The 483,900-nt window shown below is 52.9% G+C and overlaps 36 protein-coding genes, 1 long non-coding RNA gene and 2 other non-coding genes across 64 annotated transcripts; 22 read left to right on the top strand and 17 right to left on the bottom strand.

Moving 5' to 3' along the window:
• Positions 1–1,293: 1,293 nt before the first annotated feature.
• Positions 1,294–40,739, top strand: EFNA2 (ephrin A2). Its single transcript, XM_066566485.1, has 4 exons — positions 1,294–1,447; positions 34,391–34,680; positions 37,200–37,265; positions 38,401–40,739. Exons 1-4 carry the CDS (start codon positions 1,326–1,328, stop codon positions 38,520–38,522), a joined length of 600 nt encoding a protein of 199 aa, XP_066422582.1. The 5' UTR covers positions 1,294–1,325; the 3' UTR covers positions 38,523–40,739.
• Positions 40,740–54,704: 13,965 nt separating this feature from the next.
• On the bottom strand, positions 54,705–58,188 carry LOC136567052 (uncharacterized). The gene is made up of 3 exons (XR_010785098.1): positions 57,558–58,188; positions 57,155–57,223; positions 54,705–55,019 (listed from the first exon to the last, which is right to left on the bottom strand). It is a non-coding gene; the product is annotated as an uncharacterized lncRNA (long non-coding RNA).
• Positions 56,994–72,299, top strand: LOC136567011 (calcium/calmodulin-dependent protein kinase type IV-like). 5 transcript variants are annotated; one of them, XM_066566446.1, is made up of 12 exons: positions 56,994–57,113; positions 57,526–57,656; positions 61,195–61,273; positions 61,537–61,599; positions 64,697–64,779; positions 64,858–64,930; positions 65,731–65,821; positions 65,914–65,988; positions 66,580–66,655; positions 67,619–67,745; positions 68,833–68,985; positions 69,729–72,299. In XM_066566446.1, exons 2-12 carry the CDS (start codon positions 57,559–57,561, stop codon positions 70,365–70,367), a joined length of 1,557 nt encoding a protein of 518 aa, XP_066422543.1. In that variant the 5' UTR covers positions 56,994–57,113; positions 57,526–57,558; the 3' UTR covers positions 70,368–72,299. The 5 variants fall into 5 exon arrangements, with proteins under 5 accessions (XP_066422543.1, XP_066422541.1, XP_066422542.1 ...); XM_066566444.1 differs by having other exon boundaries at positions 56,998–57,119; XM_066566445.1 differs by having other exon boundaries at positions 57,000–57,119; positions 57,529–57,656.
• A 1,240-nt stretch (positions 72,300–73,539) lies between these two features.
• Positions 73,540–82,996, top strand: PWWP3A (PWWP domain containing 3A, DNA repair factor). Of its 2 annotated transcripts, XM_066566422.1 has the most exons (15): positions 73,540–73,595; positions 74,179–74,221; positions 74,841–74,933; positions 75,347–75,438; positions 75,685–75,755; positions 76,263–77,204; positions 77,654–77,767; positions 78,099–78,169; positions 78,613–78,689; positions 79,170–79,230; positions 79,486–79,561; positions 79,809–79,859; positions 80,013–80,443; positions 81,136–81,224; positions 81,454–82,996. In XM_066566422.1, the coding sequence occupies exons 3-15, from the start codon at positions 74,877–74,879 to the stop codon at positions 81,527–81,529; spliced, it is 2,208 nt and encodes a 735-aa protein (XP_066422519.1). In that variant the 5' UTR covers positions 73,540–73,595; positions 74,179–74,221; positions 74,841–74,876; the 3' UTR covers positions 81,530–82,996. The 2 variants fall into 2 exon arrangements, with proteins under 2 accessions (XP_066422519.1, XP_066422520.1); XM_066566423.1 differs by lacking the exons at positions 73,540–73,595; positions 74,179–74,221 and adding an exon at positions 74,701–74,719.
• Positions 82,997–83,506: 510 nt separating this feature from the next.
• Positions 83,507–83,579, bottom strand: TRNAF-GAA (transfer RNA phenylalanine (anticodon GAA)). The gene has a single exon. It is a non-coding gene; the product is annotated as a tRNA-Phe (tRNA).
• Positions 83,580–83,808: 229 nt separating this feature from the next.
• Positions 83,809–83,882, top strand: TRNAN-GUU (transfer RNA asparagine (anticodon GUU)). The gene has a single exon. It is a non-coding gene; the product is annotated as a tRNA-Asn (tRNA).
• Positions 83,883–84,068: 186 nt separating this feature from the next.
• Positions 84,069–89,070, top strand: NDUFS7 (NADH:ubiquinone oxidoreductase core subunit S7). The gene is made up of 8 exons (XM_066566480.1): positions 84,069–84,160; positions 84,364–84,400; positions 84,642–84,710; positions 85,040–85,154; positions 85,877–86,056; positions 87,141–87,187; positions 87,869–87,957; positions 88,378–89,070. The coding sequence occupies exons 1-8, from the start codon at positions 84,145–84,147 to the stop codon at positions 88,473–88,475; spliced, it is 651 nt and encodes a 216-aa protein (XP_066422577.1). The 5' UTR covers positions 84,069–84,144; the 3' UTR covers positions 88,476–89,070.
• A 1-nt stretch (position 89,071) lies between these two features.
• Positions 89,072–93,242, bottom strand: GAMT (guanidinoacetate N-methyltransferase). Of its 2 annotated transcripts, XM_066566477.1 has the most exons (7): positions 93,128–93,242; positions 91,746–91,931; positions 90,922–91,067; positions 90,778–90,841; positions 90,159–90,226; positions 89,930–90,040; positions 89,072–89,779 (listed from the first exon to the last, which is right to left on the bottom strand). In XM_066566477.1, the coding sequence occupies exons 2-7, from the start codon at positions 91,927–91,929 to the stop codon at positions 89,639–89,641; spliced, it is 714 nt and encodes a 237-aa protein (XP_066422574.1). In that variant the 5' UTR covers positions 91,930–91,931; positions 93,128–93,242; the 3' UTR covers positions 89,072–89,638. The 2 variants fall into 2 exon arrangements, with proteins under 2 accessions (XP_066422574.1, XP_066422573.1); XM_066566476.1 differs by lacking the exon at positions 93,128–93,242 and having other exon boundaries at positions 91,746–92,407.
• DAZAP1 (DAZ associated protein 1) lies at positions 92,631–118,305 on the top strand. 3 transcript variants are annotated; one of them, XM_066566457.1, is made up of 12 exons: positions 92,631–92,773; positions 98,880–98,920; positions 99,359–99,525; positions 99,786–99,851; positions 100,368–100,478; positions 102,719–102,767; positions 107,000–107,082; positions 110,342–110,495; positions 112,571–112,600; positions 113,031–113,171; positions 113,932–114,114; positions 117,342–118,305. In XM_066566457.1, the coding sequence occupies exons 1-12, from the start codon at positions 92,742–92,744 to the stop codon at positions 117,512–117,514; spliced, it is 1,230 nt and encodes a 409-aa protein (XP_066422554.1). In that variant the 5' UTR covers positions 92,631–92,741; the 3' UTR covers positions 117,515–118,305. The 3 variants fall into 3 exon arrangements, with proteins under 3 accessions (XP_066422554.1, XP_066422555.1, XP_066422556.1); XM_066566458.1 differs by having other exon boundaries at positions 100,371–100,478; XM_066566459.1 differs by lacking the exons at positions 92,631–92,773; positions 98,880–98,920; positions 99,359–99,525; positions 99,786–99,851; positions 107,000–107,082 and having other exon boundaries at positions 100,371–100,478.
• A 1,053-nt stretch (positions 118,306–119,358) lies between these two features.
• Positions 119,359–121,482, top strand: RPS15 (ribosomal protein S15). The gene is made up of 4 exons (XM_066566499.1): positions 119,359–119,416; positions 119,748–119,833; positions 120,506–120,740; positions 121,321–121,482. The coding sequence occupies exons 1-4, from the start codon at positions 119,414–119,416 to the stop codon at positions 121,432–121,434; spliced, it is 438 nt and encodes a 145-aa protein (XP_066422596.1). The 5' UTR covers positions 119,359–119,413; the 3' UTR covers positions 121,435–121,482.
• Positions 121,483–122,996: 1,514 nt separating this feature from the next.
• APC2 (APC regulator of WNT signaling pathway 2) lies at positions 122,997–138,894 on the top strand. 2 transcript variants are annotated; one of them, XM_066566399.1, is made up of 15 exons: positions 122,997–123,097; positions 127,093–127,251; positions 127,352–127,442; positions 127,516–127,684; positions 128,346–128,454; positions 128,542–128,655; positions 128,922–128,999; positions 129,961–130,041; positions 130,113–130,494; positions 130,575–130,670; positions 130,765–130,904; positions 131,003–131,080; positions 131,165–131,281; positions 131,412–131,626; positions 131,983–138,894. In XM_066566399.1, exons 2-15 carry the CDS (start codon positions 127,111–127,113, stop codon positions 137,348–137,350), a joined length of 7,179 nt encoding a protein of 2,392 aa, XP_066422496.1. In that variant the 5' UTR covers positions 122,997–123,097; positions 127,093–127,110; the 3' UTR covers positions 137,351–138,894. The 2 variants fall into 2 exon arrangements, with proteins under 2 accessions (XP_066422496.1, XP_066422497.1); XM_066566400.1 differs by lacking the exon at positions 122,997–123,097 and adding an exon at positions 126,470–126,626.
• Positions 137,737–140,543, bottom strand: LOC136567024 (granzyme M-like). 2 transcript variants are annotated; one of them, XM_066566467.1, is made up of 5 exons: positions 140,088–140,543; positions 139,853–139,997; positions 139,238–139,498; positions 138,880–139,095; positions 137,737–138,004 (listed from the first exon to the last, which is right to left on the bottom strand). In XM_066566467.1, the coding sequence occupies exons 1-4, from the start codon at positions 140,384–140,386 to the stop codon at positions 138,907–138,909; spliced, it is 894 nt and encodes a 297-aa protein (XP_066422564.1). In that variant the 5' UTR covers positions 140,387–140,543; the 3' UTR covers positions 137,737–138,004; positions 138,880–138,906. The 2 variants fall into 2 exon arrangements, with proteins under 2 accessions (XP_066422564.1, XP_066422565.1); XM_066566468.1 differs by lacking the exon at positions 137,737–138,004 and having other exon boundaries at positions 138,888–139,030.
• A 75-nt stretch (positions 140,544–140,618) lies between these two features.
• Positions 140,619–142,460, bottom strand: C27H19orf25 (chromosome 27 C19orf25 homolog). Of its 3 annotated transcripts, none has more exons than XM_066566505.1 (3): positions 142,379–142,460; positions 141,712–141,886; positions 140,619–141,575 (listed from the first exon to the last, which is right to left on the bottom strand). In XM_066566505.1, exons 2-3 carry the CDS (start codon positions 141,857–141,859, stop codon positions 141,394–141,396), a joined length of 330 nt encoding a protein of 109 aa, XP_066422602.1. In that variant the 5' UTR covers positions 141,860–141,886; positions 142,379–142,460; the 3' UTR covers positions 140,619–141,393. The 3 variants fall into 3 exon arrangements, with proteins under 3 accessions (XP_066422602.1, XP_066422601.1, XP_066422603.1); XM_066566504.1 differs by having other exon boundaries at positions 142,354–142,414; XM_066566506.1 differs by having other exon boundaries at positions 142,345–142,414.
• Positions 142,461–142,529: 69 nt separating this feature from the next.
• On the bottom strand, positions 142,530–146,957 carry REEP6 (receptor accessory protein 6). 2 transcript variants are annotated; one of them, XM_066566487.1, is made up of 5 exons: positions 146,761–146,957; positions 144,673–144,766; positions 144,247–144,385; positions 143,501–143,669; positions 142,530–142,849 (listed from the first exon to the last, which is right to left on the bottom strand). In XM_066566487.1, exons 1-5 carry the CDS (start codon positions 146,873–146,875, stop codon positions 142,800–142,802), a joined length of 567 nt encoding a protein of 188 aa, XP_066422584.1. In that variant the 5' UTR covers positions 146,876–146,957; the 3' UTR covers positions 142,530–142,799. The 2 variants fall into 2 exon arrangements, with proteins under 2 accessions (XP_066422584.1, XP_066422585.1); XM_066566488.1 differs by lacking the exon at positions 146,761–146,957 and adding an exon at positions 145,017–145,313.
• Positions 146,958–147,701: 744 nt separating this feature from the next.
• On the top strand, positions 147,702–154,620 carry PCSK4 (proprotein convertase subtilisin/kexin type 4). Its single transcript, XM_066566452.1, has 14 exons — positions 147,702–147,806; positions 148,287–148,382; positions 148,987–149,115; positions 150,296–150,372; positions 150,475–150,563; positions 151,077–151,249; positions 151,324–151,536; positions 152,361–152,461; positions 152,747–152,850; positions 152,947–153,064; positions 153,185–153,355; positions 153,543–153,667; positions 153,967–154,086; positions 154,158–154,620. Exons 1-14 carry the CDS (start codon positions 147,705–147,707, stop codon positions 154,544–154,546), a joined length of 2,007 nt encoding a protein of 668 aa, XP_066422549.1. The 5' UTR covers positions 147,702–147,704; the 3' UTR covers positions 154,547–154,620.
• Positions 154,621–158,239: 3,619 nt separating this feature from the next.
• ADAMTSL5 (ADAMTS like 5) lies at positions 158,240–163,407 on the bottom strand. Its single transcript, XM_066566449.1, has 12 exons — positions 163,357–163,407; positions 162,379–162,447; positions 162,139–162,284; positions 161,857–161,917; positions 161,671–161,779; positions 161,457–161,584; positions 161,266–161,383; positions 160,763–160,846; positions 160,010–160,173; positions 159,673–159,925; positions 159,339–159,410; positions 158,240–158,742 (listed from the first exon to the last, which is right to left on the bottom strand). The coding sequence occupies exons 1-12, from the start codon at positions 163,405–163,407 to the stop codon at positions 158,429–158,431; spliced, it is 1,569 nt and encodes a 522-aa protein (XP_066422546.1). The 3' UTR covers positions 158,240–158,428.
• Positions 163,408–166,575: 3,168 nt separating this feature from the next.
• THOP1 (thimet oligopeptidase 1) lies at positions 166,576–176,953 on the bottom strand. Its single transcript, XM_066566429.1, has 13 exons — positions 176,707–176,953; positions 176,193–176,396; positions 173,103–173,251; positions 172,567–172,674; positions 171,697–171,799; positions 171,447–171,607; positions 170,585–170,720; positions 170,135–170,501; positions 169,691–169,892; positions 169,419–169,605; positions 169,070–169,198; positions 168,714–168,850; positions 166,576–168,614 (listed from the first exon to the last, which is right to left on the bottom strand). The coding sequence occupies exons 1-13, from the start codon at positions 176,720–176,722 to the stop codon at positions 168,459–168,461; spliced, it is 2,055 nt and encodes a 684-aa protein (XP_066422526.1). The 5' UTR covers positions 176,723–176,953; the 3' UTR covers positions 166,576–168,458.
• Positions 176,954–177,127: 174 nt separating this feature from the next.
• Positions 177,128–188,316, top strand: SGTA (small glutamine rich tetratricopeptide repeat co-chaperone alpha). Its single transcript, XM_066566465.1, has 12 exons — positions 177,128–177,197; positions 178,517–178,651; positions 179,608–179,711; positions 179,876–179,960; positions 180,432–180,531; positions 182,062–182,166; positions 182,729–182,867; positions 183,329–183,391; positions 183,808–183,845; positions 184,613–184,702; positions 185,679–185,794; positions 187,257–188,316. The coding sequence occupies exons 2-11, from the start codon at positions 178,552–178,554 to the stop codon at positions 185,791–185,793; spliced, it is 939 nt and encodes a 312-aa protein (XP_066422562.1). The 5' UTR covers positions 177,128–177,197; positions 178,517–178,551; the 3' UTR covers position 185,794; positions 187,257–188,316.
• An 872-nt stretch (positions 188,317–189,188) lies between these two features.
• On the top strand, positions 189,189–194,587 carry SLC39A3 (solute carrier family 39 member 3). 3 transcript variants are annotated; one of them, XM_066566461.1, is made up of 4 exons: positions 189,189–189,275; positions 189,904–190,042; positions 190,946–191,241; positions 192,086–194,587. In XM_066566461.1, the coding sequence occupies exons 3-4, from the start codon at positions 191,035–191,037 to the stop codon at positions 192,818–192,820; spliced, it is 942 nt and encodes a 313-aa protein (XP_066422558.1). In that variant the 5' UTR covers positions 189,189–189,275; positions 189,904–190,042; positions 190,946–191,034; the 3' UTR covers positions 192,821–194,587. The 3 variants fall into 3 exon arrangements, with proteins under 3 accessions (XP_066422558.1, XP_066422560.1, XP_066422559.1); XM_066566463.1 differs by lacking the exon at positions 189,189–189,275 and adding an exon at positions 189,288–189,302; XM_066566462.1 differs by lacking the exon at positions 189,189–189,275 and adding an exon at positions 189,442–189,756.
• A 1,637-nt stretch (positions 194,588–196,224) lies between these two features.
• Positions 196,225–199,548, top strand: DIRAS1 (DIRAS family GTPase 1). Its single transcript, XM_066566486.1, has 2 exons — positions 196,225–196,335; positions 198,399–199,548. Exon 2 carries the CDS (start codon positions 198,415–198,417, stop codon positions 199,009–199,011), a length of 597 nt encoding a protein of 198 aa, XP_066422583.1. The 5' UTR covers positions 196,225–196,335; positions 198,399–198,414; the 3' UTR covers positions 199,012–199,548.
• On the top strand, positions 199,334–200,198 carry LOC136567118 (proline-rich protein HaeIII subfamily 1-like). Its single transcript, XM_066566625.1, has 2 exons — positions 199,334–199,395; positions 199,571–200,198. The coding sequence occupies exons 1-2, from the start codon at positions 199,334–199,336 to the stop codon at positions 200,196–200,198; spliced, it is 690 nt and encodes a 229-aa protein (XP_066422722.1).
• Positions 200,199–203,550: 3,352 nt separating this feature from the next.
• On the top strand, positions 203,551–249,175 carry GNG7 (G protein subunit gamma 7). Its single transcript, XM_066566508.1, has 5 exons — positions 203,551–203,649; positions 218,839–218,905; positions 227,912–227,987; positions 243,267–243,385; positions 244,847–249,175. The coding sequence occupies exons 4-5, from the start codon at positions 243,305–243,307 to the stop codon at positions 244,970–244,972; spliced, it is 207 nt and encodes a 68-aa protein (XP_066422605.1). The 5' UTR covers positions 203,551–203,649; positions 218,839–218,905; positions 227,912–227,987; positions 243,267–243,304; the 3' UTR covers positions 244,973–249,175.
• A 3,479-nt stretch (positions 249,176–252,654) lies between these two features.
• GADD45B (growth arrest and DNA damage inducible beta) lies at positions 252,655–254,339 on the bottom strand. Its single transcript, XM_066566482.1, has 4 exons — positions 254,145–254,339; positions 253,955–254,056; positions 253,494–253,707; positions 252,655–253,368 (listed from the first exon to the last, which is right to left on the bottom strand). Exons 1-4 carry the CDS (start codon positions 254,180–254,182, stop codon positions 253,255–253,257), a joined length of 468 nt encoding a protein of 155 aa, XP_066422579.1. The 5' UTR covers positions 254,183–254,339; the 3' UTR covers positions 252,655–253,254.
• Positions 254,340–254,360: 21 nt separating this feature from the next.
• Positions 254,361–255,658, bottom strand: LOC136567119 (uncharacterized). Its single transcript, XM_066566627.1, has 3 exons — positions 255,579–255,658; positions 255,446–255,465; positions 254,361–255,265 (listed from the first exon to the last, which is right to left on the bottom strand). Exons 1-3 carry the CDS (start codon positions 255,656–255,658, stop codon positions 254,361–254,363), a joined length of 1,005 nt encoding a protein of 334 aa, XP_066422724.1.
• A 1,202-nt stretch (positions 255,659–256,860) lies between these two features.
• LOC136567042 (cocaine- and amphetamine-regulated transcript protein-like) lies at positions 256,861–258,160 on the top strand. Its single transcript, XM_066566498.1, has 3 exons — positions 256,861–257,148; positions 257,703–257,786; positions 257,876–258,160. Exons 1-3 carry the CDS (start codon positions 256,870–256,872, stop codon positions 257,981–257,983), a joined length of 471 nt encoding a protein of 156 aa, XP_066422595.1. The 5' UTR covers positions 256,861–256,869; the 3' UTR covers positions 257,984–258,160.
• Positions 258,161–258,793: 633 nt separating this feature from the next.
• On the top strand, positions 258,794–267,110 carry MAP1S (microtubule associated protein 1S). Its single transcript, XM_066566402.1, has 7 exons — positions 258,794–258,929; positions 260,086–260,187; positions 260,713–260,795; positions 260,877–261,017; positions 261,734–264,869; positions 264,950–265,167; positions 265,541–267,110. The coding sequence occupies exons 1-7, from the start codon at positions 258,800–258,802 to the stop codon at positions 265,694–265,696; spliced, it is 3,966 nt and encodes a 1,321-aa protein (XP_066422499.1). The 5' UTR covers positions 258,794–258,799; the 3' UTR covers positions 265,697–267,110.
• Positions 267,111–268,855: 1,745 nt separating this feature from the next.
• FCHO1 (FCH and mu domain containing endocytic adaptor 1) lies at positions 268,856–282,268 on the top strand. The gene is made up of 29 exons (XM_066566408.1): positions 268,856–268,900; positions 269,761–269,917; positions 270,566–270,644; positions 271,243–271,334; positions 271,434–271,508; positions 271,586–271,727; positions 271,807–271,959; positions 272,651–272,755; positions 273,180–273,278; positions 273,361–273,457; positions 274,035–274,079; positions 274,156–274,228; positions 274,413–274,434; positions 274,514–274,568; positions 275,038–275,216; positions 275,288–275,312; positions 275,624–275,686; positions 275,773–275,815; positions 275,917–276,008; positions 276,175–276,777; positions 277,326–277,444; positions 278,401–278,506; positions 278,583–278,694; positions 279,358–279,513; positions 280,020–280,152; positions 280,227–280,426; positions 281,205–281,269; positions 281,355–281,519; positions 281,988–282,268. The coding sequence occupies exons 3-29, from the start codon at positions 270,618–270,620 to the stop codon at positions 282,008–282,010; spliced, it is 3,069 nt and encodes a 1,022-aa protein (XP_066422505.1). The 5' UTR covers positions 268,856–268,900; positions 269,761–269,917; positions 270,566–270,617; the 3' UTR covers positions 282,011–282,268.
• On the bottom strand, positions 282,220–294,553 carry JAK3 (Janus kinase 3). Its single transcript, XM_066566405.1, has 23 exons — positions 294,349–294,553; positions 293,482–293,605; positions 293,284–293,395; positions 292,589–292,734; positions 291,895–292,177; positions 290,685–290,813; positions 289,850–290,007; positions 289,201–289,312; positions 288,844–289,030; positions 288,131–288,255; positions 287,919–288,053; positions 287,754–287,838; positions 287,534–287,661; positions 286,923–287,061; positions 286,441–286,592; positions 285,438–285,588; positions 285,230–285,369; positions 284,561–284,750; positions 284,058–284,182; positions 283,626–283,798; positions 283,070–283,187; positions 282,735–282,845; positions 282,220–282,646 (listed from the first exon to the last, which is right to left on the bottom strand). The coding sequence occupies exons 1-23, from the start codon at positions 294,551–294,553 to the stop codon at positions 282,530–282,532; spliced, it is 3,345 nt and encodes a 1,114-aa protein (XP_066422502.1). The 3' UTR covers positions 282,220–282,529.
• Positions 294,554–297,281: 2,728 nt separating this feature from the next.
• SLC5A5 (solute carrier family 5 member 5) lies at positions 297,282–304,858 on the top strand. Its single transcript, XM_066566628.1, has 14 exons — positions 297,282–297,638; positions 298,171–298,236; positions 298,524–298,575; positions 298,669–298,736; positions 299,040–299,194; positions 299,846–299,986; positions 300,725–300,854; positions 301,318–301,406; positions 301,496–301,608; positions 301,965–302,035; positions 303,021–303,107; positions 303,745–303,950; positions 304,388–304,491; positions 304,647–304,858. The coding sequence occupies exons 1-14, from the start codon at positions 297,282–297,284 to the stop codon at positions 304,856–304,858; spliced, it is 1,851 nt and encodes a 616-aa protein (XP_066422725.1).
• A 13,665-nt stretch (positions 304,859–318,523) lies between these two features.
• On the top strand, positions 318,524–330,681 carry CHERP (calcium homeostasis endoplasmic reticulum protein). Of its 3 annotated transcripts, XM_066566414.1 has the most exons (17): positions 318,524–318,623; positions 318,714–318,887; positions 319,504–319,685; positions 320,459–320,596; positions 320,824–320,975; positions 321,319–321,430; positions 321,772–321,861; positions 322,466–322,703; positions 323,042–323,220; positions 323,636–324,032; positions 325,108–325,346; positions 326,129–326,262; positions 326,535–326,621; positions 327,087–327,236; positions 327,350–327,466; positions 328,011–328,105; positions 328,611–328,804. In XM_066566414.1, exons 1-17 carry the CDS (start codon positions 318,599–318,601, stop codon positions 328,802–328,804), a joined length of 2,703 nt encoding a protein of 900 aa, XP_066422511.1. In that variant the 5' UTR covers positions 318,524–318,598. The 3 variants fall into 3 exon arrangements, with proteins under 3 accessions (XP_066422511.1, XP_066422509.1, XP_066422510.1); XM_066566413.1 differs by lacking the exons at positions 318,524–318,623; positions 318,714–318,887 and adding an exon at positions 329,958–330,681 and having other exon boundaries at positions 319,016–319,685; positions 328,611–328,796; XM_066566412.1 differs by lacking the exons at positions 318,524–318,623; positions 318,714–318,887 and having other exon boundaries at positions 319,013–319,685.
• Positions 330,682–330,736: 55 nt separating this feature from the next.
• C27H19orf44 (chromosome 27 C19orf44 homolog) lies at positions 330,737–335,099 on the bottom strand. 2 transcript variants are annotated; one of them, XM_066566443.1, is made up of 8 exons: positions 334,967–335,099; positions 333,972–334,553; positions 333,332–333,683; positions 332,692–332,768; positions 332,150–332,609; positions 331,920–332,015; positions 331,660–331,826; positions 330,737–331,318 (listed from the first exon to the last, which is right to left on the bottom strand). In XM_066566443.1, the coding sequence occupies exons 1-8, from the start codon at positions 335,003–335,005 to the stop codon at positions 331,238–331,240; spliced, it is 1,854 nt and encodes a 617-aa protein (XP_066422540.1). In that variant the 5' UTR covers positions 335,006–335,099; the 3' UTR covers positions 330,737–331,237. The 2 variants fall into 2 exon arrangements, with proteins under 2 accessions (XP_066422540.1, XP_066422538.1); XM_066566441.1 differs by lacking the exon at positions 330,737–331,318 and having other exon boundaries at positions 331,353–331,826.
• A 2,167-nt stretch (positions 335,100–337,266) lies between these two features.
• EPS15L1 (epidermal growth factor receptor pathway substrate 15 like 1) lies at positions 337,267–383,712 on the top strand. Of its 3 annotated transcripts, XM_066566409.1 has the most exons (25): positions 337,267–337,316; positions 341,669–341,710; positions 341,925–342,014; positions 342,254–342,301; positions 342,954–343,049; positions 343,686–343,748; positions 344,575–344,700; positions 346,093–346,152; positions 346,486–346,722; positions 347,280–347,437; positions 347,894–348,050; positions 348,783–348,845; positions 349,910–349,995; positions 350,352–350,424; positions 350,920–351,081; positions 351,871–352,068; positions 352,325–352,489; positions 354,370–354,496; positions 354,606–354,656; positions 355,021–355,157; positions 356,063–356,123; positions 356,463–356,545; positions 357,988–358,120; positions 373,220–373,425; positions 377,913–383,712. In XM_066566409.1, exons 1-25 carry the CDS (start codon positions 337,287–337,289, stop codon positions 378,057–378,059), a joined length of 2,799 nt encoding a protein of 932 aa, XP_066422506.1. In that variant the 5' UTR covers positions 337,267–337,286; the 3' UTR covers positions 378,060–383,712. The 3 variants fall into 3 exon arrangements, with proteins under 3 accessions (XP_066422506.1, XP_066422507.1, XP_066422508.1); XM_066566410.1 differs by lacking the exon at positions 348,783–348,845; XM_066566411.1 differs by lacking the exon at positions 373,220–373,425 and having other exon boundaries at positions 377,913–378,000.
• Positions 383,713–390,276: 6,564 nt separating this feature from the next.
• Positions 390,277–392,683, bottom strand: KLF2 (KLF transcription factor 2). The gene is made up of 3 exons (XM_066566460.1): positions 392,609–392,683; positions 391,605–392,496; positions 390,277–391,210 (listed from the first exon to the last, which is right to left on the bottom strand). The coding sequence occupies exons 1-3, from the start codon at positions 392,681–392,683 to the stop codon at positions 391,035–391,037; spliced, it is 1,143 nt and encodes a 380-aa protein (XP_066422557.1). The 3' UTR covers positions 390,277–391,034.
• Positions 392,684–419,303: 26,620 nt separating this feature from the next.
• On the bottom strand, positions 419,304–427,803 carry AP1M1 (adaptor related protein complex 1 subunit mu 1). The gene is made up of 12 exons (XM_066566456.1): positions 427,706–427,803; positions 427,086–427,242; positions 426,642–426,709; positions 426,004–426,134; positions 425,724–425,871; positions 425,216–425,342; positions 424,388–424,530; positions 423,629–423,700; positions 423,198–423,356; positions 422,443–422,568; positions 422,170–422,245; positions 419,304–421,394 (listed from the first exon to the last, which is right to left on the bottom strand). Exons 1-12 carry the CDS (start codon positions 427,745–427,747, stop codon positions 421,372–421,374), a joined length of 1,272 nt encoding a protein of 423 aa, XP_066422553.1. The 5' UTR covers positions 427,748–427,803; the 3' UTR covers positions 419,304–421,371.
• Positions 427,804–428,093: 290 nt separating this feature from the next.
• Positions 428,094–429,672, bottom strand: FAM32A (family with sequence similarity 32 member A). Its single transcript, XM_066566503.1, has 4 exons — positions 429,543–429,672; positions 429,283–429,421; positions 429,145–429,198; positions 428,094–428,989 (listed from the first exon to the last, which is right to left on the bottom strand). Exons 1-4 carry the CDS (start codon positions 429,617–429,619, stop codon positions 428,921–428,923), a joined length of 339 nt encoding a protein of 112 aa, XP_066422600.1. The 5' UTR covers positions 429,620–429,672; the 3' UTR covers positions 428,094–428,920.
• A 1,131-nt stretch (positions 429,673–430,803) lies between these two features.
• CIB3 (calcium and integrin binding family member 3) lies at positions 430,804–434,116 on the top strand. 2 transcript variants are annotated; one of them, XM_066566495.1, is made up of 6 exons: positions 430,804–430,895; positions 431,202–431,236; positions 431,973–432,084; positions 432,429–432,576; positions 433,311–433,506; positions 434,013–434,116. In XM_066566495.1, exons 1-6 carry the CDS (start codon positions 430,845–430,847, stop codon positions 434,032–434,034), a joined length of 564 nt encoding a protein of 187 aa, XP_066422592.1. In that variant the 5' UTR covers positions 430,804–430,844; the 3' UTR covers positions 434,035–434,116. The 2 variants fall into 2 exon arrangements, with proteins under 2 accessions (XP_066422592.1, XP_066422593.1); XM_066566496.1 differs by lacking the exons at positions 431,202–431,236; positions 431,973–432,084 and having other exon boundaries at positions 430,845–430,895.
• A 486-nt stretch (positions 434,117–434,602) lies between these two features.
• RAB8A (RAB8A, member RAS oncogene family) lies at positions 434,603–442,631 on the bottom strand. Of its 2 annotated transcripts, none has more exons than XM_066566479.1 (8): positions 442,472–442,596; positions 442,046–442,106; positions 441,796–441,856; positions 440,923–441,000; positions 440,409–440,498; positions 439,747–439,812; positions 439,344–439,394; positions 434,603–435,369 (listed from the first exon to the last, which is right to left on the bottom strand). In XM_066566479.1, exons 1-8 carry the CDS (start codon positions 442,593–442,595, stop codon positions 435,265–435,267), a joined length of 636 nt encoding a protein of 211 aa, XP_066422576.1. In that variant the 5' UTR covers position 442,596; the 3' UTR covers positions 434,603–435,264. The 2 variants fall into 2 exon arrangements, with proteins under 2 accessions (XP_066422576.1, XP_066422575.1); XM_066566478.1 differs by lacking the exon at positions 434,603–435,369 and adding an exon at positions 435,729–438,428 and having other exon boundaries at positions 442,472–442,631.
• Positions 442,632–442,860: 229 nt separating this feature from the next.
• Positions 442,861–451,738, bottom strand: TPM4 (tropomyosin 4). 4 transcript variants are annotated; one of them, XM_066566475.1, is made up of 9 exons: positions 451,435–451,738; positions 449,374–449,499; positions 446,083–446,216; positions 445,713–445,830; positions 445,225–445,295; positions 444,926–445,001; positions 444,578–444,640; positions 444,423–444,492; positions 442,861–443,242 (listed from the first exon to the last, which is right to left on the bottom strand). In XM_066566475.1, the coding sequence occupies exons 1-9, from the start codon at positions 451,546–451,548 to the stop codon at positions 443,160–443,162; spliced, it is 855 nt and encodes a 284-aa protein (XP_066422572.1). In that variant the 5' UTR covers positions 451,549–451,738; the 3' UTR covers positions 442,861–443,159. The 4 variants fall into 4 exon arrangements, with proteins under 4 accessions (XP_066422572.1, XP_066422570.1, XP_066422571.1 ...); XM_066566474.1 differs by lacking the exon at positions 442,861–443,242 and adding an exon at positions 443,700–443,916 and having other exon boundaries at positions 451,435–451,734; XM_066566473.1 differs by lacking the exons at positions 449,374–449,499; positions 451,435–451,738 and adding an exon at positions 448,179–448,374.
• Positions 451,739–462,137: 10,399 nt separating this feature from the next.
• TINCR (TINCR ubiquitin domain containing) lies at positions 462,138–462,401 on the top strand. Its single transcript, XM_066566507.1, has one exon. The coding sequence runs from the start codon at positions 462,138–462,140 to the stop codon at positions 462,399–462,401; it is 264 nt and encodes an 87-aa protein (XP_066422604.1).
• Positions 462,402–483,900: the final 21,499 nt, after the last annotated feature.

Raw genomic sequence — 483,900 nt, forward strand, 5'->3', positions numbered from 1 at the left:
TTTCCAAGATTTTGACAAAGCAGAGTGATCCCTTAACACAAATTATTGTTTAATTTATCCTTATATCAGAGGTGAAAAGATGTCCCTGCAGAGGGTGGGACTCTCCCTGTCACCGTCTGACTGTTTGTCTTTCCTTGGCACCTGTGAGTCGCAGGACACGTCCCTGTCCCCATCCCCGTCCCTGTCCCCTCCAGTGCGAGCCCCTCACTGCCCCTTCCCAACATTTCCTGCCCATCACCCCCAGGCACCCCAAACCCCCGCCACCAACTCATCCCTTCCTCAGGGCAACCCAAAGCCCCCCCACCCCCCCATATGAGCCCCCCCTTCCAAAATCCCAATACCCTACAAGCGAACCTCTCCCTTTTTCAGAGCCCCCCTGCTCTGCCAGTGCGACCCATCCCCTTCCAGTGACCCCCCCCGCCGCTGTGACCCCGGCTTTCCAAATCCCTCCCAGCCCACCCGTGCGACCCCCGCCCGTTCCAAAGACCCCCCCACGGTGTCTGTGACCCCCTCCCCACGCAGATCCCCCTCTCCCGGGGTACCGGTCCGTTCCCCCCGCCGGTGTGAAACCCCCTCCCAATCTTCAACCCCCCCGCCCCAATCTTCAAAACCCCCCCCCCCATCTTCGACCCCCTCCCCCCCCGCAGGGGCGTGGCCGCGAGGGCGCGCGGGAGCCCCGCCCTGGGACCGCGCCGGGCGCGCGCGCGGCCGCCGGTGGCAACAATGTGTCAGAGGCGGGGCGGGGGCGGGGCGCGGGGCGGGGCCGGTACCGGGGGCGGGCCCGGCGCGGGGGCGGGCCCGGGCGGGGGGCGCGGGGGGCGCGGGCGGCGGGCGCAGCATGGCGCGGCGGCACTGAGCGAGCGGCGGCCTCCCGGCCCGGCCTTTGTCTCTCCGGTGTCCCCCGGGGCGGAGCAGCCCGCGGCGGGGCCCGGGGCTGAGCCCGCAGGTGCGGCGGCAGCACCGGGGGCTCGGCACCGGGCGGCGGCGGCGGCGCCGCGGGGCTCGGAGGAACTTGGCCGAAGTTGGGCGCGGGAGGTGGTGGTGGGGGGGGCGGAAGGTTCCCGGTACCGGGGCGATCCCGGGGCGCCGCGGGAACCGGGCCGGTCCCCGCCGCCCGAGCGCGGGATGCGGCTGCCCCGGCGCCGCCGCACCGCGGCCGCCCCCGACTCCCCCCGCTGACGGCGCCCGGGGCCGCGGGCGATGGTGAGGGCTGGGCGCCCGCCCGCCGCCGCCGCCGCCCGCCGCCCGCCCGCCGTCCCCGGCCGGCCCCAGGGCCCCGCCGCCCCCTGAAGCGGCCGGAGCCGCGCCCGCCGCCCGCCGGGACGATGGTGCGCTGCGGGGCGGCCGCGCTGCTCGCCGCGCTCCTCGGCGTCTGCGTCTGGACCGACGAGACCGGGAAAGTTATCTCGGACCGGTTCGCCGTCTACTGGAACCGGAGCAATCCCAGGTAAGGCGGGGGGAGCGGCCTCGGCGCCCGAGTTCCAGTCGGTGTTTCCTCCCGTACACAAACCCGCTGAGCGCCCGCTGCCGCCCGGTGACAGCGGCCGCCGCCGCCCGTGGCCGGTCGGGTCCCCCTCGAGCCCCCGGTGGGGTCCGGTGAACGGGCTGGGCGGCCCCGGGGAGGGGGGGTGGTCCCCGGGGCTCCCTCCCCCGAAAGTTCCCGCGGGGCCCCGGGCGGAGCGTCCCCGGGGGCTGCGGCAGCGCCGGGAGCATCGCCGGGCGCGGGGCGCGTTCCCGGGGGCGGCGGGGGCTGCGGCTCGGCCCCCCCCCGGCCCCTCTGCGCCCAACTTCGGGGAAGTTCAAGTTCCTCCCCCCGCCACCCCGTGTCCCCCCCCGGTTCCTCTCCGGGGATGAAGCTTCTGCGAAAAAAACCACCCCGAAATCCGCCCAAAGCGGCGGGTGCGGCTGCGGGGGAGTCGGGAAGAACGACCTGGGGGGGAAATGGCAAAACGGGCCCGAGGGGGGCACGGGGCGTGCGGAGCTGGGGGTGGCCGGCCCTGCTGCTCCCGGGTCATTCCCATCCTGGAAGCGCAATCCCCACAGTTGGCTTCGTTTCCTGACTCCAGTTGGAATTTCGATTTTTCTGTGTGTTTTTTCCCCCACCAAGTGTTTTTTCTTTGGGGGCAAGAGTTTTGTTTCTGTCGTATTTTCTTTGTTCGTGATTTTGAGGAACCCAAAACTGCTGGTGAGTTGGAAGCGGGAGGAATTCTGCTCTGGGAATGCTCAGGTGGTTGGGACCCTCGGGACCCCCCAACCCTCCCTGTTGGGGACACTCTTTGGGGTCTGAACGGGCCCGTTTGTGGGGATTCCTGTAAAAACAAACACCAGCCATCAAATCTCCATTTCCCCCAAAATTCCTCAAAGTTCTCCCAAGCCTGGCAGTGTCTGTGAGCGGTGAGGGACGAGCTTGGTGGGTGCAGCCCCTGTGGTCCCTGGCTTTGGGCTGTCGTGTTTTCTGGGTCAAGCAGGAGGTTCTTTGTCCCCCTCAGTCCCTGTGTGACAAGTGGCCTCGTGGGGCACGGCGTGGCCTGGTCCTCATCCCCAGGGCTGCCAGGGATGTGGGGCAGCTCCTCCAGCACCGGGTGGCTCATCCCGTGCTGCCATCCATGAGGGGACCCTCGGTGCCACCTTCTCTCCCTCGATGACACCAGTGCAGCTGGGTGAAGTTCCTGGCGGTGTGTCGGTGCTGGGACGTGTGCGGGGCTGAGAACCCTCAGCAGCACCTGGTGTCCACCCAACCTCCACATGTCCCTTTGGGGGGGGACCCACCCGTGCCCCTCTGTCCTCCCCAAAATTGGGGCCAGCCCGTCCCTTTGTGCCTTGGTGGTGGTTCCTTGGCGGTGGTGCCTGCGTCGTGGGCCGCCTGCGGTGCATATGGATTTTATTATCTCCCTCACATTTTTGTGGGGGATTGTAAGAGCCAGGGAATTTTTTTTTTTTCCCTAATTTTTTTTTTTTTCTTTGCCCATTGCGAAGTTTTTTGATTTTAGCTCCTGGTGCTCCCCCCCAAGCTCCCACACTTTGTGTTTTTGTTCTCCCAAATGCCAAACATGTGTGAGGTGTCCCCCCGGGTCCAACTCTGGCATCCTGGAGATGAGGGTGGTTGGGGCGGTGGCTGGGATTTGGCACCCCAAAGGTTCCAATGGCTGGGATTTGGCGCCCAAAGGTTCTGACGTTTGGGATTTGGCGCCCAGAGGCTCCTGGGGATGGGATTTGGCACCCAAGGGTTCTGATGGTGGTGCCAACAGCCAAAAGTAGCCCCTTGGCCACTGGTGAGGAGCGTCCCGGGACCCAGCACCGGTGATGGCGTCGGCTCCATCCCCTTCGCCCCCTCGTAGAAGCCGCCGAGAATTTCTCCTGGAAAAATCCACGGTGGATCATTATTCCATATATATATATATTTATACATTTCTAAATCTGCTGTTGGCAGGGAAAATATTTTCGAGGACCGGGGAGGGGGGGGGAAATAAAAATGGAGTGGAGGGAAGCGCGAGGGGCTGGGAGGGAAGAGCAGACAATGGCTGGTGGGTTCAGCAGGCACGTCCGCAGCGCCTGGCTCCGGGATGTGACCCAAATTTCCCCAATGTGGGAGCGCCCCGTGTCGCCAGCGCTCCCCGCCTGCCCCTTCGGCTCTCGGAATTCGAGGCAATTTATTAGGGGTTGCAAAGATTGAAATTGCCATTGAGTTTCCTGCTTATTCCCTTTTTGAACCCAGCGGTGGGTTTATTTTTTTCTCTGGAGTTACTACAAGACCGCCTCATTCTTAAAAATGAAGGAAAAATGTATTTCTGTGTTTTCTGGTCCCTTGTTTTCATTCTTTTCTCCTCCCGCCAACATCTCATTTAGTAAGGGGGAAATAAAAAGGGGTTAAAAAAAAAAAGGGGAGAAGACCCAAGGTTAAAATGTCCTGTTTGAACCCACAGACCTTCTCTGCTGCTAAATGTTTTTCTTCAGGTTTATACAGCAATCTATATTTTATAAAAGACAGGAATAAATCTCATGGTCGATATGATTTGCCCAGATTAGAATAATTCTATATTTCATAATTGGGGCTAAATTAAAAATAAGTGGTACCTCGGGATGCTGCAATTTCCCTGTTCTGGGGAGAGATTTAACCACTCGCTGTGGATTTGCAAGGTTTATTTTTATTTTTAAATGGTTTTGTGAGGATGCGCTAGGAAAACGTTTGGCTGGTTGGAACTCCTGGGTTATCCAGGAAAAAAAATGAAGGATGATGATGGTAGAATTATATAATAATGGGCAGTTTTGTTACCATGTGCAAGTGTGGGTTTCTGCTCCGTGGCACGTACAGGCGCTGCCGATGGTCGCTCTCCGGCTGTGGATCTGTTGGCCATGGCTGGGCCGGTCATGGGTGGATCCATTGGTTGTGTCCAGGGTGATGTGCCCATGGATGGGACCTTGGGGCTCCTCCCTGCTCTGGCACTGCGGGCAGGGGTCTGGCACAACACCCAGGGCTCTTCCCGCCGTCACTCCGTGTTTTTGGGCTGGCGGTGCAGGAGCTGCTCACCCGTAGCATTCCAGGGTGGATTTTCCATGGGAGCCAACCAGGTCGATTTGGGTGTGCTGGAATGTCCAATATCACCAGCGGGTTGGGGTGTCCAGTTTTTTGGCCCCCATTGCCCCCCCCCCCACCACCACGGTGGGTTTAGGGTGGATGTCTCGGCACGCGGCACCGTGCGACAAAAAATCAGGGATATGGGAAAACCTCCATGCTATGCGGGAAAAGGGTCTGTGGGACGGAGTGACCTGTCCTCAGAAGGTCCCCAGGCCTGTGATCATGACCCATGGTCTCGTGGCCGTGCTGGAAACCCCTGGGAGGCCAAGGAAGGATGAAGGGTTTGGGATTTGTTGCTGTCCCCCGCTCTGCCGACAGCCGGGTGACGGGCAGGGAATCGTCATTCCTGACTGCTGGTCGGTGTTCCTGCAGCAATCCCGTGGTCACTGCCGTGTGCCTGGATCCACAGCAGGAATGTCAGAGGTTCTCCTCCCTCTGTTCACAGCACAGATCCCCGGGACCGGGTGGGATCGTGCCCGTGGCCTGGTTTAACGCCGAGGTCACGGCGCTGCCTCCGAACGGCTCTTTTGCTGATTTCTGTATTATTTTTCGGTGTGGTTTGTGAGCACAGCTGGGATTTCTGTTCTGCTCCTCTGCACTCCCCAATCCTGGGATCGAGAACCGGAGAAATGGTTTCTGGCAGGGGGATTTACGGAGCCAGGTGATGCTCAGGGCCGGCGGTGATGGCAGAGCAGGACTTTTGGGGGAAAAGGTGCCTCTGCCGCAGGGGTGGTGGGGTTGAGGTGAGCGGGGCACATCTTGGAGGGGATTTAGCTCATGTTCCCAATCCCATTGCATTTTGTGCCCCTTTTTCCTGCATTCCCATCTCCTGGAGCTGCAGCCCTGGCGCCTGCCAGTCGCTGGTGCTTTGTCCAGGAGGCTGGAATGTGGTGGCCGTGGCCAGGAAAGCCGTGGCTGTGACCCACTGACCACCCAAGCCAGGGCCAACTTGCCCACCTGTGTGTCACAAGGGGCTGTGGCCAGGCCGCTGGTGGCTGCATGTCCCACTTCTCCATCAAGGGAGTGAAGACGATGCCACATCTGTTTTCTCCAGAGGAATTTGGTGCTGCAGAGGGGTGGCCGAGCGAGGGGGCTCAGCTTGGGCGATCCCACCCATGTCTCCATGTTGGACTGGGGCTGGATCCCAAAACCTCTGTGTCCTGGCTTTGGCTGGGACTCTTGGGGTCCCCAGTTCTCTGTGTCTCCCCTCCCTGCTCCCATGGACACCATACTGGGGCCCACATCAGCCCCTTTAAGAAACATGCCCTGTTTCCCCCTTGGACTGATTTTAATGTGAATTTTGCCCTGTTTCCCCCTTGGACTGATTTTAATGTGAATTTTGCCCAATTTCCCCCTTGGAGTGGTTTTAATGTGAATTTTGCCCTGTTTCCCCCTTGGCATGACTTCAATGTGAATTTTGCCCTGTTTCCCCCTTGGAGGGATTTCAATGTGAATTTTAACCCTGGCACTCGGGTTGTTCCTGTGTCACCATCAGCCCCAGTCCCCTCTCGGGGTGCCAGAGCAGTGCTGGGTGTTTGGGTGTGCCAGCGCTCGGCCTCGTCCTGTGCAATTCCTGCTCTTTTAGTTTTCCTCCTTCTGTTCTCCCTTTGTGCCGAGATCACTCCCAGCCCTTCCCACCCCTCTTTTCCAGCCCGTTAAGCCGTGTTAGCAATTCCTCACCAGCCCAGGGCTGCGGCGAGTGGTTAATGGAGAGCAGACACCAGCGGGCCGGCGTCGCTGACAGGATTCTCTCTCCGTGCCCGTCGCCGTCTCCGCCTGTCCCTTTCCAGGGACCGCAATTACATTCCCTGCTGGTTGCACATTTGGTATCCAAATGCCGGCCATGCGCCGCATCCTAATGCGAGGATGGGCTGGGGGTGTGTGGGAGCTGCTGGAGGGTCAGAATCCCCCCAGAATCCCCCCAGAATCCCCCCTGGATCCTGGGGTGTCCTGCTCAGGGGGCACACGCAGAGGGTGGGCAGTGGGAATGGTCCAGGGGGTGAGAGATGCCCTGGGGTACCATGGAGAGCTTTGAAAGTGCTGCTGTATAAAGAAAGGCGCATTTATATTTACATTTATATATGTATTGATTTATATATATTTGCGTACAAATATATTTAAATCTATTTTATAAATGATCGATTTATTTACATATGTGGGTGTTTATTCACCCCACCCCCCTCCCACATAAATACACTTTACACACACAAATAATCCGATGCCAAAAACTCCCCTGTCTGGCAATGCTGTGCCACCCCTGTGTGACATTCCCCTGGAATTCCTACCTGGGGGCTCCAAGATGTACCTGGCTGTGGTTTCACCTGGCTCCAGGGCTGTCTGGCTGTGTCCATCCCAGTGCCACATCAGGAGCTGGCTGGAGCCATACCTGCCTGTGCCTGACAAGGTTCAGCTGCTGGGTTGGCTGGAAAATTGCAGCAATTGTTCCTTAAATAGCTCCTCGTTCCTGATGGTGACAATTTCGGTTCTTTTGTGTTAGATATTAATCGTGATTTCTGAGGCTCCGTTTTGATCCAGGCTGGTTTTCCCCACTTGGGGCAGAGATCCTGCCCCGCTTCCTTGGATTTAATGGGGTTTATGGAAGGCGAGCAGCCCGGAGCACTGTTACCTGCAGCCTCTCAGAGGTGTTTCAATTCCTTTTCCCCCTCTGCCATGACCCAATGCTCATCCCGATGGTTGCTTCCCTCTGCTTGGAGATCCATCCCAAAACCAGGACCAGGCCCTGTTTGGCCTCTGCAAGTGCAGGGGGAAGCACCGTGCTCCAAGGGTCCAGGCTGGATTATGGCTGGGAATCAAGATCTTGGAGCCCTTTCCTAATCCAAGTGATTCCATGATTCTCCAGGGCTGCAGAAGTGTTTGGCTTAGCCAGTGGCCACTTTGGCCTTTGCCGGATGAATTCCAGAGGCATTTTTAAGCCCTTCCCAAAGCCAGGGCTGTGTTTAGGGGTATCTATGCTTCCAAACTCTTTGCCACCAGCCCAGCCCTTCTGGATTTGGGGACCCCATGGCTGTTCTCACTGGCTGGCCGGGGAAATGGCGCCCATGGGGTGTGTGGGATGCGCCAGGGCTGGTTTGATCCCTGCAGGAAAAGCAGGTAGGGACAAAGCTGAGAGCAGGGCAGGCGGATGGAGCCCGTCCGGCAGCACCGGCCGTGTCCCTGCTCCGTCCTGGCTGGTTCCCGGGTGGTCACAGTGTTGTTATTTATTTATTTCTCCTCCCTCTTTCCCCCTTGGCTTGTTGCTGCCGCTGTGCCTGGGCTGCTAAAGAGCTTCCCATTGTTCCGCAGCTAATTACCTCCTAATGAGGCTCCCGGCTCAAAAGAGCGGAGCGGGGGCTGTGGGGGGATGTTGTGAGTGGGCTGTGCTGGGAGGGGGTGAGGGCAGGGCTGGGGTCACCACCGGGGTCACCCGATGCCTTCAGCTGTGCTGCCCCACGGTGTGAACTGGGGCTGGTGGTGGGGAGATCCATGGCCATGGAGCTGCCAGCCCGAAGCATCATCCTCAGGGGCGGCTGGGAAGTGGTTTTGCCAAAATTTTCTTGTTGAGCCCCAAACCTGTGGAGAAATCAAAGCTTTGTGGATTTTGGCAAGGCGGGGTGGTGCTGGTGCTCGGAGCCTGGGAGCATTCCCAGCATTTCGCTTGGTGTGACACCAGCCCTGTCTGGGACAGGTGTCACCTTTAGGGCACATCCTTCATTTTGAACCAGCATGAGAGGGATTTGGAAACAGGGATTTAGACTATTTTTTTTTTTTTAATTCCTCCCCTTTTAAATTTTTCCCCTCTTCCCGTGTTTTCTTCCCAAGGCCCAGCGGAGCAGTGAGTGATGCCGCTGCTGGGAGAGGAACGGCCACAGGGCTGAACCATGGTGGGGCTGTGCTGGGGTGGGATCCTGTGGGATACCCATGTGCTGGGGTGGGATCCTTTGGGATACACCTGTGCTGTGGTGGGATCCCCTGGGATAAACTTACGACATGGTGGGATCCTGTGGGATACATCCCTACTCTCCCTCAGCACATCACCTCTTCCCAACCTCCCAGTTTTCCTCTTTCCTTGATATTTCCAGCTTCTCCAGCCTTGTTTTGTGGGATTTTCCTGTTTTCCCTGCAGCTGTGAACCTCCAAGCACACGCGTGTGTCCGTGCAAACGCCGGAGCTGCCCGTGCCAGGTCGATTCCACTAAACACCATCCTGGTGCTGGACCCGGAGCCACCGCTCCCTGTGGGTGCCAGTACCTGTATTCCCACCACTGCTATTCCCACCACCAGTATTCCCAACGCTGGTATTCCCACCACCAATATTCCAACCACCAGTATTCCCACCCCTGGTACTCGCACTGCGCTGCCGAAGCGTTCCCAGGATCCGCAGAGTTTTACACCATCCCTCAATAGCTTTTTTTTTTGTTCGACTCCAGGAATGGACTTTTTGTTTCAGCTCCTTCTCCACCAGCCCCGAAGTCCCCCAGGAATCAAATTCTGGATTTCGGATCTTTTCGGTACCAAACCCAAACCTCTCTCGGCTTCAATTCCCGGCGCTGCTGACTTTGGGAAAAAAGGGGAATAAATGGTTATGGGGGCTTTTAATGACTGGGAATGGGGAATCCCCATTCCATCCCCAGCTTCCTCCTCCTGCCACATCCCAATTGCCTCCTCCATCTATTTCCTTGGTGTTTGGCCGGATTTCCCTGGAAATATTTTGCTGTTTCCCCCAGTGCAACCAAGTTTTGTCGGATTTTTCTTTTTCTATCTGCAGAAGAGGAGGAATTATCCGTCTCGGTTTATTTTTCCTTGAACATTACACGGGAGCAAAACTCACCCATGTGCTGGGAAAGAGATAAAGTGTTTAGACAGCAAATACAAATATTCCAGAGCACTCAGCCCGGCTACAGCAATTCCTGCCAGGATTCCAAATTCCGTGCCATGTCTTCCAGGGGGGTTTTATTCAGACTGTCTTTTTTTTTTTTTTCTTTTTTTTTTTTTTTTTTTATTTATCAAAACCCCTATTTATATTTGCAGTAAAATAAAATCAGCCTGACCCTGTAGAGAACTCGAAAAATCCCAATTCTTTCCTTTTCCAATCCTGTTTCCACTGAGGAAAGAAAGCCCCTGGACCTCGTGCCCTGCACAAAATTCAACCGCGACGGGATTATTTCAGCGGCTGAGCTTCTCCGCAGGCGCTGGGACGGTGCCGGCTCTGTGTGTGTCCCCCCCCCCCCAAAAATCGGGATGCAGGGAAGCTCCTGCAGAGGTGGGGACAGAGCTGGGACCCCCAGGGTCTTCCCACGGAATTTTGGGGGCACGGGATCCCTTGTGCCGCAGGTTCTGCCTGCGCGTGGAGCACTCAAAAAGGGGATTATTATTTTGATTTTGTTTTAGTATTCAGTGATGGATGGGCTTCCGCTGCTCCTCAGGAACATCCCAGTCTCCCGTCAGCGTCCCAGCCCCACTGGGGACCCCGTGCGTGTCATTGTCACCCGGGTGCTGGGCACGGGTGCCGTCAGGAGCTGAGGAAGCTCTTTCCCAGCCAGCTCGATAATCCCAATTATTATCTGGATTCTCGATCAGGGTTGCTTATTAAACTTGGCACCGCTGGCTTTGCCGTTCCGGCCGCCTGCCTCAGCAGAGGGATTTATCTCCTGCCGGCGCGGGGAGGAAATTGAGTGGAAAAACGCGGGGCAGAGCCCCCCGGGACGGCGGGGAGGGCCGGGGGTACCCGGCTTCTGAAGGGTCGGGAGATGCTGGCACAGCCCCAGCGCTGCTGGGTTGGGTTGGTGGAGCTGCCTGGGCCGTGTCCGTGTGTCCGTTTCCATCCCTCCATCCCCACCCTGCGCTGGGATGGGCGTTTTTATTCCAAGGTTATTTTGGAATGGTTGGTGCTTTTATACAATACAACAGCCCTTATTTTCCCTTTTCCCCGAAATCTAAAGGACCTTTTGTCAGCCGTTCTCCCCCTTCACCTCAGGAATATCAGCTTTTTCCAAATCCAGGTCTTTCCGCTGGAATTCCACAAACCTTCCTGCTTTGCTCACCAACGCCTTCTTCTTACATTGTGCCCACAAATTGTATTTTATTTTTACCTGACACTGCACTGGAACTGCCTGAGCCAGGGCTGATGTGCCGACCCTTCCAAGGAGGCTTTTTCCAAATTTCACCCAGTTCTCAGCACCGACCGAGCAGGGCATCCAGGACAGTGGGGTGGGAGGTCGTAGATCTACTACTGGGAAAAGATTCTCTTTCACAGGAGCATTTCCCTACCTCCTGGTGTTTGGATGTTTCAATTTTCCCATTCCGCTTTTTCCTGCCTTTCCACCATTTTTCTGCATTTTAAAAAACACGTACAAATCCTGTAACTGGAATTCCCTTTCTTTGTGTGTCCGGCTGCTCTCTTACCCCTGGGTGAGCTCCTGGGATCCCCATTTTAGGGTGGGGACTCTCCCCCGTCCCCTCCCCATGCTGCTGCTGCTGGGGGATTTCGGTGAGGGCTGGGTTGGCTGCAAAATCCTTTATTTGGGAAATTACTGTTTTCCTGAACCTTGCAAGGTTCTTCCCTCAGGAGCAGCCTCATGCTCCAGGGCTTGGTGTCGATCTTGGGAATGCTCCAGGCTCTCTCCTTGGCTTTTTCAAGATCTTTCGTGCTGGGTGGTTGTGAGAATCTGCTGCTCTGGCTGAGTGGATTGGGATGGAGCCGTGGCCCTGCCGGGCTGTGCCGTGGCTGTCCCAGTGACCGTCCCATTGTTGGAGATCCGCCGTCGGGTACGGCACTGGCACACGGGAATTCTGGCGCCTGTCCCGGTTGTAAATGCTGGTCAAAATGGTGCTCCTGTGTAGTTTCCAACACAGAATCCGAGCCTGTCTGGAATAGAAATGGCTTCTGGCTCCGAGCTCCGTCCACGTCTCCGTTGGATCACCACGGGGTCGCGGGGATTGGTTTGGCCAGAGCCGCGCGGGTGCCGAGTCCTGTGAACACCAGGATCAGCGCCCCGCCACGGCCCTGGCATTGCTTCTGACCCTTTGAGGTGGGATTTAAGGCTAAATGGGCAGAGTTGGAAGCAGGTTTGGGAATGGGGTTTGCTTTTGCAGGATGTGTGCTCTGGAGGCAGCATCCAGCCCTACCAGTGCCGGCTTTCCTAGCGCTCATTGCCGCCAGTGACCTTCAGCTCAGACCAGCTCCTGGCTTTCCCTGCCTGCTCTCCCTGGCATTCCCAGCTTTCCCCTGTCTGTGATGGTTCCTGGGGTCAGTGGACCCTCAGTTCTAGCCACCCAACCGCTGCCTCTCCTGGCTCATCCTCCTGCCATCTGCAGCTTTCCATTGTTCCTTGGCTCTTCCCGACATTGGGATGCAGAGTGCCGGCGGTGGGGGAATGTCCAGGGCCCAGTGTCACAGCCAGGATCTGGACTCCAGGAGAATCTGGACTCCATTTCAAAGCTGAGTAATGATAATCATAAATCATAATGTTGTCTTTTATGATAGAAAGCTTTGGATCGGGAGCAGGGACTCTCGTCCTGCAAGCTGGGGGTGATCCTGGATCCAGCTTCCAGCTCATTATTCGGAGACAAATGGCTTCTCCCTCCCCCAGCCTCAATTTCTCCATGGGTAAGGTGAGGATTGCTGCCAGGGGCTAAATTAGGGAATTAATGTTGGTGAAGTGATTGAGAGATGGAGAAGGGCATGGCTCTCACAGCACCATGTCTTGCTGCACAGTGCATCCGCCCGCTCCGGGGCTGGATGTGGGAATTTCAGATGGGAGCAGAGATTGGGATGGCGGCAGTGAAGTCCCTTGTTCATGTCCGCAGAGCCCAGGGCTCCGTGAGGAGGGACTGGAGGCCCCCAGCTCTTTCCACACTGGTTTGGGATCTGTGTGGGGACACGGTGGCTCACATCTGTGGCTGATTCCGGTGTGCATCCCACATCCAGGTGGTTTGGCAGCGCCAGAGCCCAATTCATTCTGGCCTCTTCCCAGCGTGTCCCTCGCTGCCCCAAAATCCCAGTGTCACCAAGACCCCATTCCCATGGGAGGGGAATCCAGCTGGATGGATTTTTGTGACTTTTTGATATTTTTCCTTAAATGTTGTAATTTTTATTCCACCTTATAAATCACTTCCTTGCTCCAGTTGGAGGGAGGATTTATGGGTGCAGGTGGGAGGAACGCCGCTCTCGAGATCGACCTGCTGGAATGGTTTTGTGGTGATGGTCACAGCAGCAATTCTGGCCAGGGCTCCAGCTGGGGGAATCCTGCCTGGGGATGTGATGGGAGCAGGGATGGACCCAGCTGGGATGGCCTGAGGTTGGCACATCTCTGGTGCCGCTCGGGGTCTTCTCCGTGCTGGAAAGTGGCACCCAACAGGTTGGACCCCAAACCATTGTCTGCTGGGGGACAACTGAAAAAGGGGTTTCAAAGCCTTTCCTAAATCCCTCAAAGGTTTGTTTAAAGCAAGGGCTTGCTTTCCTACTGTGTCACACTGGGGCCATGGGAATGTCGCTGGGGACGCAGGAATGTTGATAGGAGGCTGCTGGTGATGGTGACCCCGGGGTGAGGGGGCTGGGGGTCTCAGGTTGCGTGGTGAGGGTGGGGATGCTCAGCCCTGGGGAGACCCAGCCAGGGCTCTCCCTGCTCCCTGGGGGCCAGGCCAGCTCCGGGGGGGATTTTCCCTGCGCCAGCACTGCCTGCAGCAGCACAAACGAACCAAGTAATTGGCAACATGGAAATATTTTGTGCTCATTAGGCAGTGGGAAGCGGTGGGTGAGGAGGCGGCGGGTGAGGAGTCTGGGTTCTCTGGCGGGGCTCTCCAGCGGTGTCCTCCAGAGCTCTGTTCTCCAGTGGCACTCCTGGTGACCCAGGGCAGGGAGCACGGGGTGGGAGCACCCTGGGATGGGGGGCTGGCAGTGGGAAAGAGGTGAAGGAGCCAGATCCTGACACTGCCCAGCCGGGAGCTCCATGTACTGGGGACAGTGACAAACCAGGGGAGCAGGGGGATCCGGGCTGCTCTACAGGGACATTTGGGAGAACCCCCCCCATTCCTCCCAATTCCCATCAATCCCACGGATTAAAACTTGAAACATCAGATCTCAGTGGCTGCCTTGGAGCTCCTTAACCCCAGCACTGCAGATTCCCAGGATCAACACCGAGGGGAGCCCCAGGGGGCTCCATATTCCCTTTGCTTCCAGCAGTGGAAATGGGGGGTGATCCCTGAGGATCCTGTCCCTATTTAGGGGGTCCTGGAGGGGTCCCCCCACTATCCTCATCCCTGAGCACGTGCTGGTGGTGCCTGTCCCCAGCACGACGTGGGGAGCCCAGCGGTGCTGCAGGCGGGGGAAGCTTTATGGCTGTAGTTAAAGTGACTTTATGATATTGTATCTGAACAATTGCCGGCTATTATCCGGATCGATGCCGCGGGATTGAGACGCTGGTTGATAACCCAGGCAGGGCTCTAATCGCTTTTAAACCACGCAGGGTCGGTGGGGCTTTCCATAAAACCCCTTGGTGGTTTCTGTTTTTACTCCCTGCCCCTGGGTTTGGTGGGTTTTTCCCCCAGGATGTCCCTTTGGGGATACGGGTCCTGGTTTGTCCCTCTCCACCCTGCCCTGGGTGGGGATTGGGATGCTGGGACCTGGCTGGGGATGCTGGAATCCAGCATTCCTGGGCTCCAGGGTGCTCAGCACTGCTGGGTCCTGTCCTGCTGAGGAGCGAGGTGCAGATTTTGGGAACCTGTTCCCACCTTTGCCTGGCTCGCAGCGACCTTGGGCGAGTCACGTCACCTCCACACTCTTGGTTTTCTGCAGCTGTGAAACGAGGACAATGATACCTTTCCCACCTCGCAGAGGGGTTGGGAGGCTTAATTAGTTAATGTTCGTAAAGTGCTTTGAGGATTAATTAATATTGTGACTCTAATTTTTTCCGATGGCGAAACGCCACTTAAATATCTCCGCGCTGGTTCCCCCCTCCCTGACCCTATAAAGCAAATCCACCCGAGAACATCACTGGGCTCTGCAGGAGCCGTGTGGCCCTGTCCCTGCCAAGTGTCACCTCCCCAGTGCTGAACTGGGAGGCACTGGTGCAGGGGCACTGGTATGGGGGTGTTCCAGAGCATGGGGTGCAGCTCTGCATCCCAGCTCCCTCCCCAGTGTGTCCACCTGGGCCTGATGCTCCTTGGCCAGGCTTTCCCTGCTAGGAGCCATTCCTGTTTTGGGATTAAGCCACTGTCACCTCCTGTGGCACTGCCCATCCCTGCCCTGCCTGCTCAGGCACCTCTGGCAACCTCGATCTGCTGGGAAACCACCCCCAGCAAATCACACGTCCTGTGTCTGATCCCATCTGCATTTTGGGGGCCTGGCTGGGGGATGGCCAGTCCCTGGTGGGCTGGGGACATTGTGCTGGGCATGATCCAAAGCTCTGGGCAGCTGCTGGCAGCACAATCCTGGCTTTCCTGGTGGAAAGAAGCCGTTGGGATCACACCTGGCTGAGACACAGCTGGCAGGTGTGGGAGGGCAGTTCCAGTGTCCCCATTCCCGTGTGCCATTATTTATGGGCAGCATTGCTTTCCTCCAAGGTGGTTTCTCAGCTGTGGCTGTGCTCCCCTGTGCTCTCCTGCTCTGTGTAAGCACAGAGCAGACAGGGACAGCAGAGGGTCCCCTCGATGGCAGTGCCATCCCCCAGCCCCTCGGGGTGTGAAACCCGGGGTTAGCTCAGCTCCAGTGCTGGGAAGGTCTTGGTCAGCACCAGTGGGAGCAGCCAAGGGAAGAGCTGAGTGTGCATCCCAGCTCTGGGTGACCCGAGAGATCCCAGCCTCCGGCTCTGGCACAAACCAGGGGTGTTTGTCCCTGTTGGAGATGTGGGAATTTCGAGAGGGGCTGGTGAAGGGAGCAGGAGGGGAATGGTCCCAGGTGGGATGGGCTGGTGGGACATGATGGAGCCCCAGGGCTGGGGAACCAGGGACAGCAGGAGAATTCCCAATTGTGGAGCACGGGAAGGAATTGGGACCTGCCATGGAGGGAGGTCTGGAGGGAGCCACATTCCTCTTCCCTGGAGCTGCTGGGTGGAGCTGGAGGAGAAGGAACATCTGGGCAGGGAGAGGATGAGCTGGGAGGGTCCAGCCCTCGTTGATGGCTCCTGTCCCTGTCCCTGGTCAATGGTTCCTGTCCCTGATTGTCACCAAGCTCTGTTGGTGGGAGGAGAGGCACATGGAGGCTCTCTCAATCCACGGGGTTTGGGACAGGACACACTGGTGTCAGTGTCCCCATGCCTGGACCCTGCTCCATGCCGTTAATGACATCCCGGCAATTAAACTGGAACTAATGCAACGATAAAAATAACCTGCTGTCCTTCTGCAGCGCCGCATCCCACAAGCTCAGAGGTGTTTAGAAACCCATTTAACACCAGATCCTGGGCGTGGGGTACACAGGGTGGCACCAGGATCTGTGTGGCCACGACTGGGTTTTCCAGACCCACTCCTGGCCTTCTGCAAGGTGTGAGCACCCCCAGTTGCCTCCAGTGCAGAGACTGGTTTACCAAGTGCCACGTTTTAAATAATCTAAATTACATGAATATTTTATTTTTCTTCTTTCTAGAGTTGTGGAATTCCCAGGGGTGGGTTTTCATGCTTTTCTCCGTAATGGAGGAGCAGGAACGCATTCTTTTAATGGTAATTGAGATTCTTGCATCCTCGAGGACTTGGGAGCTGGATGGGCTTTAAATAATGGGAGAGGGGAGGAATTTGGTTTCTGGCTTCTCAAATGGGTTTTTGAGGGTTTTTTTAGTGGTTTTTCTCACTCTTGTGGCAGGGCCAGAAAGCTGTGTCTCTGTCCCACTGCCCTGGGAGCCCACCCCAAAGCAGGAGATTCTTGAGGTGGTGACAGGGACCTGTGGGTGTGGCATCCTTTGGGAGACCTCTTGGGAAAGGTGTTGGGGGTGACCTGTGTCATGCACCCCCATTGTTGGAGCTGCCTGTCAGCCCTTCCCCAACCCACGTGCACCCAGATATTGGAGCTGGGTCCTCCCTTGCTGAGGTTTGGGGTTTTTTATGGCTTTGTTGCCTCCTGACTGGCATGGTGAGTGCCCAACCCAGAGAACACCCATCCTGGTGGGCACCCATCCCTGTTCTCCTGCAGGAAATCCTCGTGGAGTGTGGGAGGGGTGGCTGTCCCTCCTTTGCTATGCATGGCAGTGGGGTGGTTTTTGAAGGGAATGAGCAGGATGAGGATGAGCCTGGGGGTCCTGTCACTGTGAGTACCCAAATGCCAAGTGCAGGAGCACCACGGCAGAGCTGGCATTGCCACCCTGTCCCCTCCTGAGCCGCCTGGTCCCTCTGCTGCCTGTGCCATGCCAGGGTGGATCCCAGCCCCATCACCACCACTCCATGCTGGGCAGAGCTGGTCCCCCCAAGGCCTGTGGGGTGGTGGAAGGGGCTGCTGAGATGGGGGAAGCAGTTCCTGGCTGCTGGGGGAAACATCTGGATCCAATTCCCCCTCCACGTGCAGCCAGCCAGGCTGGACCCACTCTGGCCTCACAGCATGACAGGAGTGGCTTTGCTGCAGAGGGGCACAGTGGGTCCCTGTCCTGGGCTTGGGAGCCCATAGCAAGTCCCCTTCCTAGTGGGAGCCCCAGCACGGCATCCTCATCCCAGCAGGAGCTCCAGACACTGCATCCCCATCCCAGCAGGGACCTCACCACTGCATCCCCATCCCAGCAGGAGCTCCACCACTGCATCCCCATCTCAGCAGGGACCCCATCACTGCATCCCCATCCCAGCAGGAGCTCCACCACTGCATGCTCGTCCCACTGGGAGCCCGGGCACTGCATCCCCATCCCAGCAGGAACCCCAGCACTGCATCCCCATCCCAGCAGGAGCCCCAGCACTGCCTCCCCATCCCAGCAGGAACCCCAGCACTGCACTCTGATCCCAGCAGGAACCCCAGCACTGCCTCCCCATCCCAGCAGGAACCCCAGCACTGCACTCTGATCCCAGCAGGAACCCCAGCACTGCCTCCCCATCCCAGCAGGAACCCCAGCACTGCCTCCCCATCCCAGCAGGAACCCCAGCACTGCCTCCCCATCCCAGCAGGAACCCCAGCACTGCCTCCCCATCCTAGCAGGAACCCCAGCACTGCCTCCCCATCCCCGTGGGACCCCTGCCACCCTGCCCTGGCGCTCCCCACGTCCCTCTGCCATCCCTGGGGGCTGCCTGTGCCCGTCCCCAGCGTGCTGCCACCCCGGGCGGGGGCGGGGGGAGCTGCTGCCCGCCGTGCCTTTTGTCAGCCTCAGAGAAGTTGACCTTGAAGCGCGCTGGCAGAGCCCTGCAGCTTAATCGTGTTAGAGGTGTCTGACTGCGGCTCGCGCGGCTCTACCTGAGCGGCATCAGCAAGGGGGACGCGGCGCGCTCGCCGCCCCGGCTCAATAATTGATGCGTTTTTCTCAGCTCCCCCTTCCGTGAAAGGAAACCCAAGTGCTGGCTGGATGGCAGGGCTGGGAGGATGGCAGGACCAAGAGGATGGCAAGATTTGGGGTGGAGGATGGAGGATTGGGATAGGATGACAGGGGTAGGGGGATGGCAGTGCTGGGAGGATGGCAGGATTTGGGAGGATGGCAGGATTTGGGAGGATGGCAAGATTTGGGAGGATGGCAGGATAGGGAGGATGGCAGGATAGAGAGGATGGCAGGAATATCAGGATAGAAGTATTGGAAGGATGGCAGGCCTGGGAGGATGGCAGGACCAGGAGGATGGCAGTGGCACTGCCATGGCAATGGGAATGGGAATGGGAATGGGAATGGGAATGGGAATGGGAATGGTGAGGGGCTGGGTTCCAGGTGGATGCTCCGGGATGCCATCCTGGGGTCACCCCGCTGTGGATGGGGATGTGCCAAGGGTACTCTGTGGTCATGGGGAGACACACAGAGGTGGGAGCAGCCCCTTGGGTGCCCTCCTGCTCTGCCCAGCTTCCTCCCCATGAGAAGACCCCAGGCACCACATTTCCACCCGCTTTTTTTAGGAATCTGCAGAAACCCTCAAACCCTGCATTCCCATGGAAGCACCGAGCAGCCTCACACCCAACATCTCCCTTTTCCCGTGAGCACCTCCTGCCCCAGAGCCTGGCACAGCCCCTTTAGTGCCCCCACCACCGCCCCCCAGGTCTCCCCTGGATCCCCATCACCCTCAGTGACCCTGGACCCCATGTTGGGGACACTGGCCCTGGGTGCCCCCCGACTCAGCCCCTTCACGCCCGGCAGAGTTGTTTTGCTTCCACACAACCCTTCCTCCCTGCCTCCCCCTTTTTTCCCCCCTTTCCCCTCTTAGCCAAGCGCACAGGGAAGGGGAGAGATTTTAACCTTCTGCCTGGAACCAATTAAAAAGGTCTTTCCACAGAGACGAAAGTGCTCGTGCACCTTTGTGTGCTGTGAGCGGGGGGAAGAAAGCAGAGGCGGCCTTTGAAGGGGGGATGAGGTCCCTCCGCTGGGACCCCTCCGGGCTTTCAAAGCCTGCGTTATTTCTTTATTTTTAAATAGCCAAATTAAAGTGCCTCCCGCTTCCTCCCCTCCCCGTTTGTGCGGCAGCACGTGGCCCCCGCCAGCTGCCAGGGGGGATGCTGGTCCCATCCAGGGTGTTCTGGGCACCAGGAGGGGTCGGGGCATGGCCCTAAACCCAGCTGGGACCCCTCTGGGATGGGGCAGAGCATCCCTCCTTGCTGCAGAGGTGCTGCTGGCAGGGTGGTGTTGAGGGGGTTCTGGCTGAGCTGGGGGGGGCACACTGGACCCCAGACCAGAGGGGTCTTGTCTCAGGGCAGCCCCTGACTCAGCTCAGCACAGCCCCATGACCAAGGCAGCCCCCCCATCACCAGCACAGCCCCCTGCTCACCTCAGGGCAGCCCCCCCCGACCCATTCCAGCCCCCCCCGACCCATTCCAGCCCCCCCTGACCCATTCCAGCCCCCCCCCTCGCCGCCCCTTGAACTCAACCAGCCGAACGCATCAGTGCCTTTCTTCAAAGCCCCCCCCCCGCCCTCCCCGCCGCCCCCTGCCCAGCAGCCCCGTAAGCCCCCGCTGAAAGGGCCGCAGAACAAAGCACAGGAAGGGATTCCGGTGGTTTCCGCACGGACCTGAATGCCGAGCCGCTCAATGGAAGAGGAGCCGCGGACGCGCCGGCGCTTTTCATCCATCCCCGCATCCCGCTCCGGCCGCGGGGGCGCGGACCCAGCGCTGCCTCCCCGCGCCCCCTCCCCGGCTCCTTTCTCCTTTATTTTATTTTATTTTTTTTTTAATTTTTTTTTTTTTAATATAGTAGTCTCCGATTTATTTTTCCACAGTGTAATTCTGAAAGACAGCGGAGATGAATTATTCATTCCCCCTCTCCGCCTTTGCATACAATCCCTGCCGGGGAGAGGGCCGTGGCGAATGCGTTTGTGTGCAGGGCTGGGCCAAGGGGAATGGAAATCGATGGTTAAGGGTTTAGATGGGGGGCATTGGGTGATTTTTTTGGGGGCTGGAGCACGTGGGATGAGGCCAGGAAGTTTCTAGTGGGGAATTGTTCCTATCCCAAAGCTGCCATGGAGTGGAGGGTCCCGGGGTGTGGGGGCTGGTGGGTGACCCCAGGCTGGGGTCTTGGGGGCTCTAGGGTGGGCACCATGGTCCTGGTTTCACCCCTCACCCACTCATGATTCTGGGTGAAAAGAGGGCGAGAAGTAAAAAAAAAACTACCCTTTTTTCCTAAATTTCTCATAAATGAAATGTTCCTTTAACTCGACCTGGGATGTGAAGCCAGGCTGAGGAGGAGGAGGGATTCTTCAAAGAGCAGGATGGCTTTGGAGACCTGTGGCTGGTGCTGCCTTCATCCCTGTCCTGCCACCTTCTTCATCCCTGCCTTGCGCCCTCATCATTCCAGAAGAATATTCCCCCTTGTGTACCCCCAGAACCCCCACTCTGTGCCCTTCCCTGGGGACACAAGGGCAGCTGGTGCCACCACTGACCCCTGGCATGGCCACGCCCGGACCTTGGAGTTGGCTGCCAAAACCTGACCGGGGAACAAGGAGGTGAAGCGAGGGGAGGGGGGATAGGGGGGTGAATCAGTGCGAGGGGAGGCAGCACCCCGGGCAGGGCTTTAATCTGATTAGTCTTGGAGTGAATGGATGGAGTGAAAAGGCTTAAACCCCAGTGAAAGGAGAGGGGAGGATGGGGCCACTGAGAAGTAAAGACCCCGGCCGGTTGCACCAAATCAGGTCAAATTTGGCCAGAAGGGACACAAGGGGCAGGGATAAGGGGGGAAGAGTCAGGCGAGGAAATCAGTGTGGATCTGCTGGCACTGTGACCTCACAGGGACCGCTGGGTCTGTGCCTCTGTTTGTCCTTCCCTTCCCTTCCCTTCCCTTCCCTTCCCTTCCCTTCCCTTCCCTTCCCTTCCCTTCCCTTCCCTTCCCTTCCCTTCCCTTCCCTTCCCTTCCCTTCCCTTCCCTTCCCTTCCCTTCCCTTCCCTTCCCTTCCCTTCCCTTCCCTTCCCTTCCCTTCCCTTCCCTTCCCTTCCCTTCCCTTCCCTTCCCTTCCCTTCCCTTCCCTTCCCTTCCCTTCCCGTGCCAGGTAGGAGCTCCCCTCGCTGCTGCCGTGCCCTGTGTCACCTGGAATGGTGACAAGGACCCGCTGGGTGCCGGGGCAGCTCCAGGAGCCTGCGGTGCCCCGGGGCTGAAGCCGAGGGCTGCCGGGGGATGCTCCCCTCGGCGGGGGTGGCCGCCTTCCCCTGCATCCCCTCTCCACCCGATCGATCCTTGCCCCGATCGATGGGCGCTTCCCTGCGGGCGAGGGGCGGTGCTGCCCGGCCGGGCAGCAGAAATGGCTTTTCACAGAGCCTGCAGCGGGATCCAGCATCGATCTCTGGTGCCTCGTCAGAGATCAATTAGGCCGGTCATTAGCCGTGCCCAGAGCGCAGCGGGAGCCTGGGCTGGGAGGGGAGAAGGGAAATGCCAGGCTGGCAGAGGGTGCCCTGGAGGAGCTGCCCAGCTCATACATCCCTCACACATTTCCCTGCCTCAGTTTCCCGGTTCAGAACTGAGGTAAAAGCTGTTCCAGCATGACTGACTCTCACAGTCCTGAGGGCTGTGAGAGCCTCGTGGCTGGGCTGTTCCTGGCTCATCCTCCTGATGGGAATGTTTGTTTATCAATCCCTTCCGAGCCATCCAAGGAGCAGAAAGGGGCCTGGCCAGGAGCATGGCTGTCCCGGGGGCTGACAAGTGACAGGGTGTTCTCAAACACCAGGGCGTGTGTCCGTCCCACCCGGGCGTGTGTCCGTCCCAGCTTAGGGAAAGCAGCGCGTGGGAGTGCGGAGGAGCAGGACGGTGACCAGGTCATTGTCCTGCTGGGAGGCCACGTGGAGTGGCTGAGACCACCCAGGCACTGCTGAGGGGACTGGACAGGATGCCCTGGACAGGAGAGCGTGGACAGGGATCCTCAGGGCAGCCCTGGCTGGGAGAGAGCCACAGGCACCCCATGGTGGGACGGCAGGAGTGGTGCCTGGAGGGGTGTGCAGGGGAGCAGCACCAACATCACCTCTTGGGTGTGAGTTTTTAAGGCTGTGAAGGACCTGATGGTCCTTGGCATCTGTGCAGGGACATGTTGTGAGCAACCTCTGTGTCCCTCTGACCTAGCATCTTCCTGACCTGGCATCCCCCTGACTCAGCATCCCCCATCCCTGACATCCCCCAGCCTCATCCTGTGCCCATTTTCCCCTCTTGCTCAGGGTTTGTGCCCATCCAGGTGCACTCCTGGCAGCAGAGGATGGCAGGAACAGCCATCATGGCACAGCATTTGGCATCCACCCTCTGTGCCACTGCCCTGTCATCCTCCCCTCAGCCAGACCCCAGCTGGAGAGTGGCTTTGAGCAGAGCAAACCCTTGGGTTTGGGGAGGGTGACCTGGAACAGGTACTGCCTGCAGCAGCCACCTCTGCCCGCGAGCTGCAGCTTCTAAGAAACAGAAAATAAGGAGAGTTTCAAAAAGAAAAAAAAAAAAAAAAAGAAAGAAAAAAAAAAGAAAGAAAAAAAAAAAAGAAAAAAAAAAGGAAAAGTTCCCCGATTACATCTGGTGAAGTGACAAATCTGCCAGGCAGGTGATTATTCTGGGTACGGACGTGCCGAACACAGATGCCGATAGGATTAAAGGGGAAGGGGGGGAGCTCACCCTGTTAAACCAACACCTGATAAAAGAATAAACCAACCCGAGGAATAAATTCCCAGCGCTGCCAAGGTCATGCGGCGCCAGGCCCGTTGCCGCTGCCATAGGGAAGGGACAGTGTCCGAGCCCTGGGGTGACCCCTGGGGTGCTGGGCCCCCCCGTGCCCGGGCAGTGCCGCAGCCCCCGCTCCCGGGAGCGCCCGTACCCGGCATGCCCTCGGCTGCCTGGTTGCTTTCCAGGCACGTCCCGGGCATCCCCTTGGGATGGCGCAGAAAATTAACAGCAGTTCAGATCTGAGGAACTTTATGACACGTGTATGATAGGACTGAACCAGGGCGTAATTGAATGACGGATGAGCTTCCAAGAGCCACATTTCCAGGGAGTAATGAAAAATAGAAGTGCTATTGACTAAAGGAGCTTTCGGCGGCCGGGCGGCACGGCGCGGGATGAGCCGCTGCCGGCGGGGGGAATGCATCAATACGGCGAGTAATAGCTCAGTTATTATAACTCTGGAAATGTCATTCAGGCCTAACCAGAGAACACTGGCTATTAACTAGCCTTAAACAGAACGCGCCGGGCGGGAGCCTGAGCCGCCAGTGCCCGATAATTATTTTACTTCTTTTCATGGCTCTGTCGCTTTTCCCACTGCAGGGAGCCCGGCCTGAGTGCCCGCAGCCCCGGGGGTCGCTGTTCCTGCCTGTGGCACTGAGCCAGGCCATGCTCCTTGGGAGCTGCTCCAGGGCAAGGCCCCATCGCACCCCAGTTTGTCTCTGTCCCTCGCAGGGATTGCTGGCGTTGCTCTTGTCACCTGCAGCTACAAGCTCAGAGCTGCAGGCTTTGTGCACAAGCCTCCCTGTGTCCCTTCCTGCATCACTTCCCATGCACATCCCTTCCTTCATCCCTTCCTGCATCCCTCCCTGCATCTCTTTCTGAATCACTCCCCATGCACATCCCTCCCTGCATCTCTTTCTGCATCCCTCTCCATGCATATCCCTTCTTGCATCCCTTCCTTCATCGCTCCCTGCATCTCTTCCCTCATTCCTTCCCATGCACACCCCTCCCACATCCCTCCAGTCCCTCTGCCGAGACATCCAGCCGGCAGCGATGGGATCTGGGCTGGCAGAGGCCAGCTCAGGGCCCGGTGCCCTGCAGAGCCCTGAGGTGTAATGAAAGCCCAGGGGAGAGTATCGAGTGATCCTAAATGGATTTTCTCCATTAGCTCAGCCCCATCAGCCGGTTATCCCCTCCTGGAGCGCTCCAGGGCTGCCGCCAGTGGCACTTAGAGTGCTGCCAGCACCTGCTGCCGCAGCACAGCGCAGCACCCACCTGCTGGCACCGCCAGAGGGGACCCATCCTGCCTGCCCAGCACCATCCTCCTGCTTTTGGGGTGCCCTTTTTGGGGGGCAGCATGCCTGTGAGAAGGATGGTAAGATACAGGAGGGGGTCTCACAGCCCAGCCTTATCCCTGAGTACCCCAACATTTCACCCTGCCATGGGAGAGGTTGTGGCGAGGGGCCACAGTGGGGTGAGGGAGGGCTTGCCACGCAGCTGCTCCCTGCTTGGCAAGTCGGAGTTCATCATTAGCCAGGAAATAATTAATTGTTGGGCAGACAAAAGGCATCGCTCGGCCCCCCCGGAGACCCTGTCAAAGGGAGCTGTCAGGGGCGGGTGTGATAAATTCCGGCTCCGCAGCCCCGCGCTGCCGGGACAGGGGGACAGTGGTGTCCTTTGGCTGGGGGTCTGAAACCCACCTGGGAATGCCAGGGTGGCACTGAACAGAGGCAGGGGGCTGCAGGGTGACAGGCAGGTGCCCGCTGTGTCCGTCCTTCTGAGCCGTGTCCCCGTGCCCGCTCCCGCTGGGCAGTGGCGGCCGATTTCCACCGTGTCGGCGTTTTCCCGGTGATTGCGGGGCCAGCGCTCGCCCGGCTCCCGCCGATCAAATTACCGCCACTGCTCGCCCCAAATTCCCTGCCAGTCCAAGTGCTCCAAGGTTAAAGAGTCACCGGTGCTCCTGCCAAGCCCCCTGCCCTGCTGCCACCCATCTCACCGCTGCCCGGAATTCGGCCGCCAGCCGAAAATAGTGGCCAATAAGTGAAATAGTGCAGCAGTCTGTGTTTATCCATGTTAATTGGTGTGTCTTTAGCCAGCTGGGATGGGGAATGTGCTCCTTCTCTGTTGCTTCTGCTGCTGGACCCACACCATGCAGGAGGATCCAGCCCTGGGGCAGGTAAACTGAGGCACGGAAGCAGTGGATACCGTGCTGGCATCACAGCAGGGCCGTGCCATGTCCCGGTTGTGGCTCTGGGATGAGACAAATGGAATGGCTCTGGGGAGTGCCAGGACAGTGGCTGGTTTGGCTCAGAGACCGGAGTGTGACACTGATCTATCTCCTTGGAGGCCTTTCCTGCTGCCACCCAGGCCCTCACAGCACCAGGGACACCCAAAATCTCCCTCCAGCCCGGTGACAGTGGGACTGGCAGGGTGGGTGTCCCTCACCCTCAGGACAGCGGGGAGGTGACAGCAGATGAGACAAGAGGCTGGCACCGACACCATGGTGACCCCACATCCCGAGGCTCTGCCTGCAGCATGCCAGGCCCAGCCACAACGACACTGGGGCTCGGCTGCGCTAATGAGGTCAGCCCTGGGGGGCTGTTTACCCCATCCCCCACCCTTTGGGACCCCCAAAGGGCTCCTTGATCCGGCTGTCCCAGCGGGCTGCGGCGCGGAGCCGGCGCGGGCGGCGGGGGGCCCGGCTGTCACCGGCTGATAACCCCCAGCAGCTCCGTCCCGTGCCCGTTATCAGCGCCCGCCCGCCTGGCCAGACGCGGTAATTAGGGCGCTCAGCGTGAGCCACCGGAGCACGGATGAGCACGCGTGATCCCGTGCACGGCTGGCACCTGCCCGGCGCCCGGCTGCCACAGACGTGAGCGGGGCTGGTGTGCACAGGGCTGAGCATGAGCGGGGACACGAGTGCCAGGCTGGTGTCTGTGATGGTGACATGATCCCCAGGCTGATGGCCATGGGGACACGGCTGCTGGATGGTGACATGATCCCCAGGCTGATGGCCATGGGGACACGGCCGCTGGATGGTGACATGATCCCCAGGCTGATGGCCATGGGGACATGGGTGCTGGATGGTGGCACGCAGTGATTTGAAAAGGAATCACCTCCTTCTGGAGTCTGGTGTCCCTGTCACTTTCACTGTCAACCACTGTTGTGACCCCTCGTGCCACCTGGCTCTGCGGCTGTCTGGGTCTGCTGGTCCTCGCCCCGATCCCTCTTGAACCCCCACTCCTCCCCCTGGGCCTGACAGATCTGGGTGTCTGGTGAGCCCCTGTGCTGGCATTGCCGTGCCCATCCCATCATGGCCATTCTGTTGTGGCCACCCTTGTGTGCCCATTGCTCTGTGCCATCCCACCATGCCCACCTCACCATGCCCACCCTGCCGTGCCCCCGGCCCCCGGAGCAGCCGCGGCACTGCTGGCACTAACACAATTACCGTGACACTTCCCAGCCCTCGTCTCTCCGACAGTTCAGTTTCTGCTCTGATTCGATTTGTGCGGAACCGGCCGTGGGCCCGGCTGGCTGCCGCCATCCCTGGAACCAGCTGGGCTGCTGGCACTCCCTGCCATGGCCAGAGATCCCCCAGTGCCATCCCACAGCAGTGGGCACCGCCTCACCGCGGGCTGGCAGCAAGGGCTGTCACATCCACGGTGTCCCATTCATGATCCGTGTGGTTCCTGGTGCATCGGCAGCCGGGAGCTGCCAGAGCTGTGCTGGGCTGTGAAGGCAGTGCCAGCTCCCAGAAATGTGTGGGGAGGGATGTGGGGCAGCAGGCCCCGCTCTGGATGGGGTGCCAAGGGGAGGAGATGGGCATGATGGAGTCTGGGGTGCCATGAGCATGAAGGGGGCACAGAGCAGCACCCGGGTGGTCTGAGGGGCTTGGGGGTCACTCAGCCACAGCCCAGCCCGGGGCTCAGGGCGCCTCCTCAGTCCCCACCCATCCCAGGGGCTCGTGACTGGCACCACTTGGTGGCTGCAGGTCGGGCTGGAGCAGCTGGGGCTGGGCTGTGGGAGAAGGAGTTGGAGCAGGACCTCTGCGCCGCCCCACTTTATTATTGAATTTAACCTACAGTCTTCCTTACATGCCACAGTGCCCGTAACTAGTGCAGAGGCTGCTTTTATGTGCAAATGAGGCTTTTTTTTTTTTAATCTTTGACAGAGAATGTGCTGTGTTTACATAACAGAGGGCCCTGGTACTCTGGAGAGGGCCACTGACAGTGCTGGCAGGAGATGTTAAGAAAGATCTAACATTTCTGATCTCTGTTTAGCCAGAGGCGCTGCGAGGCGGCGGGAGCAGCAGGGGAGGGTGGCTCTGGGGTGCCCTGGAGAGCAGCTTGGCTGTGCCTGCCCGGGGCTCCAGGGCCAGGAACCTGGGGCAGAAGGGATGGAGCAGCTGCAGGAATGGGGTGGCACCAGAGGGTCACGATCTGGGTGTCCCTGTGCTGTGATGGGGACCTCAGAATCCTCTCTAGGGTCTCCAACCCAATGGCTTGGGACAGGGCTGCCCTTCTCCTGAGGTTTGGGAACATCCAACAACCTTGGGATGACCAAAAAGTGGCGGTGAGCCCAAAGCTGGTGGTGAACCAGCAGCCAGGAGCTGAAGGGATGAACTGTCCCAGCTTCCCTCCGTCATCCACTGCCACCAGCAAAGGGAAAAACTCCTCCTGCCAGGTTAAGTGGAAAAATGACCAATATCCTGCAGCCTGCCAGGTTCAAGCGCATTAATTCCAGGGAGTCGGTTAATGGCAGTATTGATTAGTCTCAGCGCTGGGCTAACGAGCATCCATGCTAATGAGGGGTGAGTGGTGGGAATTGCAGCAGCTGGAGCAGTTCCAGGGAGCTTTGGTTGTGGGGTGAGGGTAGAGCTCCCCGAAAAGAGGCTCCACCTGCCTGGAGTGGGTTCATCCCCCTGGATAGGCTGTGGCATGTGGAAAATGGAATATCTCTGTGCCAAAACCAGGATTTCTGGCTGACACCTGCATTTTTTTCTGGACAAAAGGGTGATGTCATGAGTCTGAGGGAAAAACCTGTCTGATCCATGCTTGGCATCATGGCAGGGAGAATCCATGTTGGGCTGGGTCATGTGGAACTCCCAGCTCCTGGTGCATCCATGTGCTCGTGGCTCTGGTTGGGTTTATCCCAGGCACTGTGAGTTCTGAGGTCCCACTCAGGGAGGTGTTGTGTGGGAAGGAATCTCCTGATCCCAATCCCATGCACGGTGCTGTGGGGCTGCGGGTGAAGCTGCCCTGGCTCTTCCTTGGAATGTTGCTCAGTTTTTGAACTCTTTGCTTTTTTCTCTCTTTTTTCTCTGCAAACACTTGAAAGGCCCCGTTCCTCCCCCTGGCCCTGTCTCACTGCAGTCACCCTATGGGGATGGGGGGGTGACATCCCAAGTTTGGCTTTGCATTTCCTTTGTGCAGCCTGGCAAAAAGTGGGATGGAGGGAGGGAGAATGAACTTGGACTTTGGAGAACCAAGAGCAGGTTTTGCTTTGGGGTGCCCAGGAATATCCTTAGAGTGGCCCCACAATGGGGTGCCCAGCCCTGGAACAGGGTACAGTGGTGCAGTGGGGTGCAGGAGATGTAATGGGGTGCCAGCCCCACAGTGGGATTCCTGTCCAATATTGAGGCACCAGCCCCACAAAGGGCTGCCAGCCCCACAATGGGGTTCCTGTCCAGTATTGAGGCACCAGCCCCACAAAGGGCTGCCAGCCCCACAATGGGGTTCCTGTCCAATATTGAGGCACCAGCCCCACAAAGGGCTGCCAGCCCCACAATAGGATTCCTGTCCAATATTGAGGTACCAGCCCCACAAAGGGGTACCAGCCCCACAGTGTGGTCCCAGCCACAGCCCGGTAGCAGCTGTTGGTGAGGATCAGTTCCCTTTTTCCATGAGTATCCCTGCAGCCAGAAGAGGCTGAGCCGCTTCGGCGCCGTTTTGGTGGGAATCCTCTCCCAGGTACCACGTGCCCAGGCCCCTCCAGGCTGGCGCTTGCATTTAAACAAATTTTATTTTCTTCTGTGTGCTAAAACCGCCCCACAGCCTGCGGGATCAGGCTCGGCTCCGCTTCCGGATCCGCAATCAGGCTGAAATCACAGCTCCGGGGGTCCCCATTTGTCTCCGCGCCTCTCTCCTCGTGCATCCCAGCTCATCCCGCTCTGTCACCCCATCCTGTAATATCTCAGCATCTCCCTAAAGCAAAAGATGACAATAAAGTGTAAATGGGGAGTGTTGGCTCTGGAGCATAATGATGGCAATTTAGATGCCAGCCGTCATTTCCCCGCCGTTGCCCCAGGTAACAGGAGCCGCTGAATCCTGTGGGAACGCGGCCGAGGCGGGACGAGGTTACCTCGGAGGCTGATGGCTGTCCTGGGATTTTCTGTCGTTTACCTTAAAAGGAGGGAAAGGGAAATATCCGTCAATGGAGGTGTGAGCTCCGGCAGCGCCGCGCTGAGCCGGCCTGGGGGTGCTGCTCCCCTGCTCCAGCTGGGGCAGTGCTGCTCCCTGACCAGCTCCAGGGCTGGGGAAGTGCCCCTTGGGTCTGCATGGAATTTGTTTTCGTTACCCACAATGCCTGCCCCGGTCCTCATCCCCATCCCTGTGCCCATCTCCATCCCTGTCTCTATCCCGATTCTATCCCCACCCCATCCCTGTCTCTATTGCCATTCCCATGACTGTCCCCATTCCCATCCCCAATCCTATCCCCATCCCTGTCCCTATACCAGTTTTTATCTCCATCCCCATCTCCATCACTGTCCCCGTCTATCCCGCCCTGCCACCCCTGTTCCCATCCCCATCCTGTCCCCATCCCTCTCCTTATCTCTGTCCCCATCCCTATCTCCATCCCTATCCTCGTCCCTGTCCTTGTGCCTATCCCCATTCACATCCCCGTCCCCACCGCTGTCCCCAACCGATGTCAAACCCAAACCCAGCTGCCATCGGCTCCCGATGTCACCGTCACTCCCGATCCCGGTGATGGAGCTCCTGAATGTGGAGCCGGGCTCGGAGGTTTGGAGCAGAGATAAATATCGGCATTAAAGCTGTCAGGGCCGGCGCCGCGGCGCTCCCACGAGGTCACCGACGGTGTCACCGACGGTGGCACTGCTGGGACCGGACCCTCCCGCTCGCTCCCAGTGACAGCCCCCGGGGGCTTTCATCCCATCCCGCTGCTCCCCAAAGAGGGAATTGTGTTCCAGAGCACCGGGAGGACCAAGAGCCCCAGCCCTGGCCATGGCTTGGCTGGCACCAGCATTTCCCAGGGACCAACCTGTTCCCGGGATTCCCTGGCTGGAAAGCTCCGGGAAAGAGGAAAGGAAAGGGAAAGGGGAAGGGAGAGAGAAAAGGGAAGGAAAACTGAAAAGGAAAGGGAAACGAAAGAGAGGGGAAGAGAAAGGGAAGGGAAAGAACATAAACATTATGGGCATCCCTAAAGCCTCTCCACTGTCTGGCTGGGCCCTGGGGAGCCCCTGTGCCCACCTCCCCGTGCCCCCAGACCCTGCCCGTGCCCCCCACGCTCCCACTCACCCCCTCTTGATTTTTTTAATCAGCGGCGTTGCTTTCTGGCGCCGAAGCATTTCCCAGCCCCGCACTCAGGAAACCTCATTAACACAGATCAAAAGGAGCTTTTAATGATTTATAAAGGTGCAGCAGTTTGGAGAAATTAAATAATTTAGGTGCTGTGTGTACGGCGGGGTCCCTCCGGACCGCATTACTGGCGCTCCGTGAGCCGTCCCCGCTCTGTCCCACCGTGGCACCAGGGACAACACCAGAGCCTCTGGGTACTGGCACTCGTCACTGCCACCCTCCCAGGGGTTGGGGTTGATGGGGACAGGGCGTCCCCTGAATGCCATCTCATCCCTGCCAGTGCCCGGGCTTGGCCATGGTGGGATGCTGGGATCCTCCAGCACAGCCTGGAGGGAGTTTGGGAGGTGCCGGTGCCAGGGACGCTCGTTCTCCACCGTGGAAAATATTTGGAAACACGGTTAAAATCAACCTTGGCACTGGTGAGGTGGTGGGATGGGGCAGTGGGATGGGGTCTGCGTTGGCCAAATGCACTGCACCAAAGCTGGGTGGACACAGGTGTCCAGGGTCATCCAGCTCCGGCTCCATCCCCTCCCAGCTCTGCAGGTGACTTCTGCCTCTTGAGCAGGGAATAGGGATCAGCCTCCAGGACACTGGGACCAGCACATGGCCCAAATTCCCCCTGGTGGCCCCGTCCTGCTCCTGCCCAGCGCTGCCATTGCCATCCTGAGGGATGGCTTGGGGCTCGGGCTCGGATCCTGGCTGCCCAAGGAGAAGGAGAAGCAGATGGAAAACAGCCTTAAACATTCCCGGTGTGAACTCCATTGCCGGCCATGGCCACGCCAGGAGCCAGCTGAGCAACAGGATTAATGCAGAAAGGAGCTGTGCAAGGGGTCAGTGGGCACCTGCACCCCAGGGACCCTTCCCTGCCACCCCCCCAGCTCCAGGAGCCCCTTTGTCCCCATTTCCTGAGGGAGGGGACACCTTGCAGGGCTGGGCGAGCTGGGGAGGGGGTGACATTGGCTTCTCCACATCTGAATTTCCTTTGGATTGTGTTTAATAGCCCCAAAGAGGGCAGGAGGACTGGGGGGGCTGGTTTGGGGGGGCGGCTAGGGGGGGAGCTGCTGTGTTTTATTTTGCTCTGTAATAGGCTTATTACTCCTGATCACGCTGTGACTATTTGAATGAAGGAGATTTCGGGAGATGAAAGCGGGAGGGAGATTTTAAATCTCTCAGCGCCTGGCCCCGCAAGGACGGGTGCCCTTGGAGCGGGGGGGACCCCATACCTGGCCCCCTGCCCCAGTCCCCCCCTCGCCCCTCTGCCCCTGTGAGCCCCAACTGGCCCCCACTGGTTCTAAACCTCCTAATTTCCAGCCTCAATTTATTCATGGCCAGTTTATACCCATTTGTTTATGTGCCAACACCGTTCCTCGGCTTAAATAGCTCTTTTCCATCCATAATATCCCCCCCCCCACTCCTGTATTCCAGTGGGCGCAATCATATCTCTTTTCAAGCTGTTCAGGAAAGAAAAATCTGAATTATTTAACCCTTGGGACACTGGCTGGTCTCGCAGGGTGTAGAGAGACAAATCCGCTTTGTTCCTGTGCTGGGTCGCTGCCTGAATTTGGGAATTTTGGGAGAATGCTGCTGCATTCTGCAGCTCTGAGGGGAAACTGAGGCACTGGCTGTGGTTTGGGGGACCAGGACCAGGGTTTGGGTGTGGGATTTGCTCTCCTGGTTGGGTCTGCCCTGCAGGAGCCAGGGGTCTCCATCTGCAGGTGCCTCTCCTCTCGGAAGGGTTTTTCCCCTCCACAGTGAATTTCCAAGAGGTAAAACCTTGAGAAGCCAATGTGTTTCCAGCAGGGAAATGCCACCCTGCCCAGAATGGTGAGGGGACACAGGGTTGGGAACTGCCAAAGGGGCTTCACCAGCTCTGAGATTTTCATTCCAGACAATTTCCCTCTGATGGATTCTTGCTCCTGTCGTGAAGGGGCAGGGGTGTCACGGCGCTGGGAAGTTGTTGATTGAACCCAAACCTGATGGAGCCAGGCTGGGTGGGTGACAGGATGGTCCTGTGCTGGGACCCCACAGTGGCAGAGGGTGGGAGCATGGAGCTCTGGAGTTGGGGTGTCCATGGAGCATGGGCTGCCAGGCTGTGGGGCTGTCCTGGGTACATCCCTGGTGCTGGAATCATCCCAATCCCATGGCATCAGACTGGGATACACTGGGGGAGCCCAGGGCCCCTTGCAGAGTGGGGTGCACCATGCTGGGGGTCCCCACAGACCCCCTCACCCAAAGGGGGGTGACTCCTCCTCACAGCCCCCCAAAGGAGGGTGACCTCCTCCCCATGCCCCCCCTGCAGCCATCTGTGTCTGGGCCATTAATCAGCTTTAATCAGCTTTAATTCAGCAATTTGTCACTCCCTCAAAGTGAGTTTTTCTCCCAAAATGTAGTAATTATTATTACTATTATTCCCCTGGTACATGGGGGCCCCCCCGCCTTTCTTTGGGCTTTAGTAACCATCATTAAAATAAATAATTTTTTTAAATAAAAGGCAGCGAGAAGAAGCTTTTTTTGTTGGTTTTTTTCCCTTTAAATATTTTTTATTGTTCTCCGCGCATTTGAAAATTGTTTCCCAGTAAATTCCAGCCCTTTGTATTAATTTTACATTTTCCAATGTTACCTTGCCAGGGGCAGGGTTGGCACAACTGGCTCGGGAAAGGAGAGGGAAGGAGAGGGAGAAACCCTGCTCCTTAATTAGCGCGTTCCCTGTGTGATCAGAGAGCTTATGAGGCAGGTAATGAGCTGGAGGGGGGCTGCAGGACCCCCCCTCTTCCCCACACCTCCTCCCTTCTTCCCCCCCTTCCCTTTTGGGGGTCACTCTCCGCCCCCATAGGGATGGGGCTGCACTTTCGGGGTGTTTCTGGATGAGCTGAAGCCATCTCAGCAGCTGCCACAGCCTCAGGGGGGTGTTTGAGAGCCCCAAAATTCTGCTTTGGGAGGTTGAAGGGGTTGTGGTCACAGTCCCCAGCCCACCAAGGCTGTGCTGACCCCTCCAGCCACTGGCCAAGCCCTGGAGTTGTGGGGTGACCACTGTCCTGGCAGTGCTGAGGTTTTTGGGGGGCTACCTGCTAGGGGGAACCTTAAATTGATAGGAAAAAAACCAAATTGATATGGAAAAACCTCACTCAGTGAGGAGGGGAAGCCAAGCTGCCGGGGGGAACGGCGAACTTGGCCTTGAGCTCCACCAGCTGTGGTTGTTGGGGTCTGAAATTTGGGGAGGGGATCACAGGGGCCACCCTGAGGAGCTGGAGGGGGGTTGCTGGCATGTGCCACAGGGTTCTCCAGTGCTGATAATCCCTTAATCTCTGGGGTAGTCGGTGCCAAGAACACCAGTGACACTGGGATTGCGGCACCGCCGGGAATCGTCGTTTTTGTGTGGTTTCCTGCCAAATGGTGCCGGTTTGCTGGCATGAAACAAAGAGGATCTGGGTTAGTCTGGATGTTAATGGGGCTGTTGGGGTTGGATCAGGCTTTGGATCGCGGAGAGGTGAGGCCCTGGCACAGGGTGTCCACAGCAGCTGTGGCTGCCCCATCCCTGGAAGTGTCCAAGGCCGGGTTGGATGGGGTTTGGAGCAGCCTGGGACAGTGGAAGGTGTCCCTGCCATGGAAGGGGGGACTGGATGGGCTTTAAGGTCCTTCCCACCTAAATCATCCTGGGATTCCATGGCCCTGTGTTTGCCTGCCCCTCCTTACCCACTCATATCTGATAGTCCTGGATCAGCTGGAGGCACCACTTGATGTCCTGGCTCTCCTTAGCTCATTCCTGCAAAACAAGGAGGATTTTCAGTCCCAAAATTTCAGTCCCAAAACAAGGAGGATTTTCAGTCCCAAAAAGAGCGGCTTGGCAGAGTCCCAGCCCAGGACACCACGCAGGGCACAAAACCAGAACAGCCACGGGGACTGGATGAACTCTAAGGTCCCTCCCAACCCAAACCTCCGTGCGATTCCATGCCGGGAGGGTTCTCCAGATGAGCGAGAACGAGTTTGTGACCCTCTGCCCCAACACCTCCGCAGGTTCCACCGCGGGGACTACACGGTGGAGGTGAGCATCAACGACTACCTGGACATCTACTGCCCTCACTACGAGGAGCCGCTGCCGGAGCGGATGGAGAGGTACATCCTCTACATGGTCAACTACGAGGGCCACGCGTCCTGCGACCACCGGCAGCGCGGCTTCAAGCGCTGGGAGTGCAACCGCCCCGACTCCCCCAACGGGCCCCTCAAGTTCTCCGAGAAGTTCCAGCTCTTCACCCCCTTCTCGCTGGGCTTCGAGTTCCGACCCGGCCACGAGTATTACTACATCTGTGAGTGGGGGTGGAGGTGGGGATGGGGTGGTCCTGGTGGCTGGGTTGGTGTTGGTTGACCCAAAGTGGTGCGGAATCCTCCCAAACTGCGGCGCAACAAGCAAACGTTCCATGGAAATCTTTGCTGGGGTTGTCGCAGCTCTGGGCATGAGAATGACCAGGATTGTCCAGAGGCACTGGTCTCATCCCAGTGGAAATGGCACTGGGAATGGCCCCAACCCCATGCAGTGTTCCCATAAACTCCTGTGTACTCTTGTGCTCTCAAAAATATTCATGTGGTCTCACATGTAATTCCTGTGCTCTCCCATGTAATTTCCATCCTCTCACATGCATTTCCATGCTCTTACATGTAATTCCTGTGCTCTCCCATCTATTCCCATGCTCTCCTCTGTATTTCTTTGCTCCATGTAATTCCTGTGCTCTCCCATATAAACCTGAGCTCTCCCATGTAATTCCCATGTTCTCACATGTAATTCCTGTGCTCTCCCATGTAATTTCCATCCTCTCATATATATTTCCATGCTCTTACATGTAATTCCCGTGCTCATCCATCTATTCCTGTGCTCTCCCACATATCCCTGTGTTCTCATGAATCTGGGCTCCCTTTCTCACCCAAACCTGAACTGCCTGGCCTGCTCTGGAGGAAACTCCAGTGCTGGCTGCAGGACGAGGGCTCCCAGGCAGGGAATTTCCACTTCCAGAACATCCACAGGGACAGGATGGGGAGAGGAGCCCACTGGAAAAATAATCCAGCAGTGCTGGGAGCAGGTGCTGGGATAAAACCCAAACCCAAACGAGGCAGCGCGACCCCAACCCCGCCGCCCTCTCCGGAGCCACGGCCACGCTCTTCCGCCTTATCATTCCTCCTCTTTTTCCTAAAGCAGCTGTTTTCAGCCCACTTAATTTGTTCCTTTTATCTATATTAAATTACCATTTCCCCCCTTCTCTCTTCTCCCCCCGTAAAATGTCACCGGCGCAATAACTGCGGCCACAACTCTCTCTGCGTCTCTTCCCCCTACCCCCCCCCCTCCCCGGCTTTTATTTTATTTTATTTTTTTTTATTTTTTAATGTCGTTAGGGAGAGATTACACAGGAGTAAATGGGAAGCTGATCATTGCTAACCCGGTTAGAATTCCCGTCATGCGGAACATTAGAAATTATGCCTCTTTGAGGAACCGTATTTAGCAGACATGAAAGAAAAGAAATTACCTCCTCCTCGAGCCCACGGATTGGAATCCATTAACCCGCCGGCACTGGGACACGCTCGTGCCTCTGGAGCGGGTCAAGGGCAGCGCTGGCCCTGGGGATGGAGCTGGGATGCAGCAGGATGGGATGGGATTCTGTGTGTTGGGATGCTGTGGGATGGGATTCTGTGGGTTAGGATGCTGTGGGATGGGGTTCTGTGGGTTCGATGTTGTGGGATGGCATTCTGTGGATTTGGATGCTGTGGGATGGAATTCTGTGGGTTTGATGCTGTGGGATGGAATGATGTGGGTTTGGATGTTGTGGGATGGGATTCTGTGGGTTAGGATGCTGTGGGATGGAATGCTGTGGGTTAGGATGCTGTGGGATGGGTTTCTGTGGGTTTGATGCTGTGGGATGGGATTCTGTGGGTCAGGATGCTGTGGGATGGGATTCTGTGGGTCAGGATGCTGTGGGATGGAATTCCATGGGTTTGATGTTGTGGGATGGGATCCTGTGTATTGGGATGCTGTGGGTTAGGGTGCTGTGGGATGGAATTCTGTGGGTTGGGATTCTCTGGGATAGAATTCTGCAGGATGGGATGCTGTGGGATGGAATTCTGTGGGTTTGATGTTGTGGGATGGAATTCTGTGGGTTTGGATGCTGTGGGATGGAATTCTGTGGGTTTGGATGCTGTGGGATGGGATTCTGTGGGTTTGGATGCTGTGGGGTGGAATTCTGCAGGATGGGATGCTGTGGGATGGAATTCTGTGGGTTTGGATGCTGTGGGATGGAATTCTGCAGGATGGGATGCTGTGGGATGGGATGATGCAGGTTGGGATTCTGTGAGTTAGGATGCTGTGGGATGCCTGTGGTGCCTCTCACTTCAGCACTTTCTCTGTCCCCCCCATGGGGTGCAGCACCAAAAAGGAAAAGAAAATTGGAGGGTAAAAAAAACCTCACCCCCATGGAGGGTTGGCAGCAGCCCTGGAGGAGCTGGGATGGGGCTGGAATGGAATTGGGAGGGAGGGGTTGGGATGCTCATGGTCCTGCTCAGTTCAGCACCTTTTCCTTCCCTCCATGGGGTGAAGTGCCAAAATGGAAAAGAAAAGGGAAGGGTAGAAAAGCCCCTGCTTTAATTAAAAAAAAGAGAAAATTAAATCTCTTTTTTATATATAAAATAATCCCATTTTCTCATCCCAAGAGGAAGTATCACCCCAATAATTACTGCCATTCCTCCCTTTCTCCCAATGTTTATTATTTTTATTCAGTGCCTTGACCCTTGTTTTGCCACTGTCCCCACAATCCACCCCCTTTGTCCCCTTTTCCTCCTGCAGCTGCGTCCCCCCCGAACACGGTGGACAGGCCCTGCCTGAAGCTGAAGGTTTATGTTCGGCCAACAAGTGAGTGAGAGGTTTGGGGGGTCCCTGGGAGGGTCCCCAGGTCCTGCCCCGTGGGTTGGGAGCGAGTGGTGGCCTTTGGGTACCACCCTGATGGTGACAGGGATGGGGACAGAGCCCCTCAGCTCTGTTGGGGCCATCTCAGCACTGTCTAGACAGAAACATAGGGAAAAAAAAATATGAATAACAATAATCATCCCTGCTCGGTGGCTACTTTTCCAACTCGCATAAATCAGGCATTTAAAAAAACAAATTAATAATTTTCTTCTCCTGTTAACGTGTAATTAGCAAATGGCAGCAGCTCTCCCTGGGGACAGCGGAATGTCACTGGGTAACCGATGGCTCTCGCCTCCCTTCCTTTGGTGGCTTTAAAATAAAACCCAACATAACAGAACCATCTGTAAAAACTCATCACGTTCCATTCAGGATGAAGGAGAGGGGAAAAAAATCTCTCCTGATATTATTTTTTAGTATTTTAATAATATTGGGATTTTGTTCCGGCTTGCGGAGGGGAAGAGAAGGGAAGGGGGACAGAGGCTCGGCCTGGGGGGTGGTGGGAGGACCCTGAGGGGGCACCCCTTGACTGGGTCTGGCCCTGGAATGAGTCTGGAAACTTCATCCTGGCACGAGGGACGCTCTGGAATTGGGGATCAGCTGGGTTGAGCACTGGAGCATCCCCAGGCAGGACCAGACTCTGCTTTTCCTGCCATAAAAATCCATAATCCAGTGACAAACTGGAGCGAGCTGAGCTGGGGAGCAGCCACATGGGGTCCTGTGTGTCCCCCCCAGGCTGTGGGCAAGGGGTGACCCTGCCCCGAGTGAATCCACCCCCGGGCACAATGTCACCTCCGTGTGGCACACGGGGACACGGGGTCCAGCGCTCCCTAATCCCAGTAAAAGGGCAGGAGCCGTGCCCTGTGCCTGGGGAGCACCCTCGGCATTCCCACCCTCACTGCCACACTTGGATGTCCCCGTGTCGCATCTCGGGGGTGGAAGCTGGGATTTGGAGAGGGGTGAGCAGCGGGAACGCTGCCAGATCCCAATCCCGGCGCGCCGAGCATCCCCGCGCCTCCGCTTCCAGCCCGGACCGCAGCCGTCCCACCGGCTCACCCTCCCTCTGTTCCTTCCTTTTCCACAGACGATTCCCTGTACGAGTCCCCGGAGCCCATTTTCACCAGCAACAACTCCTGCTGCAGCCTCAGGGTGCCGCCGGCGGCGCTGGCGGTGGTGCCGGTCGTTTGGACGCTCCTGGTCTCGTAGCACCGACACCGACGCGCCGGGAGCGGCTCCGCGGGGCGGGAGCGGCCCGGGGACGGATCCCGAATCGCCCGGATGGTGCCCAGGGAGGGTCGTGTCGCCGCCTGAAGTCCCTGCCGTGGCACGGCCGTCCCGCCGGGAGCGGTGCTGGGCTGTCCCCGGGGAATGGGTCCCGAATTTCCATCCCTGCCCCGCAGCTCCGGCTGTCCCGGTGGGGCGTTGCTTTTTACATTTCTAGACCAAATACAGAGTCCTCGTCCGTTTGGGGTTTTTTTTCTCCTTTGTTTTTTTATTTTTTGTTTGTTTTGGTTTTTGTTCGGTTTTTTAAAAGAAAAAATATTTTTATTTTTTATTTGTTGAGTTGTTCCCGTCGGGTCCCCTGGTGCCAGACTGACCCGCACGGGCCGGGCTCGAGTCCCAGCTGAGCCCTCATTGTCCCCAACGTGGGCAGAGCCACCGGGACCACCGGACACAGCCATGGTGCCACCGGGCCCATGGGCACGGACTCCTTGCCAGCCCGGCCACAGGACGTCACGGAGCCGGACCTGCCACCCTTGGCCCAGGCACGAGGGGGCCTGGACGGACACAGCCCCCTCTGAGCACCCCTGTCCCCTCCGCTGGTGCCACAGATGTCACCGCGTCCCCGTGGGACACGCGGGAGGCTCCGTGAGCAGCAAAGGAAACTGGATGCAGCCAAGGAGAGCACTGGGGACAGCTGGCCTGGGGACACCAGGGAGCATCACCGGGGATGTCTGGGCAGCACAGCAGCACCGAGGATGGCATAGGGAGAGCCGCGAGTGGCCAGCGAGGAGAGCATCGGGGACACCCGAGGAGCAGCAGGAACGGCCAGCACCGGGAGCACCGAGCGGCCACCGGCACGGAGAGCACCGGGGACGGCTGGCACTGAAGATGACTGGCACTGGGAGCACTGGGAAGGGCTGGCACTGCAGATGGCTGGCGCTGGGAAGGCCGGGAATGGCCGGCTGGCACGGGGAGCACCGCCGGGCGCTGGGAGCCGGCAGGCCGGGCTCGCCCAGCCGTGGGCATCGCTCCGAGGGCGTTTGGCTGGCACTGAGGTGGGAGGAGTGTGTGCCATGGATTTTCCTCCTCCAGCCTGCTCCGTGTCCCCCCGATGCCTTGGGGGTACAGGAGCCCCCATGGGGGGGCCGGTGACCGCGTGCGGGACCTTCCTGGCGCTCCCCCATTGTCCCCCGACATTGCAGGGCTGGGCTTGGGGATTTTTCCCCTTTTCCTTTGCATTAATAAGTGAAACCCCCCCCCTTCAAACCCCCAATCCGAGGTTGGCCGTGACCCCAGGGGTGGCAGATCCCCAGGGAGGGGTCACCCCGCAGCCCTGGGGTCTGACCCCTCCTCGCCTTAAATCTGGGGCTGTCCCACCTTGGGGAGGTCCTGCGCCCATCCCACAGAAGCCAGGGGTGGTCGGTGGTCCCGGGGGATGCCAGAGATGGGCTCAGACCTGGCTGGAGCCCCCCCATTCCGAGTGGATCCTGCAGTGGGGGCCGGGGGGGCTCTGTCCCTGTACATACAGCGCTATACTGTGAGCGGTTTTTTTTATGTATTGTTGAGAATGGATTTTATGGAAGGGTTTATCTTATTTTTATTTTATTTTTATTTTTTAGACTAGGAAGCTGGAATCTTGCAATAAGCTCATCCCGACCATCCAAAAAAAAAAAAAAAAAAAAAAAAAAATTTACAAAAAAAAAAGAAAATTACAAAAAAAAAAAAACCCCACATAATTAAAAAAAAAAAATCGCATTCCCTGCCGTCCCTGTCCCTGTCCCGTGTGTCCAGACCAGGTCGTGGTTCCCGAAGGTGACAAAAGCATTGTGTTTATGGGGGGGGGGATGCAGGGGGCACCCGCCGGGCTCCGACGCGGAGCCGGCAGCACCCGCCTGGCCTTCGGTCTGTGTTTTATATATATATAGATTATATATATAAATATCTATATTGTGTACAGCGACTGTGGGAGAGTGGAAGGACGGAGGCAGCGGTGGGGGAGGGCTGGGGGTCCCCTGGAGCAGCCCCCCCTGCCCTCGGTGCTGTCCCCCCTGTGCTGGTCCCCGTCGCGCCTCGCTCCGTCCTTCGACATTTCCGCTTTCGTCCTCGACGTCGTGCTGATGGTAACCGGATCTCTCACCCCCCATTTGGATTCTGTATTTTTTTATAATAAAATACAAATAAATGTCGTGTGAGGCCCTTGCTTTTGAGGAATCACTTTTCCCTCTCCACGTGCGGCTCCGTGTCCCCTCTGCGGGGGTGGCCAGGGTTGTGTCCCCAGAGGGCTCCGGCTCCAGGGGTCCATCCTTGCTCCCTTTCCCTTGGTACACCAGGGCTCTGCAGCCAGACCTCTCTGCTGGGTGGTGTGTTAATTACAGGAAGGACTTAATTACCCTGTTAATTAATAATAATGGATATTAAATTAATTAATGTGCAATTGTTGATAGTACTTAATTATAGGAGGCGAGGCTGCCTGGCGGGTGGGCGCTCGGGGCTGGCAGCTCCCGCAGCCCCGGCTCCTCACCTGCCACTGCCTCAGTTTCCCCAGGAATGAGACACCAACAGGTGACATCCTGGCAGGCCACCAAAGCCAGGACAGGCTTTTTTGAGTTGGCATCACGAGCATCCTCTGCCTCTGCTCTTTCTTTTCTTAAATCCTAAACTTTTTTGGAGCAGCCCGTGCTCCTTCCTGGCATTTTATGCCTATTCCAGCATAATTAGCAGCAATAGGAACAACCCGCTGGTAATTAATTGAGGCTCCCACAGCTGATCCGAGCTCTGAAGTTTTGCCACCAGAGGGTGAAAGACTAATTTTGCTTTTTAATAAAGGCCATATGTGTGCCAGGAGCGGGAGAGATGCCACCCACCACCGGGGATGTGGGTGCCACCTCCAGCTCCGCCGTCACCGCTGCTCCGTCAGAGGGAACCACCAGCAAAAGAGCCTGGCAGGGATTGACCAAAAAAATGAGTTTTTAGACCCACTCAGGAGGTTTTCTGAGACCCGGCTCATGATTTTTTCAATGCTGGGAGTTGGAAATAGGGAGGTAAAAATAGCGAACGGGCAGGCGCAAGGCTGAGACGGATCATCGTTAGTAATTCATTAATGGAGTCGTGGGGTTTTAGGGCCTGAATGGGATCATTTAGAGCCCGTCTCTTCTGCAGAGGCATCGAGGTTTGATGTGAGGAGTGGTGGTGATGGAGAGCTGGGCTGGGCCTCGATGCTCCGTGTGCTGGATCCTGTTGGGCTGCGGGATCCCCATTGCAGCAATATCAGAGCAGGAGTGGAGCTGAGTCATTCCAGCTGATAACTGGGGCCGATTCCATGGAGTCAGGCTGGGAGATGCCATCCTGCTCCCCCCTTGCTCCAGAGCAAAGGCACCAGGACCCTATGATGATCCTGGAGTGCACCATTGCAAGGTCTCTGCTCCTGCTGCTCCTTTCAGCATTTCAGCATTAATCAGGGTTTTTTTTTAATTTAATCCCCTGGAGGCAGTGGGTGCTCTGTGTTCTGCTGGCCCGTGGAATATCCCACCTGGTGCAACATTCCAGCTGTGGAGAGCACAGAGGGTGCAGCTCCCCCAGTCCCGGTGTTGTGGTCCAGGTTTGCACCGTGAGGAGGCTCAGGATGGTCCCCAGCTCCCTCCCTCCCCTGGTCCTCACTCCAGGGATGTTCAGCCAGGCAAGGATGTTCACCCATCCTTGCTGGACTTTCCAGAGGCATTTTCCCACTTTGTGCCACAGAGGTGCCTGTTCCAGCAGGGAAGCCACTGTGGCTCAGGGCAACCATGGCCACTGTGTGCCACAGGAGGAGACCAAACCCTCCCCAGGGCTGCTCGAGGCAGAGCAAGGAGTTGGGAACATCCTGGAATGAAAATAATTTTTTCTCCAACGTCCAGCTTCAATTTTCTCCATTGAAATGAATTCCCAGGGGCCAGGCTGTCCCTTTGCCACCCTGGGTCCCCCAGGGCATTGTGCCTGCACAGGGGCTGGTGGGTGCTGCAGGGCTCATGCTCCTGGATGGAAGTGGCACAGAGGCCGCTGAGATTGGCACAGAGGCCACTGAAATTGGCACAGAGGCCACCGAGGCTGGCACAGTGGCCACCAGCCCCCTCTGAGCATTGCACAGGGCTGCGGGGCTCATCCCTTTGTCCCCCTGTCCCGTCCCATGCAGGGACCACGACACCCCGCGCACCGTGTGCTCCCCGCGGGCTCACCGGCACCTCCCGGGCTCTGCCACGTCCCTCCAGCAGCTCCGGCGGCGGCTCCTGCCCCGATCCAGCTCGCAGGGGATGCGGGATTTCCCTCCTGGCCCCGCGTCCGCTCCGGCTGTCACCGCCGTCCCCTCCCCGCCTGCCCGGCCATCGCTCTCCTCCCGTCCTTATCTCCTGATAGGTACAAGCGGTACAAGCAGGAACGCTCCTGGAACAAGCTGCCAGCTGCGGAGCACCTGGAGAATCCCAGAGCGGGGGATGATTTATGGAACCAGCGCGGCAGAGGAGAGCGGGGAGGCGAGCGCACAGCGGCGGCTCCCAGCCGCTCCCTGCGGCCGATGGGGATGCGGGGCCGTGCCCGGGGATGCTGCGGGAGGCAGGTGCCGGAGCCCCGGCCCTTTGTGGCCATCGATTTGCAGGAGCCGGCCCAGCCGGGTGTGTAATTGTGCTCAGCCGTGGCCGCTCCCTCCGCGGGGCAGGAAATGGAACTTTTCAGGCCGCTGGACATTTGGTTTTGTTCGATTCCCCCCAGCCCGGGGAGAGGAGGGGGCGCGGGGAGAGGAGGGAGGGTGGTGGAGGGGTGGACAGAGGCTGCTGCAGCCCCCCGTCCCTGGAGGATTCCTGGGAATCATCGATTCAGCAAATCCCAGAATGGTTTGTGTGGGAAGGGGCATTAAAGCCGATCTCATTCCACCCCTGCCATGGGCAGGCACATCTTCCACTCGCTATCCCAGGTTGCTCCAAGTCCCATCCAGCCTGGCCTTGGACACTTCCAGGGATACAGGAACAGCCACAGCTTCTCTGGGAAATCCATTCCAGGGCCTCACCACCTTCACAGGGAAGGATTTCTTCCCAGTACCCCATGGGCGAGGGCACCTCGGGAGGTCACTGCGTCTCACCCACCCCCAGGCCGCCTTCCCTGTGCCTTTTCCCGCACTCCAAGCCCAGTTTGGCTGGCGGCAGGCACGGACCTGAGCGGCGCTGATCATCCCCACCACAACCCCCCGAGCTTTGCAGGGAGCGATTTCTCCCCCAGGCGCGGAGCGGAGCATCCATTCCCCTCGGAGCTGCTCTCTCGCAAGGTAACCGGCATTATATCCGGACCAATTGCTCCAGCATGATCCTCCTGAATGTTGCACAGCATGTACACGGCGTCTTATGGAAAATACATGCCCCTGGGTGAGCCTTTTAATAGCGCCGGCTCCTGCCCGGGGGGCGGGGGGGCCGCGCTCTGCCACGGCGCTGCCAAGGAATGATTGAAAAGTTGGGGCTCGCCGTAGGAAACCCCCCGCTGCGGGGAACAACGTGTTTTCATTCCCCTGCCAGGTAACAAATGAAAAGAATTGCGATGAATGCTAATGGAGGAGGGAGCAGGACGCTGCCGCCGAGGCTGCCGGGGTGGAGGTGGGGGATGAGGTGAGGATGAGGTGGGCAGGGATGTGGGGATCAGATCCCGGGAATGCGGGAGATGCTGGAGAAAACCCGAGGTTGCAGGTTGGAGCTGGTGGAAAACATTCCCTGGTGCTGCAGGGAGGATGCTCTGGGTCCTGGACCAAAATCACTTATTGCAACGAAATGCAGCTGAGGGGATGTGTTGGTCCCAAAAATTCCCCTCGGTGAGCTCCTGTCCTTGCAGCAATCCTGGTTTTGCTGCCTGGGTCTGGTCATGGCATGGCAAACACACCCTGGCATGGGGCTGGTGGGTGCTGTGGGGAGGGTGTTCTGATGCTGCACCAAAATCACTTCTTTTTCCAGCAAAACGCAACTTGGGGAACACATAAATCCCCGAAATTCCCAGCTTTCAAGCCCAAGGAGCCCGTCCCCGTGTCACAGCCGAGGTGCCATTGAGCTGGTGAAGGGCTGAGCTGTTTGTCACCAGAGCCGGGCTGGGAAGCGGGAGGGTAAACACGGATGAACAGCCTTCACCCGCTCCAGTAAATATTTTATATCCCACACCAAGAAAAGACACTCCTATTTAAATGATTTATCAAGGAAGATCATGTAGAGGTTTCCATAAAATATGTAGGGCTCCTAATCCCGACATCATCAAGCCAAGAGGACCGGAATCATTTATTACCCTCCCAACAGCCGCGCGGCTGCGGGGACACGACTGACAAATAAAAGTGTGTTTACAGCTTTTGGGCTCCTCTGGGGAGAGGTAAATCACAGAGGGGGTGGGAAAGGGAGCCGGAAATTGAGTGGCAATTCTTGTCTGTCTGCCCGGGCAGTGTGGGGCGTCCCGGTGCCACCCGGTGTCCCCAGCGCTGCTGTCACGCGCTGGGTGCAGCCACGCTCGTTCTCCCATGGGATTTCTGGGATGGGCATTGAGTGTAACCGCTCTGGGATGCCCAGATGTGCCCAGATGTTGGTGCACCTCGAGTCTGTGCTGGGATTGGCCATCTGGGACGGGACACCAGCAGGTTGGGGGTGAGGTCTGCAGGGATGTCGCTGAGCCCACAGCTGGGATCCAGGCACAAACCCCTCTGGGATGCCCAGATGTGCCCAGATGTCCTGCAGGTTGCAGCTGGACAGGGACCAGCCATTCTCAGATGGGTTTTCCATGGGCACCAGCAGAATCAGGAAGGGCCCACGGGGATCCGGCCTCTTCCCCCTCGGAGCTGGTACCCGCCCCATGCTCCCACTCACCTCTCCTACCACTGCATCCTTTGGATCCATTCATGAGGATTTTGCCCCATCCTCTGCCACTCAGTGATCTCATCTCTCCATCTTTTTCATGCATTAATTGAGGACTTTCCCCCATCTTCCCAACTTTTTGCACCCGTTGACTGAGAATTCCCCTTCCCACTCCCCAGTCCTCCATCACTTCATGATCCCGTCAGTGCCTCTTTTTGGGTCCATTTATTGAGATTTTCCCCCCACCCCCTCAGTATTTTAGGTCCATTTATTGAAGATTTTCCCCACATCCTCTGCCACTCAGTGATCCCATCTCCTCATCCTTTTGCATAAATTTATTGATAATTATCCCCTTATCCTTTGCCACTTGACGATCTCATCTCCCCATCATTTTTTACCCATTTATCGAGTTTTTTCTCCCACCTCCCCAACCTTTTAGGTAGGGATTTTCCCCTATCCTCTGCCACTCAATGATCCCATCTCCCCATCCTTTTTTGCCCATTTTTCGAGGTTTTTCCCCCATCTCCCCATCCTTTTTTGCCCATTAATCGAGGCTTTTCCCCCATCTCCCCCCAACCTTTTAGGTGGGGATTTCCCCCCATCCTCTGCCACTCAATGATCCCCATCCTTTTTAACCCATTTATCGAGATTTTCCCCCCATCTCCGCAGCCTTTTGCACCCATCAACGGCTGATTATCCCCCCATCCTCTGCCATGCCCATCTCCCACCCTCTCCCCGCACCTTTCGGGCTCCAGCACCGAGTTTTTCTCCCCGTTTAGCGGCACCACAGCCCCGCGGGGACCCGGGGCACCCCGAGCCGGGCCGCGGGCTCTGGCAGCGGCGGCGATTTGGCCGATTTGGCATTCAGCGGCGGGAGCGCAGCCGTGGGGCCGGCGCCGCGTTATTAAGGGATTAGCAGGTTGTCTTGGCGCTCAATTGTAGATAAGTGCCGCGGTTTGTATTATCTTTTCACGCTGCACCGCGAAGGATGACAAAGAGACAACATGGGTGTCATGGCCTTCAGCATATCATTAAGGGTAATTTGTCTTGCGGGGAGGGGGGAGGCGAAGGGAGAGGGAAAGGAGAGGAGGCGAGGGAGGACAGGGAAAGGCAGCCTGGGAGGAGAGAGGGGATTAAAAACTAAGAGAGGAGATTAGGAGCGAAATGGGAACTGTATGGAGAGTCAGCCAGGCGGGGAGAGGCCGTGGCCGGGGAGGGGCGGGGGGGTCACCCTGGGACCGGCTCCGGTGCCGAGGGGGCTGAAGGAAAAGCGGGGCTGGGATGGACGAGGCAGGGTGGGCTGGGGGCTGCACAGACCCTCCCTTACTCCCGCACAGAAGAGCCCCGATCCCTGCCCAGCCTCTGCCATGTACATTAATCTATAGTAAGGAGACGGCTCCAGATGTTTGCCCCGGACCCCGGGAAGTGGGACACACCCCAGGGAATCCAGGGAATCCAGGGAATCCACTCCCCATCATCACTGAGTGACCAGCGCCATCAGCCCTGGGGTGATCTGGGGGCACGGCAGCGGCCCCCCGGTGTCACCTGCTCCTTGTACCACCCCACTCCTCCGTGTAACCCTGTTGTAACCCCACTTCTCGCAGCCTCCCCATCCCCCTGTGCCCCACGGCGGCCGCTGCTTCCCCCTCGCCCAGCTCCAGAAGGTAAAGAAGTAACAGGAGGGGCAGCAAGGGGAATTCTCCAAGCCATGGGTTCGCTCCATCGGTCAATCAATCAATCCATGAGGAGCCCCGGCGTGGCAATCGATCGGGCGGGGAGATGGCTTTTCACGGGAATGGGAATGTTGGACACAGCCAGACGGAACCGCTCCTGCCACGGTCGCTGCCCCCCGAGGCGCTTTGGGGAGGAGAAGCCCCGCGGCGGCAGCTCCCGCTCACCCCGAGCCCCCTCCCAAAGAGCTCGGGGTGGGCAAATCCCCGAGGGGTGCGGCTGGATCCGGGGGCACGCAGCCATTCCAGGGCTGAGGGATACCTGGATACCGCCCTGGTCGCCCCGGTGCCACCGCCGTGCCCCGACCTCTCCCCCCACCGCGGGGTCCGGGTCTCCGGGGCCTGGGGACGGGGATCCTCCCGCACCCCCTCCCTCCCTTCCTCCCCTCCCCTTCTGATAATCCTATTTTTGAACCAGGGGATTAGGATCAATACTTCACTCCTAATGCTGTGGTAATACAGTGTTACACCGCCAGCGCCAGTTCCCTGCTGAAACACTTAAGGTAGTTTAAACCCATTTGTGCCGGGGAGTGCCGTGAATCCACAACGAGCTCCGAGCTCGGCCGAGCCCAGCCGGTGCCGGCCTGGGGCTGCTCCTGGTGGCCCAGGGAGCCCAGGAGGCTTCGGGACCCCAAAAGGGCCACGCTGGGCAAGGGCTGCGGCACCGGGGCAGCCGCTGTGCCCTTCACACAGCCGGTGTGGGCAGCATCTGCTCATGCTGGGGATGCTGCTGATCCCAACGTGCCTCGTGCAGCGAGCCCTCGTGGAAGGATCCCTCGTGCAGTGCAGCCATGGTGGCTCCCCAGATTCTGAGTGTCCCCAACTTTGTGTGTCCCCGGCTCTGCCCTGGGTTCTGGGTGTCCCCAGCTCTGCATTCTCCCAGCTCTGGGTGCCCCCAGCTCTGCATTCTCCCAGCTCTGGGTGCCCCCAACTCTGCATTCTCCCAGCTCACTCTGGGTGCCCCCAGCTCACTCTGGGTGCCCCCATTTCTGCATTCTCCCAGCTCTGGGTGCCCCCAACTCTGCCCTGGGTCCTGGATGCCCCCAGCTCTGCCCTGGGTTCTGGGTGCCCCAGCTCTGCATTCTCCCATCTCTGGGTGCCTCCAGCTCTGTCCTCCCTCGCTGGCCCTGGGGCCGAGGGATCCTGTCCATCCTTCGCTCCAAATTGGCCGAGGGGTTTGAGCAGCTCCCGGGGAGCAGAAACCAAAATATTTTCATCCTGCGCTAATTCATAATTAGCTGCGTTTTTATTAGGTGCTAATGGAGAGCAGGGATTTGGGATGCCTGGCACAGCTCGGAAATGCTGATTCACCCAGAGACCTCCTTTTCCTCAGGCCAGAGCCTGCTCGAGGCAGCTCCTGGTCAAAAAATCCCAGCCCAGCAAACTCCAGGAACTGAGCAGTGGCTCTGGCAAACACAATCCCTGGGATCCAGGGATCCACGGCATGGAGTGGGCTCTGTCCTGTGCACAGTGCTCTGGGGACACCCTGTTCTCACCTGGGGACTCTCTGACCCCACCAGGGAGTCCCTCACAGGCTCCTTCCCTCCTCTGTTTCCCAGCAAAGGGATGCTCCTGGCATTTGGGATAAACTGGTCCCGTCCCTCTCACTGGGGAGGATCCGGATCTGGCCCCTCTGCTCTGGGCACTTTTCAATTAAAACCAAAATATCCCCTAATAACCCACAGAGGGTTTTTATTTCCTTCCCTTTTTAATTTTTTTTTAAATAAATCTATTATGAGGAGCTTAGAGATGGATGTAAAACCGGCGAGGGACGATTTGAGGATTAAGGATCGGCGCGTCCTGGTGCCACGAGCAAAGCAAGGACAGACCTGACGGGGCTGGAATCAGGCTGGGAAAAGATCACCGAGCCCAGCCAGGCCAGGAAGAAGGAAAAAGGGATGCAGGGCTGGGAAGAGGAGCTGGGAAGGGATTGCGGAGCCCGAGGGGTCCCGGCCGATGGCTCCGGAAGCAGCAGCGGGATCCCGAGGCGGGACCCCCGCCCTGCGCCGCTCCAGCCGCGCTCCCAGCGGCTCCCGCCTCCCGCGTCCCGTTTAGCATAAAAGTCATTTTGGTCGGGGACCCCCGGCTGCTGCTCCCTCATTCCCAGGCATCGGGGCCCCCGCGGGATCGCTGCGCGGGGCGAGCAGCGTTTAACCCCCCCCGCCAAGGGGAATTGGCTGCTTCACCGTTTCCCTGACCCCAAAAAGACAATGAAATCCTGCACGAAACCAATAGATTTTAGCCACAGGCCTGCGGAGAGGCGAGAGGAATAAAATACAGATGGAGCCTCGTGCGGCGGGGATGGGAATGGATTCCGAGCAGGAGCCGGGACGTGCCGGGGCTGCTCGGGGTCGGGATGAGATGACCCCTCCTAAGTCCATGTGCACCTCACAGCCATGCTCTGGGTGGCTTTTTGGGGCCCAATTCTTCATTTTCTGGAAAAAAAATTCCTAATTTCTGCCCCAGCTGCAGCGCCCAGCCTGAATTTAGGAGCTATTTTGGTGGTTTTTCGCCAGGTTCTGAGCAAAACCTTCTGCCGGGTGATGGAGCTGGGATGCGGCGGGATGGGGTGGGGACACGGGGACAGCCGGAGCATCCCGGGATGGCTCATTCCGTATCCCTGCGGAGCTGGAGCCCTCAGAGGCTGCTCATCCTCCTGCCTTAACGCACCACCTCTATTTATTCTGCTCCTGTAACTGTAAAATTGATTTTCTTGCAACAAGCCGCTCGTCTTTCACCACCCAACGCACCCAAACGCTCCGACATAAGACACTGGCAATTTTTAATTAGTTTCCTTTCTCCCTCCTTCCTCCCTGAGCAGGCATGTGGAACCGGAACAGGGCAGCCCGGAAAGGAGCAGGATCCAAAGGTGACAAAAGCACTTTTTATCCTTGATATGATTATTAATAATACACTCGTTTACCTAACGAGGCGGGAGCGGGGGGGGTGGCGCAGGGAGGTGATTAGTGCTTCCTTCAGCTGTGGGGATGGAGCAGCAGCTCTAACCACTGGGATCTTTAAATATGGGCTTGGAGCAGCTCAGGGGTGCTGCTCCCCTCCCCACAAACACCCCCAGGCCTCTGCCCCAGCCCTGGCTCCGCTGCTGGCTTTGCTGGCACAATGTGGAGGGTGCTGCCAATGTCCCCGGGGTCAGGGGTGGAATTTGTCAGGACCCGCTCGGAGGTGACCCCAAACACTCCCACGTGGGTGACCACAGCCCAGGATTAGCCCTGGAAAACCCACAAGGCTCATTACACCTCTCTGATAATGAGCCTAGAGTAATTAAAGCCTCACTGGCGTGGCTGGGGGAGCCACTCTGCTCTTCCAGGCTCCCCCTGTCCCTCCAGCCCCACAGGGGACGCTGTGAGCCCCCAGTTTGGGGATCCCAGCAGCCTGTGCTGAAGCTGCAGCCAGGTGCCAGTGCCACGTGTCCCCTGTCACCAGCACCCTGGCTGGAGGTCACAGCCCCATGTCCCCTGTGACCGTCTGGGCGGCAGAGGTGACCGGAGCCCCGAGCATCCCGCTGTGGGAAGGGTCCCTGGGAGCAAGGAAAGGGCAGAGGGGCTGCAGGGAGGGAGCAAAGCCCCTCTGCCCCCTCCAGCAGCACAGGGACACGTGTGCGCCCCGAGGAGCCGCCCGGGAAAAGTTCCTGGGATGGGGAGTGAGGCGGGGAGGGGGAAAGGGAGAATGAAAGGGAAAAGAAAAAAGAAAAAGAAAAAAAAAAAGAAAGGAAAAAAAGGGGGAAAAAAGGGCAGGAAAGTCCTGCGGCCTTTTGCCTTGTCAGTTCTCCGTCTGCTGTCACTCAGCCGCCGAATTCTCCTTCAAGTTGTCATAGCGAGGCTGGCGGGGATTATGCCGCGGCTCTGTCCAGAATTGATTCATGTGGAACGCGTGCTTGACGGGCGGAACCGCTGGTGTGAGCGGGAGCCGCTGAGACCCCCGATTTTCCCACCTTCCTCACACAATCTGGTATTGTTTGGCCGCAGCCTTAGTGATCCCTGCGCCGGGGCTGTGACTGACACAGCTTTGAGGCTCTAAGGCGTATTTTGAATTTCTAAAACCTCTCAGGAAGTCCCCGGGGTGCCTTCTGCCATTGTCTTGTTTCTCCTTTCGCCTTTTTCCCTTTCCACCCCGAACCCCTCCTGCATCCCCCACCGCCTCCTCCCCCTTTTTTTTTGCCCCTTCCTCCCCCTAATTCCAACCCCTCAATCCCTGACACAACCCAGGGTTTTTGGGTTTTTTTTTCCCTTTCCCCCCATGTTTATGCTCCAACTCTCTCTGGAGCTGCTCAGCCACTTTGCAAACACGATTTAAAAAAAAAAAAATTAAATAAAACAGAGAAAAACTAAATAAAGCTCTAAAAGTTCCCAAATCCTTGATCCACCATGGAGAAGAGGAGCTTTACTTGTTTGCTTTTAATCAGCTGACACAAACCCCGAGATGTGTTGAAAAATAATAATAGTAGAAATAAATCTTCCACCGAGTCATAATAGAAATAAATCTTTCACCTAATCTTAATAGAAATAAATCTTTTACTTAATCTCAATAGAAATAAAGCTCTCAGCTAATCTGTGGTGAGTCTGTGTCCATCCTGCTGCCCACACTGCTCCAGCCATCCATCCCCATCCATCCCCATCCATCCCCATCCATCCCCATCCATCCCTGCTGGAGTCACTCAGAGTGATCATCCCATAGGATCTGGATGAGGAATTTCCCCCTGGACAGACTTTTCCCACCCAGGGAGAGCAGAGCCCCCATGGTTGTTCTTGGTGTAGAGTCCGGGCTCTGCCCCCATCCATCCTCATCCTTCCCCATCCATCCCCATCCATCCTCATCCATCCCCATCCATCCTTGCTGGGATCACTCAAAGTGACCATCCCATAGGATCTGGATGAAGAGTTTCCCTCTGGACGGACTTTTCCCACCCAGGGAGAGCAGAGCCCCTGTGCCCCTGCTCAGACCAGGCTGCTTCCAGTGCAGGGTCCAGGCTCTGCCCCCATCCATCCCCATCCATCCCCATCCATCCCCATCCATCCCTGCTGGAGTCACTCAGAGTGACCATCCCATAGGATCTGGATGAGGAATTTCCCTCTGGACGGACTTTTCCCACCCAGAGAGAGCAGAGCCCCTGTGGCTGCTCCTGGTGCAGAGTCCGGGCTCTGCCCCGTCCCCGTCACGTCCCCCGACCCCTCCGGGCTCAGCACTTTATAACCATTTCCCATTTCCAGTCTTAATCTTATAAGAATGAATTGAGAATGACCAGTGTAAATACACAGGTGCCACTGGGAGCAGAAACCACTCTTTAATCTCGGATATGAAAACAATTCCCTGCTCCGCGCGCTGGCAATCAGCGAGTGCCATCAGCGCCGCGCTCTCCCCGGGAACACGAGAGCTTATAAATATGAATTAGTGCAGAGAAAATCTACTCTCTTACCTAAAGCTAAATGTTATCTGGGTCCCTTTCCAGCAGTGGCTGACATTTCCAGAGTGCTTTTAGTCACATCTGCGGGAAGACAACTCATTTCTTGTCTTAAAAAAAAAAAAAAAAAAGAAAGAAAAAAAAAAGAGAGGGAGAAAGGGAAGAGGGAGGAAGTGGAGGAGGATGTAGGGAGATGCTGGGAAAGAGGGAATGCTGGATGCCTGAGCCTCCTCTGGAAAGAGGAGATGCTGGGTAGGCTCTGGGTTTGCTCCTTGGGATGATGATGGAGCGGCTGGGGAAGCCAAAGCCCCGGGGAGGTGGCACAAGGTGGCACAAGGTGGCTCTCAGGTGCCACCTGAGGGAGGCCTCGAAGTGTGGGTGCTCCTGGCTGGGGCACTGAGCAGTCCTGGGGTGGCTCGGAGTGCCTGTCACTTGCTGGGGTCCTGTTTGGGATGGGACATGAGGAGTGGGGTCCCCAGCTGGCCCCTGGAGCAGGGACAGCATCCAGTGCCACAGGAACAGAGCCTCCCACGGGATTGGTGCCCACAGCCCTGGCACGGAGCCCCTTGCGTTGTCCTGGGTGAGGGGACACTGGGAGGGCTCCCACAGGATCCTTGTGTGCCACCTCTTCCCAAAATCCTGGTGATCCATGGCCAGGCAGGGCTGCAGCAGCACCCGCAGGGTCTGACCCCAGAGCTGGGGATGGAGCCAGGAACATCCCTGGGGACACCTGGAAAATGGGAAGGGTCAGCACCCACAGCCAAGGCCCTGCCAGAGCTGGAGAAACTGAGGCACGGCGTGGGAGCTGTTCCCAAAGCCCGGCTGAGGGAATCTCCTTGGAAGGAGAGGGGATGATGGGGCAGGGCGGCCCCAGCAGCAGGAGCCTGACCCAGGCGCGGGGTTTGGGATGTTCCAACGCCTCCCCTGCCCCTCTCACCCTCTGCCCCTGGCATCTCCAGGGACCCCCAGAGGAGCTCCAAAGCCCCCCAAAGAGCCGGCGATGGGGCAGGAACTGCAAACCCCCTCCCCGTGCCCGGCTCTCCCCGCAAACGTCGGCGAGGGAAGGCTCCGGAGCCCGGCTCGGCTCTAATGGGATGCTTAAGCCGCCTTTTAGGTTTTTAATGAGCGGATCCCGGCAGGAATGCTAAACACGGGCAGGTACAGCCCTGCCTCGCCGGCAGCCGCGCGTGTTCCCGTGTCCTTGTCTGGCTCAAGTGAGCTCTGACCTCATTTGCTTCGCGCCGTTCAATTAACGAGGCGAGCGGCGCTGGGGGGAAGGGGGGATGCCGGGGGGGGGTCACCCCATGTATTAATTTCCATTTTATGTTCCAAACAATTGAGCAGCGCACGGCGGTAGCCGGTCCCTGGCGGGGCCGCTCTCAGACTCTGCTCTGCCCGCGCTGGGATTTGCCCCAGACCCCCAGCCCGCGGGGTTTGGGGGTTTGGGGGGACCGTGGGGACCCCGTTTCAGCCTCGTCATCCCGTTTTCCACCCAGGAAGGGCCGATTCGGCGGGTTTGGATAATGTCCCTCCATCTTGTGCTTCATCCGGAACATCGATGGCTGCCAATGAGACAGAAATGATTGGGAAAAGGGCGAGGGAGGGAGAGAAATGTTTCCCGGGATGTTAAAATAGCCACTTCAGGCACCTAAATTTATGCTGCTCAGAAATGGATTTTTTAGTCCAGGGTAATGAGAGAACAAAATAATTAATTCCTCTCCCGCAGACAAAAGGCTGGAGGAGCGGATCCAGCCCCAGCGTCCCACCAGCCCGGCAGGGAATGGGACAATTCCCGCTGCCAGCCGCTGGATCTGCGCCTCGGGAACGTGTCCTGGCTGGGGACAGCACCTGCAAAGGGCACCCCCCACCCCACGGGGGTTTTGGGGTTTGCAGGGGTCGGGGGCTGCCCCATTCCCATCCCCATTTCCCTCTGTCTGGGCTGATCCAGCTCCGTGCCCATCCCGTGCCCACCCACGGGTGCCCGTGGGTGCCAGGGGGGGTTGGACCCCTCGTTAGGGGCCCAATTATGAGATTTCCAAAGGGAAGGAGCTGCCAACACAGCCCCCCACTCTTTGGGGATGAACGGGGGGGAATTGTGCTTGTTATAAATATTAATTATGCAAGGCAGCCTCTGCAGCCCACCCTTGTCTCCACAACATTCCAGGACAGGGAGAGAACGGAGGCAGAGTCAATTTATTCATGGAGCAGGTCACTCCCTGCACGGAGAACATCCCTTTCAAAAGGGAGCTGCAACTGGAGGAGATCAAGCAGGGCTGAGTTTGCCTCCCTCAGATATGATAAAATATTCTAATAAATACTCGGGGAGCCCATGACAACGAAAACGTTTTGTTCATGGCGGGGCCTTTTGGGGGGTCTCCTGTTTGTGCTGAGGGATTTGGGGGGGTCCTGAAGCATCCTCAGGGCCTGTGTACCCCTCAGTCCCACTGGAAGGTCACTGTCCTATGGGATGCTCTCCTTATTTCCAATTCTTAATAGAAAAACATAAAAATCTGTTGTTTCCTTGTCCCTGGATGTTCAGGAGGCGTTTCCTGCTTCCCTTGCTATGGGGAATACGACACCCCACAGGCTCCCAGACACAGGGACAGCAGCACCCCAACCCCATTCCCACTCCCACTCTGTTCCTGGCCCCATTCCAGCCTCATTCCTGTCCTTTTCCCAGCCCTATCTCCACTCCCACCCCATCCCTGGCCCCATCCCATCTCCTTCTCTAATCCCGTGTCCATTCTAATTCTGTTCCTGGCCCCAGTCCCAATCCAAGTTTCACCCCGGCCCTATCCCCATCCCATCCCCATTCCCATCTCGTCCCCAACCCCACCCCAATCCAACCCCATCCTCACTCCCATCCCAGCCTCAGTCCCAGCCCTGCCCAGTCTCATCCTATCTCCATTCCCTGTTCCTGGCCCCACCCCAATCCCAATCCCATCCTAAACCCACCCATGCCTGGTCCCTTGATCCCATTTCACCCCCCCACCTCCACTGCTCATCCCCCTCCTCCAGCCGGGCCCCACCATTCCCAGTGCCACTCCCACCACCCCCAGTGCCACTCCCAGTGCCATTCCCACCATTCCCAGTGCCATTCCCGGTGCCATTCCTGCCATTCCCGGTGCCATTCCTGCCATTCCCAGTGTCATTCCCAGTGCCATTCCCAGTGCCATTCCCACCATTCCCAGTGCCATTCCCACCAAACCCAGTGCCATTCCCAGTGCCATTCCCACCATTCCCAGGGCTATTCCCACCATTCCCAGTGCCATTCCCAGTGCCATTCCCACCATTCCCAGGGCTATTCCCAGTGCCATTCCCAGTGCCATTCCCAGTGCCATTCCCACCATTCCCAGGGCTATTCCCAGTGCCATTCCCAGTGCCATTCCCACCATTCCCAGTGCCACTCCCAGTGCCACTCCCAGTGCCATTCCCAGTGCCATTCCCAGTGCCACTCCCAGTGCCATTCCCACCATCCCCAGCCCATTCCCACTCCAGGCCCGTAACTCAATCCCTCTCCAATCCCAATCCCATCCCCTCCCCGTCCCCTCCCACCTTCCCACGTCCCCCCCACCCCCCCCGTTCCCATCCGGTGGGCGACGGCGTCACCGTGCGGCCGCTCCGGGCAGCGCCCGCGCCCCCCGCTCCGCGCCCCCCGGCACCGGGGGGGGTTCTCGGTTCCGGCTGCTCGGGGGGGGCACAGCCCGGCCCCGGTGCGTGCGGGGCTGCGGGGCGGGGGCAGCGGCACCGGGGGGTTCCGGTGCTCCCGGGCGCCCCCGCCGCGGGGCCGGGTCCTGCCGGTGCGGGCGGGGGGTGGGGGCTGCCCGGGCTCCCCCCGAACCCCGCGCGGGTCCCGTAGCCCCGGGGGGGCGGCGGGGGGGTGCAGTGGCGGCGCCGGGCCGGGGGGTGGCACGGCCGAGCCAGGCGGGAGCCGCTGATGCTGCCGGGGAGGGTCCCGGTGCTCCGCAGCCCCGGCCCCGCATCCCCACCTTCCTCTCTCCCTGCAGCGCTGCTCTGCCGCTTCCCGGCAGCCCGGCAGCCTCTCATCGCCGCCTCCCGGTGCTGCCCGGTGTCCCGGCATCCCTGCATCCTCCCATCCCGGCATCCTGGCAGCTGCATCCGTGCTGGCCGGCATCCTCCCATCCCTGCATCCTCCCATCCCTGCATCCCTCCATCCTCTCATCCCTCCATCCTCCCATCCCTGCATCCCTCCATTCCCGAGTTCTCCCATCCCTGCATCCCTCCATCCTCTCATCCCTCCATCCTCCCATCCCTGCATCCCTCCATTCTCCCATCCCTGCATCCCTCCATTCCCGCGTCCTCCCATCCCTGCATCCCTCCATCCTCCCATCCCTGCATCCCTCCATTCCCGCGTCCTCCCATCCTTTCTCCCTCCATCTTCCCATCCCTGCATCCTCCCAGCCCCGTGAAGCCCCCCCGGAGCAGCTGAGCCGTGACGCCCCGATTTGGGGAGCACCGGGGGGGCTCTAGGGCAGGCTCAGCACCGGCCCCGCGGGCTCGGGACCCCCCGTGCCCACCCCCGGCACGGCCGCCCCGCGGCGGGGATGAGGCGGCGCCGCAGGTAATGGTACGTGCCGGGCCACGACCCCACCCCAAAATTACCGGGGGCGTGTGGAGGGCTGGAGTGTGGGGGGTGCTGCAGGAATTGGGGTGCGAACCGGTCCGCGGGCTCTGCAAAGCCGGGGGGGACCCAAACAGGTGGGAATGGGGTGGGAAAAGGAGGAGGGAGTGGTGGGAAAAGCAGAGAAGGGGGGGAAAACATCCCACAGAGGGGGGAATTATCTCGGCAAAGGCATCGTACGTGCCGGGTGGGAAGGGGATTTGTGGTTCCGCGGCGCTCGATAATCCCCAGCGCTGGTTTTTCCCGAGCCATCTGGGCTCCCGGGGAAGCGCGGGGGGGATTTGGGTGGGGGTGAGGCGGGGGGGCTGCGCCGATCCATGCCGGGGGCTCCCCTTCCCCTTCCCCTTCCCAGCAGCTGGAGGCAGCTGGCAGCCCCCAGCCCACCATGCCGTCGTCCAAGAGCGAGAGCGAGTTCTGGATCGATGGATCCCACCGGGAGGCGGCACTGGAAGATTTCTACGTCGTGGGCCCTGAGCTGGGACGGTACCGGGCGGGGAGAGCGAACGGGGAGGGGCTGGGAGGGGCAGGAGCCCCCCGGGGCTGGGAGCGGGTCCTGGATGGGGCCTGGGGGGGAGAGGGATGGAGGGATGTGGGGAGGGCTGAGGAATACAGAGGGGATGGATTTGGGGGGTGGGCGGAGGGATTTGGAGTGGGGCGATGAAAGGAAATGGGGGGGGGTGAAGGGATGCAGGAAAGGATGCAGGAAGAGAGGGAGAGGTGTGAAGGGGATGGAGGGATGTGGGGAGGGGTGAGGAATACAGAGAGGATGGATTGGGGGAGATGGAGGGATTTGGGGGGGGTGGATGAAGGGGAATGGGGAGAAGGGATGCAGGGGAGGATGCAGGAAGGGAGGGACAGATAGGAAGGGGGTGGATGGATGGATGTGGGAGGAATGGATGAGTAGAGATGGGAGAATGGAGGGATGCAGGAAGGGTGGATGTGGAAGGGCTGGGGAAGGATGGGTAAGGGGCTGGATGGTGACAGACCCTCCCCTCTTGTGTTACCTGGCCTTGGCCTGTGCTGTGACGCTGCAGAAAGGGTCTGGCAGAGCTCCCGGGGCATTTGCAGGTTGGGCTGGGGGTCCCTGGGCCTGCGGAGGTCGATAGTGCTCATGTCCAAGGCAGTGGGATCAGGGGGGCACCCATCTCTCCTCTGAGCACCCCAAAGCTCTGGGGGTGGCCAATGAGAGGGTCCTGCCTGCTGCAGCCCCCTGCAAAGGCCAGGCAGTGCCAGAGCCTGAATTCTCACTCTGGATTTGGCTTGCAGAGCCCATCTGAGGGCTGTGATCCCCGTGTCCTGGTGCCCCTCAGGTGTGCCAGGGGGCCATAGTGGGAAGGTTGATGGTCCTGTTTGTGGGGGCTCTGGGCTGTGCCATGGGGTGAGGCAGCTCTGCCTTGGAGCCCTGGCTCAGAACAGGGGGATTTGGTGGCTCAGGCTGGGTTTCCATCCTCAGAGAATCCCAAAAAGCAGCAGTTTTGGTGAAAGCAGGAATTTAAGGGTTTGTATCAAGGTGTGGCCACATCAGCCCAGGGCTTGGGCAGCGCCCAGCCTTTGCACAGAGGGATGTAGGACAGAAGGACAGGCCTGGAGCCCCTGGAATCCATCCATCCATCCATCCATCCATCCATCCATCCATCCATCCATCCATCCATCCATCCATCCATCCATCCAGTTTCAGCACCAGATTTAAATCAAACTCACAGCGTGGTGGGATCTGGGTGGGATTTGGGCTGCTGGGAGCCCACTCTCTGTGCACAGCTCTCCCTCAGAGCCTCTCCTGGCAAGGCTGGACCCAGATCCAGCCAGGAATCCCCAGGGAGCAGGACAGGGATGGAGGGACGTGGGGACAGCGGGGAGGACCCAGCCCGGGGCTGCTCCCGGCCGCACATTCCAGGCTCTCTCGGCAAATCCCATCGTTCGACATTTTCCAGTTCATCTGGAAAGCAAATGCAATTATCTCCCGTGGCAGGCAAGGCTGATTGGGGATATTTATTTGAGGCCCTGAGCGGCGGCTGCGGGGGCCGGCGGGGCCGAGGCGTGGCGAATTCCGAGCGCTGCCCTAATTGGGGACGCGTGAGGGGCAGCGCCGCGGGCACAGCGGGCACAGGAGCCACCCCGAGCCCTCCTAAACGCCGAGCCGAGCGCTCCTAAATGATCTCGTTAGCGGCGGGAATCAGGCTGCGAATTGGCCGTGCGGAAAAAAAATGTAAAGGGAGGGTGAGAGGCGACAGATCCTGGCTGGGATTCAGCTCTGGAGAGGGGGTGGAGGGTCCTGCCCCGTGACCAGCCCAGCTGGGAAATTCCAAGGATAACCCGGTGGCCTCTCCCGCTGGAAGGGCGTTGTTGTGGCGGTCGTAGCAGCAGCGATGCCATTTTGGGGTCAAATTGCAGCTTTTGCCCTTTTTCCTGAGCTGTAGCAGGTGGTGGCCGCCCCTCCTCTCCCCTCCCAGCTTGCAACAATTCGTTTCCAAATCACTTTTTATGTGTAAACTGAAGTTTCGTGGGGAACGTTTGGCAAAAGGGAGGAAATTTTGGAGCTGGGCAGGGTTGGAGCTTGTGGATCCCGCAGCATCCCGGAGTGGTACCCAGTGCCGCCGTTGCCATGGGAACGCCGTTCCCAAGTTCAGCCGGATGAGCTGCAAAATCTGCCCTGGGTTTGGAGACAAATCCCCCTTTCAGGAGAGCACCCGGGAGCGCAGGGGCTGCCTGAGGGGGTGTTGGTGGGCTCAGGGGAGGTTTTGGTGTGAAAATCGCTGGTTTTGGGGCTCTGATCTTGCCGGGCACCTCCAGGCACAGCCTGAGCTCCGTCCCAGAAGGCGGCGAAGCCAAAGTGCGGTAAAACGCGGCCGATGACTCGGGGGCAGGGATTAATGTGCTCCAGGAGCCAGGCAGGGAGAGATGGAATTGCAAATGAGCCCCGGAGCGGCCGGGAGCGCTGGGCTGATTTCACCGTCCAGCGATCGGGAAACGCGATTAACTCGGGCTGAGATGGCCGCGGGCTGCGGGGACGCGGTGGCGGTGCCGGTGTCACCCCAGCGGTGTCACCTGGCGGTGTCTGGTGACGGGGATGGGCTGGGATGGCGCCCCGGCAGCGTCGCTGCTGTCGCCGAGAGGCCGCGAGCGAGCGGGGACGCGGCGGCTCCGTCCCGTCGTGAAAGCCGCTTAAGGATTTAAACCCCCCGTGGGACTCGGGTTTAATTAAAATGGACTTGGAAAGCCGGGATGGATGCGGGAGGGGGTGCAGGAGGAAGGGGTGCGGGAGAGGGGGGCATCAGGAGGGGGATTTGGGGTGGGGATGAAGGAGAGGGGTATAGGAAGGGAATTCAGGAATGGGGGAATGCAGGAGGAAGAGGATGTGGGGATGAAGGAGAGGGGTACAGGGGGTAATTCAGGAATTGGGGATGCAGGAGGAAGAGGATGTGGGGATGAAGGAGAGGGGTACAGGGGGTAATTCAGGAATTGGGGATGCAGGAGGAAGAGGATGTGGGGATGAAGGAGAGGGGTACAGGGGGTAATTCAGGAATTGGGGATGCAGGAGGAAGAGGATGTGGGGATGAAGGAGAGGGGTATAGGAAGGGAATTCAGGAATGGGGGAATGCAGGAGGAAGAGGATATGGGGATGAAGGAGACGGGTACAGGAGGGGAATTCAGGAATGGGGGATGCAGGAGGAAGAGGATGTGGGGATGAAGGGATGGGGTACAGGAAGGGAATTCAGGAATTGGGGATGCAGGAGGAAGGGGATGTGGGGATGAAGGAGAGGGGTACAGGAGGGGAATTCAGGAAGTGGGGATGCAGCAGGAAGAGGATGTGGGGTGGGGATGAAGGGATGGGGTACAGGAGGGGAATTCAGGAATTGGGGATGCAGGAGGAGGGAGATCCATGAAAGGCAGGATCCATGAAGAGTGGGATGAATTCACGCTGAGCTCCCAGGGCCTGGCACTGCCAAAGGTGCTGGTGGGGGGCACAGGGGGAGCAGGACCCCCAGCTCTGTGCCAGCCTCACGTCCCCTCTGCCCTCCAGGGGAGCCACCTCGGTGGTGTTCAGCTGCCAGGAGAAGGGCACGGGAGCTCCCTACGCTGCCAAGATCCTGAAGAAAACGGTGAGAGGGGCTGGGGATGGGAAGGGGGAGCATCAGGGAGCTGGGGGAGGGCTGGTGCTGTCTCTCCTCCCTGCCCCTTGGCACCAGGACGGGTGTGGGGCTGGCACCGGGCATTGCTCCCACGATCTGGGGGTCCCACATGGACAAAGCGCTGGGATTTGGGCTGGGGGTGGGCTCTGGGACAGCCATAAAATGTGCTGGGTGTAATGTGGGGAGCCAGGGGCGGGTCTGGCAGCACAGGTGACGCAAGCTCTGCTTCCCAGATTGACAAAAAGATCGTGAGGACGGAGATCGGGGTCCTGCTGCGCCTCTCGCACCCCAACATCGTGAGTAGGACCCCGGGGACACAGCTGCCACCTCCCTTTGGGTGCTGGGGCTGGGTTTGCCCTTAACTCAGCCTGGTGCTGAGGGAAGGGCTGCAGCGTCCTTGTTCTCATCCTGTCCTGGTGTAGAACGAAGGCGTCACCCCAGGAAAACCCTTCCTGCACCCCCTGAACCCTCCCTGCCTCACTCACAGCATCCAGGTGATGCCCCCTCTCACTGCCACATGAAATTCCTGCTCCTTGCAGCTCCTTTGAGCTCCCAGCTCTGACATCCAAAGCCCGAGGACCCCCCCTGTCCTCCCCCTTCCCACACCCTGGCTTGAGATTTCCACCAGGCAGGCAATTTCCATCGAGGAGATCAAATGAATCCCAGGGAAAATTGCCTGCCTGGAATGAAGGGGAGATAAAAGGGGAGGCCAGGGCTGCAGGGCTGGGGCTGTGTCCTGCCCACTCAGCACTCCAGGGATAACAGGAGTGGGGTTGGAGCTGATCTAATCCAGCCAGGGCCAGCAGAGCCCCTCCGGAATGCCAGGGGCCTCCCAAAAAAGGGGCATTCCCAACTGCATGGTTCCTCTGGGAAATCGCAAAAGGATCTTGGAGAACACCTGAGTTAAGGAAATGACACAGAAAAAGCCACCTGGGAGCTGCTGTGGGGCTGAGGGTTGGGCCAGGCCCTGCTCCTGTTGGGATTGTGATCAGGACATCGCTGGGACATCGCTGGGACATCACTGGGACATTGTCTTGCCCCAGGCTGCAGCATCCCCCAAACCCTGGGCACAGCTTCTCCCAGCCCATCCTCGGAGTTTTGCTCTCTGGAGAAGCCCAAAACCTTCACGTCAAGAGATGAAGCCAAGAGAAATCCCAGCGATCCCAAAACCAGAGATAAAGAGGCCAAAGCACTGGGGACAGGTTGTCTCTAAACCTCTCAGGCAGCTGGGTGTGGGCCTGTTTTGGGGTGTTTCAGTGGTTTTGGGACAATTTGGTGCTTCCATGGAGACATTTCCCCCATCCCAGCACATCTGGAGAGACGCAGGGATGGGAATCACACCCTTGGAGCAGCCCAGGTGGATGGGAAGAGGCTCCTTTCTGATGTATTATCAGGAACACCACAGAAAATCCAATTTCCACCCTCCCCTCTCCTCAGAGCCAGAGAGGAGGATCCATCCTGTTGGAATATTTAAATCCCCGAGCTTTCCATGGGGTTCTGCTCATCCCCACGTTCAAGTGATGTTTGAAGAGGAGCAGCTCTGCTCCATCATTGCTGCTATCGTGCAGCACCGACCTCGGCAGAGGCTGATAATAGGATTGTAAACTTTTGAAGTTAATAGGAAAATTATAGTGCTCTGTGTATTATTATAATGCAATAAGCTGCCACATAGTGTCTCTCACCCCGCAGGGGATCAAGGCTTGTCACCCAGCCTGGGAAGGGAATGATTAAAGCCCCATGAAATTCGCAGTGTCACAAAAGTCTTAAGAAGCATGAAATTCTTGGGTTTCCATTAAAAAAAAAATTTAAAAAGTGGGGAAAAAAAAAAGGAAAAAAATTGCATTTGGACGTTGCTTTAAGAGAGAGTTGTTAATTCCAGATGGGCTGTGGAGACACAAAGGGCTCGTGTGGGAGCTGAATCACAAAAAGTGAGGACAAAACCAAGGGTTTGGTGCCTCGTCTGCTGCAGGACATTTCCAGATCCTTGATCCCAGAGTGGCTGTGACCCCACAGGGTGTGTCTGGCTCTCCCTCATCCCATGCCAGGTGTGCAGGATCAGGATCCATCCCATGGGATGCAGCTGGAGTTGCACAGGACTCTGAGGTGCCCATGGAGCTGCAAAATCCCAAAGCTCTCAAGGAGCTCCTCTGCCAAACAAGCTCAGAGATGTAAAGAGGATCAGGGCTCTGCACATTCCCAGATTCATCTTTAATCTGTGTTAAGGGAGTGGGGCCTGCTGTGAAAAATTCAAAAAAATTCAGGTGAAAACAAACCAAGAGTGAGGAAAAACCAAACAAACAGAGGAAGGAAATGTTTGCACTGAAATAACCCTTTCCACCCTCCCTGGTGGTCAAAGTCTCCTCCCAGCACAGCATTCCTGCATTGTCACTGTCACATTTTCTGGAAAAATCCCTTCAGCCAGGATTTCCTCCCTTGGGAAGCTGAGAAGCCTCAGAGAAAAATGAAAACAATGATTATCTTCTTGCTTCTCCTGCGTTTTGCTGCTTTGGAATGTGGGTTGGAGATTGTTTATCCAACGTGTGACTTGGTTTTATTTAATGACAATCACAGCCAGCTGTGTGGGACTCTGGAGAGTCTGGGTTTTTCATTAGTATCTTGCTAAACCTTCTGTAAGTACCCTTTCTATATTCTTTAGTACAGCTTTAGTATAGCGTTTTTTAATAGAATATAATACCATAAAATAGTAAATTAGCCTTCTAAGAACATGGAGTCAGATTCATAATTTCCTCCCCTCAACAGGGGACCTCAACCTGCATCCCATAGCCCACATCTTGCATTCTACATCCCAAATCCCATATCCTACATCCCACATCCCTAAATCCCTCCTGCCACCCTTCCCTTCCCTTTTTTCTTTTTTCCTTTTCTTTTTCCTTTTCCCTTACTTTTTATTTATTTATTTTTAAAATTTATTTATTTCCTCCATATGGGTATGATTTCTTTTATGATTTCATTTTTAATCCCTTTATTTATTAATTACTTTATTTCTTTATAACATTGTGATTGTTTCTTTCATGATCACATTTTTATCCATTTTCCAGTTTTATTTATTTTATTTTATTTATTTATTTATTTCCTCCACATGATGATTTCTTTTATTATTTCATTTTATCCTTTTATTTATTAATTACTTTATTCATTTATTTATAACATTGTGGTTGTTTCTTTTATGATCACATTTTAATCAATTTTCCAGTCTTATTTATTTTATTTATTTTATTTATTTTATTTTATTTATTTTATTTCTTTATTTCCTCCGTATGGGTATGATTTCTTTTATCATTTCATTTTTTATCCCTTTATTTATTAATTACTTTATTTATTCATAACATGGTGATTGTGTATTTTATCATTTCATTTTTATCCATTTTCCAGATCAAGCTGAAGGAGATTTTCGAGACGCCCTCGGAGATCGCGCTGGTGCTGGAGCTGGTGACGGGGGGAGAACTCTTTGACAGGTGAGGATCAGCTCCAGGGGGATGGATCCTGGGAGGAGGAGGAGGATGGCGGGGGCTGAAGGCTCCGTGTGCCCACAGGATCGTGGAGAGGGGGTTCTACAGCGAGCGGGATGCGGCAAACGTGGTCAAGCAGATCCTGGAGGCTGTTTCGGTAACGGGGAGCGTGTGGCACTGGGGGGGCTGCAGCCAAATATCCCTGGGGAGAAGGGCCTGGAGGTGCCCCCATCCCAAATATCCCTGGGGAGAAGGGCCTGGAGGTGCTCCCATCCCAAATATCCCTGGGGAGAAGCACCCAGAGCTGCCCCCATCCCAAATATCCCTCAGGAGAAGGGTCTGGAGATGCCCCCATCCCAAATATCCCTGAGGAAAAGCACCTGGAGCTGCATTGATCCCAAATATCCCTGGGGAGGAGTGCATGGAGTGGCACTGATCCCAAATATCCCTGGGGAGAGGCACCCAGAGCTGCACTGATCCCAAATGTCCCTCAGAAGAAGGGTCTGGAGATGCCTCCATCCCAAATATCCCTCAGGAGAGGCACCTGGAGCTGCCCCCACCCCAAATATCCCTGGGGAGAAGCACCCAGAGCAGCACTGATCCCAAATATCCCTGGGGAGAAGCACCTGGAGCTGCCCCCATCCCAAACACCTCATTTCTCCCCTTGCCCTTGGCCTCCCAAAGGCACCACTGGGAGAAGTTGGATCTGCTCTTAAGGGGTGATGAAGAGGAGGATGGAGGAAGGTCAGGGCTGCTCTGCATCCCAGAGTTTCCATGGCAACGGGAGGGTTTAAAAACCAGGAACTCCTGACTGGAAACGGATCCTCCACAGCGGTGGCTGTTCCTGAGCTGGTCCCGAGTTTGTGACAGGTCCCCAATCGCTGCTGCCACCTCCCAAATTCTGTCTGAGGCCGTTCCTTTCCTTTTCACACCCCACTTTTCCTTTTTTTTTTGCAGTATTTGCACGAGAATGGGGTCGTGCACCGGGACCTGAAGCCGGAGAACCTGCTCTACGCTGACCTGTCCCCCAATGCACCCCTCAAAATCGGTGGGTTGGGGACCTGGCCAGGGGTCCTGGCACGACTGGGGGTCCCAGTGCCCCTCCCTGATGGCACTGCCACTCCCTTGTGTCCCTGCAAGGTGACTTTGGGCTCTCCAAGATCGTGGATGAACAGGACACCATGAAAACCGTGTGTGGGACACCGGGGTACTGCGGTGAGCGGGGAGGGGGACCGGGGCTGGAGGGACATCTGGGGACAGGAAAATTGGGGTGGAAGGGATGGAGGGACATTTGGGGACAGGAAAATTGGGGTGGGAGAGAGGGAGGGACATTTTGGGGTGGGAGGGAGAGAGGGACATGGTGGGAAGAGGAAAATTGGGGCGGGAGAAAGGAGGGACATTCTCGGAGAGGAAAATTGGGGTGAGAGGGAGAGAGGGACATTTTGGGGACAGGAAAATTGGGGTGGGAGGATGAGAGGGAGATTGTGGGGAGAGGAAAATTGGGGTGAGAGGGAGAGAGGGACATTCTGGGGGGAAGAAAATTAGGGTGGGAGAGATGGGAGGAACATTTTGGGGAGAGGAAAATTGGGGTGGGAGGGACATTCCAGGGGGTTTTTCCTGCCCGAGGCCGGGCACAGCTCACTGCAGGAATAGCTGGGACCGTGCCCCATTTATCCTCTTTTCCTTCCCATTTATCCCTTTTCTCCTCATTTATCCCTTTTCTCCACACCTGCCAGTGCCCTGCAGGGTTTTCTCCACTGGGACCCCCCCCTATGGGTGTGTTTGACCCCCAAATTTTCCTTCCAGCCCCCGAAATCCTGCACGGGTGCCCCTATGGACCAGAGGTGGACATGTGGAGCGTGGGTGTCATCACCTACATCCTGTGAGTGTCACAGCCAGGGGACACAGCAAGGGGGGCTTTGTCCCCTCTGTCCCTGCTGGGGGGTGTTGAATATGCAGGGTTCCCAGGAGGAAGGAGGAAATTAATTAATTTGACTCTATGTTTTTAGAAGGCATATAATATAATATAATATAATATAATATAATATAATATAATATAATATAATATAATATAATATAATATAATATAATATAATATAATATAATATAATATAATATAATATAATATAATATAATATAATATAATATAATATAATATAATATAATATAATAGTATAGTATAGTATAGTATAGTATAGTATCTTATAGTATATTATATTATAGTATATTATAGTATATTATAGTATAGTATATATAATAGAAATATATTATGGTATATATACAATATAATAGAAATATAATATTATAAATATACCTTATAAATTTATGTTATAAATATATATTATAAATTTGTGTTATAAATTTATATTACAAATTTATATATTATATTATATTATATTATATTATATTATATTATATTATATTATATTATATTATATTATATTATATTATATTATATTATATTATATTAATAAATACTGTACTACAACTATACTAAAGAATAGAGAAGGGATGCATCAGGAAGCTTAACAAGAATGATAATGAAAACCTGTGACTTTTTTTTTTCCAGAGCCCTGACACAGCTGGCTGTGATTGGTCATTAAGTAAAAACAATTCACATGAAACCAATCAAACAATGACTAATTAGTAAATAATCTCCAGACCACATTCCAGAGCAGCAAAACACAGGAGAAGCAAGCAGAAAATTACTGTTTTCATTTTTCCTCTGAGGCTTCTCAGCTTCCCAAGGGAAGAAATCCTGGGGAAGGGATTTTTCAGGGGATGTGACAGTGATGGGGGGGTGGCAGGGTTGGTGGCACTGTGTCCCACGGCTCTGTCCCCCCAGGCTCTGTGGCTTCGAGCCTTTCTTTGACCCGCGGGGGGACCAGTACATGTACGGCCGCATCCTCACCTGCGACTACGAGTTCGTGTCCCCCTGGTGGGACGAGGTGTCCCCAAACGCCAAGGACTTGGTGAGTGAGGCACTGCTGGGCTTGGCAAACTGTAAAATTTATTATTTTATTTTATTTTATTTTTATACTTTATTTTATTTTATTCTAATTTATTTTTATCTTTTTTATTTTATTTTATGTCACTTTATTTTACTTTAATTCATTTCTCCTCTCCTCCCTTTCCTTTCCTTTCCTTTCCTTTCCCTTCCCTTTCTTTTCTTTTCCCTTACTTTATTTGTATTTATTTATTTCTTCCACATCTTTATGATTTCTTTTATTATTTCATTTTTATCCCTTTATTTATTAGTTAATTTGTTTCTTTATAACATTTTGATTGTTTATTTTAAGATTTAATTTCTAGCCATTTATTTATTGATTTCTTTAGTTGTATTTATTTATTAATTTTTAAAATTCTATTTATTTATCTATCACATTTATTTACATATGGGTTTATGTTTATGTATTTATGACAAATTTTCATTTATTTATGAAAAATTTTTATTTAGTTATTTGTCACTATTTTCATTATTGGTTTCACCTATTTTATTATTTTATTTTTTTCATTTATTGCATTTGTTTATTTCTTTTCTTTTATTAAGCACATATTTTTTATTTCTTGCATTTCATGTTTTTATTTTCATGTATTTACTATATATATTTATCTAATTAAATTTATTTATTTCCTACATAATTCTATTAATTTTTTTGTGTGAATTATTTATTTATTTATTATGATGCACACTTGCTTTCTTTAATTTCCTTTATTTATTCCTTAATTTTTATGATTGATTTTGATTAATTAATGTAATTTATTATTTTGATTTTAAAAATATTTATTATTGATTTTATGATTAATTTTATTTCTTTCTATTTCTATTTTCTATTTCTTTCTATTTAATTTCTTATTTCTTTCTTTTTACTTCTTTCTTTCTTCTTTATTTTTATTATTGATTTTATTATTTATTATGATAAATTTTATGATTTATTATGATTATTTTGATGATTCATTTGATTTTATGATTTCTATATTATATATTAATTATAATCATCCTTATTTTACTGCGAATTACTACGAAATAACGAAAAATAGCCATTTTGATGCCTTCAGGTCAGGAAATTGATCGTTTTGGATCCCCAGAAGAGGCTGACGGTTCACCAGGCCCTGCAGCACCCCTGGGTCACTGGGAAAGCAGCAAAATTCGCTCACATGGACAGCACGCAGAGGAAACTGCAGGAATTCAATGCCAGGAGGAAACTGAAGGTGAGGAGGGGACACCTGGCACCATCAGGGACGTGTGACAGCACAGGGAGGGGACACCGGAAAGGGAAGTTTATTTTCTGCCTCTGACATTTCATAGATTTCTAAAAGTGACAGTGGATTAAAAAGTAAAAGTGCCGCCTCTCCAATGACACTAAACAAACCAACAGTCTGTCAAATTTCCCTTCTTCCATAAAAGAATGCAAAATGAGAAGTTATTTACAAAAAAGGGGGTGGAAACGTTTGTTACGAAAATGCATAAACATCAAAAAACTTAGAAAATCTTAAAAAATCAAAGCGGCAGAGATAACTGTCCCCATCCATGGCCTGGAAGGGCAGCACCCTCTTGGGTACCGAGGGACAGTTTGGAGCGGTGCCAGGGGATTTTTGGGATGGATTTTAGGGAAAGGTTCCTCCCCTGCGTGTGCTGGGCACTGAATTCCCTCAACCTGAGGCAGCCACGGCTGCAGGAGTTTGGGGTGGAATTGCTGGGGATGAGATTGCTGGGGATGAGATTGTTGGGGCAGGATTGTGGGGATGATATTGTTGGGATGGGACTGTTGGAACATGGAATTGTGGTGCCGGGATTGTGGGGTGGGGTTGCTGGGGCAGGATTGTGGGGATGGGATTGTGGGCTGGGATGGTTGAGGTGGGATTGTTGGGTTGTCCTGGGCCAGGCCAGGATTTGTGCTGGGTGATCCCCTCGGAACATTCCACAATTCCCTGATCCTCTGCCCCTCTCCCAGGCTGCCATGAAAGCCGTGGTGGCCTCCAGCCGCTTGGGCAACCACGGCCACCACGACTGCTCCCGCAGCGGCCGCGGCCATGGGGGACCCCGGGTCCTGGCCCAGCCCGCGGGGAACGGCAGCGCCGGGGCCGGCACGGAGCTCAGAACGTTCCAGAGCGACCACCCTGCCACGTTCCAGAGCGACCGCTCCGATGTGGGCCCGGTGGCCATGGTCCAGAGTGACCACCCTGCCACGGTCCAGAGTGACCATCCCACCACGTTCCAGAGTGACCACTGCACTGAGGGCCCGGTGGCCGCGTTCCAGAGTGACCACCCCACCACAGTCCAGAGTGACCATCCCGCCGCGTTCCAGAGTGACCATCCCGCCACATTCCAGAGTGACCACCCCAATGTGGCCTCAGTGGCCAAGTTCCAGAGTGACCACCCCACCCTGGGCCCGGTGGCCGCGTTCCAGAGTGACCATCCCGCCACGTTCCAGAGTGACCACCCCAATGTGACCCCGGTGGCCAAGTTCCAGAGTGACCACCCCACCATGTTCCAGAGTGACCACCCTGATGTGGCCCCAATGTCCATGGTCCAGAGTGACCACGCCGTGGTGGCCCCGGTGGCCGTGCCAGGGCCTGCCTGTGACAGCTAACAGCCCCACAGTGGTGGCATCGCCAAGCCTTGGCTGCTGCTCTGGGCTCTGGGACATCCTCGTGTCACGTCCTGGGACATCCTCGTGTCGTGTCCTGCCAGCCCCGCTCGCTGTCCCTCTGTCTGTCCCCACCAGCTGAGGGGACATGGCAGTGACTTTTCTTCCCACTCTGCAGCAGTCTGGGCCGCCGTGGTTTGGGAAGATCCCAAAAATCGAGACACGAAGAGGATTTCTCCCACCTTTCCTGCAAAGGCAGCGAGTTGTCTTTAAGGGGTTCCTGTAAATAATCATGAAAGTTGGTTTTGTTTTTTATTTTTCTGCCATAGCTGTGACATGTCCAGCGCTGTCACCAGCCCAGCTGTGGGGCTGCTGCTGTGTTAGGAGGGGCTTTCGGAGCCTTTGACCCCAAATGTTCAATCCTCTCTGGAGAGCAGCCCATGCCAGTGCTGCCCTTGTCATTCCCGAGCCCTGGGTTGTGTTTTTTTGGGTGTTCCCCACCTTCAGCCTTGCTGTGGATCCCTGCTGGTGGTGGTGGGGTGGTCACAGACTGGGAATGCTGGTCCAGCCTCCCCTTGGCATTCCAGGTCAGGATTGACACAATTCTAATACAGGAATTTGAATATTGTGAGATTTTAGCCATGCGATTGCTGTTCCCTGAGGGAGATCAGTGAGTTTATACCTTTTTTTAATTTTTATTTTTTAATGAAATCAGCAGACAAACTTATTGAAAATTATTTTTATTTTTAAGGCAGGATAAAAGGTGACCGTTTACAGATTTTAATAGAGAGCAAGTGAGCAGCCAGCAAAAGCCATATTCCATGTGGGAATTGCAGAGAGCTGCTGGGATCCTGCCAGGGTTGAGCCCTAAGGCAGCAACCATGACCTGCACCCCCACATTTTGGGCTTAGAACGGTGTGTTCAGGGTAAAAATCCCACCAAATTCGTACAGGAGGTTCACTCCCCCAGGATGGGCGTGCAGAATTGAGCAGCTGGGACGGGAAGGGCAAAAATAAAACAACCCAAAATTGGATGTTTTGCCAAAGGTGATGCAGCAGTGACGGACCTGAGGATGACAGAGCAGGGGCAGGAGGTTGAGGTCAGAGCAGGGGGAGGAAAAATGAGTTTGGGGATTTTCTCCAGCACAAATAGAAATCAAAGCAGCTCAGAGTGAGGAGGATCCACCCCGGAGCTCAGTGGGGTTTGGGGAGCCAAAGGCAGCAGAGAAATGGGGTGTTCAAGAGGGGCTTTGGCCAGAGCTGCACTTTTTGAACTTGAGCTGCTCTTTTGTGGGGAAGCAGCTGCCCAGAGAGGCGTCCCAGGGGGAAATGAAGCCCCTGATCCCATGGGACTCTGCAGCACAGGGAAATTCCCCCTTTTTCTTTGCATTTTTGGCAGGAGTTTTCCCCTCTCCTTTTTCCAGCCCTGAGGGCTGAGCCTTGCAGGGTGCTCAGCTCCAGCTCTGTGTTGTGTCATTGGACCTGAACCCTGCCTTGTTGTTCCCCAACACAGCTTTTAAAGACTATTTTCTATCCTTTGACATGAAATGCTGATTAAAGCCCCTCACGGGGCCAGGCTGGCACCCCCAGAGCCTGCAGAGCAGGGAAGAGGCTGAGGAACAGTTGCAGAATTCCCAGTAAAATGGGAATTCCGCTTGACAAATCAATTACACAAACTATCTCCAGCGGTGGAAGGATGAAGGAGGGGGCCTGCAAACCAAACCAGAACTGGAGTTTATTTCTTATTATTATTATTATTCCACAGGTATCTGTATTTAAAGGTGGGAAAAAACCACTCCTGGTGGGGAGGTGCATTTTGGTCTGTTTGCTGTTTGCTGAGTGTGTTTGAGTGAGTGCTGCAGTGTGGTGGTGACAGTTCTGCCAGCCAGGTGTTGATGACCAAGTAGAGACAGTGAATAAAGCATCCAACCTCTGAGTGTGGGCTCTGTGTTCACTGTTTTCCTTAAAAATCTAAAGATTTGGGATGGAACGGGTTGGTGTTCTAAGCTGATAAGGAAGTGAGTTTTTAAAGAAGTTGTAGTTCAACCAATTTGTGAAAAGTGCACATTATATGGCTCTATGCAGATTTTTATTATATGTGTTTTGTCGTATTGATTTGTAGTGCTGTATTAACATTGTTATGGGGGGTAAATGTAGTTCTGTAGTTAAAAGGTAAATTTTGTAGTTAAAATAGGAACTATGCATGTGGGATATTTTTTTAAGAAAGGAATGAGGTACTCACACCAGATAGCAGCCACAGGACACCTAAATCTTTCAGAGAAAGTGAATTTATTGCTCCATTATCAGAAGAAATTAACTTTTTCTTGCCTTGCTCAGCCCTGAAGATACCTCAGGATTAAGAGGAAGAAGCTGACACTGACCAGACAGAATCCCGTGTTTGAATGGAATTGATGCATCATGCATGAGCTGTATGAATATGCAACAGGCTGTTGCTTTTAAGGGTTAATCCTCTGTTAATGTGTGTCCTTTTTCGGGCTTATTTTGCCCAGAAAGAGGTACCTGGACATCCATAACTCTTTGTTTTATTGTCTCATATTGTCCTGATCCAAACTGTCCAAATTATTATTACGCTAATTACATTGCTATTTTTATAACCATTTTATTATCATTAAACTTTTAAAATTTTTTAAAAACAAGTGATTTGCTGCTATCTGGTGCGAGTACCTCATTCCTTTCTTTAAAAAAAAATATCCCACATACATAGTTACATGATGTTATAACCTAAACTATATTTAACACACGACTTAAATAATTAATACAGCATAATTTAATACATAAATTAATACAGCATAACCCTAACATAACATGTATCATATTCATTTGAATATTTGCCAAAAGCCGATCATAAAATACGCATTTTTCGCAACGCTGTTCCTGCCCATGGCCGGGCTCTGAGCTCCGGCCAGCCCAAACCGCCACATGACGTCACAGCTCCTCCATATGACGTCACTCGCTCCGTTGCCATGCCGCCCTCCCCAGACTAGGCGCGGCTTCCGCCCAACTGGCCAATAGAAGATTAGTGGGCGGGACTAAGGCAGCAGCGCGCGTTTGGATTGGATGAGCCTCGTGTTTTGGCCTCGGCGAGGAGGGCGGGGCGCCAGGCGGCGCTCGCTGATTGGTCCGGATGGGCGGTGCCGGGCGGCGCGTGCGCAGAGCCTCGCGTGGAGGGCGGCGGCGCGCACGGGGGGCGGCGTTGTCGGGAGCGCGCACGGTAACGGTGCCCCCCCAAGCCCCCCGGGCCTTAAAGCGGGATCGGGGGGGAGACGAGGGTCGGGGCGCTATCACTGGCACTGGGGTTGATGTTTGGGAGTCCCGCCCGTCGTCTGACCGGGCGAAGCTCCGTCCCTCCCTTCACCGAGGCGTTTTAGGGGGGTCCTGTCCCTCCCCTCCCCGAGGCGTTTTGGGGGGGTCCCGTCCCTCCCCTCACAGAGCGCTAGGACGGTTCCATCCCTCCCGGAGGGGAGTTTGGTGTCACGTCCCTAATAGAGGCGGCTCTGGACGGAGAGTCCCGTCCCGTCCCGTCCCGTCCCTCCCCTCACCAGTTCGAGGGACTCTGTGGGACTCTCCCCTCAGCAAGGGTGGTTTAGGGGAGGGTCCCGTCCCTCCCTTCCCCTCACGGTGCCGGGGCGGGTTCGTGCGGTCCCGTCCCTCCTCTCACGTGGGTTTTTGGGGCCGGGCGGTTCCCGCTGTCTCCGCGCCGCCTCCCGGGGGTCCCGCACCGGTCCCGCACCGGCTCCGCCGTTCCGGGCGCCGCTAACGGCCCCTCGTCCTTCCCTCCTTCTCTCCCTCCGCAGGGCCGCGATCCCGGAGCAGCGGCCATCCCAGCACCTGGACCTTGTAAGTACAGGAAGATCTTTAGTATGTGTTTTTTTTTAAGCCCTTGAGGAAGCCCTGAGGGCTCTAAGGCCGCTCTGCTGAGGTTTCTGTTGCAAATCGTCTGTAAAAATTGGGGTTAAATGACGGTGTAAAAAGTCTATCGAGCGCGTTATTTTTTAGGGTGTAGTTCCCTGTTTTCAGGGTTTGGTTGCAGGAAGCTGTGGATTGGGCAGGCCCACGGCTGCATTGTGTAATTGCTGATAGTATTTTCCTCACACAGTGAGAGCCACTTGTGCTTCTAGAATTATGGAATTCTTGAATCCTGGAATCGTTTGGGTTGGAAGGACCTAAAGCCCATCCAGTCCCATCCCTTCCACCATCCCTGGTTGCTCCAAACCTTATCCAACCTGGCCTTGGACGCTTCCAGGAATGGGGCAGCCACAGCTTCTACAGAAAAATGGAATTTAAGATATAATACTGGAGAAGCTGCAGGGTGATATCAGTGCAGTGATCCCGAAGGTAAAGCGATAATAACTGTAGTAATATGTTTGATTAAATCTTGTATTTCCTTCAAAACACAAAGACTACAATGGAAAAAGGTGAGTGACTCCTTTATTCCCCTTTTTTTTTTTCCCCTCAGAACACCTTGGCATTGCCCTTTTCGTGAAGCTCAGCCATGACTGATCAAGAGCTCATTCTCTGCAAGTGGAAGAGGCGTTTGTGGCCAGCCAAGGTGAGGAGGAATGAGGAAATGTTTGTGGAGGTTGCTTGGAGCAGAGCAGGAAGGAAGGGAGAGGTCCCAGCAAACCTGTCTGAGCTTGTGTGAGCTGTGGAGATGCCAAGAGGAAAAATGGAGAGGGCCTGGAGTGATGGGGAATAACTTCTCATTGCCAGAGGGCAGGGTTGGATGGGGCATTGGGAAAAAATTCCTCCCTGTGAGAGTGGTGAGGCCTTGGAATGGATTTCCAGAGAAGCTGGGACAGTGAAGGATGAAATGGGATTTAAGGTCCCTTCTCACCCAGTCCATCCTGGGATTTTATCATTCCAGGATCCTAAGGCTTCTCCCAGGCACTGTCAAGCTGCTCTTGGATAAATGTTTTGCTGTTGGTCAGGGTTTTAAATGGAGATTTCTCACTTTTAATGTAGGTTTTGTGCAAACCTGGAGTTGCTGGGAGCAGTCCTGTTGCCACCACAAAAAGGATGGGATTTAAAGCTGAAATCCTTGGCTTGGAGAAGCAGTTGAGTATCCTTGCTCCTACCCCACGCTTGCATTCTTAGAGGTTAAAAAAATAAGGGGAGGAAAGGAATCCTTTCATCTGAAAGTACCTGTGAGGTGGGATCCTGGATTTGCAGAAGGTTTGGGTGTTTAACCCTAGCAAGGACAGGTTGGGGGAAGGAATGTTTGGGGTTTTTGCTGTCTGAGAGCAGTTTTGTGGTGCTGGGAGTGTTCTACAGCCGGTTCCAGTCACCTTTTTGTGTTCCAGGGTCAGTGTGAGCTCTGCAAACGTGGTTCCCCTGACAGAGGAGCGGATCAAGGCCATCGCCTCCACCCTGGGTGAGGACGGAGGGCCCCAAATGTGCTGCTTTGTGTCTTTTCTGGGTGTAAAAAATACCTCTAAAAACTCAGCCCCAAATGTGCTGCTTTGTGTCTTTTCTGGGTGTAAAAAATACCTCTAAAAACTCAGCCCCAAATGTGCTGCTTTGTGTCTTATCTGGGTGTAAAATCTCCACAGAAACTCGGCCTGGGGGGATAAAACTTCTGTATTTCACTTATTTTCTTTTCCCCTTTCCATAAAGTTGGAAAATAGGTGAAAAATTTATCATTTTTCCTCTTCCCTGGGGTGATTTCTTGGAGGGATGGTGAAGAAATATGAGTTTCCCTCAAAATGAGGCATTTCCAGCTTGGTCTTTGTGTGTCTCCATTCTTTGCCTGGGGAACTGTGGATGATTTCAGTAGTAAAAAATTCACCGAAAAACAAATACTGGGAGTAACATTTATTATTTCTTTATGATAGAATAATGATGATAACTTCATTTATTGAATATTTTTTTCCCTCATCAGAGCAAAAGAAAACCATGAGTGAGGCAGTGGAGGAGCTGCAATATCGCTGTTCCCTTAAAATTGCCCTGGATATTCTCCATGAGACTGACTCCAGCAGTCAAATGCCACTTGCAGAAGGACCAAATCCCGAATTTTCCCGGGAGAAATCTGCCCCACCCACCCCCTCCCACAGCTTCTCCTTGCGCTCTCGCTCGAAAAAATCGGAACCTGAGGCTGCCAAGAGGAAAAGGCAAGCCCAGAATAACTGTGGGCAAAAGGATGATCCCAAATCATGTAGGCAGGGACGTTCTGTGGCTCCAGGGAGGAGTGGAAAAGCACTTGGAAGTGGCAGAAGCCCTGCCAGAGCACGTGGGGGTGGCACAAACCCTGCCAGGTGTGGTGCCAGGGACTCGAGTGTGGCACCGGCCCCTGACAGCCACAACTGCAAAAAACCAGAAGGGAAATCATCCCCCAGCCAGAGGAAAACGCAGCCCAAAATGGGGAACGGAGTCTCCTGTGAGCCAGAGGCTGGAAGAAGTCAGCAAGGAAGGAAAAGAAGGTGGAGGGATGATTCCCCCCAGGATCAAGCACAGGTGGCTCCTGAGGAGGGGTCTCCCTCTGTCCCCTCTAAATCTGGCACTGTGGAACCTTCCAGAAAGAAAGGAACTCGGCCTGGGAGAACATTGCTGGATTCCTCCAGTGAAACTGCCTCGGATGAGTTGGAGAAAAGCATCAGCAGTGAGAGTGAGAGCCTGGCAAAGCAGCTGGATGGGAGGAGAGAGGCAGAGGGTGGAAAACACCCGGCTGGGGCAGGTGTGGCCTCAGGCACAGACAGGAAATGCAGGAACCACCCTGGATCCTCACCTGGGCCTTCTGGTGCCTTCCCTCAGCCTCAGGAGGAGGAGAACCAGGATCCCTCACACCCAGCTGGGAATAAAGCCCCTGACTCCGAGGAAGATGAAGGTGGGCAAATCCCTTGGGGAAGGGAAACCTTCATCCCACGTGGGACCTTGGAATGCTGCTTTGCTTTTGGGGAAATGGCTCTTGAATTGCTGATTTAATTACTTTCGGTTTCCATTCCTGGTGATCCCTTCAGTGCTGGGGAGGCCTTGGGTGGTGGTTGGGTTCTCTGGATTTGCTTGGGGTTTTCCATGGAAAAGTGGGGTGGTTTTTTTGAGCTCACACTTGTTTTTCCCTTACTGCTCTCTGATAAATTGAGATAAAATGTTTTTGAATGAGGTCCTGAGACCAGCCCCATTCTTTCCCCTTTTATCTCCACATGATCAGGGAATTAGGATTCCCTAATTAAAGTGTGCAGGAGTGTCAGGTCCCCTCTGGGTCACACTCAGGTGTGTCTCACCTGCTCTGAAGCTGATCCTGTCCTAATCCCTGGATCCTGGTGCTGTTGGCAGGGCTGGAAGCCTCTGGGATGTCTTTCAGGAGAGTTTCCTCGGAGAGCCTCCCTCCACTCTCTCCTCTGGCAGATGAAGAGGAGGAAAATTTCCCAAGCGTTCTGTCCCATCGAGGTGAGACATCAGCACAGGGCTGAGGCTCTTCCTGCTGGGGCAGCTTCAGTTTGCCTGCAATCCCTGGGGATTGATTCCAGGAGGGGATCCAGCTGTGTCCAGGCTTGGGAGAAAATGCATTTCCTGGGTCCATCGGGCATTTTGCTGCAGAATGAAATGAAAATCCCTGAAACTGGACAAGGGCTGCCTGGGTTTCAGTTCAGGACTCCCTGTGCTACATTTTGGGCTCACTGTGAAAGCACCGAAGAGAAACTCCTGAAGAAGAAGAAAGGGGCAGCATCTGTCTTGTTTTATCGCTTTTAAGGAAAATTTCCCTTCTTTTTCACCCCAGAACCCAAATTCTTCGAGGAAGGGATGTTGGTGTGGTGCAAGCTGCGGCGGTATCCCTACTGGCCAGCCGTGGTAAGAGCAGCTCCTGCCTCCTCAGATCCTGCTGATAAGGAGCAACTCCCAGTCTTGAAGTGACTTTTGCCCTTCCTGGAGGTGTTAAACACCTTCCAGTAGAAGCATTTCGAAATTGATAGAAGTAAAATTGTGCTAAAAGCACTCAAAATGTGGTCACTTCACACCTGTTTGTGCAGAGCACAGGATTATCCCAGTTCCTTTGTCATGGAGCAGAACTTTGTTTCCAATTTGATAAAGAAAGGGGAGGCCCTTTGTGCACTAAAAAATGCTTCCTTTGGGGAACTGGTTGCTGCTTCCGCTTGAGTTTTTCATATTTGTGTAATAAAGGAAAGTTACAGCAAAAGGAAAAATTTAAGTGTGAGTTGTAGTAGGTGATATCCACAGAAAAATATCCCTGCTTTATCAAGATCAGGATTTTTGAGGCTTTATCCTCTCTCCAGGTGAAAACAGTGAAGAGGAAGCACCGGAGGGCTTGTGTGCTCTTCATTGATGGCACCACAAATAAAAAGAAAAAAGGGTAAATGTGGATTTCCATCCCATCCCGAATTTTCAGTCTCTGTTATTCCATGTGCTGTGCCCTTTTCCTGGTGCAGGGTGAGGACAGTCCTGTCCAGGTCGATCTGGGAGGGAGGGGCTGGGGCAGGTGAGGGGTGTGGGTGCTTTGTCATGCTGCAGGTTCAGGCAGCTCCCTGTCCCTGGGAAGAGCTGAGGAGTGAAAAACAAAACAAAACAAAAGTCCCTGGAATGCAGCCAGTGTTTTCCTTGTGCTGCCCAAACTTTCTGGAAACACTGAGCTGCCTTTAACTTTTCTCTAAACCAGGTACTTCTCATTTGTTAGAAGATTCCATACTTTTAACTTGCTCTGGAAGCAAAAACCATTAAAATCTGTGCTCCTTAATTCCTTGGGAGATGGGATTTCCAGGGAGAAGCAGAACTGCAGTAAATAAGAGGGCAGTGAGGCAGTTGAGTTGCACCTCTGACTGTGTTTCTTTAAAAGTTTCTCAGTGTCTCTGAAGAGCCTGAAGCACTTTGACTGTGAGGAGAAGCAGGAGCTCATTGTGAGTATCCCAGAGATGTGGAACTGCAGGGTTTGGGCAAATACAGTGGGAAATTCAGGATATAAATGGCCAGGGGGGGAATGTGGGGCTTGGCCCCCTCAAAGCCACTCTCATCCCTGTGACAGCTCTGTCAGGAGCTGTTTTACTGTGAGGGAAAAATTGTCATGGACAATTTCTGTCCCCTGCTTGGCATCCTGGGCTGAAACTCTTGGAGAGCTGCAGGATTTGGGACAGAAAATCCTCCTTGTTTTGCAGGAACGAGCCAAGGAGAATTATTCCAGAGAAATCGAGTGGTGCCTCCAGCTGATCCAGGACTATCGGATCCGAGTGGGTAAGGAGGGGCCATGGAGTCACCAAATCCCAGCATGGTTTGGGTGGGAAGAACCTTCAACCCCCTCCAGTCCCCTTGGGCAGGGACACCTTCCACTGTCCCAGGCTGCTCCAAGCCCTGTCCAGCCTGGCCTTGGGCACTCCCAGCTTCTCTGGGATCTCATCCTGAGATCCACCAGGAAAAGGGAAGCCCAGGCTTTGATTCCTGGGTGAATGGAACTGATCTCTGCCCCTGTTTGGGTTTTTAGGCTGTCGTTCTTTCACCGGGTCCTTCCTGGAGTATTTTGCTGCTGATATCAGTAAGTGAATCCATCCCTTTGGGAATTCTCTTGGCTGGGTAAAAACTCCTCTCAGCATTTTAAAATTCCTTATTTTCTATTAATATGGCTATGAAAACCTTTTGTAATTTTGAAAACTCATTTAAATAGAAATTCTTGGGGTTTCTCTTTCAGGCTACCCAGTGAGGAAAGAGGGGTACCAGAGTGTGGTGCAGATGGCATTCCCAAGCACAGCAGAGGAAGGGGCTGGAGAGTCTTCCTCAGATACCTCCCCCCAGAAACCCCCCAGGAAGCTCCTCCCTGACAGGACCAGAGCTGCCAGGGACAGGGAGAACAAGAAGTTGGTGGAGTTCATAGTGAAGACCAAAGGGGCTGAAGAGCATCTCCTGGGGATCTTGAAAAGTGGGAAACAATCCCGCTGGCTGAAGAAATTCCTGAATTCCAGCCGGTACATAACCTGTGTGGAGACTTACTTGGAGGATGAGGAGCAGCTGGACCTGGTGGTTGGGTACCTGAAGGAGGTGTACAGGGAGATGGACACCAGGAACCTGCATCAGATCCTGGGGGATGGCATCAGATTCATCTCAGATGTGCTTTTACCTGAGGTGAGGGAGCATGAAACAGGTGGAAAAATGAATTGGGGAGTGATACATGACAGTAATTCCCATTATTTATTCCTTTGCTGTGACGTGGTTCCTATGGAATGATGTGGGGGGAGTTCCCAGAGCTGAGCCAGGCAGGAATATTCACCCCTGCCTACAGCCTGAGTCACTCAAATGCTGATTTTTAAGCAAAGGAGAAGCTTCAGGTGGATTGCTGTTTTTAAAAGCAGACTGATAGTTTCCTGATGTATTTTAATCACCTCTGAAATGCTTCAAAGCTTTGTGTTGGGATTTTTTATTTAATTTGGCAACTTCTCAGGCTTTTCTTGGTCCTTTGTGTGCCGAGGTGGGGGTGGTGTGTTGGCTGTTCTTACAGTTGTTGTGGATACCTTGTGTTCTTCCCAGGAATTTTCCCAGGAGAACATTAACTCGTGTAGTAACAAAATTACTGTGAAGAATATTTTAATCTGAGGATAAAAATACCCCCCAGGGGATGATACAGAACAACTTCATATTTTTTATTTAAGAATTTCAGGCACTCAATGAGAGGTTTCATCCAAGTTTTCTAAGTTATTGAGGAACCCTTTTCTCAAAACGTGCTCAGCTGAGGCAGTTTCGAATCCCTGGCTATGGTTTAGTTTTGCTTATTGATGATGATGATTATTATTATTATTAATTATTCAATGCTTTTCTAGGCCATCATCTGTGCCATTGCTGCCGTGGATGACATCGATTATGAGAAGGCAGAAGAGAAATACATTAAAGGACCACCTGTAAGCAAAAGGTAGATTTGTTTTCAGGATTTTCCAAGGGTTTTTACTCCTTTATTGTTGGATACAGGAAAGGTTTCAGGTGAGGGCAGGAGAGCTCAGTGTCCTCCTCCTTTGAGGGACAAAACGTGGAAAATGTCCCAGCTGAGCTACTCCAACTCTGAGAATTTAATTTGTCCAGGTGATGTCATCTGTACAATAATATCCTATTTTAACTTAAAACCTTCTCTGTTTTTATTCCAGGGAGAGAGAATTGTTTGATGAACAAGTCCTGGGAAGCAAAAAGCTCAAGACTGAGCCAGAGCCTGCGGAGAGCTGAGGAGTGGCCAGGGCTGTCCTGGGGCCAGGTGTAAATAACCAGTGGTGATTTGTATACAACGTGGCATTCTTAGTAAAGTCTGTGTGTATATTCCCAAATCCTCTACTCCCAGCTCTTGCTGCTGCTCCATGGCCTCGCTGTGTTCAGGATCCACTGGATCCTCATCCATCAGTGCCCTCCTGGGGGGCTGCCAGAGACCCCCAGGGCTGTGCAGAGCTTCTGCTGCTCCACCGACTTCCACGTGGGTTCTTTTAGCCAAACACCCGACTTGGGAAGGGGGGGGAAGGTCTTGTCCTGCTTTGTGGCCTCCCTGCTCCTGATAAAACCAGGGGGTTCCCCTTTCCTGCTTCATGGTTCTCCAAAGATGGGAAATCAGATTGGTGCCCAGAGCTGCCACCTGGATCACAAAGATTTGGGTTCTTGTTTTGTTCTGACAAGTAAAATTCCACGGAGAAGGAATCCAGGTTTGCTTAAACAAAAACATTCCCTTTTCCTCTAACTGAACCAGTGGAATGCTGGTTTATTGCCTCTTCTGAGGCTGTGAATTTTGGGAGGCTTTTAATTGTCTTTTTCTCATCTAAATTCCCAATTTAATCCTGCCCAACTCCCTGCTCACCTTTGTTGGAGCTGTGGCACATGGAAGCAGTGTCACCAAGAACTAATTAATGATGAATAATGATAAATGATACATAAAACCCTCTGATTAGGGTTTTTCTGTGATAATGAAATATGATCTCCTTGCTTGTCCAGTAAAACCCAAGATGATTTAAAATTAAGAAGTTGAAATTGGGATCCAGATGTCTATCCTGGCTGTAGTAATTATCTGAATATATTTTAATTACACTTTTAATTGCTCTGTGCTCTCTAATGAGTTTTTCCATGGAATCCTTATTCCCGTTATCTCGAGTACCTCAATTATCGGGACAGGCCAGGAAGTGTGAGGGTTTTATTAAAGCCTGTGAGGAGGGATAATGAATTTTGTGGGTTAGGATAAAAAAATTAATGATGGAGTTAAGTGAGAGCTGTGAGTGGCACTTTCCCTTTGGAGAGGAGAGCTTGGGGAGGGACTGCCTGCCCCTCATCCCAGTGCTCTGGGGTAATTTGGAGATGGGGGTCAACTTCCCCCTCCTTTCCATGAACCCTGTGTTCCCTTCTGCATCACAACTCCTGCTCCAGACCTGTGCACAGAAGTGGAACCACCTCCCCTCACCTTCACTGCAGCTGTGGAATCCTGGAATGGTTTGGGGTGGAAGGGACCTTAAAGGCCAGCCATGGGCAGGGACACCTCCCACTGTCCCCTGGGTGCTCCAAACCCTCCAGCCTGGCCTTGGGCACTGCCAGGGGTCATCCTGAGCTTGTGCCACCCCCTTCCAGTGCTGCCCCACTCGCTGGGACTGGGCACCAGGCTCAGCCTCACCATGTATCAACCATGTGGACTTAATAAAGTGGGATGAAGTGAATCATCAACATTTGCTGCTTTTGTTTGATTATTTTAATCTGTGGTGGGTGGTGCTTCCACCCCAGTGTTACAGCAGGTGAATATAGGATCTTACAGGTTTATCTGATGCATAAACACTGTCTTGGTCTCACATTATTAATCACTGGGAAATGAACTCACTGGGTTTTGTTCTTCTGTTTTATTTAAAATGGGCTGACACACACCACCTCTGCTTGTGATTGGCCAGTGTTAATTAATCCATGCTCCCTCAGCTGCCTCCTCAATGCTCAGTGTAAGATCATGAACTCATATTTATTATTATTTCATAATTCATATTATAATATTTTTCAATAATCCAGTGTTACAGCCCACAGTCCTTCACCCCTCCGTTTTGTGTGTGTGTGTATCCAGGGTATTAAAACGATCAAGTGTAGAGTTTGGGGGGGGGGAATAACGAGCTCCGAAGCCTCCGGAGTGTTTTGGGGTGAAAACAGCGCTTTTGCAACCCAGGTCCCGGCAGGGAAAAAAAAAAAAGCTTCTGCCGAAACCCGGGATCGAACCAGGGACCTTTAGATCTTCAGTCTAACGCTCTCCCAACTGAGCTATTTCGGCTGCACGGCGGCGCTCCGCCCCCCCCCGGTTGTCACCGCCCGTGGCGCCGCGCCGGGCGGGGGCACACGGGGAGGGACACGAGGGGACAGAAGGGCGGGATGTGGGACACGGGGCACAGGACAGGCAGGACATAGGGACAGGATGTGGGACAGGGAACACAGGACAGATGGGACAGATGGGACACGGAACGGACAGGACACAACATCAGGGGGGAAAAGGCGGCAGCGCAGTCTCTGTGGCGCAATCGGTTAGCGCGTTCGGCTGTTAACCGAAAGGTTGGTGGTTCGAGCCCACCCAGGGACGGTCGCTCTTTCTTTTCCTGCGCGACCGTGGCTCCGCAGCTCCAGGACGGGCCTTTCCCGCCGAGTCGTGCGGCGGCTTTGGGACGGCTCCGCCCGCCGTTAACGTTTTGGGATCGTTTTGCCGCTGGCCGCGGCGGAGCCGGAGGGTGTCTGCGGAACCCCTGGCCCGGGACGCGTTTCCCGCCGGAGCGCTGAGGCGGTTTCGCGCCGGGCCCTTTAGCGGGTGCACCGCGCGCAGAGGTTGCCTGAAGGGCTGCGGAGAGATGGCGGCGCTGGGCCGTGAGCGGGGCCGGGACCGGGAACGGGCATGGGGATAGGGATGGGGATGGGAATGGGGACCGCGACCTGGACCGGGACCGGAGTGGGCACCGAAACCAACCCTCGGCCTTCCGCCGAAGGAGTGACCGGGAGGGCGCTCTGAGGGGACACCAGGCCCTTCCGTGGCCCACAGCCGGGCTGAGCTCTCCCGTTCTCTCTTGCAGGTCTCCGGCTCCCCGCGCACGGTGTGCTGGGCTGGCGGTGAGCCCGGGGCTGGGGGCACCGGGGCGGTGGGATCCCGGGGGCTGGGGGGGCCTGGCCGGTGACAGTGCTGGCCCCGGGGCTGGGGGTGATGGGTGGGGGGCCCGCAGAGCCGCGGCTGAACGGCACCCCGAGTTTTGGGGGTCACTGGGGGGCTCCCTTCCGCTGGGGTTTGTGGAGCACCGGCTCCTGCGAGGGCTCTGTGACTCTGTCACCCTGTGCGGGCCCTTTCTGTCCCCAGGCCCGGCTCTGTGAGTCCCGTGCACGCCCAGCTGCTCCATCAGACGCCGGCGGCCGATCGCGCTGACAGGTGACAATTCCTGCCCTGGGGACAGGGAACAGCCGGTTGTGCCACCATTCCCGGGCAGGGGGTCCCAGTGGCACCTCCTGTGAGGCGTCTCCTCCCTTTCCTGCTAAAATCCAGGGAGTTATGGCAGCTCTGGGAGCCCCGGGGAGGGGTAGCCAGGGGTATGGCTGAGGGGCTCTTCCTGAGCCCCAAACCCACAGATCCCACACTGGGGAGAACCCTCTGCTACAAACAGAGGGGTGGCATTGTCACTCCTCAGGGAGTCACAGCCCCGTGGAGGGCTAAATGCTGATTCTGCAAGGAAATAACTGGAGAGTGATGGCTCCTTTCAGCTCTGTCCAGGTCCAGAAGAGCTCTGCTGTTGTCCAGAGGAAATCCTACGTCCCCAGCAGCCGTGGCGAGTACGTCATTGCCAAGCTCGATGACCTGGTCAACTGGGCACGGCGGGTGAGTCCCGGAGCCACCAGGCTCCTTGGCATCCAGGGACAGAGGGTGGCACACCAGAGGCACCTCCTGCTCAGGATAAAAATAGACTCAGAGCTCCCTTGGCCGAGTTCTGTGGCCAGAGGGTGACACTGGGGTCCAGTGACAGTGTGGGACACGGGCTGAAGGTGCTGAGGGTGTGGGGAGGGTCTGGAACTGCCCTTTGGTCACCAGGAAAGGGCACTTCTGGAGTTGTCCCTGCCCTGAGCAGCTGCTCTGCCTGTGGGGAAGGGTGACACAAGTGACAGTGCCCTGGGTGTGCTGTGCTCTGCCTTAGCTGGGCTGGTCCTTATCTGGCCACCACTGTCCCCATGGGGCTCTGAGCTGTCCCTCTCTGCTGTCCCTTAGCTGGGACACCACTGTCCCCATGGAGCTCTGAGCTGTCCCTCTCTGCTGTCCTCATGGGGCTCTGAGCTGTTCCCTTTTTGCTGTCCCTGCATGGCTCTGATCTGTCCCTCTCTGCTGTCCCTCTGTGGCTCTGAGCTGTCCCTCTCTGCTGTCCCTGGTGGCTCTGAGCTGTCCCCTCTGCTGTCCCTGGTGGCTCTGAGGTGGCCTCAGCAGTGTCAGGGGAGCAGCTCTGCAGCTCTCCCTGTCCCCACTCGCCCAGCTCCGCGTGTTCTGCTCCTGGAACCCTCCCTTTGTGCGTGTCACCCTGGCTGTCCCTGAGCCCCGGGCTGTCCCCACAGAGCTCCCTGTGGCCCATGACCTTCGGGCTGGCCTGCTGTGCCGTGGAGATGATGCACATGGCAGCCCCTCGCTACGACATGGATCGATTCGGGGTCGTGTTCCGGGCCAGCCCCCGCCAGGCCGACGTCATGATCGTGGCAGGGACCCTGACCAACAAAATGGCCCCAGCTCTGCGCAAGGTATGGGGGGTGATTTATTAAAAATATGGATGTTGATTCTAGTACTGATATCCAGCTGTGATGGACAAAAACTCTCTAAGAGTTTAGAGTTAGAAAGTGTTTGTTTATTGTGGGATAGCTCCCAAATACACACAGCAATTTACAGGTGATTACAGAGCCCTTTTATCTGTACAAATATTGAATGCCCAAAGTACAAATGCATATTCATAACTTTGGTACATCCCATTCCCAATATGGATATTGATCTATGGATTTTGATATCCATAGATATCAATTTAATACAGGTATTGAATATCCAAAATACAAATGCATATTCATAACTTTGGTACATCCCATTCCCAATATGGATATTGATCTAATACCAATATCCAAAAACTCTCTAACAGTTTAAAGTTAGAAAGTGTTTGTTTATTTGGGGATAGCTCCCAAATACACACCTCAATTTACAGGTGATTACAAAGTCCTTTTATCTATACAAGTATTAATTTAGAGGTGATTACAGAGTCCTTTTATCTATACAGGTACTGAATACCCAAAATACAAATGCATATTCATAACTTTGGTACATCCCATTCCCCTCTTCCTATGGTAATTAGTTCAAAGCCATTAAGCATGAGTAGTTTGTTCCTTGAAATGGGTCAGTGGTCCTTTTCATGGGGAGGGGTCCCAAAATGAGGAAGTAAATGAAGTCTTCCTCGTTCTGACCTTTCTATCTTTTCAATGCAAATATGACAAATGAACCCTTGATAGAACTCCCATTCCCATCTTCAATTGGTTTCAGAACAGAAGAGGCCACAATTGTCTTATGTTCCTAAAAGCTATTTATCAGTTTCTATATTCTTCATTATAAACCCAGCTAACCAAACATAGTGTTGACAAGCAATCAATTATTAGTCAACTACTAACTCTTAACTTCATCAAGGCCTACCCATTTATTTAACTCCAATAAAGTGATTTTATCTCTAGCTAAAATCTTAGCTCCTCTAAAAGCTCTAAATTCCTTAAAGTTCATGTCTCAGGAGCTTGGGGAGCTCTGGCACAGCATGGGGAGGTGGGCATCACCCCAAACATGCCTGTTCTGCAGGTCTATGACCAGATGCCAGAGCCTCGCTACGTGGTGTCCATGGGGAGGTGAGTGCTGGGATGTCCTCGGTGCTGTGGGGGGAATTCTTTGCTTGTTTGTGTTTTCAGGTTCTTAAAGAAGCCTTGTAGAGCAGAGCTCAAAGGCTCCTTCTGGGAGTGGTGTGTGTGAATCCTCCCAGGGAGGGATTCAGGGGCTTTGCAGCTGCCAGACTTGTGTTTATTCAGAATGCCAGAGTTTGCTTTTGGCTGTCAAAATGCTTCTGCTGTGCTGGAATCTGCTCCATGGGGGACTCATTTGGAATCTGCTCTGTGAGGGATTCAGTTGGAATCTGTTCTGTGGGGGACTCAGTTGGACTCCATGGTCTCAGAGGTCTTTTCCACCCTCAATAATTCCACGATTCTCACAATTTTCTTGTCCCCACAAGTTTTTTTTTGTCCCCACTGGCTGAGGGTGGCCGGTCCAGGCTGGAACAGGACAAATTCTGGGAAAGCTCTGAGGCAAAATGGAAGTGTTTGTAGCAGAGAGGGAGGGCTGTGGAATGTACCTTGTGAGGGAGATGGGCACAGTTCATTTGGGTTGGATTCATCTGAAACCCTCCCAGGCAGGGCTCGTGATGGGACAGTGTCCCCTGTAGAGCTGGAGGCTCCGAGCCTGGCAGTGTCCACCTGCCCAGGGCCACCTTCCCTTGGCCTCCTGCTCACCTTCCTGTCCCTGTCCCTGTCCTGCAGCTGTGCCAATGGTGGGGGCTACTACCACTACTCCTACTCCGTGGTGCGGGGCTGCGACCGCATCGTGCCCGTGGACATTTACGTGCCAGGTACAAGGGGCAGCTCTGTGGGAAGTCAAAGCTCCACCTGGGAGCAGGGAGGGAGAAGGGAATTCTCTGCATTCAGGTGCAGCTTTGAAAGGTTTTTCTGTTTCAGTTTGAAAGGTTTTCCTGTTGCAGTAGCTCCACAGATTGTGGGATGGGGAGGGTTGTGATGGTGGTGGCACCGTCAGTGGGGTGGGACGAGGGTTTGGATACACTTTGAAATTAAATAATTGCTATGTTTGATTAAGATCTTCTGATGAACAGCATCAATTTAGTTTCTTTACACTCCTGCCAGTGTCAGCCACAAAGCCAGAGGGTAGTCAGCTTTGGGATAAGTCCTGGAGCTGGCACCTGCTGCTGGCCCCAGCTCTGTGCAGGTACCTGCCCTGTGACCTTCCCCCCTTCCTCCCTTCTCTCCTTTCTCAGGTTGCCCCCCCACAGCTGAGGCTCTGCTCTACGGGATCCTGCAGCTGCAGAGGAAAATCAAGAGGGAGAGGAGGATGCAGATCTGGTACAGGAAATAGCCTTTATTTATGTCCCCACTCACTGCTCACATTTACGCACAAATCCAGCTCCTCACACGCCTTCCAATAAAACTCTACCTGGTCCAGGTGCTTTTCTGTCTTTAATAAACCCCTCTGATCTGAGGGGCTGAAAAACTGGGCTAAAAAGCAGGAGCTGAGTTTGATAACACTGCTGAGTTGGTCTGAACAATCTGGCAGGGAAGGTGATATTGTGACATAAAGGCTTTGCCAGAATTTTTTTTTTTAGCTTTGTTGGGAAGTATTGAGACCCAACACATGTCCAGGTGATTCCTGAGCCCTCCCTGAGCTCGTCCCTTACTCACCACCTGCTCCTTGTTGGTAATTCCTACACAGGATCTAATAAATCCATAATATTTGTGTGCACAGGGGCCAGAAATTAATTCTGTTTCTGTAACAAGTGAAATACTGATGATTAAAATCAGAATGTGATTAATAACCTGAATGTAGAGCTCCTAAGCAGGGCAGGGATAAAGCAGCCTGTCCTGGATGCATCCCAGGAGCCTGGGATGAGGAATGGTCGTGCCTGAGGGACAAACACACTTTGGAAAGACAAATAAATCGCTCGGGAACAGCAGTTTGGGTATTTCATTCCTTTTAATGGACTTTATCCCTTCTGGGGAGAGAGGAAACATCATTTATTGAGCTCTGAGGGGGGGTTGGGGTCAGGATTTGCTGCCGTGGGCTTTGTCCAAAAAAGTTGGGAAACCTCCCTGGGGAGTTGCTTCAGGAGAAGCTGAAATGCCTCAGAATGCCTCAGATTGCCCCATTTCTCCCACCTGGTTTGGATTATTTGACTCTTATGGGGAGCCACCCTGTAATTTCTCAAAATGATGCAGTTTTTAGAAGAAATGGCTGGTTCTGGAACCCATTTGGCCAAAGGCTCTGAACCACACTGTGAAATTCCAGCTTAATTGAGAATTTGAAATCTTGAGGGGACAGAGCAGGGTGAGATCTTCCCCAGAGCCCACAAGACCCCTGTAGGGCAGGGGGCTCCTGGGGCAGGGGATTTCCTGTCCTTTTGTCCCCTGGAATCCATCCCAAGCCTCCACCCATCTCTTAGGGGCTTTAAAGAACATCAGAGCTTTTCTCCTCCTCCTCCTCCTCCTCCTCAGCTCACGCCCAGCTCCTCCTCGGGCGGGCCCTCAGTGTTTGAGGACGGTGGGGGTGATCATCCTGGGGTGGGAGTAGTAGCGGCACTCGGGGGGCGGCTGCAGCTCCATCACCCTCGTGCTGATGTTCTCCCTCCTGAACCCCGCCTGCAGCAGCGGCCCCACCTGGGTTTCCTGCGGGAGAGGAGGGCACGGAGGAGCAGCCGTGGGTTGGGGTGTCCCATGTGAGAAGGGACGGCTGGAGGAAAACCCCTCCGAGCTGCCCTCTGGCGTTCCCCAGCCTCGGAGTGCTCCGGCACAGCTTCGGGGAGGGGAGCAACTCACCTCAAACATCTTCTCGATGTCGCCGTACCTGGTCTTGAGCAGCTCCCCCCACGAGGTGAGGTTGCAGTAGGTGAGGACCCCTCCCGGCCGCAGCAGGCGGAAGGCGTGGCCCTGCCCCGGGAATTCGGGAATTTTGGGAATTCGGCTCAGCTCTTCCCGCTCAGCCCCCGGCCCCAGCTCCCCCTGGAGCCCCAGCTCCGCCCCGCAGAGCCGCTCCCCGAGGTGTCACCTTGATGAAGTTGAACTGATGCGTGTGCCAGGTGTCCTCTGACAGCGGGTAGGTGTCGTACAGGATCCCTGCCCGGGAACACGGGGCTGGCCGTTAGCTGGGAGAGACCCTGAGGGCTCCTGTGTCCCGGAAAAACTCCCCTCCAATGGCCTGGAATTGCTCTGTTCCCATTGCAATTCCCTCCCCATGTCTCTGACCCCTGGAAGGCAGCGATGTGATGGCCTCCAGGACAAGGATCTGCTCCCCAGGACAAGGATCCAGCCCAGGACAAAGATTTGCTCCCCAGGACAAGGATCTGCTCCCCAGGACAAGGATCTGCTCCCCAGGACAAGGATCCATGTGCCAAGGACAAGGATCTGCTCCCCAGGACAAGGATCCATTTCCCCAGGACAAGGATCCAGCCCAGGACAAGGATCCATTTCCCCAGGACAAGGACCCCAGACCTGTGCCCTGTCCCCAGCCCCATGGGAGAATCTGGTCTCCACCTGCACCCTGGCCAAACTGCTGCCCTCTTTCCATGGCTCAGGGATGTCCTGGGATGCCCTGGGCTTTGCTGCACCCCCAGTTTGCAGTGGGGTGCCCAGCCCAGCCCCTGCCCATCCTGCTGTTGGTGTCTCACCACTGAAGTGCCCGTCCGGCAGTGTTGGCACCACGTCCTCCCACAGCCCCTTCAGGGGCACCACCTGCGGGTGGGGGGCAGAGGGGTGAGGTTGGGGGGCCACAGGCACCCCCCAAGCCTGGCACAGCCCAGCCTGCCCCTGACCTTGTGTGGCTGTGCCTTGGCCCACTGCTCCAGGCGCCGGAAAACGCCCTCGTTGCACTCGATGATCCAGTGCTCGTCGATGCCGAATTCCTGCACCTTGGAGGCGGCGATGGCCATGCCAAACCCCACCTCCAGCACGCGGCCGCCTGCAGGTGGAACCCAGCACTCACAGCTCCGGGTTTTCTCTGCCTCAAACCCCCCCCAAGCTCTGAATTCTGACCCATTCTTTCCCCAGATTGAGCTCTTTGGGTGCAGGTTGGGAGCACGTGGTGCTGCTGGCACTGAGAAGTTGGGAGCAGCCCCATGTCCCTGTCATTTGCTGCACCCCACAGTGGCTCTTTGTCCCCAACAAACTGCTCCAGTTGATCCCAGTAAGAGCAAACAACATCCAACCATCCCTCTGCCAGGGAAACAGCCCCAAAAGCAGCAGATCCCAGGAGGAGAAACAGCCCCAAAAGTGGCAGATCCTGGGAGAGGAAACAGCCTCAAAAGTGGCCAATTCTGGATAGGAGGGGAAACAGCCCCAAAAGTGGCAGATCCTGGGAGGGGAACGGCCCCAAAAGCAGCAGATTCTGGGAGGGGAACGGCCCCAAAATCATTAGGGCCATGGGAGGTGGCTGCATCCCCTCTGCATATCCCCATCCCTGACACAAGGACGCAAGTGCCACCATGGCCCTGCTGCCCCTGGGGGCTCATGTAGTGGGGTCCCCCAGCAGAACATCTCCCCCCAGCCCAGCTGCTTTAGGGGAAGCTGCACCCCCAGCACATCCCAGAGCCCCCCGGGGAAGCTGCACCCCCAGCACATCCCAGAGCCCCCCCGTTACCCTTGGATGCAGCCACGGTAGCCAGCGAGTGCATGTAGGGCGTCTCCCAGCGCTCCATCACCGGCTTGCCCAGGATCTCCAGGTGGGCATCGGGCTCATCGTAGCCCGCCCTGGCCTCCCTCCAGGCCGCCCTGCAGTCCTCGCCCTCGGTGAAGATCGGCCCTGCTGCCGCTCCAGAGCTCATGGCTGCAGGAGGAAAGTCCAGCTGGACAGGCAGGGAGGGAGGGAGAGAAAGGGCCACCGGGCTCTTGGCCGGCTTTAAATAGCCCTGCTGGAAAGTGCTGAGTGTGCACAGCCGGCTGGGGCCCCTCCGGGGATCGGGGGCCCTTATCGGGAATGGGAGCCCTTATCGGGAATGGGAGCCCTTATCAGGAACAGGGCACCACGGGGCTGCCAGGCCGGAGGGGTCACCAGGGTGTCCCCGCTCATGGGCAATGGGACCCCGGGGATGGGCAGTGGGATCCCTGGGACAGGCAATGAGGACCCTCAGATGGGCAATGGGATCCCACGATGGGCAATGGGATCCCCAGGAAGGTCAATGGGACCCCCCCGGGATGGCCAATGCGACCCCGGGCATGGGCAATGGGACGCCAGGCATGGGCAATGGGGACCCTGGGATAGGCAATGGGACCCCCGGGATGGCCAATGGGATCCCGGGATGGCCAATGGGACCCCGCGGAGGCCCCGCCCCCCCGCGCGCGCGGACTGCCCTTCCCGCCGGCCCCCGCGCGCGCGCGGCCACGCCCCCCTCTGCCCCTCCCAGGGCGCGGCCCCGGAGACCCCGTAGCGAGGGACGGGTGCGCGCGCAGCGGCGGCGCTGAGGGAGCGCGAGCGCGCGGCGGGGGGGGCCGGGCCGGGCCGGGGGCGGCGGGGGGGGAACCGGGACACGGGAACCGGGACACGGCCGGGAGCGCCCGCCCGCGGCCCCACGACCCGCCGCTGGCACCGCCGCCACCGGAGGGAAGAGCCGGGCGCGGCCCCGGAGGAGTCGCCGCCATGAACAGCGTGGGAGGCGCCGATGAGATCGGGTGAGAGGAAGGGGAGGGCAGCGCGCCGGGACGATGGTGCGAGGTTCGGTCACCTTTTCCCGCAACCTCAGCACAGCGTCCCGCCGGAGCTCCCCCGGGCCGGGGGGCTGAGCGGGGACCGGTGGCGGGCTGGGGTGGGGGGGCGTTAAGGGGGAGCCGGTCCCGGGCCGGGGGTGCTGAGGGGGGGGCCGGTCCCGCCATGTTGGGGCCGTGAGGGCGCACACACACCCCCCCACCCCCCCCTCCCGTCACGTGACCGGCGCGCGCGCGGGGCTGCGGCAGGTGCGCGCGCCCAAGGTCACCCGCCCGCGGCGCTTCCCGCGCCCGCCCGCACCGGATCCCCCCGCGTCCCACCTCTGCCCCTTCGGGCCCTCCTCTCCTGTCACCGGACGCGGGGCAGGCGGGGTGGACAACACGCCGGTCGAGGGAGGGGACTGTCCCGCTCTGCTGGTGCGGCCTCACCTTGAGTCTTGCGTGCAGTTTTAGGCGCCACAGTATAAGGAGGATACTGAGGTGTTAGCGTGCAAAGGAGGGCAGCGGGCGTGGGGAAACCTTAGGAGGAGCGGCTGAGGTTACTTGGTGTGTTCAGCCTGGAGGAGTCTGAGGGGAGATCTCATCGCAGTTTAAAAGTTCCTCGTGAGGGGAAGCAGAGGGGCAGCTCCGATCTTTACTTCTGCCTCCAGCGACAGAACCCGAGGGAACGGCTGGAGCTGTGTCCGGGGAGGTTTAGGGTGGCTCTCAGGGAAAGGTTTTTCCCCCGCAGGATGCTGGAGCACTGCCCAGGCTCCCCAGAGAATGGTCTCGCCCTCGAGGCTGCCAGAACTCCAGGAGCGCTTGGACAACGCTCCCAGGGACAGGGTGGGATTGTTGAAGAGTTTTTGTGCAGGGCCCGGAGTTGGTCTCGGTGGTCCTTGAGGGTCTGTTCTGTGATTCTGTGACTCGGCTGGGGACCTTGTTCTGGTGACTCATCAGGGCCCCCCCGAGGGGCTTGCGGTGAGGAAGGGGAAGGTGGTGGGACAAAGGTGGCACCAAGAGCCTCCCCTCGCCCTCCGTGTCCCCCTCAGGGCTGCCCTCCCGAGCTCCCCTCTGCTGTCCTCTGCCCGGGATGTTCCAGGTGGGAAAATCCCGGTTTTAAGCGTTCCCGGGGATTTTGGGGCTTCAAACAGGAAACCTGACCCTGATCTGGTTCTTCTGACGTGCTTTTAGAATCATAGCAAGGCTTGGGTTGGGAGGGACCTTAGAGATCATCCAGCTGCACTCAGTATTATTCTGCTTGAGAACTGTACCCTGGTGACATTGAAATGATCAGGCTGCAGGCTTGGGCACGGTAGAACTCAAGGTAGTAAAAACCAAATTTTAAAAAATCCTTGGCTGGTTCTTCCAGTGCAAGTTTTGGCACTTCAGGACTGGTATTTGCCCATCAGGACTGGTCACCTTGTTTGAAACTGGAAACACGAACCACTTGTCCCATGCTGCTTGCACTGCTTTGTAAGCTGCTTATTTACTGCATGCTCTTAATTTGTAAATCCTAAAAGTGCAGGAGGCAGGGCAGGTGATTGGAATCTCACATTGGAATGGTTTGGGTTGGAAGGGTCCTTAGAGATGATCCAATTCCAGCACACATTGCATGAGGCCTGTTTAAATCAGTGGGTTTTGCTCTGAAAGCGTTTTCATTTGCTCCTGGGCCTTGTCTGGTGCCTTATGAGAGACCTGATCAGGTCTGACTTCCTGAGCTGTAGGTGAGTGCCAGGCTCCAGGTTATTCCATGGAATATCAGCTCCCCCCGAGCAGGCTGGGCTGTCACAGAGTTTGTTCCCAGTCACAGGCTGTGATCCTTCAGAGCTGTAATCAGATTGGGAACTATTGGGGGTTAAGCAGAGAGGGGAATTTTCTTTATTCTCCTCCCCCAAAAGTGCTCAGAGGGAAGATGAGAGCACAGAACAAACTCAGCTGCTCCAGGCCTCAGAAGGAAACTCTGGTTTAAAGCTGTTGTGAGAGGCAGGTCTGGATGGGAAGTTATGAATTCAGCTGCTTTTCTAGGCAGAGATTTTCAGAGAAAGTACCTAAGGAAGCTCTGAGCCTTGCAGGTGTGTTGGCATGGGTAGGGAGGGGCCTTGTGAGTGTTAGTTGTTATAATTAATTAATACTTGGGGCTGGTTTGGATGAAGAAAGGTGCTGATCTTGATCCTTTTGTCCTGCAGCTAATGGGGGCTGTGCTGAGGTGTTGATCAGAGCTATTAATCAAACCCCAGATTATTTATGTAGGCAAAGAGTTTGTGCTTTTGTTGGTTTTAAAATACCTGTATATGCTTTTTTTACTAATCCTGAGTTGATTTGCTCCAGCAGCAAGTGTGTTTATGGCAACAGACAAGAAATTAGCAATGAAAACAAGAAATTAGCAATGAAAACAAGAAATTAGCAATGAAATTCTCCCAGGAAGTAGGGAGGCAGAACACTTGGTTAAAACTTCTGATACAGCTGCAGCTTCTGAGGAGTCCTTATCCCACTTTCTGCTCCCGAGGCCATCCCTGTGGGGAATTCTGCTGCTTCAGGGCTGTTGCACCTGTCAGGATCTCACTGCTCGTGCTGGACAGACTCACCTGCCCAAAAGCCAGGCTGGTGCTTTGTGCTGGAGTGGCTTTGCATTCCAGCAGGGATGGACTGTAGTGTCCTCCAGCCTGTAAATTTGGAGCTTTATGGAGGTGTGGGCTTTGGGGTGGTGTCAGCAGGTGTGAACTACAAACATTGAAGAGCAGGAGGGGACACTCAGCAGGGGCTGCAGCTTCTTCCCAAGAGGCAGCAGCAGCCTCTGCTCTGTGGGAGCAGGGCAAAACCCGAGGCTGGGGCTGTGTCTGGGGAGGTTCAGGTTGGAGATCAGGGAAGGTTCTTCCCCCTGAGGGTGCTGGGCACTGACCAGGCTCCCCAGGGAATGGTCCCAGCCCCCAGAGCTCCAGGGGTGCACAGGGTGGGGTTGTTGGGGTGTCAGTGCTGGACTCAGTGCTCGTGGATCCCTCCCAACTCAGGATATTCTATCAGTTTTATACATTTCTATTCATTGAATAGCTGCCAGCCCATTAGAACCAAAAGTTGTCTGGGATGGAGCGTGGGTGAGACCTTGGGGAAGGGCTGGTGATGCAGCTGAGCGTGGGGGCAGGAGCACTCACACACCCATCCTGCCTCACAGCTGTACCATAGCACATCTGGAGTTTTGGGAACTTTGGCCCTGCTCAGTGCCTTCAAACCTTGGAGGATCCCAAGGCAGAGGATTCCTGGCTTTTGGTATTCCACAGCCTGTGTATAAGCCAGGGCTGTGGATTTCCATACAGCTGCTGCAGCTGGCCTTGAGCTACCCAGGGTGACTACAAATAATTCATGGTGGAATTGGAAGGTTTCAGTGACCTCCCTCCCTGCAGACAGCTTGGTGTTCTCTCAGAACACAGCTGGTACTTTTACAAGCATGTAAAATCAATTGATCTTTTATACCAAGCTATCAAATTTAGTTAAAAATACCCCAAAACAAACCAAAACCTCAAAAAAAATGTCACTAACACATATCAAAACATTATTGTGAATATAGCAGTAGATCAGCTGGTTTTACTTTGCTATTAGGAAATTAGAGTTACTTATTTTCCTAAAAAATAACAGCACAGCAGAGGGTTTGTGGCCTGTGTATGGGGAGGGAAGGTGGTCAGGGGACGATGGTGGGGCCACCTTGGCCAAGCCTGGACCTGTTGCTGTGAACTGGCTGCTGTTGCACAAGGCCCTGAGCCCGTGCCAGGAGCCAGAGCTCTGCCAGAGGGAGCTGAGGGCACTTCTCCAATCCTTGAGAGAAACTTTGTCATGCCCACAGAAAACAGGGAGGGCAGGGGTGCAGGGGCTGCCCTGAGAGGGCAGGGCAGGGGTGCAGGGGCTGCTCTGAGAGAGGGCAGGGCAGGGGTGCAGGGCCTGCCCTGACAGAGGGCAGGGCAGGGGTGCAGGGGCTGCTCTGAGAGGGCAGGGCAGGGGTGCAGGGCCTGCTCTGAGAGAGGGCAGGGCAGGGGTGCAGGGGCTGCTCTGACAGAGGGCAGGGCAGGGGTGCAGGGGCTGCTCTGAGAGAGGGCAGGGCAGGGGTGCAGGGCCTGCTCTGAGAGGGCAGGGCAGGGGTGCAGGGCCTGCTCTGACAGGGCAGGGCAGGGGTGCAGGGCCTGCTCTGAGAGAGGGCAGGGCAGGGGTGCAGGGGCTGCTCTGACAGAGGGCAGGGCAGGGCTGCAGGGGCTGCTCTGAGAGGGCAGGGCAGGGGTGCAGGGGCTGCTCTGAGAGAGGGCAGGGCAGGGCTGCAGGGGCTGCTCTGAGAGGGCAGGGCAGGGGTGCAGGGCCTGCCCTGAGAGGGCAGGGGTGCAGGGCCTGCCCTGAGAGGGCAGGGCAGGGGTGCAGGGCTGCCCTGCTGCTCTCAGGGAGGGCTGGCACGTCCTTTAGCACGATGATAACGCAGCAGTGACACTGAGGGCTGTCTGTGCCTCACATGCCAGCAGCTCAGTTGTTTGCTGGCTGCTCAAGGAGATGCTTTGATCAGTGCTTAACAGTTGCTCTGTTTTTGTGAAAGACAAGACTCGTGTCACGTCTCGGCCTGTGACTTGGGATCAGAATTTGCCTCAATGGAACAAGGCTCGTAGGTGCTGTGTAGTGTTGGATTTTGTCACTCTGGCTGGTGCAGAAGGGTTGTGACATGATGTCCTATCACAGAGAAGTGAATCAAAGTTGAAAGGGACAGGCTGGTTTTGTCAGTGAGCTGTCCTGCTCCACAGGAACTTCCAGGTGCAAGGCTTTCACTTTCCTGGTAGTCCCAGTGCACCTGCAGCTCTTACTGGGGCTGACTGGGCTCTCTCTGCCATTACCTGCCCTGAAAAGAGCAGGTGAGAGGAAGTTCAGTATTTTTTTTTGTTAGGAGAAATTCAACTTTGCCCATGTAAGTGAGGATGCAGGAATTTCCACCACCCTCAGCTGTACTCGGGTATAGGTGAAGGCAAGAAGAAGACAAAGCAAGGATGTGGTTTTTTCTCTTTGAGGTCTGATGGAGAACCAGAGGGCATCCTCCAAAAATAAACTTTGCCAGTGCTTGTCTGTGCAGAGCCATGGGGACATTAGCAGCAGAGTTTTTCACAGAATCACACAATCTCCTGGGCTGGAAGGGAAGCACAGGGATCATCAAAGCCCCGCACAGACACCCCAACAATCCCTTCCTGTCTCTGAGAGCCAGTGTTCAAATGCTCCTGGAGCTCTGACAGCTTTGGGGCCGTGCCCATTCCCTGGGGAGCCTGGGCAGTACCCAGCACTGTCTGGGGTAGAACCTTTCCTGATACCCAGCATGAGCCTCCCCTGACACAGCTCCAGCGTTCCCTGGGTCCTGCCCCTGCTCCCAGAGAGCAGAGGCTGATGCTGCTCCTCAGGAGGAAGCTGCAGACAGCTCTGAGGGTGTTTTTGGGGTTGATTCTTGGTACTGACAAAGGCCAAGTGTTGAGGTGGCTCTAACCAACCTTTAATTACTGAGTAAATGACTGCAGGAAGTTTTGGCACACCCAGGAGTTGATAAAGAGCTGCAGAACTGGCAGTCTGGCACAGAGCTCCTGTAGCACCTACCCAGGTCCTTGGGCGTGCTGGGACAGGAAACCCTGCAGATTTGGGTGCTCTTTGCAGAGCAAGAGTTGAATCAGTGTTGAGCAGTTCAGTTTGGGGTTTAGCCGTGACTTTCTCACCTGCTCATCGCTATCTCGAAACTGGGTTGTCCGATGGTTTCACAGGTGCTGCTGGATTAGTGCTGCTCTGTTATTTAGTACCTGCTGCACTGGTTTGACTTCTGTCTCAGGCCTGAGCCTGGCAGTTCTGCTTTTGCTTTCAGCCCTCCAGAAGGTGCTGGCAGCCAAGTGAGTGCTTTGTGGGGAGGGAGGAGCAGAGAGCAGGGATGGAGGAAGGCTTTGGTTTCATCAGCGGCTCTGAGTATGGTGCCAGCTTTGTAGGGTGTGTTGGAGGTCCTGGTACCCCCAAACCTGGCCAGAAGAGCTGAGCTGTGCCTTCAATCAGATGGAGCATCTGCTGTAGCCCCTAAAGCTGCCCTGTGCTTTGTTTGCAGGAAGCTGTTCGTGGGTGGCCTGGACTGGAGCACGACACAAGGTGAGCAACAGGCATTGGGCCATGGGGAAAACCCAGCCAGGAGCTCTTCACAGCCATTGCTGTGGGGAGGAGATTGGGCTGAGAGCCTCCTCCTCTGCTAAGTAATAAAAAATCCTGTAGAGACAACTCAGATATATGATTATATATATATATTTATATATGTTAATACTTTTAGGTTTATATTATTTGGTGATGGAGTTTTTGTCAGCTCAACAGACAACCCTTTTTATAATCACTTTCCTGCTGGTTTCCATTTGTATGAGTGGAAATAAACTGTTGTCTGCCATTTGTTTACAGGAAGTAGGATGTGATCATTTTCAAAAGATGAGTTTGAAGCTGTGTTCCATGTTTGCTGATCTGTTGTCTCATAATTGCAAACACAGTCTGGTGTTGTTAATATCTGGCTCTGTTTAATGCTTGCTTTTTTTTCTTTGACAGAAACTCTTCGTAGCTACTTCTCCCAGTATGGAGAAGTTGTAGACTGTGTAATAATGAAAGACAAAACAACAAATCAATCTCGAGGATTTGGATTTGTCAAATTTAAAGATCCCAACTGTGTGGGAACAGTGCTGGCCAGCAGACCTCATACGTTAGATGGCCGAAATGTAAGTTACTTTTGTATTATTTTTTTTTTCTTGCACCAGATTCAAAGATTTGCTTTAAATTCTGGCTCCTTATTTGCAGAGTGTCAGAGTTAACCTGGTTGTTGGTTTAAATGATTTCTTGTAAGGCAGCTCTTAACTCCATGGCTTGTGTTGTTTGAGCTCTGAGGAGCTGCATGTCAGCAGGGCTGGGTTCAGCTGCCACAAATGTAATTTTTAGAGGAAAATTCTGCTGAATTCTGACCAAAGTGGAACTTTTCCAGATTGATCCAAAGCCATGCACACCTCGGGGGATGCAGCCGGAGCGGACACGGCCCAAGGAAGGATGGGTAAGGAAAGATCCCTGTGTGTCCTCTGGAATTGCTTTGCATTGCATCCACGTTTAAAGGCAGAAGGCTGTATGCAGAACTGGAGTGTAAATCTCATTTCTAAAAAGTGTCTTTAATTTAGATTTCCATGGGCAGGCTCTGTGCAGAGCAGTGTCAGTTTGGGTGTGGTGTTTCCCAAGCTTTTAGTGATGCTTTTTTAGTGGAGTTGTTCAGATTGGAGAGCACTGGCAGGGCTGATGCTGTTCAGGCCCACTCCACACCCTGCAGCTTCACCAGATTTCAGTTTAGAATGAGTCAGTGGCCTCAGAACTCAGGCCCAGGATTCCTGGTCCTCTGAAGAACAGGGGACACTGAATCTCTGAGCTCTGAACGTGCTTCCCTTTCATGCCTGGGAAACTTCAAGGCTGGAGCTCTCTCCTCAGCCTGCCAGAGCCCATTGTTCATGGTTCAGTGTAAAATGATAGAAGCAGCCACCCTTATTGTTCTTCTGACTGAATTTTCTCCTCCTTGATTTAGCAGAAAGGATCCAGGAGCGATAACAATAAATCCAATAAAATTTTTGTTGGTGGGATTCCTCATAACTGTGGCGAGACAGAGCTCAGGGAATACTTCAAGAAGTTCGGAGTGGTGAGTCCTGGGGGGAAGGTGCCTCCCCTCCCTGCTGCCTCCTCTCACATTTCCTCAAGCTGTCAAATTTGGGGGTAATTTGGACAAATGGCTGGAGGGGCACCTGAAGCATTTTGTGAGAAACTGTAGTGGACATTCATCATCTGGAAATGTCCCTTGGCAGAACCTGCTGCTCATGTGGAATTTACTTTGCTGCTTCTGTCTCCTCGTGTTTAAGTCTACCTGATGCATTATTCTGTCCCTTCTTCCAAAAACTCCTGAGGTGCCTTAAGAATGATTCTTTTTATTATTATTATTATTATTTCCACCCTCACCCTCCTTTCTCTTGATAACTTTCAGCTGGGCAATTAAAAATGTCTGCTGATTATATTTTGGGAACAGCGAGTCTCTCGATGGGCTGGATTTTAAGATCCTGGTATTTGACTGTGTGTACAGATAGGTTAAATTTGGGTCTCCTGCCATTGTTTGGGGAGCAGTGGCTGCTTTCAAACCATCTGGAATCTCAGTTCTGATGTCCCTAGAACCTCCATTCTGAGACAAACTGCTGCTCATGCACCTTCTTTAATTCAGTTTGTAACCTTGGACTGAAATGATTGTATCCTCTCTGGTTTTTTTTAATTTTGTTGTTATTTAGTTTTAATTCCCATTTATCCCAGCTCTCACTGCCCTCAAAGAAGTGGGGGCATATGATAAACTACTGAATTAAATAATGCAGCTGTGAATAAGTTTGAGGAAGTTAAAGATTGTGTGAGTTAAATTCAGGACTGTGCTGGTAAAAATGAACTTAATTAGCATTTAGTGTAGTTTTTGATACTTTTTTCAATAGCCTTTTTCTGACATTTCTTAGTGGCAGCAAAGGATTTATTGAGAAACGAATTCTTAAGTTTATCAAGTTAAATCAGTGTTTTAAATTCCATTAAGATAATTCATTTAAAAAACACAAAAAGCAATAGCTAACAACTGTTTCTTTAGCTTGAAAGGCTGCAGTAGACTAATAATAAAAACAGGGAGCACGTTCCACAGCTGTGGGATGTAGTTTCAAAAGGCTCTTCCTCACAGACTTGGCTTTCCAGCTGTGCCCTGGATGCTGGGGAGATACAGGGTATGTCCTGCAGGTGTAGAAGGCAACAGCCACAACTGTAAGTGCCCTTCAAAGTAAGTAGTAGCACTTTACTCATAGTATAGAAATCAGAAAATCTTCCTGGAGTTGTAACGAGTCCCTTTGGAGCAGTGGAGTCTCACAAATGTTTTGTGGCCACGAGAGTGAAGAGCCCGAGGCAGGCACTGATTTTTCAGCCCTGGTAATTGCTGGGTCATTAAGGCCAAGGTGAAGAGGACCCAAATGGACCAGGGGAGGGACAAATGTGGCACTGATTGTCCCATGGCATAATCCCCACGTGGATCCCCCAGTAGGATGTGCTCAAGTGAATGCAGCAACTCAAACCCAAATGTTTTCTAGCTGGAAGTAAAGATAAAATCGTGTCAGACTTTAAACTCATTTTTACTCATGAGTAAAAATATCCTCAGATTGTCTTGAAGATGCAATTTTACAAAATCACACCCATTTTGTGACCACTTCTCTGCATCTGAGAGATTTCAGAGCAGTTCCCTTCAGCTGTTTGAATGTTGACATAAACATTACACCTCAGGTTTTGTTTAAATTGTAGCTCACTGTGGTGCTCATTCTGAGGAGAATAATCCTGAAGCCTTTGAACAGCTTGCAATTTCCATTTTTTCTTTTTTTAGGTTAAAATCCCACTGATACTGCTCATCCAGAACTTAGAGGGGTTTTGTAAAGCTTTTTAAAGCATTGCTTTAACTGGTGTTCCAGTAATTCAATCAGAGGAGCCCTGCATGTTCCTGGAGGTGCTTGCAGCTCAAGCTGCTTTGCATGGCAAAAATGAAAATGGTTAAAAATGGGAAAAATCATGTTTTAAAAAGCTACACTGATGAGTTGTTGGAAAACAAACCTTTGGGGTGTGTAACAGGCCATAGAGTGGGTACAAACAGTGCAAAAGCTCAGTGTTAAATTCAAATGTCAAGTGTGATGAGACAATAGAGATGAGCTCAGGCTTTCTAAACTCCCAGGAAGAGCAATATTCCCTATTTTTGTGCTGTTGCTGGGATGATGGCTGCACTTGGCTTGTGCTTTGTGGGTAGAGAGCAGGAACCAGCTGGTGGTGACTGTTCCAGCCCTCCCCTTGTAGCACAGGGAGTAGAATTTCCCTTCTCTCTTCCAGGTCACTGAAGTTGTAATGATCTATGACGCAGAGAAACAGAGGCCCCGAGGTAAAGGCTGATCTAGTTTGTCCTTGAAATTTCTTCATACTCTCCTATAGTCAGATGGCAAACTATTTCACACCATCAGAAAAGGTAGATTTTTTTTTTTTTTTCCTCCTATGTTGCCTCAGGAAAAAGAATAATTCACTGGGCAAACATCACTTCAAGTCTAGACTCTTCATCTCCAGCTTCACTTGGGTCTGTGCATTTCAACTTAGATGTTTCATGCTCATTGATGGGTTGGGGTTTTTTTTTAATAATTGAATGAAATTTGATTCTCAAGTCACTCCTGTGGCTTAAGGTACTTTTGAGGGGGGAAAAAATCAGCAGATTTTCCTCCTGTTGCACATGAAAGGTACGTTGGGTCTGTAAGTGCATGTGGGGTGCTCCAGCCAGAGCACAAGACAGGACAGAATCCATCCATCACCTGCTTTTTGTTTTGGTTAAATGGCTTCACCTCAAATTAAAGAAAAACTCTCCTGAAACAACACAAAATAATTCTGAAATATATATATATATATGTATATTTTTAATTGGGATATACAATTCCTGTATACCAGATTGCTTTGTAAGAGGGGAGGAGAATAAAAAAACCCCAAAAACCTGAAAGATTCACTAGATATTGAATCAAGCTGGGAACCTTTGGTCAAAATATGAAGCAATTCCATGTCACCCACGTCCCTTTGCATCCACCATTTGTTTGCCAAGGAAGAGGCAAGATTTTGGCACGTGAAGCTTAGCTGTGCTCCCACCCTGTAGCATGTTGGACATGCTAGAGAATAGTTTGCCATCTGAACTTTTCATTTCTCTTCTGCTTCATTATTAAGAAATATATCCTTCACTTCATATTTATTAAGCTGTTAAGTCTTAGTTTTATTTTTAATTTAGACATACATCCTTAGTGACATATTTAAGTGTTTCATAGTAAAGTATGGTAATGTTAAGTAAGTTCTTTTTTTTTGTTTCTTTTCTCTCTGTGAATTGTTGGACTGTGATTAACGATATCTCTTTAGATTTCTTCTCTCTAGGTGATAATTTATCACAGAGGTACAGGCCAGTTCCGCAGTCAGAGGAGGGACGGGCTTTGTCTTTTATTGGAGTGTAAACGAAGTTTCAATATATTTGTTTTTTTGTTTTCTTGCTTTAGCTACCCTAATCTTCTTCCAGCAGATACCTTTGATTTAAGCAGCACATAAATTCATCTGTTTCAATGCTTTAGAGCAGCTGGTTTTGGATAGAGGAGACAAAGGCACTGGCATTCAAATGTAATTTGGGGCTCAAGTTCTAAAATATTTCAGTAATTATTGTATCATCTCTATCTTTGCAATATTTAATCCCAGCCTTGCAGCCTCTGTGCAAAAGGTACTTAAACATCATGCCTGGTCTGGATTAATCCTGTCTCAATTAATGGCTTCTCTGCTTTAAGCTCTACTAAAAGCAACACAGGCAAAGGAGGGCTTGGGGTGCAAAGCACAAGTGCCAGGTGGGGGAGAGGTCTTGTCTCCACCCACAGAAGACTTTCTCCCCTAATTAATCAGACTTCTTAAGCACTTCTTGAATCCTCTCTCTCTCTGCCTTTTGTTTCTGTGCTGTTCTGGGCTTTTTTTAGTGTGCTGACTAACACATCTCCCAAAATGGCCCTGGCAGTCCCTGGGGGTGCTAGGAAAAATTCCTCGAGTTTGTATTGGGTACTCCTGGTTGTACATCCCAGAACACATTTTCTCTTGCCTTTTTCTCTGTGTTCTCTTGCTGTTCTGTCCCCTTACCCTTTTAATAATTGTAGATAAAATTCCAGAGGCCGGTTCAGTGCCATCTCTCCTCAGTCCCTTCTGAATTTTGCCTTTTCCCATTCACTTTACCACCCTTCCTGTGGGAGTGCACATTGCTTTACTGGTAGGAGGAGGGAACATGATCCCTGTTCTAATCCCTGTAGCATCCATTCACCTCCAGCTGCTCAGGAGGCACCAAATTCTCAGGTGATGTCCTTGAGGAGCTGACTGGGGTCAGGTGTCCACGTGATCTTTGCTTCCTCCCAGTCCTACCTGCTCCTGCCAGCTCTGCCTCATCCAAACTCTCCCACGCCCCAAGCACAGCAGCCATGGCACATCTCTGAAGGAACCAAGTGGCTTTGGTGCACTCTCAGCTTCTCCTGGTTCCACCAGCTGGGAAGGGATTTCCAGGTTCTTGCTTTGTCTGTTCTCCTCCTCTCTTGGCTGCAGACCAGCTCTGTCGCTCTGGTTTGCTCCTCTTGGATTCCTGCTGGATGCAGTTCATTTCTCCAGCCTTTAACAGAGTCCTGTCCTTCAAAAGCTAAAGCTGCAGGTGGTGGATTTCATCACTTCTGCTTAAAACTTCACCTTGGAGTTTTGCTGTGCTACTCTGATTTCTGTACTCTTCTTTATCTTGTGCTGTCTGACCCTTTTAAATCCCCTTTTTAAAATTTATGTATTGCTTTTCTCAATGCCCTCTTGCCCTCCCTGTTCCACCCCTCCAACCCCATCCCACAATCTATTCCCCTCCTTTAGCTTTGGAATCAAATTTAACAACAACCTTCACATCCAGATGGAATCCATTGTTTTTCTTCCCCATCTCTTTTTAGACAAAGGCTGGAATACTAAACGTGATTTAAATACAAACACTTTTCCTTTGGCTCCAACCCTCGGATTTCTGGTTAACTCAGACAAATATATTGTGATGAAATGCTGCTCTCAGCTTCGAGGCTGCTTTCATCACAGCTCCACAAAACTTCGTTTATACTGCCAGTCTCTTGTGTGTGGGAAATGCCAAGTTTTTTCCTTTTTATTTTCAGTTTATTTTAGTGATGTCTTTTGCTCTTGTTGCTGACAGCAGAATTTGACCTGCTGGAATCTATTTTGGCCTGTATCTTTGTGTATTTTTATATATATATATATATATAAACTTTCTCTACACTAGGCCTCTTTGGGCTTACCCAACACAGTTGGATAAGCGTGGAGAGACATTCCCGTGCTAGATCTGTATTCTGTAACGCTTTAGAGCAAGATTTGGCTGCTGTCAGCACTAGCTGCAAAGCAAAAACGCAAACCAAGGGGGAAATCTTGGGTTTCAGAAAAGCAGAACCGCATCCATGTTCCATAAACGCTTCCCACGCCGCACCTCGGGTTTCTTTTTCTAATTTTTATTGCTCTCCCCCCTTTCCCTCCCTCCGTAGCTAATCCAAAGAATGGCACAATTCCTGTACTGCATGTGTCCCTCCCTGCCCTGGGTTGTCCCCACCAGCAGCCAGGGGGTGATGGCATGAAGCAGCCGCCTTGTCCTGGGGGATTAACCACTATTTTGCCACTCTCTCGGCTGTGTCAGCAGCTACAACCTACGTGCAGTGGTTCTCAGAGTCACCTCCAAAAGAGGAGCTTTGCCTCCTTTCCCAGAGGTTTTTTCTCCAAGCATCAAAAGCTGCTGGATCCAGCTGAGCTGCCAGCAGCCAGGGCTGTGGTCAGGTGGAAGGGAATGAGCCGCCCATTGGGAAGTTTTGTGGATTTTTTCAAAAGGAAATCAATAGGAAATACAAGAAATGAAACGGATTCAGGACGTGGCAGCAACACCACGTTCTGTGTGAGCAACACCTCACAGGGGGCTGCCTTGTTGGGAAGGAGTAACACCTGTTCTGTGCTTTTTCTCCAAGGTGTGGAAAACTTGAGAACCTCTGATGTAGGTTGTTAGTTTCTGAAGCTTCTCATTCATCCATGGAGTGGTAAAATTTCTCATGCTTTAACAGCTACATTTCAAAACTAACTTTCTTTTCTATGGAAAATATTCCCTAACTGGAAGCTGGGCTAAGGGATTGGGAGGAAGTTGCTTTGCAGCTTTGGGGAACAGGGATATATGATAGGTTTTCCTTGGGAAATTAGCCTGAATCAAAGGGAGGAGCAGCAAAGTTGTTTGACTTCAATCTGCTATCCCACAAATCTTTTGATTTTAGCAGTTTTTTTTCCATTTCCTGGTAGGTGGATGAGGAATAAAATCAAATTAAAAGCCGGTTAACAAGCTCAGTTCGAAGCTGCATGCGCACAATCGAGACGAGGCACTAAAGCCTCTTCACAGGAAGTATCCATTGCAATTTCCTCAGAGTTTTTGCCAATTGAACACAAGTGTCGTTATCTGAAACCCCTGCTTGAACCCTTGGTCTGCCCCTAATACTGTTCATCATCCTGTTTTGTGTCACAACACCCTGCTACCTTGATTCACTCTTCGTCGTTGGCTAGGTTTTGGATTTATTACTTTCGAGGACGAACAATCAGTGGACCAGGCTGTCAACATGCATTTTCACGACATCATGGGCAAAAAAGTGTGTAGTTGTAGTTTTATTTTACCTTAAGAAAGAACCAAGTCTTGGGCAACGAGCGATTTCACTGGGGAATCCAACTGAATTGTTGATGGGAGAGCACAGCAGTCCAAATTCAAGGCTTTATCCATGGAGGTGGGGAAAGTCTGAGTTTGTGGAGAAGGGCAGTGAGGATGGGGGCAGCCTGGGGAAGGGAGGGATGGAATCCTGAGGATTCAGGCTGTGGGCTCTGCTTGGGGTGAGGCCTTGTGTGTACAGACCTGGGGGCTGCTCTGGCTGAGCAGATGAACTGGGATCATCATCTCTGGGGTGAACTGGTGCTCACTGCCTCTGCTTTGAGCACTCTTGTGGTGCAAGGAGAGAAATCAGCGATTTCCAGCTGTTGGAAAAGCAGAATCCCAGTGAAATCCGAGTTCTTCAAGGCTTGGTTTAAGATACCACTCCTTCAGATGTGTACTTGATACTCAAATCTTGAGGTGGTGTCAGACGATCTGCTTTATATAATCTTAAACTTTAAAAGAAAAAGGGAGAAAAAAAAACATCCTGAAGGATTGGTTTTTTAAAAAATTGGGTCACTTACTGTGAAACTTTGATACCAACCCACGTACTCTATATAGTATTTAACCACAATGCAGTTAAGTGACCTCTGGTTGTTTCATCTTCATACTGTGTTGTCAGCAAACGGGGCTTGGATAGGCAGGAATTTTTTAGGCTCCTTTGATGTTACTCAGCAAGGAACATATTTTTACCTGTGGAAGAAAAAAAAAAAAACAAAACAAAAACCCAAACCTAAAAGCAAAATAAATTGTTGCAGGACACCCAAGTTTTAAAAGAGTAATTTAAAGAGAAATGAACCACAGGAAATTCTGGTAAATTTAAGTCCTTGCACGGCTTTAAGGTACATCCAGATTTTAAACTAAATGTTAAAACTGCTAAACTTGAAGTGAGGGCGTTCAGGGAGACGCAGAAGATTCTCACATTCCTTAAATTATGTGCATTGTATGAGGTTTTTAATTGTCTTTAAAGTCTTTTGTCTGCTGATATTTCATAAGCCTTTCCTTAGCTAGCAAGGGACACACTCACTCTGCATATCAGTGCAGTTCTGGTTCATTTTGCAGTGTAATAATGCCTTTAATTGCTGTGAACCTGTTTTGGGGTGCAGGGCTGGGTGGTTCCCTGATAATGGGAACAAAGGAATGGACTTGTGGGATCCAGAACATCAGTTCTTGGTTCCTGGTGTGATGCTCCCAGGTGGAGTAAATCACACAGGGGTGTGTAAGGATCACCTGTATCCCCCCAATATTCCCTGATCTGCCCTTGGGATTGCCTTCAGCAAAACCCTCAAGTGGGAGCTGATCCCACAAAGCAGCAAATCCAAATGGGAACAAAGGATAAACATCCCAGGGTGCTGGGAGAGGATGGAGAGCCCAGTGCGAGCCTGGATGTCCCCTCATTGCTGCTGACACAGCACTGGGACTTGGACTTCTGTGTTCCCCAAACAAACCCAATTCCAAACTGAAATAATTGATTTTTGCCCTTTCTCCCCCCCCTTTCAGTGACAAAAAAACCCCAAAAAATAAAATCAGGATTCAGGGATTATTAGCTCAGGTTAAAAGAGTTGCCTCAGTTCTTGGGGTAAGCTGGGCTCTAGGCAGGTGTGGAATTTGAACCTCCCTATTGCACAGGGAATTTTCAGTCCTCACTTTGGCAGTTCCCTGCTTCCAAGTGTGCACTGAAAAATTAATGGGATTCTTCCACAAGGATTAATGAGCTCCAGATCCCCTGCTCGCTCCTTCACTGCCTAATCATGCCTGCTTTAAAAATGGTATCTCTGTCTTTTTGGTAATTAAAAAGGTATTGCTGAAATGAATCCATATGTTGTTGAAAGGAGGGGGAAAAAATTAAAATTGCAAGAAGGCCTCTGCTTTTGTAAGCAATAACCGAATTCCCTCAAGGCAAATGTGTTAAGACTCATTAATTTGAGTCCTTTGAAAAATTCCCTTGGTTCCTCTCTGGAAGGGCCTTGAGCTGACAGAGATTTGGTTACTGTCATGTCTCATGTCCTTGGGGCATTGGCAGGGGGGGTGTGGGGGGCTTTGTCCTTGCCTTGTGCCTGTTTCCTGTTTGTTCTCCAACATGAATGGCTTTTAAGACATGGCAGGAAGAATTCTGAATACTTTATTTTCCATACTACTCAGGCCCATTGATGATTGAGATTTATTTTCTTTGTACTCTGGCACCCATTAAAATTAATCATGAAAAAAAAAGCCTCAAATTCAGCGAGTGCTGAGAGGGTTTCATTAAATCAGAACTGGATTTTTTTTTTTTTTTTTGAGAGGTTTATGTTGAATGTGCAGCTTATTTTAAGTAGGTCAAATGCACTTATTCCATGGCTGGGAACACTAGGACATTTTATCTTGGAATGAAATAAGTTAAGCACTGTGGTTACTGATTTTTAAAACAGGAAGGGTTTTGTTACTGACTTAACACAGTATGAAGATTGCTTCTTATTGACTCAACTGTCCATTTTTATTACTTGCATGTTTGTTTACTTTTTTGTTAGATGTAATGTAAGATTCTCTTATCACATCCATTCCCTCTGACATTGTTTGAGTTAACTGAGATTCTTTAAGCGTTAGCCTGGGGAAGGTAAGTCTTTATCTTCCATTAGACATTTAAATAAAATCTTAAGTTTAAAAAAAAAATACAACAATACAAAAAAAAATCTCAAAAAATGTGTGTTTCTCAGGTATGAGCAGAGCTGAAATTGCAGTTAGTTGGGGTGGGTTAAACTGTCACTTCCAAATGGACCCCAAACATGTTTGGTTAAAGCATTAGTACCCTTTTTCAGAGCAGCCTCTTCACTCAAAATTTTGGTTTTTTAACTGAAAACATCATCTTTGTATCTCCTGCCTTGAACATGAAATCAGTCTGTCATTAATGTCCAAGATTCTGCTGGTTTAGGTGCAGAGCTGCTGTAAGAGGGTACTGCTGTTTTAAGATTAAAGCCAACGAGACTGAAGCGATTTGTAGGATGCTTTTCTCGGAATCCCTCAACAGTAGGACTTGTAATTCCTTACCATCACCTACACTGTACCTGAGAAACATTGTAAATTACTGGCCTTAAGTTTTAATAATTAAGTACTTAGACATAAGTCATAAGATGCTAAGTGTAGTCTTAAGTGTACCTGCGGGTGTGTGTGAGGGGCCGGGGGGCGCGGGGCCCCCCCAGCCCTGCTGAGCGCTGCCTCTGTTTGTTCAGGTGGAGGTGAAACGCGCCGAGCCTCGGGATAGCAAGAGCCAAACTCCGGGGCCGCCGGGGGCCAGCCAGTGGGGGAGCAGGATCATGCCAAGCGCTGCCAACGGCTGGGCAGGGCAGCCCCCTCCGACCTGGCAGCAGGGCTACGGCCCCCAAGGTACCGCCCGCCCTGACAGGGTGCCAGCCTCTCCTTGTCCTGCCTTCCCAGCTCGCTCCACCTTGGTTTTCTGGCCTAGGTGTTGTCCCCAGCTTTATCTCCCTTATAGCACCCCAAGGTACCGCCCGCCCTGACAGGGTGCCAGCCTCTCCTTGTCCTGCCTTCCCAGCTCGCTCCACCTTGGTTTTCTGGTCTAGATGTTATTCCCAACTTTATCTCCCTGATAGCACCCCAAGGTACTGCCCAGGGTGCCACCCCCTCCCTGTCCAGCCTTTCCAGCTCGCTCCACCTTGGTTTTCTGGCCTAGATGTTATTCCCAGCTTTATCTCCCTGATAGCACCCCAAGGTACTGCCCACCCTGACAAGGTGCCAGCCTCTCCTTGTCCTGCCTTCCCAGCTCGCTCCACCTTGGTTTTCTGGTCTAGGTGTTGTTTCCAGCTTTACTTCCCTTATAGCACCCCAAGGTACTGCCCACCCTGCCCAGGGTGCCACCCCCTGCCTTTCCAGCTTGCTCCACTTTGGTTTTCTGGTCTAGGTGTTATTCCCAGCTTTATTTCCCTTATAGCACCCCAAGGTAGTGCCCAGGGTGCCACCCCCTCCCTGTCCAGCCTTTTCAGTTCACTTCACTTCAGTTTTCTGGTCTAGATGTTGTCCTCAGCTTTATTTCCCTGATAGCACCCCAAGGTGCTGCCCACCCTGCCCAGGGTGCCACCCCTTCCCTGTCCCACCTTTCCAGCTCGCTGCACCTTGGTTTTCTGGTCTAGATGTTGTCCCCAGCTTTATCTCCCTGATAGCACCCCCATAGATTTCCACCCCCCATTGATTTCCACCGCCCAGTCCTTTGTGAGGTTTTTCCACTGCTTTTCCCAAAAATCTGTTTCATTGGCAGAAGGCATTGCCAGGCCTGGCACGTGTCCCAGGTGTGTCCCACCTGTTCCCTTTGGAGCTGCCTCTCCCCACATGGAATCCCCGTGGGTTGGGGGAACTCAGAGAAGGTGTTGGAAAGGCTCCAGCTGTGACTCCAGCACAACACCCCGATGCCAAATTTGGCTGATAAATGGCTTTTCAAGGATGAGGCAGTTTCAAAGGAAGTTATCAGGAAAATCTGAAAGGGATGAGGGGGAAATGGATGGCCTTGACTTTGAATTTTATTGCTTAATGTAGCTTGGGAAAGCACCAGGCAGCTCTGGTGCAGGGAGCACTCAGTGCACACCAGGAGCCCTGCAGGGCTCGGGAGCAGCCTGGGTTTGATGGCTGCAACCCCCCTGAGATTCCAGAGGCAGGATAAACATGCTGAGTTCATCCAAAGACAATTTTGATAACTTCTGGAGAAATGCAGAGGGGTAATTGAGTTGCTGTGACTTGCTTGCTTTGAGAGATGAGAAATGTTCACCTGGGGGGGCTGCAGGGAGCGTGGCTGCTCCATCCCCGCTCCACGGATGGAAGTGCAGCACAGGGATTGCTCATTTCCCCACGGTGCTGATTAACTTGAAAGCTGCAGCTGAGGGTTGACATTGTGCACAGATGTGCTAATCTGCAAACTGAGAAACTCCCATTATTTTCCATGCAGTGATTAGTAGGGAAAATGATATCTGATCTCCTGGAAAGATTAATGTCAGACACGAGCACATTTATCCTTCAATCTCAGCGCTGCACAAGGGATGGGAAGGGCTTTTTTTATGCTTCAAAAACTGCAAAAATAACTCAGATAAACCTGGTAGTAAATTAAGAATCCCTTGGATGTGTAGTCTGCTGAGGTTCTCCAGGGTTTTGTTCTCTGTAGTGCTGTAATTTCTTGCACTTGGTATGTGGCAGCTCTCGAATGCTCCATCTGATTTGGGTTTGGGAACTGCTGTCTTTACTGAGTGTCATTTGCTGAATGATTCAGAGTCTTTCCAGAATTGCACATTCAGAAATAGTCCCACAATGTTGCTTAGGCCATAAAAATAGCTCTATAAGGGACACAGGGAGGATACCCAGTCTATCCCAGAGCCAAATCCTTCTTCTTGCATCATCCCTGCTCCAGAGCACGCAGCTTCACTGATGTCTAAGGCTCTTTTTTTGTTCTGTTGTAGGGATGTGGGTGCCAGCTGGACAGGCAATTGGTAAGTACATTATATGGGACCAATTCTGAAAGGAAAAAATCCTCCCAAGCACAGGGTGCAGCTTCTTTGAGCATTCACAGTGATTTTTGGATTTCTGTAGGATTTAACCTACATTTAAAAGCTTGATTGAATTTGTCCTGCAAGAACAGAGGGGAAGACAGTGGCTTCTTAGCAGCTCAGTAATGGGAGCTGACACACATCCTGCTGTTCCAGCCACATTAATTTGTTACCAAGGGATTACATGCTAAACTGCAATTATTTACAGTGGGGATACTTGGAGGACAAATATTTCCCAAAGTGAGGATTCATAGAAGGCTGAACCTGTTTGAAATGCACCCAACAGCCTTACCCCATCTAGAGGAAGCTGACTCCAGCAGCAGCTCCTTGCTATTCATCTGCTTCAGTTTTTGGTTTTCTCTTCCTTTTCCAGGTGGATATGGACCCCCTCCTCCAGGCAGAGGAGCTCCTCCCCCGCCACCACCATTTACCTCATACATTGTCTCCACACCTCCCGGGGGATTCCCACCTCCACAAGGATTTCCACAGGGCTATGGCACCCCTCCACCATTTAGTAAGTGACCCCCAGGAGCTGGAGCACATCCAGCTTTTCCTCGTTGTTTGCTGGACTTGGATTTCCCCCTGTGTTTCACCTATCCTTAATTATTTTTCTCAGATTATATATTCAGAGCTATAATTAACTATAGCATGATTTTTTTCCTTGGATTATTTTATTCTTGGATGCAGTAATCATTTCTGTTCTCTAGTTTAAATCTGTGTTGCTAAATGAATTTAGATATATTGTGCACCATTGTCAGGACATCAGAGAGAAAACTTAAAGCTCACTGTTGGTGACCAGGGCCAAACACAGGCAGGGGTTTTTGGAGGAGCTGAAGGAATTAGGATCACAACTGGGACTGGAAATACAAATAGGATTTTAGCACCTACCTCTCAGGCCACCATTTCAAAAGTCTCTTACAAACCTGGTTTAAAGGAGGTGGAAAATAGTATCCAGTTATCTTGAGATACTTTTTCCTCCTAAAATCCTGGATAATTTGGCTTCCTCCTCACTTGTCATGTCTGTAAGCACAGAGTTTGGCCCCCAGTTCTGCTTTATCCCTTTCTCTGTGCTCTGCCTCTGGGGGGACATTTCTCCCACCTGTGCAAGGTGTTGAGATCTTTGGGCTGTGGGGGTGACCAACGTGTTGAGGTGAATCTGTGCAGCCACTGGTCCCAAACACCTGGGGTTTAATGGCCTCAGAAATGTTGGTTTTAAATGGTATCTTCTCTGAAGCCAAGCAGGATGTTGATGTTCACCTGTTCTGTCCTTGCAGGTTTTAGTTATGGTGCTCCACCTCCTCCACCTGACCAGTTTGCCCCCCCTGGAGTCCCCCCTCCGCCTGCCACTCCAGGGGCAGCACCACTCGCTTTTCCTCCACCACCACCACCATCTCAGGCAACTCAGGACATGAGCAAACCCCCGACTGCTCAGCCAGAATTCCCTTACAGTCAGTTTGGTGAGTAACTGCTGCAATTCATCCCCTTTCCCTTTAGTCCTGGCTGCACAGTGTTGGACACAGTTTGCTGCAGGCACTTCTCCAGGATGGGAATGCTCCCACCAGCTCAAGCCATCCTTAAATCATGCAATGTTCTAGCCAGAGGGAATTTTCTTAGCTCTAAAGTGTTGCTTTTGTGCTGTAAAATAAGCTTCAGGGATTTGTGCACTGCCAGGATGAATTCCTGGTTTCCACTCTCCCCAAACCTGTAGCTAAAACTTCCACTCCAAGAGCTTCACAGAGCTTGTAGTGAACTTTTTTATTTTTGTGTCTCCAGACCTTGGAGAACAGACTTGAAGAGTAAAAGCAGCATGGAGAGACAGGCAGTGCATGTGTAAGGATCCAAACCTGGTGCCTTTTCCTCCCTTTTCTCATCCCTTCCCCATCTCTCTGGAGGTGCAGTTCTGTGCAAAGCTTTGTTGTGCTCTGTAGGAAATTTTGAGGTAGAAGGCACTGAGCTAACAAGTTTTACAGCAGGCAGGCAGTGCTACAAAAAACAAATTCTTTTTAAAATTGCTAGACAAGTGCCTGTGCTCCAGAGGAAAATCTCTGCTGCTGCTCCCTGAGGGAGCTCAGAGGGAATTCTCATTCTCATCTTGCTCCTCTCAGCCCCGTTTCTCAGCAGTGCTCTCCAAATATCTCTACAGAGACCTCTCCAAAGAGCTCTGTACTAATGGTTTTTTTAAGGGATTGTAATTGGTCAGTTTTTACTTCTGAAGGGAATTTTGCATGCAGCAGCCTGTGGATTCAGGCTGTTCCCTGCTGGAACACGTTCTCCATGTGGTAGTGCTGCCTCAAGTTCCTGCAGAAACTGCTATGAGATGAAAACTTCACAACATTTATTTAAATAGATAATATTCAAAGTTCCAGCAATGTAAAGCAGCCTCTGAAGGAAGATGAGCCTTTGAGATGTGTTTGTGAAGCTGCATGTTCTCATGTTGATGAGTTTGAAATGTTTTTTAATTTGTTTCTTACACACCTGATTTCATGGATAGTTTTGCCCTTGGTGACTCAAAAGTTTTTCTTGTTCTGCCAGAACTTGGCTCTTTGCAGACTCTTTTTGGAGTGGGTTGGACTCTTCTAAATAAAGCACAAATCCCTGCACAGCCAGTTACATCAGTGAGGAGCAGCCAGGGTTTGGGATGTGTTGGAAGTTTAGGAAGGATCTGATGGAGAAGGACTCTTCATCCTGGAGCTGTGGTCACAGGACGAGGGGAATGGCTTCAATCTGGAAAAGAATAGGTTTAGACTGGATATTAGGAAAAACTTCTTCACTATGAGGCTGTTGAGACCCTGGCATGGGTTTTCTAGAGAAGCTGTGGCTGCCCCATCCCTAGAAGTATCCCTGATTTGCATATATTTACATAAATGTGTAAAGCTTGTGGGCTTTTAAGAGCCACACAGTTCCCTAATGAGCACGAGGCAGTGTAAGGTTTATCCTGGGCATTGTCCTAAATCCTTCAGTGTGTGCAGCCAGGGTGAGTGTCAGCACTAACACTCACCCTGCAAAATCAAATTAATTACATTAATTTAAAATAATTAAGAATTCATTATCTCCGTGCAGTCCCCTCAGTTCTGACTAGGATGGGTTTGTGTGCTCCACACCCTTCAGGCCACACCCCAAAGCTTTGTCTTCGCTCCCAAGGTCGGGCTGAGCAGGGAGGAGGAGCCTCAGGCAGGTCCTGGGAAGATTCCTGGTGTTCCCTGGGGCTGTTGGAGAGGGTGAGAGGCAGGGACAGAGGGCTCAGGTGTTGGGGTTGGGGTTTGTGTTGGGGCAGTGCAGCTCTTCCAGCTGGGTGAAGCCCCCCAGTGAGCTGTGCCAGGCCAGGCTTTATCCTGTGATCCATCCAGGCTCGGGTTTGGAGCCAGGTGCTCAAACCACGCAGGGGAGCAGAGCCAGGCATGGCACTCAGTGAGTCCTGAGTGGCTCTGCAGGTGTGTGCTGTGGGTTTCCTTCATCATAAACAACCTGAGCTCTGTGCTGAGCTGTGGTTTGCACCACTGTGCAGGGACAGCAACTCCAGGGTTGTGTTTTTCCACTCCCAGCCTCATCCCTTGGCAAACAATCCCCTTGTAGTTTTAGGCTCCTGCTTATCTGTGTCTGAACAAATGCCAGGAGGAGCATTTGCAGCTCCCAGAGCCTGAGCTCGCTGTGTTTGAGTGCTCATTAGTGCCAGCAAGTCCTTGAGGGACAGGCAGAGCTTGAAATTGAACTGCTGAAGATGTGCTAAGAGACTTTGTTTGGGATTAAGAGAGTTAAACCTGCTCTAAGCCTGCACAGAGAGAGGCAGCACTGCAGAAATGCTCTTGGTAATTAGGAGCCTTAATAGCATCTTTCAGAGCAGGGGCTGGCACTGATGCCAGGATTAAGAATCATATTTAATTATGAGGATTTGAATTAAATTTCTCAATTTCTCACTCGTCTTAATTTCCATCTAGTTGTAAATTTTGTGTTGTTAGCAGGGATTGCAGCCAGTCTTTTCTCTTGGAATGGAAACCCCTGTTCTTCTCCCTATCCCTAAACTCTGCTCACTCCAGAGTGGCCTTTGGTGCAGGTCCCAACCCAAAATCCAACTGCTTCTAAGCACTCCAAAGCTGTGAGCAGATGGTTGAACTGGGATTGCCCCAAACACAGCTCCCCCTTCCTGCACCCCTGCTCCCTTCTGCTTTTTGCAGAAAAGGAGGAAGATCCTGCAGGACCCTGGAGCTGCTGCTGCTCCTGGCCAGGGAGCGCTGTCAGGTGTGGGATTCACACCCGTGGCCACTCCTGGAAGCTCATCCTGTGCCTTTCCCTTCTCCCCAGGGTATGGACAAGACTTGAGTGGGTTTGGACAAGGTTTCTTTTCTCTTGGAAAGGAAACCCCAGTTTTTCTCCCTGTCTCTAAACTCTGCTCACTCCAGTGGCCTGTGGTGCAGGTCCCATCCCAAAATCAAACTGCTCCCAAAGCTGTGAGCAGATGGTTGAACTGCCAGCCTGGCTGGGATTACCCCAAACACATCTCCCCCTTCCTGCACACCTGTTCCCTTCTGCTTTTTGCAGAAAAGGAGGGAAGATCCCTGCAGGAGCCCGGAGCTGCTGCTGCCTCCCAGGTGTTGTTCTGCTCCTGGCCAGGGAGCGCTGTCAGGTGTGGGATTCACACCCGTGGCCGCTCCTGGAAGCTCATCCTGTGCCTTTCCCTTCTCCCCAGGGTATGGACAAGACTTGAGTGGGTTTGGACAAGGTTTCTCTGATCCCAGCCAGCAGCCCCCTCCCTACGGAGGCCCCTCGGTGCAGCCATCCAGCGGCCCCCCGGCAGGAGGCAGCGGCTTCGGGCGGGGACAGAACCACAACGTGCAAGGATTCCACCCCTACCGGCGCTAGCCTGGGCTGCCAATCAGGGAGTGAGTGCTGCCCGCAGGGACCTCTGGGCCCAGCTGGAGCCCGGGATCCCAGACTTCTGAACTTGTGACAATCACATTACTTGATGGAAGAAAAACCTAACAACAGTTTTTTTTTTCTTCGGGGGGAGGGCGGGGGTTGGGGGCAGATGGCTTCTGAAGGCAGAGCTGTGGGTGTTTGGACTGCAGTTTTTAAAGATTTTCCTTTCTCTAACCCATCAGCACAAATAAAGAAAATGTCACTGGTTCAAATTACAGGGTTTTAAAAATGTCTTCAGCTTTAATTCAAAACTTCAGGTTTCTTTTTTTTGAAATTATTTTTCCTGAGCCTTTGTTTTACCGTATATTGTAAACTTTTATGTTTAAAAGAAAAAAAAATATATACATTTACAGATTGTGAAATTTTTAAGAGAAATTTTCTACTATGTATGCTGGCTTATTTTTTAATTTAAAACAGGGTTTCCGTGAGTGCTGTCGGAGGCGGGGGAAGAGCTGCAGCCCCTCCCTCCCTCCCTCCCCACGGCAGTGCTGGGGCGGAGGGTTCCGAAACTCTGGGAGTTGACAGAAACCTGCTGAGTGTATTTTGCTGTTTGTTCTGGGGGCGGAGCTGGGCCGGGGCGGGCGCAGGAGCTGCTCAGAGGCTCCACCTGCCTCCCCTTCCTGAGGCCTCGGCCAAGATGTGGATTTCCCTCAGGCAAAAAGGTTTTGGTGCGTTTGGCACTGAGCAGTGCCAAGCCCTGGTTTGAATAAAGACAAGAACCTTTGGATTAGAAACACCAGCCTGTCTCCATTTTTCTGGGTGTTTTTTTTTTTGCTTTTGTGAGTGTGGGTTTTCTGGAGGAGTCCTGGGGCAGCTTTGTGGTGTCACCAGCTGTGCCCTGTGCAGGGTGGCACTGCCAGGGAGCCACGGCTGCATGGGTCTGACTGGGGGATGAGATCCAGCCTGATGTGGTGAAGGGCTTGGACCTGGTGTAATTAATCCCTGTTAATGAAGTGGAGCTGGGGCTGTGTTGGGATGTGTCTGTGCTGTGGAGGTCGCTTCGTTGCTCCCTCTGTTCAGAGGGAATTTTGTATTTTGTGTGGTTCTGGTTCTGCTTGCTGTGTGTGAATCCTCCAGGCTTGAATCCTCGTGGCTCTGCTCCTCACTCTGTTACATCTGTGAGCTCGAAATTCCTGCTGGAACAGGAGCTGTTCCAGGGCTGGCTGTGCAGGAGTCACTTCTGAGACCAACTGGATCCCCCTCAGGAGTGTGAAACCGTGGAAATGTCACAGCACCACCCTGGAGCCTCGGGGACACCTGGAGCAGAGGACACCCAACATCTTCACCTCTTCTGGGATAAAACCCTTCGGATTTGGCTCCTGTCTGTGCAGAACCACCTCCTCCAGGCCCGTGTGGGCCATTAGATCTGGGACCTCCTGCAGGGGCCAGACCGGACCAACCTGTGCCGAACGAGCCGGATCTGCTGGGCCACTCCCCTCGTGTCCCCGCCTCACCCCGCAGCTCTGGCTCCCATGGGTGAAAGACAAAGGTGGCTTCCCAAAAAGGCGTGGGATGCTCAGAGCTGGCCCGGGGTGGCTGCGAGGTCCGGGTGGCTGTGACCTGTCACTGCTGGGTCCCACCTTGGGCCAGCGGGAAGGAGCGGTTTCTTTGGAACCCGAGATTTCCTTGGAATCACCACGGGCAGGTTCGGGGGGAAGAGGGGGCTCCGTCCCCGTCAGCTGTCCCCGCGCTGTCCCCATGCTGCGGGTGCGGCCCCTTTAAGGGCAGTGAGGGCGGAAGCGCTGCCCGCCCGCGGCTTCCCCGCCCGTTCCGCCCGCGCCGCTCTCGCGAGATCTGCCGCTTCCGGCGCGAGCGCGGCCTTTCCGAGCGGCCCAGGCCAAGATGGTGGGTGCGGGGGAGGCCCCTTCGGCGCCATCGGGCCCCATCCGCCGCCATCCGGGCTTCACCCGCCGCGGCGGCGCCGCCCGGGGCTCGGGACTTTCCTGGGGGATGGGGAATGGGCCTCCCCGGGGCCCTGCGGGGGTTCCCCGGCCGGGCGGGTCCCAGCGCGGCGGGAGCGGGGCTGAAGGGAGGGAGCGGCCTGGGCGCTCCGCGGAGCTCGGTGGGGCCGTGGCCTCCCGTGTGCGGGGCGGGGAGCGCGGCCTTGAATCCCCATGTCTCCCTCCCGGGCGGCCGCGACCCCCTGCCCTGACCCGAACCCGCTGTCCCGCTGCAGGCGGAGGTGGAGCAGAAGAAGAAGCGAACCTTCCGCAAATTCACCTACCGCGGGGTGGACCTGGACCAGCTGCTCGACATGTCCTAGTAAGGGCTAGTAGGGGTTTGGGGTCGGGGGAGCCGGTGCTGCCCCATACTCGCGTTGTGTTCAAATACCGGCAATAACGGGGGTTTGGGTGCTCAGCTGCTGCTTTTGGGCTGTTTAAAGTCCCTCGGTGACACCGTCAGTGTGGCGTCCCGGCGCCCTGCTCCAGGCTCGGTTCGGGTGATGCTGAGGGTGTGGGGTCCCCGGGGGTCTCCCTTCTGTACCCACCTCAGTCTGGGTGGCACAGATTTTGGGGTTTCCACGGAGCTGTACCCCAGGCTCACCTTGACCTTTGGTGGCCTCTCCAGGATGTACCCCAGGCTCAGTTCGGGGTCTCTGGCCATCTCCTGGGTCTGCACCCCAGGCTCTCTCTGGCTAATTCTATGGCTGCGGGGTCTCTGGGCTCTCCCCAGGCTGGGTTCAGGATCCTTGGGCTGTTCCCCAGGCTGGGTTTGGGGTCCCTGGGCTGTTCCCTGGGCTGAGTTAGGGGTCCCTGGCCCGTTCCCCTGGCTGGGTTGGGGTGTCCTTGGGCTGTTCCCCAGGCTCTGTCAAGGTAACTGTGGCTGTGGGGTTTCTAAGCTCTCCCCAGGCTGGGTTAGGGGTCCCTGGGCTGTTCCCTGGGCTCAGTTTGGGGTCCCTGGGCTGTCCCTGAGCCGTCCCTGTGCCCCTGGCAGCGAGCAGCTGATGCAGCTGTACAGCGCGCGGCAGCGGCGGCGCCTGAACCGCGGCCTGCGCCGCAAGCAGCACTCGCTGCTCAAGCGCCTGCGCAAGGCCAAGAAGGAGGCGCCGCCCATGGAGAAGCCTGAGGTGGTGAAGACCCACCTGAGGGACATGATCATCCTGCCCGAGATGGTGGGCAGCATGGTGGGCGTCTACAACGGCAAGACCTTCAACCAGGTGGAGATCAAGGTGAGCTGGTGGCTCTCGCACTGAGCTCAGCGCCCGGAGCGTTCGCTTGTAACTCTTTGTAAATCCCGCTCATTCCCTGTGTCTGGGGGGGTCCAGGCTCCTCCTTGGAGTGGGGTTGGCTCAGAGGGACACCTGGAGGTGTCATCCCAGGGAGGGCCAGCTCCCACAGGGGTCTCAGTGTGGCTCTGAAGCGCTGAAATGGCTGTGCAGTGATCCACATGCTCAGCCCTGGCTCCCAGCCTGCCAGCACTGCTTCGGCATGAAACAGATCCCTGAGCTTTCCAGGAGTGGAATTACCCGGGAGGTGCTGTCACTTGATACCACCAGTGGGATTAAATGCCATTTCTTGCTCCTACCTGGTGCTAAATCCCACCTGGAAGGGCACAGATGCCTCTGTGGCTCCCGTGTCACCTCCCCAGGAGGGGCAGAGCTGGGGAAGAAGCCCATCAAGGCACCAGGGGAGGAGCAGGGCTGGAATAACCAGCTGTGCCAGGCTCCTGGCAGCCCTGGGATGGGGATGGGAGGGGGATGTCCCCATGTCCCCTGGCGCTGTCCCCAGCACGGGTCTCTCCACTTGCAGCCCGAGATGATCGGCCACTACCTGGGCGAGTTTTCCATCACGTACAAGCCGGTGAAGCACGGCCGGCCTGGCATCGGTGCCACCCACTCCTCCCGCTTCATCCCGCTCAAGTAGCTCCGGGAGGGAGCCTCCTGCAGTGTAAATAAAGAAATTCCACCTGGATCCTTCTGTCTCCTGCCTCTCCATTCCCGGGGCAGGGGGCTGGGGTGTGCTGAACTCCACTCCACCATCATTGGATGTTCTCCTGAGTATTTCCAGGGTTTTTGGCACTGCTTTCTGTCAGCACCTGCAGCAAACAAATCATCTTCATGTGGGTTTAGGGAATGAATTAAATTCCTTGCTCTTCACTGGGAAGTGGGGAATGGCACTTTAATATTTACAGCATTTCCATGTATTTAACTTCATTTGTTAATATAAATACTGGGAATGTGGAACTGGGGGAAGGCAGGGGGGGTTCCCAGGCTTGGAACCAGCCCGAGTCCCAGGAGAATCTGCCAAGGCCCATCACGGGATGTTGAAACCCCAAACTATTATTTTCTTGTCCTTAGTTGGGGAACCCAAAGGATTTTGGTGACAGGGATCACAGAGTGGCATTGGGTGGGGGGTGAGCAGAGGGTTTGCAGCTCAGGCTGAGAGGGAGGGACGTGTTCTGGGGGATGCTCAGGGGTGAGTGGTGATGGGAAGGGAGATGAGAGGAGTTTATCCTGGGTGGATGATCTGGTTTGTCCCTGAACTGAGCTAAATGAACCCAGTGCTGGTCACCAGCACCACATCCCACGGTGAAGCCATCGGTGGAGAGGGACCATTTGTCCCCAGGGTGGTCCTGCTGGCTGGAGTCCCTTGGGGACTGCTCAGGGGTCCCTGAGGGCCCAGTTCCAGCTCTTAAGTCACACACCCTCCACATGACATTCCTGTGGCCGGTGGTGCCAGGGCCGTTTGTCCTTTAGGGAAGGTTCCCGGGCTCCGAGCTCCGGGTCCCTTTTTGTTCAAGCAATGTGACCTTGAGAGGGTGGCCTCAGGACAAGAGGGCTGGGGTCACTGTCCTGCTGTGGTCACTGTCCTTCTGTGGCCTTGTGGGGACTCTCAGTCCCTCCTCTGGGGACTCCCCAGAGGGCCAGGACACCCCAGTTGGGAGGTGGGTGACAGTGACCTCGGTGGGTGACGGTGACCTCGGTGGGTGACAGTGGCCTGAGCACATGGCAGAAGCTGCAGAGGGGTCGGCGTGAGGGTCCCGCTCATCCCGGGGGGGACCCCGGGGCTCAGCCGGTGCTGCCGCACCTTGGGAGGGTCCCCAAGGACACGGGGGCGGCTCGCGGGGCACAGATTCCGTCGGGAGGGACTGGTTCGGTCTGGGAGGGCCGGTTCGGTCTGGGAGGGCCGGTTCGGTCTGGGAGGGCCGGTTCGGTCTGGAGGGACCGGTCCGGTTTGAGGGGACAGGTTCGGTCTGGAGGGACCGGCCCGGTCGGGAGCGGCAGGTGCGTCCCGGGACACGGGGACGGGGCAGATCCGGGCGTTTTTGCGGAGGCCGGAAAAGAGGCGGATGGAGGGGAACGGAGCCCTCCCGAAGGGTCCCGTCTCCCCCCGCTCCGCACAGTCCGGTGGGGCGCGGGGAGCCCCCGGTGCCGCCCTCTAACGGCGGCGGCGCCGCTGGAAAATCCCGACCGAGAGGAGCGGGGGGGCGGGAGCGGGATGCGGCTGCTCGGGGCCGCGCCGGAGCCTCGCCCAGCTCCGCGCCGCCCCGCGGCGCCCCGCACCGCTCCGCACCGCCGGGGATGAGGTACGGCCGCACCTGCCCCCGCACCCCCGAGCCCCCCGCGGGTCCCGGGGCTCCGGGGATGGGGGAAAGCGGGGGAGGCTGCGCGGCGGGGCCGGGGGGCTGGGGGGGGGGGATCGGGGTGCGGTGTCGGCTTGCGGGGGATTGGATGCACCGGGGGGGCCTCGATCTGCGCCCCCTCCCCGCGGCGGGGATGCCCCCGGCCCTTTCCTGCGGCGGGCGCGGCTCCGTCCCGCGGGATCCGGGGGATCGGGGGGATATTGGGGGACAGGAGGGTTCAGGGTGGATCAGGGGGTTCAGGGGGAATCGGGAGGGTCGGGCAGCGTTTACCCCCCGCATCCTGCAGGAACAAAGGCCGGACAATGCCGGGGCTCGGCGGGGACTCCGCGGGAGGGGGGGAAGAGGGAGCAGCATCCCCCGTCCCCATTCTCACCTTCATCCCCATCCCACCTCCATCCCCATCCCCATCCCATCCCCATCCTGCGGGCGAGGCGGGGGGGGTCGTTCCTGGGGTGACAGCAGCTCCCCCCGCCCCGATGCGAGCTCGGCTCTGCAGATCCCCCCCTCCCGATGCTCCCTCAGCGCGGCTGGGCCGAGCATTGCGGCTGAGCCCCAAAACCTCACCCAAACCAGCACCCCAAACCCTCCCCACAAACCCACACCCCAATTCCACCTCCCAGACTGGCCCCTCAAAATCCTCGGCCTCTAAACCAGCACATCAGCCCCACCCGGGGGGCACCCCAAGGGTCCCTGTGCCGTGTCCCCGGGCGGGGGTGTCCCCAGTCACCCCGGGTGGGGTGGGGAGGTGGCTGCACGTTCACCCTGCTGGCTCCCACGGGCACCCGGGGCTGTGGGGTGGATAAGGGGGACCCTGCATTGTGAGGGGGCTGTGCTGGGGGTGTTGGGGACCCCACCAGGGCCCCACATCCATCCCCAGGCCACGATGCCCGTGTGTGTGAGTGCAGGTGCTGTGCGGGGGCTGCAGGGGTCGATGCTGTGTGAGGAGAGGGTGATGGATCCTAAATCCCCCTGTCCCTGCGCGTGCAGGGTCGAGCTGGGGGGGACCTGTGCTCCCCGGGGGGGGTTTGCTGTGGTCGGGGGTCCCCAGGGCCGGGTCGATCAGCCCGGGCTGGTGACAACACGCTGTTTGTTTAATGTCCCCGGGGGCTGCAGGAGCCGCAGCCGGGGCCGGGGCTCAGCTGTGCCTTTGGCGCTGTGGCCACGCTGGGCTGATGGCTGCGGTCCCTGTCCCAGCCTCATCCGCAGAGCCAGGCTGGAGTGAGCGAGGGGTGCAGGGAGCTCGGGGTATCCCCAGGGCTCCCCAGGCCCTGCCCTGCTCTGCCCAGGCCAGGGTGGCTCTGGCTAAGGTGGCATCAAATATGATGAGCAATCGGTGGGCAAGGCACTGCGGTGGTGAACAGCGCAGAGGATGGTGGGGTGGTGGGCACTGTGGGCAGTGAGGTGGGCAGTGGGCACTGTGGGCAGTGATGAGGGCAGTGGGCACCCTGGGCAGCGAGGAGGACAGCAGGATGTGCTGGGCAGTGCAGCTTCTGCTTCACCTGCAGCAGCATCTGCCCTGCCAGGAAATTGCTGGATGGATCCAGGCCCCACCAGTGGCCTCGGCCATCCTGGGGTACCCTCAGCAGAGAGAGGCAGATTTTGGGGGTACGAGGAGACACACCCAGGACCCTGAGCCATCCCATCAGCCCAGGGTCAGCTCACGGCCCCACCTGGATCCAGCCCTGGGGGGACACAAGGTCCTGTGGGACAGTGACCACCATGGTGCTGGAATGGAGCTGCAGCCCCGGCCCCCCTTTCCCGCAGCCCCAGCCCCCCTTTTCCGCAGCCCCGGCCCCCCATTCCCGCAGCCCCGGCCCCCCATTCCCGCAGCCCCAGTTCCCCATTCCCGCAGCCCCGGCCCCCCTTTCCCGTCGTCTCTCGCCGCTCTGTGGATGCAGGTGCGGCCCCGGCCCCTCCCCGCAGGCTGCAGATCCCGGCGCCGCTGCGGCCCCGGCGCTCGGCCGGCCCTGCCAGGAGCTGGGGGGAGCAGAGCTCAGCCCCCAATCCATCAATCCCCCCGAATATCCCAGCCTTGACCCCCCCGGAGGGCAGCCAGAGCACCCCGGTTCTTTCAGGGTGGGGTCCCCCAGGGGAGGGGGCTCTGGCTGAGCAGTTGGGTGGGTACCCACAGGTTTGGGGTGCTGGGGAGGGGGGATCGTGTTCCCCTGGAGGAGTGGAAGCCCCTGGCTCCCATTATCCCCTCCAGCCCCATCCTCCACATCCGAGCGCCTGTGCTCCCCCATCCCTGTCGCCATAGCAACAGCAGGCCGTGCTCATCCTGCATCCCGCATCCCGCATCCTGCATCCATCATCCTGCATCCCCCAGCCCGCATCCATCCCCCCACCTCCCTCCTGTGGGGCCCTGCCTTCCATATCCCCAATCCCTAACCCTGCATCCCATATTCTGTATCCTGCATCCCACATCCCTCACCTTCCACATCCTTGCATCCCTCAGCCTGCATTTCACATTCCTGCATCCCATATTCTGTATTCTGCACCCATCATCCCACACCCCTCACCTTCCACATTCCTGCATCCTTCGCCCTGCATTCCCTGTTCCCAAATCCCTCACCCTGCATTCCCCATTCCTGCATCCCTCACCCTGCATCCCTCATCCTGCATTTCACATTTCTGCATCCCTCACCCTCCATTCCATATTCTGTATCCTGCACCCATCATTCTACACCCCTCACCTTCCACATTCCTGCATTCCCCATTCCCACATCCCTGATCCTGCATCCCTCATCCCGCATCCCTCACCCTGCATTCCCTATTCCTGCATCCCTCACCCTCCCTCCCGAATTCCCTCCTTGCCCTGCACCCCCAATCCCACATCCCTCGTCCCCCTTCCTCTGCCCCCCACCGTCTCCCATCCCCTCTGCCCGGGGTTATTTCTCTCCCGGGGGGAATTTTTCGCCAGCTGGGGGGGGATTCACACCGTGGGGGTCTTTGGGAATCCGGGTGGTGGCAGGGGGGGCACCCCCCAGCAGGACCCATAGGGCAGGACGTGGGGTCCCCCACGGCTGTGGGGGTGAAGGAGCAGTTTGGGGGGCCCGGAATGGCCCCTGGGGGTGTGCGGGACATCGATGGGGGGGCTTTGGGGGTTGCTGGTTCCCCCCACTGCCAGGGGTGCTGGGACACCCAAAGGACTCGTGGGAGCAGAAGGGCCCCAGGGAGCCGCCCTGGGGCAGATTTGGGGGTGTCAGAGCCGGGGGGGGGAGGGGGGGGTCGATCGCTGCCCCCCCCGACCCATTTTGGTGGGGGGATGTGGGGTGGGGGCAGCCGAGGGGAGGAGGGGAGCCCCCATCCCCACTGCCCCCCCTTTGCCGGCTCCCCCCGCTCACACGTGGCGCTGACGGAGGCTCCGCGGGGCCGTCGCGCTCCCGCTGCCACCACGACCCTCGGGGGGGATGAGGAGGGGTCCTGGGTCCCCCCTCGGGTGTGACAGCGCCGTGTGTGTCCCCCCGGGCAGGTGCGAGGGGCGGGGGGCGCTGCGGCAAAGGCAGATTTGGGGCGCTGGGGGCGGCTGGGGGGGCACAGGGGGGCTGAGAGGGTTTGGGGAGGGGGCACAGGAGGGCGGGGGGGCCGTGCAGGGGCCGGGGCTGTCCCCGGAGCCGGAGGGAGCGGAGCGGGAGAAGGTTGGGAGCGGGAGAAGACAAAAGAGAGACAAAGGGAGAGCGGAGCTCTGCGGAGGCTGCGAACCAGGCGGGGGCTCTGGGGCTGGGGGGGCCCTGCCTGGAGCCCACTCTGAGCCGGGGCCGCCCCTCTGGGGGGGTTTGGGGGCAGCGGCTCTCGCAGGGCTCGGGGGGTGCGGGTGTTGGGGTGCCCAGCGCTGTGCCGCGGTCCCAGCTGGGTCCTGGGGGGCTCTGAGGGTCCTGGGGGGCTGTGAGGGTCCTGGGGAGCCCCCCGGGTGCTGCCCACCCCCGACCCCCCCGCAGGAGCTGGAGGAGGTGAAGATGTCCGGCTCCATCGCCTCGTACGATCAGCTGGTGCGGCAGGTGGAGGCGCTGAAGAAGGAGAACAGCCACCTCCGGCGGGAGCTGGAGGACAACTCCAACCACCTCTCCAAGCTGGAAAATGAGACCTCGGACATGAAGGTGGGGACAGGCCCGGCTGGGGACGGGGCACACACCCCGAAATGGGGGGGGGGGTTCCATCCGCATCTCCCCGTCCTCAACATCTCCACCCCTGTTTTAGGAGGTCCTGAAGCACCTCCAGGGCAAGCTGGAGCAGGAGGCCCGGGTCATGGTGAGCTCGGGGCAGACGGAGGTGCTGGACCAGCTCAAAGGTGGGTGCCTGGGCAAGGTGGGGAGGGGGCGACCCTGCCAAGCCCACCCTGACAGCGCCGTCCCCATCCCCAGCCCTGCAGATGGACATCACCAGCCTCTACAACCTCAAGTTCGCCCCGGAGGCGACGAGCGGCGGGCGCGGCACCGAGGAGAGCCCGGCGGGCCCCGCCTCGCACCGGGACGGCCCCGGGGAGCTGGGCAGGGCCACGTTCCGCATGCTGGAGGAGCTGGACCGCGAGAGGTGATGGGCTGGGGGGCAGAGGGGCTGGGGGGCCGGGGTTGTGCTGATCCTGTCGGGGTCTCTGGCTGCTCAGAGTGACCCCGAGAAGAGTTGGAAAGTCTCTTTTCCCAGCCCGGAGCTTGAAGAAGGAGTCAGGGCTCTTCAGTTCTCAGTCTCAAGGTTGTTTATTGTGTCTTATCTATAAAAAATTTTCTCCTGCCCTGCCGAGGTCAGCCCAGCAAGGCAGTCCAGGCACTCTGCCTCCCCCAGGGCAGGGTTATGTCTTTCTACTAAAAACTACGTGTACAATGTTTGCAATTACTTTCCAATACCCATCACCTGTGTTAGACAGTGAGCTTCTACTCTAAACCAATCTGTGAGTGCCACCATCACAGCAGAAGATGGAGGCCAAGAAGAAGAAGGAGAAAGGCTGGACACACCCAGTTCCCTCCATCTTGCCTCCTGAAACCCCATCCCAAAAACCCTAAAATCTACTTTTCCACCCTGTGATAACTTCACTGTTATTCTACCTAAACTGTTGTGGCTTGCTGATCTTCATACAAGGTTGGTAACTTGCTCCACGGGTCACAATCAAACCCAGAGGTGTTTTGGGCTCTGTGCCAGGGTCTCTGAGACAGCCAGAGGGATGTTCTGGACCCTGACACTCCCCCTCTCTCGGCAGGTGTTTCCTGCTGGGGGAGATCGAGAAGGAGGAGAAGGAGAAGGTCTGGTACTACTCACAGCTGCAGAGCCTGGCCACGCGCCTGGACGAGCTGCCCCACGTGGAGACGGTGAGTGGGGGACCCCCTGTGCCCCCCCGGGCCTCGGGGAGCCGCCCAGACCCTGCCCTGCTCACGGCACCCTCTGTGTGCCCCCAGTTCTCCATGCAGATGGATCTGATCCGGCAGCAGCTGCAGTTCGAGGCGCAGCACATCCGCTCGCTGATGGAGGAGCGCTTCGGGACGGCCGATGAGATGGTGCAGAGGGCACAGGTCGGGTCCTTCACCCCCAAACGCCTCCTGATCTGCTCCTGGGGGGCCCCAGACTGATGGGCTCAACTCTGGGTACCATCACAAGCAGCTCTGGGTGCACTGCACCAGCTGCTCACACCCTGACAGCTCCTCACACCCTACTCCAGCTCCTCACACCCTACACCACCTGCTCACACCCCATTCCTTGCACACCCACACCCCTCCCTCCCATCCCTCGTGTTCCTGGGGGGTCCCCGCCCTGTCCAACGCCCTCTGTGCCCCCCCAGATCCGGGCGTCCCGGCTGGAGCAGATCGACAAGGAGCTGATGGAGGCGCAGGACAAGGCGCAGCAGCCGGAGCCGCAGGTATTGGGATTGGGGCCGGGGTGTCCCCGCTCCCTCTGGAGCCAGGAAGGGGGAGGAAGGGGCCAGCAGGGCCCCCCCGCGCTGTCCCCGCGCTGTCCCCATCGGCACAGCCGGGCTTTGTGCGGCTCGGGCACCGTGAAATGGGCAGTTGCCATGGAGACCAGAAGTAGGCCATGGCGGGCGGGCGGGGGCTCCGCAGCATCTGCCGCCAGGGTGGGCAGCCTGCCATCATCATCGTCATCGTCATCGCCATGGGCTGCCATCGACACGGTCCCTGTGTCACCCACAGCCTCGCCACTGTCATTGTGCCACTGTCACCCACAGCCCTGCCATTGTCACCTTCACAGCCCTGCCATTGTCACCATCACAGCCTCGCCACTGTCATTGTGCCACTGTCATTGTGCCACTGTCACCCACAGCCCTGCCACTGTCACCATCACAGCCCTGCCAGCGCCATTGTCCCACTGTCACCCACAGCCCTGCCATTGTCACCATCACAGCCTCGCCACTGTCATTGTGCCACTGTCACCCACAGCTCTGCCACTGTCACCATCACAGGCTGCCATCACCATTACCACACTGTCACCATCACAGCCCTGCCATCAACACGGTGCCATCATCACCCTCCTCCCACCATCACCACAGCCCCACGTGGCAGCACCCACGGCCCCCATCACCCCCAGACACCCCCAGATCCTCACAGCCCCCGTTTCCCACCCCTCCCTCACCCCGCAGGCTCAGCCCCAGCCCCCTCCCCGCTGCCCACCCACGCTCCCCCTTCCCTGAGCTGCAGCAGCCCCCCCCATCCCAACCATCCCCGATTTTAGCTCAGAACCCACCCCTGGCACTGACGGAAACAACGACTGGGGACGGCAGGGGGCGGCAGGAAAGTGGGGAGGGGCTGGGCAGGCGGGCGAGGGCTCTGCAATGCAGCCCCCCCCACCTGCCCCCTCCTCCGCAGCTCTGCGGGAAGGTCCCGGCCATGGACGGGGACGGCAGCCTGGACCCCCCGACCCACCCCGAGGAGGGCGGCAACACCAAGGTGAGGAGCACGGCCGGGGCGGGCCGAGCCCGCGCTGGGGCTGAGCGTGACCCCGTGTGTGCCGCCCGCAGGTGGAGGTGGTGTTCTGGCTGCTGTCCATGCTGGCCACGCGCGACAAGGAGGACATGTCCCGCACGCTGCTGGCCATGTCCAGCTCGCAGGAGAGCTGCCTGGCCATGCGCAAGTCGGGCTGCCTGCCCCTGCTCATCCAGATCCTGCACGACTCCGACGGGGAGCCGGGGCCCCCCGAGAGCCCCACGGGCGCCAAGGACGCCCGCATGAGAGCCAATGCTGCCCTGCACAACATCGTCTTCTCCCAGCCCGACGAGGGCCAGGCCAAGAAGGAGATGCGGGTGCTGCACGTGCTGGAGCAGATCCGCTCCTACTCGGAGACCTGCTGGGACTGGCTGCAGATGCAGAGCAGGGACGGGGGACGGGGCCCCGAGGGCGCCGGTACGGGCGGGCCACGCGTGCTGGGAGGGGCTGGGAGGGGCTGGGAGCATCGTGTGGGACTGACCCTCATCCCCCCGCAGTGCCAGTGCCCATCGAGCCGCAGATCTGCCAGGCCACCTGTGCCATCATGAAGCTGTCCTTCGACGAGGAGTACCGGCGGGCCATGAACGAGCTGGGTGAGCGCGGGGAGGCGGCTCCTTCCCCCTGCACCGCGCCCAGACGGGCTGCTGGAGGCCAGGAAACCCAAATGACCCCTGCCTCGTCCCACAGGTGGGCTGCAGGCCGTGGCCGAGCTGCTGCAGGTGGATTATGAGATGCACAAGATGACCAACGACCCCCTGAACCTGGCGCTGCGACGCTACGCAGGGATGGCCCTCACCAACCTCACCTTCGGGGATGTGGTCAACAAGGTGGGGAGGGGGATTTGGGGGGATCAGAAGGGTCTGGGGGGGATCAGAAGGGTCTGGGGGTCGCAGCATCACCCTCACCACCCTCATCCTCCCCACAGGCCACGCTGTGCTCCCGCCGGGGCTGCATGGAGGCCATCGTGGCTCAGCTGGGCTCCGACAGCGAGGAGCTGCACCAGGTGGGTGCTGGCGGGGCTCCCCGGGGTGGGGGACAGGTAGGGGGACAGTCCCTGTCCCCCACTCATCCTGCTCTGCCTCTCCAGGTGGTCTCCAGCATCCTGAGGAACCTCTCCTGGCGCGCTGACATCAACAGCAAGAAGGTGCTGAGGGAGGTGGGCAGCGTCACTGGGCTGATGCGCTGTGCCCTGCACGCTGGCAAGGTGAGCCTGGGGTGGTGACAGTGACCACAGACAGACCTGGCAGGGCTGTGTGTCCCCCTGGCGTAGGGGACAGCAGGCACAGGGTGACAGGACAGGGCTGACAGGAGTTGTGTGTCCCCTCCTGGGGCAGGAGTCGACGCTGAAGAGCGTCCTGAGCGCGCTGTGGAACCTCTCGGCGCACAGCACGGAGAACAAGGCGGCCATCTGCGGGGTGGAGGGGGCCCTGGGCTTCCTGGTCAGCACCCTCACCTACAAGTGCCAGAGCAACTCCCTGGCCATCATCGAGAGCGGCGGTGGCATCCTCAGGAACGTCTCCAGCCTCGTTGCCACACGGGAGGATTACAGGTGAGGGGCACTGCAGGATGGGGCCGCACCTGAGGGACCCAGGGCACCACAGACCGAGGGATGGCATTGGGGGTAGGATGGGAATGGGGGACCCCGGACTCCATGGACCCCAGGATGGCATCGGGGGATGTATGGCTGCAGGTACAAGGGGGATGGAGATGGAGGACCCTGGGCACCAGGGTGGTGTTGGGGGATGCAGTGGTCGGGGGTCCTGCAGGACTGGGGGGCACTGCAGGGACAGCACCGGGGGATGTCATGACTGGGCAGGGGTGGGGTCACCCTGCACTCCTGGGATGGGGCAGGCAGTGGGCCCAGGACCACCCTGACAGCCGGGGGGGATCCCCTCTGTCCCGCAGGCAGGTGCTCCGGGACCACAACTGCCTGCAGACGCTGCTGCAGCACCTGCGCTCGCACAGCCTGACCATCGTCAGCAACGCCTGTGGAACCCTCTGGAACCTGTCAGCGCGCAGCCCCCGCGACCAGGAGCTGCTGTGGGACCTGGGGGCGGTCAGCATGCTCCGCAACCTCATCCACTCCAAGCACAAGATGATCGCCATGGGCAGCGCGGCCGCGCTGCGCAACCTCCTCACCAACCGGCCCCCCAAGTACAAGGACACGGCCGTGGTGTCGCCGGGCTCCTGCATGCCCTCGCTCTACATGCGCAAGCAGAAGGCGCTGGAGGCCGAGCTGGACGCCAAACACCTGGCTGAGACCTTCGACACCATGGAGAAGCAGAGCCTGAAGGGGCAGAGCGCCAAGAAGCCGATGCGGCACATGGAGAGCCTGGTGAAGGATTACGCCTCCGACTCCGGCTGCTTCGACGACGACGAGGTGCCCAACATCTCCACCGGCGTGGAGACGGCCAGCGCCTCCGTGCTCTCCATGTTCCTCAACTCCTCCTTCCTGCAGGGCCAGGCGCTGCCGCGGGCGCTGGCCCAGCGGCGCTGCCCGGAGCCGGAGAAGGACGGCAGCGGGAAGGCGGCCGAGCCCAAGAAGGCGCCGCTGCCGGAGGACGACGTCTCGCTGGCCGCCGAGAAGTTGGCCAACAAGATCTCCAGCACGGTGGCCAAGATCGACAAGCTGGTGGAGGACATCTCCACCATGCACAACTCCTCAGACGACAGCTTCAGCCTCAGCTCCGAGGACCACTGCCTGGACTGGCAGTACGGCCCCGAGGACGGGCACGAGGCGCGCGCCCAGTCCTGCTCGCCGTGCCGGCTGTCGGACGCCGGCGGCTTCGCCAAGCGGGAGAGCCTGAGCCGGGCGCACACCCTGCTGCGGCTGAAGACGGCCTACACCAGCCTGTCCACCGACAGCCTCAACAGCGGCAGCACCAGCGACGGCTACTGCACCAAGGAGCACATGAAGCCCTGCCCCAGGGCCGCCTTCCTGGATTACCGGGATGAGCTGCAGCGCTACCAGAAGCGGCCCAGCCGGCTTGACCTCAAGAGCATCCTGGGCAAACCAGAGCGGGCCGAGCCCCCCGAGCCAGACAAACCCGAGCAGCAGGACCTGCCCGAAAGGGCCAAGAAGGTGGTGACGTTCCCCAGCCCCAAAGTGCCAGAGAAGGAGATGGAGTGGAAGAAGGAGGTGGGCACCAAGCCCCCCACCGACCCCCATGTTCGCACCATCAAGCTGTCTCCATCCTACCAGCACGTCCCCATGCTTGAGACCCTGGCCAAGAGCAGCACAGCTGCTGGCCACCAGCCCTCCCTCCTGGGCAGGAAGCAAGCCTGGCTCCCCCCGGCGCTGCTGCAGGCGGCCGAGCCCCTGAGCAAGATCCCAGAGAAGCTGCCGGCCCAGCCACCGGCCTCAGCAGAGCAGGAGTCAGTGCAGAAGTACTCGGTGGAGGACACCCCAATCTGCTTCTCCCGGTGCAGCTCCCTGTCCTCCCTCTCCTCAGCAGACAACGTGCTGGATGGGCAGAGCCACAGCGAGAACGACCTGGATAGTGACTCCTCCCTGGAGATCCTGGAGATGGAGGAAGGGGACGCAGAAGGGGAGGAGGATGGGAGGCAGGAGAGGGAGAAGGCGGTGGATCCAGGTCCCACCACGGCAGTGGGGATCTCCCAGCCTATCACCATCCCCTTCCCGAAGCGTGACAAGGTTTTCCTGCGGGAGGCCTCGCCCTCACGCCAGGAGGACCTGACGCCCTCGAGCTCCTCGGAGAATTACATCCAGGAGACGCCGCTGGTGATGAGCCGCTGCAGCTCCGTCAGCTCCCTGGGCAGCTTCGAGAGCCCCTCCATCGCCAGCTCCATCCAGAGCGACCCGTGCAGCGAAATGATCAGCGGCACCATCAGCCCCAGCGAGCTGCCCGACAGCCCCGGGCAGACCATGCCCCCCAGCCGCAGCAAGACCCCGCTCTTCGAGCTGGGCTGCCAGCCCGAGAAGGAGACCAGCCAGTTCAACATCCAGTGGGAGAACAACGTCAAGAAGTTCATGGAGATCACCGACTTCAAGGAACGCTTCCAGCTGCCCCAGGACCTGGACTCCATGGTTTACTTCACGGTGGAGAAACCCAACGAGAACTTCTCGTGCGCCTCCAGCCTGAGCGCCCTGCCCCTCCACGAGCACTATGTCCAGAAGGACGTGGAGCTCAAGCTGATCCCCACCTTCCCGGAGAAGAACAGCCTGAACTTCGCGGCTCACGAGAAGAGGGAGGAGCGGCGGGAGGAGCGGTACCTGGAGGGCCGGCGAAGGGCGGAGCGCCCCGAGCCCCCCGACGACGACGACATCGAGATCCTCAAGGAGTGCATCAGCTCGGCCATGCCCTCCCGCTTCCGCAAGGTCAAGACCTCGCTGCTGTCCGGGCAGGTGCTGCACCCGCAGACCAAGAAGTCGCTGCACGTCCCCGTGTACATGCTGGTGCCGGCCCACACCCACCCCGGCGTCCCCAAGCACCTGCGAGCCACCTCCCGCGACCTCTTCAAGGACGACGACTCCTTCACCGACTCGGCCGACGGGACCCCCGTCAACTTCTCCAGCGCAGCCTCGCTGAGCGACGAGACCCTGCGGTACCCGGCGGGCGAGGAGGCTGAGCACCCCCTGGCCGAGCGGCGCCGCCAGCCCGGCACCATCCCGGCCCGCAGAGCCGCCTCCGGCAGCTCGGCCCCCGCCCGCCTCGGCTCCGCCGGGAAGGGCAAAGCGGGGCCGGGCCGCGGCGAGGGGAAGCGGGGCCAGACCCCCGCGAAGGGCACGGCCAGCCTGGAGCTGGGGGCCGGCCGGGCCAGCGGAGCCGCCGGGAGGAAGGATGAGGCTCTGGAGGACGGGGTGGTGTTCCAGTCGCTGTGCCACACCACGCCGACGGAGGAAGCCGTCTACTGCTTCTACGACCCGGATTTGGACGAGCTGCCCGAGGCGGGCAGGGACGGCTCCGGCAGCAGAGCCCAGCCCGGCCGGGCGCCACGGAGGGAGCGCTGGGGAGGCTCCGTGCCCCACAAGGACCCCGAGCCCGGCTCCCGTCCGGCCAAGACGAAGCCTCAGAACAACCTGATCGCCGACGAGACGCCGCCCTGCTACTCCCTGAGCTCCTCCATGAGCTCCCTGAGCGACGCCAACCTCTCCGAGGGCGAGGAGCGGGGCCAGCCCTGCGGCAAAGCCACCTGGCCGCGGTCAGCTGCAGCGGGGCAGGCGCAAGGGGGCTCGCCCAGCTCCCCCAGCCTCAACTCGGAGGATGATCTGCTGCAGAAATGCATCGGCTCGGCCATGCCCAAGCGCCGGCGGCCCGCGGCTCGCCGCAGGCTGGTGGAGAGAAAGCAGAAGCCGCCGGGAGCCGGCGGGAGGGAGCGGAAAGCCGAGGCCAGGCATCACCCCGAGGAGGAGGCCGGTTCTGACCGGGGTTCCGACCTGGACAGCGTGGAGTGGCAAGCCATCCAGGAGGGAGCCAACTCCATCGTCACCTGGCTGCACCAGGCTGCCGCCTCGCTGTCCCGGGAGCCTTCCTCCGAGTCCGACTCCATCCTGTCCTTCATGTCGGGGCTCTCGGTGGGCTCCACGCTGCAGCTCTCCCTGGGCAGGCAGGAGAAGCAGCGGCCCGGCAGCGCCTCCGGCCGGGAGCCGGCGAGGAGGGAGCACAGCAAAGGCCGCCCGGAGCGCAAGGACGCGGCCGGTGCCCGTCCCGCCGGCCGCGCCAGCTCCAGGGCGGAGCGGAGCCCGGCGCCCGCCAAGCCGGTGCCCAACCTGCCCGTGGTGTTCCGCGGCAGGACCGTCATCTACATGCCCAGCCTGGCCAAAGATGCCCCCAGCCCACGAGCCACGCCGAAGAAGAGCCCCGCGGCCAAGCCCGAGGCGCCTCCGGCCAAGAACCTCTCGCTGAGCCAGCAGCGCTCGCGGAGCCTGCACCGGCTGGGCAAAGCCCCCGAAACCGGGGAGCTGGCGCTGCCCAAGAGGAGCACGACCCCGCCCGCCCGCATCGGCAAAGGTCCCCCCTCCTCGGGCTCCTCCCGCACCTCCACGCCCTCCCAGCACGCCCCCAAGAAGCTGCCGTCGCCCTCCCAGGCCACCAAACAGGGCGGCCCGGCCGCGGGCAAGGCGAGCGGCTCCTCCTCCCCGCCGGGACCCCCGGCCAGAGCCCCGGCCCCCAAATCCCCGGCTCCCAAGCAGTCCAAGACGCAGAAGTCGCCCGTGCGCATCCCCTTCATGCAGAAGCCCAGCAGGAAGGTGCTGCCGGGCCGGGGGGCCATGCCGGTGCTGGAGGAGCAGGTCGATGGCTCCAAGGCTCGGCCCGGGGGGCCGGGGGGCAGCCGGCTCAACCTGGTGCGGATGTCATCGGCCCGCTCCAGCGGCAGCGACTCGGACCGCTCCGGCTTCCTGCGCCAGCTCACCTTCATCAAGGAATCCTCGAGCCTGCTGCTGCGCCACCGCTCCGACCTGTCCCCGGCGCCGCCGGCCACCTCGCTGCCTCGCCGGGGCTCTCCCCAGCGCAGCCGAGCCGCGCTCCCGGCCGTGTTCCTCTGCTCCTCCCGCTGCGACGAGCTCAAGGCGGCCAAAGCGGCCACCCCGGGCCAGCGGCCGCTCATCCCCAGAGCCCAGCCCGGCGGCAAAGCCACGGCCGGGGCCAAAGCGCCGCGCCGGACCAGCTCCGAGAGCCCGTCCCGGCTGCCGGTGAAGAGCAGCGCGGCCGCGGCCGAGCCCTTCAAGCGCTACTCGTCCTCGCCCAACATCAGCGTGGCCCGGCGGGCGGCCAGCCCGTCCTCCGTGCGCTCCGAGGCGGCGGCGCGGCGGCGGCAGAACGAGCCGGCGGCTCCCGGGGGCCCGCCGGGAAAGCCGCCGGTGGTGGTGATGAAGGGCACGTGGCGGAGGATCCGCGACGAGGACATCCCGCACATCCTCAAGAGCACGCTGCCCTCCACCGCGCTGCCGCTGGCCGGCTCCGGAGACGAGGAGCCCCCCGGCACCCCCGGCACGCCCAGGAAGACCAGCGACGCCGTGGTGCAGACCGAGGACTTCGCCACCTCCAAGACCAACTCCAGCACCTCTCCCACGCTGGAGAGCCGCGAGGGACCCCCGCACCCCCGCGCCACCGGCGACGGCGAAGCCCCCGCGCCCGCCAAGGCCGCCCTGCCCATCTCCTTCGGCCACGAGGCGCCCGCCGGGAGCTTCCCCGGCAGCCGGCACGGCTCCCCCAGCAAGGCCGCCCGCGTCACCCCCTTCAACTACGTCCCCAGCCCCATGGCGGTGACGGCGGTGGCCGACAAGGCGGTGGAGAAAATCCAGGCTTGATGATGCCCCAGTGAGGGTCCTGCGACGCCCCCAGCGCCACGGGAGCTGGCCAGGGCTGTGTTTGGGACACACGTGGGGAAGTGGGACAGCCGGGGACCAGCGAGTCACCCCAACCCCCTGCTGGCCCCAGCTTGGGGGGCTTGCTGTGCTGAAGCATCACCATTGCCAGCAGCAAGAACTGGACAGAACTGGGAACGTTCTGGGTCTGGCAGCCCGAGCTGGGGTGGTTCTCATGGACCATCCCCTCCCACTGATGGATGCCAGGGACAAACTGAGGTGGGGCTGTGTCACCGTGTGCCCCCATCCTGCTCACCCAGAGCCTGATCCCACACGCCCGGGAGCTGACACAGCACATCCAGTACCAGGAAAACCCCACACGCTCCAGCTTGTCTGGCATCAGCTCATGGCAGCTCATTTATTACCAGGGGAAGGGATGCAGAGGAGAAGCTTTGGAGGGGGAGATGGGGACCAGGACCCCCGTTTGGGGGACCAGGAGCCCCTGCTGGAGGTTCCTCATGGCTGATCTGTGCCGGTCTGAGGTGGTGGCAGAGGGAAATAGGAGGAGCCAGGCAAAGCTCACGGGGGTGGCTGGGGTCCCGATGGGCTCATCCCAGGGCTGCTCACAGGGTGCTGTCACCAGGCTGGGGGGCTGCTCTGGGAGGGAACAGGGTGCTGAGTTGGCACCAGGATGCCCAACCCCCAGGAAAGGGTCTGGGGTCCCTCACCTTCACCCACAGCCCCCCAGCCTCCCAGCCCCAGGGCAGGAGAGCCTTGGCTCACAGCCAGGATCCCGGTGTGTCCCTGTGGATGTGGACACGAATCCATCCAGGACTGGATTACGCCCACGAGCACGGGGCCTGCCAGCCCCAAAACCCTGGGGCCACTCCTGCTGCCAGCCAGGCCCAGGTGCCAACACTGGGGTGTGTGGGAAGCGCCTCAGCCCCGGGGAATGGGATGGGCTGCAGAGGAACCCCCAATCCAGGTGGTCCCAGACCCCTCAGATACCTCCAGTCCTCCACCATCACTCCCTGCTTTGGGTGGACCTTGGTGCCCCCCCATGCCAGTGCCACGGGGGGCTGAAGGGACAAACACAGGGCTATGGGGACATGTGCAGGGGACACAACTGGGCGGCTGTGGGGACACAGTGAGGAGCTCTGAGTTGCACAGTGGGGCCAGGGAGTCACCAGGACCGTGGGGATATGCAGGGGGTCCCCAGGGATGTGCCCTGGAGTCGTGGGGACGGGCACACCAATGCCCACTGGAGCCCCCCTGCCCTGGCAGTGGCTGGCATGGAGGGACCAGTGGCCGGGACTGAAGAAAAGGAGGAAAATCCCAGGAGCGGCCCTGCCAGGTGCTGTAACGGAGCGCAGGGGTGGCAGGAGGGCCAGCATCGACCCCCGGCTACAAGCCACCGCCCTCCTCCTCCTCCACCGACAATCCCGCCGGGCTCCGCTCGCCATCACTGTATCTATGTACTAAGGATGTTATTTTACCAGACTCTGGACAGTATTTCCCAATTAAAAGCCAACCTGTGTAAATAGGAAGGGGTGTTTGGTCTATCCCGTGTGTTCGGGCTGGGCGGATCCGCAGCCCTTCCGCAGCGTTTTCCGGATCCATTTCTTGTGTTTCACGGTCGAGGTGGCCACCGGCGGCTTGAAAGGATCAGTGGCGTTCTTGCCGCTGAAGGACACCACGCCGGCCACTGCCGGCCGCTTACCGCACACCAAGGGCCCCCCCGAGTCACCCTGAGGAGGGGGTGACACCAGGGAGTGGACCAGGGCGCAGGGACCCCCGCCACGGCCAGGAGAACATCTCACCTGCTCAGAGTGAGCATCCTGCCCGCAGCCAGGCTCGGGTTTTTGCACCCTTGGACCCCCAAATTCTCACCTTGGCGGGTGCCGAGCCGCGGCGCTGCCCCTGGAAGCAGATCGTCGTGGGGCCGATATCGCCGTGCCAGAAGCGGCTGTTGTTGCACATCCGCGTGTCCATCACCGTCACCTCCATCTCCTGCAGGGTGGGCGAAAGCCTCCGGCCCTGGGGGTCCACGAGCCCCCAGCCCGCCAGGCTGCACCGCGCCCCCGGCGCCGGCTCCCGGCTCGCCAGCGGGATCAGCTGCCGTGTCCTGCTCAGTGTCACCTTCCTGTCCAGCTGCGGGCGGGGGGCGGCATCAGAACCCCCTCCTTGGGCAGAGGGGCTGGCGGGGAGCACCCCAACACAGCGGGTGCGGGCTCAAAGGGGAGCACCCCGATGCTGCAGGTGGGGGACTGAAGGGAGCCCCCCAACGCCACGGGTGGAAGAGGAGCACCGAGCACGGTGCAGCGGCAGTGGGAGCGGGGGGATGACACCCAGGCGTGAAATCTCTTGGGGGTGAGAAGAGGAAATGTCACCGAGCGAACACCCGGAAATGTCACCCGGCCCCGTGCGAACACCCCGCCCCTTCCCGGCAGCGCTCCCCGGCACCGCCGCCGCTCCAGCCCTGCTCGGAGCCCCCCCGAGCCCCACCTGGAGCAGGAGCAGGTCGTTCTCCATCGTCTGTCGGTCGTAGCCGGGGTGGGGACAGACAGCCCGGATGGTGAAGCTCTGCGTGTCCTCCTCGTGGTGCCGCCAGTTGTGCAGCCCCACCAGCAGCCTCCCCTTGTGCCACGACCTGCTCCGCCCCGGGAGCGGGGTCAGCCCGGTGCCGGTCACCCGGAGCCCCGTCCCCTCCCCGGGCAGGACCCAGCCGTGCCAGACTCACCTCTTAGGCAGGCAGTGCGCGGCCGACAGCGCCCAGCGCCGGTGCAGCAGCGCTGCCCCGCAGACGTGAACCCCCCCAAACTGCAGGGACGCCATGTAGGGCCGGGAGTGGCGTTTGGCCTCGTGTCCCCCGATGATGGAGGGCTGGAGCCACGTCCTGTCCCCACCAGCAGCTGCCACCGCCCCGGGCAGTGACTCCGAGCCCACGCCGGACACACCGGCCCAAGGGAGGGGTGGCGGTGGCAGCAGCAGCAGCAGCAGCAGCAGCAGCAGCGGCCCCAGGCAGCCCCGAGCCCCCATCCCGCCCCTCCGCGGCTCCCGGTGCGGCTGCCGAGCTGGAGGAGCCCCGGGTGCCGTGTGACAGCGGAGCAGGACAGCAGCGGGGCACGGATGCAGCTCAGGGGGGGCAGGAAGGGGAAGAAGCACCCACAAGGTGACACCCAGAGCCCCCGCAGCGCTCAGAGCAGACAGAAAAGCGGCACCTCCAGCTGCCAGAAATGGGGGTTGTGAGATTTGTGACAGCCCACAGTGCTGGGTGACCCATTCCCACCATCTTTATTAGCAAAACCGGGCAGCTTTTCACACCATGGGGCGGTGCTGGCCCCCGACCCAGCCCCCCTCAGGGGGGTCCCTCAGTTCGTCCCCTTGGGCGGGACCCGCCTGGCCCCGCTCCTTGGGCGGGACCTCAGGCTGGCCAGCAGCCGCTGGAAGAAGAACTCGTTCTGGTATTCCAGCGGGACCAGGTGCTGCAGGAACGGGGGCACCTCGGCTCTGCTGACCCCCACGCACACGGGGACCACCCTGGGGCCGCGCTGGTGGACGCTGCGGAACAGATTCCACTGGGACACGCGCTGGCACCACCGGTCACCCAGGGACTTGGCCGAGAGGAGCAGGATGGCCACCCGGCTGGCCTCGATGGCCTCCACGGCCGTCAGGATGACGGATGTCCCGGCCACTTGGTCCTGGTGCTCGGTGAAGCCCCGGAACCCCTCCTCCCTCAGGCGCTCCGCAATGCAGGAGGCGATGGGGTCATCCTCGGGGAAGTACCAGAGGGAAAAGTCGTAGAGAGCAGAGGATGTGCCACCCACGAGGGACATGGCAGCTGGTTCAGGGGCAGAAGAAGGGGTGCAAGCCGTTGTCCCAGCACCAGGAAGGTGCCACCGTGCTGGCCTGGCCGATCCTGCTGTTCCCTGGGAAAAGCTCACTGGGGTGGCACAGCCGGGGCTGTCCCGGTAAATCCGGATCCTCGCGATGCAGACGGCGTTGGGAAGGTGAAACCACAGCGTGGAGGTGCCCAGCACGGTCCCTCAGAACGCTTTCTGCCTCATCTCGGCGATGCCGCGGTCCAGCGCCTCCCCGACCCTCTGCAGCTCCCGGCGCCGCTCCCGCAGCTGCTCCCGGGACTGCTGCAGCCGCTGGTTCATCCCCACGTAGGAGCGGATCTGCCGGTACAGCCGCTCCCGCTCCTCCGCCGCGGGCTCGGGGCAGCCTGGCGGGCAGAGCCGGGGCTCAGCGGGGCTGGGGGGGTCCCCACGTTCCCCATTCCCCAGCGAGGGCTCACCTGGAGCGGGGCCTGGGGGGGCTCAGGGGGTCCCCACGTTCCCCATTCCCCAGCGAGGGCTCACCTGGAGCGGGGCCGGGCTCCTGGGGGGGCTCGGCGGGCAGGACGAACACGGGGTCGGAGGGGAGCGTGCCCTGCACGTCCGCCAGGATCTGCTCCGCGCTGGGGGGCTCAGGGCGGGTGGGCAGCACCCGCTTGGCCTTAGAGCTCATCCCGGGGGAGGCTCATGTGGGGAGGGGCTGCGGAAGGGGGGGGGGGGAGGTGAGGGCGCTGCCACCCCGGACAGACAGACAGACAGACAGACAGAGAGACAGCTCCCCTTTTCTATCCCCCCTGTGCTGCCCTTTGGACAGATAGACGGACGGACCCCCCGCAGCAGGCAGAGCCCCCTCAGTGTAACCCCGGATGGACAAACAGAACCTCCCCACCTTCCCCTCCGGACAGACAGACACCTGCTTGCCTCCCAAACAGACACACGGATCCCCTGTGCTGCCCCACTTCCCCAGACAGACCGACTCCCTTCCCCCCCCCAGAGTGACAGACTCCCCCACTCTGCCCTTCGAACGGACGGACAGACGGACAGACCCCACCCCCGCCGCTGGACAGACAGACGGACGGACAGAGCCGCACCCCCGCACAGATAAACCGGCCCCCCTCGCCCCCCGCACACACAGACAGAGCCCCCTGATCCCCCCACCGGACAGACCGACTCCCCCGAACCGCAGACGGACCGACAGACCGACTCCTCTATCCCGGCCGCACTTCCGCCACGCCCCGTACACGTCATCAAACCAGCCCCGCCCCTTTGTCCAAAGGCTCCGCCCCCCGCCGCTCTTAAAGGCGCCGCGCGGCGTCGCGGAACACGCGGGACGGGAGCGGCGCTCGGGGGGCACCGGGGTTTATTGGGGGGCTGGGGTACAACACACTCGGGCTGCAGAAACTCGGGATCCCCGGCGGGAACGGCCCGGGCTGGCCGGTACCGTTAGCAGGGCCACGGTGCCGGTACTGGGAGCACGGTGCCGGTACCGGCGTCTGTACGAGGGACTTCGGTGCCAGAACGGGGGTTGCCAGTACCAGTACTGGGAGCGTGGTGCCGGTACTGGTCCCAGTACCGGGGTTGTGGTGCCGGTACCAGTGGCTCCGGTGCCCCTCTTACTTCACCTTCTCCACGAACTCTGCCAGGTTCAGGGATGCTCTGACGCCTGCGGAGACACGGATGCCGTTAGTGCCCGTTCCCGGGGCAGTGGCCGGTGCCCCGGGGCACTGCCCGGCCCGGCCCCGCGTCACCGTCCCGCTCCCTCCCGGTCCCGCTGAGCACGGCGGTCACAGCCCCGGGGGGCTCCGGAGGGGAGCCCCAGCTCGGCAGCAGCGCTGAGGGGCACAGGGATGGGCACAGGGGTGGACACACGGATGGACACACGGATGGACACACGGATGGGGTCTGGCTACGGAGAAGCGGGAGAGAAGCGCCTGCTCTACCCACGCCCCGGGAGAAAGGGCCGGTGGTGCGGGAGCCGCGCCGGTGCTGCGGGAGCAGAGCGGTTTGGGCGGCGCCGCGGCGGACACGGGGCACAGGCCGGCCCCCGCGGCTCGGTACATACGGGCAGGCTGGGCTGCGGGGCCACCCCGGCCGCCAGCCGGGCTCTGCTCTTGGCCAGAGTGTGCAGGACTGGACCGTGCAGCGCAGAGAGGAGAGAGAGGTTAGAGAGGGGACAGTGACCCCCGGGGCTCCTGTCACGGTGTCCGTGGGCACCGAGAAATAATCACCCGCCGGTAATTAACGAGCTGCCCGCGCCCCTGAGCTGGGAAAACCTGGACACGGAGCAGGTGGAGGGACGGGGGAGCTGAGTCACCTTCTCGGGTGACACTGGAGGCCGCGTCCAGGGCCTTGGTGCCGATGTCACCCATCATGTTGTCCACGGCCTGGTGGTGCTTGAGGAAGAAGGGTCGGATGACGCTGTGGTAGATGAGCTGGGAGCCGTTCCAGGGCACTGGGGCCATGCACCACACCAGGAACAGGCACTGCGGGCATAGGGAGGGCTCAGTGCTCCAGGGCCCCCCAGCTCACTGGAGATCCCAGGATCTGGGCTGGGTGCAGCCCCTCTGATGCATTAAGTTTTAGCTTTCATATTTTCCAGATTCTGCATTAGTTTATAACTCTGAACTTCATATAAAGGGTTAGCAGCTCTCCTCACAGCTCAGTCACACAGAACAATCCTTTTCCAGCCCCAGAACCAAGGACACCGCTGCAGCTCAGGCCCAAAAAGTGTGAAACAACAGGAGAGCAATCTGGGAGGGTGGGACTGCACAACCTGGAGCTGGAATTGGACAATTAACCCCAATATGGAAACGGACCAAAATTTATAAAAGTGTGAAAACTCATGACACGCCATCCAGCTTGGGTGTAGCTTTGGCTGGGCTCTTACACTGCCCAAGGTGAATCCTTTGAAGGCCTTTTAATAAATCCCTAATTAATTCCTTTAACTCTGCCCAGCTCTGTCCTAGAGAGCCTCTTTGGGCACCACGACCACCAGAGCCCAGCTCCTCCTGTCCAGCCCCGGGATGGGAGGAGCCCGGGACGGGAGGAGCCCGGCGTTACCTTCCCGGCATAGTAGAAGGGGAACCAGTAGAGGAAAAGGTCGGAGAAGAACTCGGCGATGCTGAAGACGCCGTAGACCACCCAGTACGTGAGCCACATGGTGTCATCCTCCTTGCTGTTGCTCTCGATGGCTTTGATGCTGAGGAAGGACAGGAAAAGGAAGGAAAAGGAAGGAAAAGGAAGGAAAAGGAAGGAAAAGGAAGGAAAAGGAAGGAAAAGGAAGAACACGGTTGCTGCAGCCCTGGGCTGGGCTCCACCTTCCCAAACCCTCCACACCCCGGAGGGAACCTGTCCACTGGGCTGGCACGCTCCCAGCGCTTCCAGGAAGGTCCCAAGAGCTTCCCAGCCATCACTGCCTCTTGACTGAGCAGGGAAACCCTCAGCAAAGGGCGGGGAGCGCTCTCCAGGTGTGGGACAGGTACTTACGAGACGTAGGCGGGGTAGACGAAGCCGATGACGTTGCAGAGCAGGGAAGCGCCGTAGCCGAACATGAGGTACAGCCCCAGGAAAGTCACGGAGCCTGCGGGGGACAGGGGACAGTTTGGAGCCTGCTGTCACCAGGGCAGACCCCGCTGGGTCTCCTGAGCGGGATTCTCGTCCCAGAGCGGGAACGGGGGCGTGCCGGGGGGTAACGACCACCCCCCGTTAATCCAGATGCTCGATGGAGCGGGGCACGTGGCGGAGCCCGCTCCTCCCCGAGGCACCCGTGACCCGCTCCCGTCACCGTCCGTCCCCTCCCCTGGCTCGGATGGGACTTTTACCACCCCAACCTCGCAGCGCTCTCGGCGCCTGGAGCGGGGCCAGGGCGGCAGGAACCGGAGACGCTGACAACACGCCCATGGTCCAAAGTCAAGGCTCCGCTCGTCTCCCCCGCTCGGCATTCCCCGAGCGAGCTGCGGCTCAAGGACGAGCCCCGCTCCCGGATCTCGCTCCCGGCTCCTCCCGCAGGCGCAGGAAGGGTTGGCTCCCCTGGGAGCGGCGATCCAACCCCGCTGCCCTGCTGCCACTCAATTAGATCGCTCAATTAATTAAATGCGAGCCGCAGCCTTTGGTGGAGCTTGCCCAGCGCTGGGACACTCGCAGGAGGCTGGGGAACGTGGGACAGGGAGGTTTTGGGGCGGAAACCCGCTCACATCAGGGCTGAGAGGGCAGGAAAACCTCAGGGACACTCGAGATGGAGCGATTTGTGCAGCCCAGCACCGGAACAAACTCCTCCAGCAGCAGCAAGAAAGCTGGGAATTAACCTGTCTGTGTGGGTGAATTAAAGTCCTTGCTCGGGCTTGGAGGGCGGATAATCCCAGCTCTGCACGCTGCAGCATTCCTGGGCTGAGCTCCGGCCCCGATCCGGGCACCCACAGCTCCGGGTCTTTCCTGGGCAGGAGCAGCGTGGCTTTGGAGCAATCCCAAACCTCCCTCCAAGGAGGGCAGGCAGGTCCAGGCAGTGCTGGGTTTCATTCCCCAAGAGCCTTAGAAGGGATTTCGCAGGATTTGAACCCCCAGAGAAATTTATGTAACAGCAAAAGCCCAGGGAGAGGCTTTGCTGGGGGAGAAGTTGGAGGTGGTGCTGCCCAGAGGTTGCTCCAAACCCCAGCCCACGGGTTCAAACACAAATTAGGGATTGCTCCAGAGCCATAGGAGGGAGAAATCAGGAATTTTTAGTTCAGCAACAGCTTCTCCGTTCCAGGGCAGGGATCCAGAATGTGTAACCATCCCTTTTTGGTGCGTCCACTCTTGTTCTACCATCACGGCTGAGCCTGACCAAATCTCCAGGATTGTTTTGCTTAAGTGGCACCACATCCAAACACAACCTGCACAGCAGCTCGTGCTCCTTCACGGACACCTTTCCCCTCAGAGTGGGAACACCAGCCCTGCTGCAGGTGAAGGGGCAGGAAATCACACCTGGAGGCCAAAGGCTTGGAGGGACACAGCAAACAGGGAAGCCCTGAGCCCTCCCGGGAGGTTTGATATGAAATCTCGATATGGAGGGCGGGGATGAGGCCAGTTCAAGTTGGCAGAGAGGGCACAGGGCCGAGGGTCAGGGGAGAGTGGCACGGATTCTCCCCGGGGAGAATCCGGCTGGTTCCTCATTAATGAACAACAGGGATCCGGTTAAAGGCCGGGTCCCCATGGTGGGACACGGGGACGAGCTCCCATCCCCAGTGCCCAATCTGAGCCACCACAATCTGGGGGCTCACCCAGAACAGGGACCCCCCCCATCAGGGCCAGGGGTCTCAAGGGTCTCTCTGACACCTCTGACACTCGGACCCTGCGAGCTTTAGGATTTCGGCATTCTGTGCCAGCGGAAGGCGAGGGCAGTGCGGTGACAGCGATGTCACCCCCGGCACCCCCAGCCCGTCCCCGCTCCGCACCCCAAACCAGGGCAGCCCTGCCTGCCCTCCCCGTGCCCCCGTGCTGAGTCCAGAGCACGGCGAGCAGCCGCCAAAGCGCCCCACCATACGGCGGAGAAGGGGACACAACGGGAGAACCGGGGAGGCCCCGCGGTAACGGTCGCACCTGAGGCCAGGTAGAGCCGTTGGACGCCGGTGCGGGCTTCCAGCTGAGCCAGCAGGTCGCCGATCGGGCCGGGGCTGTGGAGGAAGCGCTCCAGGCGCTGCTGCAGGGCGGCCATGGCGGCGATGCGGGAGCTGGAGCGGCCCCGGACCGACCCCGACCCCGGCCCCGGTCAGCGCGGCTTGGATGGGGGGCGTGGCCAGCGGGAGATGGGCGGTGCAAACCGGAGGGGCGTGGCCAATGAGAAGGCGGGGCGGGGATCGAGGCGGGCCAATGAGGCGAGGCCGTGCGGGGGGCGGGACCGACGCCGTTGCCATGGCAACGCGCGCAGCGGCCTCATGGCGGCTCGGCCCGGGCCCGGCCCGGCGCTGTCGCTGTTCCCGGTGCTGTTCGCGCTGCTCGTGGTGGCCGCCACCGCCCCTCCGGGCCCCGCCAAGCCCCCGCGTGTCTACCTGAGCAGCTGGGCAGTGCGGGTGGCGGCGGGGCTGCGGGACGCTCGGGACTTAGCCCGCCGGCACGGGCTGCTCTACCTGGGTCAGGTGCGGCCTGGGCGGGCCCAGCTCATCCCGTGTGCCCCTGGCCCGATCTTCTCGCTCATACCCGCCCTGTGTGGCCATTGGATGTCCCATTCGCTTATCCCATGGGCAGGGATATCTTCCATTAGGCCAGGTTGCTCCAAGCCCCATCCAACACTTCCCCTCAAACACGTGCTGGGAATCTGGGAATCCTCTACCAGCGTCCCCCCACCCTCAGAGCAAGCGACCTCTGAGCATGCAGGGCTGAGTATGCTTGAGGGACCCCCAAGGGCACCCAGCCCTCCCCAGGACTCCATTCTGTCCCCAAGTGACACTTTCTGCTTGTCCTGCACTGTAGTGTTCAATTTACCATCCTGACCTCCACAGCTGCACCCTGGAAAAGCTCAGAGCATCTCTTTGTGCCCGCAGGTGATGGAGGGAGAGCCCTTTTATCACTTCAGCCACCGCGGCACCAGGCAGAGAGCCCTGAGCAGGCACTGGGGGTGGCACATGAAGCTCACCAGAGACCCCCAGGTAGGGAGGAACGTGATGGTGTTCACAGGGGTCTCAGGTGGAGGGAAGAGACAAGGATGTGACTCCATGTTTCAGGCTTGATTTATTCTTTTATGATATATATATATATATATATATTACATTAAAACTATACTAAAAGAATAGAAGAAAGGATTTCCTTAGAAGGCTAGCTAAGAATAGAATAGCAAAGAATAACAAAGGCAGCTGTCTCAGACTCTCTGTCTGAGCCAGCTGGTCTGTGATTGGCTATTAATTAGAAACAACCAACACAGGCTAATCAAAAATCTACCTGTTGCATTCCACAGCAGCAGATAACCATGGTTTACATTTTGTTCCTGAGGCCTCTCAGCTCCTCAGGAGGAAAAATCCTAAGGAAAGGGTTTTTCAGAAAAGATGTCCACGACAGAGGAGGGCACGGGGAGCCAGGGCACAGCTGTGGGCAGGCCCTGCCCGGCACCCACAGCGCTGCTCCTTGCCCAGGTGCTGTGGTTTGAGCAGCAGACGCTGAAGAGGCGCTCCAGGAGAGGCGCGGGCGTGGTGCCCACGGATCCCTGGTTCCCCAAGCAGTGGTACATGGTGAGAATGGGCTCCTTCCCCTCCTAATCCCCACCCCAGTCACGGCATGGAGGGGAGCAGTGGCGCATCCAGTGCCACCTCCCTGCTGAGCACCATCCCAGAGGGCACAGGATTGCTCTGGGTTGTTCTGGGATATTCCCAGTGAGGGAGAGCCCACAGCCCCTCTGGTGTCTGTTCACTGCATACTGAAGAAGTTCTTCCTTCTGTGCAGGGGGAATTCCTGGGATCAGTCCTTGCCTGTTCCTGTGGTGCCATTTCTGGGCCCTGCCCTGAGCCCCCCCAGCACACAGGGACACCCAGGGCTGAGGGCCCCTCTCAAGGCTGAACAGCCTCAGCTCCCTCAGCTTTTCTTTCTCAGGATGCTCCAACCCCTTCCTCAGCTTTGTGACCCTGCACTGGACCCACACCATGTCCTGAGCAGCCCAGAGCAGAGCGCAGCACCCCAGAAGTGCCTGCAGGGCTGAGCAGAGGGGCAGGATCCCTCCCTGAGCACTGGCAATGCCCTTCTCAGGCCATAAACCACTCTTAACACCGGCAGTGATGAGGCAGCAGGACTCTGAGGTGACCCTGGGCTGCCAATCAAATTTTTAATCTGTTTTTCCAGAACAACGACATCCACCCCGACCTGAACATCCTCACGGCTTGGAGCAGAGGCTACACAGGGCTGGGGGTGGTGCTGACTGTCCTGGATGATGGGCTGGAGAAGGATCATCCCGACCTGGCTGCCAACTATGTAACTATGGGGGTGTCCAGGGAGCTCCTGGGAGGGGGAGGAAACCCTTCACCCCAGCCCTGGCACTGTGCAGAGGGAGCTCAGGGGGTCAGTGCCTTCACCCCAGCCCTGGCACTGTGAGGAGAGAGCTCAGGGGGTCAATTCCTTCACCCCAGCCCTGGCACTGTGCAGGGGGAGCTCAGGGGGTCAATTCCTTCACCCTGGCACTGTGCAGGGGGAGCTCAGGGGATCAATTCCTTCACCCTGGCACTGTGCAGAGGGAGCTGGGCCTCTCCAGGGCTGGATCCAAGGTTTGGAGCCTCTTGAAGTGCAATCTCACACGGAGGAAATGTTAGAACTTGTACACGCTCTGGAGCCCCCAAATAGGTGTAATTACAGCAAGCTGCAAAGCCAGTACAGCTGGTAAAGCCTCCTGTGCTGCACGGGGAAGGGAAGGAAAGGAAATTCAGGGGCTGTGGAACACAACCAACCCTTCCTGTGGCTGCCCTCCTGGGGCTGTGTGGCCAGCGAGGGTCACCCTCAGGTGACAGGGCACGCTGGGCTCTGCCAGGGAAACAGCAAAGCTGTGCTGCTTTCGCCCCCTTGTGCAGAACCCAGAGCCACTGAGGTTGGAAAAGGGACTCAGGATCATCGAGTCCAACCTGTGCCCACCTTGTCACCAGCCCAGAGCACCGAGTGCCACCTCCAGCCCTTGCAGGGATGGGGACTTCAAACCTCCCTGGACCACCCTTTCCATGGGGAAACTCCTGCTGATGTCCCCACCTGTCCCACCCTGAGGCTGCTCCCTGAGCACCCTTTCCACAGGGAAATTCCTGCTGGTGTCCCCACCTGGCCCACCCTGAGGCTGCTCCCTCTTGTCCTGTTGCCCCCTGGGAGCACAGCCCGACTCCCCTGGCCGTCCCCTCCTGTCAGGAGCTGTGCAGAGCCACAAGGTCCCCCCTGCTCCTCCTTTCCTCCAGGCTGAGCCCCTTCCCAGCTCCCTCAGCCCCTCCTGGTGCTCCCCTCCCTCTCAGGACTCGATTCAGCTCCAGCTCCCAGCACAGCCGGGCACGAAGGGGCCCCGCTGTCCCCAGGGCTGGCAGGCGGTGCCAGCACCAGGCTCAGTGCCAGGCGCCTGTGCCGAGCTGTCACAGCCCTGCCAGGGCCCTTGGGGACACGCCACTGCCTCCCTCTGTAACAGGACCCGCTGGCAAGTTACGACTTCAACAGCAACGACCCCGATCCCCAGCCCCGATACAGCGACAGCGACAAGAACTGGTGAGTCCTGGGTTCTACCCAGCTCCCCACACTGCAGGGGGCAGCTCTGGGGGGGCTGTCCCAGGCCTCCCCACCCCTCACAGGGTCACTCTGTCCCCCCAGGCACGGGACACGCTGTGCAGGGGAAGTGGCAGCTGTGGCCAACAACGGAATCTGTGGTGCGGGCGTCGCCTACAACGCTAAAATCGGAGGTGAGAGGTTGCTGCCCTGGGAGGGAAGATGGAAATGAGCTCCAGTACCCTGTGGGGATGCAGGAGCCCATTTGGGGATGCTCTGGGCTTTACAGGGGTGGCAGGGTGGGTGCTGCCCCACCTGGGGATGCTCTGGGCTTTACAGGGGTGGCAGGGTGGGTGCTGCCCCTGGGTGCTCCCAGGGGTTGGATGCTCAGCCCAGCACCCAGCAGGGCAGGCTCAGGCTCCACTGTGGAAGTGAGGGTGGCAAAGGGGGTTAAAAGCTCCCTGGGCTTAATTACAAAAGGCTTAACAAGGAGCTTTGGGAAGTGGCTCATGGCAGGGCACAGACCTGTGGGGGGCTGATCTCCTTAGGGCAGGGGCATGTGAAAGCTGCTGGAAGCTCTGGGGGGACCTGGCAAGGTGTCCCCAGGCCCTGCCCTCGGTGTGGCACATGTGTGGCTCCTGTCCCCTCGGAGCCACCTCCCGGGTGCTGCCGCCCCTCGGCCACGGCTGCTCGGTGCCTGCCCTCAGGTGTGAGGATGCTGGACGGCTCCATCATGGACATAGTGGAGGCCCAGGCCCTGAGCCTGCAGCCCCAGTACATCCACATCTACAGCGCCAGCTGGGGCCCCGAGGATGATGGCAGGACAGTGGACGGTCCTGGAGTCCTGGCTGCAGCTGCTTTCCACAAAGGAGTTGTCCAAGTAAGCCCAGCCCTGGCCTCGGGGACACAAGGGACACAAGGACACCCTGCTCACCCCATTCTGCTCTTCAACAGGGACGGGGTGGGCTTGGCTCCATCTTCATCTGGGCCTCAGGCAACGGTGGCACCAACTATGACAACTGCAACTGCGACGGGTACACCAACAGCATCTACACGGTGTCGGTGGGCAGTGTGCTGGGGGACGGGCACCGGCCCCTCTACAGCGAGAGCTGCCCTGCCATCCTCACCACCACCTACAGCAGCAGGACCACCAGCAAGGTGCAGATTGTGAGTGTCACAGCAGCTCTGCCAGAGCAGCAGCTCCGGGGCTGACACAGACCCCAGCACGGGCTGGGCTGGTCCCAGCCTGCCTTAGCTGGGTGTGTGTGTAGAGCCCCAAAAGCTCAAAGGGATCTGAAAGGAGAATTTACTGAAAGTACCCAACCCCGGGGAGCTTTTTTGGGAGCAGTCCTGAGACCCCTCTGTAGGAGTATCAGGGGGTAGGATGGTTGGGACGGATGGAGACGAGAGATCTCTGCAGCCAGGTCAGGAACTTGGGGTTCATTGCAAAGGGCCTGGGTGCAGGGCCCTGCTGGGAACTGCCAGGCACAGCTGGAGCAGGACTGAGAGAAGGGAGGGGTAGAGAGGGTGAGAGGGTAGGAGAGTAAAGAAAGAGGGGTAGCAGAGTGAGGTTCCTGTTACAATACCATAAATCTTCTTCTGTGTTGAATATTCTGATTCTCACTAACCAATCTAGTACAAGATACAAATTCTATAGCATTTCCATACAGCCTATAAGAATCATTACATTACCATACTGTGTTACATTTTAAACCCTAAAAACTCCTCTTTGGGCCCCTTCTGCCAGGCTGGCAGGGTCTGCTCTGAGCCTTGGAGCTGTCTGCAGGCAGAGGCTGTTGTTCCATCAAAAGAGGATTACTTTCAGCCAGCCACACCATTGTTTTCCCATTGTTCAGTAACTAAGGGATCTTAAAGCTTGCTTTCATTTCAATCTCACTTATAGTTCCTATATTCTCAAAATCTTTTGCCAGACAATCATATTTATAAGGCTTTCCTGTTTCATCTTCCCCAACACCCCTGTGTCCCCCCAGGTGACCACTGACCTGCACCACCGCTGCACAGACAAACACACGGGCACCTCGGCCTCGGCCCCGCTGGCCGCGGGCATGGTGGCCCTGGCACTGGAGGCCAAGTAGGTGACACAGGGACACTGCCCAGGGAGAGCTGGTGCCCAAGCAGGGAAGAGAAAGGGGAGGGGCAGCAGGAAGGTTGGGGTGCAGAGTTGTGGCCTTGCCCCAGGGCCATGGGACAGCAGCAGGGCTGTCCTCTGGAGCTCTTTGCTCTCCCATTTTGGCACTGAAGGAGGCCGTGGGGGGATCAGCTTGGGCCCAGATAATTGCTCTACCCACCCCAGAAGAGCCAAATCTCCCCCTTAAAAACCAACCCCGACCTCTGTCCACATCCTCCTTGCTTCCAGCCCAGCCCTGACCTGGCGTGACCTGCAGCACCTGATCATCAGGGCCTCCAAACCCGCTCACCTGCAGGCAGAGGACTGGGCTGAGAACGGCGTCGGGCGCAGGGGTGAGTGCAGGGCTCAGCCCCTCAAACACCTTCCTGCAGCCCCTGGTGGCACCGAGGGGCTCACAGGTCCCTCTCTGGGTGTCACCTGTGTCCCAGTGAGCCACTACTACGGCTATGGGCTGCTGGATGCGGGGCTGCTGGTGCAGGAGGCCACCACATGGACAGGGACCCGGCCCCAGGAGAAGTGTTCAGTCCAGGCTGTCCAGGTCCCCAGGTAAGGGACAGTGACCCCAGGTCCAGCCTCCCACAGGCACAGGGACCCAAAGAGTGGGTCTGCTGTGCTTGGAGGCCACAGGGGAGGGAAGGTCCTCACCTGCAGCTTGGCCTTGGGCAGGGACATCGGCTCCAGGCTCGTCATCTCCGCGGATGCCTCCTCCTGCTCCAAGAGCATCCGCTCCCTGGAGCATGTCCAGGTGCAGCTGTCCCTGAGCTACAGCCGCAGGGGGGACCTGGTGGTGGCTCTGAGCAGCCCCATGGGGACCACATCCACGCTGGTGACAGTGCGGTAAGGACAGAGGGAGCACCGGGGCTCCCATGGCCACCCCAGGGCCTGGAGACTCCCAAAAAGGGCCCAAAACTCCTCTGGACCCTGGGAGTGCCCCCTCAGAGCGAGCACAGGGTGACCCTTCAGGTCACACCCTGCCCCTGCAGGGCCCTGGGCTGGCACTCCCAGCTCTGCTCTCCTCCTCCAGCCCCTATGACACCAGCCAGGACGGCTACCAGGACTGGACCTTCATGTCCACGCACTTCTGGGACGAGAATCCCAAAGGGATCTGGACCCTCCAGCTGGAGAACAGGGGTGATGCTGAGAACACAGGTGGATGCCCCATTTTTACCGGAGTCACCCTCTGCTTGGTCATTCTTCCTTCCCCACCTTGGATAGGAAATTTGTTGGCTTCTCCTTCCTGGCCATGAGCCTTCCTGTGTTGGCTTTGAGGATCTCCCTGGGCAGCACAGGGCCAGGAGCAGGACACAACCCCAAAGCTTCCAACCCCATATCCCTCACCTGGCAGCCCCCTGTACCTCAAAGCTTCCAGCCCCATACCCCTCATCTGGCATCCCCCATGTCCCTCCTGTCCCCCAAAGCTTCCAGCCCCCTGTCCCTCCTGTCCCCAGGCCAGCTGACCAGCTTCATCCTGCACCTGCATGGCACAGATGAGGACATGCCAGCCAGGCGCTCTGCAGCCAGTGCCACCGACGAGTGCCTCAGGAGGGACGAGCAGGGAGCCTGTGAGGGTGAGCGAGGCTTTGGGGGGACAGTGACAACGCTCTGGTCCCCAGGGCCTCACCCCAGCCTCTCTCCACAGACTGTGGCAGCTCCCTGTACGTCCACCACGGCTTCTGCCTGTCCTACTGCCCCCCACACTACTACGGCCAGACCCGCAGGGCCACCCCCAGGGACACTGCCCTCGTGTGTGCCAGCTGCCACCCCTCCTGCTACACCTGCCAGGGCTCCTGGGCCAACAACTGCACGTCCTGTCCCTCGGGCCACACCTTCCAGGACATCACCCACACCTGCCAGCAGCCCGCAGAGGGCTCCCCCAGCCCGGCGAGGCTGCGCAGGGACCTCGTGGTTGTCACTGTCCTGGCCTGCAGCAGCCTGCTCCTGGCAGGGGTGCTGTACCCCACCTACAGGGTGGCTCTCCGTGCTGGCAAAGGAGCTCTGTGCTGTCCCCGGGCCAGGAGGACAGTGTGACAGCAGCCTGGGTTGCTGCAGGGACAGGGCAGGGATCATTCCTGCCCTCCCAAATAAACCATTTGTTGCCTTTCCTTTCCAGCTGCCCTCTCCAGGGGTGATTGCCCTTCCCAGCAGCGCTTGTGAGGGGACAGTGATGGATTCCCCTTCCCAGCTGTGCGAGGGGACAGTGGTGGTGGCTCCTCCCACACCCCTGGGGACAGGGACATTCCCGGAGGGGCCAGAGCCCTGTGCCCTTTCCCAGGCGCAGAGGGACGAGCTGTGACATGTCCCCAAGCAGCTGCACCCGCGTGGCTTCTGGCACAGCAGAGGCAGCCGAGGCCTCCAGTCCAGCCCAGAGCCCCTCCAGAGTCCCCAGTTCCTGCTCACCAGCAGCTTTAGGCCTTAAAAAAGGGGTCCCAGGGTGGCTGCACCCCCGGCTACTCTGTCCCACAGGGACTGGCACAGTGGCAGCTGTGCCCTGGCACATGGCACCGGGCACGGATGGCACAGGGAGAGCTGCCAGCTGGGGCCCTCCCTGGGGCACAGGCCCCGTGCCAGCACCCTGGACTGCCCCAGGACACTGGGGAGGTGGTTTGTGTCCCCCCCTTCCCCAGCACTGTGTGTTTGCTCAGCTGAAGAGTTTTGGGAGTCAAGGGCAGAGCCAGACCTTTCTCCAAGCTTGTAATGACCCGTGAAAACCTTGGCTGGACCTTCCAGAGCAGGCAGGCAGGATGGAGTTTGTCTCCAAAGGCAGGGGCTCTCCTCAAGGGCACCCCCAGCCCCCAGGGATGGGCTGGGACCCCTGCAAGCACCAAAGGAGAGTCCTGACACAGCCACCCAGCCCAGGTCTGTAGGATGAGGTGTTGGATGCTTTCAAGCACAGCTTCTCCAGGCCTCTCCTAGAGATGTTCCCCATCCTGCTCCTCCAGACTGGCCTAACCCTCAGTGGGCAGCTGGTGGGGCTGGAATCGCCGCTGGATCTCAGGGCGCACGTCCTCCTGCACAGGGAGAGATAGACGGGGTAGGACAGGCTGTGCCAGAGCACCTGTCCCCTTCCTGTCCCCATGCCCCTATCCCCATTCTCACATCTCCTTCCTGTCCCCATCCCCGCATCCCCTATCCCATGTCCCCTTTCCTGTCCCCATCCCCATATCCCTTTCCAGTCCCCATCCCCATGTCCCCTTTCCTGTCCCTTTCCCATCCCCACATCCTACCGCATGTCCCAGCTCCTCCAGCACCGGGATGAGGCGCAGCAGCTCCTCATCCTCAGGGTCCCCAGACCATGGTGGCACCTGGATCCAGTTGGCAGCCTGGGAGGGGGGGACAGGGAATGGTTGGATCCTGCTCAGCTCCTGGGGACCGGGACACGGGAATCCCCCCCGGGGGCGGCGCTGCCCTACCTGGGCAGGGAAGCCCTGCATGGTGTGGTCCAGGGCCACCGTCCTGGCCAGGTCCCTGCCCAGCTGGGTCAGGTCCTTCCAGTAGCAGCCCTGGGAGCAGACACAATCCTGCTGGGAGAGGCAGAGCCTGGCAGAGAGACAGAGCCGTGGGGAGCCTGCCCTGGCACACAGGGGGTGCCCAGCAGGGCACTGCCAGCACCATCACCTGATCAGCTTCTTCTTGGGGTCCAGCACCTCCAGGAGCTTCTTGGCATAGTCCTTCTTGGCGGTGGTGTAGATGAAGATCTGGCAGAGAGAGGGTGAAGGTCCCTGCATGGACTGCTCGAGTTCCCCCAACCTCCCAGGGGTCACCCCACAGAGCCCAGGGGCTCTGGGTACCTCGTAGGTCTTGGAAAGGCTCTCCAAGAACTCCTGCACGTGTGGACGCAGCTTCACATGGACCTGGGAGGGAACAGCATCTTGGAAAACCTCCAGCACCCCCATCCCGACAACAAGGGGAGCCCCAAGGGGGGTTCAGTGTCCTCAGCAGGACCCCTCACCCCTCACCCACGGGATTTCAGAGCCCCTTCCCCTTGAGCTACGAGGGGCATTGGCACAGAGGCCACACGGGGTGGCAGTGAAGAGCCACCTCACCCACGGCCCCAAATCACAGCTCCCCAGGCCCCCCCAGCTCAACACTTACCTTGTAGGAACTCGCCTGGAAGTCCGTGGTGAAGGTGGCCGTGACATCCTTCTGCCCGTGGGCGAGCAGGGAGGAGTAGAGCAGGGTCCCATCCTGGGCACAGGGAGCAGGGTCAGGGTCGGGAGCAGGGTCAGGGTCAGCCCCAGCCCCTGTAGAGCCCCCTCAGACCCCCCCCAGCTCACCAGCTCCAGGACCAGGGTGTGCTGCAGCTTCCTCCGCACCCTCCGTGCCCTCGCAGGGGTCAGGGCCCCAGGGCTCGGCCTGGAGGGGGAAGGCAGAGGGTCAGCGCTGCTGGGGGGGGGTTGTTGGACCCCCCCACATTTGGGGGGGCTATGGGGACCTCCCTCACACTCACAGGCTGGGGGCCACAAGGCCAGCAGGGTCCTGATGCTCCAGCTCGGGGAGCCCCGAGAAATAGGAGCCCCCGGGGCTGGGCGGTTCTGGGGGTCCCGCAGGGTCTGTGGGGCAGGGGGGTCCCGTCAGCACATCCAGGGCAGCCCCCGCGCCCCGCGCAGGGATTTCCCCGTGCCCCGCGCAGGGATTTCCCTGTGCCGGGATTCCCGCGGGCACGGACGCGCTCACCGCTTCCCCCGGGGCCGGGCGGGGCGGTCCCGGGACTCCCCTCGGGTCCCCGCCGGACCAGGCGCCCCTTGCCGGGCGTGCTGGGGGAGCTGGGGACCCGCGCCCACCCCCGCGGGACGCGCTCCCCCTCTCTGTGCCGGCTCTCGGCCCGAGCACGAACCGCAGCCCTCGGGGTGGAGAGGCCCTGGTCCTCCCTCGGGGGTTTCTTCGTGCGTGGGGTGGCCCCCAAACCCGCCATGGCTGGGACCCTGCCAGGGACACCCCCACCCTCCTCAGCAACCCCAAATTAACTGTGGGGCAGGTGTGGGAGGGAGCATTTTTATAGGGTGGAGGCACCTTTGCAGCCCAAATCACCCCGGAGCACCTGGAATCACTCAGATTTTACCGGCACTAGCTGGGCTCAGCTCTGGGCTCCGCAGCTGCTCCCGGGGCTCATTTCTGGCTCGCGGTGGCGTCACCCGATGTGCCAAGGACCCTCCTGGGCTGGCAGCGCCACTCGGGGCACCGGGTTTGGGGACAGTCCCCAGCCACACGAGCTGCGAGGTCTCAGCTTCCCTGGCACCAGCTCCAAGCCCACCCTCAGAGACCCCCGAGCGGGCAAAGTGCCCCCCCCCCCCCCCCCCCCGGTCACATCCTGTCCCCATAGGGGCCCCGCGGTGGCCGCCAGCAGCCCCAGGGTTGGGTTACGGCCAGGGGGGGACTCCGGCACGGGGGGGACACGCTGGGCTCCGGCGGAAGGGAGATAAGCGAGAGGGCCCCGACCCCGGCAGGCAGAGCCTGGCACGGGGCCATGGACACGGGGACACGGCGCGGGGTGGGAACCGCTCCTGGGGCTCAGCGCGGGGACACAGAGCGACCCCTGCTCGTGGGGACACACAGGGGACCCCCCGAAGGCACAGAGGAGCCCCCCTGCTCATGGGGACACAGAGGGGACCCCCTGAAGTGGAGGGACACGGAGGGGACACCCTGCTCATGGGGACACAGAGGGAACCCCCCAGAAAAGGGAGGAGCCCCTGGGCCGTCTCCAGCCAGGAAGGGACACGCGGCGAGCGAGGGGATAAACAATTTATTTTCTGCAAAAATAATAAATTACCACCCCCCTCCACCCCCCCGCTGCCACCTGGACCCCAAGGACGGCGAGATGGGTGGGGGCCCATTGCAGGGAGGGGGCACGGGAAGGGTTCGGTGCCCGGTGCGAGCACCCGGTTCGCCCTGGGGGTGCCAGCGGGGAAGGGCTCAGGGCGGCCGGGGGTGGGGGCAGTGCTGGGCCGCCCCCCGCACCAGCCGGGCCTCGCGGGGCGTCCAGGGCCGGGCGTAGCCGTCGTGCTGCAGCAGGATGCGGTTCAGGGTGTGCTCGTGGTTCACGTGGCGCCGCGCCATCAGCAGGTACTCGCCGCCCTCGAGCAGCGGGGGACACCCGCAGGTGTTGGGCACCCACAGGTACTCCCGGGACACCAGCGGGAAGCGCTGCCGGTACCGCGCCTCCACCGCCACCTCGTAGCGCGTCTCCCGCCCCACCACTCGCCGCGCCAGGATCCGCCCGTGGAACACTGCGGGGGGAGGATGGGGCGTCCTGAGCGCCTTCCTGCCCCTGGCATCACCCTGAGCCCTTTCCCGCCCCTGGCATCACCCTGAGCCCTTTCCTGCCCCTGGCATCACCCTGAGCCCTTTCCTGCTCCTGGCATCACCCTGAGCCCTTTCCTGCCCCTGGCATCACCCTGAGCCCTTTCCTGCCCTTGGCATCACCCTGAGCCCTTTCCCACCCGCGGCATCACCTCTGGCATCACCCCAAGTCTCTGCCCATCCCCAGCCTCACCCTGAGCCCCTTCGTGTCACCGGCAGCAGCCCGAGCTCCTTCCTGTCCCAGCAGCACTCAAAGCCCCTTCCCATCCCTGGCATCGCCCCAAGCCCCTTCCCATTCCTCTCATCATCCCTGGCATGGCTCTGAGTCCCTTTCCATCCCTGCATTGCCTCTGGCATCACCCTGAGCACATTCCCGTCCCCAGCACCGCACCCAGTATCACCCTGAGCTCCTTCCCGCTCCTGGCGCTGTCCCTGGTGATGTCCTCGGCCCTGTCCCTGGCGATGTCCTCGGCCCTGTCCCGCCCCTGAGACCCTCCCGAGCCCCTCCCGGCCCGGCTCTCACCGAAGTCGCTCTGGCAGAAGTGCCGGATGCGCTGGGAGCGCCCCTTGGGCGGGCGGCACTTCCCGCAGCGCCCTGCGGGGATAAAGCTGCAGCAATTTAGGGGCAGAGGGGACTCCTGACCCCCAAAATCCCCCTCACACAACCTTGGGAGAGGAGGCTCCAGACCTTGGACCCCCTCCTTGAGGATCCAGACCCCAGAGAGGGTGACACGGGGCTCCTGAGAGCCCTGGCGAGGGTTTTTAGGGTCCTTTTTAGGGTCCCCATCTTATCCCCCCACCTGGGCAGCCCAGGATTCTCCCAGCAGGGGCCCGGGGGGCCCTCCCCGAGGATGTACCTGCGGCAGCCCCGTCCTGGCTGCGGTCAGGGGGGCTCCTCGGCGGTGGCTCCGTGGCCAAGCCCCGGGGCCGCGGGGGCGGAGCGGGGGCCGGGCTGAGCGGGGGCTCCGGGGGCTCCGGGGGCGGGGGGCTGCCGGCGCCCCGGGGCTGGGGCTGCCGCAGGGGGCTCGTGTCCCCGCGGCCGAGCTGGGGGTGCCCGCGGGGCAGCCAGAACTGGTACTCGATGCCGGGGTTGGGCTCCTGCAGCAGCACCTGGAGGGGGGGACACCAGCGGGGCTGGGAGGGGCGGTGGCAGCGGGAGTGGCCGTCCCCGGAGCCGTGTCCCCCTGTCCTCACCATCACGTGCAGGTCCTCGTGGGTGGGTCCGGGCGCCTCCAGGCTCTCGGTGCCGTCGGGGGCCCGGCTGTAGGTCAGGAGGGTCCCGGCGGCCTCGTAGGGCCCCGGCCAGGCGATGGCCCAGTCGCCGTTGAGGACGTAGCGCCCGTCACTCGCCATCAGCGCTGCGGGACGGAGCGGCTCCGGTAAACCGAGCCCCGCACGGCCCCCGGGACCCCCGGCCCGGTCCCCTCCGGAGGCCTCTCCCGGCGCGGGAGGGCAGCGTGGGCCGGGGAGCCGCGCTCGGGGCTCCGGGAATTCGCGTTCCTGTCGGATCTTGGCTCGGAGCCCGAGCCGCAGCCAAAGCCTGGTGTGCAAAACCAGCCCCGAGCCCCCAAAGCCCGGCCGGGATGGGGGAAGGGGCTCCAGCTGCATGGGAAAGGGGACGGGGGTGGGGATGGAGGTCCCTGTACCGGTGCTGCCGTGGCCGCTCTGGCCCCGCTCCAGCTCAGCCCTTCCCAAAACGCGGCCGCGGCCTCTGGAAAATTGCCCCGAGCGCTTGGGAGTTCAGTGACCCCGCGATGCTCAAAACAGCATCCGAGGGAGGGAGCGGCACGGCACGACAAGGGACAAACACGGGACAAACATGGGGCAGCACGGCGTGACACGGCCACCCCTGCCTTGCCCTGGCCTGCCCGCACACACAGCTGGCACCAGCCTGGGCCAACTGGGAGGGACTGGGAGGGACTGGGAGGGAGGCAGTTCAGGTCCTACCCAGGTAGTTGCGGCTCTTGTCCGTCACCTTGATGTGGGTGGCCCCTGCCGGGATCTTGGTCACATTCACATATCCCAAATATCCTGGGGGGGAATGGAGGGGGGGCAGAGTCAGGGCAGAGCCTGGGCAGGGCCCAGGGGGCACCACGGGGGGACAGAGAGGGAGGGGACGGGCACAGAGGGGACCCGGGGCTGGGGCGTTGACCCAGCTGGGCCCCACGTGCAGGGACAGCAGGGACACGTGGGCACAGGGACTCTGAGTGCCCCCAGTAGCCCTGGACACCCCTGGGGACACCACAGACCCCCCCACACACCAGGAGTGACCCCTCTGCAATGAGTTAACCCCCCAAGTGAAGGGACCAGAGACCCTCGGGATGGGGGACAGGGGATGGGACAAAGGGCACCCAGGCCATGCCTTGGGGATGGGGTGGGGACAGGAGGACAGGGGAGCCAAGAGCCAAAGCATTCACCCATGGAGGGGGCCGGGGCAATGGTTCATTCACCGGAGGAGGGGTCGGAGCCCTGGAACAGCCGGTGCACGAGCACGCACGAGCCGTGGCCGCTGCCGCAGTGCCCGCAGGCGTCGGGGCCCGAGCCCAGGATCCCGTCACAGCCCACGCTCTGTGGGGAGCCCAGACACCCCCTCAGCACGGGGGCTCGGCCCTGGGGGGTCCCCAGTCCCCTTCACACCCACCAGGCAGCGCCCGCCGACGCACAGGTCCGGGGAGCCGGGGCTGCAGCGGGTCCCGTCCAGCACCCGGCCGAAGCTGTAGTAGAAATTGTGTCCCTCGGCCAGGCAGTTGAGGTCGCAGAGGTTGGGGGCTGCCAGAGCACGGGGGGAAGGCATTGGGGTGATGCCGGGGACGGCCGTGAGCCGCCGGTGATGCCGTCAGCACGGCGGGACTCACCTCCGTGGAAGGGCACCCAGCGGTAGCGGGCGGAGGTGCCCAGCACGGGCCGGTTGTCGTACAGCGAGCACTGCATGGCCCGGAAGGGCACGGAGCCGGCGGGGCAGCCCTGTGGGAGCACCGGGATGGAGCCGGGGGGGCCGCCATGGGCACCGGGGACAGCCCCGTCGGTGCCGCGGCGCTCACCTGGAGCTGGCAGAGCCGGTACTGCCGCGAGTCCCCCGGGCACGGCTGCTCCTCGCTGGTCCTGCGGTCACAGGGACGGCATTGTCACCTCCGTGTCCCCCACAGGGACCCCCCAGCTCCAGGGCCACGATGCCACCGAGCCACCAAAGGGATGGCGCTGCCCAGGCGGCACTGGGCCGGGGTGGTGGCAAGGCCGTGCCGTGGGGTTTGGGTGCCACCCGGGGGGGTTTGGGAGCTGGGGACACCCCGGGGGTGGTTGGTGCTGCTCCGTCCCCCACTCACCGCAGGCACCGCCGGCTGCGCAGGGCGACGCCGTCCCCACAGGAGCTGGAGCAGGAGCTCCAGGGTCCCCAGGACCCCCAGGTCCCCCGGGGCCGAGCAGGGGCTGGGGGCTCGGGGACCCTCACTAGTGTCCCCAGGGCTGGGTCCTGCGTGAGGAAGGTGATGGTCAGCGCTGGGGGTGGGGTGAAGGAGCCCGGGGGTGCCCCATTCCTCCCCCCAGGTGCCCCCCAGCCCCCTCACCTGCGCCGTGCCCACCAGGCTGAGCCAGGCCAGCAGCAGCAGCCGCCAGGACCTGCGGAGCAGAGAGCCCTGAGCCCCGCGACAGGGGGGGGACACCGAGCTGTCCCCCAGCCCAGCATCGCCACCGAGGCGGGGCCACCACCGAGCCCCCCCCACCGGGGACCCCAGCCAGGGGGATGGGGGTGAGGGGGCCAAGCCCAGACCCAGCGCGGGGGTCCCCAGGGAGGGGATGTGGGGTCTGGTGCCACCCGCGGGGGCAGGCGGGTGGGGGACACGCAGTGGGTGATGCTGGGTGGTGACGCGGGGTGGGTGACACGGGGTGGTGACACAGGGTCGGCGGTGACACACGGTGTCCCCCACACGTGCCCACGCAGCCCCGGGACGGGCGACGGCCCCGCCGCCCCCAGGGCCCCGCGGCGGGCGCCGGGCCGGGATCGCTGCCTGCCGGGGCAGGACCAGACCTGCACGCCGGGGCTCCCGCGTCGCTCCCCGATCCGGATCCGGCCCCGCCGTGGGGCGAGCAGGGTGGGGGGCAGCGGGAGGCCCCCGCGCCCCACAGCGCCCGATCCTGCAGCACCCAGAGCGCCCAGCCCGGGGCTGAGGGAGGTGCCGGAAGGGTGCGGGGGGTGCGGGGGTCCCGGAGTCTCATCCCCGTGTCGGGGAATCCCCCGGCCGGGCCGGTTCCGTCCCTCCGCGCAGCTCCCACAGCGACCGGGGGTGGCCACCGGCAGCCCCCGGCTCTGGGTCCCCCCAGCAGAACAGGGGAAGGGCCGGGGGGGAGCAGCTGCCGCCGCTCCGGCAGCGTCCGACCCCGCTGAGGCTCGGGCGATGCCCGGTGGGTGATGCCCAAACCCCGCTGGCAGCGCGGGGGGCACCGCGTGCCTCAGTTTCCCCGCAGGAGCTCCGGGAGGGGCGCGGAGTCGCGGGGCGGGGGGGTCCGCGAGGGTTAAAGCAGAAATCAGGAGCTTACCCGGCAGCGTGGGGTCCCCCGCGGGGGTCCGAGCCGCCGCCACGGCCCCCCCCGGCCATGCCGCCCCTCGTCCGCCGCGTCCCGGCGGCTCCGTCCCGGCTCGGCGTCCCGGCGGCGGGGAGCGGGGGGGACCCGGGGCCAGCGGGCATCGCCTGCGCAGCTCCGGGGGGGCCGGGCGAGGCTTCCCCCCCCCCGCCACACACACACACCCTCCCCGTTCGCCTCCCGTCCCTCCCCGCCGCGTTATTAATATCCAGCCCCAAAGGTGCGCCCAGCCCTCCCCGGCCGCCCGTTAACCCTTGGGGGCCCGGAGCTCCGGCGGTCGGGGGGGGGCTGGTGGCCTCCCGGGTGCTGTAAAACAACATCAGCGCCCCCCCGGGACCCCCTCAGCCCCAGCGGCGGAGGGAAAGAGGCACCAGGACCTCCCTGCGCGGTCGGATCCCGATCCGGGACCCGCCGGTGCTGGGCATCCCCGAGGGCCGGGACCCCCGCAGGGGTCTCCGCTTTGTGACCGGGGTCTTCTGAGGGGGCTCGGGGGGCCAGAGCGGTGGGTGTTGGCGGCGGGGGGGCACCAGCACCCCTGGGCGCCGTGGACACCCGCAGCCGGAGCTGAAGGGGTTACAGCGTCGGGGTGCGGGTGTCCCTTGGGGTGTCCAGAGCAGAACGGGCAGGATGGTCCCGGGGAGCGCCGGGGCTGAGCCCCCCCCAGGCTGGTACCTCCGGGACGAGGGCACCGGGACGCTCTACAAGCGGGGACGGCTCCTGGGAGAGGTAAATGCCCTGAACTGCCCCCCCTGAACTGCCCCCAGCGCCCCCTCCCCGCTGGGCACCCGGGGGGGGTCACACACCCGCACCCCCCGAGGGTCCCGATCCAAGGGGGACCCACCCCATCCTCTCCAGGGAAGGGGAAACTGAGGCACGGGACTGAGTCCCAGCAGCTCCGCTCCCCGGGGCTCCTTGCCCCACACCTGGGTGGGCACCCCAAACCCCGCTGCCCCTTCCCACGGGGTCGCTCGCAGGGCACCTTCGGCCGCTGCTACCAGGTGACAGAGGTGACCAGCGGCCGGCGCTACGCGGCGAAGGTGATCCCGAGAGCCCGGCTGGCAGCCGCGGGCATCGGGGACAGGGTGAGTCCGAGGGGACCGTGCCCGGGGGGTCCCCGCACAGCCCTCCCCGTGCCCCTCTCCGGGTGTCTGGGTGGGTTCCCGTCCCCGTGGGCTGCGTGCCGGGGGGTCCCCGCTCCCCGAGGGTCCCCGAGGATCCCTGAGGGTCCCCCCGGGGCTGCCGGGCTGCTGTCGGTGCAGGTGGAGCGGGAGCGGGAGCTGCAGTGTCGCCTGCGCCACCCGCACATCGTGCGCCTGCACGGGCACTTCGCCGACCGCGGGCACCTCTACCTGCTGCTGGAGCTCTGCAGCCGGGGGGTGAGACCTGCACCCCGAAACCGGGCTCCTGAACCCCGAAACTGAGCCCTTGAACCCTGAAACCGAGCCCTTGAACCCTGAAATTCTGCACCTCAAAACTGAGTCCCTACACTCCAAAACTGAGCCCCTGAACACCAAAACTGAGCCCTCTCAGGCTGGGGCGTCAGCAGAGCTTGCTGGTGGCTTGCTCTGTCCCCAAGCCCCCCTTGCTCTGTCCCTGTCACTCCATCCCCAGTCCCTGTCACTCCGTCCCCTGTCCCCTTTCATTGTCCCCAGTCCCTCCTCAGTGTCCCAGCCGCTGTCGCTCTGTCCCCAGCCGCTGTCGCTCTGTCCGCAGTCCCTCGCTGACATCCTGCGGGCGCGGGGCCGCCTGACGGAGCCCGAGGTTCGCTATTACCTGCGGCAGCTGCTCTCGGCCCTGCGGTACCTGCACGGCCACGGCCTCGTGCACCGGGACCTCAAACCGAGTGCGTGGGGCTGGGGGGGGGGGCACCCGGGGGTGACCGCAGGGTGACGCGAGGGTGACACAATTCGTGTCACTCCCTCCCTCAGGTAACTTCTTGGTGACGGAGAGGATGCGGGTGAAGATCGGGGACCTGGGGCTGGCCCAGCGGGCGGCACCGCCCGGGCGGCGCTGGGGGTGAGCGGGGCTGGGGGGGCTGCGGGGAGGGGGTTTCACCCTGCCCGTGTCCCCAGGGGTCACCGCTGCTGTCCCCACCGCAGGGCGCTCTGTGGGACACCCGGGTACCTGGCCCCGGAGGTGCTGGAGCGCAGGGGACACGCGGAGCCCGCAGATGTCTGGGCACTGGGGTGTGCCGTGTGAGAGGGGATGGGGAGGGCAGGGGGGAATGGAGGGAGAGGGGACATAAGGGGAGGATGGGGGGAGATGGAGGGAGGGAGGGAGGGGGAGATGGAGGATGAGGGGAAATGGAGGGAGGGTGGGATATAGGGAGATGGAGGGAGGATGAGAGAGATGGAGAGATGGTGGGATGAGGGGAGATGGAGGGAGGGAGAGGGGAGGATGGGATAAGGGCAGATTGAGGGAGGATGGGATGAGGGGAGATGGAGGGAGGATGGGAGAAATGGAGAGGGCAAGGGGAGATGGAGGGAGGACTGCATAAGGGGAGAGGGAGGGACGGTGGGATAAGGGGATACCCAGGACAGGGGAGCAGGAAGGAGGACGGAGAGGCTGTAGGGAGGACAGAAAGGAGGAAGAGGGGTGATGAAGGGAGGATGGAGAGGCTGCAGAGAGGACAGAGGAGCCAGAGGAATGACAGGGACACTGGAGGGAGGAAGAGGGGTGCTGGAGGAAGGCCAGGGGCACGGCAGGGAGCACAGGGGCCGCTCGGGGCCGCTCCCCCGCAGGTACACGGCTCTGACCGGCCACGCCCCGTTCGAGGCTCGCCACCGGCCGGAGCTGTTCCGGCGCATCCGCAGCGCTCGGTACCCGCTGCCCCCGGGGCTCTCCGGCCCTGCCCGCGCCCTCATCGCCCTCATGCTGCAGCCCGAGCCCGCGGCACGGCCCGGCCCGGCCCGGCTGCTGCAGCACCCCTTCCTCAGCCAGGTGCGGGGCTGGGCCGCGCCGGGGACACTGAGGGACATTGAGGGACACGGAGGGACACACGGGGGTCACCGCCTGTCGCTCCCCAGGGTTTCACACCCCGCACGCTGCCACCCCGCGCCTGCCACTCCGTGCCCATCTTCGTGGGACAGGAGCCCCTCTGCTGGATGCTGCAGGGGCTGCGGTGCTGGCGGGGGTGTGGCTGTGTCCCTGTCACCCCTCCCCAAAGGACCCGAGCCCGAAGATCCGCGGAGGAAAACCTTTATTAGTGCTGGGAACCGTCTAAAATCCAGTCATGGAAAACAAGCAAGGGGTGGGACGTGACCAGTATGAACGGCACGCACACACACACACACACACACACTCACACACACACCAGTTTGCCCTTTAAAACTGTTAACAGGAAAAAAAAAACAACCCCCGAAATCCAAACCTCCAAAATAAAAAGGAGCTCTCTCTTCCCTGCCAGCCTGGGATGGGGATGGGGATGGGGAGGTACAACTCCATGTCCTGGTGCTGGGACTGGAGAGGTGCCAGGTCACCCCCAAGGGGCAGTGGGGACACTGGAGAGGGGACAGAGGGAGGAAAGTGCGTGGTTTCCCTGTTCAGCTTCACTTCTCTCTCCCTCTGGAGAGAGGAGTCGAGGAAAACGCTGAAAAGCTCAGTAAAACAGGACACTAAAAACACGCAGGGGCGGCGCGGAGGCCGTGCCTAAAACACAGAGGGGAGGGGACAAGGACAAGATGCTCGAGGTGGCCCCAGCAAGCACCAAGGAGCCGCTTCCAGACCCGCTCGGCGTCACCGAGCTTCCCGTGTCACCAGCGGGGCCTGGGGGACAGAGGTGACAGCAACGACTGTGTCCGCACTGGGGGGGAGCCTTGTCCCAGCGCCAAAGCCGCGCTGGTGACAAAGGACAGGGAACAGCCTGCAGGGCTGGGGTGGTGGCAGTGAGCTGGGGCACTCAGCTGTCACTCGTGTCCCCAAACTACGGCAGAGAGGCAGGGATGGATCCCACGGCCCTCAAATGGCCTCACACAATGCACCCGAGGCTGGAAAGGGGTGGGACACAAATCCCAGCTCCCCCTGAAGCTCCTCAGCCCCCAAGGAAGCCGCCCCAGACGGGGGTCAGGAGCCTTGTGCCACAACACCCTGTGCCACTCAGGGTCCTGGGGCACGCTGGGGACAGCCTGGGGCAGGCGGCACAGCCCGGGCTGGCTTGGGGCACGCTGGGGACAGCCTGGGGCAGATGGCACAACCCGGGCTGGATTGGGGCACGCTGGGGACAGCCTGGGGCAGGTGGCACAGCCCGGGCTGGCCGCTGCCCCTCCCGTGGCCGGCAGCTCAAGGCCTGGCACGGAGCCCAGGGGATATTTTTATCCCGGCATTTGTGTTGTTTGAAGCTGTCAGCTCGGGTGTTTTCAGTCATAAACACAACCCTGCCCTGTCCCAGGAGCTGACAGCAACAGCAACACCCTCAGCTGCCACAGCCCGAGCCCCTGGCTGGCCTGGGGTGGCCCCAAGATGACCCTGAGATGGCCCTGGGACACAGAGGCCACAGAGGTCCCCTAAGCTCCTGTTCTGGAACATCTGCACTGGTCACCTCTGTCCCCCTGCCAGGCAGGAAGGTCCCTGAGGGGTTCAGGGCAGGATGTTCCAGTTAATTCCCTGTGGGTTTTGAGCTCTGGGATCTCCCCATCTTTACTGCACAGCCAAGAGCTGCCCAAAGATGGGGAGAGCAGGACTGTCCCTGCCCTGGTGACAACTGTGTCACAAACCAAGCCAAGGTGGCAACAACAACAACAACAACGAGGCTTCTTAAAAGAGAAGGAATTTAAAAACAAAGATTCAAGTTTGGGAACTCCTCTCCCCCTCCTCCCCGGCTCCAAACAAGGCCAAAACTCACCCTTGTGCAGAAACCAGGTTCAAAGTTCAGCCAATTGGTGAGGGTGACCCACAACCCTGTGGTGACAAGGGCAGGTCACCTCTGTGTCACCACAGAGCCCTGTCCCAAAGCCCAGGAGGGGCTCAGAGGGGCAGCTCCAGGCAGGGGGTGTTTGGTGACGGGAACCAGGCGAGGGCAGGTGCGTGGGCAGGAGCTTCCCCCCCTGCCAGGGCCCAGCAGCACCTCTCAGGCTGAAGGCACCGAGCTGCTCTCCACCTTCAGTCCCTTGCTGGCCAGGAAGGCGTCCTGCTTGGGCTCCCTGCCCAGGAACCTCTTCAGCATGTCCGAAGCATCCACGGAGCCACCAGGATGAAGGATGCACTTCCTGTAATCCATGCCCACCTGTGGGCACACACACACACGCACACACGCACAGGGCAGGGCTGGCACACCCAGCCTGGCTCCCACAGCCCGGGCACACACACAGAACCCTGTTCCTACCTTGCAGTTCATGATTCCCTCCTGCTTGAAGCGGGTGTGGAACATGTCCATGGAGAACACCTCGCTCCAGAGGTAGCCGTAGTACTGGGCATCATAGCCCCCAGCCAGGTGGCCAAAGGTGGCTGGCATGTTTGTACCTGAGGGGACAAAAGGGGTCAAAAGGGACCCCCCATGGAAAAAAAAAACCCCTCCAGTGCTGTCCCAGCTGTTCACACAAAACCCAGGGGACAAAGGGAGGAACTTTCCAGGCTTTTCCAGCCCTGCTTTTCCCAGAGCCAGCAGAAATTGTCGCCCACACGGGAGGAACTTGCTGAGCTGTTACAGGGCAAGAGGGACAGGAGGGTGGCACGGCGTACCTGGGGTGGCAGGGACACCCAGCACCTCTTCACAGAGCTGGGCAAACACCTCCACGGGGTCAGCCTTGGTCTGGGTGTGCAGTGCCTGGTCCACCTTGGCCAGGACGATCTGGCGCAGGTTGAAGAGCCCTGTTCCCAAAAGGAGGAGGAGGGAAACTGAGGCAGGAATGCTGCCTGCAGGAATGTCACTGAGGCTGGTGGCATCTCTGTCCCTTTCACATGCCACACGTATGGGTTCCTTCCCCCCCATCCCCTCAAAACCCCCCAGCACCATGGCGAGCAAGGAAAAGCCTTTTTTGTCCCCAGCCAGGTCACTGAGTGTCCCCAGGGGACATCCAGTCCCTCCCACCTGTGTTTGCCTGCCGGGATTTAATGAGTTTCTCCAGCAGCTCATCCGGGATGGGGCTCCCTGTCTTGTAGTGCCTGGACATGCGCAGCAGAGGCTCCTTCTCCCACACCCAGTTCTCCAACATCTGCGACGGGGCCTCCACGAAGTCCCTCTCCACGTGTGTCCCGCTGAACATGGCAAACTCCGCCTGGGGGACACGGCCAGCTCAGAATTCCACGGGAAAACAGGATGGGGGGAAAGCCCCAAGCTGTGCCAGCACAGGGAGGCCTCACCTGAGAGCACAGCTGGTGCATGACGTGCCCAAATTCATGGAAATAGGTCTCCACCTCGTCGTGCTGCAGCAGGGAAGGGGCGTCCGGCGTGGGCTTGGTGAAATTGGCCACCATGGCGGCCACCGAGATTTGGCGGCTGGAGTCCGGCAAGAGGCAGCCGGGCTGGAGGCCAAAGCAGGCAGCATGGCCGTACTTCCCTTCCCTGGGGAGGGACAGGAGGCTCAGGGATCCTTCCAAAAGCCACACACAGCCACGGCCTCCCCCAGTGTGGTCTCAGTGGAGCCCCAAGTGACCGCCCCTGCTGACCCCCTTGGTGACAGCCCAGCACACGGCGCTCTCTCCACTCCACACAGCTTTGGGAGCAGGAATCTCCTCCTCCTCCTCCTCCTCCTCCTCAGGCTCTGCTCCTCCTGCTCCCAGATTTCCCCTCTCCCCAGGTCTCACCGTGGGTACAGGTCCAGGTAGAACTTCCCGATGGTCTCCCCGGAGGACGCGTCCTTCACCGTGTAGAGCTGCACGTCCTCGTGCCACACCTGAGCCTTGTCCTCCAGGTGGAAGGTGAGGCCCAGCAGCTCCTGGTAGATGGCCAGGAGGCCCGTGGTGACCACCTGCATGGGGAAATACTCCTTGAGCAGGTTCTGGTCCACGCTGTACTTGGTCTCCTCCACCTGGTTCATGTAGTAGCGCATGTCCCAGGCGTTGATGCGGTTGTCGAACTCCAGCCCGCGCTTCTCGCACTCCTTCTTCTTCAGGTCCAGGATCACAGCCCGCTCCTTCTCCCCCAGGGGCTTCAGCTTCTGGGCCAGCTCATCTGGGGAAGGCAGGCAGGGCTGGGGTCAGGGATCAGAGCAGCACAGCCTGCCCAGGATGTCCCTGCTGGGCCCCAGGACGTACCCAGGAACGTGGCCACCGTCCGGCTGCTCTTGGCCATGTTCATCTCCAGCACAAAGTCAGCGTGGGTGCTGAAGCCCAGCAGATTGGCCTTCTGAGCCCTCAGGTCCACCAGCTCCTTCAGGATCAGGCAGTTCTCCTGCAAGGCAGAGAGTGAAGTACACAGGTGGTGTTGCTGTGGGTCCCCAGGACAAGGTGAGAGATGAGAATTTGATTCCAAGTTCTCAGAAGGCTGATTTATTATTATTTTTATTAAATTATACTGTATTATGTTGTATTATATTGTATTACATTGTATTATATTGTAATATATTATATTGTATTGTATTATGTTGTATTATATTATGTTGTATTGTAATATATTATATTGTACTGTATTATATTGTAATACATTGTATTGTATTATGTTGTATTATATTGTATTATATTGTAATATATTGTATAATATTGTAAGGTATTGTATTAATTCTATTTATTATATTGTATTGTAATGCATTGTATTGCATTATATTATAAAATCATACACTAAAACTATACTAAAGAAAGAGAAAGAATCTATCAGAAAGTTAGAAAAAAAATTATAATAAAACCCCGTGACAGACTCAGAGTCTGACACAGCTGGCTGTGATTGGTCATTAAATTAAAACAATTTACATGCTTAACAAACAATTCTCTAAATCACATTCTAAAGCAGCAAAACAGAGAAGCTGAAGCTTCCCAGGAGAAGAATTTTCATATTTTATGAAAAAATCCTGGCGAAGGGATTTTTTCATAAAATATCATAGTAACACCCACAGGGGAGAAGGGAAGCAGTGTGGAAAGAAACACAAATCATTCCCTGGGTGCCCTGGTCAGTCCCACCGACCTCTTTGCACCTGGAGTTGAACATTTCTTCCACCTTCCTCCTGGTCTCGGGCACGTAGCACTTCTTCAGCAGGGGGAAGTAGTGTGGGTACTTGAGGGTGACCTTCAGCTTCCCATCCTCTGTCTTCTCCAGGGAGTTCAGGAAATCCTCAGGGAGCCCCCCTGGGAAAAGAGCAGGCAGGGGCTGAGCCCAGGACTCTGCAGGAATTCTCTGGGGTCACTCAGGGCCCTGCCAGCAGAGCGTTCCATACCCAGCTCCTCCCTGGAGAAGGGCAGGAAGGTGGTGTCCTCGTTGAGGTTCTTGTTGAAGTCGATGCACAGCACGCTCAGCTTCTTCTTGATGGCTTTGATTTTCTTCAAAATGCAGAAAATCGGAGAGAAGTCAGAGCTGGGGGTTGGGGGCACTCAGGCTGTTCCCACCCTGCTGAGCTGCCCAGCACTGAGCCAGCCCAATTAATGATGGTGAACAATTAATGATGGTGAGCCAGCAGCCCAGAAAGGCTCCCTGGGGTTACACCTGGCAGGGCTCAGCCACCTCAGCAAGGTCCTGCCTGTTCCCTGCTGCCTCAGGAGCTGCAGGTGCTGCAGTAACAACCTCCCCTCTCCTTATTTCCCATTTTCTTCTGCTTTTAACCCAGTTTTGAGCTCCTCTGCTGGTGCATGGTAAGAGACAGAGGCCCCTGAGCAGCTCAGCCCAACTCCAGCCCTTGGCACGTGGGGATTTGGTGATAATTCCCCAATTTCACCTCCCCAGGAATTCCTCAATTCCCACTTTATTAACATCACCCTTTAAATGGAAAGGAAAAAGGGGGGGCTGGAGACACCACCCAAAATCACCAGAATTGGGGGCAAAACCCAAACCTGAGCCTCACACCCTGCCCTGAGCCCTGCCACAGCAAGGGGGAATGGATTCAGACTGACAGGAATTAGGATTAGATGGGATATTAGGAAAAAAATTCCTTCCTGTGTGGGTGCAGAGGCCCTGGCACAGATTTCCCAGAGGAGCTGTGGCTGCCCCTTCCCTGGAAGTGTCCAAGGCCAGCCTGGAGCAACCTGGGACAGTGGAAGATGGGCTTTAAGGTCCCTTCGGCCCAAACCATCCTGGGATTCTGTGCTCTCACCTCCTGTGTCTCCTCGGGGAGGTGGAGCCCGTTCCTTTTCCCCAGCTTGATCAGCCTCTCCAGGTACCTCTTTGCCTCAGGCTTCAGGGAAGCACTCTCTGCTTTCTCCTGGAAAAGAACAAAAATCCCTCCTCCTCCTCAGGGAGCTGCAGGAAGCTGCTTCCCAGTGGGAGCTCTGGAAAAGCCCCGGGGAAGGCTCTGGTTTGGTGCAGAGGTTCCTGTGTCACCTCGGGGCAGGGGCTCCTCACAGATTGCTTTAAACACATCACCTCTGTGCCATGGCAGCATTTTGGGGGCCACTTTTGGGGGCATCACCACTGAGGTGGGTTGGATTTACCAACAAAGGGGAGATCAAGGCTCTGAGTGGGGGCAGAGCCCTCAATCCCAAATTCCCCATCCCTCACTACACCCGGGCCACTCTGCCATGACCCCACCGCGCTCCCTCCCCGCCCCTGCATCCCTCCCTCCTCAGCTCTGGGACGAAGGAAAAGGATTTGCTGGAATTCCAGGGGGTTCCAGCCGGAAAGGGGACAGACCTGGAGCCACACAATCCTCTGGTACACGTCCTGCCTCATGCTCATCTCCACATCAAACTCCGAGAGCTTCTTGTCGGCCTCGGTGCTGGCGGCGCGGATGGCCTTGCAGGGGGACACGTGCTGGGGGAAGTCCAGCATGTTCCTACGGACTGGGGGGACAAAAGGGGACAGGGATGATGGACCAACATCCCAGTGCTCACCCACAGCCAGGCTGGCAGCCCCAGAGCCTTTCCCTCACACACACATAGCAGGGGAGAGGTGGGATGAGGCTCCTGCTGCCTTTGGTCCTTTCCCTGCTGCCCAGCACATCCATCCACTGGATTCCCACCAAAATCCTCCCAAAATCCATGGGAATTCTGTCCCTGTGAGCCCCCAACAGCTCTGCCAGCACAGGAGGTTTGGGGAGTGCAGGGCTCAATGCTCCCTTCCAGCTTGAGGAATTCCATGATTCCTGATAGCAGCAGCTCCTGCTCCCTTTGGTCCTTTCCCTGCTGGCCTGCACGTTCATCCACTGGATTCCCACCACAATCCTCCCAAAATCCACAGGAATTCTGTCCCTGTGAGCCCCCAACAGCTCTGCCAGCACAGTAGGTTTGGGGAGTCCTGTGCAGAGCTCGATGCTCCCTTCCAGCCTGAGGAATTCCATGATTCCTGTTGGCAGCAGCGTTCCCTGTCTCCTTTAAACCTCAAAGTGGGACAATCCCCTCCTACAGACACTTCCCCAAAAGCCACCACGCCCCAGGTGTGCCCTGTCCTGATGCAATTCCATGGAGGAAAACAGGGAGAACATTCCCTGCTGCCATCCCTGCAGAAGCTCCAAGAACAGCACTCCAGGTGCTCTCCAGGCACCTGCATTCCCTCCCCAGGAGGGGCTGAACAGGCAGCTCAGCCAGGGAAGAAGTGCTGACAGCCCTGCTGAGATGCACATTCCTCCTGCTGAGCAAGAGGAATTATTTTTTTTCAACAATTATTTTAGGAAAAAAAGAACGGGGAGAGGAAAAAGATGAGGCTGCTCCCTGCCCCAGACAGGTGGGACAGCTCAAGCACAGGCAGCAGCCCAGGTGTCACAAGGAGGGGCCACCTGAATTGTCAGCCTGCTGCAAGTAAACCACCAAAACTGCACAGTTTTGGTGCCATCACGTTGTGGTACTCCCCCAAAAAATCCCACTGGGATTTACTATCCCAAAAAATCCCAGCAGGATTGACTCTCCCCAAAAAATCCCAGTGGGATTGACTCTCCCCAAAAATCCCAGCAGGATTTATTCTCCCAAAAAATCACAGCAGGATTTATTCTCCCAAAAAATCACAGCAGGATTTACTCTCCCAAAAAATCCCAGCAGGATTTATTCTCCCAAAAAATCCCAGCAGGACTGACTGTCCAAAAATCACACCAGTATTGACTCTCCCAAAAAATCCCAGCAGGATTTACTCTCCCAAAAAATCCCAGCGGGAAACAAGGCACATAGGGAGACATTTGCCCACTGCCCCAGGGAAAACTGAGGAAGGAGGTGAGAGTTTCTTGGATCTTTTCTGCTTTTGTTCCCACTGGTGACACATGAAAGCCAGGACAGCCTTGGGGAATCAGCTGCTCCTGCTGCCAAAGGGCTGCCCTTGGGTTAATTTGCTTTTCCAAATCTGTTCTTTGTGCTGGTTCCTTGCTGTATAAACATTAACTGGGAATAAAACCAACATTCTGCTGGCAGCCACAGGGAGAGAAAAGCAGGTGACAGCACAGAGCTAAAAAAAAAAAATAAAATCCAAAAATCTTAATTATTGTGGGAGGGGTTGGAAGTGACCTCAAAGCGCAGCCCTGCTGTGGGCAGGGACATCTCCCACTGCCCCAGGGGGCTCCAACCTGGCCTTGGACCCTTCCAGGGCGCAGCCAGAGCTGCTCTGGGCAAGCTCAGAGCCTCCCACTATTGTAAAATCAGGCAACCTCCCTGACTCTATGATATCAGAAGGCTAACTAATAACTTTATTGTAATTATTTTATACTGTATTGCACTACTCTACACTGAAACCGTACAAACACTCAAAATCTCGTGGCTGTCTCCTGTCAGGACACAGCTTGTAGAGCTAGGTTAAGAAAACAAAACACTCACACTAGAATCTAATCAAATTCTTTCAGGTAAATAATTTAACACATTCCATGTGTTCCAAAACACAGGAGCAGCAAATAAGAATTGTTTTGATCTCTGTGCTTCTCCAGCTTCTCCCTCCCAGCTTGAGGAATTCCATGATTCCTGATGGCAGGGATGGCACATTCCCTGCTGCCCAGCACATCCACCTGCTGGATTCCCACCAAAATCCTCCTAAAATCCTCAGGAATTCTGTGCCTGTGAGCCCCCAACAGCTTTGCCAGCACAGGAGGTTTGGGGAGTGCAGGGCTCAATGCTCCCTTCCAGCTCCAGGAATTCCATGATTCCTGTTGGCAGCAGCTCCTGCTCCCTTTGGGCCTTTCCCTGCTGCCCACCACATCCACCTGCTGGATTCCCACCAAAACCTCCTAAAATCCACAGGAATTCTGTGTCTGTGAGCCCCCAAAAGCTCTGCCCCAGCTGTGGCAGCACAGGAGGTTTGGGGAGTCCTGTGCAGGGCTCAATGCTCCCTTTCCAACTCCAGAATTCCATCATTCCTGATGGCAGCAGCTCCTGTTCCCTTTGGGCCTTTCCCTGCTGCCCAGCACATCCACCTGCTGGATTCCCACCACAATCCTAAAATCCACAGGAATTCTGTGCCTGCGGCAGCACAGGAGGTTTGGGGAGTCCTGTGCAGGGCTCGATGCTCCCTTCCAGCCTGAGGAATTCCATGATTCCTGATGGCAGCAGCGTTCCCTGTCTCCTTTAAACCTCAAAGTGGGACAATCCCTTCCTACAGACACTTCTCCAAAAGCCACCACACCCTGTCCTGATGCAATTCCATGGAGGAAAACAAGGAGAACATTCCCTGCTGCCATCCCCTGCAGAAGCTCCAAGAACAGCACTCCAGCAAAAACCTGAGAGGGAGAGAATCCTGTCTGTCTGTCCAGAGAATGTCAACGCCACATCCCGGGATCCATCCCATCCCTGCCAGCAGGAACAGCGTCCCCACCTGTGTATTCCACCTCCACGTCGGCCAAAGCCTTGAGCGTGTTCTCGTAGGAGACCTCGCCGCGCTCCTGGGCTCCCACGCGGTCGTACACGAGCTTGGTGCTCTCGGTCAGCTCGGCCGCCATGGCCTCGATCTGCTCGGCCGTCAGGTCCCAGCGCAGCTGGCTGGCCAAGGGACGCGGGGCCTGGCTGTCCACGACATTCCCTGCAGGGACGGAATTCCAGGGAGGGCCCCAGCGCCCGGGATTGGCGGTGGGATCATCTCCCGGGAGCTCCTCGCCCTCTCGGTGCTGAGAAATGCTTCACCGAAACCCGACCCCGTGCCCGGCCGGGTGCCCCTGCCAAGGCTGTCCCTGCTCGGGGACAAGGCCGAGCGGGGGACAGAGGTGACCTGGCGGCACAGGAGACCCCGGCCGGCTTGAGGGGCCGCTCCCGGTCCGGTCCTGCCGCCGCCGCCCCGTCCCGCCGCCCCATCGCCCTCCCCGGTGTCCCCGCGCCCCCCATCCTGCCGGTACCTGTCGGGGGGGCCATGTCGGTGGTGCCGGGGGTGCTGGGAGGCCCCGCGCTGCTATCGAGGCCGGGAGGAAAACGGGCCGGCCCCACGCACCGAGCATGTGCCCCGACCGGAGAGGCGGGCGGGAGAGCGGGGCATGCTGGGAGCCTGGAGGACCGGGCCGCTCCCGCCCGCACCGCTCCGCACCGGGACCGGGCAGCGGGGGCGGCTCATCCCCGCCGCGACCCTCAGAACCGGCCGGGAGCGGCCCCGGGGCGGGCGCGGGGCGGGCGCGGAGCATCCCCGGGTCCCGCCCGCCCGTTCCCATGGCAACGCCCCCGCGCGTTGCCGTGACAACGCAGCATCTCTATGGTACCGGTGTAGGCGGGGCTTCCTCCATAGGCCACGCCCATTATTTTGCTACTGGGAGGGGCGGGGTCGCAGCGGCGCCGGCGCGCGGAGGGCGCGGCGCATGCGCAGTGCGGGAGCGCGCCCGGCCCAGGAGAGTGTCCGGTGAGCGAGGGGGGATCGGGGGACACCGGGGGCGGGACGGGGGCATCGGGACCAGCCCTCCGCCGGGACCCGTCCGCCTCCAGACCCGCTGGTGCCGGGCCGTGCTGCCCGCCGGCAGCCGCCGTTCTGCTCCGCCTGGGGGCAGCGGCACCGGGGGGTACCGGTGCACCGGGGCCTGAGGGGGCGGGACCGGAACCGGACGGGACGGGATGTAGCGGGAGCGGGCTGTGCCCCGCGCTGGGACTTGTGTGTCTCCGGTGCTGCCGGTGCCAGCCCCGGGAGTCGCCCGTCCCGGTCCCGGTGAGCGCACCGGGTCCCGGCGGATTCCCCGGCCGGGATTCCCCGGTTGCTTCCACCGGGGCAGGGTCCGGGCGATGCTCGCGGGGCTTTGGGGACACCGGGGAGCGGTGCCTTCCCCTCTCCGCCCGGTGGGTCCGGGGGCTGCCGGGGAACGGGAGCCAGGCGGGCGCGGTGCTGCTCCGGGGGCTCTGGGCGGACGGGACCGGCTCAGCTCCGGTGCACTCGCGTTAAACGGAGCTCGTGTCTCCGTTAAATGAGCCTGGCTGTGCTACAAACCCAATTAAAGTGCGGGGAGTTTTCCCTCGGGAGCTGCCCTGGGAATTCCCAGCCTCAGGTTGTGCTTATTGGGTTCTCTGTGGTTTGGGATTTCCCTCGCTGTGCCCTGCCAGGACAGGCTGGCACTGCCCGGGCTGCCAGGGGCTGCCAAACTCCTCCTTGGCTCTGCTTTGGCGCCACCAAAATCCTCCTGAATTCCTCCTGCTCTTGGCTCTGCTTTGGGGCCACCAAATTCCTCCTTGGCTCTGCTTTGGGGCCACCAAATTCCTCCTAAATTCCTCCTACTCCTGGCTCTGATTTGGGGCTGCCAAACTCCTCCTTGGCTCTGGTTTGGGGCCACCAAATTCCTCCTGCTCCTGGCTCTGGTTTGGGGCCACCAAATTCCTCCTAATTCCTCCTGCTCCTGGCTCTGGTTTGGAGCCACCAAATTCCTCCTGCTCCTGGCTCTGGTTTCAGGACCAAGCCATGCTCAGGGAGCAGAAAATTGGGAATTTTTCCTGGTGAGTTCTGGGGATTTCACCCCTTGCAGCACCTCTGGATGCTTCCCTTGGCGGGGTTGTGCCAGCAGAGGGTGAATCCACGCCTGGAGAATTCCTAAAGAAAACAAGGAATGTTCTGGAGTTCTTACCCAGCCCTGACCAAACTCCAAATCCATCCTGACCTCCTCAACACCTCCCTGAGGGGCAGCAGCAGCAAAATCCTTTTCCCTTTTGTGTTTCAATCCACGGTTTGTGTCTCTGCAGGATTTTTTGGGAAGCCAGGAGCGGTGGAGCCCAGCATGGCAGACCAGAAGCGTCTGGCCTTCTCCATCATCCAGTTCCTGCACACCCAGCTCCAGAATGGGAGCATGTCTCCAGATGCTCAGGAGAGTTTGGAAGGTGGGGTGCATCTACCTCTGTCAGGCCAAAATTTGGGAGAATTTCACCGTTTTTCCCCTCTTTTCTACCCCTGCCTTGGCTGGGCTGCTCCCGGTGCCGAACCTCGCTGGAATTTTGGAGTTGATTTTTCCTCTTGGGATTTATCCAGGGATGCTGGTGGCTTGTGTGGCTTCTGATCTCTGCCAAGAGCAGCTTAGCTGGAGGCAGGGATGTACCTGGGCTCAGAAGCCTCCCTGATCCCTGCTTGGAGACTCAGAGGGTTCATCCAGGCCAAGCTGGGAGCGCTCTGTGGGGTGGGAGGTGGGAATTCCCTGGCTCCAGGGAAACTTTTTGTGCTCCTGGGGTTGTTTCTCCTCTTTTTCTCCCCAAAATGTCATCCCTCAAGGTTTTTCCAGGCCTTTCCAAAGGGCAGGGATCTTAAAAGGTCTCCTTAAGGAGCTTAAGGTTTAGCCCTTGGTTTGTGGGTTTGTCGCGGTGAAAGGAGCGTGGCTGTGGGGTGGGGGGACATTGCTGGGGGATGGGACTGGGAATGGGATATTTTGGGATGAAAAATGTGGCAGGAGGGCTCTGGGAGGCTCTGCTTATCCCTGGCAGCAGCTTCCCAAGCCTGAGGAGGGAGGAGGTGGCTCAGGGCTCCCAGAGCAAGGGGAATGTTTGGGTCTCTCCTTGGGATTCTGGGCCATTCCCACATTCCCAGCTGTGGGAATGCTGCTGCAGCCCCAGCCTGATTCACTTCCAAGCCCAGGAATCCCTCAGGGAGTGGGAACTGGGACTGGCTCCATCCAGGAGGTCCAGAGGGAGGCTTTGCCCAGCTCTGAGTTTTGGCAAAATTTGAAAATACAGCCCAAAAATCCCATCTGGTGTGGGGAAAATATTGGGGTTTTTTCCTGTTTTTTTGAGAGATGAGGGAGAGGGATGAACATTTATTAATTCATGACCTGACTCTCCTTATCCAGTGGCCATCCAGTGCCTGGAAACAGCATTTGGGGTCTCCATGGAAGACCAAAGCCTGGCTGTGTCCCAGACCCTCCCCGAAATATTTGAAGCCGTGGCAGGGAAGGTGAGTGAGAGCCCTGGGATGTTCCCTTTTCCCCGAGTTCTGCTGGATTTTCCAGGAGGCTGCTGCTGCTCCCCTTAGAGAGTGTGGGAGGGGAACGTTTTGGGCTGGAAAAATTTGTGGGAATTGTGGGAATGCTCAGCTCAGCTTCTGCCTCTCCTTGGAAGGAGCTGGAACACTCCAGAACGAACTCGGAGCCCGTCACCCCCTCAGAAGATGACGTGGCTGAAGCTGAAAGACTCAAGACTGAAGGTACCAACCCCTGGAGCTGCTCGATAATGAGGGTTTGGTGCTAATTGGGAGGGCATCTCAATTCCCTGGCACCTGGAATTGGAGGAAAAAAAGGGAATGTTTTCTATTTCTGCCTCTTGCTCTGCCTGGGCTGCAGGAGCCTGGGGAGGTTTGGCTGCCAGGAATGTTGGATCAGTGGGATTTTTATCCCAAAAATCCTGTGGGGTGTGGAGCAGAGCATCCATCCTTCCTGCTCTGTGCATGGCTTTTTCCTGGGGAAAAATGGGATGGGTGTGGATACAGCACTTCCCCCCCTGAGCCAGCACCTGGGGTGGTTTTTGGGATCAGGAATGGGGGAATTTCCAACACAGCCTCGCTGCTGGCCCTGCCCCACACTGACAAACCTCTCCCCTGTGCTATTTCCATGGATCCAGACCTTTGCTTTGGTTTATCCCAGGTTTTTTTCCCATCTTTTCCCCACCCTCCTTTCAGGAAATGACCAAATGAAGGCAGAAAACTTCGAGGCTGCCGTGTCTTTTTATGGAAAAGCCATCGAGTTAAACCCAGCCAACGCCGTTTATTTCTGCAACAGGTACTGAGCAGCTCCTCTCTGCTGGCACCCCAGGCTCCAGAATGCCCCAAAATCCCATTTTTCAAACCATCCTGTGGAGTTTTGGAGCAGTTCCTTGCTCGTTGTGGATTGTGCCGTGCTTTTGGTGCCTCCTGGGATCTCTGGGTGGGATGTGGGAGTGGAAATGATCTTTATCAGGCACTGGAGGGGTGAGGGATGCCAGGGAATGGGGTCTGATTCCATGCAGAGTGGGATGTGCTGGGAATTCAGGGTGGAATGAGGAGCTGGAGGCTCCTCATGGAGAGTTAAGGGAGTTGTGTGTGCAGAATTGGCCATGGAAGAAGGGGAGGTTTTTGTGTTTCTCTGCAATTCTTGGATAAAACAGATTGTGAACTTGAATTTGATGGAATTCCCTGGTTGTGCTGGGAACTCAGACCCACCCCTGAAATGCAAACCCCCCCCCTCCGAATTGCTGTAAATTTTAAATTAAGGGGGGCTCTCAGGCAAAAAATATGGGAGCAGGACTAACAGTTCTTTAGTAGGGAAGAAAATAAAAAGATAAAATAAACAATGCAGTGAACTAAAACAGCACTGAGAGAGTCAGAACACAACTTGACACCCTGTGGGTCAGGGTGCTGGCATTAGAACCATTGGAATTGTGGCTCAGCCCTCCTGCAGTGCCAGGGCTGGTTCTGCTGGAGCAGGGATCCTGTAGGAAAGGGTGGAATCTTCCTCTGGAGATCCAGGGGAAGAGGCAGCTGCTGTTCCTCTGGGGAATCCAGTGGAGAAGCCATGCTGGTGTTCCAGAACCTCCAGATTATATCCGAGTAGGAATGTTTGAAATCTCAGATTGTATCCAGGTAGGAATGTTTGAAATCTCAGATTGTTTCCAGGTAGGAATGTTTGAAATCTCAGATTGTATCCAAGTAAGAATGTTTGAAATCTCAGATTCTATCCAGGTAGGAATGTTTGAAATCTCAGACTGTATCCAGGTAGGAATGTTTGAAATCTCAGATTGTATCCAAGTAAGAATGTTTGAAATCTCAGACTGTATCCAGGTAGGGATGTTTGAAATCTCAGATTCTATCCAGGCAGGAATGTTTGAAATCTCAGATTATATCCAGGTAGGGATGTTTGAAATCTCAGACTGTATCCAGGTAGGAATGTTTGAAATCTCAGATTGTATCCAGGTAGGGATGTTTGAAATCTCAGATTGTATCCAGGTAGGGATGTTTGAAATCTCAGACTGTATCCAGGTAGGGATGTTTGAAATCTCAGATTGTATCCAGGTAGGAATGTTTGAAATCTCAGATTGTATCCAGGCAGGAATGCTTGGCTCCTCCCTCTGGGCTCACATCTCCCAATGGGATGCTGAAGTTCTTATCAGCCATGCAGGGACATTCAGTGGCCTCTTATCAGCAGATTTCTGCCCTGTTGTGGAAGAGATAAGGAAAACTGCCCACTTAACAGAAGCCAACTGCCATCCAGATGGCAAAACAGAATCCAATTTGCTTGGCAATGCAGGGGGTTCTGCTTTTCCCATTTTTCCAGAGCTGCTGCCTACAGCAAACTGGGGAATTACGCGGGAGCCGTGCGGGACTGCGAGCGAGCCATCGGCATCGACCCCAGCTACAGCAAAGCCTACGGCAGGATGGGGTGAGCAGCACCCTCCTGGGGAAATTCCCACCTTTCCTTGGGAATTCTGCAGCCCTGAAAACCCCCAGAACAGGGATTTTATCAGTTTGTTCCGCCATGAAAAAATTCCAGCTTTGTAGGGTGGAGAAAAAATTCACATTTTTCAATTCTAAGAAAGTTGGTGGAACAGCAGTTGGATAAAACAAGTGACCTAAAAACCCATCTGTGACTTTGATCTTTATTTTCTTTTCTGCTGGAATTTTGATTTCCTGAAAATGTATTTCTTAATTCTAAGTTGGTGGGGACAACTGGATTTAAAAAGTGCCCCAAAAAAAACCCCATCTGTGACTTTGATTTTCATTTTCTTTCCACCATTCCTGCTGGAATTTTCAATCCCTGTACGCCCCAGAACAGGAATTTTATCAGTTTGTTCCACCATGAAAAAATTCCTGCTGTTTCGGCTTTTCAGGGTGGAGAAAAAATTCACATTTCTCAATTCTAAGAAAGTTGGTGGGGACAACAATTGGATTAAAAAAGGTGGAAAAAACCCTTCTGTGACTTTGAATTTTCTTTTCTTTCCCAGCTTGGCCCTGTCCAGCTTAAACAAACACACAGAAGCTGTTGTTTACTACAAAAAAGCTCTGGAGTTGGATCCGGACAACGAAACGTACAAATCCAACCTCAAAATAGCTGAACAGAAAATGAAGGAGACTCCCAGTCCAGTAAGTTGTGGAATTTGGGGATTTATTGAGGTTAAAAGAGCAGGAGCAGCTTTTTGCAACAACAATGGGAATGGGGAATGGGGTTTTGGAATGGGGAATGAGCAGTGGGAATGGGGAATGAGGAATGAGCAATGGGAATAGGGAATGGGGAATGAGGGATGGGAATGGGGAATGAGGGATGGGAATGAGGAATGAGGGATGGGAATGAGGGATGGGGAATGAGCAATGGGAATGGGGAATGGGAATGCAGAATGAGGGATGGGAATGGGGAATGAGCAATGGGAAATGGGGAATGGGGTTTTGGAATAGGATTGGGGAATGAGGGATGGGGTTGGGGAATGAGGGATGGGAATGGGGAATGAGCAATGGGAATGGGGAATGGGAATACAGAATGAGGGATGGGAATGGGGAATGAGGGATGGGAATGAGCAATGACAGCAGCTCTGGTTTCTCTCTTCCAGACCAGCGGCCCCGGAGGGTTCGACTTGGCCGGATTGCTGAACAACCCCGGCTTCATGAGCATGGTGATTGCAGATCCTGGGATTCCCTGGGGTGGAGCCTCCCTGGGGGCTCTGGTGTCCCCTCACATGGAATTCCCTGGGATGGAACCTCCCTGGTGTCTCCTCACATGGGATTCCTCAGGATGGAGCCCCTCTGGAAGCTTTCCCCGCTCCCTGGGGTTGTGTGAAAGCTGCTGCTGCTCCCTTCAGCTCAGGCAGAGCTGGGAATTTCTCCTCAGGCTTTTCCCAGGCTGTGGCAGGGCCTGCTCTGCTCTGGGCTTGGTCTTTGCTCTTTTTTTTTTTTTTTTTGCCCTTTTTGCCATTTTTCCCCTTTTCCTGGATTCCCAAGGATTCCCAAACATTCCCACCTTCCCTTTGGTGTGGATCTGACCCTGTTGATCCCTGCTGCCTCACCTGGGTGTTGTTTTTATTCCCCACAGGCCTCAAACCTCATGAACAACCCCCAAGTACAACAGCTGTGAGTTGGATCCCACTTTTATTTATTCCCTCTTGGAATTCTGGGTTTATTCCCTCTTGGAATTCTGGGTTTGGCCTTTCCCACTGGGAGCAGGAGGGAATTTGGGCCAGGAAATTCAGAAAGGGGTTCAGAACCAGCCCAGTTCCCTGAGCTGGGGGGGTTTGGGTGTTCTGGGAGGTGCTGGGAAAGGGATTGAAATAAAATTATTCCCAAGGGAGATGGGATGGGATGGATCATGGCCCTGGAATTGGCTCTGCTGCAGTTTTATGGGATTTCAGGATTTCCCAGCTTGGTTAAAATGGGAATATTCCCATTCCTGGATGGTTGTGAGGAGCAGTTCCCAATATTTGAAGAAAATGGATAAATTCCTGAATCCATTCCTGAGCACCCCTGTGGAGCGTGGCAGGAGGGAGAGACCCTCTGGAGCCCCCAAATCCTTGGATTTTTGGAATGAGATCACTCAGCTCCCTTTGGTTTCTCCCTGCTCCTGGTGCCATTGGGAATTCCCACCTGGATCCAGCCCTGGAGGGAATCCAGGGAATCCTGTCCTGGATGCAGAGCAGGGCTGCAATTCCATAAATCCGGGAATATCAACATTATTTTAATAATTTCATTAATTGTTCAGCTAAATTAGTTATTTCCACCCGACTCAGGAAAAGCTGCTGCAGAGAATTCTGAGATCCCCAGGATGGGAAGTTGCTCCCAGCAGTCCCCAGGTGATTTTTGGGGATCTTTTCCCAGTTCTGACCCTTTTTTCCCCTTCCCAGAATGTCGGGGATGATCTCAGGAGGCCACAACGCCATGGGAGCGACCGGGAGCAGCCCCTCCACCAACGACCTGGCCAGCCTGATCCAGGCGTGAGTGGGGACACTGGGGACAGGGCTGGGGACAGGGCTTGGGGGATAGGACTGGGGACAGGGCTGGGGGATAGGATTGGGGGATAGGATTGGGGACAGGGCTGGGGACACCTGGGGACAGGGCTGGGGGGTAGGATTGGGGGATAGGACTGGGGACAAGGCTGGGGATACCTGGGGACAGGGCTGGAGACAGGGCTGGGGGATAGGATTGGGGACAGGGCTGGGAATGGCCTGGGAATGGCTGGGGACAGGGCTGGGGACAGCTTGGGGACAGAACTGGGCTGGGTCTGGGGACGGGACAGGGGGGACATGGCTGGGGGCAGCTGGGGGATAGGATTGGGGACGGGTTGGGGGATGGCTGGGGACAGCTAGGGACAGCTGGGGACAGGGCTGGGGACAGGACTGGGAATGGCCTGGGGACAGGGCTGGGGACAGGGCTGGGAATGGCCTGGGGACAGGGCTGGGGACAGGACTGGGGATAGGCTGGGGGACAGGGCTGGGGACAGCTTGGGGACAGAACTGGGCTGGGACTGGGGACGGGACAGGGGGGACATGGCTGGGGGCAGCTGGGGGATAGGATTGGGGACAGGGCTGGGGGACACAGCTGGGGGACAGGGCTGGGAATGGCTGGGGACAGGGCTGGGGGACAGGGCTGGAGGACAGCTGGGGATAGAGCTGGGGACAGGCTGGAGGAAATGGCTGGGGACAGCTTGGGGACAGAACTGGGCTGGGACTGGGGACAGGACTGGGGACAGGATTGGGGATAGGCTCGGGGCAGGGCTGGGGACAGCTGGGGACAGAGCTGGGGACAATCCTGGATCGAGGGCTGGGAATGTCCCAGGGTGTTGCTTGTGTCCAGGTGTCCCCAATGTCCCCTGTGTGTCCCTGCTGTCCCCTGTGTGTCTCCAATGTCCCCTGTGTGTCCCTGCTGCCCCTGTGTGTCCCTGATGTCCCCGTGTGTCCCTGCTGTCCCCAGGGGCCAGCAGTTTGCCCAGCAGATGCAGCAGCAGAACCCTGAGCTCATTGAGCAGCTGCGCAGCCAAATCCGCAGCCGGACCCCGAGCGCCAGCAACGAGGAGCAGCAGGAGTGAGGTGGGGCATTGATTATTGATTGGTTATTGGTTATTGATTGAATACAGGAATTGATAACTCAGGAGTGAGGTGGGGCATTGATTATTGATTGGTTATTGGTTATTGATTGAATACAGGAATTGATAACTCAGGAGTGAGGTAGGGCAGGAGCAGGGCCATTGATTATTGATTGATTGAGTACAGGAATTGGTAATTCCAGTTGGAGTCAGTCAGCAGTGAATTGGGCAGGATCAATCATTGATTATTGATTGATTGATTGATTGAGTACAGGAATTGGTAATTCCAGTTTGAGTCAGTCAGCAGTGAGGTGGGGCAGGATCAATGCCATTGATTATTGATTGATTGATTGAGTACAGGAATTGATAACTCCAGTTCTAATCAATCAGGAGTGAGGTGGGGCAGCATCAGTGCCATTGATTATTGATTGATTGATTGAGTACAGGAATTGATAACTCCAGTTCTAATCAATCAGGAGTGAGGTGGGGCAGGATCAATGCCATTGATTATTGATTGATTGATTGAGTACAGGAATTGATAACTCCAGTTCTAATCAATCAGGAGTGAGGTGGGGCAGGATCAATGCCATTGATTATTGATTGATTGAGTACAGGAATTGATAACTCCAGTTCTAATCAATCAGGAGTGAGGTGGGGCAGGATCAATGCCATTGATTATTGATTGATTGAGTACAGGAATTGATAACTCCAGTTCTAATCAATCAGGAGTGAGGTGGGGCAGCATCAGTGCCATTGATTATTGATTGATTGATCAATTCAATACAGGAATTGATAGTGTCAGTTTGAGTCAAATGAAGTTTTAAATCTCTATTCTAAATTCTCGAAATTTTAAATTGAAATGTTTTAAATAAAGTTAAATTAATATTTAGATCAAAATTTAAAATAAATTAAAATGTGTGAATGGAAAAGAATGAAAAAATTAAATTAAAATTAATTAAATTCAAATTAAAAGAATTGAAATAAGAATAAAATTATTTTAATTAAAATTATGAAAGCAATTTTAATTGTTATCTTTATTTGAATTTAAAATAATTAAAAGAAGTTAAAATAAAATAAATTGAAATAAAATTTTAAATAAATGAAACAATAAAAATTAAATAATAATAAATAAAATAATTATAAAATATATTATATAATTTTATAGGTTAATGTGTTAGTATTATAATAGTAATAATTAAATCATAGTAAAATTAATTAAAAATGTGATTGAAATAAACTAAATTTAAAATAAATTTGATTGAAATAAAATTATGTTATAATTTGAAATTAAATAAAAATAAAATGAAAATAAATTGAAATAAAATAAGTTGAAAAGAGATGGAAATATAATAAAATAAAATAAATAAGTTAAATTAAAATAAAACCAATAGAAATAAATAATCCAGATTAATCTGATGAAATTCCCTTTTCCCCAAGTGAATTCCCTGTTTTCCCTCTCTCTGCAGCCCCTGGAAATTCCAGAATTTGCTTTTCCAGCTGGGAGCCACCTCCGTGTTGCCAATTCTTGACTTGGAAGTGTCCAAGAGGGGGAAAAAACCCAAAACTCCAACGGATAAAAACCACAAAAATTCCCAAATCTTCCTGTGCCCTGCATGTCCCTGAGAATTCCCATTTCCCTCCCTTTTTCCCCTTTTTCCCCCTTTTTCCAGGTTTATTTTTTGGGGTTTTTTTTCCTGGCAGCCCCAGCAGAACTGAACTCAGAATTCTGCTGAGAAATTCCCAAATCGCTGCAGGATTTGCTGCCTGGGGGGGTTTTATTCCCAATTTTTTGTTGTTTTTTGGAGCATTTGCAAGCGAATTTTTCTTTTTTTGCCCCAATTTTCCCCTCGGGAGCCACTTCCAAGAAGTGTTTGAGTCCCTGCTCGTCCCCACCCTGGAATTCCTGGGATTTTCCATCTCTGGGAATGAGAATTTTGCTCCAAATCTGTGATTTTTTGGGAATTTTGCTGCTTCCCCCTCTCCAGCATCCACAGGGGAGTCAGGACTGAACCTCCCCCAGGCATTTTTGGGGTTTTTCCCATCCCAAAAAATCCTGGAAAATCCCATTTGAGTGTTCAGCAAACTCTGGCAAAATGGGGATTTCTCCCATGGAATGTGAGCAGGGAGGGAGTGAAGGTGTTTTTAGTGTGTTTTAAAGGAGTTTTTTCCGAATTATTTTGATTTTTTTTTTTTTTTATTGCATGTCAATGATCAGCCTGGCTGGGCTGGGGGTGAAGGGAATCCAAAATCCCCCTTTGGATCCAAAATCCAGGATTTGGGCAGGGAGAAGCTCCTGGAGCCACCTCAAATCCCAGCTGGGGGAAACCAGAGGGGAATTTTTTAAAAATCCAAAATGGATTTAAATCCAATTTTTGGCTCTTGGGGGATGAGGAGCCCCTCTGGAACGTTGGGGAGACGGAAAAAATCATGGAAAAAAAGTGATTTTTTTTGGTCGAGGCTCCGTGGAATTCATGTGGTTCGTGTCACTCGTGAGGAATAAAAACCATTTGGACACTTTGGTTGTTATCCCTGCGTGCTCAGGTGATTTTCCAGAACCTTCTGTGGGCTCAGGGTCTGTTTGGGGCACATTTTATTCCCATTTTCCCCAATTTTTTTGTCCTTCCCAACGGGAATTCTCCTCCTGCACATTCCTACAGCACAAAAATAAGAAAACTTTTCTTTTTCCCTCCATTTCTCCTTCCCTAAATTGCTTTTAATTTCTCTCCACCTGCTTTTTTGTAGCCCCACCAAAGGAATTTCAGGCTGGAAAGGAAAATATTCTGGAATTATCCAAAAATGTGGAAACCACGGTGCTGTTTTCCCGCTGTTTTCTGCACATTTTGTGCTGTTCCCTTTCCCTCACCCTCCTGGCTCTTTCCTGACCCGTTTTTTTAATATTTTTTGTATTTTTCCTCCTCTCTGAGTTGGGATTTTCCAGCCCTGAATTCCAGGTGAGATTTTCCAGGGAATTCCTCCTGCCCTGCCTGGAGCTGCCCCTGAACTCCAGGCTGAACTGCCTGGAGTTGCCCAGAAATTCCTGAGCTGACAGCACCAAAAAAAAAAGGGGAATTGATGGAATTCTGTGGAATTTTATGGAATTTCCAGGTGGGCCTCAGCTCTCCCTGCAGCACCCACACCTGCCATTGGTACGGTTTGATCACAGAGCGGCAGGAGCAGGGGGTGTGGGCGTGGCGGACGCTGTTCCAGGGATGGTTTTCCCATTCCCGGCGCTCCCGGTTCCCGGTTTTTCCCCATTCCCGTTTTTCCCGTTCCCGTTTTTCCCGGTGATCCCGGGCCCGGAACCCAGCGCTACGGGACGCGTTTCCCGCGGACCTCAATCGCCGCTTCCCCCACGCTGTGCTGTGGGCGCGTTGATTGACAGCTCTAACGCCCAATCACAAATCAGCTTTTCCGCCTCAGCCAATGGGAGGCCGCCGTGGGCGGGCGATGCGGGGCGGCCGGGCCGGGATCGAGCGGGGCTGGCCGTGAGTGAGGGGGGGGCGGTTACCGGGGTAACGGGGCCGAGGGGGTCATGAGGGGATGGCGGGGTCGGGCCGGGGACCCCAGGGTCGCAACGGGGCTGGGGGAGCCGGGGCTGCGGGGGAAGGGGCGGGAGAACGGGGCTGGGCCCTCTCCGTGTGTGAGGGCTGGAGCCCGGCCCTGGTTTGAGGGGCCGGGGCTGGGCCCGCTCTGGGTGTGAGGAGTCAGGGTGTGCCCCAAGCTCCTGTGGGGGTCTGGGGTCCCCTCCTCGCCGTGAGGGGCTGGACTCCTTCCCCATCCTGAGGGGCTCCATCTCCCTATGAGGGGCTGGAGCTGGGCCCCTTCCCCATCCTGAGGGGCTCAGGGCAGACCCCGACCCTCTCTGAGGGTCTTCCCAGCTGAACTCTCCCCATGTGAGCTGCTCACTGCCCACGCAGCAACGCTGAAACCTCTCCCCTCATCTCTGCTCCCTTTTGGTGGGCTCAGGTTGGTCTGGGAGGAGCCCCTTCCCCATCACCCTCTTTCTAAAAGCAATGGGACGGTCTCAAAGGGCTTGGAAGGGCCGGTTTTTCACAGAAACATTGGGATTTAGAGGCGCACGGATGAGGAACCCCTTTGTTTTTCCTCCCACAGAGCCCTGCCTGCTTTATAGAATATTTTTCATCGCTTGGATGCTTCATTTTGAGCCAGTGACCCGAGCAGGAGCTGAGCTGATCCCTTGGTGCAGCAGTTTTGGGGCTGGGGACACAGCCCAGGTGTGCAGGAGGAGCAGGTGAGGAGATCCTCAGGTGCTCCTGGGGCTTCCTTTCCCTCAGGGCTGCTCCAGCCCCATTTGGGGATGCTGGATGTGGCTGCTCCACCTGAACTTGGGAAGTTGAGGCTTTGGAGGGGACGCGTTTGGGTTTAAAATGGGGGGAAAAGGGAAAAAAAGTGAGGTTAAAGGGTTTCTGGGGGGAGCCAGGTGTGTTCCAGAGGTGTGAACTGTGGAAAAAGGAGGATTTTATCCCTTCCCTCTGCCCTGGCACAGGTGGGGCTGGTGCCTGGGCCCAGGGTTTGGGCTTGGCCTGACCTGCAGTGAGTCAGTGTCACCTGATGGGCTCTGAATTCCTCTCTTTGTCTCTTAGGGGTGGCAGCACACAGGGAATGGCTCCTCCCCGCTGCCAGAGGGCTGGGATGGGTGGGAGTTTGGGGAGGGGATAAATGGGATTTTGGGGAGGGGAAGGAGGAGAGTTTGGGAATGGGATGGATGGAATTGTGGGAAGGGGATGGATGGAATTTTGGGGAGGGGATGAGTGAGACGTTGTGGAGGGGATGGATGGGGATTTGGGAAGAGGATGGATGGGATGTTGGAAGGGGATGGGTGGGATTTTTGGAAGGGGATAGATGGGATGTTGGGAAGGGGATGGATGGGATTTTTGGAAGGGGATAGATGGGATGTTGAGAAGGAATTCCTCCCTGGGAAAGTGGGCAGGCCCTGTCAAGAATTTCCCAGTGGCTGCCACATCCCTGGAAGTGTCCAAGGACAGGGCTTCAAAGACCTCCAGGGAAGGATGGTTTGAGGTGACCACAATTCCAGGGCTTTCATTCAAAATTCCTTTTCAATCCAGTTTGAACTTTTCCCTGCTGCTTCCTACAGCTCATAAAGGAAAAATCTCTGTGTTCTCCCTATCCCCAGGCAGCCTCTCTCCCTGAGGCCCATCCACGCTGATGCCCCCGCTCTGAGCACACCCAGAGGGTCCCCTCCGGGGCCGGATCCCGGGCAGGATGAGGATCGTGGTGGCCAAGGTGCTGTGCCTGCTGGGGATCTGTGTGCTGGTGCTGGCCGGGGCCCTGCTGCCCGTCAGGCTGATCGAGGCCGACCACGAGAAGGCTCAGCGCTCCCGCCGCCTGCTGGCGCTCTGGAACTCCTTCGGGGGCGGTGTCTTCCTGGCCACGTGCTTCAACGCGCTCCTGCCCGCCGTCAGGGGCAAGGTGGGTCCTGGGGACGCCCTGCCTAAAGCTGAGCCTGCAGGGGCCCAGCTGCGGGGGCTGTGCCCGCTGGAGCAGCTCTGCTGTGCCCGGGGGCTCAGCGAGGGGAGCTGTGCCCACCTCCTGTCTCAGTCTGAGCCTGCAGTGGTTCAGTTGGGAGTGGATTTAGGGGGCTCTGCCCTCTGGAGCAGCTGTGCTGTGCCCAGGAGCTCACCAAGGAGAGCTGTGCCCATCTCCTGCCTTAATCTGAGCCTGCAGGGGCTCAAGTAGGAGTGGATTTAGGGGGCTCTGCCCTCTGGAGCAGCTCTGCTGTGTCCAGGGGCTCAGCGAGGGGAGCTGTGCCCACCTCCTGCCCCTCTCTCCGTGGAGAAAGTGGAGGCAGAGGAGGCTGTGGGGTGTGAGGATCAAACAGCAAGGCAGGGATTTCCTGTGCCCTGCCAAGGCTGCTGTACAAGGATGTGGCAGCATCATGGATTGATGGAGTGTCCCTGTGGGAATGGTTCCCTTCAGAGGGATAAAGGGGTGGATTCACTGTGGATCTGGGGAATTGTTCTCTCCAGAGGGATAAAGGGGTGGATTCACTGTGGATCTGGGGAATTGTTCTCTCCACAGGGATAAAGGGGTGGATTCACTGTGGATCTGGGGAATTGTTCTCTCCACAGGGATAAAGGGGTGGATTCACTGTGGATCTGGGGAATTGTTCTCTCCACAGGGATAAAGGGGTGGATTCACTGTGGATCTGTGGGAATGGTTCTCTCCACAGGGATAAAGGGGTGGATTCACTGTGGATGTGTGGGACTGTGTCCCACCAGAGGGATAAAGGGATGGATCTTTTGCTCCCTTCCAGCTCGATGAGGTTCTCAGACAGAACAACGTGACCACGGACTACCCGGTGGCCGAGACCATCATGATGGTCGGCTTCTTCCTGTCGGTCTTCGTGGACCAGCTCTTCCTGAGCTTGCAGAAGGAGAAGCCGTCCTTCATCGACCTGGAGACCTTCAACGCGGGCTCGGACGCGGGCAGCGACTCGGAGTACGAGAGCCCCTTCATGGCGTCCCCGCGCGGGCGCGCGCTCTACGGGGAGCACGGCCCACACTCGCACAGCCTGCACCTCCCCGAGCTCGCCCGCTGCGGCCCCCGCCGCCTGCTGGGGCTGGTCTTTGCCCTCTGCACCCACTCCATCTTTGAGGGTTTGGCGCTGGGCCTGCAGGAGGACGGAGGCAGAGTGGTCAGCTTGTTCCTGGGAGTGGCCGTGCACGAGACGCTGGTGGCCGTGGCCTTGGGCATCAGCATGGCCAAGGCGTCGCTGGCGCTGAGGGATGCGGCCAAGCTGGCGGTGGCCGTGTGCCTGATGATCCCGCTGGGCATCGGGGTGGGCATGGGCATCGAGAGCAGCCGCAGCGCCGCGGGCAGCATCGCCTCCCTGCTGCTGCAGGGCGTCGCCGGCGGCACCTTCCTCTTCGTCACCTTCTTCGAGATCCTGGCCAAGGAGCTGGAGGATAAAAGCCACCGGCTGCTCAAGGTGCTGTGCTTGGTGCTGGGCTACACCGCGCTGGCCGGGCTGGTGCTCGTCCCGTGGTGAGCCGAGAGCCTCAGGAAGCCGAGGGAGCAAAACCTCACCTCTCCCCTCCCACGGCGCCGGGAGGAGCCGCCCCTTTCACCGCTGGAACAGCCCAACCCGGGCGGAGTTTCCGTGATGACCTGGAGGAGGAGAATCTCTTCCCGTGTGCTCAGAGTGAGGAATATCCCGAGGGATTGTCCCTGCCCGAGGGGCTGCAGGGATTAGCGGACACAAACGTTAAAGATCTGGGTAAATTCTGCTTCCAAGAGCTCCTCGAATGTGTGTGTGTCTCCCTCCTTCCCTTCGGCCACGCTCCGGAGGCTCCGAGGAGGTGAGGAACAAACAGGAGTGGAGGCAGAGCAGGTGGGAGCAGGGATTGCCAGGCTGCACTAAGCTGCTTTCGCTGGCTTAGTTGGGAGTAAAACCTGGTTGTAAGAGCTGCCAAAAATAACATCCCTGTGGGGCTCTGGCCTTCCAGGCCCTGCTGCCTCCACACAGCTTCCAGCACCCCACCTGGGGCTCGGGGAGCTCAGCTTTTCCAGGGATTCATGGAAGAAATGAGGCCGGGCCCCTCTACCCTGCTTCCTTCTCAGCATCGTGCCCATAGGTTGAGCATTCCCTAAGGAAAACCTCTGAAAATCAGAGGCTGAATCCCAGGATGGTTTGAGTTGGGGAGGACCTTAAAGCCTGTCCAGTGCCATGGGCAGGGACACCTTCCACTGTCCCAGGGTGCTCCAAGCCCCATCCAACCTGGCCTTGGACACTCCAGGGATGCAGCAGATCCTCACCTTATCCAGAGCCTGGCATCCATGAGCTTGCAGGAAACGGGCAGTAACAATTTCCAGCACTGATATTTTGGAGCAAACTCTTTGTGCTCTCAGTGCTCTGCAGTCAGAGGGGCCGAGCAGTTCCCATCAGGGGCTGCTCCAAGGCTTTTCCAGGTTTCCAAAGGAATGGAATCACCTCCCTTGGGGGGGAGTGGAGATGATGCTGAGATACCCGAGCAGCTCCCAGCAGCCGCCACAGAGCCCCTGGGAAGATCCTGATCCCGCTGGATTTGCCTTTGGGAGCCAGGAGCTGGGATCAGAGGCTGGAGCTGGGAATGTGCTCCCCCCCAGCTGTGAAACACAGCCTGGCTCAGGCAGGGGCTGCATTTTAATTACCCGGAGCCTTCGCTCCTGCAGCAGCAGCTTGGCCGGGCCCCTGGAAGCGCTGATGGAATTATAAGGATGGCGCAGTGCCGGCAGCGGGAAGGAGGCGCGGAGCCTCCGCGGTGGCCCAGCTGCAGCATATGGAGGCAGCTGAGCATCATCTGACAGATCCTGGGGCTCGTTAGTTTAATTGCTGCAACATCCCCGAGTCAATTAATCTTCCTTTGAAAACCTGGAGTGGAAGGGGGGGGGGGGGGCGGAGGGAGGTTATTTTGGGCCTGGCATGACACAAAGCAGCAGGATGAGAGGAGAACGTGATTTGTGATTTGCCTCGGCCGTGGTGAAGCCTCGGGGCTGTTTCACCTCTCCTGGGGGGTGACCTCTCTCCTGGGGGGGGATGAAGGGGGAGAGGTGACACGGTGCTGAGCGTCCCCTGTTGGGCTGTCACCTCCGTTTCACGCCCTCCTCCTGCTGCAGTTTGGGATCGGGGGCGGGGGCTGTGAAGTGCCAGGGGGTGCTGAGCTCCCCCATCCTCATCCCTCTGCCCTGGGGGGTTCATCCACAGGATCATCCCGTGCTCCAGGGTGGAGGAGGAGGAGGAGGCCCTGCTGCTCCCAATAAATTCCCTGCCCTTCTCCCCTCGCTGTCACTCGCTTTTTTTGATGTCCCCCATGGCTGCTCCGCGTCCGGCTCACGCGGCATCCACACGTGCCCGGCCCCGGCGTGGGCTGAGCCCCCTCCCCGGGCATCCGAACCCCTCCAGCCGGACCCCCCAGAGCCCTGCTGAGCCCGGGGGCGGGGGACAGGACCCCCCCCAGCACCCCCCGCTCGGCAGCGCCGTGATTCAGCCCTGCGTGAGCGGCCGCCCCGTTGCGTCAGGCCTGGCGGGGAGCTGCGGCTCAATGGAACGAGGAGGAGCCGCAGGAAAATGATCAAGGAAAGCTCATTCATTGCCTCTAACGAGGAGTATCCGGCCGGCTCCGAGCGCGGCGGGGGTGGGGGGGGGCTGAGGCTGCCACCACCCCCCCTGGGCCTTGTCACCCCGCGGGGCGGGGCGGGCCGATGTCCCCGTGCCCCCCCCGCTGCCCTCCCCGTTCCCGTGGGGACGCGGTGCCAGCGCGTGGGTGCCACCGTGGCCCGGTGCCCGCTGGCTGCTATTAATAGAGGCTGCGGATTTTAATTGCTGCCACTCAGGAGTGGGGCGGGGGGGGGAGGCAGGAGCAGACCCCGGCTGTGACAGGGACCATCAGACCCCTGGAGTCACCAGTCACCTCCAGTGCCCAGTGCCAGTGGTGGGACACAGAGCTGGGGATGGTCACCCTGGGGCTCTTCTGGTCCCACTCAGGCACTAGAGGGGGCTCAGCCAGCGCTTGAGTGTCCCACAGCCCCACCAGGGTCCCCAGTGTGTCCCCTCAAGGGCCTCTCTGGGGTTCTGGGGCTCTGCCATGAGCAGGTGACACCAGTTGGTGACAAAGGCCCTGCGGTGTGTGCACAAGCTCCCGGTCCTGTGCTGGGGTGGCACCATGGCCTCTGTGTCCCCAGAGCCCAGCATGGCTGCCCAGGCCACCCCCAACTGCCATGGGGGCTCACAGCACCCTGTGCCACCTGTGCCCTGCCTGGCTGGTTGGTGTCCGTCTGTCCTGTCCCTGTGTCCCCTGTCACCACCTGCGAGGCTCCGTCCCCATCCATGAGTCCCTTGACTGTCCCTCCTCATGTGGATTCATGTCCCCACCTGTGCAGGTGTCTGTGTGGGGTCCCTGTCCATGTGTCCTCATCCCCAAGTGTCCCTGTCCGTGTGTCCCTGTCCATGTGTCCCCATCCTGTGTCTTGCCTGGCTGTCCACTCTCACCCCCATGTGTCCCCATCTCTCTCTCCATGTGTTCCCATCCATGTGTCCCTGTCCCCATCCCTGTTTGAGTCTCTTCTCCGTGTGTCCCCATCCCGTTCCTGTCTGTCCCTGTCCCCGTGTTTCCATCCCGTGCATCTCCATCGCTGCCCGTGTGCCCCCATTCTCGTGCATCCCTATCCGTCTGTCCCCATCCCTGTCCGTGTGTCCCCGTCCCGCCGCTGCCGGGTCCCGGAGCCGCTCGGGGCCGGGCCCGGGGGTCCGGGGCCCCGGGCGGGGCGGGCGCGGCGGGCGGGGCCGGCGGCGGGGCGGGATCGGCTCTGCGGCGGCCGCACCGAGCCGAGCCGAGCCGAGCCGAGCCCGCCCAGCCGAGCCGGCCCCGCCGCACCGGCCGCAGCCCCGCCGAGCCCCGCCGAGCCCCGCCGCACCGAGCCGCGCCGGGCGGAGCGGAGCCGCCGCGCCGGGGCCGCCCCGGGCCGGGCCATGCGCTGAGGCCGCCGCGCCGCCCGCAGCCAAGGGCGGATCCCGGGCAGGACACGGTGAGGCGGCGGGCACCGCAATGCGACCGGCGCGGCGGGGGCCGGGGGAGCGCGGCCGGCGCGGGGACCGGGGGTGCTGCCGGCGAGGGCGGGGAGCGGCGCGGGGGGACCCGCGACCCTGCCCCGCCATCTGTCCGTGCCCTCCTGCTGCCGCTCCATCTCCATCCTGAGCGGGATGCTCGTCCCTCCCGCCCCTTCTCCCGCTCCTCCATCTCCATCCTGCCCCTCCATCCAGCCCCTTCTGCCTCTCCGTCTGTGTCCTGCTCTTCCCCTGCCTCTCCATCTCCATCCTGAGCGGGATGCTCGTCCCCCCCGCTCTTCCTCTGCTCCTCCGACCTCCATCCAGCCCCTTCTCCTGCCCCTTCATCCCTCCATCCTGCCCTTCCCTGCCTCTCCATCTCCACCCTGCCCTTGCCCTGCTCCCCATCCCTCCCCTGCTCCCTCACCCCTGCCCTGCCCTCCATCCTGACCCCCAGGTCCCCACCAGTGTCACCCCCAGTGCTGGGGGCCCCGATGGGAGGGTGCTGGGGGGCTCTGGGGGGTGCAGAGCCCCCCGGCAGGATCAGCCCCGGGTGGTCCCTGCCCACGAGCAGAGGGGGGGCCGTGCTCCGGACCCTCGGGCACCAGGGACTGTTGGGATCGGGGTGCTGCTGGGCACAGGCCGTGGGGTCACCCCAAAGAGCCCCCCCTGTTCCGTGAGGGTCTGTCCAGCCCAGCGCCCCATGGCAGGGCTGGGAGTTCAGGGGCACTTTCGGCTGTGCTGTGGACAGGTGGGATGGACAGATGGAACAAGTGGGATGGGACAGGTGGGACAGGCAGGTGAGACAGGTGGGATGGGACTGGTGGGACAGGGTGGGAGCACTGCCAGCCCTGGCCGGGGTTGGACGTTCCCATGCGCCAGCTCAGCCCCGGCCCCCGCTGCAGCCCCAGCCCCCGGGTGATGGTGACGCTCCCAGTGTGCTGGGATCCAAGGAGCCCACGGTGGGATGAGCTCCTTGGCTCCTCCAGCTCCCAGCCTCTCCTGGCTCTGGTGTCTGGGGACATGCCAGGGGTTTGGGGCTGTTTTGTGGGGTCCAGGCCCCCCGGTACCCTGAGACGGGGATGGGGTGGCTGTGGGAAGGGGCTGCTTCCCCTGGAGATGCTCAGGGATGCAGGAGCTGCCGTGCCCAGGGCAGACACCAGTACGGGGCTGTCTGGGGCGCTTTGCTGTCCCCCTTCCCTGAACTGGGCTGGCAGGAGTGGAGCTGACTGGGCACAGTCCTTAAGCAGTGCTCAGCCCCCTTCCCTCCCCTCCTTCCCACTCATCCTGTGGCTGGGCACCTTTGGAAACCCTGTCCCATGGTGGGTTTAATGTCCCCAAGGCTCTGTGAGGGTCCCACACACCCTGGGGACCCTCGTGGAACAGAGCTGGTGCTGCCACCCCTGTGCTGCACTGGGGGAACCGGAGCAGGGCCCTGCACACACGACCCTTTGTGCCACCTCGTTTCACACCCCAGCACTGCCTCACTGGGGGGCACTGGGGACCTTGCCCAGTTCCAGGTGTCCCCTGTGGGTGGGCACTGAGGTTTGGCAGCATGAGGGGAGCTCAGACCCACTGCCCACCACCTGCAGCCCACGGCTGTGCCACGCTCCTTTCCTGCACTCCCCAATGCATCCCTGGGGGGGGAGCAGAGCAGAGGGATGGCACAGCGTGGGACAGGGTGGCAGGGAGTGACAGGGTGACAGGACACCAGCAGCACAACCTGTATGTGTGAAAGGGCACCTCTGTACCTGGCCAGAGAGCCCAGCTGGGCGCTCCAGGTGCCACTATGACCCCTGCAGAGCTGGCGGGGGGGTCCCTGCCCAGCGAGCCCCCCCAGCAGCCTCGGCAGCAGCTGCGGTGCCGGTGGCCACGCTCGGCCATATGGCCACGGCGGGCGGCCGGTAAAAATAGCCAAGGCAGCCTCACCCCGCGCCGGCCGGCAAGGGCGACCCAAGGGCAGCAAGCCCAGCTCCCAACCGGGGCTGCATCTCAGGGGGGCCACGCCTGGAACGGGGGGTGATGCCTCCCTGTGCCCCCGCAGCGACCGCGGGGCCAAAATGCCGGAGCAGAGCAACGATTACCGCGTGGTGGTGTTCGGAGCCGGCGGCGTGGGCAAGAGCTCGCTGGTGCTGCGCTTCGTCAAGGGGACCTTCCGCGACACCTACATCCCCACCATCGAGGACACCTACCGGCAGGTGATCAGCTGCGACAAGAGCGTGTGCACGCTGCAGATCACCGACACCACCGGCAGCCACCAGTTCCCGGCCATGCAGCGCCTGTCCATCTCCAAGGGCCATGCCTTCATCCTGGTCTTCTCGGTCACCAGCAAGCAGTCGCTGGAGGAGCTGAAGCCCATCTACCAGCAGATCGTGCAGATCAAGGGCAGCGTGGAGAGCATCCCCATCATGCTGGTGGGCAACAAGTGCGACGAGACGCAGCGCGAGGTGGAGAGCAGGGAGGGGGAGGCCATGGCCAAGGAGTGGAAATGCGCCTTCATGGAGACCTCGGCCAAGATGAACTACAACGTCAAGGAGCTCTTCCAGGAGCTGCTGAACCTGGAGAAGAGGAGGAACGTCAGCCTCACCATCGACGGGAAGCGCTCCAGCAAGCAGAAGAGGACAGACAAAATCAAGGGGAAGTGCAGCATCATGTAGAGCCCCGGACTGGCCCGCGCCCCCTCCCCACTCCGGATACCCCCCCTCCCTCCTCCCCCCCACGGCTGGACGTGGCAGTGGCATCGCAGCGGGACCGTCCCCTCGTCCTCCGTGTGCCATCACTGTGACTGTGCGGGGCCGCCGGGGCCGGGGGTGAAGACGGGGCCGAGGTGAGGGACACGCGGCCACCCCCCGGGCACGGCAGGAGCGGGGACTCGCCGCCGGGACACCCGGGCCACACCCCCCGCCCTCAGCACAACCGGTGCCACCGGGCCCGGCCCCCGTCGGTCCTCGCGGGAGGGAAGGACGGTGCCACGTGGGGATGGCGGTTGTCACCCTTTGGGGACAGTCCCGCGCGTCCCGGGCCCCCGTCCCCACGCCATAGTGCTCTGCTCCTGCGGGCAGAGACCCGGGGCGGGGGCAGCCCCTGCGCGGTGCCCGTGTCCCCCTGACCGGTGTCCCCCGGCCCCCCTGCCCCATCCTGGTGCCATGACCCCCTCCCCAAACCCCCAGCCCTGTCCAGGTGCCACGGGCCCCCCAGCCCCGTCTGCCACCGCAGCCCCCCGAGCCCCCAGCCCGGCACCGTGGTCCCCTTGCCCCCCAGGCCCATCGTGGTGCCCCATGGCCCCCCCGCCCCCCAGCCCCACCCCGGCGCCGCGGGCCCCCCGTGCTCCCCCCCAGCCCCGAGCCGGTGCCGCAGCCGGAGCCGCCAGCCCAAGCACAAAGCATCGGGTCCGCGGGAGGTCCTGACCCAGCACAATCCTGGTGAGCTCCGGCGGGAGACCCCCGGCCCCACAGCCGGCCGGGCCCACCGCGCCCCCCGCTGCCCCCTCCCCACCGATGCCGCAAGGATCGGTGCCCCCCCGTCCTCAGAGTCCCCCGCGGGTGGCCCGGCCCCGCACCCCCGGGACCCCAGGGACCCTCGGCACCCTCCAGCTCTGGCGCAGCCCTGCTTGTTCCCCCCTGGCCGGAGCGGGGTCCCCGCGCTGTCACCAGCCCCTCGTCCCCTCGAGGTTTGTCCCCTCGCTCCGGCCCCGCTCCTCCCCCCGCCGCCACCACCGGGGTGTCCCCGAGGGGGTGTCCCCGAGGGGGTGTCCCCGGGCAGGCCGAGCCCCCCCCAGCTCCCCGCACCCCCCCGGCTTTTTACACGAGGATCCGAGCGCCCAGGGGACAAGGTGACGATGTAGCCTTTATTCTAGAAATAGTCTTCCTTCAATAAAGAGACGAGAAACGCTCCCGCGTCCCCCGGAGCCGCCCCCGGCCGGGGCGGGAGGACACGGGGGGGTCACGGGAAGGGGGGCAAGGTGAGTGTGACGGTGAGTGTGATGTGTGTGCACACCTTGGGGACAGCCACGGCTCCGTGGGACGGCCACAGACACGCGTGTGCAGGTGTGAGGCGTATGTGGTGTGTGTGTAGGGCCGTGGGCGTGTGTGACATATGTGACATGTGTGTGTGTGGGGCACAAATGTGACGTGTGTGCACAGCTCTGTGTGTGTGACACGAATGTGACGTGTGTGACACAAATGGGACAGTCAGCACATGTGTGTGTGTGTGTGACACAACTGTGACATGTACACAGGTGTGTGTGTGCATGTGACACAAATATGATAGTGGGCACACCTCTGTGTATGTGACACAAATGTGATAGTGGGCACACCTCTGTGTGTGACACAAATGTGATAGTGGGCACAGGTGTGTGTGACACAAATGTGATGTGTGCACAGGTGTGTGTGTGTGTGACACGAATGTGACAGTGGGCACACCTGTGTGTGTGACACAAATGTGATGTATGCACGGGTGTGTGTATGACACGAATGTGACGGAGGGCGCAGGTGTGTGTGTGGCACAAATGTGACAGTGGCACACCTCTGTGTGTGTGACACGAATGTGACACGTGTTCCGTGCGTGTGACACGCGCGTGCCCTGTGCCTTGCTCGTGCCGCGCGTGCCCGCCCGTGACGTGAGTGCGACACGCGTGTGACACGTGTGACGCGCGCGCGTGCCCGCGTGTCGCTGTCCCCGCCCGTGACCGCGGGGGGGGGGGGGGCGGGAACGCGGCGCGTGCGTCATCACGCCCGTTGCCATGGAAACCAGCGCTGCTCCCCGGGCGCGGGAGCCGCGTGGGCTCCGGGAGCGGGAACGGGGAGGGGGGAACGGGGGGGAACGGGGGGGAACGGGGCTGCTGCGGGCACCGGGGGACTGGGCAAGGGCACGGATCCGTGGGGATGGGCACGGATCCGTGGGGATAGCACAGATCTGTGGGGATGGGCACGGATCTGTGGGGATGGGCACGGATCCATGAGGATGGCACTGATCCATGGGGATGACACTGATCCATGGGGATGGGCATGGATCTGTGGGGATGGTGGTGGATCCATAGGGATGGTCATGGATCCATAGAGATGGATGATCATGGATCCATAGGGATGGATAGTGATGGATCCATATGGATGGTTGTAGATCCACATGGATGGTTATGGATCCATGGGGATGGTGATGGATCCATAGGGATGGTCGTGGATCAGTAGGGATGATGATGGATCCATAGGGATCGTTGTGGATCCATGCAGGTGATTATGGATCCATAGGGATGGTTGTAGATCTATGTGGATGGTGATGGATCCATAGGGATCATTGTGGATCCATGTGGATGGTGATGGATCCATAGGGATGGCCGTGGATCAGTAGGGATGGTCGTGGATCCATGTGGATGGTGATGGATTTGTGGGAATAGCCACAGCTCTGTGGGATGGTCACAGATCCTTGGGTTGCTCTGGGCTCCGTGGGGACAGTGTCAGCTCCTCAGGGATGTCACAGCTCCCTGGCATTGCCCATGGCCCCTGCTCCTGTCCCCATGTCCCTTCTGTGGCCTGGAGGGATCCAGAGCTCTCTGTGGGTGCCAGGACAGGACAGTGGGACAGGCACACGTGGGCATGGGGACACTTGGTGCCAGTCCCCACCTGCTGGGATCCCCAGGACTCTCAGGTATTTGGGGTGGCACCATCACACCAAAACTCAGAGCACTTCCAGCGGCTCCACAACGCCTTGGGGGCAGAAAATTTCCTCCGGCTCTCCCCCTCTCCACCTCTGCCCCCTCTGTCCCCTCCCACTTCCCCCCACCTAATGGGGACCTGTGCCCGCCGTGGCAGGGGACGCTCCGGTCCCGGTCCTGCTGCAGCCCCGGGTGTCCCTCGGGATGCTGCCAGGGAAGCGCTGGGTCCCTGCAGCCCCCCCAAACCCCATCCTGATCCCCCAAAAATCAGCGCAGCACCGGGAGGGAGGATCCTCGCCGGGCGCCCGGAGCCTCCCCCGAGTCCAGGCGTTAAACAAAGCAGCTCCCGAGCGTTAATTAACGGGATGAGCCCCGGGATGAGCCGCGGTGCAGCCGGTTCCCGCCAGCGGCCATCAATTTCACAAATGCAGATTTTGGGACCCAAACCAGCTCCTGGCATCGTGTCTCGCACTGGAATATTGTCCCTTGTGTCCCCCACCGGGGGGACACCGCGGCCCCGGCACTCGGGAGTGCTCATCTGCAGGGAAAGCTGATTAGGGCTCGGCGGGCCGGGACATACGGGAGCAAACTGGATTAGGGGGAAAATCAGCCTTCTTCCCACTAACAGGATTATGGAGTTTTCAGCCCGATTCCAGCGCAGCCGCCGAGGTGGGGACAGCCCGGGCTCGGCATTTCCCCACCTCAATTCCTGCTGGGATCGCAGCTGCAACTGGTGCGTACTGGTGCGGCCGTGCCGCGGGCCAGCGCAGACTGGGATGCGCTGGGAAGCGCTGGGGACGTGGCTGTGTCCCCCCACGGTGACTCCCGAGGGAACTCCGGGACCAGGCACCACCGGGACCCGCTGGCCGCGCTCGCCCGGTGCCTGTGGCAGGGGGGGAATCAAAGCCTCGATTCAGGGCGTGATTTCTGCTCCCCCCGCGCCACCAGCGTGACTCCTGCCCGCCGCTGATTCATCCCCACGGATTTTCCCCTCCGTCCCCGGGGGCAGCAGCTCCCCAAGGTGGGAGCAGAGCGAGGCCGCGACCCCCGGTACGCAGGGCTGGGCAGAGCGCGGCAGTGCCCGGGGACGGTCTGGGGGATTTGGGGACCCCAAGCCTCGCAGCGGGGTCACAGACGGGTCCGGTCCGGCTGCACCGAGGGCTGTGGAGGAGCACAGACCGGGGGATCCCGGGGAGGCCTTGGGGGCACCGGGGGCGCCACGCACCGGGGGATGCCCGGGGGTCCCGGGGTGTCCCCTCCCGGTGCTTCGCGCCCCGGCCGCCACGTGCCCGTCCCACCTTATTAATATTAATGAGATACTTATGTAGCCACGCCCCATTTCCAGTTCAGCGCGCTGATTGGCCCCTCCTCCCGCCGCTCCTCCGCCGGCCCCGCCCCCTCCCCGGCCTCCCTCCGCGCCGCCGCCGCCGCAACCGAACTTGGCGGCCGCGCCAAGCCCCGCCTCCCGGCCGGCCCTCCCCCCGCGCGCCGCGCTCCTCGGACTTCCATTGGCTGGCGGTGCTGTCCGTCAGGCGCGCGGGGCGGGGCCGGCGCCGCCCGCGGGCCAGCAGGGTGCGTTGCGCCGCGCGGTGTCTGAGGCGGCGGCTCCGCTCCGCGCCCGCCGCGCCCGCTCCCGCCGGTACCGGTGAGGAGCCGCCGGGAACGGGGCGGGACGGCCGGGGACAGCGGGGGGGAACGCCCGGCTGCCCCAGGCCGCGGCTTGGCGGAGCTCCCGCCTCGGCGCGGCCCTGCCCGGGGCCCCTGTCCGCCCGGGGGGGGCGGCGGGGCTGGGCCGGGGAGGCTCCGGGGGTCTCCGGGGGTCTGGGCGGGGAAAGGCGGGCGGCCGGCCCGGGGAGGACGGGGGAGGCTCTGAGCAGGCTGTGGGGTGTCGGGGCCCGGGCAGGGCTGGACGGGGGCTCAGGGCGGGCTGGGGGTGTGGGGGACCCTGGGGAGGTGGAGGGGCCCTGGGGATGGGGAGGGGGCTCCGGGTACCGGGGGGCTCGGGGGGAGCGGGGTGGGACGAGAGATCCCCGGGGCAAGGCCGGGGGGGGATTTGGGGGTCCTGGGGGGCTTTGGGGGTCCTGGAGCCTGGCACAGGGCGAGGGGGGTTGGCATGAGAGGCGCGGAGGGACCCCCAGAGGGTCTTCATGGGGGTCACAGCACTGGGTGGGATTTTGGCACCAGGCTCAGGGCGAGGAGATGACGTGGGGGTGTTTGGGGGGCGCCCAGACGGGCCGTGGTGGATTTTTGGGAGATCTCCAGGGTTTTGGATGAAGGAATTGTGGGGATGGTGAGGGGCATCTTTGGGTGGGTGAGGTGCCAAGGGACAGTGGGAATCGATGAGGGGCATGGCTCAGCGCCAGCTGCTTGGGAAGTTGGGTGACTTCATGGTGAACCAGCCGAAGGTTTTGGGGTGAAAAAGGAGGTTGGGGAGCTCGGCAGAAATATCCACCATCGCATCATTTACTTGTTTGTTTCCCGCCGGCGAGTTGAGGGTGGGTTGGAGTGGCGAGGAGCTCAGGACAGCGGTGGCATCCCGCCTGATCCGGGCAGGATTCGGGAATTGTGTGGGTTACATAAAGGAGGGGTGGCTGCAGGATCTGGGTTTTGTGTTATTGAGGTGTAGAGGAGGTAAGTGGGTGCCGCAGACAAAGGGAGAGAGAGAGAGAGAGAGAGAGAAATCTGTCTCCTGCTCCTCACTTCCAGTTGGAGGTGTGGAATGGGAAGCCGGGCGTCCTTTAGGAGTTGGGGAAGTGCAGGGAAGCAGCGATTGGAGCTGTGGGTACAAATCTGAGCTTTGCCTCCGTCCTGTGGCCATCAGGTGTGGCCTTAAACCAACGCCAAACGGGCTGGACTGGAGCTGTGTCTGCTCTGAGATACCTCTGCTGCTGCTTGGAGGAAGTTTTTGTGGCTAAATAGGGTTTTTTTTGGGGGGGAAGGGGGAAAACTGGCACTCTCCAGCTCTGTGAGCTTCTTGTGGCGCTGCCCTGGATGTGTCCAATGGGGAAATGTGGTGTGTGACAGACCCCAGGAGTCAGCAGCTCAGTGTTAATCCTGCCAAACTCGAGGCCTTTTAGGCGATTGCTGGGTTTTCTTCAGCTTCTCAGGGCTGGGCTCAGGCCTCCATCCCCGGGAGGTTCCACAGGTCTTGGTCTCCCTGCCATGTGGGATATCCACAGGCAGCTGAGCAGATCCTCCAGGCTTCAGCTCCCAGCTCAGCTCCATGACCATAAAACAAATTCATGGCGATTTGTGACTCTGTAGCCACCATTTATCCCCTTCTTTTGAGGGGGAAAAATGGGAAAAATACCCCCAAAAACACCCCAGAAAACAAATTCATGGGAATTTATGACTCTGTAGCCACCATTTATCCCCTTTTTTCAGGGGGAAAAAAACCCCCAAAAACTCCCCATAAAACAAATTCATGGGAATTTGTGACTCTGTAGCCACCATTTATCCCCTTCTTTTTGGGGGGAAAAGTGGAAAAATACCCCCAAAACCCAAAAACTCCCCATAAAACAAATTCATGGGAATTTGTGACTCTGTAGCCACCATTTATCCTGTTCTTCTGGTGGGGGGGAAATGGGAAAAACACCCTCAAAAACCCCCATAAAACAAATTTATTGGAATTTATGATTCTGTAGCCACCATTTATCCCATTCTTTTGAGGGGGAAAAATGGGAAAAATACCCCCAAAAACACCTCAGAAAACAAATTCATGGGAATTTATGATTCTGTAGCCACCATTTATCCCGTTCTTTTGGGGGGGAGGAAAAAATGGGAAAAACACCCCCAAAAAAAGCTGGATCAATAGGGTTAAAGGGAGCCGATTGTCCCAGAGGTTCCCTCCTGCCATCTGTGGCTGTGACACGAATGGAAAAATGGAAATGGCTCTTTTGTGTGGCTGCTGGGGGCGCTGCCATGCCTGACACGGCTTTGGTGCCCATCCCCGTTTTCCTGCTGCTCCCATCTCATCCCTGGCTGTGTTTAGAAAGCCCCGGAGGGAATGGATGCACCCGGAGCTGGGGGTGGAGTGGCAGCAGAGCAGGGAGCTGTGTGACAAGGGACACGGAGCTCTGTCCCCGCTCATCCCCTGCCCCGGCTCTCATCAGCCCCTGGAGCTCGTTAGCCTAACGAGGAACCCCGGTTCTCATCCCTGCCCCTGGCTCCAGAGGAACTGGACACTGCCCCTTGGAAAAAGCTGATTTTGGTGGCACTTTCTTGAATTTGGTGGCAGTTTCCCGATTTGATTTGGTGGCAGTTTCCTGGGTTTTGTGGCAGTTTCCTCACTGGGAATCGTTGACTGTCCCTGTCCCATTAGAGCTGGACACTCTGCCACTTGGAAAAAGCTGATTTTGGTGGCAGTGTCCTGATTTGGTGGCAGTTTCCTCACTGGGAATCATGACTGTCCCTGTCCCATTAGAGCTGGACACTCTGCCCCTTGGAAAAAGCTGATTTTGGTGGCACTTTCCTGAATTTGGTGGCACTTTCCTGATTTTTGTGGCAGTTTCCTGATTTGGTAGCAGCTCCCTGATTTGATTTGGTGGCAGTTTCCTGATTTAATGGCTGGTAGGGGATCGCGACTGTCCCTGCCCCATTAGAGCTGGACACTGTCCCTTACAAAAAGCTGATTTTGGTGGCAATTTCCTGATTTTTGTGGCAGTTTCCTGATTTTTATGGCAGTTTCCTCACTGGGAATTGTGACTGTCCCTGTCCCATTAGAGCTGGACATTCTGTCCCTTGGAAAAAGCTGATTTTGGTGGCACTTTCCTGATTTTTGTGGCAGTTTCCTGATTTGGTGGCAGTTTCCTCACTGGGAATCATGACTGTCCCTGTCCCATTAGAGCTGGACACTCTGCCACTTGGAAAAAGCTGATTTTGGTGGCACTTTCCTGAATTTGGTGGCACTTTCCTGATTTTTGTGGCAGTTTCCTGATTTGGTAGCAGATCCCTGATTTGATTTGGTGGCAGTTTCCTGATTTAATGGCTGGTAGGGGATCGCGACTGTCCCTGCCCCATTAGAGCTGGACACTGTCCCTTACAAAAAGCTGATTTTGGTGGCAATTTCCTGATTTTTATGGCAGTTTCCTGATTTTTATGGCAGTTTCCTCACTGGGAATTGTGACTGTCCCTGTCCCATTAGAGCTGGACATTCTGTCCCTTGGAAAAAGCTGATTTTGGTGGCAGTTTCCTGAATTTGGTGGCAGTTTCCTCACTGGGAGGGGATCGTGGCTGTCCCTGTCCCATTAGAGCTGGACAGTCTGCTCCTTGGAAAAAGCTGATTTTGATGGCACTTTCCTGATTTTGGTGGCAGTTTCCTGATTTTGGTGGCAGTTTCCTGATTTTGGTGGCAGTTTCCTCACTGGGAATTGTGGCTGTCCCTGTCCCATTAGAGCTGGACACTGCCCCTTGGAAAAAGCTGATTTTGGTGGCAGTTTCCTGATGTGATTTGGTGGCACTTTCCCGATTTGGTGGCACTTTCCTGATGTGATTTGGTGGCACTTTCCTGATTTTGGTGGCACTTTCCCGATTTGGTGGCACTCTCCTGATTTGGTGGCACTTTCCTGATGTGATTTGGTGGCACTTTCCCGATTTGGTGGCACTCTCCTGATGTGATTTGGTGGCACTTTCCCGATTTGGTGGCACTTTCCCGATTTGGTGGCACTTTCCTGATGTGATTTGGTGGCACTTTCCCGATTTGGTGGCACTCTCCTGATGTGATTCGGTGGCACTTTCCCGATTTGGTGGCACTTTCCCGATTTGGTGGCACTCTCCTGATGTGATTTGGTGGCACTTTCCCGATTTGGTGGCACTCTCCTGATGTGATTTGGTGGCACTTTCCCGATTTGGTGGCACTCTCCTCCCTGGTGGGGACCGTGGCTGTCCCTGCCCCGTTAGGAGCCAGGGCTGGACGAGCTCCAGCTCCGCATTCGTCACCCTGGGACCTCTCTGCCTCCTGGAGGCTCCAGGTGCTCACCTGTCCAGTGGTGGGAGAAGCTGGTTGGGCACCCTGGGGAGGAGCTGCCACTTTAAAAATTCATTTTCTTGCCTTTTCAGCCCTAAAACTGAGCTCAGGGTGGGAATAGGGAGGGGTTTGGTTGGATTTGTAACCCCCAGGGCAGCTCTGGAAGAGTTTCCAGAGGCTGTGGGGAGCAGCAGAGGTGGCAGAGGGCTGGGAAAAAGGGGGTGACCCAAAAACCTGGAAAAGCAGGAGGGAATTTCGTGACTGTTTGGGGATTTTTGTGCTTGGAAAAAGAGAATGAGAGGGGAAAAAAAAGGGATTTATGGAGTGTGCTGTCTGTGCTGGTGTGAGATTAGTGAGGGGCCTGCTTGAGGTTGTAGATCCAGTGGTGCTTTCCTCATTTTTGTGAGAAATCAGAGGAGCTGAGGTCACCAGAAATCCTGGAATGGTTTGGGTTGGAGGGACCTTGGCAGGGACATCTTCCACTGCCCCAGGCTGCTCCAAGCCCCAGAATTCCAACCTGGCCTCGATGTAAAGACCTCATGGTGGAGCTTTGAGGTGGAAACCTCTGATTGTTCCAAAATCCTGGAATTCCTGCAGTGGTGGAAACCTCTGATTCCAAAATCCTGGAATTCCTGCAGTGGTGAAAACCTCTGATTCCAATTTCCTGGAATTCCTGCAGTGGTGGAAAACTCGAATTCCAAAATCCTGGAATTCCTGCAGTATTGGAAACCTCTGATTCCAAAATCCTGGAATTCCTGCAGTGGTGGAAAACTCTGATTCCAATATCCTGGAATTCCTGCAGTGGTGGAAAACACTGGTTGTTTCAAAATCCTGGAATTCCTGCAGTGGTGGAAACCTCTGATTCCAAAATCCTGGAATTCCTGCAGTGGTGAAAACCTTGAATTCCAATATCCTGGAATTCCTGCAGTGGTGGAAAACTCTGATTGTTCCAAAATCCTGGAATTCCTGAAGTGGTGGAAACCTCTGATTCCAAAACCCTGGAATTCCTGCAGTGGTGGAAAACTTGAATTCCATAATCCTGGAATTCTTGAAGTGGTGAAAACCTCAAATTCCAAAATCCTGGAATTCCTGCAGTGGTGAAAACCTCTGATTCCAAAATCCCGGAATTCCTGCAGTGGTTCAGCCCCTGTGTAGAGCTGGATTTTGGATTTCCCATCCCTGAGCTCTCTGCTCAGGGTGTCTCTGTCCTCCTCACCTGTTGCCAGGTGATTTTTTTTTTTTTGCTTTATCTCCTCTGATTTTTCCACAAACTGGGAAGGGAACAGAACTAAACCCAATAAATCCAATTCCCTGCCTGCCCATTGTCACATTCAGGAAAAAAAAAAAAGAAAATAAAGAAAACAAAGCTGGGAGAGAGAGAGAGAGCTTTGTCTTAAATATTAATTAGTCTGAGATTTACCCACTTAATTTGTACTTGACAATTAATTGCTGGGATTCAGAGAACTGGCAGAGCCCAGGCCTTGCCTTTGGTCCCCCCTGTTATCATCTGCTGCTGTTTGCTGGTGCCAAAAAAGGCCTGGATGAGAAGCCAGGGGACAAAGGAGCCGTTGTGCCCCAAACCTCGGTGACATTTGGAGTTTCTGAAAGTGAAACTCGCCCGAGTTTCAATCTTCCCCCCCAAAAATCGCTTCTGAAATGTTGTGTCTTGCACAATCCTGGTCCAAAATATCTTTTTCCTCTTTCAAAATACCTGAGCAGCCACTGATTAATTAAAAAAAACCACAAAACCCCAACCAGAAGGGGTCAGGGGGATAAATGAATGTGTTGAATTTGGTGAATTCTCGCTCAGAGGGAGGGTTCATCTTTGTTTTAAGCTGGATTTTTCCTGGAAATTTTTTGCTCTGGATTCAGCTGATGGTTCCCATTGCAGCAGGGTTGGAATCCCCAGCAGTTCAGGGTTAGGTTTTTGTGGAATGGGTGGGTAGGGATTGGCTGTGACGTTAAGGGCAAAAAAAAAAAGAAATTAAAAAAAAAAAAGGAAATTCAGGCACGCTGTTAACGCCGAGACACAAAACAGGAAATTTAGTTAAGGGTTGTGCTTTTTCATCATTTATCCTGTGTTTTTCCCCCTCCTGACAGACAAGAAGGAGTTTTAAAGTACTTCAGCCTGGGTTGGGTCTGTACAGCTGAAAACATTCCCGAATTTCCACTTAAAAACGGATTTTTGCTGACTTTTCAGAAGCTGCAAAAGCCAGGAAACCTCAGCAGCTCCTGCTTTATTTTCATATTGGAGAAAACAGAGTTGTTTGGAAAAATAATCTTGCTCCTAATGGGAATGGAGGAGCAGGAAAACGGGCCCTGATTCCAGAGGGAAGGAAATTCCCCCTCGGGGCACCTGCAGCTCCCTCTCAGGTGCCAGCAGGGAGGTGACAACCAGGGATGGACACTCTGCTAACACCCCCCAAAAAAGCTTCTTTGTTTTATTCCCAACTTGTCCCCTCTGGAAATACAAAAGAAATCTATTTTTAAATCTATAGAATAGTTTGGAAAAGTTGGGTTTTTTTTTTTGTTTTTCAGCCCTGGAGGCATTTTGTCCGTTTCTGCCTCATCTGCTGTTAGAAAAACACCCAAGATTTAAACATTTCTGGGGTGGTTTAACCCCTCCAAAACTCCCCCTGAGCTGGGGAGCTGCAGAGGGAAGATTTCTCTGGATGTGCTGCAGGAGCTGCTTTTGGGAGGTTTTTTGTGGTTTTTTTTTTTTTGCTCATTTCCTCCACTCTGAGTTATTTCTCTTTTTTTTTCTTGCTGGCAAGGGCTCGGTGTTTATGCTCCATAAATCCTGACGTGGCCTGGCTGCTCCTCCGAGCGCTTGTGCTGCAATTCCCAACCAAAGATTGGGAATCTCATCAAACTTTTCTATCAGGGAGAGGAGCAAGGCCTGAGGGACTCTTTATTTCCTATTTTTTTATTTAAATCAAGACCTTTTGGTGAGGCTGAGAGCTGCTGGTTGTGTTTCCATCCCGGGAATTGTGTCCCTGGCTGGGGTCTCAGCATTGTGGGTGGTTCAGGATCCAGGGGGGTGAGCAGGGAGCTCCAGGTGCTGCATTTCCAGGATCTCCCAGCATTTCCAAGGAGATCCTTACTCCTAGGTGAAGATTGGAAATAATTTTTCCTGTGCTCCATGAGTTCTGTGGGAGAATCCACGGAATTCTGCAAGTGTCAGGCAGATTTAATTGCACCAATCCCAATTAAACCTTGGCATTCCCATTGTTTGGGGTATGGAATCCTGATCCATTGGCTTTTTTAGGATCATCTGGCTTCTTCCAGTGCTTTTCCTTCCAGTTTAAATCCAGTTCTTCTTTCCCTCCAAATGCCAGGTGTTCCCTGGAGTTGTCCCAGGCCAGGTTGGGAACAGGAGAAGGTGTCCCTGCCATGGTGGCACTGGGATTTATTGGCATTTCCAACCCAAACCATTCCATGATTTTCCAGACCAGGGCTGTGTGTGGAGCTGTGCAGCCACGCTGTTTTTTTTTTTTTTTTTGGGAAACAAATCCACGATCCAGGCATTCCCAGCAGACATTCTGGCACAGGCAGCAGTGTGATCACAGATACGTCTTCATCTCTCCCAAGTTTATCCTGTTTCACTGAGCTGAGCTGGCTCCTGGTGCTCCAGCATCCCTGAGCTGAGCATTCCCTGCTCCTCTGAGTGAATTCCTCTCTCCTGGAAAAAAGGAGCTGGGAAGGGGCTGGTGAATCCCTGAGGGAGATGGGAAGGGGCTGGAGAATCCCTGAGGGAAATGGGAAAGGGATGGAGAATTCCTGAGGGAGATGGGAAGGGGCTGGAGAATTCCTGAGGAGATGGGAAGGGGCTGGAGAATTCCTGAGGAGATGGGAAGGGGCTCAGCCTGGAGCAAAGCAGGACCAGGGGGACATTCCCAATGTCCACAAGTCCCCAAGAGGAGGGGACAGCCAGGAGGGTCCCAGGGGACACAGGACAGGAGGGAGCAGCCCCAGGGTGGGACAGCAGCAGGAATTTCCTCATGGAAATGGTGGCCAGGCCTTGGAACTGCCCAGGGAGGTTTGGGGTCACCAATCCCTGGAGGTGTCCCAGGTGTCCCTGGAGGTGTCCCAGGTGTCCCTGGAGGTGTCCCAGGTGTCCCTGGCGGTGGCACTCGGAGCTCTGGGCTGGTGACAAGGTGTGCATGGGGTACAGTGATGATCCCAGAGCTTTTTCCCAGTGAAATTCCTCCTTTGGATCCCAGTTTGGGGACTCCACAGCCCATCCCATGCTGTCAGTGCTGCAAACACAGATCTGGGAAAGGCAGCAAAATCCCAGCATTTTGGGGGATTTGCAATTCAAATGCCTTTCCCAGCACTCCCAGAGCTTTAATCCTGACCTGTGCCAAGCAGCACCTGCCCTTGCTAGGGCTGGCATTGCCCACAGCATTTCTGCCAGAGCTGAAATCCAGAATTCCACCTGCATGGAATTGGCTCTGGGATGGCTCTGGGTGGCTGCCAGGGATTAATCACAGGGCAGCACCAACAACTCTGGGCCAGCAGCTCCAGGGGAGCAATTCTGTCCCTGCAGCCCTGGGGACACAAGGGAGGGCTGGCCCAGGGAATTCGTCCTGGTGGCTGAGCTGGGGATGGATTTTGGGAATTGATCCTGGTGGTGTTGGGTGCAGTGGCTGAGCTGGGAAGGGATTTTTGGGAATTGCAGAGGGATGGAAAACAAGGGCTGGCTCCAGGGAATTCATCCTGCTGGCTGAGCTGGGGATGGATTTTTGGGAATTTATCCTGGTGGTGTTGGGAGGGCACAGTGGCTGAACTGGGAATGGATTTTTGGGAATTTTTCCTGGTGTTGCTGGGTGCAGTGGCTGAACTGGGAATGGATTTTTGGAATTTTTCCTGATGGTGTTGGGTGCAGTGGCTGAACTGGGAATGGATTTTTGGAATTTTTCCTGATGGTGTTGGGTGCAGTGGCTGAACTGGGAATGGATTTTTGGGAATTTTTCCTGGTGGTGTTGGGTGCAGTGGCTGAACTGGGAATGGATTTTTGGGAATTTACCCTGGTGGTTGAGCTGGGAACGGATTTTTGGAATTTTTCCTGGTGTTGCTGGGTGCAGTGGCTGAACTGGGAAGGGATTTTTGGGAATTGCAGAGGGGGGGAGTGGAGCTGCCACGATTCCCACACCTGGGAGTGCCAGGATGGGCTGGGATGAGGCACCCAGAGCGGGTCAGCCCCTGATCCCAGCTCTCCTCCCTCTCTCTCTCTCTCTCTCTCTCTCTGATTGCTAATTAGCTCGTTAACATTCCCTGCCTCATTATCCCACCCTCAGCCTTTCTTCCCAACAATCTGAGCCTTTCCAGAGGCTCCAGACTCTCACACTGGATTGAGCAGCTCCTGGTTGTGGTGCAAACCCAAATTCCACCCCCCACATCCATCATTTTTGGGGATACCCATGAAACCAGCTCAGAGTTCCATCCCATTTTGCTGGTTTTTGATTTATGGCAGTTCCTGGGGACAATTCCCATTCCTGCTTTGCCAGGACAGAGGGAATCAGCGTTTCCCTGCCTGCTGGTGAGGAATATCTTTGTGGCAGCCCAATTTAAGACTATTTTCCCCATTCCAACAGGGACTTTAATTCCATTTTAACACTCCCAGCCACTCCACCAGCTCATTAATGCTCTTTGCTGCGGAGAGTTTTGCCCTGTGGCAAAACTTTTAAAAATTCTGTGATTTTTTTTTTTCCCCCCCCAATTTTTTTTTTTTCTTTTAAGGTGTGAAAAACGCTGTTCTGGTGTTCTCTGGAAATAGTTCTCACCTTTGGAATAATACTGGAGAGAGGCAGAGCTGCTGAAAATAGCAGCAGCTGCCATAGGCCAGGATGGAGTTGTGTTGTCAGTCATGGGAACAGAAATCCAATTCCACCTGCAGATGAGCATTCCTGAAATAGAAGAGGGGTTGTCAACCACCAGAGGAGATGCATTGTGTGCATCCCTGGTGAGGGGAGAAAAAAAAAAATCAATCAGATCCACGTTTTCCAGCGGTTTGGAAAACTTGGGAGAGTCCCAAGCTGCTTTTGGGGAGAGGTGGTTTGGCTAAAATTTGGTGCTTTGGAGGTAAATTTTGGGCAAAACTGGCTGGGATTCCAGAGGGATTCTCAGAGGGAGGGTGGGGATGGCTCCAGGCTCAGGAAAAGCTCTCAGGGGAGGTCGGTGCAGGGGCAGGAAGTTTTTATGGGAGGCTGAACAAAGCTGGGTAGGAAATGGGTTCACAGCCAAGGCAGGGGGGCTGCGCCGCTCCCCCGAATTCCAGCACTCCCGAGGCATTCCAGGTACAAATCCTCCATTTTCCCTGCAATTTCAGGATCCACAGAGCCTCTGCTGCAGCTGCTTTTCTTCCCCAAACTCCCCCCAATCCATTTGATTCACCGTTTTTCCCCTGATTTATTCATCTCATCCTCGAAACTCCTGTCCCCTGCATAAATAAACCCTCCCTCCCTGGTGTTTGCCATGTGCAGGCTGCTGTAATTGTGGGTTTGGGTTCCTGCTGGGACTGATTGTGTCGAGCTGATCCAAGTGCTGCTGCCCATGGATGGGCTTTGGGGCTGCTGATGAAAATAAAGCAGAATGGCTGGGTGGGAAGAGGGGTAGGCCTGGCCACCTTCCATTTCATTCCAGAACAGATTGGAAAAGCTTTTCTCCACATCTATATTTTCCTGAATGTTCTCCTAGGTTTTATCCAAGCAGGAATATTTTTTTTTTCTCCTCCGTGCTCTGGGGTGGTTGTAAATTCCAGGACTTGTAAAATTTGTTATTTCTGCATTTTTCCAGATCTCAAAGTTCAGTGGGATTATCCAAGGAAAAAAAAAAAACATTTTTGCCAGGTTTTGTTGAAATAAAATCAGGGATGCTGAGGGCTGGCAGTGCTCCTCATGCATTCCTTCCAGGATAACACCATGATCCTGGTTTAAATGTTGTGGAGTAGGAAGTGGAGGAGCAATTCCAGGATTTAATAAATACCTGTCCCTAATGCCTGTGTGCCTTCCCACCAGCCCCAAGGGAATGGGAATGACAAAGAATTCCAGGAGAAGAGCTGGATAAAGGTGCAGAAACTCTGTATAAATGTGCTGGGAAAAAAAAAAAACAAAACAAAAACTGGATTGGGAAGTGAGAGCTCATGAATCTGTCACCTCTGTCACCTCTCCAGGAATGGGAATTTGCTCCATTCCCTGGATTCCCAGCAGATCCTGCCCTAATCCAGGGCTATAAATACTCCCAGTTTGCCTTCCTGGCTGACAGGGATCTCGTTTGGAGCAGGATTTTGTGGAATTCAAAGGATTTTTTGCTCTTTGAAGCTTTGTTGGTGGAGCTGGGAGTGAGGATGACCCAAGGAGAGCTGGGAGCCCATTCCTGCCAGGATCCTGGGACATTTCCTGCTCTGAGGGATGGGACCCACACTCGGTGCTCCAGGGCTGGGAGGAGCTTCCCTCCAACCTCCTGAGCTGGTCCATCCTCAGGGACACGGATTTTCCAGCTTTGCCAGCTCCAGGAGGGGGTTTGGGAAGGAATTCCTCCCTGTGAAGGTGCTGAGGGAACAGGATGGGATTCCCAGAGCAGCTTTGGATCCTTGGGATTGTCCAAGGCCAGGCTGGAGCAACCTGGGATAGTGGGAGGTGTCCCTGCCCTTGGAATGGGCTGGGTTTTGAGGTCCCTTCCCACCCAAACCATCCTGAGACTCTTCCTAAATCCTGTTTAGGATCTGAGGATCCTAAATAGGATTTTTCTCCCAGTCCCACGTCCGTGATCCTGTCAGAGCAGCCCTGAGGGGTTTTGGTGTAAATCCCGAGGTTTGGGAGCTCAGAGCAGGCAGGAAAAGGCTCCCTCAAAGTCCCCTGAACTCCCACTGGGTTTCCTGTAATCCCAACTGGTTTTCCTGAATTATTTCTCTGTGTGTGTGTGTGTGGGGCCAGCTCTGCCCCTCCCTGTGCCATGTCCTGGGGGATTTGTCCTTGTCCCCAGCAGGTCCTGGTGGCACCACAGGGCTCTGCAGGGGCATCCCTGGCACAGAGCTCCTGCTGCCAGCTGGGTCCAGGGCCTGGCACCAGTTTCCCCAATTCCCAAACAAATTTATGAGTTTCCCCAGTTCCCAAACAAATTTATGAGTTTCCCCAGTTCCCAGACAAATGGATGGGTTTCCCCAGTCCCCAAACAAATGGGTGGTTTTTCCCAATTCCCAAACAAATTGATGAGTTTTCCCAATTCCTAAACAAATTTATGGGTTTTCCTAGTTTCCAAACAAATTAATGAGTTTTCCCAGTTCCCAGACAAATGGATGGGTTTCCCCAATTTCCAAACAAACAGATGGATTTTCCCAATTCCCAAACTAATGAATGGGTTTCTCCAGTTCCCAAACAAATGGATGGGTTTCCCCAGTTCCCAGACAAATGGATGGGTTTTCCCAATTGTCATTGCTGCTGTTCCCCGCTGCCCCCAGGGCAGAGCCACAACAGGAGCAGACAAACATCCTGAGCTTCCTGGTGCCTGGGACATCCTTGGCTCCCAGTGCATCCCTGCTGCAGGTGCTGCTCCCTGGCTTTTATCTGGGCTGGCTTTGGCTGTTAATGATTACACAGGGAGCAGTTCCCTCTGGAGAGCTGAGCCTGGCGCTGCCCTGAGGCCTCCTGCAGCTCCAGCCCTGCTCCCCTGCTTGGCTTTTGTCATCCTTGGAAAAAAGCTGGGATAATAATTTGTATTCTCTGCTCCCTGTGGGGTTTTGTTCCCTTACAATTCCAGCATGAACTGGGGGTTTCTCTGCTCAAAACAGAGGGATTGATTCTCTGCTGAGGAATGAAATCCCAGAGTCCCCACAAACCTGGCTGGGATATTTACCCTGGAGCCGGTGACGTTGGCAGGGCTGGGTTTTATCAGAGGGATAAATTAAACATTGGGAAGGGTTTTAGGGAAGCAGAGCTCTGTGACCACATCCTGGGCACTTGTTCCAAACAAAACCAGGAACTGGTGAGGTGTGAGAGCTGGGAGGCAGCCGGGATGTGGGGAGAACAGGGGGATCTCTGCACAGCTCTGTGCCCTGCCCATGGGGATGAGGCTCCTCAGATCCTCAAACCCTTCCCTCAATTCCCTCCTTTTCCTTTGCCTCTGCTGTGCTGGGGCTCAAATTCTGGGTTTTTTTTCTTTTCTTTTTTTTTTTTTTTCCTTTTGCAGATGTCATTCTCTGCCACCTGACAAAGGAACAGAATGCAGCAATTTTCCCTAACCTAAATAGTGGCTCTGTATTTCCAGCTCCCCTGGAACTGGAATTAATTTAGTGTGTGGGCTTTTTAATTGGCTCGTTGTGGGGAGGAACAGAAGATGAAATGCTGCAGCTCTGCCTTCCTCTTCCCTTTCTTTCCTTAAATCTTTGTCACTCTCCTTGTCTCTCACTTCCATGAGGCGCTCAGGTTATTTTTCCCTGGTTTCTTTTGTTGAAACTCCCCTGTGCCAGCCTCAGGAGTGTCATGGATGGAGCGGCTTCCTTCACAGGGGACAAATCCCCTGTGGCTGTGGGAGGGAATGGGAATTGTGGGGAGGGATGGGATGGACGGACATGGGGATGGATGGATGGACGGACATGGGGATGGATGGAGGGATGGAGGGATGGATGGACGGAGGGAGGGATGGATGGATGGACGGACATGGGGATGGATGGAGGGATGGATGGAGGGATGGATGGACGGACGGATGGATGGATGGATGGATGGATGGATGGATGGATGGAGGGAGGGATGGAGGGATGATGGAGGGATGGACTGATGGAGGAAGGGAAGGATGGATGGAGGGATGGATGATGGAGAGATGGATGAAGGGATGACTGATGGAGGGATTGATGCATGGATCCATGGATGGATGGATGGATGGATCCATGGATGGATGATGGATGGATAGAGGGAGGGATGGACACAGGGATGGATGGATGGATGGATCCATGGATGGATAGAGGGAGGGATGGACACAGGGATGGATGGATGGATGGATGGATGGATGGATCCATGGATGGATAGAGGGAGGGATGGACACAGGGATGGATGGATGGATGGATGGATGGATGGATGGATGGATGGATGGATGGATGGATGGATGGATGGATGGATCCATGGATGGATCCATGGATGGATGGATGGATTGTGGATGGATAGATCCATGGATGGGTGATGGATGGATGGACAGAGGGATGGATGGATGGATGGATCCATGGATGGATGGACAGAGGGATGGATGGATGGCATCCCTCGTTCTGATGGAGCCATCTTCAGACTCAGATATGGAATTGCACAGCCTGGGAGCTGCCAGGTTTCCCCCCCACCAAAAATTTCTCTGTTGGAATCAATGTGTTCAAAGCCAGGTCTAAGTTGGTAGAAATTGGGGTTTTTTATTCCATGGATGAGCATGGAGAAAGCCTCAAGTGCCACCTGCATCATCCTCTCCTGTGAGGACTTTTAGGATTTCATCCCCCCTCCAAAAAAATCTCCAAGGCAGGTCCTGAACATATTGAAATGTAAATAAACCACCCCAAAGGACACACTCCTCGTGTGGCTGGGTGGATTTAAATCCATTTGGAGTGGGCTGGATTCCAGCAGGCAGAAAACAGGGAAAACATGGGGAAAAAATGGGCTGCTGGAAATGGGGGAAAAGGTGTGAGGTGCTTTAAATAGTTCAGGAATGGGCTGGGTTCCAGCAGGGAAAAACCAGGGAAAACACAGGGAAAAAATGGGATGATGGAGGTGGGGGAAAAGGTGTGAGGTGCTTCAGCTGTTGGGCTCAAACCTGGTATTGAGAGGAGCTGGAATTCCCTGCAGGATCCTTTCAATTGCTGAAGATTCTCTCTTTTATTTTATTTTATTTTAGGAGATTTGTCCTTTCCCCCCTGCAGCGAGTGCCCTGTGTGCCAGAGGAGCTGGGGACACCTGCCCAGGTAGGTGCCAGCAGCACCCACAGACACCCAAACACCTCCTGAGCCCCAGATCAGGGCATTTCCCACCTGGAATTCGGGTGGGAAGGATCCTAAAGCCCATCCAGTCCCTTCCTTTCCACCATCCCAGGGTGCTCCAAGCCCCATCCAGCCTTGGCATGGGGCAGCCACACTGTCCATGGTCACCTGTGCCAGGTGGGCACTGGGGGCTGTCCCTCCTCTGAGAGGTGGTGGCCAGGCCCTGGGGACACACAGAAATCTGGTGTGGAGCTGCTGCCTCTGGCTGCAATGATTCTTCATGAAACAATTCCATTCTTTTTCCTGGAACTGGCTGATCCTGCAGCTCCCTTCCATCCCAGACCCCTCTGTGACACCACCACTCTTTAGGTGGTTCAATATTCTCCATCTTTAAAAATTCTAAATTTTAAAAAAGATCTCTGGGTTTTGATAAGAAGATCCAAAGGTTCATCACGGTCATGAGTCACTGACCTGCCTCAGGAGCAGCTCCAGAGGTGTTCCCCCGTTCCTCCAAGCAGTGCCCAGCCAGGCCACAGTTGGTTCTTGAGCAGAAATAATTTTTTTAGGAGATTCCAGCGGGTTTTTGTCCTCAGCCCCGGCTTTAGGCTGGGTTTGGAGTCTCCAAGAGAGGGCACTGTGTCCCTGGCAGTGGAGCCGTGGATGAGCTGCCAGCCCCGAGCTCCTCATCCCAGGGAGCCGAGTAATTAACTGAGACACTCATTAGCAGCTGCTCTGGGGGCTGGACATCCTCATGTGACCGCTGCTCCTTTCCCTCCATCCCTGGCAGAGCTTCCTCTTGCCTCACTTTCCTAAAAAAAACCCCAAAATGTCCCTTCCCTGTCCCTTTTGCCCTGATTTGTGCACTTGGGGTGTCCTTCAGGAGGGGACAGATGTGGGGTCCCTGAGAGCCTCACTGGGAGTCAGAGATTTCATCCAAACCAGGAGCAAAACAGAGAAAAAAAAAAAGAGGAAAACTGAGGGAGGTTTTTCTTGCTGTAATTTCTTATGGGAAATATTCGTGCTCCAGCTCAGAGCAAATCTTTGTTCACAATTTTTTATGGAAATGTGGAAGGGGGAATTTCATTTCTCCAGCCCTGGGTGCTGAGGAGGGACCTGAGGAGGATTTGAAGCTCTGCCCTGGATGTTTTGGGGTGGTTGCCCTGGTGCCATTGTTGGATAATTTGCTATTTATAGGGGGATATTTTTAGGGATGTGACAAGTCTGGCTCTGGACCTGGATCTGGGGATATTTATGGTGCACAAAAGGGGCAGAATTGAACTTGTGGTGCTGCTGCATGGAGGGGATTTAATGCTGGGAGTGAGCTGAGCATCCAGAGAGACACCCAGGGGTTGGAGCCAGGGCAGGGAAGGGGCTGGAGAATTCCTGAGGGAGATGGGAAAGGGATGGAGAATTCCTGAGGAGATGGGAAGAGGCTGGAGAATCCCTGAGGGAGCTGGGCAGGAGCTGGAGAATTCCTGAGGAGATGGGAAGAGGCTGGAGAATTCCTGAGGGAGATGGGAAAGGGATGGAGAATTCCTGAGGGAAATGGGAAGGGGCTGGAGAATCCCTGAGGGAGATGGGAAGGGGCTGGAGAATTCCTGAGGAGATGGGAAGGGGCTGGAGAATTCCTGAGGGAGATGGGAAGGGGCTGGAGAATTCCTGAGGGAGATGGGAAGGGGCTGGAGAATTCCTGAGGGAGATGGGAAGGGGCTGGAGAATCCCTGAGGGAGATGGGAAAGGGATGGAGAATTCCTGAGGGAGATGGGAAAGGGATGGAGAATCCCTGAGGGAAATGGGAAGAGGCTGGAGAATTCCTGAGGGAGATGGGAAGGGGCTCAGCCTGGAGCAAAGCAGGACCAGGGGGACATTCCCAATGTCCACAAGTCCCCAAGAGGAGGGGACAGCCAGGAGGGTCCCAGGGGACACAGGACAGGAGGGAGCAGCCCCAGGGTGGGACAGCAGCAGGAATTTCCTCATGGAAATGGTTGTTAAACCTTGGGAGGAGAATGATCCCATGCTCCTGATTTCCCCCCCTTTTTTTAATCTCTTTGTGGTGCCATTAAGACTCTCCCACACCTTTCTGATTTTTAGGAGCAGCTTTTCATGCTCTGAGTTCTCCCCCCATTCCTGAAGTAACACAAATCCCCCTTTTTTGGGGGATTTATATCCTGCAGAAAGAAATGGAGCTGCCCTGGCTCAGGAATCACTGATGGATCCCATTTCCCAGGGGTCATTAAGACATTTAATTTTTTCACTAATTGCCTGTATAAAATTGCTGATCCTGGAAGATTGAGGCCACTTGTGTAACACAAACCACATTGAAACAACCTCAGAAGTTGCTCTGAGGTGAAACAGCCACATTTAAACCCAAACCTTGCCTCCAAATCCTTCCTGTGGATATTTTCCTCCTTTCCCTGTTTTCTGTGCTGAACTTTTCCCAGCTGGAAGGAAAAATGGGAATATCTCCACCCTGGGGAGTGTTTGGTCCATCAGGATTCTTTTTGTGGGGTGTTTTTAGGGATTTTAACCAACTTGATACTTAATATTTTACTGGAGAAATCCCCAAATTGTTGGAGCAAGCTATGGAATAACTCTGCAGCCTTCAGCTGCTCTGCAGAGCAAATTCCTGCTGGCTTTTCCAGCAGCACTCCAGGAATCCCAAACCTCAGCATCCCTCTGCTATTTACAGTGTCAGGAATTCCCCTCAGCCGGATCCTCTTTCACCTCCTCTTCCCCTTCCCCGCAGTTCTTGGTGTGCATTTCAAAATTCCTCCCATTTTTGAGATGTTCTTGGTGTGCATTTCAAAATTCCTCCCATTTTTGAGATGTTGGTGTGGATTTTAAAATTCCTGCCGTTTTTGGGATGTTCTTGGTGTGGATTTTAAAATTCCTGCTGGTTTTGGGAAGTTGGCAGTGATAGAAGAGATCCCCTTTGGATCCTGGCCGAGGCTTTGGGCTGAAATAATTCAATAATTCCATTAAACCTCAGGAGCAGGGAGGGGGATTGTCCCTGGTTTGATCTGGTTGGAATTGCTGCAGGCATTTGCTAAAACTGGAGGATTTAAATACAAATTTCATTTTTTTGTTGCTGTTTTGCCCTCTAAAATGAAGAAAAGGTGGTTTTTATTTCTTTTTAGATGAAAGGAAGCTGGAAAGTCAAAACCATCCCTGGAGTACCCTGAGCAGGAGGAGCTGCTGCTCCAGCACAGTTTGTTCCATTAGTATGGGGACATTTTAAAAATCTCATTTTCCAAACAACTCCTGGAAATTGGCATCCCAGAAGCAAAAAACTCTTTTAAAAATAGCTCTGAAATGAGCCCTGTTGTTTCCATGGCCCCTTGTCCTGAGGATGCCTGAAACTCTGGAGGGCTTTGAGGAGATTCTGCCCAGCAGAATCCCCAAACATTTCCTGAGGAATGAGCTCCTGCTGCTGGAATGCTGCTGTCTGCAGGGTTTATTTTAAACCTTTTTTTCCCCCTATTTTGCTCAGAGGAAAAGCAATTCCTGAGCAGGAATGCCTGAGGTGGTTGGAAAAAAATCTTTTGGAATATCCCAGGTGGGGAAATGTGTGCAGCTCCTTTTCCTTGGATCCACATTTGAACTCCACTTCTGCATTAATCTGATTTATTTCCCCTGGTCTGGAATTTCACCTTTCCCCCCCCACACACAGATCCACCTGTGCACAGCTGTGTGAAATCCCAAAATTCCTGAGCCTCCCAGGGGCAGGATTTGCTTTTGGAAAGATTTTAAAATGCCAAGTGTGGTCACTCAGGTGCTGTGAGCTCAGATCCCTGGGGCTGTGAGTGAATCCTGCAGACCCTTTTTGCTTCCATCTCCTCCAATTCTTCCCTTTTTAAGACTTCAAAAAATATTCCAGAGCCAGTTGCCAGCACAGACTTCCCAGTGAACTTCCAACAGTAAATGAGTGCTGGCTGCAGCAGCTGTTCCCAAAAAAAACCCCAATAAAACCCAAAAAAACCCAGCTGGAAAAGGGCACAGGGAAAGAAGGATCTGCTCATCCCTTGGAGGAGCTCCCAGGGAAAAGTTCACGTCTGAAGCTCTGCCCTGGATGTTTTGGGGTGGTTGCCCTGGTGCCATTGTTGAATAATTTGCTATTTATAGGGGGATATTTTTAGGGATGTGACAAGTCTGGCTGTGGACCTGGATTTGGGGATATTTATGGTGCACAAAAGGGGCAGAATTGAACCTGTGGTGCTGAGGGGATTTAATGCTGGGAGTGAGCTGAGCATCCAGGGAGACACCCAGGGGTTGGAGCCAGGGCTGGGAAGGGGCTGGAGAATTCCTGAGGGGGCAGAGAATTCCAGGACCACAGAATTCCAGGGGCACAGAATTCCTGTAGTACAAAATTCCTGCAATACAGCATTCCAGGGACCCAGAATTCCAGGGCCACAGAATTCCAGGGCCATGGAATTCCTGCAGCACAGAATTTCAGGGACACAGAATTCCTGCAGCAAAGAATTCCAGGGACATGGAATTCCAGCAGCAAAGAATTCCTGTAGCACAAAATTCCTGCAATACAGCATTCCAGGGACACAGAATTCCTGCAGCACAGAATTCCAGCAGCACAGAATTCCAGGGGCACAGAATTCCTGCAGCACAGAATTTCAGGGACACAGAATTCCTGCAGCACAGGGTTCCAGGGACACAGAATTCCAGGGACACACAATTCCTGCAGCAAAGAATTCCAGGGGCACAGAATTCCTGCAGCACAGAATTCCTGCTGTACAAAATTCCTGCAGCACAGAATTCCAGGGACAGAGAGTTCCTGCAGCACAGAGTTCCAGGGACACAGAGTTCCTGCTGTACACAATTCCTGCTCTACACAATTCCTGCAGCACACAATTCCTGCTCTACACAATTCCTGCTGCTGCTGAGCTGGGAGCTCCTCCTGGAAAGGCTCCTGCTCCTTCCCGCAGCATTCCTGGCTCCAGGGGGGAATTCTGGTGGGTTGGGCTGCAGGATCCGGTTTCCTTCCTGGCTCTGGCCCTCCAGGATGCTTCACATTCCCAACTGTTGGTGCTTCCAGAGAATTGGGGAAGGAATTCCCCTTCCTGCTGCCCACACCCGCTCCAGGCATCTCTGAAAGGGATGGGTCTGGCTTGGCATGGGCAGGGAAGGAAGGAAGGCCAGGAAAACCTGGAGAGAGGCAAGAAAACCTGGATACAGCCAGGAAAACTTGGATAGAGGCAGGGAAACCTGGATAGAGGCAGGAAAGCCTGGATAGAGGCAGGGAAACCTGGATGGAGGCAGGGAGGCCTGGATAGAGGCAGGGAAACCTGGATACAGTCAGGAAAACTTGGATGGAGTCAGGAAAACTTGGATGGAGGCAGGGAAACCTGGATAGAGACAGGAAAACCTGGATAGAGGCAGGGAAACCTCGATACAGGCAGGAAAACCTGGATACAGGAAAGGAAAACCTGGATGGAGTCAGGAAAACTTGGATACAGCCAGGGAAACCTGGATACAGGCAGAAGATCTGGATAGAGGCAGGAAAACCTGGATGGAGTCAGGGAAATCTGGATAGAGGCAGGAAAGCTTGGATACAGGCAGGAAGATTTGGATAGAGGCAGGAAAACCTGGATACACTCAGGGAAATCTGGATAGAGGTGGGAAAACCTGGATGCAGCCAGGGAAATTTGGATAGAGCCAGGAAAACAGGCAGGAAAGCCTGGATACAACCAGGAAAGCCTGGGAATAGAGGCAGGAAAAGCCAGACAGAGCCAGGATTTTGCCCCGGGTGCCAGTGTGACATTCCCATCAGGAATTGCCTTCCCAAGCCCTCCAGAGCCAGGGCCAGGGGCTGTTTCCCGGAGGGAAGGGCAGTGTCTGGGTACAGGGAAGCCTCAGTGTCCCTGAGTGTCCCTGAGTGTCCCTGAGTGTCCCCAGCTGGGCTGGCAGCGGGGCAGGGCTGCTGCAGGTCTGTAAACAGGAGCCTGTGGAATATCAAGTTCCAAAGCTTTGCACCAGGACAGGGCTGGGAGGAAGGAGGGGGGCAGAGTTTCTTCCAGCTGAGGTCAGCCTTGTTTTGCCTCGCAGAGCAGGGATCCTGCAGGGCTGTAAACAACAATCCAGAGATGGGATCCTGTCCCTCTGGAAAGCTCCAGGGTTGTTTTTCCCTTTGGTTGTGGTGTAGCTGCTGCCAGGTCCCCCCATGGGGTCTCTGAGAGCAGCTCTGAACCTGAAATTGAACCATTTTTAGTGCAGGAGCCCCTGCGTTGCTTTGGAAAGGAAAACACAAAAGGAGAAACCCAAAGCAGCCCAAAATTCCAGGGAAAACTGACAGAAATAAAGCTCAGGTTGTGCTGTCACTGCAGGATTTCAGCTCAGCTCCGGCTGCCCCCTTGGTCTGAAGGGAAGGGAATTCTCATTATTGATTAATCTGCCATTAATGGGTTCCTTTTACCTGGCTCAGGGCTGTGGAGGTGGTTGGGTTTTTGGGGTGCTTTGTGTGGAGCTGATTCCAGCAGCAGCTTCACCTCCATGGGATGGTTTGCCTTGGAAAATCCCTCTTGAAGTCAGGATGGCAGCTGAGGGTTGGCTCTTATCCCAAATTCCCTGGTGGCCTTCCCTGCCCGTGGAACCTCCCAGGTGCTGCTGCATTTTGTCAGCCCCACACTCCCCCTGCTCGTGGCCCTGTTTGTTTATCAGCTGGGCTGTGTTGATGAATTCCCTGCAATTTCAGTCCTTTGGGGTCAATTCCTGCAGCATTCTGGAGGGAACCAGCAGGAAGGAGGAGTGATCCTGATGATGCAGGTGCTTTTTTTTTTCCATTCCCCCATCCCAAATCCAGCTAAACCCCCCCCCCCAAAATCCAAGGATTCATGGGTGGTGCTGTGGAAAAGCTCCCTGGAGCAGTGGGAATGGCTGGAAGTGCCCAATTCCAGAGGCTTGGAGCAGCCTGGGGCAGTGGGAAGGGTGGAACTGGCTGGGATTTGAGCTCTTTCCAGCCCAAACCATTCCAGGGTTCCCTGAACCTCAGGGATTGCCCATTCCAAGGCCAGCTCCAAACCTGGAGCTGTTGGGAGGTGTTGGTGCCTTTATCCCCAGCTCCTTTTTGCTCTCCTGACCCTGCCCCACATTCAGCCATTTTTGTTCCCTGCCCTCACCTTCCTATTTCCACATAGAGCTGGCCCTGGAGTGTGAAATCTGTAAAAATCTTTGTTAAGAAACAAAACCAAAACAAGTTTAAACTGCTTTTTTTGGCTGTTCCTCATCCCTGAATCCACTGCAGAAGGAGGAGGTGAAAGCAACCTTGGCCTGAACCCCAGCCCAGAATCACTGACGTGCGTTTGACTCCTTTAGAAAAACCAAACCAAACCAAAACAAAACAAAAAAAAACCCTGTTTATGTTCAGCCAGTGAGCGAGGAAAACAAGCAGGGCTGGATTTCAGCTCTGATGGATTCTTGGAATCCATCCCTCCCTGCCTGCTGCTCTGCCTTCAGCTGTGTTGAGCAATGTTGTACTGGGAAGGGGACGTGAGGCACGAGGGCTTCTCGGGGGGGTTTGGGAGCTCTCCCGAGGGCAGCTCGTTCCTGCAGCCTGGGACTGAGCTTTTCTTGGAAATTCAAACCTTCCAGGATCTGCTCAGCCAGGACAGGAAACTTTATTTTTTTTTTTTTTTGTTTTCTGTGCTGAAATGCTCAGAAAGTTTGTTCTGTGCTGAAACCTCTTTTTTTGTTTGTTTTGTTTTCTGTGCTGAAATGCTCTGTAACCATCTCTAGAATGATGTAAATACTTCTTCTGTTTTCACATTCCCCCCCAAAAAATGATGCAAACTCCTCTTCCTCACCTTCTTCTCTGAAATGGGGCACACTCCTCCTTTTTTGCATATTCCCCCCAAAAAAATGATGCAAACTCCTTCATATTCTGTAAAATGGGGCAAACTCCTCTTCTGCATATTCCCCCCAAAAATGATGCAAACTCCTTCATATTTTCCTCTGTAATGGGGCAAACTCCTCCTCTTCTGTATATTCCCCCCTCCCAAAAAATGATGCAAAGTCCTCTTATTATTATTCTCCTCTAAAATGGGGCAAACTCCTCCTTTTCTTCATATTTCTCCCAAAAATGATGCAAACTCCTTCATATTCTCTAAAATGATGCAAACTCCTTCATATTTTCCTCTGAAATGGGGCAAACTCCTCCTTTTCTTCATATTCCCCCCAAAAAATGATGCAAACTCCTTCATATTCTCTAAAATGGGGCAAACTCCTCCTCTTCTGCATATTCCCCCCCAAAAAAATGATGCAAACTCCTCTTCTTCATATTCTTCTCTGAAATGGGACAAAAACTCCTTCTCTTCTTCATATTCCCCCCCAAAAATGGGGGAACACCTCTGCCTCTCATCATTCCCTCTCAAAACTGGGGCAAACTCCTCCTCTTCTTCACATTCTCCTCTAGAATGGGGAAAATTCTTCCTCTTTTTCGTGTTTCCCCTCCCCAAAAAATGGTGCAAACGCTTTTCCCTCTCCTCATTGCCCCCTAAAATGGGGAAACACTTCCTATTTTTAACATTTCCTCCAAAAAATGAGGCAAGCAAACACTTTTCCAATTCCTCATTCCCCTCAAAAATGATGCAAACTCCTTTCATTGATTTCCCCCCAAAAATGGGGCAAACCCCTCTCCCTCTCCTCATTCCCCCAAAATAATACAAACCCCTCTCCCTCTTGCTTTCTCCCCCCCCCAAAAAAAATACATTTTAGACCCAAATATTTCCCTGAGCTCTCACCCAGGCTGTGATTTATAAAAACAAAGGAAAATCCCACAGCTTCCCTGTCATTATTCTGATTATTGATCAATGAATGTCAGCCCTGATTTTCCAGTGAATAATTGGATATTGATCAAACCAGGGATGTCCCTCACCAATGCTTCATTAATGCCATAATGGTGTAAATATCCCAAATTCTAACTAATTAATAACACAGCTCCATCTGCTTGGGCTGGTGGATCTGAATTCCCATTTTCCTTGGCAGGAGCAATCGAGGAATCCAGAAAAAAATCAAGGAATCCACAGAGAGAGAACGAACAAGGCTGCTCTGCAGTAGGAAGGTGAGCAGAGACCTCTTAATTTGTCTCATTATTGATTAATTTCCCATTAATTGGTTCATTTTATCTGGGAAACCGTCTGGATGAAGGGTTTGGAATGGGTTTGGATGTGAATTTGGGTTCTGAGGTGCTGCTGCTGGGGCCTCATTATGTGCTACAATTACCTCATTAATTAGGGAGGGAGATCTCTGCATTCCGGGGGGGACCTGGAGCTGTGTGGGAGCTGCTGTTCCATGGGAAGCTCCGTGCAGGGCTTGTTTGGGGTTATTTGGGCTTGTTTGGGGTTATTTGGGCTTGTTTGGGGCTGTTTGGGGCTGTTTGGAGGTGACAAACCCAGAGCTGGGAATTGTGGCTGCGTTGTCCCAGGGCTGGGTCATCCTCAGGGATTTTGTTGGAATAACCTTGGGAATTCAATGGGCAGGAGGCTGAGCCCTCTCTGGATTTGGGAGGGGTTTGAGCTCCCCACAGGGGCTTTGGGACAGGAGGACATTGGGGTGATGATGACGATGATGATGATGATGATGATGATGAGCAGGTCGCTGCTCCTGGATCACCCAAACAGCTGAGATCCAGGTGGCTCCAGAGCTCTGCGTTTCTCCGAGTGTCGCAGCCAGGCTTTGGGGAATGGAAATAGGCTGATTTTGTGCATTTCGGGTGAAAAATCCCTTAAAATCTCATTTTTAGGGGAAAAAAATCTCCCAGGATTTCCTTGCCTGCAGTTCCTGGGTGCGACCCGCAGAGGGCGCGCTTGGGCCGCGCTTGTGGGGCTTTGCTTTTCTTGTTTATTAATTGGCTTTAATCTCATTATTTCTATGGAAATTCCTTAATCAAAGCGCTCCCAGCGCTTTAATTAAAACTGGAGCCACCAGCAGAGCGGGGTGAGGCTCTGCAGGGCCACCAGGAGCATTGGGACTCTCCCAGAAGGATGAGGATGATGAGGATGGAGATGGATTTTCCCCCACTCTTCACCCCGAACCGACCTCTTCACCACAACCCCAACCAAAAAAAAATCACCCCAAAAATCCAAATTGCTGCCAAACTCCTGGCTGCCATCAGCAGGTGGCAGCACCCTGCCCTGCTGCCCGTGTTATTCCTGGCTGGGAGATTCCCTGGATGCAGCCCCACAGTCTAGACTGACTGACAGACAGGATTCCTGTGCTCTTAGGTAAGCACGGACAGACACCCATTATGCAAATCCCCAGCCACAGCAGCCTCCCAAACATTCCTCAGATTGTCTAAATAAGGTGCTGTTTCAGACCCAAACTGCAGCCAGGCTTTTGGGTGCCTTCCAGCTGGAGGTGGGATTTTTTTTTTTTTAAATTCTTTTCTTCTTCCCCTGATCAGCACAGCCTGAGTTTTGGCCTCAACAGCTGCCCAGATGTGCAAGGAGGAGAGAAAACTGGGCAGATAAAAAACTTTCAGGCTCCTGTGCCTGTTGCTGCTGCTGCTGGGTGCTGTTAAATCTGTTTTATATTTATTTTTCTACTCAGATTGCACAGAATTCGTGGCTTTTTTTTTGCTCTCTGAGCTGCAGAAATCAGCTGTGAGTGGGGAAGGTGCAGTGACCCAGCCTTGCACGGAGGTGTTGCCCTGCTCAGGGCCTGCCTGACTCATTCCTGGGGCTGGAGGAGGTGGGGATGGATCATCAGGGATGATCCAGAGCCTTTGGAGCACTCTGTGGCATTTGCACCCTGTCCTTTTTGCACACAGAAATTCAAAGAGCCTTTCAAGCCCCGTGACTGCAGAGTTGTTTGTGCTGCTCTGGCTCTTCCACCATCCTCAATTTCCCAGGAATTTCCCTTCCATCCTGCTTCTGTCCCTAAAATCCGTCCCTAAAATCCATCCCTAAAATCTCTCTGTCAAATCTGTCCCCCAAATCTCTCCTTGGAGCTGCTGCAGCCCCCTCAGAGCACACAAAGAGCTCAGACTGAGCTCCTGAGCAAACCCAGGAGTTGGGAATTGGCCCTTAGCCCTGCCAGGAAAACATTGGAAAGGCTCCTGCTCCTGAATCCATGTGATTTTCTGGGAATTCACTTGGAGGGCTGGTTCAGAAATCCCTGCATGGGGTGCTGCTGGCTCAGGGTGAGGAGTTTGCTCTGGTTTCTTTGTTCTTTCTTTCTCAGCCTGTCAGTACCAGCTCTGCTCTTCTATTCCTTGCCTTAAAAAAAGGCAAAAAAAAACCCCAAATCTGTTGTGTTGTTTTTCCTTTTTTTAAATTGCATCATCCCTCCTGTTTTCCTGAGTGTTGTTTGTTTATTGAGGGGCACGGCTCATCCTTTAAGGATTAAAGGGAAGGGAAAGGTTGGGATGTTCACCCCTGTTTTAGGGGAAAATGAGGAGAGGGAGAGGTGTTTGCCCCATTTTTGGGAGGGAATGAGGAGGGGGAGAGGTGTTTGCCCCATTTTTGGGAGGGAATGAGGGGAAGGAGAGGTGTTTGCCCCATTTTTGGGAGGGAATGAGGAGAGGGAGAGGTGTTTGCCCCATTTTTAGGGTGTAATATGAAGGAGAGGAGGAGTTTCCCCAAGGAGAGCCAGGAGGGAGACTCTGAGCAGGGTGGGACCCTCATTTCCCACCGTGGGAACTGTGATTCCATCTTTTCCTGGGTGGGACCCTCCTTCCCACTGTGATTCTGTGTTTTGCTGCTGGGAATTCTGGTTTTGGGCTGAGCTGCATCCCCCATTTCCATCCACGCTCACGGCGCCGCCTTTGATTGCAGCCGCATCCCAGCATTTCCCCTCACCTGCTCTCTCTGGCAGCAGGAAAATCCCAAATCCAAGCCCTGCCTGCACTTCCCAGCAGTTCTGGAGCCCTTTTCCAGCTCAGCTCAGCTCAGCTCAGCTGCTGCTTTGCCCTTTCTGCTCAGAGATGTGAGATAAGGAAGCAGCCAGAGCGCTGCTGACTCACCCTGGGGTTTGTCCTTCCTGCCCTCCCACACGGCACCTGCACACCCAGAAACCTTCACCCCACAGCCCCCACACGGGTTTTCCAACCCAAAAATTCCCTTTTCTACTGCTCCACGAACTGAGAAAACCCCTGGAGTTTGTTCTAGGGAGATGTGGGCAGGACAAAGGGATCGCCGGGGTTTGCTCAGTGCTGCCTTCTCCATCCTGAGTCACCCAACCTTTCCCTCCCTGGGAATGCTGAGAAACACCAGGATCATCCCAATAAACACCAGGATTACCCTGAGAAACACCCCCAGAGGTCCCATTCCAGCTGCAGGGCTGAGCTTGGCAAGGTTTGCCTTGTCTGCACCCCAAACTGAGGAGCAAATCCTCATAAATCTCCACAAAATGTCCCCATCCATAAAATCCTCCCCACAAAACGTCCCCCATCCATAAAAAACCACAACCCCCTGGGTTTGGGCTTGGTTTGGGGCTTGTTTCCCAGCAAGGCTCACGTGCTCTCTGAGCTCAGGGTTTGGGTGATTTGTCAGAATTCTGAGAAGTTCAGATCTGTCAAAGCAGAAAATGTTCATTTTGGGATGGCTCAGCTGAACCTTTTTGGGGGAAATAGGAAACGCTGCCTGGAAGAGCAGCTGAACCCACAGCAAAAAGCTGGGAAAAGCTGAGGAAATTGCAGCTCTTGGAAGTGAAATCACTGATGAAGGATTTGGGTGAAAACCCCACGTTTTCAAGGAAAACCCAACAAACTGGGAAGGGTTTTTGGGCAGCAGCGAAACATCTGTGGGTTGTAAGAAACCTTTTCCTTCCTCCTGAGCTCCTGCACTTGAGCTCACCAGCAGAAAACTGATTTTTAAACTGGTTTGGTTTTTTTTTTTTTTTTCAACTTAAAACTGAAACTTGAAACTTAAAAAACTGATTTTTAATTGGTTTAAACTTTTTTTTGAAACCCTCGGGTTTTATCCTCAGTCTGCAAACACAGGGAACAAGCTGGAATTCCTGATCCTTTGCTCCTTCCCTCCTGGATGTTGATTTTCCTCCCTCAGAGAGTTGACACCTCTTTGTTTTCCCAGGTTTTGGGGGAATTTGAGCTCGGTTTTCCCACAGAGGGGGATCCCAGCCCCTGGGAAAAGGGGTTGGAATGTTTTTATCTGGGTGCACATCTGGGAAAGGCATCACAGGCTGGGAACGACTCCAGCCGCAGTTCCCAGCCCCAGGTTCAGGATTTTGGAGATTCCCACAGCAGCTGTGGCTGCCCCTGGATCCCTGGAAGTGTCCAAGGCCAGCTTGGAGCCACCTGGGGTTTGGGAATGTGGAGGAGCTTTGGGCTGGAGCTGCTGGAGGAGGTGACAGGGCAGTGACAGATGTGCAGGGTGCCAGGAGCCTCCTGTCCTGTCCCAGGAGTCAGGACTGGTGCACAAATTCTCAAATATCAGCATTATCAAAGTATCAAATATCAGCATTATCAAATTATCAAATATAAATATTATCAAAATATCAAATATCAGCATTATCCAGTTATCAAATACCAGCATTATCAACTTATCAAATATAAATATTATCAAATTATCAAATATCAGCATTATCCAATAATCAGATATCAATATTATCCAATTATCAAATATCAGCATTATCAAATTATCAAATATCAATACTATCCAGTTATCAAATATCATCATTATCCAATTACCAAATATCAATATTATCCAATTATTAAATATCAGGATTATACAATTATCAAGTATCACTATTATCCAGTTATTAATTATCAGTATTATGCAGTTATCAAACTTCAGCATTTTCCACTTATCAAATATCAGCATTATCAAATATCAGCATTATCCAATTATCAAATACCAGCATTATCCAATTATCAAATATAATAATTACCAATGATCCATTATCAATATTATCCAATGTCAAGCATCAGGACTCTGCAGTTATCAAACCATCAGCATTTTCCACTTATCAAATACCAGCATTATCCAGTTGTCAAATACAAAAATTACCCAGTTATCAATTATCAACATTATCCAGTATCAGCCATGAGGACTCTGCAGTTATCACACATCAGCACTCCTGGAGCTCTGGTCCCTCTGCCTCTCCCTCCCTCCTGTTTCTGGCAATCCCAGCCAGCAGAGTTTCCTCACATGGCACCAGAGCTGTGCCACGTGCCTGCAGCCCCATCCAAAAATCCCCATTTTTAACCAAAATCTGCATTTAAGGCTCTTTCCATGCCCAGATTTTGGCCCGTCCTTATTCCATCCCTCGGGACGCGTTCACTGCAGCCTCCCACGGTGCCATGTGGGAATTGGGGAATTTGGGATTGTGTCCCAGCTGACTCAGCCCTGTTTGTCCCCAGGTTTGGGGCTGGAGGTGCTGTGGGATCCTCCAGCACCTGCCATGGGCTCAGCTCCACCTTGCTTGCAATTAAAGGATATTTTCCCTGCTCTTTTCACACCCAGAGAGGAAAACTGGGATGAGTGGGTTCCTCAGGGAACGTGACTCATGTGCCAGGGAAGGATTGGGAAGAGGAGGAGGAGGAGAAGGTGGAACAGGAGGAGGAGGAGCCACTCGGTGCCAAGGACTTCACTCCTCCTGCTGCCTCCTTTTTTTAGCCCTAGTAGCAGCTGAATTCCCAAACTGGAATTCCAAATTCCCAGGTTTTTTTCACAGCGTGCTAAATTCTGCCTCTCCTCCCTCTTATTTTTAGCCCTGGGAGACTCCAGGTAGGAGCAGCACAAATTGATCTCAACTGAGGGACTGGAGGCAAAGTTGAGCTCCTTCAGTGCTGCAAAAAGCACTCAAAAGTGAATTTTGGGCTAAGAAAACCTGAATTTAGGTGGTTGGGGTTGGATTTTTGGCCTGGAGTTTTAAATTCAGCTCTTAAATGCAGATGGTTTTGCAGCAGGTTGGGTGGGTGGGTGTTGACTTTAATATAGTGAAATTTGAGATAAAAATACATTGAAATTAACAGTTCACAAGCAAAAAAAACCAAACTTGGATTAAAAGTAGCTGGAATGGGCGAGGAGGGGAACAGGATCAGCTGTGTCACCTCAGTGTCCTGGCTCTGAGCTCCTCCTAATTTCACCTGCTAAATGAAGATGCTAATTAGGCAGGGATTGCACAGGACCAGGTCTGGCCAGCTCAGGTGAGCCTCTCCTTCATCCTTATCCCAGTTTATCCCAGTTTATCCCAGTTTATCCCAGTCTGGCCACTCCGAGGCGGTGCCAAAGTGTGGGCACAGCTTTTCCCAGCAGCACAGAAATGTTGTTTATCCTTTTTTTTTTTTTTTTTTAATCCAATCAGGGATGCAAATTGGGATTTGCAGCTGGGAATTCCAAGCCAACACCATTCTGCCACGAGCAGGGGACACTTTTCACTGTCCCAGGTTGCTCCATCCCTGGAATTTCCAGGGATCCAGGGCCAGCTGCTGCTCTTTCCTCCTCCACCCATCCCCACAGTCCTGTGACTTTCCCTCCCCAGCTTTGTTTTTATTCCTGCTGGAGCTCCAGAGGGTGACAGGGTGACAAAGCCACCCTAAATCATCCCCAAACCCCACAAGGCCTCATCCAAAGCTGGACGAGACCTTGGGTTTAGAGCCTGATGATTCCTCTGCACTTGTTTCACCATCAAACCCCAGCAAAGGCTGCAGCTTCTCCCATCCCAGCCCCTCCTCATCCTCACAGGCAGGAATTCCCTCACAAATCCCACCCAAATCTCCTCTTTTCCAGTTTGGAGGCCATTCCCTCCTCCTAATAATTTTCTTGGCTTGATCTTTTCCTGATCAAGCCATTCCCTCCTGATCACTCCTCTGCACTTGTTTCACCATCAAACCCCAGCAAAGGCTGCAGCTTCTCCCATCCCAACCCCTCCTCATCCTCACAGGCAGGAATTCCCTCACAAATCCCACCCAAATCTCCTCTTTTCCAGTTTGGAGGCCATTCTCTCCTGATCATTTTCTTGGCTTGATCATTTCCTGATCCCTCCTGACCATTCCTCTGCACTTGTTTCACCATCAAACCCCAGCAAAGCCCACAGCTTCTCCAGGAATCCATCCCAACCCCTCCTCATCCTCACAGGCAGGAATTCCTCCCCAAATCCCACCCAAATCTCCCCTTTTCCAGTTTGGAAGCCATTCCCTGCATCCTGGCACCCTGTGAATAACCCCCTCCACCTCCCTGCCAGCTCCTGCAGGGCTGCAATCAGCTCTCTCCAAAGCTGGAGAATTTTTCCCCTTTCCCTATCCCTGTTTTTCCCCAACCTGCAGCAGATAATTTTCTAAATTTAAACCCCAGCCAGCCCAAAGCTGCCCGTGACCCCGAGGCAGCTCCCTCACGTGCCTCAGCCCTTTCACACAGTGGGGAAAATTCCCTTTTTTAGCCTGGGCCGGCCGCTGGCAACAGCCCCAGCCCTGAGCTCAGCCCTGGAGCTCTGCCAGCCCAGCGTGACCGAGAGAAAAAGAACCTTCAGCTTCCTCCCGTGGCAGATCCAGCCCCAGCAGGGAGCTGCAGACCCTCACATGACGCTGCAGTCATCGGCCTTTCCCAAAAAGCCGCGGTTTTGCGGGAAAACGGCCGCGGTCACACGGCGCTGCTCGGCTCCTTGTGCTCAAACAAGTGCAGAGGAGTCACCAGGCTCTGAAGCCATCATGGGATCATCCCGCTTTGGATGGGGTTTGGGGATGATTTAGGGTGGCTTTGTCACCCTGTCACCCTCTGGAGCTCCGGCGGGAATAAAAACAAAGCTGGGGAGGGAAAGTCACAGGACTGAGGGGATGGGTGGAGGAGGAAAGAGCAGGGGGTGTCACTCATGTGATGGCCGTGCCCCAAAGGTCACTCACGTGGCCAGGGAACGGGAAAGGGCTGGGAATGAGCTGGGCCCTGCTGGCATCAGGGCCCTTTTGTAGGGAATGGGGATCCTGGAGCAGCTCTGTGTCCCTGTTTGAGAATGGGAGTGAGCCCCAATGCCAGCAGGGTCCATTTGTAGGGAATGAGGATCCTGGAGCGGCTCTGTGTCCCTATTTGAGAATGGGAATGGGCCCCAGTGCCAGCAGGGCCCTTTTGTAGGGAATGAGGATCCTGGAGCAGCTCTGTGTCCCCATTTCAGAACAGCAATGTGCCCAAATCCCCAGTGCCAGCAGGGTCCATTTGTAGGGAATGGGGATCCTGGAGCAGCTCTGTGTCCCTATTTGAGAATGGGAATGGGCCCCAGTGCCAGCAGGACCCTTTTGTAGGGAATGGGGATCCCAGAATGTCTCCATGTCCCCTTTCCAGAACAGGAATGTGCCCAAATCCCCAGTGCCCAAATCCCCAGTGCTTTTGTAGGGAGTGAAGATCCCAGAGCAGCTCTGTGTCCCCATTCCAGAACAGGAATGAGCCCCAATCCCTGATGCCAGCAGGGCTCATTTGTAGGGAATGAGAATCCCATGTCCCCATTCCAACCCAGAGCTGGAGCTGGGTGTTCATCCCAAATTTGTGGGGTTCGGGTTTTGGGGTTTTGCTTCCCAGCAGGGCTGAGTTCTCCCACTCCAGGTGAATTCCTGCCTTAGGGAAAAGATTCTCCCTTGGGCTTCTGAGGCTCCATTAGCAAAGGGCTGTTAATTATGGGGCTGCTCTTGGGGAACTGGGGAGAAGGAGATTCCAGCCAGGCCTGAGCTCCCTGAAGCAGGAGGGAAGGAAAAAAGGGTGGATTCCTGGGGGCTTCAGGCTTCCCAGGAAAAAAGGGATGAATGCCTTGAGGATGCTTCATATTTCCCTGGATTTTAAGGTTTGTGTGGATTGAGGTGGGATGGAGCAGCTCCAAGGTTCCGTGCATGCTGTTGGTGGGACATGGAAATGGCTGAAAATCCATTTCTGTGCAGAGCCCAGGAGTTTTTAAGGAGTTTTTAGGGAGTTTTTAAGGAGTTTTCAGGGAGTTTTTAAGGAGTTTTTAGGGAGTTTTTAGGAAGTTTTCAGGGAGTTTTCCCACCCTGCGATGGCTTCTGGTCCCACGCCACAGAAATCTTGAGGTCTGAAAGGAGGTGAAGGGAGGGGAAAAAAAAAAAGGGAAAAAAAAAAGGGGATAAAAACTTGCTGCAGTCAGGGAAAAATTCAATGGCTCATTGAGGCGCGGAGCTGCTGCTGCAGGAAGTGTGAAGGGAAAATGGAGCCGGCTTTGTTCTTGCCCAGACAAGGAGGGAGCGCCGGCCCCAACAGCCGCGCTCTGTTCCCAAAACCCATGAGGTCATCCCGAAAAGCAGGAACCGGCTCTGGGATCGCGATCCCGGCTCCCCCGCCGGGCTCCCCCCGCTTTTCCTGGCTCCGGGCTCGCTCCAAGGAGGTGGCGGCGGCTCCTGGCCCCGCTCCAGCCAGAGGGAGCTGCTGCATCCCCGGATCCCAAAACCCTGGGGCTGCTCCGTCCCTAAATCCCAAAACATGGAGGGTTTGGAGACCCTGGGGCTGCTCTGTCCCTAAATCCCAAAACATGGAGGGTTTGGAGACCCTGGGGCTGCTCTGTCCCTAAATCCCAAAACATGGAGGGTTTGGAGACCCTGGGGCTGCTCCATCCCAAAATCCCAAAACATGGAGGGTTTGGAGACCCTAAGGCTGCTCCATCCCAAAATCCCAAAACATGGAGGGTTTGGAGACCCTGGGGCTGCTCCATCCCAAAATCCCAAAACATGGAGGGTTTGGAGACCCTGGGGCTGCTCTGTCCCTAAATCCCAAAACATGGAGGGTTTGGAGACCCTCAATCTGCTCCATCCCTAAATCCCAAAATATGGAGCTGCTGCATCCCTGGATCCCAAAACCCTCAGACTGCCCCATCCCTAAATCCCAAAATATGGAGGGTTTGGAGACCCTGGGGCTGCTCCATCCCGAAATCCCAAAACACGGAGGGTTTGGAGACCCTGGGGCTGCTCCGTCCCTAAATCCCAAAATATGGAGCTGCTGCATCCCCGGATCCCAAATCCCTCAGACTGCCCCATCCCTAAATCCCAAAACATGGAGGGTTTGGAGACCCTGGGGCTTCTCCATCCCTAAATCCCAAAACATGAAGGGTTTCGAGACCCTCGGGCAGCTCCATCCCCAAATTCCCAGTCCTGGTGGGTTTGGTGATGCTCAGGCTGCTGAATTCCCAAACCATGGAGCTGCTCCATCCCTAAATCCCAGAACCCTCGGGCTGCCCCATCCCTAAATCCCAAAACACGGAGGGTTTGGAGACCCTGGGGCTTCTCCATCCCTAAATCCCAAAACACGGAGGTGCCCCATCCCTAAATCCCAAAACAAGGTGGGTTTGGAGACCCTCGGGCTGCTCCATCCCCAAATTCCCAATCCTGGTGGCTTTGGGGTTTTTTGCAGCTCCGTGTAATGGATGTGAGGCTGCTCTTTAATTAATTAAAAACACGATTTAATTAAGGCTGAGTTCACGGGGTGCATCCTCCATCCCCAAATCCCATCCCCAGCGCGGGAGAAGGAGGCTGCACCAATCCCACATTTTTTGGGGGTGGGAGTGGGGGGGAAGGAAGACAAAAGCAGCAAAATTTCAGTCCTGGAAGGGTAAATGTGGCCCTGAGGGGTTTATAGAGTCCTGGAAGGGTGAATGCAGAGTTTATGGGGTCCTGGAAGGGTAGAGAGGGTCCTGAGAGGTAAACGGGGTCTCCTGGAAGGGTAAATGCAGTCCTGAGAGGTAAATGGGGTTCTGGAAGGGTGAATATGGCCCTGTGGGGTTTATGGGGTCCTGAAAGAGTGAATGCAGCCCTGAGGGGTTTATGGGGTCCTGGAAGGGTAAATGCAGCCCTGAGAGGTAAATGGGATCCTGGAAGGGTGAATATGGCCTGGAGGGGTTTATGGGGTCCTGGAAGGGTAAATGCGATCCTGAGGGGTTTATAGGCTCCTGGAAGGGTAGAGAGGGTCCTGAGAGGTAAATGGGGTCCTGGCAGGATAAATGCAGTCCTGAGAGGCAAATGGGATCCTGGCAGGGTGAGTGTGGTCCTGAGAGGTCTGTGGGGTCCTGGCAGGGTGAGTGCGGTTCTGAGAGGTCTGTGGGGTCCTGGCAGGGTGAGTGCGGTCCTGAGAGGTCCTGGCAGGGTGAGTGCGGTTCTGAGAGGTCTGTGGGGTCCTGGCAGGGTGAGTGCGGTCCTGAGAGGTCTGTGGGGTCCTGGCAGGGTGAGTGCGGTCCTGAGAGGTCTGTGGGGTCCTGGCAGGGTGAGTGCCCCTCCGGCGCTGGCTGTCGGAGGAGTGGCAGCTCGCAGCTATGAGAGGAATGGCAGGAATTGCCGGCGCAGCTCGGGATCAGCGCATTTTTCCGCGCTGCCGTCAGGGCGGGCAGGTGGCACCGTGGGCTGGAGCTGCCCGGGAGCCGTGCCAGGGCCGGTGCCCGTCAGGCCGGGACAGGCCCGGCTTCCCGGCCGGTTTCACCCTCGTGACCGCGATCCCGGGGCCGCGTTTCGGTTGGGAAAGGCCGGGAAAGGTTTGGCTGAGCCGGGGGAAAAGGCGGCGATGGGGACAGGGGGGGATCCGCGCCTCCTCCATCCCGCCGGGGAATAAATCAATGAATAAATCAATAAATAAATGGATGAAAAGGGCAGAGGCTGCTCGGAGCCAGCCCAGCTCCGTGATGGGAGAGGAGGAGGAGGCGTCTCCTCCAGCACGGAGCCGCTGCTGAGTCACGGCTCGGCAGAGCCAGCGCTGCTGTCACCGCTCTGTCACCGCTCTGTCACCGCTCTGTCACCCGCCGCTGCTGCGCGCGGCTGACTCAGGAGCTGCGCGGGTTTGCGCTGCTTTTTTTCCCCAAGAAAACAGCCCAAATCGGGACTTTGTCAGCCTGCCGGGCGCACGGAGGGGAGCGCTCGGGAACAAAGCGGCGCCGTGGGACGCGGAGGGGCCGCTCCGGCCGTCACTCGGTGCTGCCGTGACGCGACACCGGGAGGGTGGCACAGCCTCGGCTCCCCGCCAGCCCTGGTGGGAATGTGAGCACAAAACCTGGGATTTGTGACGGTGTGAGCTTGGAAATGTAGGGATGGAGCCCAGGAGAGATTTGGGGCTGTTCATGAGTCAGACCGAGCTGCTGAGGATGTGGCTCTGAGCTTTTAGTCCTGCTTTTAATCCAGAATATCCAAACCAGTTTAAAACACCAAATCCTGATCATTCCAGGGTTTTTTCCTGACTTCAGTGCTTTCCCTAAACCAGGGGGATTTGTGCCCCAGCCAGACCCTCCTGAGCTGTGTTTGCGTCATTCCCAAACCTCTCACCTGCACTCCGGGATCCCGAATTTCCCAACCTCCCTCCCAGCCGTGTCCTTGCCCTTGGGCCACCCCGGATGATCCCTGCCTGCCCTCGCTCTTGCGTTCCCTGTATTTGTATGGATTTCCCGTGGTTTCAGTGCTGCTGGGAAACCTTTCTGTCAGTGTTCCCTGGGCTGGGATCCGCCAGATCCAGGAGGAGCAGCCCGGAGAGAGGCGCGGTGACTCCATCCCTGCTGGAAGAGCTCCAGGGCACAGCGTGAGGAACAGCGCCACCAGAGCCATTCCCGAAAATCGCCTTGTCCCAAACGCTGCTGCCGGGAGCAGCCGGGAAGCGCTGCTGCAGAATTCAGGAAGATTTGTTTGTGCTGAGGAGGGCTGGGGGTGACTCAGGCCTGGTGCTGAGTCACGGAGCAGAGCCAGGCAAGGCAGGAGTCAGCGCTGGCCCGGCTCCAGCAGCAGCGGGAGGTGGGACCAGGCCAGGCTCCAGAGCTTTGCCCCCCTGGCAGAAGGAATTCTGCCTCTGTGGGGGTCATTTCTTCACTTCTGGAGGGTGTGCAGGAGACCCTGGTGTCCCCGCTGTCCTGTGCTTCCTGCAGATGTCACATCCCAGTCCTTTCCCAAACACTGATTTCCTTAAAAAATGGGCAAAGGGACAATGGAGCTGGATCCAAAACCAGGGCACTGCTGGATCCACATCTGGGCACTGCTGGATCCCAAACCAGGGCACTGCTGGATCCCCAACCAGGGCACTGCTGGATCCAAAACCATGACAGTGCTGTGGATCCAGCAGTGCCCTTGTTTTGGATCCAGCACTGCCCAGGCTTTGGATCCTCAGGATGCTGCAGGGACAGGGATGGGGGTGGGAACAGCTCCCAGAAGTTCTCTGAACTCTCCCTGGGCTGATTCATCGGCCTCACTCCGTAAACAGGAAGCTGAGAAAGTACAGGCAGGTGATCCTGTGCTGCTGCAAACACTTGGAAACACAAATTCCTTGCATTTTTTTCCCCCAGCTGCCTGCTAACTCTTGTCCAGGTGAACGTTGTTCTGGCAGTTCTGCAGCAGGAAGGGCTCTGGAGGTCATGGCACGGGTTTAGAAGGAGCTGGACTTTGGCACGGAGCTTTTCCCTGCTCCTAATCCCATTGCAGAGCCTGAGATTGGGAGGGGTTCAGATCCCCCTGTGGGACAGCACCGACTGCACTTCTCTCTGCTCTTGGGAGGGGAAAGGCCCTGCTGGGAAGAAGGAAACTGGGATTCACTGGGATGCTGGGGAGCTGCAGCTGTGCTGTTTTGGAGCGCCTCAAACCAGAGCAGGAGCTCCTTCCCCAGGGAACATCCTCCTTCCTCCTCCTCTTTTCCACAGAACCGGACCTGATTTCACCCTGGCAGCTTCCCCGTGCTGGCCTGACTTAACTTCCAGGACGGGAGAGGCGGAGATTCCCAAACAGCCTCGATAATTCAGGGAATCCTCCCTCCCTCGGGGAGCCGGGAACGCGGGGCTGCAGCGCCGCTCGCTTCCCCCCCTCCCTGCTCCATTCCCGAGTGCTGCTCAGGGATTGAGGAGCTGAGAACACTGCCAAGCAAAATAATCCCTGAGAGTGCCCTTGTGGTCTGGAATAAACTCCCCAAACGTCTAAACACAGGCGAGACAGCGAGGATTTGGGATGGGACGGGCGCTCCCACCCCCGATCCCGCCGGGAACGCTCGGCTTTGAAGCTGCCAGGCTCGGGGAGAAGGTTGGAGGAGCCTCTAATTAAGGCTGGAAGGGCTGCAGTGGGCGGCTGGCGGGGCCGGGAGCGCCGGCGGGATCCGAGGCCGTGTTTGCTTTGGCTCCTTCCCCTCCTGGAATCGGCTCTGGCTCCGGTGGGCGGTGGGAGCTGCCCCCCGTGCCCTGGGAGCTGAGTCAGCGGCGGGAGGTGGCGGCTGTGACACCTCCACAGGGGTGGCACGAAGGGGACAGGCCCGGGGTGATGTCTGCCCAAGGGGTTCGGTGTGGCTGGAGCTGCCCCCGGGACAGGGGGGGATTGTTTGGGTCTTGTGGAAAAAATCCACACAGTTCCTGCTGTGGAACCAAGAGGAAGGGGGTTCAGGCATTGTGGGGGTGTAGGGACACAGCCCCATGGGCAGGTGGGATGTAAATCCCATGGGCAGGTTGGACACAAATCCCATGGGCAGGTTGGACATAAATCCTATGGGAAGGTTGGACATGAATCCCATGGGAAGGTCGGACACAAATCCCATGGGCAGGTGGGACACAAATCCCATGGACAGGGGGATGTAAATCCCATAGGAAAGTTGGACACAAATCCCATGGGAAGGTTGGACACGAATCCCATGGGCAGGTTGGACACAAATCCCATGGGCAGGTTGGACACAAATCCTATAGGAAAGTTGGACACAAATCCCATGGGAAGGTTGGACACAAATCCCATGGGAAGGTTGGACACAAATCCCATGGGCAGGCTGGACACAAATCCCATGGGAAGGCTGGACACAAATCCCATGGGAAGGTTGGACACAAATCCCATAGGAAAGTTGGACACAAATCCCATGGGAAGGTTGGACACAAATCCTATAGGAAAGTTGGACACAAATCCCATGGGCAGGCTGGACACAAATCCCATGGGAAGGTTGGACACAAATCCCATGGGAAGGCTGGACACAAATCCCATGGGAAGTTCAGAGATGGTCCCATGGACGCACCCCCATGTGCAGGTTGGATGTGACCCACGTGCAGGTGTCACCTGCCCAGGTGCCAGGGACACCAAAGCCACCAGGGCTGCTCCAGAGGGCTCCAGGAGCCCCCCAGAGCCCCCCTTGGTGCCCAGCCCGGGGCTGTGCTGGGGCAGAGCTTCCCTCCCACAGAACCAGGAGGATTTTTCCGTCTGCTCAGCAGAGCTTTTAACGGAACTCCCTGGAAAGGGGATCCTGAGGGCTCCTTCAGGGAAAGGGGAACTTGAAACAACGTCAGGAGGCATCAGCGGGGCCACCAGAGCTCCCTTTGCGCATGGGATCGGTCCCGGGGTGGCCGTGGGTGTAGGATGGGATGGGATGAACTTTAACCTCCCTTGCCACCCATCCACGATCGTGGGATGGAGCACAAAGCCAGGGCAGCTCCTCACCCTGCTCCAGCCCCTCTGTGCCCGTGTTCCCTGCAGGATTCTGCTGTGCTGGGGCCCGGAGCCGATGGCAGAGAATGTCCACGACTAACAACATAGCTCAGGCCCGGAAGCTCGTGGAGCAGCTCCGCATCGAGGCCGGGATCGAGAGGATCAAGGTGAGGATGGGAGTGGAAACGTGCTCTTTGTTATAGGATTGTGCTCTTTGTTATAGGAACCTGCTCTTTGTTATAGGAACCTGCTCTTTGTTATAGGAATGTGCTCTTTGTCTTTGTTGACAAAGTGACAAAATGATTCTTTGTCCCCTTAGAAAGGAAATAAGCTAAAAGTTTCTCTCCTTAATGAGGTGAAAAGGCATCTGGTAGGACTTGGAGGACTTCACCTCATTAAGGATAGCTAATTGGACAGGAGTTAAAGAGCCTGGCTTGGGCAATTTACTAGAAAAAGAAGAGAACAAAGAAACCAATGGCTTTTGTGAAGTGGTTTTGTGAAGAGGGCTTCTTGCACCTAGATTAGTTTTTCTCTCTAAAGAATTTGTTATTTTGCCTTTTATTAAAACCTTTTTGTTTCCAACACTGCCACTAAAGCCATCTTGCTGATTTTAAGCCTTCTAAGGTAGCTGAGCTATCTTGGGTGTGAAATAGATCTCCAAGAGCTTATGAGACCTGGCTCAAAAAGACTCCTAATTCCAATGGGAGTGGGAAGAGATCCTGGGTTTCCCCCAGGATTCCAGGATTCCCTCCAAGGAAGCCAGAGAGGGTCCCTCCATCGGGATTTGGTGTCAAGGACAAATGGGTTCGGATGGAAAGAGGGGAATTTTAGGGTTGGTGGACAGAAGGGATTCTCTCCATGGCACAGAGCAGCTCTGGCTGCCCCTGGATCCCTGGAAGTGCCCAAGGCCAGGCTGGGTGAGGCCTGGAGGGAAAGAGGAACCTCCAGATGTGGCTCCATCTCTGCCCTGTGTCATTAAGGAAATTGAAATTAAACAAAAAAAGGGAAATCTCCTGAGCCTCCAGCAGCTCCCCGGGGATCTGGAGCCTCCTTGGATCCCTCCAAGCTCTCCCTTCCCAAAAAACAGCTTGGAGCTAAACCAAGCAGTGCCTTAAACTATGGATCCTAAAGTTTTCCAAACCTTCACAAGAGGCTGCACTCAGGGAATCTTTTCCTTCACTTTTTCATCCCAAACCCCTGAAAAACGCAGCTACCATAATATCCCTTTGAAATCCTTAAGGGAAAAGCTGGATGTAAATCCCCAAAAATCCTGCAAGCGCTGGTGACTCTGAGCTGAGAATATTCCCATAAATTCCTGATTTTTTCCTCCAATATCCAGGTCTTCAAAGCTCATCCCAAATCCCTGAAAAACACAGATGGAATATTCCATTTAAATCTCCCAGCTGGGGCATTTCCCCACACTCCTCACTGTTAACTCTGATTTTCCCCCTCCAAAATTCCCATTTTTCTCCTCATCTCCCTGAAATTTATGCTAGGAAAAGCTGGATGTCAAACCCCCAAAAATCCTGGAAGTGCTGGTGACTCTGAGATGGGATTATCCCCCAAATTCCTGCAATTATCCCCCCAATTCCTGCTTTTTTTGTTTTGTTTTTATCCCCAAAATCCAGGTCTCCAAAGCATCCTCGGAGCTGATGAATTACTGTGAGCAGCATGCTCGGAATGATCCTCTCCTGGTGGGAGTTCCTGCTTCTGAGAATCCCTTTAAGGACAAAAAGCCCTGTATCATCCTATAGCTGTGGATCCTTCTGGAAGGAAATCCCCATCCAGCCTCTGGATCCAGGCTCCTCCACAGCTCCACCTGCACCCAGGGGTAAAAACTCAACGCTGGCTTCAAACAGAACTTAACAATTCCTGAGAAAAACAAACAAACAAACAAACAAATCCAAGAAAAACAAACAAACAAAAAACCCCAGAGAAAAACAAAAACAAAAACAAAAATACCCAAAAAAACCCACCCAAAAAAAAGTAAATTTGGAAGTGGGGGTTTTTAGGGAAGGGGTGGCTGCTTCCTGGGAAGGAAAGTGGGATTAAGAATTAGAATCAGGATTTTAAAATTTACCCGGGGTTGAGGGAGGAAAGGAAAGTGGTGGTGGGGGGGATTTTTTATTGGGATATTTGAATTTGGGAAAGGGGTGGAGGAGGAGGAGGAGGTGGGGGGGTCATTCCCAGTGGGATGTGAGAGCTGGACCTGGATCCAATCAGAGCCCAATCAGCAGGAATTTCTTCTGGAGAAGGGGTGAGGTGGGAACCATTTTGTAAAAAATCAGTACAAAAAGAAAAAAAAAAAAAAAAACCAACAAAAAAACCCCCAAATTCCCCAAATCCAGCTGGAAAAATCCCTGCTGGGAATGGCCAAAGGGAGGCTGGGGAGGCTTTTCCCTGCATCCCACAGCTCTGCTGGGATCCAGGGATGGCCCTGCTGCAAGGGAATTCCCAGCTGGGAGAGATCCCAGGAGGAATTTTAGGGAGCCCCAGGGATGGGGGAGTCGGGATCTTTGGGGGGTCCCTGTGCTGTCCCCAAATTCAGGGAGGGAGGGAGGGAAGGGAAGGAGCTTCCTGGTGCATCCAGAATCTTGGAAAAATCAACTTTTGGGGGAGTTTCAACCCGGATCAGCAAATTCCCAGCGTTTCCCATCTCCCTTTTCCACACTGGAATTCTTCCCACTAAATCCAGGGCCTGGGAATTGTCCAGGGAAGGTTGGGGCAGGTGGGGAGAGGGAGTGGAAGGATCAGTTCTGTTCCCATCCCTTGGGAATCTGGCACTGGGATGGAACTGGGAGCGCTTGGATCTCACGGGGATGAGCCAGCATGGAGGGGAGAGCAGGGAAAGGGGAGCAGGGAAAGGGGATCTGGAAAAGGGGAACAGGAAAAGGGGAGCAGGAAAAGGGGAGCAGGAAAAGGGGATCTGGAAAAGGGGAACAGGAAAAGAGGAGCAGGAAAAGGGGAGCAGGAAAAGGGGAGCAGGAAAAGGGGGAGCAGGAAAAGGGGATCTGGAAAAGGGGAGCAGGAAAAGGGGAGCAGGAGAAGGGGGTCTGGAAAAGGGGAGCAGGAAAAGGGGGAGCAGGAAAAGGGGAGCAGGAAAAGGGGGAGAAGGAGAAGCTTCCATGGAGCCCTTGGGTGGATGCTCGGGAGAGCTCCAGGAATTCTGTGGAGTGGCCACCGGATCTGTGGAAAAGGGACAAATCCCAGGATTTGGGGGGCAGTGTCTGAGCCCAGTCCATGTCCCCAGGGCCCATCCTGGGGCTCAGCAGCTCCTGGGAGACATTCCCAGAATCCCAGAATCCCAGAATCCATGAGGCTGGAAAAGATTTCCCAAAACCACCGTAGGCAGAAGCCATTCCCAGTTATCCTGAGTCAGGATTCCCAGGTTTTTTGGGAAGAGAAGGGATAAAAACAACCCAACCACAGCTGATGTGAAATCCTAGGAGTTTCCCCATTCCCCTACAAAGCTTTGGATTGGGTTAGGAATGCCAGGGATGGGGTTAGGAATGCCAGGGATCCCATCACGGGACAGGGAGCAATTCCCATGGGAAAGGAGTTTGCAATTCCCTGGATTCCCGCTGGTGCTGCCGGGCACTGGGAGCTGCTCCAGCCCTTTTCCAGAGGCCGATGGAATTCCCAGGGGGGCCGGGCCGGGCGGGGCCGCTCCGTGTCCCCTTCCCGGCTGCAGGAATGTCGCTGTTCCTTGTTTTCCGTCGTTTGCCTTTGCAGCAAAGCCGGGGAAATGCCACGTTTTGAACCCTGAAGCTGTGCGGCTTTTCCTGGGAATGCTCCCCGCTGTGTCCCGGAATTCCAGGGCTCGGGAATGTCCCCCCATCCCTTGGGGGGGAGCAGAGCAGGGAAAACGGGATCATTTCCCAATAATTTCCCTCCCTGTCCTTCAGCCCCAGCAAAGCCTTTTCTGGAGGGTTTGATCCCCAATCCCAAAGCCCATCCCGCTCCAAGCTCCGCCCGCCGGGAATCCCGCGGCCACTCCCGAGTCCAGCCCGGGATTCCTCCTCCAGGAGGGAATTCCCTCTTGTCCTTAATCTCTCGGACAGTTCCAGCCTTATTTTTCTACTCCAGATCTGATTCTTCCTCTGTGTTCGAGACCAGAGCTTGGTGCTATCCTTGGAGCCGGGGCTGGAGCTGGGAATTCTTCCTCCTCCTCCTTCTCCTCCTCCTCCTCCTCCTCCTCAGGGGCTCCAACCCCCCCATCTCGGGAGAATCCTGTGGGATGGGAATCCCAAGGGATGCTGGGGTCAGACTTTGGGGTCTGGGTGCTTTGGGGTCGCTCTGCCTCCCCCATCCCGGGGTCCTGCCCGAGCCAAAGCCACGCTGGAGCCGGGAAAAGGGAAAAGGGAAATGGGAGATGGGAAATGGGAAAAGGGAAATGGGAGATAGGAAATGGGAAAAGGGAGATGGGAGATGGGAGATGGGAAAAGGGAAATGGGAGATAGGAAAAGGGAAATGGGAGATAGGAAATGGGAAAAGGGAAATGGGAGATAGGAAAAGGGAAATGGGAGATAGGAAAAGGGAAAAAGGAAAAAGCAAAAGGGAAAAGGGAAACGGGAGATGGGAAATGGGAGAACGGATGGGAGAAGGGAAAAGAAGCCAGGAAAAGGAGCAAGGAGCAGGGAAAAGGGGTTGGGAAAAGGGAAAAGAGGTTGGGAGAAGGGAAGAGGGATGGGAGAAGGAAAAGGGATGGGAGAAGAGGTTTGGAAAAGGGAAAAAGGGGTTGGGAGAAGGGAAAAGGAGCCAGGAAAAAGGGGCAGGGAGAAGGGGAAAGGGGCAGGGAGCCAGGAGAAAGGCCATGGAGCATCTCCCATGGGATCCCTGAATGCCAAGGGTCCCACCAGGAGCTGCGGGTGGGAGCTGCTGGCAGGTGCTGGTGTCTCCATGGATGACTCATTTTTGTTGGGAAAAAAAATTCCTTAATTTTTTCTTTTTCTTTTTTTTTTTTTTCCTTTTTTTTTCTTTTTTTTCCCGGAATTTTCTCCTTGTCCGAGTAAATCCGTGCTCACGCCATGGGTGTTTTTGTATGGCAGAAATAGAAGTGCAGATTCCCAGTAGTTGCTTGTACTTTGTTCAGTGCATTTGCCAAATCAATTTATTTAAAAAAAAAATTAAAAGGAAAAAAAAAAGGAAAAAGGAGGAAAGAACCACACACACACCAAAAAAAAAAAAAGGGGGAAAAAGGAGGGGGAAAAAACACACAAAAAAAAGACTTTTCAGAACTTTTTAAGTGCTGGAAGGGGGAGCAGGAGGAGCTGGAGCCCAGCTCCACAAAAGCCTTTTTTTTTGGGATTTAACCACATGCCCAGATCTGTCCGGCCTTTCTTTATGGGATGTGGTGAAGCCAGTGCCAAAAATAGAAATCTGGGAATAAAAGGGCCAGGGAAACATTGCTCCTGTTCCAGTTTTCCTCCCTTTGCCTCACCCTCCCCTCCCTGTCCCGGGGGATGGAGCCGGGACACCCCGGAGCCTCTGGATCTCCCAAATGCCCCTTTTTATTTTCCCCCCTAAAATCCTTAAAAATCCACCTTTATTTAACAAAATCCCAATAATTCCTTTATTCCGAGCCCACGTGGGATCCTTGGCTCTCCTCGTTTTCTCCTTCTCTCTGGTCTATCATTCAAACGATCATTAATTATTATTATTATTATTATTAATATTATTATTATTATTATTATTTGCCAAACTCTGATCTCGTTGCCAAACGCCAATCCAGGTTTTTTCCGGACTGTCCTTAGGAAGTGGTCGGTGTCTGTGCCGTAGGCTCCTCATCCGTCTGCAATTCCCGGGTTTTTTTTGGGTTTGTTTTGTTGATTTTGCCCTTTCTCGTGTGCCATAGCCCCGACCCCCCCTCCCCTCGCACCGTGTTTAATATTTGTGGAATCGTTGTTCCCAAGTGAATGGATAACACAATAAAAAAGGCTCACTTTGCATTTTGCCAATTTCCTCTGCCTGCCTGTGCTGAGCCGGCAATTCCGGATCCTCCCTCGGGAATCCCCTGTGCCCTTTTCCACCCTCGGGGATCCCCTTTCCCACCCCCTGGAGCTGCCATTGGGATTGGGAACATTGATTCCCAGGAATTGCAGCCCCTCAAGGATCTCAGCTCAGAAATCCCAAATCCTTGGGAATCCTTCCTCTCCCCAGGATTCGCCTTTCCCACCCCCTGGAGCTGCCATTGGGATTGGGAACATCGATTCCCAGGAATTGCAACTTCTCAAGGGTCTCAGCTCCTCAAAATTCCACCCTTGAGAATCCCCCAGCTCTCAGGGATTCCCCTTTTCCACCTCCTGGATGCTCAGCTGGGATTGGGAATGTCGATTCCAAGGAATTGCAGCCCCTCAAGGATCTCAGCTCAGAAATCCCAAATCCTTGGGAATACTTTCTCTCCCCAGGATTCCCCTTTCCCACCTCCTGGAGCTCCCATCGGGATTGGGAATGCCAATTCCCAGGAATTGCAGCCCCTCAAGGGTCTCAGCTCCTCAGAAATCCACCTTGGGAATCCCTCCACTCTTGGGTATTCCCCTTTTCCACCTCCTGGATGCTCAGCTGGGATTGGGAACATCAATTCCCAGGGATTGCAGCCCCTCGAAGATCTCAGCTCAGATATTCCCCCCTTGGGAATCCCCCAGCTCTCAGGGATTCCCTTTTCCCACCCCCTGGAGCTCCTGTGGGCACCGGGAATGCCAATTCCCAGGGATTGCGGCCCTTCAAGGATCTCAGCTCCTCAGAATTCCCCCCCTGGGAATCCCGCAGCTCTCAGGGATTCCCTTTTCCCACCCCTGTTCTCCCCATCCCTGGTGGCTCCTCCACGGGAGCTCTTGGGAATCTCCATTTTCCCGGAATCTCCGGAGCCATCCCATCCCATCCTATGGGGAAAACCAAACCCAGCGCTGCATTCCTTCCCTTTTTTTTTTTTTTTTTTTTTTTTTTTTTTTTTTTTTCCCGGGAAAAGCGATCCCGGCCCGGCTGGAAGCTCAGCGGGATCCAGGCCGGGAGCGAGTCCTTGGAATGCGCCGCTCCCGCTGCAGCCGCGGGCCGGGAATTGTTGGGATTTTTTCAGCGGCTGCTCCAAAAACGCCGCTGGGAAGGGCGGGATGGACAGGGGGACAAGCAGTGGGATGGCAGCAGCAGGTCCCGTGTCACTGTCCCCCAGCCAGGTCCCTGCCACGGAATCCCGAATTCCCCCCGATTCCCTTCCAAGCCCCGGGACACCGGGAGCGGCTCCTCCGCCGGGAATTCGCTGCCAAGCGCCGGAGGTGGCAGCGGGTGGCGGTGCCAGCGCCAAAGCGACACCGGCCGGGTGGCACCGGGCTGGGAGCGGCTAAAAATAACCCTCCCTCCTCCGCCGGGCTATTTTTAGCCTGGCTGCCGCTCTAATTAACTCCCTGCCGCCCTAATTAACTCCTTACCCCCGGAGCCGCGGCCACCGGGACGGCAGCAGGGGTGGCCCAGGGACAGCCGCGGGTCCCCTCGGTGCCACCGGAGCGGGGACAGCGCGGGGACCCCCTCGGGGTCATCCCCGGACCGCAGGGACTCCGTGGAGGATCGCACCCTGTCCCCACGCGGGGGACACGGGGACACCCGTGACGCAATGGTGCCACCACGGTGACATCACGGACGCACGTCCCGCTCCGGGCGTCACCGGCGGGGGAGGGGAGGCAGCTCCGTGCCTCAGTTTCCCCCAGTTTGTAGAGGTTGGGGGTATCGGGGTGAACCGAGCTGCCCCGGGGGGGTTTGGGGTGGGCGGTGCCCCCCCGGTTTTTTGTCCCCGATGTCGCTGCCAGGGTGGAGACGGAGCCCGGGGCCAGGAGCCGCCGGAGCCACCCAGGCCAGACTCATAAATCAGCGGCTCCGGCGCGGCTCCGGCCCTGCCCTGTCTGGCTGCGGCCGCCCCAGAGCCAGGAAGGGGCTCGGTGCCCCCCCGAGCCCAAACCACCCCCGTGTCACCCCCCGGGACCTCCCACCCCCCTGGCGGTGACGCAGCGGCTGCGGTGCCACCCCCGCGGGCACTCCGGGGGTGACATCTGCACCCCCCGTGTCACCGGCACCCCCCAAAAACCAAACCCCCCCCCCCGTGTCAGCTTTTGGGGGGGTGCCCAACACCCATCCTGCACCCCCAGGGCTGGCTGCGACCTCCTAATTAATTATTAATTCGCTAATTATCGCTCAGGGTTTAATTACCCCGCGCTGTCGATGCGGGTGGTCCCGGTGGCTGGGTGGGCTCCGGGGGTGTCCTGAGGATTTTGGGGGGTCTGGGGGGGTCTCTCACCGCTCCCACCCCCGTGACACGGCCTGACACACCGGTCACACGAGTGGCACAGCCGCGGTGACAGCGGCGACAGGAATGGCCTCGTGACCCCGCCGCCTCATCAGTGAAACGAGTTTGGGCGGCCTCCGCCGCCCTCGGGCCCTTTCCCTTTGGGATTTTCCCCGGGAACAGCGCGACCCCATCGTCCACCCCGTCCCCGAGCTGAGACCCCCACAGCTGGGGGACCTGGGAGGGGGGGATGTCGCAGTTTGGGCCATCCAGAGGGTCTTGTCACCACCTTGTCCCTTGTCCCCGCCGTGTCCTGGCGCTGCCGGGGCTGTCACACGCCGCGCTCGCTCCGTGCCTCAGTTTCCCCCGCAATCAAAACCCCAAAGGAGGGCACAGGGCACGTCCTCAGGCCACGCGACACTCTGGGACGGCCACCGTGTCCCCAAGCCGGGGCTGGCCGGTCGCTGTGTCCCTGCCCAGCCGAACGCCGTGTCCCAGCCGGGCAGGATCTGCCTGGCTCCGGGCCGGGGCTGGCAGCGCTCCCGGCCCGCTGGGGCCAGCCCGGGTGACACCGCGCGTGTGACGGGGACAGGGCGAGCTCAGGTGAGCTCCTGCTCCGGGATGCACCGGAGCGGGGTCCGGGAAGGATCCCGGGGAGCCCCCGGGGGTCCCCATTGCCCACAAAGGGGGGACCCCACCCCTGACCCCAGCGGCCTCGCTTTCCCCGGAGCCCTCGGGGTTGTCCTTGTCCCCACCCCCGGGGGACAGAGGGAATTCCCCCCCCGGGCTGGGGGCGTGGGGGCTCCCCCCAGCCCCGCGGGCCTCCCCCGGCCCGGTTCCCACGGCAGCCGCGGTTTCTGCGCGGGTGGGGGAGGCTCCAGCCCCGAGAGGGCCGTGCCTCAGTTTCCCACAGAGCTCAGGGCACCCCGTGCGTGTTTTTCTTGGAAAAACCCTTTTTCAGAGTAGGGTGGGGTGGGAATTTCTCCTCCAGCAGCAGCAGCGAGGCCACACACGGGTGGGAACCGCCCGGCCCTATAAAAGAACCCCCCAGCGTGCAGAGCCCTCCCAGGGGAGGTGGAGCCCACCCCAAAACCCACCCAGGAAGCGCCGATCCCGCTCCCTTGGGAACGGCTCCAGCAGAGCACAGGGAAGAGCAAACACCAGTAACGTCAGACATTTTATTGCAAATAAATTTAATTCCTCGCTCGGTAGAAGAATAAACTCTGGAAAAGGTTCAGCTCAGGGTTTCCAAGTGCAAAAGCAGCACCCGGAGGGTGCAGGTCCATCCGTGCAGATGTCCATAATTCCTTAGGAAAAAGCAGTTTTTGCACCAAAAAAAAAATTAAAAAATCAAAAATCCAGCTTTCTGCAGTCCTCGCCTCCATCGGGTCCCAGCTTCCAAATCGCGACAGTTTCCAGCTCCGGGGTCACCCCCGCGCTCCGCAGCGCCCGCCCGGGGCTGCCCAGCTCCAGCACGACTCCTCGGCCGGCGGCTCCGGCCAGTGTCCAGTGTCCATCCGGCTCCGGCCAGTGTCCAGTGTCCCCCGCCGGGCTCGGCCCGGCTCCCTCCATTCCCACCGCAGCCGCCGCGCTCTCCCTTCCTCCTCTCCGGTTCAAAAGAAAAATAAAATCGGTGGGTTTTGGGGCGTTGTGGGTTGGAACTGGCTGTTTCTCCTTCTTTTTTTGTTTTTTTCCTGCTGTTTAGGTTTTTTTTTTAAGGGTTTTAATCCTTCCAGTCCAGGCCGGGAAGGGGCCGGGAAGGGCTCAGCGCTCCTGCAGACACACGAACGGCACCCACTGGTTCCTGTCGCGACTCTCGGCGCAGTAACTCGCCACCTCCGCCAGCCCCTGGCTCTTCCAGGCGTCCGTGTGCGGGTTCTGCGGGAGCAGGAGCACGAGGTTAATGCCACCAGCGCCCCGACACGTGTCCCCGAGCCGCCCCGTCACCCTCCCCGGCCCCTGGCGGTGTCACGGGGCCACCGGCGCGTCACCTCCGTGCTCACCGTGACGAGCAGGCAGTGCAGGTCGCGGGGCTCGGAGTCCGCCTCGGGCTCGCCCAGGATGGCAGCGAGGCGCTGCATGCCCGACACGCGCAGGATGTGGATGTCGTTGTCGCAGCAGAACGCCTGGATGAGCGTGAAGTGGATCTGCAGGGCGATGTCACCTTCGTCCTCCTCGTCGGTGGCCAGCACACACAGCACCACGCTGTCCGGGTCCCTGCGGGGGCGAGGCGGGTCGGGTTAGGGGCGACCGGGACAGCTCGGGATGGTGGAACTCCCTCCCGCGGAGCTGTCACCTCCCTGTCGCGATATAAATGGGCGACAGACCCCCCCAAATTCCGCCTGGTCACCACCACCGCGTGAAACGCTCCAGCCCTGCGCTAAGCGGGCCGGGATGAACTCCGCCACGCGAGCCAGACCCCCCCCCGACAGAGCCCCCGACAAAGCCATATCGCGATACTCACACATTCATCAGCTTGGCCGACTCGTAGACCCCCACGGTGAGGCGGTCCTGTCGCTGCGCCGCCACCAGCACCCGCTCCACCGCCTCGCTCACCGCCTGCATCCTGTCGGGAGGAACGGCAAAGCCGGTGAGCGGCGACAGCGACAAGCACAGATCCCCCCGCCGAACGCCCCGAGCCGCCCGCCACTTACTTGCTGCTATCGCAAGGCACCAGCTCCTCCAGGGTCATGGTGCAATCGTAATCCGCAGAAGAAGAAGGCAAACTCCAAGAGCAATAATCCCGAGCGCAGCTATAGCGGGGATATCGCGGAGATATCGCGGCGCTATCGCGATCCCCGGTTCCGCTCCGCTCCTGCCACCGCTCCAGCGCGATCGCTCTGAGCCCCGGCCGCGCCCTGCGCTTCATTTTATAGCCTTCCTCCGAGGGGCGGGGTCTCTCGCGGCGCCCCCGCCTCGCCCATTGGCTGGTGCCACGCGGAGCCGCCCACGGGCGCGGCGCTGATTGGGCGCCGCCGGTGGGACCCACGTGGGGGTGAAACGCGGGGGGAGAAGAGCGCGGGGGAAACCCCCGCCCTGAAACTGCGCCCCCCCCGCGGGCACGGGCGTGGGACCGGCGGGACCGGGGAGAAACCGGGGGGAACCGGGGGGGAACCGGGCTCGGGGTCGGTCCGGGGGACCGGGACCCGCTCCGGGGGTCGCTCCTTGCACCGGGGGCTGCACCGGGGGTCGGTCGGTGGGACAGGGGGCTGCACAGAAGGGTCGCTCCGTGCACCGGTGGCTGCACCGGGGGTCGCTCCGAGGGTCAGCCGGTGCACCGGGGGTCGGTCGGTGGGACAGGGGGCTGGCTGCACAGAGGGGTCGCTCCGTGCACTGGGGGTCGGTCCGGGGTTCGTTTCTTGCACCAGGGGTTGCACAGGGTGTCGCTCCGTGCACCGGAGGGTGATCTCTGGGACCGGGGGCTGCACCGGGGGTCGTTCCGTGCGCCGGGGGTTGCTCCGGGAATCTGTCTGTGGGACAGGGGGCTGCACAGGGGGGTCGGTCCCTGGGACCGGGGACTGCTCCGAGGGTCGGTTCTTGCACCGGCGGTCTCTCCGGGGGTCGATCGGTGCACGGGTCGGCCCCTGACACCGGGGGCTTTTGCAGGGGCCAGTTCGTGCACAGGGGTCTGCACGGCGGGGGTCGGTCCGTGGGCCGCGGAACGGTCCGTGCACCGGCGGCTGCACCGGGCGTCTGTTGGTGGAGCGGGGGCTGCACCGGGGGGGCGGCAATTCACGCACCGGGCCGCGGGGGCGGTCGGTCCGTGCACCGGGACCTGCAGGCGGGGGCGGGAGGGGTCGGTGCGCTCAGAGCCGGGGGAACCCGGGACACGCGGGGAGCGCCGAGCCGCGCGGGCGGCGGCCGCCACCTGCCGGGGACACACCGGGGACGCCGGGGACACACCAGGGACGCGCTGCCGCTGTCCCGGGGCTTGGGCACACCGAGGTCGCCTCACTTTGGCCCCCGATGCCGCAGCTGCAGGGCCGGACCGGTCCGTGAACCCCCGGGGGGTCGCGGGAGGCGCCCACGCCGTGCTTCAGTTTCCCTCAGCCGCGTCCTGAGCCGTATTTCCCAAGAATCCCCCTGACCACGGCGGTGCTGGAGCTCCGTGCGCGTCGCCGCTGTTCCCTGTCCCCTCCCGGTGCCCCCCGTGCCCCCCGTGCCCCATCGCAGCCATGGCCCGCTCCGCCTCCTCCGAGCCGCCAGGCGGCGCTGTCGCTGTCCTCTCTGTGGCCTCGCCCGCAAAGCCTTCTAGGAAGTGTAGGCCTGCAGCGCCCCACCTTTCCCGCGCCATTAAACGGAGACTACATTACCCAGAAGGCTTTGCGACAACGAGTGGGCGGGGTCGCAGGGTGTGGGCGGGGCGCGGTGCCGCCAAACCGGGACCGGGACCGGGACCGGGACCGGGACCGGGACCGGGACCGGGACCGGGACCGGGACCGGGACCGGGACCGGGACCGGGACCGGGACCTGGGCTGGAATGGGGTCGAGGGCTGGGAGTCACCAAACCGGCACCAACCTGGGCTGGGGGCAACCGGACCGAGTGGGGGGAGACGAAATTGAGAGGGGCTACCGGACCGGGTCTAGAAGCCGCCAAACCGGGACCGGACTGGGCTGGGGGCGGCCGGACCGGGACTGCGGGGGTTGCGCTAGACCGGAGCGGCGATCGGGTCGGGGTTCCCCACGCTCCGGTCCTGCCGGTGTCCGGCGGTGCCCCCCCGTCCCGGGTGTCTGTGGGGATCCTGTGGGTTTTGGGGACCCCTGGGGATCGGAGGGACATAGAGGGACCAGACAGGGATGGAACGGGACCGGAGAGCCCCGCTGGGGATGCTGGAGAGCCCGGACGGGCTGTGGGACAACACCGCGGTAGCGCCGTTGTGTCCCCCTGTCTGTCCCCCTGTCTGTATTCCCTATCGGTCCCCTGTCTGTCCCCACGGCTGTCCCTGTGTTTATTCCTTGTCTATCTGTCTGTATTTCCTCTCTGTCCCCTGTCTGTCCCCCCTTCTGTCCGCCCGTCTGTCCCCTTTCCGTCTCCTGTCTGTCCCCCCGGCTGTCCCCTGTATGTTCCCCTTTCCATCCCTCGTCTGTCCCTCTGTCTGTCCTCCTTTCCGTCCCCTGTCTGTATTCCCTGTCTGTCCATCTGTCTGTATTTCCTCTCTGTCCCCCCCCCGTCTGTCCCCCCGTCTGTCCCCCTGTCTGTCCCCACCTTCCCCGTTCGTGCCCCCCCGGCTGTGCGGTGTCCGGTGCTGAGCCCGGGGTTTGTTTGCTCACGGAATTGGCAGCGGCTGCGGCCCGGGGGGGTCACCGGGGGGTCCCCGCCTGGACCCGGCGCTGACGTCCGTCCCTGGCCGCTGGCTGGTGGCCCCTGTGTCCCCAGGGATGCTGTGTCTCCCCTTCAGCCCGGTGACGGTGCGGGGCTTTGGGGGGACACAGGCGCCCCGTGTGCGTCACCGGGTGTTTGGGGGGGGCCAGGGGGGGTATAAAACCGAGCGTGGCACATCTCGGAGCATCCAGGGGATGGAGAACATGGAGAACGCTCGGCTGTGCCTGCTCTGCCTGCTGGGCTCCGGCCTCATCCTGCTCGGCACCCCCGAACCGGTACCGGAGCTCGGGCCCGCGCTGAGCCTGCCCGGGCACGGCCGGGAGGAGACGGAGCTGGTGAGGGGCTGGGGGAGCGGGGCAGGGGGTCCCCAGCACCCCCCAGTGAGGGTTTGGGGCGTTTCGGGGCGTTCCTGCTCCCCCCAGCCCGGTTTGGGGGGACCGGGGGAAATTGGGGAGGGGGCGGCCGAGACCCCCGCGCCGGTTTTGTGCCTCGGGAGGTTCCGGGGACATCCCGCAGCACGCGGGGATCGCTGCTCTGGGGAATTTTGGTTGTTTTTTCCTTCCCCAGCCCATCCTGAGCTCCGGCTCAGCTGCGGGGAGGGGGGTGGGGACCGGAGGGGGGGACGTGGGGCCGCACCCCAAGGACAGACCCTGAACTCCCCCCGGTCCTGCCCCAGCCCCGATTCCCGGCCGGGATGAGCCAGGCACGGGCTAGGGAGGGGACAGGAGCCGGGGGGACACGGGGTGACACAGATCCAGAGCCCCTGCGTGTCCCGGGAATTGGGGGTGACACGGATCCGGAGCCCTGGGTGTCCCGGGATTTCGGGGTGCCCTTCTGGAGTCCCTGGGTGTCCCGGGATTTCGGGGTGCCCCGCTGCTGTCCGTGGCAGGCGGAGGCGCTCCAGGAGGTGCTGGACGAGCTGGGGACGCGGGAGCCGCCGGCGCTGGAGAAGAGGCTGAGCTGGGTGCCCTGGGTACGGCGGGGCTGGGGGGCGGCCCTGGGGGACCCCAAACCCTCCTTTGAGGAGGATCCGGCGCCGGGGCTGACGGTGCCGCTCCGCAGTGCGATCCCTGGCAGTCGTGCGCGGTGCGGCGCGGGGCGCGCATCGGGAAGCGCTGCAGCTGCCCCCCCGGCACCTCCTGCAACCTCTCCATCCTCAAGTGCTCCTGAGGGAGCGGGGACAGCGGGGGACACCGGGGGACACCAGCTGCCACGCGCCCGCGGCCCGGGAGGGGCACGGAGGGGAAACCGCCGGCCCCAGCACCGGGATGGACCCGCACGGCACCGCCCGTGCCCCGGCCCGTGGGGCTGGCGGTGTCCAGGGACACATTAAACCATTGGATCCACGCCTGCCGTCAGCTTTTTTGGGGGATTTTGAGGTTCCCAGCCCCCTCTGCCGCTGGGCAGGGTCCTGAGAGGGGTGGGGGTCCCATCCTGCCCCCCTTCCCTGTCGGGAATTTGAGGTTGGGGCGGGAATGAGGGACAGGGAGTGGGAATCTCATCCCGCTGCGGGAGAGGGGAAGCGGGAATGGGAGCGCTGCGGGGACGGGCAGGGAGCTGCGTCCTGGACCTGAGTCCTGGATTCCCGAGCTGATGGAGACGGATGGATGGAAGAGCGGGGAGCTCATACGGCCCGGCCCGGCCGCATCCCGAATCCCACATCCAGATTCCAAATCCACACCCAGAATCTCGGATCCCCACCCAAAATCCAGCATCCTCATCTAGAATCTTGGCTCCCCATCCAGAATCCCGCATTCCTCATCCACGATCCCGAATCTCCATCCACGACCCCGCACCGCCCGCGCGGGCCCCACCCGTTGCCCCACCCCGCGCGTTGCCCCTTTAAGACTCTCTCTCCCACCTCCGCTCCGCCCACCCGCCTCCCCTTCGGCGCATCCCATTGGCTGACGGTGACATCAGTGGGTGTGGTCTGGGCGGTGGTGACGCAGGGGGCGTGGCTAGTGGGGCGGGCGGGGGGCGCCGAAGATGGCGGCGGCTCCGGTGGCTCCGGCGGCTCCGGCCTCGGGGCCGCGCCGCTTCTCGCTGCTCGCCATCGTGGGCGGCGGCTGCCACCGGCCCGGCCTCAGGGCCGCCGCCCTGCAGCAGCTGGAGCGAGGTGAGACCGCGTGATGCTCCGCGGGATCCTCCCGGACCCACCCGCCTGCACCGGAGGAGCCCCCCCGGGGATGCCGCGCTCGGTCCCGGGGTGTGATCGCCCCTATCGGGATGCCCCGTCCCACCCCAGCCCGCCGGGATCCGCCCCTGCGGCTTCCCAGGGTTTGCGCCCCGAAATTCCGAAATTCCCAGGATTTGCCCCATTTCCTGCCCCCCCCCCCCCCATCCCCGGGATCTGCGCCCTCTTTGACTCCTCAGCCCCCGCGATTATCCCTCTAAAATCCCAGATCTGCCCCTTTTTCCTGCCCCAAAACCCTCCGGGATCTGAATCCTCCTCCAGCTCTTTCTTCTCTCAAGATCTCCAGGATTTGCTCCTCCTGGATTTGCCCCCCCCTCCCCCAGGATCTTCCCCTTTCCCTGCAGCCCTAAATCCCCGGGATCTGCCCCTAAATCCCCAGGATTGACCCCACATTTTGTAGGGACCCCCTCCAGCCCCTACACCCCTCCCTGAGCCCTGCCCAGATTTTGGGGGGGGGGGGGTCTCAGGCCATGACATCCTAGCGGGAGCAGATCCCAAACCCACGACGGGAGGGACATTCCCCATTCCATTGTCCCCTCCCTGTCCCAAACCTCACCAAAACCACCCCAAAAACGGCCCCAAACCCTTGTGCAACCCCGGGCCGGTTACACCATCCCCCACCCATTCTCTGGCCGTTACCGGCAGCACCCAGAGCCACCCAAAATTTTTGGGAATAATCTCCCAAAATCCCTTCTGGGAAGCCCTGAAGGGTTTTTCGGGTGCTGCACCTGTCCCGGTGCTGACAGGTAGCACCAAATCTTTTAATTCCTTAATTGGCACCTCTGAGGAGGCGTTGGCAGAGCTGCTCCGTGCCCTGGGGGGTTGGGATTTGGGGTTTAGGATTTGGCAGAGCCGGGGCTGTTGTGACTCACAGCCCAAGGAGCTCACCTGCCGGGCAGGTGTTGGCACAGGTGGGCTTGGAGGCACCCCAAAAACACCTTAGGGGGGATTTGAGGAGGCGATTTTATGGGAGATTTTGTGGGGTCAGCCCCACCTGGCAGCGTGTGGGGTTTTGGGGTGGTGCTGGTGGGTTCTGAGCCCCCAAATCCCAAATTTTTCTTCTGTTTTTCCTCCTCAGGGATCCGCTCATGGGATATCGACCTCACCTGCTGCAACCTGGACGAGCAGCTGAAGCTCTTCGTGTCCCGGCACTCGGCCACCTTCTCCAGCATTGTCAAAGGTAAAAAATGGGATAAAAACCAGGAAAAAGGGGGGAAAAAGCCTCCAGGGAGGGGTGGGAATGGAGGTTGGGATCAGGGACACCTCCTCCCCCCAGATTTTGTGGGAACAGGGCTGGCTTTGTGCCTCCCCCATCCAAACCCCGTGATCCCCACGTGAGGAGCCGCTTCCTTTTCCAGCGTGGAAAAATGGGATTTTCCACAGGAGGATGGAAAAGGGAAAACAGAGCTGGGGCTGCTCCAGTGCCTTTTTTCCCCCCACACCCCACCCTCAGCTGGGTCCTGGTGGGTGTTTCCTTGCTGAGAGGGGAAAATGAACCCCAAAACCCCCCGTGGGAGAGCCCAGAGAGTTTGGGGGACTCTCCCCATCCTGTTCCCTCCCCTCCCTGGGCAGGAAGGACACGGGAAATGTGTCCCTGGCCCTTGTGGTGTCCGTGCCTGTCCCTCTTCCGCCGGAAAACCGGGCAGTGCCTGGCTGTGCCACCCCCTTGGGGACAAACTGGGGGGGCATGGCTGTCACCCCACAGGTCAGAGGACCCTCCACCACCGCGGGGACGTGCTGGAGACCCTGGTGCTGCTCAACCCTTCTGACAAATCCCTGTGTGACGAGGTGAGCCGGGGCGGGACGGGCCCCGGGGCTGTCCCCATGGTGTCCCCACAGTGTCCCCAATGTCCCCGTCTCTGTCTCCAGCTGCGGAACCTCATCACAGATGTGTCCCAGCACAAGCTGCTGGTGTTTGCTGGGCCCTGTGTGGAGGACACTGGGGAGCTGATGCTGCAGACCGGCTGCTTCTCCCTGCGGGATTTCATCCAGATCTTCACTGATAAGGAGGTGAGGGAAGGGGACAGGGGGATTTTGGGGCCAGAGCTGCTGTCTGAGCAAATCCAGCCTGGAGAAGCTCCTGGGAATGCTGGCACGTCCTCCCCCCTCCTCACATGGGGGGGTCCCTGCAAGGTGTGGGGCAAAGCTTTGGGGTCTGCAGTAGAAAAAAGGGGCAGATCCTGGGGATTTAGGGGAGTTTTGTGGGGCAGATCCTGGGGATTTAGTGGGTACTGATCCTGAGAATTTAGTCACGTAGTTGCTGGGGATCTGGGAATGTAAATCTTGGGGGTAGATTTGGGAGTTTGGGGAGCAAATCCTGGGGGATGTTGGGGGGAAGATCCCGGGGGGTTGAAGGGCAGGGAAAGGGGAAGATCCTGGGAGTTCAGGGGTGCAGATCCTGGGATTTTAAGGTGCAGATCCTGGTGATTTAGGGATGCAGATTATGGTAATTTAGGGGTGCAATTCCTGGTAATTTAGGGGGGCAGATCCTCAGCTGCCAGCCCTGGGGGACCACAGCCTCAGCCAGGGTGGGAGTCAGGGAAAGGCCCTCCTTGGGATCCCCCTGCCCAGCAGCAGAGGCGGCTGGCACCCCAAAATCCCCCCAAAAAGCAGGCAGCCAGTGTGGATCCAATGGTTTAATGTGTCCCACCCCCATGGGTCCATCCTGGTGGGCGATGGGGGTGACCCCGGTGCCCCCTCCCACCTGAAGCTGCCCCTCTGTGCAGGTGGGCGAGATCCTGAGCTCTGCAGACCCCTCGGCCAAGGCCAGGCTGACCATCAGCTGCCCCGACTTCGGGGAGTGGCGGGACTCGGGCTTGGAGCACCACAACCTGCAGGACTTCATAGAGCTGCGCTACAACCCCGGCTGCGTCCTGCCGGAGATGGAGGGGCTGGAGGAGTTCATGGAGTACCTGTCGGAGTCTCTGGAGCCCCAATCCCCTTTTGACCTGCTGGAGCCTCCCACCATGGTGGGATTCCTGAAGCTCTCCAAGCCCTGCTGCTACATCTTCCCGGGCGGGAGAGGGGACTCGGCTTTCTTCGCCGTCAACGGCTTCAACGTTTTGGTCAACGGCGGCTCCAACCCCAAATCCTCCTTCTGGAAGCTGGTGCGGCACCTGGACCGCATAGACTCCATCCTGGTGACCCACGCGGGCACCGACAGCCTGCCTGGCATCAACAGCCTGCTCCAGAGGAAGCTGGCCGAGCTGGAGGAGGACCCTTCCCAGAGCTCCCAGGGCAACGGCGACTGGGCCAAGAACCTCATCTCACCCGAGCTGGGCGTCGTCTTCCTCAACGCCTCCGAGAAGCTGAAGGACATCGAGGGCGACTCAAAGGTGCTGAAGAGCTGCGACGAGGCCGCTCTGACCCTGCACTACCTGGACAAGTTGGGCATCCGGCCCAACCTGCTGGCCCGAGACAGCGGCCCCCGCGCCGAGCCCACCGTGCTCTTCCAGAAGATGGGGGTGGGCCGGTTGGACATGTACGTGCTGAACCCCGTGAAGGGCACCAAGGAGCTGGAGTTCCTCCTGCAGCACTGGTCGGGGAATGGCTTCCCCAAGGAGCAGGAGCTGCCCCTGCAGTGCCTGACCTCGGTGTGTGTGCTGCTGGTGTGGCACCCCGTCAGCCGCTCCGAGAAGATCATCCGGGTGCTGTTCCCCGGCTGCACGCCCCAGGCGCGGATCCTGGAAGGGCTGGAGAAGGTGAAGCACCTGGAGTTCCTCAAGCACCCCGTGGTCACCAAGAATGACCTGAAGGGGACGGCGCAGGCAGAGAAGCCGCTGAAGCAGAGGAGGGCGGAGAGCAAGGAGAGCCTCAAGTCGGGCTCCAAGCTGAGCTTGGTGGAGGCTGTGGCGCCGGCGCCGAAGGAGAAGGTTCCGAAGGTGGAGAGGAAGGAGGTGAAAGCAGGGACCAAGGAGAAGCCAAAATCCCTGGGGGATGCGGCCAGAACGGGGTCAGAAGAGGAGAAAGCCAAGGATGCCCGAGCCAAGCCGGACTCGGCGGCTGAGAAGGCGAAGGGGGACGCAAAGCCGAAGCCAAACAAGGAAAAAGCGGCGCCCAAGAAGGAGCCGGTGGCCAGGAAGGAGGAGAAGAAGCCACCAAAGAAGGACGAGGGGGCCGAGGCCAAGGTGGAGGCCAAGAAGGAGGTGAAGGTGGTGAAGAAGGAAGGGAAGGCCGAGACGCTGCGGAAGGACTCGAAGGACAGCAAGGCAGAGGCCAAGGCTCCGGCCAAGGCTCCGGCCCGGAAGGCGCCTGTCCTGGAGAGCCGCAAGCCCCTGACCAAGGCCGGCAGCATCAAGAAATCCCCGCTGAAGAAAGAACCAGAGAAACCCAAGGCTAAAACCGCCCGGAAGGAGCCGGGCACGTCAGACGGCTCCAAATCCTCCTCCCCCGAGGAGATGCTGCCGGAGGCCGAGCGGGATGGCGGGAGGAGGAGAAAGGAAGAATCCACGGATGAAGGCATCGCCACGGCCGACAGCGAGCTGGAGCCTTTATCCCTGGAGAACGGGGGGAACCGGCGCCCAGGGGATCCGTCCTGCCTGGAGAACGGCCTGGAAGACCCCGAGAGCCCCCAGCGCTTGCGCTACCTGGAGAGCAGCCCCCTGCGAGCCGTGTGCCCCCCGTCACCCATGGCCAAGACCCCCAAGAGCGACCGCAGCGTCAACTTCGACCTGACGCCCACCGGGCTGCTCAACCACGGCCCCGAGGGCGCCGAGGATCCCTGCGGCAGCTCCGAGGAGAAGACCCTGGAGATGATGTCCCCGGCCAGCTCGGGGCCGGCCAGCGCCGGCCACACGCCCTTCCACCAGTCCCCGGTGGAGGATGGCACCGAGGAGCCGGGCACTGGCGCCACCCGGCAGCAGAGCGCGTGGCCAGCGGCCGCGGCGGGCAAGGAGGGCTCGGTGCCGGACAAGCAGGCGGGGTGCCTGTCCCTCAGCCCCTTCAAGGATGATGTCCCCGATGTGTCCCCCACCATCACCACGCCCTCGCTGCCGGCCGAGGTGGGCTCCCCGCACTCCACCGAGGTGGACGAGTCGCTGTCGGTGTCCTTTGAGCAGGTGCTGCCGCCGGTCAGCGAGTCCCCCCCGGAGGATGGGCGGCGATCCCGCGCCTCCGGGGACACACAGGAGCCCGAGGCCACCAAAGGAGGGCTGTCCCTGCCGCTGCGGCCGTGCCACCACCCGCCCTGGGCCGACGGGGACGCGGCTTCACGGCCGGGCCGCCGCTCGGACTCGCCCCACGATGTGGACCTGTGCCTGGTGTCCCCCTGCGAGTTCGAGCACCCCAAATCCGAGCGGTCGCCCTCAGCCGCCGCCAGCCCGCGGGAGCTGTCGGACAGCGACCCCTCACAGGAGCTGGTGCCACCCCGGGGCCGGCCGGGCGAGACCCCCCCCACATCGGTCAGCGAGTCGCTGCCCACCCTGTCCGACTCCGACGTCCCTCCGGCCACCGAGGACTGCCCGTCCATCCTGGCCGACGGGCTGGAGTCGGACGAGGACTCGGAGCGGCCGCCCCGCGGCGTGGCCAGAGCGTGTGACCCTCTGCCAGCCCCCCTGAAGGACCCGTGTCCCCTCCCTGCCCAGCCTGGAATCTGCATGGTGGACCCCGAGGCGCTGCCCCCCGGCCGGAAGGAGCCCCCGGGCACCAAGGTGAAGAGGACCCCGTCCCGCGTGGGCTCAGCCCCCAAAGCCGAGCCCCCCCGTGTCCCCTTGGCCACCAAGGCCAAGCCTCCAGCCAGCGCTGCAGGTGACAAGGCCAGGCCACCCCTTGGGGACAAGAAGGGACCATCCGGCAGCGCCCCCGGCAACGCCCGCGGCGCCACAGCCCGGCCGGCATCCGCAGCTGGGCGGGCATCGCCGGCAGGTACGGGCGGGCGGTGAGGGGTGGCACTGCAGGGGTGGCACTTTGGGGCCCTCTCTGACGCTGTCCCTCTGTCCTGGCAGGCACCAGGGCTGCAGCCCCCCAGGGACCCCCGGTGTACGTGGACCTGGCATACCTGCCCGGCTCGTGGAGTGCCCGCACGGTGGACGAGGAGTTCTTCCGGCGGATCCGCGCGCTCTGCTACGTGGTCAGCGGTGATGATCACCTGAAGGAGGGGGTGCTGCGCCCGCTGCTCGATGCCCTCCTGGCGGGCAAGCACCAGTGGGGCATCGACATCCAGGTGGGTGCCCAGCCTGGGCTGTGGGGAGGGCTGGGATTGGCTCCCTCGGGGTGCTGGGGGGTGGCAAAGTGTCCTCGGGGTCTCTTCCCAGTGCTGGGGGGTGACAAAGCATCCTGGGGGTCCCTTCCCGATATTTGGGAGGTGACAAAATATTCTCGGGGTCCCTTCCCAGTACTGGGGGGTGACAAAGTGTCCTGGGTACACCTTTCTGATAATTGGGGGGTGCCAAAGTTTCCTGGGGATTCCTTCCCAAAATCTCGGGGGTGACAAAGTGTCTTGGGTGCACCTTTCTACTGCTGGGGGGTGACAAAGTGTCCTCGGGGTTCCTTCCCATTATTTGGGGGGTGACAAAATGTCCTGGGTGCCCCTTCAGGTGACCTTGATCCCCACCTTCGACTCGCTGGTGATGCACGAGTGGTACCAGGAGACGCACGAGCGGCAGCAGGAGCTGGGCATCACCGTGCTGGGCAGCAACAGCACCGTGGCCATGCAGGACGAGACCTTCCCCGCCTGCAAGGTGGAGTTCTGAGGGGGGGCACGGCCCGGGTGCCACCCCCTGCCCCTCCTCTCCCTCCTCCCCGCGCCCCCCACCCCTCTCTGAGCCCCTCGGAGGGGAGGGGTGGGGACACCAGGGGGAGGTCCCCGCATGCCCACGCCCAGCCACGCTCTGCACCCAGCCCGGGGAGGGGACAAGGGACCAGCTGGGGGGGACACGGGGGGGTGGCAGGATGTGTCCCCCTCCCCTCCCTCCCAGCAGCAGGGCTGAGCCGTCCCCCATGGGCAGCTCGATGGAACAGGGTAAATTTTGGTGTTTTGTTGGTTTTTTTCCCCCCCTTTCCCTGGATGAGCCACAATTCCCCCCCCTTCCCCAAAATACCCACAACCCTCAAAGTGTTGGGGGAGGGGTTGGGTGTCCCTTTTGTTGGGGGGAGGGGAGGGGCTGGGTGTCCCTTTTTGGGGGGGCACAAAGCTGGGACAGCCTTGGGGGTCCTGCAGGGCTTGGGGTTGGGGGATGCTGCTGCGGGGTTGTCCCTGGTGTTTTGCCCCACCCCAAAACGGTTGTGCCCCCCCCAAAAAAACATCTGTGACCCCCCCACACACCCCCAAATTGATTGTAAACCCCCCCCCCCCACATGCAGCATCCCCTCCCCTGGGCTGAGACCTGCCCAGCTCGCTGCACTGATGGCCCTTCCCTCCCCAACCCTTCCCCCCTTAAAATTTTGGGGTGGGGGCTGAACAAAGGCACCCCCCAGCCCTTCATTTTTGGGGGGGAGTGAAAAGCAGCCCCCCCACATCCACCCCCACCCCCAGGAGCTGCCGAAAGCTGTTCAGAACCAAACGTCACGTGCAATTTTTAAGGGGTTTTATGAGTTGAGAGCACCAAAGGGGGGTCAGGGTGGGGCTTGAGGTAGGGGGGGGACAGAATGTGATGACCCCCACCTCCAAAATTCCCCCCCCCGGGACAAACACTAACCTGTTTTTGTAGGAGGCTCCTCGATGGCTCTTTTTGTAATGACTTTTTAAGATAAAACAAAACAAAAAAAATACAAAAATCGTGAAAACTGAAGAAACCAAACCGTTTTTTTTTGTTGTTGTTTTTTTCGGGGGGGGGGGTTTATTTATCTTTGCTCCCCCCCCCCCCAGTAAATGCCCTTGGGGGCTTTTACCTTTGATTGTATCGTCCTGCGTGTTCGGGGAGGGGGCACTGAATGTTTCACCTTTAGTGCTTTATATCATTTTTTTTCTCAGCTGGAAGGGTTGGAGGTTGCTGGGGGGGCGTTTTTTGGGGTGGGTGGGGTGGTTTTAACCCCCCCCCCTCCCCAATTGCTCCAAACCCCAGCCCCTGCCCGTGGCCACCGGCACACGCTCCCCGTCTTGCACGCCACCTTCCCGTTTGGCAATTGTGTGGAAAATGAGCATTAAAGAGGATCATTCCCAGTGGATCTTTGTCTCCTGCGTGGTGTTTTTATTTTTTTTCTTTTAGTTTTGGGGGGGTCCCCATGGATTTGGGGAGGGGGTGGAAAAGGATGAGTTGGGCTCGGCCTTTGTTGGGGGGTTTGGGGCGGTGCCACGAGGTGAGAAAGGGATTTTGGGTTTTTTTTGGGGTGGGGGGGATGCAGCTGGTGGTGGGAGAGGGGTTGGGGGATTTGGGGGGGTCCAGGGTGTCAGGTGGGGGCGTTGAGAGGGGTCGGGGAGGGGGGGTGGATGCGCTGCGGTGCGGCAGCGCCGAGGCTGAGGCTGGATGCGGGGTTGCCATGACAACGCCATCCCCATCCCCATCCCCATCCCTGCATCCCAGCCCCGCCGCCCCCGGCCCCACCAGCAGCAGCAGCAGGAGGAGGAGGGGGCTGCACCCGCTGCCTTCAGCCCCCGCGGATTTTGGGGGGATTTTTGGGAGGGGGGGTCGAAGCCTCCTCGGTGCTGCGGGGGGGTCCCTGTGCTCAGCCCTGTGGGCAGCACGGGGCTGGCAGGACCAGGGGACAAAACCCCCTCAAAGCCCCGCGTGCCCACCCCCAAATTCCCCTTCCCACCCCCCCCCAGCCAATCCCAAACCTCCCCTTCTCCAAAATCCCCTGGTTCCCAGCCCTTTGCTCCAGCGGGGCTGTTTTGGGGAGGGGGCTCAGGGGGGGTTGGCTCCCCTGGAGCCCAGGTGTGACAGCCCCAGGCTCGGGGCTGTCCCCAGGGCTGTCCCTGTCCCCCCAGCCCCCTCTGAGCCCCCCACTCTGCTCTGACTGGTCCCAGTGGCTTTGGGTTCTGGGGAGGGGTCCCAGCGGGGGCTTCTCCGGGGGACACCGCGGGGCCGAGGGGGTGACAGCGCCCGCGGTGGCAGAGCCAGCAGAGGCCTGACCCTGGCGGAGCCGTGCGTGGAGCTGGGGAGGGGTCTCCAGCCCCCCGGCCCCGAGCCCACCGGCGCTGCCGCGGTGCCACCGGCTGGGCCTGGCACTGCCATCCGGGCGCGGTGGCACCTGCCAGGTGTCGCCGGGACAAAAGGCGGCGTAACCGAAACCGCCGCGTGACGTCCCCGCCGTCCCGGCTCCGGTGGCACCGCGGGGCCGGCGCGTCCCCCGTCTCGGCGGGATGTTCGGTGGATTCCCGACGGGGATACGGGAATGTCCCCCACATCCCCCGCCCTCCGCCGGGTCCCTGCCCGCGGGGACGCTCCCGCAGCTGCGCCGGTGACAGCCGGTGACAGCCGGGCCATGAGCTCAGCGGGGTGCGAGGCACCGGCTGGCACCGGCGGCGGGTGTAGGGGGGGGACACAGCTGGGCACCGCGGGTGCGGTGACACCGGCAGGGTCGTGGGGGAGCCGCCGCCCCGGGAGCTGCACCGGGAGCTCGGGGGGCGGAGCGCGCGCGGTGGCGGCAGTGCCGGGAGGGGGGTGACAGCTCGGGATGGGTGACACCCGGGGGGACGGCGGCAGCTCCAGCTCCAGTGCCGCTCTCCGGTACCGGCGGCTCCGCTCGCGCATCTCCCCCCGCGCCGCTCCCGCCGCGCTTTGGGGCGGCGGCCGCTTTAAAAATGCAAATGAGCCCCCTCCCCGCGCGCGGCGCGGCGGCGCCTCGACCAATGGGAAGCGGCGGCCGCTGGCTGCGGTCACCGCTGCCGGGCGCGCCGGCCAATGGAGGCGCTGCTCGGGGGGAGGGGGCGTGGCCAGCACCGCCCCCAGCGCGGTCCCGCCGCGGTCCCGGGGCGGCGGCGGCAGCGGAGCGGGGCGGGGGCGGCGGCCCCGCAGGTGAGTCCCGCGTCCTCTCCGGAGCGGGCACCGCGCCCCGGCCCCGCGCCCCGCACGGGGGTCCCGTCCCGTCCCGGAGTGCCCCCGCCGCGGCCCCGCCGCGCAGCTCCCCCGGCCCCGCCGTTCCCGCGCGGGTTCCCCCCCGCCGCCCCCGCAGCATCGCCCTCACCGGGGTGCGAGGGTGCATCCCCGCGCCGCCCCCGTCGTACCGGGGATCCCCCCCCTCCCCTCGCTGTGCACCGCGCCCCGCTGCACCGCACCGCACCGCGCCGCCCCGGCGCCCACCGTTAATAACGCCCCGGTGCACCGGTGCAGCCCCCGCTGGCCACGAGCCCGCTCCCGGTGCTGCGGGCGGCCCCCCCGCCGCCTCCCCGCGCTGCAGGTGCAGGGCTCCGCTCGGCGCTTTCCCTCCTTTTTCATTTTAGGGGTGCACGCCCCAAAAATAAAAACCCCCGTGGTGCCTCCCGATCCCGGGGGGTTTTGGGGTGCGCAGCCCCCCCCGCGTTCCCGAACCGGGCCCTCCCCTTCCCGTCCCCCCGCATCCTCCGGGGGGGTCCCCCGCGCCCCGCGCTGAAGGTCACGGCTGCGGGTGGCCCGAACCGCCCGGTTTTGGGGCGCGGGGGGGGTCCCGGTGCCGCAGCTCCCCCCACCCCGCACCCCCCGTCCCGCTCGGGGACTCGGTGGCCGCGGGGACTTTGGCCGGCGGCGCGTTCGTGGCGTTTGCGGCCGCCCGGGACCGGCGGGGCTGGGGGGGGGGGGGATTCCTGCGGGCCCCGAGCCCCCCCCCGAGACCCCTCCCAGCTTTTCTCCCCCCCCTTTTACCGGGTGGCCGCGCTGAGCCCGCCCCGCTCGTGACACAGGTGGCGGAACCCGTGAGGAGGGACCGGGCAGCGGCGGGGGCTCGGAGCGGGTTTGGGGGGGCTGCAGCGTGCCCTGACCCCCCCCCTTGAACCCCTCCAGACCCTCGGCACGCCGAGGATGCTCGGGGGGGCCCCGCGAACCCCCCAACAGCTCAGGGTGAGTCGGGGGGGCCTCCCCCGGTGGCGCCAACCAGGCGCGAATTTTTGGGGTTTCCTGTTTTTCTCCGGTGCATGATGGGGAGCGGGTTCGGGGGGGGGGCACAGACCGGGGTTGGGGGGGGCACAGCCCAAGGTGGGGGGCACATCTGGGGTGGGAGGCACATCTGGGGGTCCCCCCACTGAATGCCTGGGGGGCTGCTCTGCTCGGGGATCCCCAGCACGGCAAATTTAGGGGGGGGGTCGGGATGCTTGGATCATTTTTTCTGTGGGGCGGGGGTTCCTGGGGGTGCGGGGGTGTTTTGGGGGGAGTTTTTGGGGGGGCCCAGGGGGCACGGGCAGGGCCGGGTGTGGGAGCAGCCGCCGCCGCACGCAGCAGCCGCTCATTTATTATTGATCTGCGTATCTGGTGTCGGGCCCAGCGCCGCTCCGGGGCCCCCCCGGTGCCCTCCCCGGTGCCCCCCCGGTACCCCGGGGTGCCGCACACCTTGGGGAGGGGTCGCTGGCAAGGAGCAGCGCTGGGGGGGACTCTGCGGTTTCCATGACCACGGGGCTGCGTTTTCCCGGCAAAACCGAGAAAAACGGGTGGGTGCGACCCCGCGGAGCCCCCCCGGACCCCTCCCCCGGTAATGTCCCGGTGTCCCCCCAGGGCGCCGGGAGTTGAGCTGCGGGGTCCCCGCGCCGCTGCCCCCCCCTCCAAGATGTCCTATTTCACCGAGCACTTCTGGGTAAGCTGGGACACCCGCCTTGGGTGCCCCCCACCCCTCCGTGGGTGCCCCCCACCCTCAGAGGCCCCCCCGCCCTTGGGGGAGGTGAATTTTCAAAGCCCGGCACCTTAATTAACGCTGTTTATTAATTAATTGGGGGGTGGGCGGTGTGGGGGGGTGGTCGGGGGGTCTCCCCGCCGTGGTGACATCACTGTCCCCCCCTCCCTGGGGGTCCCCAGCCCGATGGGGGGGGCGGGGGAAGTCGCGTGGCCGGCGCTTCCTGGTTCATCCGGCGGCTGCCGCCACCTTCCTCTTCCTCCTGCCTCAGTTTCCCCTGGGGGTTCACCTGCACCCCCAGCGCGGCTGTGGGGGGTGGGTGGGGGCTGAGGTGGAGCCACTTTGTGGGTGTGGGGCAGCACCCGAAATAACCCCGGGGATTTTTGGGGTTCTGCCCAGCCTGTCCTAGGGAGGGCTGGTTTGGAGTCGGGGCGGGGGGGGGGGAAATTCAGCACCCCAATTTTGGGGGGGGTTTGGGCCGCTCCAGACGCTGCTCCCAGGGAAAAGGGGGTGTGGGGGTCCCTTGGGATTTGGGATCTGAGTGGGGGGGCTCCCCTGGCAGGGTGAGAAGAACCACGGCTTCGACGTCCTCTACCACAACATGAAGCACGGGCAGATCTCCACCAAGGAGCTCGCTGACTTCGTCCGGGAGAGGTACCCGGGGCTGGGGACACCCTGGGGGCTCCCCAGAACCCTTTGGGGGGTCCCCAAAACCCTGGTTCCATCCTAAATCCCCCTCCCCACCATCCCCAGGGCCGCCATCGAGGAGAACTACGCCAAGGCCATGGTGAAGCTGTCGAAGATGGCCACGAACGGGACCCAGCTGGGGTATGGGGAGGGGTCTGGGGCACCTTGAGGTGGCTTTGGGGACCCCCTGGTGACCGTTGTGGTGGCCCCCCGAGCAGGACCTTCGCGCCTCTGTGGGAGGTTTTCCGCATCTCCTCGGACAAGCTGGCCCTGTGCCACCTGGAGCTGATGAAGAAGCTGCACGACCTCATCAAGGAGATCTCGCGCTACGGCGAGGAGCAAGGCCGGGTGCACAAGAAGGTAGCGCCGTCCCCTCCCCGGCCCTGTCCCCTCCCCGGCGTCCCCAGCCAGCCCTGCCCACGCTGCTGTGTCCCCACAGTCCAAGGAGGAGGTGGCAGGGACGCTGGAGGCCGTGCAGCTGCTGCACGGGGTGGCCCAGCTGCTGCCCAAGTCCAAGGAGAGCTACCACAGCAAGTGCCAGGAGTACGAGCGGCTGCGCAAGGAGGGCACCAGCCAGAAGGAGATCGACAAGGTGCCACCCCCAGTGTCCCCCCCTCAGGGTCCCCGTGTCCCTCTGTGTGGTCCCTAATTCCTGTTGGTGGTTCTTGTCCCGTCCTTGGTGGTCCCTTTCCCTCGTGGTGGTTCTGCCTCCTCCCTGCTGTCCCTGTCACTCCCCTCAGTGGTCCGTGTCCCTTCCCTGGTGATTCTTGACCCTCCCTCGATGGTCCTGTTGTGCCACAGTGATCATTGTCCCCTGCCTGGAGTCCCTGTACCCCCCAGGAGGTCCCTGTCCCCTCCCTGATGGTCTCTGTCCTTGTCCTGGCTGTCCCCTGTCCCCTCCCTGACAATCCCTTACCTTGTCCCGGCTGTCCCTTGGCTGTCCCATGTCCTGTTCCTGATGATCCCTGTCATTCCCCTGGCTGTCCCTTGGCTGTCCTCTGTACCCTCCCTAACGATCCCTGTCCTTTTCTCAGCTGTTCCTTGCCGTTCCCTGTCCCCTCCCTGACAGTCCCTGTCCTGTTCCTGACGATCCCTGGCCTTGTCCCTATTGTCCCCCGGCTGTCCCCTGTCCCCCCTGGCTGTCCCCTGTCCCATTCCTGACGATCCCTGTCCTTGTCCCTGGCTGTCCCTGGCTGTCCCCTGTCCCCCCTGGTGGTCTCTGTCCCATTCCTGACGATCCCTGTCCTTGTCCCTGGCTGTCCCCGTGCCCGGCGGTGGCGCAGGCGGAGCTGAAGTCACGGAAGGCGGGCGAGGCTCTGCGGAGGGCGGTGGAAAAATACAACGCTGCCCGCGCCGACTTCGAGCAGCGCATGCTGGACTCGGCCATGGTGGGCACGGCTGGCACCCCTGGGAGAGGGCTGGGAGCTGGTGGGAACTGGGAGAGGGATAGGAACTGGTGGGAACTGGGAGAGGGGTGGGCACAGATGGGAACTGGGAGAGGGGTGGGCATTGATGGGAACTGGGGAAAGGATGGGTATGGCTGGGATGTGGGCAGGGATGGGCTCTTCTGGGACTTGGGAAGGGACGAGAACTGATGGGAACTGGGAAAGGGATGGGAACTGATGGGATTTGGGTGTGGATGGGCATTGGTGGGATTTGGGAAGAGATGGAATCCCTGGGGACACATCCCACCCATCCCAAACCCTTCCCTGCCCACCTGGGAACATCCCACACATCCCAAACCCTTCCCTGCCCACCTGCTGATCCCTGGGGATGCCCCCCCTTCCTGACCGCTGTTTTTCCCCGCTCCAGCGCTTCCAGGAGGTGGAAGAAGCCCACCTGCGGCACATGAAGGGGCTCATCGGCTCCTACTCGCACTCCGTGGAGGACACCCACGTCCAGATCGGCCAGGTGAGTCCCCAGGTGAGTGACCCCCTCCCCATTCCCATTTCCCCTCTTTATTCCATGTCCCCTTCCCTTTTTGCCCCCCCAGGTCCACGAGGAGTTCAAGCAGAACGTGGAGAACATCGGCACGGAGATGCTGCTCCGGAGGTTTGCCGAGAGCAAGGGCACGGGGAGAGAGCGGCCAGGTGAGCCTGGGGGTCCCACCTGGGCGGGGATGGGCCCCTGATGATCCCGGGTTGATCCTGGGTTGATCCCTGATGATTCTGGCTGATCCTGGGCTGATCCCAGCTGATCCTGACTAATCCTGGGCTGGTCCCGGGTTGATCCCAGACTGATCCTGGGCTGATCCTGGCTCATTGTGCGTTGATCCCGGCTGCTCCTGGCTCATCATGGCCTGATCCCAGGTTGATCCCAGCTGGTCCCGGGCTGTTCCCAGGCTGATTCTGGCTGATCCTGGGTTGATTCTGGCTGATCCTGGGTTGATGCCAAGCTGATCCCAGGCTGGTCCCGGATTGATTCCAGGCTGATCCTGGGTTGATCCCAGGCTGGTCCCAGGCTGGTCCCGGATTGATCCCGGGCTGATCCCAGGCTGATCCCAGGCTGATTCCAGCCTGACCCTGGCTGATCCTGGGTTGATCCCAGGCTGACTTGGGTTGATCCCGGGTTGATCCCAGCTGGTCCCAAGTTGATCCCAGTCTGATCCCAGGCTGATCTTGGGCTGATCCTGGGTTGATCCTGGGCTGATCCCACTCTCCATGGCAGGAGCGTTGGATTTCGACGAGTACCGGCTGGCTCCAGCGCAGGAAGGCAAGTACGTCTGCATCCAGCTGGGAGTCCCGGGGACTGCGGAGGCCCTTCCTCACCCTGCTCCCGCTTTCCCCAGGACCCAAGAGGAGCCGGAGCAAAGCGTTCCGGATCCCGGGCTTGAGCCGTAAGGAGCGGGAGCGTGATGCTGTGTAAGAGCCTCAATCCCCGCATCCCAGAGTTCCTGCATCCCTGCATTCCCACATTCCATGTCCCGGCATCCCTGCATTGTTTCATCCCCGAATTCCCACATCCCCGAATTTCTGCATCCCTGATTTCCGACATCCCTACATCCCTGAATTCCCACATCCCCTGACTCTCCCCCTCATTCCCCAGGGAATCTCCGGATAACGACCTGGTGAGTGTCCCAGTGCTCCGCCCCGGCGCCGTCATTCCCAAACTGGGAGCACTGGGAATGTCGGGGTGTGTCCCTGCAGGGCTGCCCTGAGGTGGACGAGGATGGATTCACCGTGCGCCCGGACAGCGCCCGCAGTATCCTTGGAAAAGGGGAGGATTCTTGGAGGATCCAAGGGCAACCCCAAGCAGGGATTTTTGGGGGATCCAAGGACAATTCCAAGCAGGCTTTTTTTCTTGTGGGGGGGGATCCAAGGGGAATTCCAAGCGGGGATTTTTGGGGGATTCAAGGAGAATTCCAGCCAGGGATTTTTGAGGGATCCGAAGGGAATTCCAAGCAGGGATACTTGGGGGATCCAAGGAGAATTCCAACTGGGGATATCTGGGGGATCCATGGGAATTCCAACCAGACATTTTTGGGGAATCCAAGGAGAATTCCAACTGGGGATTTTTGAGGGATCCAAGGGGAACTCCAAGGAGGGATTTCTGGGGGATCCAGGGGAATTCCAACCAGGCATTTGTGGGGAATCCAAGGGGAAATCTGACTGGGCATTTTTGGGGGATCCAAGGGGGATTCCAGCCAGGCATTGCCTTGACATGGGCTCAGGTGAGGTGGAGAATCCCGGCTGTTCCTCCAGCGACTCCGACTATGACGAGGACGAGCCGCGCAAGTTTTACGTCCACATCAAACCGGTGCAGCCGCGGGAGGCGCCCGGCAGCGCCGAGGCCGCCGTGGAGCAGCTCAAGGCCACCGTGGGGAATCTCATCCTGGCCCCCGGCGTTGGGGTGAGCCTGGGGGGCTGTGGGGACCCCCAGAATTCCCGGGGTCACCTCACCCCTGTCCCCTTCTCTTGCAGGGCACCGTCAGGAGGCAGGCGTCCCGTAAGTGGCACTGCGGGTGTGTGGTGGCCTGGGGGGTGGCACCGAGGCTGAGAGCCACTGCTTGGGGACATCTCATCCTTCCTGACCCCCTTCTTGGGGACATCACATCTTTCCTGAGCCCCTTTCCTTAGGGACATCACATCATTCCTGAGCCCCCTTCCTTAGGGACAATGCCACCCTTCCTTAAACCCAGTCTCTGGGGACATCACATCCTCCTAAGCCCCCTTCCTTGGGGACACCCCACCCTTCCTGAGCCACCCCAGGGTCCCCGTGGCTCCGTGTCCCCTCACGGTGACATCCCCCCCCCGCAGGTCACACAGTGTCCCTGACCCCGGCCTGCAGTGACACAGACCCCGAGGGGACACTGGCAGCAGGTGAGACTGGGCTGGGGGTCCTGAGGATTTGGGGGGCACACGAGGGGTCCATGTGGGGTGCAGCGCAGTGTCCCCTCTCCCTGCAGGTGACAGCACGGGGAGGGCTCTCCCAGCGGCGCAGGTGAACAGGTAGGGGACAGGGAAGGATTGGGGTGCCATGGGGTGGCCACCCCCCATTCCTGGGGGGTCCCGAGCAGGCTCTGAGCCCCCCCACTCTGTCCCTGTCCCAGCGGCCCCGGGAAGCCCCCCCAGGACACGCCACCCTCAGCCGAGCTCTTTGGGCCCCCCCTGGAGTCGGCGTTGGAGGCAGAGGAATTCCCGGGTGAGGATTTGGGGGTCAGGATGGGAATGGGGGAATTCCCGGGTGAGGATTTGGGGGTCGGGATGGGAACGGGGGAATTCCTGGGTGAGGATTTGGGGGGCGGGACGGGAACCCCGGCGGGGCAGGGCAGGGCAGGGGCTGCGCTCTGACCGGGGCTGTCCCGCAGCCCCCCGCTCCTACGTCCTCACCTCATCCTCGTCGCCCTTCTCCTCCTCGTCCCCGGAGAACGTGGAGGACTCGGGGCTGGACTCGCCCTCGCACCCCGCGCCCGGTCCCTCCCCGGACTCCCGGCCCTGGACCCCGCAGCCAGGGACGCCGCAGAGCCCCGGCCCCAAAGCGGAGCCGCCCCCCGCCAGCAGCAGCAGCAGCAGCAGCGCCTGGGCCCCGCGGCCCCGCAGCCCCTCCGGCCGCCTCCCCGAGCCCCCCAACTTCGCCGTTTTCAGCGGCCCCGGCGCCGAGGGGCTCTGGGGGGAGGCGGGGGTCGCGCCCCGGGGTCGCAGCCGCTGCCTCAGCGGCCCCGCCCCACGGGAAGCGCCCTCGCCGGACCCTTTTGGGGACCCCCCGGTCTGGGGCAGACCCCGCAGCCCCGGTGGGGAGCAGCCCCCCCCGACGCGTCCTTCCTCCAACTCGGCCTCCTCATCGTCCTCCTCGCCGGCCCCCCCGAGCGGGGGGGAGTCCTCCAGCCCCTCTCCCTGGGGCTGCCAAGGGCCGGGGACCAGGCTGAGCGAGGGGGGCACGGCTGGGACCCCCCCTCTGCAGTCGGAGCCGGGTGAGTGGGGGGAGTGCTGCCCCATGTTGCCCCTAAATGTGACTTCTACAGCCCCCAACTCTGCCCCCCGCCCCATTATCCTTAACCCTGGGCCCCCATTACCTCTAAATCAGCCCTCATGACCCCGAACTGTGCCCCCCAATTAGCCTGAACTGTGCCCCCCATAACCCCCAAACTCTGTCCTGAGTGACCCCAAACTCTACCCCCCCAATGACCCCAAATTCTGCCCCCCAATTAACCTGAACTGTGCCCCCCATGACCCCAAATTCTGCCCCCCAATTAACCCAAACTGTGCCCCCCATAGCCCCCAACTCTGCCCCCCATTACCCTTAACCCTGCCCCCCCAAACACCTAAATCTGCCCCCATAATGCCAAAATCTGCCCTCCTCACCCCCAACTCTGCCCCCCCATCACCCCAACTCCACCCCCCACCCCAAAATCGAGCCCTGCCCAATTCCTGGGGGGTGGTCCTGGATTCCGGGGAGGGGGGGGGGGGTCCGGCCATGTCGGGGCTCTCCCCTCACCCCCCCATTCGTGCCCCCCCCCAGATTCTGTGCCCTCCTGGCCCAGCGCTGCCCCCCGGGACGTTCCTCTCGTGGCCCCCCCGCGCCGCTCCCGCACCAAGCGGCCGCCGGCCGGGCCGGCCGCGGGCAGCAACAGCGACCTGGTGCGGGGCCGGGCTGGGGGGGCGTGGGGACCCCCGGGCTGGGGAGGGGCGCGGGGACCCCCGGGAGGGGCGGTCAGACACGCCCCGGCTTCCCAGTGCTCCCAGTATGGGAATGGCAGCGCGGGGAAGGGGGCACTGGGAGGAGATTCCCTGGGGAAGGAGAAAGGGGAAGGGGATGGGGACGGGTGAAGGGGGTGGGATGGAGGGGGTGGGAATTTGAGGGTGAGGGGGTGTGGGAATTTGGGGGTGTGGGGATTCGGGGTGTAGGAATTTGATGTGTGGGGATTCAGGGATGTGGGAATTTGGGGATGCAGGAATTCGAGGGTGTGGGAATTTGGAGTGGGGGAATTTGGGGGTGTGGGAATTTGGGGATGTTGGAATTCGGGGTGTGGGAATTTGAGGATTCAGGGATGTGGGGATTCAGGGATCTGGGAATTCAGGGATGTGGGAATTTGGGGATACAAGGATTCAGGGGCGTGGTTTGCAGGGATACCGAGTTTGGGAGTTCAGGGCTGGGGGATGCAGGATTTGGGAATTCGGGGATTGAGGATGTGGGAATGCAGGGATGCAGGATTTTGGGAATGCAGGGATGTGGAATTCGGGCGTGCAGGGATGTGGAATTTGGGGATGCAGGGATGTGGAGTTCGGGGATGCAGGGATGTGGAATTCAGGGGTGCAGGGATGTGGAATTTGGGGGTGCGGGGATACAGGGATGTGGAATTCAGGGGTGCAGAGATTTGGAGTTCGGGGATGCAGGGGTGCAGGGATGCGGAATTTGGCGATGGAGGGATGTGGAATTCGGGGGTGCGAGGATGTGGAATTCGGGGATACGGGGTTGCAGGGATGCGGAATTCGGGGTGCGGGGCTGCAGAATTCACGGGTGCAGGGATTCAAGGATGCAGAATCCGGGGGTGCGGGTGTGCAGACACCCACCCCAGCCCGCCTTGCCCCGGCAGTCGCGCTCGCTGAGCCCCTCGCCCTCCTGGAGCTGCGGCCCCTCGCACTCGGCTCCCGCCAGCCTGAGCGAGCGCGGCTTCTTCACCGTGGCCCCGCCGGCGCTCGGTGCGTCCCGGGGGGATCCCGGGGGGGTTGGGCTGGGGGTGCCAGCCCTGCGCTGACCCCTCTGCCCCCTCGCCAGGGCTGTCGCGCGGTCCAAGCCCCGTGGTGCTGGGCTCGCAGGACGCGCTGCCCGTGGCCACCGCCTTCACCGAGTACGTGCACGCCTATTTCAAGGGGCGCGACGCCGACAGGTACGGGGGGGTCCCGGCGTTCAGAGGATTTGGGGGTGTCCCAGGGGTGCTGTGGGGGTGCAGCCGCTGCTCGGAGCTCGGGGACGTCGCTCGCTCCGTTCCAGCCGGGAGCCTCGGGGCCCTGGGATGTATCCAAACCTTACTCGGGGCACCCCAAAAACGCGGGGGGGGGACCCCAAAACCTGGGAGGGACCCCAAAAACTGGGGGGGGAGCTGGAAATATGGGGGGAGACCCCAAAAATGGGGGGAGACCCCAAAACCGCAGGGGGATCCTGGAACGGGGGGGGGACCTCAAAACATGGAGGTCAGCATGGCCATGGCCACGGCTCTGGGCTGTATCCAAACCCAAATGGGCACCCCAAAAATGGGGGAGGGACCCCAAAAATGGGGGAGACCCCAAAACCGCAGAGGGATCCTGGAACATGGGGGAGGATCCTGGAACATGGGGGGGGGGACCCCAAAAACCTGGGGGTCACCATGGCCACAGCCACAGCCCTGGGCTGTATCCGACCCCAAAACTGGGGGGGGGGGGTGGGATCCTGGAACATGGACCCCAAAACATGGAAGGGACCCCAAAACTGAGGGGGAGCTGGAAATATGGGGGTCCCTCCAGCCGCCTTGTCCTGCCCGGGGCATGTCCTGAGCCCCGGCGTGTCCCCGCAGCTGCCTGGTGAAGGTGACAGGGGAGCTGACCATGTCCTTCCCCGCCGGCATCGTGCGGGTGTTCGGCGGCCCCGCGGCCCCGCCCGTGCTCAGCTTCCGCCTCCTCAACGCCGGAGCCATCGAGCAGTTCCTGCCCAACGCCGAGCTGCTCTACAGGTGTGGGCACGGGGGACACCGGGGGGACACCGGGGGGACAGCCCGCGAGGTGCGGGGGGCAGTGGTGGGGGGCTGGTGTTGGGGTACAGGGGGTGTCTGGGGGATTCAGGGACCTTGGGAGGTGATGGATGCAGGGATGGGGGCGGGTTTTGGGGTACAGGGGGTGTCTGGGGGATACAGGGACCTTGGGAAGTGATGGATGCAGGGATGGGGGTGGGTTTTGGGGTACGGAGTGTCTCTGTTTTCCTGGGGATACCCTCAAGAGCTGAGGGATGGGGAGCAGAGTTTTTGGGGTTCCAGGGCTGTGAGTGTCCTGGGAATGCAGCGATGGGGAGCTGAGTATTGAGATTTTGGGATTTTTGATGCTCTGGGCATGCTGGGAATGCAGCGATGGGGAGCTGAGTTTTGGGATCTCAGCGCTCTGGGCATCGTTTGGAGCTGGGTACCGGGGTGCCAGCTTCTGGGGGTACCCAGACCCTGCTGCCCCTCTCCCCCCACGCCCCCAGCGACCCCTCCCAGAGCGACCCCAGCACCAAGGACTTCTGGCTGAACATGGCAGCGCTGACCGGGCACCTGCAGAAACAGGCGGAGCAAAGCCCGGCCGCCTCCTACTACAACGTGGCGCTGCTCAAGTACCAGGTGAGCCCCTCAGGGCACCCCCCCTGGGCACGGCAGGGTCTCGGTGCCCCCCTGAACCCCCCGATGTGCCGCAGTTCTCGCGGCTGGGCCCCGGCTCGGCGCCGCTGCGGCTCTGCGTGCGCTGGGACTGCGCGCCCGGGGCCACGCGGGTCAGTGTGGAGTACGGCTACAACGCGGCCGCCCTGGCACTGCCCGTGCCCCTGGGCAACGTGCACGTCCTGCTGCCCGTGGAGGAGCCCCTGACCAACCTGCGGCTGCAGCCCGCGGCCAGCTGGTAACGGGAACGGGGAGAGAGGGAACGGGGAGAGAGCGGGGCTGGGCTGCGGCGGGGTGGGGGAGAGGAGGGGTGGGGGATCCTGAGGCTGAAAGGGGTGGGGGATTAAGGGTCTGGGGTCCTGAGGGTGAAAGGGGTCAGGGATGAAGGGTCTGGGGTCCTGAGCTTGAACAAGGGGGAGGTGGAGAGTCTGGGGTCCTGAGCCTGAAAGAGGTGGGTGATGAAGGGTCTGGGGTCCTGAACCTGGACAGGGGGGGAGAGGAGCGATGGGGGGTCCTGAGGTTGAATGGGGGGGTGAAGGGTCTGGGGTCCCAAACCTTCACAGAGTGGGGAATGAAGGGTCTGGGGTCCTGAGGCTTATCAGGGTGGGGGATGAAGGGTCTGGGGTCCCAAACCTTCACAGGGTGGGGGATGAAGGGTCTGGGATCCTGAGTCTGAAAGGGGTTAGGGATGAAAGGTCTGGGGTCCCAAACCTTCACAGGGTGGGGAATGAAGGGTCTGGGCTCTCAAGCCTTCACAGGGTGGATGACACAGAGCTGGGAGCCCCAAACTCCCCCAGGGTGGAGGGGACACAGGACTGGGGGTCCCAAACTTGCCCAAGATGGGGAGCACAGGAGTGGGGTCCTGAATCTCTGCAGGGTGGGAGAAATGGGAAATGGGGAACCTGGACTGGGAAATGGGGACGCTGACGGGGTAAGGAAGGCAGGATGTGGGGATAGGCAGCAAGGGCTGAATTTTGGGGGTGCGGGGGCTTGAGGACACCCCCTTATCCCGGCAGGAACCTGGAGGAGAAGCGGCTGCTCTGGAAGCTGCTGGACATCCCCGGTGCCCCGGGGCAGGGAGGTGAGGCCGGGCCCGCCCTGCTCGGGGGTCGCGGGGCGGGGGCTCCGCGTCCCGACCCCCCCAACCCCTGCGCTGTCCCCCCCAGGCTGTGGGCGGCTCTCGGCCAGCTGGGAGCCGCTGGGGGGGCCCAGTAAGCCCAGTCCCGTGGCCGCCCAGTTCAGCAGCGAGGGCAGCACCTTGTCGGGAGTGGAGGTGGAGCTGGCGGGCGCCGGGTACCGCATGTCGCTGGTCAAGAAGAGGTTTGCTACAGGTACGGCCGGGGGGGGGACAGAGACGGGGCTGGGGGGTCCCTTCCCCTCAGCCTTGGGGGGTGCGGGGTCCTCTCCCCATCCCCTGGGACCTGGGGGAACAGGGGGTCCCTTCCCTGGGGGGTTTAGGGTCCTTTCCCTGCTCCTTGGGGTGCTCAGGAGTCCCTTTTCTGCTTTGTGGGGTTCCTGGTGTCCTTTCCCTGCTCTTTGGGGTGCTCAGGGTCCCTTCCCTGGAGTATTTAGGGTCCTTTCCCTGCTCCTTGGGGTGCACGGGGGAGTTCCTTTTCTGCTCTTTGGGGTTCATGGGGTCCGTTTCTTGATCTTTGAGGTGCACGGGGTCCCTTCCCTGGGGTATTTAGGGTCCTTTCCCTGCTCTTTGGGGTGCTGGCACCGAGCTCCGGCCGCTGGGCAGTGCCCGTGCCTGGCCGGGGCCGTGCCCTCCCTCCTCTGTGCCCACCTTTCCTCCGCAGGGATTTACCTGGCGGGGTCCTGAGCTGTTCCCGGACCCCCCCCGGGCTCCCCCCGGGCTTTTCCCGCGGTTGTGTGAATTGGAAACACTGGATGGAGGCGGGCTGGGGAGGGGGCGCCTCCTCCTCCTCCTTTTCCTCCTCCTCCTCCTCCTGTCCCCGCCCTGTCGCTGTCCCTGCGTCGTCTCCTGCTCCCCCCCGCCACCCTCCCCTGTGCTGTGAAGGGAGCAGGAGCTGCTCTTTTATTAAACACTTTATTTTCTAATAAATTCCCCCCCGCCGGCTGCTGCCTCCTTCTTGCCGCGGCGCCAATCCCAGAAATCCCAGAAATCCCAGAAATCCCGTAAATCCCATAAATCCCATAAACCCCATATTCCCATATTCCAATCCCAATTCTGCCATGGAGGGGGAGGGCAAGGAAAAAAGGGGGAAAAGCCGAAGGGTTGGGAGGGGGGTTGTGATGTGGGAAAGGGGGGTTGGGGGCTGTGTCCCCCCTCGCTGCCCCCTCAAAGCTCAGGGAAGCATCACCGTGGATTGGGGGGGCGCTACCCCCGAGTTTTGCTCCGCCCATCCCGCAGCGCCTCGATTTTGGGGGAAAGCTCCCCAAAAGTGGGTCTGGCGCCAGGGGTGAAGGCCCAGCAGCTCATCATCAGCGCGTACACCTGGGGGGGACAAGGGACACGGCGGGGCCATCAGGGGAGGAGGGGCACTCCGGGGACCCCCCTGCCAGCCCTGGGACAGCGGTGTCACCTCCGGGGGACAGCCGGCGGGGGCCGGGAGTCGCCGGTTGTCCTTGAGGAGCTCCAGCAGGTGGCAGATGATCTGCGGCGGCCTCGCTGTGCCCATCATCCGCAGGAATTCCTGCGGGCACGGGGGACATCCGTGAGCTCCGGGACACACCGGAGAGCACTGGGACATCCATGAGCTCCAGGACACCCGGGAGCACCGGGACACCCGGGAGCTCTGGGACACCTGGGAGCACCAGGATGCCCAAAAGCTCTGGGACACCCAGGAGCACCAGGAGGGCTGTGAGGGGCTGGTCCCAGTGGGAATGGCCCCCCTGCCCTTTCCAGGGAAAACGTCACCTCCGAGGGGCTCTTGCTCTTGGAGCTGTAGGTGAAGAGCTCGTAGAGGAGCACCCCGAAGCTCCAGGCGTCGGAGGCGCAGGAGAAGATGTTGTCAGCCAGGGATTCCGGAGCGTACCTGCCGGGAAAAACGGGTTCAGAACCCTGGAAAAATGAGTTCTGAGCTCCAGGAAAAGGGGACCCTGAGCCCCGGGAAAAATGGGGTCTGAGCCCCAGGAAAAGGGGAGTCTGATTGCTGGGAAAAGGGGATTCTGAGCTTCGGGAAAAGCAGGTTCTGAGCTCTGGGAAAAGGGGATCCTGAGCCCCGGGAAAAATGGGTTCTGAGCTCTGGGAAAAACGGGTCCAAAGCCTTGAGAAAAATGGGTTCTGAGTCCCAGGAAAAGGGGATTCTGAACTCTGGGAAAAGGGGATCCTGAGCCCTGGGAAAAGTGGGTTCTGAGCTCCAGGAAAAGGCGATCCAGAGCTCTGGGAAAATCGGTTTCCGAACCCCAGGGAAAAGGGGATCCTGAGCCCTGGATCCCGCTGGAATTCCAGCCCTCCCCTGTGCCCCCCTCACCAGAAAACGGGGCTCTGGCCGGGCTCCCGCACCACGTAGTAATCCTTGTCCTGCGGGAGCAGCTTGGCCAGCCCGAAGTCGCCGATCTTGACGTGGCTGTCGCTCTCCACCAGGATGTTCCTGCTCGCCAGGTCCCGGTGCACGCAGCGCTGCGCCCCCAGGTACTCCATGCCCTGCCGGGAGGCGGCTGCTCGAGGGGAGCGGGGACACGGCAGCGTCCCCAGGGCTGGGGAACCCCCGGGTGAGGGTCCCTGGGGGCTCATCCTGGTTGGAGCACAGCCCCAGGGGTGAGGGTGGCACTGCTCCAGCCGGGACAGGATCCTGCGGCATCCCCAAGGCTGGACAATGACCCGTGGCTGACCCGTGGCATTGCTCCAGCCCCACCCCGGGACAGCAGCAGCCCCGTTTCCCCCGTGCCCGCCCCGATCCCACCTTGCAGATCTGCCAGGCGTAGAGGAGCAGCGTCCTGTGCTCCAGGCGGGGCTGGTTCTTCTGCAGGAAATCCCGCAGGCAGCCGTTGGGCAGGAATTCCATCACCAGCCGCAGCCCGCGCATCCCTGAGGCCAAATCCAGCATCGGGAGGGCCGGAGCCGGGATCGGGGATCCCTGCCCCGTTCCCAGCCCCATTCCTGCCCAATTCCCTGTCCTATTCCCAGCCCCATTCCTGTCCCATTCCCTGTCCCATTCCCAGCCCAATTCCCTCTCCATTCCCTGCCCTTCCCTGTCTATTCCTGTCCCATTCAGAGCCCCATTCCTGCCCCATTCACAGCTCATTCCCAGCCCCATTCCCTGCCCATTCCCAGCCCCATTCCCTGTGCACTCTCTGTGCATTCCCAGCCCCCTTCTCTGCCTCATTCCTGCCCCATTCATGTCTCCTTCCCAGCCCCATTCCCTGCCCCATCCCTGTCTCATTCCCAGCCCCATTCCCAGCTCACCCCGGCTGTAGCAGACACCCCGGTACCGGACGATGAAGTCGTGCTGCAGCGAGTGCAGGATTTGGATCTCCCGCTCGAAATCCCGAATTTCCTTGGCCGAATCCTGCTGCAGCCTCTTCACTGCCACCAGCTCGCCCGTGCTGTCACCCAGGGGGTCATAGCGACACAGCTCCACGCTCCCGAAATTCCCCTGGGAATTTTGCAGGGAATTGGATGTTAGGGGTGCCCCCCACATTCCCAGTGCCTCATCCCCCACCCCAAAATCCCCCCAGCTGCCTTTTCACACCTGCATCAGCTGGTAAAGAACAGCTACTGTTTAAAAGAACTTCTTCTGATTGCTGGTAATGACCCCATTAATTGCATAATTAATCAATCACAACTGAGTGACCCAGGAGACTGATAGAGCCAGGTGACTGTAAGGGATGACAGCCTGAGGAGGATTGGGATTCTATCCCAACCCCAGGAAGGCTGGGATAGAACAGGATGGGACAGGAGGGTCAGGATGGGGCACGAGGGCTGGGATCAAGTGGGATGGGGCAGGAGGGGCAGGAGGCAGCAGAACAGTGCGGGAGGATCGGGATCCAGCCAGGATGTCCCACACCCCAAATCCGGGATGGGAAGAGCAGCTGAGCTGAATTTTGGGGCTGGGGGTCTCTGCTGTGCCCCCACCTTGCCCAGCAGCGAGATGTACTTGAGGTGCCTCTCCTGGAACTGCTCGGGATCCTGGCTCATGGCCAGGGACTCGTGTCCCCAAAAGCCATCCCGGAGCGTCACATCCGCGGGGGACAGGTCCGAGAGCAGCTCGTAGTCTGTGGGGAGGGGGGGTGAGGCCGCTGTGGGGTCCCCCCGTGCCCCCCCAGCCCGTCCCCGTGCCCACCGGAGGTGATGAGGCTGTTGAGGTCGCGGATGAGGGCGCGGAAGCAGGGCCGGCGCTGGGGCTCGTACTCCATGCACTGGGACACCAGCACGGCCAGCTCGGGCCACCGGGGGGCTGGGAGCTGCTGCTGGCTCTGGTAGAATTCCAGCTTCTGTGGGAAAGGGGGGGTCAGGGGGTGTGGGACCCTCAAAGAGCCCCTGAACGGCTCTGAGATGGGGCAGGGTGCAGTGGGATGGGGCAGGAGAGGTGGGATGGGATGGGATGGGATGGGATCCATAGCAGGGAATGGGATGGGATGGGATGGGATTTATGGGATGGGATTTGTGGGGTGGGATGGGATCCATAGCAGGGAATGGGATGGGATGGGATGGGATCCATAGCAGGGAATGGGGTGGGATGGGATTTATGGGATGGGATGGGATTTGTGGGATGGGATGGGATCCATAGCAGGGAATAGGGTAGGATGGGATTGGATTTGTGGGACAGGATTTGTGGGACGGGATTTGTGGGATGGGATTTGTGGGATGGGATGGGATCCATAGCAGGGGATGGGATGGCATGAGATTTATGGGATGGGATTTGTGGGGTGGGATGGGATTTGTGGGATGGGATGGGATCCACAGCAGGGAAAAGGATGGGATGGGATTTATGGGATGGGATTTGTGGGATGGGTTTATGGGGTAGGACGGGGTGGAATTGGGCAGGGAAGAAGGGCTGGGATGTAGCAGGAAGGGACTGGAGGGCTGGGGAAGAAGGGTCTGGATACAGTGGGATAGGGGGGAGGGTTGGGATGGAACGGGATGGGGCAGGAGGGTTGGGATGGAACGGGGTGGGGCAGGAGGGTTGGGATGGAATGGGATGGGGCAGGAGGGTTGGGATGGAATGGGATGGGGCAGGAGGGTTGGGATGGAACGGGGTGGGGCAGGAGGGTCATTATGGGGCAGGAGGCAGCAGGGCAGTGCAGGAGGATCAGGATCCAGCAGGATGCTGGGACCAGCCTCACCCTCTGGGGCTCCAGCAGGCTCAGGGGCATGTTCCCCCCGCTGAAGATCTCCCAGAGGGTGGCTCCGAAGCCCCACTTGTCAGCTGGCAGTGCCAGGCTCCCGGGGTCGCTGACACACTCAGGGGCCACCCATGGGATCCTCTCCACCAGCACTGTGGGGTGCCCAGCCCTGCTCAGCACCCACTGTGGGGGCCCAGCACCTCCAGGACCCCCCAGGATCCCCCCCAGACCAGGAGGGTGACACTGACCCCAGGGTGGGTGAGTTTGATGAAGGGGATTCAGAGCCCACAGCCAGGACCTGGCTTGGAGGATGAGCACAGGACCCCAAACCCAGAACCAGGATCCCAATCCCAGAACTGGGACCCCAAATCCAGACCTGGGACCCAGAGCCCACAGCCAGGATTCCCCACAGAGGATGAACACAGGACCCCAAACCCAAAGGCAGAACCCCAAGGCCAGCCCCCCCAGGACCCCTGACTCACTGTCCTGGGCCAGGACGGTGATGCTGACCCCGGGGTCGTTGAGTTTGATGAAGGGGGGGCTCCCCCCGGCCGTGTCCCCCTCCCGTGCCAGCAGCACCTTCTTGGCAGAGACGTTCCCATGCGGGATCTTCTTGTCCTCCTGGATGGGGGGAAGAGGGGTCAGGACCCTCAGGGTGGTCCCACACACTGGGGTGGGCTGGGGGCTGTGGGATCTGTGGGATCTGTGGGATCCACGGGATATGGGGATGTGGGGGCTGTGGGGTGGGGATCTGTGGGATGTGGGGGTGTGGGAGTTGTGGGGTACGGATGGATTGGGGGCTGTGGGATGGGGAATCCATGGGATCCATTGGATGTGGGGTGTGGGAGTTGTGGGATGGGGATCCATGGGATCCATGGATGTGGGGGTATGAGGGATCCACCTGGGATCCAGAGCCCGCAGCCAGGACTCCCCATGGAGGATAAACACAGGATCTCGAACCCAGAACCAGGACCCCAAACCCAGACCTGGATTCCCCACGGAGGATGAGCACAGGACCCCATACCCAAAGCCAGAACCCCAAGGCCAGCCCCCCAGGACCCCCAGGGACCCCCTCCCACCACCGTGGGCTCACCAGGTAGTTGAGGGCATAGGCCAACTGCTTGGCCACCGTCAGCTTCCAGCCGGTGGTCACCGCACCCCGGTTCTTGCGCAGGTACAGGTCCAGGGGCCCGTGCTGGACGTGCTCCTGCACCATCACACCTGGGGGCACCCCGGGGAGGGTCAGGGGGTGCCCACACCGCGCTCAGGGGTGCCCAGGTGGCACCGTGGCCACCGCCCCGCCAGACACTCACTGTCCTTGCCGAGGCTGACGCCGTGCAGCAGCACCAGGTGTTTGTGGGAGAGCTGGCTCATGGTGCTGGCGGCCTCCAGGAAGGACTGGGACAGGGACAGAGGGCTCAGGGCGGGCCTTAGGGACCCCGAGGTGACATCCTGCAGGCAGCAGTGCCACCCCTCACCTCCAGGCAGTTGCGGTGGCTGCTGTCCATGACCTTGAGCACCACCGGGGTCTGCCGGGCTCCATCCTCCTCGTCCTGGTCCCGTTTGATGCCTTTGTAGATCTGGGTGAAGGAGCCCTGGCCCAGGCTCTCGCCCTGGGGGACACGGGGACGTTGCCAGGGGGTTCCTGTCCCCCTGTGCCACCCCCCCGTGGCCCTGCCCTGCCCTGTACCCGTGTCAGGCTCTGGGGGTCGATCTTGTGGAACATCATCTGCTGGAGGCTGCGGCGCCGGGGCGCGGGAGGGGACCCAGGGGGACAGGGGACCCCGCTGCGGACGATCAGCAGGTTGGACTTCTCTGGGGGCCAGAGAGGGCGTGAGGGGGGGCTTGGGCAGGGGACCCCCACCTGGGGACCTCACACAGCCACCCTGTGATGTCACAGCAGCTCTGTGACATCACAGCCTGTTCTGTGACATCACAACTGCTCTGTGACATCACAGCCCACTCTGTGACATCATAGCCTGCTTTGTGACGTCAGTCATTCTGTGACATCACAGCCGCTCTGTGACATCACAGCCTGTTCTGTGACATCACAGCTGCTCTGTGACATCATAGCATGTTTTGTGACATCACAGCCACTCTGTGACATCACAGCCTGTTCTGTGACATCACAGCCCACTCTGTGACATCATAGCCTGCTTTGTGACATCAGTAATTCTGTGACATCACAGCCCACTCTGTGACATCAGACTGCTCTGTGACATTAGAGCCACTCTGACCTCACATCTGCTTTGACATCACAGCCGCTCTGTGACATCACAGCTGGTCTGTGACATCACACGTGTTCTGTGACATCACAGCCTGCTTTGTGACATCAGTAATTCTGTGACATCACAGCAGCTCTGTGACATCACAGCCCCCTCTGCGATGCCCCCCTGGTGTCACCTTTGGCCCGGGGGGGACAGGCCACCTCCAGGCGCATGGGTGCCCCCTCGGCCTGCAGCCCGTGGTGCCCGTAGGTGCCCAGCAGCTCCCGCAGGCTGCAGAACCTCCGCGCCACCCCCGACAGCCACCAGTGCCCGTCCTCGTCCCGGCGGATCTGGCACCGTTTGTAATCCCGGCTGGAACGGGTCTGGGGGGGAAACACCGGGGTCAGCATTGGGGGCACCCCCCCAAACCCCTCCTGCGTCCTCGTGTCACCGCCCTGCAGGTGCCAGGGCTGTGCTGCCCTCCCAGTGCCCGGGTTGTGGCCCCCCCCAAGCCCCCCTGCCCGGTGTCCCGGGGGTCTCCTGGGGGTCTCACCTGCACACACACGGTCAGCAGGTAACTGTCAAAGTCCTGGGGGCTGCGGCGCAGCAGGAACAGCCCCGGGGCACCCCCGGCCGCCTCCAGCTTGTTCACGGCAAACTCGGCGCTGCCAAGGGCAGGGATGGCCATGGTGCCACATGGGGACAGCGTGGGCATCCCCTGTGCCCACCCCCTGTGCCCACCCCCTGTGCCCGCCCCTGTGTCCCCCCCTGTGCCCACCCCACTGTTCCCACCCCTGTTCCCATTCCCTGTGCCCATCCCTGTGCCTGCCCCTGTGTCCCCCTCTGTGCCCATCCCTGTGCCCTCCTCTTTGCCCAACCCCTGTCCCCCCCTGTGCCCACCCCACTGTGTCCTCCCCTGTCCCCATTCCTGTGTCCATCCCTGTGCCCATTCCCTGTGCCCACCCCCTGTGCCCTCCCCTGTGCTCCCCCCTGTCCCCTCCTCTGTCCCCTCCCTATCCCCACCCCTTGTGCCCACCCCTGTGCCCCCTCCCCAAACCCAGCAGATCCCTGTGGAGCCCCACCCGGGCCAGGGGTCGCTCTGTCCCCTCCATCCCCACATCCCCTCGGGCTCGGGGATGCCCAGGGGGTCCCGGTACCCAGTTCCCAGGGGTTCCTGGTGCCCAGGGGGTCCCGGTGCCCACCTGATGGGCCCGTGGCACTGGTTCTCCAGGTCCTCCAGCAGCCGTGGCGGTGCCACCTCCCTGCAGAAGTAGTGCTGGGCATCCGCTGTCAGCCGGTAGTAACCATCGAGCAGAGCCACGAAGGACCGGGCCTCCTGCAGCGTGGCAAACTCCACCTCCTGTGTGTGAAAAATGCCAGTCACTTGGTTTTAAAATTGTAAAAGTTTAATAGTAATAAAATGGTTATTAAAAAATAGTAATACGATTAGAGTAATAATAATTAGGACAATATGAGACAATAGAGACAAAGAGTTACACATGTCCGGGTACTTTTCTGGGCAGCACAAGCCTGAAAAAGGACCCACGTTAACAGAGGATTAACCCTTAAAAACAACAGCCTGTTGCATATTCATACACTTCATACATGATGCATAAATTCCATTCAAATACAGGATTCTGTCTGGCCAGTGTCAACTTCTTTCTCTGAATCCTAACAGCGCCTTCGAGGGAGGAAGAAGTTTGTTTCTTCTGATAATGGAGCAATAAATTCTTTTTCTCTGAAAGATTTATTTGTCCTGTGGCTCCTGTCTCACTGCGAGTCCTTTCTTTAAAAAAAGTATCCTACATAGCATAGTTTCTATTTGAACAATTTTTATAATCTAAACCCATATTTAACACAGTACTTAAGAGAATTAATACAGCATCACTTTCTAACACAACACATATAATATACATTTCAATATTCGTGAAAAGCCAATCATAAAATACATGCATTTTTCACACTGTGCCAGCCTTGGTGTCACCCCCTTGTCCCCCGCAGCCCTCCCGGGGCTCCCCAAACCCTTCCCGAGCTCACCAGCACCCGGTTGTCCGCCTTGGTGACGGTGACCAGCCGGTTCTCCACGGGGCCGCCGCCCTCGCGGCTCGCCGCCTGCTTGATGCTGATGTCGGCAATGTCGGGGAAGTCGCAGAAGTGCTGGCGGCTCTGTGAAGGGACAGCAAAGGTGACAACCCCGCCCTGCCAGCTCCCCGCAGCGCGCCCAGCCACGCCGGAGCGCCTCGGAGCCGCCGCAGCTCCAGGCCACGCCTGTTGTAGTGTGTTTTTATACTTTGTAATAGTTTTGTTTTTATATCCCTCTATTTTTCCCAAATGGTTTAACCCAGATTGTACCCCCCTCCCTTTACCTGTGTAATCCCTTTCCTTTGCCGAGATCATCCCCAAATCCCCACCCTGGCTCTCTGTCAATCACTCAGCATCCCATCCCCTCCATCTAGAACTTTCTGTCCAGGACATCGAGTGATCAGCCAGAGGCCAGGGGTCACCCCCCAAGTGTTTCTCCATACCCTGTCCTAAACGTCCATTCCCCAGTACCCATACCTTAATTTTTCTTATTGGTCAGTAAAATGTTATTATCTACTTTATGTTCCCATCTCCCTTTCAATGTAACCTTGGCACCTCTCCCGGGGCTCTCAGTGGGATCCCCATGAGGTTTGTGGTGGCTCCCTGGCGCTCCTGAAATAAACCTTGGATTAAACCCTGCTAAGAGTCGGCCCCTTTATCCTCTGCCATTGCTCCGGCATCTCCTCTGCTTCAGGCGATCAGCCTGGCTGCCTTTGATACCCTCAGGGATCAGCCTGGCTGCCTTCTGTCCTTCTGTACCCCCAAGATCACCCTGGCTCCCGTTGGTACCCCCCAGGATCAGCCTGGCTGCCTTTGGCACCCCCAGGGACCAGCCTGTCTGCCTTTGGTACCCCCCAGGATCAGCCTGGCTGCCTTTGGTACCCCCAGGATCAGCCTGGCTGCCTTTGGTACCCTCAGGGATCAGCCTGGCTGCCTTTGGTACCCCCAGGATCAGCCTGGCTGCCTTTGGCACCCCCAGGGACCAGCCTGTCTGCCTTTGGTACCCTCAGGGATCAGCCTGGCTGCCTTTGGTACCCCCAGGATCAGCCTGGCTGCCCTCTGGACCCCCAGGGCATGGGAGAGTGCCCTCCCCACGCTGTTCACTGCCTCGGGGCTGGCCGGGGTTCCCTCAGTGGCACTCAGAGAGACCAGAACACCGGAGCACCTCAGAGCCACTGCAGCTCCAGGCCACGCCGCTGTCACCGCACACGTGGATGGTGACGGGTGCTGCGGATCCGGGGGAGCGCACGTGGAAAATCTCCTCACTGCGGTGGCGCTGGAGCCGCTCCAGGTCCAGCAGGTACTTGAGCTTCAGGTGCGGCGCGTCCGGCTCGCAGCCCCCCAGGCGCCGCAGGGATTTGCCGAAGCGGCGGCGGAGGCGCTTGCGGGTCACGAAGTTGTGCTGCTGGATCTGCGAGCGCAGCGGCGCCGGCAGGCACGACTTGTAGCTGTGGGGAGCGGAGGGGGGTGTCCCGGGGCGTGTCACACTGTCCCCGGGGGTGTCGGGGTGTCCCCGGGGGTGTCACACTGTTCCCATTGTATTCAGACTGTCCCCGGGGGTGTCGGGGTGTCCCCGAGGTTATCACACTGTCCCCAGGGGTATCCCACTGTACCTGGGGCTGTCCCAGTGTCCCCAGGGGTGTGACACTGTCCCCATGGGATTCAGGCTCTCCCCAGGGGTGTGACACTGTCCCCATGGGATTCAGGCTGTCCCTAGCCATGCCAGGCTGTCTCCAGGGGTGTCACACTGTCCCCATGGGTGCCACACTGTCCCTATAGCATTCAGGCCATCCCCAGCCATGCCGGGCTGTCCCCAGGGGTGTCACATGGTCCTGTGAGTGCCACTGTCCCTGTCTCACCTGACGTGGCTGCAGACCTGCGCGGGGCTCTGCCGCTGCTCCTTGGCGATGCGCAGCATGTCCAGCACGGCCAGGCTCAGGCACTGCTCCTGCGTGGGCAGGCTCAGCCCCACGGCCACGCGGCCCCCGATGAAATCACTGCGGGACTGGGAAGGGCACAAGGTTCAGGGGGGGCTCTCCCATCTCCTGAGACCCCCCCCAAACCGTGCCAGTGTCACCCTCATGTCCCAGAGCCCCCAGGAGTCACATCCTGCCCAGGCTCTGCTTCCCTGTCCCCAGGGCGTGTCCCCCTCAGGGGACAGAGTGACCCCATCTGGGGGTGGTCATGAGCAGCTCCAGGTGAGCCAGGGGAGAGGAGCCTCATCCCCCAGGCTGGAGGAGGAGGAGGAGGAAGAGGAGGAGAAGAGGGGTCAGAACACCCCAAAAACACCCCCAGCACCATCCCGGTCTCCACAGGTGGTAGAGAGAGCCTGGGGGATGAGGAGGAAGAAGAGGAGGAGAAGGAGAAGGAGAAGGAGAAGGAGAAGGAGAAGGAGAAGGAGAAGGAGAAGGAGAAGGAGAAGGAGAAGGAGAGAACACCACAAAACCACCCCCGGAACCATCCCGGTCCCCACAGGAGACAGAGAGAGCCTGGGGGATGAAGGAGGAGGAGGAGGAGGAGGAGGAGGAGGAGCAGCCAGGCTGGCAGCGCTCACCTGGGCAAACAGGTAATCAATGACGGGGTAGTCCAGGATGGGGCTGGCCCGGCCGTTCAGCAGCTGGAAGCGGTGGGACTGTCCCAGTCCGCACCAGTTGGGGAAGAAGAACCTGATGGGGACAGAGGAGGGGTCTCAGCGCTGTGTCCCCCAGAGACCACGACCCCAAGGGATGTCAGGGAAGGGTGGGAGCTGCACCTGATCCTGTACACCACGACCTGGCTGCAGGACTCATCCACAGTGAACACATGGTTGGGGGGGAACCAGCAGCTCAGGTCCTCCGTGGCCAGGGCGAAGAGAGGGTGGCACACGGGCAGCACGCCTGGGGACACACAGGGGGCTGGGACCCGAGCCCGTGGCCCTGAGACCCCACAGCCACAGCCAGGATCTCCTGGCAAGGATGTGCTCGGGACGCTGAGCCCATGGATCCTGAGCTCATGACTGGACCCCAAGGCCACAGACAGGACCCAAACCCACAGACAGGACCCAAACCCCACAGGCAGGACCCAAACCCCACAGGCAGGGCCCAAACCCCACTGCTGGGATCTGGAGTTCACAGCCAGAATTCCCTGCTGAGGACGAATACAGAACCCCATTTCCACACCCAGGACCCATACCCACACCCAGGGCCTCATTCTCCTATCCAGGACCCTGTATTCACACCCAGAACCCCATTTCCACATCCAGGACCCCATCCCCACACCTAGGACCCCATTCCCACATCCAGGACCCTGTCCCACAAACAGAACCCCATCCCCACTCCCAGGACCCTGTACCCACATCCAGGACCCCGTACCCACACCCAGGACCCCGTACCCACAAACAGGAGCCCATCTCCACACCCAGGACCCTGTACCCACATCCAGGACCCCATTCTCCCATCCATGACCCCATTCCCCCATCCAGGACCCCATCCTCACATCCAGGACCCCGTATTCACAAACAGAACCCCATTCCCCCATCCAGGACCCCATTTCCCATCCAGGACCCCGTTCCCACACCATGAGCCCATTCCCACATCCCGGACCCCCCACCCCGGCGGGTGCCCTGGGGCCCGGCGCTCACCGCAGGCTTTGGCAGCGCGCACACAAAGCTCCTCGGCCGTGTACTCGCCGAAGGTGAAGCTGAGCGTGCCCGCGGCGCTGCCCGGGGCCCGGTGCGGGGCGGGGGCCCGGTGGTACAGGAACACCTGCAGGGTCCCGCTCTCGGCCGACGAGAGGCTGCAGGAGCGGCCCCCGATCAGCGGCGTCTCCTCGCCCAGCGGGGCCATGGCAGGCGCTGCAAGGAAAGGGAGAGTCGGAGTGACCCCCTTGTCCCACCCTCATCATCCTCCCCGCGGCCAAACCCCGCAGCAGCAACACCCGCAGGGCTGGGATGGGCCCCTCCTGGGAAGGAGGGAGGGGAAACTGAGGCACGCGGTTGGATTTCGCCCCCCTCTCCCAGCCTGTCCCATCCTCCCGGCCGCTCCTCCTCTGCCTCAGTGCTCCCGGTGTGAGCAGGGGGGACCCGGCTCCATCCCGGTTCCATCCCGGTTCCATCCCCAGTTCCATCCCGGCTCCATCCCGGTTCCATCCCGGCTCCATCCTGGCTCCATCCTGGCTCCATCCCGAGTCCATCCCCAGTTCCATCCCAGCCCTATCCCAGCCCCATCTCGGCTCCATCCCCGGCTCCAATCCCGGCCCCATCCCCGGTTCCATCCCGAGCTGGCCGCACCCCCGGCTCCCCCCCGGTACCTCTGCCGTGCCGGGGGCCTCGCTGCGGGCCTGGGGAGGGGGTCCCGGACGGGCTGCGCTGCCAAATCGGGGTTCTGGGGGTGCGTAGGTGGCTGCGAGCGAAGGAGAGATAAAAAATCCCCCGGGCGACTTCCTTCCTGCCCGAGGCCTCCTGGGCGGGCGGCTTCCTTCCAGGGGAGGGGGGACAAAGTGCGACACCCCAGGGCGCAGCCAGGGGGTGTCGGGAGGGCGAAGGGTTGAAAACCTGGGCACCCCCGGGCACACTCTGGGCACTCCTTTGGGCAAAGCCGGGCACTCCTTTGGGCAAAGCCGGGGACAATCTGGGCACTCTCGGGGACTCTCTGGGCACCTCCGGGGACACTCTGGGCACCCTCGGGGACACTCTGGGCACCCCTGGAGACCCTCTGGGTACCCCCAGGGACAATCTGGGCACCCTCGGGCATCCTCTGGGCTCCTCTGGGCATCCCCGGGGACACTCCGGGCACCCCCCAGTGCTGGCGCCGTGGGTACCACAGGGACGGGGGATGCTCTGCCAGGGCAGCTCAGCCAGGGCGCTGCCAACCCCCCCCGTCCCCCATTGCTGCCACCCCCAGAGCCCCTCCTGGCCCCGGTCCTGCCCCCGGTGCCACCGCGGGGCTGGGCGTGTGCCAGCCCCGGGCCCGTGCGGTGTCGCACGTCCCCGCCCGGCGGATGTGGCCCAAACTCGCTGTTTTTTCCCCTGGAGCTGCTCCAAGCCCGCTCGGCGAGGAGGAGGCGCCGCGGCGGGGAGGGGAAGGGGTCCTGCCCTGCCCTGTCCCCCCCCTCCGGGGACACGTGGTGGGGACAGTGCCACCACCAGGGCTGGAGACAGGGACAGGGACCCTCGTGTGCCCGGCGGGGAGGACTCAGAGGGGGCGGTGGCCCCGTGGTGGCACCGGGGAGGGGACGGGGACCTCGCGGTGATGGATTAGAGGGGACGGAGCCTTCGTGGTGACACCTGGGAGGGGACAATGCCTCCGTGGTGCCATCTCGGAGGGGACGGTGCCTTCATGCTGGTGACCTGGAGGGGACGGTGACCTCGTGGTGATGGCCTGGAGAGGACACTGACTCCATGGTGATGACCGGGAGGGGACAGTGACCTCGTGGTGATGCTGTGTAGGGGACAGGGACCTTGTAGTGACACTTCGGAGGGGACAGTTCCTCCGTGGCCACACCTTGGAGGGGACACTGCCCCGTGGTGACACCCTGGAGTGGACTCTTCCCCCTCGGTAACACCTCGGAGGGGGCGGTGACACATCAGAGGCCACACTGCCAGCTCTGTCCCCACCTCAGGGCTGTTCCCTTGCCCCAACCCCAACCTCACCCGCGGGGTTTGGGGCAAGAGCTTGGAAATCCCCAAACCTGTCCGTGCCCGGGCGGGACAAGGTGGCGTTGGTGGCAGGGAATGAGGAAGCGGGGCCAGCCCCACGCCCGGTGCCACGTATCCCGCCAGGAGCCACCGTCCTGCCCCGCCACCGCCGCGCTGCCGGGGCTCAGCGCCGGGGCCGTACGGGAGGGAAGGGGTTATTTATGGCCACGGCCGCCGACAGCTCCATCCTCCCCGCCGCGGCTCCCTCCCCGAGCGCCTGAACGTGCCTCCCACCGGCTGGAGCAGCTCGAGGCACGGCCGGGCCCTCCACACCTCCGGGGACGCGGCAGGGACCCCTCCCCGGGGAGCAGCCCCCGCTCGGCTCCTCGGGCTCGGTCCGGCCGGTCCGTCCCGCTCCGCCGGCAAACAACAACCTGTTCCTTCTGGGGTAAAGGTTTCCTTCGGGTTTGTTGTTTTTTCCCCTCGGCTGGAGATAACTTTGGCTCCGCCGGAGGCTCTGCCCCTCCTTGTTTGTGCTGCTTTGGGGAGGGGTCTCTCCCCTCCTCTCCCTCTCCCTCCCCTCTCCCTCCCGGCCGTGTCCCTTCGGTGCTTCCCTGGAGCCGGTGGCCGGAGCAGCCGAAGCGGGGAAGGATCGGGGGCAATTCCCCAGCCAAATTCTGGCTGTTCCTCCTCGGACTCTGCCCTTTGGCACCCCTTGGCATAGCCCCGGCTTGGGAAGGGCACAGAGGGCACGGGGTGAGGCACAAAGTCCCGCTCCCCACTCCTCTTTCCGCTCGGCTCTCCCATTCCAAGGAATTCTCTCTCCCTCCAGTCTCCCCCCCCTCGGATGCGCCGCTGCCGCCGAGCCCCGGCCTAACCCCGCGCCGAGTCCCTCCCGCAGCCGCCCTATTTGGGGTCCCCCACACCCTAAAGCCACCATGCCAGGACCCCAGGACGTGCGGGACCTCACCTTCAGTCCGTGGGATTACGGAGTCTTCGCGCTGATGCTGCTGATCTCCACGGCCATCGGGCTCTTCCACGGGCTGGCCAAGGGCGGCCAGAAAACCTCGGAGGATTTTTTCACGGGTGGCCGGAGGATGTCGGCGCTGCCCGTGGGGCTCTCGCTGTCCGCCAGTTTCATGTCGGCCATCCAGGTGCTGGGGGTGCCGGCCGAGGCGTTCCGCTACGGAGCCAAATTCCTCTGGATGTGCCTGGCGCAGCTCATCAACAGCGCGCTCACCGCGCAGCTCTTCCTGCCCGTCTTCTACCGCCTGGGGCTCACCAGCACCTACGAGGTGGGCACGGCGGGGACACGGCGGCGACACGGCGGGGACACGGCTGGGGGGTCCCGCCGAGGTGCCGAGCATCGCTGCCAACGGCTCCGGGCTCAACTCGGCGGATGAGACCCCCCCGGGGGGTGCGGACCCCGCTCCCGAGGTGTCCCGGGGTGTCTCGGGGGATGTCCCGGGGGTCCCGGGTTGTCCCAAGGTGTCCCTGACTGTCCTGGGGGTGTCCCGGGGTGACCCAGGTGTCCCCTCGCAGCCCCGTAGGACCCCGCTCCCCCCCCTGCCTTGGGGTTCTGGGGGTCTCTGTGTCCCCCCCAACCCCACGGGGGGTGCGGACCCTTCTCACCCCCTGCCCAGGCTGCTGGGGGGTCTCTCCCAGCCCCTCTCCCTCCGTGCCTTGGGGTTCTGAGGGTCCCCCCAACCCCGCGGGACCCCGCTCGCCCTGCCGGGGTTTTGGGGGTCCCTCGAGCCCCCCCAGCCCCTGCTCAGGGCTCACTCCGGGCTGGTCCCGACGTGCTCTTTGTCCTTGTCCTTGTCGCAGTACCTGGAGCGGCGCTTCAGCCGGAGCGTGCGGCTGTGCGGGACCGTGCAGTACGTGGTGGCCACGGTGCGTGTGCGGTGCTGGCCTTGGGGACAGCGCGGGGACAGCGCTGACGGTGCCCTGAGCCCCTGGGAAGCGCCCTCGGCCCCGTGCTGCTGTTTGGGCTGGCTCGGAGCGAGAGCGGCGCGGCGGGAGCGCTGTTTGGAGAGAAAACCGCGCCGATTCCCCCCGCCGTGTCACCTGCGAGGGGACCCTGAGCCCCCCTCGGGACCCTGAGCCCCCACTCGGGACCCTGAGCCCCCCCTCTGGATCCTGAGCCCCCCCTCGGGATCCTGAGCCCCCTCTTCCCGCAGATGCTCTACACTGGGATCGTCATCTACGCGCCTGCCCTGATCCTAAACCAAGGTGTGGTGTGGCGCGGGGGGGGCTCTCCCCGTCCCTGTGTCCCCCTCCCCAGGTGACAATTCCCCCCCTCAGCATTGTCCCCTCTTCCCTCAGTCACCGGGCTGGATATTTGGGCATCGCTGCTGTCCACGGGGGCCATCTGCACCTTCTACACCACCATCGTGAGCGGGGGGGGGGGGTCCTGGGGGGTCCCCGGGGCGTCTCGGGTGTCCCGATGGGTCCCGGGGGGTCCCAGGGGGTTGTCCTGGGATGTCCCAGGGTGTCTTGTGGGTGTCCCGAGGTGTCCTGGGGGGGTCTTGGTGGGGTCCCGAGGTGTCCTGGGAGTGTCCCAGGGTGTCTTGTGGGTGTCTCGAGGTGTCCCTGGCTGTCCCAGGAGATGTCCCGAGGTGTCCCTGGCTGTCGTGGGGGTGTCCCTGGCTGTCGCGGGGGTGTCCCGGCGCTCAGCCCCGCTCGCTGTGCCGCAGGGCGGGATGAAGGCTGTCATCTGGACCGACGTGTTCCAGGTGTTTGTGATGCTCGCGGGTTTTGTCGCCATCGCCATCCGGGGGACGCTGCTGGCGGGGGGTCCCGCCGAGGTGCTGAGCATCGCCAGCAACGGCTCCAGGCTCAACTTCGCCGAGTGGGTCCCCCCCGAACCCCGCAGGACCCCGCTGCCCCTGCCTTGGGATCTGTGGGGTCACCGTGACCCCCCGAACCCCGCAGGACCCCGCTGCCCCTGCCTTGGGATCTGTGGGGTCACCGTGACCCCCCGAACCCCACGGGACCCCGCTGCCCCTGCCCCGGGGGTCACTCCCAGTTCCCTCACCCCCTGTTCTGGGTTCTAGGGTCACCCCCAGCCCCTCTCACCCCCAACCTCGGGATCTGTGGGATCATCCCCAGCCCTTAACCCCTTTCCCCACATTCTGGGGTCTCTCCCAGTCCCTTCTCACCCCTGTGCTGAGTTCTGGGGTCACTCCCAGCCTCTCTCACCCCTTCCCTGACTTCTGGAGTCACTCCCAGGCCCCCTCAGGCCCAACCCCGGGATCTGTGGGGTCACCCCCAGACCTTCACCCCCTTCCCTGAGTTCTGGGGTCGCCCCCAGCTTCTGTCATCCCACCCTGGGATCTGTGGGGTCATCCCCAGCCCCTCACCTCCTTCCCTGAGTTCTGGGGTCACTCCCAGCCCCTCTCACCCCACCCTGGGATCTGCGGGGTCTCTCCCAGCCCCTGCCCGCCCTCCCCGGGCTCTGTGCCATGCCGTGCCCCCCTGACCGGTCCCGGGCCGTGCCCAGTTTCAGCCCGGACCCGCGGAGCCGGTACACGGTGTGGACCTTCTTGCTGGGCGGGACGCTGCTCTGGCTCTCCATGTACGGCGTCAACCAAGCGCAGGTGCAGCGCTACGTGGCCTGCAGGAGCGAGAGGGAGGCCAAGATGTGAGTCCGGACCCCCCGGCATCCCCGGGAACACCGGGAACTCTCCGGATCCCCTCGGCATCCCCGGGAACACCGGGAATTCTCCGGATCCCCCCGGCATCCCCGGGAACACCGGGAATTCTCCGGATCCCCTCGGCATCCCCGGGAACACCAGGAATTCTCCGGATCCCCCCGGCATCCCCGGGAACACCGGGAATTCTCCGGATCCCGCGCTGGGAGTCGCAGAGGGGAGGGGATGCCCTGGGGGCAGGGGGGGCTTTGTCTCCTGCCCGGGTCGTTGTGTGGGTGAAGCGCCCTGCAAGGACCTGGCACAGCCCCTGCCAGGACTTCCTTGCATCCTTTCATGGACCCTGAATTCCCCTGACACCCCTGCCAGGACCTTGCACCCCCTTAAGAACCCCGAATTCCCCTGACACCCCTGCCAGGACCCCACACTCCCGCACTGCCTGAGCCCTCCTGTGCGAGACCCCAAGCCCCTGCCCGGCCCCTCCCGCCCTGCCAGGACCTGGCACCTTTCCAGTCGCCCTGGCAGGACCTTGACCCCCGTGCCCCTCGTGCCCCTCGTGCCCCCCGTGCCCCCTGTGCCCCTCATGTCCCCCATACCCCTCATGTCCCCCATGTCCCCCGTGCCTCCCATGCCCCCCCATGTCCCCTGTGCTCCCCATGCCCCCCGTGTTCCCTGTGCCCCCCATGACCCGCATGCCCCCTGTGCCCCCCGTGCCCCCCGTGCCCCTGCAGGGCGCTGCTGGTCAATCAGGTCGGGCTCTTCTGCATCGTGGCCAGCGCCGTGGCCTGCGGGCTCGTCATGTTCGTGCTCTACGGCCACTGTGACCCTCTGCTGGCCGGGGCCATCTCTGCCCCCGACCAGGTACCGACCCCTCAGGATCCCCCCCGGCATCACAGCGGGTTTTGGGGTCCCACAGGATCGTGTCCCTTCCAGGACCCCTCAAGCAGTGGGATCAGAGGGGGTTTTGGGTCCCCTCAGGGGCACAGGGGTCCCTTGGTATCCAGATCCTCTCCAGGAGTCCCCAAGTTAGTGGGGTCAGAGGGGGTTTTGGGGTCCTCCAGAATCCTCATCTCTCCAGCACCCCTTGAGGCAGTGGGGTGGGAGTTTGGGGCTCCCAGGGGTATTTGGGGTCCCCCAGGACTCTAGATCCTTTCCAGCACCCCTGAGGCATTGGGATAGGAGTCTGGGGGGCTCCCAGTGGGTTTTGGGGTCTCCCCGGGATCCTGCCCCCTCCAGCACCCCCTGAGGCAGCAGGGTGGGAGTCTGGGGGGCTCCCAGGGGTTTTGGGGTCGCGCTGGCCCCTCCCCTCACCCCTGTCCCCCAGTACATGCCCTACCTGGTCCTGGACATCTTTGGGAGCACCCCGGGGGTGCCGGGGCTGTTCCTGGCCTGCGCCTACAGCGGCACGCTCAGGTGAGGAGGGGTCCCAGCCTGGGGACATGGGCGGGGGGTGCCACCACCCCGGTGTCCCCATGGGGCTGACGGGGCCACCTCGTGCCCAGCACGGCCTCCACGTCCATCAACGCCATGGCTGCTGTCACCGTGGAGGACCTGGTGCGGCCGCGGCTGCCGGCGCTGTCCCCCAGGAAGCTGACACTGATCTCCAAGGGGCTCTGTGAGTGTCACCGCGCCTGCGGGGACAGGGATGGGACACCCTGCGGGGATGGGTCACCCCCCAGGGTCACCCCTGCCTGGGCTGTGCCAGGCTGTGCCGTCCATTCCACCCTATGAATTCCATCTCAATCCCATCCTGTAAATCCCAACCCAATCCCAGAAATCCTAACCCAATCCCATCAATCCCAATCCCATCCCATCCATCCCATCTCAATCCCAATCCCATTAATCCCATCCCATAGATTCCGTCCCAGACTATCAATCCCATCCCACCAATCTCATCCCAATCCCAATCTCATAAATCCCACCCATCCCATAAATCCCATCCCAATCCCATCCCATCCCATATTCCCACAGCTCTCACCTTTGGCACCTCCTGCATCACCGTGGCCGCTCTGTCCTCACTGCTGGGGGGGGGTGTCCTGCAGGTGAGAGCCCCCCGAGACCCCAAATCCCCTCCCTCAGCTTCTACCGTCCCAAAAAAACCCCAAAACCCCCCCAAAACCCCCCAAACCCCCGCACTGTCAGTGACCATCCAAGCGGTGACACCGCGGGGACACGGCCACGCTCCGGTGGCACCTGGAGAGCCCTCGAGGCTGAAGGGGTTGGGGCAGTGCCAGGCCCCCCTGGAGCTCTCGCAGACCTCAAAAAAAAACCCAAAAAACCCCAAAAAAACCCGCAAACCTCCCCCGAATCCCCCCCAAACCCTGTCCCCTGTCTGTGCCCATCTGAGTGGGGACACCACAGGGACACTGCGGGGACACAGCCCAGCTCTGGTGCCACCCAGAGAACCTTCATTGAGGGGGAGTTGAGGCAGTGCCAGGCCTCCCCTGGAGCTCTTGCAGACCCCAAAAAAACCCCAAAACCCCCCCAAAACCCCCAAACCCCCTGCGCTGTCAGTGACCATCCAAGCGGTGACACCGCGGGGACACGGCCACGCTCCGGTGGCACCTGGAGAGCCCTCGAGGCTGAAGGGGTTGGGGCAGTGCCAGGCCCCCCTGGAGCTCTTACAGATCCCCAAAAAACCCCAAAAAAACCCCAAAACCCCCAACTCTCCCCGTGCTCTCTGTGCCCAACTGAGTGGGGACACAGCGGGGACACCACAGGGACACCGCAGGGACACAGCCCAGCTCGGGTGGCACCCGGAGAGCCCTTAAGCATTTAAGGGGCGTTTGGGGCAGTGCCAGGGCCTGCTGGAGCTCTTGCAGACCCCAAAAGAACCCCCAAAACCCCAAACCCCCCACGCTGTCTGTGCCCAACGGAGTGGAGACACCACAGGGACACAGTGGGGACATGGCCATGCTCTGGTGGCACCTGAAGAGCCATCAAGGAGGAGGGGTTGGGGCAGTGCCAGGCCCCCCCTGGAGCTCTCCCAGACCCTAAAATAACCCCCAAAAAACCCAAAAACGCCAGGGCTCCTTCACGGTGATGGGGGTGATCAGCGGGCCCCTGCTGGGCGCCTTCATACTGGGGATGTTCCTGCCCCGCTGCGGCACCGCCGTGAGTGCGGGGTCAGGGTTTGGGGTTTGGGGTTTGGGGTCGGGTTTGGGTTTGGGGGATTTGGGGTCGGGTTTGGGTTTGGGGGATTTGGGGTTTGGGCATTTGGGAGATTTGTGGTTTGGGGATTTGGGGTTTGGGGGGTTTAGTGTGAGGGTCTGGGGTTTGGGATCAGCGGTTTGGGATTTGAGGTTTGGCGTTTGCGGGATTTGGGGGTTGGGGTGTTTGGGGGATTTGGGGACAGGGTCAGTGGTTTGGGCATTGGAGTGTTTAGGGGATTTCGGGAAAGGGTCTGGGGTTTGGGGATTGGAGGCTTGAGGTTTGAGAATTTGGGGTCAGCGATTTGGGGTTTGGGGTCAGCACAGGGATGGTTTGGGGAGTTTGGGATGTTTGGGGATTGGAGGGTTGGGGTTTGGGGAGGGGGATTTTGGGAATGGGAGGATTTGGGGGTGAGGAGGATTTTGGGTGTTCTGCCATTCAGCACAGCCATGGGGATATTTGGGATTTTTGGGGGGGTCTCCACAGCTCCCCTGGGCCCTGCTGATCCCCTGTCCCTGTCCCTGTCCTGTCCCTGTCCCTGTCCCTGTCCCTGTCCCTGTCCCTGTCCCTGTCCCTGTCCCCATCCCTGTCCCTGTCCCAGGGGGTGCTGGGGGGCTTGGCCGTGGGCCTGGCACTGTCACTGTGGGTGGCCGTGGGTGCCACCCTGTACCCGCCCAGCGCGGCCACCATGGGGGTGCTGCCCACCTGGGGGACGCTGTGCCTGCCCCGCAACGCCACCAACGCCACCAACGCCACCAACGCCACCAGCGGCCCCGCCCTGCCCACGCCACCCCCGGAGCCGCTGCGGTGAGCGGGGCTGGGGACAGCGGGGGGTGCTCCTGTCCCCTGGGGTGGCATGTCCCTGTCCCCTGGGTTGGCACATCCCTGTCCCCTGGGGTGGCACGTCCCTGTACCTGTCCCTGCTGGCTGTGGTCTCACATCCCTTTTCCTGTTGGCTCTAACGTCACATCACTGTCCCCATTCCCTGTGACGTCACACCCCTGTCCCTGCTGGCTCTGATGTCACATCACTGCCCCTGCTTGTTGTGACATCACAACAATGTCCCTGTCCCTTATGATGTCACAGCCCGTCCCTGTTTGTTGTGACATCACATCCCCATCCCTGGTCCCTGTGACATCACATCCCTGGCCCTGCTGGCTGTGATGTCACAACCCTGTCCCCATTCCCTGTGACGTCACTGTGTGTCCCTGCTGGCGGTGACACCCCGCTGTCCCCTGTCACAGCCCGGCCATCCTGGGTGACTTCTACTCCATATCCTACCTGTACTACGGCGCCTTGGGGACACTGGGGACTGTGGGGACAGGGGCCCTGCTCAGTCTGCTGCCAGGTGAGAGGGGAGATGGCCCTGTCACCTCCTGTGTCACCCCCTGGGTCACCCCCCATCACCCTGTTCCTGTCGCCCTTCCCTGTGACCTCATTCCTGTCACTCCCTGTCACCCTGTCCCTGTCACCCATTCCTGTCACGGTGTCCCCTCCTGACAGGGCCAGCGCGGCAGAGCCGCCGTCCCCAGGGTGTGCTGTGGTGGGACATCGTCAGGGCTGCACCCTCGGGTGGCCTCAAGGGTGACAGCAGCGCTGGGGACGAGCCCCTGGACAAGGCCACGGTGACCCAGGCGCTGCTGGAGACGGGAGGGGAGCGGAAACCCCCGTGTGACCCCGCCAAGGGTGGCACCGTCACCGAGAGCGACGTGTAGGGGACAGCGGGGTGGGGACACAGTGCTGGCCCCAATAAAGGAGCTGCTGATCCTGGACAGAGCCTGTCCTTGGGGGGACGGGGAGGAAACACAGTGGGGGGACACGGGGAAGGGCAGGGAGGGTACATGGGGGACACGGGGAGGGGACAAGCAAGCACTGAACCTGAGGCAGGTCAGTCACTTTGTCAGTAACATTCTGCTCGTGCTCTTACTCGAAGCTGAACGCGGCATTTGACCTGAGGCTGTAGAAAAAGGTTCCAAAATTGATTGATAGCACTGAGGTTACGGGTGTGTAGTTCAGTTAGAAGCATGTAACGTCACAGGGTAGAAAACTTAGAGATTAGAGTTTTAGAATACAGTAATATATATATATAGAGAGAGAGCAAAATAAAAGTTTTAAGGCAGAAACTAATCCTTCATGAATTTCGGTAGTATTTTGTAATTAGACAGAAAATTGAGGAGTTTGAGTGATTAGTTATTGAGTTAAAAATAAAACAATTTAAGTGTCCTTTCTTAATTAGATAGTTTAACCGTAAAAGACTTTGTAGAGGAAAATAATTGGCTATTTTATAACTCATTAGTAGACAACTACAGTACTCACTACTTGCAAGACTCTTACAATAAATGAAAAAAAAAAAAATTAAGCCTGAACACAAAATACCATCTCAAGTACCTTCAATGCCTACCTCAATAGAATAAAAAAGGGGTGTGAAAAAAGCCAATCACTTGTTTTTTAAATTTTAAAAGTTTAACAGTAATAAAATGGTTATAAAAAATAGTAATACAATGACAGTAATAACAAAATGGTTATAAAAAATAGTAATACAATTAGAGTAATAACAATGTGGACAAATTGAATTAGGACAATATGAGACAATAAATATAAATAGTTACGGATGTCCAGGTACCTTTTTCTGGGCAGCATGAGCCCGAAAAAGGACACAGTTAACAGAGGATTAACCCTTAAAAACAACAGCCTGTTGCATATTCATACACTTCATACATGATGCATAAATTCCATTCAAACACAGGATTCTGTTTGGTCATCATCAACTTCTTGCTCTGAATCCTGACAGCACCTTCGAGGTGGAAGAAGTTCATTTCTTCTGATAATGGAGCAATAAATTCTCTTTCTCTGAAAGATTCAGGTGTCCTGTGGCTGCTGTCTGGTGTGAGTCCTTTCTTTAAAGAAAAGTATCTTACATAGCAGAGTTTCTATTTGAACATTTTTTATAACCTAAACCTATATTTAACACAGTACTTAAGAGAATTAATACAGCATTACTTTCTAACACTACACATATAATATTCATTTTAATATTTGCGAAAAGCCAACCATAAAATGCATGCATTTTTTACACCTGTAAGCAGCCTTTTCCATTTGCATTCCCATACATTGTGGGATACAATACATACATTGTGAGTCTGTGAGAATTATACTAGCAGGATGTTTACAGTCATTTGGTGTGAGTGTCTGTCTGTCCTTCCAGGGTACTTTTCAGCAGTTGCTTAAAATATGGGGAGCAGATACCACTGTCCCTTAGTGCTTTTCACAATTCCTTTATCTCCTGAGGTGGGGTAGCCACCCATGTTCTAGGTCCACCGGCTTGCTGGCTGAATAGCACAGGCATTGCTAAAGGATTTAGACTTTCTTCTTTGCAAATCTGGCCTCTGACTTCATCCCAGTCTGTTAGTTGAAAATTATCAAAAGATTTTTGTGAGTTTTCTAATTTTGGGATTAATGCTGGCGATTTTTCAGGGTTTAGTGTCTCATTTTGGGTCGAGAAATCTGTCCCAAACACTGGGGGGGACTCTGGAGCTATTTGGGAACAGTTCTTTTTCGAAATTCTTTTGTGTTGGGATCAAAGGGTTGGCATCTGCAGGGGCGAAATAATTCTCTGTCTGTCCTGTATGTATTAAAGCAGCTGTCATATTCCAGCCTCCCCCTCCTCGTCGCACGGTTTGTGTGCGGGGATGTGGCTGTGCAGACGAATCGTGACACAAAGTAGTCCCGCTCGGTACTAGGAGTGCGGAACGCGAAATCGCGGAGGCACACCAGGTATGGCTTGTGCGGAATCGCGCGCTGCGGCCGCGCCCGGCTCCTCAAGGTCCGGCAGAGGGAGAGAAGCGGAAGGATACAAACAAAGCGCTGCAGTTTTCGCCTGCTGTGGTGCCGTGTACGGACCCGGTGGCGGCAGAAGCGGCGTGACAGGGCACAGGGATGCCGGCTGTGCCCGGGCAGCGGCACGCAGCGGCTCGGAACCGGGACCGGGCTGTACCAAAGCTGCGGCAAAAGCAGTCAGGGGGTAGCGGCGGGGCCGTGGGTTAGGGTTAGGGTTCCGGGAAGCAGCGCTGTGGTTGGATGAGCCGGCGCGGAGTGATATCGCTGGTCCGGGGGTTGTAGCAACTGCGCATGCGTGGGTTGCCTCACTAGGTCCGCGGAGACGCACGGCGGGGGGATGGCGGGCCGGGGGGTGCGGGACGTGGCGGAGCCGCGGAAACGGGACACGGGGCTGCGGCTGCGGAAGGCAACGCCGGCACGGCCGTGGTGGCAGGAGGCGGCGGAGCCGCGCCATCCAGCAGCTCTGAAGCGGGGGGCCGCGGTGGGGAAGGCGTGGCCCGGCCCGCCATGCAGCGGCGGCGGCGGCGGCGGCGGCAGGAGCGAGAAAGCGACTACGGGCGGCGGCGGGGCGGCCTCATCAGCGGCAGATGCTCCCGGGGTGGCGGGAGGCGGGAGATGATCCCGGAGTGACGGGAGGCGGGAGGAGCGGCGGGAGGCTGCTGCGGGGGCCCGCGGCGTGCAGCCGCTGGGGGCTGGGGTGGCTGCCGGCCCGGCGGGCAGGGGCGGCGCGGACGGGAGGCTGGGCTGGAGCGGCGGCAGGCGCGGTAGAGACCGCAGCCACCGGTGCAAACGCCGCGGCGCCGGCACGGGGCGCCCCGGTCCCGGCGCAAGCGGTGCCGTGCCGGGACCAGGGGATTGCGCTGAAACGCCGGCAGGGACGGGGTCTGCCCTGCCGCGGGGCCCGTGGGCGGCTCGGGGTGCGCTGCGTGCGCTTGAACGCCGGGCGGGGGGGGCGGGGGGGGGGGGTGGGCGCGGGCTTCCCGCCGCAACGCGCACAGGGGGCGCTGGGGAAGCAGCGCGCGGCCGCGCCAGGCGTGCTCGGCACCGCGGATCCGGGAGCCGCAGAAGACTGCGAAGACGCAGCAGCGACGGGACTTGGGCCACCCCTGGCCTCGCTGTGTCGGCAAAGGGGGCGCGGGGGACGTGGGGGGCGGCAGGAACGGCTGCACTCGCGGGTAGCGGGGGCAGGGGGATTGGGGCCGTGGTGAGGGTGGCGGGCGGGCTCCTAGAGGCGGGATTAGGGGGCGGGGCCGGGAGTTTGGCGAAACCGGGGGCGGGAACCACGGTAGCCGGGACAGCAGGGACGAACGGGATGGCACGGGCGGTGGGAGGGGCCGGGGGGACGGGTGTCGGGACCGCGAGGGCGGGGGGCAGGGCGGCAGGGGCGAGCAGCACCGCGGCTACCGGAGCGACGGGAAGGTGGGGGGCGTGTCCCGCTGGAGCCTCGCGGCGGCGAGGGGCGGAGTCGCAGGAGGGGCGGAGCTCGGCGGGGCGGCTGCTGCTGGCACCCCCCGTGCGGCAAACACAGCTCAAGCCACGCCCTGCAAGCTGGGACAAGCCCCGCGGCAGCCATGGCCCGGCAGGAGGTGCTATTAAAGTGCTTTAAACACCTCTGTCCCAAAAGTGTCTTGTAAATACAGCATTGGGGAAATTCATTAAAGTCCGATCTATGAGGTTTTTTTTAACTCCTGTTGTGGTACTATAACTTTACGACAGTCGCGCTTTACAACGCCTTTTACGACAGTCGCGTGTCACGGCCCCTTTTGCGGCAGTAGCGCTTTACAGCACCTTTTACGACAGTCGCGCTCTACGGCACCTTTTACGACACTGCTGCGTTACGGCACCTTTTGCGACAGTCGCGCTTTACGGCACTTTTAACGACAGTCGCACTTCACGGCACCTTTTACGACAGTCGCGCTTTACGGCACCTTTTACGACAGTCTCGCTTTACGGCGCCTTTTGCGACAGTCTCGCTTTACGGCGCCTTTTGCGACAGTCGCGCTTTACGGCAGCTTTTACGACAGTCGCGTTTTACGGCGCCTTTTACGACAGTCGCGCTTTACGGCGCATTTTTGCGACAGTCTCGCTTTACGGCACCTTTTACGACAGTCTCGCTTTACGGCGCCTTTTGCGACAGTTGCGCTTTACGGCAGCTTTTACGACAGTCGCGCTTTACGGCACTTTTGCGACAGTGTTGCTTTACGGCGCCTTTTACGACAGTCACGCTTTACGGCGCCTTTTGCGACACTGCTGCTTTACGGCAGCTTTTACGACAGTCGCGCTTTACTGCACCTTTTACGACAGTCGCGCTTTACGGCACCTTTTGCGACAGTGGTGCTTTACGGCACCTTTTACGACAGTCGCGCTTTACGGCAGTTTTGCGACAGTCGCACTTTACGGCAGCGGTGCTTTACGGCACTTTTGCGACAGTGTTGCTTTACGGCACCTGTTACGACAGTCGCGCTTTACGGCACTTTTGCGACACTGCTGCTTTACGGCACCTTTTACAACAGTCGCGCTTTACGGCACTACCTTTTATGGACCTTTTACGGTACTTTACGGTTTTTATTTTCTTTTTCATTTATTCCTGATTGATTTTATTTTTTAATTTTAATTTTTTATTTAATTTGTATTTTTCATTTTTCTATTTTTAAAGCTTTTTTTTAAATTTTATTTTTTATTTAATTTGTATTTTTCATTTTTCAATTTTTAAAGCTTTTTTTTAAATTTTATTTTTCATTTAATTTGTATTTTGCATTTTTCTATTTTTAAAGCTTTTTTAAATTTTATTTTTTATTTAATTTGTATTTTTCATTTTTCTATTTTTAAAGCTTTCTATTTTATTTTTTCAATTTTATTTTTTATTTAATTTGTATTTTTCATTTTTCTATTTTTAAAGCTTTTTATTTTTTAAATTTTGTTTTTTATTTAATCTCTAGTTTTCATTTTTCTATTTTTAAAGCAAAAAATTTTATTTAAAAAATTTTTTTAAATTTAATTTTTATTTTTCATTTTTCTATTTTTAAAGGTTTTTAAAATTTTTTTATTTTATTTTTAATTTAATTTTTAGTTTCCATTTTTCTATCTTTAAAGCTTTTTTAATTTTATTTTTTATTTAATTTTTTATTTTTCATTTTTCTATTTTTACAGCTTTTTTTAATTTTATTTTTAATTTTTTTTTTATTTAATTTTTATTTTTCATTTTTCTATTTTTAAAGGTTTTTAAAATTTTTTTATTTTATTTTTAATTTAATTTTTAGTTTCCATTTTTCTATCATCTTTAAAGCTTTTTTAATTTTATTTTTTATTTAATTTTTTATTTTTCATTTTTCTATTTTTACAGCTTTTTTAAATTTTATTTTTAATTTTATTTTTTATTTAATTTTTATTTTTCATTTTTCTATTTTTAAAGCTTTTTAATTTTTTAATTTTATTTTTTATTTAATTTGTATTTTTCATTTTTCTGTTTTTAAAGCAAAAAATTTTGTTTTAAAAATTTTTTTAAATTTAATTTTTATTTTTCATTTTTCTATTTTTACAGCTTTTTTAAATTTTATTTTTTAATTTTATTTTTTATTTAATTTTTATTTTTCATTTTTATATTTTTAAAGTTTTAAATTTTTTTTAAATTTTATTTTTTATTTAATTTGTAGTTTTCACTTTTCCATTTTTAATGCTGTTTCTTTTGTTTTTTTAATTTATTTTTAATTTTTATTTTTCATTTTTCTATCTTTAAAGCTTTTTTTATTTTATTTTTTATTTAATTTGTATTTTTCATTTTTCTCTTTTTAAAGCATTTATTTTATTTTTAAATTTTTTTTAAACTTAATTTTTATTTTCATTTTTCTATTTTTAAAGCTTTTTATTTTATTTTAAAATTTCATTGTTTATTTAATTTTTATTTTTCATTTTTTTATTTTTAAAGCTTTTTATTTCTTTTAAATTTTATTTTAATTTAATTTCTATTTTTCACTTTTCCATTTTTAAAGCTGTTTCTTTTGTTTTTTATTTTAATTTTTAATTTTTATTTTTCATTTTTCTATTTTTAAAGCATTTTTAAAATTTTATTATTTATTTAATTTTTATTTTCATTTTTCTATTTTTAAAGCTTTTTATTTTATTTTAAAATTTCATTGTTTATTTAATTTTTATTTTTCATTTTTCTATTTTTAAAGTTTTAAATTTTTTTTAAATTTTATTTTAATTTAATTTCTATTTTTCACTTTTCCATTTTTAAAGCTGTTTCTTTTGTTTTTTATTTTTATTTTTAATTTTTATTTTTCATTTTTCTATTTTTAAAGCTTTTTATTTTATTTTTTAATTTTTTTTTAAACTTAATTTTTATTTTCATTTTTCTATTTTTAAAGCTTTTTATTTTATTTTTAAATTTCATTGTTTATTTAATTTTTATTTTTCATTTGTCTAGTTTTAAAACTTTTTATTTCTTTTAAATTTCATTTTAATTTAATTTCTATTTTTCACTTTTCCATTTTTAAAGCTGTTTCTTTTGTTTTTTATTTTTATTTTTAATTTTTATTTTTCATTTTTCTATTTTTAAAGCATTTTTTTAATTTTATTTTTTATTTAATTTTTATTTTTCATTTTTCTATTTTTAAAGCTTTTTATTTTATTTTTTAAATTTTTTTAAACTTAATTTTTATTTTCATTTTTCTATTTTTAAAGCTTTTTATTTTATTTTAAAATTTCATTGTTTATTTAATTTTTATTTTTCATTTTTTTATTTTTAAAGCTTTTTATTTCTTTTAAATTTCATTTTAATTTAATTTCTATTTTTCACTTTTCCATTTTTAAAGCTGTTTCTTTTGTTTTTTATTTTTATTTTTAATTTTTATTTTTCATTTTTCTATTTTTAAAGCATTTTTTTATTTTATTTTTTATTTAATTTTTATTTTTCATTTTTCTATTTTTAAAGCTTTTTATTTTATTTTTTAAATTTTATTTTTTATTTAATTTTACTTTTCATTTTTCTATTTTTAAAGCATTTATTTTAGTTTTAAAATTTTTTTATATTTAATTTTTATTTTTCATTTTTCTATTTTTAAAGCTTTTTAAAATTTTTTTAAGTTTTACTTTTAATTTAATTTTCATTTTTCATTTTTCTATTTTTAAAGGGTTTTAAAAATTTTTTTAAATTTTATTTTTAATTTTTTTTTCATTTTTCTGTTTTTAAAGCTTTTTATTTTGTTTTTTTAATTTTATATTTTTAAAATTTTTCTATTTCTAAAGCATTTTAAAATTTTTTAATTTTGTTTTTTATTTAATCTTTATTTTTAATTTTTCTATATTTAAAACTTTTTATTTTTTTAATTTTATTTTTTATTTAATTTTTATTTTTAATTTTTCTATTTTTAAAGCTTTTTATTTTTTTTTTATTTGGTGCTGCCCAGACCAATTGAAGCTGGTGATTGTGGTGGTGTTTGAGGGTCTTGCATTACGGCACTACCTTTTATGGAACTTTTACAGCACTTTACAGCACTTTACAGTTCTTATTTTGTTTTTCATTTATTTTAAATTAATTTTGTTACTTTAATCACTCTGCCGCTGATTGTGGTGCTGTTTGAGGGTCCCCAGCACAAGGGAAGAGACAAGAATCTTGACTCCACCTTTCAGAAGGCTGAAATATTATTTTATGATCTCTATTCTATTAAAAGAAAATGAGATATTAGAACTACACTAAAAGGGCAAGGAGACATCAGAAAGCTGGAAAGGAATGAATAATAAAAACCTGGGACTGCTCACAGCCCCGACACAGCTGGACCATGATTGGTCATCAAGTAGAAACAATGCACAGGAGACCAGTCCAAGATGCCCCTGTTGCTAAACCATCTCCAGCCCACACTCCACAGCCAGCAGATTGTTATTGGTTCCATTTCTGTTCTGAGGCTTCTCAGGAGAAAAATCCCAGCAAAAGGATTTTCATCAAACACGTCAGTGCCAGGTGGTGATGGCACAGGCAGCATCGGCCGGCCGAGGTCACTGTGTCATCCCTGCCAGCCCAGGTGTCACAGCAAGGAGCAGAGAGTTCACCCTGTGCTCAGCCTGTGCTCACCCAGCCCTGCCAAGGGACCGGCTGCCAAAACAGAGCCGTGCCATGCATGCCAGTGTCTGCATGGCACGGAGAGGACATGAAAAGCCACTGAGGAAGCTGCCACCTCCTCCCTGAGCTCTGCCCTGCAGGCCGGGCCATGGGCAGCCACTTTGGGAAGGCTGCATTTGCTGCCCATCAGCTGCTCTGTGTCTGACAGGAATTGAAATAGCCCAGGTTTGGGTTGGTGCTGAGCAGAGGGCAGGGAGGAGAAAGGGAGAAGGCTGTGCTGCAGGGCAGGTGGATCCAGGCAGAGCCAGTTTGGGAAACAGCCTTGTCTAACAGCATTTCATTTTCCAGTTCTACTACATTGCATTTCATTTTGCACTTCTGCTAGAACTGCAGGTCAACAGGTTTCAAATATCCTCCTCAGTCCCAGCAGCCTGCTTGAAAGTGCTGTGTCTTTATCAGACCATTGATGGTCCTTCTGAAATGTGAGTCTCACTGGCTGCATCCAAACCTTGTGCTTGAAAAGCATTCCTAATTAAAGCAGATTGGGCCTTTGGGGAAGAAGGGGCTGCAAAGCATTTCCTAAAGCATTTTCTACTCCAATTTCATTGTGAGGAAATGCACCTGAAGGATGATGCAGGGATTAGGATTGAGAGAAAGATGAGTTTGGTGGGTCAATTTTACTTTGAGAGCTTGAGAAGCACAGGAAGCCCAAGTGATGATCCCAGAGGGTTGAACACAGAGGTTTCACCCTCCCAGATATACAAGGGCCTTAAACTTAAAACCACTGCTCTCAGCACGGAGCTGTCTCAATGCTGCATTAATGTTTTCTCCTCTTTGTGCACGTGTAGAATTGAAATCCCTCTTGGGGAGGAAGCTTATTCCAAGTAAATTCCTAAACAATCACCTGAAAAAACCACTGAAATGTTCTTTCACTTGATTTGCTACTCCCTGCCAAATGCATGCGCATGCCAGGTCTTGAGCCTGGTACTGGAGCTGAGCCTTGAAGGAGGAATTATCTACGCAAGGCTTCTCCTTCAGTTTTGGGATCCAGTGCTGATTGCAACCAGGTCTGGTGAGAGAAGTGATCATAAATACACCACGTTACTGCGTGGCTCGTGAAAAATGAAGAGCAGGTTTGGCCCAAGGCAGGTGTCGTGGTCAGATCCTGTCTGCTCTGCACGGAGTTTTTGGTCTCTGGGAACCTCTCGTGTGGGGCAGGAGTTCATGTTGCAGCATCTCCTGCTGGGCTTCACTCCCAGATGCTCCAGTCATGATAGCTGAGGGTTACCTGGCTGCACTGGCCAAAGATGCTCTGCTAAAACACCTTCTCCTTCAATTCTTTCAGGTCCCATCAGCTTTCACAGCCTTGTATATTTTTAAATCCTTTGACATTTGAAACACTGTTCCCCTGCAAGGCCTTCTCCTAAATCCCAGCTTCTCAAAAGGCCCAAAGGGACAGGGTTGGCCAAGGGTGGAGCTGTTCTGGGTTTGTTGGTGGTGCCTTGTAGTGAACAGTGTGTTCAGAGCTGCTCTGCTGGTTCTGCTTATCACTTTGACAGGGAAGGAGTGTGCTGGGATATGATAAATCACTGAATTGTCACTTCTAAATGCTGCTTGCAATGAAAACATTGTGTATAAACCCTCCTAAATGGTGCTAAATTTGTCTGCTATATTTCTTCCCTCCCACCCCACCACTGCTGCTCTAAGTATGATCCCTTAGTAGCTCAGTCTTTGTTTGTGTTTGACATTTATGCCCACTTGCCCCAAAGCTCTGGGGGTTCTTTTTAAAATATGATATTGATTTTTTTCTTGGTTTAAAAAAAAACCCTGAAATGCACACAAACACACACACACACACACACACACACACACACACACACACACACACACACACACAAAAGAAGCAGGTCTCCATGGCTCAGCCCTGAGTGGTGAAGGAAGAGCAACAAGAAGGGTGGTTTGTGGTGCAGGAGAAAGTCTCTGCAAGGCTTAAAGGAGCATCCTATTTCCACAGATGGCTTTTCTTTTTTTTTTAATGGGTTATGGTGCTGGGAAGATCTGGAAAGAGTGCAAGTCCCTCATTCCAGTTTGGATGTCTTGTTTTAAGAAATGTGTTCTTTCAGCTCTTGGAGAGCACAGTTTTGGATTCATCCTCACATCCTCCAGTCTTGGTGGCTCTGTTGGTTTTTTATTTCCCTTTCTCTGCCCTTTTCCCTGCCCTCACTCCCCTGATGGCTGCAGGGGATGTGATTCAGGCACTCATCATTGCTCTGTATCTTCTTCACAGAGCTAAAACTGACTGGGTCTTTCACCCTCCTCTCACAGCAGTGGTGCAGAGTGAGGCACATGGCAGGGCAGGACTTTTAGCTGTTGTTTTATCTTCTGGTTTGATGTTTAACACATGAGGGAGAACCCCAAGCCCCTGCTCACCATGCCAGGCTGGGCTGCAGGGGAGCACATTGACAGCAACACAGTGGCTGCACCACAATCAATCAATCTGATAGAAGAAGGGTTTAAGGCTTCTAAAAGTGCCATGGTGACTGAGCTGAGCCCAACCTGGGCCTAGCTTAATCCCTGATCTGTGTAAAGCCCTCTTCTGTGCTTTCCTGAGGCTGGGACAGCTGGAGAGGTTGCTCTGCATGAGCCCAGGATGGCAGCTGTGGGCTGAAACTCACTGAGCTGCCTCCCCAGCACGGGATGGGGTTGTGAGGGGTTTAAAAGAAAAAGCATTACAATGTCTTTGTCATCTTCCATGCTCGCTTAAGCTGGCTGTTGGTGATTTGTAGTATTTTTTAAAATAAAAACCAAATGCTTTCCCTTTATAAGTAAATATGCTATGAAGAGGGCTTCAAAGGAAAGATGATTAATTACTATCCAACTGTTGCTAAATTCATTGCTTGATGGTCCATATACTGCATTTTTTAATGTTACTGATACCTGACACAGACCATTCCCAAGCTGTTTGATAATTATTTATCAGCCATCTGCATCAGCATCATCTGCATGACCAGTGATGGCCAAAAAGCAGGAAGGAGAGAAAGGGGTTAAGCTGTAGGCAGGAAAGGGAAGGCAGAAACCAAGCAGCAAACAATTGGTACCTGGGCTCAAATGAAGACTAAAAGTGGGAAAAAATGGCTTAATTGAAAAATCTGTCTATTGTGTGTGCAGTCTCCAAGGGGAAACAAACAAACCCATTCAACGGAAGGGGGAAAAAAGGGCAAAGAATTAAAAAATCCTTGTGCTGTTGTGCAGAACTGGGGGGTTTAACTCTTCCCAGTCTCTTCCCAGTCTCAGGCAGAAATATTTTTATTACCAAACCATCTCCCTTTTTAAAGCATTTGGTTGGATTGAGTAATTTCTTAAGTCCACCATCATCAGGACCAGTTTGGGTTTGGCAGCTCAAACACCTTGGCAGGGCCAGGACAAGTTCAGTGGTTCTCCCTGTCCTAAAAGAGAGGAGAAAAGGGAAGTTAAGCTCACTGCAGAATCAAAGACTCCTGCATTTCATCTTTTGGCTTGCATTGCTCACCATGGAGTTTTAGCCATAAAAAAGGGGGAGGTGGCACCAAATTGAATTAAAAAGTGCCCTTTCCCAGTGTTTTTATTCCAGACATTCAAAGGAAGCTCATTTTTCTTCTAGGATTCTTTCTCTAATTTAAGCAGAACCATTTTCATCCCAGACCCCACTCATCAGTTGTTCAATCCTTTGGCACTGGATCTGGACAAAGGAAGGGACACATCTGGGTCACAGGAAAGCACGGAGAGAAACTCTCCAAAACTGGACAGAGAAAAATGAAATGCAGGAAGACAGAGCCTGCAGACAGAGAAAAATGAAATGCTGGAAGACTTACCTGCAGCTGGATGCTCTTTGCAGTGGGCTTCCTTTAAAGGAATGGATTTGCTGCTAAACACATCTCAGGCTCAGATGTGACCAGGAGAAGGTGGGATGGAGATGAGGAGTCAGACGGGGAATAGCCAGGGAGATGCAGGGCCCAGGAACATCAAGGATGGAGAAGAGAAGGAGCAGGGATTGTTCTCCTTGTTTAGATCCATCAGTGCTGGGAGCTTGGGAAGCACATGAGGGTACCAGAGGGATGCTGGGCAGGAGCAGGAGAACTCCAGGATAAGGGCAAGCTGCTCCCACTCCAGGGCTGGGCCAGGGAAGGAGGGGAATTGTTTCTCTCCCCTTTCCAGTGGGATGCAGGTGCCACCCCATGCAGAGGCAGGAAAACTGCCTTGCAATCAAGTACAAAACCTGCCTGGCAAGCCCAGGATGCCAGCAGCCATTTCTCCTGGATTTCCCGCTTACAGGCATTTTAAGCTTGCTTTGTCTCAAAAGCACCTTTTTTGCCAAGGGCATTCCCATTTCTTTTGGATCCTGAGCAGAGGTTTGGAAAGCTGACTTTGATGAGGGAACTGTTTCCTATTTTGATCCGTGTTAACTCGGAGTTTCCCTCGGCACCAAAATCAGGAGGTGAACCCAACCCTTGAAGGACCATAAGATCCTAACTATGCAATCCCCAATCTCCTCAGCATTGGCTTGTAGAACCTTCTCAGGGTTAATTTAGCAAACTTAAGGGTTTGGCAAGTTCAGGATCAAAACAACCAAAAATTTCATTAAAAAGATACTGAACTGAAGCTGGGTAAAAGCTGATGACTCATTACAACAATTCAGTAAAAAGGAGGCAGGATTGATCCTGTGAAAAATGCCAATTGCTTGTTTTTAAAATTTTAAAAGTTTAACAGTAATTAAATGGCTATAAAAATAGTAATACAAATAGAGTAATAATAATTTGGACAAATTAAATTAGGACAATATGAGACAATAGAGACAAAGAGTTACGGACGTCCAGGTACCTTTTTCTGGGCAGTATAAGCCCAAAAAAGGACCCACGTTATCAAAGGATAACCCTTAAAAACAACAGCCTGTTGCATATTCATACACTTCATACATGATGCATAAATTCCATTCAAATACAGGATTCTGTCTGGTCATCATCAGCTTCTTCCTCTGAATCCTGACAGCACCTTCGAGGCAGGAAGAAGTTCATTTTTTCTAATAAGAGAGCAATAAATTCTTTTTCTCTGAAAGATTCAGGTGTCCTGTGGCTGCTATCTCGCTGCGAGTCCTTTCTTTAATAAAAGTATCCTACATAGCATAGTTTCTATTTGAACATTTTTTATAACCTAAACCTACATTTAACACAGTACTTAAGAGAATTAATACAGCATCATTTTCTAACACAACACATATAACATTCATTTCAATATTAGCGAAAAGCCAATCATAAAATACATGCACTTTCCACAGCGGCCAAACCCCAACATTCAGCGGTTCCCTCGTTATTTAATTGCTGTTTAACCTGTTTAATTGTTATTTAATTGTTTTAATTCAATCATTCCCTCCCCCTCACGCCGCTCCGACCGCGACTTCCGACCCCGCGTCAGCGGCGCCGCGCGCCGTCTCCACGGCGACGGGGCCGTAAAGCGCGGCCGCGCGGGTGTCGCAGCTGCTCGGCGGGCAGAGCGGCGCGGCCCAGCGGGCCGGGGAGCCGCGGCCATGGAGATGCCGCTGCCGCCCGACGGTGAGGGGCCATCGGGGGCGCCGGGGGGAACGGGGGGCGACCGCGGGAATGGGAGGGAGAGCGGGGCATGACGGCGCTGCTTCCCCACAGACCAGGAGCTGCGGAATGTCATCGACAAGCTGGCGCAGTTTGTGGCGCGGAACGGGCCCGAGTTCGAGAAGATGACGATGGAGAAGCAGAAGGAGAACCCCAAATTCTCCTTCCTCTTCGGGGGCGACTTCTACGGCTACTACAAGTACAAGCTGGCCCTGGAGCAGCAGCAGCGTGAGTGGGGCCTGCGGCTTGGGCAGGGCCGGCTCGGGGCTCCCTCCCTCGCCGGCCGCGGGGTCTCGGGGTCGGCCGGCGGAGACACTTTTGTCTCTTCTGGTCTCGTCCTGCTCCGCCGGGACCGGTTTGCAGCCTCTTCCTGCGCTCGGGGTTCCCGGTAGTTGGCTCAGCGCTGCCCACGGCTCCTCACGGCCCCGGTTGTGGGTTTGGAGGCGGGGAGCGGCAGGGACGGGCAGCGTGGTGAGACGGAGCTCGGCACCTGGAGAGCCGGAAGTCACTCGGCTTGTCCTGGAGTTGTCCCTCTGGAAGTGCACAGGGAGTTGCTGACTCTCCTCTTTGGCACCATCCACCTGTGATTTTGCGTTAACCGTAGAATCATAGAATATGCTGAGTTGGAAGGGACCCATCAGGATCATCGAGTCCAACTCCTGGCCCTGCACAGGACACCCCAAGATTCCCACCAAGTGTCAGAGCATTGTCCAAGCAGCTCTGGAGACCCCTCTCACCCCCTCAGAGCGAGGCTCTATTTGGAACTGGTGCCATTTTCACCCGTGGGCTGGTGGTAGCAGGTTTCTCTGGGAGGTTTACTTTCAAAGTTTACTCTGTCTGATAGTGTTGTGCAAGCAAAGCCAAGATATCGAGGCTTCCGCACAGATCCAGCCCCTGCCACAGCCATCGCTCCCGCCGGCTGCACCCATCCCAGCCCCTCAGGGCACCCCGTCTGTGGAGGAGCTCATCCAGCAGAGTCAGTGGAACCTGCAGCAGCAGGAGCAGCATCTCCTGGCTATGAGACAGGTTGGTGTGAGATGAGCACTCATCTGGTGTATTCTGGCCTGTCAGTGGCTGTAGGAATTAGGAGTGAAGGGGGAAAGGATGGTATGCTGCTGAGTGGAGCTGGAGGTGAGGGGATGTTGCTTTCCTTACTTTTGTTGTGTGGCAAATGCCATCGTTCCCCTAGAATGGATGTATCCGGTGTGTAGGTTGGGTTATGATTGCATGTGGGTTATGTTACTATGGGACGAGTGATCTATGATTAAAACCTTCTATTTGCTCTTTGAAAAATCTTGTTAGTTTTAGAGTGGAATAAATTGTGACTGCTTTAACCTTGGTTTGATGCTGCAGGTTGCTGGGAACTGCAAGATGTTCCAGTTTGTAGTATTCTGACTTAGATTGGAGGGGAACTGTGTGCTGCTATCAGCTAGCTGATTTTTGCAGGAGACATTTAACTGTTAAAGCTGCTGAAAACCAAACTGAAGAGTTCCTTGTGCCTTGGTTATGTTCCTTATGTTTAAGAGCTTCTTGCAATTATTTTTTTATTACATGATAGATTTTAGAAGTAAACTGAACTTCTCCAGAAAAATATGAAGAGTCTTTTCTTTCCAGAACCAAAGAATTGAAAGATTTTCATGAAGTCACAGTGTTTGTAAAAGACTTTGGTCCTTGAGATTGTCACTTAGGTCCAAGAGGATAAGGATACAGCAGCTTCATTCTTTAAAAGAATTTTGGCTGTAATGTAATTCTTTCTCTTTTTTTTTCCTTTTTTTGTTTTTTTTTTTTTTTTTAATCAGGAACAAGTCACATCAGCAGTAGCCCTTGCAATCGAGCAACAAATGCAAAAAGTTTTGGAGGAAACCCAGTTAGATATGAATGAATTTGACAACTTGTTGCAGCCAATAATTGACACTTGCACAAAAGATGCAATCTCAGTAAGTGATCGGAATCTGCACAGGGATTTGGTGGCACTGTGGGTTTGTTTGAATTTTGAGATTCTCTGTACATTAACAGCAGCTTTATATCTATGTTGTGTGGCAGGTAAGATGAAAGCTGTTTCCTGAAAACTCCCCTTCCTGCAGTTACTTCAGAGCTATAGGAAGCCTGTATCGTGGGAACACATTAGACTGACTTAAAATATTTTAAATTTTGCTTTTCTAAGGCTGGCAAGAACTGGATGTTCAGTAATGCCAAGTCTCCTGCACACTGTGAGCTGATGGCCGGGCACCTGCGGAACCGGATAACCGCGGACGGAGCTCACTTCGAGCTGCGCCTGCACCTCATCTACTTAATCAATGATGTTTTGCATCACTGGTAAGAATTCAGTTCTGGGTTTCAGTTTGCTGTTTGGATTAATTTGATGCAGTTTCTCTCCTAGATACAATGCTGGTTTGACTATTTTAACGTATTAATTGTTTTTAGCAGCTGTCCTTAGATGTCCATAGTGTTTTAGTAATCAAATTTAGGTAAAACCATTTTACCTACTTTGTGTGTTTTTTTTCTCCAGACAAGATTTTACAATAAAGTCATTAGGGAGAGAACTCTTTATTTCATGATTCCACTACTTTTAGTATAGCAGAAGTTGAGATGAATTGAATATTCCAATGCACTTAGTGTTATAGTGAAAAAGTTAACTCTTCCCATTCCTTTCTTGAAGCCAGAGGAAGCAAGCACGAGATCTTCTGGCTGCTTTACAGAAGGTGGTTGTGCCTATTTATTGTACCAGTTTTCTAGCAGTGGAGGAGGATAAGCAACAGAAAATTGCCAGAGTGAGTATCTGGTTTTGGTTTAACTGTGATTTTTGCTTTGTTAAGTTGGTGCTATGTAAATTCACAAATAGGCAGGTTCAAGAAGGTGACTGAGATTTTTCTAGTCTGTTTGTCTTCATAAAGTCTGTTATAGGAGGTGCTCTAGTACACATATAAAATAGAACTTCAAAGTCCTTAGGCTTTATTTAAGAGTTATCACAATGATGAATGCATCTGAATCTTTAGTCATTCAAAAATAAATAGAAAAATCCTAGGTCTTATGAAAAGCTGAAGACATAGAAATGCTGTGGCTCAGTATTTCTTTGATTGTTCATAATTTCCTTTCACTCTTATTCATGCAGCTTCTTCAGCTATGGGAGAAAAATGGGTATTTTGATGAGTCCATTATTCAGCAGTTACAAAGCCCAGCTCTTGGACTTGGCCAGTACCAGGTTAGCCACAAAAATACCAGTTTTCTTATTTATGCAAATATTTTGAAAATTATTTTCCTTTTCAAAGTATAATGTTAATTTTTGTCTCCCCTCCCCTCCCTTGAAGTTGCTTACAAGGGATTACAAAAAATAATGTAAAATATAACCTTGTAATTTCAAGCATTCAATAATCCAGCTGCTGATATGGCCCTGGATACAGGATACAGACTGATACAGTCCTGTACACATTTGACACTGTCTTGTATAGCAGGGAGTGTTTGGTTAAAAGGAAACAAACAAACATGGCTTTAAATTGGATACATTGAATATAAAAATTGTAGTGGCAGCAGGAACTTTTCCTTTTTATTATTAATAATGAATGCTGTTGATTTGAGCTGTAGTGGAAAGGCAGTACTAAAGATGGTGGGTTTCAGCCTCAGAGAATATTTTAGGAATATCCACAAACCTTTGTAATGACACTGGGTGGTTCTGCCACCATTATCCTGCATCCTCAGGCATTTTTTTGGAGAGAAGATGAAGGGCAATAGAGAGAATTCGGAACAAGTGGATAAGGTAGGTGTTACAGGTTCAGTGTTCACTTGTTCTTCTTCATTTCTTTTACCAGGCAAATTTGATCACTGAATATGCAACGGTTGTGCAGCCTGTGCAAGTGGCTTTCCAACAGCAGATTCAGAACCTGAAAACTCAACATGAGGAGTTTGTGAACAGTTTAACACAGCAGCAGCAGCAGCAACAGATCCAAATACCCCCACTAGAGAACGAGGTGAAATCAACACCCCCACCTCAAGCCCCCACAGCAGCCCCAACCTCAGCTCCACCATCTGTTCCAGTCACACAAGCAGGTACTGAGCTGACCTGAGACCTGTGCAAAAATCACTGGCTGACAATGTTATGGCTTTTTTTTTTTGTTTGTTTTTTCCCACTCCTTTTTTAATAATGAGGCACAATGCACTGCTGGTTTGGTTCAGGCAAAAGCTTGAATCTGTTCAGAACCTTGCAGCAGGTGCAGGCGGATGCTTGAGTATAAAAAGAACCAAAGAGATGAGTGTTGAATGGATCAGAAATCCTGTCTCTCAGTAATTAGATTTCTGCAGAAGGAATTGATCTGGAGCCTGGTGTGCTGATGTTTTATTAACTGCAAGTGACTTTGATGCTGACAGGAGTCTCTAAATTGTTCCAGATGATGGTAAATCTCAGCTGCCTCTGGCTGGTTCTACAGAGTATGACACAACCGGGTCTGGAGTGCAGGATCCTGCCTCAGGTGGACCACGTGGGCCTGGATCTCATGATCAGATTCCCTCAAATAAACCACCCTGGTTTGACCAACCTCACCCTGTTGCGCCGTGGGGTCAACAACAGGTAAGAAACAGTTCTGAAAACGGATGTGGAGCTTTAGAATGACTGTCTTGGTTGTGGAGGTTGGGAATGACCACCTTGGCTGTGGAAGTGCAGTGAAAAGCTAGAAAGTTGGAAGCTGTGAAAGTTAGAAATCCAGATTTCAATGCCAAGCTTTGTCATTCTGAGTGCAGTTAAAGGCAAAATGTTAATAATCCTATTTCAGTTTGTTAACCATCACGCTATTCCTGTGAACAAGAGCTGTTTGGTTCAGTAACAGTTTGGTCTTTTCCCATCTTTTTTCTGAAGTTGCAGTCATTCAGACTCGTATTTGAAATGTTCTTTCACCTGTGCATGGGCTGTATTTCCTTAAGAAGGTGTATTACTGTGTTCTTCATTCTTGTAACCTAATGACCAGGCTTCTGTACTTCACCTCCAGGGACCACCTCACTGTCCTCCCTGGAATAACAACCACGAAGGAATGTGGAACGAACAGAGAGATCAGGGCTGGAACAATCAGCGAGAGACACCTTGGAACAACCAGCCTGATCCTTCGTGGAACAACCAGTTTGAAGCACCGTGGAACAACCAGCATGAGCAGCCTCCATGGGGTGGGGGTCAGAGGGAACCTCCATTTCGAATGCAGCGGCCACCTCACTTCAGAGGCCCATTTCCTCCACATCAGCAACATCCCCAATTCAACCAGCCCCCGCATCCGCATAATTTCAACCGCTTTCCACCTCGCTTCATGCAGGATGATTTTCCACCTCGCCATCCCTTTGAAAGGCCTCCTTATCCTCATCGTTTTGATTACCCCCAGGGGGATTTCCCTCAAGGTAAAGTGTGTACCAGGCCAGGTTTTCTTCTGTTGGAATGCTGATTGCCATTACAAAATTATTTAGTGATTTGGGATGACAGTTTATCCTTGGTGTGGACTGTTGTGATTTTCCTAAGAAATGCTTAGTTTGGGAGTTTGGGAAGCTACTGCCAAGAACTCAGTAGGAAACACATGCAGAGTTGGATGCTTCCTTGCTTTTTGAGTCTTCCCTAACGAATAAGAAATTGTAGTCCAAATTCAAGTCAGCATCTCTACAGGCACCTCTTTTGCAACTACTTTGCTTTAAAAGTAGTAAGTTCAAAGGTGAGAGGCAGCATTTTCTTGTAAATTTAATCACCTGCACATCAGCCCATAGGTGAGGGCTGTGACCTGTGTAGATGGAGGAAGTTAAGAGGAAGACTGAAAGGATTTGTTCCTGTGCATACACTCATTTATTCTTTCTTTTTATTTTGACTGCCAGGCTCTCTATTTTTCTGCATTTAATGTTGTGTGGCTTGGTAGTGTGTGGTGAAACGATCCTTACCTCCAGTTCTTCCTCCTCATTGGGTTTGTTCTCTTGTGGGAACATGGGAATGTGTGGGAGTGTAACCTGGTGCAGCTTGCCTGGCCAGAGGTAGTTTCCATTTCACCTGCAGGAGTTACTGTTACTCTGGAATGATCCTTGTCAGTGTGAAGGCCAAAGATCACCCTGGTTCTGTGTGACAAGTCATTTAGAAAATAGATTATGTTTCTGTGTAGGAGTTGTTACATTCATCCTAAAAGTTTCTCAATTTTCCAAGTCCAAAAATGGTTGAAAACCAATGGATTTGAGTCCTTTTGATCACAGTATGTCCCAAAGGAAGCAGTGGCTTGGGGCTGAACTATCCTGTTGTCTAGAGAGTGGTTGCTGTGGCCAGGGAGGTAAACGCACTGCATGAGTGTGGACCTGAGCCAGCCTCCAGTCCTTTAGTTCTGGTGCTTTGCTGGATCTGCTGAGATTGGGTTTTAGGATAAATGCACTAATTGAAGTACATCTCTGATTGCCTTCTTTCTTTGATAGCTAAATAAAACATTTTAACCCTCCCACTCTGCAGAAATTGGACCTCCTCATCATCATCCTGGTCACAGATTGCCTCATCCTGGTATCAGCGAGCATCCTCCCTGGGGAGGGCCACAGCACCCAGATTTTGGGCCTCCCCCACATGGATTTAACGGGCAGCCCCCTCACATGCGGCGCCAAGGGCCCCCTCACATGAACCACGATGATCCCAGCCTGGTGCCAAACGTTCCCTACTTTGATCTTCCTGCTGGCCTGATGGCTCCACTTGTCAAAGTAAGTGCTTGCTATGGGACTGATTCAAACCAAGGCACTGGTGAGATGAAAAGATCCAAACCCTGTTGTTGTTACTAGGGACAGTTCAGCATCAATGTGTATGATTTCAAATTCTGCCATCCCACAAGCAGTTGTCTAGGGTATAAGAGCAGGAGTAGTTTGGGGGACTAGGTAGTGGAAATGGTGGGAATTTCCATGTGTTTTGTGCTAGAGGAAGCTGGTCCAACCCACAGTGTGAAAGAATAATTTATACTTACAAGTCTGACCCCTCTTTGTAGGAAATGGAAACCCCCAGTGATTTCCAGATGGCCAGAGAGACCTCACAGATCTGATGGGGCCACTGTATTAGTTCTTCATCATCAGAATTCTCTTGAAGATGTTTTACAGTATCAATGTTATATATATACACACGAAGAAGGATAGAGAACAGGAAACATACCTGTGTCAGCATCTTCAGGGATCCTTACATTTATGTATTCTGTATTTGAACACCAGTTTGTGCCAGGCCTCCATCCAGACACATTAGCACAAAGGTGGATGAGATCTGCATTTCATCTGCCTGGTGAACCACTTAATACTTCAACCTGTGCAGTGCAGGCTTTTCTCAGAGAACTCACAATAGTGATAGCACGAGGGAGCATTGGTTCATCTACAGAATCCTTATTTCCAGATGATTTTTTTATCCAGTATTGAAATTTGAGATCTCTACACAGCTAAATCTGTATTTAACTCTTCAGGTAGCCACCCCATGACACAAATGTAATTTGTTTTGTTTCTGGCAGCTTGAAGATCACGAGTATAAACCTTTAGATCCCAAAGATATACGTCTTCCACCTCCAATGCCCCCCAGTGAGAGACTTCTGGCTGCAGTTGAGGCATTTTATAGTCCACCATCTCATGACAGGCCTAGAAACAGGTAAGAGTAGGTGTAGCCAATAAAATGGTAAGGAAGATGCTCTTAAGAAGGTGCTTTAAATCACAGAGTGCCTCCCTCTCTTTTGCCTGTGTCTTGGTTCTCCTAATGCTCTTGTTGTATTGCAGCTGCACTTGCTGTTTGATCTTATACTGTGATTTGTGAGACAGTTTTTCCCAGACCCTTTTTTCTGTACAAAATCCTGTGAAAATCCTTAAGGTCACAACTGAAGTGGAATTTACACGTGTGGGTTCTATGTGGTTGATTTGTTGCAGTGAAGGATGGGAGCAGAACGGACTGTATGAATTCTTCAGAGCTAAAATGAGAGCAAGGCGGAGGAAAGGTCAAGAGAAGAGAAATAGGTGAGAGCTCCTGTGTGCCACCTTCTGCTTTGTGCTGTTCATCTGGAAGGTGCTTGGGCTAAATGCAGAGGGAAAGGTTGTTCAGCAACATGCTGATGAAATAATGAGTTTCAATGTGCTGGAATTTCTGTCTAATCTGCAGAAAGTGGACATGGCACAGGTTGCCCAGAGCAGCTGTGGGTGCCACATCCCTGGAAGTGCCCAAGGCCAGCTTAAACAGGGCTTGGAGCAATCTGGTCTTGAGGGTGTCCCTGCCCAATGGCAGTGGTTGGAACTGGATAAGCTTTAAGGTCTCTTCCAACCCAAACCGCTTTGTGATTCTGTGAAAGAGTTTTTCACACTTAAGCTTACACTTTCAGTGCAGAAGTGGTGCTTGTGTGTAATTTGAATTTGATCAGGAGTAGATTTGTGTTCCTGGTGCTTCTCCATGGAATCTCACTGGAGTTTCCCTCCTCATTCCTGCAGTGGGCCGTCTCGGTCTCGCAGTCGCTCCAAAAGCCGAGGTCGTTCATCTTCTCGGTCTCACTCACGATCTTCAAAATCATCCGGCTCCTACTCGAGATCCCGCTCTCGTTCCTGCTCTCGGTCGCGATCCTATTCCCGCTCACAGTCCAGGTAGGGCACAGGGGGCTGAGCCTTGGGAACTGGGGGAGTGGGAAACCCCAGCCCTGGAGGCCGATCCAAGGATCCCCGGGGTTGCTCTGTAACTCGTGTGCTCTCCCTTTCAGGAGCCGGAGCAGGTCCCGCTCCTCGCACAGCCGATCGCGCTCCCGCTCCCGGTCTCGCTCCAAGTCCTACTCCCCAGGGAGGCGGCGCCGCTCCCGCTCTCGCAGCCCCACTCCTCCGTAAGCTCTGCTTTGCTCCTCTCTCCTTTTACCTGGGCTCTTTGAACAGAGCCTGCAGGGGCACTGCCTCCTTACCAGGGCATAATTAGCATTTCATCCAAGAGCAGAAAAGATGATGGAGAGCAGATCTAGAAACAATTTATCTGCTAATATTGTAGAGAGAATATCGCTCTATTGTGGTGGCTTTTTATTTTAACAAAACTGCATGCAGCAGTGAAAACTGCAGAACTGTGACGTCTTGTATGCCTTCCTTGGCAGCAGGAGTAATTCTGTGTGTGCTCCATTGGGAAGAGCACAGTGTTTGATTTCCCTTGTGCTGTGAAGCAGGTGATGTGTTTCTGGCACTTCAATAGCTGCATACTCTGATGGCTGTAGTAAAGAATAGCTTAGTAGAGTGTTGGATGTTAATAGCTTAGTAGTAAAGAATAGCTTAGTAGACTGGATAGAATTGTGTTGGATGTTAATGCTTGACGGAATAGAACTGACCCTGTTTTGTGTCAGACTAGTATCACTGGTTCTAAATTTGTTGTTCTTGTTTTCTTAGTTCTTCTGCTGGTTTGGGCTCCAGTTCTGGGCCTTCTATACCAGAATCGAGACTTGGAGAAGAAAATAAAGGCCATCAAATGCTAGTGAAAATGGGTAAGATGCTGTTCTAGAATCTTAGACAAGCCAGGAAACAAAATTAGACACCGAAGTCTTAGATGTAATTCATTAATGCATGTTCATAAGGAATTATTCCTTGGCATTCCAAGGTCAGCAAAAGAATATTCAGAGATGTAAGATGCAGAAGACAGGGATGTGAGTTTGGCATCAGATAGAACTGACCCTACCCAAAGTATTTCATCTCCCTGCAGTGCAGGTCAGCAGAGCTGACTGGACAGATTGGACTTGCACTGCCTTTCTTCTTACCCTCCTAACAGTTTTTAGGGATACTAAAAAGCTGCTGTCAGCTCCTAGAATCTCTGCATATTAATGCTTGTGAAATAAATGGGACAGTTCCTGTGTTGTTTCAGGTTGTCTGTTTCCATCCTGCTTCATCAAACTGATGCTGTCTTTGGTTGTTTCCAAAATGTCTGCGTTTGTCTTCACAATTGTAGTCATAAAAAAGCAGTGAAAGGATTGCAGTGTTGTGTCCTTGCTGCAGGATGGAGTGGATCTGGTGGACTGGGAGCCAAGGAGCAAGGAATTCAAGATCCAATTAAAGGAGGTGATATCCGAGACAAATGGGATCAGTACAAAGGAGTGGGAGTTGCATTGGACGACCCTTACGAAAACTACAGAAGAAATAAAAGTTACTCATTTATCGCACGCATGAAGGCCAGGGATGAATGTAAGTGAACGTTTCTCAGCAATTTAGAGACCTCTATGAACTTGAAAGTGATTTTTGTAAACCCAAATCAAAATAGCAGTAGCTGTTAATTTTTTCTAATGTAACTGATACAGTAAAACAGCAGGTAAGTGGATGTGTACTCTGATTAACACAGCCAGTTTTTCTTTTTAGGCATTGTGTTGTGTTTTAATTTCTGAAATGTTAATTAATAAGCGTGTTCTGTGTAAGTCACTTCCTGGCTGCAATACTGAGCACCTGCATCTTTGAATGTTGCCCTACAAAATCTTGAAGCAGTCACAAAGTTCGTGGAGGGGGAGCTGTGCCACACAAGGGACAGCTGCCACAGCAGGGAGGTCCTTGTGGTTGGAACCAAGTCAGGCCATGCTTGCTGTTCACCCTGCCCTAATCAGAATTTCCTACCATTAGTATCACATTCTGCCAAAGCCAGAATTTGTAATAAATTCCCTGTAGTGCAGGAAGGGTTCAGAAAAAAGACAATTACCCCAAATGATGGATTTGTGCAGAGAGTCTGTGATACATTGAACATTGGCACTTGTCAACAGCTAAAAGGAAGAAGCTGGCATGCTCAATGAAATGTCACTTCTGCCTCTGGATCGGTGCAATCAAATGGGTTCAAATAAAGCCCATAAGGAAAAATTCCTTATTAACAGAACCCTCATTCCACCAAACACTGCAGACAGCTTAGGTAACTGCAGAATGTGTAAGAACTCTTCTCCCTGTTGTTTCAGTGAATCATGAAACACAAGACCCTTCACCATCTGAGTAAGACTCTCTGAAGAAAGATGTCTTGCATCTTCTGCAAAACATTAAACTTTTAGAAATCCTGATTAAAGTCTGGGCAAAGTGACAAATTATGTTAAAACTATGGTGAAAAATTGAAAGCTATGACATGTACCTCAATACTTGTCAATTAGTGCTTAAAACAGCCAGTTGTTACTATGACATGTCTAGCAAGTTTAAAAATTCCCAATTTTCTTGCAAAACTTTCCCATTAGTTCCCCATTTTATAGTAGAATTAAACCCCACTCAAACTGCTCCTGGTGCAGGACTGTGCCTCATTCATTCCTGTGGAAAACAGATATTATGTGATGTGGTTGCATGTTCTCTAGTTCCATAATGTATGTTTATTTCTCTCAAAAGGTTAATTCTATTTGAAGTGGAGGGGTGCTGCCTTGGGATCAAGTCAGACTGATGCTGAGCAGTGTATCCTAATGTCTAAATGGGGAATGAAGCATCTAGTTCCAGTGCAGGTGACCTGTGAGCACTGTGCAAGCTTTTAGAACCTTCCAGTCACCTCCAGGCCCTGCCCAGCAGCTGCTGCAGCCGCCACTCGGGGCAGGACACAAGGCTCAGTTCTCTGGTAGCTTTCCCAGCACTCTGAGGGATGGGTGATGCTTTGTAATGGAACACAGTCTTTGAGCTTTTTATATTTTTGTATATACCCTTTAATAAAAGCTAATTAGTTCAATAGAAGAGAATCCAGTTTCTCTGCTCTACACGTTTCTATCAATGAGATGTTCTTGGAAACTTGCTGTGATCTAAATGAAAAATGAAACAAACCTTTTGTAACTGTTTCCAGAGACCACCAGCTAGAGCTGTTAGGCCCTTACACTGCGCTTCCACTCCCCAGGTCTGTGTGGCAGTTCCCTTTTCCAGTTGTTTGTTTGTAGAGCAAAAACCCTCTTAAAACCATTCAGTTAGTATGGTGGAATATCAGTTTGTTCTAGATCTACTGTAGTTGTGGAACTGTACCCGTCTGTGAATCAGCATACAACACCTGTATGTTACCAACTTGTGAATGTTGTTGTTTTGCCTTCCAATAAACAATTTTTTTAAAATAAAAATGCAGCTGAGATTTCCTGAAGCTTGGCTATAAGCCTTCCTTGTTTGGAATTTATCTCAATAAACACACGCAAGCCTGTGTTTGGGTTTGTTGTAATCTGACAAGGCTGATTATACAGAAATGCTGTTTGGACAATGGCACTGAAGTCAGGATATGGTAATTTTCTGCTGTGGTTGTATTTCTCAGGGGCTGTTGTACAGACTTTCACTTCTCCCACCATCATAGATGAGATCACAGATCTCACAATTCACTGGATAAATGATGCACTGTGATGACTTATCACAGTCCCATTAGACAGAAGTGTTATCTTGATGTCTCTTTTGCTGACATAGTCTGGCTGAAGGTTCCTGTGTATCCCTGTATTGTGTACACAAGTAAAACATGCAGGTATAGAAAAGTAAATTATCTATATTAATTAGCAACTTGTACTAACTAATTTATACTAACCTAGCAGTTTGTATGAATTCTTCCAATACAGTTTATAACCTTTTATCTGTGCAACTTGGAAAGGTTTCTTGTTTCAGCCTTAGAGTTGTGAATATAAATGTCACTTGAAGTTCAGTAACTGTCCAAGCACTTAATTTCTCCTGGGCTCTCTCCGAATTTCTTCAAGCGCTTGCTCAATTGTTAGAGGTGGGGATTTGTGATTCTTGATGTACTACAGAAGAAAAAAAAGTTAATAAGCTAATGTCTTCATTATGTAGATTATTATTTATTAAATAGTAGAAAGCAACTAATCTCCATGTCAAGATACCTGCACGTTTCACAGAAAGTGACCCTTCTGTTGCAGCATCTGAATGAGCCCTGCTCATTTGAGGACAGCTAAATGCTACAGGAGAAACCTTAATCTTTAAAAACTATGGCCTCCAGCAGGACTTGAGTCTTTTTTTTTCCTTTTAAACTTATTAATTATTTGTATGCAGAGAAACTAAGTTTGCTGTAAATACCACAAGCGTTTGGAAAGGAATACACGCTCAGTCTCTGGTTTGTCATAAATACCTCTTTAGCCTCTTCCAGGGTATGGTAGTGGAACTTCTCATGCTCTAATGACTCCACGAGGGCTGTGTGAAGGTGGTGAACGTTCTGGACAAACTGCTGGGTCAGCATCAGGTGCTGCTTGCACATGGTGTGTAAGACAAGAACCGAGGGGCTGTACGCAGTCAGGGCTGTGAGAAAGGGACAGCAAGGGCTGAGCAAACCAAGCTGGGCTCAGGTGCAGAAAATTGAGTGAAAAAGAAGAATAAATGTGGTTTTGGTACCTTCTACTGCATCCATGCTGATGGTGTGACTGGCAACTGGCACTGGGTCGATGTAGCCGGTTCCCACAGGTGGGCCGAGCGCCACAGCCGGGTTTGCTGTGCACAGGGATAGCATCAGAATTATTGGTGGGGACAGGGGAAAGCTTTAGTGCTGCTGCTTGGTTCTTCTGCAGTTTCTTGGGACAGCAGCTGCCCTAAAGCCACAGCACAGGCTGACAGGCTGAACTCACCCTTTGGCCAGCAGCAGGTGAGGGGAGGCTCTGCTGTCTGCACTGCAGTGTCTGTGACGGTCACTCGGTGCCCCCGGCTGTGCTGCTCTGCGGGCACCAGCAGGGATGGCTCTGAACATGGGTGTGCTCCAGGAGACCTGCAGCTCTCAGCCTGTCCCTCCACAGATTCCCTGTCTGTTGCAGACAGAGACCTTTCAAAGTCTTCAGAATATTCTGAATTAAGGGTACTCTCATTCTGATTAGGATAATCCTGTTTGTGTGGAGGGAAATCTGAGGAAGCTCCACTTAAATGTTCAGAGATTTCAGCTTCAGAGACACATTTTTCAACTTCCTCTTCAGAAGAATCATTCACACCAGTTATTGCACTGGTCATTTTTAGAGCAGCCTGGTCCTCTTCCACCAGCAATGTATTTTTTTTCACATATTTGTTTGATTCTTGAGTAAACTGAATGTCTTTTCCCTGTAAAAGTATTTATTTTAGAACCTCCACACGCCACCAAAGGCAGACTGGGAATATGTGCTAGTGGGGAATTTCTACTTACTTTCTGCTTTAATTCTGCTGACTTACTGGTAGTATCTGGTGCCAAATCATCAAGGCTCATGATATTCAGTCCAAAGTCTGCAAACAAATGACACCTACACATGAGAATTTGCATGAAAATTGCAGTACACTTTCCTGTAAGTGACAAAAATGGGGGGAAAAATCAGTACTACCTTCCTAGTTCAGTACTAAAATGTAATAGCAATCAGTCACTGATTCTTTAACTTCATAGGAACTCCTAAAATTTCCTCCTTTGATCAGCTGACATTCCTGAAGTTCAAGAGATTTTTGTTGCCCCTCATTTCCAGCTGTTCTCACTTTGACCCATTGGTACATTGTGCCACTGATAGAGGAAAACGACTTTAAATGTTCTAATTGTTTTGACATCATAATGTTGCCCAGGGCAGCATCATTAATATGAACCCATTAAGTCAAAAGCTAAGAAAAATACAAACCTATTACACTAGATAAAAAATAAACAGATCAAGATAATTACTTTGATCATGCCTTGGTTTGTGTAAAATTTCACCAGTGAATCCTTTCAAAGTGACTATTTGCCCATGTTTATTTATAGAATTGATCAGGAGATTATCAGTACAATTGATACTGAGTCTACTGAGAAAATATTTTAGAAAACTTACATTTCAAACTGCTGCTGGATGGATCTTCTGCATCAGCTCCTTCAGAAAATAATTCATCTAATGACTTTATTTCACTTCTGTCACTTTCAAGGGATTCTTGGATGTGCTTGGTGTAGCCTGCTTGAGGCAGAGCTTGGTTTACAGTGCTGTCTTTTGTGGAAGATGACAGCAATCGAGATCTCGTGGTATGTCCTGACAGGTTTCTGCTGGTGGGTGAAGGTGCTGGTGAATTAACTCTACTAAATGCACTTTTCTCTGAGTCTTTGTTGTGAGAAGATGTTTTAGATAACTCTGCTGATGAAACTTCCTTACGAGGTGGAGGAGCCTTTCCTGATGGAACTGGAGTCTTACTCTTTTTGAAGAACACAAAAAAGAGATTTATGTGTTACTTCATTGTTATTGTAGATTGCTAATGGGAGAACAAATCATTGTGGGTAAAATAGAGTAATTTTAACGTGTTAAGATGTGAATCTGAATCCTATCATGAGCAAGACACAAATGCAAACTTAAAATTTAGTTGCTAGTTTTATCTAAATAAAAAGCAATCAACCAGTTAAAACAATTATATGAAAGCATTAATAAAAATACATAATCCAGCAAAGTTTGTATTTACCTTTCTACCTTACTGAGCATCACTTACCAGAACCTTCTGATTCCCACTTCCACTGGAAAACCCCAAAGAGCTCTCCATCAATTCTCTCATTTCCTCTTCATCACTATCCAGATCAAGCTGTTTAACCATAACACTCCTTTTAGGGCTTTGCATGCTTTCCTCTTCCCCAGAACAGGCATCCCTGCGGGTCCCATTCCCACTGGTGCCACCATAATTCTTCCAGTACCTCCTGCCCCTGGCACCACCTTCATGCCCAGAGGCGGACGAGCTGCACTCCTCAGACAAAGGCTTCAGGCCCGAGTCAGCGTTCTGCAATTCCAGGTGCTTTTTTTGACCCATGATTTTGCTTTCTAGTTGTGCCACTTTATTCAGGACCGAGTTCAGCCGTGTGTGGGCGGCGCTGCCCGCAGTGCTCAGGGCCGCACGGCCGCTCCCTGCCCGCGTGGTGCTTCCCGGCCTCGGGCAGCGCTGCATCCCAGCAGCGTTTCCACCGCACGCCTTCAGGAACCTGCCGTGGAGGGACGGAGTTCTTCCAGCGCTCCCCAGCTCTGTGTCCACCAGCGTTAGGTCACCGCGGGTGCTGGTCCTGCGGGATACATGGCTGTGGCCCTGCCAACAATCACAGAGTTACCGACCTAAGAAAGACCTGACAACATCGAGTCCAACCTGCGACTGATCCTGACCCCCACGTTGTTAACCAGACCAAAGCACTGAGTGCTGCCACATGCAGACTTTCCTTAAACATCTCCAGGGATGGTGACTCCACGGGCAGACGTCCAACCACCCTTTCAGTGAAGAAATCTTTTCTGATGTCCAACCTAAACCACCCCTGTCACAGCTTAAGAATGTGCCCTCGTCCTGTCGCTGGTTCCCTGGAGCAAAGCTGGGCACTACCTGCCTGCACCCTCCTGTAGGGAGCTATAGGAAGGGGCTTGTACAGATCCCTCCCCACACAAGACGCGAACACCGGCCCGCGCTGAGGCTGCCCAGGTACAGACTGAGACAGGGCGCCGGTGCCTCACCTGCCCTCGGCCCGCGGGTGCCCGAGAGATCGCGGCCATCCGGGACGGGACAGGACGGACGGCATGGGGCGGAACAGGGTCCCAGAGAACACCGCCAGGTCCGCCCAGCCCGAGGCGGCCGAGGCTTCTCCGGGCCGGGCCAGGGCGGGCGGTGCGCGGCCGGCTCCTGGAGTCCGCGACTCCCCAATATCCCGCCCACTGATTGGCTCCGCGCAGCGGCTCGGCGCCGCCAGCTAATCACAAGCAGGTTTACAGCCGCCGGTAGCGTGCCCCGACTACAAGCCCCAGCATGCATCGGGGTCAATACACGGGAACTTTTACAAACCCGCGATTCGCTAATTATTGGAGCGAGTTGGGAATGAATCCAGTTGTTCCGCAGGATTTGCGTTAAGACCCCTCACTGAAACAACATATTGTAGCTTATTACCTGCCCTTTGTACTTGTGTGTCATTTCCAGGGACTTGGTGAAACTTGTGCTCTGCGTGTCGCAGTGAAATTTGGCATAAGGTATCCAACTTCATTATATACTTGTAATACAATTATATAGCGATTGAGCTTATGCCATGGATCATTTTTATTTTGCCTAGATTTTTGTTTTTCTGGGTTATTTTAATAGTGCTTTCTAGTGATATCATTCTGCTGTAAGCCAGTTCCTAAGACTTGAGTTTAAGGTTCTTAAAAACTTTCCCTGGCTATCTCTAAAACCCTGGCTGACAGATATACATAGCTATATACTCCAATTATATACTTTGATTAAAATTCCAGATCAGACTTATGAAATAAAAATTGATAACAAAATGCACCTGGCAACCCACAAGATTATTTAGTTTGTTTACCACTGAGGAAAATTAATGATCAAAGAAGCCCACAGACTGGGATGACTGAATATGAATTTATGATCTAAATCAGACATGAGGTAAATTGCTCTCCTTATTCTGTGTTAGTGGATTATTTAATTTCTTTTTAATATAGTTGAACTGTGCACTGGTTTTGCTTTCTTAATTTTCCTGTGTCTTTTAAAGGATTGGGATGAACCTGAACCCATGGTGGAACTAGTGCTGAGGACCTGAATTTTGGGATGAAGAATAACAATAATGCAGAACGGTATTATACTGTAGTCGAGATTCCTCTATACAGTTTATAAATAATTTCCTTCTCCTAGCTAGGGGAACACCTTGAGCCCCTTTCTTTGCCTGACTGTATTCCAAACATGCAGTTCATCCTAGGGGAAATGGAAACCAAATTGGATGGGTAATCCAAGGCCTCTTAAGAAAACAGACTTCCTGGGATATTTTTTTCTGTTTTCCTTCCAAAATGAAGGAGGAACGCACAATTTTTTTACAATTTCTCAATAACAGATGCTGAGGTTTATGCAAAATATTTTGGAGATAAAACATGGGGAGAAATGAACATGAAATTCCCATGGGTGTTTTCATTTTTTATTTCCACGTTTTGAAGATTCCTTGTCTAATCTGATTGAGAAACTATTGGTGCATACAAATGAAATTAGAATCCCATGGTTCTGAAAAGGAAATGAATGTAAAGTAGGCTGAGGAATAGCAGGAGGAAGGACTACGGAGGAAAAATACTTTGAGCAATAGCTTAAGAAAAAAATTAGAAAGCAAAGACGACTCAGGAAGGGACAGAGCAATGGGGGATGATATTTATAATATATATTATAGAGAGGAACCCTGTCTGTCAGTGTCTGCCAGGAAGGGTCAGAGCATGGACCAGGGAGCCCAGCAATGGGACAAGAAGCAGCAGGCAGAAACTGATGACAAGAAATTCCACCTGAATATGAGAAAAACTTTGCTGCACGCTGATGGAGCACTGCAACAGACTGCAATCCCTCACTGGAGATAATCCAGAACTGTGTGGACACAATCCTGTGCCATGTGCTCTGGGATGGCCCTGCTGGAGCAGGGACGTGGGACTCGCGGCCCACTGAGCTCCATTCAAACCTCGCTCGCTTTGGGGTTATGCGGCTGCCCAGGGAGCTGGGCAGGGTGGCGAAGTCCCTGTCCCTGGAGGTGTTTAAGGAGCGACAGTGATCTGTTGGACAAGGCGATGATCTGTCAAAGGCTGGGCTCAATGACCTGGGAAGTCTCTTCCGTTCTAAAGGATTGGGTGACTCCGTGGACCGCAGTAACCGCCGCCGAGGAGCGCCTGCCGGGCCCCGATAAAGCCGCGGCCGGCGGATCTCGAGCACCTCCTCAGCCGCCGCCACCGCCTCCTCGGGCCCGCCCGGCCCGGCCCGGCCCGGCCGCCGCCTCCCGCCCCTCGCTCCGCCCCGGCCGCGGCCCGACCCAGCGGGAGGAAGATGGCGGCGCTCATCCCCCTCAGCCAGCAGGTACCGGGGCTGCCGGGGACGCGCGGCCCTCCGCACCGGCGGCCGGGCGGGCGCGGGGAGCGGCAGCGGGGCTGCATCGTAGCCGGGTGCAGCCGGGCTGGAATTGGCGCTGGGTTACAGGCCCCGTGCCGGGAGGGGCTCGGCCCGCGGGGAATAAGGGTCGGGGCGCGGCGGGGAGCGGGACCCGGGCGGGGCAAGGGCGGCGAGCGGCCCCCGCCGTGCCCCAGGACCGCGGCGGGCGCTGCTGGGGGGGCCGCAAGCTGCGCCGCCGCCCTCCCCTCATGGAGGCCCCGGAGCTGCGTCCCTGGGGAGGGGCTGAGGGTCTCCTGGCGCTTCCCCACCCCGAGCCGCCGGGATTACCGTGGGCCAGGGGTTTGGAGGGGAGAGGGCTGGTGCTCCGCACGTCAGCCCGTTTTCCTGTTCGTACCGGGCGGTGATGCCGCCTGGAACTGCTGAGCTGTTGTGACGGGGTGCCGTGACCGTGTGGGGAGCGGGGACGCCGGCAAGGGGCTGAGCGATGAGCGGGACGTGCTCGCCTGTCAGGAGGAGGAGAAGCTCCTGCAGGGCAGGGGACGGGGCGCGTGTCCTGACCCCTGGGAGAGGCTGTTTCCAGCTCTGCTTGAATGCTTAGGATCCCTTGGTTGATTTCTGTTGTTACAAGTTTGTTTTTTTGATTTGATTTCTCACCCAAATAATTCAAGCCTAAGCAGTGTGATCGCTGTTTATTATTTTCCATAACCATGTGAAGAGAGCGTACTTATTTGCTTTAAAGCAAAAGAAAAGCAACACCACCCCACTACCTTCAACGTCTTGAAACCAAAACTATTTTCTATACTGTGCCTAGGCCAGTCAGGCATTCTGAATGACTCCTATTAGTAGTTCAGATTATTTAAATATATCGATTTCCTTTTAATAATGATCATTGGGTTGTGATACTCTAAAAATGTATCGCTCAGTGGAGTTATGTGGTGCTTGGATAACATAACTTCCTGCGTGTCTTACTAAGAACATGGACTGCTGTTAACTTCTGATTAACATTGGTTTGATTAAGTGAACATATTCAGAAACATCTGAAAACATCCATGTGCACACAAACTGTTGTCAGAAAATGTCAAGTGATTAATGTGGTGCAAAATACGTAAGTCAGATAAACTCTGGATGTGAAAGGGTTTGTAGTTGTGAAATTCTATAATGCATTGGTAAAAATCAAATAATTATCAAATGCTTACTCTGGAAATCCAGTTTCTCTAGTTTAAATTCTCATTGGTCTTTGAGTCTGGCATCAATGGTATTCCTTTTGATAGAAAATGTTATGTTTAGGGGGACTAAGACCACATTCTGTAAACATATCAGTTATTTTTATATAGTATTTTCCAACTAATTCAGTGGAAGCATTGTAGTTCTAAAACTTGTTTTCGTAAATTGAACTGTCAAGAGTAATCTAGCTGTAAACAGAATTTCCTTTAAGGTAATAAACTTCCTCTTCTAAGAGCGTCAGTTTTGTGATTACTAAGGACATGTTGTTAATTAGAGTAAATGCCAGAAATAGAATTAGACAGAGTAGGAGAGGGTATGTGTGTTGTAATGTGGAGGCATGTCCACTCAGAAAGCTGTAAAATAAAACTATTGATACCAACAGATTAGGAGCTGCAAAGAGTATGGGTAATTCAAGCAGCTTAAAATATTTTAATTAATATTAATTAAATTTAATCATTTATCATTATCATAATAATACTTCATTTCAAATAATTAATGTGATCCAGAGATCCTTGTGACCCAGAGATGACTTCAGGAAAGAGAATTAATTGTGATGTTTTGGGGAGTATAGAGCAGGCATAGGAACCACGGGGTGGATAAACTCTTAGTCAAACTGAACTTCTCTAACAGGTTATGCTTTGGTGCACTCTTCAAAATTTTTGTCCCTGCCAGTGTTGACAGTCCTGGGTTGGTCCTTCATGAGCAGATGTCACCAAATTACAGAATCCTCTTGAATGATGGTGATGTCATCACATGTAGTGGTGGGTAGATAGAGAGCTGTGCTATTTTTATCACTTGAACCCATTTTGTCTGGTCTGCTTCATCACAGAGATGCAGTCATTTAGGTGAATTGGTCAGAAAGACCGAACCTTTGTAAAATTCTGCAAGTAGAGGATTGATCTTGAGGTGCTTTTCAGCAGTGCTTGGGTGAATAATTTGCTGTGGAAGAAATTTCACAGCACTGAAGCACATCACCCTGGCTTCCTGCCACCTCTGCCAGGTAAGTCAGCTCCATGCCACGGCTGACAATATCAAATGGGGGTGCCAGGAGTGTCTGCTGATGGGATGAGATCATTCAGTCCTGCTGCTGGAGCAGTTTGCTCTGAATCTTGGTCTGAGTCCAGTCTCTGCATGCTCTAGGTCACTCAGTGCATCAGTTAGAGGAGCTTGTGGTTGGTGCTTGACTCTCTTGTCTGAGCTTTCTGACAAACAAGAGGTGCACAGTTTGGTGACAGTTGGCTGAAAACGTGGTTTTATTCAGAGTGGAACAGGCTATTTCCTACTTCCACCTTTTCTCTGAATGATGTGTTTCCTGCTTGGACAGGAACACAATGCTTATATGTGCTGGTTGTTTACATGCCAGCACAAAGAACAGTCACATTTATGAGTTATGTTTGCAGCATCCTTCTGAAATCCTGTTTGCCATCAGGGAGAGCGAGAGCTTCCAGAGGGTGCCGATGCTGGAAAGTGCAGCAGCTTATTTTGTTGATGGATATAAGTGAAGTAGGTTTAAGATGCTTAGGAAACTGTTCTGAAAATGCAGGATTTTTCTATCCAAATAGAGCTGTAATCTTTAGAGAGTCAGTGTTTGCTTGTGCTCTGCTCAGTTATCGTGGGTAGCTCCTTAAATGAAGATTTAGCATGTTTATTGTAAACTCACAAGAAGGTTCTCTTGGTGTAAAATAAAATTTTCAAGTTCTTCATTGGTCTTTTCTTTCATCATGTTCCTGCCTTCCTTCCTCTCAGAGTAAGCAGAACACCTGGAAATCCATGGGGATAACAAGGAAGAAGGTGACATTGGGGAGGGGACATAGCAGTGATGGCACTTAGTGTGCAATGCTCCTTTTCAGGTGTCTGACTGCTGTCCTGGAGGTGGGGAGTGGTTATCCCAAGCAGGTTTTGTGCCATCTCTGTGTTTTGCTCATTGACATCTTTATTGGGTTGTTTTGGTGCTTTCTTTTTAAGGCCTCTCAGTGGTCCAAGGACTGACCTGGTTTTGACCAGATTGGTTTTGCTCTTGGCATTGAGGCTGAGTAGAACAGTGTGGAGGGATGACTTGCCCAGGGTTAGAAATCCCATGGCAACTCTAGGAGACGTGTGAGAAAATAGGATTTTGGGGCTTTTTCTGCATCTTTTGGCATTCCAGCTGCCATTTGCTTGGAATGTCAGCAAGAAGAGCTGGGATCTGCTTGTCCTGAAAAGGCAGGGCTTTCCTTGGGTCTGCAGCTTTCGTGTAATGCAGTGGTTAAACCAAGTTGAAATCCTCCAAAAGTGTTGTCAGGGAGTCAGGGAATTGTGAGAGTTGTTAATTTGCCATTCATTTTACATGTATATATATATATACACACACACATATATATACACATATATATATATACATACACACACATATATATACATATATACATATATATATACACATATACATATATATATACACACATATATATACACATATATATATATACATATACACATATATTTGGGTTGGGGTTTTTTTGTTTGTTTAGTTGGGGTTTTTTTGTTTTGTTTGTTTTTTCCTTTTTTTTTTTTTCTTTGGTTTGGGGTTTTTTTTTGTTGTTGTTTTTTTCTCTTTTTTTGTTTGCTTTGGTTTTTTGTTTACTCCGTTTCAGTTTAAGATCCTAGTCTTGAAAATGTGTTAACACAGGCACTGTGTGTGTGTGTGATTGTCTGTTGAAAACATTCTAGAAGGATGTGTTTGGTGCAGTAGGTAGTCAGGTGAGCGTTGTGTTGAAAGCTGGACCTTTGTTATGAGTCCTTCTCATCTGAGATCTGAAATACTTCAGCAAATAATTCAAAGCTGTTCTTCAAAACCTTTTCCCTTTGTAGTGTCACTAAGTAAAAGTGTGAGGAGAGGCAGGAATCGTGATGATGAGAAGTTCTAAGAGATGACAGTAGTCTGTGCTCTTGGTGGATCACTGTTATCCACACTTAAATTTCAAGTGTCCAGTTTTAACACAGCACATTAACACGCTATTATAGGTTCTTAATAGCAGTAATACACAAAGTGCTGTATGTTTCTTTTCCTATCAGTTCTGATTGTTGTTTATTCTGTTTTCTTACTTGTGTTTCAGTTTTCTACTGGGAATCCAATATATGAAACATATTACAAACAGGTATGTTCTTAAAAACAAGTAAAAACAAAGTGCAGTTTCTTCTTCCCCAACATTTCCTTCTCTTTCTTTTCCCCATTGCAGTGCTAGAACTGTGTGAATTCTGAGTGCTGATGCAGTTCCTGTAACTCCTTTTGACCTAGAGGCGAGATTGCATTTCTTAAATCTGCTTTCACAACAGCCATGTTTCAATTAAGTGTTAATTTTTCTCCTTCAGGTAGATCCAACGTACACAGGGAGAGTTGGGGCAAGTGAAGCTGCTCTGTTTCTTAAAAAATCTGGTCTCTCTGATATCATCCTTGGAAAAGTAAGTTGAAGGAATTGGATAATGCAGTACTTGTCTTTACACTTCTTTTAAGTGAAAGGAAAAATTTAAAAATAAAATTTGGTTTTTGTGTAACATTTCTGTTGTTAACTCGACAATTCAGTAACATTGTTTGTCATTCCTTGAAAGCTGCATGAACACTTTAAGAAGACATGCAGTAGGAACTGTTGAGCTAAGTTTTCTTTGAAATTCACAGCAGCTTTTATTTTGTATCTCCACAGATATGGGATTTGGCTGACCCAGAGGGTAAAGGATACTTAGATAAACAGGTAATTGAAACGTTCATGTAGATTTCCTGTATTACCTTTCCCAGATTAGCCTTCTTTTGATCAAGCCCTGGTACCATCAGTAGTTACCTTTATCTTTTTCAGGGTTGTTTTTGTTTACAAAATGAGTTTTTTTCCCCAGCACTGCTCACATCCAAGTGTATTACTCAGGGAGGCTGCAGGAGAAGTTTGATTCTAATTTTCTGGATCTCTTTTGTTTTGTAAATAGTTGGTGTGTGTACTGTGTAGGTACACAGTCATTGAGTCACAAATGAAAACTATGATTTCATTTTAGAAAATTTTTGTGCATGAAAAAATTTAGCTTTTTTTACTAAAAATGGCTTGTAATACCAAATAAGTTACAAAATAACTCTTTCAAAACACTACTAATTTTTAAGAAAAACTGTTGTATTTAATTAGGAGAGAGTTTTTATGAACAACTAACTTCCAGTTTTCTCCTCTTTGCTTCCTGTCACTATAAAACTTTTCTGGACTCATCCTTAAAAGCAGAGGGGCAGTTGCCATTATGGGGTTGTACACGTGGGGTTTTCTTTTTCCTGAGTTGCACATACACAGTGTTGGTATAAATGGTTAGGGGGTTATTTATTTTTTGTGATTGAAACTGGTTTTTAATTGCCAGCACAATTGGTTGCAGGGTTTCTACGTCGCCTTGCGCCTCGTCGCGTGCGCACAGAACGGCCACGATGTCAACCTGAGCAGTCTGAATTTGACTCTGCCACCTCCTAAATTTGTGAGTAGTGTCCACTTCAGTGCAGGTTTGTGTTGTATGAGAATTCAGTTGGAACGTTGGAATGATTTTGTGTTTTATAAATGTCACGGTTCTGGGGCTTCAGGCTGCTCTCAAACGCTTCCTTAGGGCACAGCAGCCAGGGCTGCCACAGTCTTGTCATGCTGAGTGACAAGAAACCAGCCCCTTCCTGGCCTGCAAGAGTCAGACAGGGTGAGTTTAAGTCTGCTCAGCTTGGTCAGGAAGCTGCTGTGGCTAAACCCTTAATTCATGATAAAAAAAGGAAACAAAAAATTATTATTTTGGGGCTGGCTCAACAGGAATGAGTAGCAAAAGGCATTGCTGCAGCTTTGCCCTGCACTGGCTGCTGCAGAACCTCTTTGGCTTGTGTTGGTTCTGTGTTTGGACACTGAATGCATCTACTGGATGTCCTCACTCAAGTACTGTAATGCTAGAAATGAGTGTGACTTCTGTTTAGGTACATGTGCAGCCTGTTTTCCTCAGTGTAGTTAAGCTTCATGTCTATAACCATCTCAAACTTAGTGCAATTAATAAGTACTAGAGACAGAAGTATGTATATTTATCTATTTAGATAAATGTGTATATATATATAAAAATAAACCATTTTCTCATTTTTAGCATGACACTAGCAGTCCTTTACTGATCACACCACCCTCAACAGAGACTCACTGGGCTGTTAGGGTAAGTGTAAAAGAAAACACATTCCATCCATTTTTTAGAAGTAAATGTTTTTCTTGTGTGTAATTTTCTCAGTGAGAGAATTTTATATCAAATGTATTTCCCATTTCAGAAGTCCTCCCTTTCTGTGCACACCTGTGCACAGCAGAGAACACCAAGGTGTAGTTTTAGATATGCAATAAGTATTAAACAACCCTTTGACAGCCTCCGGTGGGATGTTTTTAAGAAAATGAATTTTAAACTTCTGCCTGGATTTCTTCCAGAATCCCACAATTAGGCACTTTGTTTGTATAAAGGAACCTCACTGGGAACAGTGAAGTGTTTCACCACATCCAGTCTGAGCTGTTAATTTAAACCTTGAGTTCCTAGTTTCTAATTGGTATTCAATGATACAAGCTACATATATAATTTGGAAAAAATAACTTTTGATGTATATGTGGGGATATTTATATTTAGGTAATTTTCAACTCCAAACATTTCCAAAAGCTAGAAATTTAATAAAAAAACCTTGTAGTTATATGTACTTTAAAGTGGGATGAATAAGTTTTAGTTCTATAGAGTTTATCAAAGTTACTTTAAAACAGAAGCACCCCTTGTCTGCTGCATGGTAAAATCTCCCAGCTGCCATAACTTTTAAATTAATTAGGAGCCTAAATTCAAAGCTTTCTCTATGGGTTTACATTTAAATACAGTACAGTGGCACTTGCAAGAATTTTGGAAATTTAAGATGAGTACATTACTGACCAGTCTTAATTTCTTGCAAGATCTCATTTTCATTACTCACACAGACACACTTTTTTACTTATTCAGACTATTTCTTACCAACTAGGTGGAAGAAAAAGCAAAGTTTGATGGTATTTTTGAAAGCCTTTTGCCAGTAAATGGTTTACTTTCAGGAGACAAAGTAAAACCAGTACTGATGAATTCAAAGCTACCTCTTGATATCCTTGGAAGGGTAAGTAAGTTGTTTAGATTTAGCTAATCTCTATTTAGCTTCTCATAATTGCAATGTTAAAAATGTAATTTATCAACAGAGATCAGGTTTTGGCTGAGATTTTGCATCATGTGCATGCTATAAAGCAAGAACATTAAGACTCTGAAATCTTCCACTTAGAAATAAGAGTAAGAGTAGTAATTTCAACCCTAGAGTAGATTGGCTTCATTGTCTCTCTATTCATTTACAAGTGGAAATTTGATTTTGGTTGTTTAAAAACAAGAAAAAGCTTTCCTGAATCATAATGGCTGTTAGGACATTAGATTCTGCTGTTTTGTCATTTTTACAAATATGAGTTATTAGATATACCATCAAATCCATCCTCTGTTTGTACAGGAAAATTCCTTAAAACATCCTCCTTTATTCATAGTGCAAATTGTCAGGTTGGTTTTTCTTTCATATTGATATTTTTGAGTACATTCTGTATCAGAGTTCTGTCTGCATTACATACTTTTATCTCTTCAGGAAGAAGAGCCTCTTGCTCTGTATTATCTACAAAATCTAAGTATGGTTTGTTTTAATTCTGTACTTGAGTATTGAGAAGTCTCAAAAGGCTTCGGATTTTATCTTGTTATTGTCACAATAGAAATTCAGGAAACTTTGGCCTCTTCCAGAAAAATTTGTGGACAAGATAAGGCACTGAGGAAATGGAGAAAGGTCAAATCAAGGAGCTTAAATGTGTCAAGGGTCCAGTGATAAAGCAGAGTTCTCACAACTGAGCCTCAAGTCTTGGCTTTTTGTGGACTCCACTGTCCCCAGGTCATATTGATGATGAAACAGGGCTGTGCTGGAGTTCACAAAGTTTTGTATCTCTCTAAATCTTCTGCAAGTTTCATTGACTGTGCCTCACCTATTAATGAACTAAATTAAGCATTGATAAATGCTTAAATTCTCTCCAACAGGAAATTCAGGGGGGCAGAGGGAGTTGCACATGGTTTTAGTTTTTAGTAGAAAACCCTGATCATCTAGGAATGGAATAGGAATTAGAAATATATTGAATTTTCCGTTGAATTTTCTTGCTAGGAATTGGAATGATCTGCTAGCCCACACCCTCTGGGCAGTGCTGAAAGCCACCTCTGAGTGCTTTTACTCAGCTTGATGATTCTGTAGTTGCATCATAGAATGATGAAAAACCTGCCTGAGTTGCAGCCAGAATTTGTTAGAGCCAGTGTTGATTCATATGGCCAGAAAACTCTAATCCAGTCTGTTTCATCAGAGAATTTTTAGATAGGTGGTGTAACTAATATGATCTTCACCAAAATCTGTGAGGAGTCTTTAGAGGGCATGTTAATACAATGAATACACAGAGTGTAACTTGGTCTGCAAATCATTTTTTAATCTTAATTGCTGTAGGTCTGGGATCTCAGTGATATTGATAAAGATGGTCACCTGGACAAGGATGAATTTGCTGTGGTAGGTTGCTTTAAATTCCCAATTCACTGTCTAGTCTGTCAAAGCAAATAGCTCATTTCTTTCTCAAGAGCTTTGCAGCTTCTGTGCTGCAGTCAACTGCTCTAATCTAAATTGTTCACATGGAGCTATTTCATGACCTTCCTCAAGTCCACCTGCTGACTCTTGCCTGTGTCAAGATTAAACTTGTTGGAATTACATTCAACACTAATGGCTCTGGTTTACATTTCTAGTCTTACTGTCTTTGTTTTACTAGTACGTAAATGACTGACACAGCAAGATCTTGTTGCTTTTTCTAATAATTGTGAATGTTATCTGACCTTTTTGCCTTTGCAGGCAATGCATTTGGTTTATAGAGCTCTTGAGAAAGAGTCAGTTCCTTCACAATTGCCCCCTTCTCTCATACCACCTTCTAAAAGAAAGAAGACATCAGTGTTTCCTGGTGCAGTCCCTGTTCTCCCTGCAAGTCCTCCCCCCAAAGACAGCCTCCGCTCCACCCCATCCCATGGCAGTGGCACCAGCCTGAACAGCATAGGGAGCTTGTCTCCCAAGCACAGCATCAAACCAGCACAGGTATCTGTCTTTCTTTCTTTCTTATTCTTCTAGATTTGTGGATTTGTAAGCTGTAGGAAAAAGAAATACATTTTTTGATTTCTGCCCCGTGTGTTTGGGTGATTTGGGTGGAGAGGGTGAAATGAGAATGGTAAGGCTTGGAAGAACAGTGGGTGAATTTTAATCGGTGACCACGAGGTAGAAAATCTTAGGGGGAATTTTCACTTTATGTAGAAAGTGGAACCGTAGAAAGGTTTTATTTGTGTATCTGCTTTAATACCAAAGAAATCATTAATCTGCTTCTAAATCTCCTGCTATTAGTGTGAGGACTTCATATGCCTAATTGGGTCTGTATTTCCAAAGAATTAATGCTTTTCAACTGATGAATAGCTGTTTATCAGTGTTTTTATTCAGATAAAAAGTGTGAAGTTAAAACATGCAATGAAAATACTTGTTTACTAGTCAGACTGGAGTATACAAGATGTTCAGCACACCCAGCTCTGGATAATGTCATTTATACTTAGTGTGTTCATAGAAACCATTTCTGTTCTTTTGAAATGCCAACCTTTGTTTTGCAGCCAGCTGTTAATTGGGTGGTACCAGTGTCTGAAAAAGTGCGATACGATGAAATTTTCCTAAAAACAGACACAGACATGGATGGGTTTGTGAGTGGCCAAGAAGTAAAGGACATTTTTATGCATTCAGGTCTATCTCAGAATCTCCTAGCACATATATGGTAAGAATTCTGTACTAGCTGTGCTTCTGTAGCTTGCTGATCTGGGAACTCAGATTCAGAATGTGATTCTAACATGAAAAAGACACCAGAAATAAACAAAAAAACCCCAACTTCTTTTACTTGTCCACATACTGTAATATGTGGACTATATGGAAAATTAAGGGAGAAATAAATACTCCCTTTGCTTCTCTGGGAGGGGGGGCAATAGGTCAGTCTGTGAATTGTGATTGTCTTTTGAAGTTCTAGTGCTCTAAATATTTTCTCAGACTAACACTTCTCTGTTCAGTTAAATATGTGTAATAAAATACTGCTCTGTTTATGGAAATCTGACTAGAATAAGTTAAGCTCTGATGAGGATGAACCAAAAAGAAATTACATGTATATATGTATTTCAGACTTTTTAGTAGAGCAGAAATAAGATTTTCTTGTTTGTAAGTAAGATCTGTTTTTCATCAGGTCTTTGGCAGACACGAGACAGATGGGAAAGCTCAGCAAAGACCAGTTTGCACTCGCCATGTATCTCATTCAGCAGAAGGTCAGCAAAGGGATTGATCCTCCACAAGTGTTAACTCCAGATATGATCCCTCCCTCAGACAGGAACACGCCCATCCAGGTAAGCCAGCAATTTGTTGTGCATACACTGAACTTATGTGCTTTAAAAGTAATGGGCTTTGAGTATGAATTTTGTGGGGTTTTTTTTTAGTATTATGATAAAGAATTGCCAATATTTTTTCTTATCTCCTCTTACAAATTTCTTTTAACATTTGAAAATATAGCTAGTTTTTTAACAACCAAGGCAGTAAGTAAAGAAAAATGCAGTAAAATTTTCCATAAACCAAGGAGTAATAATGCTGGAAAAAATCTAGCATAAAGGATAATCCTTTGTCATACAGAAAATTGAGTCAGGGAACTTTTAACAGCAAATATTAAAAGCTGGTTGAGCAGCATGTCCCTGACTGTGATCACACCATATTACTCCCATGGAAATATAACATTTTTTAATGGCTAAATGAGGAGTGATGAGTTCCTGGTTTCTGGGATTCATCCTTTGTAGCAGTCCACAGTCCTGTATCCATCACTGCTAATACCCCTTTACTTGAGCATCTGATCCTTTGCTGACCCTGCTTTGTTCCTTTCCTTGATAACATGCCAGTGCACTTCTGAAACTGAACTGAGGAAATACTTCTGTCATGTCACTACATTCACCTTTTCTATAAATGATACTGTGTTGTTCTTTACTTTTATTTGCTTTCCCTAACCAGAAACCTTTGGAACTCTAAATATATTTTAATTATTGCTATTGCTATGGTCCTCCTAAGGTTTTTCCTATATCCTTTTCCTATAGACTCTGTCAGGTTACTTGACCCCTGTAGGAACTGAGATCTCAGCACTAACAGAAATGCGGCGTGTGAGTAACTGCAGTGTCCAAAGGAATGCACATTTCTAATGTTTGCTTTTTGTAACTTCAAACAAGTTTTCATTTCTCTACCTTTGCCTGTCTTTGCTCTTGAGTTCTGTGCCACTTGCTCTTGGTGTGGTGGTAATGTCACAGCAGTGTGAAATGCCCAGCCCTGGCTGCCAGCCTGGTGATGTTCCTTCAGTAACTGGAGATGTATTGATCTGGCAGGAAGTTCCTGGGACAGGCAGCTCAGTGCTGTTGAAATTACTCCTGGACTGGTGCTCTGCAGCTGTGACCAGTGAATGCATCTTGCTGGTCTTGGCTTGTTGGTTGGGTTCTTGTTTGTTTTTTAATGTTTAATAAAGCCAAGCTTTCTGTGGTTATCACAGAAGTCTCAAAGTCAGTGAAGCAGGCAAACTCTGCTTTCTTCTTTTTGAAATGCTATATAAAAATTGTAGGTCTCCTGGTTTGTCAGACTAGCAGTGAGCTCAGTGCTGCAGTTTTTGCTCAGTTGTGGTGAGCTTTTTATCCTTTTTATAATAACAACAATAACCAGTTTGGTACATAATGCTGACATCCTTTCTTAACTTATCTAGAAGGCAGGGGATGCCCTCTGTATCTTCCCTGATCTCTGCTTGAATGAATGCAGGAACAACCTACAGGAAAAGTGGTATAATTGCAGAAATTGCCATCAATTTGTGACAGGGCTCTAGAAGACTGGACTTACAATCTGATTTCATTAAGTCCATGTAAACCTTACTATTGACTAGAGCAGAACTAAGTTTTAGGTTTTGAATTTGAATTCTACCAATTCTGCAATTTCCTTGTTGGCCTTGGGCCTGTCCTTTCATTGCTGTGTGTTCAACTGTCCTGTCTGTTAAACAGGCCTATCAACAATTCTCCTATCTCATGAGCAGAATTGTGGGGCATGTTCCTTGCTTGTTACAGAATAATTTGATGTCTCTTATGGAATTTTGCAAATGCAAATAATGAGGAGTTTGTATCCCGCCTTTGTTAAAGGAAGAGCTTCTGTTACTACTTGACATTTTAATAGATTGTTTCATTCTTAACAGGACAGTGCAAGTTCTGTTGGATCAGGAGAATTTACAGGGGTGAAGGAGCTGGATGATATCAGCCAAGAGATTGCACAGCTGCAGAGGTAATAGTTGTGGACTGTTAACAATGTCATGGTGTACAACACCTAAGTCAGTCTGTAGTACTTAGTTTATTTTCTCTTAGTCATTTTGTCATTATTTGTTGCTTTAATTGGTGATAGATTTCCTAGTGGTACCCTGCAGATCTATCAGGTGACTTCAGAAGATTGATGATGGGCACAGAAGGCATTTCTCAAAGAATAATTGATACTTATGCACCTTTTCTCCTTTAAAGAATACATGAGAATACAGGCTGGCATTTTTGTCTGCATGGTGTTTCCAGAATAATATTTAATTGATTTTTGCATGTGTGTTGTGTTATTTAACTAATCACAAATACATGTTCTTCTTTATCTGACAGAGAAAAATACTCTCTGGAGCAGGACATTAGGGAAAAGGAAGAATCAATCAGACAGAAAACCAATGAAGTTCAGGTAAAAACTGTTTATCATCAGTAGTTTTCATGTTAATCTAAGTCATATGTAGCAATTTAGCATTTTTTCTGTCGTTCTATCATTCTTTCTTTCTTGGGATTTTCCTCTGACTGGCAGAAAAAGATTTATTTTTCTGTTCTCCATCAGAAGTGTTTTCATCTGATGCTGGCCAATATAAGCATAGTATATGTGAGCAGTTTAATGTCTTTTTTGTTAGTGTTTAACTAACATGTAATTTAGGAAATCAATGTTTGGAGAGTTTGGTTTTGATAATTAGGGTAACTCAATGCAGTGTGCTCTGTGTCACAGTCCCTTTTCCTTCTTGTGAGCAGTGATTTATTTCCTGATGTCTTACACAAGTTCCTGCAGAAACAAACAGGCCAATGCAGGGTGTAGCCTAGATGATATAGAAAATACTCTGAATTTTGTTAAGTTCTTTCTCTGTGGCTGATGCTTCAGCTAAATATGAGTTACAAGTTGTGGAATTTTCTTCAGGAGCTGCAAAATGATTTAGATAGGGAAACAAGTAACTTGCAAGAGCTGGAGGCTCAAAAACAAGATGCCCAAGACCGCCTGGATGAGATGGACCAGCAGAAAGCCAAACTGAAAGATATGCTGAATGATGTGAGGCAGAAATGCCAGGAAGAAACACAGGTGGTAAGTGGATGTTCATTTTGGACCAGGTCAAGAGTAAAATATCTTCTGTTGAGGGAAATTCTATTTATTTAATAAAGAAACTTTCTTTTTACCATAAATAGCAGTTTTTACACAAATACAGAGGTCCAAGAAAGGATTTTGCCATCCTTAATACCTTCCTTAAAGGTCATAAAAGGAAGGTTGAACCTGATGATGTCCAGGGGTCCCTTTCCATAGGAATTGTTGTTCTGAGAATATATGAAACATTTATTCAGCCAAATCAGTAGTCCTAACCCATGAGACAGTCCATGGCAGTGGTGCTGGTTTTGGTCACCCTGAATGTCATCAGGATTGAGTTTTCAGGTGGATGCAGTTGCCAGTGAAAAGAGGATTTTACCTTAAGGTAGAAACTTCCTGCGTAAGGAAGTCACAGAAAAAAAGTCTATAAGGAAGGTTATAAACAACTCTGTAATTGTAACTCTTCAAATCAACATTAAACTGCTTGATAAATGTTTGAATGGGACCAGGTTCTGAAGGTGAACATCTGGGAAACAGCCTTTGATTATCTTTATAAGTAGTGGGGTATTTCTCTGATTTAAAATAGTATTTCTAGGTTTATTGAATGTGCTTTTATCAAGGATTTTGTGCAACAGCAGAAGCAGCATGCATTTCTTCATATTAGGTTCTAAAGATTTTCCTTAGTAGTTGATAGGTTGCTGTACCACTTTCTATTACTTATTGTAAATTCACCATTTAATAAGTCCCATTTATTCCAAATTTCACTCTGATTTTTCTACTGTGTTCTTTCAGATTTCATCACTAAAAATGCAGATTCAGTCTCAGGAATCAGATTTAAAATTACAGGAAGATGACCTTAACAGAGCAAAAGCAGAACTGAATCGCCTCCAGCAAGAAGAGACTCAGCTGGAGCAGAGCATCCAGGCTGGAAAAGTGCAGCTTGAAACAATAATCAAATCTTTAAAATCAACCCAGGAAGAAATAAACCAGGTATTCCCTGTACTTTATACCATTTTTTGCTTCTTGAAATGAGTTGAAAAATTATTTTTTCAGAGGAGGAAAAAATCCTGGTTCATGAAATGAAACTTTTTGACTGGTGTTTAGTGGGGAAATTCCTGGTTTGAGTTAGGAAGCATTCAATTCTGTTGGGGATAAAATGCAGCTGTCAGGCACCAGTGTTTGAGGAGACTGTAAGAATGCCAGTGTTCTTCAGTGTGTAACATGCTAAAACATTTCTCCCTCTCAGGCAAGAAGTAAACTCTCTCAGCTGCAAGAGAGCCACCAGGAAATGAATAAGAGCATTGAAGAATACAATGAAGCTCTCAATGGGATTCATGGAGGGAGTCTGACAAATTTAGCAGACATGAGTGAAGGCCTTGGGCAGACAGAAAGAAGCAGTTATGGAGCTGTGGTAAAACCCCACTGTTATTTAGTATATTTTACACTAATTAAGCTTCTGACTTGCACCTTACCTGAAGAATTGTTTAGCTGGCATTTGGCACATGGTCTTGTGGATTTGTAACCTGTCACATGTTCAGTCTCAGGACAGAGGTGGGGCTTTATTTCCAGTTTAGTGTTGCATTTTTTCTTCTCCAGTTTATCAAGGTGAAACCTTCTTTTGCTGTAGATTTTCCTTTCTCATGTATTTCCTTCTTATTTCCAAAGGAAGCTTTACAAATTTCAGCTTTACATTGAGCTATATTTATTACACATCTCATATTCCCTTTCTGAAAGGTTGGTTCTCTTTTGCTTAGATAATTTCAGCATCATCTTTCTCATTTATTATGTTTTTACTTAATCAGCATTTTTTTTCCCAAATCATAAAATCTTTCAAGTTCTTAAACATTTTTCAAGTCATTTTCTTTTGGGTATGTAATGTTGATTTGGGTATTAAATATTCCTCTAAAACACAAGAATTTTCTTTTATTTTTTAAGCTTTTTTCTTGTCTTAAATATGACAAGAAAGAAGTTGCATACTTGCTTGATTCTGCTTGCACATCCATGTGGCCCTTCCTCATTATGGAAACATGTTTAACTGTTGTAAGCACAGCATTTGCTATGGGTTTAGTATGAAGTTGAATATATAATGTGTTAGTAAATATTTACCAGCCATTGCTGCCTTTATGCAGTACTTTACACTTGCTCTGTAAAGACAAACTGCTCAAAAGAAGAACAGTGTAGATAAAAGCAGTACATTGAGGAACATGTAGTAAAGGTCTTAAAACTCTTTAGTGCTTCATTTCTGTGCTTGCATGGCTTGCATAAATATATTTAATTTCCAGTGAAAACTTCCAGATGTTTTCTTGCAAAACCTAGGAGCCACTTACTGGCAGAAAATACCAGTCTATGTTCATAGCAATTTTTTTAAACCATTGTGCCACTTTCCTGTTTCTCAATTCTTCCTTCCTCTTCCTTCTCTCCCCACCTCCCTCCTGCTGTTCTGAGAAGTATCAATTAGGATGTTTTCATTTGCATCTTGTAAAGGGATAAAAGAAATCCTGTCTCTTTCTGGTGTTTTGGGTGTAAGTGGGTCGTTATTTCTGGATATTCCTTGTGCTGGGATGGCCCCCAGTGTCCCTGGAATTCTGCTGTGCAGGTGCTGCCTGCACTTGGGCTTTCAGCAGAGGCCTCCAAACAAGACCCAAGCCAGGGATTAGCATTCAAATGAATGAAGAGGTTTCATAACTTCAGTTTGCTGCTTGTTCATGCAGGGTATTTTCTACAACTTGACAAATGCAGGTTTGGCCTCTGCTGAGAAAGCTCTTGCCATCCAAATGTTGGGGTGGCTCTTCCTGCATGAAGTGCTTTGTCATGGGAAATCAGTATTTGGGGCTTTAAGCTCAAAGATGAGTTAACAAGAAGCAATCTAGTATCTGACTGCTTGGTAGTAATTTGTTGTATTTGTAGTCCACAGATTATTTTTGTATCCTTTCTTTTTAAGTAAGTGTCTTACCTGAAGCTGAGAAGAATTTTTTGATGGTGTGATGTTTGGGATTGGTTGGCTTTTGTTATTAAAGTATTTGAGAGTTGAATATATTAATATGGGCAACAGTTTAACATTTAATTGCTATTTGTACTGTTATCTTTTGGTGTTCTGTGTAGCCCTGGGGTACACACATTTCTTTCTGCTGTGTAATTACTTAGAAGTCACATATTCAGAAAGTTCTTTAGGAAGTAATTTTAAAGACTGTTAAACAGGAACCAAGCATGCAATTTCTGCTTAATGGGTAACTGGGCCTTTTTATTTTTATCATGACAAGCTGTTGTGATGTTTCTCCTCTTAATTTTTAGGATGATCCATTTAAAAACAAAGCCTTGATGTTTACCAATAATACACAAGAATTGCATACAGACCCATTCCAGTCAGAAGATCCTTTCAAATCTGACCCATTTAAGGGAGCAGACCCCTTCAAAGGCAGTAAGTGCTTATCTAGGACCTTGAAGATCAATTGTTGAGTAAATTATATTTTCACAAACTTACCTTGCTAAATAGTAGATAAACCAAATTGTTTTTCTCTTCTGCATAGGTGACCCATTCCAGCACGACCCTTTTGCAGAGCAGCCACCTGCTCCAGCAGGTAACAGCCCTTTGTAATGACAGGGCAGGTGTGGTATAAACAATTTCTAGCCAAACACAAAGGTTTCCCTGGCTACAGATCTTTGGTTTGCATGTGGGAGCAGAGAAACCCAACAGGGTGTGCATTCAGAATCAATATGTTTAATGAGAAGTGTGTAACTCTTTATTAAGTCTGAAAGCTTCATCTGACATGTTCAAACTTAGTAAATACCCTCTGTAGAGAGGTCTCTGGAAGTCTATCAGATTTATCAAAACATTGTGTTTGTGTAAGAAAAATTGTATCAGTGAGTGTGAGGTCAAATATAGAATGTTCTTTATAGACACACTAGTGCTACACTGTATTCACCTGTTCGTGCTCCTTCTAGATCCCTTTGGAGGAGATCCATTCAAGGAAAGTGACCCATTTCGTAGCTCTGCCCCTGAGGATTTCTTCAAGAAACAGGTGAAGAGTGACCCATTTACCTCAGATCCATTCACAAAAACCCCCACTTTACCCTCAAAGGTCAGTAATTTTTAAATCTACACTTAATAGATTTCTTTACTATTGACAGGCTTATTGTCTGACAGCTAAAAGGTGTGAAATAACACAAAATACTTTTTTCCTAACTGGTGAAATATCATTAATTGTATTCTTAAAATGTAGCTATGGATTGTTTAGGCAATCAGCAGTGTTCCCTCTGGTTCCATGATGATGAGGTACATTCACCATGAAGGTACTTTTAGGTGGATATTTTTCCTCTCTGTTGGGAATTTCAAAGCAGCAGCACCCACCCATTCCCAGCATTCCCTCCATCCCGTGGATTTCTGCAGTCCTGTGGTGAATGAGATGGAGGAACTGCTCTGGCTAAAGAATCCCTGAGCCCTCAGCACAGTGGAGGACCTGCACAGAGCACACTTGTTATAGCCATTGTTGCAGCTCTAAGCTGTCCTGATGTGTGTGCTTGTTTGGGGGGGAATATGATTTCTTTGGTTTTGTTTTTATTAGTGTTTTCCTCATTCTTATGCAGTTCATTGAGTGTTGCTACCCAAGACCAGTTTCAGTCTGTGGGTAGTCAGCTTTTATTTAAGTACAATCCTATACTGCAAGACCAACTGACTTGTCAAACTGAAGAGCAGCTGTAAAAATTACCTGTTTAAAAAGAAGCAGTATACAGACTCTCTGAAATATTAATAATATAAATGCATGACCTGAATATTCTGTCTGTTGCTTAAAGACTAAATGCAATAGCCAAATGCACTAATAAAGTAAATTTCATATAATAAGCTGATTTTATCCTACTCTGTCCACTGAATAGAGTGGTCTGAAACTGTAAACTATTTGTCTTAAAGCAAGAGATTTTGATAGGCATGAAATGGTAAATGCACAGTCCAGCAGAAAAATAATTCTGTATTTCTGTTCTTATTTAGCCTGACCCTTTTGAAAGCACTGATCCTTTTACATCTTCCAGTATCTCTTCAAAAGGTCCAGGTAAGAAGTAACCATTTTATGATGAGGTATCTTTTTATGAAAGAATCAAATACAAGAGTTGAGGATAAAGAGTCTTGTGAACCATTGGCAAAAAGCATCATGGTCTTGTCACAGTTCATGAGAGTTTTCTTCTCAAATTTTATGAGACATTATGTCACTGTTTTCTTCTCATATTTTCCCTCCAAAAAACTGGTAGGAAACCTATTGTTTTGTGGAATTCTCTCTGAACATCTAAATGCAAGTGTGTTTTAGTTTTGTGCTTCATTGGCACCACTAAGCATTCCCTGTAATTCTTAAGTATTATTCAAAATAACTTTATTTTCTGCATATCTGTTCCAGATCCATTTGGAACACTGGATCCATTTGGAAGTGGTGCTTTCAGTGGTGGTGAGGGATTTGCAGACTTCAGTCAGATGTCAAAGGTAAAGGTTAAAAGGAAAGCAATTGTCCTTTTAAAAATGTATGTACAGACACTTTCTAAAAGAGTGTGATATGATTGTAACTTTTTAGCTGACAGTCTGATTTTGTTAATTTTCTTCCAGCCTCACCAGCTATATAGCAAAGAATTTTCCAACCATGTCAGATATGGCAAAGTCTTACTAAGACTGGTAGATTCAGTAGGGATAAATACATTTTTTCACAAATATTTTCAATGACCAGATCAGGAAAATTAATTAACTTGTAGTTTTAACTTGTAAGAAGAGGTAGTTGTTGCAGATATTAATATATTTCAGTGCCCAGCCTTCATTTAAGTCCTGGAATTTGCTTCTTGGTTACTTCATAGTAAGTATCCTGACTTGTTTCTAAGCTTACCATAAACACATTAAGGTTGGATAAGGCCTCTAAGATTTAGGTCAATTTTAACAAAATATTATGCTACTAAATAAATGTAACCTAACCTTACTCAACTCTTAACAGTCAGTCAGTCTCTCCCATGTTTTAAGTGTGCAATTTCTGTCCATTTTAAATAGCAGATGAAGAAAAAGGTTCAGGACACAAATGAAAAAAATGGATAATTGGAAAGGTCTTGGTCTTCTTTCCTGAGGTGGAGTTTGGAATTTAGTGAACTCAGTTCCCAACTCCTTACATTAGTGGAGTAAATGTTAAAAATAAAATAGGTTATCATTTCCCTTTGACTAATTACATTTCTTGGTGGTTTTTTTCCTCCCCTACCTTTTGCTATTTTGTTGTAGCTCTCCACTAGATGGCAACAGCCTTTACCAGTAGACATGGCTGGCTCGAGGTAGAAATTTTAGCAAAAGTTTGACTGCGATTTTTACCTTTTTCACAAAACTCCTCTTTCTTCATTTCACAATGATAAATTTCCCTGCATTTCCCTTTTGTGCTTCTTAATCACTAGGAGAGTCCTTTAGAAAAGCTGTTTGAATATAGGAAGATTTAAACACGTGCTTTTGGATATTCCCTAAGGTTTTGACTAAAAAGTCAAATACCTATGTGTGACTTCAGGAAAGCCTGGAATAAAGTTATCCCTTCTGCACTGTTTTTCCAGGTTCTGTCATGGTTCTGTTTATTAGAGTGAAGGTCAGGCTGTGGTATTACTGTTCATTGCCAAATAGTAAAAAGTCAAGTTTAACTTCCTTTTATTTCCTCATCAACTTTTTTTGCTGGGACTAAAAGTTCTAGAAGTACTTAAATGATGAAAAGCATAAGGTCTTTGATTGTCTCTGGAATCTTAGCACCTCTGTCTTTGGCCATTAGCCTCTTACACCACTTACAATTCTGTACATCTGCCCTCAGATTTTGAAGTCAATGCTTTTACTTGACTTAACTGTAGCTTCATGAAACCACAGGTATTCTCCAGTGTGCTTACATCCCTTTTCTTTTCTTTTTTTTCCTCATGTAGTCAGTACCTTCAGACCCCTTTGCCTCCTCTTTTGGAGGGGCAGGATTCACAGATGACCCTTTCAAAAGCAAATCAGACACACCAGCATTACCACCCAAGAAAAATGTCCCTCCACGACCCAAGCCACCCAGTGGTAAGGAGGTTTTCTTCTTTTAAAAGCTGCTTCTTTCAATTTACAGTGTATTGCTGGGTGTAAGAGCAAGTTGACAGTCTGCTATCTGTCTTATATTTCAACCATGGAGGAAGATGTGAAGTTATTGGTAAATTGACAAAATTATCAGTAAACCAGACTGAAACTCTTCAAAGTGGAGAACAGATGATGAGAGTGCTATTACAGATCTATAAATTCACATGTGGCAGGAGAAAACAGGGGAAAAAAGCCCTGTATTTTCCAAGTAGGCAACATATAAGATTAGGAAATGGCATCTTTAAAATAAAAAGGTTTGTTTTTATATGGTAATAGAAATTCAGGATTTATTTCTACGTTTGCCAGAGAATATGGTGAATGCCAAAAAGTTTAGATAATTCTCAGAAGAAACAGAGAACAACAGGGTGTCCCAAAAGCCAAATCCTGGCTCCAGCTCCTTTGTAGCTGAGTAGCAAGGCAGTCTGACTGTGGCTGCATCTTCATCTTGCTTTGATGTTCTTCCTGAGGCATCTGCCACCAGGTGCTGCCAAGGTCAGGGTGCACAGTTAGACCTGTCCTGACCTGTCTGCCCAGCTAGGATCATTTAATTCACACATTACTGTGTGAATTAAACAGAAAACACTTTCTGAGCATATATGGCTTTGTTCCTGCTTGGAGTCCGTTATTTATGGAAATCTGGGAGATATATAAATCTCATGAATTGAAAAGAAGATCTCTCTCAGTGGAGCTTCAATTTCTGTTCTCCCTGTAGTTGTTTTCAATCTATTCAGCTACCAGTGAAACTGTTTAAAGAACTGAAGCCATGTAGTTTCAAGTCTCCTTTTAACAACAATGGTAGAGTTCAGTTGATATCAAGAGGGAACTTTCAGTTGGCTCAAAAAAAAACAACAGATGCTAGATGCTGCTTATGGGGTTAGGCACAGAATTTTGCACTAAACACATTGATCATCATGTATTTATATATCCACAGACAGTATTAGGGAGCATAGTACAAAAAGAGCAGATCCATCATTAATGTCTCCTGCAGGGTGTGGGTTCTCTGCCTTTGTGCTGGTGCATTTTGGAGCAGAGCAGGCAGCCTGTTTGTGACAGGCGTTGTTGATCTGGCTGGTTTTGCACACCAGTTATTCCAGAACAAACTCCTTGGACAATGTGAAAAGTGCTTGCTTATTACCAAGGTATCCTTAATGTCATTACCTATCCCATAAATTGATCCAAGATGTGAAAGATTCCATTTCACACAGTACACTTACAAGCAGACCATTGCAGCAGTATTTGTTCCTGTTGCTGTGATTTTATTGCTCAAGAGATTGTGGTGCACCCAAAAACCCTGAAAGCAACAAGTGAGAGGATTTTATAGGTGAGTATGCATGTAAAGTTGTCAGGAAACGCTCTAGGATTGTGAAAAAGCCTTTGAGGCAGTTTGTTCTATGCTTGCTTTGTGTATTTTCTACTATTTTCTACTACTCTACTAATGAGTTTTCAGTAATTAAAAAAAAGCAAACCCACACAATACGTCATGTTGACAAATATCCATCACTAGGACAGACATGAATAAAAGGAGAAATAGAAATGCTAAAGGGAATCTTATTTCACATTGTGAATGATGTTATTTTTCCTTATTTGGTTTTCAAGGAAAGAATGCAAATGGCCATCTTTCAAAAAAATATCTACATAAAATATTTTAGAGTTAACAGGGCCTATATAAAGTTGGATGATTCCAATAAATACTAGATATACCCATGTAATCTCTTATATGTAGTTTCTTTGTATTTCTTGTTAGAAACATGGTTACTCTTAGCAAATGCAGTGTAATAGTAGCAGGAAAGGTGAATACTGACTCACCCACGTGAGGGTTTTTGGCTTTCTGTGTCCTCATTCCCTCTTTTGTACATACTGAGGAATGTGGGGAATATTCAGCTGTATTAATATGTTTTTTATTTAGACACATGCACTCAGCCTTTAATCAGTTGGTTAAAAATGGTTTAAGTGTGTCTCTTCCCCCCTTCTAGGGAGATACACTCTTTGTGAGGCTCCACGCTCTACCAAAAGCAAATGTTGTTATGATAAAATAGGCTAAGGAGGAAACAACAGGTTTTTTTTTTTTAAAGCAAATGAGCCTCGTGTGTTTATGCAGTTCTACTCCTCCCTTCCTTCCACAACTAAAGCAATCTTCAGTGGTTACTTAAAGCATGAAAAATCATATAGTAATATAGTGTGATTGTAGCGAGAGATACGGGCATAAAATGTGTGTTAGAATGGCCTCAGCAAACAAACAACAGACAAGAAGCTTCCGTTGTTTCTTACCTTTCTTACCTTGGTCTCTTTAATTAAAAAACAAGTAAGTGATAAAGATCTTGCTGAAGGATGAATAAACGCTAATTATTATCAGACAAACCTGTAATTTGCCTTTCTGTTCCATGATTGTACTCTTTTTAGTAAAACTGTTCTTTCTGTTGGGGGGGGGAGTTAATATTGAAAAACACTTTTGTGGTTTGGTTGCATTTTGGTAGGCAGGTGCAGAAAGCTCTGAAAGGAAACTTTACTTGTCCTCAAACCTCTGCACTCAAGTAGAAAATATAAATACTTTTGCAGAGTGTTGGAAGCTGTCTGATTTCCCAGGCTTTTGATAGTGGAAACTAAACAGGATCCACCAGGGATTGTTCCTGATTAGCCCTGATTTGGTGCTTTTCTTTATGTGAAGCTTTTGCACGTGACATGCAAACATTGTCTGATGTCCCATTGAGGGATTGCACTATGTCCTTGGACCAAAGTGTGCCACAGTTCTCACTTTGCCCATGGGTCTCTTCTTTGTCCAGATGAAGGAGGAGTTTGACATCAGGTCTCGTTCCTTCATGAAAACAAAGAGCAAACAGAGCAAACCCTTGCAGCTGAGCAGAGGAGCAGGAAAACACTTAAATGGCACATCCTGAGTTGGAAGGGACCCATCAGGACCATGGAGCCAGACTGCTGGCCCTGCACAGGATACCCCAACACTCTCACCCTCTGAAGGGCTGAAAGCATTGTCCAAGCACTTCTTCAGCTCTGACAGCCTTTGGGCTGTGACCCCTGCCCTGGGGAGCCTGGGCAGTGCCAGGCTGGAGGGGCAGAACCTTGCCCTGAGCTCCATGCCAAGGCCTGGCCCAGCTCCAGCCCTGGCTGGGCTCCTGTCCCTGTCCCAGAGCAGAGCTCAGCCCCTGCCCCTGTGCCTGCCCTGGGCAGGAGCTGCAGCCCCCAGGAGCCTCCCCTCAGTCTCCTGGGCTCCAGCTGAACCAGCCAAGTGCCCTCAGCTGCTCCTCAGCCCTTCCCCAGCTCCGTGTCCCTCCTTTGGCCACTCTCCAACAGCTTTGGATCCTTCTGATCTCGTGGTGCCCAAAGTGCCCCCAGCACTGGAGGTGAGGCTGCCCCAGGGCAGAGCAGAGCAGGAGAATCCCATCCCTTGTCAGGCTGGTGCTGCCCTCCAGAACATGGTGACACTTTGGGCTGCTGGGGCACACTGGTGACTCAGGTCCAACTTTCCACCAACCAAGGACTCCCTGGTCCCTTTGCACGTGGCTGGTCCACAGCCTCTCATTCCCCAGTCTGTCCCTGCATCCAGGGCTGCTCTGGCACAGGGGCAGGATCTGGCACTTGACATGTTAAATTGAGGATTGCCCAGCCCTTTCCTTTGTCAAGATCTCTGTGCAGCACATCTCTGCCTTTAAGGGAATCAACAGCTCCTCCCAACTACGTGTCATCACCAAACTCACTTAAGTCTGCCTTCCAGTCCCACATCCAAGTCCTTCATGAGGAAGTTGTCGAGCACGGCTCCTGAAATGGAGCCTTTTGGACATAACCTGTGTTTACCATGTAGTGACAGTCAGAGCAAAAGGCCTTCAGGTGTTCCTGGAAAGACCTCTGACAGGAGTTTGTGCTTCAGGGGAGCTGCTCTCTTATCCAGGTTCTGGACACAGCCTTCACACAGCGTGTAGAGAAACTTCTCTGCTGCTGCAGGGGGTGTCAGTACCAGGATTGCAGTGGGTCATCAGGTCTGGTCCTACACACCCTGACCTGTTCTGCTTGTAAAGTGGAAATGGGTTGGTTTCTTTGGTTTTAGTTGATATTTGGGTTTTTTCCACAGCTGGAACATTGAGAAGCAGCTGTGATCTGAGTGTATTAGTAGATAGTTCAGTTCACAACTCTCTCTGTGAGAGGGAAAACCCTTGTGTGGCATGGATTAGGTACCCTGAGATCCATATCTTTCCTTTCTTGAGTACTGAGATTAAGAGAGGGTATGACAATCACAAGATTATTTAATTAGATTTGTATCTTGGGTAGAATCTCAGCTTTATGCTACTTTTGTTCATCATAAATAATTTTCTTTCTTTCTTACTTTATTGTTGACCAGTCTGTCAAGATCTTTTAGATATTTCAGAGTCCTAATCTGATCCTTGCTTGGTCCAAGAGAAATCTCATGTTTGTTTTTATGGTAAAATACTCTTATTGAGTATTTATTCAGCATAACAGTTTGGAAGTTAAGTGCAGAATCTCTTTTTTAAAGAGAATTGGAGGAAGGTTAATAATTCAGTGAATCCCAGTAGAGACTAGCAAGGGGAAGGTGTTCCAGAAGGAGCAAACCTAGATACTAGTGTACCTCAAAGCTCCAATTTACTGTTTCATGAGAAGATTTGGAACATCACTATCTCTGTCCCATATTTAAGATTCTCTTCAGTTTGAGGAAGATCAGCCAAGAAAAAGTTCTTTAGCTCTTCTGACAAGGCTCTTCAAATGCAAATCCCCAAGAGAATGTGGGCATGTTCTTCAGTAAGGTGTTAATCTCCATGAAGGTCCTAATGGACATTAGGTTTCATAGGGCTCCCCTAGGACCTGGCTGGAGTGATTTGATGTTCACCAGGTGCTACTGGAGAACTTGCAGGTTTCTTTGGAGAGGAGTGGAACATTTTGTAAATTTATTGATGTTATGCCTTAAGTAATGCTCCAAAAGCACCGAAGAAACGCCAGTGCTTTGTGTAACGAGCTGTGATAAACAGAAAGCAAATAATAGTAAAGTATCTCAGCATTCTTAAACAAAGGTGCCCTGTGACAAGGATCTACATTCCACTGCACATTATTTTCTCAAACTCCCCTAAAACATTGCTGAGTTCTGTAGATTTATAAGGACATTTTATTTGCTGGCAGAAGACTGCCTGTGGTGTTCAGCACTACGGAACTTCTGCTTGCTTTATATTTCTTATGCAGCTTCTCAAGCTTTATGGGACTTCGGTGTAATTAAGGATAAAAAAATATGAAAGAACTGGTAGACTGAAACCTGTCAGTTAAAATGGCTCTGGCAGGTTCTCACAGATTAAAAATTATGTTTTCTGCTGTGAGCTGCAGATTGAAATCAGTCAAGAGTTCTCCGCTAACTAGTTTCTAGGTAAAAGTTGTTGATTACAGAAAGAGAGAAACAGATTTTTTTTTTTCTTTTTCTTTTTTTTTTTTTCTTTTTTTTAAAGTACAGGAAGCTGCTGTGTGGGTGTCAGTGATTGGGTTATAAGTAAATGCTTTGATCGTGGGACCTAGTGCTTATGCCCCACCCTTACCACTTCCTTTCAGCGCAGCCCCATGCATTCCACATTGCGGTTATAGCAGCGCTGTTAACCAGTGAGATTAACCACTACTGACAAGCATCTGACACATTACTCTCTATGCTCTGCACTCCTTGTCAGGCCCTGGAGTTCCTGAAGGAAGCTGCTCTATCCAGGGAGGATGAGCAAGGCTTGACCCCTGCTGTTCCAGCAGGTCGTGCCCTGCCTCATTGATGCTGTACATGAGTGACGTGAGGAGAGGACCCAGGCATTGCACTCTGTGGTGCCGTGTCTGCCTTTTGTGTGCCCTTTCAGACACGAGAGTTCCTTCCCCACCAGGTTAGCACCACAACAGGAGTGTGTGTGACCTGGGGACAAGGCACACCAAGCTGTAGGATACAATAATTTATGACACCTTGCATTGTCTCGGGTTTTAGTGCTGAGTATTCCTGTAGGCCTCAAGGATGGGAGAGGTAACACACACCCAAGTGTCAGAGAGATAATTTAGTGCCTTTAAGGCTGCTGGTGCATTCAGTGACCCATGCTCCATACCCACCACTCTGTATATCCTGTCATTTTAGTTCCATGCAGGAATACAGTCGGTGTCACCAGGTGCCAGTTGGCATCCTCCAAACAAGTGTTACTGGCCCTGCTCAACTGATGATGGTCCAGGTGCACATGGTTGCTGGAGAAGCTCAGAGACAACATGTTTTTGCCATCAGGAAGTTTGGATGAATGTGATTCTGCCTTAATCCTGATTCCAGGAGTGATGGATGAGGTACCCAAATTTCAGGATGCATGGAGAACCCTAGAACTGGCAGTAGGTTCAAAATGGCTTCTCGTGCAAAAGTCACCCTGAAGCCTCCAGACTGGCACCCTCAGTGTTTCCATGACTTGTGCTGGCAGCATTCTTACCTTTAAGATCCTTCCCATTCAAACCATTCTGGGGTCCTGTGATATTAGTGGAAGAACCTTTCACACAGAGCAGTGTGAAACCTTCAACCTTTCCTCAATTTTTATTGCTTGCTTACAGTGGTTTTCAACTTTTTAACTATGAAAGAATAAAAGTTCTAAAAATACAGGAAGAAAATACACTTTTCAATTTCAGTGTGCTGCTTTCTTGCAATGATTATTTAATAAACACTATTATTTTATGAATTTTAATTATTAAAATAAATTTTAGCTTGTGTAAATGTTATCATTTATGTTGTTATTAGTGAATAATAGAGGTAGTGAATATTATATTAATAGTGTACTTTTAAAATGCTAATGCACTTTAAAAACTGAGGGTTTTTTGGGGCGTCAATATCTAAATAGCAGAAAAATAACAGTGTAACTTGGAATGTATAGAATCTCAGATCATTAAAGGAACATTGAAGTTCCTCCAGTTCTAACCCCCCTGCCTTGGGCAGGAACACCTTCCACTAGACCAGGTTCTTCCAAGTCCTGTCCAGACTGGCCTTGAACAATTCCAGGGATGAGGAGTCCACAGCCACTCTGAGTAAATTTAAAGGAATAACACATTGAATTCATCCTAGATAAGAAATAAATTAGTGGAGTTACTTAGCTGCTGTTTGAAATACAGGTGTTAAAATAAATCCCATTGGTAAATTACTATTCCACACTGCACATGGGGAGTTTGTCAAAAAGCTTTGGCTTTGTTTAGTGATCCATTTATTTTTTGTAGCTTTGGTCTGTGATGGCAACTGAATATTGGCTTTTCAGAGGTTAGTGGTTAACACCTCTGTATTAACCTTTTTGAGTTAAGGGCTTCAGCTTTGTTCCCACAGTTTTTATTTATTTATTTATTTATTACTTGTTACGGTTCTGAAATGTTAAAATACTGAAAAAATATGGGGGACAGTAGCCTGCCTTGGGTTAGGAAGCATGACTGATCCCTCAGAGAGACCTGGTTCTGTGGAGCTCCAAACCTCAGAGCAAACACAAAGATTTGCAGAGTGTTTGAGTGACTAGAAATTATTAGAAAATAATAGTAATGATGTTACTGATCATAAATTTAATCAATCAGGGGGTTAGTGTTCAGTATTTCACTAAATCACTAATTACAAGACTGCTAGATGTATTTTGCTGTCCTACCAAAAAAGACAGAAAAGGCTGATTCAAGCAAAATCTGGCTGATAAACTCCTGGTTTTTCATCTTGCCGGTTGGCTGATAAATGATATCTGAACATGTTGGTAGCTTAAAAAAATGAAAAGGGGTCAGGGGTTTCAGATCTTAACAGGTCTTCAGGATCTTAATATTGTGTTTATTGAACCAATCTGCAAACTTACAGCTGTGCTGAATGTTGTAATCCATCACCTACAGAAACTCTAATTCCCTACTTTGGGGTGGCCACCCTTTGCCTGCCCTTTGAAGTGTGGTTGCAGAAGGTTGTTGTCAGCCTCAGAGAAGCTACAAGTGCAAGAAAAATCACCAGCAGAACATCTTTTTGTTCTGTTCCTGTGGTGCAGGGAGCTTGCAAGGGAAATTGCAGATGGATTTGCCCACTCAAGTGCACGCAGTTGTGAAGGGATCTAAAAGAGCTGTTCTGATGGCACTTTGACCTCAAAGCTTTAATGATTAGATACCCAGATAATCACACATATGCAGACGTGTTCCAGATTGCCCTGGACCAAGGATTGTCCAAGTGAAAGTTTTAGATTCTTTGGGGGTGTCTTTTGTACCCCTGGGACAATTTCAGAAGCCTCTTGTTCCTTCTGTGTGTAACCAGCTGCTGGCCCAGCTCAGGGCAGTGCAGGCAGTGTTTGTGCAGCTTCTGCTGCTCCCTTCCTTCGTGTTTGATGCTTCCTCCTCCTTCATGCCAACGATAAATATAGTTCTTTTTTGTATGTGTCACTTCTCTAAATTAAAGGCATTTTATGGTTTGACTGTTTTTGCAATTTTAGACTTTATTTCTCATCTTTAAGGCAGCCCAAGAGCACTGGCAGTGCGCATTGACCTTGTGTTGACACTTTCAGTGAGGTAAAGAAGGCTTAGATCTTTGCTGCTTTTTGAGTTGGACATAAAAATGGGTTTCAGTAGTTTGTTTGCCTAAGATGTGTCTTCAGTGTCTCAACTTGATAAAAATTCAGACTTTACAATCGGTTCAGTGTCTTTCTTATAAATGCAGGCCAAAGTCTGAATGTTCCCATGTAGAAATTTGCTCTATGTATTTAGTCAGATAAATTTTAAAAGAAAGAAGCCATGTTAGTAAGATGGATGTAATTAGAAGTGAGGAACAAAAGAAAGGATTGTGTTAATCAGAAAAAAATCATGTAATATAATTCCCATGATTTAATTTAGATTTAACTCTAAATTATGTGGATTTACTGAAGTTGTGGGTATCAGTGATTTGATCTAGAGCAGTGTATAGAGTTCTGTTCTTTACTCATTGTGAGATGACAGGAGTGCTGGGATGTTTATTTGTGCATGATGCCACACACCTGTTTCCTTAGAACTTTTTCAGCACCCAGACTTATTCACAAGTACCCTGGTGCCTGTTTACCTTTATTTTTTTTCCCCTCCTCTGTAGCCAAGAGTGAGAAAATCAGCCTCGAAGTTGTGACTGACAGGAAAAGTTTTTTTGTTTTTCATGCCTTCTAGAAGACCTGACAGTTACATTAGAGCACAGGCATCCCTTGTTGTGTAGGATAAATGACTCATGGGTGGAGCACCTGCCTGGCCACAAGCTAAAAATTCCATTCACGCTTTGATTCTCTTGTTTATGCTGGCCTCTCAGAGTAAAGATATTTCAGTACTGATGGTTGAAAGAGGTTGTCCAGAAGCTGTTTCAGAGCGGATTCTTGGGCTGAACATGTAACGATTTCTCACCTTTCAAGAAGTTTGTAGATGGTCAGAATGTTTCTCTTCAGCAGAAGTTTTCGGTGAACTCAAGGCGCAAACTTTGCAATATTAAGCAAAAACAGTTCTGAGGGGTTTTTACAGGGGAAAACTTCTCCCTTCTGTTACAAAAAACATGTGATTTTTTGCAAAGAACATTATCAAATAGTTGAGTTTGCAATAGCCCCTGTTGAAGACAAAGACCTCCAAGTATTCTGTAGAAAATTTAGTTTAATGTAACTAACCTTCAGGCAAAGTTTGAAACTAGTAATCATTTTTCCTGTGAGTTCAGTTTCTGAAGATTTTACTCTGCATCACTGGAGGAGCTGGATAATCTTAACCAGGATGGTGGGAATCATGCTGAGTAAGTTGGGAATGAGATGTAAATTTGGTAAACTGCCAAGAGAAAGATGTGCTGGGAGGCACCTGAGGCTTCTTCTGCCATGTGGAAAAACAGGAGAGTGGAAGTCCTGGGATTATATGCTCAGGTATAATCACAGGTATGGACTTAACTTATCACTCCTTATCCTCTGCAACACAGCTGTGACTTAAAGGCTATTTTTCAGTTTAGAAAGTATCCTGGAAATGAGCCCTTGTTTAGTGAAAGGTTAAAGTTGTGTCATTTCCACTCTCTCCTGTTTGCCCATGAGCTTGATCCATCTAGGCTTCAAAGCCAGGAAAAATGCTGCTTCTCATCATTCAGCAAGATCCTCTTCTAAGCAGAAAGTCAGGCCCAGCATTGAACCATAGAATATTGAGAGAGTTCTAAATATTTCACTTCGTTCTCAATACCTTGTAATTCAATAAGACAAATTTTGTGTTTGCATCCTACAAGTGAGGTTATATTTGCTTTGAAATATAGATCTCAGCCCTCCAAACTCAAGTTTGCTGTGGGGTATGAAATTAGATAAGCCCTTTGTATGGGTGGAGTTCACTCTAAGTAACAGCACTTGCTGTGGTAAACCATTTTGTTCATCATCTCTTTTTGCTGAAGTGAGTCCTCGGTGTGGTTTGTGTGCACCACTTGGGTAACTGCTGAAACTGCTGTGGTTTCAGAATAGGACCTGTTTTGCTTTTTTCTGAACTTTTTTTCCCCTGAAACTATTAGCAGAAAAATCAAATAAGGGTTACAACTGTTTGCCTGCCATACCTCAGAACGGTGAGCAGAGTCATGTACAAATGCAACATTTTCCAGCAAATGGAAGATGAATGCAATCTAGGTTATGACTATATCTTGCAGTATTGCAACTTTACCAATGTCCATCAGTAGAGGTGGTAACTCAAACTGTGCTTTGAGTACTTTTGCTTTATGTTGTGGAAAGCCCATCCCCACATTCTTGACACACTAAACTATAAAATTCTTTGTGTAGTTAAGATGGGAGACTTACACTTGCTGTAAGTCAGCAAAGACATCAGAAAGATAACGCTGGTGTTGTTCTTACTAATTTGTGGCTAATAAATGAGTAAATTTGAATATCTAACTGAACCAAACAAACTTCTGCCAGGTCTCAAAACCACGTTTGCAGAGTGTGGCAGGATAATGTGAGCTGTGAACAACATAGAAAAGGCAGTAGTGGAGAGATTTGGACTTGGAGTTGGACTTGATGGTCATCATGGATCATCAGCCTTGTGGTTGATGTATTCAGAGTAGATGCTGCTCTAAAAATTGCTCTGCAAAAATAAACCTGATTGCATAAGGGTTTCCCTCTCACTTTTTTTTTTTTTTCAAAATACAAAAATTACCACCCTATTCTATTCTTTAACATCTAAAAATCTGAAGAAAATGGCACTCAGTGTGTAAAATGAAAGCCTTCAATATCATTAGCAGTAACTCTCATTATATGGTGACATTTCCTCTACAACAAAGTGATTCTTTGTGATCTTTTGTGAAGATGAAGCACGAGAAACCCTAATGCTCTGTGCAGGTTCAAAACCACCCAAAGCTTTGTGCAAAAACCTTAAACAGGCCACCCAGAAAAACCAGTCTTGCTGAACAAATACGTTGCAAACCCAGCATTTGTGTTAACAGTCACCAATTCCACAAAGTGGTTTCGCTAGCAGAATATTTAACCTAAGAAAAAAAGCAGCTTAAAATGGGTCAGTTTTACCTCCATCACTCCAAATTGGTTTTGGGCAATACAGGGTGAGGTATGAGGGGGAATTTACTTGCTGGTAACTGGCAGTAGAGGAAGGGGAAATAACCTAGAAGGCTCTTGTTTTGCCTTGACCAAAAGTTGGAGATGCAGATACTTTAATTCTCTTTGTAATTCTCCAAGGCCAGTTTGGATGGAGCTTGGAGCAACCCAGTCTAGTAGGAGATGTCCCTGCCCATGGCAGGGGGTTAAAACTGGATGAGCTTTAAGGTACCTTCCAACCCAAACCATTCTGGAATTCCATGACTCAGATTTGAAACAAGTTTAAATAAGTTGCTCTTCTCTGTGGAGCATTACACACGAAATGCTGAGTTGCTCATCCCTTGCCAGGCTTGCCTGTCCCCTGGCATGGGATGGCTGTGGCAGTGGTGAGATCTGGAGGCCACCAGGATGGGCAGGATGGAAGCGCAAGACGTCGTTCCAGAGAGCAAAAGGTGCCCTGTGGAAGGGCAGGTGGGGTGAGGGAGTGTCTGTGTTTGTGAGGAGAACAATTTCATGTACAGTCTGTCACTTCCTTCCACTGGCCTGATCTTCCGCTCTTTAGGAGCCACACGGGTCATGGCTGCCGCGGGGATCTGTAGATCCATGTGTCAGATGTGATCCATGTACTGAACCTTGGAAAACAGTGCTGGGCCAAGCTTTAACTTTAACAGATCTCCTTTACCTTCCAGCTTCAAGGCAGCTGAACCAGTGCTGTTTCTAGAAACTTTCTCAAACCTCGCGGACGTGTTGATAGAATGTCTCCCAGAGCAATGGACACGGCCCCAGGGCTGCCAGGGCTCAAGGGGCATTTGGACAACACTCTCAGGCACAGAGTGGGATTGTTGTGGTGGCTGTGCAGGGCCAGGGGTTGGACTGGATGATCCCTGAGGGTCTCTTCCAACTCAGGATGTTCTAGGAATGTTCTAAGTTCCCTGGGCAGTCTGGAGTATCCTTAAGTTTTAAAAATGTTGTGGATTTTCTGATGTGTATCTCTTTTGGTCCAGCCTAAATCCATTCACCTTTTTCCTGATGGAAGACTTGCAGGACTATGACCAAGTTCCCCTCAAATACTGCCAGGACTAAACAAATCCAGTTCTATCTCCTACTGCACGTGCCTTGTTTTCCATGTCTCTCTCTGTCTGCTTGTTCAGCTGGGGACTTGCTTGCTTCCCACTTTGCATGCAGCTCAATGCCTGCCAGTGGTGCCAGTAGTGCACCTCAGTCTGATGTTGGCACTGCACTAATGAGAGTCTGTGTGATTCCCTCTGCTCCATGTAAGCCTGATTTCCTCAGCTCCATGTAAACCTGATTCCCTCAGTTCCCTGGATACCCAGTTCCTTCAGCTCCGTGTAAACCTGATTCCCTCAGTTCATGGGATACCCAATTCCTTCAGTTCCATGTAAACCTGATTCCCTCAGTTCATGGGACATCCAATTCCTTCAGCTCCATATAAACATGATTCCCTCAGTTCTGGGATACCCAATTCCTTCAGCTCCATATAAACATGATTCCCTCAGTTCATGGGATACCCAATTCCTTCAGTTCCATGTAAACCTGATTCCCTCAGCTCCCTGGATACCAAATTCTCTGTTTCATGTAAGCCTGATTCCTTCAGCTCCATGTAAACCTGATTCCCTCAGTTCCTGGGACATCCAATTCCTTCAGCTCCATGTAAACATGATTCCCTCAGTTCTGGGATACCAAATCCCTCAGCTTCATGTAAACCTGATTTCCTCAGTTTCATGTAAACCTGATTTTCTCAGCTCCATGTAAACCTGATTCCCTCAGCTCCCTGGATACCCAATCCCTCAGCTTCATGTAAACCTGATTCCCTCAGTTCTGGGATACCCAATCCCTCAGTTTCATGTAAATCTGATTCCCTCAGTTCTGGGATACCCAATTCCTTCAGCTCCATGTAAACATGATTCCCTCAGCTCCCTGGATACCCAATTCCCTCAGCTCCATGTAAGCCCAATTCCCTCAGCTCCCTGGATATCAAATTCTCTCAGCTCCATGTGAGCCTGATTCCCTCAGCTCCATGTAAGCCTGATTCCCTCAGCTCCCTGGATATCAAATTCTCTCAGCTCCATGTAAGCCCAATTCCCTCAGTTCCATGTAAACCTGATTCCCTCAGCTCCCTGGATTCCCAATTCCCTCAGCTCCCTGCCCACAGGTGCCTCTGCCTTTGGGAAACAGAGGCCAGCTGAGTACAAGGGAGGATGGATTTTGGCTTTTGGCTTCTGGCTTTTGGCTGGTCCTGAGGGCAGGAGAGGCTGAGCTGGGATTTACTGGAAGTTGCTGGATAGGTCATTTATTCAGTGCAAGTTTGCTGATCTTTATTTCCCTTTGAGAAAAGTATTTCCACACATCTGAGCATATATTCATATATAGCATATATTCTGAAGTTCATGAGCACGTACCAAAGTACTTTTCTGAAAAGCTCCCAGGCTATGACTTAGATGTGCCAAGAACACTCTGAAATTTAGGGTTTGATCCATTTCTCTGTGCTTTCCTAGTATGTATATCATAATGGGAATGAATGATAAGATTCCTATGAAATTATAGTTCAAATAATTGGATATTTCAAAGCAACTCTATTGCTACAAATAATGTATGAAATTCAGGTTATTATGCCATAGTTGTAAGTATTGGTTTATTTTAAGAATGTTTCTAGATTTTCCTTTATCAAGTACATATTGCAATCAAGAATGTTCACCCAAGGAATATTTTCCCTGGAAGCTGGACAAATACTTCTCAGGAGCAATCTTTTTCTTTTTAGGTGGGGCAGGAGGGGGAGAAATCTATTTATCTGTTTATCTGACCTCATAAAATAATCTTTTGGCAAGGGGAATTAAAAATCAACCCTTGATGCTTTAATTGCAAGAAAATTAAGTATACACATCATATTTATGAGCATACACAATAATTCCTGTGATGTCATTTGTTGTTGGGGTGGAATATAAGAACAGTCACCTACAAAAGGTGGGTTGTGGAGCAGACACCCCAGAGAGAGGTGAATTGGCCTCTTTTTCTTTGTGTACATGGTGGTAGAAGGATGAACCAATTCCAGGAAAAAAGTCAGAATGCAGGCATTCTGTAAAGTGACAGCTAAGTTACTCTTTAATCCTATTTAACCTTACTTATCTTTAGTGATACATGGTTTTTTATTTTGTCTTCTATATAAAATCAAGCTTAAACTTGAAATATCTCTAATCCTGGAAAATCAAAGTCATACTTGTCAATTTTTTTCTGACCAAAATTCTTTATAATGGGTTTCATCATTTAAAATCTTGATGGTATTAATATTTTGGTATGTATAAATAGCTAAATCCACTTAAACAAAACAACTGTTTTAGATGATTTGCACTGAGAAATGAATACCATTATATTGGGTTAAATTTTCACCCACCCCAGGAAGGCTGGATGATGCTTAAGTGTATCAGTGCAGTTTCCTATTTCAGAGCTTTGCATTGTCCATGGTAAGTAACTTCTCTTTTTCTCCTTTTGTTTTTTTGTTTTTTTGTTTTCCTAAACTTTCCAGGTAAAAGTACTCCTGTAAGCCACCTTGGGTCTGCAGATTTTCCCAAGCCCCATGATCCATTCCAGCCATTTGGGGCTGACAGCAGTGACCTGTTTCAAAGTAAAAAGGGGTTTGGGGACCCATTTAGTGGAAAAGATCCATTTGCTCCCTCCTCTTCAAGTAAAACTTCTAAAGACTCTTCCTTGGGGTTTGCAGACTTCAGCTCTGTAAGTTAAGTTCCTTGTCTCTGAGCAAACCACTTTCTGCTCTGCTTGCAGCAATCTCTGTTGGGTTTTTGTCTTACCTGCAAAACCTACTGTTCCCTGGCTTCTGTCTCTCAGTACCTTCATGCTGTCCTCATTGTTTTTGTATTAATATTTCTGTAATAAAAAGGCGTTATTTCAATAAAAAAAAGAAGTTTCCTACTAAATTTTCAAGGGTTTACTTGCATTTAAATTATTTTAGTACAGTGTGCCTTTACTCTCAAATTCTTTGTAGCAGAATCTGTGTATTGTTTTTGTTGCATGGAGGCTATTTTGTAAATGGATTTTTGGGAGCCAATGATGTAAAGACTCAAAAATAATTGATATTGAACATTTCTCTAGCAATTTCACCATATCCTGAGAAGCAAATCCTTGAAGAGAAAGTTTCTAATAAGTCCTTGTAACTGTTTGTGGAGAAAATTCTGACATTTGCTGTATATGATGGAATGTGGTCATAGAGAGACGCAGAAATTGAGACAGAAATGGAAAATTTAGCTGTTGAATTTTGTTCCTGTTACTGATGTTGTAGAAAAGACAGAGAAAACAAAATGGTTTTGCAGAGCCAAGATAGAAAGGTCCACGCTGCACTCCAGAAGACCATCCCTGAAGGTTTGAAAACAAAGCCAGGTCCCCATTCCCTTAAAAATACTGGGGTCTCCAAAGCCTGGCTTTGCCTTTAGTGCTGCAGTTGGAAATGCAGTGGTGGTGTGGTTCCTCTTGCTTCCATAAGTGGATAGAATCTGTTCCATCCACAGCCTCAGGCTTCTTCCTCCTTTCACATGTTTTTGTTTTCTCATGTTGCCACGCAGTAAAATTGAACTTAAAATTGAACTCTGTTCCTTAGCTCTGCTGGACACAGGACAGTGTTCAGCAAGGGGAGATATTTAAGCTGAATCTTTTCAGGTTGTTTCTTTTTAATGTTTTGGGGTTTTTTTTTTTTCCTAGTTATTATTTAATGTTAAATGTGTATCACTTTCCTATTTGATATTGTTAGCTGAGGTCATCTGTGCAGACTTTAGTTGGCCTCAGGGCTTTAATTTATCACTTTTGAAACGTCCAAGTTCAAGATTTGTTGTATGTTTGACCACAGATAGTTGGATTTGCACAGTTAAATTCTGATTGTATACAAACTGGTGACATTCTTAATAAAAATAAGACACAAAACCTGCTTTATCTGAAGTTTCTTCAACAACATCTAATTTCTTCCTGCAATCAAAGACAAATGATGGAATGGAATGACTCTGACCCAGTTGTCATCTTACTTTCCAGACCCTTATTTCTTAAGTTAAAACGTGGTTTCCTCTGAGTGATTGTATCAAATGATTAACTAAAATCTCTGATCCCAATCCTAGTGGGTGCTCCAGGGTCAGATTTGCTGTGCCATCACGTTCTCAGCTCAGATTATCTTTAGAAGATAAGGAACAAGTAGGAAAAATGAGATGAGCAGTGGCCACTTAATAATTCCTGTTAAGTGGCATTTCATCGAATGAAATAAATTTTTAAATCAGTTTTTCTGAATTAATTTCTCCTCCTGTAGGAAAAAAAAAAAGAAACGTTGACTGAATTTGGCTGAAAAGGCAAATTTTGATCCCTTTTTGCCTCAGTTCATGGGTTTTTTTCCTTTTCTATGACACAATTATGCTACTACACTTGACAATTTCTGATCCTTCTGAACAATATTTTAAATGTGCCAGTTACCTTGAAATGATTGAGAATATTGTGCTTCTCTTTGCCTCATGGCTGGGAAACTTTGTTCATAGTGGAAATGAAAATCAGTTTTACTTACAGAAGGTTTTTGACATCTACTTTGAATGCATGGAATCTAAGAACAGAATCATGTAGAACTGAATAAATCAAACAACCTGATTTTTAATTGAAATCCTTGACTGTTCCAAGAAAGAACATGAGAACCTTCATTATATTTTAGTAGGAAAATCTGCTGCTTTTTTCACACACTGGCAAATTCACGCACCCAGAGTTTATGTATATTTTCATTGCATCCTTAACCTTGTTGCTGTCATTAAATATGATTCATTGGAACAAAACACTCTTTTGGTAGCTCAGATTGCAGGTATTTCTGGGTTCCAGCTGCAGTTTACAGAACAAGAAAAACCAATTTTATTTTTTTTTTTTGCCAAGAAACAGAACACTGAGCACTGAGCTTTTTGTCTCAGTGCAAGCTGGAAATTCAGCACACACAAATCAGTGGAGTTTGTATGATTTGTCTTGCTGCAGTCTGCTGGTTTCATCTACACTGTACCTCTGAAAAAGAAAAGGAAAGGAAGGATTTAATGTAATTACACATGTGACATATTTATAGACTTTTTGAAACCTGGACATAGGCAAAAAATTGTTATTGTATTAAATTAGCTGTAAATTACCTTTTTATAGACAATCTGTGGCATTAATGATCTGTTCTGTATTTATTTCACTACTCAATGGTGAGAGTTACCTCCTGAAAATTGTACTTTGTGCCAACCACTTGTAACGAGGCACATCCAGATTTGTTTCCAATGAATCTCTTGCCTATTTTTTCCTTTTTCTTTTTCCACTCAGCACTTTTAACTGCAAAAATATAACTTGTGTCCAATAAACAAGTTATAATTGGGACTCTCATAAACTTTGGAAGCCTTATCCTAGAATGGAAGCCATAGAAGTAAAACTGGTTTCTCAACATTAAAAAAATATCCCAAATAGTTTGACCAAAGTGTCTTATATTTCTGAAAATAGTAACCATTCATTTTCCATCCCAGCTGTTGGATCTGCCTCAATTCCTGGACTAAGCAGAGAATTCCTGCTTCCATTTGTATCTGTCTTTACCTTGAAAAAAAAAATAATTTATTTAAAATCTTAATGAGCTTTTTAATCTTACCTATCAGCTGACATTATTTAAATAAGGAGTGTAGTAGGATCTGTGAATTTTAAAAGTAAAATCTCAAAAGGTGTTACACTTCTGTTGTATTTTAGTGACATCAAATGCAAAGATTCTCATCTAAATTTTTATAGCAATCAAAGCAGAGATATTGCATGAAGAAAAGTGGGGGTTTTTTGCATCAAATCATCTCTAAAGTCACAATGGCAGAAAAAAAAAATGAAGAATGATGGGCATCCAGAGGCATGATTAAATGATGAGTAAATGAGAATTGGGTTTGGGTTAAAAGAAATTCAAATAGGCGGATTTATGTCAAAATACATAAAAAATAGAAATTCCAGAGACACTGCAGAGAGGAGGAGGAGGCTGGGGCGGGACTATCACGGGGTTTATGCAGCTGGGCAGGGTTCAGCACTGAAGCTTGCATTTTAACCCTCAGTTCAATAGTTCAGGTGTGGCTGCAGCAGGCTCAGAGTCTCTGTGTCCTGGGCCACAAGGGATTTTTGCAGGATTCATCCAGCTGAAATTTTTCTCCTCAAAAACCCCTCAAATAATATCTTTTCCTGCATGCACGCAGAAAAAAAAATCCCCAAAACAAAAACCAAAAAGCAGATTTTAGAAGTGGGCTTTAATGCAAACATTTGCATGCAGCTGTTCCCATCCTCCTCCTCCTCAGCAAATGCTAAAATTAGCTGGGAACAGATTATATTTGAGTTAGAAATTGCTATGATTTCAATTAAAAAAATTCAGGTTTTGTTCAAAAAGTTCAAACAAGCAAACTTCTGCATCCTTCAGTGGTAAATACTACAATATCATTTTGGACAAGTTCTGCTGCATTGTACTTGTGTTTGGGGGAGCCCAAACAGGTTTAGGAGCTGAATGTTATTAAGTGTGATATTTTCTTAGTGTTCTCTGCTGAGGTAAATTGGATTCTCTCACCTTATTTCTTACTGGGGAACCTCTGTGTATTTTATGGACAGCAGCAGAAGCACTTTGGGTAACTTTTGATTTGATGGTGAAACTTCCCATATGTCAGCAGTGTCCAAAATCACTTCTCAAACCCCTCCCCTTAGCAGGAACTACCACAATAAAACTCTCTGTTGTGCAGTTGCACAAGAATAAATAACTATTAGCTTTACCAGCTATTTCTTCTTAAAAATGGTTGTAGTTGCTGTGCTTCCAAACCATTAACTTCCTTTTTTTGTGCTTGTGGAGGGGTTTTTTTGGCAGTTTTCTTACCCAAGTGAGCCACAGATGCAGGGACTTGCATCCCATGTGGGTTGATTTCCAGGTGGGAGGAGGAGGAGGAGGTAACTAAGGAAATAAACTAAGGAAGTAAAGGAAGGAGGAATTAAGGAAATAAATCAAAGGAGGAAGTGAAGGAGGAAGAAATTAAGGAAATAAAGGATGAAGTGAGGGAGCCAGTGAGTGAATTTCTACGTCAATCTAGAACTGCCCTAAGACAGCCTGGTATAGTTGAGCCGAATATTCAATAAGTCTGATTCTTTGTATTTTTTTGCACAATTTCTTCGAGCTGGTTGGTAACCTTATTAATTGATTTTCCATTTTCATTTTTTAGTTTGGAAATGAGGAGCAGCAGCTGGCCTGGGCGAAGAGAGAGAGTGAAAAAGCAGAGCAGGAAAGACTGGCTCGGTTGAGGAGACAAGAACAAGAAGACCTTGAGTTGGCCATTGCACTCAGTAAGGCTGACATGCCAAACTCTTAAAGAGGGTCTTGGCCTCCACCTTGTTCAAGAGAAACCTTGGAACAAAGCTTTTATAAAAATACTAAATCCTTGGTTTATATTTGTGAAAATAATTTAAGTCACCCTCAGATTTAAACAGGACTGGCTGGTTGTGGCTCTGACCAGGCTCTGTGTGGCTTCTCGAGTGCATAACCTGCAGGAATCACTGTATAAGCTGTATTATATGTTCTAGATAAAAATTTATTGCTTGTAAGAAATTTAATGTGTAATCCTAAGGTACTGAAAGTTTCTTTATCTGAAACACAAATGTTGCATAGAGTAAACTGCAGCTTGTGAATCCGTTTTTGTTTTTTTTTTATAACCTGAATTCCACTGGGTCTTTGAGGCTGCAGTATGGATTTAAAAGAAAATGTCATAAAAAGAGAATATTTATAGAATTAGCTTTCACTTGTTACATTTATTTAATAATTCATGGTAGGCTAATCAGTACTTCTGCATCAGCTATGTCAAAGCATAAATTCATTGGTATTTTTAATCCAGAAGTTGTGGCTTTTGCAAAAGAATCTGACAATTTATATATGATGGATACAGTGAACTCTGTAAAACAGTACAAATTTGAAGACTCTAGAAATCAGTAGTTCTTCTAATTTAAACTTTTGTTTGCATTGAGTTTTAATAATTGTATACGACTAAAAGCGGGAATTAATTCAGTAAATGGGATAAATAATTTAGCAGTTAAATTATGAAGTAAAAATTTGCTTTAGTGCAAGCAAACAGGATTGCAAGGTGGTGAAACACATTTGGGTGCTGCTTTAATGTGACATCAGGAAATGAAGTGGTGGAAAAGTTGCCATGTGTGAGGAGTGCTCCCCCCTAGCACTCATTGTACCCTCATTGTACACTCATTGTACACTCATTGTACCCTCATTGTACACTCATTGAACCCTCATTGTACACTCATTGTACACTCATTGTACCCTCATTGTACACTCATTGTACACTCATTGTACCCTCATTGTACACTCATTGTACCCTCATTGTACACTCATTGTACACTCATTTTACACTCATTGTACCCTCATTGTACACTCATTGTACACTCATTGTACACTCATTGTACACTCATTGTACCCTCATTGTACCCTCATTGTACACTCATTGTACCCTCATTGTACACTCATTGTACACTCATTGTACACTCATTGTACCCTCATTGTACACTCATTGTACACTCATTGTACACTCATTGTACACTCATTGTACATTCATTGTACACTCATTGTACCCTCATTGTACACTCATTGTACACTCATTGTACTCATTGTACACTCATTGTACCCTCATTTACTCCAACTCCCAGCTCACAGAGTAGGTTGTGTTAGCCAGGTGACCCTCTGGGACAGTCTCTACCTCTGCTTCTTCGATTCCACCTCTTTGGGGTTACAGATCAAGCAGCTTTAGCTGAAATGAAGCCAAGTTGAATCAGATTTTAGTTGCCAAATACACATTCACACATCAGTTGTGGCAGCACTGTCTGGGCTGGCTCTAAAATCCAGTTTGCAGGACTCAGGCCAGGTAGGAACGGGTTTTGTATGCACTGAATGCTTCCACCTGGAAAACACAACACAGAATGTGTTTGACATGTCATAGAAAAAATGAGTCTGTGAATTTAATTTGCTTACTAGAAATGCCTTTTCTGATTACAGGAATTCTAAAACTTCTGTTGTGTTTGCCTTGGACTTTTCTGTCTGGTAGAGTAGGGATCTAGCACAGCATTTTTAAATGTCCTCAGTCTTTCCTGCCCTTTGTTCTCTGGGAATACAAAAGCTTTACATTCTGTGTTCTTACTGACGTGGCCCTTGTCTTACAACATTTTCTCTTTTTTTTTAAATGTGATATTCCTTCATCATCTTCAATGCATTTCTATTTTTTTATGTCCTTGCTTCCTTACTTTTATTTTCATACTACAATGATAGTGCCTGCTCAGTGAATGAAAACAATCTTCCCCTGTTCAGTTGGGATTGCCTTATCCTGGATGCTTTCCTTACACAGAGGAGTCAGGCTGGATCTTTTTTAGCATCTTGGTAGCTTTCAACTCTGAAATGCAGCCAGGACGTGGCATTTGTAGCCTCAGGCTTTTGTGGGGAGGTAGGTGGATGGGTGGGTGTGCAGACACACTCATCTCTTCGTGTTTAGGATGTTCCTTCCAGGAGTCACAACTCCCCTTTTGCTGTGTGTCTCCTGTGCTAATGGTACTACAAATAATGTAAACCTTTTCTTCTCCTCAGAAGAAGATTTATTTCTAATACCAAAACCAACCATATAATGGTCTTTAATATTGTCCTTTAATGAGCCCTTTGGGATGCAACAGAATCTATTTCTAATTTTGAAGATCCTGATTTTAGATCCCTTCCCATTGCAATAATTTTTCTCTAATATATGTTTGATTATGTGATCAAACACACTAAAACACAGAGAATTCTTCTGTTGCTGTATAGAACTTGAAATCTCTGAGAGCTAACTTGTGTCTGTCTTTAGGTAAGTAACATGATAAAACTTCAGCTGTGAAAGAGCAATTTTCAAAAGCAAGTGGCTGCAAGATTCTCAGTGCAGTTATAGAAACTGTACCCATGTGTAAGATCCTCCAGGGTTCACCTGAGTTCTTGGGGTGTCTCTTCTGCTACCATAAAATTCAGAAAGCAATACCAATTCTGGATGGGATGATAGCACTCCAGTGGGACAGGTGGATTGACTAAAGAGCTCGATGCATTTTTGAAGTTCTGTACCATAACAAGACTTTCTGCTGCTTTGTCAGGGCCCTAAAACACTGACTTTATAATGCTTCTAGGCCAATGAGATGATGTTTTCAAGATGTCCAGCAGGGAGACAGAAATGTGAATTATTCCAGCATTCTGTATAGTGTTAGGGCTCGTTTTTGTATTTCCTTATTGACTCTTCCTCATATTTGCTTGGACAGTAACTGCAGATCAACCAATGAACAGGGACAGAACCCAATATATTGTCTATGCACAGTATTAGATTTAGGAACCTTAAATTTACTGAAACACTCTTGATTCAAAATGCTGTCACTGCAGTAGAAGAAAACCTAGCTGTGATTCCTCACTTTGCATTTAATACAATTTTCCATATAAAAAGGAAGATTCCCCACATTCTTTCCCTCTGCTGTAACTCAGTGTTTGTACAATACCTGCACTTGCTCTTTGAGGCAAAACTCTATTGCAAGACATTGCTCTTCTTCCTCCAGACCAGTGAAATTTAAAGCACAAACAGGCCTGTTGCTATTTGGGCAGAGAAAATACATACAATGTAAGATATGGAAAATGTGAATACCCCCAGTGCATATACAGTGTACAGTGAGATCCATATTATTTGTGTCTATGTGTATATATACATATACATATATATATATATAGAGTATTGTATAATGTAATCATAGTGTGTGTATATACATGTCCACATGCTATGTCCAGTATATAGTTCCTTGTGCTGTACATAAAATATGTATATACAGTGAACATGTAGAATATGCATATATATTCTATATATTAAAGCTTGTGTGTATGTGTGAACATACACAGATAACCACATATGGATACAGAATTGAATCTTTACAGAAAATCAGATTAGCTCATGGCTCTGAGAGTTTCAAAGTCCTGGTTAAAAAAAAAAAAGAGGAGAAATTATTTCTAATCAATTTGTATCAAGATTTCTTTAATTGACATGAATAAATGTGTTCATTGGCTGTGCCAGGTGTGAGAGAACCCTGGCAGAAAGTAGTAATTATCTGCACTGGATGTAATTTCACATTCTTTGTAGTTTTTAAAGTATCTGTTTGGAATGTAGGTTCAGCTGCTGATCTTGCATCTCATCTTTCTTCTCTGGGCGGAGGCAGTGAGTTTTCTTCTATTCTTGCTCGTAGTTTCCCTCTTCCCTCTTTCCTTTCTTTTCCTTTTGAAAAAAATATTTGTGGGGAGCTGTTCCCATACACACACACCCCAAACAGTCACAGGCAAAGGTGGAAAACATGTTTTTCTTGCTTCATTCCAGTCAGATTGGTTGCACATAATTGTCATCTGGATTCCAGTTCTGTGTTTCCTCCATTTCCACCTGAGCTTTTACTTCAGGAGGAACAAATATCCATTGCATGTTTGGTTTAGAGGAAAGAGTGGGGGTGATTCTTCTTTCTACTTGGATAAATTATGAGCCTCTGTGGAACCTTGAGTGGTCAGAGTTTAGCAGGGTTTTATGGTGGCACACACGTTTTATGTGGAATTTATACCACTGGATGGACTCGTGGAAAGCCCTGGGTTGCGCAGAGCACTGAGGCACAGCAGTTAAACAGGACAGACAGACAGACAGACAATTATTCACATTGAACCTGCCCATGCAGGCAGTGCACATAGGGCACAGATATTGAATTACCACATTGCCCCTCACAGAACTGTGTGTTCACATTTGCCTTCAGCGGTTTCCCTCAGTTACCCTCAAACCTCCCAGTCACCCTGCAATGAAAACAGATGCTCATAAAAGTCATACTTCCACAATAATGCTGTAAGAAATATTTTTATATAGGCAACTTTTTCTTCGTGGAGCTTCTGCCCTGTGAGGGTCACGAGTCCTTCCTGTATCTTGTTCCATGTACTGTGCTCTCAAAGTGTAGGAAGTTCCAAGCTGTGTCTGTGCAAGCCTCTTTACTTTTGATTCCCATCTGTGAAATCTGTTGGCACTATTGTAGAAATCATTTTGCCGTCTTATGCTCAAGGATAGAACGCTTTTCTTGAATTCTTCTTATAATCCTTTTGGGGTTACTATTTCTTCTTTAGTGTTTCTCCATTGAGAAGAATATTTGTTCTGTAGAACCGTGGCCCAAGGAGTTTTGGTCCAAGTAGAATTGTTGCTTTCCCTTGTCTAAGAGTTTGATTTCTCCTTTCTTCTGTATTTTTTTTTCCTCCCTCTCAGGAATTTCATTTCTGCTTAATCCTCATTTAGAGCTGGAACTCTGTTGATGTGAATTGATCTCTGTTGTTAATTGTCTAATTCAATTATCTTCCTGTACTAGTGGAACAGCCAGGTTTTTGGTTATGTATTTGGTTAAATATTGCATCTATGTAGACTTCACAACAACCATCTTTTCTTAGAAAGGAATTTGCTTGGAGTATGATGGAATCATAGAAGATTTATTTTTAGAGTAAATATGTTAACTATAATTCATTGACACACCTGTTTGATCAGTTGATATACTGCTCTTTTTACTTGAAAGTTTTATAAATAAAGGCTAATTTGTTATAAAATGGAATTTTCATTTTTCCAACTTCTGCCTCTCCCTTTCAATTTCAAAGGAAAGCTCCTAGTGACTGTGGTTCCTTCTGCTGTTGCAAGTGCAGAGTGCTCTTCTGGTGTCCCTTTTAATAAATCATCCTTCAGTCTGATCTGAAAAGGTGGAAACACAAAGTGGAAACTGCAGTGTTGACCTAAATCTGACTAATATCTCCAAATATGTACATTATTGTGGTTATATTTATCTTTCAAATGTTATAACAAATTGTAAGGTATTTTAATTTTAACCCATCTCATGTGTTATATTGTTTAATATAATAAGAGAAATGTTATTGTTTAATATAATAAATGAAAGTTACTTTTTGGAGCTCTGAGATTTCAGCACTCTTTCTTTACTTTTTTTTTGTCCACAGTTTCACAAATTTTTCTGTTCAATTTGTGAATCTTGCTTTGAAGATCAGCTCTGTTCTCTGCACTGAAATATTTTTCCTGTTGGCCGATGCCCTCTGCACTGTTTTCCCTCCTGTCCTTCCCTTTCTTCCTTGTCCCAGCTGGATTTGGGCTGAGCAGAGCAGTCTCAAATCCAGCACCACGCCCTTCCCAAGCAGTCTGTGTGCAGCAATTCTGGATGTCCTGGCAATTTACACTGGGAGTGGCTGGGGACATCACTGGAGACAACCTTTGGCTGGCTGGGAAAACACCCCTCACTGCTGGGCTGTTCCATTTACTCACTTTGACTCATTCTTCTCCCAGCTCTTCTGCTCCTGCTCACCTGGTCAAGGTCAGCAGCAGCTTGCCCAGGCAGGTTTCCCTGCAGTATTTTTAGTACATTCACATTTTGGAGGGTTTGAGTGTCACAGATGGGCACAATCCCTGCCCAGTTCTCATCGTGTCATGCTTCTCATCTCTCATAAAACCATCACCCAGCTCTCCATGTGTTGCTCCCACTCGAGTTTCTGGGATCTGACACACACAGCATTCTCATCCCTGTGCTTTGCCAAATTCTTTCCTAATCCACCTTGTCTGGGCTTAATCTGAAAGGACACCCCTGTACCCAGCATGGCCTAAGAGCCCCTTCACTGGACAGGGAAGAAAAGCATCACCATTCTGTTGAGGATGTGGAAATTTCACCCTAAAGGCTGCCCAAGGTCTGAGCCCAACTGTTAAACCTCAAACACAGTTGCAGCATTTATTGACTGAACTTAAATATGTCCCAGGCCCAGCTCTCCTCTTGGAATTCTGTCTGAAAGTGCTGTCAGGTTTATCTCTAGAATTGCTGAATCTCCCATCTGCTGTGCATGACTATCAGTGTAGTCACTCTGAGTACCTTTTCCCTCCTGTCTGGTTGTTTTTTTTTTTTGTTTTTGTTTTTTTTTTAATGCTATCACCACCATTAAAACTTTTTATTGGTGCTGATGCAGCGTCTGGTAAAATCGCTGCAGCCTTCCCAATTGATGGAATCTCACAGGACTCTGCCAGCAGCATGCACAATATATTTCTGCTGTTTAACTTCCCATTAAGATCCTGGATCACAATTTTCAGAATGAAAAACCCCTGTGCTCTCTGCCTATCCCTTGCTTCCACAGAAAGGACATCCAGGCATTCTCTATCCCTTATTTTGCAATATAATATAAATCATTAAGATAACAAAACTCATGCTGTCATTGTACACAGGCTGTTAATAAATGGTTGTTGGGATCTGAGGATATTTTTGTGTGTTTTTTCTTTTGTGTTTAAGCCTCAGGCTCAGTAGTTATTCACCTAATACATTAAATGTCACAGGAGATCGTATCCAAAATGATATTCCCGATATTTCTTTGTGACATAATGAGCCAGAACTCCTGGGCCACGGCAGAGGAGCTGCTGCAGTGCCCGAGTTCAAAGCTCTGCTTCACTCCAGCATTTGGGACATGTCTTGCACAGGCAGGACCTGGGACAGGCCCAGCTGAGAGCAGCTGCTTCGAGGACACCCAGGAGTTTTCAAGTTTGTAGATGCCACCAAGTAGGTTTTGGATGCTAGCAATGGGGATGGCTTTCTCCCTGCTAAATTACATGGGGTTTGGGATGAATTTTTTTGCTAGTTACCATAGTGATGGCTACATGACTTTGTTGTAGTTGTTTTTTTTCTAAATATAGCAAAAGAAATTGCTAGAGCTTGGGGTTCTGGCTTCAAAAATTCAATTTAAGCAAAGCCTAACAGCTACTCTGTGTTAGGGGTGCACAAAATAGCTTAAGAAACCACAGAGCTTCTACCACAGAAAACCACAGAACCACACAATCCTATAATTTGAAGAGTGGACAAACTTATTTTGGCATTCTTGTGGATGGAAGACCAAAGTTTAGAGCCAGTCAATGTTTTCAGGCAGTTTGTAAATGGCTGTGAGCAACCAAGGGCTCGCACAGGTTGAAATGCCCCATCCTGCCTGAGGTGAGCCATGCCCAGCACTGAAGCTTCAGCTCTTCCGGATGTCGATTAGCTACAACACTGAATCTAAAATAAACTTCCAGAAAAGCCACGGGGTTTCTAGTCCAGCCTTCCACTTTAGGGTTAAAAAAAAAAAGACATTTGAAAGTGTCCTGCCTGCTGGCTTGCTGGGTGCTGGCTGTGCACAGAGTGCTGCTGAGGTGCTGGGCTGTTCCACAGGCACTGCTGTGGCGCCACGATGGTGCTGGTTGTGTGCAGCCTGATGCTGGCTGTGCACAGGGTGCTGGGGTGCTGCTGCTGGGCTGTTTCACGGGTGATGGGGTGCTGCTGGGTATGCACAGGGTGCTGGGATGGTGGTGCTGGGTATGCACAGGGTGCTGGGGTGATGCTGGTGTGGTGCTGGGTATGCACAGGGTGCTGGGATGGTGGTGCTGGGTATGCACAGGGTGCTGGGATGGTGGTGCTGGGTATGCACAGGGTGCTGGGGTGGTGGTGCTGGGTATGCACAGGGTGCTGGGGTGATGCTGGTGTGGTGCTGGGTATGCACAGGGTGCTGGGGTGATGCTGGGGTGATGCTGGGGTGATGCTGGGCTGTTTCACCAATGCTGGTGTGGTGCTGGATTGATGCTGGGTTGGTGCTGGGTATGCACAATCTGCTGGGGTGGTGCTGGATTGGTGCTGGGATGGTGCTGGGATGGTGCTGGGTGAGCACAGGGTGCTGGGGTGGTGCTGGTGTGGTCCTGGGCTGTTTCACCAGTGCTGGATTGGTGCTGGGATGGTGCTGGGTATGCACAATCTGCTGGATTGGTGCTGGGATGCTGCTGGGGTGCTGCTGGGTGAGCACAGGGTGCTGGGGTGGTGCTGGTGTGGTCCTAGGCTGTTTCACCAGTGCTGGATTGGTGCTGGGATGGTGCTGGGTATGCACAATCTGCTGGGGTGGTGCTGGATTGGTGCTAGGATGGTGCTGGGATGGTGCTGGGTGAGCACAGGGTGCTGGGGTGGTGCTGGTGTGGTCCTGGGCTGTTTCACCAGTGCTGGATTGGTGCTGGGATAGTGCTGGGATGGTGCTGGGTGAGCACAGGGTGCTGTGTCACCTTCAAGACCCAAAAGGGGACCGAGCCACACGGCCCTGCAGCAGCTGGACCAGGTCCTGCTCTGGGCTGTTTCAGAATTACAGCGTGTCCTGACAGCGAGGTCCCATCTCAGAGGAGTTTTACTGACTCTTCTCAAGTCAGTGGGTGAGGAAAAACCATTTTTAGCAGAGTGAAACAATGCTCTGAAACTCCACATGGAATGATCCCACTTTGAGCGCTGACTGCTCTGGATGGTACCTGAGTTTGGCAACATTTACCTCCCTTTTCACTGGGACCATTGTGCAGGATTTTCTTGTTTCTGCACTTAACCTGCTCTAAACTCACCTCACAATCTATCTTAAAACAATAGGGAGCCCATGGCTGTGGTATCTTATATTAATATGTGTGAAAATCTTGTTTTCAATGGACTCTACATTTCCTCCCATTAGGTTTAACTACAACTTCTGTAGTTTTTTCCTTTCCCTGGTATGTTGAAATCAAACCCACACTAGCTGCAGGTTGTTGTCACTGGATGCTCCCTGGGAGGCAGATGGTTAATTAGAACAAAATTACTTAAGAGATGACAACCTGATGGTCAATTATTAGAAGATGTGGAACATTAGTGGTTTGCTGCTGACCAGGGGAGGCTGGGTAGATCACTGGAATTACAGCATATCTTTGGATGTACTCATTTAAAACAATTAAAGAAAGGGAAAAAAAAAAGAGAGTTGAAAATTACTCATAATAGAATGTGAGAAGAATGAGATCAGCATCTCTTTTTTTTTTTCTACTACAAGATGATCTCAAGATTCAAGAACATGCAGTTTCCTGTAAAGATCACACAGCTATTATCACAGATGCCCTCCCTTAAACAATGACAAGGAAGTTTCTTGTGAACTCCTATTAGTGCTTTGTCCCCCCATCCCTTCCAACATTCAGAGGACTAACTTTATATATTTTTATATGAGGTCTTTTATATTTGTGTATGAGGATTCCTCTGCTCTATTTTCAGTTGAGTCACTAATCTGAAAACTCAGAGAGCACCACATCTCCCCTGCTCATCGGGGTCTGAGCGCTATTTGGTAACACAAAAATCTGCCTGATTGCAGAGATCAGCTGTGTCATCTGAAGACATTTTAGTGAGCAGGAGCAGAGGCAGCAGAGGTGAAAACCCTCCCAGCCAGACTCTCACCTGGAGCAAAGGCAGGCTGGGATGCTCCCAGGCTGAGGCACTGGAGGAGGAGCAGCACACAATGTGCAGGTGCTGCAGAGCGGCCACACGAGGGTTTTTCAAGGGTTGGTGGCTGTGGTGATTTCATTTCTGCACAAAGGCCCTGAGCAGCACACAATGCCACTCACAGGCTGCAGCTGCCCTGGAATCACAGAATCCCAGCTCCAAGTCCGTCCTGTTCCACCCCTGCCATGGGCAGGGACACCTCCCACCAGATCAGGATGCTCCAAACCCTGTCCAAGCTGGCTTTGAACATTTCCAGGGATGAAGCAGTGACAATTTCTCTGGGAATTCTATTCCAGTCCTTCACCACCCTCACAGAGAAGAATTCCTTCCCAGTGTCCCATCTAACCCTGCTCTCTGGCCGTGTGAAGACATTCCCTGTGTCCTTCACTGGAGCCCTTGTCCCCAGTCCCTCCCCAGCTCTCTTGGAGCCCCTTTGGGCACTGGAAGGGGCTTTGAGCTCTCCTTGGAGCCTTCTCTTCTCCAGGCTGAGGATTTGGAAGGGAAGAAAACTGGTCAGACCAGCCAGAGGTCAGGAGAGGGCTGGGGACCAGCAGAGCCAGATAAGTGCTGTGCTGTGATGTTGTGAGGCTTCCAAGCTCTCCTCCATCACTGGAAAGCTCTGGCTGGGCCCTTCCCAAGGCAGATATGGGGCTCTTTGTCTTTTAAATTGCATCAGAAAAAAAGGGAATTGTTTAAGCTTAAGCACTGTTATAACAAAAACTGGGAATGCTGGGAAAAACTGGGAATGACTATAACCATTTCCAGTTCTTCAGAAAGAGCAAGGGAAAGCCAGGGGAGTATGAAGAGAGGAGGGCAAGAATTTTAAAAGTTGTCTTCCTAAAGTTATGAACACCAAAAGACATGCTGAAATATGAAAATATTCAGCTATGAGGAAAGAGAAGGAAATACCTAGAACTGTTGCAACAATGAATGTGCCAAGTTTAGAACATCTTTAAGTCATCCTCACTTTCTGGAATTAGATTGTGCAATTTTTTTTTTTTCTCTAGCAAATAAATGAGTTTTGTTTTTGATGAAGAAACACTAGAGCTCCCTTATATTTCACTCTGAAAGAACTACAAAAGTGAAATGTGGAACTCGTTCTTCCATGCCAATGATTAGAAGCCCAAAATACATCTGTTCCACATGATCAGCTTCAGCCTTTGCTTTCACAGAAGAACAGCCATATTTGTAGTTACTCTGAATGCATTCCTGTTGATTTCATTCTTGTGTACTCTGACATGTAAAGTCAGAAAAAAAGGTCATAATCTTGATTAAAACCAAGCTGCAAGTATCCACGTGTTACGGGAAAAGCGCAGCAATATTTTTAAGCTGAATCTGCAGATTTGATTAGCAAGGATGCACAAATATCAGAACTCACCACAACACAGGAGCTGTAAAGACAGAGGATGCCCATCAGACTGTCAGAACAACTGCTTGGATTTACTGCCTGGCCTTCTAAGCTCATTTACAGCTCTGAATAATTTTTAGGGGCCCAATTTGACTTTTTTAGCGGTCTTTACTGCTATAGCTATTGCAGAATCCAGTTTACTTGCAATTAGTTTTCAGAATCTCAATTCCTGGCTGATTTTCTCCCCAGATAGTTAATAACTGTCTTAACTCCTGAAATCTAAGTGGCACTACAAATTATTAAGTGAATTTAAGTTTTGGGGAATGAGTTAGGAAGGTATTTGAACCTGTGTTGTGACTTCATGCTTGAATTCCACTACTGTTCCATTGGAATTCTGCACTGAGTTCTTGAGAACAAGGATAATTTATGTACAAGAATGCCTTAAAATAAGCCCCCATAATTACAAAAATGCAGTGTTTAAATTTATAGTAAAAACCCACACACTGCTGGCAAAACTATAACTGCATCTGGAAAACATTAAGAATGCTATTAAAATAGTCTAGCATAAACTAGAAATGAGACTGAAATTACAGTGTTGCTTACTTAACCATTTTTGGGAAGTATATTTTGAATGTGATCTACTTTCTTGTTTGATTTTTTGATAAAGCACTGTACTATGTCTTATTTACCAATGAGAATACCTTACTTACTCTGTTATCTATTTCAGACAAATCCATGGCTCAGGTTTTTCTAAAAGTGTCTTGTTACAGTTGTTGATAATTTGAAACACAATCAGGTGGTTGTTGGTCCAGCTATCAGGAAAAAAGTAACAGGGATATCTCAAAGGAGAATGAAAGTCGCAGCAATTAAAAACTTATTTTATTAAAAAGATGAAATGTTTTCAAACGTTGAAAAATTATGTTTTTATAAAAACAGAAATAGGCAAAATACCCATTTGTCTTCTATTTACATATACAATATTTCTCATTGTATAAAATTATTTACAATATATAAAAAAATTACAGTAAATAGGTTATTTTCTTACAAGACATCAAGCCCTGTACTTCTAGTGTAGATCATGGCAAACAAGAATACTATTGCACCTGTGAACCAAACAGTCGAACAAGAGGAGTGTTCTCTTAGCCATGCCTTCAACTGAGATCTAAACTAACATCGTTAGCTACAGTAACATTCATTTTATCTCTTCTAGGGTCAACTTCAGGCAGTTTCCATACAAACATTGTCTTGTAAAGCTTAGGAATGGGCAGTTAGAATTGGGGGGAAAAAACAACAAAACAAAACAAAACAAAACCAACCGTATTTACAGCTTCTTCTATACAATCTGTATGGAGTCTTACGGAGTTTACCCTTCACAGAAGCTGCATAAATTAACCCCCGTTCTCCTTCCTGACCGGGACGGGCGGGTCCCTGCCTCGGGCACGGCAGATTCCCCGCGGGGGATGCCCGGCTGAGCATCCTCGTGTCGGAGCCTCCGCCTCCGTCCTGGAGCGTCGGGCGGTGCCTTCCCCGTGTAGTACCAGCTACAGATCCCTCACCCTTCTGCACCTGAGCAGTTAAATACGGTCCCGCCGGCGGCAGGGCAGGCTCCCTGGGGCTACATGTGCCGCTTCATGTGCAGGGCCAGGTGGTCTGACCGGGAGAAGGCTCTGTCGCACAGGTGGCACTGGAAGGGCCGGTGCCCCGTGTGCTTGCGGTAGTGCCGGGTGAGCTCGTCCGAGCGTGCGAACTTCCAGCCGCAGCCTTCCCAGTTGCAGTGGTAGGGCTTTTCACCTGTTTGGGGAAATCGGACAGCGTGACTCAGCATGGCATCACACGCCGGGCAACCTGCCCAGGTTTGTTGTAGCCTATCCCTGTGTTCGCTACCGAGCCCCTCCACAGCAAGATCCAGCTGCTTTTAAGCTCCATTACTAGAAATTCCTTTACTATAAAGCCCTTTCTAAAGCTCTTTCTCCAAAGATTTTCACCTATAACTGCAGTGAAAATCTTTGGAGAAAGGGCTTTAGAAGCCCTTAGAAAAGCTTTGACCACATAGGTAAACACCTGGATGTTACAGAGCTGTGAGTTTAACAGACTCCAGGGTAAAAGCCCAGGCTGAGAACAGTTTTATTTTTACACGGGGCTATCCCAACCGGCACACAGCACGAAGGCCATCAGCAACAATTACCTGTGTGCGTCCTGAGGTGAGCCTTCAGGTGTGAGCTCTTGGTGTAGGTCTTCCCACAGCCGGCATAGCTGCACGTGTGGGTGGCCGTCCTCTTCCTCGGCCAGGACCGGCGTCCCCGCTTTGGTTTGGAGTCCAGCAGCTCCAGAGGGGAGGAAGGAGGGGTCAGCATGCCCCGAGGAGCTGAGGGCTGTAAGGGCAGGCTGTCCTCGAAAAGGCCAAACTGGGAGGTGTTCTGGTACTGCAGGTGGGTCTGCGGGTGGTGGAAGCCGGAGGCCGGGTGGTAACTCTGCTGGTAGGACACGGACGAGGGGCACATCATCTGCGTGTGGCACTCATTCACCATGAGATCGTCGGGGCTCAGCGGGGGCGTCTCTGCCCCAGGGATCTGCGGGGAACTGGCCACCCGGGGCTGCTCGTAGGCCATCATGCACGTCGCGTTCCCCTCCTGCTTGATCTTTGGGCAAGCCTGGGGCACCAGACCCAGGACCGGTCCATAATTGTCCATGTCGGGCTCGGGCTTAATGTTCTCAACGAACTGCGGGCCCCCGAAGGTGGGTGTCACAAAGAAGCGGCCGTGGACGCTGCCCGAAGGGCAGTAGTTGGAGTCCATCTCGGAGCGCATCATCTCCGGCACGATGCCGGCGTTGTAGGGCGGGGGGCTGCCCTGCTCCAGGGCATTGTAGCATCCCGGGGACGGGTTTGTCTGGTAAAAGCCACCGCTTTCGCCTTGGGCAGGGGGATAGTCCCCGCCGGCAGCGCCCTGGCCGTAGCCATCGCTGCCCATGGAAAGGATAAAATCCAGCACGTTGTTGAGATCCTCATCCTCTTTGCGCGGGGAGAGGCCGCCCCAGGTGCCGCCGGGGGTCTTGGCCTCCTGCTCACACTTCCACCTCTGGGGAGAGAGAAAAGGGACAGGGTTAGAGGCGCCGTTCGCCGGGGGGACGCGGGGGGGACGGGGTCGGGGCGCGGCGGGGCGCGGAGCCGTCGGTGCTGGGGACACTCACTTCGTGCAGGGCTTTCTCGCGGCAGGGGCTGGCGAAGGTGGCGAAGGAGGGCAGGGCGGTGTCGCTCAGCGCCATGGTGCGGGACGAGCGCGGCCGGCCGCCCTCCGCACCTTATAACGCGGGCGCGGGCGGCCTCAGGCCAATTGCAAGGAGCGGAGGAAACGCGTCCCGGACGGGGCGGGCGGGAGGCAGCGGCTCGGGCGCAGCCTAAATTTAGCCCCGGTATAAAAGGACGCGGCGGCGGCGGCGGTCCCAGCCCGAGCGGGGCGGAGCGGAGCGGGGACGGGCCCCCTCCGCCGCCCTCCCCTCGGTGCGGGGCAGGGGCCGGAGAGCCGCGACCCCCGGGTGGGGCAGGGGCCGGAGAGCCGCGACCCCCGGGTGGGGAAGGGGCCGGAGAGCCGCGACCCCCGGGTGGGACAGGGGCCGGAGAGCCGCGACCCCCGGGTGGGGCAGGGGCCGGAGAGCCGCGACCCCCGCGTGGGGCAGGGGCCGGAGAGCCGCGACCCCCGGGTGGGGAAGGGGCCGGAGAGCCGCGACCCCCGGGTGGGGAAGGGGCCGGAGAGCCGCGACCCCCGGTTCAGACAGGGGGACACTGAGGGGTCCCTGCCACAAGTGAGCTGGGGGAACGCCAAGGGATCTCTGCTGCAGGGACACTGAGGGACCCCGCGCTGTGCTAAGAGACGCCGTGAGGGACTTGGGTGGGATGAGGGGCCACAGGGGACCCTGCCTTGGAAACACCTTCAGGATCCTTCCCGACACGAGGGGACCGACCCTGTGCTGTGGGGGTGGAGGGCAGCGAGGGCTCCCTGTCCTGGAAACAGCGAGGGAGCATCTGTGACACGAGAGGACACTGATAGCTACGAGCTTCCACAAGGCTCTGCTGTGGGAAGGGAGCACTGAGGGGTCCTTGCCCTGGGGACACTGAGAAAGACACCTTGAATTAGGGGTTTGATCCCCCCACACCTCAGAGCAGCCGCCCCTCAATCCAGCCTCATCCCTGGGGCATCAGTGGTGCAATCAGACTGAGAAAAAGAAGGTGGGAGAAGAGTGGAAGGTGTCAGGAGAACAGGGGGGGAGAGAGACATGCCCTGCTCCCATGGGTAAACTGCTGAGCTGATGGTGGGGTCTCTTGGCACTGGTCACCCTAAAGGTCCCAGATCATCTTGGTGCTGACAGAAAGGTGTTTGATGCCACTCTTGTACAGTCTTTGCTGGAGTTTTACATTTAATGGAAGTCCAGATCTGTAGCAGGATTTCCATTTGCTGCGCAAAGATTGCCAAAACCAATGTTGCAATGTGACGTTATGAGAGAAGGAATGCACGTAGCTTCTGTGATCTCTGCTGCTTGTAAGCAATTTATGGTCTTGGGGTTGATTTTTCAGAAGGGAAGATTGTTCTTCTCCCTTACCTTGGCCTCTAGCTCAGATGCTGACTCTGAAGGAGCAATTCTCCAATAACTTCTGATAACGTGCTCCAGACTCCTCTTTCTGAGGATCGTGGCTGCTTGGCCGTCATCCAGGAGCAAAAGTGACAGATCTGAAGGGGGGAAAAGCTATGATCTGTCAAGGGACAGACTGATTCTTTGAGAGCCTGTTCAAAGAGAGCTGTGCTTTCTCCTTTCCTCCTCCGTATTTCCTTTGCAAGCACTTTTAGAGGGGTTTCTGAGCGAGCTGGAAATCAGGAGGGTGCAGGAGAGCAGCTCTCAGCTTTAGGGGAAGGAACAATGCCCTTGATGGGCTCTGGCTCTCCCAAGCACTTTGAGCCTGTTCACCAGAGCCCATCCCAGGCTTGTGGCTGTGTTTAACCACCTCGGGAAAACTCAGTTGCTAGGGTGAGTAAATGATCCTTTCAATAGCTACACGTGTTTTAAAATCAGGAATATCTCTTGTTTAACTTTCTATAGCTTTCATTCTCAAAGTTCACAGGTTGGCCAGAAGGAGCAGCCAAACTTCTGTGACTGGAGCAGAATCAATACACTGAATGCATGGTAACGCTGTACACAAAGATGTGTGACTCATGGCTCTGTAATGTCACACTTGTGTAATCTTTCAATGTAAACTCTTTTCCTCTAATAAAACGTCCGTAAGTGAATGATACGTATATATGGGGCTGTGAGTCAGCCAAGAAAATATACTCTGATGAATTCAGAATGAATGTGAATACTCCCTTGATAACACACCCTGGATGTCTGTGTCAGTTTATGTGCTTGTGATTTCAGCAACAGCTATAACAAAATATTTTGTTTCTAGGATATACAACTGGACGTGTAGGTTTCGCTGAGAAGCTCCAATTGGATTGCAGGAGACACTGCAAGGATTTTTGTTTATGGCTCCATCACCAAACTCTGCATTTTCTTTGTGTAAAGGAAAAGTTTAGTGGGCAGAGAGGACGAAAGCCGAGCACACGCAATAATAATTTCACTGCCTTTAGTTTCTTTTTGTTTTCAAGAAAAGCAGTTAGGCTAAAAATTGAGAGCTGCACTAAACCTGGGGAGACAAATGTGAGAATTTATTTACCTTGTGAGTCACTGGGTTCTGCGCAAATTGAGAACAACTTTGCCATGACCTTCCACTCGGTCTGTGACAGTTGTGCTGACATTTTCTGGCTTTTTGCTGCTCACAACTCTTATTTTAAATACCTAAACGCAAGATCCTGGCAGTGATCTCACTTAGCAGAGATCAGGAGTGATGCCACGGGTGTATAAATGTGAAGAATGTGAGATTAGAAAATATTTGTTAATCTTCTGTGGGTAGAGGAGAGCTAAATGATGTGTGATTTGTCTTCCAGCCAAAGTAAACACGGACTCAGCCATTTTTTATATGGCAAAGTTCATTTTCCTAGGTGTTGCTGCTGCTGTCTCTCGTTGCTTTTAGATCAAGGAGAAACTTTTTGAGGAATTGCAATCAAGATTTTGCGCGTTAACAGAGGAACCCAAGCGAGGGCTGTGCCCACTGAAGCTCCAGGCTGGGTGGGTTGGTGCAATACCCACTCACCTGGCTGCCCCAGCTCTGAGTCATTGCAGAACTCAAACAAACAGAAAGCTCCTTTCTCAGGGACTGTTCTCAGAAAGTCCTGATTGCCCCTAGAGCAAACTAGCAAAATAGTAATACCAGGGTAAATGAACCTGAAAATGACACCTCTTAGCACCTAGAGTACACAGTACAGGTAACCCCTTCATATTGAAATAAGACAGAGGATTTCCTTGCCTGCCTCTCAAATTGTCACAGTTCTGTTGACTATACTCTATACTTTTTTTTGTTTTCTATTTTAATCTGCAGGTTCTGAGTAGGCACATTTTAGAATCTGCTGTCAAGGAAGTTGATACAATGATGCAAACAACCACATAAAATGAAATATACAGGTATCTGTCAGAGACACGCATCTTATTTTGGGGAGAGTGATTTAATCCTGTAGTCTCTTGTCTTAATAAAGTAACATCATGAGTTAATTGGAGAAAGGAGCCTTTTAGACCAGGCCTTTCATGACTGGAGCTGATTCCCATGCAGGGACTGACAGATGAAGGTGAGACATCTCTTTGATGAGCTCAAGTGGCTCATTACGTTTTTTAGGAAAACATATTTTCCTTTAATACTTTTTTTTCCTTACTAATTCTCCTCTGAGCTATTTCCACAGTCTTTCTTGAGGTTTGAGCGCTGGAAAAGTGGAGTAGCAGACGAATATGAGTCACTTCTCTTTAAGGACTTGACTCGTGCCCTTTGCCATGGTCGTCTGCTGAGTAGCTGCTTGGGGGGCAGGACACAGGGAATGGCTCCCACTGCCAGAGGGATGGGATGTTGGGCAGGAATTGTTCCCTGGGAGGGTGGGGAGGGCCTGGGATGGGATTCCCAGAGCAGCTGGGGCTGCCCCTGGATCCCTGGCAGTGCCCAAGGCCAGGCTGGAGCAGGCTGGGGCAGTGGGAGGTGTCCCTGCCATGGCAGGGGTGGCACTGGGGGGGTTTTAGTGTCCCTTCAACCCCAAACCATTGCATGATACTCTGGCAGCTCCCCAGTCCTGGCCAGCACCACCCTCCACACTCAGGTTTGGCTCCCAGGCTTCCTGAGAAGGTTGAATTTATGGCAATGTGGAAGCAGAGCACCTGGGATAGGGGGGAAGAGTGGAAGGTGGAGCAAAGCCCTGGGAGGAAATGCTGGTGGCAGGGCTGGGAAGCATCAAGAGAGAATTGGAGAGAGATCCAGCTGGTTTAGGGCTGCACAGGAAGGTAGAGGCTGTGAAAGAGACCATCAAGCAAGATGCCTGAGAGCAGAGCAATTTTGGTGTCACAGGTTTTCGGAACAATTCCCAGCAAGGGCTGCTTGCATGTTCCACTCCTAGAACTGTGGCCTTCTCTGTATGGCCATGAGTGGGGTTTGTGTCTTCCTGGACAGTTAAAATAATCCTTTAACAATGGCATGCTCTTCAAATTGTGTTTCACTTCTGTGATCCTTGTCACCTAGGGCTTTACCAGAAACAATTTCTGTTTTCTTCCAGGTTATTGTTAACAGCATTGAATGGTAAGTAATGATAAAAAAAAAATCAAGAAGCAATAAACCTGCTTGATTAAAATCTAAATTCCATTTCCAGATGAACTGGCCTGTGGTTGGAGCAGTTTGCATGTGCACACCATGTTAATTTGTTATTTCTTACTGTGGAAATCACACTGCACCGAGGCACGTACCTATTCACAACACCATCACAAACGTCATTAACCAAACCATTCTTTATTTAGAATTCTTTTTATGTCTCAAGTCCTCCCTGTCTCTGCCCAGGTTTATGTAACACTGACAGGCACATCTAGGTCATTCTGTTTACCCTGTTGCAATATTGACATAATATTAACATTCTCCAAGTCACCTGGGGCTTCCCCACTGCTCTGAAATGAATTGATAATAAACATTTACCATCTGGAGATGTCCTTAGTTGGTTCTTTGGAAACACTCACTTCTAAATTACCCAGACCTGGCAACTCAATACTGTTTGAGATGAGTAGCAGTTGTTTTAACATCCTCCTTAGTTACTGTAATGGAAAGTATTTCAACATCATTATTGTCTGATCTCGATACAGCATCTGGCTTTTTCCCAAAGAGAGAACAGAAATATTTTTTAGCACTTCTGCTTTCTCAACGTGATTATTGGCAGTTCTATCCCTTCCATTCCTTGTGATGGCAATCTTAGTGAAAGCCTTATTAACTTAGCTCCCAAAAGATTAGCAAAAGTCAAGTTCTGATGCTTCCAACCTGCTTTAGCAAGGCAGACTCCCATCAATGCAGAGGGAAACCAGCTTAAATTCCATTCCAATATGTAAGTCAAACTATAGAAATAAAACTTTTCTCAGAAATATGCAAGAAAATATGTTCATGGTTGAATAAATCATGCAAAAATTATTTAGTGAATATAATTGAGGTAATTATGTATTGCTACTTGAATTTGCTGTGTGAAGAATGATAGCGTTCAGCTGTAAACGATTTTTTTGTAATTTTTGATCTGGGGACTCTTCAAACCTAAATAACATATGCCACTTTTTCAATGATCAGTTTTGATTAGGTATGTAGCTGTGTTTCTGCCAGCTTTCACTGACGTGTGCTGAATGCCCATGTGTTGTACTGCAGATGTCCCTTTCAGCTGTCAATTAAAACATGTTTAAAAAAACCTTTTTTTTTTTTTTTTTTTCTTTACAGAACTGTGAACTGATACCACAGTTTCCAAAACTTGGCAAGCATGTTGAATCATATTAGCAAAACTGCTTGAAATGTCAGTCACTGATCATGACAAGTAGTTTTCAGTTGCTGCCAAATACTTCAGATAACAGAAGCAAATATTTAGTGAAAGAAATGGGCAATTGGGGCATGGAATAACAGAAGCACAGGGGCAGAAGTACCTATGTGATTCCATTCAGAAAAATTACTCTCATGGTTAGCAAATATTTAATGGGCTCTACAAGATCGGACACCCAAGAGGATGAAACTCATTCAATGCTGGAATACAGGAGTGTTCATACTGGTTGTGTTGTTGTTGTTCCTGGCCTCCATTTTTAATAGAACATTTGTATAACTGGTTAGAAATGACAGGAGGAAAAGGGAAAGGGTGTCTTATCTGTCATGTCCACTTAGGACACCAAGTGTTGTCAGATGTGCCAAGATGACTGGGTTTAGAAGTGAGAACTGTTTGGGGTTTAATGAATGCAGGAGGAAAAAAAAGATCTGTTTGAGGGGACATCAAAGCCCTAATCAGCTGCTTTTTTTCCTCTTTTTAGTCTGTGAGATCTGTTGCAGTCTGAGTCAGCACAGATGCAGGTGCCCTTCTTAGCAGAGCTTTTTTGCCACTTTGAAGTTGACGTGTTTTAACTGGGGGAGTGGGAGAGAAGACTGGACAAAGCTTAAAAAGAAGAGAATTACTGAGGAGTGAGGAGGTCCCTGGGGTTGTTTCCCTTGTTGGCACGTAAAACATGGTCACAGGTTATAGTTGGATCTGATAAGTGGAGCTTTATTCACCAAATACACAAAGCAGGAGTTCATGCAGGGTGTGGGTTGCAAAGCCTCGATTAACGTGTGGGGTTTAGTTCTCCTTTATAAAACACCATCTTTGTACTGCACCTGTATGATTTATTAGTCATATGTCCCAGAGTAAAGTAATGGGAAATACTGGAGCAAGCGTTTCATTAACCATGACGCTGTTAATTGGTATTGCTGGCTGCCTGGAATTACTTTCCCTGTTTGAATACATGGAAGTGTGAATCAGAGGCATGAATTGGCCAGTGAGAGGAAGACAGGCAGCTCTGCAGGACAGGCTGCATATACAGAGCAGCTGATTTCATTTGTCTTCCTGGCCTCTCAGGTCCTTGCAGACTCACATCACTGAAATATTCAATATGGTATATAATTTTTTTCCATTATCACAATTATTTATATAATTATGGTTAAGCTTTGAAGCTTCAGCGGGATATTTTGGGATAGACTTTTTTCCAGATTTTTGTGTCCTTTGTTATGATAATTTTTTTTTTTCTTGAGCTATTAATGCCTACATTTTAGGATATTTATATATTTAAATTCCTGGCTATGTCTGAGCTTAGGAACAGTGCTTTGTGTTTCATAAAAAATGCGATTCAGAAACAAAACTTCAGCTTATTTTGTTCCACACACCTGAACTCTTACTCCAAATTGTTCAGCTGATGTCTGTGAGGAATGTCCCACTTACTGCTGAGGGTGGAATCAAGCCCCAGTTGTCAGGGTTAATACTGATCAAAATTATTAATATTTGGTGCTGTAGTATATAAAGCAATTGTAGCTGAAGAGAACAACGCTGTTGAAACCCCTTGAGCGGTTACAGCTACTCTTGAGCAATAAAATGCTTTTTCAAGGGACAGCCTGATACAATGCAACTTTGTAGAATGAGTTGTGAAATTCTCTTTTCATTTGCCACATAAAGCGCCAAATAAATGTTTGTAATAAAAACACAAGCCTGGGAAGAATGTGTTTTGCCAATTACAGCATAATGTGAGCTACAAAGAAGTGTTCAGCATGGACTGCATGGGGCTGTTAGTGTCAGGTTACAGCAGGGAAAAAGGTGCCTTAATTTACCAAATAACCAGCGTGGGTTTCAGCCCACACTTGCCAGGAAAATCACTTCTTTGAGAGAAAAGATGGGCCTAATCCCATGCAAAATGGATTTGGTGAGGAGCAGCAGGCTGAGAAGCCGAGGAGGGGGGACTGCAGAGCTCTGATTGATGGTGGGTGGCCAATCCTCCTCTTGTGGTTGCCACACGCATCCCCTGCAGCTGGGCTTGGGGTGGGACTGAACCTCCTCCAGCAGAAGTGGTCCAAGCCACACTGGGCCTGATGGTAACAATTTAGGGGGGCCCTTTCACCTATTGCTCAAGAACTTCCACGATTCTCCTTGTTCCCCTTTTCAGGTTTCATATCACAGAAAAAAAAACCCGAGGTTTTTTGGTTTTTTTGGTTTTTTTTTTCAGCATAACTTTTACTTCGGCCTAAAGTTAGACACCGAAACACGCCGTGCCCACGGCTCAGCTCAGCCCGACAACACTCCTGAAATAAAGCCTGGATCCCGCTCGCTGGAAACTCAATAAGAGCTGCCTTGTGCTCAGCTTCTCCGTGGGCTGTTTTCTGTCTTTTTCTGCTCAAAAACCACCTGCTCTGAGGGGATGGCAAAGCATCTCATTCACATGGAGTCAGCGGGAAGCGGCAGCCAAGAGGCAGCGGCGAGTGTGAGCGAGAGGGGATCCTTGCAGCCTTTATATACCAGAGTTATTTTTAACCACAGCCTCCATGCTTATTACAGAGTTTCCTCTCTCAGACGCTCAGGAAGCCCACTTGGCTCTGTTTCCTGCTAACATTCAGCCCTGGCTCACAAAATCTTTGAGAACAACAGGCCTGAGACTGCTCGGCTCCATTAAAAAAACTGGCAGCTTTTCAAGCCCTGACAGAAAACCTTTGAAAACTCTGGATTTCCTCCAGCTAACGTATGAGGCTCCTACATCAGTGACAAATTAGACTGAAACAGCACAAAACACTCCTATGTAAATAGCCTTTTTCTGCGTTCGCTCTTTTAATAGTTCAAACATTATTTATAGTTATTTCTCTGGGTGGAAAAATATTTTTATATTTTTCCAAAGATGGGTTGTAGTGAAATGTTTTCTTTGTTTGTTTGGATTTTTATGTTTTCTTTTTTCCTTCGAGAATTTCGTGACAGTTTTCTTAGGCTCCAGGAGTAACCTTTTCTTCCTGGAAACCAGGACAAAATGGCTGTTGTGAGTTCTTCACTGAAAGACCTCTGTCCACAAGCCTCTAAATGCTGCCATTCCCCAGCTATTAAATAATAGTTGTAACAGGCACGACTGAGTTCTGATTTCCTGAGAGACAACAGGAGAGGTCAGCTGCACTTTATCCTGACTTCCCACATGCCTTTTACGTGTAACGTAAATTGTATTGAATTTTTCCTTGCAGGGTTTTCACTTCAATTCCAAAGGGACTCCTACTTCCAAAATTGCTTTCAAGTATCAAAATAGATGTGATTTCATGGCTGAGAATGCTATTTTATTCCTGCGTTGCCATTGTACAGCATCCTAAGAAATCTTAACGTTACGTGACTGCTTATATCTGTGAGTAAAAATGACCTGGAATCATACATGATAAATCAAGATCATTAGACTGGTGGGATTTACTGATTTTCTAGGAGTATTTCCAGTATTTCTGCATCAGCATCACCTTAAATGTTATTTATTGCCCTGGGCACGAGCAGGAGCCATCAGGAACTTCTCCATGTCCTTTGTGGTCCCAGTGTTTGTCTCAGAGTGGTTGGTGTGAGCGAGTTCACTGGAGCAGGAGGATTTCCCCGACTTGCCCATTTTCTGGGCAGTCAAAAACACCTCAGCAAGGTGGTTTTGTTGTCTCCTCCCCGTTTTAATCATCTCCAGCTTGAGTGTATGGGCTCAGAAATGGCAAGGCTCTGTACTTGGAGGACAAAGGGATGGAGAATCCATCCCTCCCTGGGACGATGAGGCCGGTTCTCACCCAGCTAAAGGCAACTGTAGCTAATTCTATAAATCCAAGGAATTCTCTTCTATTTTCTCCTTAAAGGATCACCTCCACTGCCTCAGCTGTGCCCTGAACCACTGGACTATGCCTATTTACTATGCCTATTTTCGAGGCTGGCCACCTCTGTGCGCTTTGCAGGACAGCAGCATTTTTGCCCTGTGCCTTTCCTTTGGAGCTTGGCTGTTGTGTGAGAGCCTCTCCAGTGGGAAAGCTCATCTGTGTCATGAGTGTCTCAGCCACACTGCTCAGACAGCTGCGCTCTGCTCTCCCAGACACAAGGAAATGCTCAACGGGGAGCTGAGTGTATCAGGCATGATCTTGAGCGAGTAACTCCCACCATCTCTCAGCCACCATCTCTGCTATGACCCTCATTCTGATTGAAATCACTCTACTGCCTGATTTATCTACATTTCACACAGATGTGGCTAACTTGTGCAGCTGAAAATTACTCTTATGAGAACAGAAAAGTGTAAACAGCTCCTACGTGTGAAAGAATTGATTTCCACTTTTTTTTTTTTTAGCTTTTAGTAACTCCTTGTGCAGCTCAGTTGTTGCTTTTTGGGGCTTTTATCTCACATCATTCCCAACAATGAGGTTTTGGCTGTGCCAAGGCTGCTCTTTTGAATGGGTCTTGGCAAGTGAGGCTTTTAAATCCTGCATATAATTTTGGCAAAGTGATCCTTACTTTGCAAATGTGAAATGGTTCCAGTCATAGCCCCCAGCATTTGCCCTTGTAGTTTATAGTGGTATGGAATGGCAGATTCACGTTTATTTTCAGGCAGGAGGAAGCCAGTAGTGCAAGAATGCCTCGTGAACTGAGGGGTCAGGGTGAAACCTTTTTAAAAAAGAATCAAGGTGGTTGGACTGCGTTTATCAGGCACAGCCCAGAGGTCTAAAAACGACTTGTTTTGATGCTATTTGGAGCTCACTGTAATGAAAAAGTGACTTTGTGCAGATTGACTTTCTGCGTCACAGCCCATCTTGAGACAGTAATACCAACAAGGACAATTAGTTTAACTGTCGTTCACAATTGCTGTTTGTTTGTACTCAGTGGTTTCTGGTAGAAGCTGCAGGATGACCCTTCCATTCCCACTCTTGCCAGCAGCCTCAGTAATTGCCTACCAGTCACTGAAGGACAGACTCACCAAGGATTTTCAAAGCTCGCTTACCCTCCTTCAAATATAACTGAAATTTATAGCTAGCAGCTTCTAAAATAACTCACATCACTACCACCTCCAAAAACAGCTCTGCAACCATGTGGCCTTGTGGTTATGGCTCTGGGGTTGTGGTGGTGAAGTCAGAGATTCAGATCCAGTTGTAGGGAGATAAAAAGCTTCAAAGAAAGTGAAACTGCTTTTGCCTTGATTAGGTGGCAATAATAACACCTCGTTTCTGCTTACACCTGAAAACCTAAACTCATGGCCAAAAATCAGGTGCAGTGCAGAATTCCATGTCACAGCAAGAGATGCACTGGGTGCCAGAGCGTGTGGTTGCTGTGAAGACAGCTCATGCCAATTGTCGTGTCAGAGGGAGTTTGCTCCTCTTAGTACACAATATTGAGGTGTGGGATGACAAAAGTCAAAGCCTGAAGCCTTCACAGCCACCACAGACAGAGACTAGTGAGGCCCACTCTGTTTTTCAATGCACCTTTTGGCTGAGAGGCTGCTTCAGATAGGAAAGGATTTTGTTTCCTTACTGCCTTAGAGCTGCCCAGAGCTCTCTCTCTCTCTCTAAGCATTTAGGCAACATTTGCAGTCCTGCAAGAATCCCATGGATGCTACACTGGAAATTGTTATTATTGTACAGTGACTAGTAAATGCAAATACAGTAATAGCTTATGATTTTACATTGTACAGGAATTACAATTAGAAGGAGCCAAATAAAAAACAGAAAGCTTTATAAGCAGATGGCCTTAGCCCTCAACATCAAAATTATCTAAACCTGAACTAAATGTAAATAGATTTCTGAGTTATTTGGCACAAGAAACATCTGGAAAGCTCTGACTTCCCCCTCAATATGCAGAATTTTCACAAAGCCATTGCTGTCCTGCTGGGTTATTCCTACAGCCACTCAATACGTTTCAAAAACTGGGCCAGTTCTGGCTTTAGGAGGGACCCCCCTACCTGCCCCAAAGAAACCCCACCCCAAGCCCCACTGAAAGTCCAGCCTTGTGGTGATAGTTTTCAGTTTTGTATCTCTCACTGACACTGGAATTAATTCCCACTCTTTACACAGGGTATGAGAGGAATTTTAACTTGAGAGTGAAGGTCAGGTTTAAGTCTCACTTCATTGTACACGGGATATAAATGTGAAGGCATATTTCAAGCATAAATGTCTACAAACTCTCTGCTACAGATGATAACAAGAAGAGTCCACAGAGCTGTTAATCCCAAGAATAGCTGTTACTGGGTTAGGAGGACATCCAGAAGTGAGCATGTCACATTTTCTCATTTATTTAGTAGCACCCCATTGGGAAAACACAGAGATGATAATGTGCATCAATGGTGCATATTGGCTCTGCAGGAAAATCCTTGGTGACAAGCTTGGCAGATTATTTCTTGAACTGCATCAGGATTAAGTCTGCAGCAGAGACGGATCTGAAGCATTTACAGAAAGAGGACTGATGTTTCCATTGTTGGAAGCCAGTGGATATCAAAGATGTCTTTGAATTTCTACAATTAGAAGGAGCCAAATAAAAACCAAATAATTTTCCAAGCAGATGGCCTTAGCCCTCGATACCAAAATTATCAAGTTCCCTACATAGTGGTTTTAAGATAGATGTTAATGGATCTTTGAGCAAGAAGCATTAGTGATCTGGACCAGAGTAACATTTTAATTAAAAAGTTGTACAATAACAGACTCAAAATGTAAACTTCAAAACATTTAAAGCCTAAATTACCGTGGCTTCAGAACTGGCATTGAGTGTGCAATTTTTAACATTCCAGACTGCCTTCATTATAGTTCAAGAAGCCACAGAAATACACCGTTACGAGCCAGGAATAGTTCGTCCTTTTATTTGGAAAGAGAATTACAGAGGGAGCTATTGGGAACTGGAGTTTAGTTCCTAAAGCAGGAGCAGGCTGCAGTATTTTTATACACAACTGCAACCACAGGCTCGCACTCACTCAAACATGCCGGACTAAACGGTGCCGGCTGTATAAATACTCAGCACTAAGTTAAAACACAGCTTCTTTTTTATTTCAGCTTTGAAGGTTTATCATGCTATTTCTACTTTTTCAGTATCATTTAAAGTCTAGATGACATACATTAAATATATATATATATATAGGTTTATCATGCTATTTCTACTTTTTCAGTATCATTTAAAATCTAGATGACATAGATAAAAATATATATATATAGGTTTATCATGCTATTTCTACTTTTTCAGTATCATTTAAAATCTAGATGACATATGTAAAAATGTATATATGCAGGTATGTATATATATATAGGTTTATCATGCTATTTCTACTTTTTCAATATCCTTTAAAATCTAGATGACTTACATAAAATATATATAAATGTTTATCATGCTCTTTCTACTTTTTCAGTATCATTTAAAGTCTAGATGACATACATAAAAAATATATATACAGGTTTATCATGCTATTTCTAATTTTTCAATATCATTTAAAGTCTAGATGACATATATATGTGTATATATATAGACATACACACACACACATGTATATATATATGGGTGCCAGTAACTTAAACCTACAAATTAAGCCCATGGTTCTTCTGTAGGTTTGGAGAAAGGCTGATTCCTTTCTGGAGATTGTTGATGGACACAAAGCTTTCTTTCATTTGTGAACATCCACTTAAAATTACAAAGTGAATCCTTCAGGATTTGTTGTGTTATTATTTTTTTTTCCAGTGAGTTACTCCACAACTGCATCATAATGCTCGTATAATCTTTTTTTCAGAAATTGGACTCGCATAACTTGTTGGTATGCAAAATATGCAAGGCCCCAGTCTGTTCTGAATTACACCCATGCAAACCATTGAAACTTAAAAGGGAGTTTAAAATATGCATGAGTAAGGAAAACAAATGGAGCCTCACTTTGCAGAGTGCCTTGAGATCTTTAGAAGATTTTCTGGAGAGCTTTACAAGATCACTGCACACTTTGTCACCTGTGCCTTCAAGACAGAGAAGGGTTCTGATTCTCAAACTACTGTAGCCCAAAACAGGTTTTATCAATGCTTTTGATAAATTAAAATGGTAGGAGCAGCAGATGCCCCACACTCAATGCTCTAAACTCACTATAATTAATTAAAAAGCTCTAATGGAAAAACATCCTAAATCTCATGGCTGCCCAGAAACCAGCTCTGGTTTTGTTGTTTTACCCAGAGCAGTAAATAAACTCGACATGAATAGGCATAAAGGACATTCTGGAAGTGGCTGGTTGTGATAATTCTGCCCAGGCAGCTGCTAAGGAGCACCACAGACTGGCTGCCCTCTCCTTTTGGTGTCTCTTTTTCCCTGTGTTGTTATAAAATCAGGGGAATTGATTTTGCTTCGTGACGTTGGTTGACTTGGACCATAGAGCTGCACTTCTGAAGTCTGGATTCTGGGAGAGAACGCTTTGAACATGCTTTACAAACTGCTTTGGCTATTTTCAGATTGACTATTGAACCACAGTGGAAGTCTATGTATTCAAGATATTTCGGGTGATTGTGTAACTGGAAAAAACTGTCCTGATTTTAAAGTATTTTTGGCCTACAAGTGGAAGTAAATAAGCAATTTTAGAGACTCACTGGAAAGTAATTGCTCCTGCAGGATGCAGGCTGTGCCAGGAACTCTGGCAGATGCACTGAACCCTCACTATTAAGCTTCAAAAAAACCCTATTTTCTGATGCAAAGGATCAAAACTAAGGATATATAATCTAAAATGTAAAGAACTTGGAAAGAATGGATGTCTGTGAAGGGTGATGTCTGAACACATGAACTGCATTAGGAGGCAAAGCAAGGGGAAAATGCCTGGTGAAGCCTGGAGGCTCCTTGGCTTGTCGTGGTGGCACTCCTGGCGTGGGGATGGAGCTGCTGGTGACACAGACACCCCCAGGGCCATCAGATGTGAGCCTGGGCTCGTCAAGGACTTGGGCAGAAAGAGCTGCTGGTGGCAATGGCACAAGGGAGAGCAGGAGCGGGAGAAGCACCTTGTTTTGGGGGACACTGAACCACTGGATTGCAACCCTTGGATTAAGAACAGTCTGTCCCTGCGCTTCCATCCAGTGACTCATCAGTGACTAGGAAAGAGTCATAAAAGCACCACTGTCAGCTAATGTGTCACTAAAGGAAGTGTTCTGCTGCTTTTTTTCCTAAACAAGAAATTAATAAAGTGCTATTTTCCCCTGCTCACGCTGTAAACTGGTGTTTCAAAGGCTGGGGTGACTTGCCTTTGCTGTCGCTTTACTTGCACCTCAAGGCTGCAATTGGATTCACCCAGCTGGTTTGCAGCCTGTTCTGTCAGCTCTCTGCATGGCTCCTCCATGGAAATCCCTGCTCTCACCTCCAGCAGTTGATCTGAAAACCTCAAGGGGCTGTGGACAGCTGCAGTGAAGGACACGAGTAGCTCTGAAACAGAAAGAAAAGTTTTTTACCTGCAGAAAAAATTCAAGATACATGTATGACCAACTGCAGTTAAAGCTCCCCAAACAGCCTGCCCAAAAAAGGTGGAAAAAAAAAAGTGCCAGGTTCATGTAGCTACCCCATGGACACGAATCTCATAAAGCTCATCTGGGTGGGTGTGCTTGACTGGTTTTTGCTTACAGCATCCCCCCTCCAACGATGCCTGGCTCAGCTGTGCTCTGGGAAGGGTTGTTGTGATGGGATGTGATGCCAATACTGCGGTTTTTCCATCTTGTCACTGCTTCTGGCTGTGTGGCAGCAATTCCTGAGTAAATGGGCTTGTGGCAGCGGAGGAGCAGCTTCATTTTCCATCCCAGGAGCTTCTGCAAATGGATGATCCTGCGGAGGATGAGCGCACACCTTCCAGGAGCCACTGGCACCGGGGTTTCGGTGGCAGGAGGGAACCTGGCAGCTTTGGGCGTGTAACAGCCTGTTCAGGGACAAGGTGCAGGCCTTGCATGGCTTTTCATTTGTCTGTTTGGCCTAGGGCACAGCTGAGCTCTCAACTCCTCCACAATTTCATATCAACCGAAGAGGTCGTTGGAAACCACCGAAACTCAAACTCTACGAAAGCAATGGTGCCACAGCCCTGAGCTGCTGAGCAGCACTTGAGCTGGGGCTTGGGCTGACAGGTATCAATTACACTGGCTGTTGGCAAGGCTCCTTTTTCCCTTTGGAGCTGGTTGGGAGCTGCTCTGGCCAGGGAAGATGCTCCTGGAGAAGGACAGGACAGCCCTGCATGCCAGGCACGGCGACTTGGAGCTGTCCCCTCCTCCTGTTGGTTTTCTGAGAGCTCAAACAGCCTTTTTGACAGAAAAGCAACGTTTCAAACTTACTGTTGTCTTTGAAACTGCAGCCTGAGCACAAACACAACTCATTGCATCTCACCAGAGGCACTGCCTGTGTCCCTGAGCTCTCAGCCTGTGCTGTCACTGACTGTGGTGGGCAGGGTGGGGAGTGGAGCCCTGGCCCTGCAGGAGACAGACAAACCCAGCTGGGTTAAACATGAATGACAAGGGAGCTCTTTAGGCAAGGACTGAACTTCTGGCTCACCCTGAGGTGCAGGGGAGGTTTTTGTGTGCTTGGGACCTCTCGATACCACGGCAGGAGTTGGTGCCAATGAAGTGACAGGAATCAGGGCAGGTCAGTCCCAGGGGTGATGTAACAGCACCCAGAGCAGCCCTGTGCCACCGAGAGCTGCAGCACTCCCAGCAGACCTGATGGATTCACTGCAGGAAACGAGGGAGAGACTCCCTGGCCCCTCTGATGTGGGTCAGATGGGGAATCACAGCCTCCTTCCAATTCTCTCTCTCCCCCCGTCCAAATGGCTTTTGGCTCCTGCACCAGTGCAGCTGGTAGGGACACGCTGTGAGGCAACCCCTACAGGCTGATTCTGAAATGTGGATTCTGAAATGTGCTGCTCAGTGAAGCAAGTTAGTAGTTGTCATTCCCTCAAAAAAGTCCAGAAATAATATCTCAGAGCCAAAGTGAAGCCTGCCAAGGAATGAATGCCCTTGGGTGGAGATTACTGATGCTGTATTTGTTATATTAGGCAGGAGAGATCAGACCATTCTTTAAAATAAGCTACAGTAAACAGGCTGGGTAGCTGAGCCCTTCAAACATCTCATTGCTGATGAGTTTTAACGTTAAGAGCTCCTATCGCACAAATCTTGATCGAGGGGAAGATAAATGTGCTGTTTTTTAGCATTTCACTACAAACATGGTGTTTGTGCCAACTGACACAATGATTAAATATGATCATCTCTTCTGAGAAATGAGGAGAACTGTAACCGCACCGAGCTCTCCGCCGCCGATTTGAGATAAAAAGAGTCAGATCATGTGTGGTTTCCTTCAGACCAAACTTGTGGTGTAGCGTTTGTGAATGATGCTGTCCAAAGGCAAAATAATCTATTTTTCCCGAAGGTATTTGTTACAGAAGACTGCAAGAGTGTGTTTTTTCAAGGGAATAATAGAAAATGTTAATTTCTCCTTTGCACCATGCCCAGTGACGGCTCTTTGTTAGGGCAGGGGTTCAATGCTGCAGTGTGGGAACTGTTATGTGCCCAATTGCTTTCATTCTAACAATGGCTAAAAAGGCAACAGCCTCCAAACAAACTGAATATATGGTGGGATTTTTTTTTAAAATAAAATCTAAAATTCAGGCCATTTTCCCACCACTGTGCCTGCTCTTGCTGAGTGGTGCCCCCAACACCCCTGGGACAGGGGCTCAGCCCAGCTCCATGCAGCATGGTGGGGCTGTTACAGCAGCCCTGGCACTGACGGGTGCTGTTTTACACAGAAAATGAAAAGCAGCTGTTTCTTTTTTTTTTTTCAAGAGTATCAAAAAAACAAGAAGATGGTTCCCCTCCCTATGTGGGCCAAAGGCTCCTGCAGCCCTTTCACTTTCAGCCACGCTGGTAGCACTAGCTCTCTGCCTTTCTCTGAGTGAGGAGGCTTTCCAATTTATTTCACTGCTGCTCTTTCAGGCCCGTGGGAATTAGCTGCAACTGCCCTTCCCCTGCGGCAGACCAAGATAAAAGCAGTGGTGGAGCCACCCAAAAAACCCAGAGAAGCAAAGAGTCACAGCCCCAGGCACCTCAGCAGCCCGAGGGTGCTGCCCACACGGTGCTTTGCAGCCTCTCCAAGCCCTGCAGAAGCTTGGTTTGCTCACCCTGGGGAGGATGCTCACCCTCCTCACAGCCAAGGGCAGCTGTGCTCACGCCTCCTTCACCACCAGCTCTGAACTGGAAGCTTGTGAAGGCTGAGCTAGAACAGAGGCTGAACAGAGTGAAAGAATAAAGCAGGGATTTATTTAAATGATCTCCTAAATGGATTCACCTTGGGCAGCACAAGAGCCCAGCCAGGGCTACCCAAGATGAACCAAAATGGTCACAAAATGAACCCAAGATGAACCCAAAATGGTCACAAAATGAACCCAAGATGAACCCAAAATGGTCACAAAATGAACCCAAGATGAACCCAAAATGGTCACAAACTGCACGACTGCTCCCGGGGCCTCTCCCTGGGATCAGTTCTGCTCCATTTGCATCTTGCAGTTCATTGTCCCATTCCAGCCCCAGCCCATCCAGTCCCATCCTTGTTTTTCTCTCTCCAGCCCACGGTGTTTGTGCTCTTGGGCTGAGATTTGGGTCATTTGTCCTTGGTCCCCAGCTGGAGCAGGAATTGTTTTGTCTCCCTGCTCTGTGCACAGAGCTCACCATCCCCTCATGTGAAGCCCAGACCCACACACTAAAGCAGCACAGAGCGTAAAAAATATAAAAGCTAAACCTGAGGCATCAGATACCTCGCTGGTACCCCCAGGAACCAGCAGCCCCTTTTGCCTGGCTCCACCAAGGCACAAAACCTTTGCTTGGCACAGCTCAGTCCTGGCCCATTCCCCAGGCTCCAGCAGGTGCATCCCAAGTGCTTTAAGCTCTGCTTTATGGGCTTTAGAGGACATGGGCTTGGGGCAGTGCCCTGCTGTCCAAACAACCTTCTGGAATATCTGGACACTGCCAGGAATGGGATCTTAGAGGAAATTCATTGTGAGTGACAACTGTGATTCATCATGACTGACCTGTTCATTCCTCCTGTGCACTGAGATGGTCCTGAAGTCACACTGGGGTATTTAAACCTTTCCTCTTTTGATGGAGCTGTTCAATGGCTCTGAACCAAAGGCTGTTGCTGATGGGACATGGGGCACCATTAAATGCTGGGCCACAAACAGCAGGCTGAGAGCCTCCCTTCAGAACTGCACTGTGGATGCAGGGAAAAGCAGCTGTAACATTTATTTCTCTCTCACTCTGTGGCCATGGGGAGAGGAGATGGTCAGAAGCCAGGAGATGTGAGGCCAGCATCCCCCACACAAGCACCAAGCCAGCAGCTTCCAGCCCATATGGCAAAGGACAGGAGAAGCAACGGCCTGGAGGGGAAAGGGAAAAATACCTGGGGCTCAGGGTGAGGCAGCATTCACAGCTGTGGGTGTGGACGGAGGGCAGGCAGCAGAACATTTTGGTGCCAGGCAGAAAGAATGGGACACAGCAGGTGCCACTGTACTTTCCCACGCGCTGGCTTTCCCCTGCCCTGACAGGCAGCACTCTCACCCAGGATCCGTGCAGGAAACGTGGGTGAGAGGTTCCCCGAGAGCAGAAATGATCCTGCACCCAGCCCAGCCTCCCTCCCTGCTCTGCTGTGCCTTGACTCAGCGTGCGGGGAGTCGCAGCTGGGGATGTCCCACGGCACCTGCAGGAAACTTGCACTGGGTGTGGAGGTGGTGCTGGTGCTGTGAGGGCAGGAGCTTTGATGAGCTCAGCACGGGGAGAAGCCTCCAGGAAGGATTACGCTGATGTTTTGGAGGTGAGGAGCTCCCGCAGCCCTTGAGAGCATCACCTGCAGAGCCCACGCCCAGGGGCGGGACCTGTGCCAGCAGTTCTGGGGCTACAATTTTTGGAAGAGGTTTTTTTGGTGGAGGTTCCCTCCCATCTTCAAACAACACTCCGAGCTCTCCCCTTCATCAATTCTATCAGCAAATGCTTGCACACAAACAAATGCTCTCCTGGAAACCAACTCCTCTAGCCTGACTTTGCCTCAACTTCCAGGCATTGCAGCCGCTTTTTCTTTTCTCTGCTGAATTCACGTTCTCACCCCAATAAAAAAAAAAAAAATCTTGTATTTGCTACAAAAAAGATGTCACTTCATTAATCTGAACCCGTCTGGCTTTGCTGTCACAAAATCCTGCTTGGAAAAGAGAAATCTGCTCCAGTGCTGCTGCCTCAGAGGGTTTGAGCACCCCAACACCTCAGCCAGGAAACCCAAAAAGTTCCCTCCTTCCCACCAGCTCCACCAGCATGCTTCAAGAGTGAGCAAGAGGGAGGAAAAAAGCTCTTAGTTCCTCATCTCTGGCTGTGTCACCCCCCCCAGAATAACACCTGTCATCATCAGCCTCTGATATTTTGGGTATTTGACACAAGACGTGGCAGATAAGTTTGGGGACATAATTCTGCACTGCCACAGTGAGCTCCAAGTGCTGCAGCTCCTGGCTCTGGCTCTGCTGGGAGATTTCAGGATGTTTTGAGACAGGAGTCAGTGAGGGCCAAACGAAGCTTCTGTGACCACTTAAGTGCTCACATGGGCCTGCAAACTTCCAGTTTGGGTTGGCTTTTTTTTAGTGTGTATTATACAGAATAAAATAGAAAGAAAATCCTGATTTTGTCATTGTAGAAGCCAGTTTTATTGGTAACAAAATGATCCTTTTGGCCACATTTACCATAAAATTTTCTATATAAAAGATATCTTTGGTTTCTGATGTCAAGAGACATTTAAGAAAAATTGTAGTAAGAGTGGAAGTTAGAAAATCTGGCTGTGTGAGCTCTCAAAGGGCAACATGCAATAGTGCATTAAAGGTGGTGTAGCACTGATTATTCTGAAGGATCAAATTGACCCTCAAGTTATTAGAATTTCTCATTATGCACTTTTTAGGGAAAATTTGGGCAATCCTCAGGCTGTGTGTTGGGTGCAGTAGTTTTTCCTTCTTGGTAGTTACAGTTACTTTGGATGAAAACAGTGACAACAGCTGTGGAAAAACCCACTCCAGCTTTATCAAATGGGCCCAGTGAGGCTTGCTATAACCAACAAGTGGTGTAATTCCATACAGAATATTAATTGCAGTATTGGCCCCCTTCCAAAAGAGCTCTTTACAGCTCCATTGAAGCACTATTTGCTCTGATCTAACACTAGTTATAGATGTTACTGCACTTTTTTTGCCATTAACTGTGTGAGGCAGAAGGGCTGTTCCGTTCAACACATGGATCATGCAGAACGCTGCTCATTTCAGAGCCCAAATATAACATTTTATCATCCAGTGAATCTGAAATTTGCTTGGATAGAGCTCAATCTTGCACCATAGAAGTCTATGAGTATTTAATGAAAGCTAAACATGGCCTGCATTGATATGATTTATGGATTTGTTGTTTATATGCTAAAGGCTTCTTTACAAGGCTTATATCACCACATTAATTCCTTTAAACATGTCCATCTGCACTCAAATAATAAAAATACACATATGGACTGTAATGAAATACCATCCTGAACCACGCAGGGCAAGAAAATTCATGCTGCAACTATAGCAACTACTAAAATAGCAAAGCACACTGATTTCTGCCATGAACCTGTTCCTAATGTCCAAGAGACACTGTGTGCTGCAAGCTTTATATACCAGTTCCCAAAATATCCGAGTCCTGATAGGATGAGAAAACACTGTCATGTTCTTGCACCAGGCCAATTACAAAGCTGTAGTTCCTGTGCTGGTAAAGATGTTTCCTGTTGATAGCACAACAGGACAACACAGCGCTCAGCTGCTAATGTTATCTGGCACCCTTGTGACCTCTTGGAAACTGGAACAATTGTAGAGTCCACCACATGCAGAAGCCTCTCTTCTCGTGCTTTTTGTTTGAATAAGTAAGCAAGCAAGAAAATAAACACTTGCTCTGCAGCCATGTGCTCGCTATTGGTCAGGGAGTAATTAGAGGTGGCTGAAACACAGAGGAGAGCTCAGCTCAAGGAGCAACAGGTTCCTACCTCTGAAGCTTGACTGATAAGTCCTTTTCTAAACAAATACAGTAGCAAAGGTGGAATTCTGCACTAATAATATTTTTTGTCCATTTAAAACACGCTCCTTTTCAACTTTATGGACTGCTTTTTTGTGTTTGAAGATGAAAAAGCAGATTTCATTTGTTTATGATGTCAGCATTTCTGAACAACCCTCCTTCATTATCCTTTCCCTCAAGCTTTTCCCCTCAACTTTTACACTGAAATTTCTTCAAACCCTTCCTGTCTGTGCAGTTTTGTCCCATTTCCTTGGCCAGACAGCAGCAGTGACAGGTAGAGCTTGGAGCACCATTCCAGGAGTTTTAAGAAAGGACTTCTTGAAAATATAAAACCACACCTGAATTTGGGTGCTCTATTACCTCTCCATAACTGGCTGATTCTAACACACATTTGAGATCTCCTACACTCACTATCCAATAGATATTTGCCACAGTTTATGTAAACCCCCCCTAAATCTTGATACTGCAGGAAACCCAGTGCCCCTACTTGCTTCTGAACTTGGTGGGGCAGTTGAATTCTTCATGCTCTGCTGGGGAGGAGCCAGCAGCTTCTGTGACCTCTTTAACTACTTAAAATGAAAAAACCCAGATCAAGATTTGCCCTCTTTCTGATTTGGAGCAGCACCCAGTTCTCATCAGTGCAATCCAGTGTGCCCGTGAAGAATCACTCTGCAAAGACTTCCCTGAAATCCAACAGGAGCATCAGTGACCTGTAACCCAGTGGCTTGAAGATCCATGGATGACAAATGGATGTATTTATCCCATGTACCTGATTTCCCTGGATATTCTTCTATCCCTCGAAATCTGGGGTGCAACCACCATGCTGCCTCAGATGGTCTAAGAAATTCTCAGATGAGGCATAGGACATTGCTTGAGAAGGATGGAAAAGGGCTTTTCCTAACTTAATAGAAAAAAATAATTTAAAGCCTTATCATAATATAACAAATTATATCAAAAATATAAATATATAATAAATATATATATAATAAATAATAATATATAATAAATGTATTGTTTATATAAAAATTATATATAATTTATGTATAAAATATATAATTATGCAAAATAATAAATTATACAGAAATAATAAAGCATAAATATATTTTAAATATAAAAATAAAATGAATATAATAAACATTCAATATAAAGCCCATCTATTCAATATTTGGGCTTCAGTTCAGTGTGAAGAGTGAATCCTTTCAGTGGTCTTCTAAACACCCCACTGCTCTTTACCTACACCTGCCCAACTGGAATAGCAGAGGCAAAGCTGGTCAGCATTCTGCCTTGCTCCATTGTTATTCCTGCTGGAAAGAGGCAGAACTCCTTGCAGTGGTTTCCTTTGAGTGGTGCTTATTCACAGCAAGTCACAGTGGGAGTGGGTGGGAGGCAGAGTTCATTCATTTTTGTAGCATAACATAGAGCAGATTGTGTTTGGATTTCACTAGATATTTGTTGTTTTATGTTTCTTTGCTTTATATTGGAGAAGGGCCTGCAACAAAACTTTGATCCAAGGTACAAACCCACAGCCAAGATTTGAACTAAGCCTACAAAACTTTCTCCAGAACGGGCTGGAGCCCAGCACGCTGACTCTAGGAGCGTCTTGTTCCTCACGTTGCTGACCATTTGATTCAGGCCTGTTTCTGTTTATTTATTTGACCATCAGCCCACAAACAAACTTGGAGGCTCCGTGATCCAGTCCACAGTTTGTTGAGAGTAGCTCAGAGTGATTCCACCGACAGCAAAATGAAGTTTCATTGATGCAATGCTGCAGCTGTCAGGGCAGGACTTAAGAGCAGATGGACATAAAGAGATGCAGTGTGGAGAAGGAATGGGATGAAAAGAGAGAGGTTATAAGCTGGGCATAATTTCTGATGTTAAAATTATCCAAATCCTCTGGTTTAATGAGTTTGTCAACAATCGCAGAGCAGCGGAACAGCTGGAGTGGGAAAAGTGGATTTAATCTTGTTTGGATGTTGCAGGGCTATGAAAGGTCTCAGTTTCAGATGGCTGCACCAATTCTTGGGAACTTACTAGAACACGTCCTGATAAAACAGCACTGCTTCTGTATTTTCAGGAGAACAAATACAGACCTGAGTTTAGCTGTAACTCCTATCTCTAAAGCAATCCCTACCTCTTTCTCTTTGGGAGCTGGTGTGAAGGAGCAGAGCCAGATGTGGGGCTGCCCAGAGCAGCGATGACACTGCTGGTCCTCACCTTGATCCCCTCACAGCTCCCATGCTGCCAAAGCCTGGCAGGTCACAGTCACAACAGTACCAGGACCTCAAAACCCACCTTGTTCTATCCCCTGCCATGGGCAGGGACACCTTCCACCAGACCAGGTTGCTCCAAGCCCCATCAAACCTGGTCTTGAATATTCCCAGGGATGGGGCAGCCACAGATTCTCTGCACAACCTTTGCCAGGGCCTCACCACCCTCAAAACCAAATTTTTTTCCCTAATGCCCAATCTAAAGGCTCTCTCTGTCAGTGTGATGCCATTCCCCCTTCTCCTGTCACTCCAGGCTCTTGGGAATGGTCTCTTTCCATCTTTCTTGTGGGCTCCTGTCAGACACCGGGAGGTCACAGTTAGGTCACCCCAAAGATTTGGAGTTGGGGTTCTCCCAGCCTTTCCTCATCCCTCTGATTATCTTTGGTGGCCTCCTCTGGACTTGTTCTGACAGGTCTGTGCCCTCCCTGTGCTGGAGCTCCCAAAGACCCAAAGTTTTCACTAATTCCCTGATGTGCAGTAGCTACACAAGAGAATCTCCTGCATCTGCCTGCAGTGAGCTGTGAGTGTGCTTTAACAAATGCTGAGTCAAGACAACGTGCTGTAACTACAGGAGAAACAAGTTTTATCTGTGTGTAGGGAGGGCATGGCTTAGAAAACACATTGAACTGCGCAGAACGCCGTGGAAAAAAAAAAGTTTTACAATTGTTTGTTTCCGTTTTGACTTCTCCTGTAATGTAAATAATATAGTTGTATAGTTAATTACCGTGGCAATTAAGATTATTCATATTGTCCCTTAACTTTGCTCTCTCATGCTGTTTTCTGCAAGGCCATCAACCCTCGCCATGCCAGCGCTGCTGAAATTACAAACAGCAGTGGGTGTCAACCACAGAGGGGAAAAAAAAGCACTGAACATATTGCAACACTGCCTTTGGCACAAGATAAAGACAGAGGTGCCAAGGTTTAGCCTTTTTATTTTCACAGAATAAAGTCAGAAATAAACAGGTGCAATCTCCTAACCAGAGGCAAATCCACTCCAGATAACGTCTCATGATCTCTCTTTATGTGTAAGGATGTTTTATAGACAAAACCAGTTCAGACTAGAATTGGGAAGCAAATACAAGCAGTCCAAAGAGTATCCCAGCAGAAAAAGTTGCCAAGAGAGAAGGAAGAGCAGGAAAACCTTAAGAACACATAACAGAAGACTCTTCAGCTGGGAGACCAAGGTGGAATGAAACTTTTCTAAGGAACTCATTTGACTTGATTAGGAAGTGGGTTCTGTCTTAATTTATCAAGACAAAACCAGTTTTCTCTGGAGCTAATCAAGTGTGTGGGGGTGAAAAGGTCCTCTTTATTTTTTTTTAAATATTGTATCACATGGGGGCTTTCAGACCAGCAGCTGAGGGTTAATTTGTGACCTGGCAATGCCCAGCACCAGGGTTACAACCCCGAGGAGCTGCTCCTGTGATGCTGCACCGGGTCCTCCCTTCCCTGGCACCTGCACTTCGCAATAGTACCAGTATCAGCCACATGAGGAAAAAAAAAAAAAAAAAAGGCAAGAAATAAGAATGTTAAAACTATCAGGCTAAACGGCGAAGTTGCTCAACTCCAAAAACATCACACTGCATAAGGCTAAAAAAAAAAATAATTTAATTACATGTTTTGGGTGGTTGTTAATGCACTCAGAGTCACTGAAATAGCCGCGCCTTCCGAAATCAAGGCTCGTTGGGCACTCGGCGCTCGCACGGCTCGTCCTGGTCCGTCCTGGGAGCGGCGAGCTCGGGGTGCCATCTGCCGGCAGGGCACGAGGGGCTTTGCAGCTCATCCACCCGCAGCACTGCAGGAAATGCAGCTGCAGGACGGGGAGCGCCGCTGACGCACCCGCAGAGACAATTAGCTAATCAAGGATAATTACACGGTGCGTGCGTGACACAGCGACAGCTCCGTGTCTGGGGAGGGACGGGGAAGGTTTCTGCTGCGAGCATCTCCAGGCAGCCGCCAGCACAGCCATGAAACCACAGTGAGCTGAAAACACAGGCTTTCAAACATGCAAATTGGCTTTTAAAAGTCTTTTGTATTAGGCACTTACCTAGAACAGGGTGGCAAACCAAGATATTGACCACATTAAGCAGAGAATGAAGTTCAGCGAGATAAAGATTTAGCAGTTGGTCTAAGAACAAAACTTGTTGGAAAAAAAAAATTCCTCGTAGGCTCCCGGAGTAGTTTGTGTTGGATATTACAGCCCCTCTCATTCCAAATGGGGCAGCCTCCACTGTCCCAGGCTGCTCCAGCCCTGTCCCACCTGGCCTTGGACACTTCCAGGGATCCAGGGAAGTTTCTTCTCAGTGTCCCACCCAAACCTGCCCTCCTTGGAGGAGATCAAGGGCTGCAATAACATCCCTTGGTTTTGTCTTTCTGCCTGGGCACCCACATTGTACCAACGAGTGGATGAGAAGGGGGAATTTTGATTTCTGAGTACCAATTTTATGGTGCATGGGTGGATTTTGCTGAGAACAGAAAAGTGAATTTTTTTTTTTTTTGAATCAGGAATATCAGCACTTCCTGCTTTTATAAAGTTCTGTTCCACTTATCCAGGCCTCACATTATAAGAGTTGAGCATACTCTGAGATCTACCTGGTGTAGATCCAAGTGAAAAAGAATCAGGCAAAGTACAACTGACTCAAAGAGGACTTTCTGCCTTTATTACCTTCTGGACAAGCATGGATGATGCCTCATCATCAAAACAGTCAAACTGCAACAAAACAGAAGAAAACATGGTTCTGGTCCACAAGATCCAAACTCCAAGAGGAGAACAAAGATGGAGAGTCACATTTTACAGGCATAATTAGAGCAAACACTTGGAAAAATAAAGTCAGCAGAAAGTGATTTGTCAACCAGCTACAGTTTTAATATAAAAAGTTTTAGTCCAGTCATAAGCTTAATTGTTCAGATGAAAATGAGCAGTGGAACTGAAATCTTGAACAAGATGATTCTGTTTCAACATCAAGCTTTTTTGGGTGACAAACAGAGTCAGAATACACCTGTCCACACCCAGGGTTGCCAAAAGCTGGGGCTGTGGTTGTTGCCTAACACCACCAGACACTGGATTTCCTGAGGCAGATCTTCTGTGATGTCACAGCAGCTGCAGCCTGGGGGGAGTTGAGCTGATTTTTGGCTAATTTACACACAGGTGTATCTATGTACAGTCTACAAGGATTCAGTGAGGACAGTGACTGAAAAGCCTTCTCACTCTTTGTGGACGCTCCTGGACTCTCCCACCAGTGGAGAATTTTGCACATAGTGTATTGTTACATCACATCTGCAGACATAGATATTTAGATTTTGATGGTGGAAGTTTAGCACCTCTCAGGAGTACTAAATTCAAGCTAAAACAGCCTAAAAATTGTGTAAAGAAAATACTGATAACCGTCACAATTTTCCTGAAAAAAAAAACAAACCTCACCAAAACCCAAAAGAACTATGTACACCCATGCCAATTGTAGCTTCTGAGAAAAAAAAAATGAAACGGCATGTAAAAAAAAATAATACCTTTAAGAATAACATTGCAAACTGTTATTCATTCTGCCAGGAAGATACAGTAACAGCTGCTTACAAACGGAAAAAAAGACAGAGAGAAAACATCTCTCCTTAGGGCAAATGAAGTGAAACAATTCTAGCAAACTATAGCAAAAAAGGGGAAGTATTTGCCCTAAATTAACACCAAAGGCAAGCTGGAAGAAAGATGGCAACTGTGTTTTTGTGGGCCTCTTCTTATACAGTAACTTCCAGGAAGAGCTTGGAGTACATTACTATTGTCTGGAAAAATAATCATGAACACCCAATCTTCCTACCAAATTCCATTACCTCTAGAAGGGTTTTGGTCTTTTAATACCTAATCTAAGGCTTGGTGCCTACAGATGACAATTGGGAACTTGTTGGATGAACAGAAACTTGAAAAAGCAAATACTGGTCAGTTGGCAGAGGGTGTCACAAGGTTGGAACTCTCACCTGCATTTTCACTGACTGGAGGCAGCAATCCTGCTTCCAGAGACTCTCCCACAGGCATTTACTCCTGTTCTCAGTTAACTTAGGCTTTAACAAACCCCTATTTTTGCTTCCAAACCTTTCACTTGAAGCTGTTCTCTCAGATTAATTCCTTTGAAACCATGCAAAAAAAAGCTAATAGTATTTTTTGACTTCAGATAATTTCAACTCATGTTCTGCAATTTTTTTTTTAAGTTAACAGAGCTATGAATGAGTTAAGGCACCCAAATGCCCAGAAAAAAAAAAATACCTTGGGCTAAATACAAGGAAGTGTTCAGCAGTCATTTAATTGCACAATCATCTCCCTAATTTGTAGCATAATGCTGCCAATGTCTTTAGGGATCCTAAAATACAAATACTAGAAACTCTGCAACTGGTACTGACAAGGCATCCACAAGACATTCCCAAGGTTCATTCTGGATTCCTGGCTCCTCAATGTAACTGCTACTCCTAATGTAATTAGCATTTAGCAGCAAGATCAGCACGTTCTAAGAATGAAATAAATATTCACACAATCAATACTAATGGTTCAAAAGCTCAAACACATTATTGAAATCAATAAATTCCCAATCTTTCTTCTGTCAATCCAAGATTGCAGAAACGAGACCCTTGGCAACAACATTCACAGCTCTCAGGACCACAGAAGCTTCTGCACATGAATTCTAGGCCTGAAGGTTTGGTGTCTGTGGTGCCTGTGAGGTGTTTTACTGTGTTCGGAGCTGGTAGTCTGAAAAGGGGAAAAAAAAAACCAACAAAACCCCAATTTTAGTGATTTGTCTCATTCAAAGGAGTAAAACAGAGCAGCAAGGTGGGATAAAGTGATAAAATAGCTTCTTGTGTTTATATATATTAATAAAAGAAGATACAAATATCAATAAAATACTGAGAGGGGGAATAGCCTTCAACTGAATAGGGAAGGGTTGGATGGGATATGAGGAATAAATTCCTCCTGTGCAGGGGTGAGGCCCTGGCACAGGTGCCCAGAGCAGCTGGGGCTGCCCCTGGATCCCAGGAGTGTCCCAGGGACAGGGACAGGGCTGGGAGCACCTGGGGCAGTGGGAGGTGTCCCTGCCATGGCAGGGGTGGAACAAGATGAGTTTAAGGCCCCTTCCCACCCAAACCAGTCTGGGATTCAACAATTCTATAAAATAAAAACCCCAACACAAATCAAACCCTACCATTTTTGCTTGCTAAAAATCCAGTATTTTGTACTAGACAGTGTCTTACACACGTTAAAGCTGGCAGAATGATGTGTGTGAGCACACTGCTAATGACATGTTTGTTTTCAAATTTCCCAAATTCCAGCTCAATTAGAAAACACTTGAACAGCATTACCACTCTACCCCATTGGGTCTTTCATTACCACACCAAAAAGGGGACTAGAAAAGAAACAGTGTAGTTTAATTTACTGTGTATCTAAACCAGATAGTTTCATACTCAAAAAACAGGAGCTGCACTTTGTAGGTGTGTTCTGGAGAAACAAAATATTCCCTTCCTCTCACCTCCATTCTGGGTGATGTACCTCACCCAGGGCAAAGCCTGGTAGCCACTCTTCTCAATTATCTTTAAGTAACGAACCTGGAAAAAAAAAGATCTGTAAGATTTAAAGCCTCCCATGCTGACAAAGCAGCATTTAGCAAAAATGAAAAGCAAAAAACCCGACCTTTTTATGGGTAAAAATCTGTCTTGAACAGGAATCATCAAGATGGAAAAACACCTCGTGTGTTGGAGCCCAGCATGTGAATTTATCAGCATTTCTGTTTTCAAACACTGACCTGGATTCCTGAAGTGGTGAAATAGGGAATCTCAAACTTTACACTAATGGGAGGTTTTCCTTCCTTGTCTTCAGCTTCAACACTTGGAAGTCCAAAGTGAGCTCTCATCAGGTATTCTTTTCCACCCTATCCAAAAGGGACAATTGTTTTTTTTTTCTTGAAACAAAAAAAAAAAATAAAAAACTTGCAATAATACAAGTAGTTTTCTTAACACCAAACTGCTGAACTTGACTATTTATTTATTCCAGCTCTTCTCCATGGCTTCAAAGTGAGATGTATTTTTATTTTAAAAATCCTTAAAAAAAAAAAAAAAAAAAAAGCAGATCCAGCCTGAGGCATAATTCATTTTCTTCCAGCCTCATACTCAAAAATTCTGATTAAATAGTGACACACAGCTGCACTATCACATCATTAGCAGTGGACAGAGCTCACGCTCGTGGAACCACCCAAGAAGTAGAGGCTGACAAAACTCAAGCAGCTGCTGCTAAAGCCAGGCCAAGGATTGCACCACCCAGAGACATCACTCAAAAATCTGCTCTCTGCCCGGGTTCTAAAAAATATCCAAGTGAAACAAATATAAACAACAGCTATTAGCAAGTTCCAATCTTTCATCCATGGAAAAGGAAGAAGAGTCCACTGCTACTTGTCTGATACCGACAGGATTTGCTTTAGACAGAGTTTAAATGTGAATGGAATTCTTAGTGTTAAGTAATTATTACAATCTTTGGTGGTAAGAGTAAAAAAATAACACTTACTGGAAAAGATTTAATGGACCAGACAATTTCACTGTTCTCTGGAACCCATTTGACACTTCCAACAGTGGTTTTAAACTTTGGCGAGTCTGCATCATTTGGAACTGGGATGTGAATCTCCACATTGTTGGCAGTTGATCTACGCTTAAATTGACTCTTTGCCTAAAGAAGAAAAACAATAAAGCAGAAAAGCAGAGTTTAAGTATTTCCATGATGCTGGTGAGCTCAGAGAGCTGTGAGACACACACAGCTCCCCTCCACCCCAACCTGTGTCCTGAGAACCAGAACTGGAACTGAGATCATAACTGACAAGTGAAGTCTTCAAAGGTGTCTCAGTGCCACAGAAATGCTGAATACTTGTACAAAAATGTACAAGCTTTGAAAACAAACAAAAGAAGACTAAAATTAGCCATAATTATGTAAGGATGTCTGACCTTGATCATGTACTCGATGCGGCTGTGGGAATGTTTCTCAATCACAGATTCAATCCAGATCAGGGGCTTTACCTGGTGGTGGAAAAACACATCACAGCTCTGAGTTTTACTCTGACAGAGGCAACAAAATGTTGCTTTCCCTTAATACTACACTCAATATGTGAACCACAAAGAAAATGCAGCCTGGGCGATTCAAAATGACAGAATTGTGGTTTTTAAAGGAATAATTATACAGGCGAGCAAGCACTGATATATCAATGAGCAAATGTACAAGAATTATAGGCTTAGAAATATATGTCTCAGATTAATCCCTAATAACAAACACTTGCATCAGAAAATATTTGATAGTTTTACATACTAGGGACTGAACTATTTCTTTGCTATAGACTTGTCTAGATGGAATTTTTTGACTTTTCTTTATCACCATGGCTGGCATACTCCAATCAAACTAAGTGACATAAATACTGTTGTTAACAAGCACAATTAATTGTTACACTGACATTATGTAGTTAGATTAAAAACACAGTATTTCAAAACCAGGTTTCAACAGCAGTTGAAAATACAGAGATTTATTGCTAAGTGAAATCTAAACTTCCTTCTTCCTCCAGAAGGAGCGAGCACCAAGTTTTGCTATTAACAGTTGACCCAAAAACCCATGTGCTGCCCATGTTTTAAGAGGGAAAAAAAAAAAAGAAGGGAAAGCTATTTTGGCTACAATCTAACCCATTTTCATTTTAAAAAGCAGAGATCCAGACTCACGTGGGTGTTGAGGCGGTAGGACATGAGCTCAAACTCTCCATCAGGTGGGATGAAGGAGATGGTCCGGTCGTTCTCAAAGCGAGAGAGACGAACACACTGGTGGAACTTCACATCTTCCAGTTCCACTGATTTACTTTTCCCACCTAGCAGAAAACACACAGGTCACACAAGCCATGGCCCAAATCTCACCAGAGCACAGCTGCTGCCTGCTGACATTCCCTCCTTTTAGCCAATTCCTAGGATCAGGGCAGTGGCTGTCCCCCGGTGCTGGGCACTGCTGAGGCACCTAGAATCCTGTGATCAGTTTTGGACCCTCCACAACAACACTGAGGGGCTGGAGCGTGTCCAGAAAAGGAAACGGAGCTGGGGAAGGGGCTGGAGCACAAGGAGCAGCTGAGGGAGCTGGGGGGACTCAGCCTGGAGCAAAGCAGGTTCAGGGGGAGACTTCTCACTCTCCACAACTCCCTGACAGGAGGATGGAGCTGGGGGGGGTCAGGCTCTGCTCCCAGGCAACTCAGTTCAGGACAAGAGGAAACGGCCTCAGGTTGTGCCACTGGAGGTTTAGTTATATTTTAGGAACATTTCTTCACTGAAAGGATGGCCATGCATTGGCACAGGCTGCCCAGGGCACTGGTGGGGTCACCACCCCTGGAAGTGTTCAAAAGGCCTGTGGATGACTTGGGGACATGGCTTAGTGCTGAACACAGTGGTGCTGCTCAGCAGTTGGACCTTGTGATTTCAGAGGGCTTTTCCAACCTCCGTGATTCTGTGATCCCAAACCTCAAGACTCCAGACAGCATCTGTGATGATTATGGTGATAACACTCACGGCCTGTGTTATCAAAGAGAACTTTGTCATTCAGCCCAAGGCGCAGCTCTGGCATTCCCGAGAGGAAAACTCTCATTTTAATGGATCCAACTATCTCACTCCGTAACACGTTCCCGTTGGCACTGACCTGAAGAAAGATGAAGAGGAAGGTAAGACATCTCTGATGGGGGACCTTGTGACATCCAGAAACACTCCCACCCCATCCCTATAGCCTGGGATTACTTGGACGTGTTTCTTATGAAGATTTAATCCAGGAGAATGAATTAAATCAGGGATGTGAAGCAGCACAGACAGAGGATCAAAGGACACATCCAAAAATCAGCAGTACACACAATTAAAGCAGTATTTGTACTGGATTTCCTTGGGGGAACTTAATGATGACATTGCTTTGAGTGTCACAGCACACCCTCCACAGTCAGACTTTCCATTGCAGGTTTTCACACAAAAAGCCTTTTTTAACACTTCCTCCTACAATTCTCACACAAAACCTAAACTACAAGGCACCCACCAAAAGGTTAACTGACTCTATGACATCCAGGAACACCTCGTTTTTCCTGTATTTTATCCCTTCTGATCTCCATGAAACAGCGTTTGTAACAGTGGCAGGTGGGCGTGGGGCTCCAGTTTCAAGTTTGTGGCCTTCCTGAGTGATGTACCTTCACAACCAGAGAATTGGCATGGAAAAATAAGAAAATTAATGTTTTTGATAATTAGAACACATTGAAACATTTGTTTGCCTATGAAAAAAGGGTCAAAAGATTCCTTTGTTACTGTTCAGTGATACTTACTCTTGTAAAATTTTACTATCAGTGGTTTGTGGATAACCAAAATCCATAAGCTCATCTAACAACTCATAAATAATAACAAAATTATCCCTAATGCTCTCTTCTTCCAACTCCTTGAAATATTCAGAAAAAACCTGAAATGCAACAAGAAGAGGGAGAGGGAGAAGGACATTAACTGAGGCAGCACAGCACATGCAGAAGGAATTCCTGCATCTAAAATAATAACCTTGTAAAGTTCCAACCCCTTCCTTCCCAAACAGCATTCTGCTCAGATCAGCCCCAGGAAACCACCACAATTAAAACACATACAGAGAATCCTAGAAGAAACTATAATGAAAAATATTTATTCTGGAGAAAGTATTTTTCTCAACAGGTACAGATGAACCAAGCACAGGATCTGTGTTTGGTTCATGCACCAATTCACAATCTCCTCCAGGTGCTCAGCTCTTGTGTAACTATTACAGCACTGTGCCCCATCCTCTGCCTACACAGCTACAAAACATCAGTGCCCTTATCAGATAGTTCTGAAAAACACTCAAATATCAAGTAAAAACGCTATTGTTGAAGTTCTTTAAAAGTGTGAAAGCTCTGTGCACTTCTATCTAGACAGAACGCAAATGTTACTTTTGAATTATACTCACCTGAACTACTTTATATAAAAATGAAAACACCAGTGATACACAAGCATTTTTCTTAGAAGTTGCAACAACTGATGAAGGATGTTGAGGAATGTGCATTTTAAAAAAAGTTTACCAAGTGCATTTTAAAAAGCCTAATTTTAGGCAAATAGAGTTGCCTAGAGGAATTATGCATTAACTACTTAACAGTAGATATGATCTAAGGAGATATAAAGATAAACATTCAGGAAGTCATTAATTAGGGTAAAATTAAAACTTTTCTGGACCTTTTGCTGCTGGTGCATATTACACTAAGTAAAGCACAAAAAGCCCTTATTTAATATAACTAACTTTACTGAATATAGGCTTTTTGTACCACTTCACCCATTCTCCAGCTTGCATTTTGACATTAAAAAACCCAAACCAGCAGCCCTTGGCATGTCAGCACATCTGCAGCACAAAGGATACGATACAGGTTGTTGTGTTTAATCCACATGAAACGAACTCCCCCATGTGCTAGGATAGGAGAAAGTGTCCCCTCTTCTTCCTTTTCCATAAGGATTGGCATAAAATGTTCCACCTCTGACATGTCCACATCTCCACGATAATTCCGACAGATCAGAACCTACAAAGAAAGCAACCAAATCCTTCTTTTTTCTCTTCCATGAGGACGTTCTCATTCAAGACACACAAATGCGTGAAAGGCCCCTGTAAAATCATCCAGCTTCCCTCGAGCCTCCCTGCATTTACACGTGCAAACCACAATGCTGGAATACTCTGCCGATTAGAACGCGAATACCAACATTTAAGTGCAAAGTCATGTATGAATATTTCCCAGACCTTCCCCTATTCCTGCTCACACTCTCACAACGATTTTAGGATAGGAAAACACGCAACTGCTCTGAGGCAAAACACCGGCAGAGATGAATTACCCGGGGATGCCGCCTCGCCCAACACCCCTACAGGCGAGGGGCTACAGGCCACACTCCCCTGTGCCCGCCGGGTTACCCGGGGCTGGCAGCCCGGGAAGCGGAACCCCCGCAGCCCTCCCAGGAGCAGCGGAACCCCCGCTCGGCTCCGGGCCTCACCTTCCCCTTCAGGTCCAGCACATAGACGGCGCTGGCCGACATCGCCCCGGCCGGGCCGCGTCCCGCGCGCCTTCCGCTTCCGCTTCCGCGGGAAGTGACGGCACGGGCCGCGCGCAGCGATACGCGCCGGGCGGCGGAGGGACACCGCGAGAGAACGGAGAGGTCAAGTAGTCCCGGTAGCGCTGGGACGGCCCCGGGGCCCGCCCAGGCTGAGGTGGAGCTCGGCCACGCGCTGAGCACCAGGGCTCGGAACCTCATTCGGGTTAAAAGCAATGTCCCGGTTTTAGCGGCGCCTTAGGAGTTGGAACGTTATTATACATGTCATCCCTGCAGGGGTAAGAATCAAACTCCACACTCCCCATTTCATGCGTTTATCAGCACACCAAAAAAAGGGATGAAAGCAGCGTTTTAATAAATTGCATCGAATTTACAAGTTGCAGCAGACCTCTCTGAGAGAGCTCAAGATAGAAATGATACTGTTGATACTCAAGATAGAAATGATTCTGTTTTCCACAAAAAAATCGAATTGAGTACCCGGTGCACAGCAAGCCAGTAATTACACACTCGAGAGACACGCTGATTATTTATTTCAGAGTTGCACAAGCCTGGATGCTCGGTGGGATCCCAGAAATCCAGCACATCAGCTACCAAAACTTGGACATCACTCAGAGCTTGTTGGCTGCTCTCTATTTCATGGATTAAACCTCCCTTCTTGCTGGTTAGGCTTGAAAGTATACAAAGATCAAATATCAAAGAATATCCTTCCCTAAAACAATTTTACATATTTCACATTTTGCAATGTGGCCTCTGACAGAACTTGATAGATAGTTAATTACACAATTCACATAACTTAATAGAGAAACTTAAATAATGTGAGCCTGTCAGACTCTTCACCTCAAAGAGGGAGAACTGTTAGAACCAAAGAAATAAAGGAATGTTTTCCATCTGGCTCACAGCAATTAGTTTTGGCCTTAATCTCACACACTAAGAAAAACCAGCCCTCTGCATCGACGTAAACCAGAGCTCCTCAGCCCAGGGGAGACATTGCTGCATGTTTGGTTTGAAAAAACAAGTCTATAAAATAAGACAGTATAAAGTCATAAAAGCTCAAATGATGTATTAGACAATATGGAGAAAAGACAAGATTTACACGGCAACCCTGCTTGACACAAACAAAACACAAGTCCAGCTCCAGAGCAGTGAAAAGCAGCCCGGTCATTTAGTCCAGCTGACTTTGGGAATGTCGTAATGCTCAGTCAGAGTATCCAAGTGCCTGTTGAAGTCCTGGGGGAGGAAAAGAGACAGAAAACGGGTGCTGACATTACCAAGCTGAACCACAACCTCCCCTGCGTCCCGGCTTGCCTTTGACAAGGCGGAACAGCTCCTTCAGCCCAACAATAAACACGCTGGCCTGAGGAACTCGGGATGGTTTTGCTCACCTCCACTCGCTGCTTGTGGGTTTTCGATGCTTTCTTCAGGATCCGCTCCATTTGCTGTAGGAGACACAGAAGGGCCGGTTACTCGCAGCCCCCTCAGCGGCCTCAGCCCGGGGCTCACGGGGGTTTTTAAAGCCTTACCCGCTTCTCCTGCATCTTCTCGTAGGCCACCTGCGCCGGGGTCCGCTTGTCCAGCCCGCGCTTCTTCTCCTCCTCCTGCTTCTTGCTGCTCACGATCTGCTCCAGGATCTGGGCCTTGTCTTTCGCCTTCTTCTTCTTCCTGCGGGGAGCGCCCGGTCAGCGCTCAGCCCCGGGGCTGTATGTCCCCTCTTCGCCCCCAGTTCTCCCGGTCCCTCCTCACCGCCCCCCGTTCTCCCCCGCTTCCCCCCGTCGCCCCTCACCGCTTGCCGGCCCCCAGGGCCCCGCCGCTGCCCTTCAGCCGCAGCGGGCCGCGCTGCACCGCCTCGTAATCCGCCATGGCGGAACGGCCGCGCCCGCGCCCTCTACCGGCACCGCCGCAACGGCGCGGCCGGAGCCAGGAGCCGCACTCGAGCCCCGCCCGGCCGCTCCGTGAAGGGAACCGGAGCTGCCGTGAGCCGCCTTGCCACCTCCGTGAGGGGAACCGGCCCCTACGTGAGGGGGACCGGGGCTGCCGTGAGCCGCCTTGCACCTCCGTGAGGGGGACCGGGGCTGCCGTGAGCCGCCTTGCACCTCCATGAGGGGGACCGGGGCTGCCGTGAGCCGCTTTGCCACCTCCATGAGGGGAACCGGCCCCTCCGTGAGGGAGACCGGGGCTGCCGTGAGCCGCCTTGCACCTCCGTGAGGGGGACCGGGGCTGCCGTGAGCCGCTTTGCCACCTCCATGAGGGGAACCGGCCCCTCCGTGAGGGGGACCGGGGCTGCCGTGAGCCGCCTTGCACCTCCGTGAGGGGAAGCGGCCCCTCCATGAGGGGAACCTCATGGAGGAACGAGGAACGAGCCCCGCCCGGCCCCTCCGTGAGGGGATCCGGCAGCGAGCTCGGTCCCGAGTTATCTCCGTGAGGGGAACCGAAGCGGGACTTGCAAAATGTGGATGTTTTTAACAGTGTGCATTAAAGGAAAATAGTGGCACAGGCTGCTTAGGACAGTGGTGAAGTCACCATCCCTGGAAGTGTTCAAAAAACTTGTGCATGTGGCACTTGGGGACATGGTATAGTGGTGACCTTGGCAGTGCTGCATTAATGATCTAAAAGGGCTTTTCCAACCTTTATAATTCTGACCCTATAAAACGTGAGAAGGAAAGGAGGAGAGGCTACCAAATTTCCATCATTTGATGTTAAATTTTAAAGAAGGAAAACACTACTAACACTTTTCAGTTAATTCCCCATATCTGAAGGCATGAAAAAGCCGGGTCCACTGGATGTACCTGCAGCTGAAGGGCACTAATGAGCAGCTATTAGTTATTTGGCTAAATCCTGTAACCCGAGTCTTCGTGGTGCACACAGGAGACGGGTGAATGTTGCTGGATAAGAGCCTCAAGCAGCCAGACTAAAGATTTGATGAAATGCTCCTATTATGATACTTTGCAGCCTGGAGAAGTTGGTTACCTGATCCTCTGCTGTACCTGAGCCTCATTGTTGCAGCTTTTAATAACCGAATATCCAGACGACCTTTAAAGGTGCCTTTGAGGAAAGAACTGACAAGAGTCAGTATTCCCAGCTCAAAATGGGCAACAAGCAAACCATTTTCACTCAAGAGCAACTGGATGCATATCAGGTATAAAGCAAACTAAATGGCTGTTTGGGCAAGACATTGAATAATGGCAAAGGTATTGTTGGGTTTTTTAAAACAACATCTTTTGAAAATCAGTTTGGATTGCAGTAAAGATTTTAGGAGCATAGTTTGATTTTTACATCAAAAGGAAGGGTTATAAGATATGCCTAATTGTATGCCAAAAAGAAATCTTTAAGGCTTACACATAATACTACAGTATAACTTCATTTAAGTCACTGCATGGGAAAAGTTTGGGCCAATGCATGCTAAAAACTGTCATTTTGTGTTATACTTTTTCTTATTTTATAGGACTGCACATTTTTCACAAGGAAAGAAATTCTGAGGTGAGTCTTCTGTATGCATGTTGTGAATAAAGGACAGAGATTGCTGTAAAGGCAGGTTACATATGGGGTTATGTATTTAAAAAATAATTTTTAAATGGATTTATTAAAATTTAAATTGATACTTTGGGACATTCTGAGCTTTTTTTGGTGGCTTTTTTAAATTTACAAACCCCTATCCTAAACTGAGTCAGAATTCTAAATTTTATATTAATGTACTAGTCCCTCTTTATTTATTAGAAATAAATGTAATGAATTACGTCTTAGTGGCAGCGACATCCACAGTTCTCTCACAGATGCTTCAAAGTGTACTGTTATCCTCTGGAATACTTTGCTGATTGTGTCAAGTTTTTTCCATGTTTTCTTGTAAACAATTACACTGCTCCTCCAAGACGCGTTTTTCCCAGGCCTCACTGAACTCCCTATTTCATCTCTGGCCAAAGGATCTGATAAAGGCAGGATCAGGTGGGACTGAGAGTCCTCACTGAAAACATGAACTTGTTTTCCTCTCCTGGAGGTTTGGCTGCATGTCCTGTGCAAGCATTTTAGTTCTGTAATGAAGCTTTGTATTTTTCACCAGTTACACTTTGCCGCTTGTTTTAATAAGGCTTGTTCCAACAAAAACATACTGTAACTTAGTGTCTGGTAATGGATGCAAAGGGTGAAAAATGAGGTGGACAAGCAAACCAGCTTGTTCTCAGAAGTCTCTAGAGCCAACAAGCCTTTCTCTCTGTCTCAGGCTGTTCCACAGGTACCGAGACCTGGCCCCGCAGCTCGTTCCCCTTGACTACTCGGACAAACCGGCCGTGACACTCCCCTACGAGCTCATCGGCAGCATGCCAGAGCTCAAGGTACCCGCGCACGACTCCAGTGACTCATTCCAGGCTCATCTACCCTTCCTGAATAATTCATCCAGGGCTAATTGCTGGGAGGCTGCCACGGAAATTAATTTGGGCTATCAAAGTAAAAAGTCTTTCTGGAAGCTTCTAGTCATTCCCAGAAAACAGCACAAAGGTTAAACTGGGTGTGGCTGTGTCTGCTCCTGACACAGCATTAGACAAGAACTTAGAGGCAGAAAGGGGACAAATTGCCAAAAAGGTGTTTCAACAAAAATAATCTCGCTCCACTTGCCTTGCCTGCAGTGCAGTCAATGCTGGTAGGGATGACCTTGCCCTGCTCCTGTGCTGTTTCCCAGGACAACCCCTTCCGGCAGCGGATAGCTGAGGTGTTCTCAGAGCACGGCGACGGCAACATGACTTTGGAGGATTTTTTGGACATGTTTTCTGTGCTAAGTGAAATGGCTCCCCGAGACTTGAAAGCTTATTATGCTTTTAAAATTTATGGTGAGTGAGACATGCATAAGAAGTAAGTGGGGAAATCCTGCAGCTTCGTGTAGGGCTGCAAAAATCCTTGCTCTGTCAGCATAATGACTTCTAGGTACCATTTAACTGCACTTGAATGTTTGTTCTCCCTCCTCTAAAAACTTCTGGTTTTCTTTATCCTTTTGTCTCTAATTTGTTTGGTATTAAGATTTACTGCCAAATTTACGACTTGAAATTATCTGCAGTTTTCAAGAGCTGATAAACATTAAGAAATATTTCTGTCTGAGGGGCTGCTTGGAACAGCACAGCACAGGGGATCTGGCTCCCCATGAATCTGTAGGGTGGATTTGGGAGGCCAAGGTAGGGAAGAACACTGCAGGCTTTTTTTCTCCAAAGACAAATGTAAAGATTTTTTTAATGTATATTTAGAGTTACTTTATGATCAGCTAGAGACAAACAATGTATCAGACCAACATAATCTTGCTGGAATGATTTAATGATGGCTAGGCTGTGTTTAGCCATTAAACTATTTACAGTTGTTACCCTGATGTATGAAAAGGAGAAATTAAGATATTTTTATTTTGCAACTCATTTCTTTCACAAATAGATGGAGGTAACTTCATTTCTGATTTGAGAGTTCTACTGATGAAAATTCATCACAGCCTGGGAACCAAGCCCTTCTATTGGGTCTTGGCAAACAACCATGTAAAATGCTGACTTTTGTCACTTTAAATTAACTTTGTCTCCTTTGTCAGACTTCAACAATGATGATTACATATGCAAATCAGACCTAGAGAAAACTGTTAACAAATTAACCCGAAATGAGCTGACCCCAGAAGAAGTCAGCCTCGTGTGTGAGAAGGTGATTTACGAGGCTGATGTGGACAATGATGGCAAGCTGTCCTTGGCAGACTTCCAGCATATGATTGTACGAGCTCCAGATTTCCTCAGGTAATATTTGCTTTTAATCTCTAGCACAAAATTCTCTTGGTTTCCTTGTCAGAAGCCTCTGAAGTGTGTGTTTTCATCTCCTCAGTGTTTGCAGACCACCACTCTCCTGTGGCAGGCTCTAGTAGAGCTGCCCACTGCAAACACTGCAAAAAGAGATGCTTGACAAAGCCTGGAGGCTTCTTGACTTGCTTTTGAACTTCCAAAGTACTTTTTACATGACAGAAGGTCCTTGTAAATGAAAAAGTTAGTATCAGCACTTTGATAAATGTATCACATTGATAAATGTATGAGATTTGCTCACTCAGTGTTTAACATAGTGTTAATGTGGTTTCTGATGCACATCTTACACAAACCAGCACTCAAATCTTGCATTTATTTAATGTACCCCATCTTTGCAAGTGCTTGCCAAAATAAAGTTTCCAGTTTATGACAGAGCCCTACAATTAACTGTAGTAAATCCTTTGAACAGGGATGCAGGAGTGATCATGACTTCCTTTTCTTAACAGCACCTTTCATATTCGAATCTGAATCTTGTCAACCACGGGGATGGGAGTGCTGCTATGACTTCACCTGAGATTACCAGCCATGAGAGCACAAGATAACAGAGGACAACTTTGGTAACTGAACCATTCAGAGAACTGTCTTTCATTTCTCTCTTTAAAATGAATGATTTGTTAAGCTCTTCATCAGGAGTTCCCTGTAATTTAGCAAGATGTCTACTCCCCACCCTCAGCCAGAGCAAACCTGGCCTGGACAGTCAGAAGGGAAGTATTTGATACCACCAGGAAGTAAAGAGACTTGTATCAAACTGTAACCTCTAAAAATTCACCCAAAAATGCCTTAACCAGTAAAAAAACCCCTTTAGTTTCAAAAATATAAGTAACTCCTCTGATTATTTATGGTCTTAGTAAATGGTCCAATAAATAAATTCCTGAAGTATTCTCCCTCAGTGCAGGATTTACAATGAAAAAGTCAGCATAGTTTAGAGACAAAAGAGTCTACCCCAGGTCCTGTCCATCTTCTCCATTTTCAGAAATCCCCTATTTTCCACATCCACCAGGCTCCCTACGCACAAATGATGAATAGGACTGAAAACTTAGGTTTGTAAAGTTCTCTTTTCATAAGAAGTTTATTTATGCAGTACTTAGGGTCCTGTACAAGAGAGTAAAAACAGACATAATGTAATAAACAACAGCTTTGTTTTAATACAAACATGAAAATCAATGAGAAGTGTTTAAGAAAGCAGTTGTAATGTGGGAAGGGTGGCAGCCAAAAGTGATCGTTCCAAAAATACAATTTACAGTTATTTTTACAAATTTTGGGATGTGTTAAATTCCCTTCAAACAAAGTCCTAAGTCCCAAGTCACACTCAATGCAGAGCAATGATTCCTGCAGAAAGGCTGGAGAGAGCAGTTAAGCAGGCAGTTACCTTTATTAACCACAGAAACTCTGGGCAGCAGGAAGGATGGGTCAGGGAATAAGGCAGCCTGGCACACTCAGACTGCAGCTACCATTGACATTCCTTTGAAGAGATCTTTAGTTAAGCTACAATTGCAGACACAGGTTAGTCATCATTCTTCCCCAAGCACAAAGGAGCCCATCCTCACCCAGCTGTTTGTGCAATCCCCTGGCAAGCCCAAGAGAACGAGAAATCGTGGCAGTTTTGAGCGTGATCATCAGCCAAACACAGCACCACAATAACCCCTCAGCAATCATCAGGGAGATGATCAGCATCTCACAGGAGAGACCAAATAATTTTCAGCAGCAGTAAAGAGACTTACAATAATCCATAGGATTTATAAATCTGAGGCTGGAAGGCTGAAGCTGGTGTAAGGTTCTGATGTCAGGGAACATGAGCTGTGCCTGTCAGCACAGGACAACGACAACACAGGTGTTAAGGAAGTGTGAGAAAGCAGCTCCACCATTTATGGACAAGGAGACTGCAATGCACTGCAACCAGCCTCAAAAGTAAGGTCAACCACAGAATTCCATGATACTCACTGAAATAAGGGAATTTGAGGACATGCTCAAAATTGGGTTTGTTTCTCTACAAAACAAATGTTAATCAATCAATTACTTGACATTTTAGTGGTATTCAGACACTGAGAATGTGTAGTAAGCACAGTTAAGTTTTGCAGCCCTACTTCAATTCCTCAGTTTTACAGGTTTTGTACCCAATTTCTGATTTTTTCCTCCTTAGTTAAAGAAAGCTTAGACACAAGTAGATTAAGTATGTATTTACAGAGTACCTCTCTGACAATTGCATTTCCCATTACATTCATACTTAATAAACACAGTAATTGAATGATGTGGTGGAAACACACTGTACTTCTAGATTTGATGCCTGTGTTTAGTGACACACAGCTAAGCCCATGTGCAGTGCAGTGTCTTGAACCTTTTCCTCTCTTACACTTGCATTTTAGGTTTCATGTTGCTTACACAGACTTAGTGTCTGTGTAGAGCCTTCATAGCCTGAAGCACAGTGATGACTGTAGTCACAGTAACTGCATGAGGCTTCCTGAGATCAAGCAAGAATGGTGTTGTTCATAAACCCAACCACTTCAAAGGAAACAACGCCACCATTCGATACATAAACACATGCAACAACCAGCATAAGTTTAAACAGAAGGGATTCACATACAAAGAATTCTGAATGCAAGAGTAACTTCAGATTTAGAAAATGAGTGAAAAATCACAATAGCATCCTTCAGGTTTTACCCACTTGTAAATGAATATGGTTTGTTTTCCCATCTTGGGATGAGTTATTGATACAGTCCACAGGCAAGAACCAGCATCATGGCAGACCCATGGTATCAAGTCAGATAAACACCAATTTTTCCAGTCACTCTGAAAAATAAATCTGGCCCAGCATCTGGCTGTATAAAGCACAATTCAGATGCAAGACAATCCATAGCTATGACTAAGCCAGCAGCAAATTGTTCCAGAGTTATGTAGGAAATTCAGCCTGGCTTATCACCACCCCAGTTGTGCCTCAATCATTTCTTGAAGCACACAAAAACTCTTTAAAAAAACATCCTTAGCTCAAGACAGAGGTGCTGCTTGTCCAGTCCACAGGTCTGTGTTAACTACACTCTGTCTAGAAGCCTCCTCAGTAACTTCACATGGTTTTATCCTACAATTACATCTATGTATAAATCCCCTACAGGGCATGTTCATCAAGTCCTCATGCTAAAAAGCCACAAGTAAACAAAGAACCAAACCATCATAAGGTTTTGGTTAGAGGAAAGCTTTCATCAGGACAGAGATCATCTAAATGCATCTAAAATGCATTTCTATAAACCAGCAACTTGGAGAGTGAAATCTTTTCACATTTTGGAACAGGCAGAATTCCTGTTGGGCCCAATTGCATGCTGCAGATTTATACAGTTTTAATTGTGAATCCAACAGATAATTAACCACAGCAACACTTATTAGCGCTACTCTGAGGCCCAGAGTTCAATACCACAAACTTGAAGAAAACCAAACTGGTCAGTAAATTCCACAGCTTCAAAATCAACTTGGATTTTACCCTTAAATGCAGCTGTCAATATAAACAAAGCCTGTTTCAGTTCCAGTGAGCTGCAGGACACAGCTGGTGTGTTCCTGGGCAGGTGCACCATGGCTGCAGCCCCTGGGCAGCACCCAGTGCTGCTGCTGGCTCCTCCTGCCAGTCTAACCCAGGGCCAGGCCTGGTGCTGCCCTGGGAGCAGCACCACTGAGGAGCTGTGCTTGGCTCTGGCCTTGCACACCTGGGAATGTCTGGGCTGGGTTTGTGGGAATGCTAACACAGCCAGGCTGATGCTGCAGTGATCAACACCCAGCACGAGAGAGCCTCTACTCAAAGTGTTCTGATGTGCAACTTTGTTTGCATGTGTGAGCAGGTGTGCTTGAGAACACGTGACTGGGAGCAGTGCAATCGTTTCCTTGTCATGATTTAAAAGTACCTACTCTGTCATCATAGGCCTGCAGTCATTCCCATCTAGAGAGTGGTAAAGCCACCCATTGGAAGGTGACAGCTTTTGTCTAAGTGTCCCTGCCTGACTGTGGTTCTCCAAGAACAGATGACAGATCATCTGTACAGCACTCAGTGTAGCCATCAGCTCCTGTTAAACACCTCTGAACGTCTGCAGTACTTAATTAAGCACAGTCAAGTCTAACATGGATGAATTACCAATGGTAAGGACCCATTCTATGTACAGCACACATTCTTTTTTAAAAAAATAGAGATTCCTCTGAGGAGAATTTTTTTTAAAACATCAATTGTACTTGTGGATTGTCTAGAGTAACAGAGCTGAGTGAGAGCCAGGCAGATAAAGGAGTTTCTCTGTAGCAGTAAAGAGGTGGAGCTGCAGAAAGCTCCCTCGAACCTCCTGGGAAGGCATCAGCCTGCACTGCTCACCTTGGTGCATTTCTGGGATGGTCCTGTGCCACTATTCAGTGTGCAGCTACACACTGGATATGCACATGTCCCATCTATGCACACCTGTACTTCATCAACAGTGGCATTTGAGTTTCTATTTTGATCACAACCTCATCTTTCTCAACTGGATACGTGACAGATACGAATGAAGACTGAAGCAATGGTGCTGCATGCCAGGTCACACGTGATCTGTTCTTCCTCTGCTAGACAATACACATGCCCAGTGGCAATCTGACAAAAATAAACTTGTTTCATCTCCAAAACTGAAGAGTCAGGCAATTACCAAAATAAGCCATTTCTTATTCAGATGGTCACAGAGTGACAAGGTATGCTGGGAGCACTAAGTCCACACAAAGAGGAAACCTCACGTAGCACAGGCACAGTCCAGCTCAGATTAAGGCCATGTCCCTCACAGAAGAACACATCGGAAAAAGCTGCTTTTCTTTTGCTGGTCTTGTGTGATTTTGACTCCCTGGTTGCTGCCTTGAGGGCTATTGCCTTCCTGAAGATGGAAAGAATATCCAGTTACTTATTTAAACTTAACAGATTCTTCCATCCATCCTTCATCTGGTCACTCCTAACCAAACCTGACACGCACAAGAACCCTTCCCACAATCAGTGAGAGGCTTCACTCATTTATCTCAGTCTTACACCAGCCATGACAAAAAACTGGAGAACTGCATCTGCACCTTTTGGCTTCAACCAGCTCACACTGTGCTTGTGGCTCAGCTTCCATCACCTCAAAGACAGCTGAGACTAAAAACCAACAAATTACAGGGCATGTCTGGCTCTTGTTGGAAGGCTTAGGAATCATCAGCAAGACCCAAAATATCCCACAGCATCAGTTCATGTCTGTTCATTTCCACATGAAGGTGGAAATATCAGGAAGAGTAGAAAGAGCCTTCATTAGCTTCATTTCATATTCCTTAAGGAACAATCCAACACCACTGTGCATTTATTTGTTGTAAAAGGACAACCCAATTGTTGCCCAGGATATTCGTGCAAAGATTATCCAAAACCATTAATTCTTTCCCTATTCTTAAACAGTTTGAAGTTTCTACCCTGAAGTATGATGTCTGCCTCCTTTACCTTTAATTTCTATGATTTTCAGCCTGCAAGAGTGAGAAGTATCATTAAACTGCTCTACCCCCCAACTGACTCTTGATAAAACAAATAACAGATAATTTTATTTAGAAAACCTCAACCATTGCAGCTAATTCCTGAAATGCAGAGACAGCCAACATCAGAGCACAGCTTGACAAACTAAAAATACATTTCTAGAACTTTCAGGGATCCTTCATAAAAGAGACTAAGACACATTTTTTATACAGTGTGAAACAGTTCATGCAATGTGGCTTTTGGTTTGCTTTTTTTTTTCCTATTTAAATCCAGCATGGATGAAATCAAAGTTACTCACCAACTTCTTGTCCATTTTTGCTTTGATATCTCTTGCAAGAGTGAAAAATGCCTGTGACAAGTCAAACATTTCAGTGTTACAGGGTAGAAAACTTTTTCTAACAGTTTTCTATAGCAATAAGCTGCCTTCCCAGGTTTGACATGCTATACAAGAAAGTTAGGTTTTCAGCATTTTCCCCTCTGCTCCAGGTTTTAATGCTCCTTCTCGAGCTCCACCACCTTCTTTCTGAGCCCCCAAGCCACACTGCCACCCCCAGCCAGGGTCTGTGCTGCAGGAAGTGCTCAACAACCCATGTGTGGTAGCCAGCACTGCAGTTCTGCGTGCCAGCAGCATGGACAGCTGCCCACAGTGCTGCTCTGCACAGAGAGGACAATGCACACAAGGCAAAGGCAGCAGTACTCACATTCTCTATGTTTATGTTTGCTTTTGCACTGGTCTCCATGAATTTAATCCCGAAACTTGCAGCAAGCTGAACAGAAGCAGATTGCACATTAGTTGAACAATTGCAGGAACAGCTCCAAACACAGCCCTGGGCACAGCATCCGTCCCTGCTGCCAGGGCAGTTGGGGATTTACTCACGCAGAACAATCTGCAAAAATTAGGAACTAAACCCCACTGCCATTGGCATCTGTTCTCACTGGCTTTGCTCTGCTCTTTTACACTCTGCACACATTTTCACTTGCTCTTTTTTATTTGTTTCTTGCATAGATACCTTGTTAGTCTCATAACAACCACAGTGCAGAAAAAACCTCTGCCTTGACTCAGTAACATCTGAGATCAGAAAACACAACCCCATCTCCCTTGTCTCAGTGGCTTTCAGCCAAAACAGACATCTTCTCCATGTCCAACTCCAGCATCCTTTTAGAGAAGTCCCACTGTATCTGTGAGATAATTGAATCCTTAACACAGGTTCTGCTCTTGGTCCCAGTGGGGGAAGCATTGCCATGGCAGCTTGGGGAATGTTCATTCACTCAGGAGCACCACTGGGGTCCCACACAATCAGCAGGGGCAGCTTTTACACTCTGAAAAGCCCAAATGAAAGCACATGGAAGGCACAGCACTCACCTTCTCCCCTTGCTCTCTAGAGACCTGTCTCTTGTCATTTGCATCACATTTGTTGCCCAGGATCATTTTTTCAACATCAGGAGAGGCGTGCTGAGACAAACACAGAGCAGAAACTTGGGCTTGGCTTTTGAAGCTACACATTGTCAGGCAGGTGAGGCACCCACTGAGTGCCCAACACAGAGATGCCAGTCCTGAGCATCTTCCACAGATTTCCAGCCTCCCCCAACCCTTCTTCCCAGCATGTCACCTGCACCATGGCAGTTCTTGGATCATTTGTTGTGGCAGGAAATTGTCACATTAGGTGCCCCTAGAAATACAGGGGCTACAGCCCTCACAACAAATCACCACCAGCCAAGGCATTCCAGAACCATTACTGACTTCCCTCCCACTTATCTTCCAAGTACCCTGCAGCACATGACAGAATGTAACTCTTCTGAAGCAATTCAGCTTTAATTACTTTCAGGGGAAGAAATGACACCTTTAACAGTCAGTAATGAGTAAAGAGAGAAATTACCTCTTCAATATTCCTCACCCAGTTCCGAATATTTTCAAAAGACTTCTCATTGGTGATGTCATACACTAGCATGATGCCCTGAAGGTAAAGAAAGAGTGTTTATTAGTTAAAGGTTTAGCCACAGCAGACAGGAGCAGCTTAACAGGGGCTATTTTTAACAATTTTAACATCCCAGCTAATGGCAGTGAGATAAGGTGTGCAGGACATGTATTTATAGAGTGAAACATGGGGAAGCTGCCTTTGCAAAGTCCCAGATTGTCCCAATGTGGGAAATGGATTTGTAGAGAGTTCTCAGGGCCTGACAGAAGACTCACACAGTGTGCATCCCCATGTAAACTTTGAGCTAAGAAATGCTGACTTAGAAATACTATAGAATAGAACAGATATTGTTGAGAGAGAAATGGAACTAGAAAAGTTTCAAAAGATGGTCTTGTAAATAAGACTAGATACTTTGAAGAAATAGAATTATAAAAGATATATTGTAGTGGGACCTATGAGGGGTAGTTTTAGATGATTAGTTTTAAGGTATCTACAACGTGGTGTGGTAAAGAGTTGATAAGCCAAAAAACACTTATAGTGTATTGTAATTAGGAAATAGTTGGCTTCTGACTGTGATGGCGTGAATTATAACATCTGTATTGTCTCACCCTTCTCACGAGACTGAAAATGGAATAGAAGTTTTTAAAACACCTCTCAGTTACCCCATCTGTAAGCCCAGCAAAGGGGGTTATCCCACATCCCAGCACAGCCCCAGCAGCACCCGGAGCAGCAGCAGAGCTGGGAGCTGCAGCCTGGCAGAGCCCCGTGCTGGGAGGGCTCCAGAGCCAGCTGGGTTCGTCCGGCCCCAGCCCAGGATCCCGGCTGTGCCCCTACCATGGCTCCCCTGTAGTAGGCGGTGGTGATGGTCCGGAACCGCTCCTGCCCGGCCGTGTCCCTGCAACACACACAACAGCTCCGCCTCAGCTCCGCTAACACCACCACGAGCCGGACATAAATTAGATAAATAAACCACTCTTCAGAACTGCCTTTTGAGTGCTAAAATACCATAAACCACCGAGCAGCACAAGCGGATGAGAACCGAACACATCCCCACGCACAGCACACAGCGGCAGAGGAGCCTTACCAGATCTGCAGCTTGATTCTCTTGCCATCGAGTTCTATCGTTCTGATTTTAAAGTCGATTCCTGCAAGGAGAACCAATTCCTTTACTCACAGCTCCCGCCGAAAGGCCAAATCCAGCAGCTTTGCCCTCAATTCTGCTGCGCAGTGTCCCGTCCTCAGCGCTCCCTGCCCGCCGCTGCCCAGCACCGGCCGGAGCGGCCCCTCACGGAGCCCGTGCGGGGAGCCCGCCAGGGAACGGCAGCGAACCGGGCCCGCCAGGGCAGCGAACCGGGCCCGAACCAGGCCCGCCAGGGAACGGCAGCGAACCGGGCCCGAACAGCAGCGAACCGGGCCCGGTGGTGCCGCGGCAGCGAACCCGCGCCGATGCCGGTGCCGCGGGCGATCCCCGCGCGGGAGCGCGGTGCGGTGCGGTGCGGGCGGCGCTCACCGATGGTGGAGATGAAGGTGGCGTTGAAGGCGTCCTCGGAGAAGCGGAACAGCGCGCAGGTCTTGCCCACGCCCGAGTCGCCGATCAGCAGCAGCTTGAACAAGTAGTCGTAGGTCTTCGCCATGTTGGTGGGCACCGGCCCCGCCCATCACACGCTCATTGGTCCAGCCCGGCGGAGAGCGCACGGAGCCGGCACGCCATTGGCGGGCGGCTCTGACACGGGTGCAAGCGGCGCCGCGATTGGCTGCCGGCCCCACCGACCGGTGCTTCGTCATTTCCGGCTACAGAGAGGCGAGGCCGGGCAGTGACGTAATGACGTCATTCCCGTACCTGCCCGCACCGTGACGTCACGCCCCCCGATCGGCACAAAAACCCGCACGAGGCCTCGGTACTGTGAGAAATCCTTTAATAAGAAACGGCAGCGGAGGCGGCGCCGCCGCCGCCGCCGCCGCTCGGGTGCAGCTTCTACGGGGGTGTACAGGAGAGGAGCAAGGAACCGTGAGAACAGCCCGGGCACGGACACGCCTGGCCCGGCCCGGCCCGGCTCCCCGGCCCCAGGGATGCCCGGAGCCACCGGGCGGCTGTGCCGGTCATAACTTAATTGGCTTTTCCAGGATACAGAGAGAGAGAGGAGAGGAGCGGGGCAGGGCCAGGCTGGCTCCTGCAGCTGCTGTCAGCTCTGCACCCCTCATATACAGTTCAGTTCATTTAGTGTCTGGTCCAGTGTCTGGTGCAAGCCCAGGTTCTCCTCTTTGGCTTGAGCGAGTTTTTCTGGTGAGAAAGAAGAAAACCACAAGATTGAAATCACATTATTTTATAGCCTTTTCTCTTTAAATAAAACCTGGGGTAGCTTACCTTCATATTTAAAACACCTTTATACCTTTATCATCAAAATGGGGCCAATTTTTTGTAATTGCTGTCCTGAAGGGAGGTCGCTTCTCACGGAACGTGAAAGGCTTGTGTTTTAATGTGTCATTGTTCATTTATAGGCCACATCCTGCTGGGTTCTCCTTGGACTGGGAGGTTTTTAACCACTAGACACTGAATGCACTCAAAGCTTTTCACTGACTATAGGAACACCAAAATTCAATTGTTTGCCAGAACCAGGTGCTGCCCCATCCTGACCGTGCCTTGCCCAACCCCACATGAGGAGCTGAATGTGTTTTTCGTGTCATCACCAGTGAATCTGAGCTGATCTATACAGAAGTAAACCCTGCAAGGTGAAAGGTAGAGGTATCATGTTTTATTGAGCTCAGTTCCCACAGAGGTGGAAGTGGCACAGGAGTGACAGGGATTACAGGCAAGAAAAGCTTGAGAAAACACAGTGAGTGGGAATTTCCCCATGTCCCATACAGAGGCAGGTCACAAAGAGGTCATGTCGTTGAGGGCATGGTCGAGCTCCTCACTGATGGCTTTGTACTTCAGCTTCTGAGCATAGAGCTCATCTGTCAGGCACCAGGGCAGCAGCAACAGGCCAGCAAGAAATGCAGGGAGGAGAAGAGGCCACAGGAGGAGAGCGGAGAGGCAAAAGGCAACAGCAGCCAAAGCAGTTGGGAGGAAAACAAAAGAAGAAAACAGAGGCGTAGTTGAGTATCAGAAGGAAAGCAAAACACCCACAAAGCTGCCTGGTCAGAAGTTCCACCTATGTGAACTTTTTGTCTTTTTGTAATCTCACAATTATTTTCCAGTAAGGAGATGAAATAGGGTGGGCTCAAGATCCCTTGAGTCCCTCCACCTGTTAGTTGGCCAAAATCAGGTAATTGTTGCCAACTTTATGGAAGAAAACCTTTTCCAGGAGAACTTCCACCACACAGGGCAGGTGCCCAGTGGACACATCACACCCATCCACCAATATGCTGCTGTTCTTTCCCATTAAATCCACCACCCACTCCTAGACTTTGTTATCTGATTTGAACTGACCACTTTTAAAGAAACTTGATTCATTCCATACCTTCCAGGTCATCAATAGACTTTTCCAGTTTGGCAACAGTTCTCTCTGCAAATTCTGCACGAGTTTCAGCCTAAAAAAGTTGAAATAGCATCACTGGGTGCTCCTAGAAAGATTATGCCCAAAAATGCATCCAGCTTGGGGATGGCCAAACTTACTTCTTTCAGCTTGTCAGAGAGAATCTTGATTTCTTCTTCGTATTTATCTTCTTTTTCCGAGTACTGTGAAAACAATAAACCCTCTTTAAGGGAAGTTGTAGCAACAATAATAAATGTTTATGAAACTGTGACCTATTTATAAGCACTCTTCCTTTTAAAACAGCTGCAAACACCATTTCCGTGCTCTCCTGCAGACCTTCAGCATTGTTTGGGCAGAACTGATGGAGTTGTATCCACATGCAGGCAGATAAAACCTCTCATTTGCTTTGTATTTCTGGTTTATTTCTATGAATTCTATGTACAAGTTTTGGCTTTTCCCACATCCTTTAGTTTACTGAAAGAACCAACCTTTTCAGATTGAGCTTCCAAAGATTTCAGGTTGTTTGTGACGTTCTTTAACTCCTCTTCGAGGTCACTACACTTCCTAGAAAGGGAAAATAGAAGTATGAATTACTAGTGTTCCTGTTGTGATTTGGAGGAGTCTAAAAAACACAAGGGAGGAAGTAATTAAGTCAGAAAGAAGAAAACCAGGTGTATAGTGTAGAAACCAACTTTTCTACAAGTACTAACTACATGCCTGCCTAGCAGGAGATTATGTTCAATAAAATGTAGTGTTGATAATTCCTGTATTCTGAAAAGTTACTCACACTTCAGACACCTCTGCACGCTCCTCAGCTCTTTCCAGTTCACCCTCCAAAATAACCAGTTTACGGGCAACCTGTAAAAAGACAGCAGCCACTTGTCAGTGAGTGTGCAGCTCCCAAAATCACAGCACAGGGCTGGGGAGGCTGGGAGGGACCTCAAAAATCATCTGGTTCCATCCTCTGCCACAGGCTGGGACACTCTACATATCTGAACAGGCACTCAGAATACTCTGTTCCTGCTTCCTCTGGAGTGGGGAAATTAGGCTGAAGCAGAAACCCACAGATGTAACAGCCCTCCCCAGTCACATTTTGCAGTATTTTTAGCATTGGGTACTGAAGATGCTGCAAATCACAGTTAAAATTCCTCCTTGCTGGCAATGCTCCAAGGTTGAAGCATCACCCAGTGCAGCTGAACAGAGGGACTAAACTGAAGAGCAGTGTTATTGTTCATGGCTCCCCTGGACATTTCACCATTTCCTTCTCCCTTTTACCTCCTCATACTTGCGGTCGGCTTCTTCAGCAATGTGCTTGGCCTCCTTCAACTGCATTTCCTGAATTTCCATTTTCTCTTCATCTTTCATTGCTCTGTTCTCAATAACCTTCATTCCTCTGCAGAAGTCAAAGCATGTTTTAGGTAGAAGCATTTTGACACTCGAATCTCAACTTCACAAAGTGGAATTCGATATTTGTAACCTAAAAGTGGCCCATTATGACCACTGTGTTCATCATTACCCAATCAAGCTTGTAAGAAAGTTTCAAGTCTCTCACCTGCAGCAGCACACGCAGATACTCAATGACACAGGAACATTTTATTCACACACATTCATTTTTTTAACACCAGAAAATAAACAAGGAGCGTACCTCTCGCTCTCATCTGCTGCCTTCTCAGCCTCCTCCAGTTTCTGCAGGGCTGTGGCCAGTCGTTCCTGGGCTCGATCCAACTCCTCTTCCACGAGCTGGATGCGTCTGTTCAGAGCTGCCACCTCACCCTCGGCCTGTGTGAACAATGGCCCACACCGGGGTTACACAGCCCTTGCTCATCAGTGTCCTTACAACTACAGCAGCATCTCCCTGGGACTGCAGGGCAGCTCGGGGGCCCTTCTGCCTCTGCTTTTTTGTTTGCTTAAACTCTGGCATCTCAGGAATGTCAAGGTATGGAGTGTGTGCTTGGTCTTTTTTTTTTTTTAATGGCACTTATCATTCCAGCCACACAAAAAGGAACTCTACAGGACTGCAAATGGGGTATTTTTGGAGCACTTCACAGGGCTGCATCTATCCAAACTTTAAAAATGAACCGTTTCCAGGATGGCTTAGTTCCAAAACCTCAACCGTGGGTTTCTCTGCCCTTGGTTTCAGTGACACAGTGGAGCTGGAGCCAGGTCCTGATCCACCCTGGCTCCCCAGCCTGCAGATGCTGGAGAATCTACAGGGTCAGCTGGGCACAGACAGTGCCTTCAGCATGGCAGAGTCAGGCTTTTTTTGGGACAAAATTAGATAGATTCTTAAAGTAAGTTAAACTTTGCTTCCTGCGGTACTTAAGGAATTAGGCAGGATGCATTTCTCAGTAATGAGATCTGTTTGTGTATTATTGAACAAACTGCACATTAACTGGAACACCATTAGTGTATAAAAAATAGACTAGTTAATAAATGGGAGAGATTGCTGGGAGAAATGCTCGATGCAGACAACATGGACAAACTGGTGTCCATAAATATGTGTTTATTAAGATTCAGCTCCTTTAATTGCTTGTTTTTGAAGGAAAATGGAACCCTGCTTTAGTAACTGCCAGGCTTGTGCACTGCATTGTCCCCCATTCTGAGGAGGATTGCCATATACAAGATTAACTTTTTTTCCCCTCACTTTTACAGAATATAGACCCTGGAGGGGCGACTGTTTTATGCTTTATGTTAAAACACTTTGGAAAAAAAAGAAAAGCGTTTTTCTGCAGCTTAGCAAATTTGGTCACTGACCACTCCTAAGCTGGAGGAAGTGGTTTCCATTCAGTTCTGAGCCATCTTGGAAAGGAGTTCAGTGGCTGATCCAAATGGAAGCTGACCCAGGATTCCTCTAGTCATAAATTATCCAACGTTTCATCTGTTTTTACCCAGTGCAGTGTTTAACTTCCCGATTTATATACAAGGCATCGATCATGTACAAAACTGGCATCTGTTCTGGGGCAGCAACTCCTTCCACTAGGCAAGGCGCTTTTAAGTCACTTTTTAATTCAGCAAGATTCCAAAGTTATGGAGCCGGGGCCACTGGGAATCTGGGGTGAGCCTGGCTCCACCTCTCCCAGCAGCAGCCCGCAGTCCTTATACGGTAAAACTAACTCGCTGACATGTGATAAAATAGCAGGAAGATGCCGGGAAGGCTGATCGCACACAAATCTAAGTGAAACCAGCTGTCCAACCCCGGGAGAGCCGCACGCTAGCGGAGATTTCGCATTTCTCTGTGAAAACCAGGACGGAAAGTTATTTTTCAGCAGTTCGGACATTTCCCAGCTGTGCTGAAGCCAGCGGTGCGGCGCCGAGAGGCGGGAACTCCCCGCTCCGTGTCATGCAGCGCTTTTGCCTAATTAAACAGCCATTTCCTACTAAACTCTCAACCGCTCCCCAGTGCCGATCGGTGCTCGAACGCCTTTTCCGCAGGAATGGGCCCCAAAGCGCGATAAGCGGCGGGCGAGGAGCCGCCGCCGCCGCGCCCGGTTCCCCGCGGGCCGGGCCGGTGCGGGCGCGGCGCTGCGGCAGCGCCGGCGGCTCCCGCGGGCGGTGAGTGCGGAGCGGAGCGGAGCAGCGCGGGGACAGCCCAGGGATGGAGGCAGCCGGCGGCCAAGCCGTCCTCCCGCAGCGGGGAAGAGCCGGGCGCGCCCCAGCGAGAGAGAGCCAGAGACAGGAAGGAAGGAGCAGCCCGGGAGAGAGCGACCGAGAGAGGCGAGCAGGCAGCCCGGGCGGTCTCACTTTCTCCCGCAGGTCCCGTTCCAGGTCCAGCTCCCGCTGGAGGACCTGCGCGCGGTCCTCCGCCTCATCCGCCTGTTGCTGCAGGCACTGGATCTTCCTCTTGACGGCTTCCAGGGAGCTCGGCGCGGCCATGGGCGCGGGCGGCGGGCTGGGCGCGGAGGTGCTGCACGTGGCGGGCCCGCGCCTTTCAATGGCCCGCTGACGTCACGCGCCTGGAGGTGGAGGTGGTGACGTAGCCTGAGGAGCGGCGCGGGACGGGACGGGACGGGCGCGCCCGGGGCCGCCCCGCTCGGCTCGGCCCGGCCCGGTTCGGCCTGGCCCGGGGGATGCCGCCCTGTCCCGCTCGGCCTGGCCCGGGGGATGCCGCCCCGCTCGGTCCGGTTCGGCCTGGCCCGGGGGATGCGGCCCCGCCCCGCTCGGTCCGGTTCGGCCTGGCCCGGGGGATGCGGCCCCGCCCCGCTCGGCTCGGCCCGACCAGGTTCGGCCTGGCCCAGGGGATGCTGCCCCGCCCCGCTCGACCCGGTTCGGCCTGGCCCGGGGGATGCTGCCCCGCCCCGCTCGGCTCGACCCGACCCGGTTCGGCCTGGCCCGGGGGATGCGGCTCCGCCCCGCTCGGCTCGACCCGGTTCGGCCTGGCCCGGGGGATGCTGCCCCGCTCGGTCCGGTTCGGCCTGGCCCGGGGGATGCTGCCCCGCAGCAGCAGCAGCGCTCCCCGGCCCCCCAAGGCGAGGTTTTGACGCTGCTGCCGGGCCCTGCCCGCGCTTCGCCGCTGCCACGACGGGGCGGGTGTGGCGGGGAGTCTCGGCTGGCCTTTAGCCCTGGCGCGGGGATGAAGGCAAAGGGCATCCTTATGCCACGGCATAATCCTGCTGCCGTCCCATTCTCCTTCAAAAGGCACCATTTTGTTCAGTTCTGTCAGAGGAGATTTCTCCTTTCCCAAAGAATTCCCGGCAGGTCCCCGGGGTCCCCTCAGCCTCAAGCGGTGCGGGCTCCCGGGGGCAGCTGCGGGTGCCACGGACTCGGTGCAGAACAGCCTCGCTCCCTTTAGCGGGGGGGAGAGGAGATTGAAACCCTGCACCTTTTAAAACCTGCAACCCCGCCTTTCCATCCCCCGGCAGAAATGCACACAACCAGTGAAGTGCATACAAAATACACCGAGCAGAGTTACAGGCAAGTGTTGGCCGTGGATACGTACATCAGTGGCCTTCTTCTCAGCCTGCTCCAGTTTTTCCTGGGCATCTTTAAGAGCCTCTGAGTATTTATCCAGTTCATCTTCAGTTCCTTTCAGCTTCTTCTGCAGAGCGACCAGCTCATCCTCTACCTTTCAAGAGAAAAAATCCCCAAAGTGAGCATACTGATGTAGTACCAGTTACAGTTTAACATGATAAAACTACTCTTTACTATTAGTTTGAACCCATTAGAGCATACAAAACGCCACAAAAGACCAGATCAAAGTTCTGCTAGTGACAGTAGTCTGAGAATGACTGGTAGCAATTGCCAGGGAAGAATCATTAAAAACATGTCATCCTTGAACAACACTGCCTGCCACCACACACACAGGGTCTGGTTTAATACAGAACTTATAATCCATTTCTCACCTTGCTTTTTTTTTTTTTTTTTTTTGACACCCTGCAGCAATTTTGCAGCATAATTATAGATGTTTTTAAATTATGTCCTTTCTTAGTGTTTGTTGGAACACTATTACCTGGTGATTTTTCAGGAAACTATTCCATTTCTGTACAGCTGGAAAAAATTCATGATGTTTGTGTGTGCTTCAGGACACTTGAGCCCAGCTGAGGCACTCTGGCTGTGGGAGGGAACAGGGCTGGCCTTGCTCTAGGCGGGACTCGCTGACCTCGGGAGGTCCCTTCCAGCCTGGATTATTCTCCAGCTGTGGCCCGACACGATGTGAGGCTCAGACTCCTCCATACCATATAAATCCATATTGTTCACTAGAATGGTGCTATTTATAACCTGCTGGGAGGCTGGTTAGTGATAAACTGTCTCATGCTCCCCGAAGAATTCACGTTATCAAAGGCCTGCTGCTGATAAGGGTGGGCCTGCAAACCCATCTGCTTCATCCTCTCATTTGCAACACAAACCAGCTCAGTCTGTTGAGACACTGATTTATCCATTTAGCTCCACCTTCACTGAAATTTACTCTAGGAAAACAGTTTGTATTTTGGTGTGCTTCCTTCATTTTGGTTTCACTGATAGTTTTAAAGGCATTTTTGGTAGTGTGCTGTTCTGGAATGTTGGTGTGTTGCAGAGGATAACCGGGCAGTGTGAGAGAACTGCAAACCTTGCTGGGGTGTTCTGACAGAGGGACACTGAGCAGCATGAAGCAGATGCTGGCTTTGTGTATGAATATTAAAGTAACTATTTGAGTACTGTGCCCACATTAAAAAAGAAGCTGAAAATTTTGAGACAATTCAGAAAAGAGGAGTAAGATCAAAGATTTATTTTTCTAAAGAAGAAGAAATATTAGGCCAGATGAATGCTTATAACAGAGCAGTGTGGAAGATGCAGCCAGATTTAGGGAACATAAAAGGGAAATATGTGGTACTTTTACAAGAAGTGCTGTAAAAACAAAGAACTTGAATGCACTCAGCTAACATTTCAAGATCATTCTGGAAATACTAAAGCTCAAATAGGAGACAGACACCCAGAATAAAGACATTGAAAAGCAAAAGAATATGAAAATGTTATCGTTAGAATTCAGTTAAAAGAACATTCAAATTAAGATATTTTCCATTATTCTTGACACAAAAAATAAGAGAACATATCTCCTGTTGAGTCTCAGCTGGTACCTCTAAGGGGCACTCTCTGCACCAAAAACTTGAAGTGAACTTTATTAATTCATTTCAAGGAGAGGCTTAATTAATGTTTAGACACAGCCAACTCTATTAGCACTAGTCCTACAGGTGTCAGGGTTTACAGCTTTGATTTTAAATATGTAAAGGCCTTTTGCATGGAATCAAAGCATGAGAAATTTAGGACAATTATGTAAGATTCAAGAAAACTTAGACAAAGTACTGTTAATAATCTGTGGATGATGTTAATTTTGGAAAGACTGAGATGGCTGAGAAGTTACAGCCTAGTCCTGGCTGTAGAAGCATAACAAAAAGGCAAAAAACTTCAAAAGAAGATTAACAGAAAACTGACTTTGCTTTCTGAATCACAACACTGCCACACAGTATTTTGTTACACTTATTTCCACAGCACACATGAAGCCAGTGATTTTATTTCCTCTTACCTGCTTGCATTTGTCCTCAGCTGCCTTCTTATCCGTCTCAGCCTGCTCTGCTCTGTCGATGGCATTCTCCTTGTCTAACTTCAACATCTGCATCTTTTTCTTGATAGCTTCCATTTTTGCTCAAGGACAGGCTGGATCTGTCACGCAACTAAAAGAATCTTACGATTAAAATTTTAGATTTTTAACAGCTTGGATAGAGAAAGAAGTTGTACCCAGGCAAGTCACACGGAAAATGAGCTACAAGTGGTTTTAGAGAGCTTTAAACCCAGAGCCCCCTGGACAAAACCCAGATCTATTGGCCCCTTCCCCGGTGCTCCATCCACAGCCTTTCTAAGGAATGAGCTGGAACAGACTCACTAGAGGAATCTTCACCACTCCATCTCCTTATTTGGGTCCTGTTTTCTTAAAGAGAAAACTGTTTCCATTTTTAAGCTTCTGACAGAAGCAAAAGTGTTGACATATGAACACATGCTTGAAGAAAAGCTGATTAGCTCCCCTTTGTGTGTGCAGAGCAATTAACCAACCCAGCAGATCCTGGGGATGGCCTGCCTTCCTGGAATAAAGGCATGAGGCTGATCAAGGGAAGGATCTCTTTACGTTACTCTAAAATAAATCCAGACATAAAATAAATAAATTATTAAAAAAAAAATCTGTGCTTAAGAGCTGGCTAAATTTAAGTTATAAAAAGATGCAGGATATGAGACAGCAGAGGTTTTTGCTGTAAAAATAAGTGCTGGTGTTAAGGAACGAGCTATAATGTGTGATAGTACAACGCATAACAGAACTCAAATTTAGATGTCAAGTTCAGGCTCAAGGCAAACTCAGTGAATTTGAGTGCCTGTCCTTGAAATTTCTCTCACTAAATCCTTGGGGAACTAAACAACACCTGAAGGTGCAGTCTGATGAGCACTGTAAATTATTCCTTCTGCTGTATGAAGGGAAGAGCAGGCTCTGGGGGGAGCAGGAGTATCTCCACTGACAGAGGCACCAAGCAGAGCATCCAACAGCCCCAGAATGAGCTCTGCTTCCTTTTGCAGTTCTATTAAACACGTCCCCAAAACCATTCCATCCCTTCACCAGCTCTTGCTGAGCCTCACAGCCCCACACAGCCTTGTCCTGACTGCTCTGATGTTCTGATATTCTGATGTACGGCACCTTCCAGGGCAGCCTGGCAGCACTTTCTGACTTTGCTGCCCTGGCACCTGCACAGAGCCATGGAATATACTGAGATGGGTCCCACAGGGGCCATCCAGTCCAACTCCTGGCTCTGCACAGATAGCCCAACAATCCCGCCCTGTGCCTGAGAGCGTTGCCCAAACACTCCTGGAGCTCTGGCAGCCTTGGGCCCGTTCCCTGAGGAATATGTCCAGTGCCCAACCACCCTCTGGGGGAAGAAGAACCTCTTCCTGATGTCCACCCTTCACATTCCTGGTTCTTTCCCCATCCAGGTCCTGCTGACCCCACGGTGTCCCTTCCCTGCCCAGTTCTGCCATGCTCTGCTCTCTGCAGCCCCTCACTCACAGCCCGAGCTCCCTCACAGCCCCAACGTCCCAGCCATGAGGGCACCAGGACACTCAGCACAAGACCCAGAGCTTCCCCATCCTCTGGCACAGCTGGCACAGCACTGCAAGGCCTTTGGGAGAGAGTTTTAAGGGAAAATCTGCCCTTTATTGAGCTAAATATGATGGTAGAGCGGACACAAAGCCAACAGCAGCACAATGCTTGTGGCTGTGATAGAGTTAATTTCCTTCCCAGTGGCTGGTACGGGGCTGTGTTTTGGATTTGTTGTGAATACAGGGTTGAGAATATAGTGATGCTTTTGTTATTGCTGAGCTTGCACAGAGCCTTTCCTGCCTCTTACAGGCCCAAGCTGGGGAGGGGCCTGGGGGTGCCTGAGAGATTGGAGGAGACACAGCCAGGATATTCCAGACCATCTGACATCACTCAGGACATAAACGCCGAGGAGGAAAAAATGGGAGACTTTTGCAGTGATGGCATTTGTCTTCCCATGTCACCATTCCATGAGATGGGGCCCTGTTCTCCTTTGTTTTCCCTATTAAACTTTCTTTCAACCCAGGAGTTCTCCAGCTTTTACCCTTCTGATTCTCTCTGATTCCGCTCGCGGGCGAGCGAGTGGCTACGTGGTGCTCGGCAGCCAGCTGGGGTTAAAACACGACAACGACTTGTTGTTGTTTAAATCAAAACGAATTAATTTTACGAAAACCCAGCCCGCCCCGCGCCCCAAGATGGCTGCCGGGAGCCCTCAGGGGCGGGGCTGAGGCGGCGCCAAGATGGCGGCGCCCCGGACTGCGGCTCCCGGCGGGCTGTGGGGATGGACCTGCCCCGCCCGGCCCGGCACCGCCAGCGGGGGATCTGCTTCGTTTGTGTGCTTGTTTTATCCTTTCTTTGTCTTCTTCTTTGTATGTTTTGTTTTAATATTAAAAAAAAAAAATCGGAATTTTAAACAGCTTTAGGTTCAGTGTTTGCTTGGAAACCAGTGCTGGCACTTGGTATGCCCCTGTATCCCTCTGAACACCTCACAAAATTAAATGTGCTTTTTCCGGGTACCTCTGCAGCAAGGTGGCCCCCGGGCATTTTTTTTTTTTTAGTCCAATCCCACTGACTTTTAAGCTATTCTGTGATTTGAGCAGTGGAAGGTAAAATCACATAGGACCTCAGTCTGGAGCAGGTTTAAGGCGTAGGGGTGAAGCACTGCGTTATCAGTGTTTCCAAACCTTGAGAAATGACATGGCAGCCCCATAAACCACTTTAATCACAGTCATGTGCCCTTCTCCTCGCCCTCCTGCGTGGTATTTGCTGGTGGAGGGCAGCAGAGGCTCCTCAGGGGTTTGGGGTGAAAGCCCCAGGAGCTGAGTGAGGCTCAGCGCTGGTGGGCACAGGGGGAGCGCAGGACCCCCACCAGATTTCTTGGGGACAAGATGCATCTTTGGGACGCCCACCAGATTTCTTGGGGACAAGATGCATCTTTGGGACGCCCACCAGATTTCCTGGGGACAAGATGCATCTTTGGGACCCCCACCAGATTTCTTGGGGACAAGATACACCATGAATAACTTTCCTCAGCTGGCTGCAGCCCCGTGGTCCAGCTCACACTGCTGCTGTCTGTTCCAACCAGCTGGCTGTGTTTCATGACTCCTTCAGGGCTCCCTTCCCTCAGTCATGCCATCCTGCCTTCAGAGCTGTTTCACCTCGTGGTCATGCACACCACGAGGCTGGATGTGCCACAGCCTCTCTGACTCACAGGAACAAGTTTTGGGGTGTAGTTTGAAGATACAAGGGAGGGCAATGGAGTGGGAAGGACTGTGCTAGCCCTGTTTGACCCAGCACATGTAGGAACTTGTGGAATGGAGGCTGATATAAGGCTGTGCATGCTGCTCTTTGGGACAACGGCTGCTTGTTACCCTTAGGTGTGCATTTTGAACTGTTCCTGTGGCTGCTCTCACAGCCTCTTCATAATTTCTATGATTGAGAGAAGGACAAGTGGTTTTCCAGTCAGCTCACCAGCCCCCTTCCTGCCACAGGCTCAGGCAGGCTTGGATTCAGAATAGGGAAGCAAACACCAAACAAGATTCTTTTTCCTTTCTACTTCAACTGCAGGAAGATAATTTTTCTAATCAACACTGTTGCATGACTCAGAGCCACATTTAGAAAAGAACATCAAGAAACATGTCACCCTCTGTAGCCCTTCAACCAGGTACCTGCCCTTCTTCCCTTCCCTGCTTCACGAACTGGAGAGAAACACCTGGAGAATTCAGTGATGATAATCCTGTCAGTCCCACAGCCTCTGGTTTTCATTAGCTTGGGAAACAGTGAGCAACCAAGAGAGAAAGAAGAGCACTCTGAACTATTTCTTTTTTTTTGGTTTGTTTCAGGCAGGCAGGAAGGTGCTTTACAGGCTGTAAGAGTTCCTTTGTTTTTCCTTTTCTTTCTGAGGGATTGTTTGGGCTGAGCAAAGCTTGGCAAGGTTGGTGTGTAAATATGAGAGGATACCAGAAGGAAATGAAGTTGGATTGTTGGAGAGTGTGCTCATTCCTTTGGCAGCAGGCTGCATGGGAAGCTTGTCACAGCAGGCATCTGAACAGACTGGGGGTGGTCAGACCTGTGGCCTGAAGTCTGACAGGTCTCAACATTTTCTCTCCTGTCAATCCCTACTCCTTTTTTGTAGCCCAGCAGTTAGCTGAGACCCACAACATGGCCCATTTCACTAGCTGGGAAAAACAGACACTTTATATCCCCCAGTTTCTCCTGCAGCTCCTTCTCTGCTCCAAACTTTGGTCGTAGAAGATCTCCTTCCTCTCTTTCACACTGGTTGAGCTCTAACTCCTCATATACAGAGCTGCATGTATCAAGGCTAGAAGCAATTCAAAGCAGAAGAAAGAAGCTGTTGTCAACCCTTTACCAAATTCCTTCATTTTACTAACATGAGTATCTCCTAACAATCCACTCTCTTGTAAATTTTCTGCGGTAGAAACGATATAATATGGTGTATCAGTAGAAAAGGTGGCATTAGACTGAACATCAAACTTGTCTTTTCCTGACATTTCCTTTTAATTGACAAGATGTGTAAACCCTCACATCTCAGTGAATTTTTTGCTCTGTGGGTTCTCCCTCCACCTTTCTCAGTGTGTGTGCCAGTACCAGCCTGAAATACATTCTCATTAAGTATCCATTACTGACCACGGATGAACACTGGGCTGAGTGTGATGAAAATAGTAAATCTGCTTTTCCTGTGCCTTGATCCAAGCGAAATCGACCTCTTTTCTTTAATAATCCCAGTTACCTGCATTTCCCAGCAGGATCCTGGAACACCTGAGATAATGAATTTTACACTGTTTTGAACAGGATGGCAGAATTGACTCGATACCTGAAATGCACACCTGCTTGGGAAGCCTGTCTCACTGCCAGCATTAGAAGAACAGGGTACAGCAGAAGAAAGCAAATGCCACCCTGAATCCATGCTGATATTTCTGGCTAATACAGAGTGGAGAGGATCCTAGAGAAGAAAGAATCAGCTGCCTCTACCAGAAGATTTTGGCTGCCCTGCTTTTCTCTGGACTGGTCCTCATCGGTGAGACCTTTCAGCTGCAGAGGCAGGATTTGCATTTAGAGCACGGGACTGTCCCTGAGGGCCATGTCCTCCTTGTTTTTACTGTTCCAGCCCATTGCTGGGCCCCAGCCAATGCTTCAAGCTCTGCCTTGCCGTTAGATGGCAATGCAGATCCACAGATCCTCCCTCTTCCTCGAGCCTCTGGAAAATGATGGTGCTGCAGCTGGAATGGCTCATAGAGCCCCAAATCTTCTATTTCCGCCCATCTCACTTTTGGAGACTGAGGCACCTGAATTTGTTTTGCCTGAAAGAAAAGGAGCTGGCTGCCTGGGATGGCAGCTCCTCTGAGTCCTCAGTGGCACAGGCCTTCTCTCTCTCTCTCTCCATCCAGGCCCTCCTTTGTGTGCAGAGGTTTGGGGTTTTTTTGCTCTTCCATCACTTAACTCATTTGTCTTTTGTTTTGCTGTTTCCACGACCATTTTGTTGTCTTGCTTGTTTCTCAGCTTATAGCCAACCCTCTTGGGTGGGTGAGTCATGGGCTGCCTCAGGCCAAAGCCCAAGGATACAGACTTCTTCTGAGGGTCATGAATCTCCCATCTGGGAAGTTATAAAGAAGTGAGAAATAGCTACCACCACAAAATGCTTTCCTCCATATCAATTTTTCAGCTTTTCCATTGTCTGCACTTGACTGGTTCATTTAACATGTGCATTACCAGGGTTTTTTTCTTCACATTGCCTTTTCCACCAGAAAATGTCACCAACTCACATCCAACTTTTGCTCAGAAAACTTGCAGGTTCATTTGTGTTCCAAACCCAGGCAGGTTTTCTCCTTCAAAACTAAATATAAATAGCCTTTTTTTTTTTTTTTCTGGAGCCTGTTTGAAGTTCAATTCCATGCCAAACAGTCCACCAGCTCCCAGAAGTGCAATTTTTTTGCTGGGCAGCTGGCCAAAGCAGTTGTGGGGTCTTTTGGAATCTGATTTGGGTTCTTGCAGCAGGATCTGCTTTACTTGGTGACTTCAGCTATGTTACTGGCAGAAATCCTCATTTGTAGCAGAAAGAATGACAGCACCATCGTTTAAAAAAAAAATCTATTATACTGGAGGAGCAGATGGAGAGCTCCTGACCGTGGCTTAGAACAGGGCAGGAAGATGTGGACACTTTCCCCCATGCCAGGCAAGGATGGGAGGCTGGGGCTCTGCTTGACAGTCATCCCTCACACATTAAAGTAAGCACCTTCCAGCTTCTCTGGATTTAAAATGTCTAAACAAAGAGGATTTTGTCTTAATCCCCAGGAGAAGTGCTCCTCTATCACAGAAAGGCTCTTTTTTCCTGGTGCACAAGAAGTTACTAGTGTTCCTAAGCCCTCTTGCAGATGTGAGCAGTGTGCTGCAGATAAGTTGTATCAGGAGAAAGCCTTATCACTTGGGCTTACATATTTTGTCCTTATCCGTTGGACTCTTAAAAAGCTGTTGCATTTAATTACTCATTTCTCAAAGCATTTATTAATCATTTATTATCTCTCTGTTCATTTGCTGGAGATGTAACTTGACATATCAAGTGAGCCCAGTCATTTCATAACCAAGCACATCTCGGGAGGAGAGAAGCACTGAGTGATAGGAAAGGCCTTACTCATCCTGGCACGTGGTGGTACAGCTCTAGCTGGGGCCTCTGGTGCTTCAGAAATAGAAATACCAGTGCCTTAAGCTGCCCCATCACCTGAGATATCTGAAGCACTGAATAATTAGGTGACAGCTGCACATTGGACTGAAGATTATAACCTTGTTTTAGCACTGTTAAGCCTGCACAGCCATTCACTCCATGAATGAAGCTTTCCCGGCCTCCTGCTCTCCAGCACCTGGTTTGGGTGTCAGAGCTCACAGTGCTGCAGCCTTCCCTCTGCACCTTTGGTTAGTGGAGCAGGAGAACAGTGTTTGGGTTGAGAATGTGCCCACCAGCTGAGCTGAGTCTTTTGGGAATTTGACAAGAAGCCCCTCTTTAGTACCTTTTAGTACCCCTTTAGTGTTGTGGAAGTGCAGGTAGAGTCCGGTCAGCCTGGGCAGGGTGGTCACCCCCCATGCTTCATCCCTTGCTCTCTCTCTGCTTCCAAACACAAAGTGTCCCCAAAGAGACATCAGAGGAGAATCCTTAGTGTTCAGCACTGCTGAGCACAAGTCCTGGGGTCAGAGGGCTTCAGGGAACAGCAAAGGGTCTGCCTTGGCACAACGACAGCACTGGCTGAGTGATTTCCTCAAAGACTTACAGGTTCTGCCAGGGCAATCAGATTTCTCTCAAACGTTTCAGTTCCCCTGTGATTGCTACCAGAAAATAAAGAAACCTTTATTTCCATATTGAAACCTTGATTTCCGTATCAAAACCTTGATTTTCTTATTGAGCAGCATCCCACTTCTCTATTGCCCTTTTCAAGGAGAGCAGCACAGCAAGCAGCAAAACAGCCACTGTCAAACAACCAACCCCACCAAAAACCCACCTGCCTGGGGAATGAATGTCTCTATTCTGTCATTATGAGAAGAAGTTGTAAGGCCCAAGATCATCTCAACCATCTTGAGACATCTTAACAAAGCACCTAATTCAGGCAGGTGTTTCTCTTTTGCTCTAGTCAATGGGGTAAGGAAGCTCTGAGAACAGGAGAGGAGATATTTTATAAATGCTGTTGCTTTATTTCTTCTGTCCATAAAAAAAATCACAGCCCACCTGGGTTTTAAATTGCTTTTCAGGCTTTCCTAATGAATGTCTCTGAATATTTGCATGTCTTTTGTTTGCCCTCAATATGGGGAAAAGCTTAAGTCAACAAGTTTTTATTTGATTTGTAAATAATGCCAGAGTGACACTTTATTACAGATTCCCAGAACTCCATGTCTTATGCTCCAGATATGACATACCAGAGACATCACCAGAGACAGGCTGCCAGGTGCAGGGTAGGGGACAGAAATTAAAATAATTTTAAGGAAAGACCATATAGAACTTTACCCTATACCTCTGTTTAGCCTACAAACCATCAGGAGCTGGTGAAATAATTGCTTTGGACAGATAATAAAACATCCTCAAGCAAAACTTAGGTATTTAATATACTGCTCAAGTCAATTTCCCTTATTTTTGCTGTCCTTTTGCTTTTAATAGTGGTTTAATGAAAAATCCAGAATTAATTGAAACTGGCATTAGGCATTCACGTGTTCCGTGAGGATTTCATTGCTTCAATATTTCATAAGCTGACTTCACTACTGTGCTTCTCCTTATGCTGCTTTCATAGGCCAGCATATCATCCCTTTTCATAAAATGAAGGGTCCCAATGTGGGCAGATGGGGGTACATGAGGAAAGTTTGCTACCACATCACAGGCCAAGAAATAAAAATAATAGCTGCTTTCTTCCTGCCACCATCCCCCCTTTTTCTATAATGATTTGCATCTGAGCCTTGATGGGAAAGAGCTGTCCTAAAAATAAACAGGATCTGTCTGAAAGGTGTCTGAGGGAGGTATTTGGCAACTGTCAGGCTGTCACGTCTGCTGAAGGATGGAGCTGATGGACTCGCTGACACCAGACAGGCTCTGCTGAAGTGAGAATGCCTTATGCTCCCCTTGGCACTCACTGGGCACATTCTGTTGGCCAGAGCCATCAGAGCACGGTGAGTCTGGGGCCTGTGCCAGGTCTGGCTGCTGTCAATGAGAGGCTGCCCTTGGATGGCTCTGAGAACTGGATCAGACCCTTGCTTTACCCCTGAGACTCTGGCTTTACACCAGGGATGAAGTTTGGCTCCCGGAGTGAATGTCACCCCAATGGGGAAGGAATCACCAGGCCCTGGGCTTGAGGGGTTCTGCAGGTGTCTGAAAATGAGACTCCTCACTGAGGTACCTGGATATGGGGACCAGAGCCTGACCTTTTGCCTTTTCTTGGCTTTAACAGCTTTATCCCTCAGTTTCTCCATCTCTAACAGGGGTAGTGATGTTCTGTCTTCAAGGTTATTGGCATATTTGTAAATCCAGGCATCCTTAAATGCTCCCAAAGCATGACAGGGCTAAACGCAGTTCCTGTTTCCCACAAGGTGCTTAATGAACATGTGTTACACCATCCTGCAGTCATGAGGTGAGCAAACACAAACACCAAGGCATGACATGACTCACCTCACGCCTCTGCAGCAGCTCAGTGGCAGAGCAAGGACCCAAGAATCCCAGACCCCACCAAAACCAATCATACCTTTGGAGTGACCCAAGCTGGAAAGAAATGCTGCAATGGAAGCTTCAGTTCTTCTCAACTGCACAGGGAAATCTCCACTGCCCGTGGTTGTGGTGCAAGTGAAGATATTTGCTGCTGTTCTTGTGCTGGGGAGGGAAAAGGGAGGTGTGGAGGAAAGGTGGAAACCTCCTTGTTCCCTCATGGGAGAGTGGACACTTCTCTCATTCTCAATGGGAGCTGACTGCTGCCTTATCTGAAAATCAGTCTGTTTTGTTATCTGCTGGGCAAGAGCAGCTCCTTTTTAGTGAAGAGCAGACCCTGAACTCAACAGTCTTGCAGTACTTTGGTCTGAAAATACTGGTCTGTGTTGAGAAGAATGGCCGAGGGAATTAAAGCCTGTAATATGGGCTGCAGAAAAGTTACCTACAAGATAAGAGGGTGACTTGATCTTTTTGAGAAAAAGAGCAAAAAAGGCTTCCTTATCTTCATAGTGTTTGCTCTGAAGTATCATCTTGTGACTGCCAGAGTCTGCCTTGCAGTATCAGTCAATTACAGCCCGTGGCTGACATCAGCTCCTTCCTTTCAGAGGTGCCATTGTATTTCCCAAAGTGTGGCTGCTTCCTCTTGGCACTTCAAGGCCTCTGTGCCACCTGTTTGTGGTGCTGACCCCACTGACGCTGCCCAGGACACCCAGCCCTGCAATTAGACAGCGGTCTGAGAGGAAGAGGAAATCAAGACAATGAACCATCGGGGAGCTCACGTGAGTCAGTGTCAGATGTAGGGGGGTATGATGAGGAGTGGATGAGTCCTACCCCTTCTGGAGGGTCCCAGATTGTTTGTGAGCAGTGACAGTGCAGATCTCCTGGGGGAATCTGCACTGCAACGATGAGAGCTGTTCACACAGCCAGGCTCTGGCTCATCAGGGTGCTGTGGCTCTCCTCTGTGAGGAATTTGTCACTATGCAGCTGTACTTCTCTTCATTAAAGTGGCCATGTTAAATAGCTGTGAGGTTGCTAAATGCCTACTTTGCTAACTGATCTTCTCCCCAGCTGGCAGCTTTTTAGAGCAGGAGACATGAGGTTGCTAAACCCATTCATTTCTCACATGCACCCACGTTTCTAATGTCTGTGGGGTTCTGGCTTTAAAAGTCCTCTGCCAGCCATTGGAATGAAGAGCACTTCGTGAAGACACTGTAATTATTCTGGGATTTAGGGGTGTGTGGAAATGATTCATGGAGACGTTTCCCAGCCAGCAGGCTCATGGAGCCAGGTGAGCTCTTCCCTGGAATGTGAAGCATGCAGCGTGGCAACTGGGAGAAACAGGTTTGGCAGGACGTTTGAGGCTGTTTGCAGCAGCCAGCCTCTTCAGAGCCACGTCCCTGCCTCGCTGCTCTCCCAGCTGGATGCTCTGCCCTGCCACAGTGGCCCTGCTGAGCCGGAGAGGATGGACACGCTGCGCAGGAGCCTGTCCCGATGGAAGAGGTACCACATCAAGGTGCACCTGGCTGACGAGGACCTGATGATGCCCCTGACGGTGCGGCCCAGGGACACCGTGATGGACCTGCGGGCTCTCCTGGTGCGGGAGGGCATCACCTCCTGGAAGAAGACATTTTATTACAACTCCAGGCAGCTCGAGGAGCATGAGACCCTCAAAGAAGCCAATATCCAGAATGGTTCTGTCCTCCTCCTTGTCAGCAATAAAAGGTAGGCAAGGAGCTCGTCTGCCCTGGGGGTGGTGCAGAGGAAGGGGAACGCTCGGCGTGTCGCAGCCTCTTGGGACACTTTCTTGTCAGGGTTTGTGGGAGGCAGACCAGGAACTCAGATGCTGCCATTTCCAGCAGGATTGAGGCCCCAGGCTCTTCAAATCCAGACATGTGCTGTGAAATAAGCAGCTCAGAGGAGGTTGCTGCTGCCTGTCCTGTCTCTGGTCAGGTCTCGTTTTCCTGGATACGCGGCCAAGCACAGAGAGAGAAACATGACAAGAAAAAGGGCAGGGGAGGTTGTGGGACATGGGAGACTGTTCTGGAAACCTCTCTCTTGTCCTGTTGTGCCCGTGTCTCCCTGCTTCTCTGTAGCAAATACTTTGTGCAGGTATTTGGGGGTGGCACAGTCCTTGTGACAGGAGAGGTGCTGCCAGCGGAGCACAGGCAGTGTGGACAGGGATGGCAGGAGGCTGCAGCTGCCCAAAATGTGTCTGAATCACAGCAGAAAGTACAGTGAGACTGGAGACTCCCAGGAGAGCCAGGGCATGGGAGATCAATCACGGCAAGCACTGTGTTCTGGTGGGGATGAAAGCTGAGATAATGGACCTTGGACTCACTGGCCCACAGGACAGCTTTGATTCAGTGTGGTGAATTTATGCCCACCTGCCCTGTCTTTCCTAATGCCGGGTTGTTGCTGCCAGCGTGATTAATTCTGTGAAGCATTTTGGGGATACTGGGTAGAAGAGGTATGTTGTGGGTATGTGGTGCCTAATTCATCTCTCTAAATCCTGAGCCCTCTGAGTTATGTGTCTATGCTGATCAGAGTTTCCTCTGCAGAAAACTCTGCACTAAAGACTTCAGTTCCTGATTATATCCCCCATACTGGAATGGTCCTATTTTCCAGTCCAGAGGCAGCTTGAAATCTCACACAAAGAAGATTTAATAAAGCATTTCCTTTCAGAGCTCAGCCAGACACAGGAGATTTCACATCACTCAGCTAACTGCAAACCCCAAGTCACCCACGGCCCTTTTCTCCAACATCTCATTTCAGTTCTCTGATTAACTTGGCTCAGCTCCTCCTTTTCACCTGGTTTTTAATGGCAGAAGCACTTCTATTTGTTGTTGTTTCCAGTATTTATTTTCCTACTTTTTGCAGTCTTAATTTTTGAAAGTAAAAAAGGATTTGGAGGGTCTGAGTTGATGGAGTGCACATACTGATGCTTGTTTGGTAGATGCCTGGTTTCCATAAAAAGGAAACCTTTCCATAAGGTGCTGTGCACCTTCCCACATGCTGCAGCAATGCAAAACTCACCAGGAGATCCTGCCCTGGTGTGCTGAGTTCAGAGGGCCCAGCTGCAGTCACTGGCCATTTTTGAAAATCTAGAGCCTGTTGCTCAAAGTCCATTTTTGTGAGTGCATTAAAAACAAAGTGGTATTTCTAATATTTTTCTCCATGGATTTCCTGCTAACCTTCCTGGTTCCTAAACTAGCACCTTTGGCCAATCTCCTATTGCTTTTTCCAGGCCTGGGTGCAATGTGGGGAGTGCCCAGTCTCTACCTGAAGTCGTGTCTCCTTGAGTTTTTTTTTTTGACATAAAGGATTACTGGGTTGTGCCAACCTCACCCACTCCCAAAGGCATTTTTGTAAATGCCCAGATACTGGGGACATGTTTCTCTAAAGGTTCATGGGGTGACTGAGCTATGGTGGGATAGTTCCCTGAGATTTTTCTGAGATGTGGAGCTAGGCAGCCCTGGGCTGAGGGCAGGTTGTGACTCAGCACCTTGCCAGGTCTTCAGCACAGAGAGGTTTAGAGGATTTTAGATGCCTGTCTCTCGCTGCCACTGGGACTTAGGAAATACAGAGTGGGAAAAGGCTGCATTGTAACTGATTGGTCCTGAGATTACAGGACCAATTTGGGTCTTAAGATCACTCAGGCAGATCTTCAGGTATTATAAATCCATGCTGCACCAGGAGTGTCTTTGGAAATACATTGGTGGGTATCAGCTGGGCAATAACCAGTGAATAACCATGGGGATTATAACAAGAGTAGCCCTGTACTGCTGGGACTGTCTAGGAGCCACAGGAGCAGAGAGGAGAGTGAAAACATGGTGCTGCATTTAGCCAGCAGTCCTGAGGATTTAAGAGTTGGTGTTAGTGTTTCAGCAGCTCAGTGAAGTATGGATCCCTGCCCAGCTACTTCTTCAGTTCTCCCTGAAAATCTTGATGTCTCCTCCTTACTTTTGTGTACCGAGGTACCAGCCAAACAGAGCACTATTAATTCCAAAAGTGGAGTTGCTGTGATTGCCAAGGTCTGCAGCTCAGTGTCGTGCCTATAAATATTAATGGTCACTCTGCATGCTGTGTGTTCCTGCAATGGGCTCACGGGACAGTTTGCTTTGAACCTGAGAAAACATGAAAATGACCCTGTTTTTCATCCTCCCCTCCCCGCCTAATGCCTTTGTAGATAATTGGCATTTAGCGAAGGCCAAGTCAGCAATTCCACTTCTTGCTCGTACTTTCTGGGGTTTGTAACTTAGTCATAAAAATTCACTTAAGGCGGCAGCTTGGCAGGAAAGGGATCAGCATACCAGCTAATGCTGAAAATTTATTTAGACCTTAATGTTTAAAAGTTCGAGCAAGCCGTTCTGGAGATCAGTTAACATGACCTCTCGCCCTGGGAAAACACATGGGCTGGCCAGAACTGCAAATATCACATCCACCTAGGATGCAATTCCCCTTTGTGCAGAGCCTGTTAATCACATTACTGCTGTGCTGACTGAAATTGCAATCCAGTTGCAGTAGAGGCTGAGAAAAGAACTCGCTCAAAAACAGTTCCTGCCCTACAGAGTGACATATTACAGTAACATGGTTTGCCAGTGGGTAAAACAAGCAAAGCAACAGTTGAAATGGGAATGAACAAGCAGAGAAATGCCCCAGCTCAGTGGCCACGGGCCAGCATGTGGTGTTGAAGCCATCAGTGCCTAACAGGAGACCAGCAGTGGGTCTTGGCATGAGCAGAACCACCCAGCGTGGCTGCAGAAGCATCCACGGGCACGCAATGGGCTGTCCCAAACGCCCAAGGCATGCTCAGTGCTGGCACTGTGGGCCACACCACGGCAGAACCCGTCTGGCTGGCTCTGGAGGCAGGGCCAGGGAGCTGCTCAGCGGGTCTGGTGGTGACGTGGGAGCTCTGAAGCTGGCATGACTCTTCCTGGGTTTTGTCTCCTTGGAGCTCCTTGCTGGCTGTGTTGGAGCACCACCGAACAGGAGGTGGATGCAGTGGTCTGGTCAGAGAGAGAGAAAGCCAGATAAGTTTTCCCATGAATCAACCTGGGAGACTTTAGGGAGATGGAGAGAAAGAATTCTAGACAATCTGGTGTTTTGTAATAAGCTGTTTTGCCCATAAGGCTGTTTACAAATGGTGTCTTGTTAATTAGCCAGTCATGTGAAATGTGCTGAATGTTAAATGACCAGTCAGGTCCACCTGTATGGGACCAGGGAATAAAAGAAGCAGTTTCAGTAAAGTTGGGGCTTTTGGCCTCTCAGCCTTCTGGTCCAGAGTGTGTGATTAGTGACACAGTCTGACCTGGGCTGGCTGGTGGGCACATGGAACCAGCTGCTCCTTGCTGACCATTTATTGGCTGTGTTTGGATGTTCAGTGGGAGGTGGAGGAATATTGCCTTGAACTGGTGAATCCTCCACTTAACCCAGGAGCTGTTTCAAGCAGAGGATGTCAGTGGCTGATCCAGAGCAATCCCTAGACATGCCCACTGTGCCTGTCACTGCCTGTTCCTGGGGATGTTCCAGCTGGATCTGTGTGTGGTGTAAGCACAAGCACATGGACAGAGCCTTTGCTCTTGGTTCCAGGCTCCTCTCCTGCAGTCACCCAGGCAAGGTCTGTGCTGATAAATTAAGCACTGCTTGGACTTCTCTCTCTCACAATGATGGAGTATTCCACTGCAATTTTTGGCTCAGTCCAGGTGTGTTTCAGTAGCCAGCATGGGCCAGGGACTGCTCCTTATGGGATGCCTGGATGTGTCCACACAGATTTGGAGAGTGAGAATTTAACAGGAAAACCTTGGTAATTCTGTGCCAGCTGTCCTCTGAATGCAGGAGAATGTCCCAGGCACGTTTGATTTACTGGCACAGACTCAGCCACGCAGGACATGGGGTCCCCTCAGCCTTTTGGAAGCTGGGGTTCATTGAGGCCAGGCAGCTTTTCTCATCATACATGGCTTGCCTGGAGAATGGGGTTCAGGAAGTCATTGGTGAATAGGTTAAATAAAGTAGACGCCAGCACTGAGTTCAGCTGAAGTCTATTATCTGGAATCTATTGGTGTTGATTTTCTGGCCTGGAGCCACCTGAAAGCATCTATCTCAGGGCATTAGCTCAGTTACCATAACAACTCATCCAGGAAAAACTCCTGACAGCTCCAAGAGCACACCAAGGTCCCACGTTGTGTATTGGAGCCACTCTTAAGTCAAAATAAGCATGTCCAGGTTCCTCCCTCTCCAGCCTCAGTGTCCTCTGTGAGTGCCAGTCCTTACAGAAGCTTTGACATGCTTGGGAAGCTGTTTTATTCTTCAGAGGCTGCTCAGTCTGGTTTTCCAAAGGCCCATCCACTCCAGGATGGATATTTTACCTCCTGCCAGAATAACAAACCCATCCATCCTTGGGGAGCCCATTGCATTCCCTTCTTGGCACTCAGTTTCGAGTCTCTGATTTTTTGGAACTGTAAATGCAAACTATGACTGAGCCACTTGCACAAGGTCCAGCTTAGCTGCTGCTGAACTCCTGCCTATGTTTGACTCTGTGGTGACATAAGGACATCATGACAGGCCCTCAGCAGTGGCTCACTCCACACCCGCATCACTGTCCTGTCAGCCCTGCTCACTGTCACTGGAATTACCTGGGACGCACTCACCAAGCACAGCAGGTGATGTTGGACCTCTAGAAACAAACAAACAAACAAAAAGTCATGGGATCTACACAATTTGACCCTGCAGTAAGTTTTTTACTCTGAGTTTCAGAGTGGTTTTGTGATGCCTGCTCTTTGCACTGACCCTCCCGCTCCTGCGGTTGCTCAGCAATTACTCCTCAGCATGAAAGGGAGACTTTTCACCCCCATCCAACTCTTCCAGCCTTGCCCTGTTAAGCTGAGGCCTAGCAGCAGGCTCTGAGGCCCCTCACAGTGGGATAACGATCCTCTAAATAGCACTGGGAGTCTCTCTACTCAGGGAGAACTAATTAAGTTCTTCAGTACATGCTTAGACATATGCTGACCTGGTATGGCCTTAACAGGTCTGCTTCCACCTACCAGATAAATAATACTGGCTTAAAAATATCCTCCCAGAGATGTGTTACTGAGGCAACAGCCAGGTCGGGGGCTGACTGCATCTCTAGTATTTATGTGTATTATTCACGGGCCAAGCTCTCTTCTGGTGTCCTCAGTTAAGTGATTTTTAAGTTCTGAAAGCATTAGTGCAGTTACCTCTGCTGGCACCTCACAGCACACAGGTCAGACAGTCACACCTGTATTTAGCTCCTTTACTTATTGCTCAGCCCAAGAAGCTCATTTGACAAACGCACAGGGTTGCAGTGGTAGAGAACGTGGTGCACAGGGTTTGAATTCCTCCCTGCGCCGTTGCCTGGGATTGCAGCAGATGAAACTGAGCTAATACATCCCCAGGGGTGTGTCTTGGTTCTAGGCAAAGAATTAATGAACGGGAAGCACATCCTAACGTGGGTTTCTTTCTGGTGTGGTATGGCCCAGCTCACTGGCCTGCCCTGTGGTTGTGCTGATTTATATCAGGTGAGGGTTTTGCCCACTTGGGGTAAATCCCCCCTCCTGTGTCACGGTGTTTCATGGGACAGGTGTGGGCTACAGGGTGGGCTCACAGCAAACCCTTGGCTGTCAAAATCCCCTGGAATTTCAAGTGAAGAAGAAAGTGCTGAAATATGAATCCTGCTCTGGGTTTTACAGAAAACCCAACCAGAGGCTGATATCAGCCTCACTAGACTGATCCTTTGCTAGAACACAGCAAAAAACTCCCACCCCACAGACTTTGAAATTCTCTAAGATCTGGTGAAATATTTGCAGCACGGGCTCAGTTCCTTGTCATAAAATGAAAACATAATTGCAAACAGCAATTCACAGGAGTCAAAAGACTCAGCCCTGCTCTTAGTTGCAGTCCAAGGTGGGAAAATGAGCTCTCCAAGCAAATCCCAGCCCCGAAGAGGTACCCCAACAAACCTGGAAGAGCTTCAGGTTCTGTTCTGGAGACCCCAGGGGATAGCACTGGGTGATTTCTAAGGGTTTTCAGAAGAGTAACTTAGAAAAGAATTCTGCTTTGCTAAGTTTAGGCCTTCTCTGGAGGGTCTGGGCCCCTGTCAGAAGATGTTGATAGACCCACAACCCCTGAAAGCTGCCTTTGGTGCTAATGCCTGAGGGTGAACGTGTTCAGAGCAGCTCGAGCTCTGTCTTGCTGCAAACATTCTCAAAGTGCTCCTAAAGCTGCAGACCACCCTTGTCCTAAGATGAAAAATGGATTTCCAGGAGCAGGGACTAAAGAGGAAGAGCCTTGCCGATGAGAAAAAGGTTTCCAGACAGTTGTGGATTATCTGAAGGAGGGTGAAGGCATCTTCTGTGGAAGGATAAACAGGTTTGAAACCCTGCAAGTGGCTTATTCTGAGTTGTTTGGTGTGGTTGAAGAACAAAACCAGCCAGAGGATGAGCTTTACATTCTCCCCATGTCAGGGTCAGTGCCTGCTTGGTGAAATGCCATTTTTGATTGCGTTTCTGTAGAGCTCCAAGTATTTGCCTCTTTCTCACTCAGATAATGCCAAAGAGCACAGCCCAAGCCGTGAGGGATGGGGAGTGTGACAAGGGCTGAAGGAAGCAGATGGCAGAGAGCTGGCCCATGGAAAGGCAGCCTGGCCACCAGTGCTGGTAAGTCCCTCCTGCACGCCAGCTCAAGGACTGTTCAGGAAGCAGCTCCAAGTGTTTCCAGCATGGTGCCCATGAATAATTAACCCAAACAAAGCAACAAACAGTGTTTCCTCATCAGCATGCCATGTGGACCCAGCTGCCAATGGAGGAGGAGTGTGGTGAGCCTGACTCAGCTCCTGAGAGCAATGAATCAGTGAGAAATGCCCAGGAGAAGGGAATTTCTGCCTGGGACGTGGAGCAGCAAGGAGCTGAGGTGGGCTTTGCTTAGGGCCCCAGATGGGACATGGGACATCCGAGCCTCCTCCTGACTCCTTCTCAGGATCCTGCAGTAAGTTGCTGGCCTTGGCTTTTGTTTTCTTACATATATAATGTAGAGATAATGATTTTTCCCTTTCAGCCTGTGAATCCAGGTGTAAATAACTCAGGTTGTGGACTGTCTGGGCTCCAGAACACTTTCTGTACAGTGGAGCCCCATTTCCAGGTTTTGTACAGCAGAAAGTGGTGAGTGCACTAGGGACAGTCCTGGAGCCTGGCAGCCTCCCCAGAGGACAGGAACAGGTTGATTTCTGGCACAGCCACCACTCACCTGATCTCAGGGACCCACAGGTACCCCAAAACTGCCGCATTTTGGAGCCAGGGTTTATACAGCAATGAGCCTCCCCTTGTGTTCCTCTATCTGCAGCTGGTCCCCCCCTTTCCCCTGCTCCAATAACTTCTGAACCAGCTGACCTGATTCAACCCAACCTGATGGAAAAAGAGAGGTCTCACAGACGCAGGATTCCTGCAATTTTCATGAGCCAACAGCGGTTGGATAGAAGAGAGACATTTAAGTTAATATTCTATTGAAGGGGAGGTAATTACACCTCTGGCTCCCTGCCTGTTTCGGGATGCAGCAGCCAGGTGACCAGCTGGCATTTAGATATGACTGGTCAATCAGTTCCTGCCCAGCTTCAAACCAGCCCCCCTGCACTTGCCACCCCCTTCCCTGCGAAGCAAAAAGCTGCTGGAGCTGCCAAGGATTTTTCTGGGAAGGTCTGGAGGGCATCAGGGGCCCTGAGGATATTGCAGTAAGCTGGGAGCACCAAGGAAGGGAGAAATAAAAAGCAGTTGTAATACAAATCAGAGGAAGAACGGGTTTCACCAGTTTCTTACTCACAGAACAAGTTGATTTTTAGGTTCAAATTTATTTTCAGGAAAACAAAATGGATGTTTTGCTAATCTCTACAGTACTTTCCCCAGAAAATTCCAGTGACTGGCAACTCTTAGCAAACATGCCCAGTCTGAATTTTTTGGGTTTTTTTTGGCCATGCGAAAACATTTGATGCTTTTTCTTCCAACACAAGCTTTTGAGAAAAAATGCTATGGAAAACAGAATCTTTAATTTTCTTTCTTTTTTTTTTTTTTTTTTTTCCAACAAAAACATTTCCCCCAAGAACTTGCACAGAAAAAGATTCTGAGACAAAAACATGAACACAGTCACAGCTTGAACATTTTTTAAGCAAATGGGGTGGACAAAGGGTGGGATGGGACTAAGTGTGGGAAGAAGGAATGTGAGTTTTCCAAGGTCAACCAGCAAGGCAGGTACTGACTGTTGGGTCAGCAGTTCTGCCACTTGACCATGCAGTGCCTCTGCATGTCTGTCCATCCTGAAATAATGAATTTCTTGGAGCAGAGCCAGTGCTTTCCTGAGTGCTTGGGAAGTGCCTCATACAGCCCTGGCTGTAGCCACAAATAATAATTAAAATTAGAATAATAATATTAAAGTGGACCTGTGCCACTGGAGATGGGACACACTGAACAACAGAGTTCTAAATCTATGCCCCTCATCCAGTAAAAGGTACAGCTTGCTTCACAAAGCCAGGATTTGCTTCCCTGGCCTTGATAATCACAGTCTTTTACTCTGCAAAAGGCAAACTGACCTGAGCTGAATTAGGTCCAATATCTACTCTAACACCTCCTGCCCGTAGCTGGCAGCTCTGGTCAGCTCTGGAGCCTTTCTGCAGCTCAGGGGGATATCTGGAAAGACTAAATTAACTGTGCTGGTGTGGGGAGCTGCCTGGACTAATGTTTTTTTCAGAGATAGGCTTTGACTGACACCTCAAATCTGCCTGACAATCTTTTATTCTAAGTGCAGTTGCTGCCTTTCTTCAGAGCAGGAAGAGCTGGTTTGGTTGCTGCCCTTCAAATGATGCATCTCATCACATGGGGAAGAGTAGGAAAAAACCACCTAGAAAGAGCCACAGGACCAGCATAAAAAGAGGTAAAACCAACTGGATCTATTTGAGGTATTTCTGCTTTTTTCCTCTATGCCACAATCCAGTGCAAGACACTTGGGAACAGGGGCTGTGCTCTGAGGAACAAGAACTGACTGGTTTTGGGTTTTTTTTTTTTCCCTTTGTTTTCCTGTTTATTGTGTTGCTTTTCACTGCAAGAGGTTTGTTGAATGCTTTGCTGATAGAGCTGTGCAACTTCAGTGGTGAATCATGGAATACCCTGAGCTGGGAGGGACCCTCAGGATCATCCAGAGCAGCCCCTGCCCCTGCCCAGACCCCCAACAACCCCACCCTGGGCACCCCTGAGGGCTCCTGGAGCTCTGGCAGCCTTGGCACCATTCCCCGAGGAGCCTGGGCAGTGCCCAGCAGCCTTGGGGGGAAGAACTCTCCCCAAAACCCAATCTAAACCCCCCTGGCACAGCTCCAGCTGTTCCCTCACGTTTCCAGTCCCGTGCTGGCAAGACAGAGGGATTCTCTCTTTTACTCAGTGCTTCTACACTGCCTCTTCTGCCTGTGCTCCCCATGCTGCCTCTTACTCCAGGCTGCAGGTATCCTTAGTGCTTGCTGAGTGGTGGGGTCACACCTCTCAGCTGCTGTCAGAGTAGGTAGAAACCACTTTTTATAGTGGGATTTAGACACTGGGGGTTTACCTGAGTCCGGCCAAGAAGGCTGGATCACCAAATGGGCAGAGGGATGCTTCAATCCTCTTCTGGACACACCTAGATGAAAAATAAGTCTTTTATTTGAGATGTCCTGTCTCCCCTTGATTTCCTAGGTCCTTCCAAACCAGCCAGGCTCTTTGGAGTTTTGCCTTTCTGCAAAAGGCAAACTGACCTGAGCTGGATTAGGTCCAGGACCTACTCTAACACCTCCTGCCCGTAGCTGGCAGCTCTGGTCAGCTCTGGAAGGCTTTCTGCAGCTCAGGGGGATATCTGTAATGACTAAATTAACTGTGCTGGTGTGGGGAGCTGCCTGGATACCAGAAAAGCTGCTGGCAGTAAGAACTGCTGTGAAATGGCTGCTTCCCTTGTCTGTGAACACAGGTGTGGACGAGCCCAAGGAGCAGCACTGGAGGTGTGTTAGGTCCTGGGCGTGCTGCAAGATGGAGAAGTTTGCACCCTCACAGGGCTGCCCTGTGCCTGGGACTGCTGCCTGTGGGGACTGTTTCACTCTGGGATCCTGCTGCTGATGGAGCATCACAGACACTGGAGTACCCAAAGCACTGCTGTCCACCTCCTCCTCCTCCTCCTCCTCCTCCTCCTCCTCCTCGGAGCTGCAGCCAGGCCTTCCCAGGATGAGCGTCCTGAGCAGAAGACAAGCCCAGGCAGGTCATCTCCAGCAGCAGCTGTGCTCCAGGCAGGCAGCTCAGGCTGGGGCACGTCCCAGTGGCTCCTGTGTGCTCCTCCTGCCCCTGAGACAGGCGTGCATCGAACGGTTCAGGTTACAGGGCCGTCAGCCTGGCAAGCTTTCCTCGCTAAATTTACTCTTTAAAGTGCCATCAGTGTTGTATCCAGAGGGAATGGAGGAACAGATGCAGCTTGTGAAGTCTGGCTTTAATTCACCCACCTCGTTGAATTTCCTGCCCTGCCTACTAATCAATGAGTCTGCACTAGCAGCTCTGGGAGCACCACAGGTCTTTCCACATCCAGGAGAATCCAGCACAGGGGCTGAACTCCCAGGGTCTCAGGCAGGGCTGTCACTGTCCTCTGAGCCCCCTTCATTTTGGATTTCCCCCCCCCAGAAGCCTTGCAGACCCTCTCCAGCCCAGGGCAGCTGCTCCTCATTTCCTTGCAGGGCCCAGGGGCAGCTCTGTGCCATTGTCCCCCCCAGCCTGTGTGGCATTTTTCCCTGGAATGTGAGTGCAATACAGCCCTGGAAGTGTTCTCTGTGACCGTGTCCACAGGGGCCTGAGGGTGAGGGAGGAGACGAGGATCTGACTCCACGTTTCAGAAGGCTTGATTTATTATTTAATGATATATATTACATTAAAACGATAGTAAAAAATAGAAGAAAGGATTTCATCAGAAAGCTGGCTAAGAATAGAAAAAGAAGGAATGATAACAAAAGCTTATCAAAGCTTACAAAGTCCAAGACAGAGAGTCCGAGCCAGCTGGGCTGTGATTGGCCATTAATTAGAAACAACCACATGAGACCAATCCCAGATGCACCTGTTGCATTCCACAGCAGCAGATAACCATTGGTTACATTTTGTTCCTGAGGCCTCTCAGCTTCTCAGGAGGACAAAAACTCCCAAGGAAAGGATTTTTCATAAAATGTGCCTGTGACAGTTCTCCTTCAAAGGTTCCAGCCCCAAGCTTTGCTTTTCAGAGCCGCACTCTTCCTGCTGGGGCTGTGTCAGGCACTGCTGGGGCCATTTGGGCCTTGTCACCTGCCAGTGGGACCAGCAGAGCCTGGCAGGGGCTCCTGTGTCCCCCCATGTCCCCCACAGCCCCTGAGTGCGTCCCTTCCCTTGTGGCCACAGACACAAACACAACTTTCCCAGGGAAAAGTCCTGGGAAAAGTCTGTCAGAAGATCAGAGAAAAGAATGAGAAACAATCCTTAGCTTAACTTGCTGCACCTAGTATTGTAAAACATGTAAAATGTGTCATAAAGATTTGTTTACCAAAATCTCGTTTCGTCATTAACCAACAGTAATAGTGTTTTAAGTAAAAAAAAACAATTAAGTCAACCTGTGGTGAACTAGTCTATAAAAGAGCAATAAGTTTCTTAATAAAAATATATTAATAAACTTCCTGTCATACATAAAGTCTATACCAATGATTACCTGGCCAGGGCTGTGTTCTGTGCTAACTTCCATGTCCCTTCTCCCAGGACAGTGGCACCAACTCAGCTCCGTGCTAAGACCTTCAGGGAGCACCATGAGAGGGTTTCTGGCACTTTTGCTTTGTTTAAGCAGAATTCTTCAGTGCTGGGGTTTTTCTGGGGGCTCCTGTTGATTCCAGGCAGTGCTGCTCTGTTCAATCAGCCCTGCCAAAGGCTGCCTTTGCTGGTGGTACCCATTTTGTGACACCACTGCTTTGCCTCGCTGCTGTAATCTGTACCAGATTGCTCTTTGCCTGCTGGAATGGACAATGAGGATCCAGTTGTAATGCAAATCACACCGTGGAATAAAAGCTGTGGGGAACAGCACCCCGCATCAACAGTTATGTCAGCCTTTGCTATGGTGTGATGGCCTCAACTCTGCTCCTGCTCTCTGAGGGATCAGGAGGAGAGAGTCTGTTGTGTTTTATGGGCACAAACTCGATGTAAAGCTGCCTTTAGGCACTGGCAGCCCTGATAGAGTGTGTGTGTGTGTGTGTGTGTGTGTGTGTGTGTGTGTGTGTGTGTGTGTGTGTGTGCAAACCTAACAGACAGATTCCACCCACTCTGGAAATTCCATGATTGCCTTGTTTTGTTTTATTTTTTTGTTTTTTCAAGGCTCTGTTTCATGCACCACAGGCCAAACCCACGGGGTAATTGCCAGTCTCTGCACAGGGGCTGGGATGATGTGACGGGGGAGAAGCACAGAGATGCTGAAATTTCAATCTGCCACAAAAATGTGCTCCTAATCCTGATGGCCTTGTGATTGTGATGCTGTCATTGGTGTCATTGCAGTTGTTCTTGTCTCTGCTTTTCCCATGTTTGGTGCTGAATATTGTAAACGAAGAGAAATATTTAGATTTGTAATGGAATCTAAATTTACTGTGGAATTAAACACACAGGAGCCTGAAAAGCCAAATGGAAGAGGTGTGTTTTCATGTCAGATGGCAAGTCATAGCCATGTAAAGTGATATTTTGTTGATACAGCTGCTTTTACTGCAGATCTGCCTTGCATTTCCCCAGGCCGTGGGTAACAGAGAATGAAGCTGAACCTTTTCTCCCCCTTGAGAGCCGAGGTGGAATATCTGTGTCGTTGGAGCTGGAGGTCGGTGTTGTGAGGGTTACCTGACTTTGTGCCCCACCTGTGAGACCCAGAGTGAGAGCAGTGCCTGCCCATGGCTCATGGAAACTCTGCCTTCCAGGGCACAGCCAGGAACGAGCGTGAGGCGTGGTGGAGGCAGACGGATGAGCTGGGTTCAAAGTCCTCCCGGCAGCTATGGCAACACAACTTGTGTATCTGCTCAGAAAAGCCTTTGCAACCACCATAAACGACTTTAAATGGCCTTATTTTTCCTGCTAGCAGTGGAATAAGCAGCTTCGATGGGGAGGAGTAAATCCACTTGATTACACATGTTGCTGGGAATAGCAATCTTATTGGTTATTGCTAATAACCCAATTTGTTACTGGTGGTGTGGCTGCTGGCGCGGGCAGTCTGATCTGCCAGGGAACAACTGCGCTGCTCCTAAAATTCCAATTACAGTGGAACAAGGGGACTCAGAAGGGCCTCAAGGGAGGAAACTCAGTAGGGAGCAAAAAGTCAACATGGAGCACTTGGGTTATAAATGATGTGAGTGGCCAATGAAATCCATCTTTGGAGGAGGATTTCTGCCAGGCAAGGCTGAGCCCTTCCCATCCTGACGCTTTGCTCAGGCCGTCCATGGTGTTTGTGTGTCAGGCCATGAGCTGATGGAGGTGTTGGCTTATTGGCTGATCTTCTGGAGGAAAGAGGGACTTCTAGGCCTTGGGTGTGCAAAGCAGCTCAAGCTCGGGGCTTGAGTGCAGGATTCAGGTGGAATTTCTCCATTGAAATCAATGGCAAAGCACCTGATCACCACAGCAGGAGTGCTCTCACACAGCAACGCCCTGGGAAATTCTCTCTTGGAATAGATCAGATTCTGCTCTTATTTATGCAATTATAAATTCAGTGTAGCTCCATTTGAAACAACTGTTTTCATCTGATGCAAATAAAATCAAGATCTGGCCCAGGCTGCTTTTGTACACAATGGAAACTGACTGAATTATGGAAAACAGGAAACAAATCTAATGTAAATCTGAATGGAAATATCATGGTCTCTGTTACATCAGAATAAATTGGAAGGAAGTCTGTTGATTCTAGTGGAATTCATCTGGATTTACACCAGACTGTGGCTCAGCATTTGTCAGTTGGCTGCACACTGACATCAGAACTCAAACCATGGCACCTCATCTGAATAGCTTTGAATATTTTCTCCCTTTTCCTTTATATTTAAGCAGTTGGCTGATTAGCCTTTTCAAGCAAATAAACCCCTGCAAACAGGCATCAACAAATAAGCCTTGCTCTCACTAGCATTTGCAGAATCTAAATGATGAATATGAAGTACCGAGCTTGGGTTTAGAGTCACTTAAACTTGCTCCTGCTCCTCTGCGTTCACATTTTAGAGCAGCAGGATTGAGCTCAGGGGGGTCGGATCCTGACAAAACCATTTTGATTTCCCCAAAGGAGGGAAATCCCAAGGGCAAATTCAAAGGGCTGGGACTCCTGTCCCTGTCCCAGAGCTCAGCCCCTGGCCCTGTGCCTCCCCTCTGTCCCTGCTCCAGAGGGCTTGCACTGCTCTGCAAATGTCCATCATGCTGGGGAACCAGCTAAAGTCAATTTTCCAGCCTCCTTGGAGAGTCTCAGCTGCATGGCTGCTCTTTACTCACTGCCTGCAAATGATCCAAGTGCACACGAGAATGGAGCTGATATGGAGGTGGATGTAATGGGGCCACCAAGCAGAGTCAAGGGAGAATCACAACTGCAGAGACATTTTCTGCTCCAGCAATACAAGGAGATGGGGGGCAGTTTTCTGTGTTTTTAGGAGTAAAACTTTGGGCAAGGACCTTAAAAGTGGGAATAATTATAATTTACTGCTCATGCCGTGCAGTGGGGAATCAGGCCCAAGCTTGTAGCTACAAGATTTAGCTGTAAACGCTGTGGACTGACTGTGCTGTACAGAGATTTCCTGAGTCACATTGATTTCAGAACTGCTTTCCCCAGGGAATGGCACTGTTTTATTCCAGTAGGGTTGTGAGACCCTACACTTGATCCTGATCTTATGTTCTGAAAAATAGAGTGATTTTCGCTGGGTATATGCCTGACTTACTTGCATATGCATGTAACGTGCCTTCAAGAGCTGATACAACCTTGATAAGGTTCTTATTTGAGTCATTATCCTAATTAAACGCTATTATGTAGGGAAGAATTCTGTCCATTTCCTCACAGAGACTCTGAACACTGAGCTGGGTCTTACAGCAGGAATCAGGTTTGCCCATGATGGCAATAGAACAGGTTAGCCTGTAAACCCAGAGCAAATTTGCAAGCTCCATTTGTTAAAAAGAAATGCATTAATGGATTCTGTGACTGATCTCCTGAAATGCCATTTGAATAGTTTTGACTGTGCTTTTGTTTTATTCCTGGGAAATTTCACAGTACAAAAAGACTTTTATTTTCCCTTCTTCATTTGCCAAGAATTTCTTTGAACGTTATTTGTAATGTAGACTCAGGTTTGGGCCAGATCTTTAGCTCACATAAGCAGATGCATCTCTATTGTCTGATATACCTGAGCTGAGGATCAGGGGCAAGAAAATGAAAGAAAAAAACTGCTAGGAATAAAGCTTTTTGACCAGGGGAGTAGTTAGTGCAGAAAAGATATTATTTCCTAAAAAAAAAACCCAAAACCAAAATTTTAAAAATTGATTTTTCTAAAATGACAAGCTTATTCTTTGGGATATGAATGCCTACAACAAGTCTTCCTGACCCAGGGCTGTTCTTCTATCAATCCCTTTTAATGCTGTTAATTTGAGGCCTCTCCCACTGATTTCCTGCTCTGCCTCCCAGGGCGTGTGCAGGAAATGCTGGGTGGTTTGAATTAAAATGTTCCACTGTGGAAAAAGTTAAAAATTTAAATAGAAAGTCTTTGCTGATAGCAGATTGGGGAATGTGGTGCTATGGAAGAGTCTGGATTATTTTAAATTATTTTAGTGCTTCTAAAAGCAAATGCCAAATGCTGAGATGATGTTTTAGGATTGATGTGTACAGATGTGCTCAGAGCGAGAAGAGACAGGGACACAAGGCAGATGTGGGAGTAAGGAGAGCAACCCATAGACTGATGACACACTAACATGGGGAATAAAAGGAGAAAAATGGGAAAAATGGGTTAACTGAAGCCTTGGTCTAGCCCTGAGCTCATTAGCAAGGGCTCAGAGAGGTGTTCAGGAGGGCTCTGGCCATAAAATCACGAGGCAGGGCTGCATGACAAAGAAGAGCTCAAAAAAAACCCAATTCAGGTTTAAATCAGGGCCTAAACTCCGGAGTGCTTTGGCTGGATCTGCTCAGTGCTGGCTGCTTCAGCTTCCTCTGGAGCTTTCAGTGCAGTGAAAGATGCTGGGAGAGAGGAGTCTCCTGCTGCTGCCCAGCACCCCCATCACTGGGGAGGCGACTCTGGCGTGGTTCCACACTGGGCTGCCCCTCTTCAGGCCTTCCTGCCACGGCCAGGAGCTCATTTTGGGTGGATGGAAGAGGACAGAGCTGCTTTTTCTCCTAAAAGGAGAGAAGAAATACTGCTCCTGACAGAGTCCCAGTGAAGGTGCTGGGCTAACAAATGCTGGGAGAATTTCCCAAAAGCATGAATGTCACAGACATCTTTTATGGAAAATCCTTTCCTTAGGAATTTTTCCTCCTGAGAAGCTGAGAGGCCTCAGGAACAAAATGTAACCAATGGTTATCTGCTGCTGTGGAATGTAACAGGTGCATCTGGGATTGGTCTCATGTGGCTGTTTCTAATTAATGGCCAATCACAGCCCAGCTGGCTCGGACTCTCTGTCCCAAACACAAGCTTTTGTTATCATTCCTTTCTATTCTTAACCAGCCTTCTGATGAGAACCTTTTCTTCTATTTTTTAGTATAGTTTTAATGTAATATATAACCCTTTCTTCTATTCTTTTAGTATAGTTTTAATGTAATACATATCATAAAATAATCAATCAAGCCTTCTGAAACATGGAGTCAGATCCTCGTCTCTTCCCTCATCCAACAACCCCTGTGAACACGGTCACACATTAATTGTGATTAATTGTGATTGATTGTGATTGATTGTGATAATGCCACTGGGAAAGGACACAGGAGGGTGCCCTCGGTGAGGTGCAGGGCCAGGCCATGGAACAGCTGCAGGTGCTTGAGGAAGGAACACAAGATCAGGAGATGCAAGTGGCCTTTCCTATTGCATCCTCTGGAAGCTCATGCTCTTCCCAGCCCTCCTTCTTCCTGGTGACTGAATTATTGTTTCTATTTTCTGTCGCTTTGAGCGAGGGGAAAGGAGAGGAAGCTGGTCTACAAAGCAATTTCCAATGTGCTTCCCTGTCTGTCTGCTCCCTACAAATAATTGGTTTTTTTCTGAGGGATAAAGGCAGAAGATAATTCCTTTAAGTGGCAATTAAGCTCCAGGTGGCTGTGGAAAGCTGCAGCTTTCTCCAGCTCCTGCAAAGACACAGCTTGAGTCCCAGGTTTCCCTACTTCCCTAAACCAGGAGGGTTTTTTTCCCCTGGCTTTCTTTTGTGTCTGCTGGTGATTACACTTCTTCAGGGTAGCCCAAAGTGATTGGAGCAGCAGGGGAAAATGACAAGCTGAGGATGCTCCATAAACTGGCTGTGCCCTTTTTCCAAAATGCACTCATTCCACAGAGTAGGGAACAGTTTCATCTCGATCCTGATTTGAACTCCTCGTGTTTCACCTGCAAAGCCTCTGTTTTCCAAGCAGTGAGCCCAGCTCAATTTCCTTTCACCCCTGCTGTGCTGGCAAGCCTTAGGAAGAGACTTTTGCTGGTGTTGGATGGAGCACTGAGGGCTGGTGGAGCAATCCTTGTGTTCCAGGACTCCGAGGGAGTCTCATCTGCAGCCTGGTGTGGTGGCTTTGGCTCATTAGCTAATGAGGTTAATGAGAACACCTGTATGAGCCATCTGACAGGCAGGGGCTGTGTCTGGCCCTGGTGATTGCTCAGGATGACACAGCCAGGTCCTGGCAGAGCCCAGCAGGGCAGAGCTCCAGCTCTGAACCATCTCTGGAGCAAGGGGATGTGTAAGAGCCGAAACGAGGGATATGGGACTCCAGGGGCTCTCCAAAATGCAGTTTATTGTATACAAAATGCAGTTTATTGCATCCAAAATGCAGTTTATTCCATCCAAGGGGTTACAGCAGTTCAGGGTGGTGGGTGACAGAGCTGTGCCCACAGCTGTCAGCTCCAGCTGCAGGCAGGCCCAGACCCTTGGTTTAGGTTACAGTGCATTATAGATTTTTCTTTTGGTTAAAATGCATTCTATACTTTTCTTTTGGTTACAATACATTCTATACTTTTCTTTTCGTTACAATACATTAGATACTTTTCTTTGCTGAGCATCTCAATACAGTAGAACCAATCTATACCTTAACTTTTATCTATAGCCCATCATAACTCCTGTAATTACCATATTCATGTTACTGTTCTCCAATCATTTAAAGTCAGTGCATTACAGTTTAAGCTAGAAGTTGTTTTTCAGTTTCCTTGCAGTGGAAAATTCTGAGGCCTTTTTTCTACTTGCAGCTTTGCTGCCTTGTTTGCCTGTGCTCTCTTTCTGCTTGGTAAAAACATCTTCTTGTTTCAGGTGGGTTTATCCTTTGTTCTAAGCCATAAAATCCCCTCTAACTAACACACCCTTTGCATCCTTGGTTAGCCAGTGAGACTGGCTCAGCAATTCTTTTCTTCTACATCAAAACTTGCTTCCATCTCTATTCCTTCATCATAATCCACATTTAAAAACCTTTCCGCTAAGCATCTGTGAGACTTCCTTGTCAAACTTTCATCCTTCCCAGCAGGGATGGACATGGGGCAGGGCGAGCTCAAGGAATGGGGAATATTCAGCCTGGTGCTGGGCTTTGCAGGGGGCTGGAAATGTTCCCCACTCTCAGTGAGGCTCGTGAACCTGGAGAGCCCCAGAGCCAGCCCACAGCTCCAGCTGCACAGGAACGGGAGCCACTCACTCTGGGGATCCCCCTTTCTCAGACAGCCTTGCTATCAATGGCATCTAACAGCACAGTGTTACCATTTCTGCCTGGTGTTAATGATTTATCACCCCTGGATTATGCACCATGGCTGACAGTAATGTTCTCTGGTGTGGACAGGTGGATGGAATTACATCTTTCTCTGTTTGGTGTGCTAACAGAATCAGAATGAATATTTTGTCTTGCCTGGCTTATCTTAGCTAGCACGAGCTATTATTTCACCTCCTCTCTTTCTCTTCCCCCTCTCTGAAATAATTTGAATTTGAGCTGTACTTGAAGCAGGACTCACCTCAAATGAGATTTCCAATTCCTTTGACTGCAGTCTGATCCCAACACCTTCAATCCCCACTGAGTCCAGGCAAAGTCAGTCATGGAACTGGATGGCTCAAGCAGGGAGAACACATTTTGTGGGTGACTGCAGACCCAGTGTGGGATTCCGTGTTGTATTAGATCCCATACATATTGCATTGTTTGCCTTCTTTATTTCCCTTTCTCCTCCCTGCTCGTGGTTGTTTGTTTTCTCTTCATGTGTGGCATAAAAAGGCTGTTTGAAGAGAAACTACCCAATCCAAATGAAAGGGAATGTTGCTTTTGGAACATCCAGCTGAAGCCTGAGCAGAACTGATAGTAAATTATGAATTAGCTGGAGATTTTTATCACTTTTTTAGTTTGTTCTTACTTTTACTTGTCTTATTTTCCTCTTCCCTGTGTATTTTCTTAACCCTAATTAAAATGTGCTGGGCAAAAAAAACCAAGTGTAATGAAGAGCTGGACTCATTACTTCTGTTTATGGTAAAATCCAAGTGGAACAGAACTCTAAATGGGCTCTGGTTGAGTCCCATCTCCCTCCATAAAGAGTGTAATAAATATCAGCCACATTGATTTCCCTTCTCCTGAACCCTTCCTATTTGTTCTGGTCTAAGTGCACTATGTTTTCCTCTGAGGTTCTTTTCTCTAACTGTTCTATTATCTGCTGTTGTTGTTAATCTGTGTTGAGTGTGTAATTGAGATCCTAAGAGGGAGGTTAAGAGAAACCCCCTCAGGAAGACATCTGACCTACATGGAGAAAGAGAAAAAATAAAATAAATAACCCAAGCCATTGAGGCCAACTGCTCCATTTACCTGGTTGAGCCGTTTCCTTCAGCGAGGGCTTTCATCCACTCCAGCTCAGCTCTCTTTCTGTAATTAGTTCTGTGTGTGCGTGTTCTTAACTCCAACTTGATTTTGGCATTGATTTCTTTGCCTTGGGGGGACATTTACCTGCTCCTTCCCTCTCATTTTCAGTTGTCTGCTGAACTGTTACAGGCAGAGGTTGGATGTGGCCCCTTTTCTCTTCCCTTTTTCCTGCTGTGATTTCACCTGGCCCAAGATGTGGCCCAGGTACATCTTGGGGGTGATGTGGAGGATGGCCCAAAGCACCAACCACAGCTCCTCAATTCCCCTTGGCTTTCCCAGGGGATGAGGAGCTGAAAGCTTCCTGAGGGACTGGGAAACCACGCTCAGCCAGCCCAGCACTGCCTTCATCCCCCTGCAGCTCCTCATATCTGAGCTGCTGAGCTTCCTGTCCCCCCTGTTCAGCCACTGCCTCCGGGGTGCGTTGCAGATACATGGAATCCATTATTGCCTGCTTGCTGCACCAGTTCCCAAATCTCAGCAGATAAAGAGTTCTTAGTGTTTTCTTAATGTCTCTTTGTAGTTTATTAAAGGCCTAGGAGGCATGAGGGGGAAATGAGAATGTGACTCAGAAATCCCTGCTCTCAGCCACGTGCTTCCTTCACAATCTCATTTGTAAGCAGACTATTAAAAGTGAATGATCTGAGCCAAGTGGCAGCACTGAAATGGAGGGGCTGGGGGAGGGAAGCAGGATTCTCTCTGGTGCCTCTAGGCGTGAGAAGATATATAAAGATATAAAAAATATATATAAATATATATATAATAAAAATATATATAAAATAAATATATACTAAATATATATATATAAATATATATTTTTATATAAAGATATAAAAATATATATAAATATAATATAAATATATTTATATTATATATATTATATAAATAGATATAAATATAATATATTAAATATAATATATTATATTTAACACAATGCCTGTGTTAAATATAATATAATATGCAACATAATATAATATAATATGTAACATAATATAATACAACATAACATAATATAATATATGATATTATATGATATATAACATAACATATAACATATAATATACTATATATAATAAATATATAATATATAATATATAATATATAATATATAATATATAATATATAATATATAATATATAATATATAATATATAATATATAATATATAATATATAA

The sequence above is a fragment of the Molothrus aeneus genome, chromosome 27 (genome assembly GCF_037042795.1).
Source record: "Molothrus aeneus isolate 106 chromosome 27, BPBGC_Maene_1.0, whole genome shotgun sequence".
Lineage (NCBI taxonomy): Eukaryota > Metazoa > Chordata > Aves > Passeriformes > Icteridae > Molothrus > Molothrus aeneus.

Coding starts and splice junctions, on each gene's coding strand:
- APC2 (XM_066566399.1), top strand. CDS start 127,111: ATGTCCGGCTCCATCGCCTCGTACGATCAGCTGGTGCGGCAGGTGGAG. Junction 127,685..128,345: donor GAGGAGCTGGACCGCGAGAG/GTGATGGGCTGG, acceptor CTCTCTCGGCAG/GTGTTTCCTGCTGGGGGAGA. Junction 131,627..131,982: donor GCCACACGGGAGGATTACAG/GTGAGGGGCACT, acceptor TCTGTCCCGCAG/GCAGGTGCTCCGGGACCACA.
- RPS15 (XM_066566499.1), top strand. Junction 119,834..120,505: donor CAGCTGCTCGACATGTCCTA/GTAAGGGCTAGT, acceptor TGCCCCTGGCAG/CGAGCAGCTGATGCAGCTGT. Junction 120,741..121,320: donor TCAACCAGGTGGAGATCAAG/GTGAGCTGGTGG, acceptor CTCCACTTGCAG/CCCGAGATGATCGGCCACTA.
- KLF2 (XM_066566460.1), bottom strand. CDS start 392,683: ATGGCGCTGAGCGACACCGCCCTGCCCTCCTTCGCCACCTTCGCCAGC. Junction 392,497..392,608: donor GCGAGAAAGCCCTGCACGAA/GTGAGTGTCCCC, acceptor CTCTCTCCCCAG/AGGTGGAAGTGTGAGCAGGA. Junction 391,211..391,604: donor TCACCTCAGGACGCACACAG/GTAATTGTTGCT, acceptor TTCCCCAAACAG/GTGAAAAGCCCTACCACTGC.
- C27H19orf25 (XM_066566505.1), bottom strand. CDS start 141,859: ATGAGCTCTAAGGCCAAGCGGGTGCTGCCCACCCGCCCTGAGCCCCCC. Junction 141,576..141,711: donor GGAGCCCGGCCCCGCTCCAG/GTGAGCCCTCGC, acceptor TCTGCCCGCCAG/GCTGCCCCGAGCCCGCGGCG.
- FCHO1 (XM_066566408.1), top strand. CDS start 270,618: ATGTCCTATTTCACCGAGCACTTCTGG. Junction 274,229..274,412: donor GAGCGGGAGCGTGATGCTGT/GTAAGAGCCTCA, acceptor CTCATTCCCCAG/GGAATCTCCGGATAACGACC. Junction 274,569..275,037: donor GCGCCCGGACAGCGCCCGCA/GTATCCTTGGAA, acceptor ACATGGGCTCAG/GTGAGGTGGAGAATCCCGGC.
- ADAMTSL5 (XM_066566449.1), bottom strand. CDS start 163,407: ATGGCCGGGGGGGGCCGTGGCGGCGGCTCGGACCCCCGCGGGGGACCC. Junction 162,285..162,378: donor GCCTGGTGGGCACGGCGCAG/GTGAGGGGGCTG, acceptor TTCCTCACGCAG/GACCCAGCCCTGGGGACACT. Junction 161,585..161,670: donor CTGGGTGCCCTTCCACGGAG/GTGAGTCCCGCC, acceptor GTGCTCTGGCAG/CCCCCAACCTCTGCGACCTC.
- AP1M1 (XM_066566456.1), bottom strand. CDS start 427,747: ATGTCGGCCAGCGCCGTCTATGTGCTGGACCTGAAGGGGAAG. Junction 423,357..423,628: donor GCATCGAGTACATGATCAAG/GTCAGACATCCT, acceptor TTTCTTCTTTAG/GCAAAGAGTCAATTTAAGCG. Junction 421,395..422,169: donor GTACATCACCCAGAATGGAG/GTGAGAGGAAGG, acceptor TCCCCTTTTCAG/ACTACCAGCTCCGAACACAG.
- DAZAP1 (XM_066566457.1), top strand. CDS start 92,742: ATGAACAGCGTGGGAGGCGCCGATGAGATCGG. Junction 99,526..99,785: donor ATACGTTAGATGGCCGAAAT/GTAAGTTACTTT, acceptor GAACTTTTCCAG/ATTGATCCAAAGCCATGCAC. Junction 107,083..110,341: donor ACGACATCATGGGCAAAAAA/GTGTGTAGTTGT, acceptor CTGTTTGTTCAG/GTGGAGGTGAAACGCGCCGA.
- REEP6 (XM_066566487.1), bottom strand. CDS start 146,875: ATGGCCGCCCTGCAGCAGCGCCTGGAGCGCTTCCTCCACAGCCCCGGC. Junction 144,767..146,760: donor ACGGCTCTACCTGGCCTCAG/GTGCGACCGTTA, acceptor TGTCCCCCGCAG/GCTCCGTGACTTTCCTGGGG. Junction 143,670..144,246: donor CCTTCTACTATGCCGGGAAG/GTAACGCCGGGC, acceptor CTATGCCCGCAG/TGCCTGTTCCTGGTGTGGTG.
- JAK3 (XM_066566405.1), bottom strand. CDS start 294,553: ATGGCCCCGCTGGGCGAGGAGACGCCGCTGATCGGGGGCCGCTCCTGC. Junction 289,031..289,200: donor TGCTGACCGTGTGTGTGCAG/GTGAGACCCCCA, acceptor TTTCCCCCCCAG/ACCCGTTCCAGCCGGGATTA. Junction 285,589..286,440: donor GCCTGCTGGAGCCCCAGAGG/GTGAGGCTGGTC, acceptor CCTTTCCCACAG/AAGCTGGAATTCTACCAGAG.
- THOP1 (XM_066566429.1), bottom strand. Junction 172,675..173,102: donor AGAGGATTGTGTGGCTCCAG/GTCTGTCCCCTT, acceptor GTTCTTTTCCAG/GAGAAAGCAGAGAGTGCTTC. Junction 171,800..172,566: donor TCCCCGAGGAGACACAGGAG/GTGAGAGCACAG, acceptor TGCATTTTGAAG/AAAATCAAAGCCATCAAGAA.
- EPS15L1 (XM_066566409.1), top strand. CDS start 337,287: ATGGCGGCGCTCATCCCCCTCAGCCAGCAG. Junction 348,051..348,782: donor ACAGGAACACGCCCATCCAG/GTAAGCCAGCAA, acceptor CTTTTCCTATAG/ACTCTGTCAGGTTACTTGAC. Junction 351,082..351,870: donor GCCAGGAAGAAACACAGGTG/GTAAGTGGATGT, acceptor GTGTTCTTTCAG/ATTTCATCACTAAAAATGCA.
- PWWP3A (XM_066566422.1), top strand. CDS start 74,877: ATGACTGATCAAGAGCTCATTCTCTGCAAGTGGAAGAGGCGTTTGTGG. Junction 78,690..79,169: donor ACAAATAAAAAGAAAAAAGG/GTAAATGTGGAT, acceptor TTTCTTTAAAAG/TTTCTCAGTGTCTCTGAAGA. Junction 81,225..81,453: donor GGACCACCTGTAAGCAAAAG/GTAGATTTGTTT, acceptor TTTTTATTCCAG/GGAGAGAGAATTGTTTGATG.
- LOC136567042 (XM_066566498.1), top strand. CDS start 256,870: ATGCTGTGTCTCCCCTTCAGCCCGGTGACGGTGCGGGGCTTTGGGGGG. Junction 257,149..257,702: donor GCCGGGAGGAGACGGAGCTG/GTGAGGGGCTGG, acceptor TGTCCGTGGCAG/GCGGAGGCGCTCCAGGAGGT. Junction 257,787..257,875: donor GGCTGAGCTGGGTGCCCTGG/GTACGGCGGGGC, acceptor GCCGCTCCGCAG/TGCGATCCCTGGCAGTCGTG.
- RAB8A (XM_066566479.1), bottom strand. CDS start 442,595: ATGGCGAAGACCTACGACTACTTGTTCAAGCTGCTGCTGATCGGCGAC. Junction 442,107..442,471: donor CACCTTCATCTCCACCATCG/GTGAGCGCCGCC, acceptor TTCTCCTTGCAG/GAATCGACTTTAAAATCAGA. Junction 441,857..442,045: donor AGAATCAAGCTGCAGATCTG/GTAAGGCTCCTC, acceptor TGTGTGTTGCAG/GGACACGGCCGGGCAGGAGC.
- LOC136567024 (XM_066566467.1), bottom strand. CDS start 140,386: ATGGGGGCTCGGGGCTGCCTGGGGCCGCTGCTGCTGCTGCTGCTGCTG. Junction 139,998..140,087: donor GCGCACTGCCTGCCTAAGAG/GTGAGTCTGGCA, acceptor GGGGCGGAGCAG/GTCGTGGCACAAGGGGAGGC. Junction 139,499..139,852: donor ACGACCTGCTCCTGCTCCAG/GTGGGGCTCGGG, acceptor CCCCGCCCGCAG/CTGGACAGGAAGGTGACACT.
- NDUFS7 (XM_066566480.1), top strand. Junction 87,188..87,868: donor TACGTGGTGTCCATGGGGAG/GTGAGTGCTGGG, acceptor CCTGTCCTGCAG/CTGTGCCAATGGTGGGGGCT. Junction 87,958..88,377: donor CGTGGACATTTACGTGCCAG/GTACAAGGGGCA, acceptor CTCCTTTCTCAG/GTTGCCCCCCCACAGCTGAG.
- CIB3 (XM_066566495.1), top strand. CDS start 430,845: ATGGGCAACAAGCAAACCATTTTCACTCAAGAGCAACTGGATGCATAT. Junction 430,896..431,201: donor AGCAACTGGATGCATATCAG/GTATAAAGCAAA, acceptor CTTATTTTATAG/GACTGCACATTTTTCACAAG. Junction 432,085..432,428: donor GCAGCATGCCAGAGCTCAAG/GTACCCGCGCAC, acceptor GCTGTTTCCCAG/GACAACCCCTTCCGGCAGCG.
- MAP1S (XM_066566402.1), top strand. CDS start 258,800: ATGGCGGCGGCTCCGGTGGCTCCGGCGGCTCCGGCCTCGGGGCCGCGC. Junction 260,188..260,712: donor CTTCTCCAGCATTGTCAAAG/GTAAAAAATGGG, acceptor GTCACCCCACAG/GTCAGAGGACCCTCCACCAC. Junction 261,018..261,733: donor AGATCTTCACTGATAAGGAG/GTGAGGGAAGGG, acceptor CCCTCTGTGCAG/GTGGGCGAGATCCTGAGCTC.
- TINCR (XM_066566507.1), top strand. CDS start 462,138: ATGGACACGCTGCGCAGGAGCCTGTCCCGATGGAAGAGGTACCACATC.
- TPM4 (XM_066566475.1), bottom strand. CDS start 451,548: ATGGAAGCTATCAAGAAAAAGATGCAGATGTTGAAGTTAGACAAGGAG. Junction 445,002..445,224: donor CGTGCAGAGGTGTCTGAAGT/GTGAGTAACTTT, acceptor TTCCCTTTCTAG/GAAGTGTAGTGACCTCGAAG. Junction 443,243..444,422: donor GTCTATTGATGACCTGGAAG/GTATGGAATGAA, acceptor CTTTCTCACCAG/AAAAACTCGCTCAAGCCAAA.
- EFNA2 (XM_066566485.1), top strand. CDS start 1,326: ATGGTGCGCTGCGGGGCGGCCGCGCTGCTCGCCGCGCTCCTCGGCGTC. Junction 1,448..34,390: donor TGGAACCGGAGCAATCCCAG/GTAAGGCGGGGG, acceptor ACACCTCCGCAG/GTTCCACCGCGGGGACTACA. Junction 34,681..37,199: donor CCACGAGTATTACTACATCT/GTGAGTGGGGGT, acceptor TTCCTCCTGCAG/CTGCGTCCCCCCCGAACACG.
- FAM32A (XM_066566503.1), bottom strand. CDS start 429,619: ATGGCGGATTACGAGGCGGTGCAGCGCGGCCCGCTGCGGCTGAAGGGC. Junction 429,422..429,542: donor GCCCTGGGGGCCGGCAAGCG/GTGAGGGGCGAC, acceptor CGCTCCCCGCAG/GAAGAAGAAGAAGGCGAAAG. Junction 429,199..429,282: donor AGAAGATGCAGGAGAAGCGG/GTAAGGCTTTAA, acceptor TGTCTCCTACAG/CAAATGGAGCGGATCCTGAA.
- SLC5A5 (XM_066566628.1), top strand. CDS start 297,282: ATGCCAGGACCCCAGGACGTGCGGGACCTCACCTTCAGTCCGTGGGAT. Junction 298,576..298,668: donor TGCCCTGATCCTAAACCAAG/GTGTGGTGTGGC, acceptor CTCTTCCCTCAG/TCACCGGGCTGGATATTTGG. Junction 303,108..303,744: donor TGCCCCGCTGCGGCACCGCC/GTGAGTGCGGGG, acceptor TCCCTGTCCCAG/GGGGTGCTGGGGGGCTTGGC.
- SGTA (XM_066566465.1), top strand. CDS start 178,552: ATGGCAGACCAGAAGCGTCTGGCCTTCTCCATCATCCAGTTCCTGCAC. Junction 182,868..183,328: donor TGAAGGAGACTCCCAGTCCA/GTAAGTTGTGGA, acceptor TCTCTCTTCCAG/ACCAGCGGCCCCGGAGGGTT. Junction 183,846..184,612: donor AACCCCCAAGTACAACAGCT/GTGAGTTGGATC, acceptor TCCCCTTCCCAG/AATGTCGGGGATGATCTCAG.
- LOC136567119 (XM_066566627.1), bottom strand. CDS start 255,658: ATGGGGCACGGGGGGCACGGGGGGCACCGGGAGGGGACAGGGAACAGC. Junction 255,466..255,578: donor GGAGCTCCAGCACCGCCGTG/GTCAGGGGGATT, acceptor CCGGCCCTGCAG/CTGCGGCATCGGGGGCCAAA. Junction 255,266..255,445: donor CTGCGGCATCGGGGGCCAAA/GTGAGGCGACCT, acceptor CCCCGCCTGCAG/GTCCCGGTGCACGGACCGAC.
- C27H19orf44 (XM_066566441.1), bottom strand. CDS start 335,005: ATGGCCGCGATCTCTCGGGCACCCGCGGGCCGAGGGCAG. Junction 333,684..333,971: donor GTGGGAATCAGAAGGTTCTG/GTAAGTGATGCT, acceptor TTCTTCAAAAAG/AGTAAGACTCCAGTTCCATC. Junction 332,769..333,331: donor ATCCAGCAGCAGTTTGAAAT/GTAAGTTTTCTA, acceptor ATTTGTTTGCAG/ACTTTGGACTGAATATCATG.
- SLC39A3 (XM_066566461.1), top strand. CDS start 191,035: ATGAGGATCGTGGTGGCCAAGGTGCTGTGCCTGCTGGGGATCTGTGTG. Junction 191,242..192,085: donor TGCCCGCCGTCAGGGGCAAG/GTGGGTCCTGGG, acceptor GCTCCCTTCCAG/CTCGATGAGGTTCTCAGACA.
- CHERP (XM_066566412.1), top strand. CDS start 319,275: ATGCTGAGTTGGAAGGGACCCATCAGGATCATCGAGTCCAACTCCTGG. Junction 326,622..327,086: donor GGTCAAGAGAAGAGAAATAG/GTGAGAGCTCCT, acceptor TCATTCCTGCAG/TGGGCCGTCTCGGTCTCGCA. Junction 327,237..327,349: donor TATTCCCGCTCACAGTCCAG/GTAGGGCACAGG, acceptor TCTCCCTTTCAG/GAGCCGGAGCAGGTCCCGCT.
- GADD45B (XM_066566482.1), bottom strand. CDS start 254,182: ATGACCCTGGAGGAGCTGGTGCCTTGCGATAGCAGCAA. Junction 254,057..254,144: donor GTGCCTTGCGATAGCAGCAA/GTAAGTGGCGGG, acceptor TCCTCCCGACAG/GATGCAGGCGGTGAGCGAGG. Junction 253,369..253,493: donor TGCACTGCCTGCTCGTCACG/GTGAGCACGGAG, acceptor CTGCTCCCGCAG/AACCCGCACACGGACGCCTG.
- GNG7 (XM_066566508.1), top strand. CDS start 243,305: ATGTCCACGACTAACAACATAGCTCAGGCCCGGAAGCTCGTGGAGCAG. Junction 243,386..244,846: donor CCGGGATCGAGAGGATCAAG/GTGAGGATGGGA, acceptor CCCAAAATCCAG/GTCTCCAAAGCATCCTCGGA.
- DIRAS1 (XM_066566486.1), top strand. CDS start 198,415: ATGCCGGAGCAGAGCAACGATTACCGCGTGGTGGTGTTCGGAGCCGGC.
- LOC136567011 (XM_066566444.1), top strand. Junction 57,657..61,194: donor GTGGGCCCTGAGCTGGGACG/GTACCGGGCGGG, acceptor TCTGCCCTCCAG/GGGAGCCACCTCGGTGGTGT. Junction 64,931..65,730: donor AGATCCTGGAGGCTGTTTCG/GTAACGGGGAGC, acceptor TTTTTTTTGCAG/TATTTGCACGAGAATGGGGT.
- LOC136567118 (XM_066566625.1), top strand. CDS start 199,334: ATGGCGGTTGTCACCCTTTGGGGACAGTCCCGCGCGTCCCGGGCCCCC. Junction 199,396..199,570: donor GCCCCCGTCCCCACGCCATA/GTGCTCTGCTCC, acceptor CTGCCACCGCAG/CCCCCCGAGCCCCCAGCCCG.
- GAMT (XM_066566477.1), bottom strand. CDS start 91,929: ATGAGCTCTGGAGCGGCAGCAGGGCCGATCTTCACCGAGGGCGAGGAC. Junction 91,068..91,745: donor TACCGTGGCTGCATCCAAGG/GTAACGGGGGGG, acceptor TTCCACCTGCAG/GCGGCCGCGTGCTGGAGGTG. Junction 89,780..89,929: donor ACATCGAGAAGATGTTTGAG/GTGAGTTGCTCC, acceptor CCTCTCCCGCAG/GAAACCCAGGTGGGGCCGCT.
- PCSK4 (XM_066566452.1), top strand. CDS start 147,705: ATGGAGGGAGAGCCCTTTTATCACTTCAGCCACCGCGGCACCAGGCAG. Junction 152,462..152,746: donor GCCCTGGCACTGGAGGCCAA/GTAGGTGACACA, acceptor CCTTGCTTCCAG/CCCAGCCCTGACCTGGCGTG. Junction 153,668..153,966: donor GGGTGATGCTGAGAACACAG/GTGGATGCCCCA, acceptor TCCTGTCCCCAG/GCCAGCTGACCAGCTTCATC.